This window comes from Sinohyriopsis cumingii, chromosome 13 (genome assembly GCF_028554795.1).
Source record: "Sinohyriopsis cumingii isolate HCF-2022 chromosome 13, ASM2855479v2, whole genome shotgun sequence".
Lineage (NCBI taxonomy): Eukaryota > Metazoa > Mollusca > Bivalvia > Unionida > Unionidae > Sinohyriopsis > Sinohyriopsis cumingii.
In genome coordinates this window covers 41,672,844-42,249,559 of record NC_142973.1, presented here as the reverse complement: position 1 = coordinate 42,249,559, position 576,716 = coordinate 41,672,844, and the positions used below count along the sequence as shown (strand labels likewise).

General features: G+C 35.7%; 7 protein-coding genes and 1 long non-coding RNA gene across 12 annotated transcripts; 3 read left to right on the top strand and 5 right to left on the bottom strand.

The window, feature by feature from the left end:
• The first annotated feature begins 24,399 nt into the window (after positions 1–24,399).
• On the top strand, positions 24,400–73,617 carry LOC149785289 (uncharacterized). 2 transcript variants are annotated; one of them, XM_089979163.1, is made up of 16 exons: positions 24,400–24,493; positions 29,386–31,192; positions 36,957–37,109; positions 40,137–40,310; positions 40,838–40,890; positions 41,876–42,079; positions 46,788–46,898; positions 49,146–49,203; positions 49,693–49,841; positions 54,049–54,097; positions 59,125–59,227; positions 60,351–60,423; positions 64,292–64,450; positions 68,207–68,349; positions 68,743–68,894; positions 72,238–73,617. In XM_089979163.1, the coding sequence occupies exons 2-16, from the start codon at positions 29,794–29,796 to the stop codon at positions 73,077–73,079; spliced, it is 3,822 nt and encodes a 1,273-aa protein (XP_089835289.1). In that variant the 5' UTR covers positions 24,400–24,493; positions 29,386–29,793; the 3' UTR covers positions 73,080–73,617. The 2 variants fall into 2 exon arrangements, with proteins under 2 accessions (XP_089835289.1, XP_089835290.1); XM_089979164.1 differs by lacking the exon at positions 24,400–24,493 and adding an exon at positions 24,516–24,639.
• Positions 73,618–108,483: 34,866 nt separating this feature from the next.
• LOC149785288 (N-acetylated-alpha-linked acidic dipeptidase 2-like) lies at positions 108,484–170,240 on the bottom strand. The gene is made up of 18 exons (XM_089979162.1): positions 169,235–170,240; positions 165,878–166,031; positions 161,962–162,093; positions 151,508–151,630; positions 147,612–147,795; positions 146,921–147,017; positions 145,929–146,012; positions 145,388–145,473; positions 143,989–144,108; positions 141,315–141,397; positions 140,690–140,753; positions 130,828–130,895; positions 129,088–129,161; positions 116,677–116,764; positions 115,261–115,522; positions 114,330–114,411; positions 110,520–110,612; positions 108,484–109,332 (listed from the first exon to the last, which is right to left on the bottom strand). The coding sequence occupies exons 1-18, from the start codon at positions 169,444–169,446 to the stop codon at positions 109,155–109,157; spliced, it is 2,184 nt and encodes a 727-aa protein (XP_089835288.1). The 5' UTR covers positions 169,447–170,240; the 3' UTR covers positions 108,484–109,154.
• A 12,527-nt stretch (positions 170,241–182,767) lies between these two features.
• On the bottom strand, positions 182,768–386,396 carry LOC149785286 (condensin-2 complex subunit D3-L-like). Its single transcript, XM_089979161.1, has 46 exons — positions 386,320–386,396; positions 378,767–378,913; positions 377,196–377,281; positions 369,668–369,743; positions 364,374–364,451; positions 363,230–363,336; positions 360,687–360,791; positions 359,586–359,713; positions 359,078–359,120; positions 321,110–321,166; positions 316,774–316,883; positions 311,743–311,854; positions 309,054–309,140; positions 307,679–307,748; positions 305,758–305,851; positions 300,596–300,762; positions 296,927–297,094; positions 290,982–291,115; positions 289,374–289,489; positions 288,074–288,187; positions 284,888–284,962; positions 282,327–282,429; positions 280,445–280,538; positions 275,457–275,546; positions 272,979–273,055; positions 260,922–261,036; positions 254,609–254,830; positions 252,228–252,413; positions 249,324–249,453; positions 246,158–246,266; positions 242,326–242,410; positions 241,132–241,236; positions 237,058–237,127; positions 234,717–234,801; positions 228,617–228,706; positions 227,906–228,016; positions 224,326–224,385; positions 223,351–223,435; positions 220,338–220,456; positions 218,780–219,003; positions 217,209–217,389; positions 212,358–212,418; positions 208,696–208,794; positions 206,571–206,655; positions 205,620–205,656; positions 182,768–183,458 (listed from the first exon to the last, which is right to left on the bottom strand). The coding sequence occupies exons 1-46, from the start codon at positions 386,381–386,383 to the stop codon at positions 183,237–183,239; spliced, it is 4,983 nt and encodes a 1,660-aa protein (XP_089835287.1). The 5' UTR covers positions 386,384–386,396; the 3' UTR covers positions 182,768–183,236.
• On the top strand, positions 333,012–346,542 carry LOC149785287 (uncharacterized). Its single transcript, XR_016413497.1, has 2 exons — positions 333,012–333,070; positions 343,932–346,542. It is a non-coding gene; the product is annotated as an uncharacterized LOC149785287 (long non-coding RNA).
• Positions 386,397–396,309: 9,913 nt separating the features above from the next.
• Positions 396,310–477,395, bottom strand: LOC149785285 (phosphatidylserine synthase 2-like). Its single transcript, XM_089979160.1, has 12 exons — positions 477,340–477,395; positions 466,662–467,007; positions 464,559–464,660; positions 462,021–462,103; positions 455,429–455,496; positions 452,530–452,661; positions 438,020–438,070; positions 435,547–435,660; positions 425,019–425,137; positions 421,923–422,037; positions 415,550–415,695; positions 396,310–406,028 (listed from the first exon to the last, which is right to left on the bottom strand). The coding sequence occupies exons 2-12, from the start codon at positions 466,787–466,789 to the stop codon at positions 405,698–405,700; spliced, it is 1,389 nt and encodes a 462-aa protein (XP_089835286.1). The 5' UTR covers positions 466,790–467,007; positions 477,340–477,395; the 3' UTR covers positions 396,310–405,697.
• Positions 477,396–479,478: 2,083 nt separating this feature from the next.
• LOC149785284 (SCAN domain-containing protein 3-like) lies at positions 479,479–484,191 on the bottom strand. Its single transcript, XM_089979898.1, has 6 exons — positions 484,009–484,191; positions 481,216–481,335; positions 480,715–480,819; positions 480,199–480,342; positions 479,804–479,876; positions 479,479–479,693 (listed from the first exon to the last, which is right to left on the bottom strand). Exons 1-6 carry the CDS (start codon positions 484,189–484,191, stop codon positions 479,479–479,481), a joined length of 840 nt encoding a protein of 279 aa, XP_089836024.1.
• A 410-nt stretch (positions 484,192–484,601) lies between these two features.
• On the top strand, positions 484,602–508,978 carry LOC149785283 (NEDD8-conjugating enzyme Ubc12). Its single transcript, XM_089979159.1, has 5 exons — positions 484,602–484,776; positions 489,923–490,017; positions 492,533–492,675; positions 502,002–502,065; positions 503,933–508,978. The coding sequence occupies exons 1-5, from the start codon at positions 484,668–484,670 to the stop codon at positions 504,071–504,073; spliced, it is 552 nt and encodes a 183-aa protein (XP_089835285.1). The 5' UTR covers positions 484,602–484,667; the 3' UTR covers positions 504,074–508,978.
• Positions 508,979–516,767: 7,789 nt separating this feature from the next.
• On the bottom strand, positions 516,768–569,468 carry LOC149785282 (muscle LIM protein Mlp84B-like). Of its 4 annotated transcripts, none has more exons than XM_089979155.1 (10): positions 569,410–569,468; positions 553,714–554,020; positions 552,341–552,497; positions 548,396–548,562; positions 542,887–543,052; positions 541,668–541,840; positions 540,848–541,013; positions 537,450–537,591; positions 534,088–534,181; positions 516,768–532,678 (listed from the first exon to the last, which is right to left on the bottom strand). In XM_089979155.1, exons 2-10 carry the CDS (start codon positions 553,811–553,813, stop codon positions 532,611–532,613), a joined length of 1,233 nt encoding a protein of 410 aa, XP_089835281.1. In that variant the 5' UTR covers positions 553,814–554,020; positions 569,410–569,468; the 3' UTR covers positions 516,768–532,610. The 4 variants fall into 4 exon arrangements, with proteins under 4 accessions (XP_089835281.1, XP_089835280.1, XP_089835282.1 ...); XM_089979154.1 differs by lacking the exon at positions 569,410–569,468 and adding an exon at positions 568,985–569,383; XM_089979156.1 differs by lacking the exon at positions 569,410–569,468 and adding an exon at positions 563,345–563,488.
• Between the last annotated feature and the right edge of the window lie 7,248 nt (positions 569,469–576,716).

The window sequence follows — 576,716 nt, the reverse complement described above, 5'->3', positions numbered from 1 at the left end:
AACGAATGCAAAATACTACAGTAGTGTTTAATGATGAAATTCAAACTAAGCTATAATTAATCAAAAGAAAGAAACCAGGAAAATCGACTACATCCCAATTTAACAACTTTGGACAATTTCATTTGTGATTATGAAAAGAAAATAAAATGTTGGGATTTCTTTCAATTTTCAAAGACTTTTAAAGACTTCAGGGTAATTTGCTCAATTTCTCCAAACTTTCAAGGCCTTAAAATGCTACCACATTTTTCCCAAACTGTCAAAGACCTTCAAACACCGTAAGAACCCTGCTTCACTAGTATTCTAGTGTAAACCCAGTGCTGCAACGGACCCCGTCCGGTTGTTGTTGTTGCTGTAGGGTTTAACGCCATTTTTCAGCACAAGATAGGCTATACATGGCAGCCATTATTAATGGTGGAGGAAGAACCCGGGACCCCCCCCCCCCGGAAGAACTACAGACCCACGAAAAGTTACTGGCAAGCTTTCTCACATACCCATATTGGCCGAACCCGAGACTCGAACCTAAGTAGTGAAGGGGGGCACTTTACGGACAATGGGAATTAGCATTAAAAACACCCTTGGGGCACTTTACGGACAATGGAAAATTAACATGGAGAAAAATCGTGGGGCACTTTACGGACAAGGGGATTTAACATGGGAATAAATCGTGGGTCACTTTACGGACAAGGGAATTTAACATGGGAATAAATCGTGGGTCACTCTACGGACAAGGGGAATTTAACATGGGATTTTTTTTTTTAAAAAAATTTTAAAAAAAATTTTTAAAATTTAAATTTAAATTTAGGCAATTCAAAGACTATCTCTTTTCGAGATATATGGCTGGCCCTGAAAAGGGCCTTTGGGTTTTCTTCTTCTAATTTCTTCTTTTCCTCCACCAAGTTCTTATTTTATCTCCAACACTCTTTCTCTTCTTTTTTTTCTCCTTCTCTTCTTTCTTCTCTTCCTCCTCTTCTTCTTTCTTCCTCTTCTCATTTTCCTCTTCTTTTTTCAATTTTTTCGTTCCATGTTCTTATTCTTATCTTTTCCTCTTCATCCTCCTTCTCCTCCTTTATTTCTTTCAACAGATCACTGATGATTACCTTCATTTTTCTTAAATTGTTTATCTCCATCTTCACTCGATGGGGACTATATGAATAGTGATCCTCGTTTAGGTTAACCAACATTTGCTCTATCATTCCTAAATTGTCGAGGACGTTTTGCAATTTTTCCATTTTGTCCATTTGGTTAGAAGCCATCTTCTTTGTATTCTTTGCAGAATGGTTTGAACAACGAGCACTGTGGGTTCTTATACGAAAAGCGCGAACGTGAAGGAAAACATCCCTCTAAAACATAAAATGGATCTTACCTAGATCATGACCCAACATCGCGCGTACGTGAAGGAAAACATCCCCCTACTTTCTCATTTCATATAATGAAACCCTAACTATACTCTTCACATACGCTAAGAAACCCATAATCTACTATTCACACTAACATACCTGAGCTCTTACAAACACAAACACACAAACACACAAACTCATACCCTCACACTATCTAAAATAAGACTTAGTGTTTATATACACACTACTCTACCTACACATTGGCAAATTAATAGTTATTTCTTTTCTAGAGTATTGGGTAGCCCTGAAAAGGGCTGTTTTTGTTTGGAACTTCATGGACACCTGGTTAATGGTGGCACCTTCCAGGCCTGGCGCCACATACACATCTTATCCCCCAGTTACTTTTTACCTTTTGGGGGCAGAGAGCAGAGGCAGGATATGTCGCTTCAGAATCCCAATTTTCGCTCTCTGGGATTTTGAAATTTCTTCTTTCCTTTTCCTCCTCCTCTTCTTTGTTTCTTCTTTCCTCTTTATATCTTCTTTCTTCTTCTTCTTTATATCTTCTCTCCTCCTCTTCTTTCTTTCTTCTTTCCTCCTCTCTTACCCTTCCCTCCTCTACAATGGCTTCCGCGGCCAGTTCATTTAATATGCGCCTGGCATATTCCAGATGCACATGAAGCTCCAACAGTTTCTCAAGTCTCGTGTTCATTCTTCTGGCTGTGTTGATCAATCAACAAGGGTAGCTGGACTGCCGAACGAGTTTCAATTTATACTGAAAGCGCGTACGTGAAGGAAAACATCCCCTAAAAAACATAAAATTCATCTTACCTAGATCATGACCAAAAAACATCAACAACGCGCGGACCTAAAAGAAACACTCGCTCACTTTTTTATGCTACCCATCACTTCAATAGACTATCCACATACGCAAAGCAATTCAATCTAACTCCAAATATACACCTCAAACACTAAGAAAAGATATCATTTTAATCTACTATCCACACCAACTTACTTGAGCTCTTACAAACACAAACACACCAACACATACCCTCACATTTTTAAAAAGAGTTAGTGTTTATTTTCACACTACTCTACCTACACACATTGGCAAATCGATCGTTATTTCTTTTCTAGAGTATTGGGTAGCCCTGAAAAGGGCTGTTTTTTTTGTTTGCTATGGCATTCTTTTTAGTTTCTAAGAATGCGATGTCCTCTGAGGATAGACTTTCTGGCAATAGGTCTGCTTCTTCGGAAAGAGAAGAAGAATTCTTTGGTGTCGATACGACAATCGACAAAGCCTCTGTCAGCTTCAGGTTGTTGCTGCTGCTGCTGTTGTTGTTGCTGCTGTTGCTGCTGTCTCTGAAGTCTGTACTTCTCTGTCCATTCTTCTTTCTCCTTGTTCATTTCTTCTCTGAAGAGCTCTTCTATCAGGTCTTCAGTGATTTTTAACATTCTCACATTCTCTATTTCTTCTGGCTTCGGTATCAGACTGTGTCTGACCCTATGCAAATTCACGTAGGCTTCGTTGAGCTTAGCTAGTTTGGAGCACATCTTCGTAGGAGGATGAGTCGACAATGGATGGTTAGACTGGAAACAACCCCGGTTCTTAAAGTGAAAGCGCGGACGTGAAGGAAAACATCCCCCACACGGTTTTCGATTCGCAACGTTCAGTGATTGTCATGAGAGGGATAGTAAGAAATGAAAGAGCATCAATTCAACATTATTATAGCTAAACAAAAGACAAAAGCATTTTTTCAAAACACAACATTTTTTATTCAAAAATCACTTAACACTAAACAACAACTCTAACATTTTTAATAATAATCCAACACTATAACATCAAACAATTTTTTTTCAAATCACAAACATTTTTTTCTCAATTCACAATCTACTTTAAACAAGGCTGACAACGTTGTGAATGAAATTGTGATTTCCACTGTTGGAAATCATTAGGCCATTGATGGACACTACGTTTCCTAGCTTGAGACAAAAGATAAGCATAATGGTCACAAAACCATCGATCTACTTTCACATCGTTTCTAGCAGAAGAACGAGGATCGAAATGAGTCACTAAATGTTCTAAGGAATAGCCCAGGCTGCGATGATGCAGAAAATACACACAATATTGTCCACACACCAAGGAATCTGTGCCTTGTAATTTCACGTTATTGAATCGGGTGGTTTGAGCATTTCTTCTCATAAAGTCAATGATATCGTCTTCCAAAGGGGGCAATCCATACGAATCGAAATATTCCACATAGCCTTCTTGAGGAAAGTAGACGGCTACCCAGTGGGTTCCTGGGAGATGACTATCGTCCGTGTTGATCACGTAAGCTTGATGGTCTTTAGGTTTGCGATGAGGGAGTTCATCTTTAGCACAGACGACGGGATTCCAAGAAGACGTATACGAACTGTGGTTCAAAAGGTAATAAAGTTCCCAGGTATCCATTGTTTTGTGTTTGTTTTCTTCTTCTTCTTCACAGGTAATAATACGTCGTCAATTCGATCCTGACTTTTTGCTTGAAAATGTCTGACGAATAAACGATTATTCGTTCTGTTTCCTCACTCTGATTCAGGAGAGCTTCGATACGATGGATCTCTTGAGTGGTTAATGCTGGACAAGAATGTTCACGCAAGTCTTTATACCACTGGTGCAACACGTCTTTGTTCGAGATGAGACTCCAAGCTTCGTCCAGATACTCGTCCAATTTTTCTTCTTGACTTAACATCAGGCATTTATCGTGTTGAATTTGACTGGGATGATCGTTTTGACATCCATAGCAATTTTTCTTGATCAATTCCGTCATTTTGTCGACCAAGTGTTTGGCAAAACAGGAGACTAAATGGGCTTCTTGTTCTGGCCATCTCGACTTCATCATGATATCTTCTTTGTCTTGAGATTCTTCTCCTTCCACGGTCTCCTCACATTTCATCTCCAAAGTTTCTCCACTAGGTAAAGAGGGATAACAATCTTCCATGACTTCTAGTAATCTAGAATGACTTCTCTCAAACTGTTGATTTCTATGGTATTATCGAATTCTGCATACAGGATGACGCTCACTGTCTCTGTCAGTTTATCTGCAAACTGAAGTTCCACACGCATCTGGCCGGATTTTATAGGGTGGAAATGTCCCTCGTCGCTGCCTTGGTCTGGAGTGAAATCAAACGCCCACAAAGCATAGCCTCCGTCATAATCGTTGTACGTAATACCGTGACTGGTGTTGGTTCCTAACTGTCCGGTGGCTTCGTACAGGGACAAGTACGATCTCAAGTAATTCTTCTTCTCAAAGTCAGGTTCAAAAGGTCGGGTACACAAGGTCTTGCCATCACGACTGACTTCGATTTTCTTCACCTTGAAGTGTTGAAAGTAGAAAGGATTTTTATCGAAGGCTCCGTTGAAGGCTAAATTCTCGACCATACCAAGGATCAAACGTTTCGGTAACTGACCTTGAAACAGATGATCTTCGATCATGGAATGATGTCCAACGGGAATGGTGAAGGTTTTCACTTCCACACGTCGTATGGGATATTTGGCGGTCGTTCTGCTCAACGTTTGACTGATGTCGTTACCTACTTTGGGTAACACTTCCACGCGTCGTACGTAGAGTTTGGCTTCTAGGATTTTGGTTTTGTACTCGTCAGCATTACCCAATAAATGGAAAGCGGTACTGCTCCGATTCAGTCTCAGGCGAACATTCACCCCGTTCAGCAAATATTTCTCTTGCAACCACATGTCCAAATGTAAACGGTCCATCAGTTCTAAACTCTTTCCATCTTTGATTCTGTCTCTTCGTTCTATAAATCCGTCATTGTTTTTTTTGGCTGATGGATCAATTTCGAATGTTTCAAACTCGTCTGCTTCGTCAGCTTCCCATACTACACAGGAATTGAGATGAGTGTTCTTGGCATCTATTCCGTACGTCAAGAGATTTTCCAGGTAGGCACGATAAGGGTAAGTATCCATGCTGCTACTGACCAGTTTGTTATTCAAGTACAAGTCCACTCCACTGAACAAGGAATGCATGAAATTGTTGACGGGAGCTACTGGTTCAGTGTCTATAGGACCTCCAGTCTTATCTAGAATTTTGACTTTCAGGTACAAGTAACTGCTATTCAGATCGATGTAATCTTCGGGCTGTCCTTTGATTTCAAACTCGATGGGAGCGGAATCGGTCAATGAGGAGACGGGGTGAAATTCCACCCACTGAGATTCTTGCATGGTCATCATGGTGGGGGGCATGGCAAACAGATCCAGTTCCGTCTTGGAACAAGCGCAAGACTCTCGGTGCATCATTTTTTGTTGTTGCTGTGTTTCAATAATCGAAAACGTCTAAGTCTCGAACGGTTCTTCTTTTCTTGGCCTTTCTCGCTTGAAGTCTGGTGAAAGGGTGTTTTCTTCTTCGTCGTCTCTTTCTGCCTTGTCCTTGCTGAATGCTTGACTCGGTAGCCTGCAGGGCATTTATAGGTGTGTCTCGTCGGCCTAAAATGTCTTTGCCCGTTTGCAGCAAGACATTTTTGCCTGCCCTCATGAAGGCTTCTTTAGGGTTCTGTTTGTCGATGATGACATTTTGGAGAAATTCTTTGCCTTGTGTCAGTGCCGCATCTTTCAAGGCGTGCAATCCGCGTGTCACCATCGGTTTCAACACTGGGGCCACCGAACGAAAGGCCGATTTTAACATGTCTCCTAAACCGTGTCCTCGCTGTCGAGCCACCCCTTGGTACACTGGATACATGACTTACTTACGAGTCGTGAGAGAACCGTTTTCGAAAATGGAGTTTCACCGTGACTTTTCCTTTGTTAGTGAATGGAATATTTTGTCCCAGATCTCCTTTTATAGTAATGTTGACCGTGTCCAAATACGACTTGCTGACCGGCAAATAGTGAGGATGGACAAATTCGCGGTGGACGTGGTAAGTGTTTCCACCTTCCTCGTCAGCGTTTGCGGCAGAATCCACTTTGAAAGGAATGACACGCAGTAATGGCACGGAGGTGTGTCCCACCACGTTGTATTCCACCACATCGGAATACACGAACATCAAATTCTGTCCTTGGTTCAGTTCTACCGGGGTACGAAAATACTGGCCAAAAGTCTCGTTGTCGTAAATGATTGATAATTCGGGGGGTTTTTTTTGTTGTTCTACTCTCTTTCTCATCTCCATGTCACCGCCCAACATGTCAAACAATTCATCACAAAAATAGAAACCCATGATTTTATCCTCAGGAAATTTTATCAGGAAGCGACGAGCTGTTTTGTGGTATTCCAGGGTGACAGTTTTGTTCTTGACATTCTTAAAAGCTTCCCCAAACACGCCATTAAACCTGGTGGCTATGGTGTTGACCAAATGTTGACCACTAAAATAATACCCTTGGGGAACGAACAAGTGATAGATGGTGTACTTTAGATTTTTTGTGCTAGGGGTTTTATGCTTATATTTGCTATGGGTATCCATCCACTGTTGTATTTGTTCGTCATAAACTTCCACATCAAAAACATTTTGATTGGCAACGACATTGAGGACTTGGGTCGGGTGAATCATTTCTACTAAAGCCACTTCCCAATGGGCTTCGTGATCTAAGGGGATGGCTTGAGGTAATTTGGCCGTGTAACAGCACAACGTGTTGTTGGGAAACACCTCCATGGAACTGTCACTGGGTAAGGTTAAGTAAAATTGGTTTTGGTGACTCATAATTCCAGAGTTCTGTGGTTGTCCGAGGGAATATTAGTGGATGTCAGAGGTGTGTCTCCGCCCAAAATGGGGTTCTGGTTGTGGTTGTTGGAGTGGTGACTGGCACTGGCACTGGACACAACGTTCCCGTTCGAGGAGAATTTCAGGGAGGGATTGGGAAGCAGGTAACCGATGCAACTGCTCAATAAAATGGTCCACAATTGTTTGTCTCCTTGTTGCAAACTCAAATTGGCGATGGCTGCCCCGATGACACAATACACCACGAAGATTTGGCAGAAAAAGACGATTTGCGTTTTAGGCACACGTTCTCCACACCACACCCACAAGGGTTGTTTTTGTAAATCTTGCACAGAAGAACTAGGGGAAGAAGGACTGGTCGACGTAGCTGCGTCTGATGTGTGAAAGGGCATGATGGTCACTTCTTCTTTTTATAGTCGATGACTTGCGAAGCGTCGATCCAAGAATCAAAACTGGGTGGATATCCTTTCCAACGTACTTTGACTTCTTTGACACGTCGTTTGCCCACTTTACGGGTTCTGCGTTCGAGAATGCTTTCGATGTCGTACACGTCGTCTTCTTTTTTGGTGACACGTTGTAACTCGGGCAAATAAAACGTTCCTTTGAGCACTTCTCCGTTCATGTCTTCCAATTTATAGACGGCAGGATGACGGCCATGTACTCGTCCAGTGACGCGAAACAGTTCGGTCGTCCAGTTAGGTAAGTAACCTTTGTCGAAAGTGCGTTTGGTTTTGCCAATGCGCACCCAATCTCCTACGGTCAACTCTCCACTTTTCTTGGGGACAGCCCTCGTCGGGGACGTACCGAACAGGCGCTCGAACACCAGCACTTCGTTGTCGGGAGTCACGTCTTGCGGGGCACGTCCGATGCTTCGATGGTAAGATTGGTTGTACGCTTGCACCAGGTGCGGTAAGATGTCGATGTACTTCAGAGTGTGGTGATGCGTAAAATATTTCCACATGCGTTCTTTCAAAGTGCGTTGAAAACGTTCCACGATGCTGGCTTTGGTTTCGGGATTCTCGGTGGTAAAAAAATGAATGTCACGTTTCTTTAATTCTTTTTGGAAAGCTTGGTTCAGAAATTCGGTGCCTTTGTCCGTTTGCCATCGAAGAGGGCGACGACCGCTTTGTTTCAACACCCGTTGCAGGGCTCGCACTAACTCGCTGCTGGATTTGGAAGTCAAGGGTACGACCCAGGCAAATTTGGAAAAGACGTCGATGACACAAAACAAATATTTGTAACCACGATTGTAGCTGGCCAAATGAGAGACATCGGCTAAATCGGCTTGCCATTGATGATCGATACCTTCCACTCGGGTGCGACTTCTGGCAAACTTGCGTCGAATGGGTTTGTGTAAAGTGTAGGTAGCTTGTTCTTGTAACCATCGTTGCACTTGAGGTAAACGGAGACTTTTCAGTCGCGTTTTGGCAGCACGATACAATTTTTGAACTCCTGCGTAACCTGCAGGATGGGAGGGATCGTAGTAAATGCTAGCTAAGACTTTTTCCATTTTTTTGTGTTGATTGGTGTCTTAATAAGGCACCCACTCTTGGAAGAGGCTACTCTTTTTCTCTTGGGGTATTTTCTTGGATTGCAAGGCTTTGCGTGTGCGGCCAGCAATAGGTGTCGAAGAGGAGGAGGATGTCTGAGCAGGGGATATCGGTTCTTGTTTCACTTCTGTCTTCACTTCTGTCTTCACTTTCTTTTTCTCTTGTGAGGAAGAAGGGGTGGCCATCATCTTTTTAATCCATCCAATTCTGGAGGTAGGTGGTGTTGTTAACTTGCGTACTTTTTCTGGTGGAGTTTGAAACCCTTCTTCTTCTTCTTCTTTTCCTTTTTCTGTCTTGGTCACGGGTACTGGTGGTACTGGTACTGGTACTGGTGATGGTGCTGGACTTTTCATCAAGGTCTTAAAATCTTTCAGAGTGGGTAAAGCTGTTTCGTCTAAAGCTTTCTGGTGAAAGAGTTGCAGTCTTTGCAAGAGTTGACCGTACTTTTGAGATTTTTCTGTTTCGGACAAATCTTGGCGATCCAGCAAGGATTGCAATTCGTGTTGTAACTGGGACATCTCGCTCAAATTGGGATTGGGAGGTAAATGCGGGGTGCGTTGTTCTTGCCACCGATGGTATTCCATCCATCGTTTGTAAGGCACTAAAGCTAGTTTTCGTCCTTCCATGGGGTTGTCAGGGGTGAATTCTGAGATCTTGGGACTTCCGAAGGCCTTTTTATCTTGCTCCCACCAGTCCTCCCAACATGGTTCCCAAGACTCCTTTCAGTATGGGGCCTAACAAGAGAGGTAAAATGCCTCCACGTTGGACCAACATCTTCTTTTTTTGACGAATGGGAATTTTCTTTTGAACCATTTTCCGAAGAACGTGACGATGTTTGCCTAAGCATTGTTTCTGGTGTTTGGACAAAGGGATCGTGCCTTTCAAAACGTTCAAACAACATTCGCACACGGTATCGATGACCTCTTTGGAGGCCGTTTGAATGAGTTTTTTTCGTAGGGGTGGAGAAGCTTTGGACAGGACAGATAACAGGTCCCCATGTTTGGCTAAACGTGGTGGTAGTCCTTTCCTTTTCTTTCCTTGGGGTTTTCTGGAGGGTGACATCTTTGAGTCTTTAGGAGCACCTAAAAACACTGATACCCTACTCGGTCACAGGCCTTTTTTATACTGGAACGCGTCGCCACTGATTGTCTTTACGTTTTATCAGTTTGAGGACAGGCATGACACGTCGTGCAGGGGTACGTAACGGACTAAATCGAGCCAGTTCTTGCTTGGACAAATCCAGTAAACTTTGTAACATGCCCGATCTTTCTTGAACTTTGATTTTGGGAGAAGGTACTTTGTGAGCAGCAGCCACTGCTGCTAAATTGGAAGGTCCTGCCACTGGGGAAGTTCTTTTGGGGGTCATCAACGGAGAAGTTCTTGGTGTGATCAACGTCTCCAAGTACTCTTCAGTTCCTGGTGACATCAACGGAGAAGTGGACAAACGTGAGGCTGCCGGAGACGTTGTGGCAGGTCGTGGCTTGCGAGTGTAAGGTTGCGTCCTGGCCGAAGTGCCTCTCTTGCGACTAGTTTTCTTCTTCTTCTGTGGACTTTTCTTTTTTTGAGGACTTTTTCTCTGTTTCTTTTTCTGGGGGCTTCTTTTCTTTTTCCGGGGTGATGGTGGTGGTGTCTGGTAAGAGGAGGGTCCTGCCACTGGAGAAGTTATTCTTCTTGGGGACCTGGTCTTTTTCTTTTTCTTCTTGGGGCTTCGTTGGACTTTTGTCTTGGGGATAACTTTGGGGGCATTAGGATCCCATCTTAAGAGTGAGCGAATGATGACCCCTCCTAGAGTACCGCTCCCTCCAGGTTTCAAAATGATTTGTTTTTTGGTTTGAGTGTCGATGCGGGGATCGGCCAGTTGGACCAAAGCGACTTTGTTTCGATCGAAAAAGCGTTGGGTTTGATGAGGAATCTGAATGATTCCTTGGAGTAATTGACGTGCCGTCACCGTGAACCATCGTAAGACTTCTTTGAGACTAGCTTCTAAGACACGGGCTCGTGTTTGTGGATCTTTTTCTCGGCTGATGCCATACAAGGCACGAATCAATTTGACGGGAAGATGCGACTGAAGGGACGTCATGTTCACACTGTGTGAGACAGACGAAAAAGGGTCTGAGGTTTTTATAGATTTTTTTTCATGGGGAGTGAAATGAAGTCGAGGACGGAGACGTGTACAGGACAGGCCCTCCGTCTTGGCACCAGTGGTGAAACAAGTGGGTACGAAATCGCAAATCCTCGGGGGTCGTAGGTTTCAAATCGACGAGTAAATAGGCGTGTGGCGTTTGAGTGGCATCGTCGTACGCCTGAGTCAGCCAAGGCGTTCCTAACTGTTTGGCTAAGACTTGCACTTGCGATTTATCTCGAGGGCTTTTAAACAAGACCACGTAATGCGCATTGAGACTGATGGTGCGATGGGCTTTACTTTGTTGAAACAAATTTTGGGTGATGTAAACGACACTGGCATTACGGTGATGCCCTTTGCGCGTGAACCACAATTTAATTTCTTCTTCGTCTTCTCCTAACATGTCGTCGAAAATGACCAAATGGGTTAGACGGGAGTCAGAGACGATGCCGTCGTCTTCTTTAGGAATGCCTTCCACAAACACGATGGAATCGCCTTGACTTTCTCGCAAGAGGCTGTACGCCGATTGCCACTCTTTGTAACACCACACGATCCGTTGAGGGGGCCGATCGATCAAATGATGTTTATGTTCGATCAAACGTTTGACGAATTCGGTTTTGCCTGAACCGCTAGGTCCAGCAATGAGCATGTTAAAGGGATGGCGAAGATACAAAGCCTCCCAACTGGCACGATCTAAGTGTTCGTCGATGACTTTGACAGTAGAGGAAGAGGGAGCAGAGACAGCAGAGGTAGCCATGGTATGAGAAATGTCACTTGTGACACAAAAAACAAACAAGACAAGAGTTTATATACTTTTTCAGAACACGTTTATTGAATGTTTTTTTTCAAATATGAACACGAAAGACAAAAATACATACAACCCAAATAGTGATGTACAGGAATATAAAACACAGCAAAGCGATCAAAGTGAAATATAAACAAGTGTCTGTACAACATGTTTTGGTTAACCAAGATGTCCTAGGGACAGTGTGTAATGTTCTTACAGTCTCTACATGAGGTATTGTCACACAAGTGTCCTCCCGGAATGACCTTTCAGGCATGTCCATGACAGTCCTGTCCTGAAGCGAGTGGTTGTTCTCGGTGACGGGTTCTTCTGGCACCGTCACTAACACGGGTTGAAAAGTAACTTTTTTCCTTGAACAACTCTTGTGCATACTGGGCCACTTCTTGGGTCCAAGCCTCAAAACCCCTCTTTTTCCAATCACGAACATCTGTCCAATGAGGGTGTAAGTCACAAGCTACACACACATCGTCATACACGTCTTGGGTCGCTAAAAGTTGACGAATCTTTTTTTCCTGTTGAGGTCGAGAAGTATCCAGATGAAAACGCAAGGCTTTGAGCAAAAGGAGTTTTTCGTGACCATTTAAGGCCATGGAGGTGGTAAGTACTGATCGTAAAGAGTCCACAAAGAATCGGCTGGTAAACGAAATCCCAGAAAACAAGTCACTAAGACACACACCACTTGTCGTCCAAAATTGAATGGATACAGTTCTTGTAATAATTGATGGTAATGATCCACGGTTTGAATATGGTCATTGAGTTCCTTCCACGGAATCTGTTGGATGACATGTGACATAAACCGTGGCATGGCAGCCTCTTTTTATATTCTCTTTTTTTCGGATGCAATAGACGTACTTTCTAGCCAGAGATCTTCGTTCTCCAGTAGGGAATCTAAATCTTGCATACTGTAACCGAAACGTCAGAGTTCGTTTAGGTGTTTCCTCTTCCTCTAAGTAGATTCCACGTAAAATATGTTGGTAATCCTTTAACTTGTCTTCCTCAATGTATTGCTGTAGGTGAATCTCGAAGTAACCATAATTATGAACATGTCGATCATTAGCGACCTCAAAGTGTTGAACAATGTCTGACCATTGAAAGAATTTCTGACGAATCAGTTCTCTTATACCATTCAAGTACCAGTGGTTAAAGATCTGGTGACGTATCGGATGCAATTGTTCTTTACGTTTCACTTGTATTTTCACCAGCTCTCGGTAAATGCGTTCTCTCAACTCCACAGGCAAAGCACGAATGTTCTCTTGTAAAGTATCCATGAATAGGCCATACTAATTCCTCTTTGGTCTGACACAAGAAATGTACTCTTTGCACAAACATGGTTTCACTTCAGTGTCGAATTTAAATCGTTGAGTCACTAATCTACACATTACAATTCGTTCAGAAGTTTCCTCTTTCACCAAGTTGACATTGTGTTCAAGATGTTGGTAATTCGTTAACTCTTCCTCTGGAATTCGATGCAGTACGTTTACAATGATGTAACTACAATCGTCCATACCAAACCAATCCTTTTTAAAACTAGAGGATCGTTGATCAATGTCTGTCCGATGGAACACTTTCAATTGAATCAGTCCTTGTATAGCCTTCAGGTACCAGTGGTTCAAACACCGGTGACGTATCGGATGCAATTGTTCTTTACGTTTCACTTGTATTTTGACCAGCTCTCGGTAAATGCGTTCTCTCAACTCCACAGGCAAAGCACAAATGTTCTCTTGTAAAGTATCCATGAACAGATGATTATGGAAAGAAGTTACTTCAATGTCTTGGTCCCACTAAAGGTAAGTAATGACAATTCGGTGACCATCGAGCATGTTCTACGTAGGCCGAATCTTGCGGTTCCCAGTGGTGAAGTGACACACCGCAACTGAAGCACTTGACTTTATCTCCTTCGCCCAAGTAGAAAAATCCGGCTCTGGCTAATTCTTCGGGGGTCGGTCCTCCCAGATACTTTGGCCATTTTCCTTTGAACGATTGAAGACGATTTTCAAAGTCGCAGTATTCCGACAAACGCACAGGGAACGAATATTCGTCTTTCACAGGTTCGTTTCGATGAGGGTTGAGTGACATGGGTAGGAGTTTGCTCAGGGCTGGATGACATCCGTAGGGAGGTAAACGTGAAGGTGAACATTCCCCTTTAAAACGAAACCCAGTAAAATGTCCAAGAGGACGAGCAGCATCGCTTTCGCATCCCACAGGTTTGACACGCACAGCATCACTTTCCATGACAGGGGTAGGGGCACTAAAGTTCCCATGATGCTTTACGGCATCGCTCAGGTCACAAGGTACAGCATCGGTCCCATCGCAAGGCTCACAATCGCACTCGTCTGCAAACTCCGTTACGCAATTACAATGGTAACCACATGGACAATCGCAGTTTCCTTCCGGACATTTTCCGTCGCAATGCATGGGTCTTATCCATCCAATATTAGTCACACTAGAGGAAGATACAACTTTTTTACAATCCCCAAACTGAAACGATGTCTTTTTCAAAGTATTCATCTTGTTCGCTCGGTCTTGGTAGTCACAATGAACTATCGATCTTGCCTAGGGTTCCTTTTTTTATATACAGACCAATACCGACGTGACCGTACGGTAAGGTGAAATGATTGGGAAGTCGAACTCGCTTCTGGTATACAATTTGATAGACTTTTTCCAAGGGCCGACTGACGATGTGGTGAGTGGGTAAACGTACAATTTTGTTCGGTTGGTAGGTGGTCACTTTAAAGTTTCCATCCTCTCCCGATTGCAAGGCTTCTTTCAATACCCCAAAGTTGACCACTCGACTGGTACGATAATTCAGAGTCAGTCCTTTCACTTTGCACGTAGTGTGCACTTCTCCTTGTTTGTCACGGTATTCGTAGCCGTAATTTTTGGGACCGCCACTGACGAAACTTAGAATCTTGTCGTCGGGATGTTCGTCTGTCCAGGCTCCTAAACGGTCTCCTTCGATGTTAGGGTGATGTTGAATCGGGTGATGGATGTAAATGCAACTGTCCGTGTCAAAGTACAGGACGCGTTCCCCTAACAGTTGTAAAGCTTCGTACAATTTTAAGCGAGCATGGGCTGTCACGTAAGCCGCAATGATGACATTTCCAAAAGGGTCGTCTTGTACAAAGTCCAGATCTTCTTCGTAATTGACCAAGATTAAATTCTCTCGAACGACGTCCACGTGTTTCATGTATTTGGTTTTATCGTGAATCATCTGGAAGTAGCGGGAAGGTTCTGTCAAATATTCCGTCTTGGGTAAACACGGTCGTTGTGCCATTTTACCCCACAAGCAATTTAACATCACTTTGGCAAACGATCGCCTGCCTTCGTTTTTCTCGATGTGGTCTAAAGTGATGCCTTCTTGTTCCCGGTATTTCTCTTTGAATTGTATTTGGTCTTCGGGAGTGTGACACCAGGAAGGATAGCCGCTGGCTTCTTGTTTCAGTTTCAAAAAGGCATCCACGTAGTCAGCGAAAATGCCTTTCTGACTGGGATCACCCTTGTGGTATTGTTGTGTCTTGGGAAAGTGGCAAATTTCGTACACTTCTAACAGTTGGTATCCCATGTCCAGAGCTTTGAACAATTCTACGCTGACCCAGGTTCCCGTCAAGGCACGTTCTTCCTGGGTGTGCTGACAAGGCTGGTCTTGGTTGCACGTTTCGGCACAAGTACGGCACAAGGGAAACATCAGTTTGCCTTGACAATGGTGAGGTAAGACGGGATGGTATAGGTTCGTGGGAGGCAAAACTTTGCACTTGATCAAGCCTTCGTATTGTCGAATGTTGACCAGGTCGATGTGTTCCGTCAGCAATTGCGGGTGCCCTACGGGAAAGCGACAATATTTGCACACGTAGGGATACAGCGAACACACGTCCAAGTATTTGATTTCTTCTCCTTTCTCTTCGTCGGCTTGGTACAGCAAACAGGTGGCATTGGTCCTTCCTCCGTACAAACTATCCCTCGGGTTCAGCGGGTCCACGAACTGGTAACTTTCCACGAGGCGTTTAAACTCGGGATCGGTTTTCATACGGTGATCGTACTCGTGTTCCCACATTTCCACCACTTGGTATCCTTCCTGTTCTAACTTTAGGCGTCGCTGACAAGTGTCCTGGTACAAGTCTTCCATGGTTCGTTGCAAAAACTGATTTTTAGTGCCACGGTCAGGGTAACAGACGGGACATCCGTGAAATAAGCAACCGTTAAACTCGTACACGATCTTGGGGTTTTCTAAGTCCCAGCCATCGACCGAATACGTTCCGATGGTCTTTTCGCCTCCTCCGTTGCGGGCATGCTGAATCCACTTGTCTTCCTTGTCGCACAAGTAATGTAACCAGCGTAGGGCTTTGACCGAGTATTGTCGTTTGACAAAGTGGGTCGTTTGAGGACTGATGACAGCCACGGTCTTTTCAGGCATGAATCGTTGTCGATACACTAAGGAACACGCTTTGGCAATGGTGCAAGCTTCTTTCAAAGGATCGACCCCTCCGTGTTCCATGAACAGTTCTCGAAATTTTCCACAGCAACGCCGTAAAATGTCCACGTCGGAACGACAATACTTTAGCATTTCTTCCTGAAAGTCGAAAGGGTCCGAGGCGTGAGCCTGGTACCAAGCGTAGAAAGCTTCTCGTTGTTCGGTACGCATGTTGTCGGGGTCGTAATAGTGAGCCTCAGGTAAATGGGGTAGAACGGCGTGTTGATTGGCTTCCGTATTGAAAAAGTGTGGAAAGTACCCTTTAGCCATTTCTGTCATTCCAAACGTTTTAGGCATTCGACTCAAAGGCATGGCCAAATAGCTCATCGAATCTTTAAACTGTACTTGTCCCACTTGCATGAAAATGATTTTGGCTCCGTTCAAAGTCACTTTAGGACGTTCGGTGCCTTGTTCCGTATAGTACCTCAAAAGAAACTGTCCATCGTATCCGGAGAAATTGTGAGCCATCACTGTGGCATGACGATGACAATCTCCGTAACGTTCGATGTCCTCTTGGCTCCACGTCTTGTCGATGGGGTCTAAGACCCATTGGGCAAAATCGGCTAACGTGTTCGGTCCCCGAAAGATTTTTTCACGCCCTCCGGGTATCTTGCTGCAGTGAGGGCAATGACTGAAGATAGGTTCTTGAATGCACTTCTCGCACGCTCGATGAGCCACGCAGAAATTAGGAATGTGAATGCCAGTTTCTTGCATGCATTCGAAATCGAAAAAGATGAAATTGCCTTTATTCTTGTGACCGTCCTCTTTCTCTGGTGGGGGTTGGTATTTTTGCACGTAACATTGGTGTTCCAAGTCCACGATGTGGTGACAAATGTGACATTTTTTCTTTCCTCGACATACGTGTGCCTTGGTATTATTGGTACGTATGACTTGTTCACACGTAGAGCACAATCTCAGCAGTTGACAAGCGCATTTCTTCTGTGAACCTTGCGTTTTCAGATGTTGTTGGTAACAGGTAGGGCTGACAAACGTGCGCAGACAAGTGGAACAAGGCACTGGTTCTTCGCTCAGACAGGGTGAAGAGGCCAAACATCCTGTGCATTTCGATCCACAATGCTTGTGTTGCTCTCGATTGTTATAACCATGGTCACATTTCTCACAGTAATAACTGTATTTCAGGAATCCGGTGATACTGGTAATGGTATCGAAATGTTCATCGTGATAATAGACATGAATGTATTTTCCGTCCTTAAAGTCTTGCCCTCGAAACAATAGAGGTCCGCGCACTTCTTGAGGGTGCACTTTCAAGGTATATCGTGGAGCTAGGACATCTTGCAATTTTTGCATCTCAGGAATGCCACAGGGTGTGTCTTTGGACAGGCCAGCTTGTTGCAACAGGAGTTCTGCTTCGTTTCCTTGTTTGGCTCGATGGGAACGTTGAATAGTGTCCCAGGTTCTTTTCCATTCTACCGTGTCGTTCTTGTTGGCATAGGTTCGTCCCACCACGATGGCACGGGCTAAACACATCTGGTCATGAGGGTTGCTAATTCGGACGAGACTCTTTTTGGTGTTGCGAAGGTCGTCCACCAATAACATCTTTTTGCGTCCTGTCCCTTGAGGAGGAGAGACGTGGGTCATGTCCAGTGTGGCTTTACCATCGGTGATGTCAAACTGATCATTAGATTGTTGTACGTGTTGAATCTTGTCCATGACTTTGGAAGCAGTTAATTCTGCAGGGGTGCTAAACTCGATCCAAACAGGGGATTTCAAACCGTCGTGTTGTATGGAAAGTCTCAAGCGATCGTCTTCTTTGGGTTGACATTGTCGCTTGAGTGCAGTGAGCAAAGAATCCCACACCTCGGTGATGAACACTTCTGCTTTCTCTAACGGTACTTCGGACTTGAAATCTTTAAACTTCACCGTGTATTTGTAAGCCGTGGTTCTAAATTTTCTAGAGGAGCGCTTTTCCGTCTCTCGAATGGAATAGTACTTTTCAGGGTTGACAAAGGGTGGTGAACTTGGTTTAGAGGGTTTGGATTCTGGTTCACTCATGTCCTCTTCAAAATCACTGGCATGAATTTGTGCCAAGATTTCAGCCCTGGTACGAGGCGATAGATCACGTTTCTGCCTCTTACTTTCTTCTTCTTCTTTCTTCTCGAATGAATGGGATCGTTTCATCTTGAAAGCAAAAAGTCAAATGACTCAAGTTCAAACACCATAAACTACTTTATAGTCCTGGCAGACCAGCGTATATAAAAGGGTGTGTGTCTTGTCCTTTCACTATTCATTTCACTCTCAAGCCGAGCACAACGATGGAAGAGACTGACCAGATGGAACGTTTCGTCAGAGCTTTGCGAGGGGTCATTAGAAAATTCTCTTCAGACCAGCCTACGGACTACTCTCCTTCCTTTAGAGATAAAAGTCAAGATACTTGCTATATCTGTCAGAAGAAAGGGCATTGGTCTTCAGAGTGTCCAGACCGTCAAAAAAGAAAAAAAACAGGGACTAAAAGAGACAAAAGTGAAGATACCTGTTATTATTGTCAAGAAAAAGGACATTGGTCTCCAGATTGCCCCAAAAAGAAACAAGAGGAGTCAGAAGAAAAGAGGAATTCTTCAGAAGAAGAGAGGGATTCTTCAGAGGAAGAGAGGGATTCTTCTGAGGAAGAAAGAAGACAGGTGAAGAAAAAGAAACAGGAGAAAAAAAGAAGAAGGGAAGAAAGCGAGGAGGAAGAAGAGGAAAAGAGTGTAACGGTGAAGAAATTCAAAAAACAGAGAGACTAAAAAAGGAGAAAAGAAGAAATTAATGAACTTATTATTATTAAAGTGTTGTGTTATAAATTGTGAATTGGATTGTAAAAAATGGAGAAAAGAATAAATGAATGATATAAGGTAAGTGTCTTTGAGTTGTGATTTTAAAATAAGAAGCTACACTCACACACTCATACACAGACACGTACTATAAGGGTAACATGGGTGAGTTTTTTTGAGTTATTGGCAAATTGAAATTGTATTTCTTTTCGAGAAATGTGGGTGGCCCTGAAAAGGGCCTTTTTTCTTCATGGTGTAGGGGTGAGTTTAAGCAATCAATTTTAACTGCCTTAAGCCTTTGCCACGGCCAAGGCCTACTTCTGGACTGCGTAATGTTGATGATGATAATGATTGGGTTGAAATCACTAAGGGTGGTACGGTAGGCTTAGTCACAGGGTTGACATGTTTGGCTCGGGAAGGTCGTATTCTCTTCGGTCGTGATAAAGAAGTCTGATACATTTGTTTCAGACTTCTTAACTCCGCTAAAATGTCCAACAGTACCGTGACCGTTTGATTTTCACCCTCTTGTTTCTTTGCTGCTACTTCTTCTTGCTGTTGTTGCTGTTGTTTTTTTCTTACCTCTTCTTCTTGTTGCTGTTGCTGTAGGAGAAAAGTCTGTTCCGCTTCCTTTTGTCGTTGTATAAATTTCTCCAATTCTTCTTTCTGTCTCTGTCTAAAATTCTCCACTTGCGGTAATGAAGAAAGTAACGAAGGTTCCGGAACAAATTCTTGCGAGGAGAGAAAATCCACAAAATCCCAATTCACCTCTTCTGAAAGTAAGTCGGGGTTCCCTTGGGCAGTCTCCCCTGCTGGTGCACCCCACTGAATCGTTTTCTGAGTTTCCGTCATGTTGAATCACTGTCGCATAGATTGACTGCACACAAGCGCTAGCGAATCTATATTGACTACGTGACGTCACAGACTGCTCTCTTCGGATTGGATGCGAGCTGACTGAATTCTGTAACGCGTGTTAGGATTGGTAAATGAACTCAATCCGTTTCAATCCTTCCTCCGCCTATAAATAAGCTCCGTTCACTGCATTGATTCACCTGTTCTCGTCGCTTCAAGATGTGGACCACAGTTGAGTCATCCACCCTTGTGTCTTCCATGATGTTCCGGACGGACATGCTCATGTATGTCCGAGCCAAGTGGACCGTTGTCCACAGGACAAACACCAGCCTGTGGATACGTAGGATCTACGTCGAAAGACAAGGATGCCTGAAAAGAGTGCTGATGTACGGACCAACAGTAAGACGCAGCCTAAGGACAAGAAGAAGACCAATGCGGTGCCATTTATGTTAATGAATACATTAACATAAAACCCAAAGGCCCTTTTCAGGGCCAGCCATATATCTCGAAAAGAGATAGTCTTTGAATTGCCTAAATTTAAATTTAAATTTTAAAAATTTTTTTTAAAATTTTTTAAAAAAAAAAAATTTCATGTTAAATTCCCCTTGTCCGTAGAGTGACCCACGATTTATTCCCATGTTAAATTCCCTTGTCCGTAAAGTGACCCACGATTTATTCCCATGTTAAATCCCCTTGTCCGTAAAGTGCCCCACGATTTTTCTCCATGTTAATTTTCCATTGTCCGTAAAGTGCCCCAAGGGTGTTTTTAATGCTAATTCCCATTGTCCGTAAAGTGCCCCCCTTCACTACTAACCTACGCAGACAGAGGTGATATGGCAGTGGGCCGTAACGGTGAGCGCTTTAGACCACTCGGCCACTCGTTTTCAAACAGGATTATATCAAATCGAACAAATCAATGATGAACTTCAGCGCAGAATTAAATCAATAACAATAAAAGAATCAAAGATTGCTATCAAAGTACACGAACCAACGTTGAGTGCTGCCATTGAAATATCGATGGTGGATTACTCCGTTGATATTTATGGGTCCTCAATCAGAATTTGCGGGGATGACCGATGATACCACCACAACGGTTTAGTGGTAGACCACAACGACATAACAAAGATCATTCTGTAAATCTAGTCTGTGACGCAGTCGACAAAAATTATAACTCATCTGGGCAAGCATCCCACAGGCAGGCACAGCAGGGATATGTTCTTTACAGCTTTTCTCCAGACGTTCCACCTGGTCATTTGTCTGTGTCAGTGCCCGTTAATCTTGTTTATTTACGATGTCATTATCCTTCTTTTTCACAAATACGTTTTCGTCTAACCGACCAAGACGGTTATTTATTGGACGCGCGTGAGGAAGAAGTAACTATTGGCTTGTACGTCAGTGACAGATCGTGATGGCCCATCATGACAACAAAATATCTTTTTTGTCGTTCATTTACTTGAGTACAGGTGACGTTGCTATTCCGCGGGTTCCCTGGTGGATTCGACAAACCTAGCGGATTCCAACACAAGTTTCTTTAGCTGTCGTACACTCGCACTTACAGCCGCTAGAGTTTCTTATTTTCGAGACATATCTGATAGCATTTTCTCTGTGACGCTTGCCAGTGGAACAAATTTAGCTATCTCATGTTGTTCGTGTAAATCCGCCAATGACAATTCCAGTTCCCGTTGGACTAATTTGATAAATCTATTCTACCGCTAGTGTATATCTGTCATCTTCTCTTCGCTGCTGTATCATCTCAAAACCGTCGTTGATTTTATCAACATCCAGTTCAGCCACGTGACCATCTTGCTGTAATTGTTCAATCTCAGAGATAATCTCGTTAATATTTTCTTGGTTCATTAGACAAGAAATGCATTTCTTTTCTTTTTTTTTTAAAAAAAGATTTTGTAGAGACTAATTTCATAACGTATTGCGGGATCGTGTAAACGTATTGTGATAAATCCATGCGGGATTTTCTGAGCATTTGCAAAGATTTTAAACTTATTGATGTCCATGTCGCTGGGACACCAAGTCTGAGCAATACTTGTCAACGTATGTGTATCAACACCGTTAAAATTAACCAAACAATTAGCGTTATCTCTGATCACTTAGGGAATCTTAATGTACCTTTGTATAATGTAAACGACATCTGTGTTTCTATGTATGCCTCGTGAAATTATTTCGGCTGGATTTGATTGTTTGTCAAGCATGACATCATTGTAAACCAATAGAATGTTTATATCCCCTTTAAGATCATCGACGGAGGGCGCATCAGCGATGACAGCGATAAACTCAGCAACATCGTTGTTTTCAAAATACAATGACCGATTTACTGAATTCCTTAAGTACTTTATAGTATCGCTGGTCATCTACGGATGGTGCCACTAAATAAAGTTTGTCCCCTTTGAGCCACCTCATTAGTAGGTTGAGCAACAACTGGGTTTTACCAGATCCAGACGGACCAGTTATAATAGCTAGAATGGAATTTGGTAACATTGGACGATGCTTGACCAGTGCTTGCTCGCGTATCGCTGAAAAGGCAATCACGTTCATTTTGTACAAATATTTTATATTTATAATCATGAGTTTAAATTGTGTTCGATGCAAGACGGTCACGTATACAACTGGTTTAAGCACGACCACGTCGAAAAATAACAGGCGATCGCTCACATGCAAGCTTGTAAAATGCGGCTTCAAAAATATAAGTTTGTGAAAGCCGACAAAGTCACTGGCGGTGATATCTCCATGACACTTGAAAAATTACCAGGTACGCCATGGGCAAATTACCCAGGGAAAAATATCTTCCGGGATATAATTAATGCGGTCCTGGATCCCGACTTGATATTAGACTGACGAAAAAGATCAAGCAAAACTAGGTAAATGTGATTGATCAAGCGTGCCATACTCATGATGCCGTATACAGAAATAAAGATCTGCAACAGCGACATATTGCGGACGTCAAGTTGATTCACACGCTGAAGTCGATAAGGAATAAAAACATACGAGAATCAGTCGTGAACTGGTTGATAAGATAGGCGATGAGTTGTAAACTAGCCGTGAATGCAGGCAATTAATTGTCCGATAATTGCATAATCGAGTGGATTTATTATAATCTATGATATTGGGGAGGTACAGCAGCGATTAGCAAACTCGCCGATGCAGCAGATGTCTTACTTGCTGATGTCGCAGACTGCTTGCCAAGACAGGCAATATGGCACATTTATCTGCTATGTCCTAAAACAATTAAGCATGGACTGTTTGATGTCAGCATGCCAAGCGAAGTCCATTAGGCAGATATATTGTTTTTGCCACACGACGTCATTGGCACATCACGCAAACGGCGCATACGCGTTGACTGCCATAAGCATTGCAAGCAGATAAAAGGAAGCTGAACAGCTATTTACTAAAACTGCAACTGAAGTCTCAGCAGCATTTGAACGAATTTATCAGCATGGCGGCCTGCGATGGCCACAGTTGCTACAGGCTGATCCCGGCAAAGAATTTATCGGTGAGGTAACATCGCTGATGCAACATCATAACGTTAAAATCATACGCGGACAAAAGGCATTACATCGTCATCAGGCAATCGTTGAGCGATTTAATCAAACATTTGCACAGCGACTGTTTGGACACCAATACGCGCAGGAATCACTGAGCAAGAACAGATCTCGTGAATGGGTTGCGAGACTACCGCACGTGGTGTCCGCGTTAAACAACGAAGCCACGAGTGCCATTAACATGAAACCCATCCAGACGATATTTGTTTTAAAAAAACACATACCACGACGAAAATCAACAGGAAATCAACTTCAGCATCCTGTGTTGGGTAGCAACGTAACAGTCAGGTATTTATATGAATCTGGTGAACTTGACTGTGGCAGTGCAAGAGCGAATTCCAACTTTTCGACAGGCAATGGACTCTGACCCTACACCCCAAAATAAATGTCCAAATTTCAAAAATGGGGTGGCAAGGGTCAGAGGAAACTCGGACTACCTCACGATTAGCTTCCTGATTTGCTGCTTCTCTAGTCTTCTTCTTCTGAGAACGATACACATCAGAATCCCGAACTGGCTCGCCTTCGCTCCTATATACTGGTACTACGTGACGGATCACGTTACCCGACTCGCAAGTGGACCATCCCATTCTCAATACGGGGACACGTATCACAACGGCCTACTTAAGATCCAGTGCAAAATAACTACAATATATTTATACACACTCAGCATTTCTATATTTTCGTTTTTATCTATATTTTTGGGATTTTAAAAAATCTTTTGCTTTGTTTCTAATAATTTCTTTAATATTATTTGTTTTAACATTTACATGAGGAAACTAAAATGACGAAACATGCGTCAATAACATGAAATTTCCAGTTAAGTAAAGCTTTGAAAAAAAATTGCTCCTTTTTTTCGAGTACTAGCTGTTTGAACATATAAATATACGCTCACGAGGAACTTTCTGCATCCGTATTAAATGAGATAAAATATGTTACAAATAATGTTAAGTAGACCATGAATATTTTGCATAATTCATGACAACGTTGGGTGCAAATTTATATTTAGAAGAAGAAAAAAAACGAATGATCAACAAATAAACAAAGCAAATTTTTCTTAGTCTTACAATATCATATTTATTTTCGTAAAATTTTGTAGCCACAGTAAGCATTGTCCAGCGTTGTAAGTTAAAACATCTTTTCACTGTCTTCGCGCGTCTTTGTGCGTCTTTACCGTGTCAGTGTGTATCTTTGAGCGTTTTTGTGGTACTTAGTTGGACCGGAAAATAGCAGAGGTGCTCCTAATGGGGTCATAAACGTTAACGTTGTTAATTTAGAAACCAGGATTTTCCTGAAAACGAAGTATTTTTACCACCGATGAAGAAGATAATGAAGTATGGAGATATTTTTGATAAAATTACCATTATCAAATGATTATAAACAAATTAATCATATTTGTTTGAACAATTTATTCAAATTATTCTAGGTATCCAGTATCAACTGCTGCTTGTCAACAATGCAAATTAGTGCTGGGTCCCAAGTGAGTAGCCAACTGAGTAAGAAAACTCATCGATTTCAATGGTCGCTGCATGAATAACAATTGTACTTGAAGTATGATTTTGTATGTTTGCTCTTGGTTAAGATCGTAAAATTCCGATAAATGGGGTAATTCGTGTAGTGATATACGGAGTCCTACTAATATTAGTCCTTCAGTGTAAGACCCCCTCTCCTGATGTTTGTGTTTTAGTGTCACCATCTTAGGACGTAAATAACGGCGCTGTGTAGCATGTTCATGGTTGACTAACATTAGAAGCTAAAAGTAAAATTTTCAGGAGTATCTCACACACTTGGCAGCCCTAGGCTTACACACAGGAGCTCGTATTGTTGTTTAAAATTGACCTGTCATACATGTACTATATAATAACTACAAGGGAGGACACTTCTCTCCTTTCTCGCACAACCCATTTAAGAATAAATGTTCTTATTTCAAGCCACATTTTGCATATTGTAATAAATTTGTTCCGATGTTTAGCTCAGGCATTCGACTTGTAAGACATAGCACATGTTGGTTTTGTTTAAGTGATATGTCTTACTTTCCAAATAATGGCCTTGTATAGTGTGTTCCGATGTCTTTGACATTGGAATGAGTAGTCGAAGTTTCAGGAATATCTCACACATTTGGCAACATATATTGACACTCTTCCACTAAGTTATGTGTAATTAATATACTTACTGTGTTGTCTTTATTCCGTTGACATACATTTGAATTTGCTGCAATGCGACAGTAGTCAAGGTATGCCAAAGTAGGCTCATGTGGCAGATATGTTTCTTGAACAAAATGAAACATTACTTTACAGTTCCAATAGGCATAATATATTTTTATTCATTTCGCTAAAGAATAAAATTTCAACTTAACCCAATTTCGGCATTCCTGGCTTTCATCGCTTTCTGGTCAACTGAAATGTAGGCAAACAAAGCTTTAAAACAGGTCCATTTCTTTTGTGAAAATTTGAATTTATTAGAGAAAAGACATTAGAGTAAGTAAAGTCTGACTAAAACATTATGACTTTACTTTGTAGAAATATTCCTGAAAATTTGACTTTTGTTGCGATGTTAGTTGACATCAAAATACAGCGCTGTTAGTTAGGCTGTAAGACCCTGATACCCAAAACATAAATATCAGCGTAAAGTTCTTATCTGTAGGACTAACATTGTGTATCCCTATCAAAAGTTTGACTTACTGTCATACCGATAAGGAATGCCAAATCATTTTCCCATGATACCGCTCGACATGTACCTGATCGCACCCTCTTAATCTGCAAAAAAAATTCTTTGAATGGAATACTATCTTCTCATTGGCCAACTGAAAATAAGTTATAAATAAATACAGGACGTCATTTTCTTTTAAACAATAAGAGGACAATATTCCATTCAGCTCTTTGTTCTTGCATATTAACTGTAGCACTATTGGCAGCCCATCTCATAGTCCTACATGTAAGATCTCGGCACTAATATTTATATTTTGGGCCTCTAGGTCTTACTGCCCAAATAACAGCGCTGTATAGCGTGTTCTAGTGTCCATTAACATCGGAACAACTTCTAAAATTTTCAGGAATATCTCACACACTTGGCAGCCCATATCAGTGCTTTTCTACAAATTAAAGTTATAATGTTTAATCAGGCTTTACTTACTCTGATGTCTTTTTCCTACTAAATTCAAATTTCCACACAAGCAAATGGACATGTTTTCAAGTTCCATTGACCTAAATTTCAGTTGGCTGGAATGTGAAGGAAGCCAGAATATCAAAATTGGTTGAAAAGATGATAAGAATCTTAAAAGAAACAAAGCTATCTAAGCACTTTCTTCAATATTAATATGTTTTTATTCATTTCATTAAAGAAGTGTACTTCAACTTAACCTGATTTTGGCATTCACAGCTTTCGTCGCATTCATGCCAGCTGAAATGTGGGCCAACAAAACTTGAAAACAGGTCCATTTCTTTTGTGAGAATTTGAATTTATTGGAGAAAAGCCCTCAGAGTAAGTAAAGTCTGACTAAAACATTATGCCTTTACTTTGTAGAAAAAGCGTCATGATTGGCTTTAAGTTCTGTTGACATATAGTTGGCTGGAATGTGATGGAAGCCAGGAATGCTGAAATCAGTTATATGATTACTGTTTTGGATGAAATGAAGCTATCTGTACACTTGCTTCAATATTAGTATATTTTTACTCATTTTATTAAAGAAACATGCTTCAGCTTAATCCAATTTCAGCATTTCCAGCCTCCCTCACATTTTTACCTATTTTGATCAATTTGTTTTCAGTATTTATTGCCCATGACTCTCAAATTTCAATTGACAACTATTTTTAGCTCATCTGGCCATAAGACGAAGGAAGCATGTGGTATTGGCTGTGTGTCTATCCATCAACAGTTGCTTATTGCCACACTGGAGTCCATATATCTGATCTGATTTAATTTACTCCTAGAATATGGGTTTACTGGTGTATCATTCAAATCTCATGTGAGTTAATTATAGAGACAAAACAGTCGTACATATGATTGGCTTACCTTGTTACCACACAGACATACATGCCAACCATTATGCTTTTGGTTTAATCATTTAAAAATATTCAGCAAATTATATCTTACACTTGCCTGAATATGGTTTGTGCTTTTCCAACACATTATAAAATATAATAAAAATAAATCAATAAAAAGTTGTGTTTGTCATTTATATTGTCATCTTTTTAATTCAACTCGTCTAAAAAATTTGACAGTATTCTAATTAGAAAGACTGCTGTGTAAGAATAGCATAAGAGCTATTTTGTCCATCACAGATCTCTATGTTCTTTCCTAATTTCTATTTTTAGCAACTGTGTATGACCCATTTCCAGGAAAACAGTTTTTTTTAATTTGCAGCCTTGCCTAATCAATTCAGTATATTCATTATTAAGTTAGGTACCGGAGAAGTCTACTTTTAAAGTAAGTAGCGCCAGATATTAAGCAAAATGTGCTTTTATGGTTTGAATTGTGGATGAAATTTTTTAGAGCAGATGGGTCTTTTCAAACTTAAAAACATGTCTAATCAGAAAAAGAACAAATCAACACCATTTTACAAACAAACAAAAAAAGAATATGAAAGTGATGCAATACATCACTCGGACTGAGCACTTCATCATACCCATTGCAGAAATTGTGGACTTCACAATCATTTGGCAAAAGTTAGATATGTAGACTAGTTAAAGTGAGTATAATTTTTCAGTATGTTTTGTATTTATATTCTGGATTTTGCCCAATTTTGCCAAGTATTTTGACCTGCAGGTCCAGGTTAGTAGTAAAATGTACATTTGTCATACAGTGTACTGTAATTATGGCTTGTAATATATTAGCTATGATGTTGTAGCGTTAATGAAGTATGATTAGGATTTGTAACATAGCTTTAACACTTTTTCAGTCATATTGCTATGATGTCTGCAGTGTGGCAGTTTATAGTGATGTCTAGCACTGGGGCATCATGCTGCAGACATGTAGCATGATGTCCCACCCAGTCACATTATCCTGACACCAGGCTGTCCAGTCCTAACACTAACCTCTTAATGCTGAGCGTCTAGCGAGGCAGCTGTTAGTACCATTTTTGTCTTTGGTATGACTCAGCCGGGGTTCAAACCATGACCTCGCGCTTCCGAGGCAAATGCTCTAACCACTAGGCAACCGGAGCAGTCTGTTAATGAAGTAAGGGAACTGATATTAGTACTAATAATATATAGATTACACTTTTTATGCTGAGAATATGCTTTTTGCACTTCATGCTTATACCTCTCTCGGGGTTAGCATGTGTGACATTGGAGGCCATATTTCTGGTCCTGGAGCCATTTTTAGCACATTTGGGATACATGCATATGTCATTAAGATCTCTAGATGAACTTGAGAAATGCATGCGTATTATCAAGGTGATCTTGCATCTAATTGGCTGATCTAGTGAAGCTGTATTTCTGATTGACTTTGATCAAACTTGGAATATATGCTTATCTCATTAACATCCCAGATGAGATTGGTAATGAGCAAAATCAGTTCATACCAGTGAGGTTGAGCTTGTTATCCTGTCTGAAAGCCATATTTCCAATCTGATTTTTATCAAACATGAAATATTTACTTACATCTTCAAGACCTATGTTTTCAATAATGGGTGAGATCCACGCATGTTAATTAGATAATTTTGCATTTGATTGGAAGACCTTGCTACCACTCTAGAGGCCAGATTTCTGATCCAATTTTGATCAAACTTTAATTATATGCTAAAATCAACATGATATAAAGTTTTGAATGTAGTTTATTTAGCATGTTCTCTTGTGCTAGTATATAAACCTGCTTAGTGAAATGGTAAAGTGTTATGTATGCGAAGTGAGCAATATCAGGCTCACTTGGGCCTCTTGTTTGCATTCACTTTATTGAGAGAATATTGTATTAAATGAATAAAAAAAACAGAAAGCCAGTTATTTATCAATGAATATGTTTTTTTCATTCAGACTTTGACAAAATACCATTCCTTTAATCTAGGAATGTGTTGATATTAAGCATAGCTTAAAACTGACAAATAAAATATCCATACTCTAGGTTTAAACTTCAAAACCCACAAATTTGAACAAGGTTTGCAAGGTTTGTTTATTGGTTATTGTAGATCTGAGGGACAATTCATAGACCTGTGTGATTTAATAGTTTGGATAACCAATATACTAATAAAGTTTCCCAAATGAAGTCTGCAGTTTATTTGTATTTGTTTCAGGTCATACAAGGAGACACCCATTGCCTTGAAAATGGACCACATAGACTCAAGAGTGAAAATGGATTAAAAAGGGAACTTATCCATAATGTAAAACTGGTATTCTGATGTTCAGCTTCATAAATGTGTGTATGTCTCTGTTATAATTACCTGGTACAGATGGTGTCCTGAACCCAAACCCTGCTCACAGGATATGGGTACAAATTCTAAATCTGTTATTCACTTATACAGATCACCTCCAATCATACCCTAAGGTTTAAAGTCTCCGTCTTGAATGGTGTATGATGAGTTGCATAATATTATTCACATAAAGCACACTGACAAAACATGGGCAGACATTGTCACTACCTCTATGGAATAACTCAACATAATTCTAATAACTGACACATAAATACATAATTTTAATAACTGATGTTAAATTTTGAAGCTGAAGAAACCATGTCCAGCCATAACAGTAGGAATATTTCTAATGACAGTAGAGATAATGATAGTGATAGTGACCTTGACCTCCTTTCATTTGAATATGATGATGCAGTTGATTCTACAGTTGCAGAGTTTAAATTAAGTTCCAATCCAGCAACCCAGCTTTCACTCTCAGATCAGTTAGTCGAGAGCAAATGCAAAGAAAAATTCAATGTCTCTGGAGAAGAAATCCTAACTGGTGAAGAAGAATGCAGTAATGTGATTATTGCATACAGTTCTCAGGACTCTCTGACAGACAACAGTGATAACGATATCAAAGTTACTGGAAATGATCAAAATGCTTTGGAAAGTTCATATGTGAATGCTTGTCCACCAAGCAGTGATAAGAAATATTCATATCAGAAGAAATCAATAAGGAAAATTAAGCAGCCTAAAGTTTTATTCAATGAGAAAACAAATTCTATGCTGCCAAAACATGACTTTGTTTCATTAAGGAGTGATTTGAACTCTGGAGTACTATCTACACTTGAGAAGAAAATTACAGATGGCAACATTTCGAGCAATAAGAGTGCTAAAAAATCAATGCAAGTAAGCTTTTTAAGAAAAAATACCAAGGATGCTGCTTTACAGCATGAAGAGGAGTTGTATACATGGAAAGACAGTGCTGAAGGAATTACATATTTAGAGGAACCAGGTGAATCCAATGATGATTCCTTGCTTACCTCACTGAGGACATCTGGAGCTTCTAATCCTCTCTCAGATGACACAGATTTTTTAAAATCGCTGCCTGGGGAGAATGAAGACTTTCTGCCTCCATATATGGATAATGATTATGATGTCATGTTGGTATCTTCACAGTCAAAGCAGATGAAAAATCGGAACTTGACTGCAGAAGAAAGGAAAGTTTCTCAGCCTGTCTCTGTTGAGAGCAGTATATTACAGTCACTCGCTCAAGAAACTGAGGACACTTTACCACCATATGGGGACAGTGATAATGAGATCCAATCAACATCTTCAGCGTCAAAACAGATACAAAATTTAACACCAAAAGAAAAACAAATAATAGTTCCTCAAAACTTCTCCAGTGAGGGTTACACACCACAGTCTATGCCTCAAGTGAAGGATGATTCATTACCTCCTTATGTTGATAATGATGAGGTTCCATCCTCATCCCTGAAGTTGAAGCAGGCAAAGTTTTTAACAACAGAACACCAAGACAATAGTGCATGTGAGAGAGCAAAAACAAGTCAGTATAAAATAAACCCCAGAAAGAGAAAATACCCTGAAATAGATGTGGCAGACAGTACATTAGGGTTTCCTGTTCCACCAAAGCATTCAAAAACAGAAATGGATGGTGAAGGCCAGCAGAGCAAAAGATTTAAAACAGGTAAATTCTGTTCTTGCTTATGATGACTATTGACGGGGTTAAAACTGTTTTCTATTGCTATTTGTACTGCAGGACAAAAATCATAATGCAATTATAATGTTTTATCCTAGTGCTTTAGAGGGGGATATCATAATACCTCCCTGTCTCTGAGTAAATCTATATGTCTAAAATTACATGTAAACTGTTGGGTGGAGTTAAGAAACTTTAACCATCAGCATGAAGGGGGAGGTACCTTTAGCTCCTAATTACAGTAACATTTTGATATTTTTTCTGACCAAAATTATAAATCTACATGCAGTCATAACTGGAGTACTCATATCTACTGTGACCCCAGGGTCACTGTTTGGGGTTAGGTTGTGAGTATGTATCAAGGATGGATATGAAAGAGAAGTGGAATTTGCAGTTAAAAGCGGAAGCATTTTTATATGGCCAGCCACTGCAGTCACTTCAGTTTTTAATTTTACTATGTATAAGCCAATAATTTAGGAAAAAACTTGAGTTTTTAGGTCTTTATGTTGACTAATGTAATGGCTGTAAATCTTGGGACACAAAACAATATTTTTTTCCGTCTCCTAAGACATAGGCATGTAAAAAAAACTTTTGGTGACCCGACATTTATTAAACTATTATTAATTATGATTGATTTTGTTATTATTTTGCATGTGCATATTTTCTGATTCCTCCAACATGAATTTAAATAAAGGTAAATACAGACTTCATAATTCGTGGGCTGGTTGAGTTTGCCTGGGAGACTATGCTGAACTATAATGTACAGTACTTTCACAGTGCAAAGCGTGCATAGTGTCACTTAAATCCTTATTTATTCCCAAACATATTAGATGCTGATTTTGCTTTATTCATTGTTTTGACCAAATTGCATTCTTCCAGATAACATTTCAGCTAGTCCTTAATAGCTGTTTCATTTACGTTGAATCATGCACTTGCGAGTTATTCGTTTTCAGTTTTATAAGGGATCCTACAAATTGAGATGATATTTTTAGAAAGGTACGCACATTTAATTGTACAAGGCATATGACCATCATAATTTACATGTTCACAAATAGTGGTAATAATAAAGGCTAAAATTCTCATATAGATCAACTAAGATCAACATCAGTCAATTTTATTTCTGTGTTTTAGCTGAACAAACATCATAACTTTCCACACAATGGAAAGCTTGATGTTTCGGCTTCTCCTGTGTTGTTAATCGGTGAATTTGTCTTTCATTTTGCGACATCAGTACAGGCCAGTTAATCATTAAAACCCTGAAACTGGCTTGTGATAAGAGGGAATTTTGACCGGTAATCATACCAGTCCATTGAAGTGTAATTGCCTTTTGTTCCATAACATTTGCACGATTACTTAGTTTTGTAAAATGGGGTGTAAGGCATACCTGTGAACTTTTAAAAAGCCAAGTAGGGAGACTGAATTTTAAAAAAATAGAGGTTGAGACTTAAGTTCAGGAATTTTTTTTGTGGCATTTTTAAAGCCTTGTTTTCAATAAATATTGATCGATCTTCCTGGTCCAATATGCTTGAAATTCGCAAAAAGACGCACAGTTTCTCCCTGTGATGGGCCCTATTTTCCCCCAGGCAGTGTCCTATTTTCATATTATGGTCAACTGTGGTCAAACTGCACAATAGCTAAAGATTAGTCTTTAAAAAAAACAAGCAAGAAAGCCAGCATGACTAATTAAAAATTAATCCTTATCCATGCAACTATTTCATGAAAATGATTGGCCCTCCATCGTAATTCAAAGAAACCACGTTCTACACTATTGCGTGTTACACAAGCACCAGCAATCGATTGGCAAATAAAGGATTCCCAATTTTGTTGAACTAAAGGTACCAAAATAGCCAGCCTCGTGGTACTGTACATGTGGCAACTATTTTCCCCTCTTTGTATATCCAACCTAACTTCCATATTGTCAACTCATAAAGCATTTAGTATTGTTTATTATAAAACATTATTCTGAATTCGTTTTTTGAGGACACATTTGCTGTGTGGTATGTATTTTCATTCCTTCTTTTCATTTAACAATGGTAATTACCATTGGTATATACATGTACAGTATAAAAATGTCAGGTGTTCACTTGTGTAAGTTTCTTTCATGGGAATGGTGCTATAGCGTATGGAGTTACGTCATTCGCAGTGATCATTCTTGGGATTGAAATTAATTGTGGATGATTTTATTGTTGTGGTTAATTTTTTTGTTGTGTTTTATTTTCTTTATTTTTTTATTATTGTAGAGGTTTAAAAAAATAATTACTTTACATGAATAATGTTTAAACTTAACTTTCTATTTAATAAGAAGTATTTAATAAGAAGCTAATTCTTTATAGTAGCAAAGTAATTATTTCATCACAACAATAATTCAGTGATACAACAGAACATGTAGGACTTTTCTTGTTTAGAAGAAATGAAAATCAAAGACATCATGTAATAATCAGGAGTTCTCTGCAAAAATCAGAAGATGTTATGAAATCAGGAGTTTTTTTCCCTCCCAGCATGTAAGTCGACAGGTATGGTGTAAGATCGCTTACATCAAAGCAAACTACAACTCAGCTTTTATGTTATTGGCATAATTTTTGAAGCATTATTTCCAAAATTATTGTACTTTAGAGATACCTGGTATCATTAAAATTTAGCACAATGGTGCCCATGATTTGACTTCAAGGGATGTACTTAATTCAACATGTAATCAAACCTACAATGTAAATGTGGTGGCGCTATTATGTAAATACGTTCAATGGCCTTATTGCAAGCATTGGATCAAACCATATTGTTTGTTCGTTGTGTTGTCATACTGGGATTAAATTTTAATTAGTTAGGTATTTGCATTTTCAAAGCAATGTAAAAACACAATTAATGGTGCACTGATATAAAATGTCCAATGCAATAATGCATAAACAAACAATAATCGAGTCAGAAGGGAGAGGTGGTGTTAAAGCAACTTGCAGTTGCTAAATTCTTGTCATCGTTCGATCAAATTATACACAAATCAGAATGAAAATGAAATGAAATGAAAACAGAAATTAAATAAATTAATTTTCAAACAAGTTTATACCATTTATTTTTAATAATCATGCACACCAACCTCGAGACAAGCATACATGTAATTTTTTAAAATATAAGTTGACCTAAATAAATGCATTTAGAACTTACTTTGTGCATCTTGAGATGTCTCTGAGTTGTAGGTCAGCTTATACGTGAGTCATGCACATTTGTAGTGTTTATACCTGTTTAGTTTGGAGGTCGGCTTATATGTGAGTCATGCACATTTGTAGTGTTTATACCTGTTTAGTTTGGAGGTCGGCTTATACGTGAGTCAAGCACATTTGTAGTGTTTATACCTGTTTAGTTTGGAGGTCGGCTTATACGCGAATGGTACAATATGCGACTAGATATGGTATCAAGAAAAATAGTTACATGTCTACATGTCCTTGCCCACTCCTCCTTCTGTAGGATGAGCAAACAAGTGTAAAGATTATATTTTTATTATATAGTGAAGGCGTTTGCTGCAAATTACAAGAAACTCTTGTTCAGAATATTGCTATAATGTAATTTGCTGGTCTGCCAAAAATCAAAATTATCATATATATAGCACAGCAGATTTTATAATTGTGGAAACAATATGTCTAAGATTATAGAAAATGATTTTGTTTGGTTTATTGAATTATTAAGTGTACAACATTGCGAAGACATTCCAGATTTGTTCACCATCTGTAATTTAAGTACTTACTGGTTATTTAATTAGCACTTTTTACATAAAGTTTTGCTTCACATCACATGTACTTGTATTGAATATTAGGGCTACATGTCCAGTGTGTCATGAAGTGAAATGTTACATTCATTTCTGATTGTTGGTTATTGTTTATTCAAGTCCAGAGTAAAATGATATTCACAAATCAGAAGTAACTGCAGCTTATTCACTGCATGACACACCAGAATTATTACATGCCAATAAAATTTTGATTGAAAAAGAGACGAAGCAAAAGAGGCTATTCATTGATCAGTAAAGTACTTAAATTGTACAAGTTTGGAATGTCTTCTTTTATGCTGATATGTCATCAGCAGCTCAATTTGCCAGTGGGACTGAAAAATTAGCACAAAATTGGCCAGGGCAGATTCCAAACCACACGAGTAAGATATTCCTTGCATGAGGAATTCGCACTATTTCTTCTGTTTTGAGGATAACGCCATACTACCTTCCAAATTTTCGTGAAGATATAAAATTAGTAATAAAATGTATAAAAGTAATACATGTATTCATGCAGCATGAAACAAAGGCCATGGTAACCAATATGAGCCCAGTACCTGATAAAACTGAGCAGCTGTAAATGGCCTAAAGCAGTGCTGTCCAACCTTTTTGACACCATGGGCCACTGAAAAATGTTTTTCTTGAAGCCAAGGGCCGCAGCAGAAAACTGAAAAGCAATGACTATATAGCTGCTCGAGCTCTGGCAGGCCATTTAAAATCAGCCAGCAGGCCGCAGATTGGACAGCACTGGCCTAAAGGGTTGAATAAAATCCCTGAAACACAACAGGTAATCTGTTTTGAACTTGAGGTATTTTTTTCTTTTCAAGTTTGACATTGGTATATGAACAGATCATAGGTCCATATCTGTTTATAATCTGCATGCTAGAAATACAACCAATATGTCACCCTATCACCATGAGACCTTATAAATATGAAAAGACTATCAAGTTGATATATGCATTGAGAATGTATCACATGACTTGTATCAATATGCAGAAGAGGTGTTTCATTTCACCCTAGTATTATGGTCATCATCAAAAGATGCACATTTTACAAAATCATTATGCTCCCATAATTTTATAAGAGTTATTGCCCTTTGTGACATGCAGCTGGATATGTTGTAAAACAGAATTTTATGCATGCAGCTACTCTTGCAGTTTTTAGTAGATTAGTACATTAGTACATTTATATTAGTAACTTAGTACATCTGATAGTCTTATAGGTAAATGCACAAGTTGATAAATCATTGTATTCCCTGTATTTTCAGAAGAATTGTGTACTTTTTCTTTTGCGTAGATTTATCTCCATCATAGAGAATGTGTGGGATGCAGGAAGGGCGGGGTATTTTTACATTTCTCTAGTTTATGTTACCATGGTAAATGTCATAAATAATGAATAAATTGAGAATACTTTGCCACAGAGTAATGTCAGTAGGTGTCTACATAAGTCTGGTACTTGGGGCTATGTCACATCTACATGATTCTTCTTGGCTGAAATTTTGAAAAGTTATCCAATATATATCGTATTATTGAAGATCCATTTATTATATTTAGGTTTTTAAGGTGTTCTGTATGATTGTTCAATCCATATTTTCTATTACAAACTCAGAATGGAGCTACTTGTGTTCAGGTGTTTTCATTGATATCTACTCGTGAATTTTCTTATTTGCTTCCAATTGAACCTCAAGTTCCATTCAGACAAAATACCTAAAAGAATCTTGAAAACATTCAAGAAGGGGTATTCACAAGTATAAAACCACATTTTTGTTTTGTTGTGAGTCAGGAGAAAGAAATTGTTCACCTGACAGCCATATCATATCCATACACCATTTCAAACTCATTCTGCCATTTCAGAATAAACCACATAATGTATTTGTGTGTATGTACTATTCACTGTCCTGATACTAGTAGTGTTCTGTACAACCCATGGTATGTTTACAAATCCTGAAGTTCATAATCATAATTTTGCAGTTCAGCTCTTTTTTAACAAATCTTATTATTACAGGGAGGGCTATCAAATTACCCGCTAGCTGCTGGGTTTGTGACGCCTGCCAATTTGTAAATAGAGGAGATAACTCCAGGTTCAGATGTTCTGCTTGTGATGCTTATTCTGGTGCAGGGAGAAAAAAGGGAGGAACAAGCGAAGTACAACGTCGTGGTTAGTTCACGGTGCAATCAACTCTTGTTTCAAGTTTTCTTTCTACCATTTTGTCATGATAACAAGTCAGACATTGTATTGATCACCCATGTACAGGATTATCATCCTCCTCTTATATGTATCATGGATTGGTTTTTGATTTAGGGTTTAACATTTTTCAGCACATGATAATCTATACATTATGGCCAATATATCTGGTGGAGAAAGAACCCGGGAGGACACTGACCCACACACAGTAAGCTACTGGCAAGCTTTCTCAAATACTTGTGTTAAGAGAGCTGAGACTCAAACTCCAGCAGACAGAGGTGAGATTTTTGAGTGCCCTGTAAAGGCAGGTACCTTAGACCACTTGGCCACCCATGGCCCCACTCTTAACATGGTCAAAGCAGCATGTATAAATACCATATTTCGTGTATTTTTTTTGGTACCCTTTAATTTTTCATACACAATTCAGCTATCAAAATAATAATTATTTAAATATATCATAATTTTTCGTACATGTGACTTTGTATTTTTGGGAAAAAATCCATTAAATTATTTAACATAAAATTTCTACTAAGAATATTTACAATTTCAAAAAGGATCGAAAATAGCGTATTGCCATTTTGTTTTTACAAAAATTAATAATTAACTGTTAGTGAGAAAATACAATGATTGATGCATAAGCATAGTGCCCGTTGCATAGGTCAAGGGGTTCACGTCACACACACACGGAAATCATGCTGCCAATATATATATATATATATAAATTTCGACATGTTTAATCATGCATATGAAGCTGAAAATATGTCACAAGATTTTGTTCAAAATGCCTAGTAAATATTAGCTTTAGTTTCAGACTGCTTGCTATACTAACTCTCCTGTTGTAATTACAATATCTACCGGTGTTGATTAACAAATGGACAAAAGACTTCACAGACCATACCTTTAAATATCATCGTTAACTAGTTCTCCTTATTAAGTCTGTCACCATAACAAAACACTACGTGCATTTTAAAATGAGTTCGGAAGACCTTTGACGTTTTCTTATCCAACAAAACTTACATCTCAGTACATGCTAAAGACCACAGACCATTGGTCAACTAATCTTATTGTTTCATTATAGTGATACAAACATAAAATATAAAAACCTAGTCATTTTCTATCATAAATATGAAAGTCACAGACTCCGTTAAATCGACTCATTCATAAAAATATATATACACTATCTTTTAAGTGCTTGTTCGGTTTTCACTTGGATATAATTAACATTTTATTGCAAATCTATTCTGTGATATACCCTACTGATATCTTTATTGGCGAGTTCGAATCAAAAGTAATGCATATGATCGCTTGACCTTATAACATCTGCTGTATGGACAACGGCTTTAATAGCACATTGATAGATTTTCATTTCCCTAAAGAAAGCATCATTCCCTAAAGAAAACCTCACTGATTTGACTTCGTCTGTCGATACTTGCACTCAGTTTGGTTTGAACTTGAAAAACCAAAGCGCTAAGCATGTTTAATTACCATGTAAATAACACTGCATAGCCCTGTGGTTGTTGTGACAATGTACATTGTAATTAAAACAAGAACAGATTGTTGATTTAGCAGTGTTTATTGATAATGGAATATAGTAGGGTCGTAATGCATGAAGATTTTCACAATTGTCAGGTAACTGAAAATAGTCTTATTTTTTCTCTTTGCAAAAGCTACAAATAAAAACCACCCTGAATAAATATGGTCTTGTACACTGACAAAATTTTGTTTCATCTTTCTCTCTCTCTCTCTCTATCTCTCGCTCTCACATGCATGCGCGCTTGCATGCATTAACTAAAACATGGTTTCAAGTTCTTTATTTTTTATTGCAATTTGATAATGAGATTATTGTTGCTGTAAAAGTACAAGTTGCACTTAATTTTTTGATAATTGGTCTCATATCATTGCATACAATTTACCAAAAAATAATACCCATAACTAATACATGTTTAAACCATCTTAATCATTTTGTCAACATTATACAACATAACAGCTACATATGCTCTAAATGCAGATGAGCTTGCACACTGAGACATAATCCTCTCTCTCTCTCTTTCTCTCTCTCGTTCACTAATAACAACAAAAATCTTTGAGTACTTTTATTTTTATTGTAATTAGATTCTTGAGTTGAGAGCAGAATGAGACAGAAAATATATGTTTACTTTCTACGTTTGTACCATTAGGTTGTCAAGTAGTGTGTGTTCCATAGAACTTGTTCAGTTACGATCCCTTTATTTTTTGTACACAGTCAGTACCACTAAATGATAATTATTTATTTTAAATACATGTATAAATTTTTGTACACTGAAATTAATAATTATTTTTTTGTTTACAAAAAATAACATGAAATACAATAAGAAGAATGAGTCAGAAATATAAATTCAACCTAATATCTAATACGGTGCTAGCTGTGCATTTAATTAATAATATGTCTGCCATGACAGCTGTCATGAAAATCCTCCTGTTACTACTACCACTTGAATTAATAATCGTTATGACATGGTCCAACAAATTGTGTGATGTCTGTTTTGTCCTAAATGAAAAAGGTACCAAACTGATGTCCAGTATGCCACCACTGCAGCCATCTGGAAAATCTTGCTATTGCTACTCCTGATTGGAAAATTGTATCTTGAAAATATTGTAACCTCGACTCCATCCAGATGGATGGCTATATCAAAGTAGGTTTTCACCAATAGACTTTTTATGATACATAGTTGGTCCTAAATGACAGTGGTGAGAGCCATGCGTGACTGCCACAACAGCTGTCTTAAAAATCCTGTTGTGAATGGATGATCATTTTAAAAATGGTGACAAACTGACATCAAGTATGTGTGCCACAGCAACTGATTAAAATTTTTTGTTATCATTCAAGAATATCAGAGATGGTTTCAACACTTGACAGTTAGCAGGAAGATATTGGCTATATTTGAAATTACTGGAAATTCTTTTAGCCCAGTGGAGTGTCAGTCACTTTGAGGAGCTTTTGTTATGTATTTTTCATTACAGGTTTCTCAAGGGAAGCAGCAGAATTGCCGTTGACACAGAGGTCATCATTACTTGCAAATGCAGCTGAATATTGGACATGCTCAGAATGCACTGTGGTCAATAAAAATGAAGTAGCTTCTTGCCTGGTCTGTAGCACCCCTAAACATATTCCAGGATTACAAGCAGCAAGAAATGGTAAATGGATTTATTACTCTTATCAATATTTGACATGATTATTTCTGTACTTATAAATGTTATTGTATGGCTCTTATATTTTGCATAATTATATTGAATACATATTATCTTATTTGTGGTTATTTGCTATAATAAATCATAAATTACCAGAAAGAAAAAAAGATATCCAAACATATTCATTTTGATAATGAGTTAATGCATTAAAAGAGAAAATTGTCCCAACTATCTTTCAGTTATAACATTCCTTGTGTAACCAGGCATTTGGGAAAGGACGATGTCAGATTTAGAAATGTTAAAAAGAATTATTTCAGTTATTAAAGGAAAATATTAGGTTAGAAAAAAAAGTGAAATTATGTTCTAATTTGTAACTTGTAACCTACTTTTCCAAGTCTGTCTGTTTAAACGAAAAGGTCATACTGCTGTATTAAATGTTATATAAAATTCATCCTTGTATTTTAGTAATGTGTTTTGTATGCATCAGTCTTTTAAATTTTTGACTTGTTGGTCATTTTGTACTTTTGTTCCAGATCCTGAGCCAGTGTCTCCCACTTTGACTGAGGATGATATCATACATAAAGTGGTTTGTACAGTATTGAAGCTGGCATCTATTTTATTCATCTTGCTTTCTTTCCTATGTCTTTTTGTCACTGTATTTTACATAGCTTGTACTAGAGTTTCTAACAATCTGACAGCTCAGATGATTGCTTGAGGTTGCCTTAAAAGTGGAGGAAATCAGATTACATAAAGACAACCGCACTCTTTATTGGTCATCAACCACTGCATATGCCCATTTCGGAATTTGAGTGAATTATTGGTTACTGACTTGCAGTTGTTTTGTGGTTTTATTAAAATCTGCTTCACCTTTCAAAATATGAATAGCAGAATCTTTACTTTTTTTTGTTTTTCTGGTGCAGTATAAAGGTGTCAACAGGTCCCTGGGTACTTGGGTACCTACCTGTTCATAATTACCTGGGTAATAAAATTAGCTATAGGGTGCCTGTTTCATGTGAACAGAAACAAATACAGAAACAACAGATTGCATATCCAAATTAAACACATGATCAGTCATATGAAGTGTAATGGGTATTATGTCTGGTATAAATCTCAAATACAATAATCAGAATGAGGCTTAGAAAGACAATTCGGACCACTCTGGTGGCCTACTGGTTAGAGCGTCTGCCTCTGAAGCTCAGGGAGGTCATGGATTCAAACCCTGGCCAAGTTATACAAAAGGCTTGTACAAATGTTGCTAACACCTGCCTTGCTAGGTGCTCAGCATTAAGAGGTTAGTGTTAGGACTGGTTATCTGGTGCCAGAATAATGTGACTGGGTGGGACATCATGCTACATGTCTCCAGCATGATGCCCCAGTGTTAGCATCACCATAAACTGCCACGCTGCAGATATCATAGTGATATGAATGCAGAATTGTTAAAGCTGTGTTAAAAATCCAAATCACACACACACACACACAGAGAAAGACAATTCACTGAAGATCATTTCAGTTAGGTTGGAAGCAAAAAGAGACACCACTTTGTAACCAAGCAAAATAATTTTCACTTTCAGCTAGAAATATTCCCGAATGTCTCCTGGTTCTACCTAGCAAAATCAGTCAAGAATATGTGTGAAAAGAATCCTGATAGGAATGCTGTATTGTTAGAAATAGTGGACAATTTCTCCACCAATCCATATCCCACTAACCCTGACTTCAACCTATACCAGCACAGTCCCATGAACATAGAGCATGCAGACTCTCATAATGGAGTACAGGTTGGTGTTATTTTCATCTAAGTACAGTCATGGATTTAGCCACATGCATATGTTTGTTCATCCGGATATATTTCCATCATAAAGTCATATATGCAGATCTACTTTTTCAGCTTTTAATCCATTGAATTAAAAATTGGCAGGAATAATCAACATGATTCACAGGTATGCATGTTTTTCTGTTGAAATGATGTACACGTGTACATGTAATTTGTATTTACAGAGATACAATTCCCTTCCAGCAACATGATTTTGAATGGGGACATCTGTGTGCTATGGACACATTTGAGATAGTCCCTAATTCTGCTGCAATGTGTAAAAGTTTAAAAGCAGATTTGGAGGTATATCTGATAGGTTTAATATCAAAATTTGTTTGTTAAAACTCATGATAGACTGCCAGAAACGCTCTCTTCATTTTGAGGTCACATTGTTGTGTATAATATAGAACTATCCAGAAAGACAGTTGTTACAATGTCTTCACAAAGGTTTTTATAATAGATTAGAATTTGGATAATCATTTTGTATTTCAGGAATTAAGAAAATATTAATTAAGATATTAGTGGTAGAAAATATTAATTAATTTTCCTTGCTCTGGATTAAATGCAGTTGTGAAATTAGGAATCCTCATATCATCAAATAAAAGATCAAAATGTAACACAGTATTTAAAAATGTTACACAGTTTATCACTGCCACATTTGCTTGAATGGGGGCCTCAAATTGTCCTGTGTGATTTCAAACTTTATCTCTCTGATATTTCTAAACTGTTATCAACATAAGTCCAGAAGAAAGACTGGCCAAGAGACCTTGCTTGGGTACAATTAATTATTTAAATCAAACTGGCAAATTAGAAAGTGAATTTTGTGGATTTTTATGGTTGATACTGGAGTTTACACAGCTCATTCTCATAGATGGACTAACACAGTCCGATTCAGTGAAGATTTATCACCCATAGATGGACTATCACAGTCCGATTCATTGAAGATTTATCACCCATAGATGGACTATCACGGTCCGATTCAATGAAGATTTGTCACCCATAGATGGACTATCACAGTCCGATTCAGTGAAGATTTATCACCACCCATGGGTACCTTTCTGATCAAAGAAGAATACCTTTATTTAAAGACTGGGTGCTTTAAATCCTGTGAAATGAATGTAACTTTTTATTTTATTGAACTTTGAATATAGGGATTTATTTCATTTGATTTAACACCAACTACTTTTATTTTTATCAATTTGTATATTGCTAGGTATTTCCCTATTTATTTATAGCCCAGTGTATGATGTGTGGGCCAAGATTATGACATCAAATGAAAATATTTTTCCATGCATCCAGTCAGAGCACTGTTTATATAGGTATGCAATGGATGTTCTGAATCTGCCAGTTGCCAGATACAGTCTAGGTTGCTACAAACACCCAATAAATGATTTTTCTGTAGAAATAATAGGTCCTTCTCTTTAATCACATTACCAAACCACAAAACTTGATAACCACAAAAAATTCCATATAAACTGCACTGATGTGAACAATGGCATACTAAGGGTAAACAGTACCCAGGGTAACAATGATGGCTCAGCCAATGGCTTTCCTGCAATTTAATTTTGATAGCTGTTTTGGTACCCTGAGACCTCTGGCATGTTACAGGCTGTGAGTACACATTCATATTAGATCTAATTAGAAACATGATATTGATTTGACTTTTAATGAACAACACAGCTATCTTGAGCAGGTCATCCTACACGGTTCAATTGAATGAAATCTCAAAAGGTGAAAAGATCTAATCAGTTCTGCTGATTATTTTATTACAGTATTGCCAAACTAACAGGGGCCCCGAGTGGTCTAAAGCGCTCTTCATTACAGATCACTGCCATCTCACCTCTGCCTGTGTGGGTTCAAGTCTCGGATTCAGCCAATGTCGGTATGTGAGAAAGCTTGCCAGTAGCTTCTCGTGGGTCGGTGGTTCTTTCTGGGGTTTTCTTGGGTTCTTCCTCCACCATTAATACTGGTTGCCATGTATAGCCTATCATGTGCTGAAAAATGGTGTTAAACACTACAACAACAACAACAACAACCAAACCAGCAAGCAACATAGACCCTGATCTACCAAGAGGTAATGTGCCAGCTGATTGGGGTCTTGGTTGATTGTCCTGCTGATTATTTTTTCTAATAAACTGCATAGATCCATGAAGTTTACAGTTGGATCTGAGCATGACTGTGACATTAGATAAAATTCAATGTTTTGCATTCACATGCAAATATATTAAAAGCTTGTATTAATCCATGAAAAATGTTTAGCACAATTCATGGTACTACCCCATTTGTTCTTGAGCATCAACATTTTTAAAATGGTTAAATTGATCTAATTTTTTTTTACATTCCAAAATTACATTGCATACTCCTGTAAAAGTTGAGTCCAACTGAAAACAACATACACCTCTCCCTCGATAACTCGCACACAACGGGACTGGACTGTTTATTGACTCAATCCTCATTTTACAATCATGTCGATAATAAGTTTTAATAACGCGCTTTTTCTAATGAAGTTGTTCATTATTCTGCGAATAAATCATCGTATTACATCACTGCTTTTTGTTTTCTTTATGAGTCTGGTTCCTGTAGTGGTGTTTAATATTATCCTGCCAAATCGGAGTTCCCGGAGCAGGGAACTAGACTAACTGTTGATACACCACCAAACAAGATTCCTTTTTTTCAAAAATATGCGATATTTATTTTGTGGGACAATTGTCTACATTGAAACTCAAATTTTGTATTGCTCAGTTAGTACAGTATTGCTGGCATGATTTCAATGGAATTAATAATGACACTTCTTATTATCCTTGAGGAAATCTCTGAATACCAGTTCAAGAATTCTCTGAAACTCGCTTGCCCACAATGGTCCGTATCTGAAATCTAGCTCTTTATTTTACGAAGTATTCGTTTTGCTTGGCTGCCTTGTTATCTTTGATCACAGTTATGAAAGAGTCGGTTAATTTAAGGTAGTTTATGTTACATACACAATAACCAGACAGGTGCCCCCACACACACACTTGACCAAAATACTCAAGTATTTTTATGTATAAGTGATACCCCCAAAAGTGTGTATGTTTGTTTTATTTAGAAAAAGAATTTAGATCAATATTGTTAGTTTAAAGCTCAATTTTGATGGGGTGTTTTGGTTCCCTAGTGTGTTCGAAAAGGTTGTTCATCCAATAAAGGGGTTTGATTCCCCCATCAGAGTTCGATTGATCAAATGAATTGAGTTCACCTGACATACGACCAGGGCCGCTAGATTTTAAATTTGTGTGATTTTCGTGGCTTTTAACTTTTCTTTTATTTCTTCTCCTTTATTTGATTCAAAAGACATAATTAACATGATAATACAAAGGAGGCCATCTTGCAGTTCATTTCAACATTACAACAAATACTTCCGGAAGTCAGTTATCAAAACACAGTTGGCACTTAATTCGGTTCTCAGAGAAACGCTCGCAGACATAGCTGTTACGTTAGATTGACGCATTTTATGTTTAATTACAAGAGGACACATTGCATTTATGATGATTACACATAAAAGGAACTAAAAGATATACCAAGAACACAAATTTCAATTGATAAAAAAATATTTAATTTGTATTTATTTATTAAAGTACTGCCTCCACTCAGTGTGAGTGACATTTTTATTGATCAAACTTTCCTTACATATTGTTAATTGCGGTGTACTATAAATGTTGTTTGGAAAGAAAACGTAAAAAATTGTATGACCTATTTTTAAATTTGATATTTCATAGTATTGATTAAAATTTCCAAGTCCTATCTACCGTTTTCGACGATAAAACGAGCGATACATCAAAGTTTCTGTTACCAATTTCGATTGTGACTTTCTTCAAGTTCAACAAATATGGATCAATTTTTGGAGTATTGTCTGATTTAAAAAAATGGGATCCATGCCTGACCCCGCATTATAAGTGGGTCCGCTAGTTATCAGGGAACAAGTTATCGAGGGAATGGTGTAGATTCCGATCTGCCATTGCATAATGTGCCAGTAGATCTGGGTATATGTTGTTTGTTCTTCATATTACTCCTAGCAAACTGCATCAACCCAGATCAACTGGTGCATAGTAGGATGGCAAATATAGGTCTCTGCAGTTTCAGTTGGATTCAACTTATAAGCAAGTGTAAACAGTAGACATGCTATCATTTTTTTGAAAATCTAACATTTAGTACAGCCAGTAGGGTGGCTACTTGCAAATCTTGCTGTTGCTACTCCACCTGAATGATATCAACATCAGATTTTCACCGAAAAACTTTTTATTGTATCTATTTGATCCTAAATGAAAATTGTGCAAATCTCCTGAATGTGTGGTCACCATAGGTTGTTGACATGTTGTCTACATGGTCCTAAAGGTGAATGGTATGGCTCTTTCATCCATTATGGCCATCATGGTGACCTTTTTGAAAATCTTGTTGATAATTGCAAAAGAATATCAGAGATGGCTCCAGCACTCAGCAGTTGAAAAGAAGAAATAGTCTTATCTTGGATTTCTGGAAATTCTTTTCTGGCCACCAGTCTCAGTCATTTCCTTCATGGGACTCTTGTTTTTAAATGATGGGAACAAGTTTCACTTGTAGAAAAGACTCTGCAATTGGAAGCCAGCTGTTCCATAAATGCATAAAAACATCAAGTTTGATCTCATTCATGTGTTTTCTTGCAGGATTCAAATGAGAAAGGGAAAGGGAAAATGCCACTTCGCAAATTTAGTCAGAAACCAAAATCAAGCAGCCCAGGTATTGTTACCAGTTCCAGTGAGCCTGGCCCTTCATCAGTGAGTTACTTATCAATTTTCATCAGAAATCTGATGCCTTTTATTTCTTGTTTGGTTTTGTGGGATTTAATGCCATTTTTCAGCATATGATTTTCAAGGTGGCCAATATATATTTGGTGCAGGAAAGGATATTTATCAGCAATAATTGCAAATCGAGGGCAGGGATGGAAACATGACCATCACCTTACAAGGTATTAAACTTGATGCACAGGAAAAGGATATAAATTCTGTGAAATCAGAATTTGAAGCCATTAGAAAAGATTTCATTGATGACTTCAAAAATCAAGTATTTTCCTCAAGAAAATACATCTGTTCCAGGTTCCAAGTACTTGTCCTTAGATGAGTCTTATTTCTGAGCAAAGATGAACAAGCAAACTATGGCACTAAAAGACTTAAAACTCTAATGCAGCATTATAGAAATCTGGTGTAGTTGCACTCATTGAAGAAACTTTGGCAGAATTCATGTTAGTGAAAAATCTTTTTTTGGAGCATTAATACGGAAGAAACAATATATATGAGCTGTGGAAAATTGTACTTGACAACTATAAAGAAGTTTCCCAACTTGTTCAAATTGACTGAGCTAGCTGTGCATATGCCCCAACTGAAAGCAGACTCTGAAAGTAGGTTCTCAGCATAGAACAATATTCATACACAGATAAGGAACAGATTAAGTTTAGGCACAGTCAGTAGATTAATCCTTAAACAACTAGAGGGGATATATTTTGGGGATTTTAATTTCATTCGAGCCCAAACTGAGTGGAGCCAAAAGAAAGATGGATAAAGTGTTAAGTTGATATTGAACAATGGGCATTTCCTAATCCCCTACCCCTTTTTTCCTACTCCCTTTTTGGTGGTGACAAGGAAGATATCACCCCATTAGAGTTAGTGACAAGGGGGATATCACCCCATTAGAGTTGGTGACAAGGGGGATAACCCCATTAGATTAAATCGTAGCAGCAACTCTTCATCTGAACCTTTCAGAACAACTCACAAAACTTCAAGTCAGTCAAGAGCAGGTTTGAAGCCAAATTTTCCTGAGATAAATAGAATAGAAAGTTTGGCCTAATGTTCATAGTTTCAGGATAATTCAATAAGATGCCGAAAGTTGTACAGTGTATTTATGTTTTTGTAGTTTTAATTAGTAGATCTTTCTGACGTTATTGTATTTAGACAACAATTAGCCTCTGAAATTGGCTGAAAGCAAATATAATTAATACTTATTCCTGAAAAAGAAGCATTTTAAAATTTCAAAATTTGGAAATTGAAAAACAAATTAGCATGTATATGCTAAAATAAACAAAGAAATAATTCCTAATCCTTTTCCAGGAAATGATTAGTTTCCTTCAAACTAAAAAGCATATATCCATTGCAATGTCAGTTTGTTCATCCATCTGTGTATCCAGTTGTGATGACATTGTTTTGTTGTAATAACTTGAGTTGTTTGCGGTCATTCTTACCTCACAGATAGCCTGCTGTTAGAGGAAGAATCTTTTATTGACTTGGCAGTCACAAGGTCCTGTGGCAAGGTCACTGAATCCTAAGACAATGTTTTTTGTTTCTACATAATAAATCATGTTTTCTTCACCTGAGTTATCATCGACTTCACATTAAGACTACACTTCATTAGCGACAGCAGCATATCAGAGTGTATGTCAGAAGGTCAAAAGTTGAAGATCACATTAGCTGAAATTGGTTTCTTGTTTGTTTTTTTTTTTGCAGTTCATAAATTTTCCTGCAGCAGTTTTTTCAAGCAATTTCAAAATTGAACTGCATTTAGTTAGAGCAAGCAGCATAATCATTGTTGGTGGTGGGGTGTCATAAGATATAAGGCATAATTTTATTAGATATTTCTTTTCACATGATTTGTAGAGTGTCTTGCAGTTACTTTCATGAAACTCTTTAAGTGGACTGCACATGGTGAGAGGCAGCTCTAACAAATTTAGGATCTATGACGAAAGTGACTTTTACAGGAGCTGGTATCTTGATGTTGGTTTCTTCATGATTAATAAAGTACCTACCCTACAGCCTTTTTTCATCTAACTCATTACATGGTCTTCAAATGGGTAAAGGCAGTCTGCTATTGATTAAAGGGTGACAAAAGGTAAAAGGTCAGAGTCACCGGATTTAAATTGGTTGTTCAAATTGGCCATTCTAATGATGGCTACTTCACTGATAAAGTTACAGTTAAAAATAATGTACAATAAAAAATATACAGGATTGAGTTAGTGAAGATTATTTTTGTTCCAGTCCACTGGTGAAGTGTCCAGTTCTGTTTCTGACTCAGATATCAAAAGTGAACACGGAGGTAAAATTAAAATTCTTGCAATTCATATTGTTCTTTCTCTCTCTATAAAATTCCATAAATGGTTTTCTATAACTAGTGTATTTGTGCATTTTTTTGATACATCAATAGTTCGTGTAAATACAGATTGGCAAGCAAGATATGTAAAACGTTTTAACTGCATTTCATTTACTATACTGTTGGGGAGAGTTTGGGTTGCAATTTTTCTGTCTACTTAAATAGATCATTTTCATCTGATAATTCCTTTAATTTCTTTTTAAAGAAATATAGGATCCTGTTAATGTCCTTTATTTTATATAATTGTACTATAATTTGAATGTACAACGACATTCATCCTTTTATTTGTTGACTTTACCAGCATTCAATAAAGTTCTGTGTACAAAAGATAAGCATGGCTGAGTTTGCTACCATGATGGAAGATCATATTTGCCACTATGTTGCTCTAGACGTCTTTGATCTTGTTACTTTATTATAATCATTTTCTAAACACAGTCTCCTCATCAGAGACCATGAAGATGAGGTGTGAGAACTGTTCTATGATGGAGCTGTCAACAAAGATATCAGAATGCTGTGATGAACATCCATTGTGTGTGACCTGTGTGGAGAAAGCAGCTAAAGAAGCGCTAGCAGGAAAAAAAATGGTGAAGCTAGGATCTAATGCTAATAAATTACATTGTAGTTTTAGTAAGCATTTTTATCCATAGGTTCAATTCATTTGCTTGTAAGTTACAGCAATTTATATGAAGTACTTCTTGATGCATGGGTGGTAGTACAGTGTTTTCTTTTTTTTTAATTTTTAAAGAAGCTTTAAGCATCTGAAAGAACTAACTGACAGTTTAGGTAGTTGAAATTCAACCCTCTCATTACCATCGCTATGATTCAGTCAAGGGACCATCAAACTGAAAAAGCAAGTGATTTAATTTCTGTTGTATCCATACCCATAGCTTGATTCAGGAAGTTTTGACCAGGAATTGCCATTACTAATGATTTTGACTACTGGAAGCAGTCAGCTCTATAAAACCAGTGAGTGTCAGTTTTTGGAAGGGCACATTGTCACAGTTAAGAGAGTTACAGTTAAGATTTAGATCTGGTTATATATATTTCTTCTGAAGACATTTGGTGAACAGTTTGGGATAAGTAAACCAGTTTCTCAATAACTCACACCCAGATAACTTGTGAACCCACTTATAACACAGGGTCATCTGTTGATCCCATTTTTTGAACCAGAAAATACCCAAAAAATGTATCCTATTTGTTGAACTTGAACAAAATTGTGATCAAAATTGATAACTGAAAAACTTTGCGATCTCACTCACTTTATCTTCAAAAACATTAGATAGGACCTGGACATTTTAGTCAACATTGTGAAATTATCAACTTTTAATAACAAGTTATATTTTCTTTCCAAATGGCATTCTTAGTACATTGTAATTAACAATATTCAAGGAAATTTTGATGATTGAAAATGTCACTTATGCCAAATTGATGCAGTACTTTAATAAATAAATACCGATTAAGATTTATTAAAAAATTCTCAGGTGAAACTTGTTCTTTTAGCTCTTTCTTTTAGTTCCTTTTAAGTGTAATCATCATAAATGCAATGTGTCCTCTTGTATTTAAACATAAAATGTGTCAATCTACCATAAAAACTATGTCTATGAGTGTTTCTATGAGAACCTAATTAAAGTGCCGACTGTGTCTTGATATCTGACTAGCAGAAGTATTTATTGTATTGTTGCACTGAATTAAAAGCTGGTCTCTTTTGTATTGTCATGTTAATTATATCTTTTGAATTAAATAAAGGAGGTGGAATACAAGAAAAATTAAAAGTCATGCAAATCCTACATGTTTAAGATCTAGCAGCCCCAGTCGAAGGTCAGGTGAACTCATTTCATTTGATCAATGAAACACTACTGTAAATGCTGTTGTGTACGTAATATAATTAAACTACCTTAAATCAACCTACTTAGTCATAACTGTGATCAAAGATAGGAAGGCAACCAAGCAAAATGAATACTTCATAAAATATTGAGCTTTGTTTCACAGATACGGACCATTGTGTGGGAAACAGGTTTCAGAGAATTCCTGAATTGGCACTTAGAGATATCCTCAAGGATGATAAGAAGTTGTACTATTTCTTGCATGGAAATTACAGCATCAATATTTTATTAATTAAACAATACAAATATAAAGTTTTGACGTAGACAATTGTCTCATCAAATAAATGTTGCTAGTTTGTGACAGAAATGAATCTTGTTTGGTGGAGTATCAACAGTTAGTCTGGTTCCTTGCTTCATAGACTCCCTGCTTTGCACTTCACTATTACAAACTACTTAAGAACCAGACTAATCAAGTTAACAAAAAGGAGTGACACAATACCCAATCTTTTTTTGCTTGATGTTTGTTGAAACCAGCTTGAATAATGTTAACGACCTTTCAGATTTTGGACATTTTGAAATTAAATGTAATTTATACAGAATAATAAAAACAACTTCATTAGAAAATGCTCTTTATTGACAGCTATTCTAGAATCATTTATAACAGGAGGATTCAGTAATCAAACAGCCCAATTCCCCTCCCTCCTATCTTCACAGTTTTCTCTTTGTCTAGCGGATTGTTTTGGGAGGTCCCTTAGTAGCTTGCACCCTCATGTATAGTACAGTCTGTTTTTTAATGCCATTGTGCATAAGTTATCGAGGGAGAGGTTTATGCTGACATTTGGAGAGCACTTTAGGATAAGTAAACTGACATTTGGTGAGCAGTTTGGGATTAATAAACTGACATTGATGAGCAGTTAGGATAAGTAAACTGACCATTTGGTGAGCAGTTTGGGATAAGCATGCTGACATTTGGTGAGCAGTTTGGGATAAGTAAACTGATACTGATGAGCAGTTTGGGATAAGTAAACTGACACTGATGATCAGTTTGGGATAAGTAAACTGATACTGATGAATAGTTTGGGATAAGTAAACTGACACTGATGAGTAGTTTGGGATAAGTATGCTGATGTTTGGTGAGCAGTTTGGGATAAGTAAACTGACATTGATGATCAGTTTGGGATAAGTAAACTGACCGTTTAGTGTGCAGTTGGTATAAGTATGCTGACATTTGGTGAGTAGTTTTGGGGTAAGCATGCTTACATTTGATGAGTAGTTTGGGATAAGTAACGGACATTGGTGAGCAGTTTGGGATAAGAATGCTGACATTTGGTGAGCAGTTTGGGAAGTAAACTGACATTTGATGAGTAGTTTGGGATAAGTAAACTGACATTGTTGAGCAGTTTGGGATAAGTATGCTGACATTTGGTTGAGCAGTTTGGGATAAGTATGCTGACATTTGGTGAGCAGTTTGGGATAAGTATGCTGACGTTTGATGAGCAGTTTGGGTAAAGTATGCTGACATTTGGTGAGCAGTTTGGGATAAGTATGCTGACATTTGGTGAGCAGTTTGGGATAAGTATGCTGACATTTGATGAGCAGTTTGGGATAAGTATGCTGACATTTGGTAAGCAGTTTGGGATAAAATATGCTTTAACATAAGATCATGATAAAGATTGTATTTCATTTATTCCATATCCAATTGGTGAGTGTAACCAGTGGATACATGATATTCATCTATGGGACAATACGCCAGAGATTTCTGGATGTCAGTTCAGATAGCTAGTTGGCAGAGCATTTGGCTCTAGAGAATGAAATCCAGAATTGGAGTCTTAGTTTGGCTGAACATTTTGATCTCCTTTGGCATCAGCACAATATGTTATTCAAGTAATTGTTATTTTGTTTTTATTTCAACGATGCAGATCAGCAATAGTTTGGTCATTACTATGTGCTTTCATTTTTGAGGTTTGCACCAAAAAATAGGGATTGACTCAAGAATGTTGAAGAAATTTTGGCCATCATGCTTTCTCAACTGCATGGCAACTTGTTTTGATGTCCTGTAATTATTAAGTATAAAGTTGGTACATATTCATGGCATGAATTTGTAATGTCATTAGAGATAACACATTTCATCAAGTTGGCATGTTATTCCAATGTATAATACTGTAAACAGAATTTCTAATCAACAATGCATTTTCTGTGACAAGTTGAAGTTTATGTTGCATTTTCATCCAGCTGCATAATTAATGTCCATTCTTTTACAGATGTTGTAAGGAATGTGTAGTTGAATTTAGATGTTGTTGTTGTTGTTGTTGTGGGGTTTAACGCCATTTTCCAGCACGATAGGCTATACATGGCTATATATAGGCCAGTATTAATGGTGGAGGAAGAACCCGGAAAACCCTGGAAAGAACCACCGACCCACGAGAAGCTACTGGCAAGCTTTCTCACATGCCCACATTGGCTGAATCTTAGACTCGAACCACCGCAGACAGAGGTGAGATGGCAGTGATCCGTAACGAAGAGCGCTTTAGACCACTCGGCCACTCGGGGCCCTTGAATTTAGATGACTTATGACATCCATCTGTTCGAAGACAAAAGCATTAATGCATGAATCTAGAATTCCATAATTTACTGTATATACTTGCTTATAAGCCAGGTCCAACTGCAAGCAAAGTAGACCCTGATCTGCCTCCACATAATGCACTACCAGATCAGGGTCTGTGTTGTTTGTTCTTCTGATTGCTGCAAACAAACTGCATAGACCCTGATCTGCCAGCACATAATGCACCGGTAGTTTTGGGTCTATGCAGTTTGTAGTTGGACCCTACTTATACTTTTAAGTAAATATATATGATAATAATGAAGTAGTATGGCCTTATGCAAAATGTAATGGGACTAAATCAGATATACTCAACAAACTTGTGTTCTTATCAAATACACATTCTTGAAAATGCTATTTCTTTTTCAGGGACCAGTGATGTGCCCTAAACCAGGCTGTCAGAGTTCTGTCCCTAAAAGTAGGTTTTATATTTAGAAACGTTTTGAGATATGGCTCTGATGACCATTCTTTGACTTGGATAATTTCATTAAAATCTGTTGCATTATGTACTCTAATATAGCTCAGGTGAAACTTGAGCCATCTGTCACATTGACACATATCACCTGGCAAATAATACATTGACAGATCAGGTTCTTTGATGTTCATTCTGTTTACAATTTCAAGTGAACAGTGTGGAGGCTGATCTGCCAAAATATTAGTTGATGAGAAATCTGGATCCATGCTGCTTGCAGTTGATACATTCTATACTCCAGTAATTACAGTAGGTTTTTTTTCTCACCTTTTGTAAGGCTATGTGATCTTATGGTGTGGTCCTTTGTCCATCATCTGTCATCTGCCTGTTCGCAGTTGTTATTTACAGCTTCTTCTCAAAAGCCACTACTAGTTCACACGATTTTACAGGTAGTATGAAATATGTTCATTGATGCAAATTCATTATTCGGTATAGCCACCATTACTAAAAATGGAGAAACCTCAAAAAATTTGTGAAACATCTCAACAGAATTGAACCAGATTTGTCATTTCACCTTCAAATGTGTCCATCATTACAAAAAAATTACAAAAACCTTTAAATGTCTTCTAAAAAAATGCTTAACAGAATTTAACGAATTTTAATTTAAAAAAATATGCTTGCATTCATTTCAGTGATGCCTGTTTGCAGTCAAATATGGCTGCCATTTCTAAAAATATAAAACCCTTTAAGCAAGTTCTTTTAAAAACATTCTCAGCAGTATATAACCAAATTTGAAAGCAGCCTTACTTGAAAGTCTTTCAAGTTTTTAGAAATGATGCTGAGCCACAGATATGGCGACCATAATTAAACAAAGAAAATAAAGGAAGAATTCAAAAACTAGTCGACAGAATTTGACAAAAAGCATGTTGCCATGAAAATGGCTGCCATTATTAAAAATAGAAGAAATAAAAGCATTTTATGACTCTCTCTCAAACATAGCACTGTGGAATTTAATCAATTTTGAGAGAAATCATCCTGGTATTCAGGTTTTTTATTTTATTTCAGTTATTATACCAACCTAGTATACAGCTGTTTGGATATGTTCCCTCTTTCTTTTACTAGTCAGCAACTTGCCTTTCACAACAACACAGCATGCCATAAAACTTTCTATAAAATGGAAATTGACAGTGCATAAGATGTTGCTAATTATTTAACTGGTTTTAATGTCGTAAAAGGCGAGTTGCTTACCAATAACCAGAAGTTTATCCAGAATAATGGTGTGCGAGGTAGGTATAATTAAATTTGTACTGGAACACAAAATTTTCAGTTCCCAATCTGTTAGTAAACATGGCCACCATTACAAAAGATTGAGTAATCTTTAAACAACCTCTTCTCAGAAATTCCAAGCATGGCCTCCGGGTCTGTAATGAGTTAGTTTGTACCAGATCCATTGGATCCAATTTATAATATAATTGCACCATCATCGGCCATCCAGTCAGCACCTGCAGTCCTGCGATCCCAACATGGGGACCTTTTCCAAGAGACAACAGTTGAACTAAACTAGGAGCCAACCATACAAAGGTGATAAGAAACCATATTTCTCTGCCTTCAAGCCTCCTAAGTGTAAACAGTGACCTACCCTCCCCATTACCTGCAGACAGCCTACCTGTGGATGACCAACTCCCATAATTTTTGGCTCACTTTTTTTCTCCTTATGGGTGATTCAGGTTATTTTGGAGTGGCTCCAGATTTCATTTATCCAGTCCCCTCACCTTTCATCATCTCTCTTCTTCATTAATGTACCATCAGATCAGGAGAAAGATGCCTTTCTACAACAGTAAATATGGTCACTCATCGAAAAAGTCAGTGGAGATTGTGCAAAGACCACAATCACCAGGGTTTCATTCAAGGCTGTTTTTGTTTCTTATTTTTTATTCAGAAAATGAACAGCAAGTTGAGGCAGATCATTGACTTGAGTTACCTAAACCAGTTCTTTGCACCACCAAAATTCAAGATGGAGACAGCAAGATCAATCTATCTCTCCATCCGACAGCACGAGTTTGCCATCAGTCTCTATCTGACACATATTTTCACTTCCCTATCCACCCCAAATCATGTAAATTTCTCTGTTTCGCTGCCTTTTTGGCCTCAACATCAGCTCTTGGGTTTTTGCCAAGTTTATGTTTTGTATCATCACCCTGTTCTGATCGACTTCATGTACAATGCTGGCAGCTCACTGGATGACATCCTTCCGAAACATATGGTAAGTTCTGTTCTTCTCCAAGGCAGAAATTGTCTTCTCACACTGCTATATAATCTATGTTTTCTAGTAAATAGGGAAAAGTCTGATCTCCATTCATCCAGTGTTTTGTCCATCTGGGTATAGAGTTTATCACCAACCTGAAACTGGTACGGTTTCCTCATGTTCACATAATCAGGATCATTGAACTCATCGAGTCGGTATCCAGCAAGATTTGGATTTCAGCAAGTGAGTTATTGCAGCTCCTCAGATTATTCATTGTGGCAGCAGACTTCATCGTGCTTGGCCGTATTTTTATGTGCCTCTTACAAATGATGTTGCAAGCACAATGGCACCCCTTTTCAAGTCCCTTCAATCAAGCAGTTATTATCACACTGGAGATATGATCATTCCAGCAACAGTGGCACAGCCCAGATTGGCTGACCCCTTTGATCCTGCTTTAGAAGCTCCAAGTGGAAATAACAGTATGTACCCTCTCTAGTATGTACAGTCTAGGTGCCCACCTTTTGCCAGACTTCACTACCATCAGTGGCATGAGGGAGCCAGAGGAATGGCCTCTACATATCAACCTTCTAGGAATGAAGGCTGTCATCAGTGCCTTTCACTTCTGGAAGGATTGACTTCAGACAAAACGGTCTTTATTATGTCTGACAACTCAGCAGTAGTGTCCTACCTCATCAAATAGAGGCAACATATCACCTGACCTTTGTGTTTTGATTTGGCAGTTTCTGTGTTGTGCAACAGTCTCCATATCAACATACAAATTAGACACATTCCCAGAAGACTCAGTGATTTGGCCGACACTTTATACAAGAAAGGTCAAGTCCTTCACACAGAATGGTCTCTCTATCAATCAGTCGTCACTTTGATCTGTGCAGCTCAGGTACATCAGATGATCAATCTCTTTTTGTGACAAGGTGAGATCACAAGTTACCCACCTTTGTCTCTCCAGTCCCAGACCCAGAAGCCTGGGCCATGGATGCACTGTCAATCAGTTGGGAGAGGTTGTAGGTATTTGCCTACCCTCCCACGGTCCTGATACCAAAAATATTCAAGTTATAATGTCAGAAACGCAAGATGATTCTGATAGCCCCACTCAGATGGGACAAGTCCAGTGTCACTGATTTACTTGATCCAGTGATAGATCTGCCCAGAAAGATTCTCAAACAATCATGGTCAAGGGTGTTCCATCCTTGCCTGTACTGTCTTCTTCTGCATGTTTGGCACTTATCTGGATAACCTTGCAAGACAAACATTTTAAGCCTTTAATTGTGGAGAGAACCTTGAGAGCAAAACGGCCCTCCACTCTTTAGGCTTATGAGGGAAAGTGGGAGAGGTGCCACATCAATAAGGCCATTCCTCTGAGTGATTCAATCCTGAAACTGGCTGACTTTTTTTCTCTTGCTCTTTAAAGAGAAATAGTTGGCCCCATTTACCATCAAGGGCTACTGCTCAGACACATTCAGGCATCATTGTAGATATGATATTGGGCATGATAAAGACCTCAGTCAATCATAATCCCTCACGCTGTTGCAGAAATGAAATCTTTCCTGGGTTTTAACATGGCTCAATTCGAATAAATTTACCCCACACTTCGCTAAAGTTACTATCGTACAACACATTTCCTGATAGCTTTGGCTTCAGCATGCAGGGTACGTGAGCTAAATGCCTTTCTGTCAACCTGAACTATCTTCAGATCAGATGGTTCAGTGGTCCTCTTGACACAACCAGGCTTTGTAGCCAAAACTAGGTTACTGTTAATAATCAAAGAGTTGTTATTTGCTCACTCTCTTCAGTAGACAGGTTGAAAGCAGCAGCCATGCAAGATCCTGTTCACATACTTAAGCACTATTTTAAATGCACAGAGACAAGTTGTAGTACATGCAAATGCCTCTTTCTTCTGGTGAAAGCTAAGAAACAAGATATCACCCCTCTAGCCTGTGCATTGTTGTTGAAATGGGTTATATGCTTGGCATACTCTGAGGTCTCACAAGATCAGAGTTGTCTCATAAAGGATACCACTCATGAAAATTAGATGCTTCTCTGCAAGCCTCGCTTTTGAATGTAACACTTTGATCTGAAATATATTAGAGGCTGTTGACTGGCATGCAGAGTCAAGATTCTCATGTTTTTATCTCAGAGATTTAGCTTCAAATAGGTCCACTGGTAGTAACACGGATAACCAATAGACCCAATTTAAAAAAAAAAACCGGCCTATCAGCTTTTAAGGATTCACCAGTGGATCTTTATAGGTAAGAAGATTTCAGTAATTATCTTCTTAACCATATGTAGGGTCACAGATCAAGTGACCCAATGTTGTGTTGCTTAAGTAATTAGGAGAACAGGTTATTGTTCACAAGGGGAATCCAGCCCAGGAAATACTTGTCCATTGACCATGGAAAACAGATGACTGTTTAATATATGACTTTTATACAGGAAATTTCTCAGGAGGAATTAGTAATGGCCATTGAAACCAAGTGACTGCTGTATAAAGGTGAATGCTTGTGCAGGTTTAACTGAAGTTATCAAATACACTTGTGGGCATGTTTTGTCTAACACGAGTACAAAATAATTTACTATGCGTAATGTTTTCAGAATAAGTATACTTAAGTGGATTCTTGGTCTTAACATTTAGTAACATGCAATTGTAGCATTTTCCCAATATATATGTAATTCTATACAGTTTGTTTGCCAATTTTGTATGTCGGTAGTATTATAGTCTATTTTCTGATAGGCAGTAATTCATTAACAAAAAATTCTTGGCAATTTTCAGGTCAGTTACAGAATGTCCTGCCAAACATTATTATGGACCTACTGGAGGACAAATGGCTGAAAGAGGCACACGATGCTGTGGAGGACATGGAGGGACTTGTCAAGTAAGACCCACTCAAAGACAAACAATACATAATGACAACTGCCTTTGCTGATGTCACATTTTCAAGAAAAGCTTCTTTTAAAAGACAATATTTATGAAATCTTTTTCTAAACAACACTTTAAAATCGACACAAAGTACACCTGTTTATATAGGACAAAATTATTGAGAGTCCTTTTATAGGTAGGTTTCACTTTATATTAATAGAAATCACACATTTGTTTCTTACATTTTTTGTTCATTTTTTAAATTTTTTCAAGATGTCCAAATTCTTGACATTATTATGCAGGGTTATTGTAACATGAAGGTACAATTTTTGTTGTGCAGATGAGCAAATTGTGAAGATGAGCAAATTGCAAATGGTTCATGATGTTAAATTGCAGTATATACATAAACATAGGAAAATTTAATGATGCTTAATTTGTTATTATACACAGAGAATATTTACATTTCTTTTTAAACACAGATAATTATTTAATTTTCAGGTTCCAATGCATAATACTTTGAAATATTGTTTACTTCTAATTGGATTGGGTGGGGGTTAAAATAAATTAGTTTTTGGAATGTTTATTGCAGCTCATGTACACAGATATGAATGTCAATTGTATGAAAAAGTTATGGGACTTCTACTACCTTTTTTTCTTTACATGGTTTCTCATAGAAGACATTGCTGCAAAATACTTCCCCACCACAGCGTCATCTATTAAAATTTTCCTATTGTATCTACTTGAGAGTTTTAATTAATTACGACGAGTTCAATTATTTTTGTGGGTATAAATTTTCATGGTTTTTCAAACTATGACATTTTCATCAGAAGTTAAATTTATGGATTGGAATAGGATTCCATTTGTCAGAACTTAAATTTGATGATTGGGACAGGATTCTAGCAGTTTGTCGATTGGGACCAAATTTCATTTGTTTCCACAGAAGGATCAATGTTCATTTGATCGTAAATTTTGTTGTTTGTACCAAACATAAAAATCCACATAAATATGTATTGCATGAAAAATAGGGTATTCATGATTAATGCTTTTGTTACTTAAAAGCTTTTTATTATTATTATTATTATTATTATTATTTACATTATTATGTATATTATTCCTTGTTATTTATTCTATTTCTGCAGGTGTCCTTGCTGTAATTCCAAAGTATTTATGGACCCAGATGCAAAGATGTTCCAGTGTCCTGATTGTACAAAGGTGAGAAATAAAAATTATTATTCCTATCTAAACAGCCTTCTTATAATTCAAAGACACTTGTATTGCCATTAGCAACTCTGGTGCAAAAGTGCATGAAAGAAAATTCATTTCTGCATCAAAGAAACTTTATGGTCAAACTGTTGTAACAGTCAGTCTGTTATAAACAAAAAGTCATCTCTTAAGCACCACCTGCATTAAACAGCCACTTTTTTTAGGTCTCTGAACAATGAAAGCAATAAAGCAATCACCCTGTTTAACAGGTGACTTTTCTCACTTCTCAGTTGTAATGGTCTGAAAATGCCATCCTCATTTTTGATGTATACTTGCTTGTAATTTGTATAAAATGTTTTATTACTCTCCATCGTATGCTCTAAACACAACAAGAGAATGATTTGTTTTCAGTATTTACTTTTTGTGCCTAGTTTATTCAGCATGTTTTTGTAATTCAAGATGCTATCATGGGCTGTTTTACCAGATCCATTGGATTCAACTCATTATACCACTGCACTATTACTGGTCATCCAGCCATTACTGGCCATCTAGCCATCACTGGCCATCCAGCCATTACTGGCCATCCAGCCATCACTGACCATTCAGCCATCACTGGCCATCCAGCCATAACTGTCCATTCAGCATTCCCAACATGGGGAGCTTTTCTTTGAAACAGTCCAGCCAACTTGGATTTGTGGGGATCTTAGTGACAGATCTGTCCATCTAGCCACACTGTCAGTAATATACCTTATTATATGGGAGATTTGAGTGAGAATTCTGTCTGTCACATCATGCCCTTGGAACACCTGGTACCAGGGATAGCTGAACCATCTTTTATACTGCCAGCATCCAGGCTGACCATATGTCAGGCAAACCCACTGGCAGTTTTGGCAGTGCCGGACTTCAAATGTTCACTGCATATGTAGGGAGAGATTATGACATTTTCAAAGAGGACAGACTCTTGTCATTGATGTCACCTGGTTTGGCTTATCCAGGGCTGGAAACAGACTCAAATTTTGGACTTGACTCATTGAGTGTGATGAAGCCCTTTCCAATCATTGATACTCAGATCCAACCATGAAACAGATCGAGTTTAGCTTTAAGGCCACACTTGATGATATTATAGGGTGCTGGCAGCTTCAGAATGCCCTCCACCCCCTACTGTTACTCAAGACTGTAAGTTCAAACATTGGTAGATTTTGGCCAGGAGAATGAGAAAACTCCTTCCCCATTTGGCTAAAATTAAGGAGATCTATGACCAGCTTTTGGTAGAATTGATAACCCAGGAACCAGGACTTGCTTCTCAGAAAGGCAAGTTCTAGCAACATTCTCATCTTGCTGGTTTAAAACTCTACATCCTCAGTTTTAAATGTGGCGTCATTAGCAATCTTCCAACTCACAAAGACATCCAACCATAGCCACTCTAGGGTCATTAATAGGGCAGCTCTCCATACCATGGCAATAGCCTTAATGACTTCAGCCAGCTTAGACGGGATATGAAGTGACACATGTCTGCAGTCCATGCTGCTCAGTCCTCGTCATACCACTATTTGGGTCATTGTTGCTATTTTTGAGGAAAAATTGAAGAAGCTTATGGTAAGTAATATTCTACTCCAAGGCAGAACAATCTTCTCGCACTTTTTAGTCATCTAGGTCTTCTAGTGAAATGGGGAAAAGTCTAGCCTCTGCCCGTCCCAGCTTTGGTCTTTCTGGGTAATGAGTATATCACCAACCTGAATCTGGTATGACTTCCTCATGTTCACATAATCAGGATCATTTGCCTACCCTCCCATGGTCCTTATACCAAATATAATCCAGAAGTTACAGGGTCAAAAATACGAGATGATTCTGATAGCCCCTCTCAGCCAAGACAAGACCTGGGTTATCGATCTACTCAATCTAGCGATCAGCCCAGGAAGATTCCAGCCAGCCCATATCTTCTCAAGCAGTCATGGTCAGTGGTGTTCCTTCCCCACCCAGGCTGTCTTCTTCTGCATGCCTGGTTCATACCAGGGAAGCCTTGCCAGACAAACAGTTTAAACCTTCGATCATGGAGCAAGAAGGCCACCCAGTCTGAAGGCTTACAAGGTTAGTGGTTTGTTTTCAGGGACTGGTGCCATACAATAACATCATTCCTCTGAATGTTTCAGTCCCTCAACTGGCCGACTTTTTTCTCTGGCTCTTTGAGGACAAACAGTTGACCATAATTACTATAAAGGCTGCATCTCCATGATGTCGGACACATTCAGGCATCATGTTAGACCTGATATTGGGCATGATAAAGACTGTTGGATCTTTTAGCCAATTTTGATCTCAGTCGATCAAAATCCCTCACTCAAAAGTGGAATCTGTCCAGGGTTTTTCCATGGCTCAATTCGAATAAATTCAAACCTCTAGCCAACACTGAAGTTACTATCATACAAGATATGCTTCCTGATAACTTTAGCTTCTGCATGCAGGGTAGGTGAGCTATATGCCCTTTCTGTTGACCGAAACTATCTTCAGTTTAGATCTGATGGTTAGGTGGTCCTCTTGACACAATCAGGCTTTGTAGCCAAACTTAGGTTGAGCTTTTTCAGTAATCAAAAGAGTCGTCATTCACTCCGTCTCTTCCACGGACAGGTCAAGAGCAGCTGCCATGGAAGAGCCTGTTTGTGCACTCAGGCACTATTGAAATGCACAGAGACAAGTTGTGGCATGAGAAAATGCCTGTTCCTTCCAGTGCAAGCTAGGGAACAGGATATCAACCATCAAGCCCTTGTTGCATGGCTGAAATGGGTTATACACTTGGTAGACACTGAGGTCTCAAAGAATCAGTCACCTCATGAAGATTACTGCTCTTGAGATTTGAGCTATCTCTGCGAGCCTTGCATTCGAATGTAATGTTTTCACCCGAGATATAATGGAAGCTGTTGGCTGGCATGCAGAGTCGACCTTCTCGAGTGCAGAGGCAAACCTTGAAGCTGGTAAATTCGGTGGTGGCAGCCCAGATAACCACCAGACCCAATTAAAACTATCAACACAGCCTATCACCTTCACTGGATTTGCCAGTGAAATTTTGTAGATATAAGATTTCACTGTTCTTAACCATATGTAAGGCTTACTTATCAAGTGACCCTAGGCTGTATTGTTTATGTAATTAGGAGAACAGGTTATCATTCACATGGGAAATCAGGCTATCATTCCCTTGAAAGATGCCCAAGGTAGAGGTGTATGCTCAGCAGTCCCTCTTTCTATCACCTATTCTCTTATCATAATGTGATTGGGGAATGTATTTGAAGGAGAAAGCAAATTTTTAAGCAAATTAAAATAACCTCCCAGCCACCCCATGCAAGCATCCTTGTTAGTATATTGCTCAGCTAAAAACTAGCGACACGTGGCAGTGGCAAGGGGAGGTCATTGGCAAAAGGCATTGCCCTTTGTCTATATGAGATAGATAAAGATGATTTTCCTTCTTTGTAGTAGAGCTGGATTTGAAAGATAGTAGGCTAATATTCCTAACATAATGAAATTGGATAAGTATTCTCTGAGAAACATAATTTACTTAAAATATTTGCTTTTCATGAGTTTATGAAATAACATGTGATTGAACAGAAATATAATAAATATTCCAGTGACTTTTTTATTCAAACCATATACGATGAACTCCAGATATAATTTAGCCCATGAGGTGCCTAAAATAAAACCACTATATCCAAATTACGTTATACCAAAGCGAAATATAATATAAACATGGGAAGGAACGCTGTGGTGTGCTTTATAATATCTATTATTTCATTCCTTGTTTTTCATTATAATCGGAATTTACTAGTGAGTTATATATATTAAATTTATCTGGAAGTCTATCTAAATTTTTCTCTTGCATGTCTGATTACAGATTACTTGTCGTTACTGCCAGAAAGATTGGGCAGGGGATGACCACAATGGATGTACTGCTAACCAAAACTCCTCCATGACCACTGAAATGGAGACTGCTACATCAGGATACACATTTGCATTTCCTCCTAATTGGGACATGACATCTAATATGGACAAGGTGAGGAGTGAAAGAAAAAAGGTTAAATAACAGTCTATGTATAAGACATAGTTTTCAAACTACCCACTTGGGTTTGTAAAGGTGTAATGCCAGGCATGGTTATAAAAACAATCAGTTGACATGGCATTTAATCCACCTTTTATACTGCGCTCTCTTTGGCACCATCAGTTCATAGTTAACCTTGTGAAGGGGATCACCAGAAATGGATAGAAGATAACCGACTATAACCTGTTCAGGGGAGATCACCCACTGTAACCCTGTCATGGGAAGGTCACCCACTATAACCCTGTCCAGGGAGCCATACAGATTTAGCACATTTTGCACAAGATTAACTTATAATATGTAGGTTCAGTATTTACAACAATAATTTCACAAATGGGATCCATGGCCAAGTATTTGTTATCTAACTACTTAGAGGATTGCCATGAAACCTAACATGCACGTTCATCCCAATGACTGGTTGGTCCTAGATGAAAATGGTTCCACTCAGACATTGAATGTGGCCACCACAGCAGTTATATTTGAAAATCTTGTTATTGTTACTCCACCTGAACAGATGGTTATTTCAGCATGAGGTTTTCAATATAAGGAATTATTATGATGTCTAGTTAGTACAGTGAAAATGGTGCCAGTCTAAACGTCCATTATGGCCATCATGATGGCTGTAATGAAAATCTTGTTAGCACTATTCCCTAGTGAATGCATGGTCATATTGAGTTGGGATTTTCATCCCAAGACTTTTTATGATACATAGCTGGTCCTGAATGAAGATACTGCCATCTTCTGTCTAATATGGCCACCTTGTTGGCTGTCATGAAAATCTTGTTATTGCTCAAGGATATCAGAGATCGTTTCAACTCATGGCAGTTAAAAAGAAGAAACAATCTTAGCTTAGATTTCTAGAAATTTTTTGGTCAGTAGAGCATAAATCTTTTTAGGGTCTCTTGTTTTCATGAGGAGCCACTGTATTAGTTTCATTTGGGAATCTACCTGAAACTGACTTGTCTTTTCAAGTAGAAGTTCGGTTTCTTAAGTTGTTCATATGTGTGATTCAAGATGCTGTCAATCATGTTGTGTTAATGACAGCCAATTACGTGTAGATATTTCTTTTAATGGTTTCATCATTTCAGGTCCTGTTTGGCAGAGTTGTTGCCCTTTTTGTGTAATGAGCATAGCTGAGATCCATTCACCATATTTGGATGAAGATTGATATACATTGTCTCATTGATCATGGTGTGCATTCTATGCATTTCATCATTCATTATCTGAGCTGTAACCAGCCTATGCCCCTGTGGGCTTGGGAACATAAAAAAGATGCACCCTCTAGCATGTTGTAAGAAGGGACAAATCGTGACAGGAGCCAAAGTCGTTCAGTGGTTAGCATGCTAGACTTGCAACTGAAAGGGTACAGGTTCAAATTCTACCATCAGAGCTGCCCTTGTTAACTACAGTGATGTGACCATTGGCAAGGCATCTAACTCCAACAGCCTCAGCACTAAATATTGCTGTGCCATTAGAACTGAAGTAAATTAAAACCATTCTAACCAGCATAGCTCAAAAACTATTCTACATACTGTGATGCAATTTGGTTTGAACATTGTCTCAGACATAGATGTGCTTTTCATACCACTCCGGTGGCCTAAGTGGTTAGATAGTCTGCCTTGGATGCAGGAGGTCGTAGGTTCGAACCCCAGTCGAATGATACCAAAGACTTAAAAATGCTTCTAATAGCTGCATCACTTGATGCTCAGCATTAAGAGGTTAGTGTTAGGACTGGTCGACCTGGTGTCAGGATAATCACTATAAAAGTTATGGCCCTTGACAGTTAACTTCATATCTTCAGATAGGGTGTTGCTTGTAAGTGACACAGATTAAGAACAACTTTACATATTCTGATGCAATTTGGTATGAACATAGTCTCCTAGCCTTATATTTGCTCTCAATGGGTTTTGTCAATTCTATGTCCCTGACTGACGGGTATCTTTCAATCATCAGGATTAAAGCCCAAGAGGTCTGAGCTACCTCATTAGCCTGTCTAACTCACTCATCATTGGAGGATGTTATGAAGGCAATGTTTTGATTGTCACACATGACTTCTTCTATCTCCGTTCATTTGCGTTCCAGAGCGAAAGCATTTATTCTGAAGGGCCCATGCTTGTGGTACAGAAAAGTAGCTGAAGTGGATACTAACTTACAATAGCAGATATTCCTACAGTAAACCTCAGTATTTCCTTGTTTATACCAGTTTTTGAGGCCATTAGTCTCCCACCACCCTGGAAAATTCAGCTGTTTAATACTGGCTAGTTAGTATGGCCAGATTCCCACCTACTTCTTGTGCAGCAGACTGGGTCTGTGTTCTGGGCTGGATTCTCTCCCTAATTCTCTTTGGACATTCATCTGTGTGAGAATGGATTTTTATTAAATGGATGAGGGTAATTCTGTCCCAGAATAGGTAAGTCATTAAATACCAACAAGTAAATATTACATCATTAAAATTAGCTTGAACTCCCTCCACACAAACCCGCACACAAAAAATACTTTTATGGTAATCAGCGCAGCTCAAGAACCCAGCATATTCTGATGCCTTATGTTGTGCTGAACATTGTCTCATGGACCTAAAAATGGTTTTTATCTTGTTAACTCCATTTTGGATAGAGTTATAGCCCCTGACAACTAACTTTATATGGAATGTTGGTTGTGTAACTGACATAGTTCAAGAACCATTCATCACGTTCTGTTGCAGTTTTGGTATGAATATTGTTTCATAGACTTGCATGTGCTTTTTATGGGTTTAGTCTTGTCTAGGTCATTTTGCAAATAATTAAACTATTGTCAAGCAAATTTTTGTCTTAACATGAAAACTTGGAACGTTACTTGCAGTCTGCATAGCTCACAAACCATTAACATATTCTGATGGAATTCTGCAAGAACATTGTCTCTTACATCTATACCATTTTGGACAGAGTTATGGCCTCTGTGAAGCAGTTTTTCAGCACATGATAAGCAATACATGACAACCAGTATATTTGATGGAGGAAGAACCCAGGAAAACCCCATAAAAAACCACTTAGCCACAAGAAGCTTCTGGCAAGCTCTTTCACATATCCATTGCAGCTGAGCAAAGTGAATGGAGGTGAGATCTGTGAGTGATCTTTAAAGGCAAGCGCCTTAGGCCAATTTGTACATACAAGTACCCACACCCTTAGAACAAAAGATCACTGTGACCTACGTTTCACACCGTACAGCTTAGGTTAAGTTTCTGCATTTAACTCCTAACCAGATAGGTGTTATGCACCATGTATATTTATGCTGTTAAGCCTAGAATCATGAAATTCATTGAGCAGATGCTGTAAAACACCAAACCAAAACGATTCATCATGGTAGGTACAGCTCATCACTGGAAAAAGTTTGTTGCAGTGATCTACTTTTCACACTCACGTAACTTTTTGGGGTATTTGGAATATGCCTTGGCAGACTGCAAACTTCTAGTTTTTACATCAGTTTTAGGGCTAGAAAATTCCAGAAATAGATTTTACTCTGTGAATGAGATTTTTATTATATTGCACAAAATTTTGGATTTTTCTTTCTTTTTTCATTCAGAATTTTGGGCAATTTTTAAAATAAAAGATAACTTTACTTGCCAAGAAAAGTTTTCAATTTGCCTTGGGCTGCCATGCAGTCCAAAATTTGAGTTATCTGAGTTTGCATGTCTTGTTTGAATATGCGAATGTGACTGCCATCTGTTTATGCTTTCAGAGCTACATCAAAGTGCCCCTCAAGTCAGATGCACCAGAGTACCTCCATGTGATGACAGAGTTTCAGGGATCTGGGGGCATAAATCATACAATTAGAAACATTTACAGAGTTCAGAATCCACGCCTGTGGCAGAAATATTCACTGTATGTTACTTGAGATATGAACAAATATTCATAATTTTTCTGCAGAATTTTCTATAAGTTCATTTTGTATCAATGTTAAATTTTATTAAGCAAACATATCATTGTAGAACAGACACCTGCATGAAAGCACAAATACAATTTCTTGGACTTGGTGATTAGTATAGACTATTAATTTTAAAAATAAATGTGCCATTTTCACTAATGACTTTCTTCCAGAAGAACATTATTGAATTTAGATACTGACATAAATGTAACTTGCAAAACTACCGAAGTAAACCTGATCACTCTCAGAAATAGATAAATTCAGAGTATTTTCACACTGTGATCTGACCTATTGGGATCATGTACAAGTTTTGTGGTACAAAGTTTACTTGCAAACTTTAATTTGCACAGGCAAAAGTCTCACATGCTTGAGGACCTTGGACTAAACTTACTGAACGAGAAACACCTGTACCATGGCACAGACGATGATGCAGTAGAAAAAATTTGTAAAGAGGGTTTTGACTGGCGACTCTGTGGTGTCCATGGAACTGCTTATGGCAAAGGTGGGATAAAAAGGATCTTTATTTGTCTTTTAATTTTCATTAACAAAAACATCTGTTCACTATAAGTTGATTTTCTTGTCACTTTTATATCATTTTTCCTCCTTTAATAGACAGATTTATGAAATGTCCAGGTCACTGAAGTGCTGTGTTCAGCCATGTCTTTTGTAAAATTTAATAAAATCATTGAGATGATTTGACCTTTCTAGTGGAGAAGAATTTGGATAAAAAAGAGAACTTGAAGGAAACCCCAACCGTAGCTTGGCAACCACTTTTCCTTGGTATAAATCAGAATAGTGGATCAAACAAAAGAAGATGGATGTATGCATGTATATATGCATGTGTTTGTGTGTATGTATGTATATATGTATGTATGTATGTATGTATGTATGTGCCCATGTGTGTGTATTTATGTTTGTGTGTGTGTATGTATGTATGTATGTGTCTATGCATATATGTGTGTGTATGCATGTATATGTAAATATGCATGTGTTTGTATGTATGTGTGTATGCATGTATATGTATGTATGCATGTGTGTGTATGTATGTATTTATGTTTGTGTGTATGTATGTATGTGTCTATGCATGTGTGTGTGTGTGTGTGTGACGGCATATAAGCAAATTATTGGCTATATAGTATCGAAGAAAAGCTTGTTAGCAACATGAACATCTTGCCAAAATCTCCAACATGACAAAACCCCTCCAACCAAAGTAAATACCACCAGAGATAGGTATTGCAAATGCTTTCCCAAAAATTCAGTCCAAAAAGGCACACAAAACAAAGAGAAAGGCAAACCAGAGTAAAATCTGTAAAAGTACAAAGTGAAATTTTTTAAAATATAAACCACAATCTTTTGGAACCTTAAAGACCTTTTCATTTGAAATACCATCACAGGATACATCCACCAGCAAACAAATTTACCTCAGAATGTTGCCTTTTACAACATGCAGGAGGTGAAAACTTGCTTAATATTCATCACATCACCTGCTGAAGGAGGGTGGCAAAACAAGGTAAACAGGTTTTATTTTGTTCATGCAAGACTTGCAGACAAGGAGAAATAACTTTATAATGTTAGCTTTATATTATCAAAGTCTCAAGTATGTTTTATGATGATCAACCATAATAAGTATAAAAAATACACAAATATTTGTGGAAAATTACTCCAGCAAATATATGTTTCCACTTTCCGACATTATGCTGGCACGACAGGTAGTCTTAATAATATCTCAGTATTTTCTTGAGTTGGTGAAGCATGGTAAGTAACACCAGATGATAGAATTACTGGCTTTATTTTCCCAAAATTTTGCTTGTGTACTATTATTGGGCTTGAATTAGGTAAGTGGTATATTTATTGCCTATCCCCATACTTCCAAGATACGCCACATGAAGTATGGTCTATCCTAAGATCCAGTGTTGCCAGATTGCAGATATGTATATATGTCTCTTCACATTCAGTAAGTGTATAGGGTGGGAATTTTGATTGTTTCCCAGTTATGACCCAGGGCAACTCCCCTACCCCATGTGCATGACCCATGGCCTGTATTGCATGCATATGTTCATCTCCATGTGCCCATTATACATAGTTACATGGTTGATATCTTGACAGTTTTTGAGTCCTCTACCCTAGGGGCATGACCCAGTGTCTGCATTATATGCATGTCTTATTTATCTCTTAGCCTCCAAAACCCATATATGGTTATAAAGTAGGGTTCTCAATACTTTCCAGTTGATGACCCAGGGACAAAACTCAAAGGTGTAGTCAAAAAAAAAACACAGGTTACCTGTAACATAGTTTGTATATCTGGCATTGACTTGCTTTTCCTTTGAATGTATTCCCTGATCACATTAATATATATGTTTCCACTTCCTGACATAACTTATGTTGGCATGACAGGTAATCATAATATCTAAGTACACTCTTGAGTCAGCGCAGCAAGGATAGTAACACCTGAAAATAAAATTGCTGGCTTTACCTGCACAGTCAACTTTCTGAAGCTTTTATCTCTGGGATTGAACTTCACTCAGATAAGAATTTAATATGATGGGTCAGTGGTTGCCACCTAGACAACCACCAGACCTAATTGACTTCAGCACAGCCTCGTAAAGGGCATGCGTTTAATGTTTTGCTGAATTTAACCAGAAATTGTATCAGTAAAAACAGATAATTGTTTTCTTGTTGACCATGTATTGTTATCACTGGTCACATGACCATCTGTCCTACTGTTAGCAGGTGAGGGCAGTGGGTTATCCTTCATTTAGAGAATCCAGCCATTCTTCCCACAAATGGTACCTGAGTAGAGGTAGGATGCTTAGCAGTCCCTCCTCCCATTACTTGCTGTCCTAATGTTTATGTGATCAGGGGAATGTACTCAAAGGAGAAAGCAAATTATTTTAGTAAATTATGTTTTTACAAGAATACTTAGCCAATAACATTTCCATGAGACCCTGCCAAATCTGCATACAAATGTAAGCATCCTAGTTGATGTATTGCTTAGTTTAAAACTGGAGTCACCTAGCACTAGTAAAGAGAAGGTTAGGAATAAGAGTTTCTTTCCATGGTCTATATGATATATAGATATAAATGATTCATTTTTAGTCTTTTGGGGAGTACTGGATTTGAGAGGTATTGAAGGTTATTTTCCTAACACTGTTGTCATCAGGTAAGTATTTTCAAAGAAACATAATTTGTTTTAAAAAATTGCTTTTTGTTGGTTTTAACAGCACTTTTAACACATTTTTGACTGTTATTATACCATGGAATGGTAGCTAAGGACCTTTTCCAAGAACACATCAAGGCAGCCAGCGCAGGCTGGCCTGGGTGGGTATTGAATCTGTAACCGTTTGCTTATAAGGCTACTGCTCTACCAAGTGAACTACTGCAGCTCTCCTGTTATTGATGGTGATGCACGCCAGCCGTCAGATAGCCAACTGTAATACTTAAGAAATTACTTAAGATTGTTTGTTTTAAAACTAAAGAACTTCTCTCTCAAAAGCCATTATGCACATCGTCATGTTCCAGTCTGTACCTTAAATGGTATAGGAGGACCTGTACTACATACGAAGGTGAGCATTATATGGTAAGTAAGCTCATGTCATTGTCTTTGTGATCTAGCCTAAATTGTTTGATAGCACACTAATTATTTTTGAAACAATCTACAACTAAGCATTAGAAGTAAAAGACAAATGCTGTTTTCTAACTTTGTAGCTTAATGTTTGCCTGCCTCATCCATTGATATCAAGTTTTAATTTTTATACGTATCTCATCCATTTGTATAAATTAATCTGTCCCTTGTATCAGGGTGCAGTTTGTGTTAAATGTAATAATTTTTCCTATTTCCCTAACAGGTACCTACTTTGCCTTGGATGCAGCTGTTTCTTGCAATTACTCCTCAAGCAGCAGACAAAGCTCAGGACTTTTTGCACTCACACTCAACCCAGTTAGAACATTTGGAGTGGCAGTTGGGGGATATTTTGGTGCAGCTGTACTTGGGGGAAGTGCAAATGGAAATAATGGAAACTTTGGAGTTTCACAAACATCATTTGGCAACACTAGCTCTGCACCAAGCCTTCCAGGGGTTGGAGTTTTTGGTGCAGCTGTAACACCTAATGTACCACAGAGTTCCATAAATAGTGGTTTTACTTTTGGAAGACCAATACAAGGTTCCTTAAATTCTGGTTTTGCTGTTGGAGGTCCATCATCTTCTGGAAACTCAAATACAGGATTTACTTTTGGAAACTCCAATATCCCTTCAGGTTTTGGCTTCGGGAGCAATTCTGGAAATTCATTATTTGTGACACCATCATTATCAAATACCAGTAACTTACATTTACCCCAACCAGCTTTTGGTTTTTCTGTAGGTACTTCTCCAAATCAGAACCAGTCTAGAGGGACAAATGCAAACAATCTGTTACAACAAATGCCTCATAACCCAAGCTTTGGTCAAAATTGTTTTCCATCCCCAAGTGGAGCAAGTTTTCTCCAACCCTCACGATTCATGTTTTATGCAAAGGTTCTTGTTGGGCAGTGCTGTAGGGGAGACTCTTCCATGAAGAAACCACCAATTAATCAGAATGACCCACAACAGAGGCCATATAATTCTGTTGTAGACCACCCTAACAACCCCAGAATCTTTGTCATTTTTGATAGTTCTCAAACCTATCCTGAATACCTGATTGAGTTTGTCTGAATGTAAAAAAAACAACAAGAAAGTACTTAAGCCTATTACTAAAAACCAGATTTTAAAATTGACATTTGAAATGGAATGGGGGTAGGGTTGGGGCTGTTATACTGCCCGTGTGTGCCTACATGCACAGTGTGTTGCAACTCATCCAACATCATTTGAGATGGAGACTTATTAGCTTTGGATTAACCTTGGACACCTGGCCCAGTTTTGGTTTTTTCACTTTGTAACAGAAACTCGAAGCAGGGCCGGGGGGGTGCAGGGAATGCAGTGAAATGAAAACAAACTATCCGAAAAGTTTGGGCGTTAGTGATGTTATCATGGATTATACTATATGGAACAAGAGATTAAAAACAAAACATGAACATGCCATTTTATATTTTTTCTAAAAACTAACAGAAATAAAGTATGTTTTTGAGAATGATAAATGAAACAAGCTTTATCAAATCCTATTATAATTAATGACATTGTACAAAGTTATGACTTGATAAGCCGACATCAATGCTTTACTGAGGGATGAAATAAAAACATATACTTGAATTAATTCACAAGTCTGTACCTGCACCTCTGCACAGGGAATGCAACCATAAATTAATGCAGACGCTTTGTAGAGATAGGGGAATAAGTGTGTGTGGCAGACCTTAAAAATCTCAAAAACCTAAAGTTTCATTTTTACCTTAAAAACTTTTTTAAAAAGCCTTAAAAAATTGAAAGGAATGTAAATAAAAAAGACAAAGCCTAAAATTTTTATAAAATGTTGAATAGCTTTACCCAGACCTCACATAAGAATGCTCTTTTGCACAACATTTCATTAGGCAAGCCTAGCAGTTGAAAAAGCACAAAAATTATGCAAGTTAAAGACATCTAGTCATTTTATTCTTTCTTTCATTTTATAGACTGTAATGGCATATCGTTGTCAGATGTAATGGCATATCATTGTCAGCTGTAATGGCATATCATTGTCAGCTGTAATTGCATATCATTGTCAGTTGTAATGGCATGTTGTTGTCAGCTGTAATGGCATATCATTGTCAGCTGTAATGGCATATCGTTGTCAGCATTTTTAAAAAGGGCAACACTTGTACCCTGTAAGAAACATTTTAAAATTTTAACTGATGCACCTTGCCTGAAATTGTGTTTTGAATTAAGTGAGTCATGCCTCAAATCCAAGCCAGAAGATACATTGCCAACATGGCAGAAGTAGTTCATATAGTTAGTGACATCATTCTAAAGGTTTGAAAATATGTTAAACTGCACAAGTATGTCAACTTTTGGACCAAAATCATCGTGCCATATGACAATTTTGTAGCTTTTCAATCACCAGATATGTAACTTCAGTAAGTCTGATCACCACCTTAAGTTGTACAGACTTCTGGGCTGCACCTTTGGGGATTGTTAGCACCAACCTGTAGAGTTTAATAAACACAGATTAACCCCTCTGTAGTCTTGAGGAGTGTTGTTAAATATTATCTTTATTTTAATTTACTACTCAATTTTCAGGTACAAGGACACGTTCAATTGAAACAGTGAATAGTAACACACATTTACATTCTCTGATTTGCCCTGATTATTTTTTATTTCGAAGTAAATCAAAGTGAGGTGAATTCAAATTTACAATAAGGGATGATTTACCCCCAGACTACCCTAGATAGGAAAAACATGGGAGATACATATTGTCACTGTCTTTTTAATTCACTTGAAGAAATATGAAATATCACAACATTTACTTTGTTTAAGGTACTACAAAAAAAATTTATATTCTGACATGTTTGTTAATTCAACTTGACAAGAAAACTGTTGATCTCCAATGTTGGAAATTTTGACTGCATGCTATTTTTTTATTTCGACTTTTTTGATCAGCTCTTTGTGTAATATTTTTAGATGAAAGTCATAGATTTGTAATACTGAGACCCTGATAAATCCAGAAAAGGTAACATATTTCAAAATACCTTGAGCATTGCTGGTAGCAATAGTAAAACGCACTTATAACTAAGTTGGCTTTCAAAACTGGAATATGTGTGATGGTTGGAAAGGGAGAGTGGCGTTGTTTCTGCACAATGCAAATATAAAGTGTGCATGATGGGATAAAGTAGAGGAAGTCAAGGCTCTTGAAAAGCAGCCAGATGAGAAGTTTCAAGAGCTTAAAAATCCATGTAAAGAAAATGTATATATCCAAGGAAAGGATATAAAATCCATGTAAAGAAAATGTATATGTCCTAGGAAAGGATATTATATATAGTGTACAGTGTATTGTGAATTAACTGTGTATACAACTGTATGACCTTGGCTAAATATGACCTTGGCTAAATGTTTTAATTTTTTTAATGAATTATTTGCAGGAGGACATTTTAGTTTTTAAAATTTCTTAACACTTGCACATATTTTTTTTAATATTAATTTTTTCACTTTATTTTCATTTTTTTTAGAAACAAACTCAAAAGCATACTTTATAAAATTTTAAATAAATGTGCTCACAATTTAAATAATCATGTAACTGCTTTGTGTCATGAACCTCACAAAATTTTTCAAACCTTGAAAAAACCTAAACTGAACCTTACATTTTCAAGTGTAATTTTATTTCTAACCAGGGGTAATCCTTGTGCCCAGACATCAATCACTCCACCCTTCCCTGTGACACACAGTCTCCTTATCACAACTGTATTGGAAGTCAGATTGGCATCATTCTCATTTAGGACCAACTAGATTCCTGGAAATTCATTTTGGCCATTACAGCACCAGTCCATTTGAGGGACTCTTGTTAAAATTTAGTTTAATAAGCTTTATGACATGCATGTATATAAAACAATCTTTAACTGTCATGCAACAGATGAAAGATGCAAAGACAGTTTTTGTAATGTAGATTTCTTTTATGTTACCTATTAAAATGGAAAACAAGTTTTCATAAAAAAATTTCTAGAGAGAAAACAAGCAGCTGTGGTTGATATTCATTATAGGGATAATGTGATCCAGGAGCAATTTTAGATACTCAAAGAAACTTTTAAACAAGAAGCCTGATGTGCATGATTCATTTTAGAGCCATAAATATATTTTCCTTCTCCAATTCTTTATTTATGTTGAACTTTGCTTGCTCAGGGTCTGATCTAGGATGGACGAGCAGTTGGATTCACACTAATTTCTGAAACAACTGCACACAGAAATAAACCAAAAATGAAAATTGCACATTATATTGTCAAACCCAATCTATTATTTCTTCATTATTCTGTATTCAGAAAATCCCCTCGATTCCAAATGCAGGGGGAAAATTTCCACCTTAAATTTCAAGTTGAACCATAGACACTGCTGCTTCACTTTTGCATTTACAAGACTGCATATAGCAGAGTGCCAGAAAATACAGATGTCTTTATTAATATTTACATGTAGTGGCCATGTGTTCGGATAGATCAAATCGTATTAGAGGTGTAAGCCAATTTAATGTGACAAACTGATAACAACTGCTTTCATTCATTTATAAATGGCAGTTTTTTGGTACATATGACAAGAATTTCAAAATTGCCCTTAAGTACCACTAGGTTGCTGATACTTTAATCACATTAAAATTAAACTGAACTTTATCTCTTGTTCTGCATGCCATATATATATGCACAGTAAGAAGCAAGATGAAATTCTGTGTGACGCTATTTTGAACCTCCATTATCAGACAGTGTTTAATTGTTTCTAATCATCTGTAGATACGTTATTCTCTATGATTGTCCACAGAAAGACAATTGAGTATGGTTCACTCTCTTTAAGGTGCTATTTATGGGTGTTGTGAAAGCTATTCAACAACATGGCTTGTGTAACACAACCAGAATATTGATCTAATTTTGATCCCGATAAACATTTAGTTAGTGGTTCTTACCCATTTTGGTAGCAACTCGGATTGGGTTTGTGGTGTTAGCCTCGTGATTAGGGGCCTCAAGTGGCTGAGTGGTCTAATGCACTCACCATTCCGGATCACTGCTATCTCACCTCTGCCTGCAAGGGTTCGAGTCTCGGGTTCAGCTAACGTGGGTAGATGAGAAAGCTTGCCAGTAGGTTGGTGATTCTTCCCGGTGTTTTCCAGATTTCTTCCTCCACCAGTCATACTGGCCGTCTTGTATAGCCTATGTTGTGCTGAAAAATGGCATTAAACCCTACTACAATAACAAGCCTTGTGATCCATCAAATGCTAAAGAACCAATTCAGATTATTAAGGTGATCTTGGCAATCTATCAAATACAGCATGGTGACCCAGTTTTTGTTCGTTTATCTGAATCCCACTGCTTAGTTTTAAATTACACTAATATTGGATATGTGATAATTTTCATCAGGATGCGTGACTGTTGAAATGACTATATGGCATTTACAACCCTTAATGGATAACTTTTTATGGGGTCGTGGCAGCTGTTTTGTATTGCTTTGTATTTATTTTGCTCTGATTGGCAGATGGATGGTGATGGAAGAGTTGTAGCTTCAGTCCAACATCTCTGTCATTCTTGGCAGGAGACTTAAAGGCATTAATAGCATCATCTGGTTTGATATGCTTCATATATGCATTAGATAATGCACATATTACTTGAAAAGCTGAAACTACTAGTGTTATTGTTAATAATAAAGACAGTTAAATCAGCAATGATGGACCAGATTTTTCATGCACATGTGCGTTATATAGTGTTATTTAGGGTAATGAAAGACTACCTGTTGTGAGATACCATAATTTGTTGGCTGGTTCTGATTTGTTGGTGGGTTCTGTTGTATTCCTAATGGATACAGGTAATCTGTTAATCCACTATAATGTTACTTGTCCATAATATAAAGTTTGCTTGTCCATAATATAAATTTTACTTGTCCTTAATATGTTTCTTGTTCTTAATATAAATGTCCACATTGAGTACAAATATGAATGAATATATTGTTGTGCATAAGGAATATTTATCAGCTAAAGTGTCTTTTAGTTGAACATTTTACTGGTATTTGTTTTCAATATTTAAATGTTATGATTATATTTTCTTTTTCTGAGGTCCTAGAATTTTTATTAATTCTTCTTATTTCTGTGCAGTGCTGTGAATTACTGAATTTTTCAAAGGAAATAATTTTGATAAATTCACTGATGTGGAATACCATAAACATTTCTTTCACTGTCCTGTCCATAGACATCAATAAAATTATGACTGGGAAATTTGAGTTAATTTTAGATAGTCATTTGGTCAGGTGGTAACTATGGCAATCTGCATGCAGACAAACCAAACCCAAATCCCACAATGTGCATGTACCTTTTTATTTATTATTTTTTATGTGCTGTTTTACTTTGAATTAAGGAGAATTGTTGCTACTGATATTTTGTGTGCGAATATGCCCATAACACAGCAGAACATAAAAGGTAAACTGCCGGTATTATCTCGTGTGAGATCATGATTAATCTGCTACTTCAGTCTGTTACACATGTTGCTAGACAATACATTTCAGCAAAAAATAAAAAGAAAATTAACTTGCTCTGAATAGATAATGGATATATTTTATTTCGTGGATGAAAAACTCTAGTATTTTCACACACTCGATGAAATGTTATTCATTCAATCCAGCAAATATCCTCTATTTTATCAGCCCTTTTACCAGTGTAACTGCTTGTTGTTGTTGTCTAGAAGTGTAGTATCTATTGTACATATTAAAAGTTATCACTGTCTTTCTTAGTTAAGATAGATTGGTAGTCAGACTTGCAACTTGGGAGATATATACATTTTCTTATGAGTACAGAATTTTACTATTTATTCAAGACAACTCTGCTTATTGTATATACTCTCTTGAAAGGTAAGTCCAAATGCAAACTGCACAGACCCAGATCTGCTTTCACATAATGTGCTGGCAAATTTGGGTCAGTGCAGTTTGTTAGGAGTAATCAGTAGAACAAACAACATGCCCTGGTCTGCAGGTGCACTATGCTACAGCAAGTCGGGATCTTTTTTTTTTAGTTTGAATCGGCTTATAAGCAAGTATACATCGTATATTATGAGAATATGGCATGTCTATGTATTCTGTGGTAAGATTGAGCTATGTTCTTAAATGTAATCAACATAATGAAGAAAGATGTTTATATTTAGTAGGAATTTTATTAAACTGTATTAAAAAAAACATATGGTGGTTTTTTGTATTCCTTGTTCATTCATCTCTGCATGCATGCAGTGCACTGAAATAGTATGTATCACCACATTTATATAATAAAGGTATCCAAATTCATTGCAGTCATATTTTTACAGTGTGTTGCAAAATATCCACATTTACATTAAAAACAAATCTGTTCATTCTTCATTAAAAGCATTTTGTCAGATCAAATGACCTGTCTACCCTTTTCTGATATCTGGTTTATAATGTCTCTCACACACACCTTGTCAGATGGGATGTAAAGATTTGGCCAAATTCAAGCTTGGTCCAGTAGTACAATACATAGTAATGGGATATGAGATCTAGTTTATCATATCACTCGCACCCTGTCTAGTATGATGTGAAGAATTTGGCTAGACAGGGGCTAGCTTCTAGTGGGATATGGAACCTGTCAAGTGAAGAATTTGGCCAGACAGGGGATAACTTCTAGTGGGATATGGAACCTGTCAAGTGAAGAATTTGGCCCGACAGGGGCTAGCTTCTAGTGGGATATGGAACCTGTCAAGTGAAGAATTTGGCCAGACATGGGCTACCTTCTAGTGGGATATGGAACCTGTCAAGTGGAGAATTTGGCCAGACAGGGGCTAGCTTCCTTTGTGGGATATGGAACCTGTCAAGTGAAGAATTTGGCCAGACAGGGGCTAGCTTCTAGTGGAATATGGAACCTGTCAAACGAAGAATTTGGCCTGACGGGGGTTAGCTTCTAATGGGATAAGAAACCTGTCAAGTGTCAAATGAAGAATTTGGCTATACTCTGGCTTGCTTCTAATAGGATATAAACCTGTCAAGTGTCAAGTAAAGAATTTGGTCAAACTTCAGCTTGCTTTTAATGGGGTAAGAAACCTGTCAAGTGAAGAATTTGGTCAAACTTCAGCTTGCTTTTAATGGGGTAAGAAACCTGTCAAGTGAAGAATTTGGCCCAACTCAGGATTGCTTCTAATGGAATATAAAACCTGTCAAGTGTCAAGTGAATAATTTAGCCAAACTATGGTTTGCTCCAAAATGGGATATGAAACCTGTCAAGTGATAAATTTGGCCAAACTAGGGCTAACATCTAATGGGATAAAAATCCAGTCAAGTGTCAAGTGATGAATTTGACCAAACCAAGGGCTAGCTTCTAGCAAGATAAGAAACATAAAGTGAATTATATGGCCAGACTCGAGCTTGATGCATCGGAGGACAATTAGTAATGAAACCTGAAATCTGGTGTATCAAATCTCTCTCACCATGTCAAATGAAGAATTTGGCCAGACTCTGGTTTGGTCCAGTTAAGAACAAGTGTACAGTGATGAGATATGAATTCCTCAAACAATCTAAACACCAATTGTATGCCAATTAATTGTACATAATTTAAACAATAGGTTGATCAGATATATGTCAGTATAGAGACCAAAGTCAGTGCAATACCAAGCTGTTTTATTATGCAATATGTTGTGACCAAATGAATTGGTCACAAGTATGCACAACAGAAGAAAAAATGACTTAAAAAAACTGAAGTATGATACATGTATAGAACAAGGCAAATCAATTCAACATGAGGCTGTAGGTACTCCAGCAAAAAACGTTTTTTCGTAAGACCAGACCAAAATCTGTATGACAAATTTACAAATATTTACATAATATAATTAAACCTCTTGTTATTGACAATGATACCTACACCACTTGATCACTGAATACTATTCAACCTCCTTTGTGCCGAATGATGCTATATCAAAAATCATTTCTGCCTACCACAATTCAATATGTGGAACATGTTACCAATTCAGATAAAAAGTAATCTGTCCATTCAAAATGTTTAAACTTACTTGAATCAGGATAAACATAAAATTCCTTTGCATTATTTTGCTGGTGCTCAGGTGGATCAAGTTCAGCTTACACGATTGAGAGCCATATATCATGTTTCTAACAATAGGTGCATTTGCAGGCAAGTAGAAATAGCTGTACTCCAAGACATTGTGTTCTCTTCACATTATCAATGACTTAACAATTAAGACATTATTATTTGGCAGTCCAATTTATTCTGATGAAATTATTTTGCAAGTATTTATGGCAGTGCAAACCTTCATGCCATTTCCAAATTAACACACAGGTCACAATCACAAAGTGGATCCCATCTTTATTTTTTTTTTACCATTAAATAATCTTTGAAATAATTATGTATGCTAGAACTGATCAAACGCAATAAATTTTCCACTTTAAATTCCAGATCTGGGCCATTAGAGTGCTCAGTACAACATATAGTGATAATGCAGTCAATTGTCCAAGGGAGATAACTCAGAAATTTACTATGCTGGCACTTTTAAAATCACAAATCTAAATCAACCTTTTTAGAGATAACCATTCGAGAACACAATAATTTGCTATGCATACATGTAGTATATTAATTATGATAATTATGAGATAAGAGTATAAAATCCAGTTTTGTTTTCGGTTTGTATCCTGAAGACCGCCCCATAAGTACCACACCAGAGGTTCCATCCTCCACTTAAGTCGTATCTATGCTTGTGATCTCTGCCTTTTGCATCTTCTCAATGCAGCCATGAATCATTCTGCTCCACACTACTGATTTCGAAGACTCAGCACATCCCTAGCAACTTTCAAAACTTTTCATATCAGAACCAATAATTACAGTTTCTGATTTTATGATGTACAATCTCAACAAAATTGGAGGAACTCCCATGACTCACAGTGGGTATATCACTGAATGACAGCACATTCTGTGTGGACGATTGCATGATTGGCAATGGTACGCATGCCCTGCTCTACTTCCAAGTGAGTTTTGTCCCCGTAATCCACTCATATCAACTCCTGAAGATAAAAGCTTTAGCAAATGCCCTTCGTTCATGGAAAATAGATGCTAAAAAAATGATCATTTAATTTAGAAAATGGGAATTTGGGGCTGTGATTCTTTTAAAAATATCCTGTTTCAAAAAAAGAGAAATCTTTTCCAGGTCAGTGATATCTATGGACAAACCCATGCTCTAGTCTGCCACACCCTGAATTTAAGATGGAATCAGCCAATGCACATCGTATAGTCGTTTCACTTCACCGCCGTCAGTAAAATCTTTAATCACTAGGATTGTCTATTTTGATCCTTGCGACGAAGTTGAACACTAAGCTCCGGGCCTCTGTCTTGCCAGCGAGTCATTCGAAATCCTGTGTAGCCAACTACCAGTTCCCGAATTGAAACTATCCTTCTCTTGCTCCTGAGATTCTCAGTGACTTGCTGAAATGAGGGAATCAAAAATTAGAATAATCCTGATGACTCATCTGGAGCGGAAAATTTATCGAATCAGCTACCTCTTTGATATACTAGTGGGGGTTCCAAGGACAGCCTTCTCCATGCCAGCCTAATCCACTGAGGCTGCAGGTTTCCATCCTAAACAAGAGATGGTGAACGTACACGCCTGGCTCATATGAAACAAACTCTCAGGAAGAAACATCTCTCCAAACAAGTGGAAGACAGAATTGCCTGAGCAAGATGGTTTATCTCTTTCGAAGTCTATGAGGAGAAATTTAGTTTTCTCCCAAAGTGCGCATATCTTGGAAGCCTCTATCCCACAAATAGCTAACTTTCCTCCAAGTTCTTCGAGAACATAACAGCTCCCATCACAATCAAGGACTACCGTTCCACTTTCTAAGATGCATTTCGCCCTCAAGGAAGGAATGATATAGGCCAGAACAAAATCCCCTCTGCCCTTTTTGAGAATGTATCTTGTCTCGACCGAAAGGTTTGACCCTTTGTCCTACGCACACTCTTTGTGGAATCTGGCGTGGTTGAGTAAGGCACTCTTTGAATCATGTTCCAGAGCTTTCATGATTCAACTCTCGTCCTAGTCACCATAGCTATGTTAGATGGAGTCAGTGAAGTTAGAGGCCTTGTCGGTCGTTCAAACTAACTGCAGTTCTGCCGAGACGGCTTCTGCTTTCATGAGCAAAGACAGGTGCATACTCGTACGAATGAGCTCGTTGCCTGAACATCGTTGTCATCTTTGGATCCTTCCTCCTGAGTGTGTGTGTGTGAGGGGGACTACAATTCGTGGAGGGTACATTAAGTAATCTAAGCCAATCAGGAAAATCTCGTAGGTTCTTTCCACTCAAAGAAAGAAGAGACGATATTTCTGCTCAGGCGCTGTCATGATGGATATGATGAGATGAGAGTCACAGAGATGTTACTCCCAAGATCTTTCCTCACAGGACTTTCATTCTAAAGGGCACGGTTTGACTTGGCGGGAACTTTACCAGCAACACAATGGGTTACCATCTCAGTTTGTTCCTCAGCTACATAACTTTCTTTTTTTGTTTGTTTGTTTTTGTTTTTTTGTTTTTTTGTTTCTAAACTGCGTATATCCATAATCATCATCATCAATCCTCTCTGCGCCGTCTGGTGCTTGAGGCGACAGCAAGGGAGCACTATTTTGGTCTGTCAGCTGCTGTTATGGGGGCGGTCTGCAGGGTGAGGCCTCTGGTTTTGAGTTCTCGCTCCACGGTTCGGTGCCAGGTCTCTTTGGGTCTGTCACGGTTCCTTTTCCCCTGTGGAGTCCATCTCAGTGCCACCCTTGGTAGTGAGTCGGGGCATTCTACAGACGTGGCCGAGCCATCTCCATCGACGAGTTGCAATGGTCTCAGCGATGGTGCTTGCGCCCGCTCTGTGCCGGAGTTCCTCGTTCGAGATCATGTTTGGCCAGAAGATCCTCATGATCCGTCGCAGGCACTTGGTCTGGAAGACTTCGAGCTTGCGTTCTATGTTAGCAGTGGTCTTGCAACACTCTGACCCATACAAAAGGACGCTCAGCACGTTGCTCTTGAAGATACGGATCTTCGTGTGGGCGCTAGGGTTTGTTGTCCTCCAGATAGGCTTTAGCATTGCGAAGGCTTGGTTGGCCTTGCTGATTCTTGTGGTGACTTCCCTTGTGCAATCTCCATCCGTGGCGACCTTGCTGCCCCGGTACGCGAATTCGTCTACTTCTTGCAGAGGCTGGTCGTTGATGGTGACTGGGTCGCCCACTCTAGTGTTTTTCCTCAAGACTTGTGTCTTCCCTATGTTGACTCGAAGACCTATGGTGCTTGCTGTCTATACCAACTGTTGTGTCTTCTGTTGGATATCCTGGTGTCTGCTTGCCAGCAACCCGATGTCGTCGGTATAATCCAGGTCATCCAGCATTGAGGTCAGCGTCCACTGTATTCCTTGCCTCCTGCCCTCTGTAGTGCGGCGCATGATCCAGTCAATGGCCAATGAGAAAAGGATCGGCGAGAGAATGCATCCTTGCTTCACTGCGGTTTCCACCTTGAATGGTTCAGTGAGTAGATTGTTGTGGATGACTCTGCATTCAAAGTTCTCGTACAGGGACCTGACGACGTTGACAAGTTTCTGGGGGATGAAGTAGTGTCGTAGGATCTTCCACAGAGAAGCTCGGTGCAGGCTGTCGAAGGCCTTCTCAAAGTCCACAAACACCACATAAAGGGATCCATTCCACTCATGGGACTGCTCAAGGATCTGTCTCAGAACGAAGATGTGGTCGATGCAGGATTTACCCTTCCTAAAGCCGCCTGCTCCTGGTGTAGGATGCCGTCCACAGCTGTTGTGATGCGTTGGAGAATGATGCGACTGAAAATCTTACTGGAGATGGATAGTAAGGTGATTCCTCGCCAGTTGTTGCAGTTCCCCAGATCTCCTTTCTTTGGAAGTTTGACGATGATTCCTGTTTTCCAGTCATTCGGTGCTTCTTCACTATCCCAGATCTTTTGGAGACTCTGGCAAAGAAGCTGCGGTGTCTTTGTGTCTTCTGCCTTCAGCATCTCGGGACATACTCCATCATCGCCAGGTGCCTTCCCATTCTTCAGCTTGTGGATGGCCTGCTTGACCTCCTCAACAGTGATGTCGTCGCAGTTGATGTCAAGGTCCTCCTCTGCTTCAGGAATGTCAGCGAGTACTGGTGGGTCTGGGTGATTCAGTATGGACTCAAAGTGTTGCTTCCTTCTCTTCAGCTTCTCCTCCTCCACTGTGACATGAGTTCCATCTTCATCTCTCACTGGAAGGTCGTGTTGCTGGCCGTAGTCGCCCTTCAGCTTCTTGGTGTTCTGGTACACCGTCTTCATGTCTTTCTGCTCTGCTGCTGCCTCCGCCTCCTTTGCCAGTCTCTCTGTGTATTCTCTCCTGTCTCTCCTTGCTGATTTCTTCACCTCCTTGTCTTTTCCTCTATACTCCTTCGAAATTCTCTCTTTCAGTCTTGATGACTTGGAGTCCAAAAGTCTCTTTTTAATCTGTCTTCTCCATAAACCATTTTCTAATCCTAGCCAGCTTCTCACACGAAAATTAATTTGAAGATTTTATATTCTGACTTAAGGTATTATATAAATCGGCATGTTGTTCATATTTTGCAAAATATGTGGAATGTAAGTTAAAAAAAACAAAACCTTCAGAACATCATATATACCATTGGAGAGGGGCATCCCTCATATAGAACAAATCACATAGATAGGATGGTATTGATCCGATCGCGTGTCTGTCATGTATACCTCACTCGTGCATTCCTCCTGAAGGGTGAAGTTCGACCAGGGTGAATACAATGCAGGTTTCCGTTGACCGTGGAAAACATTCTTGTCGAGTGTGTCGGTTTCCACACTGTGAGACAGAAGGATTTATGTGAACTTGGTGAAGAAACTATGAGTCTTTGACGTTTTGATAGAATACGGTTTATATAACAAAGTGTGACCATATGTTTTAAGGATTTTACACGTGCAACTTTTATCTTTTATCGCGTGTGGCTTTTAAAGGATTGTAAGATCTTTAACTTTTATATTCGATCTTTTTGTACATCATTTTTGCATTTATTTTAAAGGATTTAACTTTCTAAAGATTTTGTGCAGTTCTACATTTATACTCATTTCGAATTTTACTATTTATTAACACCACATGCACACTATTGTGCAGAGGTGCCGCTAAACTCTGTTACATACATACATACATACATACATACATACATACATACATACATACATACATACATACATTGTAAGGTATGGTTAAACTCCTACTGTATTAGGATCGGGTAAGTATCATTGAAGAAATATATTTAATCTAAAAGTTGGTTTCATCACCTTAAACACACCCTGATCCCCTCTATCTTGAATCCTGCCGATAAACACAGATACCCCGAGATCATTTGCAATGCTGTTTTGGAGGGAAACCGCACAAGCCAAAAACAGTGTCAGTGTCTCTTTGTACCTTGACATGTAAACCGTTTCCTCATCGCAGATTACTTGTCAACAATGACAATTTTTATTCCATCACAGGTCGTCATACGGCTGGGCTTAGGATTTAAAACTTCTGTGCTTTAATTCTATCTTCCCTTTGAGCATCCATTAATGTAATTGATCGCAATGAGAGTCGAATCTCAGCCCAGGAATCCATTCACCTTCCGTGCCTTCTCAATACAGTCGTGAACCCTCTCGCTCTGCGCTGTCGGTGCATGAGACCCCACAAATCAGTATCTTATCTCGTTGGGGCTAAAACCTGGCCCAAAAGACGCAATGGACAAAGTTTCAGATTATTTTAGGTCTAATATCAGTAAATGGGAGGACCTCGTCAGGTTCATGTGTAGGTCGATGAAGGATCAACCACCGGAAATCACAACCTGTCCACACACAAGCACAACTGACCGCAGTGTCCACCTTTCCACAAATGGAAAAACTCAGGAATCAGCGACCCCTTAAATCTAGCAGGTGAGGTTTCATGGATGATTATACCATCTTTTCGCCTGCCGAAATAACTACGAACACATGTTGTTTGTTTTTATCCGAAACTAAAGACGTTGAACCTGCATGCCTGGCTCATTTAAAACAAGGAATCACATAGAAACAATTCTCTTCGCAAGTGCAAAATAAAACTGATCGAGCAGTAATTAATTCTCAACGAAGAATGATAATATTATTTCCTAAATTTTTTAATTCACACAATGTTATCAAGCACTTCCCTCTAGTACCCAGGGATAGCACTTTCCTCTCTGTTAGGTGTATATTTGTAATTCTCATTAATGACCTCTGCATACTTTGATCTGTATCTAGGAATCCGGAATAAATGATTACTTAGATGAGAAATAATAACTGGGTCGATATGGGTGTGTGTCTGCTAGGTTCAAATTCCTATACCAACGACTTTGAAGCATCATTTGTTTGGTGACGTGTGCATGAACAATGAAACCTTCGCTCATTAGCATTCATGTAAAAACCTTGTACTAATGTATGAATGGTATAAGGGACGCGAGTGTCTTATGTACTTTATAAGCCTCAGTAGTAATCAAATTTGGAGTTTCATCTTTTTTAACCAATCGGGTTCCACCCAAATTATTTTTTTTTTACGTGTATTACACTCGCGAGGAATTGTCCCGGGCAAAGAGACGCGAAACCGCTTGCGCGTCTGTGGTACGAGGAAACCCTTGTGCGACCAATCCTCCTCACGCGCAAGTCCCCTAACCGCGCCATATACTTGCCCGCGTAAGTGGCCACTAGTATGAAACTGCACGTTAGAAATCTAACGCAGTCTACACTTGGCACCAGTAAGCGCTTTGAACTTGGCTGGCCAAAAAAGGATTCAATTTGATATTCAATACGGTCTCTGTAAAGTGTCGAATTTTGAATAGTATTGAACTTTCAAGTTGAATGCATTGAGCATTAAAATTGTATCACATTTAAGCCAGAAAAGTCTTTGTGAAGGGTCACTTCGACCTTTCTTCTTTCTCCCCCACCCTCATGTAAGTGTTAAACTTGAAAGGCTAGCATCTATGACTCACTGAGATTTGAACAGGGCATCGCAACGCTGTTCTGAGAAAGTAAACATTTGAGCTACCAACCATAAGCGCTTGATAGGAACCCATGTCAAATTATCATTTTGAAAGGGAAATCGATATGCAACGTAGTTCAGGGATTCTAGGCTATCCAAAATCTGACGAGAGAAATGATTATCTTGGGAAAATTTAGGAGTAAATTAGGACGCGCACTTTCTGAACGAGAACAGCATTAAAATACGCAATTTAAATTTTTCACGTAATTTTCTATTTTTGATTGTTTGTTTTGTGCAAATGTGTTTGAAATGACTAAAATCCATACTATGTATCGTTTATTTAATTCGTGTAAATCTGTTTATGCTAGAGTTGTTATGTAAGTTATCTCTTTGATTTTACAGTTACTAGTTCATTGATACGATTGACGATATACTCCTATCCAAGTTTTAATATGTGTAGGGTTTCATAGGGTTATATGAAATAATTTCCTTTGTCTGTTAGGACAATACTAATTATCGTGCGTTAACGATTGTCGCATATTTGTATATGATTTTTTAATGTTTAAATAATCTTATAAGTTCGGGATTGCTGTGAGCTAGAATTTTGTGAATGTTATGCAGTAGTAATCGAGCATGTGATAGAGTAGGTAAAGAGATACGGTAACGTTAGATACACCGCTCATGTGTCAATTTATGGTCGTTCGCTGTGAAGCTATAGTGATGATCTATCGAATTAGGTCAGAATTTATGCAGTATTAGGGTAGTAGTTTTGCATCTGAGTAACGTAAGTAATGGGATTTTATGTACGTATAGAAAGTGATACGTATAGAGATTTACTGGTAATTTTGTCCTTTAAGGAAACATCTTTCTTGGAGAGACATGACAGTCAGAAGACGGAAGTATGAAGTCTGGAAATAGATGACGTGCTCAGAATAAAAGACTAGAAGGTCCAGGAACAGATGAAAAGTTCAGAATAAGAAGACTAGAGAATAGGAAGACGTGATACACGGGTCACGAGAGGAAGGTGATGCAATCAGTCGTGGACATTGCGCTCCTTTCATCACTCGTTATTATGATGGAGAAAAAAATCCAAATTAGACACTGCTATTAAATTCTGTTGACATAACTTAGATTGAATTGGAGTTGCCGCTATTAATTGTTATTGATTAAATTTTGTTATTTTTCTTGTCTAAGGGGGCTTATGTCGCATTACTTCTTTCGAATAATCTTGCTCCGTTCTCTGTTGATATTCTATCTCTCAACGCCTACCGGGCTATGTAATCGAGGAAGGTCATCCCTTAGATAACGACAGCCAAAACCCATTAACCGCCCTTCTTCCTAAGAGGGCGAAGTTACAGTCTCGAAGTACGCCGTGATAATACTTTTATCTTCAATGGCTACTGACTACAGCATGGCTCTTGTGCCGATACTACTTTGTGACGCTGCGAGAATTTCCGATAGACACGTGTTCATGAATGTAACCGTGAATGTAACACAAAGAATTTTTTGCAAACATATTCCGAAACTCGTCTCACTAAATATCGACATCACACCAGGTCCAATAAGTGTTTGATAGGTCGTGCACGTAAACCCCTCGAAATATCATTAACATGTTGCAGTTGTACCGGATCACATTCGGCACGTGTTTGTATCGTTTTGTCGCGTAGATCAAGTCAGCCTTTTTGTATTAGCCCTGGAAAAAAATTCTCGCGGGATCACCTTGCAGGTCGAGGATGACATCGTCGTACACGACAATATTATTCGCGTCCAGTCAAGGTCGTCGATGGTGGGGACATCATCAATAGTTGAAGAGAACTCAATGGTGAACAAACGCTCTTGTGAAATCACTGAGTATTTCATATCGTAGCTGATTGTCCGCGGATGGGGTAATAACATACAGACGATCCCATGATAACCATTGCATGATTAAATTCAACAACGCTTGTTTGTTGTTGTTTTTTTTTTTTCTTTTTGTGTGTGTGTGTGGTCTGGCCTGGAAAATGATCATCAGCGTGCTAACCGATTGTGGAAACGTCTCTCCCTGCTTGGGCGGCTGAGGCATCGCCGACGCATAAAACTCAATGACGGTAGTGGTTTTTTTCTTTTTCTTTTCATTCGCAAGGATAACATGTTGGATTTCAATTGTTGTATACTTATTATCATAAACCCATGTCTTGTGCAATGCCGCAAAAAATGTACTGCAAATCCAACTCGAACTTTAGCACGTAATGGCGGAGCAGCAATCGCTAGAACTTGTTTCTGGTTTGGAAGAAAGAATATTACGTTTCTGGATACTTTCGGTTCCAAAACCTTTCAGGTTTCAAAAAGAACATGGCGGTGATATCACTACTGCGCTCAAGAAACTATTGGGGTACTATGGAGTAAATATCCTGGCAAGCAGTCTCGCGTTTGTATCCCTGGGGAAATCCCTCTCGAGTGTAGCTCGTGTAAAACAAAAGTCATGGACGGGGTAGAGGGCTCGAGCCCTGATTGGTAAACTAGATGTGAACCTCCCGTATAACAACTACTGCCTCTGCTATCATAGTCCTTTCAGTTGACTTTTGTCCTTTTTTCCAACTATTTGCTTTTGTGTTTATTATTTCAGAGTTAGCACTTATGTTCTTGGTCTGCTATTTACATCTAAAGATATTGAAAGTAGGCTAGCTGGGATATCTCAGGGTAGATACAATATGCATACATTTTTTCATCCTCGATTATAATGATAGCTTTCTGGGAATGGATCGTTGTTTGTTGCTGTTGTTCTTCTTTTAATGAAGCAAATATTGGTAAACACCTGACATTTTTAAACGTTGGCATCAGACATTCGCCAGAGAAAATCACACGTATTAAAAAGGGTACGACAGCCTTTTGAGTTGTAATTTTAACAAAGAAATAGCCAAGTAAGAAACGAAGACTCATATTGAAACAGAACGATTTCGGTCTAGACTGGAGTTCAAGGCTGTTGTGAAAATTAATCGAATGACAGCATTGAAAGCGTTATCTTTCAATGATGTATATACCACATTTGCCGTCTGATTGCCGTCTTCATCTCTGGCCCTTCCCTCCCTCCACTAAATCTCTCCCCCGTCGTAATAAATAAGCTCTTAATGTTTGTTTGGAGGAAAGGATTTTAAAAAAAAAACTGTAACTGGTTAGAATTTAGATTGAAGCTTGAATAGCATAGTATTGAACACATAAATTAATTAAAAAATAAAAAACATTAGAAAACGTAGTGGATTAGACAATGCATTGATGGTCTATACGCTTAAGCGAGAAAAAAATATCCTTAAACGTTATGTACCAAGACGAAACTTAAAGGTTTACCGTTTCATTGCATAACGCCACTTCCATCAATTATAATTTTAAATCAAAATACATTATAGGATACATCACACAAATACTACCTGAATTTAAGATAAGAATATGTCACATGCACGTGAAGATTTAGAGCATTATAAAGGATTCAGTATTTATCTTTTATCTATCTATCCGTTTGTATTTTCTCCGTCAAGAATATGCAACATGTAATTTAAGTTGTTGTTGTAGGGTTTAACGCCATTTTTCAGCACACGGCTATACATGGCGGCCAGTATTAATGGTGGAGGAAAACCTGGGAAACCCCGGAAAGAACCACCGACCCACGAGAAGCTACTAGTAAGCTTTCTCACATACCCACATTGGCCGCACCCGAGACTCGAACCCACGCAGACAGAGGTGAGATGGCAGTGATCCGTAACGGAGAGCGCTTTAGACCACTCGGCCACTCACTCGGGGCCCTGTAATTTAAGTAATTTTTGATTCGCTGACCGATAGATACTGATATCTGAAAGGTGAAATCATCAGTTCACCCTTGTATTTAGGAAAACAAAAATATTTTTAAAAAAACAGTACCACCACCTAGCATGTTATGTAACATGTGGTATAACTCATTCTCTCTCTCTCTCTCTCTGTCTCTCTCTCTCTCTCTCAGTAGGTTTAATTTTTTTCTATATGATATATTCGTAGAGTAATGACTTCTTTTGACATAAATTACAGCAAATTTCACAATACATTTAAATTAATTAGATAAATTTTAATAGTTTTTTTATTTTAAACCTTTACTGAATCTGAACAACATATGCGTGCAGATCTATCAACATATAACTGCCATGCTTTTTTCGAGCAATATTCACACACACACACACACACACACACACACACACACACACACACACACACACACACATATATATATATATATATATATATATATATATATATATATATATATATATATATATATATATATATATATATATATATATATATATATATATATATATATATTCAGTGCAGAAACACACAGTAGGGTATTATGTCAATTTCATATTGCTAATTGATGGATACTAACATTTGTAATGATACTTTATTAGATAACTTAAGATGAGGTTGCATGGACACCCAGTGTTGCTATTGATTAAGATTAAATTTCATATGTTATGAATACTGAGCATGCTAGGAGACTATTGTATACAAATCTCCCCCACTTAATTGCCACCTGGTGTTGCCATAACATCATGTTTACTAAATTTCACACGGTGATGCTGTAACATCATGGTTGCAAAGTACGAGTTTCGGCTGTAACGAACCATATAATATGGGGTCAACATCTATCGGAAAAATTTCCAAACAAATCTTGGCACAAATTACGCAGCTAAAGTAAAATCAATTACGTCAGTCTGTCGGATAATCAGATGTTTCCGCTGTGTTCCATCTATTCAAATCACTTCATCTAGTCTAGTGTTCAGAAGTGGAATGCCCCTATCAGTAACGGACTGCTGATGATAGCGAAACCAAATAAAAGAACATGCAGGAATACTCTCAAGGAGAAAATTGCACTCAAATTCGACTTTCCTCTGTCGTTTGAAATTCACTTCCGCATAATTTGTATATTGATGTTCGAATTCCGCACATCAACGGTCAAATAATAGGAAACGAATTGCACATTCCTATGAAACAAAAACTTAACATCCTGTCATTTTGCAAATAATAAAGTACGAATTAAATATAAAAAAAATTCACACAAAAATGTCAAGCCATTGCTGGATCTTGGTACAAGATACATTCGATGACATATGGTTGTTCTGAAAGTTCGTGGTTTGGTGCCTGAGTTAACGTTTGGTTCTCAAAGATTTCCGAGAATACAGCGGCAAAGGTTGAACTATTGAATTTCTTTTTCTTGGCAACTTGTGGAGTAATAACCATGTCGCTTTCAACAATACTTTTTTAAAAAAATTTATAAATGGAAAAAATGTCTTGGTCCCGTAAAAGCGAAATTCATCCACTTTTTGGCCACACACAAACTACAAAATATTTCTGTCAGTTAAATAAATTTTGACTATTCCCGTAAAGTAGCATTCCATTTGTGATGCAATTCAGTAAGCAATCGAACTGCGTAATTTAAAATATTTTTTTTGAAATAAACAATAAAGAAAAGATGCCACAAAACTCAATTTGACTTTTGTTGCCGATAGTCCGATTATTTAATTTCTTGGATGAGTGGCTGCAGCAATTCGTCAACCGATGTCTCCAGAAGTTTTCTTTAGTTAATCTAATCAAAAGTTGGACAAACACCTTAGGTTGATACAAAACTCTCAGAATGTATAGTTGGCCTACTGTTGACTCTTTTTACTTTATTTTTTTTTTGGTGGTGGTGGGGGGGACAACACTGAAAATAACAGTATAGTTTTAAATATTTAATGTGATTTCTCTGTTTCTACAACCTGATAGAGCATAAATCACTTATTGGAACTATGAATCAAATTAACTAGATATTAATCACTTGACTGATATGAGCTCCAAAGTTCCCAGGGTCATTTTGATCGTAATTAGAAGGTCTTTGACATTGAAATAAACATTTAACCCCCACAGCCCTCGCCTTGAAGCAACACTGGATCGGTCACACATGTTCGACAGCTATTATAGAAACATGTATGGTTCTAATCTTGGCATAATAGTATTTTACAATCCACAGACTACGTTATTTAATTTCAGTTAATACATTACATCGTGCTTGTCAGCAACACATTTTATTGAAAGCTTAATACATAGATGTGATTTATTTATAATTATATCACTGTATATTGGCGTTTAACTACTGAATTAAAGAAGTAATGTCGGGTTATTTTCGAGGATAGTGGCAACTTATCTTTAACACCATATTAAGAGAGAGAGAGAGAGAGAGAGAGAGAGAGAGAGAGAGAGAGAGAGAGAGAGAGAAAGTACAGTAAACAAATCGAGACTCGAGTATTGAATGAAATTATTGTACTTATTACTTATTTTGCTTTTAATGTATTCGAATGACAAAAAGGCTGGTAAAATAGAAATATTGGTATGAAACATTGTTCTTTCTGATGCTTTATCTTTTATTACATGAAAATAAAAGCTTTTAATGCTTTCTTATTAAGTGAGCACGCATGCTATATGCCAATAAATATAAACTTACACTCGCTAGAAAATCGGTGGAAAATATTTCACATTTAGACGCTATCGGTCGCTGTTGCCTTCGAAAGAATTTCATTCTCATCCCAGTTTGTATACTGCAAATATTATCGCCCTTCTTATATATCAGCCATATAATTCCTTGCTGGCTTATCAGAGCGCCATTCATACATTTTGTTATTCTTTTTTAGCAGTTAACTTGACGCCTGTAAATCTCGTCAAGATGCCCGTAACGACATTTATACCATCAATCAACTCTCGAAACAATATCAGATTGATGTTAGTTTCTTATGTTTCTTGCATATCTATACCATTCAGAAGACCGTTCCGGTGGCCTAGTGGTTAAAGCTACGTTAAAAATCCAAATCACACACACACACGCACACGCACACCCACCCACCATTCAGAAAGTGGGGACATTTACGACTCTTTTTCTTTCAGCTCCTTCCTTTATAAAATATGAAATGTTGACCAGTTTGTTGTATATTAGAGACTAGGCAAAATCTATCAATAGTCCTGTCCACTGACCTTTATTTCAAGTATATTTTTTTTTCCATCGGGTACCAGACTAATGTATTACTAATCAAGTACGTCTGCTTGGTATCAACTGGAGAATGCGGCCAAAGGATTTAATGAACAGTAATGTTTTGTTCGTACCAATGTAGATTTATCATGACTTCCAGTGGAATATCCTGTTTCATTAAGTTATTTTATGAATAAACAGAGCCATTCACAATGGTCTATAAATCATTTTATCAACAATTAGGTAGACATTTATTTAAAATGGTCGTGAGTTTTGATGATTACAAGGAAACGATATAAATAATTGGGTCGTAACATTACTTTATTTACGATTCGAGGAAGAAAAAAATGTACTACTCAAGCGATCGTACTGGGCAGAACTCGAAAAACATATACTTGTCAATTCTTGGAATGTTCAGAAATGAAAAGCAGGTTTCTTGTTATTATAATTCATTAGAATGGAATGCACACTAACCATCAAATCAATGTAGAATTGTTTTAATAATCATTACCAAACTACCGTAGAGGAAGGGTGGCAGTCCTACAACAGTCAGCTTTTTAGAACTGTTTAAACATGTTAGAGCGAATAATAAACAAAGATTTGTATGTGAATGTGGAAAACAGTAAATTCATGTTCAGTGTATTTGCTCAAGAAAAGCCAATTCATAAGTATAAGTGAACAGAGTGCAAAGAACTCAAGTTTTTTAATATTCTGAGTAATGAGCAAGCGAACTATACCACTTTATCATAGATAAATCGACTTAATAAGTTGTTTTCATAGATCTAATCATGCGTTCCTTCACATTCATTTTGTTTTTTGACGCTGTTTTATCTTTTTGGCCATCTCTGTTAACTGATCATATTTCTGATCATACTCCGCCGACAGTGCATTAGTGTTAGTCACGATCTTGTTGAAATCAGTAAATTTTGTGCTGAAGACATTTATTACCTTTACAATCTCTTGATCTTTTCATTGGATTTCGTCCTTCAAAACTCTCTGTAACGGATCTAATTAAGATTGTAACGTGTTATAGTCATCCAAATATTTTGGTATTACATCCATATCAGTCTCTAAGTCACTTATCTCGGTGTTTATCGTCTGCTTGATCAGTTGCATAGTGTCTACCGTTAGGTAAATCATCTGCTCCTTTTTAACTTTTGCAATGCTTGTATTAAAGAGGATGAAATATTCAACCTTCCTAAAACTTCCTCTTCATCTCAAATCTTTTTTCTGTTCTCATACGTCATTTCTGCTTTTGGGAGTCTTCTAGCTCAGAGGTTAGTTAGCACTTTCTGTACCACACCGTTACACGGCATTTAATTTATTGTCAGCTAGTTTCCACCATATCTTCATATCTTGCAAAACATTATGTCCAAAGTTTTACGGATCTGAGTATCAACTAACTTCCGATTTTTTTTATACTGTATCCATATTTGTATAGGGTCGTCTAGATTGGTAAGACGGTTATTGTTGAGGTTTTCACCTACTACAGCATTTGTTTCATCTTTTTTGTATCAATGTTTAATGGAAAACTGAAGTTGATTAGCATCTCCAATGGAGAACCATCGGTAAACTCTAGGAAATACTTCTCCGCTCATCCTTCACATGATCTTAGCCATTTATGACTTCTCTATTCCATATTTAAATGTGTAACAGCGTTAATTTTGAAGATGTCATTGTAACACAAAACGGAGTGAATTTTGCATATGTCATAGCCATTTTAAATTGATGTAGGTGATTCGGCACCGAATTAAATCCACGGCATGTGTAAGGATAAGGTACTTTACTATGTCTGATGTAGGCTTAATTGATTCCTAATGAGGTCGGTTCGATAACTGTGTCAGTTTAACGGGTGAAGCTTTGGTTATTTATAACGAATTCCCAGGGTTGAAACTTGGCAGAGATCGGTTTATAAAGGGAGGGGGAAGGATGTGAAATTTGCCAAACTCTGGAGGGGAGTGTGTTAATTATTTCGGTTAAATAAACCTATAAATCCGATTGGATAGGTAACGACATGAGCTGTGTTTCCATGCAGAGGTTCGTATTTTATAAACGTCTTAGCCCGCAAAATTAGTAAGTTTTCTGCAGAAAGGCAAGAAGTACTGACTCCGAGGAAAGTAGATAGTATTTTTCTCGTAAAAATTGTTCAAAGGACGGGATTAGAAGTCTTTAAGAGACACGGGACCAAACGTTAAAGAGACGAATCTGATATGTTGGAAGCTAGCAAATCTCGAAAGCAGAAAGTACAGCGTCTTAATTTCATAAAAAATAATTCTTTTATTCGAGTCTGAAGATAGTTGTTTGAATCTATTGTCTTAATTTCATCGTTCTTCTTTTATACCAGTCTTAAGATAATTGCTTGAATTTCTTAGGAATGTTATATGCCTCATGTATTCTAAGAATTTCATATATATTTTTCTTGATAGGAGTCTTTTGATAATTGTTTGAATTTATTTATGTATATGTCATGCGCTTCATGTATGCTAAAAATTGACTATTATTATGTCTGTAGGATCTTTATGCCTATGAATTGTTAGTTAGAAAATAAGGTATTAAAGACAAAAAGTGAATCAGTTTAATTCATTTGTGCAACTAGGAAGTGAATTCTTTGACCGTGAATCGGTTGAATTAGCATTGGAGTAACAATGAGGACCTTAAGGCCATTTGTTGTCGGCCGCATATGTATATGTATTCGGTATTAGTCAAGATAGTAATTAATAGTTCATACTGCAGAGGCCTAGCTGTTAATAGGCAAGAGCAGACTAAACTTCCGATCAATTAGTAACGGTGGCTGGATGTAGCAGGGGAATACATTAAGATCAGTTAGTAACGGTGGCTGGATGTAGTAGGGGAATACATTAAGATCCTATATTATGTAAATTCTTTTAATGAGCTGTGTGTAAACAAATTACTGTACGGTGTGCAAAGGTTGTGCCCTGAAACCATGTTAGCAGTTATCGTTTGTTTGCAATGCGATATGGCTAAGCTCTGAAAGGGACGAGAGATGGAATGTTAGTTCTATACATGGAGTTATGTACAGTAATTTAGTTTGCATTATCTTATTTTAAAGAGAAATAGCTTCCACGTAAGAATGTCAGACCAATAGAACGTCAGAGCGTGAGAACTTGGATAGAAAGATTCTACATTGAATAGAAAGGATCCCTGGCGGATCCACGTCTGAACGACGAGCGATAACCCGAGGGAACAGAGTTTTACTGTATAAGTCGACTACAACCGACGAGGTACGTGATCTTGGAGGGTGGCCATCATCTCTACAAGTAGAATCGTAAAGATTAATTGTATCATCCAGTCTAAATAGTGAGTAACAAAGACTTGTTCTCTCATCATTGCGTTCAATTTGTAATTTATTCATCTTTTAATTGCTTTCATTGCAATCTGCAGTTTTTCTCTTGGTTTTTTTAAAATACCTAATTACTTAATCGTCAGCCCAATGAGGATTAAACAACTTGAATACATAGTTGCTTCCCGTAAAGGTTAAATCTTTAGCTAATGCACCTCGAATCATAACTATTGCCGAGGCCATGTATTGTGCTAGAAAGAACTTCGTCAGCCCAATGAGGATTAAACAACTTGAATAGATAGTTGCTTCCCGTAAAGGTTAAATCTTTAGCTAATGCACCTCGAATCATAACTGTTACCGAGGCCATGCATTGTGCTAGAAAGAGCTTCGTCGTCTTTGAATAGAAGGTATTAAGAATGAATGACACAGTAGTCATTGTTCTGCCAACAGGCAGACCTATCCCATGCATGCACTACTCACGAGTAACAAATCCTGATACTAGTGTCAGTTTGTTGTTTTTCACCTGACTGACAAGCTCTGGCAAACAATCGACTGGATGGTATGTTCGTGCTTTTTGTAACACTGTCATGATTAGGTTAAAAAAATCAATGTACATGCTAAGAAAGATCCTATAGGTTTCGGATGCAAACTGTTAAGAATAGTGTACAGGCTTGATTTCTTTTTTCATTAGAATGATATATCAACTGTGTATAACTCATGTTCAACAATGCGTGATGGAGCAAAATTACAGTCTGTAAATGTCAAATAGTGTTTCTGGCGTTGTTTCGGATTTAAAAACGTGGAACAACTCTTTTCGTTCCATTGATTCAAATTTGGCTATAAGTTGTGGTATAGTACTTCTTTCAAGAATGAAATTATGTCACATGGTTTCAGGTATAAATCAAGACCATCTGAAAACTCTATACATAGAATGCGAACATATCATATTTTTTTTTTAATTTATGTTTTAATTCATCCATTCTAACACACATTACAACACACTTGTGAACATTTTCACGTTTAATTTAGTTTTTAATGTCTCTGTTTTCGTTATTTCGGTTTCAACTGTATCATTTAATGGGAATTTTTTTTAAAATCTTCTTCAATTTGTAATGCAAATGTATCATTTGCAAACACTCGTCTCAATTCATTGAAATCTTTTCTCACTGGCTTATTAATTTTGTTTCTCTTTCTTCGTGTAAACAGTTGTCCCAAATTATTGAAACCTTTTCTCACTCGCTTATTATTTTGTCTATTTCTTCAATACTATCTTGCACCACACATATATATACAACCATATCTCTTTCAGTATGTTCTTTTGTATCTGTTTGAGATTATACAAACTCAATTCGGTGAATGTAACATTTTATCATTTTGATGTTTCCACTTTGTTGTGGGCTCTGGTGGTGGTTATCGATGTCTAGAGGATGACTGACCTCGTTGTAATAGCTCGGATCGAATAATAACATACATATGCAATTGATGGATGAAATAAATGGAGATCTGAGAAGATGCGTAGATTAGAACACGAACCCCCGTATACACAATATAACAAGATAGTTAATTACATCAACAAAATAAAAGTGTACAAGACCCTTGAAGGATACACTTCTTCTAGAAAATAATTACCAAACGTTATTTTAAAAATTGCACCCATTTACAGATATGATAATTCATCATAAATCGAGTGAGCGTTTCGACCTTAATTGTCCAGCGTGTCTGCATAACAGGAGTCAAACAGCTCATCTTAACACATCATTGTATCACGTATACCCCACGGAGTTAAATAGCTCAGTTAACACAACATTGTATCACGTATACCCCAAGGAGTTAAATAGCTCAGTTAACACATCATTGTATCACATATACCCCAAGGAGTTAAATAGCTCAATTGAAAAATCATTGTATCATGGATACCCCATGGAATTAAATAACTCAGTTAAACACATAATTGTATCATATCTGCCACGAGCAACATTAAAGCCGAAAAAGCAAAAAGATGTCAATACCAAAACTATTTATTGCAGTTGGGAGTTTTTCGTATCCGCTAATATGAAGGCGAAAGGAGATTGCAAATACTTTTGGGCAGAATGCTTGCCATACAGAAAGTTGATCTTTTCAAGTTAAATCACGACAACAATTTCGTTGCATATAAAGAACTATGGATACCTGATTCTTTTAGAATAAACACGGCTGAAGGATGGTTATATTATAGTTAAGTCAATGAGTGCGTTTGATGTCATCATTAGTTGATACAAAATAATACAAAGAGAAGAGGAATTTCGATTATACTTTCCCAAATACAAAAGTAGCAACGGATGTAAATAGCCATCATTCTAAAAACAAAAACGGGATTTACCTTCTGATAGGTTGATGAGTCAATTGCCTGTCAACGCATGACATGTTAATGTCACAGTCTTTCATTGCTTGAATGTATCCATTCAAAACCAGCTGCGCAAGCCACATTGTGTTTTTATTGGGTTTTTTTTTTTTTGCTGTGAGGGAAAACATATATATGCTTCAAATGTCTGTTCATTGTCCACTGTATTCTGCTTAATTATACCTCAACCATTCATTATATGGTAGCTTCCTACGATATCGTGGGTTCTATGATAACGTGGAACTCGAAGTTTTCGTTATTTTTTTTCTTTCTGCATAACGCCACCGATCGTGTATTTATCTTATATACGCTATATGAACACAAATTACTAGTTCTGCATCACCAACTGATTTCGGGAAAATATCAGGATTATTGACGAGTACACTATTTTGAAAATACACCCATGAATATCTCGGTTATCAAATAATGACTGTACCCCATGTTCTCAGATCGAATCTGTATCTTCTTAAAATCTCTATAATTGTTAACTAGTTTGTCGTCTAATAATATCCAATGATATTATTTCAAGAGTTAGATTACATGATTACTATGTTTGCCGGAAACAATGCGATCGGTAGCCATTAAGAGTCTAATTATGAAGTATGGACGTTTTTTTTTTTTTTTTTTCCTGATGGCTTTCGCAATTAACAGGTGTTGACTTAAAACTTTGTTGTACACGATTTATTAATCTTCACTGGGACACCGGGAGTTGCTTAAACATTTTAAGGTCGACATGTACTTTCATGCTCATGTTCGCGCTCCATTTTCAATCCCGGCGCTACTCTCCTCGTCACAGGTGGTTACAGATGCATTTCTTTTATTCTCTCTTATAAGTTTCTTTTGGACGGCACAGGTGGCAGAATAAGTGCTATGGTAGTAGTATCCATTTTTCAAGTTGATTTACACTTTGAACAATATATACATCAAATTCCCAACATTAGGACAAGTATACTCAACATTAGGACAAGTATTCACAACATTAGGGCAAGTATACTCAACATTAGGACAAGTATACTCAACATTGGGACAAGTATACCCAACATCAGGACAAGTATACCCGACATTAGGACAAGTATACACAACATTAGGACAAGTATACACAACATCAGGACAAGTATACACAATATTAGGACAAGTATATGCCATCGTACATTTGTTTCGGTATTACCACGATATCAGAGTATTGCCCCTTGCATGACCTGGAATCTATCGTTTCGAGCAGTCATTTGACTTAAACTGGAAATTAAATACCAAACTTCACAAATTCTAGTGTGTGTGTGTTTTTTTTTTTTGTGGGGCGGGGGATAAACAGGTCACTTCTATTTATTCATTATGGGATAGCGAACAACAAGCAAGATTTACTTACCTCCGAAATTGAAGAGCTTTACAACGAGCAAAACTACGTACCTCCGAAAATGAAGATTTGACAACGGAAGTGCCCACAAAAATTAACGCTTTGCAAAAACACATTATTACACTTCTTTTCTGAAAGATCTGTGCTTAGTTTCAACTTACTTCCAAGTGATATATCAGATTGTCTTGAGTAATTGGGCCACGTGTTCAGAACTAATTTGTTGCTCTTAACATACCTGACCTCAGAGTTGATCGGCGTAGGGATACTATCCTAAACTGGATAGAAAATCGCCAGATAGCAGGCGCTTAGTTAGCCGCTATGGCCCAGAGTGACTAAATGCATTTTAATATAGAGCAAAGAAAACAATTATATATATATATATATATATATATATATATATATATATATATATATATATATATATATATATATATATATATATATATATATATATATATATATATATATATATATATATATATATATAATGTGAAGTGTCGAATTTCGAATTGCAATGAACTTTAAAGTTGAATGCATTGAGCTTTAAAATTTTATCGCATTTAAGCCAGAAAAATCTTTGTGAAGGGTAACTTCGACCTTTCTTCGTACATCTCCCCCCCCCCCACCATGTCAGTGTAAACTTCAAAGGCAGCATTCAAACTCAGTGAAATTGACCGAGGTATCTTAACATGATCCTTAGAAAGTAAACATTTGAGTTACCAACCCTAACCACTTGGTAGGAACCTATGTCCAATTTTCAAAGGGAAATTGGTACGCACTGTCATTCAGACTCAGAGCTGTCTAAAGCTGATGATATGAATTATTTCTTTGGGAAACATTAGGGACCGCTGTATACGATTGGGCAGAATAAATTAGGGCGTACACTTTAGAGCAATTAGACTTTAAAGTGACGACCTTAGTCGAAATTCTATAGTCCGAAATCTCCTGAAAGAGGAAAAAGTCTCTACTCCGTGGAAAGCCTAAAGAGAATAGTGCTTTCCTCGTTAAAAAAAGGGACCATGTGGCCGTCTTGTAAAACGAAAGACAGGTTTTAGCGCTAGGGCGCACAAGTTCTGAAAGAGAACAGCAATAAGGTACGCAATTTTAGTTTCACGTAATATTCTATTATGTGATTGTTTGCTTTATGCAAATGTGTTTGCTATGATTAAGTTTCCATATTGTGTATCGTTTATTCAGTTTCATGGAAATGTGTTGATGCTAGAGTTGCATGCAATATATTGTATTCAATTTCATGGAAAGTGTTGATGCTAGAGTTGTTATGCAATTTACCTTTTAATTTTACAGTTATTAGTTCATTGGTAGAATTGAATGCATGCGATCCAAATGTTCATATGTGTAGGATTTCACAGGGTTATATGAAATAACTTTCTTTTTTTGTTAGGACGACACAGATCATCATGAGATAACGATAAGTACCTAATTATATCTGATTTTGTAATGTTTGAATAATCTTGTAGGTTAGGGATTGCTGTGAGTTACAATTTGTGAATTCATGTAATAGTAATTGAACACGTAATATCATGTAAAAAAAAATATGGTAATATTCGATAGACGCTCACGTGGTAATTTAAGACCTGCCGCTAGAAGCGAGGTCAATGTCCTACCGTACTAAGTCAGAATTTACGCAGTGTGTCGATAGCCAACATAATCTGAGTAACGTAAGTGAATTGTATGTACCTCTAGAGAGTGGGGTATACAGAATTATGGGATAAATTTGTCCTTTAAGAAACAGCTTTCTGGGAGAGAGACGGGACAGTCTGAAGACAGAAGTCCGAGGAAAAGAAGGACGAGGTCAGAATAAAAGGACCAGGAAGACCATGAAGGGACAAAGCATAGAGCTTAGGAAGGATGAACTAGGAGACGTTGATATACGGTCAAAAGAGAGGAAGGTGATGCAAATCAATCGTGGACATTGCGCTCTTTTCACCTCTCGTTATGATGATGAAATAAATCCAAATTGGACAAACCTGTTAAATTCTATTGATATAATCTAACTTGAATTGGAATTGCCGTTATTCATTTGTTCCGATTAAATTTGTTATTTTCTTGTCAAAGGGGGCTCGTATTGCTTTATTTCTTCCCAGTGTTCACGCTCAGTTCTCTGTTGAAATTCCATTCTTCATTCACACCCGCCGGGCTAAAATATCGAGGGATGTCATCCTCTAGATAACGCTAGCCAAATCCAGTTACCCACCCCTCTTACTAAGAGGGCGACGTTACATATAATATTTTAAAGGGCAGTGTTTTTTTTAAATTATTATTTATTCGCCGCTTGTAAACTTTAATACCCACGATACCATAACACTCCGGTATTCTCGTAATTTATGAAATACATTTGAAAATATCGTATTCCATTCTGTTTATTTTCATTTTGTTTTCACACAAAAAATCCTGGTTTTATTAGTCTAGACAAACGATAAAGGAATACTATTTTTCATCCTTCATCTGATAGGAAAATATAAATACTTAAGTTTAAAAATTATAAAAATTCTTTAACTCGCATACACTTTAAAAGATTTATAATTACAGGCAAACTAGTATGCGTTTTTAATATATATTTACAGTAGCCAGCGATCGAGAATATATATATATATATATATATATATATATATATATATATATATATATATATATATATATATATATATATATATATACAATTTTGGCGGTAAAAACGAACAACGCTCGAAAGCACAAAAAGGTATTTGCGTCAGATTCATGAGACTCGTTGATACGAATATAATATTTTGCTTGAATTATTCGATAATATGTGCAGGAATTTAGTTGAGTGTGTATATATATATATATATATATATATATATATATATATATATATATATATATATATATATATATATATATATATATATATATATATATGTCTGTGTGTGTGTGTGTGTGTGTGTGTGTGTGTGAATTCGTACAATAATCTTCTTTATATAAGGTTGTCAAATTGTTTGAATTTGTCGACTTGTATTCATAGGAATTAGGTTCTAAAAATTTCGTTTATTACTTTAGTTAATATGACTTACGAGAAGCTCTGTGAATTCACCTATCGTATGTAATTTCATATATGCTAAGGACTTGAACGTGTGTATTCACTGAACGTAAGGTACTTAAGCCAGGTAGTGAATTTCATTCATTCATTTGTGTAACTGAGACGAGAGCGGAACCTCTAAGTCTCTTGTGTTGATGCGAAGTGATGAATTAGCCATTAGGAAGTACACTAATCCTATGAAACAAGGTTTGTCTTGATCTGCCTTGCTTGGCCATATTTAAATAGCCTTTGGTATCTGTTTCAATACCGATAGTAAGTTCTGATAACGAGAGGGGAGTAATGATCTGTCTTCAGTAGAATAACCGACAAAAAATGTAGGTTGTTCTCTGTTTGTTTTCAAAGGGAAAATAGCTCTTCAGACGTATTCCCAGAAGTATCCTCAGATGTACCAACGCACTGACGTATCCACGTATCTGTGTATCTACATGCTTATATAACCACCTACCCACACAAATTTTGAGGGCCGAAAGGAGGCGAGACAGTAGGGAGGTTGGGAGAGAAAAAGAGAGGAAAAAGGCGAAAGGATAGAACAGCTACAGTGAAACTGGAGTGAACCAGAGCTAAGCAGGTTATACAATTGTACAAGGCAACGACTTCAATTGTTCACTCGATCGTATGATGAACTAATTCTATCAGTAAGACAGATCAGCTATTTTTTTTAAATACTTTGTGTTTTGCAATTCGGTAAAAATATATCCCCTAAAGAAGTGTATCTTCCTAATGTATTGTGTTATCACCATTGTTTATGTAATTAATTAAATTTTGATTTTCTATGTACGTGGGCACGATTCGTTCTGTTTTATACATCTGCCCAGATCTCTATTTATTCTACCTATAAGTTTATTCGATCCTGGCAATAACACCGAGGGCGATCATCTCCTAGATAACGAGAACCGAATAAAGCGGACACCTTAAAAGAAGGTACAATCCGCCAATCTACCCTCACCCTTTACAAAGAAAGGGGGCCTTTTACATTGTTCAAACAAGGCAACTCTGTACATTGTTTTCAGTTTTCAACCCAATTACTCATAAAGCTTTACTCTTTTGCAATGTGTCACATACTTGTTCATTGTTTTCCATTGTACTCAGTAATTTTAGTACGGTCCAGTTCGTACCCGTTTAGTTATTTATAAACGTATTTTGAAATAGCAATATATCGTCTCGTCCAAGTTTTTCTAGTGCTTTGTGGTTCTCTTTCAAATGATAATGATGATGTTTTGGAGTTTCGAAATTTAACATGTAGCCAATATCAACGATATCAGGTATTTCGAGTAGATTTTCTTTTACTCGTCTAATTTTGCTCATCATTTGCCTAATGAATGTTACCTCATGGCATGTATTGGTTCATGTCCCATCAATAAAAGTTACCTGACGGCATGTATTGGTTCATGCCCCATCAATGAAAGTTATCTGACGGCACGTATTCGTTCATGTCCCATCAATAAAAGTTACTTGACGGCATGTATTGGTTCATGCCCCATCAATGAAAGTTATCTGACGGCACGTATTCGTCCATGTTCCATCAATAAAAGCTACCTGACGGCATGTATTGGTTCATGTCCCATCAATAAAAGTTACTTGACGGCATGTATTGGTTCATGCCCCATCAATGAAAGTTATCTGACGGCACGTACTAGTTCATGTCCCATCAATAAAGGTTACCTGACCGAAGTTATCGGTTCATGCCCCATCAATGAAAGTTACCTGACGGCACGTATTCGTTCAAGTCCCATCAATAAAAGTTACTTGACGGCATGTATTGGTTCATGTCCCAACAATAAAAGCTACCTGACGGCACGTATTGGTTCATGCCATATCAATATCAATTGTAATGATTTTGTTACATACTGAATGACCTTAGCATAGCCTTTATCGATTTCGCTATCGTTTTTATCCGAGCTATGTCAGAGTAGTATTTTTATTTGGTTTAGAATACGTGTGCTATAACAGTAATTCCACTTCTAATTCCACGTTCAATCGTTAGAAATATGTCATAATGTGACAACTATTTTATTTCAATATTTTGAGTTTTAAACGACGCACGACTGGCTAAACCAGGTGTACTATACCAATGTATTTGGTCAAGTTGAAAATGATACATACCAACATTACGAAACGATTCGAAAATGTTACGAAACATTAGTTTATTATTTGTGACAAAGTTGCAATTAAGGTCACTGAACGTGTTTACGTTTACCTGAAACATCCTGACTGCAGTATTAGTCACCATAAGAAATGTTTGAATCACACAGACTTGAATATAACGTTTCTATCGGTAGTTCAAAGCTTTCGATGAACTCGTATGGGTAACATACTTTCGTAGGAATTTGGATTTCATGTCGAAAGAATGCTTAATCATCTCAACAAACTTGTCACAGATTAAATTATTTGCCACCTTCTCTAATAACGTCACATGAACCGATAAGTACCTAATTAGCCAACTGCTCTAATAACGTCACATGAACCGATAAGTACCTAATTAACCAACTTCTCTAATAACGTCACATGAACCGATAAGTACATAATTAGCCACCTTCTCTAATAACGTCACATGAACCGACAAGTACCTAATTAGCCAACTTCTCTAATGAAATCACATGAACCGATAAGTGCCTAATTAGCCAACTTCTCTAATAACGTCATATGAACCGATAAGTACATAATTAGCCAACTGCTCTAATAACGTCACATGAACCGACAAGTACCTAATTAGCCAACTTCTCTGATGAAATCACATGAACCGATAAGTACCTAATTAGCCAACTTCTCTAATAACGTCATATGAACCGATAAGTACATAATTAGCCAACTTCTCTAATAACGTCATATGAACCGACAAGTACCTAATTCGCTAACTTCTCTAATAACGTCACATGAACCGATAACTATCTAAATTATTAGTCAACTTCTCTAACGACGTCACATGCACTAATGACTGTCTAAGATTCGTTCTCGTTGCACTGAACTTTCGTTATCTTTCGAAAGTTTGCAATCTACTCAGTAAATAATAGAGTGGTTATATTTTGGGTCTCGGAACTAAAGTGTATTGGTTGGGATTTATACATATATTAGTTTAAAAACGTTCTTGTTGCGCCACATATGATAGTAACAGAAGTGGAAACGTTATTGCTAAACAATATCATCGTACAAACTGGTTGGTAGGAGTACGTGCATGATTAAACATTCTACTATTCTAGAATTGTCACCTTGTCTCTACAGTGTATTCTTAGACCTAACACTATTTCCATCCAACTTGGCTATTACAGAATTTCGTATTTTATCAAAGCTATTAAAATGAGTTTTAAAAACTTGATACAAATATACAAATAGGAGTCAGCGGCTTACGTTGTGTGCTTGAAACGCTGAAAAAGGCTTATTTAGGACAATTTATTCAACATATTCACAATTTCAGAATAATGTACGAGCTGTTTGAAAATCCAAGTTGTGATCACGAAGAGACTACATCCCGATTACATAAACTTTGGACCAATGTCACAATATAACAATCTAGCTCCCGGACACAGCCTTTGCCTCTGCTCATTGAAGAGTTTGTCATTATTACGAACTTTACAATGCTACCCTGGCAAAGAGTACAGAATTTTAGTATTTACATTTTAAACGCATTTTTAAAAACACAGTGAAAAGATAAATGTGTAGGGCTCTGCTAGTGAGGTTAATCTCACAGAGTGTATATTGTTTTCTGACCCTTTTTGAAGTTGTATACAGGAGCAACTTAAGTGAATTTCATGGAAACGATTACTCCTAGCCGCCATTTATGGGCATATCAGAGCCACATCAGCTGGAAATTATTATGTTTTGGCCTCTAGTACAACTTGTCATATAAGGAGTGACTGGAATGTCTTCAGACGGTGTTTTGAATGAGGATGTTAACACTGGCAAGACTTTCTTGAAATGAATACCATCCTGAGTAATACTTAGACTGAAATTGACGTCAGTGTAATTTTCCTGTGGTACACAAAATAATCGTTGTAGAATATCATGGAATCTGACAGTTACATCGAATTTCTTATATGTGTTTTAAAATCAATCGTTTTCTAGAAACATTGCTAAGGAATATATACTATGGGTCAAAATCGTAACGTGTTTTCGGATCTGAGGCCACTTCTTTGGGTTACTATTCGGGAGTTCCAAAAGGTCCTCTAGTCCCGGAAATCCAGTTCCGCCATAGTGGTTAAGCCCACTAGGAGACTGCAACAGATGTCTGAAATACGAGAACAACAAGCTTCAATATCAAGCTTCTATCTTCTATATTTGTATTCTTATTTCTGCAAGTCAGTGCAAAAATGTGTCAGAATGGACTTGGTTCACACCGGGAGCAAAATTTATAAAAATACATAATTGAACCTGTTGACTGAAAGGGCAAAGGCAATTGACAAAACTACTGTGTATATATACTTCAACCGATTAAACAAGTTTCCGTTTAAAATTATCGAGTTCGGCTGACGTTGTGTTTTTGTTTACTTGATGGATCTTGATGTGTCGTAAATGGAGAATAACCGGACCTTTATACATTCAGTAACAATGTAAGTAATGTTAATTCACATGCCTGTGAAAGTGGATCACTGTAGCAAGAAATGTCAGAACAGTGGAGGGAAAACAATCCTATGCAGGTATATATAATAGGAAAGGTTAGCAACGGAGTTTATAGGTGGGTGGGGTGCAGTAAAAATATTCATAAATATTGTTGATGCTGATCAAACTATTGTTACAAATCATATCTCGCCTAAGAGAAAGAGTGCTAATCATCTATGCGCCATGGTAGTACAAGGACGGTAATTCCAGAGTAATTGTGAACTGAATTTCAGAAAAACAGCGCAATACCATTTCAAAAGTCAAGGTCGCAACAAATATCAAAATGTACTGTGTACATGACAATTATGTTATGCAAGCGTCATTTCTTTCTTGACTAATATTTTAACCTTTGCCGATATTTTTTTTTACATATCTCAAACTTACATATTGTTTACACCGTACCACAATTTCAGTTCCGATTATGCGGAAAAGTCAAAATACGTTTGTACTGAATTGTCAGTTAAAGAGATATGAAATGTCGAGGAAATCAGAATAAAAACATCAGTTCCTAGAGGAATCATTAGCAGTATTTCTTAGTAAAGATGCCAACAGGAACTATAAATTTTGTCCGAAGCGTGACCAAACATGCGACAAACCCAGGTTGTGAACGTACTATGATAGTGCCTTTTTTTAAAAATCCCCCTATCACGCACACGGTTTCGTGTCAATTCCTACGCAAAGTCGAACTTTTTAGACTTTAAACTGAAATTTAAATTTTGTCAAAAAGAGGACACGAAAAAATTTATCGCCATAGCAGCAGCATGCATGTTGACCTTAGTCGAAAAGAAGGAAGTGTTGGTAAGGAAAAGCAAATACCTGTACATAGGACGAAGCGGTAAACCCTCTGGCACAATGAACGCTCTTTCCACAGACTGGAGTTTGTCGTTAATCATTCTAACCTGCAAGGGGCTGACGAAAGAAGACTTTAAAAATGTATCTCATCATGGAAGACACATGTATGATTCAAAGTCAAGGATATATTCTTGAAAGGAAATGTGGTTTATGTTTTCAAATAATACGATATAATACTGAAACAACTAAATTTTGATTTAAACTGTCGGAAAAATTAAACTAATGGAGAATAATTTCAACTTACCTTCATGTTAAAATATCAAATAGCAAGACAATAAGTATGGCTAAGTATTAATTTATACTCTGTACATGACTTGTGTCATGGTCGTGATTGAGGGTTTTGAATGGCGTTTTGCCTACCTGACTTTTGTTATGTATATAAGATATTCAATAAAACGTTTATAAGAATTTGAGTTAAAGAAAATTAGTGGAATTTCCCATGGAAAATTTGTTTTCCGGAACATTATGTTGTGTCATAGGTCAGGTGAAAATCTGTATAAATAGGGATTTGGTGAACAAATCTATAAGTCCTGTTTCATATCAGTCTTTGGGAATTTATAGTCAGAGTTTGTAGAAGTGTTCAGAAATAATTTGAGTGGAATCATTTATTTAAATTATTCATTAGAATTACAATGTACTCATTTGCCTTTCGGACTAAATTACTATTTTGGGATTATTGAGTACTCTGTCAAAGATATTCTGGATTGCATAATTGTGGTACATCAGGACGTTCAAGAATATAGTACATCAGGACATTTAAGAATGTTGGAATTCATTCAGAATATTCATTACTTTTGAACTCGTGATAGGATATTTAGGATTATTTAGGACTTACTCCACAATGCTGTAAGTGTCTTTTGAATTCTCACTCTGTAACTTAGAGAAATGTTCTGGTTTCACTTCCTTTCTGTTATATAGTTTAGGACCTAGAATCGTAACAGTAGACTAAACAACAACGATAAGCAACATCAAAGTCCCACAAGAGAAGAAAGCAAAACCAAGCATGTAAATTTTATAACATAAATTGTTTCAACATATTTTTTAAAAAATCTGAAATTCTGATTGTGGATTTTATGAGATAATATCTTACCTTAAAAGTAGTCCATTAGCGCACAAACTCAGAATATAATAATTCTAAATATTTCATATGGTTTAGTCGGAACTCGTAAACTACGTTATTCTTCTTCACATTCATTCTGGTCTTATTGACTTGCATTTTCCAATAATTCAAGATTTTAACATACAGGCTACACTGGGCCGAACCACAGTTTTCCGTTGGGTGAAACAATTAGGTTTACTTTTATCTTGCCAGTCATTCTACCTTAAATTTCTCAAATATCCATTATCATCGAATTTCTCACAGCAAATGTTGTATGATTTGGGGAATAAATAACATGTTATTAACAACAAATATTTAGTTTAAAGACAGAAAAAAGGCAGGCAAAAAGATTTTGTTCCAGTTAAAGCCCTAAATAAACACAGCGTTTATCGCCTACTCGAATAATTCAGCTGGCGGTTTTTACTGGCCGGATATCAGTAACAGCGTCAGAGTAAAATTATAGATTTATTCGATTTTTCTTTACATTTAATAAATAACCGAATGCCTCATAATCTACCCTTGTGTTCTTTTAAATAAATAATGGTCCTCTCTTAAGATTCCGTTTTATAATGCGGGAAAAAAAACCCCAGGACTTGAGGAGGGTTCGTTCCCGATAAAGGTCGTCGCAGGACTGGGCAAATTAATATCAAGTGTGTTAAGCCCTTAAAATTAGCTATATTTATGCATCTTGGGAATGGCTTGTCCAGGTATAAATAGTACAATATTTGTTAGAAAATAGAGAAAGAGAAAAATAACTTCTAAGGATGTCGAACCAAATACCCCTGACTAACTATCGTTACACGTTTAAATTTCAGGTATTTGGAACATAGAATGGGCTTTGAAAGTCCAGTGCATGACGATAAAACACACCAAGTCTGAAACTGTATTATTTTTTTAAAGTAATTTTTCACATCACAGCTGAGTAGCTTCGTAATTTTTGTACTTGCATTTGCCATATTGTGCTTATTGCTTCAAAGTCGGGAAAACCATCTAGAAATTACAATAATGTAACATTATTTATCTGAATTTGTAAAAAGTGAAAACTATCTCTCCTCGGCACTGATGGCTATTAAGTGCGGCTTTTCCCCCTAAACGTCCAGCATGTTGTGATTGTACCCTCTCTAAAACAAAGTGTCCTCCATTTTATGATTGTACCCTCTCTATAATAAATGTCATCCATGTTATGGTAGTACTCTCTCTAAAATAAATGTCATTTATTTTATGATTGTACCCTCTCTAAAATAAATGTCATCCATTTTATGATTGTACCCTCTCTAAAACAAATGTCATCCATTTTATAATTGTACCCTCTCTAAAACAAAGTGTCCTCCATTTTATGATTGTACCCTCTCTAAAATAAATGTCATACATTTTATGATTGTACCCTCTCTAAAACAGTGTCCTCCATATTGTGATTGTACCCTCTCTAAAATAAATGTCATCCATTTTATGATTGTACCCTCTCTAAAATAAATGTAATTCACGGTATGATTGTACTCTCTCTAAAACAAATGTCTTCCATGTTGTGATTGTACTCTCTCTCTCTCTAAAATAAAAGTCCTCCAGGTTGTGATTGTACCCTCTCTAAACTAAATGTCCTCTATATTGTGATTGTACTCTCTCTAAACTAAATGTCTTCCATGTTGTGATTGTACCCTCTCTAAACTAAATGTCCTCTATATTGTGATTGTACTCTCTCTAAACTAAATGTCTTCCATGTTGTGATTGTACCCTCTCTAAACTAAATGTCCTCTATATTGTGATTGTACTCTCTCTCTCTCTCTACAATAAATGTCCTCCATGTTATGACTGTACTCTCCTTACAATAAATGTCATCCATTTTATGATTGTACTCTCTCTAAAATAAAAGTTCTCCATGTTGGGATTGTACCTTCTCTAAAATAAATGTCGTTCACGGTATGATTGTACTCTCTCTAAAATAAATGTCGTCCATATTGTGATTGTACCCTCTCTAAAATAAAAGTCCTCCATATTGTGATTGTACCCTCTCTAAACTAGATGTCCTCCATTTTGTGATTGTACCCTCTCTACAATAAGTGTCCTCCATGTTGTGATTGTACCCTCTCTAAAATAAATGTCTTCCATATTGTGATTGTACCCTCTCTAAAATAAAAGTCCTCCATGTTGTGATTGTACCCTCTCTAAAATAAAAGTCCTCCATATTGTGATTGTACTCTCTCTACAATAAATGTCTTCCATATTGTGATTGTACTCTCTCTCTCTACAATAAGTGTCCTCCATTTTGTGATTGTACCCTCTCTACAATAAGTGTCCTCCATGTTGTGATTGTACCCTCTCTAAAATAAATGTCTTCCATATTGTGATTGTACCCTCTCTAAAATAAAAGTCCTCCATATTGTGATTGTACTCTCTCTACGATAAATGTCTTCCATATTGTGATTGTACTCTCTCTACAATAAATGTCTTCCATATTGTGATTGTACCCTCTCTAAAATAAAAGTCCTCCATATTGTGATTGTACTCTTTCTACAATAAGTGTCCTCCATATTGTGATTGTACTCTCTCTAAAATAAATGTCATCCATATTGTGATTGTACTCTCTCTAAAATAAATGTCGTCCAAAGAAGCATAGCAGAGTTATACTAAGTCTTCAGCTAAAAACAAAGAGACAAACAAAACAAAGCAAAACTTACTTGTTCTGATCTAAGTGTACTATTTTCTGATGAAAGATTCTTGCGGCTGTCTTTAATCTCTCGGCTGATGCCAGTAATTCGTCTAAAGCATTACAGGAAAACAGTCTTAATATAGAGTGATATTTACAATATACAGATAGAGTAACACAACACGGACTGAGGAAAAATAGTTGCAATATTCTAGATCTGTAAGTAGAAATCTCAATAGTTTTTTCAGGTCACATTATATATTTTACCCTACAATAACGATTGTTTCCAAAGATTTCAAGAAAGTTGATATCAATACTGTTCTAATATAGAAAAGACCTGAACGAAAAATTTCTAACATTTACTTGTTCCATGTTTAAAATCGGCATGCATATCTATTTACAAAACAAGAAATTTAATTATTTAAAAGAAGTTAATATAGCAATGCAGTTCATTTATATTTTGGTATTTTGATCTTAATGGGATACAAAACGCCTAATATAACTTCTGAATACTTTCAGTAGACAAACGTAACTTCATAATATCACAAGACATAGATTTCTGATTAAAAATCTAGTTCTTTTTGTGTGTCTAGAACTGGGTTTATTTACCAACAGAATGCATTACTTTGATTTACAAGATTGTATTAAAAGAATAAAACGATCTATACACTAAATTGCGATTTTCGCATTTGATCGAGACGGTAACAGAAACCTGACATTCATATGACTTGTGACGGTAATCACTGTAGTGCATTCGACCGATGATGGTACGAGCAACTGATTTTGGTAGAATGCGATAGTGCTTACTGTCATGTGTCTGTGGTGCATATAATCGGTCAGATGCCATTTTCCCCTAAACTTCTGTGTTTGTATGCCCTTGTTTTATTTATGATAGAGTGATTGTCTAAGGATTGCATACACTCATCAAATTTGTAATTATTTTCTAAGATTTTAAAACCTACCGTATTCGACATTGTTTTCTGTGAAATCAGCTCGAAGCTTGTCTAACTGTCGAATATTAAGAGCAATCATCCCAGCATACGTGCGTACGTTCAGCGGCAAAATTCTGGCGTCCACTAGCTGTCGAATCAATTCGCAGTGGAAGAGGGTTAAAGTTTTGGCCAACATATAACCTGGGTCTATCATCTTGATGAGTTCATATTGATCATATCGTGTATGATAGGGCGGGTGGTCGTTCATAGGAATCACTTTACCATCAATAATCTGAAATAAGTCATCATTAGCAAAAAATAATACAGAGAGGAACATCCGGAATTTTAGGCGTGGGAATTGGGTATAAAAGAAATCATGTTGATGACTCTTGCATTAATTTGAAAACTTTAAGATAAACGAACTTGTGCCAAAGAGGATTTGGGCGATAAAAAGAGCAATGAAAGCTTCGAGTTTTCTGTCCAAAGTAGAGTAGTAGTCTTGTAAATATTTTCTGCTATGATTGTTTTACTACAACCATGATTTCTGCTGCAGCATATGGAGCTGATGCTGTTTGGATTTTGTTTTGCTGCCTCCACTTTTGCCATTACACCTACCCCCATCACCACAACAAAAAAGATAACAACGACAGCAACAACTACTACCGTAACAATAATTACTACTACTACTACTGCTACCAGTATAGGACTCACTGTACTAATTCAGCTCTCATAATAAACTTATACAAACACCATGATTTAAAAAATTCGAGAACTTTTTCTGGAATGCTATCAAACTTGTATTTATCAGCGCATACATATCATTGATGACAGCTCATGTTTAGAAATAAAACATATGAGCCGCTGCATTTTCTGGATCTACATTTGTTTGAAACGTGTGTTTTCGAATCCATCGAAGAATCAGGTGCTAATTTCGGTGATGAGTTTTCCAAACTCAAGTCTGCAAAAGGAATTAAACCCAACCAATCAAACATTGTCTCTATTTTTTGTCAGTTACACCTAGGATAGTCAAAAGAATCTTTTCTCGAAAATTTTACTTTCATTATCACCAATCCTGGCTAGCCAAACCGAAAAATACTGTTAAATTTTCACCAAATTTAGACTGGTCTCCAATCTTCCATTAGCACCGGGAGTCCTATAGGCACTACCACAAAGGAAATAACTTTCATTTTTTGGTTTAACAATAAAAATTACGAAGGCTACAGCTACTACTACTACTTCCACTACCACTACCAGTACTATTGCTACTGCCACTACTGCCAGAAACAACAATATACTACTACTATTACCATAGCCACCACACTACTACTACTGCTGCTGTAAATAGTTCGGGAAAAAGAACAAAGCCTTTGTACAGCCATAAGCAATGATATCAAGACCGGTAAATAAGCGTCATTCATACAATCAAAAGATTACTTTCTATCTTACATAGCCGGTGTACTCGGAGTAGGTTGACGGAATTCCTACGAGAGCAATGAATGGTGTGTGATCAGAGCCTGAGCCTATTGGATGTATTCTGCAAAAACAAAAGAAGATAACCAGTTAGTATTTTTTGTGAGCTAAGGAAGACGGAAAACCATTTTTCAGCCAACAAGGGAACGTTGATGATTATTTTCCGTGAAACAGGAAACAAAGCACATTTCAGTCTGCATAGTGCCCACTGAAATGTGCTTTTGTTTCCTGTTTCACGGAAAATGGAAAGAGAAAAGATGTTATTTTTCAGATTAATGGAACAAGACAACTATTTCCAATGGACAAGAGAACACAAAGACCTTTGAGAGGGTCTCAGCATAGTTCATCTAAAGGCTGACAAAAACATGACGATTTCTCCACGACATGCGGAAATGTGGGCAGAGAAACCGACATACTACCTTTATTTATATTTTCCAAATATATCCGAAGCCAGAGACATTTTTATCGTGTTTATTTAACGACTATAAAATAGCGTATTTCGCAGTTTGTTTTAGATGTAATAGATCACGATGAGACGAATACCACTAATTGCGCCATAGTTGGAGAAACTGAGCTAAATCTACACTGACGCTTATTACTTGACGTGGATAGTGGGTTATTTTCTATGAACGTTCTAGTGTCCTTCATAACGCAAGCACATGTCTCACAACTTTGGTCTTATTTTCTTTGTGAAAGCAGCATTCCTCATGACGCATCTCCAAATTACGTGGTATGTATATATATATAGATACAAAGGTATCCGAGAAATTAAGCTAACCATAAACCCTAATCTGTTTTGATTCTGGTCGACCTGACAGATCGATAGATATCAGACACCAACAAAACGGGGCTACTTTTGCAAGCCGGTCAAAGTCGCCTGAAAGAATCAGAATTAAAGATATGCATGTATCTCCCTCACTGCCATTTTAAAATTACTGTTGGTCGCAGTGCCGGATTACCAAATAGGCAGAGTAGGAACCGGCCTAGGGGCCCCGCGACAACGGATCAAAATAATATTGATAAAACGTATTAGGAGATAATTTGCAGTGGGAGGGGGGGAGGCAAAGATTTCGAATGCCTAAGGGCCTCCACAGGGTTTTAATCCGGCACTGGTTGGGCACATGTTAAAATTTGACCGCTGCATATTTTTGCCGGAGATAATTTCGTGACCCGACAAACTAAAGATCAGTTACTGTTCATTGAAATGAAGAAAAAAATACGTGTTTTTTGTGACAGTCTCAAATAAATGAACAAAAAGAAAAAACATGTTTATAGTTGTCAATGTCACGTAAATGAGATGGTGCTTTTGTTTGATTTGTTTGTTTGTTTTGCTTTGATGGGATTGGGTGGGTGGGTGGGTGGGTGATTCCAATTGTTCGCCATTTTATGAAATACATTGTTGTAATGATGTGCGTTCTCTGTTGTCGGTTCATTCACAGTCGTAGGCATTCAGACAATTTGGATGACGAGATGCAATGAATTAACTTTAGCTCTTTCATGTTCTGTGTTGCTAGGGGTCGTCCATTAATTATGTCAACAGAATGGGGGAGGAGTGGGTTTGAAGAAGTTTGACAATTGTTGACATGGGGGAGGGGGAGTTCAAGATAAATTGACATCAACAATGTTATTTTTTACAATAAATTTAATAAATCAAAAAATAGGAATTTAGTCGGTGCGTTGGTATGGCACACACTCGCTCGCCCGTCAACAGCCCACCAGTTTAATCCTAAACCGGTTGAGCTCTTGCCAAGGAAGTCATAGTTTTGCATCATCATATTTTTTTTTTTTTTTCAAAGTAGATTGTAGACTGTATACAGATTTGTAAGGGAAGCTGTTACTAAATTCAAAGACTGCACTGCGCCATAGACATCTAAATAGTATAGCTATCCATGAACTTCTATTAAATAGCATCTATGTTATATGTAATGCCATGATGTAAATTGTTGCCAACCGATTCGAAGCTCGTACTTTGAGATTATCGCCGATAGATTCATTCCACCACCAATTCCAGTCTGCCAGACTAGTGAAGGCCTTAAAGCACCAGATGCATCTGAGAGCGACTTGCACAGATTTCCATCTCTTTTCTTCAGTCTTTGAAAGTTGATAACATGCTACCTCGATCGGCAAAGGCATTCAAAATTCTTCCATATGATCTATATTGTCCTTCCATTCAGCTGTTGTTGCTTGAACGGATCTCCAAAATCTGTCACCTCTATGTTGCTTCACAAGTCATGTTGAAGAAGCATGTTCAACAGCACCGACAACGCGATCTTGGGCCTAGGCAATTACCACATGCTCCTCAACCGCAAAGAATTCGGCCAATACGAGTGGCTGCCAAAAGACAGAGAGAGAGCTGATGGCAATTATTGCTCATGGAGAGATGTTAAGCACAGAATGGTTAGATGAAGATGATGTTGACTTGTCGGGTGTATCGGTTCCACAAGAAATTAACGAATCAGCCACTATGCCCATTATAACATTTGAGGAACATTTGGCTTCCCCATGGGAAGATGATAGAAGCTAGAATATAAACTCTCAATTTTTTCATGAATTCAAAGTGTTATAGTCAATTTGAAATCTGTTAAACAAGTTTAAAAAAATGTATTAAAATTTATTTGTAGACCTTTTAATTTCTATAATTCTATTTTTAGCATAAAAGCCAGCCGTATAAAATATTGTTAGTTTGGAGGGGGGGGGGGGAAAATTGTATGGGGGGGGGGGGACTGAAAGTTTGACAGTTGTTGACAAGGGGGTGGCGGTAAATAATTGCCTAAAAATTGTTGACATAATTAATGAACGTCCCCTTATTTTTTTATTGCTTTCATACCATACATGGTATCCCAGTACTCAATATATGTAACCGCAATCATTTCTCATTCAAACTGTATGACTTTCGTTTTTAACCTAGCTAAGCAGACACTTTGCCATGGTAACGGTACGGAACTGACGAAGATGAATTTATTTGAACGTGTGAGACTATTTCGGTCATGTGGATAGGAATGGGAATGAATCTTATTTCCGACTTTGGCATCTGATAGTACATGTTCACTGTGAGTTAAGTCAAATAATTGGAGATTACCGATATACATGAAACTAGTAATTGTTACTAACTGTTCCCATCTATGTACGTGTATGACTCTACCTTTAAGGTAATAAATAATAGTAATAACAGCACCGCATCATTGAAAACACAACATTACAAAACCAAGAGAAGACTCTTTCCTTCGGTTTCGAAAACCCCAAATCTCTTCATTTTTTCGATTTTAATGATAGATTTATTTCGAGTATTAAAAGAACAAGTATTATAAATATGGATACTGTCAAAAGTGCGAAACCTAATATCCGTATTTTTAATAATAAACTGATACACGGCAATAGGGTGTAAGTAGCGCAATTTTTATTTAAAAAAAGGGTGTCTCGTAGAGTATCGTATTATATCAAACACTTATTAAACGGTAAGCATGTCGACTTTATAATGTCTTTATATGTCTAAGACTTACTTCCTTTTGACTCCATGATATCTCATTTCTTGTCACACACACACAAAATGTTCCTAACAGAATTTGTGCCACAAAATTAGTTAACACAAAATTCGGGAGGCTAGCCATTCTTCATACAATTAGGTTTTTTCAAATCGTGCGTTTTTCTTTATTCGGGTATATTCTGATGATCGGCAATATTCTAAATACCAAAACGGAATATAAAAACCGTCCGTTTATTTTTTTCAGTAACGAAAAAAAGATATGAAATTTCGTTTATTAAGCAGAAGACGTTTACTAAACGACAGTAGTATTATGTTGGAGACATCTGACACACCATAAAACCATTAACTGTTAGTTCGATCTTTTATCACTTGCTGCTCTGCAGCTTTGTTGCTATCTGATTTGCCTCTCCACGATTCGAATCCGTTACAAATACTAAAATAGGAACAACTAAACCAAAATGTAACAGTTGTGTCAGGAACTCCCGTCTGTAAAACTACGCAGACACAGAAACACATACAGTGTGTGAAAGAGAAATGAAGCATTAAAACAGACAACAGTGTATAAAATAAACTAAAGCAAAATGGCGGTGGATAGCCCATTCATTTTTGATAAAGCGTTTGATTCAACAAACCCGTTCAATGGATGGACGACGATGAATCAAGTGAATTGTTTCAGTTGGTATGATAACAACATTCTACGCAGTTGAAACTGCACAAGAGTTAGATTAAAAAAAATAAAGTAAACTGAAGTCTTAAACGCATGAAATGGATAGTCTCTTTTCAGGTACCCGATTGCTGAACATTGAACAACTCAATAATCGATAAATGGCACTGGCAGACCAAAACACAGCTGTTGCGGTTGCATGTAAACCATTTTGTGAAATTACTAAACGTATTTGCTGCAAAAGGTGTCATGAGCAAAAGATCTGCACGCGAATTTGAGAAAACAATGAGATGTAAAACTTGCAAGCAGAGAAGGCACTACATGTGTTGTGAACAAGTCCTAAAACTGAAACACAGTAGTGTAAGAAATGTAGACCTAAAACTGAAACACTGTAGTGTATGAATGTAGACCTAAAACTGAAACACTGTAGTGTATGAATGTAGACCTAAAACTGAAACACTGTAGTGCATGAATGTAGACCTAAAACTGAAACACTGTAGTGTATGAATGTAGACCTAAAACTGAAACACTGTAGTGTATGAATGTAGACCTAAAACTGAAACACTGTAGTGTATGAATGTAGACCTAAAACTGAAACACTGTAGTGTATGAATGTAGACCTAAAACTGAAACACTGTAGTGTATGAATGTAGACCTAAAACTGAAACATTGTAGTGTGTGAATGTAGACCTAAAAGTGAAACATTGTAGTGTATGAAGACCTAAAACTAAAATTTTGTAGTTTATAAATGTATCTGATTTTTCAAATACGTTCAATGATTCCTCGCTTAAACTGAAATATTCAAAATAAATTGATATGGGAAAATTTTGCACATTGAAAAATATATTTAAACCTTTGCAGGTATTAAAACAAACGGATTCTGTAAGGCTGCATTATATCAATCAACAATCAAAATATTAAAGCAGAAATAAATTTAAGAAATTTTCACTGTACAGATAAGTGAATTTAAGTGTATGGCAAATATTAGTCAACAATCGAAAATTTCAGCAAAAGAAATATTGAAGATATTTGCGATATAATCATTGAATAAAGGTAATAGCTCCAAAAATTCTAGGAAACAAATACTGAAATCGAGAAATGCTTGATTTGTGGAGAACATGCGCCAACAATCCAAGAATTCTAGGAAAACAAATAATGAAATCGAGAAATTTTTAATTTGTGAAGAATATGCGCCAACAATCCAAGAATTCTAGCAAACAAATACCGAGATAGAGAAATGCTTGATTTGTGGAGAATATGCGCCAACAATCCAATAATTCTAGGACACTAATACTGAAATCGAGAAATGCTTGATTTGTGGTGAATATGCGCCAAACAATCCAAGAATTCTAGCAAACATATACTGAAATCGAGAAATGCTTGAATTGTGAAGAATATGCGCCAACAATCCAAGAATTCTAGCAAACAAATACTGAAATCGAGAAATGCTTGATTTGTGGTGAATATACGCCAACAATCCACGAATTCTAGCAAACAAATACTGAAATCAAGAAATGCTTGATTTGTGAAGAATATACGCCAACAATCCAAGAACTCTAGCAAACAAATACTGAAATAAAGAAATGCTTGATTTGTGAAGAATATACGCCAACAATCCAAGAACTCTAGCAAACAAATACTGAAATCGAGAAATGCTTGATTTGTGGTGAATATGCGCCAAACAATCCAAGAATTCTAGCAAATAAATACTGAAATCAAGAAATGCTTGATTTGTGAAGAATATGCGCCAACAGTCCAAGAACTCTAGCAAACAAATACTAAAATCGAGAAATGCTTGATTTGTGGTGAATATGCGCCAACAATCCACGAATTCTAGCAAACAAATACTGAAATCAAGAAATGCTTGATTTGTGGTGAATATGCGCCAACAATCCAAGAATTCTAGCAAATAAATACTGAAATCAAGAAATGCTTGATTTGTGAAGAATATGCGCCAACAATCCACGAATTCTAGCAAACAAATACTGAAATCGAGAAATGCTTGAATTGTGGTGAATATGCGCCAACAATCCAAGAATTCTAGCAAATAAATACTGAAATCAAGAAATGCTTGATTTGTGAAGAATATGCGCCAACAGTCCAAGAACTCTAGCAAACAAATACTGAAATCAAGAAATGCTTGATTTGTGGTGAATATGCGCCAACAATCCAAGAATTCTAGCAAACAAATACTGAAATAGAGAAATGCTTGAATTGTGAAGAATATACGCCAACAATCCAAGAACTCTAGCAAAGAAAGGATGCACGAAAGTTATAGAGAGAATCACAAAGTCAAAGGATAACAAGAGGAATATCAGCGTCAGCGAAACATTGAGGAACTGCGGATGGAAGGCAACAAAGAGCAACAAAGACAGCCCAGATTGCAGTTTGACGAAAGATGAATGCAACAAACAAAAATCAGTAAGACGTAATCTTTTATAGAAGTAGTTCATAGATATTAACTTTCTCAAGGTAATGACCAGAACCTCATAATTTATATAGGTTTGTTTGAAACACAAGTGAAAAAGTTGTCACCAGGAAAGTATAAAGAAATGTATTCGGTATTAGTTCAGTATTATCGGGGTTAGACTTCGACAATTGTCCTAAGCTGATACAGGATAACAAAGAAAGAAGTAAAGACATTTCGTTATACAACAAATTTCAGAGCAATATTTGACATAACAGAAAAAGATGGTATTTCATGCTCTTTTTAGCAATAGATAACTGTTAACACAATGCAGATATCTTATAAAATATAAACAATTTACATACTGGAATGGATGAAAAATAAAAGGGATTGCACAACAAACACAGTAGTGATGATACATGCTCTTTCTATGCTGCCAAGTTAATGTGAATACTTTTTATGTATACTCACTTCAATTCACAAAGAATATAAACAACAAATTTGCTGATGAACATATTGAATTAACATATTTTGCAACTCGTTAGGTAAAATCGGAAAACTAGTGTGTGAAATAACTCCACTATATATGCCAAAAGATAATTATGATTTAAAAATTTAACTCGACAAAATTACGTCATATCTGTGATTAAATGATAACTGAAAACAAAGTTCGCGGACCATTATCGTTTGACAGGAGAATACAGAGATCCTACTAGCAATAATTTCATTTCAAATTTCACAGATCTAAAATAAACGTTAGTGTTCATTAATAACGTTACAATTTATGATAGCCACCTTTTTAAAATGGAGTGAGTAAGACAAGATCCTGAAATTAAATTAATATTGATATGGTCACAAAAGAAGGAAAGAGGATATCTGCCATAGGAAATTAATTTATTTAAGCATTTATCGATATATAGATTAATGGGTCAATCAATTACAAGAATTTAAACGATCACAAATTTATAGAAACAATTTATTATTTTCAACCAATTGAACGTACGTATTTTAAGAAGACATCCCATCTTATGAATAGCTTCACGGTTTCAACGGGTTCATGTCAGCAATTATACCATCTAAAGAAAAGTTTTACTGGTCACTGTTTAATTCGAGTAAATCCGATGATGACTATCACTAAGTTGAAGACATTATGGAGCATTTTAACTTTTGCACGCTCTGTGTTCTTGACGACTGCTACGTCAGGAAGGATGCATTGATGCCACATGACATTTTTAGGAGATTGATAATGTGAGGAAAATGAAACTCGACACTTTCGAATTTGCTCACTATTACGGCACACCTGGTGTAGCTCACGACGTATTAAAAGCAGCAGGTGTACGATTGCGACATTGAACAGATCACGATGAGTTCCTTATGATCGAGAGTGAAATAGTACGTAATCTCCACGATTATCACAGGGAGAAGTCTTTAGTATTACACCGCATCGATATTCTGACGTCCAAAACGAGTAGTGTGCTGATAAAAGACGTAAAACTGTGAAATAATGGAGAATATGATAAAATAAATCAAAAATCGTCTTTTATTATCTCGATACAAAAAGCAAAGGATGGCCTGTAGGTTAACACATGTCCGTGAAAAAAATCAAATGCACTAACAAACTGTATGGGAATAAGAAACTTTGTTAAACATTCTGATGACAACGTTACATGTTATATTTTAGAGGGCTGTTTTAGAGGTTCCAAGAAAGTTAAAATTTAAGGACTAACACATAAAATGTGTTTTTCCCAGAACTTCAAAAATAAGTCAGACCGCTCCAGTGGCCAAGTGGTTAGAGCGTCCGCCCCAGATGCGAGAGGTCTGGGTTCGAACCTCGGCCGAGTCATACCAAAGACTTCTAAATATGGTACTAACAGCTGCCTCGCTAGGCGCTCAGCATTAAGAGGTTAGTGTTAGGACTGGCCGACCTGGTGTCCGGGTGGGACATCATGCTACATGTCTGTGGCATGATGCCCCATTGCTAGACGTCACTTTAAACTGCCACACTGCAGACATCGTAGTCGATATGACTGGAAAATTGTTAAAGCAACGTTAAAAAATCTAAATCACACATCAAGCATAGTAAAGCCTCTGTAGACCGGCTTAATGAGCTTAATCGCTTATTTTTGTTTATGCTGACCAATACCAAGACTTCATCAAATAATAGGGGCCCCGAGTGGCCGAGTGGTCTAAAGCGCTCTCCGTTACGGATCACTGCCATCTCACCTCTGTCTTCGTAGGTTCGAGTCTCGGATTCGGCCAATGTGGGTATGTGAGAAAGCTTGCCAGTAGCTTCTCGAGGGTAGGTGGTTCTTTCCGGTGTTTTCCCAGGTTCTTCCTCCACCATTAATACTGGCCGCCATGTATAGCCTATCGTGTGCTGAAAAATGGCGTTAAACCCTACAACAACAACTACAACAACTCATCAAATAATGTTCACCTCACGAATGGCAGGATAGTTTGTCTTTAGTTTTCATCATATATTTTTTCGTTCGTATTTTTACAGTTGTCATTTTTATTGGTTTCCTATCTGTTTACCGAATATACAGGGGCCCCGAGTGGCCGAGTGGTCTAAAGCGCTCTCCGTCACGGATCACTGCCATCTCACCTCTGTCTACGTGGGTTCGAGTCTCGGGCTCGGTCAATGTAGATATGTGAGAAAGTTTGCCGGTAGCTTTTCGTGGGTCGGTGGTTCTTTCCGGGGTTTTCCCGGGTTCTTCCTCCACCATTAATACTGGCCGCCATGTATAGCCTATATTGTGCTGAAAAATGGCGTTAAACCCCATAACAACATAACAACCGAATACTTTTATTAATTCTTTTAATCAAGTCCTTAACAACGAAGTCGTTTGTAGCATACTGCCTCAAATCAGTGTTAACGTCGATACAGGATTTCAACCACTACTATTATTCCAAAATGGCAACTTAGTTCATTAGTAGTCCTAATTGTATATAACACTATGTTTCTACGGCGAATTAGGTATTTTCCCTTTGTCTCCAATGTACATGGCGATTTTGATACAGATGGCTTGGGTACTTTTCCTTTCTTCATGACTTATTTTTGAGTGTGTGTGTGTGTGTGTGTGTGTGTGTGAGAGAGAGAGAGAGAGAGAGAGAGCAGAACTTCGCAATTTTATATTGGTAAGTACGATATGCCACTGGCATGCTCACCATAAATATGGTGTATAAGTATAACCCCATATGTTACAGACAGTCTTGACGTTCATAATGTTCTTAAGCAACAAATAAGCTTTATAACTGCCAAACTAAACATATGACAAAACTCTGTGTCTAGAGATTTAGTCAATATCTGCATAAATGATTAATTTGCCCAATTGCAGTAATATAGTTGTTGCTGGGATAACTTTCGTAGAAATTATGTGAAAACCCACTGATTCTCAAGTCAGAATTGTTAGAAATGTGCTTACAGAACGCTATATTAATTGCGTGTCCAATACAATTTCTCTTGCAGAATACGGCACTTGATAGCAACCAGTTTTAAGATTTATCTTCTCTCTAACTACAGGAATTCCAGATAAGACCCTTTCTTCCCTTTTACTGCTTAGTGTTGAAACCATCTTTAATATTCTTCACCGATACAAATATTTTCAAATTAACTGACTTGGTGGACATATTGGATTTCAGCATGGCAACACTTTCGCTTAGGAACGACCATGCATCATAAAAAGTCTTCTGGTGAAAACCCCATTCTGATATGACTTTCCGTTTATGGAGGGAGTAACGATGACAAGAATTTTAAGAGGGAAGCCATAGGGGGTGGGCATATTAGATATCAGACTGACATTATTTCCACTTAACTAGACATCATAAGAAGTCTTTAGGTGAAAGCACAATGTAGATATGACCAACCATCAAGAAGTAGTGATAACAAGATTTTCAAGATGGCCGTTGAAGCAGTCTGTTAGAAGTCGGATCTGCGTCATTTTCATGTACGAACAACTGGATATTATATTAAGCCTTTCAGCGAAAACCGCACGATGATAAAACCATTCATTCAGGAGAAATAGTGATAGCAAGATTTTCAAAATGGACACTGTGACAGGCATACTGAACGTCTGAATGACACACTTAGGACCAACTAGACTAGTTGTTTAGTAAAAAAAACCATGTTGAGACAACTATCCGTTCAGAAGGACTAATAATAGCTTTTTTTTCAAGATGTCTACTGTGGTGGTAATATTAGACATCAGATTGATACCATTTTCATTTAAAACCACCTACACATCATAAGAAGTCTTCTGGTGAAGATCCCATATCAATATAATTTCCTTTCAGTAGGAGAAGCGATAACAATATTTTCATATTGGACATCAGATCTGTCCTAATTTCGTATAAGACCAACTAAACATCATAATAAGTCTTTTAGTAAACCCCCATGTCGTCAGGACCATTAATTCAAAAGAAGTAGCGATAACAATATTTTCAAGACGATCACAGCTATGTCCATATTGTAAGTCCAAGCGACACCATTTTATTTAGGACAGACTAGAACGTCAGATAAATGAGCTTTGTAATGTTTCATGGCAATCCTCGAAGTAGCTTAGGATGAATAGCAGTAACGAACTTTTGGTAACGCACGGGTGGACGACAGACAACAGACCATCCCATACTCTTTTCCGGTCTATGACCACTAAAGTTAAAAATTATAATAACAAATAAAATATACGATCTGCTATCTATAGTCTTTGCATATGACTACGTATGACATTGTTACCATTGTTTTGTTTTTTACTAATAGCGTCGTCGCCAGTTTCATCTTTTTTTGGATATGTCTTGTTTTCTTTTAAAGATATTGTTATTTTCATTTTTATCGGATACGTCATTTTGGCGCAAGAGATAACATTTAAAGGATATCCTATCGTTTAAGTTCGCTTAGACTGGTCTGTGCTGGGTTTCACCTTTTTACTGAGCAGTCATGACTAATACAAGTCTCTAGAAAGGTGATTCTTACATCAACTGAGCATGGATAACTAAAATATTTTGCACTGATCACTAGCTACTTTTCGTATGAACTTTTATGAAAGGGAGTACAAGCATTTGACAATTTTTGTTCATATATTTAGTTACTTTAAAGCATCGCGAGGGTTAAAATAATAACATTTTGTCTCTGACGAAGAATGTATTACATTATAAAGAAACATAAATATTTAATTTCCCCTTTGATACTTTAGTCTCTCTTTACCATACAGCTGGATGTTGTTAAAATTGCCGCCTTATATCTTCCATCTATTTATAATGTACTTTCGAAATCTGTTAAGAAATATACAGCAATTAACAGACATGTTGACCAGGTTGGCACGTCGTCGTTTACACGATCATGAATACAACACTTGGACTCAAACAGTTTCAAAACAACGAAGATCAACCATAAAAATAAATGTACAATTTTAATATGGAAGAAAAATAAATAGAAAGAATGAGAAATAAATTAAAAAATATTCGTGCGATATCAATGCTAAGAGTGAGGTGCATATTTTCCCCAATGAAGTTCAACATAGTTATAACCAGGCAGGCTAATCTGCGCGATGACTAAATGTAAGTCGATACTTTTCGTCATAAAAAACCTTAACAATCTATGTTTATTTTTATGGAATCTGTGATCCTTTATTTTACGTTTTGATAAAATATTTTTTTTTTAAATTTGTTTTTCTTTCAAAATGTGCATAATTGCATGTAGGTATGGAGAACGTTCTGAAGTGCACTTAGTTGAAATGATAACACTGAACCCTTTGAGGTCAAGTAGTTGATTTCTAAATCTCGGTCAGATAGCTTTTAGTTTTTCTAATCAAGCTAGGTACAGTAAAGTCTACTCACTTTGGGTGTGGTAATTCACTTCTGGATCGCCAATCTTTGAGAAACGTGACAGACGAATCGTAAGGGGAAGGCAACTGTCAATAGAAGTCGAGTGCTGATCACAACAATCTCTCTAACATATATATATATATATATATATATATATATATATATATATATATATATATATATATATATATATATATATATATATATATATATATATATATATATATATATATAGGATGAATAGCAGTAACGATATATATATTTATGTGTGTACGTATGTGTTAGAGAGAATTTAAATTTTCAAACATCAAAATAAAATATAATTTTTAGTATATATATATATATATATATATATATATATATATATATATATATATATATATATATATATATATATATATATATATATATATATATATATATATATATATATATTGCCAGAAAATTAGTTCAAACATTATATTGCTAAATAGAAATTTTTGAACCAGTAATTTTGAAAGAATAATGAATGAATGAATGATTAAATGAATGAATAACGGTATGAAAGAAAAGTAACTGGAGGTTGTTGTTGTTGTAGGGTTTAACGCCATTTTTCAGCACACGATACATGGCGGCCAGTATTAATGGTGGAGGAAGAACCCGGGAAGACCCCGGAAAGAACCACCGACCCACTAGAAGCTACTGGCAAGCTTTCTCACATATCCACATTGGCTGAATCCAAGACTCGAACCCTCGCAGACAGAGGTGAGAGGCAATGATCCGTAACGGAGAGCGCTTTAGACCACTAGGCCACTCGGGGCCCCTTAACTGGAGGTAGAGTACAGTAAACATGGAATCACCTTGGATTCTTTGTTCCTTTTTATAATGATAGCTTTCCTCTCACGATAAATTTATATAAGCGAGAGATGTTGTGCAGGAGGGACAAGAAAATTGTCATTGTGCATTGTAAAATGTTGTCGTTTTCATATCGCGATGCATATGTGCATAGACATGCCTCCCTCATTTTTGATCGAAATATTTTCTGATGGTTACCTATATAAATTTCTAATATGAGCAAAGCTTGAAACCTTCTTCAAATGTCATCATCATCTAATCCACCTACCCTCCCAAACCCATCCCACCCTCGCAGTGGATCAGAGGTCTGCTTGTTGATCTCAACCACTGGGTTGTGGGTTCGAATCTTGCCTGTACAAGTCCGATTCGGCTACCGCAATATGTCTCTTGGCTAGGAAATACATCCGTTGCCTTGGCGTTAAATAGTTCTTCATGTGATAGTGTGCCGTTATACACGAATCAACCTACAAAACCGCACCCCACATAAGCCTACAATGGTGCAGACACAACAAAAAATGACAACCAGTGACCTACACCTTGTTCTTGATGTTCAGGTGCGGTGATAACTTAAAGAAAAAACCTACCCTGATGACGATAACTCAGTTTGCAATTAATTTTTATATCTACAAAACGTCTCACAGCATTGCCATGAGTACGAAACACATGCGAGGTTAACAAGAAAACTCGATCTGGAAGACGTGACCGGAATAATTTCCAAGGCACGCCCATTGTACAATGATATGCCTTTGTTACAAGCTGCACTCATGTCTCATGCTACTTTAGAGGTGACCAGCACAACTATGTGATGGAGAAATAGAAGGACATACGGACGGACAGAAGCAAAAACATGCGAATTTGCATCGCTTCACATGAGGCGAATGAGATGGGGTAATGGTGGATTATAATTACGTTACGTACCTCCATTAAGGTTTTGTACACTGCATCGTGAAGCAACGGTACGGTCCTGCTGCTGAATGTATCATTACCTGTAAGTAGGATTTAACAAAAAATAAAGTAAATATATTTTACTGATTATAAATGTCATTATTATTAATATTATTATTATTATTAGTAGTAGTAGTAGTATTGATTGATTGATTGATTGAAGAATCTAAAAGGCTATTAAAACGCTTTTCATGTAAACAATTAGATATGTGATTGCCAGTTTAATTTGATGGCTGATATTTGCAGAATAGCATAAAATGTTGAAAATCTCGTAAGGGCAAATTAACAGAGTATTAGCAAACGAGTCAACGAGACAATATCCGGTTTATCCTAAAATGCAATGACGTGGGAGTAGAACATTTCATATACAGAATGAAATGTCAAAATATACATAATATGAGAGGTAAATGTCGTGAGAGAGAACAAAGGGACGCTTTAAGCAGAGGATATTGATATATGATTTTAGAGATGTTGTTATATATGTGATAAAAATTAACACAAATGCCGAAAATTCTGTGCAACTAGTTTTGTATTTAATTTATGCTTCTTCAGGCACGAAATGTTTTGAAAGTAACGGATGACGTCTTTTATTTTAAAACAACAATTACGTCATTACGTAACGTCATAAATGATATGCATTATCATAACAGTTATATATGACAGGATCTAAAAGATACACGAGTCTCTAATGAAACTTGAATTAGTAAAATAATAAAATAATAAAATAAAATAATAAAATGAAATAAAATATAAAAAAGGATCTGTACAACTGTCATGTCAGAAAGATGTATTATATATATATATATATATATATATATATATATATATATATATATATATATATATATATATATATATATATATATATATATATATATATATATATATATATATATATTGTAGGCCTACTGAGATTAATTTGCATTGTTTTCTTACGTAAATGGTATTGCAGACACAAGAATGTAAGATCCAACTGTAGAAAATGCACGTTCCATTACTTTATTGTAAATTACAAATACGTCAGAAATTATTAATTATGGTAGTGTGTCACCAATCCATTTATATCGATATTTTAGAGAAAGGATAAATTCCTAAGTAAAGTTCATTTGTTTATTATTATCAATTCCTCCGTTTATATGTAAAAAATTCGTTTTAACTGGCTGCGGCTTCCTTCAATTTTAAAATAAAAATCTCTCTCTCGTACCTGTTTAAGATATACGAGATGTAAATGCAATTCGCGACCACGCCTATGAGACTGGTTTTGCAGCTAGACCTTCTTGCAGACTCAAAACAAAGCTGGCAAAATTGGCAATAAAAAAAAAAGGGATCTGTACAATTGTCATGTTAGAAAGTTGTATTCTGTCACTTGCCTCGATATTTGAGCGCGAAATCTACGAGATTGCAATCACCCGACTTTCCAGGTAAGCGTGACCAAATACATGACTTACAAGGTGCGAAATACAACAAACTGAAAAGAAAATCTACCTTTCTCAGAGAATATATGAACAATTTCTCTCATGTTCAGCGCATACTTTCTGAAATTTCTACTTTAAAAAATTTTCGATCAATTTTTTGATAAAGCTTGTTGGATAAATGAAATCCTTTATCCCTGTTGCATGACTTCATTAATACAAGCTTAGATAACTCTTTCGAAATTAACTGAACTTAGTTCATTGTTTAGTTAAACTGTCTCAGATTCACCGCTGTGAATCATTTTGAACAAACACTATAGTATTTACTTATTAATTCTATTTACTTTTACTTATTTTTGGTGTCAGATCTTGTGTCTTCAATCGTAATACCAACTATTTTAACATGTTTTATTTTAACTATTTTAACTATTTTCTATAGCCTATTGATCCTGCTGTTACATGGATCACAACCTGTATCATCTTGTCCATGGATACATTCAAGTATAGAGGTCCAAGGTGGCCGATTGGTCAAAGCGCATGCATTCCGATCACTGCCATTTATTCTTTATTCATGCGGGTTCGATTCCTGGACTCGGCCTACGTGGGTATGTTAAAAAGCCTGCCAGTAGCTTCCTGTGGGTCGGTGGTTCTTACCTGGGCTTTCCAGGGTTCTTTATCCGCAAATTACATCGGCCGCCATGTATAGCCTATCATGTGCTGAAAACGGTGTTAAGCCCACAACTCCAGTGTGCCACTTGAAATGCCGACTATGCCGACTAAATCCAACATTATTGGAGAGAGAGAGAAAGAGAGAGAGATGAATACCGTTTCTTTGCGTGCTGCTTTTATGTTTGAGAAAACGTGCAGACTTGTTCTTTTTTCGTATTTTTGTTGTTGGTACTTTAATTAAAACTGAATAAATTTTGTATCAATTCATCAATCTTTTAAGCAATTTCATATCTCGAAGAGAAAAATGACCACGTGTTCTTGCCTGAATCTGCAGATTCAATCCTATATGGTCTGATACAGGAGCGGATCTAATCATCAGAAAATGTCTACTGATATATACGAAATTTTATCTTGATTTTCTCCATATGGCCTCAAATTGTACAACAAATTGTGTTTATGGCCCGAATTCTGCATAGAGGTTGTTTGCTTGATCGAGATAAGTGAACTGAACGATATTTTAAAATGTCTTATTATCGTAAAGTGTAGTTGGGGTAAATTTCCCTTCATTCCCTTTCACATATCATGTAAGTAAAATGTAAATCATCGAGAACTTGAAAAGACAAAATATGTATCTTTGTGTAATTTCGGTGCTTTTCGTCCTTTTCTTTTGTGGTTTGAAGTTTAGTTGTTTCAAGTATACTCTTGGATCTGGCAACGCACACTCTAAAGTGGCTACAATATCAACTGTACTTTATATTTGATATTTGACTTGTTGGTACTGAATCTAGGCTTTATAAAATCCCAAAACATACACTGGCTTGCAACAAAATTTTCGGTTGAAAAAATAAAGAAAAAAAAAAAAAATTAAAATGGTAGGGATAAGCAACTGTTGTACAAGAGATTAGAAGGGGATTTTATTTTAAGTTCGATTCCGGTAAGTCTCTAAATTACAGTGATATATAACATTGTCGTAGCAGAAAATTCTCGATCGTCGTTATGGTTATTCTTTATTATAATAAGCGATAACCCTATTCTGCGTTGGACTCGAAACAACCTTCTGCATTGATTTTTAGTTTGATACTAGGGCACAATGTAAGACGCGATATTTGTTTCTATATTCCCTAGTGAAACATGCACTAATCAATACTTTTCTTCTAAACGTTTTTTTTTTATAAATAAAATATAAATGATAATTCTTTTCTTATTTTATCAAAATATCAATGTGAAAGAAATTTAAAATTTTCTCATTCAACTTCATCATTTGTATGATTTCATGAAGTCATGAAGACTAAATAAAACCCGTTTCCCGCAAAATGAATGGTCTTCGCTTCGACCGTTCATGACGTTTGGATTCTATTTTCAAACTCATAACTTCACTAATCCTATAAAATATGAGGTTAAATTTTTACATTTACAAACATTGAAAAACTAATAAAGAATCTCAAGAATTACACAGATGAACTTTATTTTAATCATTATTTACCAGTGATGTCAAAACACGCAAGTAGGGCGCATGACAATTATATATATAGTTTCTTTCTGGTGTTATGAAATAATGAATCCATGCTTCTGCGTCACATAGCATGATTGAAGCAAGTTACATGTTTGTTACAAAGGCAAGGGAAATAAAAATTAATTATATGGCCTCAGACCACAATTACCCCCACTTACCACCACCTTGAGGTTGACCAATATCCGGAAGTTATAAAAAAAAATAATGCCTTGTTTACATGGAGTGTTATGGTCAGTGTGCAACTGAGTTATTTGGTAAAGTTACAGATTGTAATAATTGTGAGAGGGTAGAATCTGAACTTTATTAAACTGTAAATAAGGTTGGATTTGCTTTTTGTTTAATGAAAACAGTAGACATAATTGGTAAAGCTACTTTTTTGAGAATTATGAATGGGTATGATGTGAACTTCATGGAAGTAAAGAAAACGATGGATTTACTTGCTGTTTTCATTAAAAACGATGTAAATGACACTGTTTTCAAGATCACGCTTTTTTGTTATATCATTTACATCATTTTTTTTAACATTGGTAATACAACAAAAGGAGAAGGTCAACTTATAATGAAACTTTTCATGATTTTTTTAAATGAGGTGGTTTAATACGAGAAGCATCTGAGATTCTAAATATTTTGTTAGAAATTATGTTTCTTCGAGCTTGTCAACAAATTTAACGCCAGTCAATAGACAAACATAACATTTTATATGGGACCGCTACGGTGGCCTTTTGGTTAGAGTGTTCACTTCAGATGCGGGAGATCTTGAGTTCGATCCCCGCCCAAGTCATACCAAAGACTAATGGTATTAGCAGCTGTCACGCTTGGTGCTCAGCATTAAGAGGATAGTGTTAGAACTGGTCGGCCCGGTGTCAGGAAAATGAGATTGGGCGTGGGGGACATCATGCTATATGTCTGCGGCATGATGCCCTAGTGCAAGACATCACTATAAGCTGTCACACTGCAGGCATCGTAGCGATATGACTGAAAAATTGTTAAAGCTGCGTTAAAAATCCAAAATACACACACACGCACATGACACGTATAAAATGATGTGCAGTTGCACGCGCAGCACATCCGACACTTTAGTTATATGTGTGCATGACGTACGTGCCAAATATGAAAAAAGTAACCAGGGACGTTTAAATTATACTATCAAGTGGTGAAACATAGATTACTCTTTTTTTAAATCAGACACAAGTGACAATAGTACGGTTTGTTTCAGAGAGAAAGAGCCAAGTCCTCAAATTGTCTGAGTTAGTCTGACCATTAACAAAGTATTTTACGCATTATTTTTCTATGTACAAGGCCCGGATATCCAGGTACATGGGCCTGGCTGCTTTTGTCGCTGGACATTTTTATACCTCCAAAACGTTGCCAAAAGTCTTGGAGCACTATCGAACCACCTGTCTGGACACCGGAAGAATGTCACAAATATAGTCCATGCAGCGAAATCAGCCCACTACACTACTAAGATCATGGAAAGTTCCAGCTGCAAAGAGCTCTTCGAGATTACTAACAAGCTAATGTCAAGGAACAAATCTACACCACTTCCAACTACCTTCTCTCCAGTCGACCTTCCGGACATGTTTGCAAATTTCTTCCGTGACAAAGTACAAACCATTAGAGATAAGCCTGACACCACAATTCCAATTGACTCGTCGTCACCATACAGTTGGGATACAGAATTTGAGCGGCAACCATTAGCGGCAACCTGTCTCTATGGATTTCGTACGTACAATCCTGATGAAGAGTGCACCAAAGTCATGTGAACTTGATCCAATTCCAACATCACTGCTGCTTGAGTGCTTAGATTCAGTATTGCCTTCACTAACTGATGTTATTAATACCTCTCTCTCATCTGGGGAATTCCCATCATTTTTCAAAACTGCCATTGTAAAGCCTCTGCTGAAGAAACCAACGCTAGACCATAACGACTTAAAAAACAACCGCTCAGTTTCTAATCTCCCATTCATATAAAAAATTTAAGAAAAGGTTATTCTATCCCAGCTTGTATCTCATCTGAATTCAAACAGTCTTTTTAGCAATGTACAATCTGCATATCGCCCTTGCCACAGTACTGAAACTACTCTTCTAAAAGTAGTTAATGACATTCTCTCTGCGTTGGATAGCGGAAAGATTACAGTCCTCACCCTCCTTGATTTGTCTGCAGCATTTGACACAATAGACCATGACATATTACTTCACCGTCTCCAGCATGTATTTGGCATTCATGATACAGCCTTACTGTGGTTCAAGTCCTACTTGGTCAACAGGACACAAATTGTATCTGCAAATGGAATACACTCCAGTCCAGTTGATCTATGTTGTGGTGTTCCACAGGGATCTGTTCTTGGACCCGTTCTCTTCATTCTGTACACTCAGTTGCTCTCAAGTGTCATAGATCATCATCCAGTGTCTCACCAATTGTACGCTGATGACACCCAAATATACAAATCTAGCCACCCAACTGAATTTCATGTTACCATCCAAGGTGTAGAGAGGTGCATTTCTGATGTGAAATCATGGATGACATGTAACAAGCTGCAGATGAATGATGATAAAACTGCGGCCATTCTGATCACAACACAAAGACTTTCTCATTCACATCCTTTATCTCAAACAATAAATATCAGCAACACCAACATTAAATTCACACAATCAGTACGAAACCTAGGTGTTACTCTGGACAGTACTCTCACATTGCACCAACATGTCATGAACATATGCAAGGATGCATATCTTGAGCTGAGACGCATCATCTCAATTCGCGAATATCTTTCAGTTGATGCCACTAAAACACTTGTGTGTTCATTAGTACTTTCAAGACTGGACTATTGTAACTCAGTTATGTCTGGTTCATCTCAATATCTGCTCCAGAAACTTCAAAAAGTTCAAAACACAGCTGCTCTGATCATACTTAGAGTACTACGATCAGAGCACACCTCCCCGCTGCTCTGTACTATACACTGGCTATCCATTCGATCCAGAATCAAACACAAAATGTGTTCTCTGTGCTACGTTTCACTGTCGAACTCTAGTCCAACATACCTATAAGACCTCACCCATGTGTATACACCAGCAAGATACTTACGTTCCTCTCCTGGCAATCGTATACTTATTATTTTCACTATGAAAACAAAGTCATATGGACAGCGTTCTTTTGCATACCAGGGCCCAGCAACGTGGAATGAATTGCCCACTGAACTTAGACACATAGACACAGTGATCCCATTCAGGAGTGCTCTCAAAACTCACTTATTTTGACTGCAAGAACAAACTTAAAGACCTAATAATGTTTCCTACCTTAAATATTCTCAGCATGTTTTTTTTATGTTTTCTAATTTCATGGTGTTTGTTTTTGTAATCATGTCATTATATGTTTTGTTTTTTTTTATCTTATAGGTTTTGTCTGATGTTGTAAAGCGCTTAGAGCTTCTAAAGATTAGGCGCTTATTATTACGCGAAGTATCCATGACATTGCACCGGTGAATACTTCTACCGTCGTGACAGACGTCCTGAAGGAGCACAGAATCTAAATATTACTATATCCTATATACAGCAATGATCTTAGCCTGAATCCCGTTATCAAATATTCGCTGAGGGGTAGGCAAATTTTGAAAACCAACATGCGGTTGGAAGTGGTTTTCCAATGTTGAACAATTTAACATACCAAAAATGGATTTTTAACATACCAAAAAATTAATTTGTAACATAATAAAAATGTAACATACCAAAAAGAAATTTCATTAAATTATTGGATAATCACACTGCGAAAGTATGCAGATGTATATGGGAAGTACTTTGAGGGGTTACACCGACTTGACGTACACCGGTACAGAACATTGCTGTACCGCACACTAATATTCAGAACCGTTTTAAATAAGATTCGTATGTAAAAAAAAAAAGGCGGTAGAATTGTATCAGTCATGATGAAAATAGAATACTGTCAACTGCTTATGCATGAAACAGAAGGAAAACAAAATTGTGGAGTGAGACCATATCCGTAAAGACATGCCATGAATCTTGCACCTGAAAGCGTAACCATACACCTTCGGCACTCGGTTTATATGACAACATTAGTCCGATAAATCACCCATCCACCCGAAATATGTGTTGATACTGATGGAAAATATGTGGGTCTGATGTCACCGGTTCAGTAAAATTTTCAAGTCTGCTGCATGCAAATCTTTTCGGAACATACCTACATTTTAGACACGTACAGCCATATTCAGCGCAAAATTCAAAATGGCAACAGGACAGTGGGTTGTGCTATTCCACGTGAATTTACAAGTCGCTAAGCATAGGACTGGCTCCGGAAATATAATGTGCATGCCACCACAAAAAAAAAAATTCCATCAGCCGACGTTAGCTCCAAAGCCGCAAGTGTATAAAATGTACACCGATGTGTGCATCCGGAACTGTCTGCAGATTTTTACAGGTTTTAATGAATGGGTGACATCAACCCCTAAACCGTCAATCAATATCATCACTGGCGAGGGGCTGATTTATCGGCTTATGACAACATATGCACGAGCATCATTTGATCGATATTTCAACGGTTCGGCGCATAAGGGATCGCGGGACTTATTCAGCTCCCAAAATAAACCTATGGAAACGCCTTGATATTAAAATTTCAAAAGCTTTACATTTATAAATGCGCACGCTCAAATATTTCAAAACTTAGACATATCGTGGATGATAGCTTCTGTAGAGAAAACCATACAAGCCGCGTCGTGTTTTATATCTAAATTTGCTTGAAACATGTTTTCGACTAAACATATAAAATATTAGGTGCCAATTTTGATAGTGCGTATTCCAAAGTAAATTCTTTCAAAGTAAATTTCATTGATAAAACATCGTTTCTAATTTTTCAGTTACAGAAAGGATAAGCTGTTTTTTATACTAAAATTTTACTTTTCGTTATCAACCAATCATAGACAGCCCAACCCATGTGTACTCTTTTATTCTCTTTCATTTCTAGAATGGCTTGTCCATATAATTAATAACGTGAACTCTTAAATTTTGTATGATCTTGTGCTACTTGTCCGTAATCTGTCCACGCCCCTTACCAATGAATGTGGTGCAATCTTCGAAAGTCCTTGTGGCAATTAGATTAGGGTAAATAGGTTTATGGGAAAGTATGCTTAGTAGAAAGGAAGCATTTGTTCAATTAGTTATGCCTTACGAAAGACACCAAGTCTAGGACTCGATCTGTTGTGTTTCATATTGCATAATTATCTCTTGTGAGCTATAGTAGGTGATTTGTACTCGAGGTTAATTGGTCCTCATTCCAGATATATAACATTTTTCCTGTGAAAAATAGAAAATATATAAATATATTTTCTAATTTCTTCCCGTGACTGACGATACCACTACTTAAACGAACTGTTCTCGGGGTTCTGCGTATATATATATATATATATATATATATATATATATATATATATATATATATATATATATATATATATATATATAGTCATAATGTATTATGTATTATCATTATGCTACAAAACCGCTGGCACGCCTGTGAACTACTCCACGTTTTCTTTTATTTGTTTTAATTTCAAACATAACTTACTTCACTATAAGTGAGCTTATCTTTCAAGTGTTATAATGTCTTCATTTTGAAATGTTCACCGTGAATTCTGCGTCCGAAAACAACTTCTGGGTAGAAAAGAAATATCGGAGCCAAATTTCCTGAGTAGGTAATTAAGAAATATATTTTAAACGTTTTGGTTCTCTGTGAGATACACATGATAATTCCTTTTCTGTTTTTGTTGTACAACTCTGTTGGGCTGATGACAGCAAAAAATAGACAAGTAGTTAACCGCTTTTTTTCAATTTGTTCTTCTTTCTTTCTCTTTAAATTTTTGTATCTAGATTTTCGCCTGTCATTCAAGCATGTAGGTATTAGGATTTCTCTGGGCATTTGTGTTAAGTGTTGGTCTTATAGACAAAACTTCTTTCTGACCTGAAAAAGAGTTTGTTAACCTAGAAACTTTGTGAAATTGTTTTCCATTGGCGCCGTAATCAATTCTACTCTCTCACTCTCTTTACACACACACACACACACACACACACACACACACATATATATATATATATATATATATATATATATATATATATATATATATATATATATATATATATATATATATATATATATATATATATATATATATATATATGCTCACACATATGATGCCAATAATAGTCAATTACCACTAGTCTAACTGGTTACCTGAGATTCCGGAGTCAAGGTTTACGTAGGTTACAGCCTCATTCTGCAGCCATTTCATATTATCCTATACAAAAGCAATATATATATATATATATATATATATATATATATATATATATATATATATATATATATATATATATATATATATATATATATATATAATTTTACCTCTTTTCGTACACTTAAGGGGGCAAATGTAGTTTATTACAAATTTTGTTAATAGATTTATTATAAATTCTTTGAATGAAGATTATTATGCAGTCGATTCACTTACTATTTCAATAATAATAATAATAATAATAATAATAATAATTTTTATTTTATTCGTGAATTTAAAGAACACTCGTATCCATCTATGGTTCTCTATTCCAGAGAATATTTCAGATTTCAAGATTTTGTTTCACTTTAGCTCTTGCAATATTGTAAGGAATTACGAGAATAATAATGGTAACAGCATGCTTGAATTTTATTGGGAATTATGACAAGAACATAGGTAACTGAATGTTTAAAAACAATATTTTACTCATTACGTGCAAAAGACATTCAGAAATTGTATTGTATGTTTCATTATTACCACTGCGTTTTAACCACAGCTAAAAGAGTGGAACGAATTGTTTCCTACCTCGACCCATTCATATGATCCCAGCAGACCATATTCCTCCGCGTCCCAACTGCATATCACAATGGATCGTCGTGGCCTCCATCCTGCGGTAGCGTATGCTATCTTTATAAATCATGTTATACGTAGCGTATGCTATACTTATAAATCAAGTTACACACAGTGTATTATATCCTTATAAATCATGTTATGCATAGCAAATTATATCCTTATAAATCATGTTATACACAGTGTATGATATCCTTATAAATCATGTTATGCATAGCATATGATATCCTTATAAATCACGTTATACACAGCGTATGATATCCTTATAAATCATGTTATACACAGTGTATGATATCCTTATAAATCATGTTATGCATAGCAAATTATATCCTTATAAGTCATGTTATACACAGCGTATGATATCCTTTTAAATCATATTCTACATAGCATATGATATCCTTATAAATCACGTTATACACAGCGTATGATATCCTTATAAATCATGTTATACACAGCGTATGATATCCTTATAAATCATGTTATATAGACAACTCTTAACAAGAGGCAATTCAAGGTGTAGAAATATTGCTAAAATTTGTTTTAACACTTTTAAAGGGTTAATACAGTTTTAATCTCTAACTTCTAATCGCTAACATATTCTTTTTCTTTATTGTTGTTGTTTCAATTTGACCAAAGTTTTTGACTTACGTATTAGGCAATGCTCATGCCTGATAGGCATATTTGTTTTTGTTTGTTGGGGAGGGGAGTGAGAAAGGTCAGGGGTGGAATGGAAGGGGGAAGGGACTCCCAAAACGAGTGCGAAACAACAGGGGCGTTTATTATTTTACCTTTTCTTGCCAGTTAGATGGTTACAGGCGTGCCCTGAAAATGCTTAACAATCAGAAAGCTACCATTAGCTTCACCCATCGGCCCACATCAAAAGCTTCATCCCACAGACCTCTTTTCATCGTTGCAACTCACGGGCGATAATCCGCAATGCTCATGTACCACTATGGCTGCCTGTGCTGAGATTTCCACGTTTCCTCGAGTAAGCATTCAGCAACAACACAATGTAACAATCTTATACATATCAAGAAAAGTCCACGTTTTATCAATCGATAAATGTCTGTGCTTGGCAGAGAAACTTTAATTGGGTTATTCAAACAGCGTAAAAGGTCATGTTGCGTCACAGTCGCAAATAAAATTTACTCGCGCTTGTACTGATTGGTTTGGCAGATTACAAATATTCATGAAAACGAGGAAATCTCCACAAAAGCAACCACCGGTGAAAAACGGAGCGTATATAGGGTTATAGCCCGTGACCTTTTCGACGATGGACCCTTGTCTATTTGTTTATGCTCCCCTAAACAATATTTCTTGATCCGCCGATGTAGGTAATCAGTGAAATGCAAGGGAAATTAAGTTAAGAACTAGAATTTCACAGTATGGGTCAACATGCGCACAGTCTTCAGTAGACTAAAAACGTGAAGGGATTGACTGGACTCAATTGCTACAGTGCTCTGCCTTTGTATATAATTACTACACAGCTATGCTGACAAAATCTCGACGTGATTTCTTTAAGTGTTTGGGATTTTATTTGTATAGATATGAATATATGAGACAGCAAATGTAATGGCAATTGTTTAATGTTGTTAGAACAGGTAGGGAGGAACATCTTAAATTGAATGAAGTATTGAAGATTTCTTAAAATGCAACGAAATCATCGAATTTTAACTTTTAAATAGAGAGAGAAGTAATCTTACAAGGCTCCATGATTTAACACTCTTGTTATAAATTCACCACTCGCCACGCTTCATATATCTATCACCAGTTCTTAATAGTTGTATTTTCGAAATCCCAATAGACTGCTTCTGGGTCACATCCTGGACAACGTCTATATCACTTTATAATTAAAACTGGAGTTCCAGGTTTTTTTGACTTGGAGACAGCTTTGAATACCGATTCTTTGTTGGACACTAAGGCAGTTTTTTAATGCAACGTGTACAAATTCTATCTGTGCCAACCTGTTTTGTTTTCCCACGATTTTATGATATATTTCATATTCTTATCAATAATAAGGTACACACTTTATAAGAAAAAATACAAACCTGTAGAAAATTGGATGCAAATGAGTAAGTGAGGTTTTCGTCAGTTTAGTGTTTGCCTGATGCTCAATCAAAAGTGAATCGGCAAATACAATGCCCCTTCTCCCTCTAAACACACGCACACAATTAATAAAATATGAAGTCGAGGAAAAGATCGGATGCTTTGTGAAACCACTAACAGACCTGGCTTTACCACAATCTTAAATGTTCACCCTCAGTTTGAGTATTCAAACTATTTTCTGTTCGATATATTTATCCAGAAATCGAACGTTTGGATTGACTCAAAGTCGTAACAGTTTTATCAACAAAAGCAGTGATTCGTATTATATGACAAAGAAAAGTAGATGCTCTTATAAAATTTAAATAATTCTTCAAATCTACTTACAGAATAAGAAAAAAATCCATTGTGATGAATTCGTACTCTAATGTATTAACCCCATATTCTACAGTCGCAACAAGTATCAGATTACAATAAGTTTAACTATATCATATGCAAGATAATTAAACTCGTAATTTAATTATTTTTTTTATATTATTATGAAAAAACTGAAACTCAAGCCACAGCATTATCTGATATTCCGTACCTGAGCTGTAGACCTTCGCAAAAATCCGGGCAGTCTCCATAAGAATCGAGGTTCCACTGATGGGATCCACCGCTCCGTACACCCACGCATCTCTATGGCAACCAAATATAACAGCTCTGTCTGAAGTGATATAGACTTCGTCATGTGGCATATACTGTAGCCTTCATATATATGACGTCAGAACAACTCTAGTTGAAGAACAGGTAGTACAAGCGTGCAACAAGTACGGTTAAAACCAAATAACACGTGTTTTTAAGGCAGTGAAAACTCTGTATTTTAGTATCAATCTTTAACCCGGGTCGGAGAAAAGAGTTCTGAATGGTTCATGATCATATTCTAAAAATATGTGTGATATATCTTATTTCAGTTGATCAATGCACATTAATAACCTTAATTTCGAAATGTGTGATCCCTTTTGTCTTTCTAATTCAATACATTAATGTATATCTTTCAAATTTACGTTGGTTCATCGGAAGCTGTGACAAGACAATACGCTTAATCTATACACCTTGGATACGAAATGGATCCTTGATTGTTAGTGTTCGAAAGTAAATAACATGCATTGTAAATGAAAGTTGTTATCGTAATTTTGGAGACAAGCAACAACATCTAAGATGTTTGCCATAGTTAACATGTTTTGTCGTAATTTATGTCTTATTTTTATTTCCTCTTTTGAATACGCATATTGAGTCGAATTCTGGAAAATCTAAGATGAAGATTGTTCATTCATGTTTACAGGTACTATAAATGTATGCTTGTAACCGCTGTGGACCTTATGAATGCGTCTGAATAGTATTAAAAAAATCATATTGAACCATAGACGTAGATGTTACATGACGAATATTAGCGTTGATCCATTTGCGGCCGATTTACATTGAGATTATCTAAGGCTCATTTCTGATCCATTATATTTATTTACGTCAAAATATTTATCGAAAATCGATAAGGAGAGAGTGAGACAAGGAGTAAGAAATGAGACAAACGGTTCAACTAATTATGCACAAAAGATATATATCTGAATCCCAGAAGTGTAAAGGTCAACTGTGAAAACCGTTTGCCTATTGTCTTTCCTAAGCATTGTAGCCAAGTAAACTTTGGAGACGACAGGAACTTACAGATTATTACGTACTACTCCAAACTCAATAATCTCTAGCGTACCGTATCTAGAGAACGTGATACACTATGACTGAATTCCATTCCAGAGTTTTTAGTGCATTTGAGTTCATCGCATGTAATGCCTGTTGAATAGAGGCGGTATTGTTAAAGAAAGAAAAACTTTAGTTTCAGAGAACTAAGGCTAGAAATCAAAACTAGGAACGAATTTCGAAAAGCACATTTTCTGAATACGTAGCAGCATGAACTATCAATATTATCAGTTTATTTTGATCACTTTGTATACCTGCTTCAATGGTCCCGCTAATTTTCGCTATGACATTATAGATCGGGCGATACACGTTCTCGTTCTGTATGTCCATTAGTACCGTTCTGAAAGCACGTGAAAACAAGTTAGTATTATGTCAATGTTGGCATGTAGTACCTTCTTTTACACTATATGCACTTTAGATGAATTATTAAGAACGTTACCAGAAAAAGTGTGTGTGTGTGTGTGTGTGTGTGTGTGTATGAATATATGTATGTGAGACAGGGAGAGAGAACGGTCTCAGAAAAATTGGGTTTATATATATATATATATATATATATATATATATATATATATATATATATATATATATATATATATATGTATGTATGTATGTATGTATGTATGTATGTGTGTGTGTGTGTGAGAGAGAGAGAGAGAGAATCGGTTAGGTACAAAATCCATCCATCCTTACCTAACTGCATACCTACCAACCAACCTACCTACCTATATACCTGTATGGCATGCCTGCCCGCCTGCCTGCCTACGTAACTACCTCGTACTGTATAAAAGAGATTACCTGTTGTCCACTAGACCTGTGAAGTGGTAGGTAAAATTCAAACTTCCCTGCCAGTCTTGCCACACTTCACCAGAAACCAATGAACTACAAAAAAGGAAAAGAAAAAGAAACCATGACATATGTAGGATTGGACTATCAATGGATATCTTTACATCATATCTTCTTTTAACCATAACAATATACTGTCAGTAATTTATATTATATAGTCAATGCTGTTTCAATGTGAGTGGTCAACAAATGCTTGTTTCATATTATATATGTCAGCTTATTTTTAAAATATATGATTAGCAACTGATTTGTTTCAAAGCATATGTATAAGTCGATTTGATTCATATTATATGTATAAGGACTGCTTTATTCCAAAGATTATGACCTGTAATTAACTTGTTTCATATAGTACGGTCAGTTGTTTCAAAGTATATGGTAAGTAAATGATTTGTTTCACACCTTTTCATTGATGCAATTAGAAACTCTCTAGTATGTATGTATGCATGCATGTGTGTGTGTGTGTGTGTGTGGTTAATTTCAGTTTCCCTGGCAGGTGGTCGATATTCATTGTACTGTATATGTAATATGGCCAAAAGCTTGGTATAACCTTATAGAAAGTTCTGCATCTCCTGTAATATGCACAAGCTACTAATGACCTAGATTTGTGTTATTTTAAGCAAACTTGAGTCTGCTTACTTTTGTCTTACCCTTTTGTCGTTAATTACCGCGTAATCGTTTTGTTTTTTTTTTAAGCCGAACTTCAAGGACCAGATTTCAATCTTTTTGAATTGACAACCTCATTTTTTTTTTTCGTCTTTGTGGCCTTTCTTCTTCCCAAGCGGCTGGTGGTATCGTATTAAGCAAAACGTGATCTGTTAGAGAGTCTTCAAAGAGTAATAACTTTAGATTTTCTTTAAAAATAATAAAATGCATTAAAATTAAGACATCTTCGATTCTGAGCCACTGATGCTGTAAAAGCACTACTGGAAAAATATATAACGTACCTAAGTAAGAAATAAGCGTCATCGTATCCAATTGGATGGCATGGTATCGATGGAAATTGTTTGGAGATTTCTTTTTCACTGGGACGATACGAATAATCTGAAAACCGTGAGAAAATTGTTAATGAATTCGGTACTGTTATCCGACAGACATTTCATATGCATCAAGTGTATGAATGACCCCCAACACCAAATTTACACGAGGTGCTTTAATATAGACAAAATGTATTCTTCAAAAAAAGGATGGATATTATATGGCAATACATTTTCCTATCACAAAAAAAGAGGAAACACACAGACACACGCAAATTTAAAGTTTTAGAGTAACCAAAAGCTGTTAAATGCAGTAACACACACGTAAGTATACCTTGCTGCCTGTGCAAAACAGGAGAGATATGTCAGTGTTTCCCGTATATCAAATTAATGCAAAATTTCAACAGTAGCTAATTGACTCAAGCAGTATCAGCACAAGGCAACTGTGCATATGTGAACTTAATGTTGGACAAAACTGACTGCAGAGCGGTCGAATTTGTCTACCGCCGCCCCATATATATAATAGGTGCGGCGGGTAGACAAATTCGAACACATGTATTGCATATATAGCTGTAATATCTAAGAGTGATTTTATTATATTTCGGTAATATTAGTAAATTTTTTGTAAAAGTTTATCTCTGGTTAAAGACTATATACTCACTTGTCGAGGGATATCCCTGTGTGGAAAGATCGCCCTTTACAAGAACCACATTTCCCCTCTGTACACCACTCCCTGGTAGATACATGCCTCCAGGAAAGTACCGCTCGTCCCCTGGGCTATTGCAATCCGCTGGGTCACTGTACAGAATAACACCTATGGCCCCATTGTCCTCAGCAAACTTTACCTAGAACAGACGTAAAACGGGTAATACCATCCTTACTTTCCGAGGCGTATGTGTTTACCCAATGCTTGTACTGTTGTCACCGTTTCTGTCTCGTTACAGTCCATCGCGCAATATTCGAACCCTATGTTATGTCATGCTGACATTTCCTTAACCGGAATCATGTTGTTTGAGTACAAGATTACTAAGTGTGACGTTCGATGGATGCGTCCGATTGATATTAAAATTATCAACTAAGCTTAAATATTTGTTTAAAAAAAACAACCCCAAACCCCTCCCCCAAAAAACCTAAAACAAAGGCATATCTAGTAATCTAAATGCAAAACATTACAATTCCTTTATTACATGTGTTTCGACCTCTAAGACTGGAAAACATAAATTATTCATTAGTTAGTATATAAGAATGGAAAGAAATCAGCACTCGTGTAAGATCGCCTGTACACGAATAATCCTTTTAGAAACATCAGTGATTCTCTCACCCTGCTGTTAAATTCTTGCCATATATTCAGTTCATTAGTTATTATCATTAGCATTCACATGCTTACAGAATATATATTACAAATATTGCGTTATTATCAAATGCTATATGTACAACTATAAATATAAACTAAAAACCGATCATACAGTATCCATATCACGGTTATCACACTGCATACAGTATCCATATCACGGTTATCACAGAGCATATATTATCCATATCACGGTTATCACACAACATACAGTATCCATATCACGGTTATCACAGAGCATATATTATCCATATCACGGTTATCACACAGCATACAGTATCCATATCACGGTTATCACAGAGCATATATTATCCATATCACGGTTATCACACAACATACAGTATCCATATCATGGTTATCACAGAGCATATATTATCCATATCACGGTTATCACACAGCATACAGTATCCATATCACGGTTATCACAGAGGATATATTATCCATATCACGGTTATCACACAACATACAGTATCCATATCATGGTTATCACAGAGCATATATTATCCATATCACGGTTATCACACAGCATACAGTATCCATATCACGGTTATCACAGAGCATATATTATCTATATCACGGTTATCACAGATCATACTGTATCCATATAATGGTTAGCACACAGCAGACAGTATCTATATCATGGTTAGCACATAGCATACAGTATCTTTTACTTTTATCGGTTATACTGCTTTCCTACCTCAGAGTATGGGAAGGCACTCAGAGTTGTGTCAAAGCTGATAGATGCTTGTGGTTGCACAAGCGTTTTAAAAAATCTTCGAGGCCAAATTTCATTTTTTATGTTTATATAGAGAAAGTTTGGAAGAATTTTTTGATTTATTATTCCAGTTTGATAGAAAAGTACCTTTAACTTTTTAAAAAAATCGAATAATCTTCGAGCAATTTACAGATTCAGGAATCGTCCACATTTCACCGAAACCAAATCAGTTTTAAATATCTTTTAGTAGTGTAACTCATCTGATACTATTTATTATTTTCAATATATAACTTCCTGTATGCAGTACTCAGCATAATGATTGCATCATTTTAAATTCTAAACCATTATTTAACTAACTTATCCAGCCTTAAATATTTATGCGGGTTACTTCGAATTTAATCGTATACAACGTATAGAAGAAGATATTTTTATATTTAATAGATATTTAAAAATATCTTCCTTATTCACGTATCAATGGCGTCAGCCTGGTGAAAACGTTATACCTCTGATGGGTAATTAAAAACAGGAACAACATAAATTTCAAACAGTTTTCAAAATTCGTTATAATTTAAGTAACATTTTCTTTTTACATTACAAAAAAGCATATTCATTGCCTTGAGTGTTTTATCAGCCAGTGTTTGTTAAGATTTAGAGAAGTTTTCATTGCTCGAGAAAACAAGACCAAGGTAATTAAAATTTTCGACCATATCGGTATTACCTCGTCTTGTTATAACGGACCACCTTATCGAAAAATCCATAACTTCAGTTTTATCAAGTTTAATATTTAAAGTCCATTTATTACAGTAGTAGTGCAAATTATTTATGAGCTTTTGTAAACCATCAACGCTACCTGTAAATAAAATTAAATCGTTCAGTAAACAGTACCAAAAACAAAGACAAATCGTCTAACTCTAGTTTTGACATGCTGTTCCTAAGTTTTGAGATAATGTGTCGCTTTTATAATATCGTCCTCTGTTATCTGCCTATTTAGATCTCCTAAGATTGTTCCCTGATCCAGTCCAGGGGTCTCAAACTCAAACTACCATGAGGGTCGCATGAGGGCATTTTTGATGGCCCGACGGCCGCACCACCTTCGTTATCTCTCATGACACGTTGTGACGCCAATCATTTTGCGGGCCACAGGATACGGCTTGGCGGGCCGCGTGTTTAAGACCCCTGATCGAATCAAACATTTTCCTATGTATCGCTTATAATCTCAGTGTTTCCTCATTTGAAAATAATTCGCTTTGATTGTGCAAACTACTTGCAGAAATATTTGCTCATCTGGGTAACTGACGTGTTAGACTGTGAATGCAAAACTCATATATATATATATATATATACGTATTTAAACTAAACCGTGGAGTGAAAAAAAAAACAATTTTGGGTAACTTAGTTACCACACTGTACATTGTTGCTTGTTATTTCTTCGGATTTTATGGCTCACGTTTGAAGCCGTGTTTTTAAAATAAAAAATGCATTTTCCTGTGAGTTTTATTAATATCGACAAAGCATGGTAAGTAACGTAGGTATTCATTCATGACTGTACCTGTAGTGTGTAAGTATATCACCATCAAGATAAGAATTTTCAAAAAGATATACGTGTCCATACATTTTCTCTAGAAAGAAAGATTTTCTTTCAGACGTTTCTAATCGCCTCAGATCAAATATTCAAACCTCTTTGAGAGCTAATTTATATATTCGCCAGTCTGTCGGCAACAGCAATTTGCAGAACTCGTGTCCGTCCTTCCCATTTCCACAGAGCTAATACCCTAACAAAAATAACTATATCCAAACCAGGCCATATGATCGTGAAACTGTCTGAACAGAGAAACTAAATAAATAAACAAGATTCCAAAAATGATAAACCATATTTAGAGTTCTTTTACATCAACTGTGCTAATTAATACGAAGAGGAAACACGACTGAGCTAATTCATAAATTGCTTGATTCTTTTTCCTTGATATCGAGTAATGAGCCTTGATATCGAAATTGTTGGATTTGTTGTCCACTTTTCCTGACCACAGGAACAATATGGATATCGTCACGTATCGTTGATAAAACAAGGGAATCGAGTGTCTAAATATTTGAAACTGTACATTGGAGTTTAAGGATTTTATGATATGTTGGGTGTCTCTCCGAATTCCAATCAACCAATTACGATTATAGTGCGTTGAGACTGCGCCAAGTTTGTAAACGTTGAAACACTTATGAGATTGGGCCCTTTTCTCCATTACGTCGTTATGTCATTGCTGAGGGAGGTTGCCAAACTATGGTGTAACGTACGTATGTATCCTAGCGACAGAGATTTGGAATGGACGTGGTGTATCTATAACCTATAGTGCAAAATGAAACTCTTTACAATACATGGTACATGGCATACTTTTCTGTTATGTAGGCTAGAAATCCTGATCTCCCACATTGCCCGTGTAGACTAAATATTTGTTGGGCTCAAAATTTTGTTTGGACAATCAGGAAGAAGAAAGGGTACCTTGTTTCCACGGAATATTTTCCCGTATCTGGCTAGTGCAATCTTCCCTGACACGTTAATCCCAGCCTCTTTCAGTCTCTTAAAGTCCTCCGCACGCCCGTAGTTCACGTAAACAAGATCGCCCTGTAAGTAAACTGTATCATTCTGTCACAGCTCCCACAACAATAAATGTATGTATCGACTATAATCAGCACGGGCCTTCGCAAGCGCGGGGACTGATTTGGATCATTTTAATGGTGCCCCCTAGATTTATGCGCGGGGCCCCCTGTGAGCACGCATTTGAAAATAAACTTTTAAACAAGTTTTATATGATACTCAACTTAAAAGTTTCTTCCATCGCTTTAAAATTACTCTCTCTCTGTCTCTGTCTCTCTCTCTGTCTCTGTCTCTCTCTCTCTCTCTCTCTCTCTCTCTCTCTCTCTCTCTATATATATATATATATATATATATATATATATATATATATATATATATATATATATATATATATATATATATACGAGGCCCCTGTGAGCACGGGAACCGGGACCAAATCGGTCCAATCGGCCTAAGGCCGGCCCTGAATACAATTGACCATTTCTTGAGATGACCTATCAATGTGAAGACTCTCTGCTTACTTACGTTAGTTAAAGAAGAAACGCATTTGAAAAAAATGTTTCATATTCTGTGATACTCTGGTATACCGGCTTAAATGATAAATTTTATGTTAAGTAAAGGTGTACGTCTTCATTTACTGGTAGTATCTCACTTTTACAACCCCATTCAGATGATAAGAAACCCCTGCTGTTGATAAGTGCCTCACTGCGCCCTAATGACACGGCAACTAAATGTATCAACCCAAGTTTCGGAATAAGGTACTCCCTCCTATCGGTCTCAGTAACACATATAGAATTATTGCAATCTGACTTATGAACACATAACCTATCAATAGAAGAAGAAAAAGAAAAATACGATGAAAATCTGATTTGAATTTATGGTTTTATTACAGTGACAGAAGAGAAAAAGTCGGTTTCAATTATTTACTGATGTCTGGCTGTTCCTAATGGAATTATTAACTGATCGAGGTAATAAAACAATTAAAAATGTAAGTCTTCCACGAGATAGCTGATTCAATGATTCAGCTCCAGCTAGATATGTTTAACATCCCGTATTTTACCGATGACTATTGGTACACAATTCACAGGAGTGCATATTTAAGAAAATACTCTCCATTATTCGGTACTTTTTAAAGGTCATCGTATGTTGCCTGTTTGATTACATTTTTTCATATAGTCTAAACAAAAATGTAGCCTCTATTTGAGAAGGATTGACTATTTTATTGAAGGATACACATATCAATTATTATCTTAAGTAAACATCAGTAGCATAGAAAATATATTCAAGTTAGAGATAAAAAATGATAAGATATGTAAATGACAGGAAACACGTTACATCAAATTGGTGGAAAGGGAATGAAAATTTAAGACGACCAAATAAGAAATTTGTAAAAAAAAAATGGTCAATGAAACAATGAATTATATCCACATTTCGAAATGGCAGCATTCCCAAACCTGAAGTACGATGTAATTCCCCATGAGTATGAAAGAGACAGGCCACCTACAATCGAACTATGGAAACTTTACTACTGAAATAAATGGAGATGACAAATAATTTTAAATCTTTGAAACAAAATGGAAATAATGACTCCAAGCTATATAGCAATACACTAAACAGCTTTTGAAAAAATTTCTTGAATTTAATATAAAAGCAGTAATCTCTGTTGCAAAAGACAATGTCTTTTTGTTTGCATGTTTACATGGGAATCGTCAAAGATGGTTGTAATGCAAAACAAATTTCAAGACAATACAAATGCCGAGTTGTCGATTTCAAGCATTTTAAAGATATTCTGCAATGTTTCAGAAAAGATGCAGTTTCACAGTTTGTATTCAATAACCATGACACCAAGATAATAATCATTCATTCTAGTATCAATATGATCATGACAGTCAAAGTTTAGATTACATATTTGATGTGGATAAATACACAAATTTGGATTCGGCCAAAATTAAATTACAGCTTAAGTTTTTGTACGTTTTAAGAGAGTGACGTGCAAAGATTCGACCAAAAAAAACCATAATATTTTTGAAAAATAAAATTAGACTCAGAGCAGCAAATGATGACTTTTTAAACAGACAGTGATGACTTTAAATAGCCAATGATGACTTTAAACAGTCAGTGATGACACAAAACAGCCACTGATGACTTTAAACAGTGATGAATCAAAACAGCCACTGATGACTTTCAATCGTCAGTGATGAATCAAAACAGCCAACGATGACTTTAAACAGCCAATGGTGACTTTAAACAGTCAGTGATGCTCAAAACAGCCAATAATGATTTTAAACAGTCAGTGATGACTCAGAACATCCAATGGTGACTCTGAACAGTAAATGATGACTCAGAACATCCACTGATGACTTTAAACAGTCAGTGATGACTCGGAACAGCCAATGATGACTTTAAACAGTAAACGATGACTCAGAACATCCACTGATTTCTTTAAACAGCCAATGATGACTTTAAACAGCCAGTGATTGCTTAAGACCGCGAATGATGCCTTTAAACAGTCAATGTTGGCTTAAAACAGCCAGTGATGACAAAAAAACAGTCAATGGTGACTTCAAACAGCCAGTGGTGACTTAAAGCTGTCAGTCCTGACCAGCATATGAAGTACCTGTTTCTGAGTCAACAGTATAAGTGACTAAACTTTTATACGATTTTGAAAGAACTAAACGAATATTACATAATTGCTATAAAAATGAGTTTAAGTTGTCGATGAATGTCATGTTGGCTTTTCCGTACATCTAAAGACAAAGTGATCTCTGGATGTTTTTACATCTATCCAATTAGCTGATGGAGTACAATATTTAAGGCATCATTGTTACGACATTGAAAATAAAGTTTTTTTTTTTTTAACACAAGTATCAATCGTGGGAACAAATCGAAAGGGACAAAAATATAAAATATGGTGAGTTGAAAATATGGGTAGCTGAGCAATCTTGCTATACATAATACAAGCAATCGAGAAAAATACATTCATTTAGAAGGGTCTATGTTATTCTCGTTTGTGATCAGTGACAACATATATTTCTGGAATGCAAGGGTATGAAAATACAAGAATATATATTGACGGTGATATATGTCGTTTAAAATTATGCATGGGTTCAGATAGTACAAGTAAAAGAGGGAGATATCATACACGGTGTTTGGAGAAAATCTTTAAAGAATGAAAGTCTGAAAACAAAAATTTGGTTAGGAAAAATTAAGGATTTGCTGGAAATGAAAATTACTGTGGACATTTCAACTTATTCTGACAAAACAGCATCAATAGGTCTAACTGAATCCTAATGACTCGATTATGAATGTACCTCACTGAAAATTAAATCAGAAAAAATTACCAAAGCGAATAAATGTCTACAGTAACACTCACCATATATCAAGAGACATGACCCTGGTCAAAGCAAGCAGGTAAGAAATAGGTCAAAAGTATGGTCAAATCTATTTGTCATACAATACCCTACATGTTGGTCATATTTCTTGCTTCATAATAGCAATTGTATGACATATGAAGGTATTTCAATTTTAAATCAAAACATAAAGTATTATGCGATTTGTATTTTAGACGCTCAAGTTCAAAACAGAGCATGTATTACATGTTCTGTTTCTGCAGTATTAAACACTGTTAAAAATCTATTGGAACTTAAATTTAGACAACAAAATTATGACACAGGTGAAAAATTCATGCTTAATACACAGCAATACAGATCAGATTCAAAAGTGAAATTTGATCTTGGTTTTTCAGCAGTCTTTGACCGTTTTCGTTGGTCTTTCCAGTGCCATGATGTCCGAAGCAGGTAGGTCATGACTCGTGGTCCGCACCTACTCTGGCATTAAAGTCGCCGAGGAGGAGTAATGGCTCGTTTTAGGGCATCATGAAGACGTGAGAGTGGGGGTGTAGACAGGATGTTGACAGGACCTGCAGCAGTGGCAAGGCGGTTCTCAACTCTTCCAGAAGAATGTGCATTTTCCCTCCCTGAAGGAGCCGCTGAAGGCAAGCCTGGTTTCCTGGAGGTCAGCTATGCTGACATTTAGTCTGGTGAGCTCTCTGTCGATGACGGCGTCTTCCTGGTTTCGTCCACCTCCCTGAGATCGTCAGGGATGCCTGTGCACATGGTGCACACGTTTCAGCTTGCGATTCGAAGAGCTGGAATCTTCTTTGTTAGTTCTTGTTCATTTTGTCTGGTGCGGATTTTCCATCTGCTTGTCCTGCTGAGCAACACACTGAGCACCAGGCACCCACTGGAGCACACAGACGTTGGCGGGCCAACACATTACTGACCGGGGGCTGTCTGGCTTGAGGCGGGTGGTAGTCGGCCAGTGGGACGCGATGATCGTTCCTACCGTCGAAGCTGACCCGTGGCGCCCCTTTCTTACGCCAACGGGTGGGACCTATAACCCGTAGACTGCCAGCTTCCGTGGTTTCCTCACTTAGGAGCTAGGCTGGAGTGGCCTCTCCAGGGCATGGAGTATGGAGATCCTGGGCTGAAATACGTCTCGTCCTTGCTGGTCTGTTCCAAAGGAATGCTGAGCATGACATTTGGCGCCAGTTCGGATGCAGGAGCTGCCGGAAGGAAGTCGTAGTTGACACCCAGCCGCTTTATGGAATCCATCCCAATTTTCTGTCTGGGTTTACTCCCGTAGCCTTTCCTTCTCCCGAAGATATCCAGAAGGCAGCGGAGCCATCATCCTAAGGCTGGGGCACTTCATGGGTTTGAAGTCATAGTTTCCTTCTCCTAGACGAACTGCCTGACAAGGCTAACGAGCGCAGTCTGCCCAACCAGTTATACCGTCGGGCACTCGGTTGAGCTACACGGCAGGCTCTGTGACAACAGGGGCTCCGCATGAAGGTGCTGCTGTGGACACAATAGTGTAGGAGAGGCCATATGCACGTAACCTCCTGCCAAGCAGAGCCAGACGGTGGTCCCGCGGCGATCACTACACCTGGAAAGGAAAGACTGTGAGAAACGCTTCACTTTCCTTTGGCGAGCGGGTCGTCTGGCCTAGACCTATCACATGGAGTGACATAGAGTACAAAAATACTTCTGTAAAATAATGTGACTTTATTCTCAACTTTAAATATTATGGAAAGATGAGAGTAACAAAACCAGTCAGAACGATCAGGAGATTGAAAATCTTATGACTGATTTCAAAGTAAAATTACTGGCATAAACAAAACAAATCACATCTAACACTAATACATTGTTAGAGCTGTAGAAGATGAATAACCAAAAATGACAGAGAATGTCGCAAACAAAGTGAATGTGATAGACGGCAAGATTAGATACATGTAAACAACCTACCTTCTACCCATTACAGATTAAAATGATAAAATCAGGGTAAGATAACATTACATTCAGCCAATTTTAAAATCCATTATACGCTGAGGTTTCAATAATCTAAAACAGACACACAGAGGTACATTGATCAAGAAGTACTCAGTAAAATCGGTGTACCGTAAAGCAGCATTGTTGAAGTGGATGAATAACTCAAACGGTTGAGATAAAAATTAAACCCGATTTGAAACGAAGGTTTACTACGTATACGGATGCATTATAAAAGAAACCAACAAAAAGACTCACATAAAGCGGTAGAGTTAACATTATAATTAATAAACGCATTGAGATCGTCAACACTGAACTGAAGACGGAAATGCTCATCACGAGTATTGCATTATGAGTTAAGACTGAAAAACTGAAAAAGAAATCTATAAAAACAAAAAGGATTTTGAGGAGAAGAAAGTTCAGGGTGTATATTGTTTCTATGATTTTCGCACTGTACCGACTGAGAAGTGTACCGATGGCACTAAAATAAATATTGCAGGAACAATCTGTATTTGCAAGGAAGATAAATATATCCGTTTTTAAACTAGTTGCGAATATCAATAAAGTCTGAAATATCGCCTATAAAATTGATTGAACTTATGGATTTTGCAATATTTCATCGCATTTTTAAATACATAACACATACAGTAGGGGATTCACACAAATCTGTAAGTAAAATAAACGAGTCCGGTTTCAATGCAATTGTTGTTCATTTACGTAATTTACTTCGACTATTTGGTGGATTAGAGGTACGCAATAAGCCTTTTGTATATACATCAAATCCACAAAACGAATACAATCTGTACAAAGTGAAGGAATCACATAGATAAATATCATATATAGATATTAAAGATCATCTGCTGGATACAGACTTGTCTGCTGGATACAGACTGGTCTGCTGGATACAGACTGGCCTGCTGGATACAGACTGATGGATACAGACTGGTCTGCTCGATACAGACTGGCGTCATTATCTACATTTACTATTCTTAATTACAGCAAATGGCTAAATCAGCTGTTACAATAGAAGGGGAAATCTCTAGCGGCCTAGCATTTGCAGGAAGCAAATACAATCCTAACTGTGCTGATGAAGAAAGAGATACGACAAAAATTATATGCATATTGGAATATTGGCATGGGTGATCGTTCAGAAGTACAACTCTATGCTAAAAGATTTCAGGGAGAAAACACGTTTTTAGTATTCTTCGTTAGCCATGATAAGAGAACAGTGGAAACAGTTTTTGAACAGACTTAATGCAAAATAACATGATTTAGAAAGTGTAATCCTCTCAAACAAAACAAAAGAAACAAACTTTTGATGAGGAACGAATTTCCCTTTCAATGCAGAGTACTGAAATGACTGTAAGATATTGAGTTAATGTTGTCAACCAAGAAAAGTGTTTGCAGACGTATACAATAGTATTTTATTTTTTGTAATGGTTCACGTGATGGTGATTGGATGATCTAATTAACATTAATTTCAAATCATTCTTCCTTGTGACTAAATAAAAGGTTATAGTTTTTCTTTTTACCCATATAAAGTTTTAATTGTTAGACTGGTTAGCTAATCTTTGAAAACTACCAGAACTATTCCGTTTTATTAGGGGACACTACACAAATATGTTGTCACTGGGGTAATCACTAATCTCACATAACCTGGTGTCATCTTTCATGTTTGTGTAAAGGTTTCTCTCTCAACATGTATGCACAATGAATCCGTATCTGTACAAAGCAAATTTATCTTTTATTAGTTTTTCAGCTTGGTGCAGTCAAAATTCGTCGATAAACATTTTAGATAACTATAAAATTGTCAAACCATCATATATAGTGTTACGATCAAATGGTCTTAAACTAAGTAACATAAAAGTTTTGTAAAATTCAACAAATTATATATTTCCCTGGAACGCAAAGTAAAAATAACAACAAAATTACAGTACTGTGAACTAAAAATCCCAGATATCCTAACAGTCCTATCACGAGTCAAAACTGAATGTTTCAAATGAATTCCAGCGATGATCCGAATACATTCCAATATTGAATGTGACGATGTGCCAATAACCTTGAATGTGTTAATTTGCCAATATTATTCGTGTATCACAATAATATAATACAAAACGTCCTTGAATGAATTCTAAATAATTCCAATATAATGATCTAGTCTAGGGTGCATTAATGAGCACGTTGTAATCCCAGTGAATGATTTAAATAAATACATCCTCTCGAATACAAAAACTAACATAAGAATAAGATTGATTCAGCTTCGGATGTTCAAGTAGGAATGAGTATGTTTCAAGTTGTTACGAGTCTATGCTCTTAAAATAAGTAACAGAAAAGAGTGAAACACAAGTTTTGTACAATTTAACAAATAAATTATTTGCCTAGACTACAAAGTGAAAATTAGAAGAAAAAACTAGTTGTATTAAGTCCCAAAATAATCCAAGAATTACAGACACAATTCCTACTAATTTAAAGTCCTGAATAAAATTTAGGAAAAGTCCAGAAAAAAATCCAAAACTGAAGGTGAGGACGCGTCTGTTATAGCTTATGGAATTTTAATGTGTCAACAGTCCTTTGTTGAATCACAATAAGATAATTTCAGGTTTGGATTCAGTATAAATTACAGTGAATGTGTTTATCCAAGAATTTTATCAGAGCATTTTTGTATTTCCAGAGAAAATAATTACTTGAATTCAATAATTTGAAGAAAATAAAATTCAGCCCAAACTGGTCACAACAACTTTAAAGTGCTAGATGTTAAAGCACGAATGGTAAAATCCTCACAGTTACATACACACACACACACACACACACACACACACACACACACATATATATATATATATATATATATATATATATATATATATATATATATATATATATATATATATATATATATATATATATATATATATATATATATCTGTTTGACCTCAGGTCAGAATTAGGATTTTCTATTTAAAAATTACCTAATGGAATATTACCTTCTAGAATGATCTAATGACTCTTATTTACCTACAACACAATACCTGTAAAATTCACTTAGAAAATTCCAAAAACTCGACCCAAATAAACAGATTTACTCCTTCTTGTTTACCTGAATAAAAATCCTGATATTAAGTTCATACACATAGAGAATAACGAAGCTATTATTAGCTGTTTACATAAAACGAAATATATATATTTTTTAAAGTCAATCGGGTCAAGCAGAAATTACCTTAGTTTTGGACAAGGTCAAGTCCATCATACAATGTTACGTTACGATAGCATGTAATGAAATTTAAAAAAAATAAACTAACAAACAAACATTTAAATTAAATATACATAACAATCTAAACAACGTTAATATAAAACTACGACACAAACACAGAACCAGGATGAAAGTGAACTTCCTTTCTACAAATATTCTAAGTTGCCACGCAGATCATGAATTTTCAAGTGAAAAATTAATATCCTAGACTCAGATACAATTAAACATGTTTACATCCATTAATAATGATCTGAATATCTAATCTATAATCAATGAGTAATATTAGCCATGTATTATTCTGCTTACATAATAAATGTTACTAGTGAGGTAGGCCCTAAAATCAATTACTGACCAAGGTCAATCACACACTGTAGATATACATAACATATAATCATTGAGAAAAGCCAACACACAATACAAATTAAATATTCATAACAGTAGGTTTGGTTCATTTTATCTTTCTGAGACTGATAAACACCAAATCATCGTCGAGTTTTGTTCTCCTGAGGTCCTTTCTTAAAAGTTTAGGTTGCGTGTTTTCAAAAATGTTTCACTGTCCCAACGAACTAGTCATCATTTAAATTTTTATCCAGCTGTTACACAGACCACCGGATGGACCTAAACTTGCATATAATGTAACTGCTCTTTAGCTGTTATTTCCATCAGTCTGCACCATCGCCCCGCTACGTAAGCGCCTCTGCTAACATTTTTCAATAATTTTTGATGAACCGATACTGTCATAACCGGACAAAAATTATGAATAAATAATGGGATATGTTTAAGGATATCTGGAATTTAAGTTGCTTTTATAAGACCAGGACCCGTGTGTGTTTCTGTGAGGCAGTGTGGTCTCTAATTTTATTGGAAGCCTGTTCACTTTCCGTCGCTTCGAGACAAGGCGTCATTTTGGACACATGCCCTCGCGAATCTCATAAAACATTTCTCTCTCGCAGATGTCTCATTTATTAGGTTTTGCAAATGTGTTGTTTGTTTGTTTGTTTTTTATTGTTTTTTATTTTATTTATTGTCTTCACTCATTGTAGAATAATTTTGCTATTCTACCCATCCAGTTTTATATATATATATATATATATATATATATATATATATATATATATATATATATATATATATATATATATATATATATATATATATATATATATATATATATATATATATATATATATATATAATGAATTCAATCAGTATTTATATAAACTACTGGCCTGTACTGTATCAATTATAAATTGACTTGAGGTACAAACAATTATTATTTTTCTTCTCAGGACGACATCTTTACAACCAATAACTGGATCTATCCAAACTTTAATGTGATGGTCTATATACGTAATCATTCCATCTTTTTTCGGGTCGGTCGACATATCAGCGGAGCGTTCAATGCTTTTCTAATACATTTTGGGATAGGTTGATTAAGTACTGAAGTCTTCGACACGTTTTTTTTAACTTGCAATATTTCAGTACATATTTAGTTTATATTTATGATGTTTAAAACGTTTAAATTTATCTATCTATCATTAAACAGCTGTCATAGATAATTGCAAATCCTCAATGAGAATCGAAAGCGCTTAGGCTAGTTAAAACAGTTTTGCCCTGTTTGTTTATCGACTTATAAGTTGTGTGTGTGTGTGTGTGTGTGTGTGTGAGAGAGAGAGAGGGGGGGGGGGAGGAGAACGGTAAGAACGGTTATGTGCATTTATCCCAGTGTATTACTTATCAGAATGTGTCATGGGAAATTTTGAATCTGCCTCTGTTTACCCTACCTTTACAAGCCCACTTGGAGAATATGCGTTAAAAGGCTGTACAACTTCTTCCGGTGTCTCTTCGTCTACCAGCACTTTCTCTTGAGATTTTGACTTAAACAGCTCTCTTCCTGATGCATCATACAATGATACCTACAGGTACAAAACAAATCTAAATATAAATATTCGATACAAAAATAATTATCTTCAGTATATTGAGCAATTTGAGGATCTTTAATTGAAGAAAAAAAATACGGTGAGTTTAATTATTTAATGAAATGTTAGTTTTAACGTAATAATTTTGCATCATTGCACCATTACGATTGCCATAGTTTCTATTTCTAAGTAATGGTACGCTCCGCACCATTGCCGCAAAAGAAGTACCTCTGCTATCTGACGATATAATTACTCAGTTTTGGATATTATCGCTACGCAGTCAAGCTTGGCGGACACGTACATAGTTAGGAGTCTAACAATATAGTTCAAAACAACAGACCCCATTACGTATTTTATTGTGATGACTTATTACAGTCAGTTTCATATATATATCTTGATTATAATTTTGAACTCGATACATTTCTTAATAAAAAAATTAAAAACGTGTTTTTGAAAAACATAAAATTGCCCACGCCCATTGGAGCACTTCCGCTGTCAAATCTTCAGTTTCAGAGATACGTATTTGTTTCAAGTCGCAAACCTCTTCAGTTTCGGAGATCAGTAAATCTTGCATGTAGTCCGCAATACCATTGGAAGAGCTCAACAGATATTACGTGTTTCTGAGAGAGAGATAAGTGTAAGGTGAACTTGCTTGCTTTTGCAACGTGCGCATGAAGAGAATGTCGGCATACCTCTATGCTACTTTCACTAACTGTTGCTAACATATATTTACAAATTATCCTTGAGGAAATTGTATGATTTAAGCACACAGCTAACCAAAAATGGCTACTATCGTGTGCTCGAAAAAGCAGCCTGAATTAGTCTTAAGTATACTGTCTTTAGCAGTTATTTGTGGAAACGAGTTTTTCCAGAGTAGGCAGACTAGCTTCTGAATGTGCAATGAACAAATTACAAAATATATAAAAAGTAATACAAGTTATCGGCTCGTTTTTTTTTTAATTATTATTATTATTTTTATTTTATTATTTACTTGTGAAGTCCAGGACGTGAAAGTGACCAAGCGGAGCAGGCAATGTTTTCAAAGGTGCATATCTGAAGTAAGGCCAAGCTGTATACTCTATAACCCAAATTACACCCGTCTATCATATGTAAAAATAAACGGAATTAAAAGTTCTTTAACAATACCTCAGATATACAATGTTTTTAATAACCATCATAATCAGTGAAGAAAACCTGGGAAGTTCTTTTTATTACATTTTTTTTTTTGTCTAACCCTATGCAAAATACGAAACTTTTGAACGCTAACATAATGGCCAAATGGAAAAGAGCGGGGTTTTTGAAAAACACTGGGACTTATTCAGTTTTAGTAAGAACCGTCCTTACTCGCTTATAAGTCGAACCGATTTGCAAACAACTTAGACCCTGACCTGCCTTCACATACTGAGGAAGATCAGGATCTATGTAGTATTCCAAACAAACTGCATGCCCATATCTGCCGCCGCATTACAAGACGGCAGATCTGGGTTTGCAGTTTCACTGGACTTGTAAGCGGGTACACACGGTATTTCAACCGATGTAAAACAGGCGATGGTTTCTGGCTTTTCTTCAAATATCTATTAGCAGATGATGAGTGCGGCATTTCTTACGGGCAATAAACAATTCTGAAATCTAGATATATGCATTTTCAGAACACTCGCGCTCTTATATATTATTATTTTTTTTTTTGCATGCTGTGCATAAACATGTAAACGTCTTTGCAGAGATTGGTAAATTTTACCATATATTTTTTGTGCCTGCATTTACAAAAAAATTGCTTCTGGACCTCTTTCATCATTAAAGATTAAAGACCAATCTCTATTCAACCACTGACAGGTAATTATTTAATTTCATTCTGCTTGTACGATGATTTGACGCCAATCACAGATTTTAACGCTTTTCTCGATGAATATATTTCTAATATTTCCTCGGTTAAAATTATTTATTTTTTGTGATGGGAACATTCAACGCTTGGTCGAGTTTTAAATTCCCCACCCACATTATTTTTTTTTAAATAACGATCTATTAGGAAACAGCTGTTATATATTTTAAGCAATGATACTCAGGAAAAAGTACAAAATGGTAACGCACTTTAGGGTCTCGGGTGTACACATTCACTTTTGCATAGTTCGACTATAATTTCAAGCATGAATGCGTAATTATGTGAGATAGTTCTTAATTTAAATTTCAAATGTGAGATCAGCTTTGTCACGGTACAATCCAACCATTTCTGCAATCCTTTAATTATCTATTAAGATGCAGAAGATGTAGTTGAAAGTGCTGTGTTTGCTACCTGAAAAGTGTAGGGTTAACATACTTCAAAGATACAAACTCGACCCTACTCCCCATATGTTTTGTAACGGGTTAGAAATTCGGATTATGAAAACTAGGGACGTCTGATTTCGAGAGCAATAAAAAAATATGGTCCCAGCAGCATTTATTCGCGAGATAGAATCTTAGTGAATTTTTCTCTTGATATTTGGCTACAGGTGATATTTGTTATTTGTGTGTTTCTGTCATGGTTGACATAAGAACTCTGCCAATGTCGAAAAAGAACTACCGGAATGTTTATTTTATCTGCAAATATCCGATTTCAGAACCAATATGCCGTATGCAGATAGGGATATCGCAACATTCCAGAAATCAACCAGTCTCGCGCCAAATGATTTCTTCATATGAGAGAGAGAGAGATTAAGCTGGTAATACACATTGTTAAGTTATTATAGATTCTATACAATCTGGAATGTATCTGTTATATTCTTAAATTATCTCGACCGCAAACAGAAATTGATAGAATTTTATTGTAATCTTAAAAAAGAAAAAAGAAAAACATGAGTTGAAGACATATTCATAACCCTGATGCTACAGTCAACATACCTGCACTCAAAATGAGATACTTTCGAGAGTTATGAATTAATAATATACCAGCGTACCAGTGTACGAGAGACAAATATTAACCCTTTTTAAAACTTTTAATGAAGATATTTCCAAAGAAGGAAGAAAAAAATTTGAGTATGGGCTGAAACTTTATGATTTGAATGGGACTAATTTTCTTTCTGGAACTTTTATTGAGACCTGGGTTTTAAAATTGCTTTATCAGTGTGATTTTATAATGCATGATACATAATAAATACTTTGCTTAAACTGTGATAGGGATACAAAAAAACATCAAAACATTACTTGCTTTGACTATGAGCAATGTGTGCATTCATTATATCCTGTCTTGATGCACTTCTTCTCGATTGACCAGACCCGTCTTTCAACATTTTTACAACACCGAAAAGCAACAAATAAACTAGTCTTATAAATGCTGTGAAAGAAAATATATTCTTTCTTGTCATCGGCTTAAGTGTCTTTCAAGACGAAGATCATCTATTTATGTAATGTTTTATCTCATAAATTAAAAGACAGATCAACTTGAGAACTATTACTCTATGTTCTTAGTTCTAATTTCCATCTATTGGATTCTCTTATATCGAAACTATTTTCTTAGTTCTAATTTCCATCTATTGGATTCTCTTATATCGAAACTATGTTCTTAGTTCTAATTTCCATCTATTGGATTCTCTTATATCGAAACTATGTTCTTAGTTCTAATTTCCACCTATTGGATTCTCTTATATCGTAACTATATTCTTAGTTCTAATTTCCATCTATTGGATTCTCTTATAGCAAAACTATTTTCAGTGCATATTTTTTTCTCCACAGATAGTAAACGAAAGGATGACCAAGAAATTAAGCGTCAAAAATGTCCGGTTATATGAATAAAACTAGTCCAACTTGCCTTGTTTGTGTGGTTCCCTTTAGGATAAGACAATAGCACATTATATTGAACTATTTCAGCCTTTAAACCCTGTTGCTGCCATAGATCAAAGATATATTCGGCATTTTTTTTCTGCTGCGGGGTACCCGCCAATCCAGGCCTCCTGGTCAGATCTCTAAAAATTATTTAAAAAATAGAAATTAACTTTTATACTTAAAACTATCCAGAAACTATTTGCAATGTTCAAGCTAAGCGAGAACTACGTGAGGGTAGTCATCAGAACGTATGTCTCGCTAGTGAAACGTGATACGTAGTATGATATTTATATATCGTTATATGTTAATGTAGACTAGTCCAAAATCAAAGATGTCTTCGCACTAATCACATTATCCGAAACTATCCCGGATAATCGTTTACTTTTTATTTTTCTACTTCTATTTCGAGGGAGGACGAGGAGGGATGATTTAAAAAAAAAAAAACAACTGAACTAAGACAAATCAGGTTCACTGTGTACAGAAACAAGACATAATCAGGCGCAGAGCTAAACTGTAGGACACACAGATTACGCAGGCGCACATTGCATACTCGGGTATTATCGGAAGTCCGAAATCGCACAAAATACTGGAGGGTGAAAGGAAATATTTTATGTACAAATTTAATGTTGCAATACACCTGCTTAATATCAAAATTCATAAAAAAAAATAATTCATATGAGTGAAGTCAAATAGGTCCATATTTTTGGATAAAGCAAAACATAATAATATCATCGCTTGATCTGACTTGTCAGTGGAAATTCATAAAATAAAAAGTTGATGCACCCCACCACCAAATGTATACATGCATTGTTTGTGTTCAAATGCCATTTTTAAGAACACGCAATGCTCACAGTGCAAACACAAACCATTTCCTTGGGTGATAAATTTGAAAAACATTGTGCAATTAATAGCTTGATGTAATAGTTTTTCATCCAGGTAGGTTTTGCGATATTCTACTTGACTTGTACCAACGTGTCGACTGCAATAACTGGCTACATAATGCGCAGTGACTACATGAGGTGTAGGTGCTTCACATAAATTTCAAGAACAACACAAGCCAGAAAGACCAAATTCACAAATATATCCATATTTTTTTAATTATTACACAATAATGGCTTAGAAATTCACACCATAGCCTTAAGAAATTTGACAGGGGCTAATTTACGAAACTGCCCCTCGCCACCAGAGGCATTTGTCTATCGCATAAAAGGATTATAATAAAATAAAAGTACACTGACTTTACTGACACTAAGATTGTGAAAACTCACTTCTCCGGTCCTCTTTTGTGCCGAAATTCTGCACATTCCAGCCGTAAAACTGAACAAGTTTAAAGTCCTCGTTATAAATAACGGTACGGCAATACGTCTGGAATATCAGTGATTTTGTGACGATAAACCCAGTATCGCGGTATTCACAAGTCAACCTGAGACTACGTACTTTGTAAAATTTATTCACATTTGAAATTGGACAACATTGTAAAACGTATTGTCTATTTTTTTTAAATATTTTATTTTATCATTTTTAAAAAATGGTTAAATTCTATAAAAACATTTTAGAACATCACGCTTAATTTTGATAGTGAAAATGAACTCCGGATATTGTAGGGTTATATATTGTATCGGGACATGCGTATCATGATATGTATGGTATCAATTCACTAATGTTCACTACCTCTCAGACTTAAAAGTTTGGTTCCGTTAATGATCGGAGTACATAGTTTCTACGTACTGTTTGAAAGAAGACAAGTACATGTAAATCAGTCTATTATTTCAGTGACATATGTATAAATATATAACAATAACATACTGACGAAAATAAGAAAATCATAATTTACACCTCTCCTATACAAGTCATTATGACGAACAAGCATTAAACTTTAAGTCATAATAATGAAAAAAGTGAATTGCACGAACAAAACAATACTATGAATGATAAATTTACTTTTGTTCTTTAGCAAAAAGCAATCAAAGGATATCTGATAGCCAAGATGGTAGTAATTAAGGCGGATGTGGGTGGGGTGGGGGGGTGGGGGCGCTGTCACGCCCTCCTAAAACCCCACTAATGATGAACGCGAAGCATCTGTAACGTTTCCAAAGGTAAGTTTTCTTTACAATTAGATGGTTACAATTATGTCCTTGTAACGATTGCAAAAGTAGAAGCTTCCGAGGATTTCCGCTCTTGTAATTCTACTGGATGTTCCGTCCAACAGACTCCTCGCCTACTTGTCTTAATAATAAAGAGAATAGATTCGAATGTACTCAGATTCACTGTAAATTGTACTAGTTGACTTCGCTACAAATATTTACCAATAATTAGTAAAGATTGTTCATTAAGTGAGCAAGCGCCATTTACCCGATACGTCAAATACTCATAAGATATGTACAATGTTTTAAACGGAGAAAGAGACAACAGATCCACTTATAAATGATGCTTTTTTTTCCGGAGTCGTGTAAACGAAATTTCTTGTATTTGTACTATTTTGTTTTATTTATTTATTTTTATTATTTCATTTTTTTTTTTTTTGTTTAAAAAAAAAGGTTTTCCTTCAGCACAAATTTCACTTCACAGTACAGTGACAGTGCGTTGAACTGTTACGCGGGAGAACAAGGGTCAAATGCAAATATCAAAGTTGACGTTTTGGTACAAACTGGCATCTCTACACGTTTTGAACCGCAAATAAACAAGTCTTTAAAAATCAGTGTTTAAATTAGTCAACTAATTAACAAGCAACTAAAACATTTAAAAGATTGACATCGGTACCATAAACCCTCAGATTAGGAGAACACTTGATTAGACAAAAGGGTTTAAAGTGGACGGTGGTCTTATTTCGGGCGAGAAGTTTTCTATTCTGAAAAATAAATAGGACTGGCCAGTTGTGGTTGTAATAACTGTGTGGTTTTGTTTTTGGTTGCTTACAAGGAAAAAAGATATACTGTATTTTAGTATCCTATTAAGGGACGTGGATTCCTCCAGCAGGAGAGTTGCACCTAGTAATGGTGAGCGTAAAATATATTCCTTGTAGAATAACAATTTTACATACTGGATTCTAGACTTGCTAATAAGATATTTTATTCCTCCTCAAATTTTAAGTGACTTAAAAAGGACAATTGTTTAACTCAGAACCATTCTCACAATCGTTGCAATTAAAATGGTATTTCACTTCAAGTGAAATAAATAAATACAGAAATTCAAGGTCAAGTTAACGGCATTCAAAAGTACAATTTTTAACATATACAAAAATGTGATGGGTTGCAGTTGAGTTAAAAAGATTTTGTTTCTTTGCTTGTTTTCATTTATTTACAAACCTAAAATAAGAAATCTAATTAGCTGACAGTGTACATACCTGATAACTTTATCAATATATCCAGTGTCCACAATCTCCTTGAATTGTTCAAAAAGATGCCAGTCACCATCCCTGTTCAACTTCTCTAGCAATTTTTGTGAGGAGTCTTTATGAACTGGGCGGGAAAAATATCCTGTAATCACGCCAAGCAAAAACGCGAAAAATGACAATGATACAATGAATACAATCTTCCTTGGATTCGGGGAGCTCATTTTCGTTTGCAACAATATATGAATAATAATTGTGTTCTGTGCAATGATTCGAAAACCCTGAAATAAGATTGTTCCTCGATTCTAGATAATATTGGAATCTGCAATATTCATTTTACAATGTTATTATCTACGGACCACGTATCTTTTAGCCTGGAGTCAAGAACGAAATTATATTATTTCCAATTAATAGGGCAGGACTATAGTGGACGATAATTATATACAGAATAGATTTTAATGGAAATAATTATTTCTGACCTTACAAACATAAAATACTCTTCTCCATTCCACTAAGGAAGTTGAGAATTTGCAACCATCGCAGAGCTGTCTGGAATCGGAAGGAACACAATCATCAACTCTTCTTTCATTAAATAGTTCTAAAAGAAGTATTAATCATGATTTCCTTGAGTAAAACAGGCAATATGGAATCACTTAACATATATTTACACGAGCAAAGAATATCAAATGAGTCTATACAAGTTTTGTCCAAATTAAGCTTGCGGAGAAACTCGGAAATAATGTCTGTTTAATTTATCCAAAGCTCGATGACCTCCGTTCAACCGAATAATTTTTTGGATTGGATCCTCTTATCCCATCGACCTCTCTACCCACCTGCGCGTACCATCTATCTTTGCGCGTGTGATAAAGCCGTCTTTCCTCAAGAAATGCACTTAACTGTATATGAACATTCCACAGGGGTGTTTAATGTAGAGCTTTCGTCAGTACAGCTGCGAAGTGTCTCTTCTTACGGAACTATTCCATTCTCGCCGATGATCTGAGATTAATGTCTTGTAAATAACATACAGAAATTGTAGCCCGAAACCAGACCATTTACAGACGATCGTAGTACTTGCCTTACAGATCCTGATACACTCATTTAATTACGTTTTATAATCTGAAAGCAGATTTGTTAAAAGTAGCATATATCAAACACACAAAATAATTAGACTAAGTGTCTTTCACATACTTAATTTTAATATAGGATATTATGAATATTCTATAAATATTTACAATTTTTTTTTCTTCAAAAAAAGTACGTGTATTTGCGTGTTAGAGTAAATAAAAACAGGAGTCCCTCGATGGGACTGACACTCTACTGATCGAAAAGAATTTGCATGAATTGACGAGAGGTCCGTTTCTAATCCATCTTATGCTTGATGACTCCTGAGTGATTAAACCATTTCAGATATTCTTGACAAACTCCATATTTTCGTATATGTTTGAGTTAACACGTTCACAAGTGCAATATAAACATGTTCCCACAGGCCTTGTTTTCAAACTCGTTTACAACATTGCTTACATGTCGGTTCTCAGATCTGTACAGTGTTCATGTAGGAATATTGCAAGAAGGGTTTCATTGATAACCCCAATGTGAATGCCACCATTGTTTCAATTTGGGTAGTGATAGGACAAAATTTGAGGCGGCCACTACAATTGCCAAGTATGAGGTAAGACTGACATTATGTTTTATTCAGCTTCGCGTCGTTATAGTGCTCAAGTGAAAACCAAACGTTGATACACCATTTTGTCTTGGATAATTATCCATATAAAGTTGCCCATTGTGGTCGCAGTGGCAGCAATGTTGGAAGCTACACTGATGTTAATTTGGGGAATAATTTGTGTTGGTGTAACTTATTCTTTCTCCTTGCCGTAATGTTTTAATTATATTCCAATCAGGGTTGATGTTCATAATCTCGATGCTGTCATCATTAAAGCCCGAATGCTGCCGTGTTTCAGAAACTCACCATTCTTCCAATCTAACTAAAGTTTGGAAGGACGGAAATCATTTCTTAAAAAAGCTATCTGATACAAACCGTTCTTTGAAACAACCAGGATGTTATGTTTAAACGACGTTCACGTATTCAGGTTAGAATTAAGAGGTGCCACCCCTTAATTTACTCAACGAAGTCGCTCGTAGTTCCGTTCTTTTTCGGGAGTCCTCTAAAAGTACTGATGTGATACATTCGACAAATTCCGATAGCGAACAATCGAATAAAAACAACATTCGCACGTGGCGCACAAATTGATTCGAGAGGGAAAAGACGAGAGGCAAGCCTGAAAAGAAAAAGCGTACATTAGATAAAAATAAGACTTGGGTAAATATTGGTGATCAGCTGGTTTGCTGGAATACCATACCTTGAAGCGCATACTTGGACTGGAGACAGTCTGAGATAGCGTGGTGTTGACTTTATATGTTTACAAAGGTGACGTCTTCAAATCGTGTGTTCCGGCTTTCGACTGAAATCTGCGTTGACCCTCGGATGTTGCCGATCAACATCGTATTAATTGGTACACATATGAAAAATGGCAGGGTTTCTTACATGACTCAAAGTGTGATGAAACGTCGATGTTATCTGGTTTGAATGGAACCAAACCATGTTTAGGACCAATATCTTTCAAGATTCAGTATTATTCAGATGATTTGGCATTATACGACCTTTATACGTAACGGCGGCACTGGGGCTTTAAATGTGCTATGTAAATAAGCATTTTGTTATAAAGCATTGTAGAAGAATCTGTTTTATATTTGGAAGAAAATAAATCAACATTTGTATTTGCTTGTATGTTTTTCGGCAACACGATCTTTGAATACACTTTTATCCCATTCAAACTTGTAAACAAACATATATTGATACCAATATGTCTGCTTTCATGTTAAACGTAGGAAATATTTCTAGTTCCTCCCTAAACACAGTCCAATTTGATATATCATAATACCATTATATATGCCGTTAAAAACAGTTTGCTTTGCACATGCTCTCTTCATATTGTGCGCATAGCTACGTGTACGACAGCACCATTGTATGCCAGGCATATATGGGTATTTTAAAAAAATGTAATTGGTCCATGAATGTTCTCATGCAGGAATACGAGATTTAAATTCCACATAAATGATTGGTCTAGGTATCACAATACGTACGAGTGGCCGAGTGGTCTAAAGTACTCACCGTTACGGATCACTGCCATCTCACCCCTGTTTGCGTGGGTTCGAGTCTCGGATTCGGATAATGTGGTTATGTGAGAAAGCTTGACAGTGGCTTCTTGTGGGTCGGTGGTTCTTTTAAAAGTCCTTCAAACCAGGATGCTCACAGATTTGGTTATATGCTGTTGAGCGTTGTATTAGCCAAATTGGATAACTTATCTGCATCATTTGTACAACTGTAAAAAGTAATTAACAGTGGTTCTTTCCGTCCAAATCGGCCAACTGTAGTCGAGTGGTTTCTGTAAAAATCGACGTCAAAATTATTTTTAAAAAAGTTGATATTGTTTTAATAAATACAGTCATATAAGATGGAAGATATGCATCGTTTTGTATACATTTTAAAGTCATGACAATACAAGAATTCTTTCTGTCGAATTTGGTCAAATTCTTTTAAATTGGAAAATGTTACTTTCTACTTGGGTTTTAGTTACAGTGGCCATATTGGATGTATTGGATATTTGTTGGCATCATTAATATAAAACTGAAAGGCCTATATACAAGAATTCCGTTCAGCAGTTTCTATGAAGTCTTTTGAGGTTTTTATATTTTTTAGTAACTGCGACCGTATTAAAAGACAAATGTGTATAATTTATGTAAAATATCAAGAGCTTTATGCCAGAATGTTTCCTATCGAACTTGACCAAATTCAGCTGAACGGTTTTCTGAGGAGTCATTATGTTATATATATTTAATTGTTTGTCTGTTAGTTTTAAATTTCTTTTCTTATTCCATTACATGCTATTGTAATGTGACATTGTTTACTGGACTTGACCTTGTCCAGAATTGAGTTCAGTTCTGTTTGACCTGACTTAAAAAAAAAAAATATTTCATTGATGTAAACAACTTTTAAAAAAATCTATCGCAGAGTAAGAAACATTAAGTTCAGTCAAGGTCATACCTGGACTATGTGATACTGTATCATGTGCTAATGGGTAACAAACTTCTATTTTTTTCAGAAGGATGAACTTCTGACCCTCATCCGGGAATCTGTTTTGCGTCTTAGTTAGTCGTATAACTGATGTATTGATAAAGGATCGTCAGTTGGGCTTAAGACATTTGAAACGTTAAGTTTTATTATGTTGTGACCATTTTGGGCTGAAAGCTATTTTTCTTAAAATTATTGAATTCAAGTGATTGTTTTTCCTGGAAATACAAAAGTGCTCTGACAAAATTCTTTGACAAAAACATTCATTGGAATTTGTACTGAATTTAAAACTGGAATATCTTCTGTGATTCAACAAGAGGCTGTTGACACATCTGCACGTTTTAGGTTATTACAGACGTCATCGCCTTCAATCCTGAATTTCATCGGGATTTGAACTGAGATTCACTTATAAATTTTTATTGATAGAACTTGTGTTTTAATTCTTGGAATATTTTTTGGGATTTAGTTCACAATACTGTAAGTTCTTTTTTCTTATTTTTCACCTTGTATTATAGGGAAATAAATTATCTGTCAAAGTTTACAAAGCTTGTTGACTGCACTCTTTTCTGTTACTTAATTTAAAAGCACATATTCGTAACAAACCAACTTTTCTTAAATAGCGCCGGCCATATTGGATATTTGATCGGTATCCTTTCGAGAAAATTTAGATGCATACAAGTCAGAATGCTTTGTGACAAATTTGCAAAAATTATATTGAGAGATGTTTGAGAATTAATTAAACATTGTTTCTTCTTTTTGTAACAGCAGCCAATTGAATGGCGGTACTATTTGGTTTGATTATATTGGGCGGTTCTGATTCAGGTTATTTAGAAGTCTTTAGTTTTTTAGCATCTGTGGCCCTATTTGAAAATGGACTGGTACCATCTGTAGAAAACACGCATGGCTTGGAGAGAGATTGCTTCTGTGACATTTGATTAAAACTGGCCAGTGTTTTTGAAAAAAGTAAAAATATAAAATGCTAACCGTCAAGTTTGTTTCACACAAAGACAGGCAGGTAGACAAATAAAGTATAGCAATAATGGATTTATATCCGAAATAATGACAGCCGAGAAATGTATGCCCACTCGAAGAACACGGTCCATAGGTCGTTCCTACAACATACTTAATATCCCTTACTCGAAAAGATGGCTCGAACGTCAACTGTAAAAACTGGTTAGTAAGCGTATAACATAGCAGATAGTGTGAGAGATAACAATCATTTCCCATCATATTGTGATGCTTATAGTGACAGTAGAGATACTGCTGCATTTGTATAATAATAATAATAATAATAATAATAATAATAGGAAAAACAATTTTTTAAAAAAATTCAATAAGCAGTAATAATTTATCTTGATAACGATTTTTTAAAATCAGGACATATCTATGTGTAATTGCGGCCAGTATATTTAATTTGCACACCAATGCCATTTTTACTCGCTAACTGCAAAATGCACAGACCTAGATTTGCCGTCGCATAATGCGCCGGTCGATCTGGATATGCGCAGTTTGCTAGAAGTCAGTAGAACAACCATCATAGACCCCGATCTGCGGGCGCATTATGCTGCGGCAGATCAGGATCGTTTGTTCTTTGCAGCTTGACTTGACTTACAAACGAATATATAGAGCAATCCGGTTTATTATATTACCCATGCGAACTTGCTTAGAATTAATATTTAGTACGCTTATAAAATATATCAGGCTCTTGTTTACTGTCATTTTGTGTTTTTATTATTTTTTAAATCGATATCATGCTTTCACCCCACACACCCCGTTCGTTATGGTTATGCCATTATTTACTTACTTTGACATTAGTATGGCAGTATGGTCGTTGTTTATGTTTCACCGTTTATCTCTGTAAGGGAATGGCTACATTCAAGCTGTTACAAGTTATTGCGAACTTTCACTGAATCCGATGCTTACTCCGCCAATGTATACCGCAGTGCTGAATGTAAAATGTTGAAAATTTAAACACTAACGTCAACTTGGCAAACGAAGACCACAGCAATTAAAAATTGTTTGGACTTTACAAAATATGTAATACTTATATTCCCTCAAAAAAATACTATACAATGTTCTAATTGTACATATATTTTAAATGTACCCACATACAAGTTTGTGAAAGTTAACGTTCTGTAGTTTAAAAATAAATAAACGCTCCCGTTTCTGTGAATCAGATGCTAAAAGTTGTTTGATCGCATCCTCCTCGTACACAACCAATCCATTTTACAGGTAATATAGCCAATACAAATAGACAATCGAGAGAAAAACCTTTAAACACCAGCGAAAATAATTTGAAATATATAAATTATTTTTGTTGCAGCTTTATTTTGTGAAAACAAAACTACTTTTCACTTTGGTATAGCAGTCACAACTCAACTGTTCTGTTCAAGGATTGAAACGGGCTTTCCAAGTGTGTATGTGTCTTTGTGTTTTATCTCTAACGTAGCTTAACAATCTTTGTCATATCGCTACAATGTGGCGGTTCACGATGATGTATAGCAGTGGGGCATAATGCCGCAGACATGTAGCATCTTGTCCCACACGGTGTCATTATCCTGACACCAGGCCGACCAATTCTAACACTATCCTCTTAATGCTGAGCGCCAAACGAGGCAGCTGCTAGTACCATTTTTATAAGCAATTTGTCTGACTCGGCCGGGGTTTGAACCCACCTCTGGAATCTAAGGAGGACGCTCTAACCACTTTGACCACCGGAGCGGTAGGGTTTTTCAGGCCTTTGAGTTATATGAGAGAGAGAGAGAGAGAGAGAGAGAGAGTGATGTGATGTGATTTGGATTTTTAACGTAACTTTAAAAATTTTTCAGTCATATCACTACGATGTCTGCAATGTGGCAGTTTATAGTGATGTCTAGCACTGGGGCATAATGCCACAGACATTTAGCATGATGTCCCACCCAGTCACAATATCCTGACACCAGGCCGACCAGCCCTAACACTAACCTCTTAATGCTGAGCGCCAAGCGAGGCAGCTGTTAGTACCGTTTTTGTAAGTCTTTGGTATAACTCGGCCGGGGATCGAACCCACGACCTCCCGCATCCGAGGCGGACGCTCTAACCACTAGACCACCGGAGCGGTGACAGAGAGAGAGAGAGAGAGAGAGAGAGAGAGAGAGAGAGAGAGAGAGAGAGATGCATGCAGGTCTCAGTATCATTTATGTTAATCGCAGTTAGGCGATTGTTCTACACAGGGTAAATAATGTACGTCAGTTTGGACGATAAACATTGAGCGACGAAAAGGTGTGTAAACATTAGAGAAATTTGGGTTAATGGGAAGTCATGAAGTCAACAAAATATACATGCAGTAACTATTTCAAAATAAAAGAAATTCGTATTTGACGAGGTCGTAATGAAGCTAGACATATAATAATTATAATAATAATAACGAGGACTTTGTATAGCACCTAATCTTTAGAAGCTCTAAGCGCTTTACAACATCAGGCAAAACCTATAAGATTAAACATTTAATGACATGATTACAAAAACAAACACCATGAAATTAAAAAACATAAAAAAACATGCTGAGAATATTTAAGGTATGCAAAAGAACGCTGTCCATATGACTTTGTTTTCATAGTGGGAATAATAAGTATACGATTGTCAGAAGAGGAGCGTAAGTATCTTGTTGGTGTATACAATGGGTGAGGTCGGATAGGTATGTTGGACTAGAGTTCGAGAGTGAAACGTAGCACAGAGAACACATTTTGTGTTTGATTCTGGATCGAATGGATAGCCAGTGTAGGGTACAGAGCAGCGGGGAGGTGTGCTCTGATCGTAGTACTCTAAGTATGATCCGAGCAGCTGTGTTTTGAACTTTTTGAAGTTTCTGGAGCAGATATTGAGATGAACCAGACAGAATCGAGTTACAATAGTCCAGTCTTGAAAGTACTAATGAACACACGAGTATTTTAGTGGCATCAACTGAAACATACAAGAATGCACCAGGGAAGTCTCTACAAACATTTCGTTGGCACCCCCCTCCTCATTTTGGCACTACAACGGTTCAAATCATAATGCCATTCAGTTATAAAAATTGTATACTTGACGATAAGTGCCTTTTCCCCCGTGGTTCCGGGTTCGAATCTCCGTAAAGTACGAATAGAAACATTTCTAACCTGTATAATATTGTATATTCGTATTTATAAAAAAAAAATGTTAATATTATTAAGCATTCTTCTGCAGATTCCTGGGATAGTACTTTCCGTTCTGTTTGGTGTATATTTGTCTCTCTCTCTCTCACAGGTTGAATCACATTCTCAGATTGTTAAAGCTACGCATAAAAAGACTCAGTGTTTTGTCCACATTCATGATCCCTTTTCTGCACAAAAAGTCACTTTCATGGTTTTATAGTATCCCACAATACACTGTAAACATCGGTATCCTTGACTTGCTTTTTTTTGCTGACAGGTATGAAAGTGTGTTGGGCCTTTGACCAGTACATTCGAGCTTTAATTACTCTGAAATAAGCTCCAACTTCAAATTGTATAGACCCCGATCTGCTATTGCATAATTAGCCAGAATATCTTGATCTGTGCAGTTTGTTAGGAAAAATAATTAGTAGAACAACCAACATGGACCCTGATCTTCATGCACACTATAATACGGCAGAACTTTTATTCTTTGCAGTTTGAATCAACATATAAGTGAGTATAGACGGTATTTGTCCTGCTCTACATTTTGATGATCAGCCTGATCAGGTAGGTATATATGCAGAAATAAATAAATAAACAAATACTTTTTAAATATAATTTTATTCATAAATATATAATCATATCAAAATTTAAAGCAATGTACATCACTCTAAAATGTTGTCTATTATTATATCAAAGCAATAATATGTATATTCAAGGATAAGAAGGCCAGAACCTGAATGTCGACGCCATGATTGATGCATTACTAAAAAACATATGACTCTGACACCAAGGTCAAAAGGTTAAAGCATCACTGCTGCAAAATTTGTCCCAGTTTAATATTAGTTTCTTAATGTATGAACAAAATACATCAAGGGGATTAGTGATTAAAATCAAAATAACAAACTATAACAATGTTTGAACACTATGTATCACTGATCTTGACCTTGATCAATGTCAAAGACTAAATGAACATGTAGCTGAATGAATTGTCTTTGAATTATAATTATTCATGAACTGTGTGAACAAAATTATCAAGTGGTTTAGGAAATGGAAATAAATGAAAAACGTTAACCAAAACCTTAAAACAAATTTTCAACGAAAGAGACCTTGATTCCAAGGTTAAAGGGATGACACGTGTATTGCAGAAATATTTGTCTTAGCCGTGACCTTGACTCAAAATCAAAGGAGTGAGCAAGCAATGTCGTAACTTCATAATGTCTTCTTCCAAGTATGAACAAACTATAGGCAAATAACAAACTAAGATAATTTCTGTACATGGAGGTATGTCATAAATCGAACAATCTGTGCTAGATTCGATCCCTTTCTTTTCTCAGCAATTCTTATGAATAGTATTAAAAACATGAACTAGGAAAATTTGCAGAGAGATAGCACATAATTACACAGAAACATCAGGAACACTTTCTCCCCAGCTATTAGTGGTGGCATCACAAAGACACACTCACAACAAAACTTGTGTAATGTATAGCTATTTTATAGTGTTAGCACATATTATTGTATATGCATTATCTTAAATACTATCTTCTTTTTTATTTTGCTTACTGTATGTTTTATGCCGTGTATAAAAATTTGTATGTATTACAGGCCTAACACTACCAATTCCGGCTCCTTTTAAGATCTCATCAATACATGCAACCTCCCATTTAAACTAAAGCTATAAAGTTGACCAACGCGAGTCCTCTCTCCATATAATGTGGAGTAAGCAAGACACATCGGTCTGTGAAATAATGTTCACGTCAAATTGAATATTCTAGAGTAGTGCTGATTATTAGCATGTAAAAATTGATTGACAAGAGCCATAACTCTGTCTAAAATGGTGTCAACATAATAAAACACATAAATGACATGCAGTACATATTCACTTAAAAAATGAGCCCGAGAGAAAGCTGTACAAACCCAGATCTGCCAGCACAGACTCTAATCTGCAGATGCATTATGCTACAGTAAATCAGGGTCTTTGTTGTTTGCAGTTTGACTTGATTATAAGCAAGCACATATGGTATCTTTCATCTAAGAAACAATGTTCTTACAAAATTCCATTAGAATGTATTAAACGGTTCCTTAGTTTGACGACAGCAAGCAACATTCCAGGTTTCTATGCAACGGCAATATGTTTGACAAATGGTACATCTGTCTAAAGTGGAGTAGACCCATAAAGTCTACTAGTCAATGTCCACACCAAATCAAACTGGAATATGTTGAATGGTTCTTGTGCAATACCATGTTGCAAACAACATCTCATATTAAAAAAAAAGGTGATGAGACAAATCACACACAAGGTACAACTACGTCTATGAGAAAAAGTTCATAACAAACTGCATCAGAAAATATGAAATTGATGTTGCTGAGCTATGCTGGTTGCAAGCAACACCTCAGATGAAGATTGTAAAGGGTCATTTCTCTGTCCATAATGTTACTGACAAGGCAAATCAGATAAAAGGGACTAATTTATAAAGAGAATGTGCACACCAGAATTACATTGGAATACGTTCAATGGTTCCTGTGTTATGCTGGTTAAAAGGACTCATGGCATGAGATCTAAAATTGATTGAAAAAGTTTAATAGCTATGTCAAAACTATACCTGAAATGATGAAACTTTGTAAAAGCCCATTTAAAATCAATTCACTACAAAGCAGCATACAATTGTGTTTATGGGTTTCAGGACTTTGCTCATTACAAGTATCAATGGATGGACAGATGGGCAAACAGATCGATGGACAGATGATTGCTATGGAGATCCTGTATTTGATGCTGAAGCCTAAAAACACTTTTCCTTTTATGAAACCATTTCTTAACAAGATCAGCCATTCATGAAAGTAAATCACTACTGTAATAGCACTCCTTTCACATGCAAACACCTTCAAGAAAATGTCCCACGGCATAACCTGCCTTTAATTTACACATAATGAAAATTAAATTTCTACTAAGGGCAGAAAATAAGCTTTTCTGTGCTTTATGCATACAAGTTACAAACCTTGGATTAGTCGATTCATGGGGTAAACAATATCATATAAGAATATATCACCATTTAATACCTTTAACTGAATAGACCAAATCATGATATATAATGGAATGCGAACATAATTTATACCCAATAAAATCAAAATTTTGAAGTGAAAAGCATTTAGCAAGATGTTCCATGCTTTAACACAGTTAATCCCCACAAAAAATGGCTACACACACCAAGACATTCAATACACAGAATGTAATCAATGACTACATAGCTTACAAGTACAAAGTGTTTAGGCGTCCCCAGTAGCCACCGTCAATATTGATTATCATGCAGAAAATAAATACAAATGATTTTGGCAGCATAATGTTTACCTCTGTGACAAGGAATATACTAAATAATATAATAAAATGGAAACATTATTTTCTACATATCAAAGAAGTACTGAACTGATAGTTTCTGTTTTGCCATCAAACCTTGCTGCAAAATCAACTGACATATGCAAATAAAGCTGAGCCAGAGGGAAGCAAAATATTGAATCCGAATAAGAAATTTTTTTAATTAAAAGTTTATAAAAAAAGTTTATAAATATCATAATTGGGAAGATTATATATTTATAGATGAAAACTTCACATACTGCTGAACACCAGTGCATACATTTGTTGGCCCGTCTTTGCTCATGTATTCTGCACCTGTACTGTCATTTTCCAAAAGTGTCATCTTTCATTGCAGCAATAATGATCCAATAAACAACTGTTGTTAGTATGGTCTTACGTTTGTGCTTCATCGTATGACAACTGTCAGTATGAAATCTTAAGTTTCTAATGATGCTGCTCTAGTTTCAGCACTGTGTCCTATGCAAATTCTTGGATGTTAAACGTGCATTACTGTGCTTGTCAATGAAGCTGTACTAAAAGGTGACCATCCACATCAAAAAACCAACTATTTTCCTGCTTGAAGGGCATCTTGTGAAATATTATCGAAGGAATCAGTCTTTGACAGCTGCCAACTGGTTTGAAAACAAATTGTGAGATTTAATGCGAGAATCATATGATAGTCATTGAAAGTCCAAGAACCTGGGACCCCCAATGATACCAGAAGATTTTTCAGTGTTCTTGCAGTCAGATAATGGGTCGTTTCCAATAATAACTTCAAAACCATAAACAATTACTATATTTCAACAGTTTACTCTCAAAAACTGTACTCATGAAAAGAAATTCTCCAACATATGACAAAAATATATTAAAGAAAGAAATTATTCTGTGATTGCTTACCCATCTGCAATCATATCATAAAGAAAATATATAAATAAATGTATTCTTTAGCAAAAGATAATAATTTTAACTTTTTTCCCCACATAAATTGTTTCATATGAAACAGACTTCTGTACTAAAGCATCAGTACAGTACATGCATATTCTTAAGTCTTCCCCTTAATCCTAAGTATAGGACCAAACATAAGCAGTGAATTTTTGTCCACACTACTATGGTGAGTGGAAGGAAAAGTAAGATGGAAAACTTGAATAATGACCTGTAACCTTGACCTTGAAGATAGCACATCTAACATGGTACATAAAAACCCTTTGAGTGATGATGTACAAGTATACCAAGTTTCATTCCTTAATTTCAAACATCTTAGAAGTTATAGAGAAAAAGGGAAAGCATTAAGAATAAATGAAAATACAAAGCTATGACCTTGACCCAGATGATAGGACCCCAAAAGTGGTACACAAGTCTTGTTCCTTAATCTCAACAAGTTTTTAAGTTATGGAGCGCAAAGGAAAGGTTGATTGGAAACTTAAAATACTGAGCCATCACCATGTCCTTGAAGATGTGACCCCCTATGTGGTACTTGACACACCTAATAAAGATGATTTACAAATGTATCAAGCTTCTTTTCTTAATCTCAAAACAGCTTTAAAGTTATGGAGTGGAAGAGAAAGTGTGATGAAAATGTAAAATATTGAGTCATGACCACCTTGATCTTGGAGGTATGAGCCTGATCGGGGTATGTGACACTGATTATATAAGTATATGATGTCTCATTCCTTAATCTCGAATAGCTTTAACATTATAGAGTACATTGAGGGAAAATTGAAAATAATGAGCCATGACTTTGACTTTGACCTTGAAGATTGATGATTATGATTTATAAGTATACAAAATTTTATATCTTATCTCAAATGGCTTTAAAGTTATTTAGTTCAAATTGAAAGTCTGATGGATGGTGGGCAGACAGATGGAAATGCCCCTAGCTTTTCTTTAGAAAGGCAAGATACAATTAAGTGGGTGTATACAGTAGAAGGAACTTTTATAATTGAATATCAGGTAGCAACTGAATTTGCAGAATATCATTATAAGCAGGAAGAAATGCATATGTTTAAGTAATCATTCAAGCTTGTGTAAATACTCTGTTAAAATTAAAATTCTTTTTACATTATCATTATGAACGAGTTCTTTAGTATAAAGGTCAAAGTCTGTCTCATAAGTAAAGTTTATCTATTTATAATATACACCAGCTGCAAACAACACAGAACCAGATTTACCATTGTATAATTTACTGGCAGGTTGGCATGTGTTCTGTTCATTGTACATATGATTTCAGGATAACAGTAAAGACCCAGACGCAAGATGTGAAGTCAAAACTGGGTTTATGCTGTTTGAGGTCGAGTGAACCTTATTCGTGAATAAATATAAGGTTGATAAAGTCAAGGGAACACACAAACCACAGGACAGATAAGAAAATCCATTGTTTTTTTTTTATCAGGATGATTTCTTTCTCCTACTTCGTCTTCCTGAAGGTGTGGCCTTTACTCTGTCTGGCATGTTGTTATTTGTTTGGCCAAATGAACGGGTACTACGCCTGGGTTTATTAGTTGTTGTTTGACTGCTGTCAGCAAGTTCACTGTCTCCTTTAGTCAACTCAATTTCTAATTCCCCTTCATGTTCCTCTAAGGGCCTCTCCTTTCCTCTGGCTGCAATAACCTGGATTAAAAAATTGTAAAATATTACTACCACAGTATAATTTCTGACTGGCTTGGCTTTTTGGTGCTGTAACACAGAACATTTTGAAGGTAATATCATGCTATGGCAAGATGCCCAAGGACACACCACAGTAGCAGGTCAGAGTTGAATTGATGGTGGGCTGTTGTTGTTCTAGGGTTTAATGTCATTTTTCAGCACACTATAGGCTATACATGGCGGCCAGTATAACTGGTGGAGGAAGAACCCTGAAAAACCCAGGGAAGAACCACCGACCCACGAGAAGCTACTGGCAGGCTTTCCCACATACCCACGCTTGCCGAACCTTGGACTCGAACCCACGCAAAGGTGAGATGGCAGTGATCCGGAACGGTGAGTGCTTTAGACCACTCGGGGTGGGAATCAAACCCACATCCTTCTGGTTACAAGTCCAAGGCCTTAACCACTTAGCCAAAAAAATCTTTTTCATCTGAATATTGGTACATTTGTATCATATGTTTGTCCCTATAAACTGCTGTACAGAAATGATTGGTACATTTGTACCATGTTTAACTGTACACTCTGCTGTACAGAAATGATTGGTACATTTGTACCACGTTTGTCCCTATGGCCTGATGTATAGAAATGATTGGTACATTTGTATCATGTTTGTCCCTATGGCCTGCTGTACAGAAATTATTGGTACAGTTATATCATGTTTGTGTTTGTCCCTATAGCCTGCTGTACAGAAATCATTGGTACATCTGTACCATATAGTTTGTCCCTATAGCAGAAATCATTGGTATATTTTTACCATGTTTGTCCCTATGGCCTGCTGTATAGAAATCATTGGTATATTTGTACCATGTTTGTCCCTATAGCCTGCTGCATAAGCCATACTTTACTAATAGCACTGCTATAGAGTGCACCAGATTGTTACACTCAATCTTCCTCCTGCACAAAGCACTTGAAGAGAAGGGTTTTTGTTGTTGGAATAACATAGATCTGGCCCCAGTTTCATTAAACATCTCAAAAATTCTTCCTCATAATGAGATTTTTCAGTTTCTTTCCTACTGCTTGGTTTTTCACTGAACAAATAATAGGGCATTAAGGATTAAATAATTAAAATATAATCATAGAAGCTTGCATCTTTCTGAAACTAATATTGTTTTATCTTGGGGAAAAATAATAAAAGGGCAACATTCTAGACAATTAAAGAGTTTCTTTCACCCTTGTATAATACCTATAACAAAAAAAATCCCTGTATTGACAGAAATCTTTAGTAAGATAATGCTAAATCTCAAACTGAGGAAATTTACTGAAACTGGATCCTGGCCCTGAAGTCACAAAATAGGCTGAGCAAACTTTTCACTCTGACTCCAAGTGCTAACTGGAACAATCGTACTAAGAATAACTCAGTAATAATTGGCATTTGACTTGTATGTAGGGATTCAAACAATAAAATCATGCCCAAATTTTCCTAACTGTAATTGAAAAGTTACACAAAATTAAAGGTTTTTATGACTATAGGGATTGGTCTTGTATTGTCTGATACACCCAGGTCAGCATTTACCCTGACCCAGAATTCTCAAACAGACCGAGACCCAGATTTCTCAAAAAACAGACCTAATCAGGATCTTCCCTGGCTCGGTGTTCTAAAATATATCCGGGTCAGGATCTTCCCTGGCTCGGTGTTCTAAAATATCCAGGTCAGGATCTTCCCTGGCTCGGTGTTCTAAAATATATCCGGGTCAGGATCTTCCCTGTCCCACGGTTATGAAATATACCAGGTCAACTATTTGAGACGAGAACTTGAGTATAAGCTCAAATCCCCAAACTCAGAGAATACAGAAGAACTGTAAATTGTAAATGCACATTTTGATCACCAGTCCAAACTAAGATTCATTGAAATACCCAGAATGCACTGGTGTTTTGCTCTGTAAACAAGTGTGAATGATAGAAAACAGACAAATTGATGAAAATGTTACAAATATTGAAATTGATGATTGTGAAGAGTACAATGCACATCTACATCACTAGTCCAAAAAGTGTACCAAATTTCATATTGAGATATCTTGAATGGTCCTAGAGTTTTAATCCATTGGTTTCTACTTGCTGAGGTTAAACACTTACTCAATAAGCATTTATAGAATATAAATGTTGATGATGTTCACATCCTAAATTTGATTGTACGATAAATTGTTTTCCAAAACTTATTCTCTGACCCATCTAACACCACCTGAAGTTTTAATTATAAACTGAGACCAGTCTGCTCTCTCACTGTAAGCTTTTCTAGTATTGAAGAGAGTAAAGTGCTTGACTGAGACTGACAGAATAAGAAAGAAAAACAAATATAAGGTACAAAGTATGGACTTCCAGTGAATAAAACTGGATATAAAAAATAAAAAATAATGTCCTTTTTATTAAAGAGAAAGGACATTTGTTTGTACCATAAATCATGTAAATCTCTGAAAATATGTACCCAATCATATTAACAGTAGGGGAATAACCTCTACTACCTTCAGATTTAGTCATCCCTGAAATATGAAAAACAAGTTTTTCCAGGATTTACAAAATACAATGGGAAGCAACTCTTACAGATTTAATCCCACTGCTCCTGCCAGGTGGCCACCCATATCCCAGTTGATTATTGGTTTAAACTTGAGTGAAACCTTTAACAGTAAACTGATATTTGTGGTAATGTGGGAGGAATCGATAGTCAAGTGATTATGTATGCAATTTAGGAGAAACTTAATTTATTAAACAAGTTCCTTTCTCCATCAAAGACAGATCACATTAAAATAAGGAAAGTAGGTGAGAGAAGAAATGTTTGAGCATCCAACCTCTATTCGTATCACTCTGAAGGAACATGAAGACTACTCTACTGAATAGATGAACTTTTAACATGAAAGCAACACAACCAAAGATTATGCATTTAGACGTGTGAGAGCAATTCCTGATGGATCTTGCACCTGACTATTGCCTTAGTCAAAAGTTTCCCAGGTGAAACCAGGGAAAGTTGTAAGGTCATGCCAGTTGAGGTTGTGCTGTCATTAAAAGATTGTGGTAAATGTCTGGGCAGCTACTGGAGGAGATTCAGCTCTCTCAGCATTCAGCTTGTCACTTAAATAGAAGCTGGAGAAAGTAAACTGAGCATGACAGTTAAATGACTACTTGAATTGTTGAATTTTGATGTCATGCTTGAAGGCAAGGTTCATGGAAATTTCTCGTATTTCATGAGCCGAAATCTTCTTCAGTATTAACTGACTCTGCAATAATTCAGAGCACATTGATCAAATAACCTCGTTTAGCCAAGTGGCCAGCGATTGTGGGGTTATGTCTTCCTTTTCTGTAAGATCCTTTGAGGGTTGCCATTAATGTTCTCCGTGTGCCTCAAACACTGTATGTACGAGTGCTTCAATAGTTTTTGTCATTAAGGAATGTATAAAAATTCCCAAGCAATATCATTACAGATTTAATTGCATTAATGGTATGTTTTCATTTTTTACGACAAAATAAATCCAAAAACATTTTTTTTATACAAACAACTGTATCGTCACAAATTAATTTTTAATATTACAAATATAATTATATTTATGATCTTTTTTTATCATATTCAACATATGCCAATGTGGTGGCATAAATGGGATGATGTGAAAGATACTTGGGCAAATCTAACTTTTTGGAAAATTTTGGATTAAACAAACAACCCCCACCCCCAAAGTCATTTTTTTGTAATTCAATAACATATGTTAAGATGTTAAGAACATCATTTCTTTGTAAGACCGTGAATCATTCTAATATTTTTCAGTAGAGCAGTTGTTTTCTTGTTGAATATTTACATAATTTGTCATGTCCACTAGATTTCTTCTCAATTATTGAGTAAGTGTGGTTTATGAATACTGGCCATCTCTGATAAATATCTTGATTGGGTGTTGGTACACCAGTCCAAGTTTCCTTGCCTTTTACATTAATAATGTGTCAGCGCTTCCTATTTTTATCAACAAAATCTCTATTGTCAGCTCATTCAACAATTTACAAACACACACACAGCAAATTCAATTACTATAAGGTACTGATCATCAAATATTATTATTTTTTTGGGGGGTGGGGTGGGGGGAGCTGCTATTTTCTTCTGAGCCGAGATATTTTCTTTTCTTTTATCTCAAGATCATTTTCTTTTAAATAATCTATCTATCTATCTATCTATCTATCTATCTATATATATATATATATATATATATATATATATATATATATATATATATATATATATATATATATATATATATATATATATATATATATATATATATATATATATATATATATATATATGCTATAAATCAGAGCAAAGTACTGACAAACAGAAACTGAAAGAAAAAAAGTGTCTGGCCCCTGCACCAGAACAAGAAACTGTTGGTCCTTAATATAATGGTGGTATACCATGGTGCATATCGCAGTATGTTCAGAAATAGCATGGTACAATATTTTTCATGGTACCAAGCCACAGAGATTTGTACCAGTGTAGTGAGAAATTTGTAGGTAACTGAGTCACAGAAAAGAAGCCAATGGATTACCGGGGTTGCCAATTTTATCTGCGTGATGCCTGGTGACTTCTGCAATGGCTGTTGAAGAATGGTGATTTCTGTGATCTTTGTTGCTTGCTGTAAAATTCTTAAGGGCAAGTGTTCGTCATCTTCATCAGTGTCCAATGAAGCCTTAACATATATACATGGTTCCCACGCTTTTCTAAATGTAAATTTCCAGGTCATTTCCAGGGATTTTCCAGGATGAAATTAATTTTTTCAAGGTTCACATATGACCATTACTGAATGGAATTAAAGAACATTTTAGATTATAAAACCTGCATTTTCTAAATCTAAAGATGGTTCTCTTTCGAGACTCTCCAAAATATTTAAGCCAGAAAAGATGATCATGTACAAAACCACAAAATGGTCACACAAAACAAGTTTGATTATATTCCTTTAAATTGGCATGTAAAGTCATTTCAAGTATACAAAATAAAAATTCTAACTTTATTTTGCTGACCTGCATTATGTTGCTAAGTGGGAACAACATAATGAACATACAGTAGTTTTGTTTCCTTTCAAACCTTTAATTCTAAAGAATTCTATAGCAATATATATATATATGCATCTTATAGAAAGTATAAAAAAAAACAATAAATGCAAATAATTAGAATCTTGTCTTGTAACAAAGAGAATTTAACCCTGACTTTATCTGTGTCAATAAAATCCCAAGCAAGATTTTTAGAATCTTGTCTTGCAACAAAGAGAGTTTAACCCTGACTTTATCTGTGTCAATAAAATCCCAAGCAAGATTTTTAGAATCTTGTCTTGTTAAGAGAGTTTAACCCTGACTTTATGTGTCAATAAAATCCCAAGCAAGATTTTTTGAATCTTGTCTTGTTAACAAAGAGAGTTTAACCTTGACTTTATCTGTGTCAATAAAATCCCAAGCAAGATTTTTAGAATGTTGTCTTGTAACAAAGAGAGTTTAACCCTGACTTTATCTGTGTCAATAAAATCCCAAGCAAGATTTTTAGAATGTTGTCTTGTAACAAAGAGAGTTTAACCCTGACTTTATCTGTGTCAATAAAATCCCAAGCAAGATTTTTAGAATGTTGTCTTGTAACAAAGAGTTTAACCCTGAATTTATCTGTGCCAATAAAATCCCAAGCAAGATTTTTAGAATCTTGTCTTGTAACAAAGAGTTTAACCTTGACTTTATCTGTGTCAATAAAATCCCAAGCAAGATTTTTAGAATCTTGTCTTGTAACAAAGAGAGTTTAACCTTGACTTTATCTGTGTCAATAAAATCCCAAGCAAGATTTTTCAAACAACGTAATCAACAGGAGAAGATCTGGTTAAAAATCCATCATTTAAAAAAATTTTCAAAAGGGTTGATTTAAATTTTGACAAACGACCTTCAAAATTATATACTGATGTATATACAAGGACTGAATTTTCTGTAAAATCAACTTGTCTTCTTGTAATTCGTTAAACAAGTTGAATTGTTTAATATATAATACAAGGGATGACAATTTCTCATTTTTGCTCTGAGATTCAACTATATGGACTACAGTTTTGGATTAAAAGGAATAGCAGTCCGTTTTCTAATCCAGGTTTGGACATTTAGGATGGGGGTGTGGGGTTGTTGCAATTGCATATTGAAAATTTGGAACTTGCTGCCACATTGTGGTAGCAACATATGGTAGTTGCTTACCAGCGGGCCTAGAGAATTTAAACTTACGATAACATTGGAAATCCATTAGTCACGACATATCAACAACAAACTCCATTTTTAAATTGTTTGCAGAGAAATTCAATTATAGTAAATGAAAGTCAGATACTTTTTGTAAATACCAGCAATCTGGCCAGTCTGATTTATCAAGCAGAGAGCACATGTCAACGTTATAGTCCTGTGACACAACAAAACTCCAGAAGTTGTTTTCATAATATATAAATATGGAAAACTTTGTGTTCTTTCATTTTTGTATTTTGATTACAACCAGTATATGACTTACATTTAATAATTTTTAATTTTTTCCCTACAACATTTGAAAATGTGGGTTGCTAGATTTATGTACTCATGTGACTAGCAATGATTTTAATACTCATAATTTCTGAGACAATAAGTAATTTTCATATCCATTTCATGCCTGTATCACTTGATCTAGCAATGTTTAAAGTTTTCTAGGCAATCCGGTAAGCAGCTACACTTTGCCAACACGATGTTTGCCTCTTGTGATGCTAGAGTGGTTTTCATAGCTTCCACATAAGGAAAGATATGGATATCAAGCAGACTTTGAAAATAAAAGTCTACTAGACGAATCTAATCCACTGAGATTTTGGACCGACTTGGCATATATGTTTAATGCAAGCATCCCACCCTCTGAATATTCTGGTTAGAACTCAAGAAATTTAACTCACAATCAGTTTAGTTACAGCGCAGTTATGTGATTGTTTTGGGTGTCAAGTGGTGGCAGAAAATTCCCAGGTTTTCGCATTAGGACTTATCACGGTCAGGAAAAAAGTTATCATTTCTCCCGACTTTTTCCCAATTTCCTGGTAGTGTGGGAACTCTGTATATAGTACTGACTGTCTGGAGTGGTTGAGTTCTTCCTCCACCATTAATACTGGCTGCCATGTATAGCCTATCGTGTGCTGAAAAATTGCGTTAAACCCTACAACAACAACAACAACAACAACTTAACACAGAACACTTGCCTCAATACTACATGTTATCTTACCATGGTTCCCACGCTTTTCTAAATATTTCCAGTTCTTTTTCAGGATGAAATTAATTTCATGCATTTTCCAAATCTGAAGATGCTTCTCTTTCAAGACTTTCAAAAGCACATGTCAGAAAAGAGGATCATGTACAAAACCACAAAATGTGTCACATGAAATAAATCCAACTATATTCCTATAAATTAGTATTTAAAGCCATTTCAATGTACAGAATACAAATTCTAACTTTACTTTGCTGACCTGCATTATGTTGCTACATGGAAACAACATAATGAGCATAAATTATTTTGTTTCCTTTCAAACCTTTAATACTAAAGAATTCTAGAGCAACATATGTGCATGTTATACAAAGCAAAGATTTCCTATCACAGTATGGAAAAAACCCAACAAGTGCAAAACATTATAATCTTATCTTGTAATGAAAAAAGTTAACCCTGAATTTATGTGTGCCATTAAAATCTCAAACAAGATTTTTCAACCAACCTAAACTCCTTAAAATGATTTGGTTAAAAAGCAAATTTTTAGTCAATTGTGTTTCTCTGAGAATACTTACCCGATCACATTAACGTTAGGGATATAAGCCTGCTACCTCTTGAATCCAGCCCTACTAAAAGACGAAAATTTGTCTTTTCAGTCTATCTCATATAGACCAAAGGGCAATAGCTCTTGCCCCTTACCTCCCCTTGCCACTGCCAGGTGTCACTAGTTTTTTAAGCTGAGCAATATATATTATATGAGGATACTTGCATAGCGGGGTGGTTGGGACGGTTTTTAAGTAATGTGATCGGGTATGTATTCTCGGAGAAACACAATTTACTAAAAATTTGCTTTCTCCTTCAAATACGTTCCCCGATCACATAAATGTCAGGAGAATAACTAATAGGAGGAGGGAATGCTGAGCGTCCTACCTCCACCCCGGGTACCTTCTAGGGAATGATGGCTGGATTCCCCATTTAAACGATAACCCGTTCTCCTAATTTCATCAGCAACACAGCCTAGGGTCACGTGATATGTGACCCCTATATGCGGTTAAGAAGATAGTTATTGAAATCTTCTTACCTATGAAATTTCACTGACGAATCCAGCGAAGCTGATAGGCTGTGCTGATTGTTTTAAACGGGTCTGGTGGTCATCTGGGCTGCCGACACCGGACCTACCAGATTCAAGGTTTGCCTCTGCGAAGCCAAATCTCTGAGATAAAAACTGGAGAAGGTTGACTCTGCATGCCAGCCAACAGCTTCTATTATATCTCAGATCGAAACATTGCGTTCGAATGCCAGGCTCGCTGAGATTGCTCTAATCTCATGAGCTGTAATCTTCATGAGGTGACTCTGATCTTGTGAGACCTCAGAGTACGCTGAGCTTCATGAAGCAAGGGCTTGAGGGGTGATATCCCGTTTACCAGCTTTGACTGGAAGAAAGAGGCGCTTACGTGTGTCCCGACACGCCTCTGTGCGTTTTAAATAGTGCTTGAGTGCACGAACAGGATCTTGCATGGCTGCTGCTCTTGACTTATCTACGGAAGAGAGCGAGCGATTGACAATTCTTTGATTGCCAATGGATGGTAACCTATTTTTGGCTACAAAGCCTGGTTGCGTCAGGAGGACCACCGAACCATCTCATCTGAACTGAAGAAAGTTCGGGTCACTGAAAAGGGCATGTAACTCGCTCACCCTGCATGCTGAAGCTAAGGCTATCAATAAACATATTTTGTATGATAGTAGCTTTAACGAAGTGTGGCCTAAAGGTTCAAATTTGTCTGAATTGAGCCATGTTAAAACCCAGAACAGATTCCTTTTTGGAAACAGGGTGAGGGATTTTGGTCGATTGAAATCAAAATTGGCTAAAAGATCTGATAGATCTTTGTTATGCCCAAAATCACATCTACCATGATGGTGGAATGTGTCTGATATCATGGAGCGGTAGCCTTTGATAGTAATTGGGGCCCAACTGTTTCTCCTCAAAAAGCCAGAGAAAAAAAGTCAGCCAGTTGAGGGATTGAGACACTCAAAGGGACGATGTTATTGATATGGCACCAGTCCCTGAAAACACGCCACATTCCCTCGTAAGCCTTCAGAGTGGAGGGCCTTCTTGCTCTTGAGATTCTCTCCACAATCGAAGGTTTAAATTGTTTGTCTCGCAAGGCTGCCCGAACAAGAGCCAAGCGTGAAGAACAAGACGGTCCAGGCAGGGGTGGAACATCTGTGACCGCGGCTGTTTGAGAAGATTTGGGCTGGTTGGAATCTTCCTGGGTAGATCTATCGCTAGATTGAGTAGATAGGTGACCCAGGACTTGTTCCATCTGAGAGGGGCAATCAGAATCATCCAACAGTTCTGACCCCTTAACCTCTGGATTATTTTTGGTACCAAAACCGTGGGAGGGTAGGCGAATGCCACAACCCCTCCCAGCTGATTGACAGTGTCCACAGCCCAAGTCTCTGGGTCTGGAACCGGAGAGACGAAGGTGGGCAACTTGTGATTCCACCTTGTCGCAAAAAGATCGATCATCAGACACCCGCAAAGTGTGCAAATCCGAAGAAAGACTGATTGATGGAGTGACCATTCCGTATGAATGACTTGACCTTTCCTGGATAAATTGTCAGCCAAGACATTGAGTCTGCTGGGAATGTGTCTGATTTTACGTTGATGTGGAGGTTGTCGCACCAACGTAGAAACTGCCAGATCAGAATGCACAGGTCTGGTGATTTGGTGCCCCCTTGTTTGAAGAGGTAAGTCACCACCACAGAGTTGTCTGACATAATGAGGACAGTTTTTTCCTGAGAGTTGATCCTTCCGGAAATGAAAGGCATTGATGACAGCCCTCATTTCTAAAAGGTTGATGTGGAGAGGCCTCTCCCCTGGCTCCCACGTGCCGCTGACTGTAGCGAAGTCCGGCAATAGGTGGGCACCCCAACCGTAGGTACTGGCGTCGGTACATACCGTTATCTCCGCTTGGAGCATCTCCAGAGGAATCCCCGTGGACAGCCAACCGGGGCTGTGCCACTGACTCAAGAATGATCGTATCTCAGGCATGATCATTATTGTTTGATTGAGGGGACTTGAAAAGGGGCACCATTGTGCCAGTAACGTCATTTATAAGGGACACATAAAAAGACGGCCAAGCGGGATCAAGTCTGCCGCTGCATTGAATAATCCGAGGAGTTGCAAGAATTCTCTCGCTGAAATCCACGTCCTGTTGGAAACGGAATCGACGAGTTCGACGATCCGGATTATGCGAGCGCGAGGAAGCCGTACCAGATTCAGATCGTTGAGAAACTCCATACCCAGATGGACAAAACGCTGAGATGGACGGAGATCGGACTTTTTCCAGTTCACGAGAAAGCCTAGATGATCTAAAAGTGCTAAAAGATCGTTTCTGTCTTTGAGCAGAATTGAACTTACCATATGTTTCTGAAGGATGTCATCCAAGTACACTGCTGTCCCTGAAGATGAAGTCGAGCGGAACAGGGTGACAACGCAATCCATAACCTTGGTAAAAGCCCAAGGGCTGATGTTGAGGCCAAAGGGTAGGACCTGGAACTGATAAACCGCGTCACGGTAAGCGAATCAGAGAAATTTCCGTGATGCGGGGTGGATAGGGACGTGAAAATATGCATCGGTCATATCCAGACTGACGGCATACTTGTCCCGCCGGATGGAAAGATGGATTGATCTCGCCGTTTCCATCTTGAATTTCAGTGGTAAAATGTATTGGTTGAGGTGACTCAGGTTGATGATCGGCCTCAACTTGCCGTTTGCCTTCTGGATAAGAAACAGCCTGGAATAAAACCCCGGCGATTGCGGGTTTTTCACAATCTTCATTTTTCTATGAGCAACCGTATCTCCTGTTGCAGAAAGGTACCCTTCTCCCGATCGGACGGTACGTCCGTGAAGAGGGGAGAGGAGGACAGGGGAGGGGGTTGGATAAATGAAATCCAAAGTCCCTCTGGATCACCCAATCGCTCTGAGGAAAAAAGGTGGTCCAGTGGTCCTGAAATTGCAGGAGGCGGCCGCCCACAGGTAGGCTGTCCACGGGTGGTGGAGAGGGTATGTCAATTTTTAGAGTTAGGAGGCTTGAAGACAGAAACTTTGTTTCTTACCGCCTCTGTATGGTTGCCTCCTAGCTTGATTAGACTGTTGTCTCCTGGCATTGGGTTGGGATCTATACTGCACATTTGATTGTAAGGATCCCTTGTCCCTGGTCCGCCAATCATCCCTCCGCTGTGGCAGGGGCTGATTTTTTTCTAAATGCCTGCGAGGGCTGGGCGGTGAGTTGAATGGGCAGTTCCTGAGCTGCCTGCTTCCGAACTTCTTCAATTTTTCCTCCAAAGAGTAAAGGCGACCCAAACGGAGTCATCCGTAAAGCCAGAGTATGATGGTGCTTGAGCGATGTGGTCCGCAGTCATGCGTCACGTCGCATCAGGTCTAAGTTGGCTGAAGCAGTCAACGCATTAGCCATGGAATGGTGAGCTGCCCTGTTAATAACTCTAGCAATCCGGGCCATTGCTTCCCAAGCGTGGTCACTGTCGGATTTTTCTGCGAGTCAGAAAATGGCTAATGAAGCCAAGTCTAACATTGAAGACGTAGCGACTACATTCCAGACTAGCTTTGACGTGGCATGGAACACATTTTTGTCCACTTTGTAAAACAGTGGAGCAGACATGTGAACTGCTGCCATATTTTTGTCCAGGGCCGGAAGATCCGTACTGAAGGCGTCTGAATGAGTTTTTTACCAGCGACCCAAGAACGTCGCTGGTATTTGGCTTTCTGAAAAGAATGCCTTGGCATTCCCCGATCACCTATTCGTCCTGATAGACGATCGTTGATCTCCTTAATTTTTGCCGACTGCAGAAGGAGCCGGAAGGACGGCGTCTCTTCCTCCCCGTCAAGATCTACAGACGCCTTAACTTTGTAGTCTTGAGTGGCGGTAGGAGGTGGAGGGCATTCTGAAATTGCCAACACCCTATAAATTTCTTCCACTGCCACCTTGAAGCCAAACTCAGTCCGTTCCATGGTTGGATCTGTGTACGGCTGATTTGCAGGAGTTTCGTCACCCTCACTGTGTGCCGAGTTGTGTTCTGTAATAGCTTGCATTTCTGGATAGAGCATACCAGGTGGCACAGATGACGCTATTCCTCATCCTTAACACTGTCACTAACTCTCCCTTGTGGATAAGCCGTGAGCATATGGACGGCCGGCCCTGCCGGCTGGTTTGTCTGGCTTGTCGTCGGTCTGAATGTTGGCGATGGTCCTGCTATCACCGGTACCGGCTGCTCCAATGGCCTGGCTGGACGGACAGATTTCTCACTAAAATCTCCGCCATAGTATTGGTATGTTGCCGGCGGTACAGCTTGACGGATGGATTTATCACTAAAATCCCTGTAAGTCATGTTTGGTCGGATCGTTTTACCAATAGGGTCCCCATGCTGGGACAGTTGGATGGCCGGTGATGTAGAGGTTGTATAAAGAAATGGATCCGGTAAAAACCCCATGCGTCCCGACTTACAGGCCTGAAGGCCATGCTCGGACATGCGGGGGGACTTACGCCCACTGGGCAGCCTAAAATTGGGGGAACATTCCCCCAAAGAGTCAGACAAAGCTGTGTTAGCGAGCGAGGGAAATAAGGGTAATATCTGGCCTGATGTCAATAGCTGTGTCATCGTTTCCTGGACCAAATGACGTATCTGTTCAAAGTTGGACTGTTGTACCCTGTCAACATTATTTCCCTCCATTGCCGCTGATGTTACTGTGGCTGATGGTTGCAAACGACGAACTTTAGGTGGAGGGGGGACCCCAACGTCCCCCACAAGGCTCGCAATGGAGGCTGTCTTCGGATGTATAATGAGGACATCAATGATATCTTTCTTCGACTTATTTCGTCTATCCCTCCCTTTTGCTGCCTTGTGGACTACATCAGCCCACGTTTGCTCTGTCCAAGTATTACACATGCTGCATGGTATAGATAATGTACACTTGGTACATACAATACAAGAGTCATGGTTGTCTTCTTTTGCTTTGAACATTTTGTATTTCATGCATTTGGTTGACATTTCTACTGAAACGACACAAGAAAAGAAAACAAAGCACAAATTAGCAATTCAACATGTTATTAATTCGCTAATACCACAAACGTTACTAACGGAGTAGGCGAAATTAGTTAGTGTCGCGTTAACTTTTAATTAACAACATGAGTTCCGCGATAGCGTGTGTAACATGGTCTTCAGTAAACGAAATCCGTAAGGGTGACAAAGTCACTCAATTTTGAGAAAAATTGTTAAAATAATATATACAAGCTGTAGAAGAATGATTGTCCAACGCAATAAATCCAAATTTAACTTCGGATTGTCCAATTTAACACCAAGATGGCTTGGATTGTTTGGAGGTATAATGTACGTGTTATCAGTACAAGTGAAGCTTAAAAATTGGTGACACCTGGCGGTGGCAAGGGGAGGTAAGGGGCAAGAGTTATTGCCCTTTGGTCTATATGAGATAGACCGAAAAGACGAATTTTCGTCTTTTAGTAGGGCTGGATTCGAGAGGTAGCAGGCTTATATCCCTAACGTTAATGTGATCAGGGAACGTATCTGAAGGAGAAATTCCATCATTTAAAGATATTTACAAAAGGGTTGATTTAAATTTTGACAAAAGACCTTCAAAATTATATATTGTTGTATAAACAAGGACTGAATTTTCTATAAAATCAGCTTGTCTTCTTGTAGTTCCATAAACCTGTCCCAAAACCTGTATTGATACATGGGCTCTTATTGTTTCTTAATATATAATAAAAGGGACGACAGTTTCCCATTTCTCCTGCATTCTATTTAAGATCTGAAACCAATGCTTCAAGCTACATGTCACTGTGTAATAGTTTCGCACCAAAGTTCAGCTCAGAGATTCAAAGTTTTCGAATAATAATGATAATAATAATAATAATAATGAGGACTTAGTATAGCGCCTAATCTTTAGAAGCTCTGAGTGCTTTACATCGTTAGACAACACCTATAAGATAAAAAACATAATAATATTATTACAAAAACAAACAAGAAATTAGAAAAACATTAAAAAATAAAAAACATGCTGAGAATATTTCAGGTAGGAAACATTATTAGGTCTTTAAGTTTGTTCTTGCAGTCGAAATAAGTGAGTTTTGAGAGCCCTTTTGAATGTGATCACTGTGTCTTTGTGTCTAAGTTCAGTGGGCAATTCATTCCAAGTTGCTGGGCCCTGGTACGCAAAAGAACGCTGTCCATATGACTTTGTTTTCATAGTGGGAATAATGAGTATATGATTGTCAGAAGAGGAACATAAGTATCTTGCTGGTGTGTACACATGGGTGAGGTCAGATAGGTATGTTGGAGTAGAGTCTGACTGAAATGTAGCACAGAGTATATATAGTTTCCTCTGAATATTCCAACCCCATTTTTCACGTTTGGACATTTAGGATGGAGTGTGGGTTCAGAGCAATTACACAACAAAAATATGGAATCTGCCACCACTGTAAGATAGCTTACCAGCGGGACTAGCAAATTTAAACTATTTTATATGGACTAATACCTGCATGAAATCGATAGGAAAATTATTTATTTTCTCAAAAATGGCAAGTATTATATTCGTTATGTTTTTAAACCGTTGCCAGACTAGTCAAAACTTGGCATAGATGAAATTTGACCCGGTACTCGCCATTGGCCTTAATAGTCACATGACTTCATAACTCTCCAACAATGACATTGGAAATCCAATAGTCACATGATATCAACAAACTCCTTTTTAATGTCATTGTACAAAATTTCAATTATATTAAATGAAAGTCTGATACATTTTGTAAAAACCATATAGAACATATAATTCTCAACATATTTATTTCAAGAACAACTACAAGAAACTTGGCCAGTCTGACTCATCAAGCAGAATAGTCTGGTTCCCTGCTTCGTCTGCTCCCTGTCAACATGGTAGTCACATGATACAACAAAACTTCAGAAGTAGGTCTCGGAATAAATATAGAGAATTTTGTGCTCTTTTGTTTTTGTATTTTTATTACAACCAGTAATGATTTTCATTTAATATTTTTTTCTATATTTCAAAATCGCTTGTACCAGCTAAAATTTCATTAACGCATTACTTTTATCATCTTTCAGCAGATGAAAGACATAATGATTGTAATACTCGCAATTTATGAGAAAATAAATAATTTTCATATCGATTTTATGCAGGTATAACTCGATTTAACAATGTTTAAGTTTGCTAGACCATCTGCTTAGCGGCTATGGTGGCAGGGTCCAATATCGTAAATTGGAACCGGGCAAATTTCTTAACTTAAGGCTATGGTGTGACTTTTTCAGCTACTATTGTTTACTATTTAAAGATGTGGATATATTTGTGAACTAGATGTTTCGGGCTTGTGTTGTTCTTGAAATTGATGTCAGGCATGTACACCTTCCATAGTTACTTTGCAGTATGTTGATAGTGAAATCCCAACAGTCAGCTAGGAAGAAGAGCTAGCCTCACATAGCAATAAACACATTGGTTTGGGGCAAGTAGAATATCTCAAAAACGGCTTGGTTGACAACTATTTTCAGTTGCATGAGACTGTTTAGTACACAATGTTTTGAAGAACTGTCATCTAGGAAAAGGCTTGTGTTTGCACTGTGAGTATCACATGGTGTCAAAAATGACATTCAGACATGAAAATTGCAGGTTGAAATTTGGGGTTGGGGTGCATAAACTTCTTCTGCTATGAACTGCCATTGACCATTGACTTCTTTGGACAAATGGATAATATTCTTATGCTTTGTTTTAACATAGGTATCCAAAAATATGGACCTTTTTGACCTCATTGTGTATTTGATTTTTTATGATTTTTTTTTATTCTAGTTTGCTGATTGCGGCATTAAATTTGTACATAAAACCTGGTCCTTGCCCCTATGCTTTAATGCCACCATGTTCTCCTCTTGTGACTGGTTTTCATACCTTCAATATAAAAAAAGATATGGATCTCGAACTGTCTGTGAAACATAAAGTCTACTAGACGAATCTAATCCACTGTGCATCTGAATTGTCTCAAAAAATATATTTATGGCAAGCACCCAAATGATCCATACTGCAACCTCCTAATTCAAACTTGATACATGTAACTCATGATCAGTTCAGTTACAACTCAATTATGGAACTGTTTTAGGCATCAAGTTGTGGAGGAAAATTCCTGGGTTTTTCCAGACTTTCATCCATATTTGCAAAATTCAAGGACTTTTCAAGGTCAGAATAAAAATGTTCATTTCTCATGACTTTTTCCTGATTACTTGATAGCGGGGGAACCTTGTCTTACAGGAAAAAACCCAACAAACTGGCAACTAATGCAAGTTTGAAACTAGAAGGTTTTTAACCTACTGCCTTCAATCTCACAGAATATTTTCATGAGGCCAAAGCAAACAATAAATGTTTCCTTTTGCACTGTTTTAAAATTAGGGTTGGCAGGTCATTGCTTGTGGTTTTTTAAATGTAAAAAAAAAGACAACCTTATATTTAATGTTTTTTTTTTAAACCCCGGGGAAAACATGCTAGGGTTGATCATGAGAAACAGGGATGCTCAGCCAACCAGTAACATTTTTGTGTGGCCCGATCTGAATTCTATTTTAGTATCATGTCTGTTATGGGTAGAAAAAACATATATTCTCAAACTGCAAATCTACATCTAATTGGGTCAAAAAATAAATAAAAGGTAGTTAAGTAGAGCAAATTTTATGTGGCCAGAATTTCCTGAAGTGGTTTTCCAGAGTCTTGTTTGTCTAGTTTAACATTTAATTTCAAGGTAATCTATTTAATATTAATACGTAATACAGTCATTTCAAAGACTTCCAGAACATGGGATTCTGCACTGCAATTACCCCAACTATTAATAGATTTCTACATATCTTGCAAGGTCTGGTAGTAAAATTCACTGCAAGAGCTGGGGTTGTTGAAGGTTACTATCGACGATAATGCTTACCACTGTGTTACCAGTGTAAACTACCCAATAATAAATTAAGATTTATCCCAATACATTTGTATTACATTTATATATCAAAAGGGGAACTGGGGAATAAAAGAAGCCAATACAGACTGGACTAAGATTAACCAGTCTACTTGATCAATCCAATCACCTGAGCACTTGGACTAATTTCACAAATATGTTTAAGGCAAGCACCCAAATGATCCATACCCCAACTGTATCTCAAATACCTGAAGAGTTTTGCAACCTCCAAAAATTAAAGTAAGAACTTAATAAATTTAACTCATGATTAGTTCAATTATTCATTTACTTGTTTTTACTGTCATCATATGTAGGCTGAAAATTCCTAGAGGGGCCCCGAGTGGCCGAGTGGTCTAAAGCGTTCTCCGTTACGGATCACTGCCATCTCACCTCTGTCTGTGTGGGTTCAAGTCTCGGATTCAGCCATTGTGGGTATGTGAGAAAGCTTGCCAGTAGCTTCTCGTGGGTCAGTGGTTCTTTCCGGGGTTTTCCCGGGTTCTTCCTCCACCATTAATACTGGCCGCCATGTATAGCCTATCGTGTGCTAAAAAATGGCGTTAAACCCTACAACAACAACAAAATTCCTAGACTTTTACCAACAGCAGCACAATTAAACATTTTTTCCAAATACAGTAAAAAATGTTATGAGTGACCTCTGCTATGAGCAACCACCTGTCATTTCCAATCACAATCTTAATGCACGGATCAATTTTGTTATCTAAACGTTCTGTTATGAGCGACCACCTGCTGAATGCGACCAGCGACCGCGATGTCTTGGCAAAATATGCATCTCGACACTGCTATGAACGACCGCATCGCAAAAAAAAAAAAAAAAAATGATTGGTACCACTGACCTTGACTTAATCCTTTGTAAAGACAAGAGCTCAAGATACATGTAGTATGCAAACAAAGTGGACATTAAATAACACTACAGCTGAATAACCATATAGTGAGATAAACACCACTTAACCATCATTTAATCCTTTGTAACAATGACTGCATAAATAGTAAAGATTGTTCTAATATGGTATTTTAAAAAATATTGACTAGCTTTCCGTGAAATTTGCAAGTCCAGTGTATGGTGTCATTTGTAAACTGCAGTAAACCAGACTAAAGTATGTGTCACTAACTGCCATGTTTATGTGAATAGCCAGTAAGATTAACCATTTTTTCATCAAAGGGAGTAATGATGGACACACGCAGTCAGTTTAGAAGTTTGTATTTTTTCTTTATCTTTGTGAAAACCCACACAATGTCCCAGTGAGAAATCTTTTGAAAGGGCTTCAGTGTAGGGTTGAGTACATCGCTTGTCTTTCCAGTTAATCCGTAATGCCTGGGGGTGTGTCGGGGTGAACAAGCTCTTTGTCTTTAATACTAGTAAGTGAGAATCGTTTCCGGATTCTTTTTTTATTTCTTTTGTTACAGTGTTTCACCCAGGTGCAGATGGTTGCAACCTTTGTTTATCAAGCTATAATGCTGATTTAAATTTCGTCTATAAAAAAATGTATTGTTTCTTGATGAGTTAATTATATCTTTTGGTTTCAATCATTGGTACATAATATATATTTATTTCACATTTCCAAAAAACCTTGACAAAAACCGAAATACATCTAGTCGTTATTATGTCAACACTAATAACAATGGCAGAACCTCCCATAAAAAAAAGAAAAATTCTAACACTGGAAGAAAGAACATATTCATGTGATGTTCAAATATAAATTTGATTCACGTTGTTTGAAAATGTACATCTTTATTATATAAAGTTATTTTGAGAGGAACGCATGCAATATTTAACTAGATTTATGAATGAAGGATATGATATATGTACAGTGAGTATGGGTATTTTGTCTTCTTCAACAATGCTACTGATCCTGGAAACCAGTCCATTTTCACACACCTCTTATGAAAGACCACCTGTCTTGAGAGAATGCTTTTGGTTGGCAGAAGGGGCAATCTCTCATAACAGGTTTTACTGTACTAACAAACCTATTCTCCAGAGTTTTTCCAGAAAGCATGGCAACCCTCTCTTTGATTTGAAGAGGGGGATGGTGTTGTCATCTTCTGGTATGCTCAGCATTCAAAGGGTATAGAATTCTGTATGTCAGTGATGATACTGTGTCATCACCATGCGTAATAATGGTTCTACTTGTGGCTGAGTCAGATCCAGCATGGAGCATGGTTTGGTCTGGTCTGGACGGACGACCCCAAATGTGCCAGTGTGCCATTATGGTATAATGGATACAGTCAGTCTGGCTCCTCAGTTCAGTTGCCAGGGTGGTCCTGGGTGTAGGCTACTGACACTGTGGGAATATCTGAGCAACATGTGGTTTTTATGTTTGAGAGAATAGACTCATGCTTGAAAAAGCCATAAAAACATAAACCAGGCAACTGGACATGTCAGTTGGCAACTGGGATGGATATATGATTTGCAGGCCCAGACAATTGGCAAAGTTGGAAGGTAATCCCACATGCACGGGTTAAAAGGTACTAAGTCCATACATAGGCCAGGATTAGGACTTTGCCCAATAGACAGTACCAAACGGGCCTAAAAACAGTTCCAACATCCTCATTGACAACCTCCAAGACAGAGCTTGTTCTATTATGCAAAAGCACATGCAGTTTCAAAATAGCCTGAGTGAAATAGCTTCTACGGGGTCAGAAGTAATTGTCACTGTTGGTGGTTTGGGGCAACTTTGCAGGGGATGGGACAGCATCTCAAAATCATATTCTGAATTTACCCTTTTCTCATGTCCGTCAAATTGCCTGCTTAAGATGTTGAACCAAATGTCGTCTGCCCACAATGCACAAACACTGCTTGGAAGTGAAGCAAAGCATGCATCATGATCATTGGACTCTTGTTAATAATTGCAGGCAAAAGCTTAAATTAGTAAACATCAGAGATCAGGTGACAGCCTTGTGGGAGCGGGGAGTTAATTTGCAAGAGTTACTTCATTCAGACATTTTTTGCCCATCCTTCATGGAAGGCTGGATTCAGAGGAAGTATGGGTTATTTCCCTAATGACAATGTGATTGGATCACATATATGATGGAGAATCATTGGTCTGCCCTGAATCAACACATACCAGATCAGGTGAGCAATTAGATAATTCACTCAACGACCAGAAATTTTTAACTTGCCCTTTTGAGTTGGGAGTGTAAACATTTGACATTTGATGTAGTGTGGTCCTTAGCAAGAAGGAAAATGGAGAATACCACATACCATAGTTAGACCACTAATCTGCATGTGCTTGATTGATTGATTGACATTTAATGGCACATCAAGGTTACAACATGCATGTGCTGATACAGCACCTGGGACTGAATCAAAGGCAGAAGAACAAAGCAGCAACTCAAAGTCTGAAGTCTCCAGGCCAAGTCATTTATCATACATCAGAAAGGTATGAAATTATGGGTTTCATAAGGACTAGATATTGTAAATCATTTGCATAACTGTATTTTCTCAGATCCAGTAAATGAAGCATACTTTTAAAAAAACTTGTGATTACAGCAAAGAACTTGCAAAACTTTTTTTCTGTGTTGATCCACTTCTTGAAGTGGAATCAGTTTAAGAAATACTCTAAAAAGAACAAATTTAAGCAAAATAAAAAGACATTTTCATAGGCCAATCTAATAAATGTTTTCAACATATAGTACCTCGATAGAGCAGTAATAACACAGCACACCTGACTAAAAATGGCCCGTGAAACAAAAAACATTATTTTGACAATTCTCAAACCCCAACACAGTCATTTCCAATCTTATTGAGAAAACGAAGAGAGACCATTATATATGCCTGTAACCTGATTGTTTCACATAGCATAATACTTGATGCTCATGGAAAACTATCAGCACTGGACAGTTTATACAGTTAACTGTCATACAGGTAATTTAAAAGGTATAATCAGTCAAAGATGAACAATCACCGTTCCACAAATGACTTAATTGATTGATAACAGATAGGGTACTTTTGTGTTGTATGCCCTTTAAGCACTGCTGTAGGCATCCATTTGGCTAATATCATATGTAAAGAAAGTCGAACAACCCAATTCTTTTGATGTTAGGTAAACTGGAGATGCACACTGAAGAAACAAAAGCTGTTACAGATTGTTGCTCTGAACAAAAACAATGAAGTCATCTTTATTAAAGATTTTTTGGTTTGGTCATGATTAGTACCAACATATTTTTAGAATCAGATTTTACTCCACATATAAAATGCAAAACATGTTTGTGATTCAATGAAGGATGAGCCACCTGCAGCAAAGCTAAGCAAAAGTAAATTTCAGAACTACTTGTTGACAGAGTTTCACTTAGTTAAGCGCAGCTTTATATCAGGAGAATGCACAACTGCAACATACAATCAACATGTTTATACAATTGCTGACAGACCCAGTCAAAAGCTGAAATGCTTTACCTCTATTCTGTGTGTGTGTGTGTGTATGTATGTGTGGCGATGATGCATAACAAACTAAGTCTATCAGCTACTGTTTGTTTTGAAGTATATGATTAAAGGAAAACACATTTTATTTTATTTTAGTAAAGTATGTTTTTCTAATAATGTTATATAGTAGAGTAGATAACACATTCTCCAAATGTACAATTTTGCTTATTTTGGTCATGGCCACTTGGGAAAACAAATTGCACTTTTCTGAGTCTCAAAACCCCATCAATACTGTATGGAATTTGGCACTCTGCTGTCTCTGGTTTGATTTCACAGATGGAATGTACAGAGGTTGTTGGTTATCCATCAATGGTTAAAGGTTTTTCCTTGTTTTTGTGTTTCCTTTACCTCAAACAGCCCCTTCATACTTCCACCTAGGTTATGAAGAATGAACATTACAATTCATATAAAACTGGAAGATTGAAGAAGATAAAAAAAAAAAACCAGGAAAAAATAGTACTTACAGGAGACTTAATATTCCATTGTTTAGGTTTGGGTGGTCTGGAAAAAAAATAATCGAGAAATGTACACTGTTTACAGAGAGTCATTTTTTTGCTTAGTTGTGATGATGAAAATTTAAAAAAAAAATGGCCGATGCATTATTTTAGGATGTTCATCAGTTTCATGTATTTACAACTATGACCCCTTAGTTTCTGAAAATGCAGGTAAACACAGTTTTGCTTACTAATGCCTTTTAAAATGTTATTGAGTGCTCTTGTTCATAAAATGACAAGATCTACCCTGTAAAGTTGCAGGTAAAATTATAGTTACCTATCTGGGCAGGGGAGGGAGTGTAGGGATAAATATTTACAAATATGCTTGAGCATTATATTTATTATAAATACCGAGATGACTGACCTACACATAGGAAAAGTTCTCTTAATGTTGATAATCAGGTATCATTGAGATCATCACTTTCTGCTAATTGATTGATAATTAATAATTAATGTCTTGCCAAAACTGACATGATTTTATAGTCTGAAATGGCAGGATTGGTGTTGAACTGATTTTTACTAAAACTGTCAATGATCAACAAATGGAACAAATGGAATAAATGCAACAGCAATAAGTATTAAAAAATAAAAATCTATATCTTAGAAGAAGCACTATTTATGCAAACGGACCTGACAATGTAGTCAGTCGTACTTGAGCATGAAAAGAACTGGTAATCATTGATTAGTATTGCACAGAATTTAACAAGTTCTATTAATGTATATGCAGTAATATTGTGCAAAAAATGGAGATCAATGCAAACTCTAAACATTAATATTTGCACACAAAAACATTAACAGTATCCACAAATTAATATCCATGTCATGTCCATGCTTTACAGTTGAAACAGTGAAACGAACTAGTCAGGTCATTTTAATCTATGCTGGTTGTGGAAGAATAATAAACAAGCCTGAACTACTTACAGAGCCTCAGGTGACTTCATCAGAATAACTTCCCTTGTTTTGTCCTCTTTACTGTTCTGCACTTTTTTAGGGGTATGCACCATCTCTGTAATAAAACACAAAAATTTAATTTTTTTCTATGTAAATTAATTTAAAGAGGCAACCTGATTTTATTCATGATCATACTTTATGTTTCTACATATTCAGCCTTTAGTACTTTAATTTTTTTTTAATTTAGTGTAGTCAAAACTGCTATAGTAATCATCTGCATCAGAAAGTGACACTAAAATGTCCAATGTCATCTGCCACCAAAAGGTTGGAGGACTGGGAGCTGGGTGTTGTACTGACTCAATCAAGATCAGTGGCCGAGTCAGATGTGGTCAGAATCATTCATAAAATTTTGCTAAATAAGAGCATGTGTGTGATTTGGATTTTAAATGTAGCTTTAACAATTTTTCAGTCATATAGCTATGATGTCTGTAGTGTGACAGTTTAGTGATGTCTAGCACTGGGGCATCATGCTGCAGACATGTAGCATGATGTCCCACCCAGTTACATTATCCTGACACCAGGCTGACCAGTACTAACACTAACCTCTTAATGCTGAGCACCAAGCAAGGCAGATATTAGTACCATTTTAATACTAACCATGACCTCCCACATCCAAGGCAGACGCTCTAACCACTAGGCCACTGGAGCGGTCTGCTAAATAAGAAGCTTCATAGCTAATATAAGAAAAAACAAAATACAACAAATAATAATAATAATTTTTAAAAAAATGCCAGGTTTCACAAGCCATTAAAGCCTTCTAAGTCTATCAATGACCAGAACTTTGTGAAATATAGTCCAAATCTTCTGACCAGCGAAATCATCTGTGATTTTGAACAGATAAAGCTCCTCATGAAATATGCTGATATCAAACAAACATGTATGCTCGAGTGTTTAAAATACACAGGCACATGACTATTTGTAATCAATCTAGGGCCATAACTCTGCAAAATCTATTGAAAATCTGGTATTCATCAAACTCATCTGAGACCTTGCTGAAGAGAGTTTTATCAGCAGATGTCACTGAAATCCCCCTTCCCTGGAATGTTAAGTGTTCAGAAACCCGCAAGAGGTGCTAGTTGTCCAAGGGCCATAACTCCGTAAATAGCTTCAAAGCTTACCATCAATGAAGTCATGTTTGACCTCATTACAATTAAGTTTAACAGCCAATTTAGTTAAATCAATTAGAAAATGTCAATACTAATATTCACATCCTTTTCAGATTTCCAGGTAAAGCAGAGTATTTTATATACAAACAAATAACTTGTCAATGCATTACTCTTGAAATAAACACAATATGGGAAGGCTGGAGGATTTGCAAGATAGATGTAATTCTCCTAAGGTATTATGATTGGGTAACATATTTAAAGAGGAAATGATATAATGTAAGTGATAACTTCCAGTCAGTCTTACCGTGGCCAAAGTGAAATGTATGACATTCTGAAAGTGGTAAATTCCAGTCTTGTTATCATGGCCAAATGGAAATGTATGACACACTGTAAGTGGTAACTTACAGTCTGTCTTATCATGAGCAAAGAATTAATTTTGGATCCAAGCCAGAAGATAACTGATTCATTTTTGACAAATGAGTAAAGTAGCTCTTTTATGTATAATTGCATGTCTTGTCATGATCAACCTGTGAATATTACATTAAGGTAACTTAATTCTAGAAACCAGTAACTACTGTACTATTATTTTTTTAAAAGAGATCTATTGTCCCTTTTGTCTTGACATGTCGCTTCTTGGATGCCATTTTTTATAAAAAAAAAAAGAAACAGCTTGATCAGGCAGATGTTTTGCATCACAAAATATGCACAGTTTAGTGTCTGATGTACTCTGGTAAAGTTAGTCTGGTTCCCAATTCCCTCAGTCGAATATGAAACCCAGTTTTGAAATAAACACAGGCAAGCCAGTCTCTGGAATTCACTGCTACTGTATTTAAATAATTTGTGATTTTATGCCGTAAGTCCATATTTTATGGGTCATTTCCATAAGATCTGAAGCAAAATTGCAAGGGTTGGCAGGTCTGTATATGATAGTAATTTGTATGAATAACGGAATAACATAAGATATACAACCATCAGCACAGACAACATACCTCTAATGCCTCTGTTTCTTAACTGTGTCTTGAGTATTGGCGATGGGGGAAGCATTGTGATATTCTGGTCCCCATGGAAGGTGATGTCATCAAGGGTACCTATCAAATGTAATAGTATGTTAGTCCTATCTACAAGTCTGAGCAAATAAATGAATAAACATGTTTTGTTCACCAGAATTTTAAACAAATAAACTTTTGTGTCGAATCTAATAATACTGATGGAAAATAAATAACAACAAATCTTAAATACATGAAGGATGACGGCAGAATAATTTATTCAAAGATTAGATAAACAAACAACTGTTAACATTTTGAGTAAAATAATGGAACTACTTTAATTTTCGAAAGTGGCAAAGATGGGATTCTAAAATGTAGAGTGACTGTGCAACTTAAGACAAAAGAGTGTTAAAATGTGTAAAGAACAGTGCTGTTGGACTATTAGCATCACTTCAACTGGGAAAATCCCATCAAAACACTTTTAAATTGGGCATTTTATCCTCATTGGCGATAAAGTTTAGATTACAAAATTCTGCAAATAATAGAGTACAATAAGCTGCTTGCATCTATATTTGATTTATTTACTACAACTGGACATTTCTGGCAAGTAGGTTCTGTGCATGATACTACTTTTCAAAATAAAGCACTAAACAAGTGTTCCATAGAACAAAATATGTGGCGGATGAAATGTGCAACAATGTATTTTTGATACATTACATTACTTTCCATAATCTTTTACACAAAATCTTCAAATAAAGCTTAACAATGAAACTACAACAATACCAACACTGACATCAAAGTGATTCTAGATGTCCCACTTTCAGTTATGGCAGGTCAGACTAACAGAATCCTTCATAAGCATCAGGCTGTTTTCGCTAGCTAAGGTTCGGATGTGATAGCCCGATCTATACCATAGTGTATCAAGCAGATATCTTTGTGCGATCTGGGAATTTCACTGGATGCACCGGTAAGCCACAACATCCAATCAAAATTAAGTTGTTCAAATTTTGAACACTGTTCTACATGATCGAGACAAGGGGAGCACACAACTTGAATGGACTGATAAATAAGCAATTTTCCACTATAGGTCCGTGTTTACACAAATACCTTTCACTCAAACAGACCTGTAATGGCTTCCCTCTGGTACGTAGTCATACTTTCAATGTTAAACCTACAAAGTATCCTTTTTAGGTCCATTGCCTCCACAATTTTTGGGTGATGTACAATGCACCAAGCTACTGGTTAGTTGGCATTACATACTAAGGGAGGCAACTCATGAAATCCAATAGATGTCGCAAGGACAAAGCACCAATATATCTGTTTGATCTGTCAAGGTGTAGATAGGGTTATCATATTGGAACCTTGGCTAGCAAAGATACATCATGGCAGGATAGTAAAATTCTCATCCTACAGGAGGGATTTTCTTATCCAAGACCAATATATAAAAAAGGATTATATTTCTGACAAATCCTAATGAAAAATGAGGACTGAAGTCAAATGGCATATTCATTCAACTTTCAAATAGCAAAACATCAACAAAAAAAATGTCCTATCATCAAGATGGATTGTAGAAATTCTAAATAAAGTTTAAATTACATTAAAAAGATACATTACATATTTATACAAACGTGTACAGGTAAAAAACTGATGTCCAAGATTAAACAAGACTGACAAAAAAATTAAGATATTGTCCTCAATTCAACTTGGATCTAGACTAGATTTTTCTTTCATAAATAAAGGGAAGAAAATTATTTCTAAAAAATAAAAATTGCAGCAATTCTTTTTTCAACTTGAAAGCAGATAAAGAATCTGAACATGTACCATGGCTAGGCTTGGCAAAATGTCCTGTATCTGTGACATTAACATTAACTGCTGCATGTTTTATGATTATTGGGAAAGAATACTCAAGTGATGATGAAATTCAGGATTGTTTGCAAGTTTATGCTCACTACAGAGATGTCCCAGGATTTTTCCCCTTGTCACAAAAATAACAGAAGTAGAACAAAAAGGAGTGGGAGGAAGAAACAGTCATAGTTCAATACACATCCCTCTTTCATCTTGATCCTCTCTGTAAGACCCCTAAAATGATGTTGCATCTAGCTGTATAAGCATTAATCTTTTCATTTTTTCTCAGCGTAATCTGTTTCTTATCGATGTATGAATATTGTTCTGTACTGAGGACTCCCTTTCACAGCTCACAAGTACTGTCTTTTGGATAATTCTGCTCCAAAATTAGATTTTTCACAAATATAAGCTCTGCCAAAGTTTAACTTTCTTGAACATGTAGTTTTCTGACTATGATGCCAAATTTACAATTCCACACCGCTGTATTCGGATTTTAAGTCAATTAATGCCAATTTGGATTTTAAGTCAATTAATGCCTATTTGGATTTTAAGTCAATTAATGCCTATTTGGATTTTAAATCAATTAATGCCTATTTGGATTTTAAGTCAATTAATGCCTATTTGGATTTTAAATCAATTAATGCCTATTTGGATTTTAAGTCAATTAATGCCTATTTGGATTTTAAATCAATCAATGCCACTGTCTGCTTGTTCAAACAGGTATTTATTACAAATAAATATCTTTACTTTTCAGTTTCAATTTTAGATTATTATTTATTAGATATATTGTAACCTCTGTGCTAAGGCTATATGGACATGTAGCAAATGATCCCTGCTGAACTAAATTGTGATGAGAAAAGATACATCAAGATATTAAACTCTGCTACCTCCCAAACCCAGCACTTCCATAATTACCCTCTTATATATTACCTCCCCTTGCCACCTCTAGGTGGCCAAACATGTACCACAATATTTACCAGTTTAAGCTTGAGCAAAACAAACAACAGGATGCTCGCTTTTGAGGAAATGGGTGGAAGGGATTGATAGTAATATGACTGGAAATGTATCCTCAGAGACACATTTCCTTTCTGCATCAAAAATATTACCCAATCACATTAGCATTTGAAGATAAAAGAGCAAATTGTTTTTATAAGTTGGATTGATTGAGAGTGGAAGTGGTCATTCTGACAGGCAACTCCTAAAAATTTCTTCAATTCCTCCCTTGAATCTAAATTTTGCTCGTTTCAGATCGGAATGTTTAGGCACATCCATGACATCCCCAACAACGACGGGGGGGGGGGGGGGAAATGTCTTTATCCTGTACACTCAAAGTCCAGGGATATAACATACCATATGGTGTGGCATATGCTAAATGACTTGTGGGCCGGTCCAGTCAGCAAAGTCGAATGGTAATCCTGCATGCCTGGCAATCTTGAGCGAGAGCTTAAAATGATACATATCCGGTATACAGTTGGCCACCTGGTGGTGGCAAGTGGAGGTTATGTGTGAGAGTTACTTCTGTTCATCTACATGATACATAGAAGAAAAGATGCTGATTTGGAAAGTAGTAGAGTTCATTTTCTTAATGGTAATCTTTTCATCAGAGAAACAAGGATTTGTGTTTATACAAAATTGACCTTTACTGTACTAAAACTTCAACAAACATTGCAAATGTTCATGACATTGTAAGCATAATCTACAGTGTTAAAGAGTGCATTCATGTTTGATAGGTATATCCCATATGACATTCTCACAAGGGCAAAGTGCATCAGGTATACATGGGAGAAAACATCACAAACTCCAATCATATACTATATTACCTGCCGGAGTACTAATGGCTCTGTACGTCTTCTGTCTTTCAGGCGTGCCTAATATATCCAACTGAAAAGTAAATGAGACTACTGGTATTAACAATCTTACAATTTCTTTCACCTGAAATAAAAAAACATCAAAGCAATGCAAATAATAAAATCTGGCTTCTCTTGCATAAAAAATTCTGATTAAAGAATGTATTCAAATAAAATTATATAATCTGATTGCTTCATATCAGAAATAGATATATGGCTTTCCAAGTTTTAAGACAGGATAATCACTGCTGTTAAAAATAACTAGTGCTCATTCCAGAATAGAAAAAGTGTGGCCCAATGCCCCTACCAGGTTCAAAAGTGGTGTCATTTATAAAAATAAAATATAAAAACGACAGGGATCATAAATATCCGACTGGCTTCTTGTTTATGCCAAAATCTGTGAACATATTTCAATATAATTCCTTGCTATTGGCCTTGTGTCCACATTCTTCAGTAACCACAATCCTCAAGAATTGTCTTTTGGACAACTGAGTCTATATTATTCCTAGCTGGAAATAAATGCAGAAGGGGTTTTGCTGAAGATCTAATTTTCTCTTTTTCCTTATTCCTCTCCATGATCACTGACTATGTGATATCCATTGGTACCCAAATTATTCAAATTTAGTAAAATAATACAGGACTGAGTCTACTGTGTGTAATGTAGAAAAGATGGTTATGACGTAATGTAATTACATCTGAGTCTTTGCCAGAGGTACAAAGAGTCTATTTTGCTAAGCTGACATTATGGCCAACCGTAAGTAAACAAATCAAGTCCATCTTGTGCAAATGGAATCTACACATGACAAATTGCTAACAGTAACAAACTGTCAAAGGTTCCTGTTCTAAACAAGGAGCTATTAATAGCAAACCTCAGAAAATTCAAGCTGCAGAGACCAAAGTAAGGAGACTGGACAATCAGGGGTCATAACTCCCACTGAAAATGTAACTTTATTCAAGTTCTCATCAATATATTGCAGCAAGCCAAATTTGGTTCAGATCCAATAAACCTTGGTCAAGTTATGCTATTAACACATTAACCCCTAGCAACGACTTAACGGGCAGGAGGTAGTAACCTACTGCCGAGCTCTGTAGCGTCACGGTCATGCATGATACACTAAAGTGGGTGGTATTATAGAAAGGCAGACAGATGTAGCTCTACAATGATACCAAATAATCTGGAATATCTAGTTGCACTACAAAATACAGATAAAAAAACTCATTTTTTGGACCCGACTTTTTTCTACCCAAAATTTGCCTGTGGTCGGAATCCAATTTTGTGTATGGATTTTAGATTTTTTGGTCTCAGATCTAAGGCAAACCAGTATGAACTGCAAACAGACAGATGAACCTTTGCAAAAAGTAGGATAAGATGGGTATCTGGAATAAAGAGTGGCCTCGATACAAAAATAATGGTTCCGTTTAGCAAAAAAACTTTTACCCTTCTGTTCATGCACGAGTCAAATAGCCAATGAAAAATGATGTTTCTAACACAACTAGGCAGTATGTTATTGAAAGATCACCAGGGATTTGGTGTTTTTGGGTCTATTCAGAAATAGCTTTCAATGTTGTTCCTACTAGATTTTCAGGCAAAAATGACAAAAACCTCCAGGGGTTAAGAGTAGACAATCTGGGAGAATAACTGCTGTAAATGAAGCCATAAAATGCTGGAAATTGTTCAGGATCTCATCAGTATAAAAGTACATGTCAAATTTGGCTGAAATCCAGCAAACCTTGGCAATGTTACACCTGTAAATGAAATTGTGGTATGTTGGATAATAAAGTTATTTAAGGTATCTTCAAAATAAAGCTGCACACTAAATTTGGTTAAAACCCAATCCTCTGTAAATTTATTTCTTGCAAACCAAACTGCTGACAGACAGACAGAATATGTGGTCGCTACAGAGTTCTACTGAAGTTGTTTAGCAAGGCCATAACAAAATAAAGAAAATTACAAATGTGGAGACAATAATTTCTTAATAAAGAGAAACATATCTATGCTTGCTAATGTCAATTACTGCAGAAGCATAAATAGACTCAACTACATAATGTTGTCTGCAGCAAAACAATTCACAGATGGTATAACAGAAACTTGCCTTGGATTATAACATGGAAAATCATCCATTAAGTTGTATAGATTAATGTCTGCTTCCTGTAATTTACTGCATGAAATAAAATTAATCAGCATATAGTTCTGATCTCACCTTTGACCTACTAAAGCAGCAAACATCATTTTGCATCTCCTGTTAGCTTGTAAGCAAAACAAAAATATCTTAAGATAATGTTCTTACCAAATCTCAGATAAACTCTTGCATATAAATAACGCTTGGTTTGGTTTTGTGGGGTTAAATACCATTTTTCAGCACATGATAGACTCTAGACATGGCAGCCTGTATATTTGGCTGAAGAATAACCTGGGAAGAACCACCAGCCAATGAGAAGTTATTGTTGATCTTTCTTGTATACCAAATTAACATTAGTTAAACTGAGACTCAGACTTGTGAAGAAAGAGGTAAGATTTGTGAGTGATTTGTAAAGGCGTGAACCAAAGACACTCAACCACCCAGGACCTCTGATAAATAACACAAGAGGGTCACACTGCATAGGCTAAAAGCTTATATCATGGTTTAAAATACAGCAGGGTGTGAATTATAGCCTCAGGAAAAGATATTTTCATACCAAAAATAAATGATACATTTCACAGATCATTGTAAAGAATCTGCAATATAATATTTATCACCAGAAAAAAAAAGGCATTTTCGTGGGTACTTAAATTCGTGGTTTTGTCTGTCAAAGTTTGCATATTAGTAGGTATTTAATTTTATGGTTTAACCTCTACAAATAAAAACAAAAATAAAACTATGCTGATGCAAACGGCAGTCACTTTAATGTTCAAAACAATACTACCACCTGCATGAGCACAAATCAAAGACCTGGCAAGTTCAACACTTACACCATGTTTTTGACCAAGTCAATAACTTCAGTCGAAGCCGATGCAGCCAACAACACTAAAACAATACTTCCATCTCTATGAGCACAAATAAAACATCTGTCAAGATTAATCACTTTCGCCATGTTTTTGTTTGAGTGTTCAACATCAAAGGAAGCCGATGCAGCCAAAAACACTAGGCCAATCAATTATTAAAGTATATATGAATGACCACTTACTTAAACCACTGTCCATCAAGTTGCACCATCAATACTTTCTGACGATCATGGTTTAACACAGTGGCTTAAGAGTGGTAAAATTCAACTTAGTCCCCCCATGCTGAATGGATAATTGCAGCTCACGCAACAAGGAGTGAAAGATCAGATCTAAGTATCAGTGGTTTTGAGAAAGTTGGACTTTATTCAGCAATCTGGGGGATCATTTACCTGAGAAGCATTTGTGAGTACCATGAGACACTACTGACACGATGTTGATACAGTGGCTTTGTCCAAAAATATGTGAAGTGTGAGCTTTAATACTCTGCTGCAATTAGTGTATATACATAGTGTTTCATTAATAATAGTGTTTGAAGAAAGTTATAGTATTTTACAGGATTGTTGTTCTTTTGGATTAAAACTGCATGGATAAAATGAAATGTGCTTTCAGAAGGATTTAAATGTTTCAACAATAGTTGTACTTGAACGAAGAATTGATTTGAATAAGTATTAAATTTAATTTTCATATACTGTTATTTTGTATTATTTTTTCTTTCTTTTTCAGTATTACTATTGTCTGAATACCTTATGCTTTTTCTCTATTTTCTCTCTATCCTTACTTACCTCACATACCAATTTAAGGCAGTGAGCGTAAAATTACAGGTATCGGATACCTTAACGCACATGTGCATTGAAACAATATATAAAAAAATGATTTATAATTCTTGTTTCAGAAGGTTAAAATAAAAAGAAAACAAACACATATAAAAGCTAATATTTAATTACCAGATTACAGTCTTGACCTTGATTTATCAAATACTAGTAGCTGTGTTAATCTCTAGGAAAGAAACACTGTAAGAAAACGGGGGTGGGGAGGGCAGGGAAGAGGGCATCATCCTACATGGCTCATTTTTTGTTGGGGATTTAAATTCGTGGTTTGAGGCAACAATGAAAACCATGAAAATTGGTCCCCCATGAAAATTGATGATTCTACAGTACATGGATTCAAGTAAAAGTCATACAGGTCATGTATGTGTTCAATATAAATTATCTCAGTATAGGGTGTCATTTTTTTTTAGAATGCCAATTATTCACTTTATTTGGATCCTCATAAATACATATTCATGCCTCAAGAAATACTATGGTAAAATCAATGTTAAAGTACGTGGAAAGTTTTGGACGAGATCAACCTACAGGTGTGATCTAGTATAATCTGGATTGAATGTCATGTGCTGTGATGATACAATGAAAGCTATGAATGCTGATAAACAAATTTGTACTACCTTATACTGTGATGATTTGATCCGACCTACTTTTCTTGACCTGGTTTAGTTTCTTATCACCATTCTAAAAGTCTATAGTGATCAATAATTTTTGTCTGGAAGTTTCTTTCTGACAGTTAAGGTGCAGAGCATTCAATAATCAGGACTGAATACACTTAGATTAAACAAAATTAGCATTTAAATTTTAAAACAATTTATATTTGAGTAAATGTGCATACATGACCTGTATGACTTTTACAGCAGTAGTGGCGTTACTGTTGTGGAAGAATGACTTGCATACCTGGTTATAAGTTAATGACATCACAACATATTTTCCATGCTGCCTCTCATTTATTCTTGGAAAATTAACAATGGTCTTTTGTATGGTGACGAATACTGACTATCATTGTACATAGCCCACCTGACTGTATTCAGACTCATTTGCTTGTGCATTTTCATCAGTCAGCATTAGTACTTGAGCCTGGCCAGATTTGCCTCGAGTCTGTTTACACTGTGGGATGAGGCTGTTACGAACCAGGCGTGCCTCTTCCATTGCTTTCTTAGCTGAGTTCAAAATAGCTAGGGTTGACAGTGGACCCTGCCTGTAACAGAAATGGATAGGGTGATATTCTATACTTCCCTTTAATTTTTCTAATAAATCACCACCCGTGCTTAATGTGAAAATAGGACCTGAACAGATTTCCCCATACATAAAAAATTGCTTAATGTACCCATAACAAGCTAAGGTTCTTGTACTGAACTAGAGCTATTAAAATACATGTACCTACAAGTTCAAACACAAAAACACATGAAATTAACAAGTCTATTTAAAGCCTATAGTATTTGGGGGTGGGGGTGGTGGTGGTGTAAGCAGTCATAAAAAATACTGGCATAACACTATGTGAAAGATGAAGTGGAAAATAAACAATTTCACAGAACGTTTCATTTTTATGTGGTAGTAGACTATATGCATGCACACTAATATAGACAGTGTGTGTGTGTGTGTGTGATTTGGATTTTTAACATAACTTAAAAAAATATTCCGTCATATCGCTACAATGTCTGCAGTGTGGCAGTTTATAGTGATGTCTAACACTGGGGCATCATGCCGCAGGCATATAGAATGATGTCCCATCCAGTCACATCATCCTGAATCCAGGCTGACCAGTCCTAACACTAACCTCTTAATGCTGAGCGCCTAGCGAGGCAGCTGTTAGTACCATTTGTATAAGTTTTTGGTATGACTCAACCGGGGTTCGAACCAGCAGTCTCCTGCATCTGAGGTGGATGCTCTAACCACCTGGCCACCGGAGCAGTCAATATATAGAGAGAGAACAATAGCAAATTGAAATTACATGTATTCATCTTAGAGCACAGTATTCCAACGTAGGAAATGGGATATACTATGCAATAGTTAAGCACATTACTCCAATGTAGGAAATAGGATATACTATGCATAAACAAAGCACACACAGTACTCCAATGAAGATAATGGGATATACTATGTAAAAGCTAAGCACAGTACTCCAATGTACGAAATGAGATATACTATGCATAAACTAAGTACAGTACTCCAGTGTAGGAAATGAGATATACTATGTATAAACAAAGCATAGTACTCCAATGTAGGAAATGGGATATACTATGCATAAGCTAAGTAAAGTACTCCAATGTAGGAAATGGGATATACTATGCATAAAATAAGCACAATACTCCAATGTAGGAAATGGGATACACTATGCATAAACTAAGCAAAGTACTTTAAAGTAGGAAATGGGATATGCTATGCATAAACTAAGCAAAGTACTTTAAAGTAGGAAATGGGATATGCTATGCATAAACTAAGCACAGTAATCTAATGTAGGAAATGGGATATAAATATAAACTGAAGCCTGAAAAAATAATACATTTGATATTTTAGTCTTCAGAAGTTTCATTCTTCATACTGAAATCAGAGTTAATGTGATACAAGTCTTACATTTGTTAACTTACCTGGAGGGGGTCCCAACAGAAGGTGAAGCTGGCTTTTGCAGTGGGGTAGCCACATTTGACACTGGAGTGGGAGACATCACTCTGTTCATTCTAGGGGAATTATGAACAGATCCTGGGGTTCTAGGGCTCAGTCCTGGAACCCTTGGGGCTGGGCTTGTTGTGGGTGTTTTTCTGCCAACTGCAGCTGCAGGAGTATTTGGGTTACTCCTCACCAGCACACCATCCTTGATGTATTGAAAAAATTTACCAATACATTTTAGTCAAACCTGTCCATAAAGTACTGTCAGTATCAGTATTTAACAAGTGTCTTTTACATGAAGGCATGTTCATGGGATAAATACCAATTAGCGATTTTCTCATCCGACTTTATTCAGGCCAGTGAAGTACAGCAAGGAATTTCCTCTTCAAATGCAAGTGTATAATGTCTTGGTCTAAAGCAATAAAGATATAACTCTATGTGAAATACCATGCTCACAATTTGGATTTTGACTCAATGATTTTAATGTTTTCTGTGTAAATATGCACATTTGTACACACATAATCTGTTTCCAAACAATAACACTTGTCTAAATCATGTCTAACTGACTTTAGGCAACCTGCCAGAACTTCAAATTAAATTTCCATACATCCAAAGAGTAAACAAATCAGCTCATGTAGTGGGAATTTTTGAATAAGAAATACAATATATCCACTCACCTATAAGATGAGTTCAACTGTGAAGTGCATAGATGCAACAGCAGATCTCGGCATGTGCAGTTTGTTAGGAGTAATCAGCAGAACAAAATGGACCCTGATCTGCAGGCATATTATACTACGGCAGATCAGGATCTTTGTTGGTTGCAGTCTGACTCAACTTACGAACGAGTATATATGGTAGATGATAATTTCTGACATCAGAAAATGCCCACATGAATTACCATGTGAATAATAATTACTATGTTTACAGTGAAAATGTCACAATAATTGGAATGCAAGGGAAAAGTTATGAATTTTAAATGTGCACATATCTATAAAGAAAACTGCCAATGTGTCTAACAACATTTGCACAAAGATAAACAAAATTAAACGATTCTCTTGCAGCCCATAATACAATTCATGAGTAGTAAATTGGGGTCTTGAACATGCAACTCTTGCCTGACAGCTGATGGTAAACATAGAAATTACTGATGTCAATTATTTTTACCAAATTGTCTGACATTAATGTAGAATGTCTTCATTAAACAAGAATGACCCACCAACACCTCTTTTGCAATACATAATTTCCCCAAGCTAAACTTAAAACTTAAAGATGTGATGAATGGGCAAAAGGTCATTGGTAAACATCTATGCTAGAGCATTACAAAGAATATATATATATATATATATATATATATATATATATATATATATATATATATATATATATATATATATATATATATATATATATATATATATATATATATATATATATATATATATATATATATATATATATATATATATATATATATATATTAAAAAACGTCATTATCTTTTGTGCAAAACTATTTTTTGTTCATTATCAGTAGTGAAATACCTTTTGTAGATGCAGAGGTGTCTGCTGAGCTGCCCTGGCTTTTTCCTCCTCTTGTTCTTCAAACTTTCTCAAATCAAACTCTATTTCCTTGGCTGTTTGCCTGTCTGCTGACAGGATCTCTGTTCCAAATATATTGAAACATACAGGTAATAATTAAAATTTTAAAAAATCCAATCATGTAATCAGCATCATTCTGAAAGTGAAGAAAAATAACTATACTTTCAACATGACATCTCACTGTGAAATAAAGAGGTCACAGTGACATCTTTCTGATGCTGTGTTGTAGCACTACTGCACAGCATGTATGCATATACATCTCTCCCTTTCAGTAGTCAGGGTCCATAATTACAGACAACATTATGTACTGAACCATTTTACAGTGAAACCTGTGATATGAGCAGAACTGTGATATATGATACAAAGTTGTTAAATACTGGTGTTTTTCTTCAAAAAGACAGTATGAAACAAACAGGAAATGAGATGGATTTCCTGACTGCATGAATAGATATATGGATCAATATAACAGTGATGTCCGATACTTACAGGGCCATATCGATTGATTGTAAGTAAAATCTTCTAAGCAATATTCAAACACCTGTGAACAACCTTTAAAGTCACACCTGCTTAAGAAGTTGCCTCAGGCAGTCAACTGCCTTAAGAACCAGCAGATGAAAGGTTCAGAAAGACACATAGTATAAGAAACTGGACATCAATAATCATATAATCATAGGACATCTCAAACATAGCAATTTAACCTTGATTTTTTTTCCCTATTAAACTGTCAATTAAACACTGTTATGAAGAAAATTCAAAGGTTACTAGGTCTGGTTTACAGACTGTTTCTTTGTCAGACAATAAAGGCATCACCAACTAAGCTTAATTCAAAGGTGACCAGGTGCAGTTTACATGATGCTTCTATGTTTCTTTGTTGGACAATCGGTAGAGGTGTATCTGATTAGGTTAATTTGGTCATTATGTTCCAGTGTTTATGCACTCTAAAGTCAAAATGAACAAGACAAAAGAGACGTGAAAACTTACCTTCTGGACTTACCAAAAACATTATAATTGATTTGTTGTTGTTCTACGGTTTAATGCCATTTTTCAGCACAAGATAGGCTATACATGGCGGCCAGTATAACTGGTGGAGGAAGAGCCCTGGAAAACCCAGGGAAGAACCACCAACCCGCGAGAAGCTACTGGAAGGCTTTCCCACGTACCCACGCTAGCCAAGCCTTGGACTCGAGCCAACACAGACAGAGGTGAGCATTATAATTGAACAAATGCCACAAGGTTGTATCATAGGCATTGATACATTTGTCCCTTACACTACATTTTTAAAGCCCATATACTGTATTTTCAGGTGGCGTACAAATAATCACTTTATTTGCCATTTGAAGATGTCAGATTTTATAATTTGGTGTCCAAAAACAAATGGGTAGACAAATAAATCAGGTTAGTAAAAAAATAAACAATTTTAGTGATGGAAAATATAATGCATGATTTTCACAAATTTGGCTATTTTTTTTTTTGTACATTAGTTGTTTGAAATTGGTATGAATCCTGCAATCAATGCATCCTCAAACAGACCCTGCAAGACTTGGAATTTACATAAATCCTGCAATCACACATCCTAGAATTGATTCTGTAAAACTTGAAATTTATGTGAACAATATATAAACAATAATTTTGATGTCAGGGTAGCAAGCCATAAAGCTTTTACCATTTGGCAGTATTTGGCTTTGTAACTGCAAGTTTTCAAAGTTTTTACATCTCTACCTCTCGAGTATAGAATTAAACAAGTTTCAAATAAGTTAAGAGTAAATTTCTGGTCTTTTAATTGAAAAGTTTAATAAATTCTTGGCCTGAAAAGTCTGCATTTGTTAGCTTTCGAAGAGGAAAAATATACAGGATATAACACAGACATTGAAAATTTCCTAATATCGTTGTGCATTCACTATCATACATATACCTGATCCACATGCTGGGATATTTTTAAAATAAAAACTGACAATAAGGACTTAAGAAAGAAATAAAGGCAGGACTTGAAGACAATAAGCTATTTTCATGCACTTGGATAAATTTTCATCTCTTTTTGAAAAAAATAGAAATTAGTGTGAACCTGCAATCGTGCAGACCCTGCATAACCCGGAATTTACATGATATCTGGGAATTTTTCACATCAAGTGACACAAAGGCTTAAAATTATTTTAGTTCATGATCAAATCAAATATCAGTGCATGACAGAATGAACAGCAAACACAATGAGACACAGCAGATCTTAGTGTCTGAAAATGCAAGTTCTAAAAAAAGGTAATTTAATATCCAAAAATTGCATGGCATTTCAATGTAATTTTAATATAAAAGTTGTGTCCAAAATCATGCAGAAAATACAGTATTGTAACTCAGTCAGCACATCATACTGTCAGAACAAAGTATGTGAAGCTTAGGTTCAAATTAGGACAAAATGATACAAGTAACTGCAAATAATTTTCATTACAAAACCTCCAAGACTTATTTAGGGATCTGATCAAATAAAACTGAAATCATTGGACTTTACAGACACACGTCAATTAGGTGTTAATATTTCTAAGCAGTCAGCTAAAAATTAATTTACATCAGTACAGGGTTAAAAAGTAATTTTGCTGTTTGAAAATTTAAAGTGTAGTGTTTTCAAAGAAAATATTATTTTTATAAACAATTAGTTTGGGAGGAGACCTGAAGATCACAGGATCATAATACTAAATCAGCAGCAAATCAAGAACTGAAGATGACGGATTTTCTGGTTCATTTAGTAATTAGGTATATAAATGTCTTCTTTTCAGGCCAACTCTTCCTATAACACGTTTGAACACAATGTCCTTACACACAGATCAGACAAACAAGTTATCTTGTTCAGACAGCAACCTGTTGAAAGAAGCCACTTTCTACTATACAAAGAGGACTACTTCACATAGGTTTGACAGTAGTAATAAATTATGACATTTCTACACCTGTAACTATGGATTTTATGTACCTTCTACTTCATTTCTGTAGTCCTTCATCAGTTCTCGCAGGTAGAACATCAAGTTATGTGTCACCGAGGAACAGTTTCTCTCAAGCTTGAAAAGACAAATACACACATTTCAGTCCTCTGTTGATGTTGTGGTATGTATGTATGTATGTGTGTGTGTGTGTGTGTGTGTGTGTATGTATGTATGTATATATATATATATATATATATATATATATATATATATATATATATATATATATATATATATATATATATATATATATATATATATATATTCAGTTTGTGATTATGCAACTTTCAATACCAAACAGCATCTTTTCTTTCAAAATCTATATATAAAATACTTTTATCAGAAGATCATTATGGGTCAATAATACGCCTCATCAAAATAAGTCTTCTGGTAAAAACCTCATGCAAGTAGGACTTTCCACTCTGAAGTAATGACTTAATTGAAGGGGAGTATAAATAACAAGATTTTCAAGATGACTGGTGTGGTGGCTATATTAGATGTCAGATCGGCACCATTTGTATTTGGGACCAACCAGAGATCACAAGACATCTTTCATTAAAACCCCATGAAGATATAACCATCCATTCAGGAAGAATAGTGATAACAAGATTTTCAAAATGGCTGCTATGGCATCCATATTTGATGTCTGAGTTGCACCATTTTTAGGACCATCTAAAACTTAGTATGAATGTGTGTGTAAAGTGACAATCTTCCAAGTAGTTTAGGAGGAATTGTGATAATAATGGATGGTCAGATAATAATGGATAATGGATGGTCAGAGGAAGGATGATGGACAACAGGCAATACTGTAAGCTCTACTGGTCTATGACCAGTACAGCTAAAACTTATAATATGGGTATATAGTGTAAATAACACAGTAGTCATATGATAAAAATAACCATATCTGACATAAAGTTTACCATGCAAAAAATCAATATTAGATTTAGAAAGGGCATCAACTTTACCAAATGTTTCAGAGAAATCACAATCGGCACAATGTTTTCTATCACATTTTTCTTGACCACCTGTTAAAAAAAGAAAAAAGCATAAATATCAAGTATTGTTATGCTTTAAAACAAAAAATGTTTAAGAATGAAGTTCTGATATTGCTTACAACATACACAAAGAAAAAAGCAATTACCGTATTTACCATATGTTTTCAGACACCATTTTTTGTGTGTGGGGGGGATATAATATTTAAATGCCTTGTAGGTTTTTGGACGTTGCTCAACTGTAATTTTTTCTACAATTTATGTTTTTGGACACAATCTAGGAAGATCTGCTGTGTTGTTTTAATGTAAAATTCACAGTGTGTTTGCCATTAATTTAACTGATACAAAGTTCGCTTCATTTGGTCGCCAATTATTTAATGTGATCATTAACTTCCATGAACTAATATAATTTAAAATTCTTAATCGTATGTATGTATATATGCAGATAGATAGATAGATATTAAGCCATACACAATAAATAGCAACAGCAATATCAAAGAATGAAAAGAAATAAGATTTAATGCTGTAATATATTTAAATATCTTATTCAATTTCAAGTAGCTTGTCCATAGCTTTTTTAGGTACTCGGGCAAAAAGCCCTCAAATTCTGTATCACTATCATCATCCATATTGTTTAATTGTTCGTCATTTCTGATCTGCGCGTTTTCACTTCCACTCAGATTGACACTGATGCCGCACACCTTGAAAGATTTCATTACCATTGTGAGCTTTTCATTCAATGTGTCCATGGCATTTACAACCCAGTCCAATGGTCTGTTTGCTTGCTGTCTTGATCTGTCTGTTGCTGCTTTCATCAGATGATTTTAATGCATGCATAGCATCCCTGACGTATTCCATCCAGCTGTGGTGGAGGTAGCTCTTGACAGGTTTATTGATGCTCACATCAACTTGGAAGTGCAGTCTCATGGTATTATTGCTAACACAACATTTCCGCACCGCAACTGATTCATCACGTCATCAGTGATGTGACCCCAGAATGAGTCCATAACTAAGAGTGATCTCTCTCTTCTAGTGAATGGCAAATAAATTTCTTTAATCCATCACAGCATTAGCATTTCGTCCACCCATGCTTTCTCTTGAACTGTGATAATCCACCCTTTTGGTGCCTTCAGATCTAGATGTTTCTTTCCCTTGAAAATAATCATTGGTGGGTAAAACGTCGCCAGAACCTGCAATGGCTAAAATAAGAGTAAAGTGTCTCTTCTCCACTCCAGTTGTACAAGTCAGAATGCTTTTTATTCCTTCTTTGTCCACCATTTTCCTTGGCACAAGATCAAGGTACATCAGTGTCTTGTCCATGTTAATAATAAACTTATCGTCAAACTCTTCCTCCCCATGTCTATCAATCACAAACTTGTGGAACGAAGCAATCTTTTCTTCCAAATCCTTGGGTAAACGTTGTGCAAGAGAGGTCCTGCTTCTAAGCACAAAGTCATGTCTTTTCATGAAACTCGCTCCTCAATAATGACTGGCATGGAATTTGCTCTTCGGAAATTCTGTTGAGACAAGCTCCTTGGCATATATACATATTTCCTCAACAATGACTGGAATGTGCAAGTCACGCTGAGTGAGCACCCATCCATAGCTTGTCCAGATGAAATTGGTCATCCACTCTGGGAAACATTTGCAGACATTTTTGTATAAGTGTCATATAATGCTCAAGATATTGTCCAAAAATGAAACAAAATGGCCAAAAACAATTTTTAGTAACAGCAACCCTGACCCTAAATTAATTGGGGTTTAACATGGTGCTAAAGGAAAAAAATGCTGTAAACTTTGTTGAATTCTATTATCTTGAACTTAATTAATCATCTGGAAACAAAATTCATGGGCAAAATCTATTTTCAGCAACAGTGAACATGACCTTGGAGCTACTGATCCCGATATCAACAGGGTTCTTCTGGAGGCAGAGGGAAACACATGTACCAAGTTACGCTGAAATCTGTTATCTACAATTTCAGTTATCATCTGGAAATAACATGCATAGGCAAAATCTATTTATAGCAAGTGACCTTGATCTTGGAGCTACTAATTCTGAATACAAAAATGATTCTATGTTAGGGTTAAAAAAATTTCTCTCGTGTCCTCCTGAGCAGATGAAAGATGAATTCACCATTTTCACTAATTAGCCATTTTGTTATGATATGACTCATGGTTCACATTCTTGAAATTTTCTTCATGGCAGATCAACTTATCAATTTGGTATATTCCTTATGGAGAAAATTCAGTTGGAACCTTGTAATAGTTTATGCAAAAACCACACAAGATCTGCCAGGTACAAGTACAAACCTGTCTAATTAATCAACTAAAATAATGGACAAAAGGACACAAACATGATGATCTGACATTTATTTTTATTTTTTTTAAATGTGCACATTGGGAATATTAATTTGTGGCAACTGCAGGTAATTTATGTGATCTGTTCACCGCTGGATCTGAAAAGCTGTGTAATTCTTGATTGCTTTCAGAGGCCTGGCAGTATCTTTGGAAACTAAAATGGACAGCAGCCTGTCCAGATGGTCAGTGACTTATTATACCCAGCAACTTTAATTGGCCGGTTTGCCCTCTGCATTTCAACACAAATGTGGCAAATGTGTTCATTGTAAGGCAAATTCTTTTATCCATCTACATTAACCTCTAAATAGTTGTCTGTCACAATACCACTACTAGACTACAATAACCTCCATACTATCAACATAATAAAAGAACAACATTTAAATGCACCATTAGACCATGACAAAATGATATCGTCAACAAAATTAACAGTTACTAAACATTTTAGTTGTTGTTGTTGTTGTTGTAGGGTTAATGCCATTTTTCAGCACACGATAGGCTATACATGAATGCCAGTATTAATGGTGGAGGAAAAACCTGGGAAAACCCCGGAAAGAACCAGATACCCATGAGAAGCTATTGGCAAGCTTTCTCACATACCCACATTGGCCGAATCCGAGACTCGAACCAATGCAGACAGAGGTGAGATGGTAGTGATCCGTAACGGAGAGCGCTTTTAACCATTAGGCCACTCGGGGCCCCTATTAAACATTTTAGAACATTTAATTCAGAAGTGAAATTCAAATTTAAAATTGGAGGGTATTTTAAAATAGGATTTTTCAAGGTTTTAAAAATTATTCTGCAGTCCAAGACACAAAGAAGTTACAAGATTATCTCTATGGTGAGCATAACATATATCAAAAATTTGATAAAGTATGTTCCGATTTTGTTTCTAAATAAAATGAAAATTAATGATAAAGTGAAAAGAAAGAAATAATTAAAAAACAATTACCTTTAAGTTCTAAGAAATTTGTGTTCTTGCTCGATCTTTAGGTTACCCTAAAGAAAAACCATGTCAAAAAAAAGTATTTTTGTGGGTTGGGGTAGAGCCATTCATCATTTAAAAGGTTCCTAAGGTCGAAATGAAATTTTTGTTTTTTTGAAGTTTCTGAGATCCACTTCTAACCCTGTTAATTGCTGATCTTTTGTCAAGTACTAATTCATATTAACTAATAAAGCAGTGAAACATGAAAAATACCTGTGTGATGAGGGTTTTCTTAGCTGCAGCTACAACTACAGCGGCCATCTCCTGTTCATCACTTGCCATCTCCTCATTGGGTCTGGCCTTCAGGGTCGACAACTTTATTTCCTTGACAAAACAAAAAAAACCCAAAAAGAAATATATATATATATATTGTTAAATGGCAATTTGTCTTTTTTTCAGTGGGGCCCATTGCGAACAACACCCCAAAAGGCCAGCAAAATGTTAAACCAATCAAAACAGAAAATTATTATACATTACATAATAACTTAAGTATTTGGTCATTGCCAAAAGCTTTTGAAACGTGAGTGTGCAAATTTTCAGATGCATTAGTACTGGTGTGTGTGTGTCTATATATATATATATAGACACACACACACACACACCTTTTACATTTAATCCTTAACAATAGCTACATGCTCTGTCCACTGATCTAGCCAGGTTGATGCCCCATCTGTTTTTGTGACATTTCTTCCTTTTTGAGATACATTCCAAATAACTCCATCACCCAAGATCATTCCGACTTATTTAAAAAAAAATTCTGGGTCTTGATGACATTAGTCTATATCTGTGTTCCCAATGATGCTAAGAAATGTAAAATTAGAAATAGTAACTTGAGCCTGTGACCTCACTCAAACTAGCCAGGTATTCTAACAACTAAATGACTGAACTTGACACCACTATTCAGAGATGGTTGTTTGATTTTACCTTACTGCTAAGGATAACTAGAGTATCCTTTAGGATATGGCAGGTACTATCATTAAGGGGTAAGAGACCATCCACCACTCCTCCAAGCACCTGCAATTCAAGAAGGCAAATTAAGAATATCGATGATCTTAATGTTTATATAAAAAAATATTTTTAACAAGTTAAATAGTATTTTATACCACAAGCTGCTTTGAAAGACTGCAGGTCTGACTGACTTGAGATGAAGACTCTATTTATCACATAACTGTAAAGAATTTGATAATACATTTAAACAAAAGAAAAAACAGTTCTCCAAAAAAGAAGTGCAACAAACATGAACAATTGCAAATCTTCATATCCATGTTGAGAGACAGATGGAAAGGATAACATTTTTTAATATTCTTAAAACTGTTATGCCTATAAATAAGTCACCAGTAACAAAGATACTGAAGATATGTGCACGATTAACAAATTTAAAGCCACCACTTTACAAAGCAAATTAGTATGATAATACTTTAATTTAGATGTATTACAGCAGTCTGTTATGACCATATGCATGACATTGCTTTCAAAATTTTTGTGGCAATAATTTTGACTTTTAAAAACACCTGCCTATATAACAACACATATTTAAAACTCATTTAGTAAACATGTTAACTGCAGTTTTAATAAAGAAAACATTAAACTCTTCAGTCCATATTATTGTGTAACCTTTTATTCCAATCTCATTGAGTTGATAAATTACTTGAAATGTCACCACATGTCATTAATTTGACCATCACTTTATTTCTCTTTCTTGTCATCACTGACTGACTGGCAGAGAGGAACACTCTAAGCATATGTGTACATTTCAGGAATAATTCCTTTCAAGTAGAAAGAATTTAGTTTTTCTACCATAATATTCCAGAATTCTAAATTGAATGGAATGCGTTGAATAGATGATGGTTGCTTCAAAGTCCAAACCACAAAATCACACCAGTCCTTGCCTGTAATGGCCATTTGTCCTTGCACTTGAAAATAATATGCATGCTTCCTTTTTAAGATTGCACTGCCATTGAGTTCTAATGTGCAAAAGAAATCTGAATCTTGAGCACATTCACTTGGAGATTTAAATTTCCGTCTGTTGGATGCTGGACACTTTATTTCCAGTAACCCTGAGGAATCTTGACAACAAGGACCATGAACAACTCCATCTGGACTTGCATCCAAATGAGGAAAAAGTGTGTTAACATAAAGCCCACATGGTGTCACATGAAGATCTGGATGAGAGTGTGTCATGATATTTAGGTAAGTTCTCTGAGCTGCAGGTCCATGATGCCTACCCAATTTGACATACTTTTTATCAAATGATGTATAGCCCATGATAACTTTTACAAAATTGTCTGGTCGAGTAGTTTCTTTACGCATTACCATTTGGTCAAACTTTGAACTTGTAATTCTCCTTTTGTGGTATTCCATCCACCTATTGTTAGTATGCTGACCTCTCTGTCCCAGTTCTATTTTGACACATTGTTCTTTAGAACAGGATATGTTTCTGAAGTGATTATGGAAATGAATTGTGGCACTTTCAGAATATAAATCTGTTTTATCAGAAAACATGAAGTCAATGTTGTCGTTGAGAGCTGGTATGCTATCTTCTTCATCCATGATCTTCTCAAAATTGGTTAACCATCCAGCTTTGGAGTTTAGCTTCAAAGGCTTTTGTCTAAACCTTTCAACATTAACGGTTGGTTTTAATGATGGCTCCTCAATATTTTAGTGAACGGCAAAAGGAAATACCCTTTGATTTCTTAGGACTAATATGTTGTTTCCTGGGATTATTCCATTTTGATTTGGCAGAAGTTGAAGCATTAGTTCCATCTTTGTTTTTTTACCAGATATATCCACCAGTGCATATAACACTGCCCTGATATGATTGCAGGCTTCACACCGACTGCAAAAAACAAAGTCAAGAAAAAGAACTGGTGTACAAGGTCCCTCAGTGTTATATATATATATATATATATATATATATATATATATATATATATATATATATATATATATATATATATATATATATATATATGATTAAATATATAATGTAATAAGTGATTTAATTTATCTAGGGGTAGGGTAGGGTGGGAGTATGTTGTAAATGGATAGCGATATTTTTTTCTATTATTCCAATTTATTTTTTAAGTATAATTAATGAAGTATGATGCACATTTTAAACAATATATTTGAGTATTTTTTAAACCTGGAACATGGATATTTAAATAACTCAACCAAAAAGTACAGGATATGCAGATTTATATTTTAAGCCAATTTGAGAAGATAGGGAAAATTATGTCCTTTTTTCTTTAACAAAAAGATCTGTGTGGGATCTGGGCTTGACATTAACTGTTAATAAAGCAAGTATCACAAGACAAAATATATAAAAATGAAATAGTTACCCAGCTGTACAACTGCAATCTGCTGAATTCACATTTCCAGTGACTTTGGACAGACTGACCCATACAGTATGATCCTTCTCATCACTGTTTGGTAGTGACGGTATCACTTGATATCTCATGTAACAATGTGAACATTCCTCCAAAACATTGTTAAATTCAACATGGTGGATGTGCCAGTCTTGAAAAAACACTTCACTCTTCCACTGTCGCTTTGCCTTCATTGTCAAAACTAAATAATTGTAAACATCATTGTCTGTAAAATTAGGAATGTTACACAGATCTTTCGTCCAATTATTCAATGCTGACGGCAATGGATGTAATTGTCTCACCAAGAGTGACCAGTTTCTCGGTTGTTCTTGAACTGTGTCCCTGCTGATCGTTTAACGAAACACAATTTACATCTTGTATGCCCAATGCTTTAATTCATCTTCGCTCGCTTGACTAATTCTTCTTTTCTCCCACTAACATTCTGCCCATGCTGTCTCAGGTAAGATTTAAGTTCTGGGATTTTACACATTTCTAAAGCATCATTTAAATAGCTCATTGCAGTGAGTAATCAAAATTGATAAAAATAGCCCCTGGAAGTTGATTAAGTGATGACAGCACCCCCTATCTCAGGGATGTAAGTAACTTATTGAAAAGGCCTAAAAAGATGCACAAATTTATCACAGAACAATCACCTTCATTAGTGTCATTGTCTTACAGCAAAACAAAATATAACTGACCTCTGCTATTAGCAACCACACCATTTTTGCCTTAAAAAGTCGTGTACAGATTGATTTTATTCAATAACTTCACAGTCATGATTTATCACTTGCTGAATGCTAGTAGCACCAATGATTTTTAAATAAATATATAAGTACACCTCTCCATCAATAACTTGCACACAATGAGGTCCACAAACATAGACCAGACTACAAGATCCCGGGTCGAGTCATACCAAAGACTTACAAAAATGGTACTAACAGCTGCCTTGCTTGGCGCTCAGCATTAAGAGGTTAGTGTTAGGACTGGTCGGCCTGGTTTCAGGATAATGTGACTGGGTGGGACATCATGCTACGTGTCTGCAGCATGATGCCCCAGTGCTAGACATCATTATAAACTGTCACACTGCAGACATCATAGCGATATGACTGAAATATTGTTAAAGCTACGTTAAAAATCCCAAATCACACACATCACATAAGCAAAGGCTAATGTTTTTGACCATAAAATAAGCAACACATCAACGTTTCAGTTACCAATTTTGATCGCGATTTTCTTTAAGATCAAGCCATTGGGCAAAGACTTCGCTCTTCAAGCAAAGAAGTCAGGTATCAAAGAGATGCTAGATGCATGTACAAGAACAATGTTCAAGCAAAGAAATCAGGTATGTGGTATTTTCGGGTTTAAAAAATGGTATCTATGATTGAATCCACGTTTATAAGTGGGTTCTCAAGTTATAGAGGGAGTGGTGTATTCTAAGTGAGGTGCCTATCGAGCATGTCAAATTTTTTAAAAAATTTGCCTGAGGAAACTTCCATCGCACTGATGAAATGTGTAAATGTATTTTGAAGATGTTGACATACCTGCCATAACTCGGTGCAATCTAAATCAGATCACCACTGTCCTACATCAAATCAAGATCTGATTTTAAAGATTGAAGCATGGCGCGTCATACTAAAAATATGATTTTGTACTCCCAAACCCTTGACATGGTTGTGCTTTGAGAGACACAATTTTCAGTAATCTTAAAAAAGAAAACAACCAAAAAAAACCCCACCACTTTCAGTATATGCCCGTTACATGTAGCATATATAGATGGTAAACAGTCATTATTGGAGCTGATGTAAAACTATCCCTTGGGCAGTTTAAATAGCACCAATTAAAAGCAAAGAAGTCAGGTATAAACCACCATTTCACATATTACTGAACTGGCTGACAATAGCTAGAGAGAGGTGTTTGAAGGCTGCGGTGGGTGAGCCCATTGTGCTAATTTGCATAGATAGGATCAGGAAGTGGCACAATCTATGATTGGTAAATCAAAGAGATGCTAGATGCATGTACAAGAACAAAAGTTATTACATATTATAGCCTTGAATTAGAATGTTGAAGCCACATGTATTATATTTTTGACAAGTTTGTGAACAGCGACGTTTCTTTGAAGTCAGATTATACTGCATATATAGAATGCAAAGCATGATCATTTCATTTGTCGGAATAGTGTTCAAGTGTAATTCATTTCTGAAGCCAATTTAGGAAGCAATTATCGATCAGCAAAGCCCAAGAAAAATAAATTTCAGAACTCTTGGTTAATGGAGTTTTACTTTGTGAAGCACATCAGCATAGCGATGAACACTAATGACACTTGCATTACCTTCAAATCCCTGTGAACCCTATTGAACTTGTAGTCGAATTGTAGCTATTGCAACAATGTGTGACAACATTAAAAAGGGGCAATTTTCAGCATGAGTCCAGACTTTTGGAAATTCAGTCAGGGCCTGTGAATTTGTTTAAGTCTCCATCCTGTGGCCTGTGTTTAAAAAAAACTTTTCTTTGAGCACTGATGTAAGTACCCAAGTCATGTAAAATCCCCATCATGATCAACGATTCTTTTTCCAAAGGAAGAGGTTGTGGATGTACATAGTACATCATTTCACTACAGAGTTAATATCTGGGGAGAATAAGTTATTTGATTCTTAATAAATTACTAGCATTTTCTTGTTGAGTTAATTCTGTAGTTATTGTAAAGGTTCCTACTATTTGTTGCTTTATTGATGTTACCGTTATAAAATATCACACCGAAAGTGCCACTGCTGGAATGTACGTGATACTTTTTGATAACATCCTTTTTGTTTATAGAGTTAATCCATTTATGTTGTAGGTGAAATAGGCATCTGCAGTGTTTTGTCAGGTAAATATCTGCATCTGTCATGTATGGTTTAATACATTAACAACTAGACAATTTAGTTTCAAATTTACCACTAGATTACAGACACAAATAATGACCTGATGAAACCAGAATGACATCAAATGTCTGGAGAAGATATAATGCAGTAATTGGGCTTTTTGTCTCAACCAATTTCTTCACTTGCTGGATAAGTTGTTTCTTTGATTTAAATCCATGCTCACTGAAGGTTTGATCAAAACCACTGCAGTCGTTATTACTGTTAACAAGGATAAGCTGACATCTTCAAAAATATATATGGGAATATTTCATGATAGGTGTACATCTTTACTTGTATAAAAAAAGTTATTTTGAGATGAATACATGAATAAAGTAATGGTGGGTGTTTTTCCTTCTTAAACGCAACTGAATTTTCATTCTGGAAACTGTCACTCATGCACAGACTTTTATGAGAATGTTTTGTAGGCAAAAGGGTGATCTCTTAAGACAGGCTTTACTGTGTCATTAAAATCATTCCACACACTAGATCATAACAACTTAGTAATGTCACACTGCAAACCCTTACATAATAAACAGAACCTTTAACATTACATAATAAATAGAATCTTAAATTCATGTTCATTTGACATTATGTGCAACCTGAATAGTAAATATGACACTGCAATCAGCTCGTAGAATATTAGATACCTTACGTTTCACAAATTTTGTATGAAATTAGCATTTGTGAAATATGCTTTCTATTTAAACATGCAATGGACACCACACAATTTGTAGAGACATGCCTCCCCACCCAATTTACCTCCTGGACCAGTTTGGCAGTCAGCTGGAACTTCTGTTCATCAGGCATATTGTCCAACATCAGCAGATATAATTTCTGTCTTTTTCTGCATCACAGAAAATAAATAGCCATTTAATGAAACCTCTTAATTTTAAAATTTAACAAGGATAAGATTGGAAAAAGCCCATGTCTTGCTTACTTTACAGTTCTACAATAAACTGTTGAAAACAACTTAAGACGTCTGAATACTAATCAAACAATGTTTAATTGATTCCCTCCAAAAGAAAGGAAGTATCCTGGTTTGGATGTCACAATTCATATTTAAAAAGAAAGACAGAAAGAAAAAGCCACAACCTGATGGTTTCAGAGTTATTCCTTGCCCGCTACTGATTTATTCGCCACTGACTGTGTTATTTCTGACCGAAGTTGGAACAAAAACAATAAAAAAATATGCATTTTGTATGTCCTTCTGTCCATCTACATGCTTATTGAATTACCTACTTACTTTTCTTCATGTCATTATATATCTTTATCAACATAAAAATGAGCATTATTATCCAAACTTCAATTATCAGTCTGCTTATCTTAACCTAAACCATACCATACCACCTGCCTAACATGATACACCACTCCCTAAATAACTTGCGCCCTGATAACTTGCAAACCCATTTAAACATGGGGTCAAGTGTGGATCCCAATTTTTAAACCAGAAAATACCACAAAAATTGATCCCTATGTCTTGATCTTAAAGAAAATTGTGATCAAAATTGTTAACTGAAACTTTGATGTGTTGCTCATTTTATGGTTGAAAACGGTAAATAGGGCCTTGAAATTTTAATCAACATTTTGAAATTATCAACTTTTAATTAAAAGTCATATAATTGGTTACATTTTCTTTCCAAATGACATTCTTAGTAAACCGTAATTAAAGATATTCAAGGAAAATTCAATCAATGAAAATGTCATTTATGCCTAGCGTAGGAAGCACAATAATATTTAAATGCCAATTAAATAATTTTTATTAAGTGAAATTTGTGTTTTAATTCTGTCTTGTAGTTCCTCTTAAGTGTAATCATCATAAATACAATGTGTATTGAAACGTAAAATGTGTCAATCTACCGTAACAGCTATGTCCGCAAGCATTTCTATGAGAACCTAATAAAGTGCCGACTGTGTTTTCATAACCAACTTGCAGAAATATTTATTTTATTTTTGCACTGAATTAAAAGCTGGCCTTCTGTGTACTATCACATTAATTATGTCGTTTGAATCAAATAAAGTAGGTTGAAAAAAAGAAAAGTTAAAAGGCAAGCAAATCCTACATACTTAAAATCTGGCAGCCCCAGTCCTATGTCAGGTGAACTCACTTCAGTTGATCAATCGAACACTTATAAATGTTACTGTATATGTAACATAAACTACCTTTAATTAACAGATTCATTCATAACTGTGATCAAAGATAGCAAGGCAATCAAGTGAAACAAATAAAGAGCTTGGTTTCACAGATACAGACCAATGTGGGCAAGCGAGTTTCAGAGAATTCCTGAACTGGCACTTAGAGATATCCTCAAGTTTGATAAGAAGTTTCACTACTACTTCCAATGAAATCACGACCGCAATACTGTACTAACTGAACAATACACAATTTTTGTTTCAACGTAGATGATTGTCTCATGAAATAAATGTTGCTAGTTTTGAAGAAAAAAGGAATCTTGTTTGGTGGTGTATCAACAGTTAGTCTAGTTCCCTGCTCTGTTGACTCCGACTTGACAGTATATTATTAAATACCACTCCTGGAACCAGACTAATCAACAAAACAAAAAGCAGTGACAATACACATTTTCGCGTACTTGTGATGACACCAGTTGGAGCGATCTTTCACATGTTGGACATTTTGAAAATGTTATTTACGCAGAATAATTAACAAGTTCACTAGAAAAAGCACGGTATTAACAATTATTATCGACATGATTGTAAAACGAGGATTCAGTCATTAAATAGCCCAGTTCACTACCCCCCATGCGGTTTCTCAATGTAAAAGCATATTTTTTCAATTTTTGGATTTCTTTTGGTAACTCGCGCCCTCGCTTATAGTGCGGTCTATGTTTGTGGACCCCGTTGTGCTTGAGTTATTGAGGGAGAGGTGTATATAGAGTCAAGAATTCAGATTATTGATTATTTGAATCATTCTTCAGTCCCCATGAATAGTGGAGGTTCAAAATGTATAACACATCTATCCTTCCATTCATCTATGAGATGGAGTTGCAATTTAATATAAGAAATATTAAATGTTATTTTTGTAAGATTTCAAATATTAGTAGCCCCTGAGTGGATTCTTTTTTGCATGCATCAAGCAACTTACTCCGCATTCTGGTCACCCTTCAGTGAAAACATGGCCTTTTCTCTTTCTGTCTGAGGAAATTTATTGAACACTGAAAGATAATAAGCTTTTGTTATGTAAAAAGTAAAAACAAAACAAGTCTGATTAAGGGACTGAAGCTCAAATGCCTGAAAAGAATTTCCAGGAATTCAATATAAGACTCATTTTTTCTTTTTAATTGCAGAGTGCTGAAACCATCTCTGAAATATGTGAGATAAAGATTTTCAAATAAGCCACTGAAGAAACCATACCGGAGGTAAGATCAGAACCATCTTAACTTAGGATAAACTAGACGCAATAAAAAGATTTTGCTGATATGACCATCCATTCATGAGAACTACTGACAAAATTTTCAATATGTTCATTGTGGCAGCCATATTTGATGTCAGGTTGGCACCATTTCCATTTAGAGCCAACTAGATGTCATAATTAGTAATTCGCTGATGATAATATGACTTTCTATTTAGTAGGAGCAATAACATTTTCAAGATGGCTGCCATCATAGCCATACTTGATGTCAGATCAGCACCATTTTTATTTATTACCAACTAGACATCACTCAAAGTCTTCTAGTGAAAACACTATGTTGATACAGTTAAACCACAAATTTTTTGGCACCTTTGGTTCCAAAGCCTTGCTGGATTAACAGTTATGCTGGACCAACCAAGGTCACGTAATAATAATTCAACAATTCAGGTATAATCTAAATGAGCTTATTAATTCCTGTTCTTGCCTATAATGTTGCTGTACTACCACTCTCGAAGTGTGAGAAATTTACTGGAACTATAGAGTTAATCACAAAGGTCTGGAAGTTAAGGGCTGTCAGGATTACTGTCTGTTACATAGTTGGTTGCTTCACCATGGATATCTGATGCTGCAGGTGGGACATCCGGGGTACTTGAAGTTGAAGCCACAAGATTTTCAGATGTATTGCTCTGGCTATATTTTTAAATATTTAATCTTAGCGAAGTTGTTTCATGTGTTTTGATCTTTCCCTGTTTAACTTTTCATGCATCAAATAAAAATTCATTAGATCTTGTTCTGTCACGCAGGTATGTTGCTCTAGCACTTTGATTAATTCACCTGACTACTCAATTAATTTGTCAATAGTAAGTCTTTCAGCTTTATCTGTTTCATATTCATCACTGTTATCTTCATCATTTTCATTGTTTTTATCAGGATTCAGAACAACATCTATAATTTCAGAATCAGTGTGTTGATAAACAACAGATTTCAAATATATTCATCCACTTTGCCAGATTTTCTTCATTAATTTTACTTGCTACATCCTTGGCAACAGGTCCTGTAACACTATTTTCATAATCAAGCAACTCATGAACAGCTTCTTCCTCATTTGGTACATTAAATCCAGTGAAATCATTGCCAACACTTTCATCAGGTGAATTTTCAAACATCAAAGCAGGCCACAACTTATGCCAGCCTTTCTTTAGTGTTGACGCTTGTACCTTCTCCCAACAACGAGCAATAAACCACAGCATGTCTGTCATGCTGAATTCTTTAATAAATGTATGTAAAGACTTGCCAGCATTAACCACATCTAACATACATTGTATGAAAAGTGAGTGATACTTAGCCTTCATAGATCACAGTATTCCTTGGTCTTGGGGTTGGATAAATGATGTACAGTTTGGGGGTAAATGCACTGTATAAACATTTTTCTTGCACTGGAGTTCAGCTTTGGGGTGAGCTGAACAGTTGTCTGGAATAAATATAATTTTGCAGTCTTCTGGCAGGCCTACAGATGTACAATGTGCTCTGGCTTGAGGCCGAAAATTTGTTTCAAACCATTCTAACATAATCACGGTGGTCATCCAGCTATTTTTATTAACATGGTATGTTACTGTGAAAGGTTGAACACCTTTCAAGGCCCTAGGGCATTTACTTTCTCCTATCCCCAGTGGTTTACATCTGTGCATGCCTGCTGCATTTGATCATCCTAAGATGGTAAATAATAATGGTGCTGATCTGACATCCAGGTGGCCATGATGGGTGACGCTATAGTCTGTACTGTCGGGTGGAACATAAATTAGCAACAGTACTGTAAATGATAAACTCAGTCTTGAACTAAACTTATTGTGCAGAAACCATTACTTTATTGGACTTACTATGACCCAATTCGGTCATTAACTTACTCTGAAACGAAAAACCATTGTGCAAAACTCCAATTTTTTTTTTAGTAACAATTAAATAATTTAAAACAACTTGATCCCAAAATCAAGTCATCCACAGTTTCTTCCAGATCTGTGGCACAGAGTTAATGTTATTATGTGACAATGATTTTTCTTCTTTCAGTCAATGACCTTGATGTTTCATCTTTTGACCCCAAAAACAATAAGTCTCTTCCTTGGGAAAAGTTACAAAGTAAAAAAAAAATTAAGTTATTGTGTGGAAATAAACATGGTAACTGATGGATGGATGGAAGTGACAACATTATTCACTCTGCCTTTTGGCAGATGTATACAAAGTAATTAATGAAGGGCTACTGTGGAAACAACTGATTTTTTTTGGGCAAGATGACATATTTGCATGCAATGTCATCATTATAACTGATTTACACAATCTAAAATATATGGAATGGTGGACAGGTGGACCATAACTAAAACTGCTCATTCACCCAACACTCATGTACCTCTAGCTGGACTGACTGACAGGTGAACTGCATATATGATACATTAAAGCATAAGTATACATCTTTGGCATTCCTTGGGTCTCACCCTCCGCTGCATGAGGTTAGTAGTGTTAAGATGGTAGAGAAGCATGCAGTAACTATGAGGCGGAATCGCCAGTCTGACTGATGTCAGGGCCAAATGGCCAACATGCCTATCTATGAGGCAGAATAGCCAGTATGACTGATGTCCAGGCAGAATTGCCGATGTTTTGAGGCAGACTCGCCAGTATGACTGACTGACATAACTGTTAAGGCAGAATTGCAGCTGTATTGAGGCAGAGTCGCCACAACTTGTTATGCCTATAAGTCGAGTGGACTGGGGACAGAATGTTCGATGATGCAATAGTGGTGAATACCACTGAAGAAAATACGGCAAGAGCAGCCTTTCAGTACGAGGGGCCTGGTTGCCACCTCCAGAGATAGTGGAATTAGTAAGCTAGTGGGAGGTTAGTCATAAGACCTGCAGGCGAAGGGTGAGCCAGATGTAACAGAACTGCAGGCGGCGGTTGGGGCAGTGGAGGATACGAAAACAAAAACAGACCACTCTCGATGCTGATCACTTGCAAAGTGAATGACTGCTGTCAGTACAGCAGACCCTTGTCTCTGATTGGCTGATCACTAATCCAACTTAGTGTGTGTGTCCACTGAACTGACCTTGAACTGACCCACATCTCAAGCCCTGGCTGGACTCCATTCTTTGTGTAAACATTATTTAATTACATTAAACACCTATTTCTTTGTTGCAAGATGACATTTGCATACAATGTCATCAATATAACTGATTTTTTTTGTTACAAGATGACATTTGCATACAATGTCATCATTACATCTGATTTTTTTGTTGCAAGATGACATATTTGCATACAATGTCATCATTACAACTGATTTTTTTTGCAAGATGACATATTTGTGTACAATGTCATCATTACAACTGATTTTTTTTGCAAGATGACATATTTGTGTACAATGTCATTATTACAACTGATTTTTTTTACAAGATGACATATTTGTGTACAATGTCATTATTACAACTGATTTTTTTTGCAAGATGACACATTTGTGTACAATGTCATCATTACAACTGATTTTTTTTTGCAAGATGACATATTTGCATACAACGTCATCATTACAACTGTGATACATAAGCACATTTTACTGTCTGATAACTGGAATAATAGAGTTTTCCTCATTTGATATGAATTTTATTCACCAAAGATTAGAAAACAGAAATTATTTAACATTCTTCATTTCATATGGAGTGGAACTTATAAAGATTTAAAAAAAAAAAAAAAACAGTGTAAACTTGAAATTCATATATGGCACCCACGATATAAGGTAATTAATTTAATGGACATGTCTGGGATTACCTGCATGATCTTCGTAGGAGTTCAAGTGGAATATACATTCCATGAAATGCTGGAAGAACATATTGGGATGTCTCTGTATCAACAGGTGAACCAAACAGAACTCAGCTGAAATCAAATAAATAGTGGGGAATCGATAATCTATAAAACTTAACATCACCTCTCACTTAAAATTTAACAAAACAACAAACAGCTCTGGTATTAAGATTTGCAAAAAAAAATTTGGGTGTTTGCAAAACAAAAAAAAGTGGTAAGGAAATCAAATTGTTTTTTGCACTTATGGTCACTCTATGAATACAATGTTCAGGGTCAGGATTTCATTTTGAATTGTCAAGATTGTCTGTCAGTAGGAGAAAGACGGGATAATTTTCTAATCTTGACCAGTGGATTTCACAACCAGCAAATACTGCACAAAGGCAATATACACAAATGCATTGTTTTCTGTATGATTACTTTAATCTGTTCACAGTTAAATTCATAGAGATCTAAACCTGAAGTTTTCAGTACATTCAGTAAAACCTGATCTTCAAAACTGTCCAGCAAAATAGAGTATTCAACAACTTTAGTTTCGCTACAAACATTTTTGCCATACTGTCAGTTCTCATTAGTTCTAGAAAGGTTGTCTATGACTGATCAAACAAGAACAACCAGTCTAAAGTGCCTATAAAGAAATTATTAATAGAAATTATGAATGATACAAGATACTTTTGTCTAATGAGCTGTCAGCTGGGGTGTGAGACTGGTTATAGCTTTTACTAAGCTTCATCTTGCAAATTTGTGCGAAAAATATACCAGAAACAAGATTTCTGCTTGTGCAAAAAATTATTATACTAGAAATTAGAAATATTGTGCTTTCTTCAATACAACAGTACCAAAAGTACATGGGTACAGCTTGGTCAAAATGATTTGCATAAGATGTGAAAATTAGGTTCAATATTTAGAAACTTTGAAATGTTACATAAGGAAGATCTGTAGCACACATAAAAACTACAGTAAAATGGGGCTTGATACCAGTAGACACAAAGTAATAAATGATGATGCTAAATAGATGAACATGTTTGAAAAGAACCCAATTTTAATCACCTGACAAATATGCATTAAGAAATTAAAACACTATGCTTAGAATTGAAAGAATTATTACCACATAGTATTTAAAGTAATTTTAAAATGTATGAGTGTGTGAGTAACAGAACTCACCAAAATCAGCAATTTCCTTGCAGTCATCCAGCAGTGTGGTGATGAACCGATAAAACAAGACCCCCTTCCATTTCAGAAAGTCCTCCTATATAAACAATAACTGCAGTCATTAAACACTGTCACATATTGATCCTGCACGTCTCTCAAAAAAAGAGAAAACTGCTTATTCATCCTCAGAATCTTCTTCATATTATTTGAAAATTATTCAGAACAACACCTGTCATTTCCGACCACAATAGTAATGCATTGATCACATTTGTTATATAAACATTGTCGTGAGTGACCACCTGATGAACACAACCAGCAACCACAATGTCTTGGCGAAAGGTGCATTTCACACTGCTATACACAACCGCATTGCAAAATGGGGATAAACTCTACCATACTTTATTTAATCCCTGTAAAAATGACACTGCTATACTGCATTGCAAAAGGGGGATAAACTCTACCATACTTTATTTAATCCGTGTAAAAATGACTCTGCTATAAACAACTGCATTGCAAAAGGGGGATAAACTCTACAGTACTTTATTTAATCCCTGTAAAAATGACACTGCTATAAACAACTGCATTGCAAAAGGGGAATAAACTCTACCATACTTTATTTAATCCCTGTAAAAATGACACTGCTATAAACAACTGCATTGCAAAAGGGGGATAAACTCTACCGTACTTTATTTAATCCCTGTAAAAATTACCACTTTTATCATTTTACAGGGAGAAAAAAATAGCCTGGCTATTGATGTCTGAAATGTTGTAGGTATAAAAAATTATGTTTTATATTTTCTATTGTAAATCAGACTAAAGTACATCTAGATTATTCCAGCACTTAGCCTGGATGCAGGATTTATCATAGTTACTGCTGATATGTATGGAGTAGGACCCAGTACCCAACTCTATGAATGACCATATCGTGAGAACAGAGACAAAGATCACTGACTTTTATGTAATCATTTGTAACAACAAACTGCTTGATTAGAAAAGATTGTTCTGATAAAAAGAAAATAATAAAAAAATAAAAATAAAAAAATGATTCTGGCTACTGGCGATGGATGCTTCAGTCCATAAACCAGGCTGATGAACATATTGTGAATTGCCATTGTAATGCCGAAGTTAAAGCAGTGGTTGTGTATATTGTCTTTAGAGTTAATCCGTATTACCTGGGGCTGAATATGGTCATCGTCTATTAAACCAGCAAGAGAGAATCGTCGATGGGATTCGAATGATAGTGTTAAAGGCATGTGATGTTTCTTGTTTTTATCCCCCGATGTTACAGTAATTTTGTATCTTAATTACCAAGATGTCATCTATTCAAGTTGGTGTGACCAGGTTATACACTTTGTTTATAGTGTTAATCCCTGTATGTCTTTTTGGAATTAAGCCATCGACTTATGCTGAAATAGCTGTTTCTTTTTATTGCAATAATTGTTAGATAAGCACTGCATATGTATAGATTTCTCATATTTTCCCAAAGTCCATTCAAAACCACTTTTACAGTTGATATTACAACTGAGAACTAATAATGTTAATACCTAGTACTTTAGTAACAATGGACAAACCTCCAACTAAAAAGAGGCAAATTTTAAAACTGGAGAAAATAAATATTGTAACTGAGAGAAGTGAAATAAGACCAGACCACTCGCAAAATAGTGGTTTAAACTTTGGAACAACTTTCTTTTACAGTGCTATAAATGAAAATCAGTAAATCAGAAACAATTTCATATACTAATACATGTACATGTGATCTTCTAATGTACATGTGGTTTCATGTTTAATTGACATGAGTATATCTTTACTGCTCTATAATTTTGCTTCCAGATGAATGTATACAATATTTTAGCAAGAACTATTAATAAAGAACAGAATATAAGTACATTGATTGTGGTTATTTTTCCTTAAATTGTTCTGAAACTGGACATTGGAAACTGATCTATTTGTACAAACCTGCTACGAGAGACCACCTGTCTTGAGATACCATTTTTTGTTGGCATAAGGCATGGTCTCTCATAATAGGTTTTACTGTATTAAGAAAATAACATTTCTGGACTTGGTAAAGCAAGACATTTTATACTAAAAACATATACTTTAGTTACAGCAATTTTTTATAGGCTGAAAATGAATCCTAAACTCAAACTCCAGATTTATAATCCCGATGTCACATCCAAATATTTGACTCTGAAATCTTATTGATACAGTTTGAAGGTAAGACCTAACAAACGGAGAATGAAAAGATGATTTTTTTTAGATTGTGTGATTTTAGAACTTTCTCTTTCTCCAAAAAAAGAAAAGAAAAAAAAAAAAGAAAAAAAAAAGCAAGTAAAGAACGGGGTGAATACACAACAGTTTTCTGAGGAATATACCAATGACAATAGCAGTAACTTGCTATGAAGCACGAGTTATTCATTGCAGGTATCGAACGCTGTCAATTTGAAACATCTCCTTGCAGCATTCTGACTGATCAATTTCTTGTTTCCATGGGACAGCCTACACCATGATGTGTACTCCTAACTGGCTTTCACACAGTAAAATTTTAATTACTACATTTCATTTTCAAAAAGTTAGTTTCTTTCTTCAAGTCTGTGTAAAGAACATTATTATCAAAAAAAAACACAACACAGCCCATCAGTTTGAAAGAATGCTGCCAAAGAAATGACCATGTAAAGTTATAGTCCAACTTCTAGTATTATTTTGCATTACTGTACACTGTTGCAGCTATGGACATTGTGATTGCCATTATTGTTGAGAAAACCAACATTCCCTACCTTAAATTTATTCATGATAAATTTGTACTTGTTTTGCATACATGAAGAAACTGAGACAAAATGTAACATGTAGCTTTAAAGCTGAGGCACATTCATACACTGTGGTCTCCTATGCAGCAAATATCTTGGACTGGTACTTACAACATACATTCTTTATAATCGGATCTCCTGAATTTTGTACTTCATTCAGGGAGAAAGATATATACAAGATCAATATACCAAGTATAAAGTCCAATTTTATCATAAAATATTTTGGAAATGATTTGTTGAAAACAAAACAATCAAACAAATGAACCCAAAAACCAAAGATCTGGCAAAAATGGATACCAGTTTTGTGCATATCAATACTTAAATTCTGATATTAAACTTCACATAAGCTCAAAGATTATACATGTATGGAATTTGAGCAGTTTACAGTACATTAAAAAAGCAAATATACAATCACCTCCATTTTGGATAAATTAAACTGAATGGAAATATTGTACATACAATGACTTTATTTGCATACACTATCATAATACATCGTTTAAATTTGGAATTGGAACTAATATGAATGCACATAGCGACTTAACCAAACAGATCAATTTTTAAGAAAATGTTCAGCTAAATGAATGTTTGACCTTGTTCTAGCTGGAATGATGTGCAAGTGCCCAGTTTTGGCTATTGACCAATTAAAATTATTCAGTCTTAGGAAGCAGAGGGAGCACAATGACTGACGTGTGTCTTACAGCCACACCTGTTTGAAATTAACAGTATTAATATCAGCATGAAAACATCAAAGATGTCATTGGGTTTACCTTCAGTAAGACAGAAAGTGCCACCTGGGAAGCGACTTTAACAAAGACCTTGACTGAAAATGACATGGAGATTGTATCCATTACCATTTTTAGGTGATGGAAATTTGTAAGAAATTGGAGATGATATAATAAATCAAAAAAGATATTTTTTATTTCAGTTCATCAATGATAGATCAATTCAGAAACCACTATCTATACTGAGGCTGCATTCAATCCTGATCAAAATTTAATAATGGTATATAATTTCTGTGAGCTGCAAAGATAGTTACTTGCCTGCAGAAGTCTTGTTATCAAAGTGAGTGTTTGTTTTCTGACAAGGGGAGATGGATCCTTGAGACATGAGGCAATGTTTGTTACATAATGATCAGCAGTAGTGGTGTACCTGGAAAACAGATTTCAACTTCAGAATCAATTTAACTCTCATTTTCCTTTCTGTGCAAGCATGAACAAAGAAAAGAAAGAATCTGTGTAAAAGATATAAGACAAAAAGTGCACAAAGGGTTTACTGCTTTAGTAAAAACTGTTGTATTTTATTGCCTCTTTAAGTGTGCAAACAAGATATAATTCATGTGCTTTCCCTCTACATTAAGGCCCAACCTTGTCTGAATATATTTATGCTCCACATTAAGGCCCATTCTAGTCTGATTATGTTTATGCTCCACATTAAGGCCCATCCATGTCTGATTATACTTATGCTCTACATTAAGGCCCAACACAGATTATACTTATGCTCCACATTAAGGACCATCCATGTCTGATTATACTTATGCTCTACATTAAGGCCCAACATAGATTATACTTATGCTCCACATTAAGGCCCATTCTAGTCTGATTATATTTATGCTCCACATTAAGGCCCATCCATGCCTGATTATACTTATGCTCTAAATTAAGGCCCAACAGATTATACTTATGTTCCACATTAAGGCCCAACCTAGTCTGATTATACTTATAATCTTGATTAAGGTCCACCCTAATCTGAATATATTTATGCACTACATTAAGGCCCATTCTAGTCTGATTGTGTTTATGCTCTACATGAAGGCCCATTCTAGTCTGATTATGTTTATGCTCTACATGAAGGCCCAACCTAGTATAATTATAATTATGCTCCACATTAAGGCCCAACCTAGTCTGATTATATTTATGCTCTACATTAAAGTCCAAGCTAATCTAAATATATTTATGCTCTACATTAAGGTCCAACCTAATCTGAATATATTTATGCTCTACATTAAGGCCCAACATAGATTATACTTATGCTCCACATTAAGGCCCAACCTAATCTGAATATATTTATGCTCTACATTAAGGCCCAACATAGATTATACTTATGCTCCACATTAAGGCCCAACCTAGTCTGATTATACTTATGTTCTACATTAAGGCCCAACCTAATCTGAATATATTTATGCTCTACATTAAGGCCAAACATAGATTATACTTATGCTCCACATTAAGGCCCAACCTAGTCTGATTATACTTATGCTCTACATTAAGGTCCAACCTAATCTGAATATATTTATGCTTTACATTAAGGCTCATTCTAGTCTGATTATATTCATGCTCAACATTAAGGCTCATTCTAGTCTGATTATATTTATGTTCTACATTAAGGCCCATTCTAGTCTGATTATATTTATGCTCTAGACTGCTCTGGTGGCCTAAGTGATTAAAGCATCCACCTTGGATGCGGGAGGTCGCAGGTTCGAACCCTGGCCAAGTCCTATCCAAGACTTTAAAAAAAAGTGGACACCGTTAAAACACATTTGGTGAAAACCTCATGTTAATGTGACCAACAATATGTTTATTGTGACAGCCATATCTAAAGTCATATCAGTAACATTTTTGTTCTGGGGACAACAAGATATAATTGTTTTCTGGTGAAAACCCCACATTCATATGACTCTCCACGTAGCATTAACAAGATTTTCAAGATGGTTGCCATGATGCCCATTCTGTATGTCACGTAGGTACCATTTTCATTTAGTGCTAATTATGATGTCAAAAGAAGTCTTCTGGTGAAAACCCAATGCTGATACAACTTTCCATTCAGTACTAGTAATGATTTTCAAGATGGCAGTATATCATATGAAATCTTTTAATGGACACCTCATACTGATATCACCATCCATTTAGTAGCTATAACAAGAATTAAATATTGGATGTCAGGGTGGATGCATTTTTATTAAGGACCAATGCACATCATAAGTCTTCCAGTGAAAACATGACGTTGATAAGATTGTTTTGTTCTGGGCATGAAACTATAACAAAGTTTCAAGATGGATGACCATAGCAAGCCCACAGTGGGTGTCAGATCAGTGCCATTTTGAATTTATGCTCAACTAAACATAACAAGCCTTTTAGTGAAACCCCAATGTTAATATCACCATCCATTCAGAAGTAATGATAAGATTTTAAAGATGGCCAGGTGTCCTTACTGGATGTCTAAGTGGAATTGTTTTCATTCAGGACCTAAAGGACATCAATAGAAGACCTCAAGTCAATGTCTTTCCATTCCGGAGTTCTAGTGATAAGATTTTCAAGATGGCTGCCATACTGACTGTCAGATCAGCATAATTTTCATTCAGCACACACCAGACAACTCTTTTAGTGATGACCCATGTTGATGTGAAATCCATTCAGGAGGTAATTAAATGATTTTGAAACTGGTTGGTGTGGTGGCCATAATGGATGTCTGAGCTTCATTATATTCATGTAGGACCCACTAGACCATGGGATGATGTGTGTCAAGTTTATTGGCAATCCTCCAAGTAATTTAGGAGCAGCAGTGATAACAAACTAGTGCTAACCAATGGATGGACATCAGAAAATGTGAAATAGGCCATCCCATAAGCTCTTCTGGTCTATGACCAATAGAGCTAAATATTATTCTCAAGTTAAGCTTCATGTTACAAACAAACAAGTATATAATTAATAAACAAAGAAAAAAAATATAATAAAAAGCCAGGGAAATTTTCAGTGACCTTTTAAGTCAGGGATATCTTTCTGTTTAAGAACTGGTAAAATACTGACTGAACAATAATATATGAATGTTCATTTTCCCACTTACGTTGTTAAAGTAGAGCTTACCTTACACACAAGACCATTACAACATTGTTGTTAAAGTAGAGCTTACCTTACACACAAGACCATTACAACATTGTTAAAGTAGAGCTTACCTTACACACAAGACCATTACAACATTGTTGTTAAAGTAGAGCTTACCTTACACACAGATCACACAAGACCATTACAACATTGTTGTTAAAGTAGAGCTTACCTTACACAGAGATCACACAAGACCATTACAACATTGCTGTTAAAGTAGAGCTTACCTTACACACAGATCACACAAGACCATTACAACATTGTTGTTAAAGTAGAGCTTACCTTACACACAAGACCATTACAACATTGCTGTTAAATTAGAGCTTACCTTACACACAGATCACACAAGACCATTACAACATTGTTTCGAATAGCTGGATCAGGGGATGTTTCAAGCTCACGAGCCAGAGCTGCTACACATTTCTTGGCCAAGTCCTCATGCTGGAGACATAATTTTCCTGCAGAGCAAATAAAACAGCCTATGGGTTGATCCTGAAAAACATACCTGTGACTTGGGGAAGGCACTTTCAACATGGAGTAGACTTGGAGTAATGAGAGTAGCCTGCAGTATGCATTATTAAAAACTGCCTTCCCAGGGTACCATGTATGTTGAAACTGAACAGCCATATGTGAATTCCTTACTTTCTTTATTTAGTCTATGTGGCATTAATTTTATTTAAAAAAATCTCTCTCTCGTGTATAATTTTTGATGGAGGTTTCAACAATTTCACATCTGGAAGTGTCCCCCTTCTTCTTGTTTTTGTTGTATTCCATTTTATCAGGTAGTCATTATTTTGGATTTCTGTCCCACTAATCGATACCTGCCAAACCCTGGACAATGGGCAAAATCCATATGGATTAGCAGAATACAAACACAAAATACTTTGACAAGTTACACATACAACACACACTAGTCTGCATGTCTAACATTCCAGAGTGATTCAACTCCACAAATCCTACATCAAGAACATATTCTTCTGTTTTCAAATTTGTGAAGCACTATTGATTTGTCCTTTATTTTTATATATGATCCATACATGAGAATTTTGAACTCTGAACCCCCCCCAATGCTTTTGCAGAATGTGTAATTTCACACCATGTGTACTGTGATTTGTTGAGGTTACCATAGAGCAAAATATCAGCCTTTTTGCTCAAGTTGACGGCTAAGATCCATAATGTTACAAGATTCCAGATTGTGCAATTCTAGAAGCTTCCAATACCAAGAATGGTTAAAAGAGGACAATTTGGGCAGTGGTGCCTATGATTCGAGTCCATGAGATGTACTTGATTTAGTGGAAGTTAATAACTTCAATGTACATGTCATGACATTATGCAAATTAGTTCAAAATAAATGCACACATACCAACAATAACAAGCCCATCTTGGTAAGGCAGTTGACATTTTTCCCTAAGCTTGACCAGTTGTCAGTAAGGTGTAATAAGTTATCCAGCACCATCATTGTAAAGTTGGAAATGTTTATTTAAAAGTTTGGTATTCGAAACTGATGTGCCAGTAAATAATACATTCAAATGAAAGTTTGTAAAGTACACACTGACGTTATTTACCTTTAGTTCAGCTGCACAAACTTCAGTTACAAACCCTATGCAGCTCAATGTATTGTTGCAATCTCTCATTCTGACATAATTCTTTGAATTATTTTCGATTTCACATACCAACATCGGCAACTGTATCTCCCACATAAGATACACTAAAATTGACAAATGTTCATTTAACATAATTGTGTCTCTTCCTGCTTTTACTCACAAAAATCTTAATATTTCTTTTTATTCTTCTATACTGAATAATAACACTAATTTAAGATGCATATTTTCTCTTTAATCTTCAACTTGTATCACTTGCTTGATGCCAGTTTAGAAAAAAATCTATAATCAGCAGTTTGATCATGCTGATGCTTCACATGCCAAAATATGTCCAATTTAAAGAGTCAAAGGTACTACTGTAAAGTTAGTCTGGTTCCCTACCTAACTCCACTAAATCTAATGCAAAACCCAGATCCTAATCAAACATAGACAAGCCAGATATCTATATTTTAACACAACAATCCTATTTCCATAGATCTTGCTTTTATTCCATTGGTCCATGTTTTAAGGGTCATTTCATAAGATGGCACAATCATAAGGGTTGGCAGGACTAAATGCATCAATACTTTCCAAATGTTTGAATCTGTATAAAAAATTGTTCACGAATTGCGCGCTCATGCACCCTGGCCCCAAGCCTTTATCTTGATATGCATGACAATAAACTCAGCCTAACCTTCTTTTCATACAGTTTGTGAACACAAAGCAGAGTTTCTAAGTAGTGCATCTTATTTAAATGAATGAATCTGAAGTATCTGACACTATAAGAACAATCTGGAATCCAAAACATTTTTGTAAAATCAATGTAGTGTCAAAATTGAGCATGCAAATGAAGGCAAATATCAAAGAATTTAACACCAAACTTTAAACACTCATTTCTGCCATTGGAAAAGCAGTACTGATGTCTCCTGATTTGCTAATGCTGAGAAGACAAAACATATTATGACTGATGATGATGATAGCATGCACAGAAAATTTGCTGCAATGACAATTACCAATACTGACTATGCACTGTAATATTTTTAATCATAATGAAAATAATACAACTATCATTGAATCTTACTGGCTCACAAAATTGCTTGGAAAAAAAACTTAATATTAACACATAATGTAAAATGCTGGCTAGAGAAGGACAATCTTCCATTGCCGTTGACTCCCATTTTGCCACAACATTTTCAGACTGGTACCCCTTTTAATTTCATGCATGTCCCAGACGAAATGTTTAGGGAACTTGTTTATGATGGATAATGCAGCACACTAATAACAAATAATAATGGAAATATCTTATTTGTTTCTATTTTTTCCTGACGTAAACATTCTGGTAACTATTAGCGTATCTGTCAGGAACATACAAAATACTTATCTCTGATTATAGATGAATTTTTTTGTTTCTGAATAACAAGTCTCAAATTTTTATGTGAACTTGCAAGACCATATTTTCTTTATGCACATTCTTATTCAGAGATCCCTCTTGCGGACCATTATAAAAATAGATGGTGGGTGGGGGTGAGGGGGTACCTTCCTCTAATAACAGCCCAGCCTGCCAGGCACCAAACAGCTATAATCATTTCTTATGAGAGTCATCTTAGATGGGTTGGGTGAAAAACTGTTATGTAACTAGATGGTTAGATTACCTAATGTAATGAAGGCAAAAGCTCGGACTCTGTTAGACATTTTTGAGCCACGGAACTGTGAGAGTGCCTGGGTTGGCTGAGAAAACTGTGATGACTGTTGTGAGCCTTGACTACTCTCATTTGTCTGTTGAGAACTCTGACTGCTCTCACTTGTCTGTTGTGAGCCTTGACTACTCTCAACTGTATCTAAAATTGTACAAAAATAAAGTTTGTAAAAACTTTTGAGCAAAGCATATATTTAAACTCATGAAAACAAGAGAACCAAAAATGGAACATAATATCAACTTGTTTTATAGTCCTCTATGTAGATAACTGATTTTGGTGAAGAAAACATTTTTCTTCTTTCATTCAGTGACCTTGGCCTTTGCACTTTTCATCCCAAAATGAATATAGCAATCCACAAAGTTTGGTTCAGGTCTGTAATGAAGAATTCATGGTTCCCGAGCTTTTCTAAAGATAAATTTCCAGGTCATTTCCAGGATGAAATTACTTTTTTCAAGGTTCACATATGACCATTATTGAATGGAATAAAAGAACATTTTAGATTATAAAACATGTATTTTCTAAAGTTAAAGATGTTTTTCTTTCAAGACTCTCCAAAAACATCGAAGTAAAAAAGGATGATCTTATACAAAACCCAGTGCTGGATTAACAAATAGGCAGAGTAGGCACCGCCCTATGGGCCCCATGCCTTTTAGGGGACCAGCGACAATGTTTGTTTAATAATTTTAATAATATTATTAATTGTTAATATTTGTGCAATAAAATTGGTTTATTAAAATTGTTGGTTGGTAAAATTAAAAACGTATTAGAAGATAATTTGTGAGGGGGGCCCCAAGATTTCGACTGCTAAGGGCCTCCAGAGGGTTTAATCCAGCACTGACAAACCACAAAATGTATCACACAAAACAAGTTTGATTATATTCCTATAAATTGGCATGTAAAGTCATTTCAGTGTACAGAATAAAAATTCTAACTTTATTTTGCTGACCTGCGTTATGTTGCCAAGCGGGAACAACATGAACATAAATTAGTTTTGTTTCCTTTCAAACCTTTAATTCTAAAGAATTCTATAGCAATATATATAAATGCATCTCACAGAAAGTAACATCTACTACAGTATAAAAAAAATAAAATAAACGCAAATAATTAGAATCTTGTCTTGTAAAGAAAAGAGTTTAACCCTGAATTTATCTGTGCCAATAAAAATCCCAAACAAGATTTTTCAAACAACCTAATCTCCTTCAGACAATCTGGTTAAAAATCCATCATTTAAAAAACATTTTCAGAAGGGTTGATTTAGTTTTGACGAAAGACTTTCAAAATGATATACTGTTGTATAAACAAAGACTGAATTTTCTGTAAAATCATCTTGTCTTCTTGTAATTGATTAAACCAGTCCCAAAACCTGTATCGATACAGGGGCTCGTATAATTTTTTTATATATAATACAAGGGATGACAATTTCTTATTTCAGCTCTGAGATTCAACAATTTGGACTACAAATTTGTCTTAAGACGAATAGCAGTCCGTTTTCTAATCCGAGTTTCCTCCGCATATTCCAACTCCATTTTATATATTTGGAAATTTAGATTGGGGAGTAGGGTCATTAGAACTGCACATAGAACATTTGGAATCTGCTGCCACCATGCGGTAGCAACAAAGTTTGGTAACTGTGGATGTTGGATAACTAAAGTCACTATCAAGAAACAAAATTGATAACAGATACATGGATGGACAGTCAAATCTGCCTTATGGTGGGTGCATAAAATGAACATTTTTTATTTTAATATGTAAAGAAATTCTGGATAACTTTTAGTTATTAGCTTTCCTCTGAGAGTGCTACAATACTTAAATCATACTATTTTCTCTCAGGTTGACAAGTGTTCTCAATTTTAAGTACTAAATTCATTCTGAGTTAATTTTGGTCAACAACAAAGCAAACAGGAACAAAAAATCACAAGTATAAGTAACAGGATATATTACATGATGGGATGAGAATGTACAAGAACATACAATCCAAAACAGATTCCAACATTAAACTCATAATGTACATTTAACTGCACAACTGGACACTAGACACAGACCTACTTTTGATTTGTGTTATACTGTAGAACATAACTGATTCGTTATACTAAACGACTGTATAGAAAGGGAGTAACCTTCATACTAATGCAGCCCAATAACCAGAGCTAAGAGCTTAGATGCAAGGCTGCATGTCAGCAAATAAAACATTTCCTGAACATTACGCTAGTATTCAACTATATCAAGAAGCAACAGAATACACATTTCAAGTCCTAATTAAATATACAATTTACTAACAATGCACAGTTATGATTTGTGATAGGCACAACTGGCTAGTAAAGGAAGACAATTCATACCATTATTTGTTCCTGGAGTAGTAGTGGTGGATGCTTGAGATGATTTCACTGTTTCCTGGGAATTCTGCAGAGACTGGGATGATAATGGGGTAATACAAGGTGATGCAATCACGCTCTGCACTAAGAGGAAAATGTGCTTCGTTATCTTGGCTGGGTTCAACTGGGCTATCTCCCCAAGGGTGAACAAATGACGTACCACAAGGTCTTCATTTTCAATGATACCTTGAAAAAGAATGTTAAGTGTGTTGTAGAACGCTTTCTTGCATAATAATGAACACTAGTTTTTTGGTACACTATATCATGACAGCAAATAGCACAATTCTGTACATACCTTTCAAAAACTTTAAGATAAAATAATTCCAAATTTTATAAATGGACCACATTTTTCTAACATGTGATTGGCTATAAATAGTCACATGATACTGGTCTCTATTTTTTGGGTGTATACATTTGTAAATTTTGGTGACCATTTTCAGGTCCCAATCCAGTTTCCAATATGCTTTCAGTTATCAACTCCTTATATGACCCTGTCCACACCTCTGACATCAAAACAAAATTCTGCAACCCCAGATAAAATTTCTGGTCAGAAATTAAAATATTGTAATCACACATTCTGTTTGCACTCAACACTCAATTCTCTTAGCTTCATAATGACTTATCTTAAGTAAGAGCAAAAGGTCATCAAGAAGTTTAGAAAATAAAGCAAATAAAAAATGCAAGTAAAAGAAAAGTGCAACTAAATCCTTGACACAACTTTCTATTACTATTACCTCCACCCAAAGATAAAAGTGAGCATGTTACTGAATGAACTGTATAGTCAGATGTGGCCAGTTTGGAACAGAGGATATCAAAGTTATGACAGATCACGGCCGGCTGTGTTCCAAAGCTTACTTAACCCTTTCTCAAAATTCATAATTTTGACTTGATTGTAAGCAAATTTGCAGCTTTCAAGTGATTTCTTGAAGGTGGGATAACACTTTTCCTTCACTGATTTTGTCAGTTTCGAATCCAAATTTTTTCAGAAGTTTAACTTTCTATTTGACTTGCGTCTCAGCTCTTATAGGTTTTACTACCTTGTTCAGTAGATTCATCATACATGCAGTCATTTTTATTGCCTTAACATAACCTCAATATTATACTGTTGTTCCATATCTGCCTCTTAGCGAAACTTTGCTACCAATGATAAACAGCACCTGTCACAGAATATGGCAAGAAATAATGTGTTTCGCCTTACAACGATTTGATCATTTTCGTCATACATGCATACAACATTACCTTGGGTGGATAATTGTTTTTCTAGTTAAGTGACTGAACTAACATGTATCTCATCGTAGATCACTTATGGCGAGAGACACTAACATCATGGGTATCTTACCCTTACCATTACTCATTCTCTTGTAAACTTAAAGCAAGTTTCTTCTCTAACTGACAAACTGGTCTTTTGGATCTTGTCAAGGAGTGTACGTTCTCCATTTTTGTTCTACAGCCATAGGGGTAAGTGTCATATTTTTATTTTACTTGATATGTGAAGCGTATTCAGTTTTTTATGTCGTAATGTTGCTTTACCACTATGAGGATTTAAAACGTGATTTTTTTAATTGTTACAAGTTGCTATTAAAAGTTTAATTTAGTAGCATATATCTATAGATTTTAATGCCATACCTGTCATTATGACCAGTTTGGTTTTATTTTAGCTGTGTGCATGTGTGTGCGGGTATATCAGGCTGTCGGTCTGGCCATCTGTATGTCTGTATGGGTATGGAAGCAGGCGTGACCATCAAGGCCATACAAGGACAGAAACTGCTGATTTGTAAACTTGTGCACATGATGGATCCATGAAGGGTGTGTGTGGCCAATACAAGTGTGGAACAACCCAAGAATTTAGGATAACTCTGTGGTTTGACAATGGACACGTGAACCAGGTCAAAATATTTCGTTTGCAAGTATTTATGAGTCATACATGGTTGTGAATCATACAGGCTGTACAAATGACTGAGTCACGAGTCACATGTTTGGGACAATTGTTATGTTGATTACAATTGAACATATTTGTTTCAGTTGACGATGTTGTTTCAATTCAGTACAACTGAGTTACTTTCATTACTTGAGATTATTTGAATCTTACTTTCATTACATGAGATCATTTAAATCTTACTTTCATTACATGAGATTATTTGAATCTTACTTTCATTACATGAGATCATTTAAATCTTACTTTCATTACATGAGATTATTTGAATCTTACTTTCATTACATGAGATCATTTAAATCTTACTTTCATTACATGAGATTATTTGAATCTTACTTTCATTACATGAGATCATTTAAATCTTACTTTAATTACTTGAGATTATTTGAATCTTACTTTCATCACATGAGATCATTTAAATCTTACTTTCATTACATGAGATTATTTGAATCTTACTTTCATCACAAGAGATCATTTAAATATATTACTTTCATTAAATGAGATCATTTAAATCTTACTTTCATTACATGAGATTGTATGAATCTTACCTTCATTTTTGAATATATGAATCATATTTTTGTTTTCCCATTTGTGAATGTTTGTGTAAAGTAACTGAATGAGTCATATGGTTAGAGCATGAAAGAATCACTGTAATTGTAGAGTATATACAAATTTTTATCATTTCATAAACTTCCATTTTTCATCACATTGTGTTGTGTTGTCATTTAATCCAAGCATCCATTCAGGTTAATCCTGTTACAGCACCATATTATGGTCACATGACTGACTAGACTACAAATGTATCTTTTACTAAAAAATGTTAATAAAGCGGAGGTGGATGTTACTGCAGTATGTTACTCAAATTTGTTTCATACTGTCATGAGACTATTAAAATTCAGCAGCATGACATGCAGATTCTTAACCTCTCAAACATTAAATATTATGGGATATACAGAGTATATAATTATTATTTTTGGACTATGAAATTTTTGCAATATATAGGATTAGGAGAATGGGATTAGGAGAATGGGTAAGAATGATAGACTGAGCATAGCAAACCAGTGCAATTAGAATAGACACTAATAAAACAATAAGCAATTCAGACTTTTAATGTCTAGTTGAAGCATCTGTGTACTTTCCATAACATGACATGTCACATGACTCCCAAATACAGCCACATCATGGTCAGGTTTTGGAAATCGTGATTTTCAATAATCTTAGCAACAATTCCCCCCTTCCCCCATCAAAGAGAGAGAGAGAGAGAGAGAGCTTTCTTGACCACCATGATATACTTCTGTAACTTGTAGATTCTATAAACAGTAAAAAGTTCTGCTTAGAGCTCAGAAGTATCCTCAGGGCAGTTTATACACTTATTGCCAGAGGCAATTTGAAGGTAGATGGTCATGGATAAAGAGCCACTATATTTCAGATTATTCAATTGGCTGACAACAGAGTGGTGTCATGTGAAGTGCTGGGGTCCTTCAGTATCTGCTGAAGAAACTTAAGGGTTATCCATGCCATTCTGTCAGGAAGCTTCACAGCCCAGGTGTGACCTTTGTACAACCCTTTTGTGCCCATCCAGTAATCACTGACTGAGAGAAGGAACAAAAATTCATGACAGTAGCAGCAGACATTACCCCAGGGTTATCTTACATCAAAGATGCTTACCATGTATTTTAATTTTTTTATAATAGTGTACAGTAGTCCCCCTCTTGAACGGCCCCCCTGACCAGCGGCCACCTGCTCCTTACGGCCAGAATCCGTTGGCACCGATGAGTTTGTGTTCAAAAGTACCCCTCGCGAAAGGCCACCCAGCTAACGCGACCAGCGGCCAGCATATTAGTGTAATAATATAAAATTTACCTGTCACAAGCGGCCGCATTTCATTTGAATATGTATCCAGAACCAGTATTTTATTCATAACGTGTGTTAAGTAATCCGATTTGTTTCCCCGATGTCAGGTTTTCGTTACTGAAAGAAGTGTTGAGTAAAGTACATTTACCACTATGGTTAATATTATATAATTTACGCCTCACGAGAAGCCAAATTTATTCCATAAAAACCGGGAAAGGCTCAAATTTTAATCCATACAAAAGGGTAAGTACATGTAATCCAATTAGCCTTACTGTTGTGTTATCATAAGATGTCCAGTTTAGTCACTGATAAAATTACAATTATTGAACAGTAGTAACAGCTGAGAAGTGGCAGTATCGACGTACAATACCCAAGCTGATAATACATAAGTCAGCAGGAAAATGGTTTGATTATGGCTTCCCTTAGTAAGATGTTGAGCTTGTTCACTTTGATAATCAGTGGCTATTACTACTGACAATAACTGTCAAAATTACAAATCCTAATGGCCGCGAGGTCAAATCTGCGTGATGTTAATGGTACATATCAAAGCCGTTTTGGCTTCTCTCACTTAGTGTAAAGAAATTTATAAAAACAAAAGGGTACCAGACTGCTACTGAAGAATCATGTGACAAGATCACTTCCTTTAAAAAAACACGGCAATTTGTTTAGATGCATACAAAATTGTTTTATCAGTATTGTAGTTGGCAACATGAATAATTTACTGCAAAAAGATCAACATGTCATCGAGGAAAAGAAAAATTCTCAGTTTAGAAGAGAAAGTGAAAGTAATTCAACTGACCGGGGGGTGGGGGGAGGGTCATCGAGGATCCTTGCAGAAAACTAATGTCGGGAAGACTCAGATAAACAATACTGTTGTTGTTGTTCTAGGGTTTAACGCCATTTTTCAGCACAAGATAGGCCATATATGGCGGCCAGTATAACTGGTGAAGGAAGAACCCTGGAAAACCCAGGAAAGAACCACCGACCCACGAGAAGCTACTGGCAGGCTTTCCCACGTACCCACGCTAGCGGAGCCTTGGACTCGAACATACACAGACAGAGGTGAGATGGCAGTGATCTGGAACGGTGAGCGTTTTAGACCGCTCGGCCACTCGGGGCCCCAACAATATCGTGAAAGATAATGAAACAATTCTGCAGAAGTGGGAAGGTGAAATGGACGGAGAAAGGAAGATTGTTTGAGCCAGGAGAAGTTTGTATCCTGATTTGAATGACAAGAAAAAGCAACAATTCTGTCAGTTGAATTGGGATATGACGACTTTACCGCAAGTAACGGATGGTTGCACAATTTCATGTGCGACACAATATTAAGTGTTCTGTCCTTAGTGGAGAATCAGCTGATGTTAATAATGAAGTTGTCGAAGATTGGAACAAAAGACTAAACGATATATGCATGGGATATGACAGCAAGGATATTTTTAATGTGACGGGACTGGTTTGTTTTTTTAGACTGTAACAAAGTGATAGATCTTGTGATCTGTAACATAATTATAAAGACAGTTTTAAAACTATCAATGGTTATTCATAGCATTCTTCTGAAAATGATGACACAGTTTGTTTTACATTTATTTCACAACAGGCATGTGATTTTTTAATGAAAATATTTACTAATCGCATTTGTCATCCCCCTCTAGAAAGGCCACCCACATCATAAGTCCACTCCCCTGCTGCATTAGGGGTGGCCTTATAAGAGGGGGACTATTGTATGAATAATTCTGGATGTCACATAAATTATTGATTTGAACTGACAATAGTAAAGGCTTGTGCTTAATGTACTGTATACGTATGCAATGATTTTATATCGATATAAATATATTATACTTCCTGATGAACTTTATTGCTTTATTGTGGGTTCCTCATCAACAGATCCATGTTTATGACCAACTTTAATGGATCTAAGTTGATATCATTAATGTATGCTTAATTTTGATTTGAAAAAATGGTGTACATACACACACACACACACACACACACAAATACATTCAAAGTTTTGACACTTGCTTGGAACAAATAAAATTTATAAATGTCTAGATTTATATTCTATACACTTGTACCCCTCAGCAAAGGCAGGAGAAATGAGAGATGAAGGGAGAAAACTAAAGGATCACCGATAACTATTTAATCAATTCCATTTAAATAAAATTAAAAAAATTAAATATAATATACCCAGTACCAAACTTATTGATCCATATATTACCTGATTTTGATCTCAATCCCATCAGTATAATTTATTATAATTAAAATTAGTTCAATATTATTCACTAGTTTATAAATTAACTAGTTTCTGTTCAAATATCAAAATTGTTTTGAACACCACCCAAAAAACTTTAATTGACCTAAATTGTGAATACAGTATAACCTGCAAACAAATTCTGTTTGGACACTACCAAATTTCAGCAGCTCCTTAAGATTTCTTATAAACAATTTCTACTGTACAAAATAAAAATGGTGGGCACATTTAAGAATGGTTACCTTCCTCTTCCAAGACAGTTTTGGACAGGTAAAGGTCACAAGCAGATAAAAGATCCAAACACCAGTCATCTTTTACAGACTGGATCCCTGCTTCTTCAGCTTCTGCAGCACAAAGCTAAAAATAGATACAGCCTGATCATTGGACAGCGATAAATAATATAGTCACTTTTAACAAAGTGGCTTTTTGCAGTGCCATCTGATTTGTTTGGTGAAAATCCATCATTTTATCTGCTGGGCACCATTTTCCCCTTTGAAATTTCTTATATTTACAATATTAAATATTTCTAAAGGGTCTTGACACAAAACCTTATAATGCATGATATTGGCCCTGCAATTGAGGACTTTAAGCTTTAAAGTCTATCTCTCATCATCGTCCAGTAAAACAAAAGTGGCCTGTATTCATCTTTCAAATTGGGTCACCCTTGATGCTTTGCAAATTTCCAATAAGTTTTATCATTTAACACCAAAAATAAAGCATATCTTTGGAAAGCACATTACAGCATGAGAACAGAACCTTGTGCAAATTTTCACTTGATGTCATCAATGTCCACTAAGTTTCAGGGAAATATGGGGGCGCTCACCAGTCATGTACTTTTGAGAGAGTGAAGTATGTAAGCTGAAGTAGTTTGCATTTAAAACATGCACAATGGAGAGAATTTTGGCATACCTCTATGCTACATTAATGTAATGTGCATGATATTTCTTTAGATATTGTACTTTTGGAAACTGTACATGATCTAAGCACACTGCTAACTAAAATGACGGCTCCCTTGTGCTAAAAAATCAGTCTGAATTAGTCTAAAGTATACTATCCAAAGCAGCTATTAAAATAGGGAAAATGAATTTTGCCAGACTAGACAATACCAGCTTCTGAAAGTGTAATGAATGAATTACTACATATATAAAATGTAAAAAAAGTTATCGGCTCTTTTTTCAAATACAATTTACCTCTGAAGTTCAGGAAGTGAAAATGACCAAGTGGAGGTAGCACATTTTTGAAAGGTGCACATCTGGAGTAAGGCCAAGCTGTATACTCTATAACCCATATTACACCCATCAATCATACACCAAAATAATGGGAATTAAAGGTTCTTTGAATTATACCTAAGATAAAAAAGGTCTTTTTTAAATAGCCAGTATAACTAATGAGGAAAGCCAGGGAAATTCTTTTCCTGTAAAATTCTAACCCTATGCAAAATGCAAAACTGTAGAGTGCCACCTACAAGAATCCTCATATATAATATTTACAATTTAATACCATGAAGGGACATAACTCTTGAAACATGAGGCCCAAGTGGGTTTGCAATCACTAAGAGATTCATGGTAGCTCAAATGGTTGAACTTGTAATCCAAGGGTTGCAGGTTCAATACTTGTCCAGGTCAGCCAATATCAGCTGCCTCAATGTGTTTCTGGGGAAGGCACTCAGCTCCAGTTTTCTCACCATGATTGTAGCCAATATGCCATTAAAAATGAAACAACCAACTTAATGGTACAGGTAACAGCAATATGGCAGGTGCCTTTGGTTGAAGGACCCTCATGACAGGATAATTTCCAGGTATTGGATTAATATTAGTGATATGTGACAAGTTATTTCATTATTGAAATTCATCAACTTTATGGTGTATTGTGCATATTTCACATGGATGTGAATGTGTTCATACCTAGGATTCTATCAATGTTTTGGTCTGGTGTTCATGCCTAGGATTCTATGTTTTGGTCTGGTGTTCATACCTAGGATTCTATGTTTTGGTCTGGTGTTCATGCCTAGGATTGTATCTGTTTTGGTCTGGTGTTCATGCCTAGGATTCTATCTATGCTTTGGTCTGGTGTTCATGCCTAGGAATCTATCTATGCTTTGGTCTGATGTTCATGCCTAGAATTCTATGTTTTGGTCTGGTGTTCATGCCTAGGATTCTATGTTTTGGTCTGATGTTCATGCCTAGTATTGTATTTGTTTTGGTCTGGTGTTCATGCCTAGGATTCTATCTATGCTTTGGTCTGGTGCTCATGCCTAGGATTCTATCTATGCTTTGGTCTGGTGTTCATGCCTAGGATTGTATCTGTTTTGGTCTGGGGTTTTTTATGCCTAGGATTCTATCTATGCTTTGGTCTGGTGTTCATGCCTAGGAATCTATGCTTTGGTCTGGTGTTCATGTCTATGATTCTACATATGCTTTGGTCTGGTGTTCATGCCTAGGATTCTATCTATGTTTTGGTCTGATGTTCATGCCTAGGATTCTATCTATGCTTTGGTCTGGTGTTCATGCCTAGGATTCTATGTTTTGGTCTGATGTTCATGCCTAGTATTGTATCTGTTTTGGTCTGGTGTTCATGCCTAGGATTCTATGTTTTGGTCTGGTGTTCATGCCTAGTATTGTATCTGTTTTGGTCTGGTGTTCATGCCTAGGAATCTATCTATGCTTTGGTCTGGTGCTCATGCCTAGGATTCTATCTATGCTTTGGTCCGGTGTTCATGCCTAGGATTGTATCTGTTTTGGTCTGGGTTTTTTTTTATGCCTAGGATTCTATCTATGCTTTGGTCTGGTGTTCATGCCTAGGAATCTATGCTTTGGTCTGGTGTTCATGTCTATGATTCTACATATGCTTTGGTCTGGTGTTCATGCCTAGGATTCTATGTTTTGGTCTGATGTTCATGCCTAGGATTCTATCTGTTTTGGTCTGGTGTTCATGCTTAGGGTTCTATGCTTTGGTCCAGTATTGAAAGACAATTTTAGAAAGAAAGGAAGATTAGTACCGTTGAAGAACAATAGCCATACTGATGAGTATCATTTGTTGGTTTTCACTTAGTTGCTATGGAAACCCCACCTCTGCTTGGGATGGTGCTGAAACGAATACCCGATTCTACTATTTGAATATTCAAAGCTTGTATTTGACTTGCATTCAGATACTTATTGTGATGTCATCATGAAATATTTACCATTGTCATCACCAACCTGGATTGAATCAAAGGTCACAAGACCAAAAGTTTGAACAAATTCGGCAAACAATTGTGACCCGTCTCATTATAACGATTCATCATGTCTTCCAGGTGGCTGAATTATGAAGCTACATAACCCTGCCACTGTTAAAACTGTGTGGATGACATCTGAGACAACACTTTAAAGAGATTTCAAATATGGACTCATTCATTCCCATCAAATCTGCCATTGTTATATCTGCATAATTAGTGACAGCCAATGAAAATGAAGAATGCATGTGAGAACCACTCTATGTGTATTCTCAAAACCATTTTCCATGTGTGCAGTGTGTCTAAGCCAGCCCCACTATCACAAACCAACTCTATTTGAATTTGTACTCATCTACTTTATTGGTACTCAAATTATCCCATCTCCCTAAAATGTTATGACCAGCAAATACATGGGCAATAGTTTTGAAAACTTGCCTATTTGCAGCATTTTTGTTGAATTTTCCTAATGATGGCTGATAAAGTACATACTCCGAGACTCGAACCCACGCAGACAGAGGTGAGATGGTGCAGTTTCGTGAAAGCTGAGGCTAATCTAGTCAACTTTTCCAAGTCTGAACTACCTTTAAAATTGAAAGATGTGCTTTATCATTAGTCTCAATTTTTAGAATTGGTATTAAAGGTAACAAATGTCTGAGGTAGATTTTTAAATTAAAAGTCTTTGTGATACTTAAAACAAAAATCCTTGATAAAAAATAAGATTAAACCTGGATATGTAGCATTTAATAATTACAACCAAATAATTTAAAAAATATAACTTCCAACTTATTTTCATATAATTACTTAAGAAATATTATGGAAAAAATGAAACCATAATGGTAAATTCTTTGTGAGCTAAAGTTATTGAACATCTTGATCTGTGGCATTTCTTGTTTATAGATTATGTTATCTTACCTATTTGACAAAATAGCAGAGTGTTGTGTTTCTGATGATTTACCGGATTAGATGCCATACCAATGTATGACAACTGGGATTGCCAAACTTAGCATTATGGCATTTTTCTATCCTGGTGACACAAATTAGAGTATTGATACCCAGCTCAGCATGGTTAATCCATGGCTCCTCTTAAATTGCCAGCTTCATGGGATTCTGGTTTAATGGCAATGTATATAGTATGTAGACCAAAAAATTGTTCTCTGTTTCTTTTACAATCTGACATTACTGGTGGCAGCCACGGAAGTTTCAAAAGCCCCCCACCCCAACCCTGGACACAGAACTAATTGTTGGCCTAACAATATCGTAGGTAAATGACACCAAGCACTGTAGAGGCCATCTAAAACTTTCATTAACTCTCATGGTGCAATTAAAAGTGGGCCTATACAATGAATATTCAAGGACCAATTTCCAATTTGAATAGTCACCAAAACTTACTGTTATTTGAACATTTGTTTCATCATAGGATGTTATAAGGAACATTCCAAACATGTTTGATCAAAACTGGCTAAACCATTCTAGAGATTTTTTTTGTGTGGTTGTTGTGGGGTTTAACGCCATTTTTCAGCACACGATAGGCTATACATGGCGGCCAGTATTAATGGTGGAGGAAGAACCCGGGAAAACCCCGGCAAGAACCACTGACCCACGAGAAGCTACTGGCAAGCTTTCTCACGTACCAACATTGGCCGAATCCAAGACTTGAACCCATGCAGACAGAGGTGAGATGGCAGTGATCCATAACGGCGAGCACTTCAGACCACTCAGGGCGACTTCTAGAGAAGAAGATCAAAACAAGTTTTCTACCTGGATGTTACAGAAGGCATACTGTTGCTGGGCTAGCCACCCCAGACAAAATTCTGGTAATGAATATCCAAAGTATTTTTAGTACAATTTCTTTAATTAAAATTAGCTCATCCATACATGGAGGGGAAGTTGAAAATAGTTTGCCACTGGCTGCTTTGCCATTGTTGGGGAAGCCACTCCAAACATAAATTTGGTAATGCATGTCCTATGAAATATTCCAACTTTATTGAGAATTGGCTCGCCTACTCTAGAGAACATGATGAAAGGTTTTCTGCTTATTTGTTAAGGAAGCCACGCCATTGCTAGTTAAGCCAACCTGGACACAGATCTGGAAGAACATGTCCAAAGAATCAATCCTACAAAATTCACTGGCTCAGTCATTGTAAATAAGAAGGTGAAATTAACTTTTCCACCTGGTTATTTTGTAATTTACACCATAGCTAGAGGAGTGACCATGCAAATAAAACTAATACGGCAAATTCTTAAAAACAATCTTACCAAGTTTTATCAAAATTTCGGTTCAGCTTTTTTGCAAAAGTTGAAAGTAGGTTTACCAACATGGCAAATTGAGAAACGTTCCTGTAAAGTTTGATCAAAAACAGTCTCAGCTGTTCTGGAAATAAAGCTGAAAATAAGGTTTCCATATGGTTTGATGTAAGCAATGCAACTGCTAAAGTAGCCATCCCCAACACAATTTTGATAGGGTATGTCCTAAGGAACATTTCTACCAAGACAGATCAAAACTGGCTTAGCTGTTCTAGAAGGTGAAAATAGGTTTTCCACAATGTTGCTATATAAAGCACACCATTTGTTCTTGTCAAAAACCCAAAGGTGCACAGCAATATTGCCACGCTTTATGCAATATTAATGCAACAATATCATATGGGTACTATTTCTCAGTAGAGCTGACTGAAGATATATGCCTGGCCATGTGCCACTGCCAAGGTTAAAGATCAATGAGAATTCCAGCTATCTTCCCCTGCTTTTGCCTGTAGACTGTTGCTGTTTATATTGGACACACATGTACTAATGCTGATTACACAGCCTATTATGGTAAACATGGACACACATGTACTAATGCTGATTACACAGCCTATTATGGTAAACATGGACACACATGTACTAATGCTGATTACACAGCCTATTATGGTAAACATGGACACACATGTACTAATGCTGATTACACAGCCTATTATGGTAAACATGGACACACATGTACTAATGCTGATTACACAGCCTATTATGGTAAACATGCTACTCTATATTAGTGCACTGTATTGCAATGAACTGTAAACAGATTTATGTTGACTGACAGGATGGTGTATCACAAAACTACGGTATCATGAATCTCTTATTTTACTGATATCCTTAATGTGCCATATCCAATGTTGACAAAAAGCAATGGCGATATACAATAACATAACTATATGGGGAGTTAACCCAGACATAATTTTGGTAGGGCATGTCCTTGTAAACTTTAACACCAAGTTTGATTGAAATTCACCCAGCAGTTTTTGCGAGCTCAGGCCAAGTTGGCTACAAGGCATCAGTGTGATGACAAGACCTCATGTCAATAATGTTTGTAAAGTTTTAACACAGTCCATCAAATTTTCAGATGACTCATCAGCCACAAGATTTTTGGAATGTACATGAATGTGATGGAAATACATGCCTATTCCTATAAGCCCTCAGTATAATCACTGCAGGGACTTAAATATGTACAGGCAATAATGCTTTCATGTCAATTATTATCTGAAGCAGTCTTATTAATTGAATATTAGTCAGTCAACCATTTGTATTACTTTTCATATTAATAGTTTTACTTTGTGGAAAATCTGAATACTAGAAGGATTATGATACAGACTATTTACAGAGTAGCATGAATTTAGACAACCCAGGATTATGGTAGACTATTTACAGAGTAACATGAATTTATAAGATCCAGGATTATGATAGACTATTTACAGAGTAACATGAATTTAGAAGATCCAGGATTATGATAGACTATTTACAGAGTAACATGAATTTAGATGACCCAGGATTATGACATAGACTATTTACAGAGTAACATGAATTTAGAAGATCCAGGATTATGACATAGACTATTTACAGAGTAACATGAATTTAGAAGATCCAGGATTATGACATAGACTATTTACAGAGTAACATGAATTTAGAAGACCCAGGATTATGACATAGACTATTTACAGAGTAACATGAATTTAGACAAAAAAGGATTATGATATATACTATTTATGGATTTAAAAGACCCAGAATTATGATATAGACTATTTATTAATTTAAAAGACCAAGGATTATGATATAGACTATTTATGAATTTAAAAAACCAAGGATAATGATAAGGACTATTTATGGATTTAAAAGACCCATAATTGTGATAGTCTATTTATGAATTTAAAAGACCTAGAATTATGATATACAGTAATACCTTGTGTATTCACGTTTCTGGATTCGCGAATTCACAGATTCGCGAAATTTTCATTGGTACCCTCTACGTACATGTTTTCTTTATTTTATTGAATTGTACCTTCGTTATATGACTTCTGTGACATATGAAGTTTACCTAGTTTACCTTCCTGACAATGACAAAGAAAACGTCAGTCATTAAGTTTACAGTCCCATTCGTTACTTGGTTTTACCTTACTGTGAGTGCAAAAGGAAACGGCAGCCAATGAATTAGTATAGGGGTAATATTAGTACATGTATACATGTACCGTACTGTAAATGCGCTAGTGTGGCAAATACCCATCAGGCGATACTGTACTCTATTTTTACGTCAACCATTTATTTCTCTTTTTAAGGGTAATGTATTAAGCTAACTTTTAAATGAAATTAAAGTGCTTTGGGTCATATTTAGGGTTTAAACCCTAGAAATAAGCATTTATTAGCATTTTTAGTGACTCGTACCAAACATTCGCAATTCCTCCTGATTCGCGACTGGTTCTGGAACCTAACCTCGCGAATGTTTGAGGTATTACTGTAGACTATTTATGAATTTAAAAGACCAAGGATTATGATATAGACTATTTATGAATTTAAAAAACCAAGGATAATAATAAGGACTATTTATGAATTTAAAAGACCAAGGATTATGATGTGGACTATTCGTGGATTTAAAAGACCCAGTATTATGATATAGACTATTTATGGATTTAAAAGACCCAGAACTGTGATAGTCTATTTATGAATTTAAAAGACAAAGGATTATGATATGAACTATTCATGGATTTAAAAGACCCAGTATTATGATATAGACTATTTATGGACCTACAAGACCCATGATTAGTATACAGACTATTTATGAATTTAGAAGACCCTGAATTATGATACTGGTAAACCACAGATTTTCTGGCACCCTTGGTTCCAAAGCCTTGCCGGATTAACAGTTTTGCCAAACCAACTGAGGTCACGCATCGCCAATATAATGCAGTTTCATCTGCATTATACACCTACTCAGGACTGAGGTGCTCATCAACTACAAGCTTCTGAAATTTGTCCACATACTTGGCAGCTCCTTCACGGTCTGCAGACCGTTTTTCTCGATACACTTTATACATGGAAATTCCATGATGCTTCTTGCACCTTTGAAGCCATCCTTCACTATAGTCACACCCATGTTCTACTTTTAAGTTCTTTATGAAACAACTGAGCCTGGTCCTTTACCATTCTGCCAGACAAGTCCATTCCATCACTCCAACATTGTCGAAACCATTCTATCATCACTCAGTCATGCTCAGTACTCTTACCATCTTTCATTGTTTTTCTAACGTTCCTTCACTTCTTGGAACAACTGTCTTAATGGAATTTTAATATTTTGTCCCTCTGCTTCTTTATATTGTAATCAGTTGATGAAACAATACCATACGTAGGGAAAACAGGCCAAATTTAAAATTTCATCTCAGGTTAATAAATATGGTATTTTTAAGATGGTCAAAGCATCAGAAATAACAAATTAGCAAATAAAGTATACACCTTTTCATGGTTTTTGCTCATAGCATGTGCAGAAAAGTTATTTTATTGCCTGCAAAAAAAAGAAGAATTCTCCAAAAAGTAAGCACTCAGAATTTCACTGCTCCGTTGGCCTATTGATTACAGCATCCACCTCAGATGCGGGAGGTCGTGGGTTCAATCCCCGTCCAAGTCATACCAAAGACTTACAAAAATGGTACTAATAGCTGCCTCGCTTGGCGCTCAGCATTAAGAGGTTAGTGCTAGGACTGGTTGGCCTGCCGTCAGGATAATGTGACTGGGTGGGACATCATGCTACATGTCTGCGGCATGATGCCCCAGTGCTAGACATCACTATAAACTGTCACACTGCTGACATCGTAACGATATGACTGAAAAATTGTTAAAGATACATTAAAAATCCAAATCACACACACACACACACACACACTCAGAATTTACAATTATGAGTGTATGTCTAAATCCAAAAGCCTTATTATGTTTAAAGCTTGTTTTTATTCATGTGTTATTCACATGAAAGTGAAAAAAAGGGATTGGTAACGTCTGCCTCCTTACTTTTCAGAAGAAATCTATAAGGACAAATTTAACAAGAAAATCCAGATATTTATTCCTTTTAAATGTCTACCTGTATTAGAATTTGTTTAGACTAATTCATCAAAATATATTGTTTTCATGACTGAAAATTTACATAAAATATTTATTTTTCTCCAATATTTCCTGTGAAAAGTTAAATACAGTGCTGTATATACTTTTTATTTATTTATTTTGCAGTTGCTTTATTGTATAGTTGGATTGTGCTGGCATTTTTTGTCATAATAATATTAACTTATTTTTTAAACAGTGTAAAATTAAAATAAAATCACAGATAAATGATGTTTATGCAGGGGGTATGGATGCTACAACAGCCTGAACTGTGAGTAACCTTAAAAACTTCAAACGTTTCTTTTAAATTATTACAGAGTGGGTGGGTGGGTGGTCTTATTCTTCAAACAGAAAACAACATATCTCATCTGTGAAGATACAAATATAAATTTGTATTAATCTTTTTTACTACTACATTAATTTCATATCCAAAGGTATCAAACAGGTTTTATACTATTCTGTAGCAGTAATAATAAAAACAAACTGCTGGTTACAGGTAGCAGTAGCAACGATATTTACATTCATTGAGTATATAGTTACTACTGAAGGATCTGATTTATTTTGTCAGTAAAGTACCTTACAATAAATCACCTGAATGTACTATAAATATATGTATATTTGTTATAGTGATATGGTGATTTCGTGTTGTCACAGATTTTGTGGTCCTTTATTGATAAAACGTTAGACTCTGTGGTTGAAACCTCTACCATGTGCTCAAGGGAGAGAACTGACACACACTTCCAGTTAAAGATGAGACGGAGGGTATGTTATAATACAGCCCTATTCCCACGAAACAAAGATAAGAACCACAATATTCTTGGCACATTCTATATTTAGAAACATAAATAAAACCTCCATGAGCCATACGTTTTGTGGATTTTTCATGAAAATATTCTTTAAGCCGTATTAAATTCTTACCAATAACATATAGTTTAAAAGAAAAGCCAAATGGTTTCCTTTGCGCAGGTTATCATGTAAAATTTTTCCGCCATTCATGAAACTATCCGATCAAAATTAAAAGAATGGGTGCCCCATAAAGAGGGGTACCCTCTCTGTACAAAAATAGTAAGATTGTGGCACTCTGCATGACTTAAGTGCCCTCTGGTCACGTTGTTATTGCTACCATGTGTCACAGCTTCAGCACGGAAACACCACGGTCCAGTTTTTTCAATTTTTCTACTTTATTTTGTATTGATATTGACTTGTGCTTACGCTTGACACCACCACACTGACACTTGAATTTTTCTTAGAAGCCACAGCTAGGGTTAAATGTAAGCCACAGCTAGGGTTAAATGTAAGGCATAGCTAGGGTTAAATCTAAGTAAAATAAGCAGAGAATCACACAAAATATAAGTAACACCACCAACAACTGCAGTGTAAACAATCCAAGTGAGTGAGCGCCCAGTGAACTATTTTGGCGGTGTCGAGTATTTTAAGTGCCCTCTCATAATTATGTGCAATCTAAAAGAGGTGCCGGACTATCCATTGCCAGAAAACCGGTGGTGTACCTGTACAGACTATTTATGAATTAAAAAAGACCAAGGATTATGATATAGACTATTTATGAATTTAAAAGACCAAGGATTATGATGTGGACTATTTATCGATTTAAAAGACCAAGGATTATGATACAGACTATTTATGAATTTAAAAGACCCAGAATTGTGATAGTCTATTTATGAATTTAAAAGACAAAGGATTATAATATGGACTATTCATGGATTTAAAAGACCCAGTATTATGATATAGACTATTTATGAATTTAAAAGACAAAGGATAATGATATAGACTATTTTTGGTTTTAAAAGACCAAGGATTATGATATAGACTATTTATGAATTTAAAAGACCCAAAATTATGATGCAGACTATTTATGGATTTAGAAGACCTAATATCATGCAGAACAGTTTGATATAAATGAACTGTAGTTCTACAAATGTATGCTTTGTACTTATGCATGCAAAGACTGTGGTTCATACTGGCCATTAAGGCAAATAAAACAATCAAGTATAAAGCCCTGAGAATATGTACAACAGCTGTGACCAATTATACCATACATAAATCTCACCATTGGCATAAAAACCAATGATAAAGTTCATGAAGAAAGGTTGGATGAAATGTATGACCTCTACATCCGATGGACAAGGATGTGAACCTAAGTTGTTTGGATGTGTATGTGTGTGTGTGTAGGGGGGTTTGCGTGTGTTTTTTATTTATAATGTGGCTTTAACAATTTTTCAGTCACACCACTATGATATCAAGCATTGGGACATGATGCGGCAGACATTTAGCATCATGTACCATCCATTCACATTATCCTGATACCAGGCCAACCAGTCCTGACACTAACCTCTTAATGCTTAGTGTCGATCGAGCCAGCTGTTAGTACCATTTTTATAAGTCTCCAGGGCTCGAACCCGGAACCTACTACAGCTGAAGTGGACATTCTAACCACTTGTTTGGATGTAGATTTTATTTTCCAGACCTTGTTTAAATATCAAGTTCAATGATCAAAACTAGAAGCAGAAACTCTGGTTCTCACAGACCAATAAGGAACAAGAATCTGTGGAGAAAAGCACCCACCATTCCCCCGACATAAATATTAACATATTTCCCTCATATTCAATCATAACTCAAAATATAGCATGCTGCACTTGGTAATAATTATAAAATAGAAGAAAAAAATTACTTTACTAACCTTGGAAAGTGTTGATACAGTAATGGAGATAAGCTCTGGAGGTGAGTCAAACTTCATTAAGCATCTTTTCAGATCCTCTGAAACCATTGAGAATAGGTCTGTAGTACAGAGTGTAAAGAAAGCAAATAAAAGTTTCTCTTGTTTTCAATCAATCACTCCATTCTTTAACCTGATGGGATTTGATCCAATATTCTTCTGTTGAAATGGAACCATCTTGTTACAGCTGACTTAGGCCTTTTATTTACCCTTATTTATATTGTTACAGTTTAACTTATCCTTATTTCTATTGTTACATTTAATTCATGCCTTTTACTTATCCTTATTTCTATTGTTACAGTTAATTCAGGCTTTTTATTTACCCCCATTTCTATTGTTACAGTTAATTCAGGCTTTTTATTTACCCTCATTCCTATTGTTACAGTTAATTCATGCCTTTAATTTATCCTCATTCTATTGCTTAAGATTAACACTCCTTAATAAATATGTAAAGGTACAACTTGGCTATTTTAGCACATTTAATAAATAATACTAAACTCATTCCTAAGTATCCAACATTTTATTCCTAGTGATTGAGGGAGTCAGGTTGTCTAGAGCTTGTCATCTTGATGGATGTCATTGTCATTTTTTAAAATCTCATTTGTATATACATACATCATTTATTTCCCCTGAATTCTGTAATAAAATCAAATTCTTAGTTGACTATCAAAATTACTAGTATTTTTGACATGGGACTTTTTTTACAACATGTAGAGCAACAAATAAACACCCACGCAACACAAGATTCCACTGAAGGACTGATGCTCTACTGGCAGTAAAGAAGCTACAGGAATCCAAGATAAGACCATTCTTGTTTTTAACATTTTCAACACTTCTGAAAGGTTCAGCAGTCCAGAAACAATAATCCCTGCTCAACACTGCAGATCGGTATTACAGCCTCACTTTCATGTCAAGTTTGATGACATGTTCTCAGGTTGGTCAGTGTTGGAAGTACCCCATCAGTAAATAATTATTTTGTTGAATGATTCATTTGGATACCATTTGAATAAATTCAGACTGTAAGGTAGGTTATTAAAAAGGCTATTTTATAGCCTTTTGATATTGATAGCAATTATATCTGATGAAGAACTGTAATGGTCTACAAGTGATACATTCTGACTAGCTGGATCCAATTTTGTAGAAATTATGTTGTGTGATAAGTTTGTTCAAGTAAAATGCTAGCTGAATTTCAGTGATGATACAGAAATGTCTTGGACTTTTGAAAAATCAATCTGGTGCAAACAAAGTCAAACGTGTTTTAATCACACTTAAACACTTGTAGAAATAATGTTACACACCTGTGGCTTTCTATGAAATGTGAGATATGATAACATTGCATTTATTCAAAATATGATTGGTAAGAACACCACAACAGATAAAAACTGACCACATATCTATCTTTAAATTCTTTATTTATCAGCTTAGAGAGAATACAATGAAATTTACCTTTAACTTACCTTTTGATTTACCTGTATAATCATCTGTGTGAAACCAAACTTGTTTATAAACAAATTTTTTTGAGAGATCTGAACTTGTCTCATTACAATGTACCAAAAATGTATTCCTATCACAAGAAACTAAATTTTTACAAGCCACTGAAAATATGTTGCCTACATTTTTAACACCTTTTTTTTACTTAGTGTGGAATGGTAGTCTTTCACTACAGCTCTAACAAGTTTCTCAAGATGGCTGCAAGTAAGAGGCAAAATAGATCTCTCTGAATGTGTGTATAGCAAAACAGCCAATTTTCTCAGCTGTTTACATAAAATGGAAATGTAGTGATAGAAGGGAAATTTTGGAAAAAGTAGTGAAAAACAGAAAGTCTGACAGTGATATGGAGAAAAAGGCAAAAGAAGTAGGAAAAACCAGGCCTGTTGGAAAGAATATGACCATCTGTTCAGAAGGAGTGGTAATAACAATTTACAAAATGGTCACAATGACAGTCATACTGGATTTTTAAAATCAATACCATTTCATTTTGGACCAACTAGACATCATAAGAAGCCTTTTAATAAAAAACAATTTCAATAAGTATATCCGTTTTGAAATAGCAGTATTAAGATTTTTAAAATGGCTGCCATGTCAACCATAGTGGATGTCTGAGGGGCAACATTTTCTTCTTCTGGGGTCAACCAGACCATGCAATGAATATGTCTGTAATGTTTGGTTATGATTCACCCACTAATTTAGGTGAAGCAGTGATAATTTACCCTAAATGGTCAGCTAATTAAATGCCATATCATAATCTCTTCTGGTCTGTGACTGGTATTAATACCCCCCCCATGCTGTAAATTTGGAAGATAAAAATGCTCTTCTTCCAGTCTGATTAAAACTTATGGTTAGCATTAAAATAATAAACCTAAAATTGAATGGAATGGCCCATAGTCATTTCAGAAAATCAAACAGTTTCTTTTGAGCTATGAACCAAAATATTTCACAAACCGATTAGCTTCTCCCTTTCAGGATGGGGAATATGTTTGCATACATATTTCATCACTGTTAGAACCCGTTCCATTATCTTGCTGGAGTTTGCTGTAACAGAAACAAATTCAAATAGAAAGTTACTGCAATATATCATCTGTGGCTTTTGATCAATGATTTATCAATGTCGTAGCTCAAATTGAGAGGCAACCCACACACCCTTTTGTGCTCTGCATGCCTTTTATTTAGCTAAAAAGTAAAAAACTTTAACACTGAACTTAATGTACAAAAATGTAACACTGATCTTAATGTAGGATATGGACAGTCGGACAGGCACAGACACCAAAATGATCCCTCTGGCAGGCTTGAAAATAATAATGAAACATTTATCCAAAGTTGCATCTGTTTCTTGTGCTTCTCGTGTCAGTTGTACACAGGGTCATACACCGATATAATAAAAAGCGACATTACTCAGTAAGTCTTTTGCAAGGTTACAAGAACAATATTATCTTTCTTGAATCAAAATGGTCACCCTTCATAGGTTGGCAGAACAGTGAAACTGATTGTCTCGAAAGCAGACTCTGAAAGTGTGTTTGATGAGACAAATTGATCAAAATGGGTCTCTCTCGTTACCCATCCATCTGAAGCCAGTGGTTTGTTGCACCGGTGTGGCAACCATTTGACTCTACTAAACTATCAGGATGCACTCCTCCACCAACATTGACACAGCCCACAGCAAACAAGTTACCTATGGTCAGTCACCTTTTACAGCATGCAGGAGAATGCATTTAGCCTGTTCTACAACTCTGTGCCTTCAGGTGGCAGTTCCTTCCATAAAAGTCCCAGGAAATACATTGAAAAACAGAGCTGAAGTACACGGACAAATTCTAGAGATGAATTCAACCAACAGCTGTGATCCAGTGTAAACCAGATTGAATACTGCACACTATGATATCATAATGAAAGCATCCTGTATTGGTAAAAATTGTGTACTACCCAATATACTGGTAATGATTAGACTCGACACCCACTTTTCTTGATCCAGCTTTGTGCCCAGCTCCTACTGTAAAAAGCCATAGCAATCAATAATTTTCATCTATACGTTTTTTGATGCCACTAAAGGTGCAGATCACACTCCAATCATGAATTAACAGGCTAAGGGGGAAAACTATATTAGCATTAAATTTACAAACAAGAAATATAGTTCATTTATAATCAATAAAGGTGCCAGCATAACCATGATGATGTACACTTTAGAGGCCGATCAAATTTTATCATCAGTAACCATATCAGTGAGAGTGAAATCAAAACTAAAAGATCACTTAATAAAATGAAAAAGAGAAGAGGACCTAGTATGGAACTCTATGGAGCACCAAATAAGATTGCTATTGATTAGAAAATGTATTTCCTTCAAAAACTGTCTGGGATTTTTTCTAAATATGAACTGAACCAATTTAAAGCTGACTTGACAGACTTGAAGCACTTCAGTTTTGACACCAAAATTAGATCAAAAGTCACCAGTCGATTTGCCATTACCCATTCCATTCAGCCAGGTGTCGGTCAACTTAAAGAGACACGAATAGGCCTTACTGAAGCCTGATTGTGCATAAAACAGTAAATATTATTTGAAATGTTTGTAAACTTGTATGGCTACTTATTTTTGAAGTTTGGGATAGTGACAGGGGTACTACTAATATAAGTCTGTACTTCCCAGAATCCATTTTTTTTCTACATTTAATGCCACTTGTTGTTGTTGTTGTAGGGTTTAATGCCATTTTTCTGCACAAGAGAGGCTATATATGGTGGCCAGTATTAATGGTGGAGGAAGAACCTGGGAAAACCCCAGAAAGAACCACTGGCACACAAGAAGCTACTGGCAAGCTTTCTCACATACCCACATTGGCTGAGCCTGAGACTTGAACCCACGCAGAGGTGAGATGGCAGTGATGTGTAACAGTGAGCGCTTTAAACCACTCAGCCACTTAGGGCCCCTTAATGCCAATTTTACTTTTAATAAAATTGCAGTTTATATCAACAGTATTCAAAAAGTCGTATTATTTTTATATCTTCATTTATAATGTATTTCCATCTAAAAAAATATTTAAGGAAAAAAGTTCCCAGTATTATATGTATGTCTGTCTGTCTGTATGTATGTACAGTCGACTCCACTTAACTGCACAGCGGTTCACTGCACACTCCGGATAACTGCACGTAGTCACGCCGGTCCCATTTTTTCCCAATGCTTTTCAATAGGAACAAACTTCGGATAACTGCACTTCGCTTAAATGCACTCTCCTGATAATAGCACGATAAATTTTCTGCCCGTGGCACATTATTCATTACAATTTTACTCCGGTTAACTGCACAATGTATAGTCAGGATCAGTTATTGCCAGTCCACTGCTGTAGCGCTTCAAATAAGCAGACAATTAAGCCGGTAAATGCGACTTTGTAAGTGACTGACATGTAAAGGATGCCATAGGTGGTAGATACATGTATATTCCCGCCCACCAGGGAGCAATAGCGTGGGAACAATCATATTACAGCATGGGAAACCTTACTCTAAACCGTGATTTGAACCAGGGGGTAATCATTGGAAGTTCAACCTTGAATTTATGAGCGTTATTTTACAGTCTAAAATGACTAGTCGCAAGTGTAAATCCCTGACGTTAGCTCAAAGGTTTGAGGTCATAAAATGCGTTGAGAACAACAGAAGTCAGGCCTCTGTTGCACTTGAGTTCGGTGTTAGTCACAGTGTGATTTCGCGAATCCTCAAGAACAAGGAGAAGATCATTGAAGACTGGCAAAATAACAGCAATCCTTCCCAGAAGCGCAAACAAGGTGGCAAGTCCGAAGAAGTTGAAGAAGCACTGTTACAATAGTTCGCTCAAGCTCGCAGTCAACAGATTCCGACAAGTGGACCACTGTTGCTTGAAAAAGCTAATCAATTGGCAAATGGTTCGGGTTTGCATGATTTCAAACCAACAAATGGATGGCTGGAAAGATGGAAAATGCACAATGGAATTCAATTTAAACGATAACACAGCAAAAAACAGGATGCAGATGACTTTGGAGCTGAACGATGGGTAATTGATGTTCTACCCGAAATCCTTAAAGACTACCAACCAAAAGACATCTTCAATGCCGATGAAACTGGGTTGTACTGGCGGGCGTTACCTGATGGGACTTTGTCTTTCAAAGGAGCAGAAGCACTGGGATGTAAGATTGCCAAAGATCGTTTGACAATTTTGCTTGCATGCAATATGGATGGTAGCGAAAAATTGGATGCCTTGGTGACTGGCAAAAGCAAATCCCCTCGATGTTTTAAGAATTTGAAAAAGCTGCCAGTACAGTATGAAGCAAACAAAAACGCCTGGATGACAACAGAAATCTGGAAGAGATGGTTGAAGCGCGTTGACAATCAAATGCATTTGCAAAAGAGAAGCATCATTATGCTGTGCGACAATTGTGCAGCTCATGGCGATGGCATCAAACTGTCAAATGTTAAGATTGTTTTCCTTCCTCCGAACACAACTTCTCTGATTCAACCAATGGATCAAGGAATTATAGCGAATTTCAAGAAGTTCTATAGATCGCTTGTTATTCGAAAACTGCTGTCAGACATTGATGGATCATCTCCCGAAGAAAAAGCGTCTAACCAGACAAGGAAGCTGACAGTTTTAAATGCACTTCATATGATTAGAAATACCTGGAGCAATGTAACACAGTCAGCCGTAGCAAACTGCTATAGGCGGGCCAGTTTTTCGGTGCCTTCTGATGACAAGTCACTTGATGACCCACCTATATCGGCAAAACCCCATTCGAAACGTCACACGGCATGAATGTAGAAGAATTTGAACAGTATGTTGCAATAGATGACGGTCTTCAGACGGAAGGTGAAATGGACGACTCTACCATCGTTGCAGCTTTTACAGAAAAAAAAAACAAGAAGAAAATGATGAAGTGATGACGACGACGCAGTAGATGACCAGGTTTCATCTAAAGTCACTATACAGTCACTCCGGAATTTACGCAGATTCATGGAACAGAGAGAATGTGAGCTACTTGAACAGTTTTAGAAAATAGAGTTGGCAATTCACCAACTTATTAGTAAAACTTGTGTGCAGACATCAATTGCCAATTTCTTTCGGAAATCGTAAATTTCGTTGTGTTTGATTCAACAATATGACGTTAGTGCTGTTCATTGTAGACTCTTGTTTCATTTAAGTAAATGTTGAAAGAGTGGATTCTAATCATCTTTATATGTTATTCTTCACCTATGTTCGTGCTGTGCTGATTTAAAGCTGTACTGTACCGTACTTTGGTTAACTGCACACTCCGTTTAACTGCAGTCTCGTGATGGGCCCAAGGCTGTGCAGTTAACCGGAGTCGACTGTATGTAGCATTTTGTGGCACCTCAGCATAATGGTGGCTACATGTTGTCAACTAAAGTAAAGTTCCAAAAATATATTTAAAGAAATATGCTATAAAATACCTTTATTTTATCCATGCCTATTAACTCAGGTCTTTTTGCCATGCTGCACTTTTTAAAACTCTGGAATTTCTTGCATCTATGACTACTCTTGTTTAATTTCCTACATATGTGTACTGCAAACAAGACTGTATCTATGACTACTCTTGTTTAATTTCCTACATGTGTGTACTGCAAACAAGACTGTATCTATGACAACTCTTGTTTAATTTCCTACATGTGTGTACTGCAAACAAGACTATCTATGACTCCTCTTGTTTAATTTCCTACATGTGTACTGCAAACAAGACTATCTTGTTACTCTGCAGATTTGCTCCTAATGCAAATTCTGCCAATAAAAACAGCAAAAGAACAAAAGTAAACAAAACATGTTTTCAATATACACTTCAAAAAGTCATTTGTTCTATGCATTTTTGAGACATTTCTTTGCAAGTATTCACTTCATAGATATATTTAGTTTTCTTACAAACATGTGCTTACATAACAATATAACCCAGTATCAGAATGTAAATAATCACCTTGGTGAGCATGCTCATCCCAGTACTTCATCAGAAATCCATGGTTAATTCTGGGGGCAGCAGGTGCTATTTCAGCCAGTAACACCCAGGCTCCCTGATACAGAAAGTGGGCATCTTATATGACTGTTCAGCAGATATGAAATGTATGAAACAACCTGACTGGAACATAGTTTTATTCAACAGATTTTATACATTATATGTTCCATCATTAAGCAAAACTCAAGTTTATCACATCCTTTAAATTAATCTATGTTGGAAAAAGATGCAAATCTTGTCCAACCAGACTCTTGTGTGGCTCTGTGAAATCTCTGTAATATGTCATTATCACTGATTGAAAGCCCTTTGATCAAAATTTGTTGAGATGAAACTACAAAGGCATTTGCTTTCAAAAAATGTATCTAGACATACTTTCTGCAATCATTCAAAGCAAAATTTTAAATTTTAAAAGAATAAAATTAATCATCACTCTGTGAACAGATGCCAATGCAGGTTGACGAATGACTCAATCAAAGAAACTTTCAATCTCTATACAAAACATGGCATCATTTTATCATCACAACAACATATTACATCACCTCATCTCATCAGCCAATCAAATGACTTTTCAAATTTGGGAAAGCCTCATTCTGGCATTACAAGGAAAACTCTTTACCAGACCCTCATTTGGTGAAGAGGTATGGTTGAACAAGACTAAAAATAAAATGCTACCAGTTGTTATGAAAAACAAGTGTCACATTCAAAATATACAGCATTTCTTAGCTATAATGAATAATTTTGGGTCCATACAAATTGCTTGTTAAAATGAGTTCATGATCACAATATAGAATTCCCTTAAGAACGTACTCTCTGGTGGTCCAATGTGGCTATTTGTTATATCAAGGCATTTGTAATAGCAAGTTTCATTAAAGCAACGATTTAATACACTGCAATTGCTGGAAAATACCGAACAATAAGTAGAGCTATCAATGATTCATCCTTTCTTTTGTTTATCTGATACAAATTCGGATTGTACAGATATAATTTTACTCTTACTAAAATCAAGGTGTACTGCTTGCAAAGGAAAACTGAGTGTGCTAAAAAAATATGAAGCATACTTGTGAATTAGTAATTACAAATTGCATAGATCAATACAAACATCTAATTAGCAAATAGTTAGCAAACAAATGTCAAAATTTAAATCCTCCTGAAAGGACATCTCATTTCATCCATGCACTTTAATCCCAAGGGACTGTAAATTAGTGAACTATTGTCTGAAGCACAAGTACTAATTAATTACTGTGTATATAATTAAACAGTATGTATATACACACTAATCACATAAGAATACTTAAGCCCATACTTCAATGACTTTTGGACGAAATCACTGAATAAATAAATATCATGTCAATCAGGTAAGATCAGATATACAGATGTTTGTATGTAAATAAACATGACATAAATTATACCCCAAGTCAAGCTTTCTCAAAACCATTGATAATTAAAACATATCTCACACATTTTATCTTGAGATGCTTTCTTCCCCTACATACAGGTTGCCATAATAGCCTGCTGACTGTATTGAGCAAGGTGCAGTTGGTAATGTGTTAGGTCACATTTGGAAGTGATGACAATATCCATATAACACGATTGTCAAAATGTAAATTTTTTTAGCATTAGTAGAGGTTAATCTATGAAATAAAATATCTATAAAAATGCAATCTTTAACAGAGTTACCTCCATTAATTAAAATACCCACGAAAATGTCTTTTTATTTGTTTAAAAATATAAAGCCATGAAAACTGATATACACAAACTAGAATGAAACCACGGTAAATCTGATTCAAATGAAGACAAAAATATGACACATTTTTAAGACAAAGAAAGTGTCTTTTATCAATCCTACCTCATTATTGATGGTATTGATGTGACTCTCAAGGGCTGCAATCAGTCCTGATTTGATCTTCCCCTGACGTGACCAGTGATGGCATGCCTTCTGGATATAGCGCCTAAAACAAAACAATGTTTGAAAAAGTATGTCACAACCTACTTTCATCCTTATATAAAACATTCAGCAAATATTGACAAAGAAACAAAAAGATATGTATTAAGTCAGCAAAATATTGAAATTGGTATATATTGTTTTCATCAACTATTGCAATACTTTGAAAATAATCATATTCTTCTAGATTTCAACTTATCCACATTTTAAAATGAACATGACGTTACTGTATTAGTGAATTAACATCTCAGGATGAAAGAACATGTTGATAATGTGTATGCTGGTATATCATTGTTACATTTCTTGATTTAAATAAGCTATAATTTAACTCCAGTTGAGCAGCAGAGAGATCAGGTTTCTACACCGTAAGCTAAGGTAGCAAAAATTGTTGAAGCAACCAAAAATATCTCATGTATTGTACTATTAATGCTTTATGTACTATTATTTTCATTTGTCTCTCTAAAATAATGCAGACATACAGCTAGTCAAACTTTGCATATTCCAGCAATATTGATGCACTTAAACAAATTTTGACAAATCAGATTATTCAACTGAATGTAAAACAGTTGGGAAAAAAACAGATTCCTGATGTAAAAGATCAAATTGCTCAAGCGAATGTAATAGTTTTACAGAGTGTGTGTGTGTGTGATTTGGATTTTAATGTAGCTTTAGCAATTTTTCAGTCATATCGCTAAGATGCCTGCAGTGTGGCAACTTAGAGTGATGTCTAGCACTGGCGCATCATGCCAAAGACATGTAGCATGATGCCCCACCCAGTCACATTATCCTGACACCAGGCCAACCAGTCTTAACACTAACTTCTTAATGCTGAGTGCCTAGCATGGCAGCTGTTAGTACCATTATTATAAGTCTTGATAGAACAGATTCCTCAAGTGAATGTAACACTTTGACACATCAAATTCCTCAAATGAATGTAACATGATCTGAAAGTTCGGATTTCTTAACTGAATTTAAGACAGCTGACAAATCAGATTTCACAAATGTATATAACAGAGAATAGTCTGTAAATACTGCAGAACATCTCTTCCTATAATTTAGGATATGTGTACAATTTTGTTGAGGCAAAAAACAAGCAGATCTGATACAGTGGTCTGTGTCTGAAATATAGATCCTTAAACAAAAAATAGGTAAGGATTGGGAACCAGACTGATACAGGGGCCAAAACTGAATCAATACTGAATGCATGAACACCAGACCTGCCATCTGTTACAATTTTGCCATAAGTCTTACAAAAATTACCCTTCAAATACGGACTTAAGGCATCATAGCAAAAACTGTGGAAAAATGATTGTAGCCAAAAAATTCGGGTAATTGGTTCATTCGTGTTTTATTTGGATCCGGGTTTCATCTTAGAACTAGTGAAATTAGTCAGGGAACTAGGGACTAACTTTACAGCAGCACCCCATATGCTTTAAACTGCACTTATTGTTTATGCAAAGCATCTGCAGGCTCAAACTATTGATTAGAATTTTTTTTTAAATGGCGTCCAGAAAGCGATGCATGTTTAGGAAGAAAGGGAAAATAAGCTTCTAGAAAAGTGTTAATAATCAACACAGAAGAATAAAAAGGAGTATTCAGATTCTTGTGAATAAAAGCTGGAAAGGATACAATTACATTTATTGGACATCATGTGCCAATATGAGTATGTCTCGTGGCAGGAGATATGATTGCCGTTGTCATGCGACCCATCGTCATGTGAAATGGAAAAGATTTTCCAAGAATTATGTCAAGTTGAGAGATAGCAAGAAGCCACTGAGCTGCATAGGGTTCGGAACTAGAGTTTGTGCAGCTGTACTAGTGATAAATAAAGTCTACGTGTACTTTACAAACTTTTCAGTTGAACATAATGTTTATCATCGATGTGTTTAACTTTTAATTACGTTTTCCAGCTTTACAATAATAATTATTGATATTTTGTTACACCTTACTGAAAGCTGGTCAATCTTACAGAAAAAATCAACTGCCTTACTGAGACGGACTCGTCAGGGTTGGCAGGCCTGGAACGCTTGTGCATGGTGGTGAATATGATTAAGACTGAGTGATTATTCTGTACACCTATAAGAGGTTTTACACATTTTGTGACTGGTAATGGTAGCCATTGCTTTTTCAGCAAGAATTATAGAGAATTATGATGAAGAAATGTATGGTAAATTTGGACGTAACTTGCATCTTGCTTTGTCCCAATGTATGGTAAATTTGGACGCAACTATGGTAAATTTGGACGCAACTTGCATCTTGCTTCGTCCCACTCCTGCTTATTCTTATTCTTGCATCATGCGGCTATGAAGATTATTTTCCATCTGGATAAATGCAACCATTGAACCTCACATAAAAGTGTCAAAATGGGACACATTGTACCTGACTTGTACTACACTGATGTTTGGTTTAAATGGATGACTGCCATGGAGTTTGGACTTCTGTTGTGCTGAACAGTTTATCCTTACCTTTGATCGACACTTTCCTCCTTAGCTAGAATTCCAAGTATTCCCCAAGCCAGCTGGTGGCAGTCCTTTGTTGATCTGGATGAAATAATGAAAGATTGATAGATAAACAGATAGACAGGGTTGGACAGATAGACTGAATAGAAAATAAATTAATCCACTGATAAATAAATTTGCATACACATTATGTGCTAATGCCTGGACAAAGTTATTTCGAAAAGTAACTCCTCACATACTTCTGATATTTAATATAATATACAACTGGATATTGTTAATCTTTGCATGAGCTGCTTTTAAACAAGGATAACAGCTCAGTAAATCTCAAATACAGTCCTACCCACTTATATTAACATCACTTATCACCAATATTGACAAAAATACAAAGTCCTGGTCATGTGGTTGGTTATTACAGTAGTCCCCCTCTTGAACGGCCCCCCTGACCAGCGGCCACCCGCTCCTTACGGCCAGAATCCATTGGCACCGACGAGTTTGTATTCAAAAGTACCCCTCGCGAAAGGCCACCCGGCTAACGCGACCAGCGGCCAGCATATTAGTGCAAAATTATAAAATTTACCCCTCACAAGCGGCCGCATTTTATTTGAATATGTATCCAGAACCAGTATTGTATTCATAACGTGTGTTAAGTAATCCAATTTCTGTTTCCAGATGTCAGGTTTTCGTTATTGAAAGAAGTGTTGAGTAAAGTACATTTACCACTATGGTTAATATTATATCATTTACGCCTCAAGAGAAACCAAATTTATTCCATAAAAACCGAGAAAGACTCAAATTTTAATCCATACAAAAGGGTACGTACATGTAATCCAATTAGCCTTACTGCTGTGTTATCATAAGATGTCCGGTTTAGTCACTCTGATAATTGTTAAGAATACAATTATCGAACAGTAGTAACAGATGAGAAGTGGCAGTATTTATGTACAATACCCAAGTCAGCAGGAAAATGGTTTAATAGCCTTTATGGCTTCCCTTAGTAAGATGTTGAGCTTGTTCACTTTGGTAATCAGTGGCTATTACTACTGACAATAATTGTCAAAATTACGAATTCTAGCGGCCGCGAGGTCAAATCAGCGTGATGTTAATGGTACATATCGAAGCCGTTTTGGCTTCCCTCACCTAGTTTCAAGAAATGTATAAAAACAATGGGGTACCAGACTGCGACTAACAAATCACATGACAAGATCACTTCCTTTAAAAACACACGGCAATTTGTTTAGATGCATACAAAATTGTTTTATCAGTATTGTAGTTGGCAACATGAATAACTTACTGCAAAAGGATCAACATGTCATCGAGGAAAATAAAAATTCTCAGTTTAGAGGAGAACGTGAAAGTAATTCAACTGACGGGGGTGTGGGGGTTCGTCGAGGATCCTTGCAGAAAACTAACGCCGGGAAGACTCAGATAAACAATATCGTGAAAGACAATGAAACAATTATGCAGAAGTGGAAAGGTGAAATGGACGGAGAAAGGAAGATTGTTTGAGCCAGGAGACGTTTGTATCCTGATTTGAAAGACAAGAAAAAGCAAAAATTTTGTCAGTTGAACTGGGATATGACGACTTTACCGCAAGTAACGGATGGTTGCACAGATTTCAAGTGCGACACAATATCAAGTGTTCTGTCATTAGCGGTGAATCAGCTGATGTTAATAATGAAGTTGTCGAAGATTGGAACAAAAGACTAAACGATATATGCAGGGGATATGACAGCAAGGATATTTTTAATGTGATGAGACTGGTTTGTTTTTTAGACTGTTACCAACAAAGTGACGTGATGTAAACTGTAACATAATTAAAAAGACAGTTTTAAAACTGTATCAATGGTTATTCATAGCATTCTTTTGCAAATGATGACAAAGTTTGTTTTACATTTATTTCACATCATGCATGTGATTTTTTTAATTAAAATATAAAATATTTAAAATTAAATGTACTTGTGACTTTTTTCATATGTGTTTACTATTCGCATTTGTCATCCCTCTCTAGAAAGGCCACCCGCATTATAAGGCCACTTCCCTGCTGCATTAGGGGTGGCCTTATAAGAGGGGGACTACTGTACTATAAAATTTGTCATGCTTATGTTGACGAGATAAAAATATCTGTACATCTCAACAGAAGCTCTCACTCTCAACTTCAACAAACTCTTTGTTTTCTTATTCTTTATGTTGACAAGCTGCCAGTTTCAACTCTAGGCTTTAATGCTGCTGTCACATCAACAAATGAACACATGTTTGGTCCTTGGAGGTTTGTTTTCATGGTGACTTCAATAGTACATGCACCTGTCATCAAAACAAGCCAGCTACAACCTTTTATAAAAACAATCCACCCTTCATCAAAAGAAATCAGCACCAAAACGGGTATAAAAGCAATTAAAATTTATTGATTGTTGTGTTTTCCAAAGTTATCGGTGATTGGAACCAAATATTTTGTGTCATGCAAGTTTCATTTTCTGCAGGATAATCTGCATTACTCTATTCTGGAATTTGTGAGTGTTTTACAAAATTACAAGTTTTACTTATCCTTAATACAAAACTTGGTGACAAGTTTTCACTTCCCTATGAGTAGCCTCTCTCCCTTGATACCCTCCTTCAGAAGTTTACATTTGTTGTTCCCATTTAACAAACACCATATTGGTGAAAGGTCTAAAAGACAACATTCTTCTTGTTCTTTTCAGTTTGGCAAAATTCAAAGTGACTGCAAGAATTACCTGTGTAATCTAAGGAGACTTTGTTTCCAATGCACATAAAAATTTTGTTCCCCAATATTAAATAGAAGCAGTCAGGTTGCAGAAATATTTCTATTAAACTGCATAAGCTGTTGTTGTTGTAGGATTTAACGCCATTTTTCAGCACATGGCGGCCAGTATTAATGCACAAAAGAAGTAATCTTTGCTATATTTGGCACAAAAGCAATAATCCTTTCTATAATTGTCAAGACAGAAGTGACAAGAAAAACAAATGGAGATTTAGCACAGCAGATTACAAAGAAAAATATTATGTTTATCTGGAAACACTTTTTTCTATTGTGGAACATTCTCTAAAGGATAAAAGTGACCCTTGCAGCACACACCCTTCCAAAACTATTTTCTTTCTAAAGCAAGGATTATATACAAAGTTAATATGGTATCAGTTTTTTGTATTTTAACAATGCTACAAGACAACAAAAAATACCTGCTGAATGGCACAATGTTGCCCAGAATAACTTCTTCAAGAATTTCCAGGCATTTATCCTGCAGAGTTGTCTCCCTATCAATGACGAGTGGCAAAATCCCATCCAGCCATGCACTGAAAGGTAGATATGAAGCTATAGCAAAAACAATTAGCTTAAATAAAATCAAGCACCTCTACCTATCACTCTGATATCATACAAAGTACTTTCAAAGACTCAGCATTCAACCAATAAAGGCCTTTCTCAACCAGGATATAACAGTACCTAGATACAGATCAGTTTAATTTTACTAATTATCCTTAAACATTGTCACTTTTGTTCTAACCAAAAAGCAATATAAACTCTGGACTAATTCTAAAACCAAAACACAATTCCTTGCATACATATTAACATTTGTCTTGAGGCTCATTTTGAGAAAAAGAAATCCCTCCCAGCCAATGGGTTATACACGGTCTTCTGCAAACCCCTACATTCATTATTGTAAATCCATTGGCTGATCAAACCGTTATATGAATCATTCACATAATATAAAGTTATTTCAGTTCAAAGATGTGTGCTCTTGATTGGTGACATGCAATAGCCAGACATCTTAATGCTCCACAGCTCAGGGTTGTCATTTATATATAGAGTAGAAACTCTTAACACCCAAGGGAGCAAGTAAATTACTTTCAAGAGATCTGTAGTTTATGTGAAGTTTAATGTCATTTTTTACTTTCTGCTGAGTCTTAAAACAAGTTTGAGCAACCAATGGTATCTGAACAGTGTTCAAGCCAATCAGTATCCACAAATTTATAAAATGATTTCAAACCTTTTCCAGACCAAAAAATTAAAATTTCCAGACCTAACAATGTGACAAATTTGATGACCTAATGAGGCTTTAAATTTCAAGTAAAATGTGAAGAGATGAAATGGTATAAAGTACATGATTTGATCTGCGTACTAAAACTTTTCCTCAAAGCCAAAGAGCAGTCATATTACCAGTTTCTGTAATAAATAAAATTTAAGACTTTTTTAAAGATATTTGTTCAATTTCAGACATTTTGAAGACATGGAAAAGCAATTTTCACATTTTTGACCTTTTCCAGACTTTCTGAATGATGCAGAAACCCTGTTCTACATTGTATCAAATTGCTGAAATTTGTAAGTACATGATTCTCACAAAGAAATCCAAACAAGCAACTCTGAATCGATGACCTGAGATAACTTGCCAGAAACAAGGCCTGCAAAATTGTTTCAGTCGCATGGGTAAGAATATAGTCTAAAGAATATTTTTGAGATCTCAAAATTTTCAAGGCTTGATACCTCTGAAGATGACTGTCAAATGGGTACCCCTGGAGAAGTTCTGTCAAGGACATCATGGCTTGTTTCCTCACTGAGAGAGCAGGGTCACGACAGCGATCCCTCAGAATCTCCAGATCCTATGCAAAAACAAAAATGTACCATATCCAAAACTTAGCATGTGGGCATGATCACATTTCTGGTATGTAAAAACATTTGGTTAATCCTGTCTTATTGCTCATTTTGTCATAACACTCTAATTCAGTTATCACAAAAGTTCTGAACATTTCATTACGGTAAATCTTGGGAATTAATTTTAACACATTTTTCTTTATGTATTTGACATAAGGAGTCTATGATCTTCAATCTATGCAAATCTGATGAATTTTTAAATACTCATTTAGCTATTTTACAGTCAATCCTGAGAAAGATTAACCCCCCTTTACAGTCAATCCTGAGAGATTAACCCTCTTTATAATCAGTCCTGAGAAAGATCAAACCCTCTTTACAGTCAATCCTGAGAAAGATTAACCACTCTTTATAATCAATCCCAAGAAAGAATAACCTCCCATTAGTCAATCCTGAGAAAGATTACCCCCTCCTTTACAGTCAATCCTGAGAAAGATTAACCTCACTTTACAGTCAATCCTAAGAAAGATTAATCCCCCTTTATAATCAATCCTGAGAAAGGTTAACCTCCCTTTACAGTCAATCCTGAGGAAGATTAACCTAAAAATCCCTCATTTCAAAGAAGGTAACCCCTTTTACAGTCAATCCTGGGAAGACGTACTTTGCTTGTGCTAGCTTTTATCATTTTCACAAACAAGTCCAAAAAAAGGTAAACATTATTGTCCATTTCATTTTAAGGTGAGCCCATGAGAACATTCTAATATTTTTACAAAGTATTTCCCAGTCAGTTAGAATAATTTATGGTCTCACCTTGAATAAAGCTGGACTTCAACCTGAGCCAACTGATAACTAAAAATATTTAATATCATCTCAATGTCCCTGATCAACTTGTACATTTAGTGTGATGATGTTAAAAATGATGACAATAATAATAATAATAATAATAATAATAATAATATAATAATAATAATAAAAATAACAATAGTAGTAATTGTCTAAATATAATAGAAAGAAAACTATATACATAGCAGAGCTCTAAATAAAAAATGATATGTATTTTGTGAATCAATCTGTATAAACCACATAAATAGACTGCTTATCTAAAGCTCTGTGCAGCTATTATAAAGTACGTATGTGTGTGTGTGATTTGGAGTTTTAATGTAGCTTCAAAAAATGTCAGTCATATTGCTCTGATGTCTGCAGTGTGGCAGTTTACAGTGATGTCTAATACTGGGGCATCATGTCATAGACATGTAGCATATTGTTCCCCTGTCACATTATCCTGACATCTGGCAGACAAGTCATAATACTAACCTCTTAATGCTGAGAGCTCCAAGCAAGGCAGTTAGTACCGTATTTTTGTAAAAGTCTTTAGCATGATATCATGACCATTGTCTCACAATGTTTAGCATGTGTCACTTATCAAACAATGATACAAAGAACAAATATTTTAGTATCAAAACCTAAATTATAAACTGGCTAATATGAATTGTTTCCACATGCCTTTTTCCTGTAGTTGGGGGCCTCAAAACGAACGATTCGCTCTATTGCCTGCAGGGAAGACTTGCGGACATTGACCTTCTCATCTCCACATCTTCTTCTGAGCATTGACAGAACACCCTCAGAGTCCTCTAAATCTGAAACATTCCATCAAACTCACTGAATCTTAGTACAAAGATGCAATTCCATGCATTCATAAAATGTAGCAATCTTCTCTACAATAATACTGCATCTTTTGTCACATTGAGACGTTATACTCAGTGTACCAGCCCATAAAATGGTGCTAAAGCACATTTTCCCGACCACTTTCCAATTAGCTCCTGTTCAAACAATCTTTTGAAAAACAAATTAAGATGTCAATACAATTTGGAATGCAGCATTTAAAAAAAAAAAAACTTGGAATACTTCCACAAAATCTAAAATGATTGGCATCCCTGTCAGTGCCATTCTCCTATCAAGTTAGCAAAGGAAGAAGTTGAGAGTTCACTTTCATTTCTGGATACTAATTTTCATGAATTTGATAACTGTTAAAACCACAAATTTAAAGACCAGATGTAAAATGATCCACACGTGAATTAAGGAGAAATTATCTAATGCAAACCGTAACAAGCTGGATGGAATGAAAGGATAACAAGGGCAACATTATTTGCTTCTTTTGAGTGTGACATAAAAATATCACCACCACTCACTGTTAAATGTAAGAACTACCTATAAAGTCTTTTTTCTTGCAAAACTATAAAACGAGATACCCAAAAAAATAAAGGAATCCACAACATACAAGACTGCCTTGAAAGAATGGTACAAACATTGGAAATTACTAAAATACTGTATATTCCATAGGACAAATGCAAAAGTAAAATATTCCTTACTTTTCAAAAGGAATTCAAAAACTGAGCTGTGACCTTGACCCTAAATGTGGTTTAGGACAAACCATTTAATTATGATGCAAAAGTAAACCAAGTTTCATTCCTTAATCTCAAATGACCTGAAAGGTATAGAGCTGAAAGGAATGAGTGCTGGAAAACTTAAAATACTGGGCTGCTGACCTTAACCTTGAAGATATGACCTAAAATGTGATTCATAACACCTTGTAATCATGATGTACAAATATACCAAGTATCATTCTTTAATCTGAAATGGTAAAAAGCTATAGAGAAGAAAAAAGGTCTGATAGACAACATTAAATATATGTAGTGTCCTTGACCCTGATTTTAGACCAAAATTAGGTATGCAACACACCTTCTAATGACCTCAAACAGCTTTAAAGTGCCAGCAAAAACTTAAAATGATTCATGACCCACCCTCTAATAATGTTGGAGAAGTTACTGAGCAGAAACATGTGCAACAAAAAACTTTAGATTTCATGACCTTGATCCTAAAAATGGACCCCAATGACATCTTATAATGATGATGAATCATCCCTAAATCTCAAAGTGCTCTAAACTGGAATGGAAAATGTGATGAAAATTAACACATCGAGTCATAACCTAAACCTTGAATATAGGTTCCACAATGTGGTTTTTAATATAAACCTTCTACTAATGTGTAAGTATACCAAGTTTCATCCCTTAATATCAAATGGCTAGTAATTTCTAGAATAGAAAGGAAAGTGTGAATAATATTTTATTATTATCAAACTGTGACCTTAATCTTAAAGACATGACTGCCAATTATTTGGCAGTGTACCAAGTTTCATCCCTTAATCTCAAGTAGCCTGAACATTACAGAGCATTAAAAAAAGGGAGACAAACAGATGCACAGAAATGTAGATGCTGTTCCATACACAATGCAAAAAGGCTGAGACAATATTTTCACATTTTTGTGAAAAATCTATTCAGCCTGTTTGAAATAGAAATCATGTTTCTCCAACAATACCTGATCACATTATGTTTCATTAGTGGACCTGACAGCTATATGAAAACTAAATCAGGGACAGGGTCTCTCTGGGTGGTTTTGAGGTAGACAATGACATCATCTTTCAAACTGGATTGAACAAAATTCCTCAGTGTATTTTTTTCTGTAATGGACTTTACACTTAAACTCATTCTCAAGCTAATGTGCATTGTCCAAATTATGTTTTTTTTATTAACAAATGTATTTGTTATAATAAGCTGAACATTGAACAAACCAAACAAGTTTCAAATCAACTTCACAATGGCGACTGTTGATACTGGCAATGAAGAATACCTAATTACCAGATTTAACTGAAAATGATTGAAAATTAATCACTGAACAGGGAATGTGCAAAATTACTGTAATCCCAAGGGTCTTGAAATTAATCAGGATATTAGATTTTCCAGATTTTGAAGCTGTAAGGGGTTCAAATGACTATAGCAATAGGGATACAAAGCAATAACCTAAACAAGTTAAAAATTCAGTGCAGATTTATTCAGTATTTTCTCATACTTATTTTGTCAGGATGACATATAAAGAGAATTATTCTCTTTACCAGTTTACATATGCAGTTTTAAGCACAGAAATGTACCTGTAAATACAAACATATTGGGTGTTTTCTCATTATTTAAAAAGATTGTATCATAAATTCATATTTCCTGCAAAGGCTCAGCACAATTGTTAACAATATAATGTGGGCAAATTAAGTGCTTTGAAATAAGTGATTTAATTTCTAAGACCAAATATCTGAACCAAAATCTGCATGTAAAAAGTTTGTCTTCTTATTTAATGAGAACTAGTTAGAATTCTTGGTTCCAAGCTTTATAACCTACAAAATTTTGCCCACCAAAATTTCATAGACTGAATTTCCTTCTCAAATGTTTTGATATATTACCTCTCATTTTCTTTCTATCTTTAGAAAGGCCCAAACTTTACAATTCCCTCTCCCCTCTTCCTAATGTTGAATGAGAACTTGCTTTATATACAAGGTTGGCACAAGTATACAAAATATGGACTAGTTGTTGATGTTGTTGTTGTAGGGTTTAACGCCATTTTTCAGCACACGATAGGCTATACATGGCGGCCAGTATTAATGGTAAAGGAAAAACCCAGGAAAGAACCACCAACCCACGAGAAGCTACTGGCAAGCTTTCTCACATACCCACATTGGCTGAATCTGAGACTCGAACCCACGCAGAGGTAAGATGGCAGTGATCCGTAATGGAGAGCGCTTTAGACCATTTGGGGCCCCAAATATGATTAGTGGGCATTGCAATCAAATGGCCAATCCAAAACAAACATGCTTTGGAACATGACCTTGCAAGTGAAATACACAAACAGCTTCATTTTTCAATTCACATGATAAATGAAGATATGATCAGTAATGAGAGTCTTTCCAGAGTAAATTGACAGTTTGTGCAGGTAATTTTATTTGTCAATCGTTGTACAAAATACACAAATGGGTAACAATCATTTTGATCAACAAGGGGACACCTAAAATTGAATATGATGCACTAAAAAAAAATCGGTGTGACTATAATCATCTGATTGGAGGATACACAAAGTAGTGTCACAGCAATATGGTTTTTAGTATACTTTTTCTTGCCATCTGAATCTGGGATATTCCCTGATAAATCATGACACTTGACAGATCTGCATTAGGTTCACTTTCTCTTTTACCTCTAAATCATGCCCTCCTGGAAAGACAACAAACATCTTTCTGTCTATATAGTATACATAGACAAAGGGAAGCAACTCTTACATTTTAACTCCTCTTCGACCTGCTAGGTGGCTACTGCTATACCTGGATAAACCAGGTTTTACTTGAGCAAAACCTTAAAGGATATTTGCATTGCAGAGAAGGGATTATATGTAATGTGATCAGCTCAGTAGTATCGGAGATACATAATTTACACACAAAATTTGCTTTCTCCATCAAATACATTACCTGATCACGTAGGCAAGAGTATGAGGAACTGCTGAGCATCCTACCTCTATATGTGCCATGCCCCCCCCCCCCCCGATAATAACAAATTGTATGACAGAAATATGAAGAAAAACAATCACTGGCATTCACAAAAATATTGTTTATACAGTCCTACCCGTTTATGACGAGATATGTGTTGGGGGGCGTGTCTGAAAAAAGATACAAGTTAAATTCGTCAGTAAGGTGTGACCTGTTGTCAGTGAGTAGCATTTACACTTTGAGATAACAAACAATGGAAATTTTGAGTACATGAAGACAAAACCAGTGTGAAATACACTTGTATATTGACAAATTACATTTTGGTTACCTTTGTGTAATAAAATCCACAATAAAATATTGCATCGGTCACATCCTGATATGAAAAACATTCACTACAATATTCAATGGTGGCATTAGCACATGGTTGCACAGTTGTTATTTACATGCTTCAAGTACATGTACTTAAATTGTCCTAGATTTTGGTCAGTCTGTTCCCATCTTATTGAGGCTACCAAGGGGATGGGGCTATTCACAGGGAAATGAAAACCTGTCAATAAGTTGGTTTAAACAGTAAATGTACATAAAAGTGAACAAGAGATATGCGGCTCACATGATTAATGAAGGCATAATATTGTATACATTGACACATGCTAATGAAATATTAAGAGAAATGATTTTTACAATACAATATTGTAACAATGTCAGCTCAAGTGGTAAACATTTAAAATACATCCCGGAGATAACAAGTTATGAATTCTCCCAAAACACAAAAACATGTAGCAGTAAAAGATTTTAATGACAAATACATATTGTTGAACAAAGTAAAGGTTGGATCTGGCCGAATGCCGACATAATTGATTAGACGGGAAAATTAAAGCCTGGCGGCAAGATCAACTAATTGTTCAACAAAGTATGGGTCAGAACTGGCAGCTGGTCAACATAAATAATTAGGCGGGAAAATTAAAGCCTGTCGGCAAGATCAACTAATTGTTGAACAAAGTATGAGTTGGAACTGGCAGCTTGTTGACATAAATGATAAAAAAACAAACGATCTGTTCAAGCTGGGAACAAGGGCTTCTGTCGACATGTACGTTTTTATTTTGACGTCAACATAAGCATGACAATTTTGGAAGTATTAGTAGACAAAGGGACTGGGACTTTGCTTTTTTGTCGAAATAGGTGGCTTGTCGACATAAGTGGGTAGCACTGTACCATATAAAACAAAATTTGGATTTGCTATACCAGTCTGTGTGTGTGTGTGATTTGGATTTTTAATGTAGCTTTAACAATTTTTCAGTCATATTGCTATGATGTCTGCAGTGTGGCAGTTTATAGTGATGTCTAGCACTGGGGCATCATGCTGCAGACATGTAGCATGATGTTCCACCCAGTCACATTATCCTAACACCAGGCAGACCAGTCCTAACACTAACCTATTAATGCTGAGCGCCAAGCGAGGCATCTGTTAGTACCATTTTTGTAAGTCTTTGGTATGACTCAGCCAAGGATCAAACCCACGAGAAATCAACAAATCATTATCTTGACACATCAGCCCGACCAGTCCTAACACTAACCTCTTAATGCTGAGCGCCAAGTGAGGCAGCTGTTAGAACCATTTTTTATAAATCTCTGGTATGACACGGCTTGGGATCGAACCCACGACCTCCCGCATCCATGGCAGACACTCTAACCAAAAGGCCCCCGGAGCAGTCCCTATACCAGTGAAAATAAGAGATGGATGATTTGAAACTTGAAATTTAAGCAAAAAATTTAATGGATTATATCGATATCTTTACAGCATGAAGGTGAAAGTAAAAACTGGAACATCCAGGTATAATGATGGCCACCTAGCAGGTAGATGGAGGAGCTAATCCATAACAGTTACTTCCCTTTGGCTATATAATATATAGACAGTAAAATGTTTTACGTTTTTTGGGGGGAGGGCTGGATTCTGAGGTAGCAAAGACAGTTATTGTAATGTAATGAAACATGATCAAACAGTCAGACAAATGGATAGAGATAGATGGAAGGTGTAAAAATATCTCCAACACTAAAACATGGCCATAAATATCAATTAAACCTTCCCTACTTGGATCAAAACCAGGAGTGAGGTCAATCCCTTGTAGTGGAGTCTGGCCCTTTTTGATAACACCAGTGTTCTCATCTGGAATGGAAGTCACAGCTGACTCTATAGTGGACTGCTGTTGGATCGATTGCTCTGACTGATTAGAGATAGACTGAACCTCCTTAGAAAGGACTGAAAAAGAGGAACAATAGTGAATTTACAATTTATCCAGAACATACACAGCTTTTAGGTTATAAAGACTAGTGTAACAAATGAACTAAACCATTGAAAAAAAGTTGATGCGAGCCTTCTTGTAAAGTAAGCAAGGTAATGGGTATAAACACAAGAACTACAGTGGGACAACAAATAAACTTCTAATCCAAAGCACTGCCCACCACTAGATAAAGTCCACCTCATGAAATCACTAAATAACAGACAAATCTATTAAGATCAAACATTCTTGTGAAATTAGTTTGACCCCTAAAAACATTTGTATTGTAGTCTATTTTCAAAGTATTACCTTGAAATATTTTTTTAAAAATCTGACAGCTAAAGATGGCAAATTATCATTTAAGCTTAATTAAAATTTAATGTATTTAGCAAGTAATTTTAGGCACATCAGTGAGACCTTTGAATCTTCTCTTTCAAAAAAAAGAAGAAAAACTGTGACATGAATATGGCAGGATGTGTCCAAACTGTAGTACTCATCTACACATCTGGTTACATTACTTTACAGGCCACAGTGTCCACGCAAATGCGTTGAAAAATTTAATGGAGATCACTAGAACCAAAAATATTGGTCATGGTGACCCGTTTTTAACAGATGTATTGTAGTTTTCTCCATGCTCTACCTTGATACTGTCTGCAAGCAATAGTGTTTGAAAAACTGGGCCAAAGGTAAAGGTTAACATATATTGCTCCCTCGATAACTAGCACACTGACAACTCACGAACCTGCTTATAACTCGGTGTCTGGTGTAGATCCTTCTTTTATTTAGAAAAGAAAATATTTTAAAAAATTGGCCCCATGTGTTGAATTTGAGGAAAATCATGACCAGAAAGGGTAACTGAAACTTTGATAAATTATTTTTTTATCATTAAAAATGGTAGTTAGTGCCCAAGATGTCAGAATCAACATTGTGAAATTCTCCAGTTTGTAATAAGAAAAAACATATTTTGTTAGACTTTATCCGAAAAATATTTTCTCATTACACTGTAAATAATAATATATGGCAAAATAGCAAGCAATGAAAAATTCTGGTAAATGCTAACAGGTGGCAACTTTGAAGAAACAAAATAAACACCAATTAAACATGTCTGGTCAGGTGAAATTCATGTTTAGATCTTTTAATTTATTTCAATGTAAACAGTATAATAATGGCATATTCTCTTCCATTAAAACATGAAAATAGTCAATTGACTGTCACATCGATATCTGTGAGCACTTCTGTGAATGCCAGCTGTGTTTTCATTTGCAACATGGGGGTGTGTTTGTGGCATTATAAGAATCAATTAAAAGAGACTGTGTAGTGTTATCACATTAAGTATGTTTTCTTTTACGAAAAAAAGTAATGGAGGTACAATAAAATGGTTCAAATTATATATATATATATATATATATATATATATATATATATATATATATATATATATATATATATATATATATCTATCTAGCAGTAATTTATCCTAAATGTGATCCTGGAGAGAAAAGGAGTGAAGCAAATGGCATACTCAGTGAATAAAAAGCTTTGTATCATAACTACGGTTCGTAACAGTGAAGCAAGATAGAAAGTTTGTAGTAAACTCAAAAACGATGAGTCAAAACTCAGAGGTTGGCTCAAGGACTAGCAGAAATTTCAGGATTACATGCACAATGCTGATTCTAATGATGGTTCAAATAAAAATGGGCTCAGACTGAAAACAATAAAGAATTAAATGATGCTAAATACAGCAAGTTCTTACAGCAATGTGAACTAAACTGGATGTTCCCATCTCTGGAACAATTCTTAAGGCCCAGGCAGAGAAAATGGCAAAAAGTTTGGATATTCCAGCACCAACATATTCTCAGGAGAGATATGATAGGCATATTAGGTAGTGAAACGTGAAGTGATATTTGTCAAGTGTCATAAACTGCAATTATTCTCGTATTCTCATTTGCATTTGTAATTTTTTTTAAGACCCATTAAACTTATGTATGGGAAGTATTAACCTTTGTAATTTGTTTTTACATTCTACTGTAGTTAAACATCTCTCTCAATCTATCTAGTGATAGAAAAATAAAAAAAATGAAAACAACCGGTTTAAACGTTTCTCGAAATGAATATCAATCTGTTTTGAGAAAAGAAATCTAAGTTTGAATGAAAAATAAAACTACTATGTACCCAATTTAACACAAAAAGCAATGATGTTATACAGTGTTTAGCAGAATGCATGTTAAGTATACAGAACCCCCCCCCAAAATATCAGTGATTTCTTCAGTCTAGTTATAGTAAATTACCTGAAATTAGTGGTAATTTATTAAGTAAACAACCTACACTATTATAAAGAGATATTTATTCAAGTTAATTTTAACACGATTATAAAATGAGTATTCAACAATGTAACCTGGCTATCCCATACATTCATCTCCCTCTGTCGATTTCCATCCCTTATTAGTTTTTATGTAGGTCGCTTGGTACCTACAGTGCAGTATGATTTTAGACCCCATTGCATGAGTTATTGTGGAAGCAGTGTAGGTCACTGGAGAGCAAAATAATATTCACAGCAAAATTCGATTAAAGAATGCAGTATTCTTCGTGTTGCATTTACATATCAACTTAAGAGACTCTGAATAAAACAGTGACACACAGGTTGACACAAACCAAAGGTTAAGATATACACAGGTAAAATAATGAAAATAAGCAGACCAGAGAAGAACATTTTGGAATGTAGACAGGTACGCTGTGCATTCATGTGTGCACATCATGCTTGAAATGACTACAAAATACCCATGATCTCAAAGTGAAGGCAGAGGCATGGTTCTTTCACAATGGTATTTACTGCTAACAGACATCTTTTATCTTTCTTAAACTAGATTGAAACTAGGCCAGCAGATGATTGGATAAAAAGACAGACATCACCAATCTATAAGGTTTGGTCTATTTTGCTATTTATGTAAAAGTGACAGGTTTGGGACCAGGAGTGACTAGATCCCCACAGCATATGGGAGGGTACATTTCCACATCCTTTCAGTCATCACTTTCTAACAATTAAAATTTATCGGAAGTGAAGGTGACACGATGCGGGATACCAATCTGACAGATCCCAAAACCATTGAGAGCCTAATGAATCTCTATGGAAGCGCATCAGCACTTCTATCCAACTGCTCTACAACTACAGTGATTAGAAGAGATGTGATGAATACCAAAAAGATAAAACTGCGCATTCCTGTTTGAAAATGTTATACACTTTAAGCTTTAGGAACACAATAAAAAAAATTATCTTTTCCAGACAAAAAAATCTAATCTGATACAAAGCTCTTTAGTGGCAACATTAATCAGAAAGGTCGTTAATTTTATTGGATTTTAAAATGGGAGTCTAGACAATTTAAACTAAAAGCCATGCGCTCCATACCCAGAACAGCACAATACTTACATCACCTTCCAGAAAGAGGTTGGGGGAAACAAGAATAAATATATACTTGTAAAATTACCTCTAACAAGATGCCTGTTTTCATTTCCTGGTGTGGGAATCAGTCTAGGAGCATTAGGAGGCTTGGGTCCTACAGGAGGGGTCACAATTTCTTTTATGGTTCCTTTAATCCCAGCATCCTCTGAGAGGAAACACTGTGAGAAGCAAGCAATGGCTCTAGCTCGAACCCTGAAGTGCACATATTCATATTTTGTAAAGGATGTTGATTGGGAAAGGGGGTGTTATTTTAGAATCTCTTCATTGGAAGCAACCACAAAAACCATTAAAATTGGTACACCATATAAAATAGTGAATTTCTGGTATTTATTTGAAATGATGCATTTTCCTGAACACAGATGTGTCCTAAAGATGTGAAATAAAATGTAATAGCTGATTGCCATTTAATCACAAGCAATATAAAATTTGCAGCAATAATTATTGGAGTTTTTCCAAATTAAAATTAATTGTTGGGTGGTTTCTAATGGCACTTTCAAACGTAACTGACTGTAAAATACAGAGGAAATGGCAGGCAAGTGCCATGCCCATGGACATAATGAGGCAGTTGACCAAGTGCTGGCACAGGCAAATTTTGAATCCTCAACCCTTGGATTGCAAGTTCATCATTCAACCAACTGAGCCAACTAAAATCAGTAACCATCCATTCATTTTTGCTAGTTCATTTTCCTTGATAAGTATATGGTTCATTATTTTCGTAAGTGTTATACCATGTATATTACCATTGGAACACTTAATTTCACGGACTTAGATAAGTGCTGTATATATTTTCTTTCATTTAAATTTTGAATTAAGAATTAATTTTATACATTTTAGGAGTCGCTTTTTAATCAGTCATATTCATTATTTTATGCTAAAAAATGACTCCTGATACAATAAACGTATTGTCACAGCACACATTGCTAGTATCAATACTACTAATGAATCGTGATCAAATTATTTTACAAAAATAGCAGTAAGTTTATACCATGACTATAAGCTAGTAGTGTATATATCAGCGCTTTGATTATTTTTGTGTAATTAGCCAATCACAGACTTCCTTACTAAAACTAACAAGAACTGACTAGATAGTGGCAAACAAACTGTTTTCAGTGAATCAGAAGTTTATAGTGGTTGCTTTTGGTAGTAGTGTTGGTGGTGGTAAAGAACGTTCTTGACCAAGAAGTGTCTAATTGAAACTCAGGCAAGTCTGAACATGTGTTGGTTTATTATCTTGATGAAAGCGCAATACATTAAGGTATAATGACCCTATTCGGTTAATACCATATATGCATCCTTAAAAGTTGAATCCAACTGCAACCGCACAGATCCAGATATGCCACTGGATAGTGCACCTACAGATTAGATCTATGCAGTTGGTTGAGAGTAATAAGTAGAATAAACAACACGGATTCCAATCCGCTGGCACTTAATTAGGGTCTATGTTGCTTGCAGTTAGACTCAACTAATAGGTAAGTATATACTGTACTATATTGTCTGCCGTCATAAAATCTCTTATCCACAAATGAGAAAATTCCATAAACTTTAATACCTACAACACTGCAGAACAAACAATAACCATTAAATCAATTTACTGTGCAAATTATCTTCATCTTTCCATCTTCTTTGTTTCTGCTGCCATATATGCATGGTTCCCACACTTTTCTAAATATAAATTTCCAGGTCTTTTCAAGGATGAAATTAATTTTTTCAAGGTTAACATATGACCATTACTGAATGGAATTAAAAAACTTTTTAGACTATAAAACTTGCATTTTTCAAACCTGAACACGTTTCTGTTTCAAGACTCTCAAAAACATACATGTTAGAAAAGATGATCATTTACAAAACCACAAAATGAGTCACAAGAAACAAATCTGACTATTTTCCTATAAATTGGCATTTAAAGCCATTTCAATGTACAGAATACAAATCCTAACTTTACTTTGCTGACCTGCAATATGTTGCTATGTGGAAACAACACAATGAGCATAAATTATTTTGCTTTCTTTCAAACCTTTAATTTTAGAGAATTCTAGAGCAATATACGCACATGTTATACAAAGTAAACATTTACTATCACAGTATGGAAAAAAAACAATCAGTGCAAAATATTAGAATCTTATCTTGTAATGAAAAAAGTTTAATAATGAATTTTAATGTGTGCCAATAAAATCTCAAACAAAATTTTTCAACCAACCTAAACTCCTTAAGATGATTTGGTTAAAAATTCCATCACTTAAAGATATTTACAAAAGGATTGATTTAAATTTTGACAAAAGACCTTCAAAATTATATATTGTTGCATAAACAAGGACTGAATTTTCTGTAAAATCAACTTGTCTTCTTGTAGTTCAATAAACCAGTCCCAAAGCCTGTATTGATACATGGGCTCTTATCATTTCTTAATATATAATAAAAGGGACAACATTTTTCCTGTGTTCTATTTAAGATCTGAAACCAATGCTTCAAGCTACATGTCACTGTGTAATAGTTTCGCACCAAAGTTCTGCTCAGAGTTTTGACATTTTTCTAATCCGGGTTTCCTCCGAATATTCCAACCCCAATTTTTACATTTGGAAATTTGGAATCTGCTGCCACCGTAAGATAGCTTACCAGCAGGACTAGCAAATTTAAACTATGTTAAATCGACTTATATCTTCATAAACCGCTGACAGACAAGACGAAACTCGGCATAGATGAAACCTGACCCGGTACTCGCCATTTGCGTTAATAGTCACATGACGTCACAACTATCAAACAACGACATCGGAAGTCCAATAGTTACGTGATATCAACAACAAACTCCTTTTTAATGTCATTGCACAAAATTTCAGTTATATTAAATGAAAGTCTGATACATTTTGTAAAAACCAGAAAGAACATAATGCTCAACATATTTATTTCGAGAACAACTACAAGAAACTTGGCCAGTCTGATTCATCAGGCAGAGTAGTCTGGTTCCCTGCTTCGTATGTTTCCTGTGCAAGACAGCACATGTCAACTTGGTAGTCACGTGATACAACAAAAATCCGGAAGTAGGTCTCAGAATAAATATAGAGAATTTTGTGCTGTGTCATTTCTGTATTTTTATTACGACCAGTATATGATTTTCATTTAATATTTTTTTCTACAGTATTTGAAAATGATGGTTGTGAGGTTCTGTGTGCTCGTGTGACTAGCAATCAAAATCACTAGTACCAGCTCATATTTCATCAACGCATTAGTTTTATTGTCTTTCAGCAGATAAAAGACATAATGATTTTAGCACTCGCAATTTCTGAGAAAATAAATAATTTTCATATATATTTTATGCAGGTATAACTCAATTTAACAACGTTTAAGTTTGCTAGCGCATCCACTAAGTGGCTATTCTTTAACGCCACCATGTCCTCCTCTTGTATGCTAGACTGGTTTTCATACCTTCCATATATATATAACAAAAGATACACATACCGATCTATGTGTGAAACAAAAAGTCTACTAGACAAATCTAATCCAATGAGCGTTTGGATTCTCTCAACAAATATATTTATGGCAAGCACCCAAATAATCAATACTGCAATCTCCTAATGTTCTGGTTAGAACTCAATAAATGTAACTAACGATCAGTTCAGTTACAACTCAATTACATAATTGTTTCAGGCATCAAGTTGTGGAGGCAAATTCAAATGGTTTTTCCAGGGTTTTGTCAATATTTGCAAAATTCAGGGACTTTTCACGGCAGGAAAAAAGATATAATTTTTCCCGACAGAGTGGGAACCACGTATGACTTTTTTTACACACTCATGGACTGGTTTCTGGTTAAGTGCATTGTTTTTTGCTTCGAGAAACTAGATTATGTGTACCAGTTAATCTTATTGGTGTTGAACTCTTTACCTTCTGCAAGTACTTGCTGCCCTGGCTACTAAGCCTGATAAGCAGCCTGCCATCTAGCAGCAGTTTGTAGGCTGAACCCCAGAGCATCATAATAGCTGCCTGAGTGAGAGCTTCTTGAGTTATTTACATTTTCTGTATCAGTTTTGTCCCATGCAAACTATGCAATTTAATGAAAAATAAAATTTTAAACACTTACCAATGTTTTGTGCCACTCATTTCCACTAACAAGTACATATAATCCACAGGAATCAATGTTTATATTCACATATTTATAATACAAAAATATATCTCAATATATCTGTGTTTAAAATGTATATTAGATTACTTTTCTCACCACTATTTTGCACACCAATGTGTCCACTATTTTACTGCAGATTTGGTCATTTTTTATGATACTGCCTGAAGCAAGTAAAAAGAAATCTATCTCCCTTGCATTTTCTTATAAAATAAATGCTGGCCCTGAAACTGCTGTAAAGTCGTCCACATTTACTGGTCTCACGTGTTCCAACCAGATTTGATTGTCTCGCGTTTCATCCTCGGATTCACATAAATCTGAAATGTCAGGTGTCGAAACAGGACTTATACTAATGTCCAATCCTTCATCTTGAATCTGGTTAAAATCAATATCATCACTTTCAAATCCTTCAAAATTTCCATCAGAATCGTCGTCAGAATACATGAATGTTGACATTTTGTTTTACTGTCATTACTGACCTCGTTTTCAATAGAATTTCCCGCTTATATGCTGTAAAACTACTAACAGAATACGTTCATCATTTTATGTAAGGACTATTTTCATTGGCTAAATATTATAAAAGAGAACAGATGTTTGTAATTTCATCCAATACAAAGCTTTAATATGAAATGTGTATATGCATATCTGGGGTTTCCCAACCCTTGGCCAGAAATGCATGTATGAGCCAGCAGGGACAGAGAGAGTATTATTAGCAGCTTGTATATGCATCTCTCGGGTTACAAGGCTATTTTTATGGCCACATATATGCGTTAGCAGAAGGTAAAGAGTTAAGCACTTTTCTCCTTTTTCATGTCCACATAAGTAACTCTATTCAAAATTACATCCCAGACACTTCTGATTTCCCAGAATTTTATAAATATATTTTAGAATTAAATATTTTCACAAAATTCTGCAGAACTGAGAATAGTTGGCTGGCATCTTTGTTGTAGCTCTAGATCCTTGGAAAAGTGTAAAATAAAGATTATGACATATTACCAATATACTTCAAGATGCAGGCATTTATTCAACAATCTCTTTAAACAAGAATTTTATAAAATTACACAACAGAAACTTACGTTGGGGCAGTATCAGAACAGCGAGCGAGCAGTATTCCTACAAGTGACTTGTGCCTGGTGTACATTAGGATCTCAGGCGGAATTCCTTCTGTTCCTGAACAGAATTTGAAGTTTGGAAATCAAAATACAGTAAGATGTTTTTAAACAATTTGTTGATAATTTTAAAAAATACCCCAAAACAAAATGCTTTTTGTTAAAAAATGTCACAGCATATCAAATACTGTGGCATAACAAAGTGATTCCAGATAAAGTACAAGCCATACCAGTCATGTAGACATGTGGAAGCAACTATTTCAGTTATGCTCGACCTGCCATGGTTTGTGACCTTAATATGAACTGTAATGCTTTTATTTTAATATTGTGTGAATCTGTTGAACCGCCATAGAAAGTATTCAAGTATACTTGCTTAATGTATTCAAAGTTGACAAATATTTATAAACTCCCCAAATTCTTTGCCAGCTACCATTTTAACAAATGAGTCTATTTCAAGAAGTACGTCCATGGTTTGTGCCCCTGAAATAAATGACGTGATGTAGTATTGGAATGTGACTATTAGGCCAATATGTATAATTCATGTATCATCTAAAATCTAGTGAATCTTGTTTCACACTTCTTGACTCAATAATATTTCTTGCTTGCTTTTTATTATAGCTCTAGGTATAAATTCCACCTTTAATTCTTGTCATGTTTTCCATTTCAAACAGTTATCAGTACCGATCACACTAACTATCAAGATCACTCAAATGCTAAATGCTGAACTGTGTATTACTTTCATTACAATGACAAAAATAAAACAAACAAGATGCCTGAACCAAGTAACAAAATGGGTTTATGTGTTTGTTAATGCACGTTTTTGTGTATGCATGTGTTTGTTTATGCATGTATTTGTGTATGCACGTTTTGTGTATGCACGTGTTTGTGCATGCATGTGTTTAGTATGCATGTGTTTGTGTATGCAAGTGTTTGTGTATGCATGTATTTGTGTATACATGTGTTTGTGTATGCAAGTGTTTGTGTATGCATGTATTTGTGTATGCATGTGTTTGTGTATGCATGTATTTGTGTATGCATGTGTTTGTGTATGCATGTGTTTGTGATTGCATGTGTTTGTGTATGCATGTGTATGCATGTGTGTGACTGCATGTGTTTGTGATTGCATGTGTTTGTGTATGCATGTGTTTGTGTGTGTATGTATTTGTGTATGTATGTGTTTGTGTAATGTTTGAGCAAAGTTGGTATCTATATTATTCTGAACATAAAATAGCAGATTACGGTACATATATAGCACAAGGCTGCATCTGGGGCAATGCTTCACTTTATGCTTAAAACTTATTTTGGAGAAGAAAAAAAGGCTGAGTGAGAAATTTTATATATATTTTCAATTGTTCATACATTTTCTCAGCTTATTAAATTTATTTGGTGTTACAACAGGAGTTAGGTGGGACTGAATTAGGTTAATTGACTACTAAATTATGTAACTAGTTCTTAATAATACCCAGACCTCCAATGGTTATGTATCTAATCTTCATAGTCCTAAAAACAACTACTGACAGTAAATCCACCTACCAAAATGCTCTTTACAAACAAAATAATGTTACTCAATGTTTCCCTTTACCCTCATGTGTGCATCAGAGACCCCCACATTTTTAATGCAACCCCCAGTTCTGACATCAAGGTTTGTTTTTTACTCAATCTGACTCCCATTTTTGATAACAAGGGGATTTTTTTCTTCAACCTTGCATCTCGAGGGAAAACACTGGTTACTGTGACATAACACACAGGATTTTCATATGTATCTGATGTTATCAAAAGACACAATTTTAAGGTCTAACGATTTTTCTGCTGTAATCAAGACCCAACAGCCATAAGACTGGAAAATTCCCATATTACTCCTGTATGATGCAGAACAATATTATCTTACCTTGCAGTCGTCTTTCTGGTTCGGCAAGAAGTGCACTGACAATTTCGAGAGAAAATCCTCTGTATGTAAGCTGCAATTATTTAAAAAGGAAATGTTGCAACTTGAAGGAAAAAAACCCAAAATAGTTAAAAAGATCAATATTTTAATCAGTGTAATCATTCTCTTGACTTTCATCAAAATACATATTGTAATGTAATTTATTTAATTCATAAAAATAGTAAAGTCCTGCCAAATCTATGCAGTATAAGAAATTTTCAAGCAGTCTTATGATGCACGTTTTATGTTTTTTTTTCCTTGACACAATCATTCAGTGCTGTTCTGCCTAATCTATTACACATTTATTGAATCAGTTGGTCAATCAACTGATCAATCGGATAAATCATGTACTAGATTATCATCACCAATTCAGATCATAAAAATATTAACTGCAAGTTTACCTATATCAGGGTCTGGAGCAGATCAGCAATGACAAGAATTTTAAAAATGTCCATATTAAATTTTGATGATCTGCAAATACTAAAGTGCTGTCACTTATCACATGAGCACAAAAAATCCAAGTTTACTATTAGGTCAAACAGAACATGTAATGTAAAACAGATAAACTTGGGAAATGAACTATTTGTTCAAAAAATTTACCTAAACATCACACATAAATATGAAAGAACCGAGTCTACAGTACTAACCAAAATGAAAGCAACTGTAAGACAGACACCTCTAACAGCAAGCTAAAAAGGGCAATAACTCTTTAAAATAATTTGAAGCATAGGATTGCTCAATATGCTCATCTTATTTGAAAGAGCATGAACAGCTGTTAAGTAAAAAGGGCAATAACTCTAAGCAAACTCAAGCAAGCACAGCAAATATATATTTAGATAATTACCATAATGTATATAAAATTTCACAGCAATCAATCAAAAACTCTGAGACTAGTTGCTCTAAACAGATTAAGTGAAAGACAAAATGATGGACAAAAGGAAACCCACAGTACATATCCCTGCCACACTGAGGCCGAGGGGTAAATAAAATTCATACTACATCAATATGAAATACAGATTAACTATAGAAAACAAGGCTTTTTGGCAGATCATGTTGTGCTGTCTCTATTTTCTTTATTTATCAAATTTCTTCTTATTATGTTTTATTTACAATTTCTTCCTAATTGCAAAAATCAGTTAAATAATTTATCAACCACTAATGGATTTTTTCACTAGTAACACTGCATTTGGATTTCACAGAAAATCCAACTCCTTGCACCTTCTCCTAAACCTTCTTGCAAATTTCTGAGGTGCTGAGACAATAAATAATATGAAACAGTAAGTTTAAAGTGTTTTTTATTTGATTCCATTATTTTGTTCATTTGATTCTAAGAACTAACCTTGGAATGTTTGGAGAGTTTGTAGAACCATTCAACCATCCTCCCATAGCTGTCTGCTGGTAAATCCTGCAGGATGGTCACTACAGCCTTCATGGACACCGAAAGAAAAAAAAAGAAAGAATCCTAATTAACTTTAGTCTATGTACAGAGCAATCTCCCATAAACAAAGGATGGAACAATTTTGATGTGTAGAAGAGATGATTAGTCTAACAGGTAAAATACAATGGTAAAATATTATAAGGGAAAGCAAGAAAAGGGTTGAACTAGTTAATTTTAATTAGTTCTCCTTATAAAATCCGTCACAAAACACCATGTGCATTTTAAAATGAGTTCAGAAGCCCTTTGATGTTTTCTTATACAAAATTACATATCAGTACATGCTAAAATGAAGACCACATACTATTGGTCAACTAGTCTTATTGTTTCATTATAGTCATACAAATGTAAAATATAAAAACCTTGTCATTTTCTATTGTAAATTTTAAAGTCACAGACTCCGTTAAATCGATTTGTATATACACATATACTATCTTTAAAGTGTTTGTTCTGTTTTGACTTGGATATAATAAACATTTTATTGCAAATCTGTTCAACGATATACCCCTCTATTATCTTTATTGGCGAGTTCGAATAACAAATTCTGTATGGACTACGTCTTACATGTAGGACTATCATTTTGCCAACATTACACAACATAACAGCTAAATATGCTCTAAATGCAGACGTGCTTTCACACCGAGAAATAATCCTCTCTCTTGTTCACTAATAACGACAAAAATCTTTTTAAGTACTTTTATTTTTATAGTAATTCTTGAGTTGAGAGCAGAATGAGACAGAAAATATATGTTTACTTTGTACGTTTGTACCATTACGCTGTTGAGTAGCGCATGTTCCGTAGAATTTGTTCAGGTATGATCCCTTTATTTTTCATACAGTCAGAACCACAAAATGATATTTATTTTATATATAATTTTCGTACAATGAAATTAATAATTATTTTTTCATGTATAAAAAATTACATGAAATAATAGTAGTTTAGTTTAAACCATATTTATTTGAGAAACTGTCAAATACAATTATAAACATACGATTTTAGACAATTCAGAAGAAAGCATAATCTACAGTATTTTATACATAATCATAGAACGCTCAAGTTGATATGGATTACATCCCTTTGTAGGACCAATTAGATCAATGAAAAAGCTATACCGGTAATGGCTCGCGCGTGTCCAACAGTATACTGGAAAATCAAATATCAATGGACCAGTTGGTAAAATGTGATCAGGAAGAATGAAGTATGGTTAACAAGAATGAATAAAACAAAATTATTCCATATCTTTTTTTTTATAGGAACAAACAATATGCTTTGAATTAGTACAGTACATTATAGAGTATAGAACGTAAGTGTGCTATGCGACCTGGTGAATTTTTCACCGGTAATTGTTTTCTTTTATATCATGTTTGAGAAATAAGAAAATACACGCAGAATGCAAACTAAATAATGACAAAATGTATAACTATAAACGCAGTCATATTAGTTTATAACAATTTATTGATATAGTAATTTAACAAGAATTTGTACTTCTATGTGACCTGTTTTCAATTATGCAGATTATAGTGCAATTTTAATAGCATACTGGATACCATCATCCATATATAGTCGATGCAATTTCAGTGATGTAATCTATATATAAATCGATTCGGAGTATAAGACGAAGACCTGACTTTCAAGTCAAAAAGTATCGACTTTATAGGCCAGAAATTACAGTAGGTCTAACGGGAAACTAGGAATCATAATCACTAATTATCACCAAATATGGTATAGAATGTGTCAGGGAAGCAAATTAATGCCACAGACTTTGTCTTGCTTCATAGATATATGAACTTATTTTGTATATACACACACACATGTATGAAGATATTTCATTTCAAACAGCATCTCTGAAGTCCTGGAAAAACCAATATAATAATTCCAGCAAAACAACAAAAACCTATATAACTCCAAGACTTTATCTAGCAATATTTTCACAGTATAATTTCTAGCAACTCTGACGAAAAACTTGGTTTCAACCATTTTATAAAACACCTCAGCAAACATACTACATCTATCTGTCAGTGAATTGTCAATTGTTTTCAGCAGAAGTAATTCAACCTCTGGGGGATTCCTTTAAAGGACACTTAAGGGTCAGAACATAAGTTTCCTCAAGGCCCAAATTCAACTGACATGATTTTCCTTAATGCCCAGTACACATAAGTGTATTTTCTGCATACAAACGTAACTACTTTGGGGGTGGGTGGGGGTGGGGGTATTTTTTACAACACTTTGAACACATTATTGCTTATAGAATACACTGGAAATCAGAACAAAGTGCATTTCCCAAGATATGCAGAGGCAGACTGGCCTGGGTGATTACTGAACCTGCAACTCTTGGATTAATCTGACACTCTGCTAATTGACTCCCTCATAAGAACTTAAACCTATAGACATCGTTCTGGCTTGTCTTCCAATCCTTGTTGCGAATGAGCTGGATGAAAACATCATAATACTCAATCGCATAATATGTATCATATACATTTGTGACTACATCACACTTTATTTGGACAAATGACTACAGGGAAAAAAATAGTACAGTTACTTAGAGCCATTCAAAAGTTTGAATTTTTGAAGACACATTTCAATTATTCTTACCTGAGCCACCTTGATCCTGTATTCTGCTTTGTCTGGAACCTTTGTACACATGTGCTGCAGTAAGGTTCTCACACTGGCACAGGCTTTGTCTCCACCCTCTCTCAAAAGACAACTGTATGGAGGAAGACAGTTACATTTTTTAAAATTAATAATTTTGTAGAATTTTAGAATTTTTCAAACAGAAACATGACATCCATACAGTATATACAAACTGGGCACAGGATGTTTTTTTAATGCAGTGATAACTAGGACCATGTTTGCAAAATCACTTCCCTACTCCATGTAAAAAGTCCACAAAGCTCCCATTTATCACTTACATGGCAGAAAAATGTAATAAAAATCCTTTCCAGAAGCATATAAACAGGCATTCCAAACTTCACTAGCCAAGGTTTAATGGTTTCCCTCTAATCCTGGTAACCAGATTTCATTAAAATACACAAGGTCCAAAATATCAGAAACATTAAAAACAAGAGTCCTCCAAAAGACAGATGCTCTACTGGCCAAAAAGAATTTCCAGGAATTCAAGATAAGACCATTTCTTCTTTTTAACTGCTGAGCGGCAAAACAATCTTTGATACTTTTCAGCAATAAAAAGACTTTCAAATTAGCTGCTGTGTCAGTCATTTTGGATGTAACATTGGCACAATTTTTTATTTTGGACCAAACAGGCATCTTATGATGCCTTTGGGTGAAAATCCCATCTTAATATGACTATACATTCAGAAGGAGTAGCTATAACAAAATTATCAAGATGGCCACTAGGTTGGCCTAGTTATGAAAATAAAAAGTTTATAAGACTTTCCATTTCAAAAGAAGTAGAGATAAAAAGATTTTCAAGACAGCAGCCATATTGGATATTAAGTCTGCATCAATTTAATTTAGGACAAACAAGACATTACAAAACATCTTTTGGTGAAATCCCCATGTTGATATGACCAAACATCTTGGAAGAGTAGCCATAGTCACATTTAGAACCATGTAGACACCATAAAAAGTCTTCTGGTGAACACCTATGCTGATATAGATACCATAAAAAGTCTTCTGGTAAACACCTACGCTGACATAGACACCATAAAAAGTCTTCTGGTGAACACCTATGCTGATATATCTTTCCATTTAAGATCAAGATGTCTGAACTGGTGGCCATATTGGACGTGACATCGAATCAGCACCATCTGCTTTAGACGCAAGGAGATATCATAATAACTACCACCATGTTGGCCAATTCTGCACATCGGGTAATTCTGCGCAACGATACATAATTTCTGTAAACATTGGATCACTTGTTATTTTGGGTCAAAAATCCATTATGTATCAAGAAAGAACAATCATACTTTAATTAAGAAAAGTGATGTTCATAGAGTGTACAAAAATAACCCACATTTCGACTCGAAGTGCAAATGAAAATGTGAATTTTAAATGTCAACATGAAGACCCACTCCATGTCCTTTGTGAACCTGTAACCCAGAAAATCCTATTTACTATGTATCTTTTAGAATCATACAAATAAATACATTAAATAAAAAATGGAAATGTGTACCTTAAAACAATTCTGCATCTTACTCCAAGTTTCCAATTTTGCAAAAAGCTGTCCCACACGTACAATATCGTCTGCTACCCAACATGTAAACTTGCCGCTAGAACGGATTTCTCAAGAAATTCCCCGGCGTATAGTCTGTTTCTAAATTCTTTAGTAATTATTCCCCATAAACAAGACGTAAACACATTACATCCTATTCATTGTTGTTTCTCTTCCACATAATGGATTGTTTTTTATAAAATGTTGACCTTTACTAGTTTTTTTACAATATCGGTTTAGCTTACTTAACATCTCTTGACATTTATTGGTATTGTTCCGTTGAATTTTGTAAAACCAGTGATAAACTTGACCTAATTACTGGACCGAACAGCTGACAGAAACAGTCCAAAGTAATGTATTTCATTTCAACAGCCTGATTATTAAACATTCACATCTTTTCAAAGCTGTGCATAGAACAGGCCAACATGTCGCGAGTCACAAGAACACAGGGGTGGTATTCTGTGTCCAAAATTAATATTATTTTGAACAGAATATTCTGGCGACAATTGCCTCTTTTCAAATGGTAAGCATTGCAGTATTTTATTTTTTTCAATTGGTCATATTCAGTATGCGTTTTGCTTCAATATTGGAGACGGAAACCGTAGGTGCGCAGAAATGCCCGACAGCATTGTACATCAGTGGAAACCTCATGCTGATATGACTTTCTATTCAGAAGGAATAACAATAACAAGATTTTCAAGATGGCCACTATGGTGCTATGTCAGATGTCCAAGCAAAACCATTTTCATTTAAGACCAACTAGATATCATAAGAAGCAATCCTGGTGAAAACCCCATGTCAATGTCACTTTTTTATTCAAGATGAGTAGCCATAACAATATTTTTAAGATGGCTGCTGTGGCAGATATACTGGATGTCTAAGCAGCACCATTTTCATTCAGGATAGACTAGACATCACATTACGTCTTCTGTTGAAAATCCAATGTCAATAGAACTTTGATTCACAAGGAGTAGTAATAACATGATTTTTTAAGTTGGTTGCCATGGTGTCCATATTGGACATCAGATGAGCACCAGTTTTATTTATGACTAACCAGATGTCATAGGAAGTCTTTTCATTGGAACTCCATGTTTATATGACCACCCATTCAGTAGTGTGTGTGTGTGTGATTAGGATTTTTAACATAGCTTTAACAATTTTTCACTCATATCGCTACAATGTCTGCAGCGCGGCAGTTTATAGTGATGTCTAGCACTGGGGCATCATGCTGCAGACATGTAGCATGATGCCCCACCCAGTCACATTATCCTGACACCAGGCTGACAAGTCCTAACACTAAGCTCTTAATGCTGAGCGCCTAGTGAGGCAGCTGTAAGTTAAAGTACAGTGGAACCCTGCTATAACGCGATAATTGGGGTAAAAAAAATTGGATCGCATTAATATCAGGGTCGTGTTAAAGCAGGGTTTTACAGTATTTTACTTTTTTCAGAGAACAACTCATTGGCACGTATACATGTATTCATATCTAATCTGTATGATGTATCGTGCATTCGTGGCATGCAGTATGTAATTCCATTGAAAACTTACACACAGATTTATAATATTCAATAATTTTTTCCCCAGATCATTGTGTCTGAATTCAACCTCTAATATACATCATGAACAGATATCAGACGGCAAGTAAACAAAGTTAATACAATGTTCATGCTGTATATTAGACACTGAATTGAGACACAATCATCTGGGACAAAATTACTGAATATTGTAAATCTGTGTGTAATTTTTCAATGGAATAACGTGCATTATGGATGTACAACGGCACGATAGTAAATGGTGTTGATACCCTATTCATCATATACATTAGACATGAATATACGTATATGTGGCAGTGAGTTGTTCTCTGAAAAAAGTAAAATACTGTAAAAGCCCACATTAACGCGACCCTGATATTAATGCGATCCAATTTATTGGACCCCAATTATAGCGTTATAGCAGGGTTCCACTGCATTATTTTCATAATTATTTTAGTAAGGGTCATTTAGTAAATGAAAGCTTTAATGTTATTATTCTAAAATCATAGTTTGCATGTTTAGAATGGAGTCGTGTATAAAGCCAAGTACAATTTCATAAAATTCCAAGGTTGATGCACTGGAACAGTTCAAGTAAACATCACATGATCCAGTTAGGACATTGGTACTGGGAAAAAGGTCCAACTGACCTAGTTCCTGATTGCCTGTAATTGGAATTTCTGTAGTTTACTGCAAATGAATATTAATAAATACCAAATGATTTCATTAAAAAACCTCATATTAAACTGTTTAGCTATTGCATTGTCTCCTTGATATATAAAAGGATTAGAATGCGGAATTGCTCATTCTTGAAGTTATTACTGGTCTTAAAAGAGTACTGAGAGGATTGATTCATGTACTTAGTACAATTATTCGTTGGAATTACAGTGCTGTGAAAAACATTTATTAAAAGACATTTAGATATATTAATTACTGAAAGAATTTACTGCTAAAGACTATTTGGATTAACAGTTGTATGGGTGAAATATTCAAGGATATTTTGGATTTATAGTTCTATTGGATTTACTGTAAATTCATTAGCAGACATTTGGATTTAAAACAATGTGATTCTTATGCAGTGCTGGTACGTCAGTACATCATACTCTTCATTTGGAATACCTCTGGAACATATTCAGATTACTTGGATCTATTGGAATTGATATAAGCTTTTAGTATTTTAGGAATTTACACCATACTGTAAATAATTTTAAATTCTTTCACTTTGTATTTTAGGAAAATAAATTGATATTTTAAACTATACAAAACCTGTTGGTTTGGCTCTTGCTTGTTATGTAGCATTACTTAATTTCAATGAAAAGGAAAAGACTAAATCTAACACCACATACTGGGTTAGCAGATCCAAGTTTATGTTATTTGTTCTATACAGAATTTCAAGCAAACAGGAAAGATCCAAATCACCAACCATATAATGGGCAGGCAGATCAGAGTTAATGTTATAGTCTACACAGAATATAAAACAAACAGGGTATAATCAAATTTCTCAATGCATACTGGCAGGCTAATCAATTCATTCTATTCAGAATTTTAAGCTAACAGGATAAATTCTGATCTGCAGATATAGTATGCAATGACAGATCTTGGGGCCCTGAGTGGTCGAGTGGTCTAAAGCGCTCTCCATTAAGGATCACTGCCATCTCACCTCTGTCTGCGTGGGTTCGAGTCTCGGATTCAGCCAATGTGGGTATGTGAGAAAGCTTGCCAGTAGCTTTTCGTGGGTCGGTGGTTCTTTCCGGAGTTCTTCCTCCACCATTAATACTGGCCGCCATGTATAGCCGTGTGCTGAAAAAATGGCGTTAAACCCTACAACAACAACAACAATGACAGATCTTTGTCAATGATATTATATTGTATTATCTACAAATAAATATTATATATTATACAAATACAACAAGAACATTTTACCCGACAAACTTGATGGCATGGTCCCTTGCTGTGATCATCTGGCGTGGAATTGTCTGAAAGGATTTGTTTTCCACTATCATCAGGAGACAGGGAAGAAGATATTTACACACCTGTTATGACACAAAACAAGAGTCAATCAAAGGGGCTTCCACACTACTGTCCAAAAAGAACTTTCAGGAATTCAATAGATGACTATTTCTTCTTTTTAAATGCTGAGTGTTGAAACCATCTCTGATATGTACCTGAGAAGTAAGATTTTCAACTTAGCCACTATAGCAGCCATGCTGGATGTAAGATTGGCACCATTTTTATTTAGGTCAAACTAGACACCATTAGAACACTTTTGTTGAAAATCCCATGTTGATATGACCATCCAATCAGGAAAATCAGTGATAAGATTTTCAATATATTCATTGTGGTAATAATGTCTGAGATCAGATTAACAGGCTTTTCAATTCAGGACCAACTAGGTATCACAATTAGTCATCTGGTAAAACAACACATCAATATGACTTTCCAGATAGGAGTAGCATAACAAGAATTTCAAGATGGCTGCTATGCTGATATCACTTTTCATCCAGGAGGAGCAGCAATAAAATGTTCAAGATGGTCACTGAGGTAGCCATATTGGATATCATATTGACACAATTGTTATTAAAGACCAATCAGACACCATACAAAGCGTTCTGGTGAAAAATCAATGCTGATATGACTGTTCAGCAGGAGTAGTAGCAGGAGTAGTATTAACAAGATTTTCAAGATGTACCATGTTGGATGTCTGAGCAGCACCTTTTTCATTTACGACCATGTAGACCATAAGATGAATGTCTGTGTTTGTAAATGTCATGGCAATCCTCCAACTAACTTAGGAGGGGTAGCAATAACAAAGTTGTAATAATATATGGATAGACAAGAGACAAGAAATGACATACAACAGACAATCCCATAAGATCTTCTGATGTATGATATTTATTTCTTTCTGTAATTTGGAACTTTCTATTCTTGTCATATTGTTACAGTGACCAATGAGGGTAGCAGTTTGTGGTTCTTAGCTGGGTTGAACCAGATGTTTATTATTAGTTTGAGATTTCTTATTTGTATGACTGCTACACTGATTTTGGAATTTCTTATTTGTATGACTGCTACACTGATGTCTTTTCTGCTTCATTCTTGTTAATCAGATCAGGGTCTTTGTTGTTTGTTCTACTAATTAATGTATATACTCGCTCATAAGCTGAATAATTTAGGAAAAAACAAAGGCCTGGAAGAAGTGGGAGTCAGCTTATTCGCGGGCCAACGTCTAAACTTGATAGCTTTTAGGTCTTTTTGTTGACTACTGTAATGGCTCTAAATCTTGGGACGTGAAGCAATAATTTTTTCAGTGTCCTAAGGCATGTAAAAAAAAAATCTTTTGGTGACCTGACAATTATTAAACTGTTATAAAGTACTATGATTGATTTTGTTATTATTTTGCATGTACATATTGTCTGATTTCTCCAACACACCATTAAATAAAGGTAAATACAGACTTCATAATTTGCTGGCCGGTTGAGTTTACCCTTGAGACCTGTCTGAACTGTAATGTACTTACACAGTGCAAAGCGTGCATAGCATCACTTAAATCATTATTTATTCCCAAACATATTAGATGCAGATTTTGCTTTATTCTTTGTTTCGACCAAATTGCATTCTTCCAGCTAACATTTCAGCTAGTCCTTAATAGCTGTTTCATTTACGCTGAATCACGTGCTCACGACTTACTCATTTTCAAAGATATAAGCAATCCTACAAATTGAGGTAATATTTTTAAAAAAGTACGCACATTTAATTGTTCAAGGCACATAACCATCATAATTTACATGTTCAGGAAGAGTGGTAATAATAAAGGTTAAAATTCTCATATAGATCAACTAAGATCAATCAATTTTAGTTTTGTGTTTTGGCTGAAGAAACATAATAATTTTCCACACAATGGAAAGCGCCTGATGCTTCGGCATATCCTATGTTGATAGTCAGCGAATTTGTCTTTCATTTTGCAACAGCAGTACAGGCCAGTTAATCATTAAACCCTGAAACTGGCTTGTGTTAAGAGGGAATTTGTAATTGCCTTTTATTCCATAATATTAGCGTGATTACTGTAGTTTTGTAAAACTTGGTGTAAGGCATACTTATGAACTTATCAAAAGCCAAGCAGGGAGACTGAATAAAAAAAATAGAGACTGGAACCTAAAATCGGTAGGTTTTTCATGGCATTTTTAAAGCCTTGTCTTCACTAAATATTGATCTATCTTCCTGGTCCAATATGCATGAAATTTGCAAAATGACTCGCCATTTCTCCCTGTGACAGGCACTATTTTCCCTCAGGACATGCCCTATTTTCATATTCTGGTCAGCTGTGGTCAAGCTGCACAATAGCTAAACATTAGTCTTCAATGAACAAGCAAGAAAGCCAGCGTGACTAATTAAAAGTTAATCCTTATCAATGCAACTATTTTGTGAAAATGACTGGCCCTCAGTCATAATTCAAACAAACCATGTTCTACATTATTGTGTGTTATGCAAGCACCAGCAATTGATTGGCAAATAAAGGATTCCCAATTCTGATGAACTAAAGGTACCAAAATAGGCAGTCTAATGGTACCATACATGTGGCAACTATTTTCCCCTCGTATATCTGACCTTATTCCCTTATTGTCAACTCATAAAGCATTTAGTATTGTTTATTATAAAACAAGTATTCTAAATTAGTTTTTTGAGGACAAATTTGCTGCATGGTATGTATTTTCATTCCTTCTTTTAATTTAACGATGGTAATCAACATTGGTATATACGGTATAAAAATGCCAGGTGTTCACTTGTATAAGTTTCTTTCATGGGAATGGCGCTATAGCATATGGAGTTATAGCATTCATAGTGATCATTCTAAGGATTGAAATTAATTGTGGACGATTTTATTCTTGTGGTTTTATTTTTTTTGTGTTCTGTCTTATTATTTATTTTTGTAATGTTGCAGAGGTAAAAAAAATCAATAATTTACGTGAATAATGTTTAAACTTAGCATTCTATATAGTGAAGAAGTGAATTCTTTCTAGTAAAGTATGTGTGTGTGTGTGTGTAATTTGGATTTTTAACGTAGCTTTAACAATTTTTCAGTCATATCACTATGAAGTCTGAAGTGTGTCAGTTAATAGTGATGTCTAGCACTGGGGCATCATGTCGCAGACATGTAGCATTCTAGTAAAGTAATTATTTTGTCACAAAAATAAATCACAGGTGATACAACAGAACATGAAAATCGAAGACATAATGTAATAATTGGGAGTTCTCTGCAAAAGTCAGAAGATATTATGAATTTGGGAGGTAGGCATGGAGCAACCCCAAAAATTGGGAGTTTTTTTTCCTCCCGGAATGAAAGTTGACAAGTATGGTATAAGGTCTCTTACATCAAAGCAAACTAGAACTCAGCTTTGATGGCATTAGCATAATTTTCGAAGCATTATTTCTGAAACTTCATTATTGTATTTTGGAGATATCATTAAAGTTTAGCGCAATGGTGCCATGATTCGACTCCAAGGGATGTACTTAATTAAGCATGTAATCAAACCTACAATGTACATGCGGTGGTGCCATTATGTAAATAGGTTCAGTAGCCTAATTGTGAGCATTGAATCGAACCGTTCTGTTGTTTATTTTGTCGTCATACTGGGATTACATTTTAATGAGTTAGGTATTTACAATTTCAACGCAAAGTAAAAATGTAATTACCGGTGCACTGATATAAAATGTCCAATGCAATAATGCATAAACAAAAAATAATTGAGTCAAAAGGGAGAGGTAGTGTTACAGCAACTCGTGATTGCTAAATTCTTGTCATCATTTGATCAAATTATACATAAATCTAAATTAGGCAGAAACTATTAGAAAATAGAAAATTAAATAAATTACTTAAGATAAGTATACATGTAATTTTAAAAAAAATATAAGTTTGCCTAAATAAACACATTTATAACTTACCTCCTGCATCTTGAGATGTCTCGAAGTTGTGGGTAATGCACTTTTTAGTGTTTACACCTGTTCAGTTTGGGTGTTGGCTTATACGTTAATGGGCTTATACACGAATATATACGGTACTCCCAGTAAATTACATAGACTAAAATCTTCTAGCACACTAAACAATGGTTGATCTGGATCTATGAAGTCTGCAACTGGATCTGACTTATATGTAAGTATAATATATAATAAAATATAATGTAAGTTGTGAAATCCTGTAATGCAATCGATGAAAAACAAACGAGGCTTCAATTTCAGATCCATGAGAAAGCTCAGAATAACTTACAGCATTGAGCATGGAATTCACATGGCCATGGAGCTGGGTGCATAGTCGACTCAACCCCTGAAATAAAAAAATAAAATAAAGTCAACTCTATTTTCAAGCCTAAATCTGAACATATTTACAATCTATATAAATAACAAGGTATATTGAGCTCAAGCTTCAACCACTGATATAAACCCAATTTTATTCAATTTTTTGCTCTGCTTCAAGGTGATCAGTATATTAATTTTGGAAGGAATTTCATTTGTTTTGACATAAAAGTACCCAAAATCTCTTTAAGAAAGTGCAACTCATTTTGTTACAGCAGTTAGTTAAGATGTCAATTGCAGATCAGTGCAGAATTACATTCTTCTGTGTCTATTTTTTTTGTAAACACCAAGAACACAAGGCACAAGTATGCAAATTTACAAGTCCGTGTGACGTCAATCTAGGCTGCATTCAGAACTTTATACAGCATGAGTCTTAGTGTGATTACATTCATAGGATATGCATCAAGGGAATTTTGGCTGTTAACTTTAATTTTGGGGCATTAGGCAAGTTCAACAAATATGTAACGGAGAGAACTTGTAATTGTACAATCCAACATGGGCTTGCAAATGAGACTGAAAAATGTACTTACAATCACAATGGCATAATAAACAAAAGGGTTCAAGTGCGTATCACATCACTCACCTGGCTTACATTAAACTTAGCCATTTCACTAAGCAGGATTTTTTTACTATTGTAAAAACACACCCTATGTAACCTATCTGCCAAACTTTACGTCCCATTGATTTTACCCATTTCACTATATCCTAATAACAAATTCTTGCTACCATTATAGATAAGGCATAATTAATATACATACTTTTTTTGGTTATAACTGATGTTATTCAAGACCTTCATGATATAAATTTATTTACTAATCTTCAAAAAACTGGATGAGAAGTATAATCTACTGACGTAACAAGCTCATCCAATTGATGCAAGATACCTCATTAATATGCACAGATCTCACCTCTTATAGAACCAATCAACAACAGTGATAATATAAGCTAATTTACCAACGTGGAGCAAAATCAGATTGGAATTCAGTTTCCAAAGCGCCAACAAGCTTAGAAAATAAAATACAAGATTAGATCATTATTTTTGCATAGATCTTGTTCATAATCAAAGTCATCAACATTTAGATAACATAAAACAATTGAACAAGTTTTATAAAAATCTGATTAGAAATATAGCTGCTAAAACAAGATCAGCCAATCAAATCCATGTTCATGTCATTAATATGCATAAATCTCCCCAATAATCATACTCATCCCAGGTCTTGAAGAAATAAAGCCTATTTAACAAGTTTTTACCAAATTTCTAAAACAAAAAGTCTCAGAAGTGGTCCACATCTAATCATAAGCATGATCACCCAATAAATATGCAACAATCTCATTCATAATAAAGATATCCAACATCTTGATAATATTATCCTATTTCTATGAGTAAAACATTGGGTCGGAAATTCAATTGCAAGAAGCTCAGTCATATTCCAAGTTTGATCAAGTCCAATTTTAAAAATGGCTTTGTGAGTATAACAAGCTCAGCTAATCAGATGATGTCATCAGCATGTATCTCATTCATTACTGAACTTGTCTAAGATGATTTAGGAATGTATGTTTCAAGTCTGATCAAAACTGGAACAGAAATATGGCCTCCAGAGCAGTCACAACCTCAGGGAATCAGAAACAAATTTAAGAAATCATGCATCTTGCTTTTTACCAAACTGATCCAAGACCTTAATGATATAAGAATATATTCCAAGACTTATCAAAACTGGATCAGAAATATTATCTCTGGAGTGGCAACAAGGCAGGCAAATAAAATGCAAGATCATCTCAGTAATATATGTTGATCTGGCTCATTATCAAAATTCACCTGAGATTTTGAGGATGTAAGCCCATATTGGATCAGAAATATGGACTTCAGAGTGGTATAAAGAATACTGATGTGTGGACGATACACTCAGCAGAATGAAAACAGGCCCCATATCACAAGTTCATTTGGACTTATGACCATGTGAAATAAAAAGCAAGCAGGTCACTTTATAATCTTTTTGACAGTAATGAATAGTCATAATAAAGTAAAATCCCACAAATGTCAACAACTGCAAGAATTTCCTTGTGTGTTTCTATGTCTGTGACCTTGGCCCTCAAAAGTTAAAAGGGAAAAAGGTTCACTGAAAGAACTGGATCTGCTTCACCCCAATCATTGAGCAACAACAGAATGCATCAGAGGCTTTAAGAAATGTACCCTTTTGGTGAGCAAATGAAAAACTTTAGACTAAAAAATGTAAGAACTGTTTCGATTCAGCAAAGGATGAATCCTCCAAATGCTATGCAAACTGTATAGTTCGTCACAAAATAAACTGTTTTAGGTTCATACTGATAAATCCTATATGCAGAAAGAATCCATCTAGAGGTTAAGGAAATTTACAAATAAGGCAATGAAAAACTTTAACCAAAGTCTGTGTAAACTGTCAACAATGCCACTGCCACCAGAAAACAAATAAAATTCATAAATGTATTGCCTCACCTGTAATGATGTTGCTGCAGCACTATTAACAAATAATTAAACTATCCATGTAACCTTGACATCAGACCTTTTAACCACTTAATTCTGAAAATATCTGACAGTTCTATTTCCAAAAAGTCCAAGAAACTGACCTGTGACCTTCACACCAGTAGTGATATTTATATCCATTGTAAACATCTTACTTTGAATGATAATTTACCCATGGCATTATCAGACAGTACTATCAGGTCCACAAACCTTTACCACTGACCACCCACCAAAAATTTAAACATTTGCTCCAAATGACCTGGGCTTTCAACCACGATGAACTGGACTTTCAAACTCAATGACCTTTAATATCTAGGATTATCCCTTGTACATACTACCTCACCCTCTTCTGTGCAGACTACATCTGAGGATGATCCACATAATAAAACCAGCAATGTGACCACTATATTGCACCTTTAGCAACATTCACCACAGGCAAGATAAAAAAAGAGTAACTGCCATGTTGTTTTTCCATTAACCTGAGTTTGACAAAACCTCCTAGTTTGGAATGTAACAATGCAGTGATATTTATCAGGAATATTGTTATTTTTCATGATGATATAGTATCTATATCGACTCCCATATAAAGATATGCATGATACCAACCATGAAGATAAGATAATTATGAAATTTTATAAATTCACTGACACCTGAAACTATAAAATATTTTAATATTGATTGACTGGTCGAGCCTTTTTCATGTTCCAATTTCATTTCAAATTTTGTCATATTACAGCTATAGGCAGAAAATGTGCAAGCCTCATTCCTGCCCATAAATTATCTGCCCTTGAGTGGGATTTCCAAACCAATATTATTACATAAAACAGTCTTACACGTAAACATGGCTATGATGTGCACTTTAAAATGTTCAACACATTACAAGTAATACAAAGTTTCGCATTCTTTCCATTTTCTATGATGCTGCTGCTGATGATGATGATATCAGTCAATGCAAAAGTTATACCTTTGTGTCAATATCTGCCAATGAGGTCGAAGCAAATGGGCTAGTTTTCTGCTGATGTCTCCCCTCTCTATGCTTAGGCCATTTAAACAAAATGTGTGGTTCCAGTATTAGTGTAAAACAATAATAATGCAGGAAGGTTGCTATTAATTTTTTGTTTTTGTTACTTTTTTAAATCCAGACTGTGTTAGCTTGTGTACCAGTTACCAATCTAAAGTTACCAGTTTGGATGAGAAAAACCAGGCACAGTAGGTACAGATCTTTTTGGTGTACATCATAAAAAGTCAGAGGGTCAGGGCCATTAAAAACGGGTGGGTCTGGTTACCAGAACCATGCATTCTTTCTTTATCTTTGGGTAAAAATCCTAACAAAATTCTCTGATGCTTTTAATCAGTGCTATCAAAAGCACTCTATGGGACAAGTCTTTAATTTATAAACCTGGAATAATAAATATTATTTGTACACCAGACTGGTGTTTTGAAGCAGACTGAGTTGAAAGATCTTTGTTTATTTGTCAAGAACTATTTGTTGGATAGGAAAGAAGAGATTTCACATTGGAAATATTTTACACTTGTTGGACGACCTTTTTTTACTGTAGACTTAACAGATTTTGATTCATTGTACCATGACCTTACTATCATATAATACTCTGCATATTTCCACAGCTCCAGTGTTATATCTAAAAATGGCTTCATGTAAGTCGTTTGACTCATCAAGGCAAAAAACATCTATTCCAAATCCAAACATATGAGTCTTATTCAAGCCGATGATTAGTTTTCAGTAGTTTTTAAAAAATAATTATATTGTTTAAATAAACAACAAAAACATTAGTTATATAATGTGACTAAAGTCAATAAAGTAATTCCCTTGCCAGACGCATCTGAACATTCTATATTTGTTACAAATCTTGTTGATGGTTTCATGTCATCAGAAATAATCTGAGCACATATGACAAGACCTTTATTATTGGCTATGTCAATGCTTTCATCTGCCATTGCTGTAAAAAATGACGAATTTTACAGGTCACATATAAGACTATCCTCAACAATGTTTGATAAGCTCTCCGGTAACTCTGAACAGGTTGTAGCCGAGTCATAGTGATTGGCAGAATTCTTAAAAATGCCAATGGCATCAATTTCTTCAGCCGTTAAGTCCTGTATTAAATTAGGAAGAGATAGGTATTTTAAAATAAGGGATGTCTTCTACACTCAGCCAATTTACACACTTAAGTAGCACTTTCACTGCTGTGTCTTGTTTGGAAAATTTTTTTTGTAACCCCGCATTCAAATCTGCCTAGTGTTGCAGACCTTCAATCAGCAGTTTGTGTTCTGGCAACCCAGCATGCCTTGTCAGTGTAATGTTCTGAAAGTTATTGTTTTTTGCACATTTGTCATGGAGTTTTTTTTAGCCTCTGTACATATACAATAAAACATAAAGGCATCTTCACTGTCACATTCTTCATTTGACTTAACTTCTTTTTTAAAACATAGCCACTGTGTTTTCAACCACTGCTGCACAAATTACATTTTATCTTACGAGTAAGCATTACTTCATCTCTGAATGATGAAGGCTTCACTGGTTCAATAACAATACTATTATCATAAACATGGTCCAAAAGACAATTTAATTTGCTTTTTTATCAATTTTAATATTTTTGCCCATGACGCCATTTTCTGTCAAATTCTGACAGATCTTGGAACAACATAAGGCATACAACTGAACGAATGGAAATTGTTGCTTCATTGCATGACAAAGGTGTGCATAAAATAATAATTTCTTGTGAGAATCACTTTAAAATCACACGTTTGTTTTCCCCGCCTCTTTCTTGGATGGAGTGATTATACATTTCTAACATCCTGTTGCTACAAATGATGTGACAGTTACAGTTCACATAAGGTCAGCTACAGGCTCCACACTCTGTTGTATCCCTATGTATTATGATAACTGCACAAATTACGTTTTATCTTACGAGTACGCATTACCTCATCTCTGAATGATGAAGGCTTCACTGGTTCAATAACAATACTATTATCATAAACATGGTCCAAAAGACAATTTAATTTGCTTTTTTATCAATTTTAATATTTTTGCCCATGATGCCATTTTCTGTCAAATTCTGACAGATCTTGGAACAACATAAGGCATACAACTGAATGAATGGAAATTGTTGCTTCATTGCATGACAAAGGTGTGCATAAAATAATAATTTCTTGTGAGAATCACTTTAAATCACATGTTTGTTTTCCCCGCCTCTTTCTTGGATGGAGTGATTATACAGTTCTAACATCCTGTTGTTACAAATGATGTGACAGTTACAGTTCACATAAGGTCAGCTACAGGCTCCACACTCAGGTGTAACCCTATGTATTATGATAACATCAGCGTAAGAAACTGATGTGTGCATGTTTTCCCTGTTTGGGAGAATTGTAATCTAGCCATTTCTGTAGTTAGACCAAACCTTAATTTTGTGTTAATCAGCAAAATATAATATTGAGGTGCATTGATTACTTACTGGCGACGTTTTTAGACCAAACCTTTGTTTTTTGTTAATAGGCAAAACATAACATTGGGGTGCGTCAATTTACATACCGGAGACGATTTTTGTGCATCAAATCAGAAAAGTCTGCGTATTTGACGCATGATACAACGGTAGATAAAACACTGCAGCTCCTCATAAAACAGTAAGTCTCATATTCCCACAGCTCTCATAAAACAATGGGTGCCGTATTACCACAGCTCCTCATAAAATGTGTCCCATATTCAAACAGCTCCTCATAAAATAACATGTCCCATATTTCCACAGCTCCTCATAAAACAAAGGGTTCCATATTCCCACAGCTCCTCGTACAACAATGGGTCCCATATTACCACAGCTCCTCATAAAACAGGTCCCATATTCACACAACTCCTCATAAAACAACGGGTCCCATATTACCAGAGCTTCTCTATTAAGCAGGTCCCATATTCCCACAGCTCTTCATAAAACATGTCACATATTCCCACATTCCTCATAAAACAATGGGTCCCACATTACCACAGCTCCTCATAAAACAGGTCACATATGCCCACACTCCTCATAAAACAATGGGTTCCATATTACCACAGCTCCTCATAAAACAGGTCACATATTCCCACAGCTCCTCATAAAACAACGGGTCCCATATTCCCACAGCTCCTCATAAAACAAAGGGTTCCATATTCCCACAGCTCCTCATAAAACAATGGGTCCCATATTCCCCACAGCTCCTCATAAATTGCATCCCATATTCCCACAGCTCCTCATAAAACAATGGGTCCCACACCATGCTTGTAATTCCAGGATCTTAGATTCTGTCAAGATGGAAGTTAGACTACCTATTGTGAAAGTAGACTATATATATATGATGTATATATGATGCATCACATTCTTTTCTGGACAAGAAATCCTGCACAAAAAGATAGCTTCTCCATCTTCTGGGTCATTTAAATTTTGATTCATGTTGTTATTCATCTGGGCCGTTCATTTGTTTCATATTTGCTTTTCCTTCCAACTAGAGCCAAGGAACTCCATCATCATATTAAAATAACATCAGAATGCAGACATGATAGTGATATGTGGTTCAAGTTCTTGCCAAAATGGAATCTTTGTTCTTATATAATAACATTACTGTTGCAGCAGATATGCAATTATTTACTGATGCTACAAAGCTTTTTGGTGGCTATGATAACAACTGATGGTTTCAAGGTACTTTCCCCATTAATCTATGTATCCTTTATGGTAAAGAGTGGTCATGCAAATGGATACTTTTCCACTGCAACATGGCTACGGATATCGTTAACAACATCTGTTCAAAAATTGCATTAATAATGAAATGTTTGCCCAAGTGGACATGGTGTTCTTCTGGTCATAATTTTACGCTTCATGGCCAACATTTGCTGGGTGTGCATAAATCTACTGCTGATTCCATTTATCAGTTTCAGATGACCTTGTCTGAAACCTGCAAACTTAATGATGATTGGATAGGCAATATTTTTCAATTTTGGAATGCTTCCATCAGTCACGGCAAAGAAAGCACCTGTACTTTAGTGCTCCAAAGTTTTCTCTAGTTCATAATGTCGTATGATGTCATTGTTCCATGTTGATTTTTGCCAGTGTTGTCTGAGAAAATGCTTATGCAGTTTGCATCCTATTGTCACCATCATCTGAGATTAAAATGATGAACTTTAGAACTGCACCTTGCAGTCATTTATCTGAAGTCTGGACTGAATAGTCCACTCACAGGAAGTGTTTGGATTACATCCTGAAAGGGATTAGTCACTGCAAAGCAGCAATGATTCTATAAAAAAAATTCCCATAATGTTTGTCCTTCTATGCAAGATTTGTGACCTGTTGGACTGTGGGGGTTTTCCACTTGTACATTTTTCTTTGATGTCTAGTGTATGTCTCATGATATTTTTTTGGTTTTCAATACCGAAGAGTTACAGTAGGAAGTTCGGTGGTTATAACAGATATGATTTGCTTGAATGACATTGAGTTTGCCCAGGACAAACCATGAGTGACCTTACAATCCCCTAAGTCTGACTCATTTCATTAGGGCATGTGCATTCACGTACTCAGAAACAGCACAGTTTTCTGTTACAGCTATGGGAAAGTATGTTACTCTAAGAAATAAGAACATATTCACCTATTTTGTTGGAATGTGAGGACTCTTTTCTCATATGTGACAAATTCATTATTTGCATGAGTGCAACTGCACAAGTATTTGCAATTATTATAAGTATGACAATAAGGAGACTGACTTTACCAGCAGACATTTATCATTGGGGCCTTCATTCACAATATGAACTAGTGGTTTTCTCATTTTGGCCATTAATTTCATTCTCTGAATTTTGACTTTTTAAATTTTGACCCCAATCCAGACAATAATCTGAGTCTGATTACAATAAGCAATTTTACAGGTATCTATGTTTCTGTATATGTGGTAACTGACCAAGCTTAATATACTGTTTTGTCTACCTGTGGACCTCCCCTCCCCCCCCAATTTTTATTTAGCATGATATTAACATGCTGAGCTCACTCTAGGTAAAGCAGAGTATGACAGAAACCTGTAAGACTCTATCCCCACCCTCCAGGTTCACTACATTTCTATACAGTCATAATTACTCAAGTTTGAAATACGGTTTGGTCTGCCTGCCAGACACACACACACCCCCCCGTATATAAATGTAGGCTTTAAACCTGTTGGGCTGCCCCAAGGTACAATAGAAAAAGTGTTGGTAGTTCAATAAAGATAGAGAAGGGTATGACAGAATGTGCCAGGCTCCTCCCAAGTTCACCTCAAAATTGTGTTTCTTTACAGTTTACTATGCAGTCTTTTCTCCTGCCAGACTACCCCTTGATACAAGCCAGCATTGGTAATATCATACTGAGATTAAACGATACCTGTTGCACTCACTTAGGTAAATATATTTACTAAGAAGTCCCCTGGATAGCCAAATATATTTAGTATATTAATGTTTTTGCATGCAACTGTATATAGGTTTTATTTGATGTTGTTGAGTGAATAAACATAACAGCTGAAAAATTTCCTTTTTCTATTGTTGTGTACATAAACCATCGATCTTATCAGAGACTTGTGGACCAATTATCCTATCACAGAGATAAAAACTGAATTTTGATAGAATAGTCTTTGATATGTTAATACAAGTTTAATTTTAAAAAATTCCAACATCACTGGAAAACAGCACTCCCTTGATAATACTCCAGTAGATAATAATAATAATAATAATGTGGACTTTGTATAGCGCCTAATCTTTAGAAGCTCTAAGCGCTTTACAACATTAGACAAGACCTATAAGATAAGAAACATAATAATATTATTACAAAAACAAACAACAAGAAATTAGAAAAACATTAAAAAATAAAAAACATGCTGAGAATATTTCAGGTAGGAAACATTATTAGGTCTTTAAGTTTGTTCTGGGCTATCCCATAATGTAAAGGAATATCTGTTGTCTCATAATATGCAGGCAGATGTCTCAGAACATACCAGCAGATCTGTTGTCGCACAATGTACAGACAGATCTGTTGTACCTTAATGTGCCAACAGATCTTGAGTTGCCCAATAATGTGCTGGTAAATCTGTTGTCCTATAATTTGTGAATTTAGGTCAGTGTGGTTCACAATTTTATGTCATTAATGAATAAATCAATATACAAAAGCACTGCTGCAGATAAAATGTGATTTATTAGGAAAACCAACTATTTCAGTTTTGTCCCCTTCCATGGTGGCATCCTGCCCTTTTTTGTGATGTATCCTGCCCTTCTTGATGCCCCATCTTAAATTTCCTGCGGTTGCATGCATGGCATAAGAAAACATTATACAAATGCATTTTGGGCATCAACCTGTTATCATTTACCCCAAATTTTGGGCATCAACTTGGCATAATTTACCCCAAATTATGGGCATCTACTTGGCATAATTTACCACAAATTATGGGCATCTACTTGGCATCATTTACCACAAATAATGGGCATCAACTTGGCATCATTTACCTGAATTTTCACTTGTAGTGCAACAATTATCTTAAGTTTACTAGTGGAATACATAAACCCATGCAAATTACATTATTCTACAACTAAATATTCAATGAAACCTCAAACATTTTTGTAGCATACTTTAATTAAATAAACATGTTTGTGGAACATTTGTTTACAATCAAAATATCATTTTGATTCCAGGGCATGGAACGGTAAGCACTTTTTAAGAGTATGCATGCTGTTACCCGTATTACCTGGCACTCAAACAACACACTCCAAAGGTATGTTTGCCAATTACTAGGCTTATATTTCAATAGCAAACCCAGACTATGGTACTTTCTAAAACACAAACATGTCTCCCACTGTTTTGTTCATACCCATTGCACAGAAGATCCCAAGTAAACATTGCCAACTAAGTCTGATGTTTACTATCTTCAAGAACATTTAGCAAATCTGTAGATATCTTAACATAATGATTTATTGAGCTATTGCTCCCCCCCCAACAAATATTTAAAATTAAATACAAAGAATAAATAAAGTGTCTTTGGTTGATGTTTTATAGTTGACTATTCATGTGAAAAGAACAATTAATGATCTGTCAAGTATAATTGAGCTGACGGAAAATTTATTTATAACTGTAAAAGCTCTGTTGTCATTTATTTACTTGATATCCACTTCTGAAAAACAAGGTTTTTACTAGATGTCCAATTCTGAAAAATAAGGTGCTTACTTGTGAACATAAATCACTTTGCTGACTGAATCACATTTTGGAGTAGGTGACAACAAAAACAGGCTGGTATGGAGAATTTATGCTGAGGTGATGGAAGTTAAGAGCCTTGCAGAGGGTTATATCATGAACATGACCCTGGCTGCTCTGGAAGGGATTCAAACCCATAACCCACTGATTATGAATCTAAGTTAATGACTAAGCCATGTGGAAGGAAATATTCTGGCAAGTATACTACTCATTTTGATGCATCAACATGGCAAGTTTGATCAGTATAGGGTCATGGTAAAGTTTGATTAGCATTGATAAAATAGGGTTAGAGACACAGGATGCAACAAACAAAAGGTTTAAAATGTAAACATCACACAAGTGTGACAGTTAGGAAACAGTGACCTAGTTTATGTCAGGTTGAGTTACTCTCCACATACCATTTTCATGTGTAGGTGAAATAGGGTCAATCATAACGAGGATGTGATAACTGAATGAATATATTAATGAAATTAACAAACTACACACAAATGAACAAGAAAATATGTCACGCTTGATTTCAATGCTGGTATTAAATAAAATGAAATTAAGGTCCTGGAAAAATATATCATTATAGGACTAGACATTTTATATGCTTTTGTTACAATACATTTTCAAGACCATGTACAACACACGTTCAAGGCTATATACAGTATGTAATTAAACATTTTCAAATGATCTGGAAAAATATCATAACACAGAGAAAAAACATCAGAAATAAATCAGACCTTAATCTGAAATAAATTTTCTCCACAAGGAAAAGAGATTGACATTTCCAAATGGGGCTTAATTTGGCTTTAATTAAAAAGCTAATATGTTCTTTTACTGACTAAATACTACATGTACAAGGAAACTTGCACAATTTCATATGGATGTAGGGTGTGGACCACAAGCCATTTAGGGTCAATCAGTAAATTATATCCCTTCTTGGTACAATAAAGCAAGATCACATGAATTAACCAGTGTGGCAAAAAAGCAATTATAAAATCAGGTATGGGCAATCAATCACAGACCAACTTTCTCAAGTAGGAATTTAAGCTTTGTGACAGAGTCAATATCTGAACCATATGGTCTCTGCAATCATTTCTGATCAGTCTTAGAGTGGAGTTACCCAGGTGTAGGATCAATGAAATCTCCACAGGTAAGATAACTATTTTAGTTCGTAGGGTGAGAAAATAAGGCAGTAATGATAAATACTGATTGGAAAAAAATCTGTATTGCTTTCTAGCTTTGTAACTGGGAACTGAATGCATTGGAAATATCAATATATCAAATCAAATAACACCAACTATTTCATACTCTGATCTTTTTATTCCAAACTGTGCAAAGATGTCATGCTAATGTAAAAATAACATCAATTTATTGCTGGTTAATATTACCAAGTACTCTTCTCTCAACCAATTTTTATAATATAACATGTGGATATGTGAGAAAGCTTGCCAGTAGCTTCTTGTGGGTTTGTGGTTCTTTCCAGGGTTTTCCCGGGTTCTTCCTCCATCATTAATACTGGCCACCATGTATATAATAGCCTATCGTGTGCTGAAAAATGGCGTTAAACCCTACAACAACAATATAACAATGAAAAATACTCCTGTCAAATGATTTCTACACTATTATGATGAAAAGTACTCCTTCTCAACTGATTTGTACACTATTACAATGAAAAGTACTCCTCCCTCAAATGATCTGCACACTATTATGATAAAAAGTACTCCTCTCTCAAATGATTTGTACACTATTACATTGAAATATACTCCCTCAAATGATTTGTACACTATCACATTAAAAAGTACTCCTCCCTCAAATGATTTGCTAACTATTATGATGAAAAGTACTCCTCTCTCAACTGATTTTTACACTATCACAATGAAAAGTACTCCTCCCTCAAATGATTTGCTAACTATTATGATGAAAATGACTCTTCTCTCAACTGATTTGTACACTATTACAATGAAAAGTACTCCTCTCTCGAATGATTTGTACAAAATTATGATGAAAAGTATTCCGCTCTCAATTGATTTGACACTGATAGTTGTGGCAAAACAATTAACACAGAATTCAGCACTAGGTTAATCAAGTCCAAGTACATCGTTATCATTCTGACGTAGTCTCCCCTCATGGTCAACCTATTTTCAGCACTCCTTGCATAGGAAATAAATAAAAACTTCATTAATTTCAGCTATGGTTTCTAAAGACACAGGAAAATATTCAAAAATTTGTTTAAACCTATTACAACTTAGATTTTTCAGATAAAGTTTTAAAAACATTAACTCCTGAACCAAATTTAAAATGTGTGCCAACCATTTTATTGCCATTGTTACAATATGCAATTCATAATTTTTTTTATTATTTATACCAATTTTCAGCTATTCTTGTGCTAATGTTATAACAGTTAGGCAATCAAACTGACAATAAAAATGGTGTGTGTGCAGTTGGTGTACACATCTGTGTTGAATAACATTATATCCTGTCATGCTTAATCATTGTGACTGGAAATTTTAATGGCCTCAACTGAGGTACTCAGTGTCTTTATTTCCTCAAATATCAATCAGCATAACTAATTATATAACACTGGGTACAACTGGCAAAACTTTTTCTATCCACCTAGCAGCAAAATTATATTTATCTAACAATGAACATTTTCTCTTAAATTTTACCAAATCTGAACAAAGAAAGCATTAAATAGTCTGAGTAATTATGATAATATTTTTTGTATTGTCTCTGTTCATTGGCTAAGAAAGCCATAAATTTGTGATGGTTGAAACAAAACAAAAATGTATTTATAGAATTTTGTTCTATATGTAAATTATTGTGTGTGTGCATAAAGAGATTTCAGAGATACATGGTACATATTGCCAATTCCATTATGCATCAAGATAATTCAGTGATAGGTAGTATAAAGTATCACTCCCATTATACATCAAGATGTTTCAGTGATAGGTAGTATAAAGTATTACTCCCATTATGCATCAAGACATTTAAGTGATAGGTAGTATAAAGTATCACTCCCATTATACATCATAACATTTCAGTGATACATAGTATAAAGTATCACTCCCATTATGCATAAAGACGTTTCAATGATAGGTAGTATAAAGTATCATTCCCATTATGCATAAAGACATTTCAGTGATACATAGTATAAATTATCAAGCCCATTATGCATTAAGACATTTCAGTGATACATAGTATAAATTATCAAGCCCATTATGCATTAAGACATTTCAGTGATACACAGTATAAATTATCAAGTCCATTATGCATCAAGACATTTCAGTGACAGGTAGTATAAAGAATCACTCCCATTATGCATCAAGACATTTCAGGGATATGTAGTATAAAGTATCACTCCCATTATATATCATAACATTTCAGTGATATGTAGTATAAAGTATCATTTCCATTATGCATCAACATATTTCAGTGATATGTAGTATAAAGTATCACTCCCATTATACATCATAACATTTCAGTGATACATAGCATAAAGTGTCACTCCCATTATGCATCAAGACATTTCAGTGATACATAGTATAAAGTATCACTCCCATTATACATAAAGACATTTCAGTGATAGGTAGTATAAAGTATCACTCCCATTATGCATCAAGACATTTCAGTGATACATAGCATAAAGTATCACTCCCATTATGTATCAAGACATTTCAGTGATACGTAGTATAAAGTATCACTCCCATCATGCATCAAGACATTTCAGTGATACATAGCATACAGTACCACTCCCATTATGCATCAAGACATTTCAGTGATATGTAGTATAAAGTATCACTCCCATTATGCATCAAAACATTTCAGTGATATGTAGTATAAAGTATCACTCCCATTATGCATCAAGACAGTCCAATGATAGGTAGCATAAAGTATCACTCCCATTATGCATCAAGACATTTCAGTGATACATGGTATAAAGTATCACTCCCATTATACACAAAGACATTTCAGTGATAGGTAGTATAAAGTATCACTCCCATTATGCATCAAGACATTTCAGTGATGTGTAGTATAAAGTATCACTCCCATTATACATCATAACATTTCAGTGATACAAAGTATAAAGTATCACTCCCATTATACATCATAACATTTCAGTGATACATAGTATAAAGTATCACTCCCATTATACATCAAGACATTTCAGTGATGTGTAGTATAAAGTATCACTCCCATTATACATCAAGACATTTCAGTGATAGGTAGTATAAAGTATCACTCCCATTATACATCATAACATTTCAGTGATACATAGTATAAAGTATCACTCCCATTATGCATCAAGACATTTCAGTGATGTGTAGTATAAAGTATCACTCCCATTATACATCATAACATTTCAGTGATACAAAGTATAAAGTATCACTCCCATTATGCATAAAGACATTTCAGTGATAGGTAGTATAAAGTATCACTCCCATTATACATCATAACATTTCAGTGATACATAGTATAAAGTATCACTCCCATTATGCATCAAGACATTTCAGTGATGTGTAGTATAAAGTATCACTCCCATTATACATCATAACATTTCAGTGATATGTAGTATAAAGTATCACTCCCATTATACATCATAACATTTCAGTGATACATAGTATAAAGTATCACTCCCATTATACATCATAACATTTCAGTGATACATAGTATAAAGTATCACTCCCATTATACATCATAACATTTCAGTGATACATAGTATAAAGTATCACTCCCATTATACATCAAGACATTTCAGTGATATGTAGTATAAAGTATCACTCCCATCATGCATCATAACATTTCAGTGATACATAGTATAAAGTATCACTCCCATTATACATCAAGACATTTCAGTGATATGTAGTATAAAGTATCACTCCCATCATGCATCATAACATTTCAGTGATACATAGTATAAAGTATCATTCCCATTATACATAAAGACATTTCAGTGATACATAGTATAAAGTATCACTCCCACCATGCATCAAGACATTTCAGTGATAGGTAGTATAAAGTATCACTCTCATTATGCATCAAGACATTTCAGTGATATGTAGTATAAAGTATCACTCCCATTATGCATCAAGACATTTCAGTGATAGGTAGTATAAAGTATCACTCTCATTATGCATCAAGACATTTCAGTGATGCATAGTATAAAGTATAACTCTCATTATGCATCAAGACATTTCAGTGATATGTAGTATAAAGTATCACTCTCATTATGCATCAAGACATTTCAGTGATATGTAGTATAAAGTATCACTCCCATCATGCATCATAACATTTCAGTGATACAAAATACATACTACCAATACCATTACGTCTTAAGCAGGGCTTTCCTTATAAGCCATGAGCCAGGTGATTTACCTGGGTACTTTTAATTTACACCTGGCTACTTAAAAAAATTGTTTCTCTGTCCCCTGAACCCACTGCCTACTTTAGCTACTCACCCTCTAACTTTAAATCCAATGGAAGGCCCTGTTAAGACACTTCAGTGATGTATATTACAGTGAAATTACTCATAACCAAAACCTCATAATACCGGAATCTCCTCAAGATCAAAATTTTAATTTAGTCCCAGATATTTCTTTCTTGAATATCATCATTTTCCCACAGTAAATCAAAACCCTCAACTCCAAAAACCAAAATAAATTTTTTATATACATTTCAATTTACACTGAAAACCCAACACCACCCCACCCCCATAAAACTGAAACTCAAATCAAACTTAGGAATATATTTCAGCTGCTAAATTCATGACACACTGGAACAGATTAATCATGGATATCAAGTACTGTAGCAGACTTATCTGTGAGAGAAATACCAGGAAAATATCCCAAGGCATTGTGAGATTCAAACAATACTTAACACATGCCAACACAGATTAAGGCTAATCAAACTTAACACATATGCCAACACAGATTAGGGCTAATCATACTTAACACATATGCCAACACAGATTAGGGCAGATAATACACATATCTCAAGTATTATCACCATAAAATGATAAAATGCTTTTAAGGCAAATTATTCATATTTAAGTGCTTGTAGGTAAAGCATTTAAGAAATATTATGTCTCTCTGCTTATTACCTGGCTGTGATTGATGCTATTCATTTGTGTACATGACCAACTGAACAGTTCTTTTTTCTTTTTTTTGGTGGGGGGGAGTTAAATATCATGATTTTATTAACCAGTCATGTTGCCTTGGTTTAGATTTTTTCGAACAGTCTGAGAAAAAAAACAGCATCCTAAAAACATGATTCACTCAGTGGGAATAATGAAGACAAATCATTACGTAAGTAAGTAAGTAAGCATGACTGTTGTTGTCTTCACCCTGATGTCAAGATGTCAGAATGACCATCTAAGGATTAAACTGCATGTACAAGTCTGATCAATGAGTAAGAATCTATGCCAAAATCTACACTGAAAAAGATAGGAACATATACTGTTTCAGATATTTTAAAGAAACTATGAATTCTACAAGATGCAAGCAAGCTTTCTTTCAATATTGTTGGCAAATGTGACAAAATTAATTATCTTTTGCAGCAATGGTTTAGCCAAGCTGGGACCAAAAACATCCCAGTCTCAGGCTCTGTAATATATAATCTTTCTCTCTTAAACAAAAAAATCTCAGCAAAGCAAAAACCTCTCATAATCCAAGATTTATTTTGATCCAAAGGATTTTGTTTTCAATTTTTTGCTTTGTGTACCATCACTTCCATTATCCATTATGACATTTCATTGATACACAATATAAACTATCAGTCCCATCATGCATTAAGAGTATATAATTTTCACTAATTGTTCTTTTTGTTACAAAAAATTTTTCTCCCTACATTGTATTAACTACTTGTGCAAGATGTACCTATGCCAGATAATGTAGTGACAATGTTCAACATGACCCACACCCTTAGGTGTCTATAATAATTAATAAAGCCCCAAACTATCCAATTTAAAGTAATATGGTTGACTTATTAAATTACTGGCTGACAAAGTAGCCCCATGCTGAGGACAATACTGTCTCTACATTTTCTAGTCAGCAGGATCCTAATGCATTTAAAATTACTCTAAATTTGCATAAACTGTAACAGGATCAGCCATAGGGGATTATTGATATCTATTTTGATAAAATCCTGAGGGTACACACCAATACATTAGTAGGTGATTTTTAAAACTAGTAGCAAACTATCAGCCATGTCAGTTCACTGTTGTGATACTAACTGGTCTGGACTTTTCAACCACAAGGAAGCATGAAGTAATTTGGACAGAATTGATAAGCTGATAGACAGACTGGTGGATGGATGTGAATATATGTAAGCTGTAGCCAAATAGTGGACACTAAAAAGGTAGAAAGGTTGGTAGTTAGGTAGACAAGTATGAATGTAAGTAAGAAGACATATAGATATAGATTGATAGAAAGTACATGTGTAATTTTTCTTGCATGCTAAATGTGCTGTGGAAATAAGAAATGAAAAGAAATTGTAGGGAAATATTTATTTTGCACAAGTACTTAAGCTATGTATGAAATGATAACAGTTAGTACATTGTCTACAAATTCAAAATGAGTAAATGTACTTAACAAGAGATACATTAGACACCTGTTCATGAAAACAAGTGAAAAATGTATGCATTTTAACATCTTTGATTTCTTTCTTCACTCACCCTATTTAGGTAGAAAAGGCAAAGTAAAGAACTCTGGATAAATAGAGGTGCTGTCTTAATAACAATTACACAATATTTTAAGGCAGATTCTTCAGTGTCTTGTATATACAGGACAGGTGTCCACTGAAGTCAATGTCCTTATAAGTAAGATTCTTATCTTCTTAAAATAAAGTAAACCGTGAACAAAACAGAAATTTTTGAGTTAATACAGTTCAATACATTGTCTACAGATTCAAAATGAGTAAATGTACTTAACAAGATACGTTAGACACCTGTTGATAAAAACAAGTGAAAAATGTATGCATTTTAACATCTTTGATTTTCTTCTTCACTCACCCTATTTAGGTAGAAAAAGCAAAGTAAAGAACTCTAGAAAAATAGAGGTGCTGTCTTAATAACAATTACACAATATTTTAAGGCAGATTCCTCAGTGTCCTGTATACACAGGACAGGTGTCCACTGAAGTCAATGTCAATAAAAGTAAGATTCTTATCATCTTAAAATAAAGTAAACTGTGAACAATACAGACATTTTTGAGTAATACAAACAAAACATTCTTGAATTCAAGCATGTCTCTTACCTCATTTTGTCAGGAAGTAAATGCTCAGTCCAAAAAGAAATCAGTGTCGCTCCTTCAACAAGACTAGGGGACTTTTTCCCATTCCCCATAACTTAACAAATTCCAAAATCTTGATCATTAAGGTACACACAAAAAATGTTTTTTTTTTCTTTCTAATTGGCAGACTGTCCTTTTTTGTGGTCAACCCTAGCACTTTTTGACCCAGGGGGAAAAAAATTCCATAAGTTGAAATATATATACACTGTAATGTTTATCCCCAAAATATAACAAAAATAAAAAATAAATTAAAAAAAATAATCCCAAAACTGATTTGTGCATTTAACTGAGCCAGTTTAAAGTATTTATATGTAAGTATATCTATATAATTTTTAAAAAAAGAACCAAAAATAAAACCTACCATCCTGCCCTAATTTTAAAACCAGTGCAATAGGAAACACATAAAAGGGGGTGCAGGGGGCTTGTAGAGAACAGAAATATGTACAATGTCCCCTTCAGAGCTAAAACAAGATGCAGGGCTGGAAATTAAATTCAAAATACTTTAGCTATATTTACGCAAACTGAAATAATCCAAAAATGATCTCGAAGTCTTTAATTTTCGACTTAATGTATGTGAGGAAATAATTATGTATGGTCACACCTGCATTTAAGGTCACCCTTTTGAAGTCTTTAAAGTTTAAATAAATTTCATACAAACAAAAATATGATCTAAAATTATGAAAATTTCACTGTAAGCTTAATAACACACTAACAAATTGTGACCTTGACCACTAACCTTGTAAACACCATATTACCGGATCCACTGCATCTCCTCTCGTGCAAAGGTGTGCGAAGTCTGATAGCAATCCACAAATGAAGGAACTAAATATAGCCAGTTTATATAGCATAAATGCCACAACCGTCACATAGACTTCTTAAATCCATCATAAGCAAGGATGTTCCATACATAATGGTAAATCTAGTTCCGAGTGTAATGCATATCTATCAGCAAATAAGTGTTTGTTTTTTTAAATTAGACTTTACCAACTTAACACTGTAACCTCGACTACAGTAGCAATATTTATACCCTATGCTAAACGTCTGCAGATAGATGATTCAAAGCAGTTTCACATAATAAAACCAGATTAAACAACTTTAATAAATGAAACCCTGACTTCCTTGGTCTTCAATCTCTATGAATCTTCCCTTCTCCTAATGCATTTGTGGGTAAAATCTAACGATAAAACACTGGTGCAAATGGAAAGTATTATCTCTTAAAACAAAAGCATCACACATTCCCCATAATATTTCTGTCTCATGACCTTTCTCCTACAAATGATCTTGACCTCTGAGTTTGAGACTTGACTAATGCATGATAGGGTTTAAACTTGGGTAATATTGCATTGAAATATATCTGTATATGTTTTATAAACCAAATCTGCAGAATGTTGAGCAATTTGATCATTTAATATATCCCCATCTCCCCTGCATCCCAAAACTACAGTACCCCATGATGGATACTTGTTAAGAGTGAAAAACAGCAAATAACTCTTTTGAAAATAGTATAAAGTGATAGGTCAATATGATAGGTCAATTTTCTGACGATAAGCATATTATGTACTAAGATTTACAGAAATACAGTAAAAACTGAAAGAAGCTGTGCTCACAAAATCCTCTCACATATCCATGCCAAAAAGGGCAATAACTCTTACAAAAATTATTGGAGTAAAATGATTTATCACTATGTGTATCTTTAAATGATATGCAATATAATATGTGACAAGTTTCACAATGATCAGTAAAAAAAACCCTGCATGACAAGTTGCATTCTCAATACGTTATGTTTTACACTGCATTCAGTTGCTTGACAGAGGGCAATAATGCTAACCAAAATTATGAGAACAAAGTGATTTGTTGACGTGCTCATCTTCAAACGTCAACCATAACATTTTAAAGTTTCATGGCAATCCAATGAAAACTCTGTGACTAGTTGCATCTACAAGATTAGGTCATACATCTGGCTCCAAGCCAAAATGGGCAATAGTTCTGACAAAATTGCAGAAGGACAATTATTTGAAAATATGTGCATCTTCAGATGATTACTACAGTTATAACTTAAGTTTGAAGACAATTCACAGAAATCTGTTAAACTGTAGTGTGTTCCATACAGCATCATGAATTATATCAGTAAATTTTTCAGATTAGCTCCATTAAATTTAAGTAAAAGTAACTAATTAAAATTTCACACATGAAGTATTTCAACACTGTTTGAATAACCATAGAGTGGTAGAGTGTAACACATCTCATTAAGTACATGGTAAAACATGGTGACTTGTTTACATAACATTTTTTGATACCGCCATATCTGTGGAAGAGTTGATTTGTTTATTAAGAAGTGATCAGCTTTCCTACTTGGCCATTATCTAGTTACCTCCCTTTGATTTCTTTAGAGGTATCAAAAATGGACTCCTCTAGAACATAGCAGATTACATATACACAGACCAGTCTTTTTCAGCCTGTACTGAATGAATGATGGTGTGCTGTATGTCAAAATGAATTATGTTTAAATCATTCATGCATGAAACAAATCTGGTAAATTTTAGTTACATTTTGAGATGCTGACATGAAAATTCAATGAGACACAGATATAACTGGCAATGCTCCATGGAAAGAACTACAGCTGCATTCGGAAGTTTCTGTCATACACTGCACCGAGTTGCAAGTATAAAAAAAACTATCTTATAAAGATTGCCAGAATGTGATGACATGTACATTTTCAGGTGATGATAATATTTAACAAAATTTCATTCCAATTCATCACCAAGAATACCGTTGATGGCAGCTTACACTTGCCCCATATTTAAAAGTCCTCTGTGTAGGTACTAGTAGAGTAGGTTGACTGGAGATTATTGACCAATGAGTCTCAATGATTTCAACACTTGGCCAAGATTTTTGACACCAGATTCTATTGATTACTTTATTGCTCCAAGTGTAAGCAATCCACCAAGCTCTTCCAGGAACTTGCTAGGAAACAAAAATGATTCCTTTCTGCCAGAATGACCTTTGACCTTTTGACTCAAATATAAACATCAATAAGCCTGTTCTATACCTCAAGTATTCCACAAGCGTCATCGAGTCAAGAACTTAAATTAGAGTTTTAAAAAACTTTTGATCTTTAAGTCTGTGGGCTTGACATTTCAGCCCCAACTCAGCAGGGTTCCTACTTACCCTGGTGAAAGATATCAAGAAAGATTGATCACTGTAGATGATGGAGAACTCAAGGTACTCTGCCAAAACCGTTTTTCATATTTCATTCAGACTAACATATAGTATTTATCTACCTGTGCATCCTCTGGTGATGAACATAGTATTTGCCATGTTTTACCATTAAAAAATTAAGGAATTAGATGCACCAACAAGATGCAATGAATAAGCCACAATACAAAAAGGATGACTAACAAAAAATGGCAGATGTCAATACGCACATCTTCAGATGATGACCATAATATAGTTTCATAGAAATCCATAAAAAAACTATTGACTAATTTGCATTAACAAGACTGTTTCATACATCACTACACAGCGAAAATGGTAATAACTCAAACAAAATGTGCAAGAACACAATGATCTGATAATATGCAGGTGAAAATGTTATTGCTGTGGGTTGAGAACCATTTCACAGCACAAGACAGGCTATGCATGGCAGCTAGTATAACTGTGGTGGTGGTGGGGGGGGGAACTAATGTTTTATATAAACATAATTGAGATTCTCCTCTTTCATTCCAGAGACAGAGAGCTGGTGGTTTTGGATCTCAGTTCTGTGCATTCAATCTTTGCATAGTGAAAAAGTGACCATCTGCACAGATACATGTCATCAGTCTCTCTACCAGAACCTTTATTCAGACACATTTTTATTATGGATTGTAGGAATTCTCTTGAAGCAAATGTAACTAACACATGGATAAGGGCAAATGGCCAAACATGCCATATAAGTTACAAAGGACAAAGCACATAAAGCTGCTAATGCTATCATGAGAATTACTATGAAACTGGAGACAACTCTTCATATTCCATCTTATAATGTGAGACATGCACATACTTTAGAATTATGGAAGCTCTTTTAAGTTGTGCCCTTTTGCTTCACTGCTGAAATTGATGGGAAAAGGTGTACATTCTGTTGCAAAACAACTTGATAAATTTCATCAGAATACAGGAGACAATTAACATAATCTTCACAATCATGGGAGTGCTTTTTACTGATGCTCTGTTGGAGAATCTTGGCAATAAACTTGGACTTCAATGGCAAAACGTGGCTACCATGTTGTATTTTAGTAGAAAAGAGATTAATGATATCAGCAGTCAACACAGAGATGTAACAGCAGCTGCCATTGCTATGCTCAAATTGTGGCGGGAGAAAAACACTAAGGGAGATGAGCACAAACTGGCTACTATTAAAATGGCATTAGAAAACTTAAAAAGACAAGACCTTGTTAAAATACTTTCTGATCATGAACACTCTGTGTTGTGTCTGGTATGAAGACATAGGAACTTAAATTGATCTCCTATTCTCATTGATCTGTAGCATCACCTTAATATCATTTCAAAATATAAGTACTACATCATACATTTTGGCATAAACCAGGCTAAGTTACAGAGAAAACAAGGAAGATGGAGGAGAGGAAAACAGGGAATTCACCTTGATATGGGTTCAGTCTTGTTCCCGGAGTTCAGGGAACAAAATAGTGGGTTTGGGCAACTGTAAATTGAATGGCAGCCTAGTGGACTACTATATGGCATCATGAAATTTGCTCTTCTTTCACCATAATAAGCCCACATAAATGCTTTATAAAGAACAATAATTTTTATGACACATAAGAAGGTCAAAGAACAGTGCTGGAGCTAATAGGATCATATTTAAATAAATGTTGTCACTGGTCTATTCTAAGAAGGGAATACACCCTGCCCTCCCTGAGGACTACTGTTTTCAATATAATGAAAATTAATACACTTACTTGTGATGACATTCTTCATTAAAATTTTGGGCATCAACTTGGCATCCTTTACCTCAAATTTTCTCTTCAAGTGCAAATATTACATAAATACACCAATTCAATGCATAAAAATGCCTCCCCTCATTAACAACGTGAACTTGTAATATTGTATGACTCTTCACAATGCTTAAAATGCAACAACAGACATTCAACATCCAGCCCTGACTAATGGTCTGGCAACAGCACTGTAAATGTTTTCTTAAAAAGGGATATCCTTTTTCTTGTTTTGAAGCCTTGATGGGCTAATTGCTAATTTGATATGTGTTGGACCCTGTTGGTTGTTCTGAAGCCTTGATGGGCTAATTGCTAATTTGATATGTGTTGGACCCTGTTCGTTGTTCTGAAGTCTTGATGGGCTAATTGCTAATTTGATATGTGTTGGACCCTGTTGGTTGTTTTGAAGTCTTGATGGGCTAATTGCTAATTTGATATGTGTTGGACCCTGTTGGTTGTTCTGAAGCCTTGATGGGCTAATTGCTAATTTGATATGTGTTGGACCCTGTTGGTTGTTCTGAAGTCTTGATGGGCTAATTGCTAACTTGTTTATGTGTTGGACCCTGTTGGTTGTTCTGAAGTCTTGATGGGCTAATTGCTAATTTGATATGTGTTGGACCCTGTTGGTTGTTTTGAAACCTTGATGGGCTAATTGCTAATTTAATATGTGTTGGACCCTGCTGGTTGTGAGTACCTTAGTGTAACACACCATATATACTTGCTTACAAGTTCTTTCAACTGCAAACAACATTAACCATGAAATGCTGTTGCATTATGTGCCAGCAAATCACCATCAGATGTTGTTTGTTCTACCACTCTAAACAAACTGCATGGACCCAGATCTGGCAGTGTATAATGTGATTGCAGGTCTGGGTCCATTTAGTTTGTAATAGTACCAACTAATAAGCAAGTACATACAGTAATTATGCAAGTAGTCTTGATTAAAATCTGCAAAAAAAAATTGTTTTCAACTTTAAGCAAACAAAAGTTTAACCTGTCTATGTAAATGACCAACAAAATATTAGATGATGAGAGTACTGAGTCAAATCAAATATTAGATGACGAGAGTACTGACAGTCAAATCAAATATTAGATGAGAGTACTGACAGTCAAATCAAATACTGGTGTGTTACTTAAACAATAATAAGCATGCAAAAATATACAATTTTGAAGTGAAAGTTTAATTTTTTTCCATAGTTTTATTGTACATGTAAATTACCTTATTATCTGTGTGTGTGTGTGTGTGTATATATATATATATATATATATATATGACTGGTAAGTCATTAGTCAAAATATTTATGGTTGGTTTATACATGTTTGCCTCCAATTAAACTCTTCATAAACTCTAACAGGTCTGGTATTACTTTCTCCTCATTTTATATGCTGATTTTTACAACCTTTTTTAAAAACTTTGGAAGGTATTATAAAAGCATGATCAGCTTGTCTTGACCCTTCTTCAATGATATACTTTAAATCAAAATACTTTGGCATCTTGAGTATACAGGTGTAAATGACATATCCAGTTTCTGAAAACCTTTGGTAGCTTTAATTCTTTGTGGTTGACTTGCTGGAAACCAATAATATTTCCAGCAAGTCACCAAGACTAATGCAGCTGAATTAATACCAAGTTTGCTGACACAAGTGCCACAGTGAGTACATATAAAAACAAGAATTGTCTTTCATTCAAAATTGTTAATGTTATTTTTTACTACATGCTTTATTTCCACAAATTGCTTTTGCTTCAGATGCATTTTTCATTTTCACTTGTTCTAGTTGAATTTTACTAAAGTAAAAATTGTCTTGAGAGACCAATGCTATGACAGACTACCTTTCTTGAGACTAGGTCCTTAATGCACAGATTATTGATGGTAGCGTTGACCTGTCATGAGACCACCTGCATTGCAAGACCATTATCTTTTGGTAAAATGGTGTGGTCTTTCAAGACAAGTTCTACAATACTAACAACAATATATTAAACAAAAGAAAAGCATAAAAATATCATAAACACAAATCATACAAATACACTGCATGAAACGTTTGATTTGGTTCTTTATGGCACAGCAACAAAAGTAGGTTACTTAATGCCAAGGAAATTGGAGTCAAATGCCTTGCCCACGGACACATGACACTGACACAAGCTGGTCGGATGGAAGGATCTGAACCCACACCCTTTTGATTGGGAGTGTGGTATGCTAACCACTGAGCCACCATGGCTCCCACATAAAATGTACACGACCCAATAATTTAAGTTATAAAATCTTGTTCCTTTTAAACCAGCTACCATATTCATCCATTTACAATGCATACTGTATCAGGGTCTATGTTGTTCTACTGATTACTCTTAACACACTGTACAGACCCAGATCTGCTGGTTCATTATGTGATGGCAGATCTGGGTTTGCAGTTGGACTTAAGTTATATGAGCATATATGGTAGTTAACTGTGAACATTCTGATACTTTTAATCCACCTGTGACAATTTAAATACATTCCTTCTTTGATTTGGATTGAGACTGAAGGATCTCATAGCAGGAAGGGAGGAAAAGAATTGTGCAATAATATTTAGTAGGTAAGAATTACACAATTAAAATTAGTTTTACACAATAAAATTAGTTTTACAAATCCGCATTTTAATTGCAGTACATGTAACACAGTAAATTACATTATTGCATTCCTGAATTTGCCAGCCTGGCGAGAGGCTAATGGTCACAGATAAGTTGTCTAGTAAACTTATCATTGTTAGCAGTATGATGTTCTAATGCAGTCAAGAGGATGGCTTGACAGCTTGTAGCACTGAGAAAATCGGACCCAAATCATAAATACACTCGCTCTGGTGCACCCATGAATAAAGGTAATATGATTAGAAAGTGGAGTGAGAATGCCAGAAGGCGGCTTTCAAGACATTACTCATCACATTACCAATTCCATCTCATGGGATCCCAAGGCTCTTACAGGGCAAATAAAACCATAAAGGTCTACTAGGGCAAAGGAGCCTATCTTTCTCACCCCCAGTACACACATGACTGAGACGGCAAATTTCAGTAGGGACAGGGCAACTGAAGGTAGCTGATTCCTGAGCAGAGACCCTGGTTGGTTGTCTTTGTTGTAGGGTTCAACGCCATTTTTCAGCACAAGATAGGCTATACATGGCGGCCAGTATAATTGGTGGAGGAAGAACCCTGGAAAAACCCGGGAAGAACCACCGACCCACAAGAAGCTACTGGCAGGCTTTCTTACGTACCCACATTAGCAGAGCCTGAGACTAGAACAGAGGTGAGATGGCAGTGATCTGTAACAGCAAGCGCTTTAGACCACTCGGCGACCCTGGTTGGCAAAAAAGTAAACATGCAATAACGTTTTATGGCACCTCAGCACAAAAAACTTTCTCTGTAGTGCAATCTACAGGTAAAGTGTGAAAAATGTAAAAATGAACTGCACAAGATACACCAAGAGGTTCCATGAAACTGGTGTATGCCAGTTTTTACTGATAAAATTTGCTACTGTACAGGAAAAAGATGAGGCTGTTCGTATTCACGTACCAACAAACTGTAAAATGTGTTGAAAGTTAACTGCCTCAACATCAAAGTCTATAAAAAGCTGGCTTATTCTTTTCATAGTCGGAGTCTCATATAGTTTGATCAGTGAATGTCGGCAACAACAATGCCCAAGAAGCAGAGTTGGGTTATCTCTGATGGGTTGCAAGGATTTGATATCTGAAAATGAAACAATACAAAATAAAGCACTCCTCTTTGTGTTTCCTTGATGTTAATCCAAACAGTCACTTCCTGCTTCCTTGATGTTAATCCAAACAGTCACTTCCTGCTTCCTTGATGTTAATCCAAACAGTCACTTCCTGCTTCCTTGATGTTAATCCAAACAGTCACTTCCTGCTTCCTTGATGTTAATCCAAACAGTCACTTCCTGCTTCCTTGATGTTAATCCAAACAGTCACTTCCTGCTTCCTTGATGTTAATCCAAACAGTCACTTCCTGCTTCCTTGATGTTAATCCAAACAGTCACTTCCTGCTTCCTTGATGTTAATCCAAACAGTCACTTCCTGCTTCCTTGATGTTAATCCAAACAGTCACTACCTGCTTCCTTGATGTTAATCCAAACAGCCACTACCTGCTTCCTTGATGTTAATCCAAACAGTCACTACCTGCTTCCTTGATGTTAATCCAAACAGCCACTATGTGCTTCCTTGTGTTAATCCAAACAGTCACTTTCTGCTTCCTTGATGTTAATCCAAACAGTCACTACCTGCTTCCTTGATGTTAATCCAAACAGCCACTACGTGCTTCCTTGATGTTAATCCAAAGTCACTTTCTGCTTCCTTGATGTTAATCCAAACAGTCACTTTCTGTTTCATTCCGCTTGCATTGAAGAATCTTGAATATCAAGATATTTCTTTCTTTATGGAGTTTAATTTTTTTGTATACCATTGGTGCTTATATTTACTCTTGTTCAAATCAAATTAATAACCATGAGCTTGTTTGCTAGGGGACCAGCATATTTTCGATTTTGCCAGCAGATTCTTCTGTATAGATGATTGTAAGTCATGTGATCTAGCATATTTTCGATTTTGCCAGCAGATTCTTCTGTATAGATGATTGTAAGTCATGTGATCTAGCATAGTTTAGATTTTGCCAGATTCTTCTGTATAGATGATTGTAAGTCATGTGATCTAGCATAGTTTAGATATTGCCAGATTCTTCTGTATAGATGATTGTAAGTCATGTGATCTAGCATAGTTTAGATTTTGCCAGATTCTTCTGTATAGATGATTGTAAGTCATGTGATCTAGCATAGTTTGGATTTTGCCAGATTCTTCTGTATAGATGATTGTAAGTTATGTGATCTAGCATAGTTTGGATTTTGCCAGATTCTTCTGTATAGATGATTGTAAGTCATGTGATCTAGCATAGTTTGGATTTTGCCAGATTCTTCTGTATAGATGATTGTAAGTCATGTGATTTAGCCACAGCGAAGATGATGGTTTTCACTCACAGCAAGCCAATAAAACTAACCATTTTATTTGGTGCATGGAAACACTTTAAGTATTTACTTATAAATAATCTCTGTAACAAAGTTGTTAATATTGTGTGGATTAAGTTGGTGACTGAGAATGATGATACTGGAATTGGATTACACCATAGTCTGTTCCACATAGCAGCTCAAATTTTATTCTTTCTGTGACTGTAAAGTTTCATGTCAGTGTCCTTAAATGACGCTATAAGTACCTAATTTGTTTTAAAAACCTCATGTGAAATGAACTAGGTACTTTTACTTACAATTTACTGACTTGCAGATACAAATTCATGATGTTGTGTGGAACAAATCATAGTGTTGTGGTGTCATCTTGTGACAGTATCCATTATGAACACAGCTCCAGTACAGGTCCGAAACTCATTCATTTCATTTTCTTACTCAAAAGTATTGTTACCATCATGATTTTGTCTACTAAGCAAGTGATAAACCATGCATTGATGAGACTGGTTGATCAGCACTTGTACCTGTCACATTTGGTCTTTACTCCCCATGATGATAGCTTTTGTCATACTGCTATACTACACCTGACAGAAGAAAATTAATTATGTAGCAAGTTGAATAAAATGAAATTTTGCCAGTACTGTGATATTGGAAGCTCCTGATTTTTAATGTCTGGATTTTAGTCTTCTCATGAGACCAAAACAGTCAAGGCAATATCATTATGGGTAGTACAAAGAAATTTGTATAAAATTTAGGATAAGTTTAATAACGACCCATATGGCTAAAATCTTGGACTAAAAAAAACAAACAAAAACAAAATACATTTGTGTATGTAAAAACAGTACAGATCAAGTAAGACCAAGTAAAAACAGAAAGCCAAAAAAAAAAATTCAGAAGTGAAGAAAAATTGCTATCATGAAAATCTAACCAAGTCATCTAAATGTGCCTAAGAATCATAGATGACAAACTTTATTTGTGTAACTTGAATGGTCTTTGCTACATTGTTCAAACATAGTTTTTATCAAAAGTCCAAAAATATTTTGAAAAATTCGGAATAATACCATATGAAATCACCTAACAATCTAATGAGGATATATACACATGAATATAAATGTTTACAAAACTTTATTGGTCTGTCTTGTGTGGTTTTTATTGGTCTGTCTTGTGTGGTTTTTACTGGTCTTTCTCGTGTTATTTTTATTGGTCTGTCTTGTGTGGTTTTTATTTAATTGTGTATTCAAGTCAAAATGTTAACAAATGTTTGTTAAAAAATGGAAAATTGCTAAAATAGCCTGAAAATATAATCAGGTCATTGTAACTTTAATAAAACTAAAACATAGAAAATTTAATTTGTGTACCTAATGTGATTTTTGCATACTCATAATTACGTTTTTGTATTAAAAAAAGACAAGAAAATCTACATTTTTTTGGACAAACTGCTATAATATAATAATTTCAAAAACTAATGAAGTCATCTAATTATTACAAAATTTGCAGACCAAATTATTGTCTTCTTGTCTACCACAAGCTTAAACATGCTTGCAAGGCTTCATCACAGTAAACAGAACCTAAACAGATCTTGTGACTGACACAACAAATCGAAATATCACATCAAGAAATTTAGTCAGGTTTGATTCAATAGTTAATTTTAGCGAACTTGATTAGAAGAAAGCATGACAGACCAATGGAGAGGACAAAGCCAACATGGGGGGGGGGGACTAAACCACACATCTGTTCTCTTATGACCAAATAAACTCCATAAATGTACATGTCAAACTGGCCCTAACCTGCCTGACCTAGTAAGAATATAAAACAACATACACTGAGATCTGCCAGTGATGTGGTCTATATATGCTTATGCATCTTAAACATGCAATGGTGACTTAAAAAAGCTAAAAATGCATTAAGATGAAAGGAGTATTGTAATTAGCTAGGGATAAATACTCATGCTTAAAAAAGGTATTTTATGAATTAGGTTTATGTAGCTGATCAAGTGTGCAAACCTTTTACAATCTTATTGTTGTAGATTCCCATCAACAATTTTGATTCTTTGTTTCTCCAAATGTCTTGAGAGAAGGAATACATGTACAGTGCTTCAACCTGGTTTTCCTGTTGAGGGGAGGGGTACAATCTCATATACATTTTTGAATTCAATTTTCTTATAAAAGACTAAAAAATGAAAATTATTTTGTCTAAAACAAAAAAAAAAAAAAAAAATGATCTGTAAATGGCAAAAAATAATGGAATGTAATTCTAGTGAGATTTGGAAGTAAAAATGGTTTTTAATATTAGATACTCTTCAAAACCATGTTGCAGTTCATTTTCACAATGGCTCAGAGCAAAAATGGTTTATGTACAATTTATTAAATACTTTGCAGACATTTTTTGAGCATTTATGCACAGACTTCATTTAAGGAACTGATTTTTGTGCAACAATGTATATCTTCCACAGCTTTGGTAATTCAGTGAAATGCATGCTTGATCCTCATATCAACAGAAACCAGAGATGGAAGGCTTAACAATACGCACTTTTCATTTCGTCCTCCACCCCCTACATTGTCGTATTCATAATCAGGAATCACACTGGGTTTTGCCAATGCCACGAACAGCAATTTTTTTCCCTTACTGGCAACAAAATATACCATCTGGTTATCATTTTGGTGACAACATTTTTGTCTGTTAAAATTTATATATACAGTCTTGGGTCTGGAGTTGAGAAATTCAAAGACACCATGAAGGAAGCGGTAAACTTGGATATAAAATTGCATGTGAATCTATTGTTACATCAACAAATCCTTTGTTCATGTTGACAAACCACCCTAACACATCATTGTTATATCATAAGCTGCTTATGCTGATGTCTGGCCTTAGTACTCTGTGCTGTAATATAACCCAAATAGTCATGCTACCCGACTAGCTGCAATTGACCACCTCTGAAGATGGGAACTGAATGACTGCAATCTACCAGACAATGGCAATTTTGATCCTTTTTGAAAAATGTACCAGAAAAAATAGTTTCACTGAAACTTCAAAGAAAACTGATTATCTTTGAAGCATTGATCGTTCTATATATAAAGTAAGCAAATGAACCAAAAAATATCTGTCTCCGTCAATGTTTTACAATTATCTGATGTAGCCACATTTGGGCATTTGTTTGGTCCCTAGCACAGACAGACAGACAGATAGATAGATAGATAGAGAGAGATAGATAGACATTATCACACAGGTTAACAGGTTAGAGAATTATAATTCATAGTCTATGGAGTTTTGAACCCAGGTCTGCAGATAAATGGGACCTATCACCTTACCTGTATGATAATGTTATTTATATTTATAAAATTCTGTTAATATTATAAAGCATTCTCTTGTAGAATTCAGGGATAGCACTCTTTGGTATATATTTGTAATTCTCTCTCGATATATATAAATATATATATGGACAGACAGACAGAGCTCAGGTTACAATAAAATTCCATATTACCAATGAATATGACTTCTTTTGAAGCCTACCCCATCCTGGACAGCATTCAGGATGATATAATCTACTTTTCTTCCTCACACATCATATAAGATATAATCATTTTCCCTCAATCAATGTTGACAGAGTTCATGTTACAAAGAAATAAAATCACTTTCCCTCAATCAATGTGGATATAGTTCATGCTAAAAAGAAATAAAATCACCCCCCCCCCCAGTCAATGTTGACAGATTTCAGGTTATAAGGAAAGAGAATCACTCTCCCTCAATCATTATCGACAGATTTCAGGTTAGAAGGAAACAGAATCACTCTCCCTCAATTTTGACAGAGTTCAGGTTACAAGTAAACAGAATCACTCTCCCTCAATCAATGCTGAGAGAGTTCAAGTTACAAGGAAATATAATCACTCACCCTGAATCAATGTCGACAGGGTTCAGGTGACAAGGAAACAGATCAACTCTCCTTCAATCAATGTTGAAAGTTCAGGTTACAATGAAATAAAATTACTCTCCCTCAAACAATGACAACAAATTTCAGGTTACAGTGTTGACAAATTTCAGGTTACAAGGAAATAAAATCACTCTCACTCAATCAATGCAGACAGAGTTCAGGTTACAAGGAAACAGATCACTCTCCCTCAATCAATTTTGAGAGCTGAAGTTGCAAGGAAATATAATCACTTTCCCCTAATCAATGTTGGCAGAGTTCAGGTTACAAGGAAAGAGAATTATTCTCCCACAATCAGTGTCAACAGTGTTCATTTTACAAGAAAATAAAATCACTCTCCTTCAATCAATGTTGACAGAGTTTAGAATACAAGAAAATTAAATCAATCTCCTTCAATCAATGTCAACAGATTTCAGGTTACATTGAAATATACCCACTCTCCCTCAATCAAGGAAACAGAATCACTCTCCCTCAATGTTATCAGAGTTAAAGTTAAAAGGAAATAAAATCACCCAATCATTCAATGTCAACAGATTTCAAGTTACAATGTTGACAGATTTCAGGTTACAAGGAAATATAATCACTCTCCCTCAATCTATGTCAACAGAGTTCATCTATCAATGTCGACTGAGTTCAGGTTACAAGAAAAATTATCACTCACCCTCAATCAAAGTCAATAGAATTCAGGATACACAGAAAACAGTAAGTTGGACAGATGTACAGACACACTGTTAAATGGATCGATCTATCTATATATCTGTAAATGTGTGAAGTCCTCAGTATTCGGGGCAAAAAAATGGAACTAAGTTCCTTCTCACATTCGTGCTGTTGATTCAAATAAATCCTTTAAAAACAAATGTACATCGAACATTTCAAAATTACATCTTAAAAAACAAAAACTAGAAAAATATAAGAAATATAAGTTTATGTTGGAGTTCTCAATTGATCGCAACGTTACTTTCAGATTTATCACTGGCTGGTTTTGCATCTTTATATATTTAAACAGTACATGTATTAGCATATTTACAGAAGTATGAAAAGTTATCAAGAATACAAATCATATAGTGAATTACAATCCTTTCAAGTGCACTGGATCCAATAAACTGAGTCTTTTTCAAAGGCAAATACAAAACATAGACAAGACAAACAAATGAAACAAAAAAAAAAAACAAAGGGAAAAAGAAAACTGTAGTCCTTTATATAAGGATAACCACACCCCAAACCTGAGACCAGCACAACCAATGATCACATAGGTTGTGACCCCCATACCTGGAGAAAGGTCTCACTGAGTTTCCTTACAGAGTAAAAATATTTGGTGAATCTAGTGGAAGTGCTGCTGATATGGTTGTGCTGACTGGTATGGGCTGCAGTTGAGGGTTTTTATCCTCCTCTGGTTTCACTGGAAGAAAGAGGCATTGTTGGGCCACAGAAGATTTTTCTGTCCAATTTATGTAGTGTTTGAGGGTCCTGCAATGCTATCTATCAAGACTTACTGATAAAGAGATGACCACTTTTGTTATGTTCACTGATGGCAACCTGTTTGCTATTAACCCAGGATGTGTCCTAAGACCCATGGACATTTCTGATCTGAACTGGAGACAGGTTAGGTATGTTGAAATGGCATGCAACACACTCACCCTGCACACACTCACCCAGCATGCTGAAGCAAGAGCTATCAGAAAATCCATATTGAACAGTGTTTTATCTACCCATGCGTCATGCGTCAAATACAGACTTTTCGGAATTGACGTCGCCAGTACATAAATTGATACACCCCAATGTTATGTTTTGCTGATTAACACAAAAATAGAGTTTGATCTAACTACTTTACTGGTTAGATTACAACTCTCCCAAACAGGGAAAACATGTGCATGTCAGTTTCTTACGCTAATGTTATCATAATACATAGGGATACAAGTGAATGTGGAGCCTGGAGCTGACCTTATGTCACATTATTTGCAGCAACAGGATGTTAAAACTGTATAATCAACGCACACAAGAAAGAGGCAGAAAATAAACACTAGATTTTAAAGTGATTCTCACAAGAAGCTATTATTTTATGCGCATCCTTGTCATGCAACAAAGCAACAATTTCCATTTGTTCAATTGTATGCCTTGCATTGTTCCAAGATACTGTCAGCATTCTGAAAATGGGGTTCAAGGCAAACAAATTAAAATAAAGCTGAAACGAAAGAAATTGTCATTTGGACTTCGTTTTCACAACCGACTGTTAATAATAGTATTGTTATCGAACCAATGGAGCCTTCATCATCTAAAGATGGGGTATATGAGGCGCCGTAGTGGACAAAAGCTGGTCCAATGAGAAAGTTGCAGTTGAAATTTTGATGTTTTATGTCAAGAAATCCAATATCACGTGTTGGATCAAATTGCATGTCCTTAAAGTTCCATTTTCTAGATCGAGATTTTAGAGTTTATATGTTGAATTATGCAATGATGGTTTAAAGTTCTATTTCCTATGTTGATGTGTTAGTGTATATTTTGAATTACACAGCAGTGGTTGAAATTCCAATATCGTATGTCAAGAATCCCAAATTCACACATTATATGCAACTGTTTGTGATGAAAGTTCCATTTAATATGGCAAGTAATTAGATTTCATGTTGAATTTCACAGCAATGAGAAACAGCCTCCTTGATTGAAAATAACATGCTCCGTTCACTAGAGCAGCCTCTATAGAAGAAATTCATAATTCTCGACCTGTGAATGGTAACTTTCCAACTGTTAATGCATGAAATGTAATGGCGCATCATAATTGAATACACGAATGGCGTATCTTAATACTTGATATTATTTTGAATTGTTAAAGTGGACATTGTGTAATGTTACTTTTAACACCAACACATCCTTTCATCTTATAAAAACAACAATTGTGTCAAGCACAATAAAATGTCCAATTACCACTGTGTAGTTCAACAGATACAATTTAAAAACTCAACATATGAAATGGATCTTTCAACACAATCAATGTGATTCAACATGTTAAATTGAAACTCATGACATATGACATAAAAATTTCAACAACCGCCATGTAATTTAGAAGATACAATCTAAAACTCAACATTGAACACCGAATTTTCAACCAACGCTGTGTAATTCAACAGATGAAATCTAAATACTCAACATATGAGATGGAACTGTCAACATAAACTCTCTGAACCAATACATAAATTAGGAATTCTCGACGTATGCCAATGAAATTTCAACCACCACCGTGTAATTCAAAAGACACAATCTAAAACCTCAACATAGAAAATATATCTTTCAACCACTGCTGTTTAATACATATGAAATATCATTAATATTTCAGTGGCAACATTCTGATTGGACCAGCTTTTATCTGCTACAGTGCCTCATAAAGGTACCGGTTACTGGTAAGATAAAACATACAGCTGGCCCCGATTTAAAAAATAAGTGAAGTGAAAAATGTGACAGTGAAGACACCTTTATGTTTTGCCATATATGTACTGAGGCTAAAAATGTCTCCATGACCAAATGTGCAAAAAAATAATAACTTTCAGAACATTACACTGGCAAGGCATGCTGGGTTACCAGAACACAAACTGCTGATTGAAGGTCTACAACACTAGGCAGATTTGAATGCGGGGTTACAAAAAAAAATTTCCAAACAAGACGCAGCAGTGAAAGTGCTACTTAAGGCAGATTTTAATGCAGTTTTACAAACAAGATATAGCAGTGAAAGTGCTACTTGAGTGTATACGTTGGCTGAGTGTAGAAGACATCCCTTTTTTAAAATACAAATCTCTTCCTAACTTAATACAGGACATAACAGCTGAAGAAATTGATGCCATTGGAATTCTGAAGAATTCTGCCATTCAGTATGACTCGGCTACTACCTATTCAGAGGTACTGGAGAGCCTATCAATCGTTGTTGAAGTTAGTCTTATATGTGTTCTGCAGATGAAAGCACTGACATATCCAACAATAAACGCTTGTCATGTATGCTCATATTATTTTTGATGACATGAAACCATCAACAAGATTTTTAAGAAATACAGAATGTTCAAATGAATTTGTCACTCTGAAAAAGTACAGGAATTTTATATAGATATTTTTTTTTAAATTAAGACATCTTATGTTTTATTTGAACTGAAAAACATGACTTTGCTGAAATTTAGTTTTGCTCTTTCAATGTTGTGAATGATTTTTCCCCCCACATCATATCATATAAATGCTGACTGTGCATCAATGTGACCACAAACAAATGATTTTGTGTCTGCAATATAATTTGTCCGACCTCTATGACAACTTTAGTAGCCACTGCATTGAGGATGCTTTACAGACATCAGGCTGCCATACCATAGCCACCATAGCTGCCCCACTACCATAGCCAGCCCTCTTCAATGGGGCAGGATTTGAACAGACTGAAACAAAATGACAAAGGGATTCACATGGATTATGTTACCATGTCTGCTCTTTAAATGGACGTATGAGGATGGAGTTTCACTTTACAATGGCAGCTATGGCATCTCAGCTGGTAGATTATCAAAATCTTAAGGCAAGGGTCGCAGGTTCAATGACCATTCAGGCCAGCCTACATTGGCTGTTGCATTATGTCCTTTGGAAAGGTACACAGCTCCATTTTCCTTGTCATAATATAGCCAACAAAAGGTTGCAAGTGCCATTAAGAACCAATCAACCAATCAGCTAGTTTAGTCAGCATACAAACTTGAATTCAGTAGCATGGATAGTTGGTTAGTTAGGTTTTTTTATAAGAATGCATGACAGACTATATCATGTCAAGGAAAAAGGAGCTAAGGCAAAGCAGAGAATCCATGACCTTGGATTGTGTATAGGACACTCTTAAATTTCACTATCTTTCATCCAATTTTCATTAAACAAAGAATCTCTTTAATAAATGGCAAACATTTTGAAAAGAAACACTTTTATTTTATGGTGAGAAGTGAGAAAGATGCTGTACATGAGGCTTACCATGAATGCTAATGATGGCAATGACATTCTTTCGAGGGAAACTCTGAAATAACAAATATAAAATACCAATTTTTCAAATTTCCATTTTCTTATTTGTGCATTTTCGTTTTATGGCATAACAGATAATGTTTTGACTGAATCAACAGTGTCAACTGAAAGCAGCTGTTATTATGCTTTCCTAAATGATCTTGTATTGGACTGATTTTTTATGTATCAAGGAAGAAGCATTTGAGTTGATAGAAATACAAACGTCTTTTTAGATTCTGTATATTCAAATTACATTGGAACCCACTAAAAATAAAATATCCAACTTTCAATTTTAACCTTTAAAGTCTGCGTACAATACAATTTGTGAAATGAAGAGGTCAAATGAATGACATCACAAAGATAGCACATGAACTTGTTTAACTCAAGGGTAAGATAGATTTATGTAGCCCATGGAAGAATTCAGGATAACTGTCGAATAGCAAGAGAGAAAATTTAATAGCCAACAAAATATAACACAAACCTTGGGCCAGTATCAACGTCGCAAAGATCTGCATCTTGCGTGATGAGCTGAGTCAGTACCTGAACTGTATGGTATGCTGAGGACTCCGACTGACGTAGCGAGAAGTTTTGAAGGAGTACTACGAGAGACTGAAATATGTAACAAAAATAGGAATGTATTCATAGTCACAAGTGCCCTGCCAATACTCTCCAAGCAATGCATGAATTCCCTGACCTAAATGCAGAACTTAACCAGTGTGAAAGATGGATGTAAAATAGGCCCGATGTACCCTACTGCATGTTGTTTGAGGGGACTAATGGAGGCAGGAACCAAGATACTCCAATTACCTGAACACTAGATTCCATTTCCCATTATCTGTTTTCAGGAACACACCATATTCATGGTGGCATTTTGCAGTACAAGCCAGTGAAATTGTTAATGCAAGTCATGAGCTATTAGAGTTAAACGTAACTGTTGGATTTATGTAAGAAAAATGTGAAAGTAGCACTCAGTAAGAAAGCTTTATGTAAGAAAAATTTGAAAGTAGCTCTCTGTAAGGAAGATTTATTAAAGAAAAATGTGAAAGCAACACTTAGGAAGTTTTATGTAAGAAAAAATGTGAAAGTAGCACTCTGTAACACATATCTAAGAAAAATGTGAAATCTCTCTAAGGAAGAATTATGCAAGAAAAATGTGAAAGCATCTCTCTGTAAGGAAGATTATGCAATGCTTCAACTCAGAGAAGCAAAGATGACAGCTGTCTGTCCTTGTCTTTAATACCAACCCAAAAAGTATAGACACTATCTAGATAGTGGGTAGAGCTTCAACATAATTAACATTGTAACTTCAATGATTGTATATATGCAACAGACTCCAATGAAGTCAAATGCAAATACATAATATAATCACCTGAGTTTAGAAAGTAGATAATCGTCATAAGCCATAAATTTGGGATCAGAACCCCATTAATCCAAGCAATTTTGCTCCTATCTCTTATATCAGTATTACAGAAAAATCCAGATCAATGAATCAATTCAAAGAATCGTGGATAAAAGAAGTTTATAAAAAGTATCAGATTCAAGACATTTCAACGAACAGTCTGATGAACAGGGCTTCACTTACTCTGAGTAGGGACATGAGTTGTGTCCTCATTTTGTTCATTTCTTGAGGAGACAGGTCTTCTATCTCTTCCTCACCCCCACTGTTATTCAGTCCATCCTCTGTCTCCTGCAACATAGAAAAACTGGTTTCATGATCTACAGTTCTTGACATAATTATGACATCATGATCTGATGTACAGGGTCTATGCTACACTAAACTTGTAGGTTTAATGGACTTATCTCCCTTGCAAGAGTAGGGTGAAGTGGAGGAAACATAAGGAGATGAGTGTGGAAGAGCCAAAATTACTAAACCTTGCACCCAATAATATAACAACAAAAGAAATACTGATTGAACTTTACAAAAAGATTAAATGTTTTCTAGATTGATTCAGCAAATTTACTGTATAGCTTTGGGGTTTTACTGCAAAAGAAAGTATTTACTGAAAAATGATAACAGATATTGTGATACAAGTCTCTGCCTACTTTGTGGGATGAAATCAACGTACTTACCTTTCCAAGCCATCTATCTATAAACTGCCACTGAATAATAATTTGCTAGTGGCTTGGTTACAAATACATGGAATATCATTCCAAGCCTTCTTTCATGTGTCAATTTTAAGCAAAAATCTCAGATATTACAAATAACTGCAGACATTTATTGTCAGAAAAATGAAGCCATCTAAACTGGCTCTCTTGGCATCTTTTTTTTTGTTCTTCTAAGAATTATTTTACTAGTAGTACCTTGTTCTTTTATTTTCTTTACCAACACTGAAACTCAGGAAAAACAAAGGAAATTCAGAAGACAGACAGAAAAGGCACAAGAGGAGCCTACATTTTTATCCACATTCTCAACAATAACAACAAAGCAATGGAGACAAAACCAATGAAGCCCTACAGGCTGAACCCATTGTTTTTCCCCCTCCTTAATATACCGAAAAAGAACTGAACAAAGTGGGTTAAAGCACCCAATTTAATCCCCCTTTTAAAAGAATTGAAACTAATAATAAGCAAATTATACATTCATTCACACTCACCAGCAGACTACAGTTAGTTTCCCTGGCTTTCAGTTTTGATTTATGAATATTCATTCCTAGCTTGCATTTTAACAACTACATTTTCCATGCAAAGCTTAATTCATGTCCTTCTGACACAAGGTAGTGTTTTTCCAAAAATGATGAGCATTTGGATGTCAGTTTCATGCTCCATCCATTGCTGTTTACATACATTTCTAATACTTTAGCTGAAATCTACATTTTCTTCCCCCTTTTCAGTCATGTAGTTTGCCACCAAATTGATCCAGTTTACTGTATAAGAGGGAAAAATACCAAGCAATTCCAACTACATGAAAGGCACCGACTGGCTCTATAACATATTCAGCTGAAATATGCACTCCAGTGGCAACCCAGCTCAGCACACTGACAGAATAGGATCACATTATCATCCTAACACCCTCCCTAATTTTCTCCATGAATTAAAGCAATTTTGGGCCATGATCAGAGAAAAAGGAACCCCTCCACCAAAAAAAAACCCCACAGAAAATCTCATACCTGACCACTAAGACATCTGCCATGTTTCAATAGGCCTGGTTAATATCCTGACAATTAAGATTCATTCTTGTAGCACACGTTTTTGTGTTTTGTGGTATTCACAAAGTATCCATCAAATGAACAAAGCACATTCAGTTCCAAACCATTGACTAAATAACCATTTTATTAAATTCTTATCTAGACTTGGATCTGGAGTGGATTTGTTTTACATATGTATTCTCTTCATTCTATTAAAAAACAGCAACTTTTTTAAACATGAATCAGGTTCAAATGGAAACTTGCAATAATAATATCACTTAGTGTATTGCTAATTAAATGAAAAAGCGGGAGTAATATGTCTCCAAGTTCAAAGCAAAGATTTTTTTTATATACAATTTTTAGTTTTTTTCACAAGATCACTGACTGGTGACCACAAATGACATTCATTGTAATTATTAAGTTTCTCAATAGTTTCTTTTTCCAGATTTCCCTTGAATTGCTTTGTATTTTCATTTTGTATTGAAGTTCAAATTTTCGGTTTTTATGGCTGGGTTTTTCAGGCTGCTAACTGTTCTCCAATACTAATCTAAGGTATCTTCACCATGTGGAGGAGGTAGGTGTTTTTTTAGCATTGGGAAAAACAGATTTCAGCATTTTGATGGCATTAATGAACTCCCTTAAATATTCCTAAAAACACATCATGAACAATGCAATAACAATTCAACAATACAAAATCTCAACATACTAACTCAAGTGTTTCTGCCAAAATCAGATTTTAGATGTATCTATCAATCTCACCTCTGCCAAAGGTAAGTCAATTTTTATTCAAAGACTAGAAAGCCATAATGGACCAACTTGAATGGATGACATCATTAATAAAGTTACATATTTCGCAGTGAATATTTGTACACTAATTCATGCTGAAATTAAAGGGGAATAATGATACATACTAGTTAGGGAAAAATATATGTACTAAATCTGCTGTTTCAATCAAAAAGATACAAGTCAGTGAAGTGATGCTTTAAACTATGTGTGATACCTCTTCAAAGGATGGTTCAGGGTTTCTATTCCTTCGCTTGGATTTAGTTTGATGGCCTTTTTGGCTGTTGGTAGCAGGGGATAAACTTCTTTTCCTTTTGCTAGATCCTACACATGGTAGAAATAAAGTCAAGAACATTGGTACATTAGCACATTCAATACTTGGAATTCATTCGGAATATTAATCTATACATTTTTGGTTGGGATTTGATTCACAATTCTGTAAGTTCCTTTAAACTTTCACTTTGAATTCCAGGCAAATAATTTGCTGAATTTCACTAAATATATTGGTTTTGCTTCAGTTCTTTTACTTAGTTTAAGACAATAGGGTCATAACAATATCGATTTATGACACTAAGTGATGTCAGTTTCTTGATTGAGTTTGTATGCACTGTTATTACATGGCTTCTTTCTTTTTACCATACCACAATATAAGGTTACCTTGATAGTGTAATGAACGGCTAAAAATGCAAGTCACTTAAGCACAAATTCTGTCACATTGACCTAGTTTTTTTTATTTCTGATTTATTATTCTTGAGATGAATCCATATAATAAATTTCAATAATGTTTGTGACCAAGACATTGAGAGTGTAATCAGTGAACAGCTATAAATATCAAATTCTTTTGACACCAACACTGAGCTTAATTTAAAAAACATTTTAACACTGACTTTAATCTAGGGTAAGGAAGGAAGGATGTACATAGGAATATCTGGATGTATAAACATGTACATGGACACCAAAGTGACAACTGTGTTGAGCTTCCAACAAGTCAAACTAAAACAAAAATTGGGAAAGGTTCACATGTGCTTGATTTTAATAATACCTGTTTACACGTGCATGCCTATTATTAGGACCATTCAATTCTAGAAGGATTTCTTTAACATCTGCCTCTTGAATTAATCAAACAGTTGTGCTAAGATATTTATTTTCCAAAAAAACATTTGTTCAGTTAAATGAAATGAATGCAAACAATTAAATCTATTCTACATTCTGACCAGTGATTTCATTTCTAAAAGAAACTTTAAAAAAAAATAAAAACAAACTGCCATTTTCAAAGTGTCATATGTATCTATTTAAATCTTCAATGCCTTTTTCTGGTGCAAAATCATGTGATCATTGTTTTATAAAAATATTTTTCTTACCTATGTGAGTGAATATCTTCAAAAGATCAACGCTCTTCTCGTACAGCTCTGGGTGGAAAACCTTAAAAGCACCACTTCCTGTTAGATTCAAAAAATGTTTTAAAAAAGATCATTTATACAAAAATATAACTCAACAATGTCATAATTAAGTATTTCAGCTAAAGGAAGATGAAGATACACTTATTACTGCACATTTAAAAGTACAAAATTATTTTGTGCCTTACATCTGATATGTATAAACATACTAATTTTTATAAGTGTGCATGACACTTTGGGGGTCATAAAACATTATTGGTAACAAAGAATGTAACAAAACTGAACAACTGAATGAATGGACTCATGAATGAATGAGCAAAATGCTATATCGCCTCTTAAAATCATCGGCAAGGAGACAACTATATACTGCATGAAGAGTTTTAAAAAATAAAAATAAAAATATTTCATATGGTCATCCGTTCAAGTAGAAGATGCAAAGACATTTTTCACATTTTGGGAAATTACATTTACTGGCTTCATTTCCATTTATATATGGTGGACACATGTTAAAGGAAAAACTCCATATCTAAACAACCATACCTACAAAATAAGTAGCAGTAATGAGATTTCCAAGCTGGCTGTCATAGCTATCATGTAGGACTGATCACCACCATCAATTAGGACAAAGTATTTTAATGAAAACACCAGGTCAAAAATACCTGTTGAGGCAGAGTATAGACAGTATTATTAAAACTGCTACAATGGAGACTATAATGGCAATCTGACCATCTGTATATAAGAAATCTTTAAATCAAAACCCCATGTCAAAAATATCTGTTGAGGCAGAGTATAGATAATATTAAGATCGCTACCATGGAGACTATAATGGCAATTAAGATGGCTACAGTGGCGACTATAATGGCAATCTGACCATCTGTATATAAGAAATCTTTAAATGAAAACCCAATGTTGTTAGGACTATTTTTTTTAGGAGTTGCAGAGATAACAAGATCTTAAAAAATGTTCTACCATGGCAGCCATATTATAGGTCAAATAGCATGTTCAATCTAGGACAAACTAAATCTCATACTGAAACCTCATGTCAATATTTCAACCTTTCCTGTCTTACACTGGCATAGGCAAAATCTAGTTTCTTTAAATGGGCCCCAGGGTATTTTGTAGTGAAATCTCATGTCAATGTTTCAACCTTTCCTGTTTTACACTGACACATGGCAAAATCTAGTTTCTTTAATGGGACCCAGGGTATCTTGTAGTGAAATCTCATGTCAATATTTCAACCTTTCCTGTTTTACAATGACACAGGCAAAATCTAGTTTCTTTAAATGGGCCCCAAGGTATCTTGTAATGAAATCTCATGTCAATATTTCAACCTTTCCTGTTTTACACTGACACATGGCAAAATCTAGTTTCTTTAATGGGCCTCAGGGTATCTTGTAGTGAAACCTCATGTCAATATTTCAACCTTTCTTGTTTTACACTGACACAGGCAAAATCTAGTTTCTTTAAATGGGCCCCAGGGTATCTTGCATTGAAACCTCATGTCAATATTTCAACCTTTCCTGTTTTACAATGACACAGGCAAAATCTAGTTTCTTTAAATGGGCCCTAGGGTATCTTGTAGTGAAACCACATGTCAATATTTCAACCTTTCCTGTTTTACACTGACACAAGCAAAATCTAGTTTCTTTAAATGGGACCCAGGGTATCTTGTATTGAAACCTCATGTCAATATTTCAACCTTTCCTGTTTTACAATGACACAGGCAAAATCTAGTTTCTTTAAATGGGCCCTAGGGTATCTTGTAGTGAAACCACATGTCAATATTTCAACCTTTCCTGTTTTACACTGACACAAGCAAAATCTAGTTTCTTTAAATGGGCCCCGGGGTCTAAGGTATTCGCCTTTACAGATCACTTGCACATCTCATGGCTGTCCATGTGACTTTGAGTCTCAGCACGTCCAACGTGGGTATGTGAGAAAGCTTGTCAGTAGCTTCCCTGGGTCAGTGGTTCTTCCTGGGTTCTGCCTCCACTAAATATACTGGCCACTATGCGTAGCTTATCATCTGCTAAAAAAATGAAGTTCAACCCCACAAAACCAAACCCATCCTATCAACATATTTATGTTTAATTTTAAGTTGACATAAGAAAAAAGTGAAAAATAATTTAAAAAGAAATTCTGAAAATGTTACAATTGCTACAGGACAGATTAGGTGAAAATCAAGATGGAATATTCAAGGGATACTGTATTACATAACAAGAGTACCAAGAAAGGCATTATATATTTACTTCATGCTTAATATCCTTCAATGAAAGAACTAGCAGGGCATGGCTCACTCTAGAGCAGGGGGTCTCAAACACAATGCCCACCAAGCCATATCATGTGGCCTGCAAATTAATTTGTGGTGTCATGAGAAATAACCAAGGGGCCCATCAAAAATGCCTTCATGCGGCCCTCAGGGTGGTTTGAGTTTGAGACCCCTGCTCTAGAGAGTATCGATCAAAGGGTCAGTCAAGGTATACAGTCTTGAAGTAAAGTAACAGTGAAGAAACCATTTTCTTAGTAGACTTGCCATGTTCATCTCCTCTGATCTCTGGATACCTGAATCTATGGATTGCTTTTTACCCAAAGTGCAAACCATCCACATTATTCAAGGAACTTGCTCTAGAGTAAGTCTTTACGCAAAATCCACTTTTTCTAAAATCCACAATGACCTTGATCTTAATCTATTTATCCATACTCCTCACATATGGATGGGTTTTTCTTCCAAGATAAGAAGTGTAACTAAGCATGGGTCTAAAGGAAGTAGTATATTAAACCAAGCATGGGTCTAAGGAAGTAGTATATTAAACCAAGCATGCATCTAAAGGAAGTAGTATATTAAACCAAGCATGCGTCTAAAGGAAGTAGTATATTAAACCAAGCATGGGTCCAAAGGAAATAGAATATTAAACCAAGCATGCGTCTAAAGGAAATAGTATATTAAACCAAGCATGGGTCCAAAGGAAGTAGTATATTAAACCAAGCATGCGTCTAAAAGAAGTAGTATATTAAACCAAGCATGGGTCCAAAGGAAATAGTATATTAAACCAAGCATGCGTCTAAAGGAAGTAGTATATTAAACCAAGCATGCGTCTAAAGAAAGTAGCATATTAAACCAAGCATGGGTCCAAAGGAAATAGAATATTAAACCAAGCATGCGTCTAAAGGAAGTAGTAAATTAAACCAAGCATGGGTCCAAAGGAAATAGAATATTAAACCATGCTAAAGGAAGTATCTAAGTGCTAAATGCTCATTATATTTACAGTTGAACCACAGACATATAAAAGTAGTTTAAACACAAGAAAGAATTAACAAGAAGCTGCCATGGCATACACGTCCAGTCAATGTCCAAGCCTTTGGTACCAATAGTTGTGCACATAAAAATGAATCCACATGCCAAAATGACAATGGCCAATTGTACTTAAGAAATAGTTCAAATTACTGAATTAAAGAAAGAAATAAACTTTTAAAAAAGTACAGTGAATATAGGTGTTGAAGGACATACTTTTGGGCAGATAAACAGATGCCCAAGTGAAAGCTGAGTCGAGCATCTGCCATGGTGGGCTCAACAAGAAATATGTCTTAGACTATATTTTGAGTATAATATAGCATCAGTGTATCCACCAGGGGTGTAAAACTGAGATTACAAAAAAACCCTAGGTGTCAAAACTGGGGGTCAAATAAAAAATGTGGGGGTCAAAAATGTACTGACAAATTTTCATACGACTCATACTTTTTCAGCTTGAAATAGGATATTGCAACTTGCATAACATGCTCTCTCTCTTTCTCTAAACATACAAATACACCAACTTGCACAATTAACAAACAAATGCATTGTCCATTCAAAAAATAATTTTATTAGTCCATTTTTCTTTTAAAGTCGTACTTTTAACAGTCTCCTCAACAATATTAAAGCCCAACACAGTACATATAAGTCAATACAAAAAGCCAAATAAATCTTTTTAACCAAATGGGAGTTAATTTACTGCCTTTCATCAAATGTGTACTATCATAGGTTTCATTGTACTTCGTCCGAGAACACATTTATCCAAATATCAAGGAGGATACTGATTCATCTTCTTTCTAATAAGTTACACTTGAACTTTAAGATCTTTCTTTTATTGCAGTAAAAGTTAAAAACCAACAAAATCTGCAATGACCCGCTGACTTTGTAATCCAAATAACGCATTTGTCTCTGCAAGTTTACTGATTTCTATGTTGTGAAATAATGTCTTAGGTTATAATGTGTTCTCCAGATATCTTATGGCGAACGAGGGCCTATTTTTAAAAATTCTAAAATCCTGTCACAAAAGGATTATTCACTTTTGCAGTCTTCACAATCACGCGATCAGAAGTCACACCGGTAATCATAATGAATATTCCAGTCAAGTTAATAATTTTCTCCATTTTTCATTAAAGTTAGATCCACAGTTACTCTTTTGTGTTCTGCTTCTTTCACTTTCTTCGCTAATGCTTTTTAGTGCATGACGTTTTGACGTTTTAATCTGGCAATCACTTTCTGGTGCAACGAGCCTTGATGTTAAATATCTAGAATAGCTTGCTGAGCTCGATGGAAATCGCGAGAAGCTCGCGACATTAGGGGAAGCTACTCCGTCATAACATTGCCTATGCTAGTCTGGTTCAGTGTTTTATACGTTCCCTGCGTTGCACTTTGCTATACGAATAGAGGAGCGCAAGGCAGGGAGCAAACAAAGAGGGGAACCAGTCAATGCCTATACATGAAGTATATACAAAGCCATCCATCGTCCAATGCATTGGGTATTAAACAAATCATAATCATATTATGAAAATCCTTTGCATCAAAAAAATGCACGGTAACAAAATGTGTGCATCAATTTTCTCCAGCATGCATCCCTGACGCACAAATGTGCGTAAAGGGAAACAATGAGCATACATATTTACGATTAGGAATTTGGGGTTGGAAGCATGATAAAGTATGATAAAGAGGAAGCATGATAAAGAGGAAGCATGATAAAGAGAGTTATTTGTAATCAATGGTTTACAGAAGGATTATGGTAAAGAGAGTTACTAAAATCAAGAATAAAAAGACATCTGAATCGATCCCTATTATTCACCTACTAGTATTAAGTTCCAAAATGTGAATTACATCCAGTTTTCTAATTCAAAAACCCTGACAGGTCACAGCCAGGTAACATTTCTGAATTCAAAATGGATGGGAACAATTTTAATCCATGTTCTTATCGACAAGGAATTGTACTTGATCCAAAACCTACCTGGAACTGTGACCAGTTTGAGATATGTTGCTCCAGCCAAGACCCCCAGTTCCTTCTGTTCTGCTCCAGCTAACCTCTGCAAAGAAAAGATCAAATAAGATTATGATTAATCCAATTATTTGTTTCTCCACCACATGAGGCTTGCTTAAGACAGGAACTACGAATCAAGGCCTTATGTGAGGCTTGCTTAAGACAGGAACTACGAATCAAGGCCTTATGTGAGGCTTGCTTAAGAAAGGAAATACCAATCAAGGCCCTACATAAGGCTTGCTTAAGAAAGGAAATACCAATCAAGGTCCTACATATGGCTTGCTTAAGACAGGAACTACCAATCAAGTCTCTACATGCAGCTAAGCTTAAGTTAGGAACTACCAATCAAGTCCCTTCATAAGGTTTGCTTAAATTTGGAACTACCAATCAAGGTCCTACATAAGACTTGTTTAATATAGGAACTACCAATCAAGGCCCTACATAAGGCTTGCTCAAGGTAGGAACTACCAATCAAGGCCCAATAAGAGGCATGCTAAAAAAAACCTACCAATCAAGGCCCTACATGAGTCCTGCTTAAGATAAGAACTACCCATCATGGCCCTCCATGAGACTTGCTTAACCCTTTACCTCATGCAAGCGTCTTTGGATGCCTCTACTCCATTCGCATGGAAGCGCCTTTTGACGCCTCTACTCCATTCGCATAGAAGCGCCTTTTGACACCTGCTGTAAACATCAGCCATTTTGAGCTGGTTTTTGTAGCGCCACCTTCGGGGAAAACCCCCCTATTAGATACTACATTCATTGCTGCGAATGACAATTACATCAGATCACATGATTGCTATTTATTTACTGGTCGATACATGCTATTTAAAGTAACTGGGTCGTAATCTCCACTCTCCACTCTCCAAAATGGTGGTAGCGTCTTTCATTCAGTACTTACGAAGTTTTCACAATTAGAATCACAACTATGAAAGATTCAATAACTTAGGTTGTTGTTGTTGTTGTTGTTGTAGGGTTTAACGCCATTTTTCAGCACACGATAGGCTATACATGGCGGCCAGTATTAATGGTGGAGGAAGAACCCGGGAAAACCACGGAAAGAACCACCGACCCATGAGAAGCTACTGGCAAGCTTTCTCACATACCCACATTGGTCGAATTTGAGACTCGAACCCACGCAGACAGAGGTGAGACGGCAGTGATCCATAACGGAGAGCGCTTTAGACCACTCGGCCACTCAGGGCCCCTAATAACGTAGGTAAAGGCTCTGATATTAATGTAGGCAGCAATTAGTTTTTATAAATTATCAAATTCAGACGAAAAACATGTAAATTTCGAGTATGGGAAACGGCAGCTACGGTTGGTAACACGGCCTCACTGACATGACAGTGAACGAGTTCTCTCAAGATTTTAAAGCACACAAAAAATTCTTTGGTGAAAAATAATTACACAGCTATAACACTCGGACATTACTCTTAAATTTTTCCACATATAATAGATGTGTACCAAAAATGTAAAATGGTTAAAATTGCTGCTAAACGTAACATACACTACATTGCTTAACAGTTCACAGGCAGGTCTATGCGTATGTGGTCGACTAAGTAACAGGTGTTCTATTTACAGCACGCTGCACTTTGTCACTATGCTCTATGAGGTAAAGGGTTAAGATAGGAACTACCTGCCAGTCATGGCCTTACATGAGGCTTAAGAACTACCAAACAGAAAGGATAAAACCAAGGTCCTCTAACAAGAATTGCTCAAGATGGCCTACTCCCCCCCAAAAAGTTACTCAATATTGGAGAAATGGTCACTATAATAGTCTTTGAAATTTGAAAGACTATGGCATAAAGGTTTGCTATCAAATTAAAAATACTGGTCCTCAGTAAATACATTTTTGGAGTAAAATATGATTCTTTGATAATGCTTGTCCAATCATAATACATTAAGAGTATGACCACTAACTCTCAAATTCAGCCCTCCCAGTCTAAGTAAGATGTTCACTATGTCGTTTCAACTTATTTTAGCCATGATAGTGCTAAAAGAAATGTTCTGCTTGCAGAGATTGAAGATGAGAGGTGTCTCCCATTGGATACAGGGAAGTGCCTCCCACTGTATGGAGCTACCTCCTTGGATACAGGGACAAGCAACAAATCCCATCAATGGTCATTTACTACTGACAAAAGATGAGTACACTTGTCCAGTAACTTAAATGCACAAAGGATTTGAAGAGTCTGCCTATAATGTGATCTGGTCTTTTTGCTTTTAACATTGTTTCTTCTTTAAACACGTAGCCCAATCATTTTTAAAAGAATGCTAAGATGGATTAGGGAGTTACATCCCTTACTAATGAGGTGGCCATGTCTTTAGTCTCCTAACCTATGTCCACCAGTCTTGAGTCAAGTGTGAGATACAATTTTGTCCTCTCTAGCTCCATTCCATGGCCCGAGTTATGCCAGTAAACAGTTTTCATTTGAGTGCTATGCTATTGGTGACCTCTTAAACCAAAATACGCAAAAATTCATCTGGTCTTTGGTTATTTCCTTGTAGGCTAAGCGGATAAGTCACTGGATCCAGGATGACAGCCTAATACAGTCCCTTCTTTATTTGAGTGGTAAAAATAAGCATCTCCCTCTTTTAATAGGCTCAGTCCAGTTCAAGTATTGCCACAATGCCCTGCAGATGATTCAGTGACCTGAATGGATTTTGTAGATGCTCCACAGACAAAGGGCCCAAAAACAAGAGAACTGTTTCAAGATAATTTCCCATAAGCAGGAGCCCGTTCTTAACAATGAAAACAGGACCAATACGGAACAAATCTCTGATTCTGGATTACAGTGCAGGACATAAACAAAAGGTATATTTGAGAGGCTCAAAATGTTAGTTTAAAGGGTGCCTTGTTCAGCCAGGTCAGAACTCATTCTGTTTGGTCAAAAGGTCAAGGACTTTAATCTCAACATAATTGCAATTTGCTAGAAGGTCTGAGGGTCTATATCCTCCCATACATTATGGAAAACGTAAAAATATGGAATGGTAGCTCCTGATTGTGACTGGAGATAACTTTTCACCCTAACAGGCCGTAGGAGGAGTCCAGTGAGCGCAACTGTGGCATGAACACTTATAATGAAGAGAAACTCAACATCTGACCATACTGGGTTTTTATGTGATGGGTTATATTGTCTGAGCAATTCTGTCTACCATCTGAACAGTGAAATATTTCTAACCAAGGGCTTGTTTCATATGGGACAGATGTGCAGGTTCAAAATAAAAACCCGCATGTGTGACTATTTTGGCAGGCAAGAAGACAAAAATAACATGGGAATCACACTAAATCGAGGAGGTAATTGATCCATGACTGGGGGAGGGGGATAAGGATCAATCAGAACTCAGATCAACTAGCTGAAAGATGTGTTTATCAAGACCATTCCAATTCAGGGTAAACGGCATTGGTTGCCAGGGCTTCCAGACATGTGGCTGGTGAGACATGGGTTGAGAGTCTGACATTGCACCTTATCATAAGGAGGCCTACAAGTGTTAATTGAATTGTGTACAGATGTGACATGCAGTATAAAACCCAAGGCTCTATCAGGTCCACAAGGAACTTCAGCAGGCATGGGCTATAGCATACTTTAATTGTGTATATTTCAATAAACACACCATCTGAGAAACTACAAAATGGGAAGGAAGAAGTTTGGGACATTGTTCTTTTTTAATTATGGCAGTCAAAGTGATGGGAGAAATGAGAAATGCCTACAGCAAATCAGTGGGGTCAGAGATAGTCCCATTTGTTGAGATGGTACTTTCTATAGTCACAAAAATTTAAACGCTAGGTATAGCAGGCAAAGTTTCAGCCATAATTGGAATAGTTGAGTACTCTAAATGGGTCTTATGACTGGTGGAGCTGAGAGAGACGGTCTGAGAGGTTGCCCTGAGAAGACTAACAAGGTGAAAAGGTTTCCTAGCTAAAATTCAAATTTGAATGGGAGGTGGGGGGTGGATATTCCACTAAGGTGATCTTCAAAGGACATTTTAGGGGTAGGAAAATTCAAAGCAACTGGGTTTTGAAACCCATGTCCTGACGAATGAACAGCTAGGATCAAATTATATAATTTTTGTCCTTGCTGACAAGGGATCTGAAACAAAGCTTAAATGAAATAAGAATTTTTTGTCTTGTTACAACCTACTCCAAAGGGACAGTCGCCTTGTGTTTCTGGCATGTAAGGTCTCCTATCGTGTGGCACTGGGAAATGATTTTGGGGTATCTGTGCTGAACTCAGGTGTCCATAAGTACTGGTTCAGCTTTAAAATCTCAATAAGATAGTGTTGTGAAGGAACTTGATAACTCTTTATATACAAAAAGTGTTTATTGCTAGCAAGTCGCATGGGATATCAGGGCAAGGTCTCTCCCATTCCACATACCCAAGCCAGAGTATTAGAAATCAAGAAGGGAATTCAACCGTTTTCTACAAGGCTAACAGGAAGAGAGCTGAATCAAAATCAGACGTTATCTCCCTGTATTATGTCCTGGGTTGCTGTGTTGACACAACAAGGGTTGGGGCCCTGGATGACCAAGTGGTCTAAGGCACTCACCTTTGCAGATCCCTGATATCTCACCTGTTTTCGTGGGTTCGAGTCTTGGGCTCGGCCAATGTGGGTATAGGAGAAAGCTTGCCAGTAGCTTCCCATGGGTCTGCAGTTCTTCCTCTACCAAATATACTGGCAACCACATATAGCCCATGCGCTTAAAAATGGCATTAAACCCATAAGAACAGCAACACAAGGGTTTTAGTTAATGAAATCTTAAGTTCAGCTACTGAAAAAAAAACCAACCCACAAATGGTCCAGGCATTGACAGTTTACATTTAATACAGTTATGATTGAATTGATGCCGATACATTAAAAAAAATGGAATCAATTACTAAGCACAAATATTTGTCATTATCTTAGCTAGTGATGTTGGCATGCACATTTAAATTCAAATTGGATATTAAGTATATTTCTAATAAAGTCAAGGAGAAATTTAAGTGCTACAAGTTTTTAATTCAAACTCAAATGTCTTTTGAAAAAATGTACAAATCATATATGTTACTAAGCAGACAACATCCAGGGCAATTATGCAACACAGGAGATAGAGCTCTATTTGTCCGATGTAGAGGAAAGAACTCCAATTGTCTGATGCAGGAGAAAGAACTCCAATTAAACAATGCAGGAGAATGAATCACAATTTTCCAACGCAGGAAATAAAACTCCAATTGTCCAATGCAGGAGAAAGAAAAAATACTGAGGTGATGACAATCATAAAACATCAACTAAAAGTGCATCCCCTGCACAAATGTACCAAGAAACATGGTGGGAAAGCCTAAACTCTTGCTGTTAAAATGAAAGCTAATCCCCTTGATTCAGCTAACGATATTTGGCCTTTACCGTGTACATTATTGAATAGTTCATGACAACATTTTAAACTCTACCTTAATGAGAAAAAGAAACCATCCATTACTCTTATTACCTTGGTGACTGAAGGTTACAGGTTATCCGTGTCTGACTAACAAGGTGTAGTAGTTTCCATTATGATTTGAATCATTTATCTAACACTAAGTACTGCTCCTGTTGTATAATAGAGACAGCAAAACACTTTGAAATACTGCATGTTATATACATTTTCTTTTGTTTTTTTGGGGAGGTAAAACTACTTGATTATTAGCCACTATTGTTTTGTCGACTATGCATGTCAATAAACTTGTCACATTATTAGGTCTGGAAATTTTTATTTTTGGGTCTGGAAAAGGTCTTTAATCTTTTTCTAAATTTGTGGCAGGAACCCTGGGTAAATAAAAACCTCAATAACTCAAGGGTTCTTAGACCTTACTGGGCGACCAGTACTATAATACAGCATACAGACCAGTGCTATAATATAGCATACAGACAGGTACCATAATATAGCGTACAGACCGGTACTATAATATAGTGTACAGACTGGTACTATAATACAGTGTACAGACCGGTACAATAATATAGTGTACAGACCGGTACTATAATATAGTGTACAGACCAGTACTATAATATAGTGTACAGACCAGTACTTACATAGTGTAAATTGAATATCCTTATTTATTCACAAAATATCATATGCAGATTTTTTTTTAAAGATGTCACTTGCTATTTTATTTATTTTGACCCACATTCTCAAGAGTTACCATTTTTCTGAGATATAAGCAATCCAACAATGTGATGTAAATCATCTGAAATGACACTCACCTTTAATTATAATTCAAATAGTCTCATAACCATCATACAGTATATTCACAAAACTGATCATCATTGATACATCTTAATTAATTTTTTTCGGGAACCATAATGTAAGACAAATTTGTAACTTTCAGCACATAATTAATTCCACCTTTGATTTTGGACAGGTGATTGTCTCTGCATTTCCTTTTGTGTATAACTGGCAGATTAGTTTTCTTTTGTTTTGTTTTCTGACAGGAAACCAGGTAATTGTTTGAACCATGAAACTAGCTTCGGAAAAGGTGAATTTGTCTGGTACCAATGCCGGTAACCATTTGCTCTACAACACTGCTCCATATTAGCTGTTGTAAATTCTAAAATGGGTTGAGCAGCATCAGCTGCCCTGCATAATATCGGTACTAATATGTTTGCCCCACCCCCCCAATTATATAATTGCACTGACTGACCATTGATGTCAATATCATTGTCAGTCAATAAAGGTAAGTAGCAGTATTACCTCAGCCAAGTATAGTTGCTTACATCATGGTTTAAAGTATAACAATTATTTTCAAAGTATAATTTCTGAAACTTCTTTTTTTGTATTTTGGAGGTATTATTTAAGTTTAACGCAATTGTGCCTATAATTCAGAAAGGGATGTACTTCATTTAATGGGGCCCTGAATGGCCGAGTGGTCTAAAGCGCTCTCCGTTACGGATCACTGCCATCTCACCTCTGTCTGCGTGGGTTCCAGTCTCAGATTCGGCTAACGTGGGTATGTGAGAAAGCTTGCCAGTATTTTCTCGTGGGTCAGTGGTTCTTTCCGGGTTCTTCTTCCACCATTAATACTGGCCGCCATGTATAGCCTATAGTGTGCTGAAAAATGGCGTTAAACCCTACAACAACAACTTCATTTAATGCATGTTAAAATATTCATTGTACATGTGGTGGCTATTGTTGTTTATTTTTGTCATACTGTTTTAACGAGTTAGGTATTTATAATTTCAAGCCAAAATAAAACATAATTATTCTAAGGCAATAATGCTTAAACAAAGAATAACAAACTGCCGACAAAAGGGATAAGTTATTATTGTCAATACTTACAGAAACCCGCTAAATGCTCAATTCTGGGGCATTAAAAATCAAAATCACACACTATACAACTTTCAGCCAATACACAAGATTAGAAAATTCTTTTTTATGTGCAAAAAGTTGTGAAAAAAACAATGGCAAGTGCATAACAATGTTAAACCTTAAAACAGTATGTCATTACATCATATCTTGCAACATTGTGTACATATTTTCGGGTTCGAATACCTTTTGTCCCTCTGTGAATAGCAGCGCCAGGAAAGCTATAAGGGTCTTCAAGTAAATGTTATTCTCGACCAGTACTGTCCATAAGGCTGAAACACAGTAAAATTAAAGTATGAGACAAGGATGCCTCTCCAGTCCATTTATTGTGCACCTTTTTTAATTATCTCCCCTGCAATGGCAAGACAGATGTCAGTGGCATCAAAAGTTAATGTTTCTTAAAGGTGTTTTTTTTTTTACAAGAGTTACACAGAAACTTCAGTACAACGCTACCCTCATATACAATAAATCTTGCACAAACAAACCTACACCATCATATAACTAAAAATGCCAACAGGTATCTGTGTACTCATGTACCCTCCCATTGATAATAACCATAGGGTGCCCATTTACTGTATACACGTTTTCTGTCAGTGCTTGTAAAGGCAGATTCACTTTGTTCACAAGTTGACAATCCTTTTGATTGAACCACAAATATATGTACTTTTTCAGTGCCAAGCCTCTTCCAATAAATAACTGACCTTAATCAAAAAGCTTGTTTTCCCATGTGACAACTCTTTGAGCCATGAGTGTGCTACAGTGGCAAGTAAGAGGGTGGTTATTTGCAACTTTGAATAGATTTCACAAATTGTAGGATCAAAGTCTTACTCAAGCCCAGTCTCTAAATAAGCATCTGCGTATGACAGTGAGGCCAAGGAAAGGGAGTCAGATGATGTTATGGTGACTAGACCACGATGATTTGCTAGACAGTGATGGAGGATTTCAGATTTTTTTCAGACAATGAGAATGAATTCTTGAACTTAACTTTAAATTTGTACACATTTAATACAATTTCCCTTTGACTGGGTACCCAGGTAACCGATCATTAGGACTGACGGGTACCCGGTAGAAGTTTTCTGTAAATTTGACAGCTTTACAATAACACCATTTACACCAGGGTCTTCTGGAATATCAAAACTGTGCAACAATATGTGAAATATGCTTATTTATAATTCTGGATGCATGAAAATTCAAACAGCTGAGTCCTCAGTACTCTATTTTTTAACAAAATTTCTCTGAAGTTCTTTAATCTGGTCCCTGTATAAAGCAAGTATCAATCATTTATGATGCAAGTTATCAAAACAGTTTAAATGATTGCAAAGGGATTAGGTGAGGTTACAATGGCAAAATCACAGTCAATTAGTAAGTTAAGACACCTGTTGTGCATTATCATTGTTTTGATTAAAACACTAATTATACAAGTGTGCTTTTATAACTAGCTTTGAAAAGCTTCATTCAACAGTCATCCATTGTATTTCAAATCCTTCTTTGATATTTGGAACACGTGCACTTTATTACATACCTTATTTAGAAAAATAATTAAGCAGGATAAGTTAAATTTAGCTAGATCAGTAAAAAAATTATTATAGTGATTGTGTGGGTAAAAAATCCGAATATCAAGATCAGTAAAAAAATTATTATAGTGATTGTGTGGGTAAAAAATCCTAATATCAAGCTATGATGTTCCATTAACAGCTTTTAAGTTTGTTAATCTGGTTGTTAATATATACCCTCTGAAAATAAAATACTATTCTTACCATCACCGTCATCTTCTTTCCAGGAAATCCATCCATCCAGTTCTGCTTGTAGATTCTGAAGAGCTTCATGCACCAGTCCATTGTCAATCTCTTCATCTAAAGGTAGAATGTCTGTGAAGTCAGACTCCCACACATTCTTTACCCAGTCTGGAAAGCAATGGGCACACTGTAAACATTTGCATAATGGAAGCGGTGTTGTGCCTATAGCAAGTAAACATTTTCCCATCCTAAACTATGTCCCTCAAAATGTTACCAACCCCCTTACCTTAAACATGGCAGCACAAAACAAACACAAAAATGTCCGCAAGGTCCATCCAACCTAAGCACAACTCTGCATAAAGAAAATAAAAATGGAAAACATGGGATGCTGCACAACAATACCTTAAAACTGACCAAAACACAAAAGCTAACCAACATGTGATGGATGGACAGATCCGACAGACATCATTAAGGCCATTTCATGCCAAGATCATTATGACACTTGATCCTAAAAGAGGTTTGCTGTCACTGACTTTACCACAGCACTTAATCCTAATTGTCTGGTGTTACGATTCTTCTATGGTCACAACCTCAAGTAACAGAAAAGAAGCAAAACCAAAAAGTTTTATAAAACTTGACAAACAATTTAATTATCAAAGTTATAAATGAAAAATGTGAGAGGTACTATAAAGTGAATCTAAGCTAGTCCTTATAAAGGTTTATGAAAGTCCTAAATGAAAGAGAAGTTCCTTTTAAATTTCAATACCAGAAATGCACTGGTCCTCTAGAACCATGAGGTTGTCAAGATGGCATTATCCAGAATTCCTTCAAATAATTTCTAACAATTCCAGAATATCATTATAGTCCAAATAATGAGCACTTTCTATTTCCACTGAACAGTCCATACAAATGTTTTTCCTCTTGAATAATATCTAATAAGTAGAACATAAAACACACCTGCAGACTTACAACAAAAACACAATAAGTATGAATGACTCCAAAAATCAGAATGAAACTGAATGCTTAATTTTCTCCTTAAATACACACTACACTGCAACTGTACAGCATACACTATTGATTTTACGTTGAATTAAGCATATTCACATGTCCTTGAACAACCAATGGGAAGCCATAGAATTATTCTCAAAATATCGATGTTACGCCAGTCACTGAGAAGCTATGCCACAGGCACCATTTTAAGACTTATTAAGATTATTATTAATAATTGTCAACACATACATAAACATCTTTTTATAGATCCTATGCAACTTGTGTTCTTAACAGAGCCATATCAAGTACACAATTTACAACAAAAGATATTCTATACAGTTTACAACCATCAATAAAAATTAAAAAAATTAAATATAACCATGTACCTGGAGTCACAAAAATTATAAATATAAATATCATTGGAACTTTATGTTTTTGTTATTGTTGTTGTTGTTATGGGGTTTAACACCATTTTTCAGCACAAGATAGTCTAGACATGGCAGCCAGTATAAATGGTGGAAGAACCTAGGAAAACCCCAGAAAGCTTTCTCACATACCCACATTGGCCCAGTCTGAGACTCAAACCAAACGCAGACAGAGGATTGATGGCAGTGGTCAGTAATGGTGAGTCCTTTAGACCACTCGGGGCCCCACTTTAGTTTTGATAGTCTCATTAGTGGTCTTTAAGGACAGTGAAAACATAATTACTATAAATTACAGGAGTGGAATTAAACTTGTAATCTCAAAGAAAAGGACATCCTTGCCAAATGTCTGCAATGAGTAAGTTAATTACTGCATAGGAGTTAAACCTGTTTGCTCACAAATGTGTGGAATGGATCATCCCTATAATCTTTTGCAGAAACTTATGAATCATTGCTAAGTAATTAATCTCTTAAATGATAAATCCCAAAAATTGAGTACTCATGAATGTGAATTTTTCTAAAAACAAACCACAAAATTTGATAACCATAAATATAAAACCCAATTGTTCAATTCTATTCAGTTTCACATTAGCAATGTGTGTACATTATATCATCTTATTTAAAAAAATTGATAAGTTTTTTTATTAGGCAACTTAAAACAAACAGGCAGGTGGCAGCCAAAAAGCAGCAAAGTGTTGGCAGATTTGAAATATAATTTTAAACTATTGTCAGTAGTTTTTTCCCCACCCCAGAATGTGATTTTTCTAACACTGTCCCAGTTGATGACAATAAATGTTTCAGTTTTTACTTCTACTGTTGAGATTGCTTTTTTTTCTTTTCATATTTGTTGAGTTCTCACATAATTCCACATGTTGGGAGAAATTATGATGTGTGAAAATAACATAAGAACACAATTTTTGTGTTTGAAATTTGCAATTTGTGCAGGAGACAACAACGGTCCTAAGTTATAGAGAACCCTGGTATCAATTAATTAAGAGTACAGATTTAACTGTCAAAAGTTTCTTTCTGTTTTATCCTTGCACTTTTAAAAGATAGGATGGGAGTCAAGATAGAGACTTCGGAATATTATCAGACTATAGTAGATGTGATCAACGGTTTAAAACTTTTGAGACAGCCCCTGGTGCAGGGCAAGGGGAATGTGTGCTGTTAGACAAATTTAAAATAACTTCAAAATTATGAAACTAACAAGACTGAGAACTGGGGTCAACAAATTTCGGAGGCTTGAAAGGGACCCTTGGGTACCTAATTATATGAAGGTATGTTTGTGGCCCCTGGGTCAAAACTTGGAAACTATTAAGATTTTCCCTTTTTATTAGCTGTGAAAAGACAAACTGTCATGTATGCATTCAACTTTGGTCCCAGGTTCTAATCTTTCTTCCTTGGACTTGACACTATGAACAGATATTGAGGTTGGGACTAAACTGAAGAGCATGAAGATATGTTTTACAAACATTCCAGTTTCTTTTTATTCAATTTTATAGTCAGAGGAGTGTATACAATAAATCCATGTGCTTCTGACTCCAATGGTCCAATATATATATGATATACATTGGTACTGCTACGGACACCAAGTCTGGTCGACTTTTTATTCTGCAAAATAAAGCAGGGGCAAGAGACATAAGCAAGTTGTTCTCTGACACTTTTATCCCTTTCTAACATTACTCAACAAGGTGGAGTATTAACTGCAAATCAGTGTTGGCCATTCTCAACATATGCATCAGCAGTTTGAATCAGATTTCAACATCTGTAAGACTGTTCAATTTTAGACTGAATAGCCATTTAACAGGGGATTTTAGGAAAGATTTAATACAATGGATTGATCAAAATGGGATTTTAATTGCTGTTTTAATACAAAGTCCTAAAAGTTCCATTACTGTTGTAAGTAACAAAACACCTTTTCGTTCATGCACTGGAAGAAATTAAAGTAAAAGGTACATTGTAATGTAAACTGGTTGTCTCTTAAATCCTTGTAAGAGAAATAAATCTACAATGTCAGTGAGATTATCATTATTTACATTAGCACTAAGTGACACTGATACCATCTTAACTATTATACTGACAGAAAACAGGCTTCAAAAACGAAAACGTCACCTGGAAAACCTTAGGTACTTGATTGGAAATGTTGCTGGTTTATTTATTCATACCCAACAATCATCATTTCATCATGCCACATGTGAATGATTTAATTCAGTTAAAATCAAATGTCTCTCATCATCTTATTTAAGTCATTCAATTTTCATGCACCATTGTACTTACTTTGTAGGTTGTCCCAAATGCTAACATGTATCATGACTGGAAAGGTAACAAAGCCATTTTTATATGAATTTTGGCTGTGTAATTCCTATTTCCACCCCCTCTTTTTTCCACATGTGTTAAAAGATGCTTGTAATATTAACTCACACTGTATTAAAGTGGAAATCTAATGAATTACAACAACAAATCAACCTTTCAACTAATAAATACAATAATACTGCATTACTGTCTTTTCCTGCAGTCTCAAAATTGGTCGTATCTTAACAGGTTTGTGCAAGGGCCCAGTTCTAAGGTTGAAATTCAACAGTTTAAGGAAATACATCCACAATCACCATGCTTTTTGTATTCTGTATTCGTAACTATGGTTAAAAAATTGGATGCATTCATCTAAAAATAACTTTATATACCAATATAGACATAAATCTACATCTATCATAAAACATTTACTTTATTATTTGAAGATCACATGAACATAATAGCATATGGGCCATCCATTTAATATGTATGCATGGAGGGGGGGATTAACCCAAATGCATAATGTACATACACAGAGGAAAGGAGGGGGGGGGGGATCTTGATAATAATTTAATAATCAAATACATAACCTGTATGACTGGGTTCACTCGGTGTTTGATTTTTAGCAGTCAGTAGACAAACTTTTTAAAGTTACACAGCTTATTTCTTTGATACAGCCAGACATTCAATGTTGGTGGACTAGCTGTTTTATTAAACACGCTAATATTATTAAGCCTTGATTGTTTCTGCGTGGATTAAATATAGGCGTATGTACGCAGGTGGGAGGGGGTGTAAGAAAGTATGCATGTGAATAGAGAGGGGTGGGAGGGATACAGCTTTGCCACATTTTTGCCTGCTTACTAAATGGATGGCCCACTACAATTTGTGAAATTAACCATGTTGATATTTATTTATCATGTCCATAAGTCAATTTCAATTCTTTCACTTGCATTAATTTTTTCCTCCACTGTTTTTTTTTTCTCTTTTGCTTAAGACTCTGCAATTGTTATTAACATTATCAGTGATCCCTTGTAATAACAACTGTAGCAGTTTTGTTCAGGCTTTAGGGTAAGTATCAGAGAGAGAGAGTGTGTGTGTGTGTGTGTGTGTGTTGGATTTTTAAAATAGCTTTAACAATTTTGCAATCATATCACTACTATGTCTGCACTGTGGCATCATGCCACAGACATGTAGCATGATGTTCCACTCAGTTACATTATCCTGACACCAGGCCGACCAGTCCTAACACTAACCTCTTAATGCTGAGTGCCTAGTGACGCAGCTGTTAGTACCATTTTTATAAGCCTTTGGTATGACTATGTCGGGGTTCGAACCCACGACTTTAAAATAAAATCATGTTTTGTCCATGCCATCGAAGTTTACTCAGGCAAATTAGAGCTTTACTTTTTTCAACAAGGTATAAGGTCATTTCATGTTTTCGCAAAGTTTCATATTTTATTAATAAAACTTCCAACTCCTGTGCTGAAACAATACCCACAAATAAATGATGCATACAGATTGTACTGCAAGCCAAGTCTGGGTTATCTGAAGTCCTACAATGCAAGCAATCTAACCTGATATTTATGTTGTTTGGGTTGATGTCTTACTGCCTAAATAAATGCCACATGCTACACATTTATTTAAGCAGTAAGATATTGACTCAAACATAAATATCAGGGTAGACGTCTAGTCCTACAAATGTAACTAACAACATGAATATGAAGGCATCTTATATTGTAGAACTAAGTAGACGTATTATATTGCAGGACTAGGTTATCTGCATTGATGATTAGTCTCTACTGAAACCTACTGTTTAAGTTTTATTTGATTGTTATTGTTTCTGGTGGCAAGACTAAACAACAAATAAGTATTTTAAAAAAACAACAACAAAAACATGGATACCAGTTAGGCCAAGCAAACAGGGCGTCACTCAGTGGTCCTGGCAATCATAATTCATATTAAGATTTTCTCAAAATGGCAACCTCATTACCCCTGGTACTTTCTCCGCTTCCATATGTAAAAAGCCAACATTATTAGATCGGAATATATTCATGGTTGAATGGTCAAATGTCTATATTTAGCATATATAACATTAGGCATTTTGTACAACACATACGGTAGAAATAAATGAGGACAGTTAAACTAAATAAATGAATATATACACTGACCTGCAGCTACTTTTTAAATACTTTGGAGACCATTTTACAAAAATAATGAAAACAATTTGTGAGAATATTTGTATAAAAACTATGAATTATATCTTACATAAAGGTCATCCATGCCAGCAAGAACAGTAACTCTTCACAGCACTTGTGTATATTAAAATTATAATCATCATCAACAATATGAATTAAATTGAGTTCAAATAAACACAATAAAATGTCATTTTATGAAAAGCAGACATTTTTACCAAGATATCAGATTACACAAACGTCTTGTCATTTATTCAAATAAATATATTACAAAATTTTGGTACAAGTTTTGTGGTGTAATGTATTTTTCAGGTTAGACTGACGACGATTGACGGACGATACTGACATTATTTTGTGATGGTTATTATATGTTCATGATTGTGTGTGATCAGCTAGATATTATATTTGTCACATCGTCTGTTCCTATACAATTCTTATCTAGAGACATTGGTGCTTAAATTAAAATTTTAAAGTTTCATATTGGCAAAAAGGAGGTAAAATTTAAACTATTCTGACAAATTTTGAAAAGAAAACCCAATTTGTGTCATTCCTTGTGAATATCAATCTGAATGAATATTATCATTATAAAGAATAGAAAATCAATCTATAGCATTTTTCTCAGAAAAGCAAAACAAAACATTATCATATTTCTTGACAACAAATTCAGTGGCAGTTCCTTCTGTCATATTTCACACTTTAATACTACATCATGAACTGTATAAAAACATGCTCATTTCTAAGAATTACTAGGAAAATATCTAAAATTGGGGATATCCAAAATTTTATGTTGCAAAATCCACAATTTACGTCAAAGAAATAAAGGTTTACTATAATGAAAATTTATCTGAGAACCTGTACAATAGGATAACTGAATGAGAAATGTTTCTATTTTATCATAATTAAATTCTAACAAGGCAATTGTGATTTCAGATCAATGCATTCATATACAAGAATACTATAATGTATATACACTATTGGTTTTAAGAGTAACATAATTTCAACATCATTACGGTATTTCATCCAAAAATTGGGGGAGGGGCTAAGAAAACAGGCATAAAAAAGCTTCAGAAGTACCTGAAGCAAAAATTATTCTTGAAGCTGAATGTTCCCAAAACATTTCTTTTTAACGATATGTAAGAAATATACAAATTTTGCCTTGAAAGAACATGAGGTCAAGATTTCCAAATACGACTCTACCAATACTAAAAATGGTGGACGGTGCTTACTGCGAATTTATTTAAAAGGATATAATGAAGATTAGTTCATGTTGAACTCAGCACATTCTAATTATGTAGAAAACATTCAGTTTTTATTTATTGTAAATTTCTGGACAAAAAAATTGTTGCCTGTTGCTATTAGGCCCTTTCGATTACAAACAAAAATAGAGACATGTCAGGTGCGAATCTCACTATATGAATCGGACGTTCTATTTTTATATTGAGCGAAGGATTACACAATTTTATAAATTATCCCCATAAATGCTCAAATACAGACTGGGCATTTATCAGGGTACATTTTGCATCCATTTCCATGTTAAGAATTCGGCAACACATTCCTTGGTTCCACTGACATGACATTTACTTTGGATGTCCACCTCAACCTAAACTTTAAAATATGACTTCATCTGATACGAATATTTGCAATCAAATCATAAGTAGTTTTACGAATTCAAAAAGCCTACCCTCCCGTAACTCTTCTAATGGAAGCAGGTTTAGAATCTGAATTATATTGGCGACATCAGCCATTTTAATTTTTCCGCCAAAACTCACGTTTTATGGCTGAGTAGTTGCTAAACAGACGCAGGTTGCTGTTCCGGATTACGACAGATAGCTGGAATGTTTGGTTGATTTTGTGTGTTGCCTCACGGCATAGCAATTCTAGTAGGTTATTTGATGCCGAGGCAGTTGGAGTAAAGTTCTATTAACTGCATGTTAATTAAGGCTTTTTTCTATACTCTATTCATCAATGATTAATTTAAAACATTTCTTAAGCTTCATTTGCAATTTTAAACAAATTCTTACAATAATGTGTGTGTGTGTGTGTGTGTGTGTGTGTGTGTCAAATTATATTAAAACATGTTGTTCTCTGTGTAATAGACACTTTAATCCATTAATTTATAATTGTTACACAACTTGTTATCTGGATATCTCTTGTAAATTTCTAACATGTAGGTGTCTGGAATTTTCATAGTTTATATTTAGTGTTTTGGTTCTTTTTTTAAATATGTAAGCTGTTTATTCCTCTGACTAAGAACCTGTTTAACTTGAACTGTTGTGTGTGTGTGTGTGTGTGTGTGTGTGTGTGAATTTTGTCTGAAAAATAAAAAGGTTATTGATGCCAAAAATGTTGTGTAACATTTCATACAGCAATCTAAAGTGAAAAGTTAACCACATTTCATCTCCTTACCCAAAAGAGATTTGTTTTTAAAGTTTCAAATGTGAAAAGTTGTTTTAAAAAGCATGATATTAAAACAGTATGGGTATTAAAGTAGTATATGATGGCACTTTAGACCCTAACTAGAATCCTATGTTAAAAAGAGTCTGTAGGTTATAGCCTCAATAGGGAGTTTAACATGGGAATGCACCCTGACCTTTAATATGATTTAGCAGTAAAATGACACTCTTGAGCCAAATGGGATTTTAACATGGGAATAGTACTTTGGACTGACAAAGGAATCTTATGCCAGAAAGGGTCTGTGGATCATAGATTGAACTGTGAAATTAACATTAGGCATCCATCTTTTTGGGAAAATGTGATGTTAAAAATGTCCATATTTTTTATGGGTCTATATGGAGACAAGGGAAACCATACTGTTACAAACGTCCATGGGTTAACATGATTAGCATGGTTGGTGAGAAGGGAGAATGTAGTATTAAATAAGTACAAAGGTTTAACATATACTTTTTACTTTTAGTAACCCTAGATTTAACATGTGTGGGTCTCTATAGCCTCTGAGGACAAATGTAAAACTTGGCCTACTATCTAAGATGCCATGAGGCATGACCAGCTACCACTCATCTACTTACATTACAAGGTAGGATGTAAAAGAAGGGGTTTAAAATAGAATTTTAATCCCTTTTATAAATAAAATTACCATCCTTATTCCCCTACTACCCTATGATCCATATGCTTTGATGATGATAAGAGAGAGAGAGAGAGAGAGAGAGAGACAGACAGACAGACAGACAGACAGACAGACAGAGTAAAAAGGATACAAAATGAGTTAACACTATTTTGTCTAAATCAAACTCAATTATAAGCCCCACAGGCTCAAATATTAACTAATAAAGAAGAAAAAGGATTAGGGCAGGTCCCTGGTCTATCATCATAATTTCTACAGTTCAATCATATGAGCTAAAGAAAAGGAAAATGCTATCTGTTAATAAACATTGGACAGAATGGAAAAAAGAATAAACATGCATACTTAAGAATAGAAAAGTGACTTACTTTTATAATCCAAAACATGTTATAAATCCTGTATTGAAGCCCAAGAGTAGGAGTTATAGAAATTTGGGCTATCCTAAATTTTAAATTCACTTTAACCTTTGCTATATATGTTTCTGGCAGCAGGTTATATTTCAAACATATTTAGTATCAAGTGAGGCAAAGTTTTATTCATCAGTTATGACAAATGTTGTAGTTTGCCAACCCTACCATGTAGATATTACCAATTAACTTGTAGATACTTCTGTTTCAAAAAAATATTGAAATGTCAAGTGAAATGGATTTTTTCTTCATTCATGCACCATGCATTTGTTACAACTTTGGCCAAACCTAGATTTTGTACACTGCAAAATAAACATTAAATATTGCAGTTATATATTATAATTAGGTGATTAAAAAAGCTGTCATATTTGTTTGCTTGACAGTTTTTGCCAAATCCTTGATTTTGTTAGTACAAACTGGCTGTCCTAGGCTTAACTAATGTTTCATTGAACATCTGAGATTTCTCTTTGATGAAAACTTTAAAATGGTTATATCAGAAGAAGTCAGAATTGGGTCTGTATGAACCTCAAGTATAATTTAGAATTTTGGGTGATTCTGTTTAACTATATTACCAATTCACTGGCAAAATATTTTCTACCAAAAATAAGTAAATATTCAAGGAAGGCACATTTGGTTCTTTAGTCTGTTTGTTAGAAATATTTCAGGTTTTCTATCAAGGATTTAAGAAGCTGACAAATATCATCTGCTTGACATATTGGAAGAAAATCTGTTGAAATGCTTCTTCTTTTATAAGGCAGATTTGATTCTTATGTCAGTTTGTCAAAAAAAATTAAGATTTTTCAATCCTGAATTTAGAACATGCTGACAGGCCTTTGCTTACCCAAAATAAATTCTTAGGTATGATTCTATACTTGTATATATGCAACTCATGTTTTATCAGCTTATTACATCATTCAGCGTGTCTTAAAAATAATTTAGCTGGACTATACCCCAGAAGAAGCTGAACATGTCATTTATAAACTGAAATTTGATTTTTAATCGTGTTAAAACTTGTATACCTTTCAACCTTATGGTGAAAAATCTTCTCACAAATGTCTTTACTTTATTGCCATTTAAACAAGCAAAACATTATCCATCAGTGAAAATCCTCCATTTGATAGTGAAAATGTCATATTTTATTTCTCAACCTTTTCAACCTTATTACCCATTGGTGAAGAGTCCTCTGATTTATGCATGCCTGCCATAATATGATGTCACATGAAAAACACAATTTTGGACATCCAACCACCCAATATGGTCGTGTTTTGAAGAAAAAAAATTTCAGGACTCTTCGCCACAAATGGTTGTCAGCAACAATAGTTCTCCCCTATATTTCTTGACTGCTGTGATACATGCCTGTAATCTGTAGTATGTATATGAACAGCTAACTCCTACTCGAAGCTCATCTAAACATATCCTCAAGGCATGCAGCTGATACAAGGCAATTAAAAGTTAAGTTGGTCAGATAAAAAACTACTAGGGTGATTTGTTATGTCAAATTCTGATCTGGGCGAATCCATTTAGCTAATTTGCATAGGTAAAGAAAACACAGTAGAACAATCCAAATGATATGAAATCAAGTACATCAAAGAGATATTCTGAAGAATGTATATTATTATTCATCACTGCATTGAATGAAAATGCTGAAGCAAAGTTTAATAAAGTTTGTGATCAGTGGCAACATTTCTCTTAAGTCAGATTTTACTTCATATATAAAATGCAAAACATGATAATTTAATTTGTTGGAATAGTGTTCAAGTGTGGTTAATTTTTTAAATGTGTGTTCTAGAAGCAATATGCTATCAGCAAAGCCCAGCAAAAATAAATTTGAAAACTTCAGGTTAACAGAATTTTACTTTGTCAAGCACAGCAACAAGGGGGAGTATTTAATTCTTTACACATACTGCAAACATCATATCAACATGAAGTGTATGACTTCCCTCGAAATAGGAGCAGCACCTGTATATACTGTATTCAACATGCAGAATTGAATATTCTTCCTATTATTTGTATCTTAATTTCTTTAAATTAAAAACTTTTAACTAAGCAGTGTTTTTCCGAGTGATTTTAGCCATTAAACAGATTAATTGAAAGACAATAAAAAGACCACACTCATGTTTGCACAGTTGATTTGTGATGATAATGCATTAACACTTGTATTGCACAGAGGCATTTATTACTGCTGTATTACCTGTAAGGCCTCCATTAAACTCAAAAATATTATGTTCTCCCCTTCCCCCAATGAAATGTTAAATTCTAAATGTGATATATATTAATTTTTATATAGAGACAAGCATATCACTTGATCAGACTTCATCAGATACAGTTATGACAATGTTGCCATTATCGTAGTCAGGAACAAGTCCATTCTAACCAGGATTCACTCAAAGAATCCAGCAGAGAAGTTTGGACAACAGTACAATCCAGTGTCTAGTGAGTGCAAAGATGATCACTAATGACACTTACATTACCTTTAAACCACCCTACTGACCTATTGAAACCAGCTAAGACTGCATCAAATTAAGCATATATTTTGCTATTCAGTGGATTCTGAAGACAGAAACTTAATGTTTTTGTTTAATGTCATAGTGGTTGGGATTATGTGAGTGTTTGCACAAGAGTATGTGTATTGTTAAAGATATCTGTATCATCTATTTCATTTATAACATAGTTTCTATTTTAGTAATTTGATTTTATGATATTTATATTTTAAATTCTGTAATTCATCGGCTGGAACCACAATAGTAAAGTACATGTACATTATGTTGTGGGAAGCTCATTTATAAGCCAAAGCTGATCACTAAGGTCAAATCGACAACTATGTCACTCAAATACACCACATATTTATTTGAATGGGAGGTCATGAAAGGTCATGTGAAACTAGGAGTACATTTGCCCTTTTAGAGATATCATGAGAGTTGTTGATTGGTTCAATAGTCTGAGAAGGTCAGAACATGACTGAGTTATTTTGAAATAATGAGATATAATTGTTGAAGAATCTTAGTGAATCAGATTCTGTTGATTTGCTGTGAATAATGAGACTATATAATGAGAATACATGCATCACATATTTATTCTTCAGTCTTTGTAAGAGTCGTTGAGAAGAAATAGTGACTTATTTATATTTGTTCATTGGATTATGCAGAGTGGAAAATATTTAATTTAAACAGTCAGTATTTATTAAATTATGTGACTTTATTCAAGGAGTTGAATATTTAAATAAATCTATTGGATTATGTGACATTTTCAAGGACTTCAGTGATGTTCTACATTCATGGGATTACACTGAAGTAAAAACATTTGTATTGAGAACTGTGATTCATCAGTGGTGTTAGCACAGTAGCACATAAACACATTGGAACCTTCATTTGGAATACCTTTGGACAGTTTCTGGATTAGTCATAATTTGATAGAACAATTTATAATAATATTCTAGGAATTCATTCACTGTAAGTTATTTTTAATTCTTTGACTTTGTTTGAGTTTATATTTGAATAAATTTATATTTTGGAAAATGTAATGTTTGTTGGGTTTACCCTCTCTTGTTACTTAAGTTTAGGTCCCTAGATATAACAGTATGTCATTGTTATTTTGCAGTGCTAAGTCAACCAACTATATATTTCTTTCAAAACTTTAAAGAAAAAATAAAAAATAAATAATTTTTTTATTCAGATTTTAATTTCAAATCCTTTTCTATATGGAAAGATAACTTATTCTCATTTGGACGACACAACATTTTTGGGTCACATGCACTGTGGGACCTCGAAACACACTTTTTTGTTTCTAAGAAAAACTGTCTGGAAATATAGCAGGTATATTTATATAGTGAAATTTGTTACACTTTATTTGCATTGGAGCTCCTAGAAAATTAGAACTGATAAAATGCTAAACCTTATTTTCCAGGAGCTGTCAAAGAAATTATTTTAGACATTAATTTATTGTATATTTTGTTTGTTTTAAGTGAATAAATCTGAACTTTTCTTTCACTTGTACACTGAACAGTTCTTTCTTAATTTGACATCCTAATTTTCCTGTACCATTCAAAATTTGGCTTATTTGCACATCTCATCCATCCATCTTTTCTTTTCTTAGATTTTTATACATGGTACATATTTGTTTCGTGCCTCTTTCCATAGGCTATTTTTAAATTTGTATGCAATGGTTTGAGTATGATAGCTGTCTGTTGATGCAGGCAATTTAAAAAAAAATTCTTCCTAAATTAAGAGATCACTAATTCTCACAAAAGGTAATTGAATGTGACTTTGGTTACTTTTCCATTATATAAACAGTCAGTTAGGATGCCAAATAGTGTCCTTATTTACACCATTCACAACAATGGATATAAAAATCTAATGCAGCATTTTAAAAGCAAACATTTTAGCAAGATAAGTGAATTTAGCACACTAAAACAAAAATCAAACTGACAAGTTTACACTTTGGCAACAACTTGAATGAAACAATATTGTAGAAGAAAGCAAAGATGTCCTCAATTTATTTGCATTTATTTGTTCAGTTTAAACACACAGAAAAATAAGTGAGGAATCTTTAAATCTAATGTCTAATTAAGTGAACCTTTGAAGAGAAAAAATTCAGCAATTTAACAACCTGGATGAATTGAAGAAATTGATACATTTTTTTCGTGCAAGATATAAAGGTTAAGGAGACAAAAGAAATAGATGTGCTGCTTTCAGCGAATCTGACTCCATCAATGAGGGTCTTGAACAGATAGAGAATGACTTGGAAAAGCAAGAGACAACAAAATGATATTATTGGGATCGCAAGATTACTATGAACAGCCTGCCCCATGTTTAACTGTCCTCTCCATGGATAAATGCCAGTTTTGCACATGAACTATTTTTTATTTTCAGTGACATTGACCTCTGCCCTTCTGACATCCACATTTTTGGACTTTATCCATACAAGATGTGCAAGCCATCCACAAAGCTTCATCTATGTCTGCGACATAAAACTAGTGTGCTGAAACCTATTTTATTCTTTCATTCAATTTGACTTTTGCTCGTGTGACCCCAAAGTCATAGATATTTTCCTTACCCAAAAGGCAAGCCATAGTTCAGTTGAGGTATATCATGTAAAGCTAATGTTATTGTGTATAAAAATTTAATTTTAATTTCAATCAAGCAGACCCTGACCTTTGACCTTTTGTCTCCAAACTAAATAGCATTCTTCCCTACACTGATTACAAAGCATTCACAAAGTTCAGTCACCAAAGATGATAGAAAGCTAGTTTCTGTGTGGAAACCATTTTGTCTTCATCCAGTAAGAGTGATGTTGACCTTTATATGCTTGATCCCAAAATCAATATGGTTCTTCCTAACCCTAAGTGCAAGCCATGCTCAGAATTTATTAACTGTTGAAGGTGGAAAACCTGAGTTATTGTGCATTAAACCATTTTTGTTCTATCAATCACAATGATCTTGACATTTAACCTTTTGCTCCAAAAACCAAGAGTTTTTCCTAAGCTTAGGTGCTAGCTATCCACAAAGATTGGTAGCTGATAATGGTGGGGAACTCTAATTATTGTACAGAAATTATTTTTCCTTTTTTCAATCATAGCAAACATGACCTTTGACCTTTCAAGTCCAAAACTGATAAAGTTCCTCCTTGCCAATGATGCAAGGCATCCCAGAATGTTTGGTAATTGTAAATGATGAATAAATACACTAATTTTGCAGAAACCAAATTGTTAACAAATATGTGGACAAAAAACATAACAAAATACACTCTACCATATGGATGGCATACCAAGTTAGGCATGGCCAAAACAACATGTTACACAATGATTGGAATTCATTGACAGACCTGATGGCAAATGCAAGAAATGAAAGAGCTTTTGGTATGTAGACAAATTGCATATCATATATTTACATACTTGAAATGTTGTAATTACATATATTTATTCTTGTGCCTTTTCAATGCTCTTCTGTTTTTAAAACATTCTGTACCAAGTGCAGACATCATAGCAATATGACTAAAACTGTTAAAACTAAGTTAAACAACTAAATCACACACACACACACACACACACTGACTGTGTTTATCAGTTTGAAAGGTCTTCATGTCAAAGCGCTTTTTCCACCTTGGTCAAATTCAATTCTATACAGTAGTTTTGGAGAACAAGCCATTTAAGGGAATTTATATTTTTGCAATTATGGCCATATTGGATGGCAGATCAAAATCATTTGTACAAATTAGAAAAGTCTCATGTTAGGATGCTTTCATATTTGACCAAAATCTGCTCAGCATGTTAGATAAGTCGTTCAAAGGTTTTCATTTAATTTTAATGGTAGCTATATTTTGCTGGCAGATCAGCACATTGCATCAAATTTGGTGAAATTCTGTTGAATGTTTTTTTTTAAAGAGTTGCCATGATTAGATTTATACTTTTATTAAAACTGGCCACATCTGATAGCAGACTGGCATCATTTGTAAAATTCTGAAGAGTTTAAAGGTTTTTAATTTTTTTTATGGTTGCCATATTATGATGGCAGATTAGCATCATTTGCATAAATATGAACCCTATCTATAAAACATGATATGTATCCAATTTGGTGAAAATCTGTTCATTATTTTAACGAGTCATCACTATAAGATTTTGTATATTTTTATTAAAAAGACGCATTTGATAGTAGACTGGCATCATTTGTAAGTTTGAAATTCAGGTTACGATGCTTTCCATCAGATTTGGTCAAATTCTTTAATGCAGCTTTAGAGATGTCATTTTTTTTATAAATAACTTTTACTAATGGTGGCCATATTTTATGATTAACTGGTATTATTTGTACAGTTTGAAAAGTCCAGATGATTTGTTTCAAATTCTATTCAGCAGTTTTAAAGAAGTCATTTAAAGGTGTTTCTATTTTTAATAACAGTGACCATTATTTAATGGTGGATCCACTCTGTTTATATAGATTTGAAAGATCTTCATACCAGGAGGTTTTCTGCCAAATATGATCAAATTCTGTTTTGGTGGTTTTGGATGAGAAATTTAAAGGTATTTCTATTTATAGTAACATCAGCCATATTATAGTGAATTTGCACCATTTGTATAAAATTGAAAGGCCTTTATGCCAGGATGTATTGTGCCAAGTTTGGTTGAAAATGGTTTGGTGGGTTCTGAAAAAAACACTGAAAACAGCAACTGTTTATGGACAGGTTTTAGTTTTGGTTGTTGTTGTTGATGATGTAGGGTTTAAAGCCATTTTTCAGCACAAGACAGGCTATACATGGTGGCCAGTATAAATGGTGGAGGAAGAATCCGGGAAAACCCTGGAAAGAACCACTGACCCATGAGAAACTACTAGCAAGCTTTCCCATATGACCTCATTGGCCGAATCCGAGACTTGAACCCACGCAGACAGAGGCGAGATGGCAGTGATCCATAACGGTGAGCACTTTCGACCACTTGGCCACTACAGGCCCCCTTTAGTTTGGAAATGGTGGCCATATTTGATGTTCAATCAGCATTACATGTATATGCAGAAACTTTGAAAGGTCTTCTGCCAGGATGATTTTTGTTAAATTTGATCGAATTCTGTCCAGTGCTTCATGATGAGAAGTTTTTTCGACTTTTTGTTTAGTAATGTTGGCCATATATGATAGTGTATCAGTATCATTTGTAAATATTTAAAAGCTATTCATGCCAAGATGTTGTCTGGTAAATTTAGTCAAAATTGGTTCCATGGTTTTTGAGAAGTTTATAATAGCAATTATTTGAACAGCGCAGCTAAAAATGGTTGTCATAAAGTAGCAATTTTATTTGTCGAATATAAATGCAAAACTACTAAAAATGTTCTTTGCATTGCATCATAGCTTTAGATCAAGTTCTATTCAGAGATTTCTTACAAGAATCTATTTAAAGTGTTTTCCTTTTTTTAAATATAGTAATGGATTAGAAAGCAATGGTAGCATCAGCCATAGCTGACGTACAACTCTGATTTTTGAACATTTTGTATGAAAATCTGCAAAACCCTCCAACGGAACATCATAATGTAATAACAAAATTATTTAACAAATGGCATTAAGATATGAGCTATGTTGGTTACTACCAGGTATATATGGACAAAGAGACAGACAGACAAATAGACAGGCAGGGTGCTACCATATCTTGAGAAGCAGAAACCACAAATAAAATAGATCACTAAAATAGATCACAACTACTCATGAGTAATCTTTGATTATTTATTTCAATATATGAGGCATGTGCCTCATAATAAAATCATTCACTATGCAATAAAGCAAGTTAGAGTAACATATAACATACAAACATCTATGTAATTTGTGAGTTCATAATTACATCTGCAATACATAAACTTGGATACAATAAACAAATACATAAAAAATACATACCAAAGTTTGATTTTTTTATCTGTTAATTATTGGCTGCATGGTTCAAGGATTTAAGCAGTGTAAACATCATATATCATTATGAAAGAACGAAACAAAATCAATGAAATATATGTTGACAAAACAAACTGGTACCTCGCCATAAGGCACCTTAGTATAGCATAGTACTGATTTTAAATGGATACGAGCACAGAGTCCATTTCACTAGGTGAATTTTTTTTCTTTCATCATTTATATATTTATGTATTTATTTACTTCTTAGTATGTCACATAGCTGTAGTTTCTGGTTTATTTTAAAACCCTTATAATGTGGTTTTACATATAACCGATAAGCAAGCAGATAGTATAGCCAGTATAAGGCATCCTTGCCTACAACAAAATGTATGACTTACCTAAAGAGCAAGCATAGCATAGGAAAAATCCTATATAAACTATCTCCCACCCTTGTTGTTGAATTTACCTAATTTACTATAGTCAGATAAAAAAATTCCTTCCAAAGATAAAGCACAATAAACAAAGATCTCACTCATAACTGAACTTATCCAACCTACATACCAAGTTTGATCAAAACTGGATGAGAAATATAGTCTCTTGAGAAGTAATACTCCTAGCAAATCATACCAAAATTATTATCTGCAGTTTTCACTTATTATCAAACCTAAGATCATGATGATATAAGCTTACTTACCAAGCTATAGCTCAATCTGTTTGGAATTTGGTCTCCAGAGTGCTAATAAAACCAGCCATTCAGATACAAGATTACCTCATAAATATGCACCAGTCTTGCTTAAATCATATTCATCAAACATCCTGACAAGAATTAATTCTAACTGAAATGTTATAAAAAAATAGTCTACTGTGTAATACATGCCACCAATCAGAAGGAAGATAACTTCATTAATATGCATAGGTCTAACTCATAGTAAATTTCATCCCAACACCTTGATGACATAAACTAATACCTAGGTTTGATCAAAATCAGGTTAGAAATACTGTCTCAGTTATTAAGATGCTCAGTCAATCAGATGCAAGATCACTGCATGGATCTTACCCATGGTTGTACTCAACCAAGCTTTTGATAATAGAAGTCTATTTACTAAGTTTGAGCAAACTCAACTCAGAAATAGTCTCTAGAGTGGTAACTTATTAACATATGTAGATCTTGCTCATTATCAAACTTTTAAGTGATCCCAGTTTTATCAAAATCAAATATGGCTCCCATAAATGCTAACAAGGTCATCCAATCAGAAACAAGATCTCGTCCGTTAATATGAATGGATCTACTAATTTTCAAATGCATCCAAGATCTTGTTGATATATGCCTATAATACAAGTTTTATCAAAACTGGATGAGAAATAAGGACTCCACAGTGGTAAAAAGCTCAGCCAATCTGATTTAAGATTAACTCATTAATATCAATGGAATGTCCAAGATTTTGAAGATGTAAACCCTAATTCCAATTTCTGGTCAAAATCAGATCAAAAATATGGACTCCAGAGTGATAACAAGCAATTGTTGACAGAGGCACTGCCATACCACCTTTTTGCCAAGTGAACTAAAAATAATCATGACTCAGTTCATATCCAAGATACATGTAAAATTGATGTCAGTAATACAGAAGATACACTACATTAGAAAATTCTGATTTAAGTGAAGCAGACTTCATATTAAAGCTCAGTATAATATGATCTGGGGACCATTAATGGTATGACATCACTGCTGTTTGTATAATATTTCCATGTTGTGAAAAGTTCTAACAAGTGAGACTCAAGTGATTTCTTGGCCATATTCAGCAGGTGTTAATCAACTAACAAACATTCCAACAGATCACAGACAAATCTATTCACCATTTACAATTTTAATGACATAACTTCATCTAACTGGAATTGTTTCACGGTATGACAAGTACAGAGTGGGACACCTACATAGAAAACAAATAATTTCAAATATGTCCTACTTAGGAGTTTTTCTTTCCAATATCGAATATAATCTCACTATAAACAGTTTAATTTCAATGCCCTGAACATGGCTTAAACCCAAGAGATAACTTGAACTGATGTTTAAGATCCAGTAAAATGTCTTCCATTATGTGCTTTTCTGAAATATAAATGTTATGCAGTTTTTATTTTTTCAATAAAATGGCACCATGAACATACTTATGTATGAATCAGAATGCATATAACACAGACCCAGATCTGCCATCACATAATGTGGAGAACAATTAATTTTCTTTTAATGCCAGAATGAGGCTTTCCCAATTTTGGAAAAGTAATGTGTTTAACTCAAGTGATTAGGTGATGTAATACACTTTTGTTGACAAGGTGATGTCATGTTTTGCACCAACAAGGACAGTTTGCGTGACTGATTGAGACATGCATCCTGCATCGGCATCTGTTGAATCATGTGATATTTAATGATAGTCTTTTAAACTTGCATGCAATGGTATATCTGGATCTACACTGAAGCCAGTTGAGATCACCCTTTACAGGGGTAACTATGGTCACTGGATAGCTATAAAAGATATGGAAAGGTATGATACTGCACTCTGTACTTTATCAAAACATAATTCCAAGTGTCACAGGATATGCTACTGCACTTTGCACTTTATCAAAAATTCCAAAATAAGTGTACAACAGGGTCAGGGTCTAGTGATTACATTTTGAAATACACTTTTCTGACATTAACATTCTGGTAATTTCTTTAAATACCATGATGTATTTTATTGCCAAGATAGTTTTCCTTAATGATATGGCAAGATATGGTCTTGAACAGATGAGATCAAAACCACACGTTTTTCAGACTGGTTTCTCACCAACATCTATGTGAGAACTTACTATTCTTGTATCTAAATTGTAAAGTCTTTAATGCATACTTTAAGAATTACTGATGCTGCTGCTGTCACTGCCAGTAAAATTATACCTTTGACCCACCTAGCTAACACAGTTGAGACAAAAATGATACCTCTGCCCCACCTAGCTAGCACAGATGAGACAAAAATCATATCTTTGCCACACCATGCTAACACAGGTGAGACAAAATTGACATATTTGTCCCACTTAGCTAACACAGATGAGACAAAAATGATACCTTTGTCCCACCATGCTAACAAAAATGAACTACCACATAGCATGAACTGAGTATTAACTTCAATCAGGACCCCATTCATTGTTTTGCTTATTAGTCTGGAAATCTAAGACTTCGAATATTAACTTCATTTTCTTCTTTATATAACATAAAAACTATCTTTTGCATCTTCTGGTCAAATATGTTTGATATCAAGGTTCCCCTCTGCTTAACTTAATCTTGAAAATGATTTCTTTTTTAATTCTTTACTTTTGGTCATTTATTTATTTAACAAATCCCTCCATTGTAAGAGTCTGGATACTATGCACTTACATACTAGCTCCATAACAACCTCAGATGGTGCTGACAGTGTGTTCTTTATGAGAGATGACTGTTTCAAGTAGTCTTTCATCAGCTACAAAAGTCAAAAGCCAATCAGGTCTTTTGAAATTTCTATTTTCCACACCTCATTTGACACATTAGGTAACTTCACATCTCTCGCTTTTTATATCAAGATTTACATGAAAAATGAAATGATTTGATGTGAATGTAGAGTCACTGGAAATGACTGCTGTAATTTGTAAAGGAAATGTGTCAAATATTTAAGATACTATGTCATAGAAAATAAAACTCTGAACGGACATGTAAAAATCTGACATTCTGACATTCCTGTGCAAAGGGAATGTATATTGACAAAGAAATTTGGAACACATGGATAACATTTGCTTAGGATATGTGATTACAAAGCAAAGATGCACACTAAAATGTATAACAATTTTAATAATACTTGATACTGGGGAAAGGACATTTTTATGTTACATACAAAAACCTGTCTTAAAAAACCACTGCTTTAAGAGAACAAATGCCTTGAGAGATCAATTTTTCAATGTACCAATTGACTAATTATATAGTGCTATGACCTGTCATGAGAGACCACCTACTTTGAGAGACCAATATGTTTTTGGCAGAAGGGGCAGTCATTCAAAACAGGTTATTCTAATGTAAGTTTTTACACATTATTACAATATTAATAATACTTCCATTTATTTAATAATATTAATAATACTTCTATTTATTTTATCATACTGATTATATTAAAGATTATTACAAAATATGACAAGGCACATATAATAATTAATATCTACAACAGCTACCATCATATTTTTAACACTACACTGTACGAAACATATCAAAATATACATTTTTAATGAAAATAGTTACAATAGTCTTTTACAATAAATCTATCAACACAACAAATTTAACACATCTCCAGAAATATAAAAATTATGTAAGAGCAATTCATGCAGTTTTGCTCAGAATGTAAGACAGCAGAATTGGCATATCCAATTAGCTTTATAACAGTAATTAAATACACTGGAAGATTACAAATAATATAATTATATTGGCACCCTAGGAAACAACCTAATGGAAGTGCTTAGAATGTTATGATGTTGTGTATTTTTCTTATATGCCATGATTTTTGTTGTTCTTATGAAAGTCACAATTCAGTATTTCCAAATATACAATTCTATTACATTAATGTGGCTTTCTTTGTGAAATATTAAAATGAAGTTTATATTTGCATCTGGAGGGTCTAGCTATGGATACTCTTAAATATTGATAATATGTGCATATATATGAAAAACAAGTACACATGGACCTTCCAGTATTCTTTGTAGCAAACACATACACACGTGTGTGTGTGTGTGTGAACAAAGTAATTAACTTCTGAGAAGTAATATTTTTTCTGATGACAAATACTTTGTTATTCATTGATAAGCTAACTTCTTATCTTTATTATTTACTTGTTCTCTTACTTCACATTCTAGCTGTCTTTCCTTTTTTTTATCAGTCATCTTTACATTACATGTCTTAAAATATGACTGGTAAGAGCAAACACTGAAACTTTATATTTTGATGCATTTGATGATATATAAGCATATGCATGTTCACAGGAGCTTCACAATTTAACAAGCATATACACTTACTGTCCAGCTTTTTTATCAATAAAGACTTAAGACTAGTTGATTTTCATTCCAATCCTTAACTCTGTCTAGATTTGACATGAATACTGGCTCAAGACAACCCGATTTTCATTCCAGTGAGTGAAATATATTGGTTGTTTACTCAAACATTTTTTATCACAATCCTATCATAAGTCCTCAGTATCAGTAATTTTCAAGTTGTCTGGCAAAAAACCCACAAGTAAATCATGGAAATAAATCTCATTATGCCTTCACAAGAAAAATGGATCTGCTAGCATGGTAATAAGTGACAAAACCATTTCTGACCAATCGGCATGGAGTATGGTAAAGTAAGAGTTTGCCTTACATTGACTGGTATAGTAAGTGTTTGCCTGGCATATACTGGTATAGTGTTTGCTTTGCAATGACTGGTAAAGTAAAGGTATGCCTTGCATTCATTGGTAAAATAAGGGTCTACCTTACATTGGAACAGCGTTTGCATTGCATTTATTGGTAAGTAAAGATATGCCTTGCACTGATTGGTAAGTAAAGGTATACCTTGCAATGATTGGTAAGTAAAGGTATGCCTTGCACTGACTGGTAAGTAAAGGTATGCCTTGCATTGATTGGTAAGCAAAGGTATGTGTTGCACTGATTGGATAGTAAAGGTATGCCTTGCATTGATTGGTAAGTAAAGGTATGCCTTGCACTGAGTGGTAAGTAAAGGTCTGCCTTGCATTGATTGGTAAGTAAAGGTATGCCTTGCACTGATTGGTAAGTAAAGGTCTGCCTTGCACTGATTGGTAAGTAAAGGTATGCCTTGCACTGATTGGTAAGTAAAGGTCTGCCAACAATATGCCTTACATTGATTAGGAAAGCAAAAATGCATGAACATAAAGTCACACTTTTCTCCATAAGCCAGTTTTGGTGAATGTCAAATGCAGACATGGCAGCCAAGAACGATCACATTAATCTGATGGGTTGTGATTATCTCCTTTATGCAAAAGGGCCACTTTTACAAGCATAATGTTTTCCAAAATGTTGGAAAAATGATCTTTCATTGACTGACAATATAATGTAATACTTTACAACACTGTCCCACTAAAACAATGTCAGGTTTCTGATACAGAGAGATCATTTCCTTGGCTGACAGAGACATGTCTCCTGCAACTGTGTCTGTTCAATGATATCTTGAAATTTTATATTTAATTCTGGCTTCAATAATTACAGAAGATATGTCAATACAACCATTGATTCAAGAGATGTAGCTATAACAAGATTTTCAAGAAAACCATCATGGTGGCCATATTGGATGTAAGATCATCACCATTTCATATAGGATCAATTAGATATCATAAGAAGTTTCTTGGAGAAATTACCATGACAATATTACCATACAATAAGGAGCAAGTGTATTTTCATAAGCAGTCACAAACAGAAATTGCTGACCATGGACAATGCATCGATGGAAGCAAGACCATAAACAAGAGGCCCAAGAGGGCTAACAGCACTCACATGACATTCATTACCCTAAAAGGCAAATGCAGTAGTATGGCAAGTGTTTTGGGCTCAAACACATATGTGGCAGGTTAATTTCCAGTTGTAATAAAAACTATCCAAGGTGGATCTATCGTTGCTATAGAAACTAAATAGTGGGGCAAACTATCCAATCAAATAAAGAATAAGCAGAAAAACAGTCTAGCTTACTTAATGTCTCTGCAACTGACAAAAAAGTAAAAGAAACATATAAATGGTTTTGGAAAATGAACAATGCTAAGATTACATAAATTTACATCAAACAGTCTTACCTGTATGTCTCTAGATTTCATGCAACATATATGCAGAAAAATTCCTGAAGCCAGTGTCAATTTGCAAATGTATAACATGCAGTTAAAATGAATTCAGTCATGTGGATCCTACATTATAGGTCAACTATGGCAACTGCTTTTATAAAAAAAAGCAGTATCAAAAGATAATCAGCCCAATCACTTTTTCCAAACGTTGCTAAAATTTTCAAACTACTTTCTTTTCTGAATGCTACATTACTGAAGATAGAAAATGGACCACTCACCCAATATGAGGGCCGAATGGTCTCGTTAGCTAAAAATATCACTGCATATTTAACAAACAAACATGTACATAGCCCAATTTGTATCTTCAATAAATTATATTTTTTTTAATGTGCAAAACTTGTTTAAGAATAAAAGTATTCACAGGTATCCACTGATTTATGTGATTATGATTTACGTGTTTTCATATGAATTTTTAATTTAATTTTTATAAAAGACTACAAAAATAATGAAACTGTATATGTAAAACAAACAAAAAATGATTTGTAAACCATCAAAATGAATTGTATTTGACTGATTGAATTACAGTTTTTAATGAAAATTAAAGGCAGTGAAACCATAAATTTTGAGTTCAGTGGTTTCAAGTCATGTGATCACTCCTAGGAATGCAACTATCGCATTAAGTTATGGTTAGCTATACCTTTTTTGTTTTTACTAGCACCTTTAGCGCATTGGCTATATCCTATATCATGCTGAGGAAAGGGAGATAAGTACCTTTCAAAAGGACACACCAAGGCGGCAGACTCGGGATAGCTTGGGTGGGTACTAAACCTGTGAGCCGTGGATTACAAGACTGATGCTCAACCAAATAAAATCTGAGACTGTAGGTTAATAAACCATACGGAATAACAGATATTAATGGGTCAAAATATATACATAAAACATACAGTAAATGCCATTTTATCCCATAATTAACAAAATTGTATGGGTACTATGCAATTAACTAAGGAATGAAATAATTTAATTTTGTAACAAAACCCTAAAGCTCAAATATAAAATGTCATAGAGAGCTTTCTGAGTTGCATGGAAACTTAAATTCTATGGAAAATATATCTTGACAAAACATACTATCTTCTTGACTTTGTATTCCATGATATTCTATATCTTTTTCAGGTATAAAACAGTTGTAAATATTTGGGATGATGCATTACAAATAAATGAAGCAAATGTGAAAAATATACTTAAGATGTATATCCATAAATCTTACATGAAGAATGGAAATAAAAAAAAAGGTTTGACTTTGTTTCTCTTGCATCTAACAGCACTTTTAACAAATTACAGGCTATATATTGCCAAGCAATTGGGAAGTAAATATCAAGGATACACTGAGGTCATGAAAGAACAGCACATGAGCACCTAAATATATTGCTACCAACTCTTCTTGTATGGTAAAACTGGCATTTAAATGGCATCTGAAAATTGCAGAATACATATATATCCATCCTGTGAGAATTGTGCACAAGATGCAAGCCAAATGCATGCAAAATGCACAAAGGCTCTAAAAAAAGCCATATTTATCTAATGATTCAATCAGAGTGTATTGACAAATATAACTAGAAAAATAATCTGAGCAAAAACATTATTTCTGTGATGGCTTTATCTCAATACCATATATACATGTGTATGATGAACCTAGCCAGATCCAACTGAAAATTGCACAGACCCAGACCTACATTTGCATTATGTGACATCACATTTGGGTCTATGCAGTTTGTTAGGAGTAATCAGTAGAACAAACAACACAGACCCTGATCTCCTGGTACATTATGCAATGGCAATTCTGGATCTATGGTACTTGCAGTTGGACCAGCATATAAGTGAACATATATTGTAACAAGCAACATGGCTCCTGATCTGCCAGCACTATGGGTCTATGTTTTCACTTGGATCTTTGTTAGTAGTGTGACAATTAATCAAAATAATATATGACTGGTCAGAAAGCCAAACAACTAAGCAATGGATGATGATTCTTATAATGGAATATAACAACGTAAGCTGTATTTTCTTGAACCGTGTAACATTTTGAAACAAAATCTGGCAGGTAAAATAAAATATATGAACAAGATAGTAAAGTGCTAACAAAACGGCAGATGATAAATGTGTCAGCAAAACATTCCATTTCACAAGATATCATGCAACTTCGCTGTTACAAAATATGAAAAGATGAAAATAAAAGCAAAAAAGGTAAAAATAACATTTCCAAACAATTAAAATTGATGGTTGACTAGTTTTGATGACCAATTCAATAATCTTTATACTTAAACAAATGCCAAACACATAAACCGAAGCCAAACACACGTGTTATACATTAGCAAATATAACAGTGTTGAACTAATTTATTTCAGTCTTGAAACGGGATCTGGGAAAACTTTTAACATTTTTAGCATAATTTTTAGGCCTTTCGGCTTCAGTTGAGACAGATTCTTGCTGGGTATTCTGCTTTTCTTCAAGCAACTCAATGTCATTTTTGACATCCTTTTTAATGTAGAATTTCCAAACGGTGTAGACACATAGCAAAAGGAATCCACATGCCCAGAAGATTGTGATCGATGGAGGCAGGGGTTTTGTGACTGTTTCCCAATCAAACTTGGCAATTATTAGTAACTCTGTGATGATAATGGCAGCAAGTAACCATGCCTGGCGTCCAAACTTCTTACAATTCCTGAAATGAAAATGATAATTCATCCTCATAAATGACAATTATGGCAATCAACATTTGTGACTACAAACCTTAGAATACTGATAAAGGCAAAAATCATATACTGTATACTGGCATAAAGAAATGTGTGTTTCTTAAACTTCAAATACAATTAGTCACAAAGGAGTACTGTGAATGGCATATTATACATTCACCTTGTGTTTAATAGTACTCTATGTACGCTCTTACCAATACAGACGTAACATAAAAAAACCAATTCCTTTTTAGTCTTAACATGACCTCTGACTTTAAGACCAAAGTATATCAGTTTCTGCATCACCCTAAGTGCAAGTCATACACAAAAAATAGTGAAGGAATTTTAAAGAAGTTATTCTGACAAACCCCATTTATCTATGAGGAGCACAAGTGACCCTGACCTTGACCTTTTGAGCCTGAAATTGAAAGGACACTTGACTTAAATGTAAGTTGTCCCAAATGTTTTAAAACTGTACATTTTGGAGAACCTGAGTTATTGTGCATAAACTGTTTAATTTCTTTCAGTCCAAGTGAGCTTGACATTTGACCCCCAAGTCTTCTTCCTTATCCCAAATGAATGCCATCAACAAAATTTGGAAGGTCGAGATTTCTATGAGGCAGGCCTAAAGTTTGAATTTCACTCTTCAATCAATTTAGATAGAACTAGCAACTAATTTCTTCAAGCAAAATAATTTATTATATTAAAAAAAGTTTCTTCACGAATACTTACCCAATCATAATATCTTAGCTGAACCACAACTACCTTGTGAATCCAGCTTCCATGCCCCGAGATAACTTTTAGCTAAAATGACCTGAAAGTTATCTCCCCAGCTAGGTGGAAGTTGAGCAAAGTGATCTCCTCTTTATATAGCGTTTGGCAGCAAAACCTATGAAAATCTCAATTATTACTGGAGCATAAGGCATGCTCTTTACATGGATATAACTGTGTGGAGGCTGAGAGGATGTATCTGTATTATGATTGGTTACTAGAACAAATTAGTTTCTTCTTTAAATATGTTACCCAATCATAATACCTCGGAAGAATAGGTAAGATGTGGAGGGAGGTACATCCCCTTATCCCAGAGATGCCATCTCCAGTCCACTAAGGTGAGACAGTTTATGTGTAACTTGACTTATGAAGCTGCTGAATGACCTGGAAAGGCAGCCTGATGTGCAATGACTATAGATTCCACAGATTGAGCTGAGTCCTTTGGAATGGAAGATCTCCCTGGTAAAAGTTGGAGAATGTGGACTCAGATCTCCATTCTGTGCCATGGATAACAGTTAGAGAATATATCTGGTCCAAGGCAATGCTTGCAGCAACTGCTCAAACCTCATGAGCTGAAATGCATAATAAATTCATCTGAGTAGGAGTTATTTCTCAATATGCAGAATGAATAACCCACTTAATCCTTGAAGAAAGGGTCTGTGTTGTTATATCATCCTGTACCTGTTTGGGAGGTCAAGACAGGTATAATCTCCCTTGATGCAAAGGCTCTGTCTTTGAAAGATAACACTTCACAGCTCATACTGGATCCTGCAGGCAGCCTTGAGTGAAAATAACGATGTCTTTACAAAGGTCTGGTTAACCATCGATGGAAGCCTGACTTAGGGGATGAAAGAGGGAACCGTCATAAGTGAAACTTACCTGTGTTGTCAGAACTGCATGGGTTCCCTGATAGGCATGTATTTCGCTGATTTTGCCTGCTGTTGCTAATGTGATAAGGAAGCAGGTCTTGTATGAATGGTAAGCCAAAGATGCCTTTGAAAGTGGTTCAAATGGTATTTTGTTCTACCAGGTTAGTACCCATGATAGGTTCCATTTTGGGCACAGAGCCAATGTTATACTCAAAGTTGGAGAAGATGTAGGATAAGTCTATGGTTTGTCCTCTGTTCCATGATGATGAAATGTGTTAGTGATCATGAAGTGGTAACCTCTGTGTCTGGTGCTAACTTTTTCTTACTGAAGAACCAGAGGAGGAAGTTAGCTATTTCAGGTACAGTGCCTGTAGTGGTATATTTTGTTCTTGTGTACACCACGGTGTATTAATATTCCATTTGCCTTTGTATGCCTTCAGAGTGGAGGGCCTTCTTGCTTGAGTGATTCTCTCCATGACTGGTGAGAACTGTTTATTTCTGAGGGCCTGTTTAATATGACCCAGACATGCAGGTTTATTAGGTCTGGGTTGGATATGAAACAAATGCTGTTATGGTTGTTTGTGTACATGAGGTAAATTCTCTATTTTCCATTGAATTTCCATTGTGAGATTGAGAAGGCCATTGATTCATGACCTCTTGGATCTGAGTGGTACAATGAGGATGAGGAGACACTCGGATTCTTGTTTTTTGTATCACCTTGTTGGAGGGTAGGCATATGCATCTGGGCTGTTCTAATGTATGGATAGTACATCGACTGCCCAGGCTCTGAGATCTGGGACTGGTGAGACAAAGGTTGATAGCTGGGTATTCCACCTTGTCGCAAACAGGTCCACCAATGGTTGGTCCTATCGGGTGCATATCTGTGTGAAACCTGAGGATTGGAGAGACTGTATAAACCGACTGTCCCAGGGCAAAGAATCTTCTTTTATGTTTAGACATCGAGGAATATGACAAGCTTGGACATGGATTTGTTGCTGACAAAACCTCTTTAGAAAGTACCACACCAGTATGCAGAGGACTGCAGACTTGGTTCTGCCATGCAATTTGAGATATTTTCCACCTTAGAGTTGTCAGATAGAATGAGGAATCTCTTCAGATTAAAAGTTCCTGCCAACAGTCTAGATAACAGTCCTGGGGAGACCACATTCCACTGGCTTCCCAAAAAGACGGTCGTAGGTGTACCCCCTCCCCCAGCCTTCTGTACTTTGGAAGTAATCTAAGTTTGATTCTCCCTTTTTAATGATAAGATCAACACTCTGGTCCTGGTGGTTGATAAGGTTGGAGAAGGAGGAGAGAACTCTGGAGGCAAAGAAGGAAACTTCTTCAATAGAAGCTTTGAATGCTGAGTCTTCCTGTGACATAGTGAGATCAAGAAGTAAAGAAGGAGCCAGAGAGCTGGCATTATCATCTCTGCTTGCATCATCTACAGCTGCCTGAGACAGATCTGGCAATGAGTACTGAGGTCTGCCACAGACAAAACTTGTGCAGCACCTTGAAACAGAAATACTGATTTCCAAATGGTAATCGATTAAAGAGTCCCTTCTGATGACCAAGGGCTCTGAGAAATGAGAGGAGGCATTTGCCGGAGGTTGATATACTAAACTTGGCACCATAAATGGAGAGTGCAGTGAGGTCATATGTGGTCTTCATAATTGCCTGTATATACCAGGTCTGATAGACTGAACAGACTGATTTCCAGGAACTTATTGTCTGGAGGTCTTTTTTCCTGAAGATCCCTTGTAGTAGGCCTAGGCCAGTCAAAACGGAAATAGGCCATGTTTATAGGGAGGATGTTGTCACAGTCATAATGTTGGGACAGGTTACAGAATATTTGATTCATGTGACCAGCCTATGTATCAGTGGAGCAAAAGAATACTTTGTTTTGTTCTTTGGTTAATTGTTAATACACAAGAGCTGCAGAATGGAATCCTGAAGAGGCAAGGTCTAAAGGTATAGCCAGCAATGGGAAGTCCTGTGGTGGTGACACTGTTGCAAGGGCTGACTCTCTGATCTTGTAATTTATTTCTGGCATAAGCCCTCCCCTATCCACCAAAAATTTCTGAATTTTGGCCATGTCAGCATATAGGTTTATAGTCTTCATCTTAAGTCATGTGTTTCATGCCAAATCTGTAAGACAAGCAGAGCTGAACATATAAACCTGTTGTAGCTCTGTACCTGTCTTTTTTTAGTGAACAGAAAATTGGTGCCTTATAGCATTACCTGGACAATAGCAGACAAATTATACCAAAATAATTCACCATACAACCTGTGAGAGGTTCAAGAACAACCCATACAGGTAAAATGCAATGAAGTGTGGTGTCCAAACAATAATTGTCTAAACAGAGACAACTCACCTGCATGTGGCCAGTTGTTGTGGAATTATACATATATTAAGGGTTTTCTATAGGTCTCACAGACTTGCACATCAACATATAAAAGGTAAAGTCAAACTTATTGGTGAAGTCACATAAGTTACCTGCGCAAGTACCTAAGTACAATTAAATTTGTAAAGACAACAAATGTGGCTAAAATTGCAAAGGCAGAACTTTGCTGAGATAGAAAGAGAGAGAAGTTGGAAATATAGATTGGGTATACATTCCTTGTGAGTGAGAACTCCTCCAACTTGTACGAATAATGATTCTGGCTTTTGCAAGGTCTCTTGTGCTGAGAGTATGCTTCTTGACACAAGTGGAATTAGTAACTGAGATATTAATGGGTTTTGTTGCCAATCCCTATTTCATGGGGAGATCACTCTGCCTGACCATCACCTAGGTGGGCAGATAAGTTTAAGCTCCTTAGCTAAAAAGTTTTATCTCAGAGGACTGGATTTGTGAGGTAGTAGTAGTTCTCCTAAGGTAATATGATTGGATAACATACTACAAGAAGAAACTGATATTCCCTAAGTCCCAGAGTCAGATTGGAATAATGTAGCAATTGGAATTATCTGCTTCTTCAACAGATGGGCTGCTATTCTCCTGCATGCCTTCTATGTATGGATATAACCTGTCATATGGCAAGAATGATGCTGTGTCATTACCATACATAGTTTGGTTATGTGGTACTTTCTTAAGGATATGCAATCAAAGCTATTCCAAGACTGCCAACTCTAACAAGACCTTCTCAGTAAGGCAATCCATTTTTTCTCTGTAAGTTAGAACACTTTTCAGTAAGGTGTAACAACGTATCATGAACTGCTATTGTAAAGTTGGAAAACATGCACTTAAAAAGTTATATCTGAGACCGATGCTGGGATGGTTAGCATCATGTTCAACTAAAAAATGTGTAAAGTACAGTTTCCCAAACTGCAGTTCCAAACCTTATGGAGCTCAATGGCTTTATGCTATCTCTCAACTTGATGTCATTCTTGGAGTTTTTATTTTTATTTCACATGACAATGGCAAACATATTTCCTGCCATGTAATATACTCAAACCAACATGTGATATCCATTAAATATAACTGCTGCCCTTCCTGCGCTTTTCCCAAGAATATGAATATTCCTTTTTATTATTCTGTATTGACTATTAACACTTTTTAAGATAATTATTATCCCTTTCATCTTCAACATGAATTACTTGTTTGGCACAACGTTTTAAAAATTCTATAAGCAACAGCTTAATCATGCAGATGTTTTGCATGACAAAATATGTGTAATTTAAAGCATCAGAGATATTTCTGAAAAGTTAGTCTGGTTCCCTGACCAATTCAACTAAATCTAATATGAAACCCAAGTCCAAATAAATCATGGTCAAGCTAGTATTCGCATTTTAGTGCAACAAACATGTCTGTAATTTTTGCTTATATTCTGTAAGTCCATATTTTAAAGGACATTTTCATAAAAATTACAATCAAAATGTAACAGTTGGCAGGTCTGCATTCCCATTATATCCAAAGTACTGCTGGGTTCAGCCAGCAAATGCAGTACCAGGATGACAGACTTGACAGGTAGTACAGAATGTGCAGCCAGTCCACCATAATGTGTGGGTGAGATGTATCAAGCTGAGTCATCTGACAGTCAGAAAAGCATACTCTGCTGTCAATGACAAAGCTGTTGACCAAATTAAGATCATAATTGGGTTGGCCAGACGAATGGTCTGACTGGCTGGCAAACAGCATCTGGGACTGTATTTTCAAGACATAATGGTCAGCAAGGTCAAATTGCACTCTTGCACACCTCATCTCACTGGTGCTAAGGCCATGCACAGGCAAGGGGTCTTTTGCAGAACTAACTGAATAACTGCAGAGGTTTATCTGACATTTGTTTGAGATATAAGGGCAACCTTCACAGGTTCTGTCAGGAATGAAAAGTGATGATTCTGACTCATTTCCTGGAGACTGATGTCAGAGCTCTCTCCTCTCAGCCCCAGTTGCTGAACACCATAGTACATCTGATTCAAAGACTGTAACAGCAGGCAATCAGTGAGAGAAAAGATCCTGTAGATCTCTTCCATCACAGCTTAGCTAAACTGAGTCTTCTCCATAGAAGGATATAGGTAAAAAGGATGATCATGGTTGTCCCTGGAATCCCTTGCAGCGTTAGTCTTCATCTGGCAAGCCTTCCATGTCAATGTAAATCATAAGGGAAGAAGTAATATTGTTAAAGACATGTTCTGTAACCTGCTCATACAACAGGCAATAAAAGGCAGACCTGTCATCAAAACTGACAGATGGGCAACTGGTGTACTGTGTGTGTGTGATTTGGATTTTTAACGTACCTTTAACAATTTTTCAGTCATATCGCTGCAATGTCTGCAGTGTGTCAGTTTATAGTGATGTCTAGCACTGAGGCATCATGCCACAGACATGTAGCATTATGTCCCACTCAGTCACATTATCCTGACACCAGCCCAACCAGTCCTAACGGTAACCTCTTAATGCTGAGTGCCAAGTGAGGCAGCTGATAGTACCATTTTGTAAGTCTGTGGTATGACTCGGCCAGGGATTGAACCCACAACCTCCCGCAACCGAGGCAGATGCTCTGACCACTAGGCCACCGGAGAAATGGCACCTGGTGTAGATGGAATAGTCTAGACCAACACATCTAAAAGTAGGATGCCCATATGTCCATACCAACAAGACAGACCCTTGTAAGAGACCAAGGATGATAGAATAATTGGGCAGTTTGCAGTCGGACTTGATGTTACAATCAACCTCTAGTGGGCCCCCGAGTGGTCGAGCGGTCTGAAATGCCCACCGTTACGGATCACTGCCATCTCACATCTGTCTGCATGGGTTCGATTCTCGTGTTCAGCCAATGTGGGTATGTGAGAAAGTTTGCCAGCAGCTTCTCATGGGTCGGTGATTCTTTCCAGGGTTTTCCCGGGTTCTTCCTCCACCATTTATACTGGCCGCCATGTATAGCCTATCTTGTGCTGAAAAATGGCGTTAAACCCTACAACAACAACAATCAACCTCTGATAAAAGTAGCAATGGATTGCAAAGATTTGTCAATAAAACAACACAGACTTTTCTGATGGTTTGTTAATATTTGAACAGAAATCCATTGGATTTCAAGAGACATATAGATACATTGTTGCCTGTATTGAACAAAAGCTTAAAGTGAAGAACAACGATCTTTCTGCGAGGGCTGGAGTTGGGAGGAAGCAGAAATTAATCAGTACATTAACGTCAATGATTAATGTATTAGGTGGAGAAATGCACCAAAACACAACAAAATCATATACACATGTTCATTTCAATTAAATAATGCATGCCAAGTTTCCTGGCAATACCTCAAATAGTGTGGGACCCGTTGTGCACACAAAAATGATCAAATGAAACTGGAAAGGGACATTACTCTGAAAAAGCTTATTCTAGTGCAACAACAAAAGTGCATGCACATGTTCACCTATGACAACAATATCTGCCAAGTTTTAGCCCAGTCCAAGGAAAGATGCATGAATAGTTGCACAAAAGAATTTCTGGATATTTGGTAAGATCATATGTAAATATGGAATTAGTAGACATGTGACCCTGCCTTAAGAAAATGGTGCATTTCAAATTAAATGAATGGTAAGCACAACTTATTAACTCTAGTTCAATTAATGGAGCTGCATTGATAATGCTAACTTCAGAAATTTCTATTTAAGAGATGTGAAATGAATAATCTCCCATAGCAAGCTAATCCTTGACAGTAACTTCACTGTGTGTGTGTGTGTGTATGTGTGAGATTTGGATTTTTAATGTAGCTTTAACAATTTTTCAGTCATATTGCTGTGATGTCTGTAGTGTGGCAGTTTATAATAATGTCTAGCACTGGGGCATCATGCTGCAGATGTGTAACATCATATTCCTCCCTAGTACTAATATTAGTACCCTTACTCGTACCTCGTGGACAGGGTACTAACATGAGCATATACGTGTTAATGGAGCAAGCCGGGTGTGAATCACACCCGGCGCTCTTTTAGCCTAATAATAACACTTTAAACACATTCCTTGCATATAATCCAATAAATAGAGTAGTCCTCTTATTTAATACCGGAAGTATCAAAAATCATTGTAGAAATAGTTGTAAAATCTCGTTTACTTTTTTCAGCCGATATTTTCGTTTAGATCGTCCGCCATGTTATTTCAAATAATGATTACTTCCGTTCTCAGCCTTGTTTGTTTGTGTGCCATATTAGGACATTGACGCCTTATCTGGAAATCATAGTAAAAATTTGGCGCTGTTTGGGTCAGAAAATCTGCGCATTAAAAGTAAATACGGTTTATCGGCAACTTTGAAATTCAACCAAGAAGCGATTATTCGCACTTGATTGATAATAATACAGCGTAGAATATCCAAAATATGTTCTGGCAAGCCTTACGTAGAAAAGGGGTCACGGCGAGAGTCTCGCGTTGTCTGTCATGGTGGACAGGATAAGGTTAGAGTAACCATGCCAATTTATTTTATCGTGTAAGGGCTTAATAAAGTCAAAATAAGCCAAACTTCTTTCACAACATGATTATACTTATGTAGTTGATTTCTACACTGTTTGTTTTTCTGACTTTAGTAATGATTTTTTTTGCTCCATTACATGATATGGGATCAGTTCGTAGCCTCAACCACAACAAATCAAGTTGAGGCTACAACATCGTAGCTAATTCCTCCCAGTCACATTATCCTGACACCAGGCTGACCAGTCCTAGCACTAACCTCTTAATGTTGAGCTCCAAGTGAGGCAGTTAGTCTTATGTGTGACTCGGCCACGATTTGAATCCGTAACCTCCCACATCAGAGGCAGACACTCTAACCACTTAGGACACTGAAGCGGTTCTGTGGTTGCCACTCTCATTAAAAAAATCTTTTCTGTTTTATTATTGATGATTTCATGGTAGCGTTAACATGTCACTTAGAGAAAAACTGTTTGGAATTCATTATGGAACAACTGGATTATTGAGTCATATTAAGTGAATTATCGAGTCATACTAAGTACTTTGTTTTTAAGCTGTAAGTAAAACAGTAATAAATCAGTCTGGCAGAGAAGACAAATGCCTAAAACTGATCAAATTATAGGATAAAATGGTTAAAGTACCCTCATTATTCAAAGTTTATACAGCTTTGGAGAGTTGATTTAAACAACTTTTCAAGGATTTTTATTAAAAAAAAGTACCAAACATTTTCCAACAGAATTCTGTCTTACAAAAATTCAATGATTTCCATATGTAACTTTGTTATCTACCAGTGTTGTGTCAATCAGATTTTGCTTATTTAAAGTCATATATTTTTTCAGTTATAGTGTTTCATATAACCATAGGAAAATTCAATGGATTTCGTGCAAAAATTCAAGGAGTTTTCAAGGCAAACCCTCCAAGTCATGGATATTTCAAGGTAGTATGAACACATTTCACTGTACTTTAATTAATACTTACGGATCATCCAGGTACTGGAATGTTTCTCTCATGGAAACGGCACCAGAAAATACGAAAAAGGCCAATCTGCCTGAACACAGGTAATGTTCTGGAGGTAACCACAGGACAAACTTCAAGTAAAATGTGTTCAACTCTGCCAACAAGAACTGAAAAACCAAAATATATTTGTATGTCATAGGGAAAGAACATGAAATGACTATTTCACTCCACAATGCATTTAGTAACATCAAACATTTCAAAGTGTTCACACTATAAAAAAATAAGAACTTACCTAAATTACAAATTACATTGTCTGATATAGCATAATCTATGATACAAATCTTCAGAAGCTCTGTACATTGATGATAAAAGGATTGTACACACAGACAAGCACACATACACATACATATATATTATAAATGAAATACATAAAAGCACAGCATAAGGCATGTTGCTATTATTATTAAAATGGCATACAGACATTATTAAAATGATATACATGTAGCATGATCATGATCTATGATAAAAATCACAGAGGTGCTAAACATTGCCGATAAAAGGTTTATTCACACTGACAATATAGACATATATCCACCTGCATATATACATAGATTCACGTGGTTCAATTATTCTTACCTATATTTGGTGCTCTTAAAGTAATCTGATATAACAGTACTGTGAATAGGACATCATATGTCTGCCATGTGTTTCATAGTCCTCTACGTAGGCACTAATGCCTGCCATGGGTTTCATAGTCCACTACGTAGGCACTGATGGAACATGGTTGTCTCTTGAGATTATTAACTAACATTATTGCCTTATCAGATGTATGACATTTAGATCCCATATGTTTCGTTATTACTCATAATAGAAGTTGTCCACATAGTCTGGTCAAGGAACTTACTCTAAAACAAATGTTATTCTGGAAAAACCTTTTTTTTCTTCTCATCTACAATCACCATAACCTTTGACCTTTCAGACAATTAGATTTACTTCAAGTTGTACATGGTTCTTACATAGCACAAAATTATGATAAAAAACAAAAGAAAAAGAAATCAGGACTGGCATGTTTTTCCTATGCTCAAAAATCCACAGATCTTCAAAGTGAGCAATCTGAAACATCCAAAGTATGAAGAGAATTCATGATGGCCAAAAAAACCAAATAAAAAAACATTAATAAACTTCAAACATATCTTCTATGTCTCTGACCTTGAGCTCAAGGTCAAGTGGTGAGTGAATGTGTTGCAAAAAGACAAGTGTTGACTGAATAATGAGACATCCCAAGTATGGACAGAATCCACTAAGGTGTAATGTAATAGTTGGCATGGCATTTTATTGAATAATTAGATATCCCAAGTATGAACTGAATCCATAATGAGGTAATAAATTGGTTGGGTTTGCCATTTTATGGCACAGCAACACATGCAGGTCATTAAAGCAATTGGAATAAAGTGCCTTGCACAAGAACACACGGTGGTAATCAACCTGTGCTGATCCGATGGTAGGATTCAAAAAGATCATAAGAATGGTACACTAATCATACTACACATCTGTAATATTCTGTGATCTTGTGTGTGTGTGTTTTCAAAAAAATTTAATGTAGCTTTAACAATTTGAGTCACATTGCTACAGTGGTCTAAAGCACTCTCTGTTACGGATCACTGCCATCTCACCTCTGTCTGCCTGGGTTCAAGTCTCGGATTCGGCTAATATGGTTATGTGAGAAAGCTTGCCAGTAGCTTCTCGTGGGTCGGTGGTTCTTTCTGGGTTTTCCCGGGTTCTTCCTCCATCATTAATACTGGCCGCCATGTATAGCCTATCATGTGCTGAAAAATGGCATTAAATCCAACAACAACAACACTGGCTACAATGTCGGTGGTTCTTTCCGGGGATTTCCTGGGTTCATCCTGCACTATTAATACTGGCCGCCATGTATAGCCTATCTTGTGCTGAAAAATGGCGTTAAAACATACAACAACAACAACAACAACAAAGGCTACAATGTATGCATGGCAGTTTATAGTGTTGTCTAGCACCTGGGCATCATGCCACAGGCATGTAGTAAATCTTTGACATGACTCAGCCAGGGTTTGATCCCGTGACCTCCCACATCCAAGGCAAATGTTCTAACACTTAGGCTACTTGACCTTGCCCCCAAGGATGAAGGGATAAGGGTGAAAATCTCAGAATGAACTGTCTCTGTCTCATGATGAGATGGACTAAAGTATGAACACAGCCATTAAAAAGACAATACAAGAAAACATGCAAAATCAGTTTTTCCCTATGCCTACCATGGCAAGGTTGTTGTTGTTGTTGTTGTGGGGTTTAACGCCATTTTGCAGCACATGATAGGCTATACATGGCGGCCAGTATTAATGGTGGAGGAAGAACCAGAGAAAACCCCGGAAAGAACCACCGACCCACGAGAAGCTACTGGCAAGCTTTCTCACATACCCACATTGGCTGAATCTTAGACTCGAACCGCCGCAGACAGAGGTGAGATGGCAGTGATCCGTAATGAAGAGCGCTTTAGACCACTTGGCCACTCGGGGCCCCCCCATGGCAAGGTAAAACAAAAGTTGACAATAATGAAGTCTGACTATGACCTTTAAGACAGAGGTGTAAAGTTACTGGGCTGACATGGATATCAATTAACTCTCATTGCCCTCTCTTAAAAGCCATTAAAAGAAAAGCAGAGAAATGGGGTGACCTTGACCTTGAAGATAAAGTCTTGACTGTGATACATGAGATGCCATCAAAATGAGAAGTACATTTACATGTGACCTTGACCCTGCAGATAGGACTGCAAACATGGAATCCAAGAAGCAAGTGTGACTCAAACATAAACTACTGACTTGTCACCTTGACTCTGAAGACAACACTTCCAGTGTGAAACAAGACACAATTTAATAATGTTTTACAATTATACTAAGTTTCATCCCTCATCACAAATGGTTCTACAATCATAGAGTGAAAAGGAAAGTATAATGGAAGCATTTCTGCCATAGAATACCATGATAATTACCTTAAAGAAAAGATACTAATATATAGTACACAACACACTTGCTAATGATAACATAGATGTAAAACCATGTTGCATCATTTAATCTAAAATCGCTCAAGTTACTATCAGAGATGAAAGGAAAGTCTAACAGAAAACTAAATATTGAGCTGTGACCACCGTGTGGCACATGCCATGCCTTCTAATGATAATGTATGAATGAACAAAGTTTCAGTCATAAATCTCAAATGGCTCTAAAAGCAGAAGGAAAGTGTGATAGAAAACTGAAAATATTGACCTGTGACCTTGACAAGGTTCCAGTGTGATATCTGACACGCCAGTTTGTGATAATGTACATGTATACAAATCTTCATACCTGAATCTCAAACAGTTGTTAGGTATGAAAAAATAATATATTGGGCTGTGACCTAGAAATGATGATAGGACCCCCGTGTTGTATATGACACACCTAGTATACCAGGTTTCATCTATATATTGGGCTGTGACCTACAAATGAAGTTAGGACCCCTAATGCAGTATATAATACAGTATACCAAATTTCCTTGAAATGATATTGGGCTGTGACCAAGAAATGAAGATAGGACCCACAATGTGCTATATGACACACCTTCAAGTATACAAAATTTCATCTATATGATATCGGACTGTCACCTAGAAATGAAGTCAGGACTCAAAATGCAGTATGTGACACACATAGTATACCAAGTTTCATTTATATGAAATTGGGCTTTAACCTAGAAATAATGTTAGGACTCCCAATGAGGTATATGACACACCTTCTAGTATAACGAGTTTCATCTCTTAATATTAAAGAGCTTTCATGGGCAGCAACGCACCTTCTAGTGATGATGCCTAAATAAATTTCATCTCAAATCTCAAATAGCCCGTGAGTTATAGAACAGAAGTGTATGGGTATGGAAAACTTAAAATACTCAACCAATGTAGGACCACCAATGTGATATATGATTTACATTCTAATCGTAATGTATGAATATACCAAGTTTCAACATTAGAAAAACAAAGGTCTCTCAGTGCAAAAGCCAAGCTAAAAGGGGGCATTAATTCAAAAGTTGACCAAAAAGTTGGACATTTATTCAGATTAGACATCACTGCAAAATTCTTGACACTAAATTTTATTTGGATGCAAACAGTTTTTTTAATGTGTATATAACATGTACATGGATCTACCTAAAGACCAAAGTGGGGCCCGAGTGGTCGAGTGGTCTAAAGCGCTCTCCCGTTACGGATCACTGCCATCTCAGCTCTGTCTGCACTGGTTCGAGTCTCGGATTCAGCCAATGTGGGTATGTGAGAAAGCTTGCCAGTAGCTTCTCGTAGGTCGGTGGTTCTTTCCAGGGTTTTCCCGGGTTCTTCCTCCACCATTAATACTGGCTGCCATGTATAGCCTATCGTGTGCTGAAAAATGGCGTTAAACCCAACAACAACAAAAGACCAAAGTAACAAAATAAGGCTCAAACCAGATGATAATCAATGATTACATGGCTCACCTCTACTTTCAGTAATGTCCTGTAATCACTGGACAAAATATCTTGTTGAAAATAAAATCTGACTAAAAAAATCTTGACTCCTTTACTAACTAAAGAATTTTTAAAAATTTATATTTATAACTTTTAATCTATTTAAAATTCAAAATGTTAACTTTTATTGGCACCATATATCCAGTATTGAGCTGACATACTGTGAAACCATCTACCTACCTACCTAACTCTGTGACAGGGCATAATAGACACAGAACAATAAAAACGACATTCTTTTCTGTGATATTCAAAGCAGAGGTACTATAATGAGTTGACAACAAATAGATATTAATTTTTAAAAATCGGCTAGAGAATATATTATAAAAGATGCAAGCAGTTCACTCCTAATTCCTATACACATTCATGTCTGCAGTTACCTTTGTGGTGTGGTACAAACAGAGGTGTATATAATCATTCAGTTTGATAATTTTATCATGAACAGAGGTTGAGAAATTAATTTAAGACACAAAATTTAACCAAAGTTGAAGTGTGCAATACAAGTCATTGACCCACTTTTGTAATGAAGGTGTAGTACACATCAACAGGAATCCCATCACCAAACTTCATGATTCCATGTATAACAGTATTTTATACAGTGTGTAAAGAAATACCCCAAACTAAGTACAAAATCATAACCAAGAATGCACAACAAACATAGATGTACAAAATTAGCACCTTCACCAGGGGCTAGGTGCTGTGAAAGTGGGGATATACATATGTATATGTTGTGATAAAACATCAGCTTACCTCTACTTTGAATATGAAAGCAAAAGAAAATTCAAAAAGGTGAAATACAGGTCAATCTGATTAAAATCAAGCTATATAACATCATGGAGATCTGATCTAAACCAATACCAGGTCATATTCAGTTGATATTTATGTTCATTAATCAAGTCATAGCTTTCACATTTATGAAAGTGAAAAACTTCCTTTGAAACATGTTGTTTCTAATGAAAACAATCTCTTACATAGCAACAGAGCAATACTTTATCTAACAGATTACTAAAATGCGGAATGTGAATCCAGTGGTTGGCACAACATAAAACTTTATCAATGCCTTTCAGATCTATTTATAAGCAGATCTCAAACTGAACACAAAGTAATCCTAAATTCCAAAGTATTTTGAAGGCATACAATTTATGTGAATTTAACATGTAAACCAAGACTGCAAAATGTTGATCATGAAAAATAGCAAACATTTTCAGTGTGCATGCTTCCAATGAGTGTACAGAATAAAACATGTTCAAAATACTGTGAACACTTCTAATAAGTGTACAGAATAAAACATGTTCAAAATACTGTGAACACTTCCAATAAGTGTACAGAATAAAACATATTCAAAATACTGTGAACACTTCCAGTAAGTGTACAGAATAAAACTTATATTCAAAAATCATGTAAATGTGCCAAAATTGCACAATTTAAATTTTGCTAAAATATCATCCCAGTATACTTTTGATTCACTTATGATTATGCAGTACCAATTAACCTGGACTTTGTGGTCACTATAAGTTATGAACTTTAAGACTCCATGAACAACGATGCATCAAGGGGGACAAATCAAGGAATTGAAATTCCAGAGAAAATGTTTTTAGAAAACATAATAACTTCAAAAATAGTAAATTCTAACATTCTAGGAAGTACAAAAATTTAGTAAATTTGTAAGGAAACTGAATTACTTGAAATATGTTTTACTGACAGAAACTTAGTTGCAAGTCATTATGTCAATAATTATTTCATGTTGTAAGCATGGTTCTTTTATTTAGTGTAAATTTAATGACCCTAACTGCAATAATGAATTTGATGTTTTTCTCATGGCAGATCCAGATCTTACCATTGCTATAACAAGGAGCATGGCAAACCATCTCCTCAGACTAGATGTTGGCTGCCAGTTGAAGTCTGTCCAGCTGTATGGGGTGAACTGCAGAGCTAGACGTTTTATCTTCTCTCTAAATAAAGACAATTATAGAACAGAAATATAGATTATGATCCTTCAAAAAAGTTAGCATAACAACTTATAATATTATCTTATCACTTCTATTTAATCAATGATTGTTTTTAAAAATTACTTTATCTAGCATACGAGTATATATATATATATATATATGTATATATATATATATATAGAGAGAGAGAGAGAGAGAGAGAGAGAGAGAAAGAAAGAAAGAATGAGAGAGTGAGAGAGAGTGAGAAAAGTTTTTAAAAATTGGGTGAAATGGCAGTAACATAAATATGAATAAGAACATGCTATAAAGTCCAAAATGTCTAGACATTCAAGTCCTATTGGAAAGAGTTCTGATAAACAATGTTATTAAAGCCATTATAAATTATTCATTAGTGTTTTGTGACAGAATTGGTCAGCACCAATATTACCACTACAGTCAATGACATTGCACTTTCCTTTAACAGAATAAAGTATCAAAATAGATCAAAGCTGCTAAAATGAGTAAGTGGCCATGAATGCCTCCCTTAATAAAATATTTTATTTCTACACAAAATGACTAATGTTCTAAGGCATATGGACTTGTGTAACGTAAAATTGTAATGCCTTAGGCTGGTTTTCCATCTATGTTATTAAAGTCTATTTTCCAATGGACGTGGAGGCTCTTCATGGGTAATGACCTCCAGTTAATACACTGCTGAAGAATATCATTCTGAGTAGCTTGAGTCATCTGAGTCATAAATGCCTACAAACTATCCGGGAAAAAACTTTGTTTTGATGGTTACTTCCCTGCTTGAAGAACTACCTTCCATTTTAATGATTTCACATCACAAAAATCACTTCACTTACAGCATTGATGTTAGTTCATTTTCTTCATCCTAACAGATGATTAAAAAAAGGTTTTGAATGTGTAATTCATGCATAAAAAGAACCCTATTTATTCATCTTTGAATATTTAATAAAACAGAGCATTAAGTGTTGTTCCAAAATAATGATTACAATCCCTACAGCATGATTACAGAATGTTTTGTTAAATATGGCACAGTCACCTCAGTCCTACCTGTTTAGTATAATGTAATATATATTTTCTCCTAAAAGCACTGAGCTTCTGTCATTTATGTTTTGGCCAAACTGATACTGTATATTGCTACATTTCGGTAAAAGTACACATTTGGTCAAATCTCTGAAGTGTAGATAATGCATACATTTATAAGCAAGCACATACTTGCCTTTAAACAAAAATCAACTTAATAACATTAACTGTACACAGTTTAGGTCCTAACTTCAGATGTATAAATATTTTCAGCATGCTTTTTATGTTTTATAATTTCATGGTGTTAGTTTATGTAATCATATCATTATATATGTTTTTTATGTTATAGTAGTTGTCTAATGTTGTAAAGTGCTTAGAGCTTCTAAAGATTAGGCACTATACAAAATCCTCATTATTGTTATTATAATGCATTATCATGGATTCTTTCCCTTGCTAATGTCTATTTTAGCATAGTCTAAAAGGTATACCTTTACAGTTTTCTTAAAAAAATACTTCAAGAAATTTGAAAATGATGACTACAATCTTGACAAAACAAAAGCTCAATCAATCTTAAGAATGTAAACGAATGTCAATTTCAGTCAGAAGTATAAATTCTAAAAGACGAAGGGGTACATGGAAAGTCCGGTTCAAGTTGGTCATTGTTTCAAAGCACTCTTGGTAAATTTTCTGCAAGGTATTATGAGCATGACTGGTATTCGAGTTCTTTTCAGCACAAATTTTCATTGCTATCTGGAGAGAACTAGTAAAAGTATATACTTTCCCAGTTTTACGTGAAATGCCATTGTGAAAGTTATCAAGAGTGACTTGAAAATAATGCTGATATGAACATGTCTACCATCATCTTCTAAATATTATACTTCTAATTGAAACTGACATTCATTTATCTGCTCAAAATAACAGAGCTCTCATGTTGTCAAAGTCTGATGTTGTCATCTTTGATTTGGTGATGTATTCTTTTTTTCTTCAGAAAACTAGAATGATATGCCTCTCTGTCAGTGAATCTAACACAGCTTTCTCTGCTAAATCACTTATATGACTGGATAAAATAAACTAACTTGAAGGGCATGCATTCTGACTATAAATTAAACTAACTTGAAGGGTATGCATTCTGACTGTATAAAATAAACTAACTTGAAGGGCATGTATTTTGACTGTATAAAATAAACTAACTTGAAGGGCATGCATTCTGACTATAAAATAAACTAACTTGAAGGGCATGCATTCTGACTGTATAAAATAAATGAACTTTAAGGGCATGCATTCTGACTATATAAAATAAAAAGGGCATGTATTTTGTCTGTATAAAATAAAAAGGGCATGTATTTTGTCTGTATAAAATAAACTAACTTGAGGGGCATGCATTCTGACTGTATAAAATAAACTAACTTGAAGGGCATGCATTCTGACTACAAAATAAACAAACTTGAAGGGCATGTATTCTGACTGTATAAAATAAACTAACTTGAAGGGCATGTATTTTGTCTGTATAAAATAAAAAGGGCATGTATTTTGTCTGTATAAAATAAACTAACTTGAAGGGCATGTATTCAGTCTGTATAAAATAAGAAGGGCATGTATTTTGTCTGTATAAAATAAACTAACCTGAAGGGCATGTATTCAGTCTGTATAAAATAAAAAGGGCATGTATTCTGACTATAAAATAAACTAACTTGATGGGCATGAATCCTGACTATAAAATAAACTAACCTGAAGGGCATGTATTCTGACTATAAAATAAACTAACTTGATAGGCATGCATTCTGACTATAAAATAAACTAACTTGATAGGCATGCATTTTAACTGACATGCTGGTCTTTGGAGGTATTCACTTAAACAATCTGAGATATCATGAATACACAAAACATAAATTGTTATTCAAAATAACTTTTTCCTTTGCACAAATATGACGGCAAAAAAATGTGACATAACTCACCTGTATGTTGGGATATTCCACATTCCTCTCCAATGGTAATGTTTCATTGACAGGTAATTCAGGGTCTTCATACCAAGGTAAATTCCACCACTATTACATATAAAGGCATCCATTATCCACTGTAAAGGACATGAATAAACTGATTCATCCAGAACACATATGGTACTATATCAAATTATTTCAAACTGAGAATCACAAGCTAATACGATACAACTGCTTACAGGTGAGTTTCTGAACTAGCTATTCGAAATCACAAGTAACATTTGCTGCACATGAGCACTTTTTTCACTGCACAATGTATTTTGCCCATTTTACTTCAACTGAGTACTGCACAAACTATATATTGCAATGAAATTATAACAGCTGGTAGTAACAAGATTACAAATAAAGATTACAGTAAAGTTCACATGTATTTTTGGAACCCCAAGCATCACGGCAGGAGACTGAATCCCCTCTATGTTGACTCTGTGATAATGCAGTGCAACGAAGTGATAAAATACCTACAAATCACCACCAAACCTTGGCCAGCGTGCTGATGGCATCTCCACTGTGGACAGGTTGGTTGACTTACTGATTGACACATGAACAGCCAATGAATGAAGACCACCCATGGAAAGATGTCATGAATGATTTAAATTAAGTTACCTTTTCAACAATCAGTAATCCATATTCTGATCATATATACGAACAATAAAAATAATTTCAAAAGTGTTGTATATTAAGCATATTTAGAAAATGTTGAGTGACTTAATTTGCAACAATTTGATGTTTTTACTTTATTCAAAGAAATCTGAATAAACATATGAACTGACTTGACAACACGTTTGTTCAGCTTCTCTTGAACAGTGTAAATTTATCTAACTGTTTAAAATTAAAAGTAATCCTCTGAGGTATGGACACAGGCCCGGCCCTAGGATGTGCGGGGAAAAAAGGCAGCAAGTGGGGCCGCAAGCAAAAAAACTGCAAGTCGGAGTTGATTTCCTGAAAGTGCTGGGCCCAAGGTAGTTGCCTTGTTTGCCTTGCCCTAGGGCCAGGAGTGTATGGACAAAACATCTCTAGATAACAGCAACTTCTATTTGAAAAACAAACAGGAAAAAAGTTGTTGATGTTGTTGTTGTAGGGTTTAATGCCATTTATCAGCTCAAGATAGGCTATACATGGTGGCCACTATTAATGGTGGAGGAAGAACCTGAGAAAACCCAGCAAAGAACCACCAACCCACTAGAAGCTACTGGCAAGCTTTCTCACATACCCACATTGGCCAAATCTGAAACTCTAAGCAATGCAAACAGAGATGAGATGGCAGTGACCTGTAGCGGTGAGCGCTTTAAACCACTCAGGGCCACATAACAAGAAAACAGTCCTTGAACAGTAATGAATCAGTCACAAGGCTGAATATACATGGACACAATTATGACCTAGTTAAATTCTGACTGCACATGGACTGTAAGGGACTGGTCATTTAATTTTTAGGACTAAATTGTTCTTTCCAACTGTTTTTTAAAAAATTCTGTCATTAATTGCAAGATAAAAAAAGAATGTCATAGTATCCTTTTATATACTACAAATCAGAATATATTAAGATGATAGTTTTCAAGCACTTACTGCACCTCCCCCCTTGAGAATTTTAAATGGTCTCTCTCAAATAAAGACTTGCCTTCAGTGGATGTTCAGCAGAAATCAAGGCAGTGACCATTTTAAACACTGTTATAAAATGTTAGCTTCAAAAGATAATTTCAGATTCTGCTTGGGAAAGGCGTGGTTATACCACACAAAACCATCCAACTTTGTGCATTGTACATAACGGCTCAAATTATGAATTCTGACTACTGGTAGTGCCTAGTTTATTATTAAAGTAATTAATAAACTGCCTCTAGAATAAATATTCACATACACAATCGAACTGACCCTTTCAACTTATATAAATATAGTTGTATGGTTAGCATTACTCATCTTTAATGTCATTGACCACAGTGGTTTATTAGTGGTTTATGCCTCTATTTATCTAGAGGCAGTTTATTAGTTACTTTAATATAATCTAGGTACTACTAGTAGTCAGAACTCATAACAATGTATATTTTTTGCTCATTTTTGAAAGTCACATGGCCAAAATTATAATAAATATGAGTTTTATTTGTTAATCTGGAGATGTGTATTATATTCTTAAGAAACAATATTGTCTTCTTCCTTGAATGAATAAAGAAGTTAAAAGCTTCTATTTGTCACTGTTCATTTCAAATCTTACACCATAAAACAATAAAAGCTAATAATTATTTTTTTGTGTTTGTCTTCACTGTCTTGTATACAACTGCTGTTCAATCCTGGGCAAACAATAGATCACCAAGGATTGCTCAATCAGCCAGAATACACAGTCATGCAGCAGACCATGTCACAGTTGAAAAAGTTAATCAGTCTAAGGGATAAATTAATTTATTTACATACCAAATGAAGTAATTACAAATCATCAAAAATAATCCCACAGTGAATGGTTGTTGTGACAAATTGGTGGTTTAAAAAAAGTTAATGATGTGGGGTTGAGAGGGTTTGCGGAGGGAAATAATTTTAATAATGTTATGCTTATCTGTCACTATTGCCTTGCTTACCTTTTCTAGGACAGATTTACCCGCCACATTATAAAATCTCATCCTCCCACAGACAGAACATTCTGGAAAGTCAAGAAAGAGTACAGCCCCACTCTGACTCCCATGTCATAGGCCCATGTGTAGTAGCCATCGTCTCTTTATTTACTAGGACAACTTGTGGGACATCAGAGCTAGATGGGAGAAGGGAATCTCACAATAGTGACAGGTAAGTATTCCATTATTCACATTATTCCCCCACCCAAACACACAGAACATTTTAATAGTAATAATACACATCCTATCACTAACTATAGCTGTGCCAGTTCTGTATTTGGCTGATAACCTCAATTACCTGGCATAAAAAGCTGATATCTCACCTTATGGTTGGAATATCCACTACTTTAAATTGGTGGCAGATTGGGCCACGTTTTGTGCTGTAACTATTGGGTCCAAGCAAGTTATGCCTTTGCTTAGGGATGCTAAAAACTGAAGGTAGAAGGAAAAGGCACTAAAAGACTATCGAAATGAAGTTCTCTTATTATCATCCAATGATAAATTAGTTAGACAGGCCCAAGAAACAACAACAGCCTGAGGAAAGGTCCCTCTCTGTGAGGGACTGATAATCTCTCTTGCTAGTAAGGACAAATAATATGGAAAAGGTGGATGCCAAAATATAATTAGGCTGTAAAAGATGCTGTATATCCTTTTTTTGCCCTGTACAAGCAGCCAAATAGAACCACAAGCCCGTAACTCAGCACAGAAGTATAAAGAAGTATATTCTGATCATCCAAAATGCAGATACAGCTGAGACTGGGGATCTCAAAAGGAAGCAGAGCTAGTGAAGACAGCTTGTTCTCTACTATAAACCAGAAGAAAATAGACTCATGATTATCAACGAACCATAAACAATCCTTCGTATAGACAATGCACGAAACTCACTCCTTCTTGCAGACACTAAGGAGAGCAGAAAGACAGTTTTTAAGGGTAAGATTATTAAAAGAAGCTTCACCCAAAGGTTCATAAAAGGGATTTTACAAAAAGCCCATGAAACACATGACAGATTCCATCTAGGTATCAGTAAGCATGATGAAGGTCTCTGCAGCTCAGATTTTTTTGTAAGATGAGATGACAATCATAGCCAATGGCTAGATTCTTGGAGAAATTGAGCATGTAAGGGCTGCCCTATAGCCCTTAATAGTAAAGACCAACCTTTTCTCTCTTTAAAGAGGAAGAAAAGAAAGTCTGCCACTGCACTTGGAGACAGCAATCAAAGATTCTCCACTTTTCTTCAAAGAATTTTGGACATTTTGTCTCTTGACCTGGACAATTCAGTCCGCAACTTTGCTCAAAATCTTGTCGTAGTGGATTGGTTGCTTGAGAAGAGTCAAGCACAAAGGTGGAGAATCTGTGGGCTGCTGTGAAGAAGAGACCCCCTTAGCTGCAACAGCAAGTCCTCCTCTGAGGTAACGACAAGGATAGGCATACCAGTAGGTCAAGTGGATCACTGAACCAAGATTGTTGGGGCTAGAGAGAGGAAGTCATGACTTTGTGGAGCAGAATCATTCTGATGAGTGAGGATGCATAAGTGACAAGATGATCTCATCCATTAGGGATAAGTTCCAATTTCTCTAGGTTTGTAATTGGTCTAAGCCCGGTCACCATGGACTAGCAACAGGACAGATCTTGGGACTGTTTGAGGCTCTTGTGCTAGAACCAGTCACTGAATACTGAAGGATGGGGATCAACAGTACCCTCAGTTGAGCTGCAACTATTAACATCATCCTGGTAAAAGCCATGGCTGCATAGGTTAGGCTAAACGTCATAGCATGAAACTGGAAACTTCCAAATCCAGGCAAAACCAGAGGTATTTCCTGTGAGGAAAACATGGGATGTGAAGATATGCATACTTAAAGTTGATGGAGACTGCCCATTTGCCATGTCTTATACCATTCCTGGGTCCTTCCAGCTGCTTTATCTAGCTACAGGTGTGCAAGAGGTGAGGCTTAAACTTGGGTGGTTTTCTAGACTTCTGCTGCATCCCTCTGAAGAACTTTAATGAAGGCCTCAATGCAATGTTTTTGGTTCATCAGGTCTCTGGATGCCAGGGAGGGAATGAGACCTCCGAATAGTGTTTCTGTCTCCTCGGTAGTAGTCTGAGTATGGTTCTTACTGTGATCCAACAAAACCTTTCACTTGTCCAGGGCAACTTCCATGCAAAGTGGAACAGCTCTGAGAACAGCACCATGGACATAGAAAAGGAATGCCTTCAAGGTTCTTTGCAAACACCTCCAGCAAGTACTGTAACACTGGTGGAAATACAGATCTCACTTTCAGAAGACAGATGGAGCTGCCAATAAAAGACTGGAATATGAGATTAGTAACAAGTGAACTTACCTTAAATTTCATCGCCTTCAGTGTTTTAATTAAAGGCAAACACATGCCCCAGTTGTAATTCCCACTTGTGACACCCCAGGATCTGAGGGTGGGATGGAAGCTAAAGTGGTCACGAAGGGGAGTGCACTCTGTTGCTGGATGCTGAGGTCAGCTACCTCAGCACTGGGGCAGTTAGGTGACCATCCCTTATGTTGCTTAGCTAACTCCTCATCCTACCCTTGCTCCTGAGAAACATTACTTTCAAACCCACTTCTCACTCAAGGGGCAGATGTTGGGGTTGGGGTATACTTGTCGACAGGGGATGATGAGAATGAACATAGCAGTAGACATAGCAGAAATACAAGAATCCTTCACAACTTTCTCGTGTGTCTGGGAGAAGAAGATTGGTCCTCTGCTTTCTCTTTGACATCACAAAAGCAGATGATGTAGGTCTGTGACCTGCAACATCAGTAATGCTATAAATGGAAGAATAATTCACTTCTATGAAATGGCTTCCCTTGCCTCCTGTAGGATAAACACGGGCCTTACAGTTCCCATGGAAGGTGGGGATGTCAATATGATACCCATTCCTAGCCAGACATATATACGCTGACTCCCTAATTGCAATATGATTGGTAGGTAGAGTGTAGATGGGGGGGGGGCAGTATTAGCCCTATCCCCGTTGCCATGCCACTGATGGGACTCCATGTGCTTGAAGACCAGTGACTGGTGCAAGGCCAGTCACTGGTCAATGTCCTATACACAGTCAATGGCCAATGACCAGTGAGGAGAATCTGATCTGATGGAGGAGACTTTGTCAGATTTTACCAAGATTGTTCCTCTCCCCTTTCAATGAGCTGAGGGTCTATGAGAGAGTGCTACTCTTGCAGATGGGCATGGCATGACCCACTCTACTATTGGAAGGGACCCTGGATCAAATCCTCATCTTCACTGAGTGAGATGGATAAATTGTCAGGGATCATAGAGCCTTATAATTCTCCAAAGAGAAAAATCCCATGTCTTTGGAATTGACAAGTCTTGCTATGATTCCCATGGGACCCAGAGACAAATTCCATAGCTTCCTGGGATGTATGATTGCTCTTCTCTATGAAAGAGGACTTCTTTTTCTTAACCCCTAAGGACCCAGAGAATGATCCCATATCTTTCTGGGATCCAGGGTGCTCTTCTCAAACAGTAAGGTTACCTTCTAAGCCCTTTAGGACCCAAAGGAGGATCCCTTAACTCCTGGAGCTGAGATGAGGATGAAGACGGTTCTTTTCTCCTTCCTTACATGTGCATGGAAACTCAGCAAGGTTCCAAACCTTGTCAAATCACAAACAAAATGGAAAACTCTCTACATGTTCATAATCTGTGCATGAAAAACTGGAAGGGAGTGTGTCCCATGGGGCCTTCCGTGTCCAATTTTGCTTGCCATTTATTCTCACAAAGGAATTTAAAGAAAAAGAAAGAAAGCACAATACAAAAAATATTGATGATGATGGGTATAAGACCTCTGTCAAACATAATATGAATGATAATTGGTGTGAGACCTACTAAGAGCATCTTATAGATTTATCATGCAATATTAGTCAATGACTGGTGCGAGACATCCAGAACACAATATTAATGACACTGGTGTGAGACCTCCAGAAAACAATACTGATGATAATGACTGGTGTGAGACCTCCTAAAAACATCTTATAGAATTATCATGCAATATTAGTCAATTACTGGTGTGAGACCTCCAGAACACAATACTGATGACAATGACTGGCATGAGATCTCCAGAAAACAATATTTATGATAATGAATGGTGTGAGACCTCCTAAGAGGATCTTAAAGAATTATCATTCAATATTAGTCAATGACTGGCGTAAGACCTCCAGATCACAATACTGATGACAATGACTGGTGTGAGACCTCCAGAATACAATACTGATGACAATGACTGGTGTGAAACCTCCAGATAACAATAATGGTGATAATGACTGGTGTGAGACCTCCTAAGGGCATTTTATAGAATTATCATAAAATATAGTTAATGCTCCATCAAAATCTGTATTCAATTTTTGTTACAAATCATGATGCGAAGGGGAAGATGACAACTATTCAAAAACTGGGGAAACCTCCAAAATAATTATATATATATATTATAATGGTGACAAAATTTTTATGCCAATAGGGATAGTTATTAACATACCCTACTGATGAAGTGAATGGGTATCCCAGAAGGTCACTGCTGAAATAAGGCTTATATCACCATTAAATATACAAAGGACTGAGGTTATTATTATTATAATAATACTGAACAAGAGATATAGATACCCAAATATATCTTTGACACAAAATAATGACAACAGTTCCGAAAGCAATTTGAAATTGATTAACATGACCTTCACAGAAAGATGACAGCTACAGCCCATGGGCCTTTGACTTGGGAGTTGGACTGGGTCAGTGTTCTTTGTTTTAGACTTTCTATAGTGTTCTATCTATGGGAGAATCAAATTTTATATTGTGGCTGAGGTTAATCCAGTACCAGAAAAGGTAAGCAGGGAAATACTGCTATTAAAACAAGTTGCCTTTAAGCACATATTTTTGGCAGTGTTGTTAGCCAACCATCATATGACCAAGTGGCCAGCAACTGAAAATAAATCTGTTGTTTGGTAAACAATAAACTATCACTGTAGTCAATTCCTAACAAGTGGAATGAGCTTTGTTGAGTATGTATTCAGCAGAAGTCCCAAGAAATGTTTTAGCAGTTGTTGGACATTTGCTAGAAGCAGTTTAGTTATTGCTACATGCATGTACCCTGACCTGTTCTTCATCTCATCTCATCTCTTCAAGTTAACTCCATAAATATAAAAATATATCCACAATATCCACATTATGTCTTTCATGTGAAATCTGTCATTGTGATGCTAGGTAAGATTACAAAGTCATTATGTATTGTCTTTCATGTAAAATCTGTCATTGTGATGCTAGGTAAGGTTACAAAGTCATTATTTATTGTCTTTCATGTGAAATCTGTCATTGTGATGCTAGGTAAGGTTACAAAGTTATTATTTAGTGTCTTTCATGTGAAATCTAACTGTCATTGTGATGCTATGTAAGGTTACAAAGTTATTATTTATTGTCTTTCATGTGAAATCTAACTGTCATTGTGATGCTATGTAAGGTTACAAAGTTATTATTTATTGTCTTTCATGTGAAATCTGTCATTGTGATGCTAGGTAAGGTTACAAAGTTATTATTTATTGTCTTTCATGTGAAATCTGTCATTGTGATGCTAGGTAAGGTTACAAAGTTATTATTTATTGTCTTTCATGTGAAATCTGTCATTGTGATGCTAGGTAAGGTTACAAAGTTATTATTTATTGTCTTTCATGTGAAATCTAACTGTCATTGTGATGCTAGGTAAGGTTACAAAGTTATTATTTATTAAGTTATTATTTATTGTCTTTCATACATACAATGGATCTGACAATATCAAGCAACATGTAGCATCAACCAAAACCTGACTTAGAACAAACCATTTAAGTTGTAGGAGTGGAGAAGTCTGTTGCCAGAATCAAACTGGCTATTCCCTGTATTTGCTGAAAGGTGGATAACTTACTTACCTGCTAAAAATGCTTGTGTTGTCTAACAGTAATGACACAAAATCCTCAAAGTTTTTTAATGTGAATAAAATTAAAATCAAAACCTGATCCATTTTTTGTTGCAGTGTCAAAAATGGCAGTTGATTTGCAGAAATGGGAATCAACATAATACAAATTGCAAGTTTTAATAAAAAATCAATATTGTTTTAAATTTTCTTTTAAAAATAATTCTCAACACACTGTAAATAACAATATATGATAAAATGTTGGTTAAATGAAAATGTACGTTTTGCTTACTGATGGCAACAACTTAAGAAATGAATACCAGTTACATATATCTTGTCAAGTGAAACTTGTGTTTTAGTTTTAGTGTAATCATCACAAAACTGTGAGTGCCAAATGACATCAGAGAGATGTCTTGGAGCATATCCCTGAGAAAAACAATTACTGTGTGTTGATCTACAGAGGGTTTATTGCATTGTTATGATAAAGTACAAGTAAACCTGCTTTGTATTGTTGCATTAATTTACATCTTTTGTATTGAATCAAGTGATGCTAAAATAAAAACAGCTAAAAAGGCAAACAGGTTGAATCATTGAAGCATGGTGTTCCAAGGCTAAAGATACCATGGTAAATGAAACTCACCTGTATGTACCCATCACAGAGCTTGTGGCCACAGTAGTGTCAAGTCAAAACATTTCAATGAACCAACAAACACTTTTTTAAATATTATTATGCAAGAAAAACATTGTTAAGGAATCTAACATCATTCAGCGGTTTATCTTAATCATTTACAAATGTGATCATGGATAGTAAGGAAACCAAGTGTGGCATAATCAGTGCATGAAAAACTATAGTGAGAGTTCATTATGGAGAAGCGAGATCCAGACGTTTGCTCAGAGATAAGCAGAAATTTTACAATTACTTGCAATGAAATCACAGCATCAATATTTAGCTGATGGAGAAAATAAAAAGAAAACAATGAATTTTCAAATAATGGTTTCTCAAAATAAATATTAATCTTTTTTAAAAAAAGAATATAGTTCCATTCTGAATCAACAATAACACTCGAATGCCTTCACATACAAAAATAAGTGACATAATACACATTGATTCACTTATACACTCATGATATGTGTAATCTCTATGAAGTACTGTTTTCAATGGTATTGCAGAAATTGGCTATCATGAAAATATAGGTAATTTCTAAAAGAAAAGCGAACAATTTCATTTAAAAACCCACTCACTGACAATTATTCCCAACACAATTATAATACAAATCTGGTCAGTATGTGACTCGTACTCAAATTCTTCATCACATCATAGTACATGGTAAACAGTGCTTCCTTGTACAAGCAAGAGTAGTGGTGTAATCTCTTAACATCAAATAAAAATCTGGAGCCATTATGTGACTGTTACATCCAAATTCATTTTATAACATTACACATTATAGCAAGGATCCCTGTACCAAGAAGACTAGTGCCTTGATTAACTCACTTTAGCATTAAAGTATGATGAGTGATTTAGTTTATTAAACCAGCTGTACATTTTAAAGTAATGAACATTTTTCAATGACAGTTTGGGAAAAATAAAACACTGCATGTTGGAAAATAATTTATTTATAAAGGTTTGAAAATTAAAATTTATTTAAGTGAAAAACATACTGTTATGGAGTCAAAATATGATGAACAATTATTTTCAAAGTTGCTTGGACACCTTTGTAAAAATTCTTGGATATTAGGTCACACATTTGAAAACTTTTTCCAGCCAAAAACATAAAAAGTAATTTTATCAGAATGCATCTTTGCTAATGCATCTGAGCATGCAAGGACAGAAATCAAAGTTAGGGAGAATCCCTACATTTTTTCTGGAATTTTAACATTAAGTAGGAAGTATCAGGACTAATTAAAGCTAGAGGATCAATTTTATAATCAAAAGATTTCAAGAATACTAGAAAAGATGCGTAAGAGTACTCACATGGTCCCACCAACACTCGCTGAAGTTGGGAAGTTGATGTTCTAGTGTGTACTCCAGCACTTCAAACATAATACTTAGTACTATGCACAGCCACCAATCACGCAGGACAAGGGTCTATGGAATAAATGAAATGATTCAATTATAACATTAACTTATTTTTAAGACAACATTATATAAAATTTCAAAATGTTTGGTAAATCTGTATTAATTTTCATAATTTTCCAAGGTATATAGTGAGCAGAACAGAACATCTGGAGTATAAAAATTGAGTGTTGGAACACTTTTTTTTTGCATTATTAGACCTGTTGAAATTTCTTCACAGACTAAATATCATGTAACAGGAATTTATGTCTCTATACTTTTTCTATTATATCCATGTAAAGCAATCTTATTCTGATAGTTCCATGTGTTCACAAACGAGGAGATTGGTTAATATAAGAATATTTTCTTGCTGCTAGAACCTCAGTATGAATTTGATTAGTTATTTTATATCATAAAAATTTTTATATCTGCCAAACAACACATTATATTGCCAGAAGGAACTAGGGTAATATGAATCCCTGGATATAGGCAACAATCCACTAGCATCCCAAAGTAATTTCTTACAATAAGGAAAGGAACTACTATAATTTAGAATCCATGGACCTTTTGAATTATGTCCTATATTTATCTCTCTGTATTCAATTGTTATGTATATTTAGTTTATATTGTGTGCTTGAGCTTTGTCCATGACTGAGGGTAGAGTTTTGGCCTACTTGACTTTTTGTCATTACTGTAAAAAGAGATTTACTTAAATTTCAGTTCAAGGCCAAACATTGTTTATGAATGTTCTGGAAGCGAGCATGCTTACAAATTGGTGTAAAATTGCATCAGAAAATCTGGTTTTCCATAAATTCTATTGTGTCTTAGGTCAAGTGAAATTAATATATATATAGAAACTTTGGTAAACAATTATTCATTCCTGTTTTAATATCAGTCTTTGGGAATCTATGATCAGAGTTTACATTTGTATTTAGTTATAATTTGAGAGGAATCATTTATTGAAAATATTTATTGGAATTACAAACTACTCATTGACCTTTTGGACATAAACACTACTTTGGGAAAATTGTGAATTCGTTCAAAGACATTCTGGATTATATCATTGTGATACATCAAGACTAATGGTACACCAGCTCATTGTAGACTCTTGGCATATCAAGAGATTCAAGATTCATTCTATACTTCTGGACTTGTGAGAGGACATTTAGGACTATTTGGGGTATAATTCACAATATTTTAATTTCCTCTTAAATTTTCACTTTGAATTATAGGGAAATAAATTATTTGTTGATTTTAACTTATTGGTTTTGCTATTTTCTGTTAAACAATTTAAGACTATAGAGCCTAAACAACTATGCTATAATATTTTTTCAATTTGGCTAATGGATAATTAGAATTCTGTGTTTTAAAACATGCAGCCCCATATTTGCTTATTGTAACAGCCACTCTTAAGTTTGAGCCTCTCAGGAAAGTCCCTAATGGTAAAGACCAACAAAAGGGCAAATATTATATGGTTATGCGCATATTTCTTTTCATGATCAACTAGTCTGAATATAGTTATAGGGTGGGAATCTTGACATGCCCAGTAATGTATGTAAGGTTATAGCGATCTTAGCAATTTCTATGTTATGATCCAGGAGCAAAGTTCTTGTGGGTAGGAAAAGAACCCATGTAATCATCTTGGGGTCTCAGTTTCATATGTGTTGATACTTTGCTCACTGATCACATATACCAATTCTCACACATGCTAGATATGCATTCCATAAGTCATCAGAAATTTATATAAAGTCACAACTCAGTGGCATGACAAAAATTACAAAAGTGTTGGCACAATCTACATCAATAGGCCTCTGTGTGTGTGTGTGTGTGTGTGTGTGTGTGTGTGTGTGTGTGTGTGTGTATCACACTGATATCTGCAGTATGGCAGTTTATGGTGATGTCTGGCACCAGGGCATCATGCCACAGACATGTAGAATGGTGTCCCACGCAGTCACATTATCCCGACATTAGGTTGACCAGTTCTAACACTAACCTCTTAATACCAAGCACCTAGTGAGGCAGCTGTTAGTACATTTTTATAAGTCTTTGGTATGACTCGGCTCGGGTTCATACCCACGACCTCCCGCATCCGAGGTGGTCGCTTTAACCTCTAGGCCACTGGCGCGGTTTCACCCTTAGGACTATCATTGATATAAAATTCATGATGTGTCTAGCATTAACTGTGCTGGAGGAGTTTAAAGACATTACATACATTCAGCCTGATGTAGGCATGCATGGACTGTATTACAATATTCCTGCACTTGCACTGAGATAAAACACAAAAGTTATATGCTTCAAATTGACTACAAATACCGGTTACTTTGTGGTAAATGTAAAACAGTTTAATACTCTCAATTGTCTGAGCATGCCTTCAAATTGCAAATTTACAAACCTTGCCCCACCAGCCAAAAAAATGTACTGGAACAAATAAATCGAACTTGTCCTGAAAAAAAAGGAAAAAAGAGTCAGTGTTGATCTGATAGATGAATTCAATGATCTTCAAAATGATACTGAAACAGATACAAATTTATAAAACAAGGCAAAATAATATATGCCACAAGCTGCTTGAAAGTGAGCAGCATACTGAATAACTCGATATTTAAACACGAGTCTTTGATTCTATTTATCACATACCCCAAGGGCATTACAGAATAATATTGCCATGTGGCATTTCTAAGTGTCACGTTACTGTGTGGCAAATGATGTTCACGATAGGATTCTATGATTCTAATAAAGATGAATGCTATTTAATAAATTAACCTTTGAATACAATACTACTTTGAAACTGAGCCACATATTAATGGTAAAGTATTCTTAATGTTAATGATTTATATTAGCTCATACGGCACTCAACAGCTAAGATTACAACACCCTCCCTGGCTGAGATGCCAGTCCATCAAAGGTTAAGCTCTTCTCTTAAAGCTGGATTAAGGATGATCATTTGTGAAAGTTGGAGTATTCAACATTTTTAAAACTTGATACTTTCGCACTTCTCAGGATCCAATCAATTCAAAATCATAAAAAATGTATAGGCTTTTATTCATTTTCTTGCAATATTCTTTGCTGAATATCCATGTTAAATGCATGGAAGGGTCAATAAATAGAAACATATGAGAAAAAGTACTTGTCACTATTTGCCAATAAAAAATGAGTATTTAAAAATTCATGAAATTTGCACACGTTAGATTCCAGTTATCAAATGCACAAAGAAAAGTTAATGAGAGAATTTCTTTAGTATAACACAATTATTGAGATCACAATGGATTTCTAAAACAGAAAACCTGTACATCCAAATTATGTATGACCATAAATTGCTAAAGATTTCTGATGGTTTCATGCACTTTTTGTTGATTTTATCACTTTCTGTCACAAGACTGTTAATACAATTCACAAAATTGTAAATGCATTTTTCTTTTTCATTATTTAAAAGAGACACAAATTACAACTATTTTCTGTTATATCCAATCTATCCCAGGGTTTTCATAGCACTATGACATACCAATGTAGAAAGTGATGTAGTATTGATGATGTCATAACACGCAGTACACAGTGATTTTATGAAAGTGGAACACCTCCATGCAACGTTTAAATATCTTCCTATGGCCACAACATAAACAATGACCACAAAGATTTCTCCATCTCTAAATTTTTTTTGAAAATAACATGACCATACAGTATTGATTTATTCAAATTCAGTGCTAACCAAAACTAATTTAAAAACTATATATTTCATACTGATTTTCATAATATAAGCTCATGTACCAAATTTTATGAAACTGTGTTCAAAAAATTTTTTTTATATAGAGAAATGTGTTTATTTTATAAAATATCTACTCAATCAGAGTTAAGAACACATTCACAATTCCAAGCCAAAAAGACTTTAGCTACATCTTTTGCAACAGAAATGCTTAAAGTTGTCTGCGTGTGATGGTGGAAGTCAGATAAGTGTGGTATGTGCTATCCTAAAAAGTTCTATCCTGCCAGATGTGAGGTAGTAGACATACTCAGGGATGGTCCTGGCTTTTAAAAAGCTGTCGCCAAAAAAATCGCCAACCTCAATATTTTGTAGCCAATTTTCAAAAAGTGTCGCCAGAACAAGTAGTGTACATTTTTTCAAGTGTTAATTTAGTCTATTAATGTAACAGGCAATGAAAATTACAAAAGATGGGTTAGTTAATACTCTAATTACAACAAGCATTAACAAAATGTTACAAAGTGTTACATGAAGATCCATCGCGATTTTAGGGCTGTCCACTTGTTGAATGCAGTTTTAAAGTCTAATTTTTCACATCTGTACATGCTGATTCTCATTAAATTCTTGAGAGATGAGATGCAGAGTTTATTTCTGATTTCAGTTTTTATGAGGTTCATCTTACTGAATCCACATTCACTGTCTACAGTGCTGACAGGTGACACCAGTAGTCTCTCAGCAGCCCCCCCTTATGGCTAACTTCACAAAGCTTGTAGTGAATTGCTTCCTAAATCCCAAGAATGATCACTGAATGCTTATAAATTTTCTCGACAAACAGAATAGGATCTCCATTCCCACGAATGAAACTTACACGAGTCAACACCTGGCGATACTGGACCGTATATATAAGCATAAATTCACACCCAATTTAGGTATTTTCACTCCTGTATTTTGAGAAATAAATAATTATTATTAATTATGCAAAACTGTTTTTTTTTTTTGCTATTTTTTGTTGCAGAGTTTAAGTCTCTGCAGCCGTAACACGGGATTGATGGCAAAAGGAAAAGATCAATGAATAAAATGCTGCACTGGCGACAGATACAATTGTGATTGAGATTTTTTCCATTTGCTTTGTAGTTATACGCAGTAGTCGGTACTTCAAAGGTTAGCAGTTTTCTATGAAGGTTCAACAAAACTATTGTATTGGTATATGTAAAAAAAAAAAAAAAAATAACAGAAGGATTAGCCATTCAATTAATTGTATCTGTTCTATTCGCGTCTTCAGAAGTCGGTCAGTTGTAGGTATAGTTCGGTAGCATGATGGACTGTATCACAGCATACAGTCCTCAGCCCAGATGTCAGCATAAGCAGATTATGATGTAACAATGCACTGTAAAGATGGGGTTGTCAATACGAACAAAGGATCGTTTGTGTAACAGATTGATTCCAATGCATTGCTTAGTCAAGTTTGTGGCTTCCATTCATTCTCCCTTTTAATTTATCCAGTCCAAATCCATGATTGTATGTACAAATTAAATAACCAAAAAGTCTGTCGCCAAAAAAATCGCCAGACGGGATATTTTTGTCGCCAATAAGGAAAAAAAATCGCAATTTGCGACATTGGCGAAGCCCAGGACGATCCCTGCATACTCCTACTATTTTATAATTGGGTGATGTATTTGAAGAAGTAATACATCATTTAGGAATATAACTTGATTACCCAATAATCATCCTCACACAATCAGCATCCAGATCACCTTATTTATATACACAAGTATCACTTTAAATCATACTACTGCCATATCTTTATGATTTAAAAATTTAAACAATATGTTTTTTCAAGATTGTTAAGAGAAACTGCCTTCAGACTTTGTAACAAAGCCAATAGATGCCAGATCATCACATTCAGGGATGGTGCTGGTATGAATAAAATTGTTGCCAAAAATATTGCAAACCCCTCAATATTATGTCACCAAATTTTAAAAAAAGGTCGCAATTTTCATAATACAGTACTATTCATATATCTCAATATTCCTTTGACCTGGGTAAAAATTGTCAACTTAAGTGGATGTTGAGATAGGTGTTGGCGGGGGGCTTAAAAGAAATCAGATTTTCGAATACAAGTGTAATTAGTATGCAGTGAGTAGGATTTACACTCAGAGAAAGAAAAAAAATGGAAATTTTGATTAACTGAAGACAAGACTAATCTGAAATACATGTGTACAGTTGTGCAGAAGAATCTACAATGCATAAAGTACTGTATATGTGTATGAAAAACCAATTTTTCCTAGTAAAATGTTTCTTTATAATGCCTTTGGAGAACTACTACTACCATGCAAATCCAGCACTCCCAGATACTACTTTTAGCTACAGAGAGCTAAAAGTTGTCTGCAGGCCTATGTGGTGGTTAGGCAGAGTGATCTCCCCTTAAAAAAAACTAAAAATACCTCAGTTACTACTGTTGTGGAAGGCATGCTCTCTATGGATGTAACTGCGGGGAGGTTGGGAGGGTGTATGTACATTATGATTGGTTATGTATTCTTAAAGAAACATATTTTACTAAGAAAAACTGGTTTCTTCTTCAAATATGTTACCCAATCATAATATCTTAGGAGAATAGATAAGAGGTGGAGGGAGGTACATCCTCTTACCCTGGACTAGGTAACCTGACTGGAAGGGACTCCATCTGTCAGGGTATGGCTTCAAAATGACCCTCCCCACAAATCCAGCAGAAGTCGTGAAGCCACATCTTAAGAAGCTGTTGACCAATCTGGAAGGGTGACTGGTTGAGCTGAGGATATAGGTCCTACCAGATTGAATTGGGCCCTCTGGGATGACAGACCTTAGAGATAAAAGTTAGAGAATGTGGGCTCCGATCTCCATCCCATAGCTTAAATGATGTCGGTAAACAGTTCCAGTTCCAGTCAGTTCCATTCTCTTGATAGCAAACACTCAAACCTCATGAGCCACAATGCATAATAAGTTCATTGTGCTGTGGTTATTTCCCTATATGCTGAGCAAATAACCCCCTTATTCCAGGAAGTGACAGTCTGTTCTGATAGATCCTCCTGTCATTTTATAAAGAGGCAAGATCTCCCTCAACGCAACAGCTCTGTTCTTAAAGTATCACCTGGAAACCCGGACTGGGACCTGTAGGTGGACCTTAGTTGATGTGTCCAAATGAGACAGAGGGTTCATGACAAAAATTTAGCTACCCATGGAAGGAAGACAGTTCTCTGTGATGAAAGAGGATGCCGTCATCAGTAAGACTAACCCATCTTGTCAAAACTTGCATGTAATTTGGGTCTCCTGATAGGGCATGTATTTCATGAATTTTGCCTGCAGTTGCTAACACCATGAAGAAGCATGTCTTGTAGGAACAGGAATGCAAAAGAAGCCCTTAAAATTGGTTCAAACGGTCTTATCCAGCCAGGATAATACCCAAGATAGGTTCCACTTTGGGCACAGGATTAATGTTTTTGGCAGTATATACAAAAAGTTGGCAAGAAGGTAGCTCCCATGATGAAGAAATGTTTTGAAGATTGTGGAGTGTTAACCTTTGATTGTACTTGGTGCTAACTTTCTCTCTTCAAAGAGCTGGAGGAGGAAATTAGCTACCTGCAGTATTGATGCCTGGAGAGGCAAGATATGTTCTCATTTGTGTACCACTGGGTGAAAATGTGCCATTTGACTTCATATGCTTGAGAGTAGAGGGCTGCTGTGTCTGAGAGATTCTCTCCATAATTGGTTGTGAAAATTGTTTAAGTCTGAGGGCCTGTTTGAGATGATCCAAATTTGCAGGTTTGGCAGTTCCAGATAAGGATGCCCTTATTGTTGTTTGAGTAGATGAAGGAAAACCTGAATTGTCTGTGGGGTGTCTGATGCAAGATTGATGAGGTTGTTGATCCACAACTCCTCCCATTTGAGTGGTGTGATGAGGATGAGAAGTCAGGCTGATTCCCTTGTTTCTGTATTACTTTTTGAATCAGAGGTGTTGGAGGGTAGGTGTATGCAGTCAGGTTGGTCTAATCTAACTATAGGGCGTCAACTGCCTGACCTGTTGGGTCTGGGATGGGAGAGACAAAGGATGGAAGTTTGGAATTCCACCTTGTCATGAACAAGCCCACCAACAGTTGTTCCCATCAGGTATAGATCTGAGTGAAAACTGAGGGATGGAGAGACCATTCTTTCTGTACTAAATGAATGTTCCGTGACAGAGAGTCAGCTGGTACATTAAGGCATCCCGGGATGTGGCGAACATGTATGTGGCTTTGTTGATGACCGCTTTAGAAAGTCCCAAAACATGATGCAATGGTCTGGGGACTGGGGATCCTCCTTGATGGAGATTAATCACCATTGTAGGATTGGGTTCCTCCTTGTTGTTTGAGATAAGTCACCACTGTAGAGTTGTTGGACAGGATGAGAACTCCCATGCCAAGCAAATATTCCTGCCACTGGTGAAGGACTTTCACAATGGCTCTATCAATGGGAACCAAGGGGCATGGACAAATGAATTAAGGGCACTAAGGACGATGACCAGGCATTAAGTGTCATTGCCATTGGGAAAAGTTGTGGTACAAACGATAGAACCCTCTTGGTGCTATATGTCTGCTATGCGAAAAAAATGACTTTTTATTGGTAGAGCTTAAATAGGACAGCTTTCAGAGGTTCATGTCCTATGACTGGCCCTTGGGTCTGTTTATTGCTTTCCTGTACTATCCCAATATCGACACTGTGGTTGTGAGAGGGAATGAAAATGTCTCCTTGATGGCTTTTTTGTGGATGTCATCCATCCGGATGTTAAACAGAAGGTTAGAGGATAAAGGCTGTGCTCCTAGCTTGGCCATATAGTGGCCTTCAGGTAAGTGCAGGCAGAGGGTACTGAGTTGCTTTCCGCCAAATGGACTAGCAGCTGCAGTTATGGCATTGGCCAAAGTGTGTTGAACAGCTCTGCTCAGTACTCGGGCTGTTCTTGTGGCTGACTCCCATTCCCTGAGGTATTCAGAGTGTGAGAAGACTAGCTATGTTCTGTTGGTTGAAAGATATTCAGAGTTAATGAAAGTCCAGCTACAAAGTCAAGTTAATGATATTGCTCACTAACTGCTGAGTGTCAACAAAGGCCATCCGATCCATATGTATGGAGTGTGGCTGTGTCATCCCCGATGCGGCAAAATCACTGTCAACTGCTGGAGTTTTAAATGAAAGACTTGTAAGGGGCAAAAGTAGAAATGCTGATGAACTGATGATGAAGGATGGTCAGAACATCTGTAACTCTCCCAGACTGCTATAGTAAATGAAGTCAGAATCTACCATTCTGTCATAAGATCAAAAGGTGAAGTAGGGTCAGAACATCTGTAACTTTCCCAGACTGTTAAAGTAACTGAAGTCAGTATCTTCTGTTCCATCATAAGCTCAACAGATGCTGGAGCTCTGGTCCAGGTTGTTGATGGTGTGGGAAGAGGAGGACAAACACCCAGAAGTGGGAAATGACCTCAAAGGAGGCTTGGAAGACAGAATCATCCATGCCATCAGATAGTGTAGAAGAGATGACAGTACTGAAGAACAAGCAACATCATCTTGGTTGTGTAAGGAGAGGCTATGGTTCCCTGTAATGCTTGAGACTCAGCTGGCTAAGAGTGATGAGGTCTGTCGCTCACTAAACTCACAGAATGCCCTGAATTAAAAACTGCAACTTCAAGAAAGTTACTGGGTATTGAGTCTCTTCTCGTGTCCGAGTGCAGAGAAATTGCTAAGCCACGGATGGGTAGATGTATGAGGAACAATTTGTGGCAACATGCAACATGAGTGTCTCGAGGTGGTATGAGGGTTACTGGTCCCTGTGGTCCCCTTACATGACTGCAAAAGTCAGGTTCAACATATTGATTGGGCCTGTAATAATATTTGACCCTTCATGATCTCTAGTATATGGCCTAGGCCAGTCGCAAAGGAAATAGGCCATCTATGTGAAGAATATCATTAGGATCATCAGCTGGGATGGGTTATGGTATATTTGAGCCATGTAACCTGTCCATATATATGTTGAATAAAGGGGAACTTGGCAATTTGTTAGCTCTGTCCCTTGCTGTTATGCAAGAGGAATCAAGTTGAACTCTGAAGAGGCAAGGTAGAATAAGTTCCAAAATGTTCGGCCCTGTGGTGGTGATGTGGGTGCCAGAGCTGTTTCAGATCATGTCCAGCGTAACATGGCTGAAGGGTAAGTTGAATTATCTTCCTTGTCCCCATAAAGTATCACACTGAAGAAAAGTCAGCATGCAGACTGGTGATGTCTTCATCCTGAGCTGTGTGTTTTTGCACTTTGCCCATAGTTCTAACTGGTAAGACAAAATAGAGTAAAAACAAAAAACTGTAGCCCTGCACCCGTCTTTAGAATGCAATGTCCATGCAGTGCTAAATCATTAAAAGGGTGACCCAGAAATTAATAGCAGACAGTCTAATAAAGCAAGGAAGCATACAGGGAAAATATAATGACAATACCACATGTTTATAAACCTGTGAGCCTGCACGTGATGTTTGAAAACTGTGTGGGTAACCTGGAAAAAAGTGATAGCAGATGATCTCAATTACAATGCTGCCTATAGGTACGGTCAAGGATGGCCTGTACAGGTAGAATCAATGAAGTATGGTGTTCCAAGGCTAAAGATACCATGGTAAATGAAACTCACCTGTATGTACCAGAAAAGATGAATTATACATATAAACAAAAAAGACATGCACACGCGCAAATAATGTAGCCTGAACCTAACTTGTGAAGTCACATAGGCTACACATGCGAGCAACTAAGTGCTCAATAAATATGATATAAAGTTTATGCAGATAAACATGATTCAAAGGTCACATGTGCAGGAGTGACTGAATAAACCGACTTGTACTTGTTCAACCAGAATGGAAGAAATACAGAAATGTAAACCAGTGTCTACATTACACACAAAAAACCTTCACATAAAAGGGAAATGAGGCACCATTATAGAGACTTACAAAGAAGGTGCTACAATATCCATTATGAGGCAATACTTGTAGGGAAAAAGGCCCAGAGACTGCCTGAACAAGTAAATACATAAAAGTTGGCATCCGGATGCTACAAATGCCTTGGATAGAAACTCGCCGATATGTAACCATTCATAATGGAATTATAGATATATAGGAGTTATTTAAATAACACACAATACATAGGCTCAACATAAACTTTATTGTAAATATAAATAATCTTTGGTATAACAGGGGCAAATCCTGTCACAGCACACTGCACCAGCTGAGCTCTGAATTGTTTCTGTAGGAATACCTCTGGAAGAGAGAGCAGGGGGAGTTTGTAGGGTTGTGAAGGGTGTCCGTCACCTGTATGTGGACCTGCAAGGGGCTGATACGAGGTATATAGGGACACTGATAACCAAAACTCAACAAGTCCGATCCTGAGGATTGCAATGATAACAAACATTAGCCGAGACTCCATACACGCACCAAAGGAAGCAGGTATGAAGTATATGGGCATAATAGTTGAGTACATTTAAGTACTGACGCAAATGGGAGGTCAAAACCAAAGTTGTGAATGCATGAAACTTGGCAATGGCCTAAATGAAGTGAAGGGAGCTCTGTGACTATGGAACAGTGCGACTGTAATGAAGACCCCCAATTTAAGGAAATGTAAGGATAAAGAAAGATAATAATGATTGAGAATGCATGAACTAGGTTTCAAACTGCATGATACTCCTGATGTGCCTAAAGGTATCAATATTAGATATATGTATAACCAGTTAGGACTTCACATGTTCACTAATAGAGTATACAGCTGAAATGACAATATAGCAAAGGATGTGAAAATGAATATCTTGCATGAACACATCATACAACATACAACATCTCTGAAGTGTTCCAAATGCAAGTACAGTAGTCCCCCTTTTGAACGGTCCCCCGATCAGCGGCCAGAATCTGTTGGCACCGACGAGTTTGTGTTCAAAAGTACCCCTCACGAAAGGCCACCTGGCTAACGCAACCAGCATATTAGTGCAATAATATAAAATTTACCCCTCACAAGCGGCCGCATTTTATTTGAATATGTATCCAGAATCAGTATTTTATTCCTAATGTGTGTTAAGTAATCTGATTTCTGTTTCCTGATGTCAGGTTTTCGTTACTGAAAAAGTGTTGACTAAAGTACATGTACCACTAAAGTTAATATTATATCATTTACGCCTCATGAGAAGTCACATTTATTCCATAAAGCTGAGAAAGACTCAAATTTTAATCCATACAAAAGGGTGAGAACATGTAATTCAATTAGTCTTACTGCTGTGTTATCATAAGATGTCCGGTTTAGTCACTCTGATAATTGTTAAGATTACAATTATTTAACAGTAGTAGCAGCTGAGAAGTGGCAGCTGATAATACATAAGTCAGCAGGAAAATGGTTTGATAGCCTTTAGAGCTTCCCTTAGTAAGATGGTGAGCTTGTTCACTTTGATAATTAGTGGCTATTACTACTGACAATAATTGTCAAAATTACAAATCCTAACGACTGCGATGTCAAATCTGCATGATTTTAATGGTACACATCAAAGCCGTTTTGGCTTCTCTCACTTATTGCAAAGAAATGTATAAAAACAACAGGGTACCAGACTGCGACTAACGAATCACGTGACAAGATCACTTCCTTTACAAACACAAGGCAATTTATTTAAATGCATAAAAAATTGTTTTATCAGTACTGCAGTTGGCAACATGAATAACTTACTGCAAAAAGATCAACATGTCATTGAGGAAAAGAAAAATTCTCAGTTTAGAAGAGCAAGTGAAAGCAATTAAACTGACCGGGGGGGGGGTGAGGGGGGTCGCGGATCCTTGCAGAAAACTAATGTTGGAAAGACTCAGATAAACAATATCATGAAAGATAAGGAAACAATTCTGCAGAAGTGTGAAGGTGAAATGGACGGAGAGAGGAAGATTATTTGAGCCAGGAGATGTTTGTATCCTGATTTGAGTGACAAGAAAAAGCAACAATTTCGTCAGTTGAATTGGGATATGATGACTTTACTGCAAGTAACGGATGGTTGCACAGATTTCAAGTTCGACACAATATTAAGTGTTCTGTCCTTAGTGAAGAATCAGCTATGTTAATAATGTAATGTTGAAGATTGGAACAAAAGACTAAACGATATATGCAGGGGATATGACAGCAAGGATATTTTTTATTGTGATGAGACTAGTTTGTTTTTTAGACTGTTACCAACAAAGTGACAGATGATGTAATCCGTAACATAATTATAAAGACAGTTTCAAAACTATATTAATGATTATTCATAAGATTTTTTTGAAAATAAAGAAACAGTTTGTTTCACAACATGCATGTGATTTTTTAATGAAAATATTAAATGTTTTAAAATTTATATACTTGTGACTTTCTTCATATGTATTTACTATTCACATTGTCATCCCCCTCTAGAAAGGCCACCCTCATTATAAGGCCACTTTCCTGCTGCAATAAGGGTGGCCTTATAAGAGGGGGACTACTGTACCTAAATGTGTGATGACAACAAAATATTAGCAACTTGTAAAGGCAGAACTTTGTCATCAATAAAAGAGAAAAAGTTTGAAGTATAGATGGAGTATACTTTCCTTAGAAGTGAAAAACTCCTCCAACTTGTAGTGGTATATCTTACATGTAGCTTCTGGCTTTTGTGAGGTCTTTTGTGATGACAGCATGCTCTTGGCACAAGCAGAAGTAGTAACTGAGGTATTTTTAGGCTCTGCCACCATTTCTTATACATAAGGGGAGATCATTTTGTATGACCACCACACAGACCAGCAGACAACTTCAGCTCCCTTTAGCTAAAAGTAGTATCTGGGAGGGCTGGATTTGCGAAGTAGTAGTGAAATCCATGAATTCAAGTATGGATCACGTTAGAAAATTAATATATCATTCACATCATGTCAGAAAACACAAGTGATTGAATGAAAAAAGAAATATTAGTCCTCTTTTGACTTATATACCATTGCCAACAAAACGTGACTTTATAGTTGTTTACATGTTACACGTACATGGTCTAGATTTTGGTCAGCTGGAGACAGCTATCATCTTGCCAAGGCTACCAAGGGGATGAAGCTGTTAATAGGTAAATGATAATGTGTGAACAAATTAAAAAGTATAACCAACACCTCTGTGTCCAAATATCTATGGCTGGATAAGGTTAACAATTTAATTTACGTTTTATGCTGCCTCTGCTAGCAATCATGAGATTAAACATTTTTCCTGCAAAGTAAAAGCTTTCACAGCACAAAAAAGTGTGCAAAATGCAACAATCAATCAGATCCCATTTCTCTTATTTAAGCTTGGTGCTGACTTCCTTTGATGAAACGTGCTTTGCTTTTATTGGACATTGTAGTCAGCTTGCTTTTGATGAAAGATGTATGTATTATTGAAGTAACCGCTAAATGCAAACTTCTGAGGACCAAACAAATGCCAATTCGTTAATGCAGTGGTAACATCAAATAACCGTAGAACACTGACTGAGACTGATTTCTGTTTGTTTCATTTGCTTAGTATTTATACAGAACAAAGTTTGCTTCAAAGGTAATCAGTTTACTTTAAAGTTCAGCAAAAGTATTTTTTGTGGGTACATTTTGTATTTTAAAAAAACACTGGTCATAAGTTTGATTGTAGCCATTCCTGTTCCTGCCTTAGAAGTTGATTGATTGTAGTTAATCTGGTAGCATGACTGAGTGTATCACAGCATACAGTACCCAGGAAAGTGTCTGCATAATCAGATTATGTTGTAGAAATACACTGCTAAGATGCATTTGTCAATATGAACAAAGCATTTGTTTATGTAACAACAGATTCCAGTTTATTTTATATTCAAGTTTGCAGCTTCCTTTCATGGTGCCTTAGAACTTCTCCACCCCAAACTGGTGACTGTATATACAAGTTTAAACAGCCAAAATATGTCGCAAAAACAAAAATTGCCAGATGGTATATTTTGTCACTAATAAGTAAAACAAATCGCAATTTGCAACATTGGCAAAACCCAGTGCCATCTCTGAGTCATATGTATGCAAGTGTGCACAGTCTTTTACTCATGACATGTCTCTTCCAAAATCTTTGACATAATATCAGAATCACTTTATTTAAATTGCTTTCAAAAATAATGTCTTGGATGCTAACAAGCTCAACCAGTCAATGCCAAATCATCTCAAAAATATATGTAGATGCCTATCATAATTAAATCTGTCTAAAATTTTTGTGTTACAAGCTTCATCATATTCTATGAAGAAAGATTGTTCCAACATTATACTGGCAATGGGTAGATGAAATGGACAACACAAGACAGATGGTCCAAGGATAAGGACAGCTGACATCAAGGTGGATGATGCAAGCAGGGCCATGCTTAACGCTAGCCAAGCCTCTGGTAAGGCAAGATCAAAATTTAGGACAGTAATGATCAGTTTGCCTAACTGTTACCATTGGAGAGCTTTTTATCTATAGTGAATATCTTTATAATGAACACACAGAGACAAGTGTAATCAGCTTTTTAAAAAAATGGTTAAAAAACCCATGAAAATGGCTTAGATCAAATAATTATTTGGATTTAAAATAGAACTTAGCCAGGGCTCATGCAGCTGATCACCGATTTCATAATATTGCAAAATTCATATGAATCAAATTGGTGAAACATTTTTTCAGAACATTTCCATTCTGTTGCCCAGGCAGTCGTAGAGTAAGGCAAATAATAGTTGTTTAAAGCATGTATTATTTCATTCATTATTAGATCAGTACAGTATATTCCATTAAATGTATAAATGCACTTACTTTCCTATAACATGAAAAGTGCATACATGTAACTTTTATACATTTAAAAAAAGGAATTAACTACAAAAAATGAAAATTTTTTATGTGACATCCATGCACGGACACATTGAAAATAAAAAATGACTTTTCATATCCCTTTGCATTGGTACACATTACACAAGAAAATGACGTCAAAACATGCTATGCTGGTCCAAGGGTCTGAATTATATTACCAAAAGTTTTCTTTTGAATGTATCACATCAAGAGCTGAAAGTTGTAAACACCTTAAAAATTGACTCACACTGGACAAGGTACTTAAAATATTTGTGTTTGAAACAGATGCACTCTCTTTTCTTATTTTCATGTGCCACTTGCATCTGGCAGAATATGTAATTGCAAAAAGGAAGCATACTGTACAGTGTAAGTTTCTGAATGAAGAATTCTACAGAAATCTCTGTCTTACCTACTCTGCCAAGGCATATTCCAAATACCCAATAAAGGCACTGGAAAAAGTAAAGTAGGTCACTGTGATCTATTTTTGCTTGTAATAAGCAGTTCCCTCAACATCAAATACACATACACATTCATGACTGTACTTGCAACATCTTCTGAAAATGTTAGCTTATTACAAAAACTTCACTCTGATGTCTACAACAACGACAATGGTGTCAGAAAAGTGATACCTATCGACTGCCTGTACTTTGCAAATGAGACAAAAAGTACATTATATATCTCATAGTATGTTTCATGTACTATATCTGTAGTCTATAACGTTATTGTGAAAAATAATTTGTTAAAACAATCATGTGTTATACTTCATATGCATTTTGAAAGTAGTTATATGTCAGTAATTTAATTTATTCTTTAGCATCTTTTGGAAGTAGCAAAATATTATTTTAGCAAATATTTTTGGCAAAAGTTTTGAAATTTCCAGACTGACGACTTCTTCAACATACTGGAAAACTTCCTACATTTTTTGTGTGTGTGTGATTTGGATTTTTAACATAGCTTTAACGATTTTCATTCATATTGCTATGATGTCTGCAGTGTGGCAGTTTATAGATGTCTAGCACTGGGGCATCATGTCGCAGACATGTAGCATGATGTTTCACCCAGTCACATTATCCTGACACCAGGCCCACCAGTCCTAACAGTAACCTCTTATTGCTGAGCACCAAGTGAGGCAGCTGCTAGTACCATTTTGATAAGTCTTTTGTATGACTTGGCCAGGGGTCGAACCCATGACCCCCTGCATCCAAGGCGGATATTCTAACCACTAGGCCACCAGAGTGGTCCTACATATTTGAAGGGATTCAGAATTCAATATCAATATCCTAGGTGATCTGATTTTAACAGAAACACCAATTTTTCAATAACATCTTTTTAAATGTATACTCAACATGAGACCACTTACCCATAAATTGTGCCATGGATCAGTGGCATTTGGATCATATATGAAGCAGTTTCCTCCATAATCCTTCTCTGGTAATGGTTTACCCAGACTGGCATCAAAATGTTTCATCAGGATACGTGCACTATGAACACTCTAAAAAACACAAGACAGAATAACTGAATCTACCCCATGTGTATTGGCAGGATAGGGAAAATCCAACAAACTTATTTCTGGCACAAATCTTGTTTTTTATAACCTGATTTATCTGCATATGGGTTTAAGGTGCCAACAGAATTAAAAGAAAATGCAGACTTAAATACATATAACAAAATTTCTTTAAAATATATCATACTTTATTTTATTTTTGTTTCACTCATGTTGGAATATTATCTTTGGAGCAAGTTTAACTTTTCCAGGGGCAAGTTCAATTTTCTAGTCAGCTTGTTCTGGGCAAACTGACTGTTATAAACTTTTTAAATCCTTGATAAAGCAGAAGACAACTGGAGATTGCTAATATGTCAGTTCTTATGAAAAGCACACATTCATCGCTTTATTACATGAATGGTTGGATTTTCAGGTGGACTGAGATATATAAAATACAAACAAGAGTCCCTCGAAAGAACTGTAGCTCTATTATCTAAAAAGAATTTCTGGGAATTCAAGATGAGATCATTTTTTTCTTTTTAACTGCTGAGTGTTGAAACCATCTCTGATATTCTTGACCAATAATTAAATTTTCAAAACAGCCATAGTGATGGCAATATTGGTCATAAGTCTACCTATGAAAACTCCATGCCATCAGGACTATCCAGGAGAGTCATGATAACATTTCAAGATGGACATTACCACAGCCATATCTGATATTAGATTGGCATCATTTTCATGTTGCTATGATAAGAAATCTTTTGTGAAAAACCATGTTAATATGTCCATTAATTTAGAAGTAGTGCTAAAAAGATTTTCAAGGCACCAAATGGCTGAGTGGTCTAAAGTGCTCAACATTACAGATCACTGCCATCTCACCTGTCTGTGTGGATTCAAGACTTGGGCTCGGACAATGTAGGTACGTGAGAAAGCTTGCTAGTAGCTTCTCATGGGTCTGCGGTTCTTTCCGGGGTTTTCCTGGGTTCTTCCTCCATCATTTATACTGGCCACCATGTATAGTCTATCTTGTGCTGAAAAATGGCACTAAACCCTACAACAACAACAAGATTTTCAAGATGGCTACCAAAGATGTCAGATTGGCATTATTTTCATTCATGACCAGCTCGACACCATTATAAATCTTCTGGTGAAAACCCCCAAGTCAATATGACTTCCATTTAGGAGAAGTAGCACTAACAACATTTTCAAGATGACTGCCATACTGGAGGACATATAGGTACCATTTTCATACAATACCATTAGACAACATAAGGAGTCTTCTGGTGAAAATCTCATGACTTAGGAACAGCAGTAAAAAGATTTCTAAGATGGCTGTCATGGTGGCAAATTGGATGTTACATCAGCACCATATTCACTTAGGGCCAACCAGACATCATAATGTCTATTGATGGAAACCCAGTGTTGACATATCTTTCCATTTAAGTTAAGCAGTGAACTGGATTTTCAAGCTGGAAGCTGGGGTCAACATCATAAAGATGCCATGTCAATATGACCATCCAATCAGGAGTAGTAACAATAAAAAAAAATTTCAAGATGGCCAATGTGGCAGCCATATCCAAGCTGGCTTATTTTTTTCTTCTTTAGGACCATTTTGGTTTGGATTTGGATTTTTTTAAAACGCAGCTTTAACAATTTTTCAGTCATATCGCTATGATGTCTGTAGTGTGGCAATTTATAGTGATGCCTAGCACTGGGGCCTCATGCCGCAGACATGTAGCATGATGTCCCACCCAGTCACATTATCCTGACACCAGGCTGACCAGTCCTAACACTAACCTCTTAATGCTGAGTGCCAGGCAGCTGTATGTACCATTTTTGTAAGTCTTTGGTATGACTCGGCTTGGGATCAAACTCACGACTTCCCACATCCGAGGCGGACACTCTAACCACTAGGACACCAGAGCTATCTTAATTTCATGGGTTGTACATTAACAGAAATGCAATTTTTCACTGCTATGTCTTTTCTCCATTCTTTAGGTTTGGTCACCTAATGACACAATTAAATGTTTTGGGACAGCAAAATGACAATGTTCTTAAATATACAGAAAATACAGTATGGATTTGGATCAATGAACAGACTAGTTGCCTTCAAAACAGAATTTGACAATCTGGGTGAAAAATGTCTTCCTTAAAACTAGTTTTATTTCCACTACATGGCAAACAAGAATATGTGTGAGACTTCGGCATCATGCTAAGAATTTTCTCATTTCATTCATAATGCAAAATACTGAAATGCTAAGGCCATTAAAAAAATTCTTGGACCATTAAGAAAATCACATGAACATATCTCTCAATATTGCTGTTTTAAGTACATCCAACTTACCCACCCACCCCAATTCTCTAGACTCTGATGCCTTCCCCACCAACCACAATTTTAGGATCAAAAGGTTTCTTGACTGTTGTAAGCAATGTACAGTGATCCCATCAAATTTTTAAGTCTGAAGTCTCTGACCTAAAAAAGGCCTTCCAATTTTTTAAATATGCAAATTTGGGAATTAATCGTTTCTAAACTATCAGAAGTGTAGCAGTCACTCCAGATTATCCCTGTTTAATAAATTTATAAAAGGATTAGTATCAGCATGCCTTAACTTGTACTGATGATATTTCTCCAAAGAATTGTATTTTTATTGATGCTGTAAATATATCCATTGTCTGACTTATCCTTCTCTAAAAGGTGATAATGGAGAAATATGCAATAATATCTTTGCCTGAATAATAACAAGTTTGGATTTTCATGCCTACATTCTTAACTTACCTGAAAAAGCAGATAAACCAAGGCAAGTTCATAGACAATACTGAGGCACAAGATTAATCTCCAGAAGGCTGAAAAATAACAAGAAAAATTATTTCACAGGCAAACTGTATGTATGACTGACTTACTGTGTTATCATGAATGTCTTGTACACTAATTATAAATTTATCAGATGTACAAAAAGTTTGAACCTGAATAAAAAAGAAATCGCTACCAGCAAATCAGAATGCAAATAATTTTAATTTTTATGGACTTAAGGTCCATAAAAAAAGAAAGGAAAAATTACACACAAGTGAGTACATGTGCATCTGGAGTTGTTACAGCAGTTTTCAATTATTTTATACTACATCTGTGTCACTGTAGTGTTGTCCATTTATACTAAAAGGATTTCATGTTTGCTAACATTTTTCTGCTTGTCAATGTCAATTAACCAAGGAAAATTTGATTAAGCTTATTTCTATTAAAATTATTTATTAGTAATGAAGGACACTGACCCAGAATACACATCAAAAGTACAATAAGAGAACCACGAATGGCACATAATGCCTGCCCCATAGTTAATAAATCTCTATGCAAATAACTGAAATTTCTGTGCAGAAATGACTTTTCTTCTTTTAGTCACAATGACCTTGACATATAACCTTTAAACCCCAAAACTGACAGACGTCTTCCCTATCCCAAGTATAAGCCATCCACAAAGTTTTATCCAGACATGTCATGCAGAATTAATGTCATTATATGAAACCCATTTTTCTTCTTTCAGTCACTGTAACCTTGTCCTTTGAACTTTTGAAACCACAATAATTTGGGGTTTTCCTTGATTCACATGCATGATATCTACAAAGTTCGATCACTGTAGATGGGATGAACTCAAGCTGTTTTGCAGAAACCATTTTTCTTCTTTCAGTCACAATTATTTTTAACCCTGACTTTTGACTCTGAAATCAACAGGACTTTTACCCCAAATGTAAACCACCCACAACTTTTGATAACTATAGATGTGGACAACTCATATTAACTACCGTTACTGTGTGGAAATGAAAATGGCACCAGACAGACTGGTTGACTAACAAAGATAGAATTTTAGCCACAGATCAAGTCTTACGACAATAAAATAGATAACTTGTACAAAACTCATGTTATCTATTCTTAATGAATTTGAATAATATACAGACTTACCGTTCTGATAGTTTTATCTTGGTCATTTTCTATAATCAAGTGAAAATCTGTTCTACAGACAAGTAGATATTTTTGTGTTTTAACAGTAAGACCAAACCATGTCTACTGTATCTAAACTAATGTCTGCATGTCACTAAGCTAAATGCATGACTGAACGCCTAAACGAAGAAAAGGCTTGCTAAAGAAGAACTGCACAAATACTTGATTTTTTTTCAGCATTCCAGAATTATTCAAGTATCTAAAGTATTCAAATCAGACTACTAAATACTAAATTCAATAATATTAACAAGTAACCCTTCCTGACAACAGCCAGTTTCTCTCATACATTAATAATAGGATGTAACCCTTCCTAACAACAGATTCTCTCATACATTAATATTAGGATGTAACCCTTCCTGACAACAGATTCTCTCATAAATTAATATTAGGATGTAACCCTTCCTGACGACAGCCAGTTTCTCTCATACATTAATATTAGGATGTAACCCTTGCTGACAACAGATTCTCTCATACATTAATATTAGGATGTAACCCTTCCTGACGACAGCCAGTTTCTCTCATAAATTAATATTAGGATGTAACCCTTGCTGACAACAGATTCTCTCATACATTAATATTAGGATGCAACCCTTCCCGACAACAGCCAGATTCTCTCATACATCAATATTAGGATGTAACCCTTCCTGACAACAGATTCTCTCATACATTAATATTAGGATGTAACCCTTCCTGACAACAGATTCTCTCATACATTAAAATTAGGATATAACCCTTCCTGACAACAGATTCTCTCATACATTAATATTAGGATGTAACCCTTCCTGACAACAGATTCTCTCATACATTAATATTAGGATATAACCCTTCCTGACAACAGATTCTCTCATACATTAATATTAGGATGTAATCCTTTCTGACAACAGTTAGATTCTCTCATACATTAATATTAGGATGCAACCCTTCCTGACAACAGTCAGATTCTCTCATAAATTAATATTAGGATGCAACCCTTCCTGACAACAACCAGATTCTCTCATACATTAATATTAGGATGTAACCCTTCCTGACAACAGCCAGATTTTCTCATAAATTAATATTAGGATGCAACCCTTCCTGACAACTGCCAGATTCTCTCATACATCAATATTAGGATGTAACCCTTGTTGACAACAGATTCTCTCATACATTAATATTAGGATGTAACCCTTGTTGACAACAGATTCTCTCATACATTAAAATTAGGATGTAACCCTTTCTGACAACAGTCAGATTCTCTCATACATTAATATTAGGATGTAACCCTTTCTGACAACAGTCAGATTCTCTCATACATTAAAATTAGGATGTAACCCTTTCTGACAACAGTCAGATTCTCTCATACATTAATATTAGGATGCAACCCTTCCTGACAACAGTCAGATTCTCTCATAAATTAATATTAGGATGCAACCCTTCCTGACAACAGCCAGATTCTCTCATACATTAATATTAGGATGTAACCCTTCCTGACAACAGCCAGATTCTCTCATAAATTAATATTAGGATGCAACCCTTCCTGACAACTGCCAGATTCTCTCATACATTAATATTAGGTTGTAACCCTTGTTGACAACAGATTCTCTCATCCATTAATATTAGGATGTAACCCTTGTTGACAACAGATTCTCTCATCCATTAAAATTAGGATGTAACCCTTGTTGACAACAGATTGTCTCATACATTAATATTAGGATGTAACCCTTGTTGACAACAGATTGTCTCATACATTAATATTAGGATGTAACCCTTGTTGACAACAGATTGTCTCATACATTAAAATTAGGATGTAACCCTTGTTGACAACAGATTCTCTCATACATTAAAATTAGGAAGTAACCCTTGTTGACAACAGATTCTCTCATACATTAATATTAGGATGTAACCCTTGTTGACAACAGATTCTCTCATACATTAAAATTAGGATGTAACCCTTCCTGACAACAGATTCTCTCATACATTAATATTAGGATGTAACCCTTGTTGACAAAGATTCTCTCATACATTAAAATTAGGATGTAACCCTTGTTGACAACAGATTCTCTCATACATTAATAGTAGGATGTAACCCTTGTTGACAACAGATTCTCTCATACATTAATATCAGGATGTAACCCTTGCTGACAACAGCCAGATTCTCTCATACATTAATATTAGGATGTAACACTTCCTGACAACTGCCAGATTCTCTCATACATTAATATTAGGATGTAACCCTTCCTGACAACTGCCAGATTCTCTCATACATTAATATTAGGATGTAACACTTCCTGACAACTGCCAGATTCTCTCATAAATTAATATTAGGATGTAACCCTTGTTGACAACAGATTCTCTCATACATTAAAATTAGGATGTAACCCTTGTTGACAACAGATTCTCTCATACATTAATATCAGGATGTAACCCTTGCTGACAACAGCCAGATTCTCTCATACATTAATATTAGGATGTAATACTTCCTGACAACTGCCAGATTCTCTCATACATTAATATTAGGATGTAACCCTTCCTGACAACTGCCAGATTCTCTACTGCATTAATATTAGGATGCAACCCTTCCCGACAACAGCCAGATTCTCTCATACATTAATATTAGGATGTAATACTTCCTGACAACTGCCAGATTCTCTCATACATTAATATTAGGATGTAACCCTTCCTGACAACTGCCAGATTCTCTACTGCATTAATATTAGGATGCAACCCTTCCCGACAACAGCCAGATTCTCTCATACATTAATATTAGGATGTAACCCTTCCTGACAACTGCCAGATTCTCTCATACATTAATATTAGGATGTAACACTTCCTGACAACTGCCAGATTCTCTCATACATTAATATTAGGATGTAACCCTTTCTGACAACAGTCAGATTATCTCATACATTAATATTAGGATGTAACCCTTTCTGACAACAGTCAGATTCTCTCATACATTAAAATTAGGATGTAACCCTTTCTGACAACAGCCAGATTCTCTCATACATTAATATTAGGATGTAATACTTCCTGACAACTGCCAGATTCTCTCATACATTAATATTAGGATGTAACCCTTCCTGACAACTGCCAGATTCTCTACTGCATTAATATTAGGATGCAACCCTTCCCGACAACAGCCAGATTCTCTCATGCAGTAATATTAGGATGTAACCCTTCCTGACAACAGATTCTCTCATAAATTAATATTAGGATGTAACACTTCCTGACAACTGCCAGATTCTCTGATACATTAATATTAGGATGTAACCCTTGTTGACAACAGATTCTCTCATAAATTAATATTAGGATGTATCCCTTCCTGACAACAGAATCTCATACATTAATATTAGGATTTATCCCTTCCTGACAACAGCCAGATTCTCTCATACATTAATATTAGGATGTAACCCTTCCTGACAACAGCCAGATTCTCTCATAAATTAATATTAGGATGTAACCCTTGTTAACAACAGAGTCTCTCATAAATTTATACTAGGACATAACCCTTCCTGATAACAGCCAGATTCTCTCATACGTTAATATTAGGATGCAACCCTTCCTGACAACAGCCAGATTCTCTGATAAATTAATATTAGGATGTAACCCATCTTGACAACAGATTCTCTCATAAATTATTATTAGGATGTAACCCTTCCTGACAACAGTCAGATTCTCTCATACATTATTAGGATGTGACACTTGTTAACAATAATTACATACTCTCATACGTTAAAATAACAAATAATCCTTTTTGACAACCATCAATTACTGATATGAAATTGCCTAATAACAATACTGATACCAGTAATTTCTTTAAATACCCAAACAAACATAACCATAATCATATTTAAACAGTAACGTTTAATTTGCAATGCCTTCAAAGTAAGGATATCAATACAGCTATACTTCAATAATATAAACTTCAACCATTTAGATTCATATAAAGCAATTCATGTCCCCCTTAACACTGTGGATTTTTCTTAGTTCAGTGGCAACTGGACCTTAGGTCATCTTTTTTCCTAAACACTTGAATCACTGGGAATCAGATTTTCAGGAGTAAATTGGTAAAATTGAAAATTCTGAAAAACTTACAAATATTTACATTGGGAATGGGGCACTTACATTTGGAATGAGTCACATTTATATTGGAATTGGAGGAATATGTTATGTTGGGAATGAGGCACATATACATGGGGAATGAGGCATGCTGACATTGCGATTGAAGGAATATTTATACTGGGAATGAGGCACATCTACATTGGGACTGAGGCACATTTACGTTGGAAATGGGGCATACCTGTACTGGGATTGTGACACACTTGCATTGGAAATGGGGCATGTTTACACTGGGAATGGGGTACATTTACATTGGAATTGGGGCACATCTGCATCAGAAATGAGGCACATTTACATTGGAAATGGGGCATGTTTACACTGGGAATGGGGCACATCTGCATTGGGATTGAGGCACATTTGCATCAGAAACAAGACACATTTGTATTGGAAATGGGGCATGTTTACACTGGGAATGGGGCACATCTGCATTAGGATTGAGGCACATTTGCATCAGAAACAAGACAGATTTGTATTGGAAATGGGGCATGTTTACATTGGGAGTGGGGCATACCTGCATTGGGATTGGGGCACATTTGCATTGGGAATGGGGTACATCAGCATCAGAAATGAGGCACATTTACATTGGAAGTGGGACATGTTGATATTGGGAATTAAGCACATTTTCCTTGGAAATGGGGGATGTTCACATTGGCAATGAGACATGTTTACATTGGGATTGGGGCACATCAGAAATGAGGCACATTGGCATTGGAAGTGGAGCATGTTGATACTTGGAATGAGGCACATCAACATTGGAAATGGGGCATGTTTACATTAGGACTGAGGCATATTTAAATTGGAAATGAGGAATGGTTACATCGGGAATGGGGCAAATCTACAGTGGGATTGAGGCACATCTGCATCAGAAATGAGATATTTGTATTGAAAATGAAGCATGTTCACACTAGGAATGGGGCACATCTGCATTGGAAATGGGGCATGTTTACACTGGAAATGGGTCATATTTACACTGGGAATGGGTCATATTTACATTGGAGCACATGCACATTGGAATTAGGGCACATCAGCATTGGGAATGGGGAACATGTACAGTGGGAACGGGGCACATGTGTATCGCATTGGGAACATTTACATTAGGAATGGAATCTAGTATCGGTCCCAAGGAATCCTTAAAAACATCAGGAAATATTTATAATATATACAAATGTAAAAATTAATGTTATAAACTCATGATTATTCAAAGCATTCTCATGAACCCCCAATGAATCTGAACATGTGAATGGTCTGGATAATCAAGACCGCATAGTACAAATAATACCTGGATGTGGCCTCTTAAAGGGTCCATCAGGTGTCTGTATTACACCAAACAACAAGAAGGCCAACACAGCAGCTGTAATACCACTGAAACATATAAATGTTAGGAGATTGATGTCTTTGTTTTTTAAATACATATTAAAAAATCAGGAAACATGTGTTCATGTAAAGATTAAATGTCATAATTAAGAAGATGTTGAACATTTCTGAAATATCAAAGGTCAATTTCAATGCTTTTATGTTGCAAAAATTATTGTGGATTAGTTGTCTGCCACAGCTTTCAATTAAACTTTTGACCTGATTACCCATGCAATTCCAATTGAAGAAAACTTTTAAAATGATGCAGTTCTCCCTAAGTCTTAGAGTTGCACAAAATATGTATGAAAGATGAGAATGTGTGTGTGTTATTTAGAATTTTAACAGCTTAAAATAAATTCAGTCATATCGCGACAATGCCTCCAGTGTGGCAGCTTATAGTGATGTCTAGCGCTGAGGCATCATGCCGCAGTCATGTGGCATCATGTCCCACCCAGTCACATTATTGTGACACCAGGCTGACCAGTCTTAAAACTAACCTCTTAATGTTAAGTGCCACGTGAGGCAGCTGCTAGTACCATTTTTGTAAGTCTTTGGTATGACTTGGCCAGGTTTTAAACCTGTGATATCCCACATCTGAGGCCAATGCTCTAACCACTTAGGCTGCTGGAGTGGTCTGTATCACAGATGATGGTACATTATAATAAAAAGATGCGTTAAAAACTGGACAAGTGTGTTCTGGAGCAAATGCAAAGAAAACACTGAATTATATCTATAATGAAAACATTTATTTTGGCATGATGTACTAAAGGCCATATTAATCACTGTGATGAAAGATGTTTGCAGTAACCCCAAAAATTGGTATCAATGGGTAACATTGGTAAACTATGGAGAAAAGAAAACGTAAACCAAAGATATATTCTCTATTAGTACCGACATAATACACATAAACCACTGCTATTAGAAAATTAGATGATGATCAAAAACCATTCAGACTTTGAAACAATCACAAAGAAAAGAACTGAAATATACCATATGTACTCATGTGCAAGTCAAGCCCAAATCCAAAACAACATAGACCCTCACAGTAGATCAGGGTCTACTTTGTTTACTACTGATTACCCTTAACAAACATCATAGATCCAGACCTTCCAGTAAAATATGTAACAGCAGATCTGAGTCTCTGCAGTTTGCAGTCAAACCTGACATACAGTAACCATTAACCAGTGGCTTTAAAGTACATTATAAACAAATCACTTAAACACTTTGATTTTTAACTATATTCGTAAAAAATTAACCAGAACAAATGGAAAGGCTTCCCATCACAAATCCCCACCCTTTCCACAGCATATTCTTATATAAAATGCTGGTGCAGCATTGCCGGACAAGGTATATAAAATGTGGTCATATCCATGTAACAACATTGAATTTTATGTGGCACTGATGCCTGGTGTGTTGTTTTATTTACCCTTTATTCGAACGGCACCCAAAACAAATTACCCTGTATTATGTATTTTGTGTGCATTGGCTGAAAACATGCACTCCTGTCACACTCTCCAGTTACACAGACGAAAGAAATTTTCAGAATTGAGAAATAAAATGTGTTCTATTGCCGTAATTCATTGTATTTACTTTGAGTGGTAGAAATAACAATGAACTCAAAGTCAACTCATCTATTACACAGTATCCAAATACTGTTCAGAATTGGAATAATTTAATGTATTTACCTGCCAATCATCTGGTAGCTGCTTTCTTATTCTGAAAGTTGGCTCTCTTGTGAGACACCCATGCAGACTGACTATTTTATATCAGCTATTTATGAGCATGCACAGTCTCTGGTAAGGTTTAAGTAAAAGCAGTGTACCAAATGGATGCCTTCACTAAGAAAACTTTAAATTGCACCTGAAATTTTGAAGTTTTTTTCTTCATTTTTATGTAAGAATATCAATCAGCCTTGTTTTTCCAGGTACCAATTTTTTTAAAATCCCTCAGGTATGTTGAAACCCATACCCATTCAGGCTTGGGTTTCAGTAACCCCCATCAGGATCTGGCAAATGGTGAAACCAGAAAAAAGTATGAGCTCTATATTCCAAACAACTCATACCCACCCAACCACCTGGTACTCACCCCTTTCCTCCGACAGAGATATATGAGTCATAATGCAAAATCCACGATATACAGGATGCATGTCTTCTGCTATGATTGCCTATATAAAGTTTAAGTACAAAATATTTTACAAAATTGAAATGTAACTGTAATTTCTGTGCATTTGACCTTTGATCCCTCCCATGGATCCCTGGGGAAGAATCTGAGAATGACACCCCTCTTGCAGATGGTCACCACAGGGAAAACATTACACAGCTTCACAAAATTCCACAGAGTTGTTTAGGACATACAGGTAACAGACCTAGATTGACTGACAGAAGGAAGGGATGAAAATCACTAACACTTTCTAAAATGGTTTGGGGATAAGAAGTCAAAACATAATTTTATTGTAAGACCTTACCGTTTCATGTTGTAATCATTGTCAGGGGACGGTTCCTCAAAGATTGCAACATATACCAAAATGCAGCTGAATATGACCAAAACTGTAATTGTGTGTGCATGCCTGAAAAAAGGAAAGGAGTTGTTATGTTACTACAGTTATCGCGAATGGCTTATGACCATCCATTCAATAACTGGTTGAACTATCTAACTTTAGTCACTCTATTCATGCAATTACAGTAATCAGAAATATCAAGCATGAAACTCCATATCCTGAAAAGCTTATTACCTGATAACCTATGAAGTTGTCTGATGGCATTCTGTCTGTGCCAAGTGGTGACATCGCTCCAACGTTCACAAACTTAACCAAAATGATACTCAGAATCTATGAAGCATTGGTAGTAGAGCAGACAGAAAGTGAGAGTTGATTGTACAGCAGAAGGAGAAAAAAGAATAACTTGAAAATGTACTGGCATATGAGAGGCATTTCTCTAACATCACTAAGCACATTTTCCTCCTTCCCCATGCATTCCACAGAATTGAATAAAATTCACATAAACAACAAAATTAAGTTAATTTGTTATTGGAAGCAACTACATTGCAAGGTTTTACTTCTAAAGTTGGTTTAAAAACTACTTTTGGAATGAAAGAAAATTCATAGCATGTTCCTTTTCAAATAGTATCATGTAAAACATACATGGTTATATAGGGGAGATAGCAAACTAAGACAAAAAGTGGCGGAGTAAACAAAAACTTTATGAAAATGCAAGGAAAAAAATCATTAATACCATCCTTTACCTTTTTTTAAGAAAGTTATGTTGATAATATTCATGTAAATTTCATGTCAATTCCAAGTACAATGAGATTTTGTGTACAATATAGTTTAGATTATATTTAATATCAACAACTGCAAGGTGAGGTACTACAATGAAGTATAAGACTAATTTTGTTACATTCTATCTCTGTTCTCATTCACATATCATAAAACAGACTGCATTTATACGAGAAGATCAGAATGAAAGGATGCCCTGCAAAGCCTCTACAGACTGGAGAGAATCCTTTTGTTCTTGGCGCCAGAAGACTAAGGACATGAGTTTGGGGGGAAAAGAGGCTGTAAACTTCATTCATCACCCTATCATATAATCAAAACTTCCTCCTCCTCCAGCAACTGACTGAACTAGAGAAGGAGTAGGGTAACCCAATGGAATTGGAGAAACTGTTGCCACTAGACCCCAAGGAACTCATTCATGTCCACCATGATGGAAAGGAGTCAGCTCCCATGGCTAGACAAGACTGGTCTTCCAGCATTTCTCTATAGCGAGAGGAAACATTGAAATGGGGTTTATATCATCCCATAACCCCTCTCAGGGGATGATGGGGATAACTCTAGTAGGTGTCCTGATCCCTTCTCAACCACCCTAATGGTGAGCAACATTCCCCTCTTTTTGCTGAACAATGCTGGAGGAAGTAAGTCCATGGAATGTCATCTCCACCTAACCTTAAAAACAAGGCAGGCATAACCATGATGTTCAGAGGGGACGGGAAGACTCAGTTCCAAAAACATACAAAAAGAGACGTTAAAATCCCAACTCCCAATCTCCATAGGGCTTAAACAGCAACATAAAAATGGGAGGGTATTGACCCAATCCATCTCCCCCACTGCCGATAATCAACATCCCAGTGACCAGTGCCTGAAGCCTTGTGACTGGTGGATCACAGGTGCCCAGTCATCAGTCAAAAAACAATCCAGCAATGACAATCTAACAGATGAGCCCACTTCAAATATATCTGATCAAGATCACTACTCTACACTCTCACAAAGGAGTAATTCACTTATTTCTGTCACTGGGACACTGATCATCATCAAGCATGAACTTATCAATGGATAAATATAGTAATCAAGCTTTAGATTTAAGATTTTAATGAGAAAATAAATTTTATAAACATCTCACCCATGATAATAATAACTTGTTTATACAATTACTTCATAACTAACCAATTGTTTCTTTTTAAATTCACGCTGTGAAATGATAATTTTTCAGTTTGTGAAAATTTATAAACACTGAAATATTATGATCTGAAATATTCCATAGTCTATAAGATTAGTTTTTCCACAATAACATACCAGAAAAATGTCATAGTGCCATCATCAGTAATATCCTTCCGCCTGTTTCTGTCAGCCTCCCAGTCATAAGCTGTTGCTGAATGCAACCTATGGTATGCTGACTTCTTATTTCCATCCACAGCTGCCATTTTAACATCTGATAAATGGGTGGAATCTTGGATGTGTAGCTGATAATGCACTATAGGAAGTATGATCTGTGATAAAGTCTTCTACCATCAAAATACAAAATAGAATGCCAGCTGCCTAGCCACTACAGCTCCCTCTATTTCTGTATTTTATCTTCTGTGTGATGTGCACATCTGTGAATAATGCAAAAGCTCAGACCAATCCAAGTCACTTCTGCCACCTGTAGAAGAAATAGAGACTCAAAACAAGTTTCTGCAATAAAATAGCATAGTCCCATACTAAATCAACACAGTCCCAATTTTAACCAGTCCTACAATTTACATCCTCTAATCCATGTTCAAGAGGATGGATTGAAATAATTCTTTGGTATATCTACAAATATATTTCAATCATCCTTGATGTTTCAAACATTTATTTACAACCTGTTTCATCTCCATGTTTGATCTGTGTACAATACATGCAAGAAAGATGTATTTATCCTGCAAAGAAGAGACCTACTTTAAGGTTGTGTGTAACCAACAAAGACCTACTTTGAGGTTGTGTGTAACCAACAGAGACCTACTCTGAGGTTGTGTGTAACCTACAGTGATGCTCAATATCACAATGAAATGCCATCACAGCTTATGGCTGAGTAAGACACTCAACTGTGTGCAACATTTTGCAAATAAGCTAATTAATTTTTTTCATTTCTGAACTGAAAGAATGATTTGAATAGAGGTTCAACTTGACAGAAAGGGTAAACAAAGGCAATATTACATGATTACCATATCTAAAGTGGCAGGTTTTAAAAAATCCTTTGAACAAGTGAATTTTCAAATGGGGAAAGCAGATTATGAATTCCCATCTATGGCACTGTATATAAAAAGTGAAAAAGGCATTGTAACTTAATGTGATGTGTTTTAAAAAGAAATGCTGGTTGGTTGGTTTTCAATGGCATTTTAAGCACTTTATTTGGCTAGATCATGTCAAGGAAAGGAACATATTACAATCGTGTGAAAACATGTTTTGTCATCTATTTAGGGTGAATCATATAGGGAAGGTAAAAAAAACTGAATGGGAAAGTAAAAATCTTAAAGTTATTTGCCCATTTTAAAGCAAACTTTCAGAAACTTTTGAAGTCATTGGTGAGGAATTAAAATATTGAATAGACCAAAAGTATTGCATCTGAAAGCCCACTAGAGTGTTGGCTTATTTACCAATGATAAAAAAGCAACTGGCTAGTGTTAGGGAGGTCCTATGTTTGTGCCCAGTTCAGCTACACATTTTCTCCCTTGTATCATAGACAACAGCTCTAAAAAAACAATAATAAATTAAACATACCTTATATGCACTCAAGTTTCATTATTCCAATGTAATGCACAAACTAGACAATCGAGTTTCATTAATCCAATGTAATATGCCTTGTATACACTCTGGTCTCATTACTCCAATGAAACACACCTTACAAACACCCAATCTTAATAAGCCAATGACATGCTCAGGTTTCATTAACCAAATCATATACACTCTGAATACACTCCCATTTCATTAATGCAATAAAACACACCTTAAATACACTCCAGTCTCATTCTAATCCAATGAAATACACCTTATATACACTCCAGTCTCATTCTAATCCAATGAAATACACCTTATATACACTCCAGTCTCATTCTAATCCAATGAAATACACCTTATATACACTCCAGTCTCATTCTATTCCAATGAAATACACCTTATATACACTCCAGTCTCATTCTAATCCAATGAAATACACCTTATAAATCTCATTAATGCAAAGAAATACATCTAATTAAATTCCAGTCTCATTAATGCAATGAAATACACCTTATATAAACTATAACCTTGTTAATCTGATAAAACACACCTTATAAACCACCTGTCTCATTAAGTCAATGAAATAAAGCAAAATATTCACCCCATCTAAAAAACTCAATGAAATGCAGCTTATAAACACCCCATCTCATTAACCCAAATGAAATACACCTAATAAACACCTAAATCTCATTATTGCAATGAAATATACCATATATACACCCCGTCTCATTAACTTATTGAAAAATACCTAAGAAACACTTAAATCTCATTATTGCAACGAAATATACCATAATAACACCCTGTCTCATAACCCCAATGAAATACATACAATAAACACATAAATCTCATTACTGCAACAAAATATATCATATAAACACCTAAATCTCATTAATGCAACAAAATATACCATGTAAACACCCTGTCTCATTAATTAAATGAAATAAATCGAAATAAACACCCGATTTCAATACAAAGAAATACATCTTATATAGACATAAATCATATTAATCTAATGAAATACACCTTACATACACTTCTGTCCCATTAATCCAATTAAACACACCCTATTATACACTCTAAACTCATTAATGCAAGGAATACATACAACCGGTCTACTTGATTGAATTAAATAATCTTATATACATTCCAGTCTCCTTAATCCAAATTCCATTTATTCATCAACTGCATTTACATGACTCTTTGGTTGGAAATATTTATTGAAAGACAGGTCTTGCAAATATTATCAATTTACTTAACAGTCAAATTCATCAGACAATTTTAATAGGAAAGATTGCTACTAGATAACAGCTGGTACCAAATGTTTTGAATCTATAAGATTTAACTTTTAAAAAATATATACAGACCCAAACTGTAATGATACATGTCCCTAAGATTATGTACACTAGTTATGTATATTGTATATTTCATGTACTTTTTCAAGGCTTTCCTTATCAGCTGTAAGCTGGAATATTTACCTGGCTACTTTTACTTTACACCCAGCTACTTTAAAAGAAACTATGTATCCCCATTGGGGAATGCCCCTCCCCCCACCTACTTTGGCAACTACCTCCAAATTCAAATCGAATGAAAGGCCCTGCTTTTTGTTAAAACTGATCCCCTCTCATCTGTATTAGTTTAATATGTATCAGTCACTTTCTGGAATGTTTACTGTAATCCTCAATGTAAATAGTTAAATTTCTTTCTATTATCCACATTGTAAACTGAACTCTCCTTATAGGAAATAAAGAATGATTAACAGTGTGAATAGTTTCCAGTGTTGCCCGTTAGTAGATGTACTTATTCCAGTTCTGTTTGGCTGGAGACTGATTCACCACCACCAATCTTGTCATATTACTATGATCATGCCACTGGCTGATAATACAACCACTCTTACCATACACTGTGTTCACACCACCTGGCTGATAAGATACACTAACAAATCTCCAGTGAAACATTCACATCATCATGCACTGATAGGAAATAAAAGTGACCTTACACCACTGTAAAAATTTTCTCCTGACCACCTCCTGAATACAAGGTTAAATCAGTGACATGACTGTACATGTAGTTAGTTACCTGGGAATCAATTCTTTTCTTTTAGGGGAAATAAATGGGAGGTGGGGAGAGAAGAAATGATATTACAGGAGTTAAGTCTTTAAAATTTCACTCACCTTGTTTGGCTAGTACAACTATATACTCAACCAGCTATTATTATAGAAATATAAAAGTTTATAATTTTTAATGACCTGAATTTGACTTTGAAAGGTTATTTTCTGGAACTTATATTCTGTGACCCTTCTAACACAAGTTCAGCCCTATTCCATCAACTGAAACTGAGCAGGCTACTCCAGATACCATCAACTTGTCAAAAAGATTGTAGTTCTGCTAATATAAATATTTTCCTCAATAAGCATCCAGATACTTTACACAAACGAAAAAAAGAAAGTATGTGTTTGTTAAACTTTTTCAGGCATTAAAAAATGGAGAAACAGAATTTATAATGAGAAAATTTATTGTCATCCTTGTACCAATCATTACAAAATTATTATTAATGGTTAATTGATTTGATTGCCTCATAATCATAGGTTCAGAGAGAAGCTTACAGACATTAGTAATTTACTGGTGCCTATTGATGAATGGAGAAAATACATACAAAAGCATTATACTGCTCCGGTGGCCTAGCGGTTAGAGTGTCCGCCTCAGATGCGGGAGGTTGTGGGTTCGATCCCTGGCCGAGTCATATCAAAGACTTACAAAAATGGTACTAACAGCTACCTCACTTGGCACTCAGCATTAAGAGGTTAGTATTAGGACTGGTCAGAATGGTGTCAGGATAATGTGACTGGGTGGGATATCATGCTAGATGTCTGTGGCATGATACCCCGGTGCTAGACATCACTGTAAACTGCCACACTGCTGACATTGTAGCGATATGACTGATTTTTTTTTAAAGTTACGTTAAAAATCCAAAATCACAGACAACAAACACACAAAAGCATTAACTTTGATTGGGTATAAATACTGAGAAATACTATTTGATTGGCTTATTTCAGAAATAAATACCACTCCTGTGGTGGTCTAGTGGTCAGAGTGTTCACCTCAGATGTGGTTGGTCATGAGTTTGAACCCAGCCAAGCCATATTAAAGACTTTTAAAAAATGGTAATAACAGCTACCTCGCTAGGCACTCAGCATTAAGAGGTTAGTGTTAAGACTAGTCGGCCTTGTGCCAGGATAATGTGACTGGTTGGGACATCATACTACATGTTTGTGGCATCCTGGTGCTAGACAGCATTATAAAGTACCACACTGGAGACATCGTAGCAATATGACTGGAAAATTGTTAAAGCTATGTTAAAAATCCATATCACACACACACATTTCAGAGAAAACTTAAGACATGTTTAAGGTACAGATGCTGAAATCAGTAAACATATGAAATCCTTTCTTCTAGCTTTTGTGGAAATAAATTTACCAACTTTCAGAGAAAAACAAAACCATTTTGAAAAGAAAATTCAGAGAATGGAAATATATTCAGAAAATAAAACAATTACTATTACTTTTCAGTCCAATTAATCATAATATCAAAATACAATGGCGATATACAAATATATTTGGTGAAAATACATGCAGAAAAATGAGCACACAAGTAACACTAACGTATACTGGATTATGATTTCACTGTTTCTCTCTGTTGATACATTAAACAATGAATTCTTATTGAATTATGGGATCCTTTACAAACCTTGAATAAATTACAAAGATAAATATAAAGAAACAGTAAAGCACTTGGAACAAAAGTGACAATTATTTTGAACTCAGGCTCAAGAACAGACATACAAGATTCAGTACAAATGCAAATTATCAATGGTGCTGGTATTATGGATACGAAAGGAACAGAGAGAGAGAGGAGATATTCTATCTATATTTTGGACACACATGACAAAATGAATGGTAGTAGCCATAACTGTTTTAAGTTTAACTGGAAACAGCATGATTGAAATATCAGGTCTATAAATTTACTTAATCTAATCTGTACAGTAACATTTGTGTTATTTAGCAGCTCATCAGATTTAAATGTATTAACATTTTAGAGATATTTCTTACTTAATAGTCTTCTTATTTAAGCAAAATGCTGACATTAAAAAGGATAGTGAAATGTATCTACTATGTCCTGTTAATATATGTGCCACAATTTCTTTTCAGATAGATGTTTATCAAAATTGTTCCACCTTCCAGTCCGAATTGTAAACCTATGTATCATTTCATGGAACTTGCAGTCAGAAATAATTTCTTTTGCATTTCATTCCTGTTTGCATTTTGGCTCTCATCTCATTTTTTCATTTACAGTGCCATAAATGCATTCGCATTTATTGCTGCCATTTACTATTTTCTTTCAGTTTTGTTTCTTTGGAACTTAATAGAAATGAATTTACTGGAGTCAGATTTTCCATTTTCAAGAGGACATAACTATTGCTTTCATATGTTGTGTTATTAATAATGTGTTTTAATAAAACAGCAGTGACCTGAATGCAAACGACAGCACTGAATGAAATAAATGATATAAGCACTATTACAATAATTGAAAATATATCGTTGAAGAGTATCTGTCAGCAGATTTTTGCTCAGTTGGTTTTATTCAAATAAAAAAATTGTAGTTTCAACAACCAGTCATAATATCATTCCATTAGTGACAGTTGTTGTGCCTAACTCAACAAAAGCAATGTCACAGCTTGTAAGGAGTGTAAAATTGTGTCAGTGTAAATTCTCAAATCATAGATTGTCATGTATAATGACTTTCAACTTTGGAAATTTACCAGCACCATCTTCCATTTCTGGTTATCATCATCATTCTGTGTTCTGTTTTGAATCTGATTATTTAGAAAGGTAAATTTGTTTCATGTCTGTATAAGCCGAGGTACAGACAGTACTGCTAATAGCACATGGTTTGCATCATATATGCTAGCAGGATGTGTTAGAGGACTTATCTTTACTCACATGTGCTGTATATCATCAATGGGAGGTAATCTATGTATGGAACCAGATCTAAGGGAGGTAATCCAATTACATGTTTACAAATATTGATGTGATCAGTATGTACATGTACAACTTGAATGAAGTAATGTGTAAATCTTGAACTGATAAAAACAGGAAATTAGACTGACTTTTGTATTGTAGCTCTAGTCTACTGTTGAAAGAAAAAACAAGCTCATGTGACAGCTGGTCATCTTTTGCCAGTCTACTGTATGTGGATAAAAGTTTTATTACTGCTACTCCTTTGAACTATTTGGAGGAAGGTAATGAAACTTAGTACACAGTTTCATCCTGAGGCCTAGTTGGTCTTGATGTAAACTGTACTCCTACAACCTGGATGACTACCATAGTGACTGTCTTGAAAAACATACTGTAACTATTCCTGCTAAACAGATAATCATATTGACATAAGGTTTCAATTTAAAAAATTCCTATGATACTTACTTGATAAATGCAAATGGTGGCAATGTGACCCCCAAAATGCTGGCCATCCTTAGAGTCTTGTCATTGATTTTCCTCCTAAAGCGATCAATATGTAATTTTCACTAAATGACTTCTTATGATATGCAGATTTTCTTAAATGAAATTGGCAATAATCTGACATTCAGCATGGCCATCATGGTGACCGTCTTGAAATTCTAGTTATCACTATTTCTCCTGAATGGATGAACATATCAACATAGAGTTTCACTCAAATGCATGTTATGAAGTCTGGTGTAGCTTAAATTGAAATGGTGCCAATCTGACCTTCAACATAGTAGCCACCTTGAAAATCCAAATATCTTGTTATGACTGCACCTACTGAACAGACAGTTGTATTGAAATCGGGTGTCAGCCAGATTCAACTGAAAACCAATGATTTGTTCAATGAAGCTTAGTGTGTGTGTGTGTTTTGGATTTTTTTGATGTAGCAATAACAATTTTTCAGCCATATCGCTATGACATCTGCAGTGTAGCAGTTTATAGTTGATGCCTAGCACTGGAGCATCATGCCAGACATGTAGCAACTTGTCCCACCTAGTCAAATTAACCTGACACCAGGCCGACCAGTCCAAACACTAGCCACTTAGTGCTGAGCGCCAAGTGATGCAGCTGTTAGTATCATTTTTATCAGTATTTGGTATGACTTGGCCAGGGTTCGAACCCGTGACCTCCCACATTTTAGGCGGGCACTTTAACCACTTGGCCACCTGAGAACGGGAACTGCAGCTATGGGCCCATTACATACAAATTTCCAACAATATCTTGTACTGAAAATTTCAAGTCGATAAGGTCATTAAAAAAATTAACTCACCACTAAATCTCTTGAACAGAATACAATCTTATCTCCCTCAAGAACTGAGAAAGATATTTTACAAGGCATATATCATGCCACACCTAGAATATTGACGTTCAGCTGTGGTAATAGTGGTGCGGACAATCAAGAAAGATTACTGAAATTTTAAAAAAGAACAGCTAGAGTTATTACTGAAGCTGATTTAGATACATCATCAACAAATCTAATTATCTTAAAATTTATCAAAAATGTTAATATGTATGAACTAAGATCCATTTCAAACAACAATTATATTTACCTAATCCAAATTCAGAGTTTTATAAGAAGCGTTTTGCTTTCTCTGGAACCAAACTATGGAATTCCATACCACCTAATATAAAAAGTCAGATGACTCATACCTAGCTTTCAGAAAGCTTCTTAGTCAACATCTACAGAAACAAACATGATTTTGTTTAAATCAGAACTACTACTCTTTAAATATCATTGTTATATCATAAACTCACCAATAGCATTTTACACATGTTGACTACTACCCTTTGTATAAATCCTGTAAATATTCTTCCTTATATCAATATATCAGTTATATACTTTTTAAAAGCATTTGTTGTCTTAAGACACCTCATCTCATAAAAATTGTGTATATTATATATAAAAACTACTGAAAATGTGCAGTGGTTTCTTTTTTGTCCTTCCCCAAAAGGATCCTAAGGGTGGTATGTATTATCTGGGGGTCCAGGGGAGTTTATTACAATAATGTAATATATTGCAAACCTGTTACTTCATTCCAAAGAAATATCATTTTGAAAAAATAACTATGTAAAACTTATAACAATACTAAACAATGTCATGATGTTCATTGTCACATCAACTTCATCTCCAATAATTTTAATGCTGGAATTATTGCATATGCATATCAGTATTCACATAATTTGTCCATAATTGCAGCAAATATTATATTATATTTCTCTTTTCAGAAAAAAAATATGCGAATCACCCAAATACATCAACAGTATATAAATAAAAACATAAATTCACATGTCTCTTCCCCCACTGGACACAGCCTATTGATACTGATATGCCAGTCTTGGTGAATATTTCTTTTGTTTTCCTTTTTGTCACCACAGACGTTTTTGGATCAGTTTTCTATCTTCCTTTTTTTTCTCAACAAGAATTTTTTTCCCTTTCAAGCACCTCCTCATAATTTTCCCTTTCAAGTATCTCCGACTGTAATTTGTGCTTCTGATATTAAATTTCTTGTGTGCAGTTTCTTTTGTAGGTGTTGTCTGCTGCTCCAAAACTCTTCCAACTGTGATTAGTTTAGTTTAAATCTTCTTGCAATGATCACAAACTGCGAGTCCTATGGTGCTCAGTGTTCTTATAAAATGGGTACCTACACTTCCATTTACTTTCTGCTTCAGCCACTGCCATTTACACACATTTTTCAAACATTTATCCAAACTATTTGTTATTTTCCCTCTCGAAAACTCGACAAGCCATGTTTTGCAAGCATGCTTATGTGACTTTCACAAAATATTAAATAAATAAATAAATAGACAAAAGAATTACTTACCAATACAAAACATTCCAACAGTATACATAAATCACAGCATTTGTCTTGTGTTCGCCGATTTTTCACATCAATGTTATGTTTATCGCAAAACAAATATGGCGACTTCGCCCGCATGTCTTATGGAGGTCAACTTGGTGAAATGCGTACGTTCGAAATTAAATGTGGGTACTTATATATTTGTTCCAAAAAACATATTTGGTATTGAAAGATTAAAATGTGTATTTTGTAACGATATGTTGAAAACTGAAATTCAACGTTGGTGAGTTGAAAAAAATTAGCGAGACTTTAGGGACTATTTTCTCAACACAGGGTCATCATATGCAAATTTTCAAATCACCATCGTTAACATCATTCATTCCCCATTCAATTGACAAATACCTCATTAATATTCATGAGGTTCTAGTGACCCACATTTGCAAAACAAACACAGTGGTGTCAATGCGCGCACACAGGAAATAGCAATTAACTAAGAGCCGTCACTTTTGATAACTGATTGATAATTACATGACCATATGGTTATACAATAAAAAGTACATATTAATTACATTTATATGCTTTTGAAGATAATTTAAAGCCCCTTTTATTATTGCCCAGTTCACCAATAAAAAATAGGCACTATCTGTGGTTGCTAATTTTATACTCCAATAGTTTAGCTATAAAATTTTAAATGAAAAGAAGTAAGAATAAATGAATAAAGCCCTTTAGGGTCTGAAACATAAGCTGATACCATAAATCTGCATTAATGGATAGCAATACAAGGAGTAGCATTTTTTAATATAACAGCAAATCCTCTCACTCCTAACATTTAAATGGCTCAGAAGATATAATAGCCTAGCATTACAATGACAAGAATTGCTTCAAGCTAAAGTTGTCGGCATTTCAGACTTCATTTTATATAACTCGAAGCATTTTCTTTACTTGCAGCAAACTACTGTCAACTAAACTTCTGAAAATTGTGTCACCAGCTACATGCTATCGTGATAACAACGCAATCAAATGGCCGCTACGAAACACATGACGTTCTGAAATAGATGTAACGACGATATATTATGCATCACCATCCCTGGGTTTTACTTTTAAAAGTGAAGTCAAACAGTACCTTACAGACATACATACAGTTTTTAAATAATAATAATAATAATAATGATAATAATAATAATAATATAGTCTTTCTGAGACTCGAAAACTAGAGTCCAACCAAAGGTAGAGACACTTGAACACAAATATCTTCAGTCATGAAAATCAGTTTATCATTTTGTTACCAAACACTGATATTCATAACAAAGCCATTAAACTCTGCAAAATAAAACGAAATTATAAATGAACCCTTCAACCATTTGAAACTGATCAACTTACCGGTTAAGTCGTTATATTGGGCTCCAACTTGGAATATGCCATTTCTCGAGAAATTGCGCACAACAACTTGGAATTTCTAATTGTTGCGCTCTTTCTCGAGAAATTGCGTGGTCGTTGGCTCAAACTTGGAATAGCCATTTCTCGAGAAATTGCGCGCAACAACTTGTAAATTCTAAGCACTAGTCTACTATTTAATTTTTTCATATTAGTTTTCAATGATTTATATATTTATTTAAAATCTTTATATTTATTTAATCTGATTTTCGTTTCCATGTTATTTTTTTAATATGTTAAATAAGTTTCCAAAAAATATTTGTGCTTAAAATATATGTTTGTAAAAATATTTAATAAAATAATAATATATTTAAATTTGGATGTATTTTGTATTCTTTGTTTCTTTCTGTCTTCTGCCATTTTTTAAAAATTAATCCTTTTAAATACTATTGTAAATCTAGGAAAGGTCTTGGAACATATTAAACATCTCAAGGGACTATTACTATTGTCCCACTGAACTTATTGGAGTTATTCCAAGTTGTTGCATGATGCTTGCATGCAACATTTTGGAATTTAATACTGGAAAGATGGATTTAAATGTAGGAAAGGTCTCAAGTGGAGATGTAGCACAAAATTAAAATTTGGAACATATTAAACATCTCAAGAGACTATTACTGTTGCCCAATAGGGTTATATTTCACAGCCTAGGGTGTTTATTCTAAGTTGTTGCATCATGCCACCATACCTTTTTTTTAAATTTTAGTTCTGAAAAGACTAATTTCAAGGTAGGAGATACCTAGAGGGGAGATGTTGCATAACATTAATAGTAGGAAGATATTAAATGTCCAAAGTATCTATTAATATTGACCCATAGACTTGTATTTCACAGTTATGGGGGTTACTTCAGTGAACGTTGTGTGATGCATACATGCCATTTTTTTAAAAATTAATCCTTTAAAATTATATTGTAAATCTAGGAAAAGTCTTCAACGGAGTTGTTGCAGAAATTGAATATTTGGAACATATTAAAGGTCTAAGGATCTTGTTATTGTTGTCCCACTGAACTTATTTTCAAGGTAGGAGATACCTAGAGGGGAATCTTATGATTCTCTAGCTGTACCCAATTAATATCTAATATCATTCACGAAATCTGGTGTCTTCATAAGCAAAAATTGGTCTCAAAAAGGAGCACAATAATTTGTACATTAGTGTTTGTTTCTTAAATAATCAGGAATCTTATGACTCTCTAGCTGTACCTATCATTACACCAGGGGAGATGTGAATGATATCCCCATTCCTTTCCAACACAGTTCGATAGAAAGATGCTGTAAGCAGTTTGACTTTTAATGCTTGTAATAACGATCAACCTTCGTCTTACCTCAACTTGGGCTTCACGGCTGACATTCTCATTTTCATCTTCTGCTTCTGGTGCACTGGCGGTCTGTTCTTCAGATTATTTCAACAAATGCCAGATCATTTGGAATCTGAATACATCATTTCATTTGTTGAGTTAAATCATTTCATTTCATACTACGTAATTTCATTTAATAATATGTCATTTGGAAGCAGATTTGATCAATCCGTTTTGTTCTTTAAATCATTTAATTTAATACCACATCATTTGGAATCTGAATTCATCATTTCATTTGTTGAGTTAAATCATTTCATTTCATACTATGTAATTTCATTTAATAATATATCATTTGGAAGCAGATATCATCATTCCGTTTTGTTCTTTAAATCATTTTATTTAATACCAGATCATTTCATTTAACGACACATCATTTGAAATCTGAATTCATTATTTCATTATCGGGGTTCAATCATTTCATTTCATGCTACATCATTTCATATCACACAACATCATTTGGATATTGAATTCATCATTCTGTTTAATGGGTTAAATCATTTAATTTCACTCTACATCATTTAATTTAATACCATGTTATTTGAAATCTAAATGCATCATTCGGTTTTGTTCGTTAAATCATTTCATGTGACACCACATCATTTGGAATCTGGATTTATCATTTCATTTGCTAGGTTAAATCATTTGATTTCATACTAGATCATTTGATTAATGTAATTTTGGCGGTGACGGCTGCCCATAAAACTGTCAACTGAATCACTAAACCTAAACAGAAACTAACATTGTATGAGAGGAAGCCACATATGCCAGGGAGCTGGGCCATCACCATGATAGGTGGCCTCCATTGCTGCAATTTTCTCCTCCAGTACCCGATTCCCTCTCTCCACCAATCCTTCAGACTGAGGATGACGCGGACGTCCATGAACAATATCACTTAACCCTGGCCACTGCTGCAGGAGTCTATCAAGAGCTCCAAACTCTGATCCATTATCTGTATGCAGAATGGCTGGTATTCCAATGATACTAAACATATGGGACAAAGCGAGATTAACCTCTGCTTGAGTCTTCTGGACCAGTGGTGCTAGTAAGTGGAACACTTACTGAAGTGATCCATCAGGTGGAGTATATACTTATAACCACCTGATGGCTTCCTCATCATGTTAACAAGGTCAACCTGCAAATATTAATGTAAAATTATTAATGATTTTTATCAAGCCTGTTTTTCTGCTGTTTTCATAAATTGCCAAATAGCAAATGTATATTTCCTTTCTTTGTATTTTTTTACAGCAATATGAAATAAAAATAATGATCCATAGTGATTAGGAAGAATGTTGACAAGTATGAATTTCCTATAATTTTAGTATGGAACAGGAGATAATAGAACTATCTTTGTACATGATATATACAGATAAATGTATTTATCAATTAGTGATAGTACTGTTACACATATATAGACTCACAAATGCAGCAAGATTATTAACCATTGTTGAACACACCTGACAATGACAGAAAAAGCCTTGGCTGATTATAACTCTGGCTGGGGCTTGTATAACTTGTGCCTTATTCCTACTGCATGTCCTGCACATGCTGATGTACTTTAGAACAGCACTTTTGGGCAGGCCTTCATATTGATCAGCAACCTGGGTAAAAAGAATTAAAAATAGATTATAAGCTTATCAAGAAAATGTAGTTCCAAAATATGTAACAAAGTTATGTATAGAAATAGAAATATTATGAGACAGTTTATTTTTTAAATATGACATCATATTTAACAAATATAAAGAAACTAATTTGATAATAATAGTAATAATAATAATTATGCCAGTCTCCAATTTGGCTGAAAATATAATGCATATTGGTGCCACCGGCCCGTACAAAATAAACCAACTGGTCAAGGCACGGATTTCTGATACCTTGTGTATTTTTACTTATTCCTTCCCATGTAGAGCGGTCTGATGGAGTGTGTTTAATGTTGGATGGATGAAAGCTTAATACATTTTATTGTATTATACCTTGTGTAGCATTACACGTTCCTTCCCATGGCCAGTGGCCTGATGGAGTGCCTTCAATGTTGGATCGAAGTCCTTGATGGGTACTACAATCAGTCTGCCACTTGTCTGAAAATATTAATTGCAAGATTTGATAAGAATTAGGCATCAACTGGAATAAAAATTCCAGGCCTTGTTATAGCCATTACTCACTTGATTACAGCAGGCCTCATTACACTGATTACAGGCCTTGTTACAATACTCCAGGTGTTGATACAATGATTATTGACAAGATCTGTTAGGGCCTAGTCACAGTGATTGCTGACTTGATAACTGCAGGCCTTTTTACAATGATTACTAACCTGATTACCACAGGCTTTGTTAAAGTGATTACTGACTATTTCCACCCTTGCCATAGTTAATAATAACTCGATTACTATAGATCTTGTCATAATGATTTCTGACTTGATTACTTTGAGTCTCATTATAGTGAATGAAAGTTGTAAATTTTTCTCCTTAACTTACATGAGCTGAAGTTGCTCCCGAGATTTTTCGGTCTCGGATTCGCTTGGGTACAGTCAAGACTCTGGTATGGACCCCATCTTCTCCGTGTATGGACATTGATCCATAACCCTTCTGCTGAACCTGTTAGTATAAGCAAATACAAGTAATGATTGCCAAGTTTTGTCATCTTTTTATGTTGGTATTCTATTGTTCTCAACCTTCTTTATCTTCTTTTTTAATTAATAGATCAACAAATAAGACTACTTAAAGAGATAGTTTTGTTTGCTATTTTTAAATACTTTTAAAAATGGTGTATTATTATCAGTCATTTTTTGCCACCTACAATGTAGTATATGTTATACTGTTTTCATATGTGCATACCTTACCAATTATCAAGGTTGTTAGCATTATCTCTGATTTGTATTGGTAATTTTAGCATTTGGGTCTTTCAGCTTCCCATAGATTATTCTGTCAATGAGATTATAAAAGGTGGTCATCTCTACTGATCCATAGTCTTATAATTATATATGACTTCGATTCTTTTCTCCCATTTTCATACAAGTTTACTTGATTTTCCAGAATTAAACTTTCTTTTGTACACAAAAATATTATGACAGTTAAATTATACTGATATAAATGAAATTATTTTTAATTAACTTTACTATTTCCATTAGCAACTCTTGTGTGGATACATTAAGCATATATATACACATACACTCATACATACATAAATATTTTATACATTTCTTGAACTTCAGTATTTGACCCTATTTCCTTCACTATCCCTAAATCATGATACAATTCCTCATACATCCTATAGCTGTTGGTTATTTCTACTGCTTTAAATTATGCATTATTCTAATATAACTCTGGCTTTATCTATGGACATAATCCAGACCATATGTGTATTTATAGTCTATGTAAAATAAATGTTTTCCTTCATTTATTGTTATATGATGTTAAACATACATTGACAATATATTGTTGGTTTCATGTACCTCTTCTATACCACACCTTAATTGTAATAGAATGTATGATTTAATTCAAATTCACACAATAAGGTGTCTGTGTGGTTTTATAGCACACCTTGTCCAGGTAACAAGGAAATTTCTGTATTAGTGTGAAAACAATTCCATCCATAGTGTGAAATAAATGCACAAGGAAGGATATCAAACCATGACCAAACTTAATCTCTATTAATACAAATATTCTGTAGGTTTGTTCAAGTAATTGTTCTGTATGCAGGTCAGTGTATAAAACTGTGAAACTGCTGAGGTGACTTGTTCGATGGATAAATCTCATAACAACTTCAATTAGCATAATTTAGTCATATACTGTGTTACTCCGTGTTCATTTACAGGTTCCAGTTGCCAATTAGTGATTATGTTGAATATTTCTTACACTGTAAAACTCTTTAAAACATGGTTCCATCTGTGCTAAATGAACTTGAAGGCTGTGATTAATTTATTCATGAGAGCAGATTGTATATTAGACAACATACTAAAATGATTTAATTAAAAAGAATAAAGATATAAATGGTACTATTATAGATAAAAATGAATTTCTAATACATCATTATGAAGATGATAAAACATTAATTTTGGATGGATTGGAAAAAGCTCTTACAAATACAATGCATGCAAAGATATCAGGCCTTAATGTAGGTTTGTTCAAGTAATTGTTCTGTATACAGGTCAGTGTATAAAACTGTGAAACTGCTGAGGTGACTGCTGAGAGAAAGCAAGACTATTATAGGACTCATGAAAAACAGCTACATCTATTTGTGTATAGAGTATAATTTATGCTGGGTAGTTGATAGTTTCACAATATGAAGCATTATCTTCTCTACATATTTAAGTCACATAATAAATATTAATTATGATCGTAAATTAGATGACATCAATAGACTAATGACTCTGTGGTTGTAGATAGTTCTTATCCCCTATGGGAAAAATATTGTGATAAAATCACTTTCTTTTTTCAAATTAAATCAGATATTAATAAGTTTACCAAATCCTCCAGATTGGTTCATTATAAAAATTAAAAAGTTTAATCTACAAGAACTTGTGGAAAGAATCAGTTGACAAGATAAAATGAAAAATAAATAAAAGTTATGAAGAAGGGGGGGCTTGCAATGATTGACTTAAAAAATGTCATTTGTTCACTCAAAATTACAGAAGACAAGACTTATGTAGAAAAAGAATTGCAAGGTAGTCCGTGGGATGGCTACCAATGTACAGGGAATATGAAATTAAAATATAAAAAAATGATTTGCATTATGACCGTGACTTCGGTTTATGTTACGGCTACCATCAGTAGTCAATACACTATTACAATTCAACTTTTGCCATAATTTCGCTGGGTTGTTACTATTCTCTTCAACTGTGTTACAAAAATAGTTAGATTTGCTGCAGAATTCCTCTGCACTTGATTTCTAACTTAAAAATGTATTTTTTTTAAAAGCAGCATAATTCATACGGTATGTTCACTGCAAGCCAAGTACAAAGCATTTATTAGATAAATTGATTGATGTTATGTAAACATATTTATTAACATTTATTTGCGTAAATCAAAATGAATTTGATAGGCTTATAAATGTTGATTCCAAATATAAACAAGAAAACAAGTTTCAAAGTTTTAAATCATTGCTCAGCAATAGCTGCTGAGTTTAGGAAATATGGAAACTTCATTTTAATAGTCATTAATACAGTTTATAATCTATTTGTACTTTGATGAAATTGTTCACAAGTGAATGTCACAACCTGTCTTAAATTTAACTTTAAACCGATGAAAGCAATGGGAAAATATACTTACTTTATGCTTTAACTTCGCCAATTTCGCTGACGAATTGTTGCAGAAACCTACAACATCTTGAACTTTCCCATCTAGAAGACTGAATACATTATTGACAAACACCTTCGTCACAGATTTATTTGTGGTCTTGTTGCTTACGTATTTTTCCGTGCAGAACGATTCAAAAATATCTCTGTCAAACATCCTCCATTCTTAACACTCTAGTGAAACTTATATCGGTTCGCGAGGTAACGCAATTTCTCGAGAAAAAGCGCAACAACTCGGGATTCCGAATTGTTGCGTTATTCCAAGTTGAAGCCCAACAGTGACAAGCTGCTTAAAAATAATTGATCATCATGTCCAATGAGACGACGGAAAAATCATGTTTATTGCGAGGAAAAGCATTTGAATAACAAAATATGTAGGATCGTTTATTTATAGCCGTGAAACGTATTTTTATCTCGTTGCGAAAGGGCAGAAAAATATTGGAAAATTCAATAGAAGATTACATAAAATTATTTCATAATTGTATGTAATTATAATTAGACATATTTGTGATAAGTCGTATTAAGGAGGATACAGGTTAATACGAAACTATTAAAGTGGCATATCACTACACATTCGTCTGTTTCGTCTGAAAATAGACGTGATCATTAGATATCTGAGGATTTTCGCTCAGAATGATTAAGTTGTTTTCCCTTAAGCAACAGAAGAAAGATGGTGCTGATTCTCCAGATAAACCAGGAAGCCAAAAGAAGGCATCGGCTGCCCAGCTGAGAATTCAAAAAGGTTCCAGATTGAATAATTAATTTAAGTCCATGCTGAGAAGGGGAAAGAGGGAGTAGGGGTGGGTGGGGAGTTTTGGTCATTCATCAGAGTAGAGCATATTAAGATATAGGTACTGATTATGTTAAAGTTGGTTTTCAAGCCTATGATGACAGTGGCGATCAAACTATCCATTGGCGATTAATTTGAATGTACACGATATATTTTCGTATTGATGTTAAGGACATCCGCAAGTATAACATATTTTCGAGGCAAAATTAATGATGTAATGAATTAAATTTCTTAACAAAGAAACATGCATAAATACATGTTTCAGATGTAATGTCAATAAGGGAATTATTGACCACAGTGTATTTGTGGACAAACCAATTAAACTCGTAATTATTTACCACACAGCACAAAAGTATAAGCATCTATCTGACCTTGTCCCATCCATAGCATCAAATATATAGTGAAACAAGCAACTTATGCAGCACATCTGGTATCCAAATAATTCCAAAACCTTATTTTTCCATTCCCAGAAAAACAACATGCGTCTGACACTGTTTAAGAACCCAACATTATGTCCTAGGGGCTTAAACTGAAATAAGACAAGGTAGAACCCAGCAAGCTTTAAATATTCCAAAATATAAATTGATTTTCTTAAAATATAAAATCAAATAATGCAAACAAATTAAAAATAACTTACAGTAATGTATGAATTACTATACTGCATGGGTGTCAAAATTAAGAAATTTATACTGGGTACCTGTCAGTTCAAACAATCAGTTACATGGGAACCCAATCAAAGAAAATTTTATTAACTGAACCTAAACAGCTTTTTTGTGGATTTACACATGTCAACCCCTAAGAGAGGTATAAGTGTATTTATTACTAATATGAGTGGTAAAAAATTATATGAACCCCTATGAATAAATGTTCACACAACACGAGCCTCAAACAATGATTTTTATTGTATGTCTCAATATGAACCTGGAAGCATGTTTTTATAGGGGGTTTTTTAAATATTTTTTTAAATTTTTTACGGGGTATCTGGTTGCCAATTTTATTACCAGGGTTATAATGAACAGGTCAGTTCCCAAGTACCTTGGTAACCGTTGGCATCTTTACTATAATATTTCCTAAATGTACTATCAGTTTCACAGTAATCTGGATACAATCCAAAGGTATTCCAAATGAAGGTTGACAAGTAAACCATGCCCTAAATGTGTTATAACTAACAATGCCTAAAATGGGTGTGGATTTATGTTAACAGTTCAGATGTGGTCTCAAGCTACCATACATGTGATAACTATTTCCCACATTTCATATCTCGCCTTATTTCTTATTGTTAACTCATATATGCAAAAAAAACTCTTTACTAAATAACATATTTATTTCAAATTAGTTTTTAGGGGGCACACATGCTCTGTGATATGTTTCTTCATTCCTTCTTTTAATTTAATGATAGTAATCAATACTTATATATACGGTACAGTAATGCCAGGTCAAGTTGACTTGTGTAAGTTTCATTGGTGGGAATGGAGATCATAATTTGCTTGTCGAGAAAAAATCTACAGCATTCAGTGATCATTCCTAGGATTTAGGAAGCAGTTCACTCACAAACAAGCAAAGCATGTAAAGCACAGCAAAAATAAATGTCTGAACTTCTGGTTGACGGAGATGTACTTTGTGAAGCTAACTATAAATGGGATGGGGACATTTAATTCCTGAGTACGTGAAATCGACGGTCGCATTATACATCATTTATCTTATATTGCAAAGTATGATCATAGAGTTTTAGTATTAAAATGTCATTATCTAAATAAAGTTTCTTGCAAAACTACTATTTGGAAAATAATATACATAATATAGATTTGGTTCATACCTGATGTTTCTATTTAAAAAAAAAGAGAGATGTAGGAAAGTAGATATTTTACATTTGATAATGCATTTATTTCAGGTGACAACAGTTAGATCTATGCACTAACAGTGATGCGCAATGCAAAGATATGGAAGTAGTGCTAAACAGTCATTTAATGATTTTGTAATATTATGGCTGTATTGCTTGTTGTCAATAAAGTAATAACTATGCCATCTTTTTCAAGTTTTATTGCCTATTACATTAATAGTTTTTTTTTGGCGACAACTTTTTAAAAGCCATGACCATCCCTGTAATGTGTATGCTGGAAGTTCAGCAGCCACACGAGACCTCATTGGCTGGTTGGCTGCTGTGATTGGGATGAGTGCATGCATTGATAATTTATTGTGCTCAGACAATCAGTGGTAGTTTACAGTAAGCATGTTAAAAAGTATTTACTTTTAAGAATACACTGTCTTTCAATTGACCCCCAAATCAAATTTTTATTACTTAATTTCCACTATTTAATTCTGATTTAAAATTCAAACCATGTCAAGATGAATGTTATGATTAAATTTATGTTTTGGAAATTTGTTTACATTGGCACTGATTATTTCTGCCAATACCAATTATAGTGATTGTTCCAATAATCGGCCCGATTATGAGTATGGCTGATTAATCGGTACAGCTTTACCTAGTGTGCATCAGATTAACAACTATGAATCACTAGAAAAGATTCCAGGTTTATAAATTATAATTTTATTGTGAAATATCTTAACTGTCATGGTCTGACATTTTTTAATTAACGAGCCAATAAACAACTAGGGCATGCATGACGTCTCTACAGTACAGATGTCCACCTTGGATCATGTAATGTTGATGTGACCTCCAGTCAGCTATTTTGTTGGCCTGCTTTGACTGAATCAGTTGACTTGAACTAGGCAATAACCTCAATTTTTGAATGGAGAAAGAAGATACAGGTAGATGTACTCTTACAGGCCAGCCAACTAAATTAGTTAATTAAAAACAAAATATCATTAACACAAATGACTTCAAGAAAACTGTATTATAAAATAATCTATGGTATAGACATCCATAACACCTTCCTCCTTAAAAGAAAAGAAAATTTATGCAACAAAAATTTCTTTTAGCAATGTCAACATACATGTAATTAATATTTCATAAAAATATGAATGATACAATCATGTATGCAGAAGAATGTAATATTGTACTTCTACGCATGTGAAAGTGTATCTGCAATCAATCTTAGTGTATTTTTAAAGAAGTCAAGTCATAAGTGTTAACATCATTATTGATATATGCAAAATAAAGCTATTAAGACTTCTTTGTGTTTGTCTTCAGTGTATTTTGTATACAATCATTGTTCAAACCTTAGCCAACACATTTTTTGCTCATTATATTGTAGACACAACCAAACACCAAACAAAGCGATGGTCAGTAAGATTCTCACCTGAATTTATAAATCAATTAATACAAGTAATTGCTAATAATCAGAGTCCATCTCACAGCTAAATGTTGTTGAAATTATGGGACAGTGATTTATAAAACATAAACATATTTTTTTTAAACCCACAAAAAGCAACCGATACATGCATGTGGCTTGGTAGTGTTGTTAAGCAATCACCATGTAATAAGTTGACCAGTGAATAGTGTCATCCGTTCCCTTTAAAAATGACCCTCATTGTTGATTAACAGTTATCTTACTGTAGGTTTTCAAACAAATAGATGTCAGTCAATAAGAGGATATTTTCAATGGATATCAGTACATGGAAATGTAATGATTTTATTGTTAAAGAGAAGCTCAATACTCTGGACAGAACTAAGTCCAGTGTTAAATACAATTAGCTTGAGATCTATATGTTCACAAGTTGATTATCTGAGGATGGAGGAATGGAAAAGCAGCTGAAAATCAGTCAGTTTGTCAAAACAGAATAAAGTATTTTGATTCATAGTAGAGAAATTCTAGCAGTGTGACATTTATACATACAGTGTTTATTGACCTTGGGATGTACACATGCATACATACTGGATCATAAATGTGCTTCATCTTTCCTTACGTAATTGTGCTATTATTTATTTGCATTGAATTCAGACACTTAATGATCTGTGACAAAATTACTAAATATTATACTTCATTTTAATGGAATTATTATGGATTCACTCATGCATAAGATGAGATCAGCGGGTGAGTATATGGTGTTGATATTCAAACTATTAAGGCTATACATTAAACATATATATATATATATATATATATATATATATATATATATATATATATATATATATATATATATATATATATACATGTATGGACTAATGTGTGGTTCTCTGAATAAAGTAAATATTGTCTATCCAATCTTTCTGTTTTCACTAAATCTGTATTGTTTTCTTATGCATTGATTTATGATGGTTACTGTGCAAATGAAACATGTAGTTTTGCACCCAAATTACACCCACACCCCTGTCCATTTTTTCTTTTTGGTGCATCATGCACCATTTTTTTCAGCTAACTTACTTGGTTGGTTATAGCATGGTTTGGTACATAGTACAGTGACATTTGTGGACCCTGACTATAGTTTTATAAGGGGGTTACATTGTATGTTTTGTCTTTATATTTTAACCTAATTTAGATTTGACTCAAATTATAAAAAGAGATGTCATTGAAATTTTCAAGCTCCACCCATATCTTTTACTTTATGTACACAAATGTCATAGTTTAATCCAGACAAGACAAGATCTTTTTAGCTCTTGGCTGGGACTTATTCCAAACCTAGACAAATTCAGCTATGCAGTAGTAACAGGTATGTATTACTGATATTAAAATGTAGTTTTGGTGGGAGTGGGAAACTTAATTTTAATGATGTAATACTTACCTGTTGCAATTGCCGATTCCCTCCTTCCACCCCACACTGATGTCGCACTATCTGCATCCTAAAAAAGAATGAAGGACATTGTGCAAGGGAAAGATATCTGTGGAGTGTACCAGGGATGACATAGTGTTCTACAAACTTCTGGTTCACATTAGGATGAATTCTCATCATATAATCAAGGTATTTTACATTGGGGGAAAAAAAAACAGCTATGCAATAACAACAGGTAATTAATGCATCATTAAAATTAGTTTTACTCCCTGCCATTCTCCCACCTTTAAAATACATGTATTCATAGTATTAACAGATTAGGAACAAAGTAACATATAGTTTTCTGTACATAAGTGAGAAACAATTGCTCTTTTCTGAATCTTCGAATAAGATTTAAGTTTTAATTGTTTCCTTCTTATTTCAGATATTAATGAGTTGAATTTACCAAAGACATGCCAGATGGAATTTCCAGATCCAGATGATCTTCTTAATTTCAAATTAATCATCTGTCCAGATGAGGTCAGATTTAGTATTTGTGACACTTACTAGTGTACCATAAATATTAGTTCACCGTAACTGTCATTGTTTGGTATGTTAATGTTTTGTGTAACACATAACCAATCATCCAGTCTCCCTGTTTCATGTTTGTCAGTAAAAATATCAAATCATCTTGGTTCCCTGCCTCCAAAGTACTGTGGACCTCTTAAGTTTAGCTACACATTTATACAGTATGTAGACAACTGATTTAGAAGCTATTCTCACTCAGAAGAAAGCTTCCTCTGCATTTAGCAAAGTTTACGGTTTGTGATCACCATTTTCCATACAGGTATTCTGCAGCTAGTACATCACTTATATAAACAGAACCAGTCAATGCAGACTCTCTGGCTATTTCCTTGTATTTTTTGGGTGGGTGGGTGTATGTTTATGAGAGGGTGGGTTTCAGATCAAACAGGATGGGATGAGAATGGAAGTTTAGGAATTGTTAGAAGCTTTAGATCAGTATTACTCTCATAATTGCTGTCTCTATTACAGAAGATATATGTGTTATTTCACCTTTCATAAGGGTCTGGCATCATTCAGTATTTAAAACGTGTGTTACGGCAGACAAAATTTTGGTTAATGGATCACAAAAAAATGCCATATATGACTTCGTTTGATTCCCTGTTCATCACAGGCCTCCCACATAAGCAGACTGTCTTTTGATCTTGGTAAGTTGGGCAACTATTTATTCCAGATATTCTTTTTGCAGCATGTACAGCTGTTTTCAATCCTAATTTGTACAAGCTGGCCAACCATTGAGTCACCAATCTGTCTTACGGTCATATGTAAGATGTCAGTCAGTAGTAGAATTAGTATTTTGTCATGGTGCACAAAGCTAAGATTACTGATTATTTTAGGATGTTTGATGCATGGTAATTGTTCAGAAACCAATTGTGAAAGGTGAATTGGTGCACAGAGGTCTCGTTTACAAAGGCCAGTTATGCCTTTTCCCATGAGTGGCCACTAGTGACAGGATTGACTCTGTTTTTGAACTGAAATCTCATGGGTCAGGGGAATCACAAAGGAATGACAGCTTATAATGCCCTTCCTTTAATGGCATTAGTTATATAATCCGTTACATGGTATTAAAATAAAATTGCTGTCACTGAAATGAGCTCCATCCCATACAGATATCATCTGCAGTACAAATTGTGTTTTTGATTTGCACAAAAATTATGTACCTTAGAATTTTCATTTATTTCAAATAGTTATGGTCACTTTTAACTTTAATCCAGAACTCCTGATTTTGCATTTATAGTTGTACAACCTGATCATCAGATCTTGGGTCACATGATTAAAGGCCATATGAGCTAGGTTTTTGATGGGCAGGTTATTTTGGGATTTGGAAAACTTGCAGTATGCCTGAATCAGAACTGTCTAGGGTGGCTATTGAATAGCATTGTAGCTTCATTAACGACCAGGTGAAAAACCTGTTTTGAACTCCTTCAGAATGACTGAGCCCATTTTGATTTTGTAGGACCTTTCCTTAGAACATAATATACCAAAGCTGTATGCATAGGCATAGTTTCCATAGCAACTAATTGGGTTTCAGATTCTGAAAAAAACATTTATTAGTAAATCTTTAACATTTATACCCCATTTAGGGAAGTAAACTGGATTGTAAATTTTATATTGAATCAGAGGCTTATCTCTTCAATGTAGTACATGTATATGTATAGTTGTGTCCTTTGATCATTCTAATGACCATATCACTGGTCAGATAGCAAATTAATTGGATTCGTGCTTAACTCTGCAAGTTGTTTGCCAGTCATGCTTTCACTGCATCAAGGAAACTTGCACAATGAAGTCAGTGTAAATATGTCTTAAACTTTTTAAATTGTGTACATGTCATTATGTTATAAGCAGAAGGTACAATGTTATGAGTTTAGACTATATCTGCTTCATTGTTTCATATACAGTAAAGACAGTTTATAATGTTTCACAGGGGATGGGGATTTTTATAATGCTATAACTGAGAAAAGTTATATCCAAATTCATCATTTATTTTTCATGTCATTGATATTGGACATACATGCAGTAAATACATTTTACCATTTGGGCAAAACAGTACAAAACAAATCATTTCTTTTCACACTTTAAATTACATTAAACCAGCAATATGTGATTCTAAATTACCGATTATGAATGAGGTTTGATTATCATGCCTTTGTATACTCCTTTGTTGCTTATACGACTAGCATTATTTACCTGGCTTCTGTACATCCTGTGATAAAAATGTTATAATTGAGCTGATTTTCTCTGACAACACAAATCAGATGCTATAACTGGTTAAATATAAGAAAGAAGCATAAAGTCTGTGGAATTTAGCAAGGGAAATTAAATTAAAACTTGAACAGAGAAAATGCTTTATGAATATAATCAACAGTCTTTTCTGTATATTTAGTGATACTTGACAGTTAGAAAGATTTCCTCAATTCTATATCTCTGTTGATGCTTTTAGTCAGACCTTTGTATGTGTTTGTTTTACTTTCAGGGTTTCTACAGAGGAGGAAGATTTGTATTTAGTTTTAAAGTTGGTCAGGGCTACCCACATGACCCACCTAAAGTGAAATGTGAGACTATGGTTTACCATCCAAATATAGACTTAGAGGGAAATGTCTGCCTCAATATCCTAAGGTGAGTACAAGATCTTCAGTTTGAGAGTCAGTTATGATTAAGAGTTACTTTTTTCTCAAAAACTGCCCAACAGAATTGTCGACCAAATTTGACAGAATGCATCATGGCATGAAGCAGTTCAAATGATGCTGATCTGCCAGAAAATGTAGCCACCATTACTTAAAATAGAAAAATAGAAAAACCTTTAAATAACTTATCAAAAAAACTGTCAGGATTTGACCAAAAATTAGGTAGCATCTTGGTATAAAGGCCTTGCAGATTTGTTCAGATTATGCTGATCCACCATCAAGTATGCCTGATATTACTAAAATTGCAAAAGCTTTTAGATGACTTCTTCTCAGAAACTGTTCAGGAGAATTGTATCATATTTATAGAAAGCATCTTAGCATGGATTGCTTTCAGTTTGATACAATGATAATGATCCACCATCAAATATGGCCACCATTAGTAAAACTAGAAAGACCTAAAACATGTCTTCTCAAGAACTTCCCAACAAAATCTGAATGTGACACAATTTTTTAGGGGAAAAAAAGCTCCTGGCATGAAGGACTTTCAGATTTGTTCAGATGATGCCGATCCATCTTTAAATATGGCCACTGTCACTAGAAATATAAAACCTTGAAGTAATTATAAAAACTGCTTGACAAAACTTGATCAGATTTGACACAAAGCATCCTGGCATAGATAGTGCTGATCAGCCATTACTAAATTTTTAAAAAATAACTTATAAGAAACTGCTTATGAGAATTTAATCAAATTTTACAATAAAAACCACTCAATAGTGTTTGCCCAGATTTTACAGAAAGCATCCTTTCATAATTGCCCTTCAAGTTTTCATCAGTTATACCAGTTCACCATCAATTATTGGCATCTATTACTAAATATTGGAATTTTTTTAAAAATGACTTCTCAGAAAACACTCAAAAGAGTTTTACAAAGTATGACAAAGCATTTTGGCATCAAGGGATTTTTTGTTTGTCCAAATGATGCCATTGTGCCATCAAATATGCCTGTTGCAATGAAAATTAAAAACTTTTAATAGTCTCAAAAACAGATTTTGACCATATTTTGCTGAAAGTGACCTAGCTTAAAGGCCCGTTACATTTACAGAACTGATTCCAGTCCACCATCAAATATAATGGCCATCATAAAAGTACAAAAAAAAATTACAGAGCTTTATCTGTTAAAAAATGCTCTGACAGCAGAAGTTGACCAACTCTGGCAGAAAGCATCCAGGCATAGTGGCCTTTCATTATTTGATAAATGATGTTGACAAGCCATGGAAGAAAGTATGCAAACTGGAAAGCCTTGAAATAACTGTTTCCATAACATTCACAGTCAATAGCATGTGACAAAATTCCTCTAGAAAGCATCCTACTGATCCAGATTTGTTTAACAACTGCTCTTACATTTTGCTGTTAGGCAGGTGTCTGCCAAATTAGTTATCCAGACCCACTTGGACCTTTTGAGCTCACCTTTTTAATTGCTATTTGAGTTTTTATGTAATGTTTATCTGTCAGCATTTGCCATCTTCCTCATAACTGATGGTACAGTTTTTATCTGTTTCTTTAGTTATGTTGTAACGACCTTTATGTCAATATTTTGATGTTGGTTTCAGTATCAACCAGGCAGACCGTGTAATTTTGATGACTCTTCCAATACTGAGCCAGCTTTTACAAAACTTTTTAGCAATGTTTCTATGGGCATATTCCACAGAGTTGTTTTTGATGACTTCCATGGCAACCAGGCAGAAACTGCATTTTGTATGTCACCTTCAAAACTACTTGGCTGATGTTGATCAAAAACTTTGTAGGAATGTTCTACAGGACATGTTTCACTAAAGTTGTGTTCTTGTTGCTTTCTTATAAACCAGGTGAAAAATATTTTATTATTATTATTATTATTATTTTTATTATTATTATCCTCAAATTATTGTTGAATGTTCTTCAGAATATGTTCTACCAGAGTTGTGATTTTGTAGTGTTGCACCTGGAATCCCAAGGCAGCAGTCTTTGTGTCCCTGTGTCTTCCAAATCAAAGGGATGCACACAGTTTCAGCAGACCAAAGAAAAATACTTTATTTATTGCACTAGTAGTGATAAATTTGTTTAATAATCTTTCTTGCTTTGATAGTTTTGTGACCTTAACGTTTGTCAAAAGCCGTGGATGATCACCTTTTCCATGGACATTATATTATTGTTATAAACATTTCATAAAGTGCTCAAGTAATCCATGTGAAACACTTAAATCTTTGAATATCTGATTCACCAGAAGAAAAGCTCCATCATACCATTTGGCCAGTATTTATCAAACTAACGTGAATGTTTCTAGAACATGTGCTTCTAAAATCTTTTTTACAGTGGTTTGACTAGAGTATGCCTCCAGTCTATTGTGAATCATACGCATCCTCCTATCTTCCAAAGTAGGGCCCTGAGTGGTCTAAACTGCTCTCCATTATGGATCACTGCCATCTCACCTCTGTCTGCGTGGGTTCAAGTCCAATAGAAACAATATTGTAAAAAAATGACTTTTAGTTTTCTTGTAAGGTGCATCGTTGTGATGTGAATCTATACTGTACACACCATGCAAGATACCTAACACTTTAATGACAACATGCACAGCTATATTAAAGAGATGCAAAACTACAATAAAAACATTCTTTAAATCATAAATGTGTCATTCTCTAAATTATAAATGTGTCTTATAGTAGATAATAGATTTTTATCATTGTTTATGTTATATGCAAAATATTCCACAATAATGCAGTTTGAACGAAAGTTTCTTACTGATAGAAATGTGTTTAATTCATATTTAGATGGTACTTAGGTGGCATAGCGATTAGAGCATCCCCCTCAAATCTGGGAGGTCATGGATTCGAACCTTGGCTGAGTCACACCAGAAAGTTATATAAATGGTACTAACAGCTGCCTCACTAGGCACTCAGCATTATGAGGTTAGTTTTAGGACTGGTTGGCCTGGTGTCAGGATAATGTGACTGGGTGGGACATGACGCTACATGTGTGGGCACCATGCCACAGTGCTAGACAATACTATAAACTACCACACTGCAGATATTGTAGCGATATGACTGAAAAATTGTTAAAACTAAATTAAAAATCCAAATCACACACACACAGATGGTACTTAGCATGACAATAATTTGATGAACATTTAAAAAGAATATGTAATGTAGACATTATTATTATTATTATTATTATTATTACCGTATATATTTGCGTATGAGCCCATTCGCTTATAAGCCGACCCCCCCAAACTGAACAGGTATAAACATTAAAAAGTGCAAGACCTGTATATAAGCCGACTTACAACTCCAAGGCATCTCAAGATGCACAAGGTACATTCTAAATGCATTTATTTAGGCAAACTTGTATTTAAAAAAAATTACTAGTATACTTATCTCGAGGTTGGCATGCAGGATTATTAAAAATAAAGGATATAAACTTGTTTCAAAAGTAATTTTCTGTTTTCATATTGTTTCTGTCTAATTTAGATTTGTGTATAATTTGATCGAACGATGACAAGAATTTAGCGATCGTGAGTTCCTGTAACTAACACTACCGATCCCTTTTGACTCAATTATTGTTTGTTTATGCCTTATTGCATTGGATATTTTATAACAGTGCACCGGTAATGACGTTTTTTCTTTGCTTTGAAATTGCAAATACCTAACTCATTAAAATGTAATCCCAGTATGACAGCACAGCGAACAAACAATACGGTTTGATTCAACGCTTGCAATTAGGCTACTGATCGTATTTACATAATGTGGCCACCGCATGTACATTGTAGGTTTGATTACGCGCTGAATTAAGTATATCCTTTGGAGTCGAATCATGGGCATCATTACGCTCAACTTTTATGATGTCTCCAAAATACAATAATAAAGTTTCGGAAAAATGCTTTGAAAATTATGCTAATACCATAAAAGCTGAGTTGTTGTTTGCTTTGAGGTAAGTGACCTTACACCATACCTGTCAACTTTCATGCCGGGAGGGAAAAAAACTCCTGATTTTTGGGGTCTGTCCACGCCTACCTCATGATTTCATAATATATTCTGATTTGTGCAGAGAACTCCTGATTATTAAATTAGGTCTTTGATTTTCATTTCTTCTAAACAAGAAAAGTCCTACATGTTCTGTTGTATCACCTGTGAATTATTGTTGTGACAAAATAATTATTTTAGCATAAAGAATTCTTTTCTTCACTAAATAGAATGTTAAGTTTAAACATTATTCATGTAAATTAATGATTTTTGTTACCTCTACATTAATACAAAAGTTTAAAAAAATAAACCACAACAATAAAATCCTCCACAATTAATTTCAATTCCAAGAATAATCATTACGGATGCTTTAACTCCATATGCTATAGCTCCATTCCCATGAAAGAAACTTACATGAGTGAACACATGGCATTTTTGTTCTGTATATACCAATGTTAAACTGGTATAGTTACCAGTCAAAATTAATTCTTATCACAAGCCAGTTTCAGGGTTTTAATGATTAACTGGCCTGTGCTGCTGTTGCACAACGAAAGACAAATTCGCCGACTATCATTTTAGCCTTTATTATTACCACTATTCATGAACATTTAAAATATGATGGGTATGTGCCTTGTACAAATAAACATGCATACCTTTTTAAAAATATTAACTTAATTTGTAGGATCGCTTGAAAATGATTAACTCGTGAGCGCGTGATTCAGCGTAAATGAAACAGCTATTAAGGACTAGCTGAAATGCTATCTGGAACAATGCAATCTGGTCAAAACAATGAATAAAGCAAAATCTGCATCTATGAAGTCTGTCTTTACCTTTATTTAACTTCGTGTTGGAGAAATCAGAAAATATGAACATGCAAAATAATAACAAAATCAATCATAGTACTTTATAACAGTTTAATAATTGTCGGGTCATCGAAAGTTACTGTTTTTACCATGTCTTAGGACATGGAAAAAATTATTGTTTCGTGTCCCAAGATTTACAGCCATTACAGTAGTCAACAAAAAGACCTAAAAACTGTCAAGTTTACACATTGGCCCGTGGATAAGCTGACCCCCCCCCCTCCAGGCCTTTGTTTTTTCCTCAATTATTTGGCTTATACGCGAGTATATGTGATATTATTATTATTATTATTATTATTATTATTATTATTATTATTATTATTGTTGCAAATACAATACAAATAATTCCTAAATTTGAGTGTAAATATCTGATAAGCATGAAAATAATTATTATTAAAATTGTTTCTTTATTTCAAAATCTGGTTAAATATTTTAATTTTAACCTTATGATAAAAAATATGAGTCATTTTGTTATAGTATTGTTTTTATTTGTATTCATGACCGATCTGGTAAAAAAGATTTATTGTCATCTGGATATTTTAATTATTTGATTTGGCATGCATATGAATATAGTTCCTTCTGTCTAATAACAATAATAATAATGTCTAAATTACTTGCTCTTTTAAATGTAGTCAAAGCACTGACGTTTGAACTGATATCTAATTATGAATTTTTCCAAATTTCAAATATTTGTGCTAACAGAACAAGGTTCTGTTTGAAATTGTAAGGTTTGATGGGATTAAATAATCCTCAGCTAGATTGTAACTGCCATGTAAATGCTATGGAAGACATGAGGTGAGGATTAAAGGACAGACTATAAAACTGTAGCAGTCTTTTCGTTTCTACAACAGGTGGATAGAAAATGTAATTTTTGTATCTCATCTAATAATAATTCTTGGCAAAAAAACCTTTGTTTAAATATTTACTATAATGAGTTTTAACAAATGCTCTTCCAAAGTTGAGCTTTTACTGAACTCTGTCAATCATTTGGCTTTCATTGCAACCAGGTGATAAATGCATTAGACACCAAAATTAGCTGGCCATTTGGTGATATATTGGGTTTTAGACTACTATGAGACATGAGTGATCTCAGGACTTTGGGCCTCTTGTTTTGAAATGCCTCAGGAAGTGCATACAGTCTCAAAGTATTCTGATGCACCATGAAAAAAATCCTTGAATGGCTGTATATTTAATGACATACCAAGTGTCATAGTTTGTGACATTCCTCTTTAGGAAGATGTGTTAATTTTGCCAAAAAGGACCTGTTTTTCTCCACATGATGCATACAGAGAGGAAAGGGAACCATGTTTTAATTTGTGATAAAGCTTTCTTTATCCTTACAAACCAACTGGAAAAATCATTGCTTAAAAATCTATGTTATGTGGAAATTTTAACAATTTCTCTTCTGGTACACATTTGTAAATCAGATTCATACCATTTGAATAAAGATTGAATTTTAGCTTGGAGGTATTCCTCAAAGCCTATGGCACAGTGTCTACTGTCCATTACTGAGAATATCTGCAGTTTCCAATAATATGAGACTTTCAATATTTAGTTCCTGTCCTTGGACAGGCCAGACAGGATCCATAAGGGGACATAACTCTAATTCTAACCTGAGAGGAACTTGATATGTTAGTGGTTACCTCTCTTGATATAGTTTAACTGGTGCCTGTACTAATACATATGATTTTAATAGCAATTGCAAACTAGAGGTAGGTTCTTAATATCATATTTCTGTTTCAAGAAAAAAAAGAAGAAAATACTTAAAATGTTTACAATCAAGATTACATGCATTTGAAGAGATATTGGTAATTGTGATCATAAAAAAGTAACATTATTATTATTTGATTGTGTTTAATGTAGTATTATCTTAACCCTCCAAGTCATCTGTATTCTCAATACTAGATGACATTATAAGTTTGAATTTTTCTTAGAGTTTAGATGATGATAAAATGACATTGTTGTACCATTAAAAAAAAAAAAAAATTAGGCTCTGTTAGCTATCCCATCCATCCAAAAAATAATGCCTGGTTAAGGAAGTGGTGGTTTTTAGCTCTTCAGGCTGTGAGGCAAAATAAGCTAATGGTAAGGCCTTGCATGTCACATTGATTAACAATTGTGTTTCTACTCTGGAGGAAATATAGCCAGGATTGCACCTACTAAAAGCAATCATGAAAATTCTCCCCCTCCCCCATTTAAAATTCTCACAATTTCAATTTTATACTGGCAGCATCATGAAAAAATAAGATTTGTTCACATTTTCATTGAAGAATGTTCTATTTGTTTTAATACTTTTTATTTTGATGTAAAAATCATGGTTGTCACTCTTAACAGATATGTTGTCCGCATGTAGCTGTGAATCATGCCACATATTTCCTGTGTCACATGCTCAATTCTGATTCGTTACTAAGAAAGGTCACGAAAGTATATGTTTGATGAGGAAGCTAGCTTGATGGAATAGTGCATTAAATGGCAACACCAGATAAAATTTGGACACATTCTCAGTATTTTAAATGATATTGCTTTGAAAAGCAGCCAGAGTGCAAATGTCAGTAGGCACTGTGACTTGATACAATCCTGCATTATTTCAGATCTCATTTTGATCCAGTTTGCAATATAGGCTTTTATCAATCATATTTCATATGACTTGGATAATGACCCAGATCCAGAAATATATTACAGAGGTGATCTTACATCAGATTTGCTGAGCTTGTTGCCATTCTGGAGGCCATATTACTGCTCTTTTTTTTAAAACCAGACTTTGATAACCTTATAAACATGAAGTTATCATGCATCTCTTTTGTTTGGAATTGTTAAGTCTGGAGGTCACATTTTGTGGTCTGATTTTTATCAGACTTGGAATATAAACATACTAATACAACTCTGGGCCCCCGAGTGGTCTAAAGCGTTGTCCATTATGGATCACTGCCATCTCACCTCTGTCTGCATGGGTTCGATTCTCGGATTCAGCCAGTGTGGGTATGTGAGAAAGCTTGCCAGTAGTTTCTCGTGTGTCGGTGGTTCTTTCTGGGGTTTTCCCGGGTTCTTCCTCCACCATTAATACTGGCCTCCATGTATAGCCTATCATGTGCTGAAAAATGGCGTTAAACCCTACAACAACAACAACAACTTATACAACTCTATGGTCCTTAACTAAGTAATAGAAAAGAGCAAAAACCAACAAGTTTTGTGAAATTCAACAAGTCATTTATTTGTCTTGAATATAAAGTGAAAATTTAAAAAGAATTTTCAGTAATGTGACAAAAATCCCATATAGTCCTTAAAGATTTATCACAAGTCCAAATGTATAAAGTTTGAACTGGATTCCAATTAAATTCCAGTACTGAATGTGTTGATGTGTCTGTAGTGACCTGTGACATGGAGATGTACCAACAGTCATTTGATGAATCACAATAATATAATCCAAGATGTTTTTGTCTGAAATAAATATAATTCCAAATTAATGTTCCAGTCCAAGAATATTATTGATGAGCAATTTGTATTTTCATGGAATAATAATTGGAATAAATAATTTAACTCAGATCAAATACTGAACACATTAGTTAGACTAATTCTGCCACAGATGTTAAATGCAAGAATGAATAATTTTCTGAGTAAACATGATTATATATTAAAAAATCTAGGACACAAAAGTACAGCCAGGATGTAGGTCAAAAGTTCATTTCTAGGAAATTCTAAGCTATAAACAGATAAGATATGCTACTAAAATTATAATAAAGAACATGTGAAGCATCAGGTACAACAGGTTCTTCATGGGGGAATTTCAGTATCCTTGACCCAGACCCAAATAAACATATTTACCTTTATTAATAATGATCTTAATATTTACCCTACACTCCTAGAAAAATATTAAATATGTATTATTTGTTTACAAAATAAAAACAATATTAAGTGTCCCGAGTCAGGTACACATTGAAGTTGATTTTGGACAAGGTCAGGTCCAAAATACAATAATGCATAACCTATAATCATGGAGAAAAAACTAACAAATACAAATTAAATATACATAACAGTAGATCGTCAAGATCTCATTTGAATTACTTTGCAATGAGGATTAACCATGCATATTAATGATGTGATCATGCGTCTAATTGGCTGAGCTTGTTTCCACTCTAGAAACTATATTTCTGAACCAGTTTTGATTAAACTTGGTAATTAGGCTCATATATATGATCTACATATCCAGTGAGTTTTATTATTATGAGTCTCCATGCCAAGGAAAATCTAGGAAACAGCAAAAGAAGTTGAGATGGCACTTGGAAACTGATGTCAAAAGTAGATGCATTGTTTGAATTGAAAAGTCTATAATTTGGACATAATTAATATTAGACTATGGTAGATATACTTGAAAGAAAAGACCATTCAGAACCCTCAATTCTTTAATTTTATTTTGAGGATTAGCCTATGAATTTTATCTAAACTGTTTTTCCTTCTTTTTACAGAGAAGACTGGAAGCCAGTTTTAACTATTAATTCTATAGTATATGGTTTACAATATTTATTTTTGGTAAGTATTTCATGTAGATTGTAAATTAAAATGTTTTGAGTCGAGAAATATTGATGCTGAAAGAGCTTTCAAAGACAGAAACATTAAATTGCATGCAAGAATTACCATATTTTAAGACAGGTGCCCCTTGTTCTCCAAAACAGTTTATTTGAAGGCTCACTTACTATATCTTGGTATGTATAACACACACTGTATCTACATACTTTTCATATTTGCGGGAGGATGTGTGCGTTTTGTCATAGAACAAAAAAGAAGAAGATTATTCTTCCTAGATCGATATAATGAGAGGATAAAGATGCTTACACACGTCACATTTGCTCCTTGTGAAAAAATAAACTTGTTGCATTGTAAATATTTTTTTTTAAAGAAAGAAATATTGCTTTCATTATTTCCTGTTCATTAATTGGTTATGCTAATAAACTCATTGAACATCATTGCTTAACTTTTGTTCTGTTTCTCAACTAGAAATACCCATGAGAAACTGTTAACTTGTTCATCTGCTCTGCCATGAATACTATCAGGCTGTGCAAAATACTGCTTAATGACACTAATGAATAAGTTACTGTATTTATAATTTATTTTATTTTTTTTTAAAATTGGTTCTTTGTTTTATTTCTCATCTTAAGTGACAGTGTTTGACACTTCTTTGAGACTACACAGTAATCAGTGCTTCATTTACTTGGCATAGTGTTTTCAAGGTAATCTGTGCTGGCTAAATCATGTTGACGTGCCAAACCTAATTATGCTGCATTGTCATGGTAAATTTTAGCTTGGACACTAAGATATATTTCAAAGGTGTAATAATTCATTTAATTACTGGACCTGAACTTTCACATAACATCATGTACTCAATCTAGAATCTGGATAAATATAGTCTGACAAATATCAACATAGGCAGCATAAGACAGTCAAATGTTGTGTAACAAATGACAGTGAACTTTACAGAATAGCAGAATGTCGTTTCATGATGTGAATAGAGTGAAATCCTCAAGTGTTGAAATGTAGGATATCTTTGTGCGTTATGTGGCACTTCTGGTATCTTGTTCTGGGATAAAAATGGAGGTGCATGTTATACACACGAAAATACAGTAATTAATTTGTATATTTGCCCAAAGTAAAACTAATTATTTGTATAGACTTAGTGCAGCAGCAATATAAAGATAGTTTGTCAACATTCTCTTTAGTATTTTATTCATCCATTTGTATACCATGTGACTATTTAAAGATAATAATACAAAAATAATCAGAGAAATGAAATTTTTGGAAAAACACCCATATGTACAATATATATAGAAAACATATTGTATATACTCACTTATAAATCAAGTCAAACTGCAGACAACAAGGATCCTGATCTGCCATTGTACAATGTGCCTGCAGATCAGGGTCTATGTTGTTTGCTCTACTGATTATTCCTAACATGCTGCACAGACCTAGATCTGCTGGCTCATGTGATGACAGATCTGGGTCTGTGCAGTTTGCAGTTGGACTTAACTTGCAGTAGAGTATACATGGTAACTAATTTTCACACATCCCTCCCAATCCAATTTTGATTTCTTGTCTGTCATTTCATAACATTTATCCAAACATATTCTGTATGAAGTTCTATGTACATTTTTTATTTCATATGTAAATTTGACATAGTTTGTGTAAGTTTTCAACGTGAACACGCAGTACTCTTTGTTGCAATGTTATGGGTAGGGTAGATATTTGAAAAGACAACTCTGGTTACATGCTTTATATATCTATAGATGTATGTTTATATATGCACACAAATATACCATTCAGAGAAAAAATTGTTTTGATGAACCCATGTCCTTAAAAACATGAGATTCTTAGCATTAATTTTTATTCTCTTATTCATCAGGAACCAAACCCTGAAGATCCACTGAACAAAGAAGCGGCTGAGATACTTCAGAACAACAGGCGACTTTTTGAACAGAATGTGTCTAAATCCATGCGAGGGGGCTACATTGGATCAGTGTATTTTGATAGATGTTTGAAATAACAATTACTGATTCTTGGGAGGACAAATTCATTAACATTGTTAAGTGTATGTATGGATGTTGCTAGCAGTAATACCAGGCATGGACGCCAAGTCTATAAGTATGTTCTTGTTGAAATGGGCAACGTTTTGGCAGGTTCTTGTCAGAATATCAGATAATGATAACAAAAATGTTTAGTCTTGGTGTCATTAGCTAAAAGCATGTACTGGCAGCTTGTTTCACAGTTGTTGATAAAATAATCTGATGCTAGACGTTGTTGAACCCAGTCAGCAATTTCCTACAGACTTTTTAAAGTGAATTTGCTATCCATATCTAATTGTTCGTAGCCATACTAGGTACAGCAGATATTTAACTTATGTTGTATAACTTTATATCTTGGTATTTATTATCATGGATGCATTAAATATTATTAATTTTCTCTTCATATCATTTTCCAAATTGTATCTGTTATATACATACTACAGAAAACAAGTATAATTATTTGTATGTGTAATTCTGGGCAATAATGACAAAATATTCTCAAATAATATTTGACATGATGTCATTAAAAATAATACAAGCAAAATGTCATCCTCAATATGTATCACATATGGATCTTTCCGTCAAACAGTACTTTTATTCCTTTCTGAAATAACACAAATTCATTACATACTTTGGTTAAATGTAGGTGGGAAATGCTGAAATATACTTTGGCCATGTACAGTTAGGTGCATTGGATATTACAGAGGGAAGTTGATGGAGAATGAGTTTATGCATTTGAGTCATCCTTATTCCATCTGTTAAAGAGTAAAAATATAGCATTTAAATCAGTGCCTACAAGATTATTTCAGCTTCTGATCTAGAAAAATTGTTCTTGAAAAGGGAGTGTTTTACATTGTGACTCTGTGTGCCGTGTGTGCTTATAAGATTGATAGACACAATTATGAATATACTAAGCAACTGACATATTGTGACTATGAATTGATCAGTTCATGTTGCATTGAATGGCCGTGTGTGTGCGTGTGTGTGTGAGTGTGATATCCCCTGTAGCAACCTCCCATCTTGTCACACATCAGTTCAAAAGCATTTAAGTTTGTTCTGCATCAAACAAAAATCTGTAGTCTGTATTCTAGAGAATTCCCCCTGTAAATAACACTCTGGAAACTATTGGCTTTACATGGGTCAAAGTAATAATTTTGATTTTAACACTTAAATAGTACAACATATATGCTTTTGTCAAATGACTTCATCAAATAAGTAGATACAAATTTTACAAGTAAAATATTTGATATATGCAGTTCAGGTGATCATATTTTACAGTTGATTTTCAGAAATAGATTACAACAGAAAGAAAATTCTGTGGTTATAAATATTGTTGTGTTTGTACTAGCTAAAATATGAATGAAACTGTAAAAGAAACCCGGGAAAAGTTAAACTTTTATTTTTAGTTCATTTGTATTTGAAATGTCCAGGAATTTTCTTGTTATGTTGTATTTTAGAGGAGAAAAAGACTTCAAGTAAGGTTGACTTGTGTTTCAGTAAGTAGCTCATAAGTGGTCTCATTGCTTTTTTTCTCATGCTTTTCCAATCAGTTTTGTATTCATTTTATTGTACTATTAGTAATACTGCTGGTCAGTTCAGTTTAAAATGTCAGAAGAGGTGGCCTCTTCTGAAATTTTTAACTGAACTGACCACTTGCCTTATGGAAGCTCATCTTCTCTGTCCAGATATTTAGTAGAAGAATGCAAAGTACAGAATGCACAACTCTTTGAATTCCTCTAATAGGGTGCTATGTTCACTAAGCAAAATTAGATTACCACAAAGTTGCAAAATTTAAGATTAAAAATGTAGCTAACTTTTTATCATTATTCTTTTTCATCACAACTGTCAGCAAAGTTGGAGCAGTAGAGGTTGCCACTATTCTTGTTCTGCATCAAGGCTGGAGAATTCTCTGATTTAGATGCTAACTTCCAATTCTTTTGGATCTGTTCTCCTATGTCAGAGAAGAGCATATCAGACTGACAGTTGAACTTATGATGGAAAATTTTAACTGACCTGGTCACCTGGATTAGCTTATGGCATGGCAATGGTCCTTAGTCAATCATTCAACAATAGCTTATTACCACTCTGGAGGCAGTATTTTTGATAAAACTGTTGATAAAGCTTTGTAGATATAGGCCAATGTCTTTAAAAAAATATTTTGGACACATGGACTTACGAGTAATGTTCTTGCATATTAATAAAGTGCTCTTGAATTTGATTGGCATAGATTTTACCACTCTAGAGGTCTTACTTCTGACCAAAAAAAAAATGTTAAAAATTGATGCATAAGCTTAAAATGTAAAGACTTCAGTTTTGATGAGCAGCAACCACGCATCAATAACATGATATTGCATCTGATCAAATGAGCTTGTTACCACTCTAAATGATGTATTTCCAATCAGATTTTTGTCAGTCATGGTAAGCTTATATCATTGCGATGTCAGTTACAAGCTCAGTTTTGAGTGAAATCTGTGCATATTAATGAAATGATTGATTTTTTTGCCACTCTAGAGGCCACATTTTTTTAATTATATTTATATCAGATTTGGAATGTAATTTAGTGTCTAATTGACAGCTTGTTTCCACTGTTTCAGATTTTAGGTCCCTACATCAAGATGTGGAAACCATGTAGTAATCCCCTTTTTCATCCATCTGTCTACTTGTTCAACCATTCACACATCTTGTAACCACCAAGTTCTGTAAGGCTTACACATAATTGGCTGTCATTTGGTTGGTGAATTGCTTATTACACAAAGAAGTACCTTTACAGATTTTATCTTTTTTGGTCTTGTTTTGATAAGAATTAATGCCCTTTTTCTATAAAGATTTAGTCTCCATTACAGCAGATCCATGTAACTAGCATAGCTCCTGGATCCATGTTGAGCTCACCTGGTCATAAAGCCAGATGAGTTTATGGTATGGCCATGCATTTGTGTTCCTTCATCCATCCATCAACAATTGTTCATTAACACCCTGGAGTTCATATTTCTATTTCAGTTTCAGTCTGACTTGGAATATAGGTTTACATCATCAAAGTGTCAGATGAATTTGATAATATGCAAGATACATCTGATTGTCTAATTTTTGTTACTACTCTACAGGCCATATTTCTGATTTGATTTTAATCAAACTTAGAATATATTAGCAAGATTTCTGATTAGTTCCATAATGACTGACATCCATGCATACTAATGAGGGGATCTTGTATCTGATCAGATGAGCTTATTGCTACTTTGGAAGCCATATTTCTGATCTGATCATGATCAGTTTAAATTCATGGGCTTAAGTTATCAAGATCTATGATGGATTTTATAATAAGCAATATCCATGCATATTAATGATGTAATCTTCCATCTGCACTCTGGAAGCCAATATTTGTAGATCTGATTTTTATTAAGCTTAGAATACATGCTTATTATATCATCAAGATCTTGTACAATTCCAGCAGTGAGATTGATGCATCCAATTAACTGAGTTTGATACCATGCTAGAAGCTTTTTGGCTAAAGAGATTGTTATTAAATCTCATATATAATCTTTTTTTAGGAGTTCCGACAGGAGCAATAAATGTACATCTTGATGAGATGAATCTTACTGGATGAGCTTGTCATCAAGCTTGAGTTTCTGATTAAAATTTTGTGTTTGCAATATTGGGATCTCAGATGATGTGCAGTGCATATTGATGTTTTGCATTGGATTAAATGAGCTGGTTACCACTTTAGGCTGTATTTCAGATTGTGTTAAAATTTAGTTATCAGTATATAGCATCAGTATCTTGAATGAATTTGATCATGAGCGACATCAGAAAAAAATAATGAGGCATTCGGAAATCTGAGTGGTTGAAGCTAGAATGCCTTAATTATACCTGCGAATAACTTGCTACCACTTTATAGGATGCATTTTTTAAAGATTTATAACAAGTATTACATATTTAATTGTATCATCAGGTTTTTTTTATGAGTTGATTCTGTACATATTTACGAGTACTTACATGGGCCAGGTGAGCAACATCAAGACCACTTTTCTCTTGTTACAGTATGCTTTGAAAAAAGGAATTTTTTTGTAAACACTGAATCTTCACTCTAAGAGACATAACAGCTTGTATTAATGTTTTTACCCAATAAATGTAAAATATAAATATCCACTATGGAGTGCACAAGACACCTTTAATGTATGCTTGGTATGCACCAAAATTCATTTATTGATCTAAAAACAACTGGAAATCTACTGTGTTGCAAAATGACTGATTTTTTCAAACTTAACCTCATTCAGATTTGCTGCTGGTACACTTGATGAATTGAGGATTATTAGACAGCAAAAAGCTTGCTACACATGAACTGGTGATAGGTAAAAATTCACCATGTTATTACTGTATTTACATAGATTATTTTATAACAGGTTGTCATCAAGCAGTGTGCTATTAGATATCCTACCATATCCATATATCTCTGTGCCACTGATATCCTTACAAACATGTATATCTGCATGTTGCTGTATACCCTACCAGACCCATATAACTGTGTATCACTATATACCATACCAGACTCGTAAGTCTTTGTGCCAGTATATACCCAGCCTTAAATCTTGACATACAGCATTTCATAAAAATGATCTTAAGTTATCGACAAGCAAACACAGCGCTCTCTCCCAGTTGTTTTATGTGATGTGGCTTTGGCGTTTATATTAGGAGTTTCATGAATTAAACATTGACTGTGACATGAATCAAATATAGTTTCTTTTCAAGTTTCAGTGAATAAACATCAGTTCCAGTGTGAATCATTGACAGTCTGTAATGTGATCAGTGGTCACATTAATTTTTTTTAAATATTGTGTTGAATTGTTGCCAATAAAAAAGGGAAATTTTACGCAATAAAAGTTGACTCCAGAGTTTATTGTTATTTCTTTTTATTGCACATCAATCAAAAGAGCTTTGTTATTTCCGTAGCATCAGTGATAAACGGGAAGGATATGAATGCTATACTGGGACTAAGTCAAGTAGCTCTAATAAACTGCTTGTTCATGAAATCCAAGCTATTCAAATCCATAATTTTATTACCTGCCATTTGATATATTCTCCATACTCGTGATACTTTTAACTATTTTCACTTTTCACAATTGGTCTTAGTACAGCTTATAGAAGGGATAAAATTGCAAAGAGTAAAATTTGCATGGGTGGATGGGACTGAAACATGAGCTCTCTCAACTTCTTAGCCCTTAACACAAACGATTTGCATCTCTTTCAGAGTTCTCGACTATCTTTTCATAAATTTTCCTTAGTATTACTATTTCAAGTAAATACTTGTACATGAAATATTGTGAAACAAGGCCATAGAAGTACTATGTACTTCTATATTTAGTTACGCAGTTACATATCAGTATATTTTAAGGCTGGGAACTTAATGCTATCACAAGTGAAAAGTACATTTAATGCAGGAGTGGTGCATATAATGAGGAGCCATCCATTTAAAATGTATGGAAAAATCTGGCAAAGCTTGACCCCTCCCTGTACACATGCATACTTTTTTACACACCCCACCTGTGTACGTAAGCTTGACGCACACACACACCCAAATTCTATAGAACTGCCTATATTTAATCCATGCAGAAATGATCAAGGATTAATAATATTAATGTGTTTAATAAAACAATCCACCGACATTGAATGTCTGGCTGCGTCAAAGAAATAAGCTGCGTAACTTTACAAAGTTTGTCTAGTGTCCACTAAAATTCAAACACTGAACAGGTTACGTATTAGATAAATTATTATCAAGGTTTCACACACGTTTCCTATGCGTATGTACATTATCAGTAGACCCCCACCATATGCAAGCATATGCATTTGGGTTAACCCCCCTCCTTCCCTCCATGCGTACATACTAAATGAACAGCCCCTAAAGGCTAGGGCCTGCATATCAAATCCACTATTCAAGTATTGATGCAAAAGGTGACCTTCACCCCAAGGTCAAATGGTTGAGTGGACATGTCATAGAATGAATTAACTTTGCTTCATAATGACTTATCAGAAGTATTACCAAAATCCATGAAGGGGTTTAAGAAATATAAGCAATTGTAAAAACGTGAACCCAAACATTAAAGCTCTGTGAAAGTGACTTTCATCCAAGGTCAGAAGGCACACAAGTGTCGCAGAAAGAATTGCCATGGGTTTATCATGCTTCATCCAAAGTATGAAAAAATACAATTTTCTATAACTTTAACCTTGGCCCTTGGTCAAAGAAGTGAGTATCTTGATTCAACAAGAATTCATCCCATGTATCAATTTAATCCATTGAAGGCTTTAGGAAATATAAGCAAATTAATATTTATATATGTATAGGATTCACTAGCAGATGAGCACAATACTGACATTGTGTCGATTAAAAAAACAAGTTCTAAAAATATAAAGAGAAAGAATTACAAAACGGAAAAAAAACTTTTGGAATGAAATCCATTAGAAAGGTAATCTTGCATCTTATTAACTTGTTACCCCTCTGAAAGCGTTATTTACGATCCAGGTTTTATCAAACTTGAAATACAAGTTTATATGATCAGATCATGGATGGGTGGAATATTGAGATTCATACATTAATGAAGTCATCTGGCATCTGATCATATAATAGTGTGGCTGAACCTGTTACCACGCTAGAAGTTATATTTACGATCCATTATGTATCAAACTTGAAATACTGGCTTATACCAGAAAGATCAGTATGGGTTTAATAATGAGCAGGATCCACAAATATTAATGATGTAATCTTGCAAGTGATTGGCTGAGCTTGTTACCACTCTGGAAACTATATTTGTTACCTGATTTTGATCAGTCTTGTAATATGCTTGTACCATCAAGAACTTAGACTTTAAGTACTGAGTGAGAACCATTCTTATTTGTGAGGTGATCATGCATGTGATTCACTTAGCATATCACCAATCCGGAAATCATAATTCTGATAAGGAACGGTTTCAAAAGCCAGCCAGAATAAATGCATATTAATGAGATGACCTTGTAGTTGATTGGCTCAGCATGTTTACTGCCTGAAGCCATGCTTTTTATGCTGGGTTTATCATCAAGTTGGGACTCTGGATTTATCTTTCAATCAGTGACTTTGACCATTTGACCCAGAAAATCGATAGGATTCATCTTACCCCAACTGCAAACCATTCACAGAGTTTGGCAGCTGCAGATATTGGATTGAAATTACTGTGCAAAAACCATTTTTCATTGTTCAGTCTGAGTCAGTAAACATGAACTTTGACCTTTTGATCCCAAAATGGTCAGGGTTGTTCCTTATCCCAAGTTCAAGCCTGCCATAAAGTTTACCAAGTGTGGATGCTTGTACTTTCAATGACCATGACCTTTTGACCCCAAAATCATCCAAACTCAGGATGCAAGCCATTCACAAAGTTTGGTATCTGTAGATTGTGTAGAACTCAAGTTATTGTCCTGAAACCATTTTTCTTCTTTCAGTCCCAGTGACTTTGACTTTTTGGCTTTGAAATCAGTAAATTTCTTCATTACCCAAAGTGCAGGATATACACTAGGTATAGTAACTGTTGATGGTGAAGAGCTCTAATTACTCCAAGTGCAAACCCTCTACAAAGCTTGGTAACTGCAGATGATTTAGAGATCAAGTTATTTTGCAGAAACTGTTTCTGTTAGTCACCAAGACTTGACCTTGGACCTGTCTGACCCCAAAATTGATTGGTCCTTCCTAATCTGAAATGCAGTGGTCCCAAATGGCAAAGTGGTCTAAAGCGCTTACCGTTACAGATAATTGCCACCTGTCTGCGTGGGTTTGGCCAGTGTGGATATGTAATAAAGCTTGCCAGTAGCTTCCAGTGGGTGGGTGGTTCTTTCTGGGGTTTTCCTGGGTTCATCCTCCACCATTTATACTGGCCACCATGTATAGCCTATCTTGTGCTGAAAAATGGCATTAAATATAGAGTGTGTGTGTGTGTGTGTGTGTGTGTGATTTGGAATTTAAATATAGCTTTAACAATTTTTCAGTAATATCGCTAAGATGTCTGCAGTGTAGCAGTTTATAGTGATGTCTAGCACTGGGGCATCATGCTGCAGACATGTAGCATCATCTAACACCCAGTCACATTATCCTGACACCAGGCCAACCAATCCTAACACTAACCTCTTAATGCTGAGTGCCAAGCGAGGCAGCTGTTAATACCACTTTTGTAAGTCTTTGGTATGACTTGGCCAGGGATCAAACCCACAACCTCCCCCATCTGAGGCGGATGCTCTAACCACTAGGCCACTGGAGCAGTTATTAAACATAGTAACTGTAGATGGTGGACAAATTGAGTTATTGTGTATAAACAAGATTAGTAACAGATATATGGATAGACAATAACACTGGGAATCTCAAAACTTAAACCAAAACTTTAATGCAAATTTTATATACAGTATTTACTCGCGTATAAGCTGAATAATTTAGGAAAAATTAAAGGCCTGGAAGAAGGGGGTCAGCTTATCTGTGGGCCAATACCTAAACTTTACAGTTTTTAGATCTTTTTATTGACTACTGTAATGGCTGTAAATCTTGGGACACGAAACAATGATTTTTTCCATGTTCTGAGACATAGATAATGATAGGCATGTAAAAAAAAAAGTACCTTTTGGTGACATGACAATTATTAAACTGTTATAAAGTACTATGATTGATTTTTGTTATTATTTTGCATGTGGATATTTTCTGATTTCTCCAACACGAAGTTAAATAAAGGTAAATACAGACTTCATAATTTGCAGGCCGGTTGAGTTTACCAGAGACCATGCTGAACTATAATGTACAGTACTTACACAGTGCAAAGCTTGTATAGCATCACTTAAATCCTTACTTATTCCCAAACATATTATATGCAGATTTTGCTTTATTCATTTTCCCCCAAAATGTGCCATATTTTCATATTCTGGTCAGCTGTGGTCAAACTGCACAACAGCTAAAGATTAGTCTTAAATAAACAAGCAAGAAAGCCAGTGCGACTAATTAAAAGTTAATCCTTATCCATGCAACTATTTTGTTAAAACGACTGGCCTTCCATCATAATTCAAAGAAACCGCGTTCTACACTATCATGGTATCGTACATAAGGCAACTAATTTCCCCTCTTTGCATATCAGACCTTATTCCCTTAATGTCAACATGTAAAGCATTTAATATCATTTACATGTATTATAAAACATGTATTCTGAATTAGTAGTTTTGAGGACACATTTGCTGCATGGTATGTATTTTCATTTCTTTTAATTTAACGATGGTAATTAACATTGATATATACTATATAAAACTGCCAGATGTTTACTCATGTAAGTTTCTTTTGTGGGAATGGCAATACACGTATAGCATATGGAGTTACAGCATTCATAGTGATCATTCTTGGGATTGAAATTTATTGTGGACAATTTTATTGCTGTGGTTTGCTTTTTTGTTCCGGTTTATTTTATTATTTTTCTATTATTGTAGAGGTAAAAAAAATCATTAATTTACGTGAATAATGTTTAAACATTACATTCTATTTAGTGAAGAAGCGAATTCTTTATAAAGTAATTATTTCGTCACAACAATAATTCACAGGTGATACAACAGAACATGTAGGACTTTTCTTGTTTAGAAGAAATGAAAATCGAAGACATAATGTAATAGTTGGGAGTTCTTTGAAAAAATCAGAAGATATGAAATCAGGAGGTAGGCGTGGAGTGACCCCAAAAAGTTGGATTTTTTTTTTCCCGGCGTATAAGTTGACAAGGTATGGTGTAAGGTCGCTTACATCAAAGCAAACTACAACTCAGCTTCTACGGTATTAGCATTGAACCGTATTGTTTGTTCATTGTGTTGTCATACTGGAATTAAATTTTAATGAGTTAGGTATTTACAATTTCAAAGCAAAGTAAAAACATAATTACTGGTGCACTGATATAAAATGTTCAATGCAATAATGCATATATAAACAATAATCAACTCAAAAAGGGAGAGGTAGTGTTACAGCAACTCGCAACTGCTTAATTCTTGTGCACTGATATAAAATGTCCAATGCAATAATGCATATATAAATAATAATCGATTCAAAAGGGAGAGGTAGTGTTACAGCAACTTGCGACTGCTAAATTCTTGTAATCGTTCGATCAAATTATACACAAATCTAAATTAGGTAGAAACAATAAGAAAACAGAAAATTAAATAAATTAACTTTCAAACAAGTTTATACCATTTCTTTTTAATAATCATGTATGCCAACATTGAGATAAGTATACATGTATTTCTTTAAAATATAAGTTTGCCTAAATAAATGCATTTAGAACTTACCTCATGCATCTTGAGATGTCTCCAAGTTGTAGATCGGCTTATACACGAGTCATGCACTTTTTATTTTTTATACCTGTTCAGTTTTGGGGTGGACTTATACACGAACAGGCTTATACGCGAGTATATACACTAACTGACCTTGACTCTTAGATGAAGAGGTAGCACATGTCAGAATGAATTGTCCTAGTTTCATAATGATCCATGTGAAATAAGATAAGAATTTATAAAGGATTTAGGAAATGCATGCAAATCAAAAAACTTTAACCAACACCGTAACTTTTGATGAGAAGAGTATTCCACCAACATAGGACACACTCCACCACTCACCTTTGCTATTCAAGGTTCTGATATGTTAACCTAATCTACACCGTGCCAGATCAATCAGACATTTCAGTACTTTGTCCTAGTGACATCTGTTGGATTTAATAGTTGCTTCCCTTAGTATGTGATGCCAACTGACCAATAGCATGCAACAGCGGTGCTTTGTACATACATAGTCAAAAATGTTGGAGGCAATTTAATTCAAAAGGATACTTTCTAAGTTTAACATTGAAAGTATGACTATATACCAGAGAGAAGCAATTACATGTGTATCCGAGGAAAGGATGTATTCATACAAACATGGACCAACTGTGGAAAATTGCTTATTTATGAGTCCATTCCAGTTGTGAGTTCCCCTTCTTTTGATCATGTAGAAACAGTGTTTAAATCTAAACAACCTGGTTTTGATTGGCTTCCAATGTCACATCCAATGAAATTCACTGACAAATCAGATCAATCCCACAAGCTGTAGATAGGGTTAACAAATTGAAACCTTGGCTAGTGAAGATGTCCACCAACAGCAATAAGATTGTAAAGCTTACATGTTTTTTAGTACCGCCCATTACCATTTACATGTCAAGTTTCATGACTGCTGGCACCAGTGTCTGAGAAACTGAGGTAAACACAATGCCTAATGAGGTCTGTAAAATATGGGTCATAGTAACATAGTTTTGTCTAAGCAGTGTAACATTCTTCATGAAGCATCTTCATATCAAGTTACATTACTCATTTAGTACTAGTATCTGTGAAACTTGACTCAAGCACTAGCATCTTAGAAACTTTGCTTAGCGTCAAACTCGATGCGGATCCTCAGCGTTCATAACGGTGACATCCATATAGTTTTATCTTATGAGTGTAGTACCAGTCATGATGCATCTACATGTGAAATCACTACTCTGAAGTTGATATTTTGCTACAATGTAATGTAAAGAGCTTCCCTATTTCACTTGTTGCCAATTACTAGCTTTCAACCCAGAAGGTAGCCAAGTGGTCTCACCTGTTTGCTTTTATAGATCACTCACATCTCACCTGTCCGAATGGGTTGATGTCTTAATTTGGACATGGGTATGTGAGAAAGCTTGCCAGTAGCTTCCCTTTGGTCAGTGGTTCTTCCTCGACCACACATCTGGGTGCCATGTGATGCATATAATGTGCTGACATATGGCATTAAATGCACAAAACCAAACACTAATCTTAAAAAAAAGACATTATTGGCAAAGAACATGGAGGGCATGAATAGCAAAGTTGTCCTTCTCATCAATATGTGTGAAGTTCTTTTGTAAATCATTATGCAATTCCTTGTTACTGCCATATCTATGCAACTGTCTTATATTTCTTGGTGCCAAGTGCAGGTTTTGTCTATTTACTGTATTTTTCCAGTGAAGTTATGTACTAAATGATGTCAGTGGTTTTTAGAAAACAAAATTCTGTTTCCCTTAAAAATGTCAGGACGTGAATGCCTTACCAATTGTTTTAAGGGTATTTGTATTTGCATATCAGCAGTTTGAAAACTTTCACCTCGAATACGTTCAGAATAGGAAGAGCTTATGCATCCCGGCTCCCTGATGGATTGGCATTCCACTTGGTAAAAGTGGTCACCTCTTTTAATTACATGATGTCACCTTTTTGTGATGCGCAGGTTTCTTATAATTAGCCAGCATGAATAAAGCTTCAATAAAAAGTAAAATTTATTTTCCAACAGTAGAGTCATGAAACTTGGTGAATGTATATCCATCTATGAGTAACAGCTTGTTCATTTCAAAACCGGTCAATGACTTGCATTTCTTGCTTTGCTGACTTTGGACAATTTTAAAATTTAGGTTTTAAAATAAAAGAAACTCAAGATTTTCAAGACAGCCATCATCGCCATCATATTAGATTTAAGAATGGCACCATTATTGTTTAAGAAGAACTACATATCATAAAAATTATGCTGGTGAAAACTCCATTTTTATATAGCCATCCATTTGGGAGGAGTAGAGATAATTTCATGATAGCCACCATTGTGGCCATTTTGAGGGTTATGTATAAAAATACAAAATATCCTTTTTGGTACATATTTTATTCACAACATTCTAGTTGTCAATGTTCCTGTTATGACACTAAACAAGGCATTTTGTCATCTTTATAAACAATAACATATACAACATAAAATATTTTGTCTGGTGTACACAAGTAAAACCTAAAGCAGTACTATACAGACTTGGCCAAAAATGTTCAATGCACAACTTAATATGGCCCTCTATTCTAGAAACTCCTGCTCAAGTTTAAAATTTAAAACATCCTAAAATTATCTAGCTTTCATTAGAATCCAGACTGTCAGAATTTTCTTGTGTTCATCAACACATGCTAAATTTAAATTACAAATTCAAATTTAAATTAAATTAGTGTTTTCAGCTCAAGCAGGAGTTTCTTCTTTAAAAAGGGAGAATATAAGGAGGTTATAGCAATTCTGCAAATAAATTAAGGCCAGAAGGTTATTTCAATCCTGACAGAAAGTCATTATATATCAATATAAATAATCATCAATATCAGCTTTTGCATGCATAATGTTGTCCATCTCTTATTCCAGTCATCAGAGTTACTCATCTGTACATGACTAACCCTTATCTAACAATAGCCAGCAATGTGACTAGCCCTATGCACTTAGCTATCCAGACAGGACTAACCCAATTAGTACCAGTTAAAGATACACAAACAAAAGATTACATATATAAAGGAAGCAACACTTGCTGACACTAATCCATTTCTCAAACTTAACAATGCATTTCAAGAGCTATGACTACCTAGGTATTACTTTTAACAAGAACTTAAATTTCAAACAACAATTACATAAAGCACATGGCAAAGTGAATGAACATTTCAAATACCACAAAAAACGGTACCCAAGTTTTAAGAAGAAAAAAACATCTCACCATCTTAGATCTCTCATTATGAGATGTATTTTATGTTGATGTTCTGTAATAAATGGAGTCTCATGTTTTTGAACGTTATAGTTTCATGTGATATACTGAAGATGAAATATCATTACACCTGTCTGTTCATTTCTTCTATCATAAATTTTATATAATTATGCAGTATCTGAATTCATGCTTCTTTTACTTTCATATTAATGTCTTACTGACCATTGCAGTCTAACCTGAAGTAATTCGATGTCCATTATATTATTTTTATTGACCATCAGCATGTGCATGTTGCACATTTCACATGTATCCAATAAAACCTCTACTCGCTATTTGATTATTATTCTACATTCTAAAAAGAAATTGCCTGTGCCAGAGTTAGTTCTAAAACCCAATGTTCTAATTATAATATAACCAATTTGGATCTGAGTTACATCAATACAATTCACATTATTTGACTAGAACTTTAATATGATTGTATTAAAAAGTCATAAACAGATTCTAACATTGGGTTTTAATTTTGGTTTCTTAGTCACAAGTTTCTGCCAATTTTTTTTTATAAAAAAATTCTTTTGATGGAATTTGATACTGCTGAAGATGCAGACACTTACCTAGATCTAACTGGCATGCTGGCAGGAAAAAAAACCCAAGATAACCATGCACTGTACATTCTATGCCTGCCCCATGTTAAATATTCCTCTATGTTTGCACTGGTAGAGACATGTGTGACTGAAGGTTACTGACCAGCATATCTAAAAAAGGGTCAAGGTATGTGGTCAAGAACTAAACTTTGTGACCTTTACTTTCTTATTAGACTCACCATAACCTTGTACACTGATCCTTAGATCCCAAAATCTAAAGGTTACTTTCTTGCCTCAAGTACAATCCATCCAAAGTTTGATAAAGGAATTTATTAACAAAAGTTATTCTGCAAAACACTATTTTTTGTTCAAGTTGCAATGGCCTTTACCTTTTCTTCAGTCACTGACCATGAACTTTTGACCTCAAATTCAACAGGCTTCTTTCTTATACAAAGAGCAAACTATACACAAACCATGGTGAAAGTACATGGTTCAGATGTAAAGTATTTGTACAGAAACTAATTTTTATTCTTCACCAACACTGACCTTGAAATCTGACCTTTTGACCAGCAAATCAGTAGGCTTTTGCCTTTTTTCAAGTGCAAGTCATCCACACAGTTTAGAATTAGTGTAGAATTAAAGTTGATGTACTGAAAAATTTCTTTTTTTCCAGTAATTTACCTTCACTATAAAAGTTTTGTATCATCCAAAGAGTAGGTTGTTTCCTAATCCCAAGTAGAAACAATCCATGTTTGGGAAAGGTAGAGCATGTAAAGTTACTGTGCAAAAATGGAAAAGGTAGATGGATGGATATAGAAGCAGATGGACATCACAAACATATGCTACAGTTTGTGGGAAGGTGAAAAAAGTCTGCAATTTACAATGAAGAAACTAAATCTAAAGGCAGATTCAATAACTCTTAAGTATCAAATACTAGCAATCAATAATAAAGCAAATTATTTGGTCCCATGAGTGTCAAGTTTAAGGTAGTTTCTCAACAAAAGATATTCCATCTTAAAAAAACTATATCAACTAGTGACTATTGCCATCTCAAGAAAGAATATGGACATACTATATCTTGACAAGTGTAAAGTAGGTAATACATCATATGCCTGTCAAATTATTCTGCAGACACCCCTTTTCTTCTTTCAGTCTCAGTAACCCCCCACACCCAAATTGATAGGTCCATTCCTTATCTTAAATGTTAGCCATCCACAAAGTTTGAATATAGTTTGTGATATAAGCCTAGAATTACTGTGGGATCTGTGTTCATTCTTGGAGGCCCAATAGATGTTCTTATTTCAGAATGTAAGCCATCTTTAAGACTTAGTAAAGTCATGTGATACATAATTTGTTGAGTGGAAATCATTTTCCTACTTTCTGACTATAATACTAACCTTTTGTGCCAAAATGAATAGGTGTCTTGTCTCAAGCCATCCACAAAGTAATAATTTGCAACATGAAGAATATTTTGTTTCTTCTTACTGTGATCTTGACCTTTGACCTTTTTAACAAACCCAGAATAAACAAGTTTCTTATCTTAAATGCAAGCCATTTATAAAATCTGGTTGAAGTGGTTAGTAATGTTACTGTGGGAGAAGTTTTCCAGTTTTCATTCCCTATGACCTTGACCTTTAAATTTTTTGTGTGCTTGAAAAAGGATAGGTTTCTTTCTCGCCCCAAGTGTATGCTAGATAAGTCTGGTAATTTTGATGGTGGAGAACACATACACAAAACAGTGAACAGATAAATATCACAATGTGATATGCTCTGCCTTATGGCAGGTACAGAAAAACAAAGTTTAAAGATTAAAACAAATACTGAAATAAACTTGTTCCAAGTTATCAAATTGTTTCAATAGTAAAAATGATCTTGTTAAAACAACGTACATTCTCCGTATCTAGTGACAGCACTTAATGTATGGATTTCTAAATTTTCTGTATGCTACAGATGGACATTAATTTCTTGTCACACCCACCCCTAGATCATAACACTTGCTCAACAAAAATTGCTCTGTGCTTGGAACTATTACTCAATGTAGACAAATACAATTTTTCAACTGGTCAAACTATTTTCAAATACAATTTTGGAGTTGAGCCAAGTTTAATGGTGGCAGGGCCAGAATGGGTACAAATATGGCTTTATGCTTGGAAATTCTATTTGAACCCTTCTACCCCTGAAACCATCATGATTTTTTTGCAGAAGTGAACTTGAGGTTGGTTATGTGGTTGTCAAATGTCAAAACAGCCAAATGGAAGAAATTTGAGTAAGTGAGCAATAGTGTATAGTAATCCCTCTAATGCTGTTGATTGCAACTGTTTCAATTTTTTTTCTAGTTTTGTCATCATATATTATAGTACATCATTTGTCCAATATTAAAAGATCTCTGTGCGACAAAGCTTTGTGACAAAGTTGGTCGAATTCTATTGTCTTTCTTTTGCAGACGATTTTCTGCAAATGCTTATTTTGAGTAACAGCAGCCATATTTAATGGGGGATTTACATCATTTTTATAAATCAGAAAGCCAGGGCACTTTCTGTCAAAGTTGGTCAAATTCTGTCCAGTGTTTCTTTTGTAGATGAGGTTCTGCAAATGTTTTCAATTTTGAGTAACAACTGCCATATTTGATGGTGGATTTCAATCATTTATACAAATTTACATAAATCATAAAATCATAGAGGCTTCCAAGTAAGGACACTTTCTGTCAACTTTAGTCAAATTCTGTTATTAAAGATTTTCACAAATGGCTGTCATAAATGGTGGTCGAAAAGGTTAAAAAGCCTTTAATACCAGAATGCTTTGTCGAATTTTAAATCCTGCGGAGAAGTCTCTGATAATTCCTTTAAAGATTCTTGTTTATAGTAATGGTGGCCATATCTGATTGAGAATCAGCATCATCTGCATAATATTCAAACCCATTCATGCCATGATGCTGTCAAATTTGGTCAAATTCTGTTCTATTTTTTGTCTTCACAAGATGTTCCAAATGTGTTCTATCTTTATAAATGGTGGCCATCTCTGATTACAGATCAACATCATTTGTATAAAACTTAAAACCCTTTATGCCAGGAGGCTTTCTGTTAAAGCAGGGTTTTTCTGTGAGTAGTTCAAAGCTTTTATTTATTTTTAGTCACAATTGCCATATCTGGTGGTGATCAACAACATCTGTAAACAAATTTAAGTCCTTATCAACAGGAATTTTTTTCTTAAAAATCTGGTAAAATGTTGTTTTCAAGAAAAAGTCGTTCCAAAGTTTTCTGTTGTTTGTGACTGGTTCTGCATCATTAGTACAGACCTGAAGCCTTTTGTAACTGTATTCTGTCAAATTTGGTCAAACTCAGTCCAGGATAAAGAAGTTATTTAAAGGTTTATCTACTTTTAGTAACGGTAGCCATATTTAATGGCAGATTGGTATAATTTGAACAATACAAAAAACCCTCATTCAAATTTGGACAAATTCTGTGTAAAGGAATTTTTGGAAGTCATTGAAATCATTTTCAGTTTTCAGTAAAACTGGCCATATTTCATCATAGATTCAAAATCATTTGTAACAAACTGAGAACCCATCAAGCCAGGATGCCCCCTACTAAGTTCGGTTAAAACTGTTTCATGGATTTTTTAAATTAAAAAAAACGCAAAAACTAAATGCTGATTGGCAGGGCCCCACCATAAGCTCAATTAGCCAGGTGAGCTAACATGTCAAAGGCATGATATGTTTTTCAAGCTATAAATAAAGTATCGTAATTTAAATGCTGAAGCTTCTGCACGTTTCTGTGATTTTCAAAGCTTTATCCTAAAATGAGAAATTTTTAAAATGGATGCTAAAAACAAATAAGTTTAAAAAAAGCATTGCAAATGATACTTGAAGCCTAAGTTATATATCTAAAAATGCAACCAGCCAAAAGAAATATCTGGCGTTTATTTATATGGATTGTAATAATTTCATGGAGTTGTTCATGTATTTTTTTCTTGTAGGGTTGCATAGTTCAAACATCTGGCTGTCATCCTATCCAATACTATTTCCTCTTGAAATTTAGTTCGGTTATGCATGTATTATATTATCTAAAATCTCTTTATTTAGGCAACACAATGTTTGCAAATAATCATGCTGTTGACAAATCATGTGCCCAGTGAAATGCATTCACACCTATAGGGTGATACCAACTTCTAACCAATGCACCCCTGTAGGGTGATACCAACTTCTAACCACTGCAACCCAGTGTCACAAATTAATATTATAAGAGCCTTGACCTTTCAGGGGTGAAATGAAGGCATAGCGTTCATGTAAACCAAGGAAGGAATGGTGTGAAATTACTGAATCCTGTGAATGGATCCCATTTTATTCAGGCCATCAAAATTAATACATTTTTGATAAAGCAGCTGACATCATTCCCAATGCTCTCTGAAATCACATAAATCTCCATTCCAGGTTAAAATGCCAATTTTGAAGAATCGGCATTTGATAAAACTGCAGAAACACAGATGTTTCCTTATATGAAAGTGAGAAACCTTACACTTAGCTCAATTATCCAGAAACTGGAGATTTCTCAAATATTACTGAGACTGAAAAAAAGCATCTAACAGGTTAATATGGTACAATTTCCTGTATGCAGTATGTAACTTTTATTTGTTGTCCACCAGCTACATGACACAAATCACAACTAATGTGAGTATTAATACAGTATGACAACATCAAATTGATATGTAAATATAAAGTAGCACCTATACTAACAAAATGAAAAGACTTATAACATATTTACAGGAAATACAAACTTTATATTTTACCACAATCTTAAATCACTTACAGAAATTGACAGTCAAAACAAATAACTAAAAAGAACGCCCTTGTTCCCATCTCAATATTAAATGCCATTTATGCAATCAAGTATACTGGAAATAGTCTGACTATCATTCCATAACAAAGAGATTAACAATGAATATGATCATGTTCAACATTTCAGTGCATCACAATAAAAAATACATATTTAAAATCAATATCAAATCCCTAGTAACCTGAAAATGCACAACTTGTATGCAAAATAAAACCCCAAACGTTTAAAAAATAAAAAGGGCTCTCAAGATGGACCCTTTAATTGAGCAACAATAAGATGTGTTAAAAGTAGTTTGTTGTGACAAGTTAACTGAATTAAAAGTAAACATCTAATTCATGTTTAAAAATTTGTTTTTAACTCATCAGGCAAAAAGACCATGTGAGCTCATGGCATGGTCCTGCATCCACCTTGTGTTAATTCTCAAAAACAAATGGACAAATTTTAACCAAAGATGGCAAAGAGATCCAGGCATGAATCCCTTTCATTCTTCATTCTTTATAAATAATGCTGATCCACCATTAAATATTGCCACGATTGCTAAAAATAGAAAAACCCTTAAACGGCTTTACAAAGCCAGTTATCACACTAACCTCAACTTAGATGCATAAAGAAAATAAAATGCTTAATAGAAATGGATAGTATCTGACAGATAGCATTCACACACAAGTAACTGTTCAAGTTTGTACAAAATATGATACCAACCTATTGTTAAATATGGCCACCATTACTAAGAATTTTAAAATCCTAAAGCAACTTTTAAGGCAACTATTAAGGGCTGTTCCAGTAAAACATACCTGGGACCTAGGGAAGGAACTTTTTTAATGTGGGGTACTCACCATTAGATACAATTTAGAATTTTCTTGTCATTTTCATATGAACTGTGTGAAATCAAAGTACCCAGGCATATCATTTTAAAGATCTGCCTTCCCTGGGTTCAATGTATGTTTAAATGGAACAGCCCTAATAGAATTTGACCAAGTTTGAAAGAAGAATGTAAGCGTTAAGATCTTTTAGTTTTATATAAATGAAAAAGATCCACCATCCAATCTTTTGTTGTTGTTGTTGTTGATCTAGGGTTTAACGCCATTTTTCAGCACAAGATAGGCTATACATGGCAGCCAGTATAACTGGTGGAGGAAGAACCCTGGAAAACCCAGGGAAGAACCGCCGACCCATGAGAAGCTACTGGCAGGCTTTCCCACGTCCATCAAATCTGGAAATCATTACTAAAATAGAAGTACCTATAAACAACTTATTTTCAAAAATACCTGAGTAGAATTTAACTAAATTTCAAAGAAAGCAGCTAAGCATTATGGCTTTCAAGCTTATCCAAATGATTACCCTTGGCTGCCATTTTCTAAAACCAGAAAAACCTTAAATGGACTTTAAAAAAAGAAAGTTCAACAGAACATAACAAAATCTGATAGAAAGCATGACGAAATGAAGGACTTCCATTTCAATATAAATGATGAAAATCCACCATCAAAAAGATGACCAATGTTACTACAAAAATAAACTTTAAAGAACTTCTTTGAAATAAAACTCATGAAAAGGAATTTCACTCAATTTCAAAGAAAGCATCCAAGCATAAGGACCTTTCAGGTTTGTAATGATCTTGATCCACCATTATAATTATCAACAAAAGTCCCTCAAGGGAAAAGATGCCCTACTGGGTAAATTGTTTTACAAAAATTCAAGAAGAGACAAAGTGTTGAAACCATCTGATGTTTTTGAGCGATAATAAAATTACCTGCTATGGTACACATAGGTGTCATCCAGTTGGTATGTATGCATGGATGGGGGAGATTTAGACCAAGTAGTACATGCACACATAAGAACACAAACTATATTATAGGTAAAATGAGTCAAACCTGTGTGTCTTAGCCAATAACAAACAACCTATAGTAAATGCACACCTTCCCATTTGGGTGTACCCATCCATCCCACTGATTTTAAAAACATAAAGCATCCAGGATATATAAAATGAATAAAACTCAGTCACTTCATTCATCAATTTATAATTGCTAACCTGATTGTCACCAGGGGGCCCTAACAATGTCAACTTGTTGGCGTTTCAAAGCAAACGGAAACTCTTGATTTAAAAATGTATTCAGACTACATGCTTTCTTTTTCTGGTTTTAAGAACAGTCCACTGCAGTCAAAACTGAGTTATCTGCATATAATATTTTATTTAAATGTCTAATTTTAATATGAATAAAAATAAAATCTGAACAATGGTAAAGAAGGAACAAAAAAAATCTAGGGAATTATTGAAATTATCAAAGAATGATCAGAACTGATACTTGAAAACATAGAATCGCCCATAAAAATATGGTACTATGCTACTAAAACAACACCTTATGTGTGCCAATACTAAACTTTACACACCTTTAAAACAAACAGAATTGTCCTCAGTGACAGTAAGATTTTTCAAGATAGGGTGCTGAGATACATCTCGGTAACAACTGGCTATGTGCAACGGGAAATTTTACGGGGTGAAGGGACATGGCATAACAGAAGGTCATTGATAACAAGTGTAGCGTTCCTCCATAGCTGGCTCCAATTCTGCTGGACTGACTCCACAGACTTGATTCGGGTATGAAGTCTGTGGTGGTTTTAGGGGTATTGGGGTACTATGTAAAACCATACTTGTGCATGAGGGAGAGGGGGTAGAAAAAAAGTACACCATGCAACATGGGGGGAAGAGGTGCTGAAAATGGCAAATTTTCTGCGTACATACTAAATGGACGGCCTCATACTAGTTGTCAGCAAAGCATGATTTTCATTTAGGACAAAGAAGAAATCATTACATGTTATTTGGTGAAAACCCCATGTCATAACAATCATCCATTTAGGGGAAGTAGTGACATCAAGACTTGTAGGACAGCCATACTGAATACATAATGCACCATTTTCATTCAGGACCAACTAAGTATTATAAGAAGTCTATTGGCGTAAACTCCATGTTTGTAAAGCCATCCATTTGGAGAGGAGTAGAGATAACAATATTTTCAAAATGACATTCCAATTCCATTCAGGAGTAGCAAGAAGATTTCAAGATGGCTGCTGTAGTGGTCAAAATGAATGTCAGATCAGCATAATTTTCATTCAAGACCAAATGAAATTCATAAAAATTCTGGTGAAAACCCCATGTCAATAGCACTTTCAATTTTTCAAGCAGAAGCAGAGTTGTGACAAGATTTTTAAGATTGCAGACATACTGGATTTCAAATCTGCATCATTTTTATTTCGGACCAGTTAGCCATCATAATAAATCTTTTATAAAAACAAACACCATGCTGATACGACCATCCATTTAGGAGTAGAGATAAAATATTTCTATGATGGCCTCTGTGGTGACCATATGGTTTGTCAGATCAGCACAATTTTCATTTAGATCAACTAGTCATTATAATAAGTCTTTAAGTGAAAATGATACTGTCCATTATTCAATAAGTCAGTTATTAAATTATTTTTAAAAAACATTGCATGATTTTCAGAAAGAAAGAGAAAAGAAAATGGTCAACAGAAGCTTTCTTAATTTTACAGAAAGCTTCTTGGCAATAGGCCTTTCAAATCTGCACAAATAATCTGCCATCCAGTATAGCTACCTTTTCTAACAAAATGTAAAAACCTTTCAATGTCCAAAAACATCATACTTATCCAGATTTCCTGGCCAGATGCCAATGCATTTGTCATTTAGGTAGAATTTAAACCAAGGAGTGATCCCATGCCAACATGGGCCTTTTATTTCAATGACAAAATTTACATTTTCTGGTCCACAATAATTCAATTTAGTCAAAGTTTTTTTTTACGAACTTAATCAAAGATTGTTGAGTGATTGTGAAGTCTTTTCTTATATCCAACTATTCCACAAAGAAGAAATGCAAATTAATAGCCGGATTAAGGCTGAGGACAAATATTAATGTAAAACAAATGAGCTGTTCTTTATTATCTACTTAGATACAAAATAAATTTCTTTTTTTTTATAGTGTTTACATGTAATAAATCTACTTTTTCAAACAAAAAAAAATCTGTTTCAAATTACAATAAGTATTGGGAACACACTTATAAATAAATATGCATCAACATTTTGATATTCACTGAAAGTAACCAATATACAATAAATGAAAACGTTACTTTCAGTGTATAAATACTCAAGCTTAGTATATGGTGATACATTGCTACAAATAAACAATACATACATATGAAAATATATATCGTCATATTAGCAAAATGTATTTTTCTTTACAAAAAAAGTACAAACTACATTGCAGAAGTTAAAAAAATCTCCTGTAAATGCTGTTTTCATTAATAACCCTGGTCCCTGGTAGCAGTACTGCAGTAAGTACAAGTCTGGTCCACCTCACAGTAGAGACTCAATAACAACATGGAAACCACATGTGCTGATAATTTGAGAAACAAATTACTTAATCTATTTCAAACAGATTAAACAATCTTAAATGCCAACTACAGGGGTTTACATCATTTCTTACTTCAATACTTTAACAAAAGTCCCCCTAAAGGGTCTAACACTCAACTAGGCAAAAAGAATTTCCAGAATTCAAGATAAGACCATTTCTTCCTTTTAACAGTCGAGTGCTGAAATCATCTGATATTCTTCAGCAATGGTACACAGACTGAATGTCAGCTTGGCACCATTTTCATTTAGTACAAACTAGACACCTTTTGGCAAAAACGCATTGTCATAAAAATCATTAATTCAGGGGAATAGTGACATGACTTCCAAGACAGTCATCACTGTAGCCTAATTGGATGTCCAACTGGCACTATTTTCATTTAGGATCAACTAGGTATAGTGTGACCCCGCTATAGCATGCTCCATTATAAGACAAATTTGGATATAACAACTGTGGTGTGGCTTCCAAAATTTCATATACATGTTTTTTTTTTCTTGTACACGAAAATATGTTTCTTCTTAAAAGTAAGAAAAATAACAGGTATCAAAAGTTATTTTCATTTTCGAGGAAAAGGCCGTATATGAATTCTAATGCAAGACAATCATGGCGTGGTCCATGAAATTTCATATACAAGTTTTTCTCTCTCATTAATTCTCTTTTTTTTCCTCCTTAATTTCACATACAAGTATTTTTCTTGTACATTCTTAAAAGTATGAAAAATAATGTTTAAAAAGTTTATTCTGGGATCACGCTGGGCTTTGCCAATGTTACAAATTAAATTTTTCTTTTTCCTTATTGGCAACAAAATATACTATCCAGCTAGTTTTTTGCAACAACATTGTTGGCTGTTTAAACTTGTATATACAATCTTCGGTTTGAAATGCAGAAATTCAAAGGCACCAAGAAAGGAAGCCACAAACTTGGATATAAAATGCACTGGAATCAAGCTATTGTTACATACATAAATCCATTCTTCGTATTGATAAACCACCTTAAAATTACATTGTTATACCATAATCTGCTTTATCTGATATTTGGCCCAAGTACTGTATGATGTAGTCATGCTACAGGGCTAACTACTAACTGACCACCCTCTGAAGGCAGGGATGGAAACAGCCACAATCTACCAAATGGCAACTAATTATTTTGTTTTGTTTTTAAAATAGTTTTGCCAAAACTTAAATGAAAATCGATTACCTCTGAAGCATCAATTGCTCTGTATAAATACTAAGCATGTGAAAAAAAATTCCGTCTCAGTGTTCTACAATTATTTGATGTTGCCTTCACAATAATGGCCATTTGTTTGGTCATCCAAAATTGTCCTTTAGCAGTAACGTCAATAAGTCACATACCCATAGCAGTAACTTCAATAACTCACATACCCATCATCAAAGCAAGCTGACTACAATCTTCAATAAAATCATAGCACCTTTTATCAAAGGAAGTCGGCACCAAACTTAAATAAAAGCAATGGAATCTGACGGATTGTTGCACTTTCCAAAGTGACTGGAACACACTTATTGTTCCATTAAAAATGCTTATGATTACTACCAACATCCGGAATAAACACAAATTTAATTTCCAATCTTTAGACATGTGGCCTTGATGGCAAACTGAAGGTGAGGCATAATGCAAAGATGATTGTTGAGCTTTTAATTTTGTTCACCTTTTTACTTCTCTATGAATAGCCTCATCCACTGGATAGCCTTGGAAAGATGATAACTTTCTCCAGCTGATCAAAATCTAGGCCAATTTATGTACATGTACATACAGCATGTAAACAACTACAGCCACATACTACTGGCAACAATATCATAATGAATCGTTTAGTGGCACGTGTTTGTTGAAAATGGGATACAGATCAAACAAGGACTAACATTTATTATATATGTGTTATTTGTGTTGTCTAATGGGATGTAACTGATACACAAATTTTATTACATGTGATCTATACTTGAAATCATGGATTTTTAATATACATGTACAGTACTTAACACACTATGGATTGTATGACACAAATGTAAGTTGTCAACATACAAGTGTATTTCAGACTAGTTTTGGTTTGATTTGATCAAAAGAATGTACTTTAGCACCCACTTTTATTACATACATGGTTGGTTATAACACGATTCATCCATAAAATGGTCAGGTTCTATAAACCCCAACCATAATGATATAGCTGGATCACACTATATTTACTGATGAAAACCCCCTGCTGATATAGCAATCCATTCTGGAGGTGATACGATTTTCAATATCTAACATTCCATTCAGGGGCAGAATTAACAAGATCTGCAAGATGTCTGCCATGGTGGCTATATTTGGCATGAGATCCATCAAACTTAATTCTAAAGAAAATCTGAATGATAAGTTGTAAATCACGATAGCAATGTCTCAATTAGAATATCTACTGAATGACATTGCATTTAATTATGGAAAATAAATGTTATTAGTGTCAACAAATTCAAAACTGTACCACTTGAAATCTATATGCATGATATACAAAGTAAACATTTCCTATCACATTATAAAAAACCACAAATGCAGAATATTAGAATCTTATCTATGTAAGGAAAAAGTACTAACCTTGAATTAATTGGTGTCAATAAAGCAAAACACTAACAATATTTTTCAAACAACCTATAAGAGAGACTTAATTAAACAAGGCCTGATTTGAATTTTGACCAAAACACCTGCAAAATTATATTTCACTGAATAAAAAAGGAAAAAGGTTTGAATTTTCTGTATCCACTTATGCCTGCTTGTAATCTGATAAACCAGTCTCCAAACCTGTATTGACAATCACATGGGTCTGCATTTCTTAAAATTTACCTAATATATATATAATACAAGGGAAGACACTTCTTCCATTTCTCCTGAACCAATTTAAGAATATACAGCAATATTTCATTCTATATGTCATACAATTTGATAATTTAGCACCAACACTCAGCTCAGAGGGGTAGGACTAACACAACATTGGGTACCCCAGTGGCCGAGGGGATCACTACCATCTCACCTCTATCAACATTAGGTACCCCAGTGGCCGAGAGGTCTAAAGTGCTCACCGTTACGGATACTACCATCTCACCTCTATCTGCATGAGTTCAAGTCTCAGGTTCGGCCTATGTGGATATGTAAGAAAGCTTGCCAGTAGCTTCTCGTGTACCTGGCTATGATCAAGCTAACTTAATATACAAGTTAAATGCACTGAATGGAACTGAATGGAATACTTAATAATAATAATGAGGCTATCATCTGGTGCAGTAAGTCATTCTGGTATACAAATATGTTGAAAGATTTGTACATATTTAGCAATGTTCACAAGTAAAAGTTCACTGAAAAGGTGAGTTGTGACCAAGGTTACAGTTGATAAAAAAGTTTAACACCAAGTTCCTGTTACTAACTGCCAAATAATAAGCTTTATCATAATACATTTTCAATAACTTTAGATATCTACACAGAAACTGGTGATAAGCTACATTATTTATCTCTTAAACTCTCCAAGATCACAAGTTGCAGACTTGATGTGATGCTAGACTGGTCATCATAACTTCTATGTATGAAAAGATATTGATATGGAGCTGTAGGTGGACTAACCTGACGACTAGATGAACCAATTCAACTGAGTGTTTGGATCGATATATACAAATAGGTTTATGGCAAGCACCCAAATGATCCACACTGCAGCTCAAAATATTCTGGTCGGAACTCAAAATATTTAACTCATAATCAGTTCAGTTATGACTCAATTGTGTATTTAATTCTTTCATCAAGTAGTGGATATAAAATATCCAGTTTTTCATGATTTTCATAAATATCATTTATCCTGGCTTTTTCCCCATTTCCCAGTAGCATGGGAACTTGGGATAACAAGATTTTCAAGATGGCCAAGGTAGCAGCCACATTGGCCTGCAGATTGATGCCATTTTCATTTAGGACTAACTAGACATTATAAGAAATATTTTTTTTGAAAACTCCATGTTGATATGATAACAAGATTTTCAAAACGGCTGCCGTACTGGACATAGATATGCACCAGTTTCATTTAGGACCATTTAGACATTAAAAGAAGTTTTTAAAACCCCATGCTGATATGACCATCCATTCAGGAGAAGCTATAACAAGATTTTCATGATGACTGCCATGGTGGCCATAATGAATAACAAATCAGTACAATCATCATTTAGCATGAACCAGACATTATAAGAAGTCTTGAAGTAAAAACAAGGTTTTCAAGATTTCAGATTGGCACCATTTTCATTCTGGACCAACTAGACATTATAAGTCATTTTGTGAAAACCCCATGTTGATATGACCATCCATTCAGGAGGAGTAGTGTTAACAAGATTTTCAAAAGAGCCAACATGGCTGCCATAATGGCTGTCTAAGTAGCGCCATTTTCATTTAGGGCCATGTAAACCATGTAATGAATGTGTATGTAAAATTTCAAGGTACTCCTCCAAGTAGTGTAGGAGGAGTATCAATAGCAAACTGGAGCAAACGAAATGACAACCAAGTAGTCTAGGAGGAGTATCGATAGCAAACTGGAGCAAACGGACTGACAACCATCAGATAAAAAAAAAACAAAAAAAGGGGAAACTACTTCAACAAAACCTACTCTATAAAAGAACATCGATTTATCAAGCTATATTACAAACACCATAATAAAAGCTATTAATATTTATATCAGATTTATCTATATAAAAAAATCTGCTTTATTTTCAACCATTATCAACTGTCTGATCATTTTTTTATCTCTTGAACACCTACCAATTACATTGATTGTGCCTATTACTGTTCACCACGATGGTGCAACACTATGAACTGATTACTGTGCTCTGATTTATCAATAGAGAAATAGAGTTGGCAGTTCTCTGACCTGAGAAGAAATGGTGTTCTCAACCATCACAATTCTTAATAGTCAAGGAAGAGTCAGACTGACACTTCAGGCACTAAAGTTGAAATCTGTCACCCATTGCAGCCCCATCATCAAGGTATTGATTCCTCAAGAGACTAAAGAAAAATACTTAAATTACAATACTCTCAACAGCTGGTCCTCAGGACAGTAAAGAAAACAAGGTGGAGGTGGAAAAGCTATATAATATATCCATTAAGCTGTGAATTAAGTATTATCGGATGCTGAAGTCTATTCTGTATGCTGCAAGGCTTGTCCATAACCGAAACCTTTAGGTCCAAAATTCCTTCCATAACATGCTGCAAACAAAAATATTTAATAATCATCGTCACCACAAGAATGAAACTCGTTTTGAAAACTACATACATATAATAGCATTTAGGGCATGTTACAAGTTTTGCTAGTTGTTAAACAATCAACTCCATGTAATACCATTTAGGGCATATTACAATTTTTACTAACTGTTTAACATTTTACAATTTTTACTAACTGTTTAACATTCACTCCATGTAATAGCATTTAGGATAGGTTACAATTTTAACCAGCTGTTAAACACTGACTCCATGTAATAGCATTTTAGATATGTTAAAATTTTAACCAGCTGTTTAACATCAATTTCATGTAATAGCATTTAGGATAGGTTACAATTTTAACCAGCTGTTTAACATCGACTCCATTTAACAGCAGTTAGGATAGGTTACAACTGTAACCAGCTGTTAAACAATCAACTCCATGTAATATTATTTATGGCATTTTACAATTTTTACTAGCTGTTTAACATCAACTCCATGTAGCAGCATTTAAGATAGGATACAATTTTAACCAGCTGTAAAATAATCAACTCCAGGTAATAGTATTTAGGATAGGTTACAATTTTAACCAGCTGTAAAACAATCAACTCCATGTAATAGCATGCACGGTATATTACAATTTTTACTAGCTGTTTAACCTCGACTCCATGTAACAGCATTTAGGATAGGTTACAATTTTAATCAGCTGTAAAAAATCAACTCCATCTAATAGTATGTAGGGTATATTACAATTTGTATTATCTGTTAAACAATCAACTCCATGTAATGTTGAAGCAAGCATATTCCATTCTGAATTTCTGAAGGACACATCCTTTTGGAGATTTATTTTGTTTAGTTTCAACATCTTTTTTTAATTTCTTCAAATGAATCAGAATGCTAAGCTGATATAATTGGTAAATATTCATCTGCTTGTTTGAAACAAGCACATAGGCACACCTTCTTGTGAAAAATTAAACCAGACATTACAAGTGTTTCAGTGATCTGGTTTTACCAGATTTCAAGTTGTGGTTTGCCTAAATAGATAGGATGTTACATCTTACATGAGTTTTATTTCAAATGAAATTTATGAAGCAAGACAAATAATTTTGATATTTTACAAGCCTTGGAGGAGAGCAACAGATTGAAATTATTCAACAAATTTCATTTAAAATGAACAAAAATGGAAGATTCTATCTAATGCATGATGAAAAATACAAATTTTATTAGACCAAACCACAGAATGGTGTAGTGAAATGACATTTGGATGCCTCTGTCATTATCCCATTTCTTTGCATGACAGTATGACATCATTTGTAATGTCATGAGTGTTATGATATAGGTACATGTTTGCTGTCAAGAAGTAATACCCATATCTTGCCTATGCCAAAGACAAAAAGATACATAACAAATCTGAATACCTTTACAGAAGATCTCCTCCTCCCTCTGACAAAGTGTGGTGGAATCAATACTCTTTCCACATGCCATACATTTAAAACAGGCCTTGTGATAGATCTGCAACCAGAAAATGTAATGTGACAGTCAAATAATATTTGTTAAAAATGGAAACTGTTTTGAAATAAAATACAAGGGACGTGAAAAATATTTTCACTTAGTCAAGAGTCCCTTAAAGGGACTGATGGTCTACTGGTCCCAACAGAATTTGCTAAAGTTCTCAAGATGTTTTTTCCTCCTATTATCTAATAACTACAATGTATTCAAATCACCACTTATGATCATGAGAAACTTGAAAACACCACACTAAGTAACAAAAACTTCTTCTCCTTGAGTTAATGTGTACATAGATAAATGCAATATAAAATTCTCCATTATAGCCTTTCACCTTGAACCTGATGTCATGGAAAGGAAATAATGTAAAGATATACTCACGTACTTAGTTAGGTTTAGTCCATAATTAATATCAAAAACAAAAAGAAAAACAAATGTCTGAAATGACATCATTCAGTGTAATTTCAAACAGATCCACAACTTGTGTTTGATAAAACTCCATCCAACTTATTTGTGTTATCATGCTCACAAACCATCATAGACACAGACCCAAACCAATGCCTTTGTGCTTGAAATCAATGTTCGAGTGTTATCAACATTTTCAATGAAAAACAACTAATACAAAGCCTGGTAAAAATCATTTGTATATGTATAAGTCACTGTGTTCATAAACAGTAATACAAAAATGCAAGCAGTGACCTCTGAATTGACCCCCAAGTCAAGTAGGTCTGGTTTTCAAAACTTGTTCATAATATCACTGTCGTGTTGGTGGTTAGATCTGCACCATTTTCAGTCAGACTATTATATACTGCAGGAAGCATTTCAGTAGAAACCCCATGAAGAGAGCATCAATAACAAGATTGTTGCAATGACCACTAGATACCATACACAGGTCAGATAAGCACCATTGTCGGTCAGAACCTACCATATATTGTTATAATGTTGTAGTGGGAAGTGCATGTGGATACTACCATCCATTCAGGAGAAATAACCATAAAGATCTCACGATGGCCAGCAAGGCAACCTTTCTGGAGGTCAGATTAGCATAATTTTATTACAGGACCAACAACATATAGTATATAAAGAAGCACCAAAAAAAAAATCATATTGATACAACCATCCATTGAGAAGTAGCATTAACAAAAGTCTCTTGAATGGACTGACACTCTACTAGGCAAAAAGAAATTCCAGGAATTCAAAATAAGACGATTTCTTCCTTTTAAACTGTCAAGATTTAGGATCATCTCTGATATTTTCAACAACAGCAAGATTTTCAAATTAGCTGCTTCTGTGGGCATTATGAATGTCAGATTGGCATCAATTCACTTGGGACAATGCAAGCATCACTAGAAGTCTTTTGGTCAAAACTCCATTCTTTAATGATCACCCATTCATGGAGAGTAGTGACAGGAAGATTTTCATAACAGCCAAGGTGGGAGTCAAATTGTATGTATGACTGGAACCATTTTTATTCTGGGATTAAACAGGTATTGCTACCAGCCTATTGGTGAAAAATCATGTTGATACTGCATCCATCTGGGAGAAGATAACAATACTTTCAAGAAAGCCATCATGCTAGCCATATTTGTATTTAGGATCAAGAGGACACTATAAGAACCCTTCTGATGAAAACCACAGGACAAAGTGACTTTTCTTTTAAGAGTAAAAAAAAATAAGATTTTTAAGGTGGTTACATTATGATAAGTCTTTTAGTAAAACCCCATGATAGCATGACCAATCATTCAGGAGAAGTGATAATATTACCAAGCTGGTCACTGGCAGCTATATTAGACATCAGATCAGCACCATTTTCATTTAGGACTAACTAGACATCATAAGAAGTCTTTAGATGAAAACCCCCATGTCAATATGATTTTCTGCTCAGGAGAAGCAGCAAAAAGATTTTCAAGATGGCTGCTGTTTGGTGGCCATATTGAATAACAAGACTAATACAATCAGAATATGAGTTAACTATTAATACAAGCCATGAAAGTTTAAGGCAAGATTTTCAAGACGACTGTTGTGGCAGCCATATATGATGTCAGATCAGCACCATTTTCATTCTGTACTAAACAGACATCGTCTTTTAGTGAAACCCCGTGTTGATATGCCCATGCATTCAGAAATAGCAGTAACAAGACTTTCAATTTATATCGGAACATTTTTCACTTATGACCAACTAGACATCATAAAAAGTCTTCTGGTGAAAATCCCATGCTGATATGAACATCCATTTAAGAGAAGTCACAAAAACAAGATTTTCAAGATGGTCACTGTGGCAGCTATATTATACCCAAGATCAGCACCAATTTCATTTAAGACGAACTGGACATCACAAGAAGTACTTTGGTGAACACCCAACATTAATACTTCTTTCTGTTCAGGAAGAGTTGTGATAAGATGATTTTCAAGACATGACAGCCACTTTGGATGATAGATTGGCACCATTTTCATCTAAGACCAACTACACATCATAAAAAGTAATTTTGTGAAAACCCTATGTTGATCTGACCATCCATTCAGAAGGAGCAGCAATAACAACATTTTCAAGATGGCTGCCCTGGTGGCCATTTTCAACATCAGAAAACAGATCTATTTTCGTTTAGGACTAACTAGACATCATATTAAGTCTTTCTGAAAAAAAAAAAACAACATGCTGATATGACCATCCGTTCAGGTCGAATAGCAATAACAAGACTTTTTGACAGCACAATTTTAAATTCCAGCCAAGACCATCTACCAGTCATACAAAGGTTTTATTTGGGTGAAAACATCATTTTGATATGACCATTTGTACTGATGGAGCAGCAAGAACTGGAAATAAACTTCTTTGCCTAAAAATCTTTCCACTTCTAAGGTACAAAATCAGCTTTCACTTTTCACTTAATAGACATTCATCAGTGCTAAAAAGAACTACATAAAGTTCATGCACAGTATTAATAATGATAACTAGCTCAAAGACAAAAGGAAAGATCAGTAAGTAATATGGGATACCTTGTACTTCCGAGTAGTTTTGTATCAACACTGTGAAGATGAACATAAAATATTAAGATACACTTGCATGATTAACAAACATGGTGCTTCAAACTGTGAATATAATCAAATTTTGTTTTTTAAAGACAAAAAGCTGGTATATAATGAAATTTCCCAAAACCCAGCAAGAAGTTTTCTCTTGCAAACAGTACGTGAATCCTCATCCTATGAAAAATATGTATCTTTTAATCTATGAATTCAAAATTTAGTTTTTACAAGAAATTTTTAAGTTCTGACATACCCGTCCACCACCTTGCACTTGTTCAGCAAAGTAGACAGCCTTGTCACAGCGAGGACAAATGTCTGCTCCAAATTTACTTCCACTTCCTCGTCCATTCACTAACAACGGTGCAGCTTGAGCTTGTGCAAACTGTGACACATTCCTGATAAAGTACACATGATCAATTATTACATTTTTAATTTGGAATAAGCAAAAAGTATTTCTGATTAAATTTAAACATACACTTTATTTTGTCTTCTTCTGTATCACTTTTTCTGCAGTTGCTTGTTTTCTCACTCCCCCATGCCTAATGAAATTACAGGAAGAATATATGACTGTGTACTTCTTCAAAAGCTTATGTTTGTAGCTTAAATTATAACTGGCTGTTTCCTCTTGACTAATGCATGAATAATATATAAAAAGGCAAATGCAAGGAATTCATTGGAAGTGGAGTGTAGTTTTGTACAGAATGGGGATGGGTGATGGTGAAATAATAAACGATTTATGGTACATCTGTATAGAAGATTGACAACATAGAAAACTGACAAACCAGTCATGGTAAGGTCCCATTAATATAAAGCTGCATATAAAATCTACTTAAAATAAAATTGTGATAATTTGTTTTGGGCTGACACAGGGTTTGAAAATTCTCTAAAAGTTCATTATTGTGTGAGGCAAAAGTATTTAACAATTTTACTCAAGATAAACACTGATCTGCCCTAAATCAATACTCACCACATCAGGTGAGTGACTGGAAAGATCACTTGACAGCCAGAAATGTTCAACTGCCAATCTGAATGAGGTGAGTAAATTTTCGACCCTTTAAGTGTAACATTTGTTAACCTAAACTCCACTAAGTGATGATGTACCAAGGTGATAAACAAATCTGGCCAAACAATATGGCAACTTTAAACTGCATATCAAATTTAACCAAATCCAAATTGATTGAATTATTGTGCAGAAACAAAAGTGGGCAAGTTCAACAATCAGGGGCCTTAAGTCTGGTGATGCAGAATGATACAGTTCAAACTGCCAAGGAATCAACAACATACAGCTGCATACCAAATTTGGGTAAAATCAATAATAGCAAGGTGTGTGTGTGTGTTATGGGATTTTTAACATAGATTTAACATTTGAGTCATATTGCAACAATGTCTTTAGTGTGGCAGTTTATACTGATATCTAGCACTGGGCATCATGCCACAGATATGTGGCACCTAGTCACATTTTCCTGACACCAGGCCAACAAGTCCTAATACTAATCTCTTAACGTTGAGTGCTGAACAAGGCATCTGATAGAATTGTTTTTACAAGTCTTTGGTATGACTCAGCCAGGGTTCAAAACCCATGACCTCCTGCATCTGAGGTAGATGTTCTAACCACCTGGGCAACCAGCAAGGTGACTGAATCATATATCCCCACACCAGCCAATCCAAAATATGCCAGAAAAATATGCCAAACATTTCATACACAAGTATTTGTATTTATAAATTATACAGAGAAGGTATAGGAAACACTGCATTTTGCTCTGGAAATTGAGTGTAAACAAACAGACAAGTAGGCAGAAACATTAAAAATATTGAAACTGAAGGATTCTGAAGTGTGTGTTTGTCTGTGTGTATTCGGATATTTAATAGAGCTTTAAAAAAAATTCAGTCTTATTGCTACAATGTCTGCAGTGTGACAGTTTACAGTGATGTCTGGCTCTAGCATTGGGGCATCATGCTGCAGACATTTAGCAACATGTCCCACCCAGCCACATTATCCTGAAACCAGGCTGACCAGTCCTAACACTAACCTCTTAATGCTGAGCACCAAGTAAGGCAGCTGCTAGAACCATTTTTACAAGTCTTTGGTATGACTTAGCCAGGGTCTGAACCCATCACCTCCTGCATCCAAGGCAGATGCTCTAACCACTTAGGCCACCAGCAAAGTGACTGAATCATATATATATCCCTACACCAGCAAATCCAAAATGGCTATTGAGTGTAAGAACATGAAAAAGATGAAAATTGTTCGAAGTATTGAAAATTTTAAATTGTGCATGGCAAAAGACATGTATATCCTCCTAGTCAATAAGTATACCATATTTCATGCACATATCTTAAACAGTACTTGAGTTCTGACCAAGAAACAAGACTAGATAACATATACATGGATAGACTGACAAAAGAAGAAAAAACATTAACAAAATGTTTACTGGAAGCTGGCATCTTACCTGCATCCATATGCTTGAAAGTACAACACTCTGACTTCAACACATTTGAACACAAATCATTAATACTGCTGACCATGATATGTACAAAATTTCTGCTTAAGAAAGAGACAGGCAGGACAAAAACTCCTTGCCTATCAGTGTGCAAACTTTAGATCCATGGTTGTAATATTCCAAAGCTTTAGCAAATGTAACCACTGTGATATGCGACTTTCCCTTACCACTGCTTACTTGGCTACATGGTGCCAGCTAAGTTCAGGTATCCCAAAAAATAAAGCCATACAAAACCAAAATAAAGGGAAAAAGGGACACATTCCTCAAAAGACAAAGTCAAATTGCAAAATAAACTGCACTCTTTTCAAAAGTCCAAAAGCATCTCAGATAGATCATACAGCTCATCCTAGGACAAAAAGAGTGTCTCCACTTACCAAATCCCAAAACATGGAAGAACTATACAAAATGTGAAGTCTTTAAGTGAAAATTCCATTTCTATGCTGTGATAGCACTTTTCAAGGTAAACTCAGCATTTAAGAGCAACTATCTACCGTTAAAAGTTTGTAACTGAAACTCCCATGTCGTTATGATTATCCATTGAGAAAAACTACCCAAACCAAAATTCCACAATGGTCACCATGATGGCCATGTCTGAGATTAAATCAGTACCATTGTCCCTAAGAAATATCTATATAACTGAAGTTTGTCTTCAAATAAATGTTCCATGTTTGTATGGCTGTGTGTTCAGGAGTAGCAATATTTAGAATTTCAAGATAGGTCAGATTGCATTGATTTTTGTTTAGGACCAACTAGACCTTGGGATGAAACAATGTGCCAAGTTCATGACCTTCCTCCAAGCAGTTTATGAGAACTAACACTATGAACAATTAACACAGGGCAATAAAAAAAAATCATGGTATTTAACCAAAAGAGTTCAAAATAATGTATAATGGACAATTACTTGTGATTTCAATATCTTGCTTTTGTAACTAGATGAATGAGAACTATTTCATACCAGGGAAGGCAGTTTTTAAAAAATATATGCCAGGGTACTCTTTGATTTCACAGAGTTAATATTACAATAATAAGAAATTTCTAAACTGCATCTATGAGTGAATACCCCACTTTAAAAGTGCCTTCCCTGGGTCCCATGAATGTTTTAATGGAACAGCCCTAAGCAATATGCCAAGATTAGTCTTGCATAACTTACTCTCTAGTTATCTCTCCCACCCTTCCAGTATCCATGGAGAGCAAAGCAGCACCCCCAGCATAGCCATAGCCCTTTGGTCCAAACAGTTTGGAATGGCAAGACTTGCAGTACACCTCTCCCTCATGATCTGTGCAAGTAGTACTATCCAGACCCTTGTTACAATTTGCTAAAAAAAATAAATAATACTTTCTTAAAATTTATTTATTTTCATGAATATCAAATTTTATTATTTTTAAAAATGTGTGTTGCTGTTGGTATTTAAGTTCACAAATTGAAGCAAATGGTCCTGTTGAATTCACTGATAATTCTTTGTTGGGCATCCAAACTGGGGGTTTAATTTGTCATAAAATAAAAAGATTTTACTCCTTTAACAAAAGTGAATTCAGAGAACATTCATTTCTTAATTTTATTAAAAGAATCCATCTATTAATCCAGTTGATGGTTTCCCATTTTTATGGATTTTTTTACTAATGAGTAAAGCCTTAAAATTTGTGAACCAGTCTAAAAATATCATAATTACACTTGTGCTATAAAGCATCAGACAAGAGTGATGAGTGTGTTTCACAGTCATAATTTCTTGTGAAAGGAGCATGAAGGATAAAGTGTGACATTAATGGTGAACAGTGAATATTCCTTCTCTAGAAGTGACCCACTACTAACCAGTTTAAAGAACCATGACTCAACTTATCTGCCTGTTGATTTTCTCAAAAGTTGCTAAACTGCTTTTCTACATATATAAAAAAACAGAAACTTGTACATCAAATAAAACTGAAGTATGTCCATGACATGGGAATTTATCAGACCTGAACTCATTACTTACCACATCTGAGGCACAGTTTGTGCCATTTCTTGCCAAGAGCTCTGGCTTCCTCAGCAAAATACACTGCTTTCCCACAGCGGGAACAGCCTTCACCCCCTCCAAACTTCCCCCCTGTGGAGTTATTGGCCTCCAAGATTGGAGCTGCCTGGGCCTGAGCCAGATAGGAAACATTGCTAGAAAACAAAAATAAACATTTACTTGAATAGTTTTATAAAGTTTTGGTCAAGAAGCAACCCCCGCCCATAAATATCGTCTCCCTAGCCATGTCAAGATTTACCAGCTGAATAGATTTTTCTAGACATGCTAATAAATGGAAAAACATGTAATGACTGAATAACAATATTATATTTACTGAATGTACAGCACAGTAAGGGCTCAAAATTGGGAGCCATGGCAAATGTCTGCAATTCTGCCAGTGTTATAAACTTGTGTTACAACTCAATGATCTTAAACTAAGTAATAGAAAGATGCAAAGGCATCAAGTTCTGTAAAATTCAACAAATAATTTATTTCCCTAGAATACAAAGTGAAAATTTAAAAGGAACTTACAGTATTGTGAATTTAATCCCAATAATCATAAATGTTCTATCACCAGTACAAAAATAGAGTGTTTCTGAAATTAATTCCAATACTGAATGAGCTGATGCACCAATAGCCTTGAATAGGTTGATATACCAACAGTCTTGATGTATTACAATGATATAATCCTGAATGTCTCTGAATGAGTCCTCAGAGACTGATATTAAATTAGGAATTATTAATTTTGTTTATCAGAACTTTATATGAAAATATAAGACACATTAAAATGACCAGGAGGTTGGTCAAACGTTTGCTTCAAGAACATTCTAAGTGTTTGTAAATAAAGCTAGACCTTAAACTCAAATATCAGTAAACTATAACTTACAAACATAGAAAAAATTTAGCTATCTAACCATGACCATTAGCCAAAAGTACAACCTACAATCAGTGATAAAAGTTAAGCACACAATACAGATATACCTAACACCTGACAGGTGAAATCATGAACATAAAACACCTGACAGGTGAAATCATGAATGTAACTATAAAATCCAATGACTGAATGCAATTGTTAAAGAATAAATGCAAAGCAATAAATACTGACAGCTACAACAATAAACAGGACAACAGCAAAGTCATCAGAAAACTGATACCCATGCCCCTCTTATGCTTTTCAGTCAAGATAAAAACCACTACTCACTCGGTAGAGATCTCGTAAGGTACTCCAGTGTCCATGGAAAGTCCAGAGGCTCCCCCAGCAAACCCATAACCCTTTGGTCCAAACTTCTTGCCATAGCAGGCCTTACAGAAAGCATCATCTTCATGCTCTGTTACTGTGTAGCTGTCCAATAGCTTGTCACAGTTGGCTGAAAATTTGAAGAAAAAAAATCTTTATCATCTAAGTTTCTTTTTTTTCTCATAATGTTGTCAACAACTATAAAATCTATTGTCAGCAACTATAAAATCTGTGCACCACACTTGTGTGATAATGATGTCCCAAGAATGTTTTCTGGGGTGGGAGGGGGCTAATTGTAATTCTATAATGCTTAACTGCTACTACTCTATTGCTATCTTTGTCCAAGATGTTAGTCACAGTCCAAGTTTAATATTCCAGAAATAAAAAGAAAAAATGTGAACTCAGACTGATTCTTTTGTCATATCCAGCATATGGACTATATTACTCTTTTGGCTTGGGCTGTGACTAAAGGGAATCACATTGGGGTGGGAGGGAATCTTGCTACAGTAGTATTTAAGTATTAAATAATTAGTTTTACATCCCCCTCCCTAAAACTGCATTTCAATAGTGGAAACACAATACCTGCTACTTTTCCTTTGCTGCCTTTGTCAGCCCGGTATTTGGCTGACAGCTTCAGATAAGCTATAAAATGAACTTATCATTGTCTGCAGGATGTTCTACTGCTGACTGGAAGATGGCCTGAAAACTTGATGGGCTTACACAACTGGACCAAAAGTATAAATACCCTCACAAAAGACAGCTTTCATGACCTCATCCAAGGAATGATTAAAAAAGGATGCAGCAAATGCAGTGACCTCAGGGGCTCTGACTTTCATGTCAGAGATAAATATCTCTCATTAAGAGTATGATTTGTTCTTTGAATAGTCTGAACAATCCACTTGGAGATGGTGGCTGCCTTCATACCTTTTAAAGGGAGAAAACACCCTTTCTTGTCCATCTTGATTTAGCAAGTGCTAACAAGGCATCTGATTATCATGTTCATCCCAAACACAGATACAAATGAAACTATGGATTTCAATAGGAACAGGAGCTACCAAAGTTAGTTGATTCTTGGGCAGACGCCTACAGTTACCAATGAAGTGTAAACTACCCTTTTCCAATGATCAAGTACAAAAATTTTACTCTTTCTCCTTGATAATGCAAAGCAAGGAGGAAGAGTGTTTTAAAAAAAAGATTCTTGAAGGAAGATTCATTCAAAGATTCAACAGGGGGATTTAGATAGTGACAAAGAACATACAGGAGGCACCATCTTGGCATTAAAGAGGAAGAGGTTGGTTTCTGGAACTTAAGCTTAGTGAGAGCATCTCTATTGCCCTTAATGGTGGAAACTAATGAGGGCTGCTCTATTGCCCTTATTGGTGGAAACCAATGAGGGCTGCTCTATTGCCCTTAATGGTGGAAACCAATGAGGGCTGCACTATTGCCCTTAATGGTGGAAACCAATGAGGGCTGCACTATTGCCCTTAATGGTGGAAACCAATGAGGGCTGCACTATTGCCCTTAATGGTGGAAACCAAGCAGGTGTTTTGTCAACAAAAAAAGAAAAGAAAATCTGCAACTGCAGTTAAAGGTGAGCAGACATGACTAATGCAAATCTTGGGTGGTTGATTGTCTTCTAGCCTAAGTGATCCATACAGAAACCTCACGCAAAAATGGTCCTGGCTATGAAATCATTTGATATCAGCCTAAATGTGAAGACTATAAGGAGAGCTGTGAGCTGTGTACGAGAGATCCATTGTGCTGTGACAGCAGATCCTTTCTCAGCAGTTATTTTCTGGGATCATCAATCAGCAGTTCAAGCAGATCACTGAAGCACAATATGTGTGGCCACAGGTGTGCTATCTGGATGAACCGAGACTTTAAAGTTCTGACTCTGAGAAGAACCAAAATTCTAATTCTGAAACAATGGAGGAGGTTCCAAACCCACAAGCTGAGAGATGGGGCATAGAACATCTTGTCTGTAGACAGAGCAATGCCTTATGCTATTAATCCACCCTTGAAGGGTTCCAGATTGTTAATCTAAAGAGAAGCTTATTCCCAAGACCACCAGCCCTGCAGAGACACTTCCTTGGGCTATAGGTGCATGCCCCCAGTCTAAATCTGAGGTGTCAGTGTGAAGGAAGGAGGTCCAGAGCATGAAATGAACTTCAGCTGAAAAATTATCCAGATTTTTTTTACCAACTGACATAGGGATGAAAACTGGATCCTAGATGACTGAATGGCTGAGGTAAAAAGGAGCCAAGCTGCAGTTTACCTACGTACGACTTCACCTGACCAGAAAATCGGAATCTCACAAAAATTCTTGTAGTAGTGTAATGTGAGGTTAAATGTGAATGATTCCACCAGAATTTGCACAGTCGGCATCTCTGTAATATTAGTAGTGTATTTGTGCCAATTTTTACAGAAACAAGACAGTGAATAGTGCATGGATGGATTAATGTATAGACAAAAGTATGAAAATACTAAAAATAATCCACCTGAAGATTTGAACAAAAAATGACACATCTGAACTACTAGTCTAATATGTCAGTTTGACAAATATTCTGTTGGATGCTTGTGACTTGCCCTGCTTCAATTTTATTCATTCTGCACTGCACATAATATAAATCAGTTTCAAATACCACTTGTCCAAATTGGTCAAGCATCTTGAAAAGGCAAGTTATCCTTCTTCTGCCACCATTCATAAACTTGAATGGATAAGTGGAATTTCTGAGCCTTGTTAGTGTACCAAGTTTACAGCCCTGTACGTGTACCAAGTTTTGAACCCTGTAAATTTACCAAGCTTCACAAAGATATCATAAATGTTTTTGGAAAAATGAAAGTATTGATAATGGATGGACAACAAAAAAATAATACTAAAACTGAATGACATTTATGAAACTAGTGATAAATACATACCCTCAATAATACATAGCAGAGTGATAAAAAGAAAGCGAAGCGATTAAGTATACTATATAATTCAATTTCAATATGTGAAACTCCAAACAGTGTAGTATAAAATTTATCAATGGATGACAAATGCCCCCAGCCCAACCCCTGCATAAAGTCTTAATCTGAAAGTACAAGGTCCAGCACTCTCAATTTTTATTCTATTTATGATAGTGTCCTATGTACCAGCACTGTCAATTGGTACTACTTATGCAATTACCCTTATCATTGAATAAGGCAAGAAAATAACTTGGTAATGCCTTAGAACAATTCTGTGTAATTGATTTGGTTGATGCATACAGCATTACCTAGAAGTTTTTTTTCTTGTAATGGTGACTTAGTAATACACGCATCTCACTGTAGGCCTTTCACAGCAAGATGCCCATATACCACAACGTGCATGGGTGCTTACCCTTGGTTCTTGCATTTTTTTAAAAAGTATTTATAGGAGGCACTATGTCATATATAGGCAGAACAACTGGCTCGATCTTATCAGGGAGTGTCTATAATAGACAACTCACTACAGTCATAGAGGTAAGTAGATTATATGTAAAGTCAAATTTGTAACTATCTGTATTTTAAATGCCTCATATCAATACAGTTTTCATCTTTCATTCTTGTGGTTTAAGCTCTGTAAAATTATGCAGTGTTTGGACATATAAAAATGCCAGTTTGATTTATTTACCATCGAGGGCCTTATAGTGATGTAGAAAACTGATGGTAGCATGTGTTTTATGGACTTTGTTTTTGCAATGTTTAGTATTTTTCTATCTGGGTTGTGATTTAGATGTGTATATGTTATTATTAATGTCTATTCAATGTGAATACAATGGCCAGTCTGGTCTATTTTATAACTGAGAGGGCTGGAAAGGCTGCCAGCATAGCTGATAGGGCTTGCAGTATGGCTGCATACAGCTGATAGGGCTGGCAATGTGGCAGCCTACAGCTGATAGGGCTGGCAATGTGGCAGCCTACAGCTGATAGGGCTGGCAACATGGCAGCCTACAGCTGATAGGGCTGGCAACATGGCAGCATATGGGTGATAGAGTTGTGCAGTGTGGCAGCATAGCTGTTACATGTAGCAGCATAACTGGCCATGCCGCAAATTAGTTGACAGTGAGGCAGCATTATTGTAACAGTGATTTATAATTATAAGACATAAGGTTGATTCAACCATGCTCATTTCTTTAAAGCATATGGTTGCTGTTGTTGTTGTTGTTGTTGTTGTTGTGTGGTTTAACGGCATTTTTCAGCACACGATAGGCTATGCATGGCGGCCAGTATAAATGGTGAAGGATGAACCCTGGAAAACACTGGGAAGAACCACCGACCCACGAGAAGCTACTGGCAAGCTTTCTCACATACCCACATTGGCCGAATCCTAGACTCGAACCCATGCAGACAAGGTGAGATGGCAGTGATCTGTAATGGACAGTGCTTTAGACCACTCGGCCACTAGGAGCCCCACATATGGTTGTACAAATTACTCTCTTTTTTCCCCATATAGTATGGTTGTATGGACCATACTCATTTCCTTAAAGTACAATGTTGAATGTGCTGTATTCGTTGTAAATCATATAGTTAAATGAACCATATGTATCATTTTTACATGAAAAGTACTGATTTATTTTGGGTACATTTTCATTGCAGTGGTTTCGTAACATTTGATGAGTGGTTGGTTATTTCACATGTTCATGAATTTTATGTCAGTTCAATTGTCAGTGTGCAAGGTAATCATTATTAGGGTCTACATCTTTAGTTGTTTTCATGTATTTTTATTTTCATTTCATAGACTCCTTTTCTTTCACATATATTGTGTGTCGTGTTTTCACTTGATCCAAAATCCATTTGGTTTCAATCTTGTTACAACCGTATGTACTAGCACTGTCAATTTATACTATTTATGCTAGTATCCTATGTACTAGCACTGTCAATTTGCACTACCTTTGCTAGTACCCTATGTACCAGCACTGTCAATTTATACTGCTTAAATTAGTACTGCATGTACTAGCACTGTCAATTTATACTACTTATGTTAGTACCCTATGTATTAGCACTGTCAATTTATACTACTTAAGCTAGTACCCTATACACTAGCTGTCAATTTATACTACTTACACTAGTACCCTATGTACTAGTACTGTCAATTTTTACTACTTATGCTAGTGCTTTATCTACTAGCACTGTCAATTTATACTAGTTACACTAGTACCCTATTTACTAGCACCGTAAATTTATACTGCTTTTGTATGCTTCACTTTGCTTCAATGGTTATATAAAATATATTTAAGGCATACAATTCTGAGTAAGAAAATGCATTTCTATACAACTTGCTTGACAAAGCTGGACTGAAACATCTTGTATGGAGAATAAAAGATTTCCAAAATCTGTGTGTCTCTATGCATGTTTCTCGGTGACATACACCCCTAGTTGTACATCTATTTTATGTATAATTTACAATTGGTGGGGAGGCTTGCTCAAAGGGAACAACCAAAGATTTCAACTAGAAGACACTTAAACATACCACAACGTAAACACAGCTTATGCCACTTTCTCTGAATTGCTCTGACTTCCTCAGCAAAATAAACAGGTTTCCCACAGCGGGGACAAGCATCAGTACCACCCCACCTCGTGCTTGAGTCACCCCGTTGCAACATAGGGGCAGCTTGGGCCTGAGCAAAGCTGGTGGGTCTGCAACAGGAAAAACAATCTTGTAAAGCAGAAAAAAATGTATCAAAGTACAATAGCTAGTTGAAGGAAACTTACCTTTCTTGTAATTACTTTGTTCTACAAACTATTTTTATGAGATCATTCACAACTCTAGTAATAAAAACTTTCCTGAATCTATCGAGCCTCAAGAAACTGGCTTAACCCTTAAAGTGCTAGACATTACATTAGTTGTGCTGTCGGTCGATGTCTAGTAGTGCTTGTCGTGACTAAAGTCGTTTTCCAGGTAAGCAACAATGTATGCATCCTATTACTTCAACTAGCCATGACTGCTTGTAAAACTATATATGATTGGTTTATACTTGTACTTTACTATGCATTTAGAGAAGAAGTTTTACAAATACTCGCTTTTGAGTATGTGGTACACTGTACCTTGAAAAAATTAAAATGGCTGACACTCAATATGATGGTGATTTCTTGCAACAAATACTGGCTTCTGATAGTGACGATGACAATGATTTTGAAGGATTTGAGGAGGATGAAATTACTGGAGCTGGCGAAGAGTTGATGGGAATACCCATGAGTTAGTTTGAGCCTGGAATTGATGTGGAACTGGAGTCCGATGTACATGCTGGCTGGACAAGAAAAGATGGCATGCCTGTCCACTCCCAAATTTGCTGGTAATTGAAAATTAAATGTCAAGATGGCAAATAATGAACCTATGGACTATTTAAGGCTCTTTTTATGACGAGTTATTGAATCTAATCATCTAATCTAATCAAACAAATCATTATGCAGATTAGAGAGTTCATGGAGCAGACTTGAAGGAGAACAGTTGCATGAAGAAAGGCAGCCTGTCACACCTGAGCAGCTAAAACTCTTTTTTGCACTGATTATAACAATGGGTTTGGTACATAAATCTGATCACGATTCTTACAGGGCTACTGATACTGTGATATCAGCCCCATACTTCAGTAAAAAAAAATGAACATGGGATAGATTTCAAGCTATTAAAAGCAATTTACACCTGGCAGACAACGAGAACAATCAAGGTGACTCTTTACACAAGATCCATCCATAGATCGGAAAAAATGAAGCATTTGCTGAGGTTTATTCACCAGATATGAACCTCAGTTTTGATGATATTAGAATAAATAACAAGTGACAAATTTTCATCAACATTTACTACTGACTCTGGGGGTCTAAACTTACCTCTGACATTCATGGAGTGGATGTTTACAAGCTGTTACCTTTTCTTTACCTGTGATTTTCACAATTTAGATATAAGACAGTGACAGACATTACATGTACAAGGTACATGGTTGAATTACTAAAGAATATATAATATTTCTAAGATATATTTGAACTTTTCCATTAAAAAAACAAACAACAATACAGATGAAATATAATCATAACTTGGCATTTTACCTGTATTTGCAAATATGTTAAACTTACACATGTGCCTTGATGCTAATCATAAAGTTTAAAGATCTACCATCATTTTTCATATAGGGTTTGTGTATTTATTGTGTATACTTATTGAAACATCTTTTTATTTTCTTAAACAATTCAGCACTGAGGGATCTTGTACTGCAAAGCATTTTAAGGGTTAAGTTTTCAAATAAAAGAAAATATTTCTGAAGTATGTCACCTATTTTTGTGTATTCTTGTGTATTATCTGTGTACAACATGCCATACTTACCAATTATCTGGATTTTACCCAGACCAGATTTTAATACAGAAGTCAGGGTCATTGGGTTGGCATTGGGAATATTAAAATGGTTTACTGACTGGATTTTTAAAATTTACTCCAGTTTTACTAGCTTTATTATAAACTTTGACTTCATTACACATCTACAAATCATTTTTGACTTCATTACACATCTACAAATCATTTTTGACTTCATTACACATCTACAAATCATTTTTGACTTCATTACACATCTACAAATCATTTTGGACTTCAATACACATCTAGATATCATTTTCTGACTTCATTACACATCTACAAATCATTTTTGACTTCATTACACATCTACAAATCATTTTTGACTTCAATACACATCTACAAATCACTTTTGACTTCAATACACATCTAGATATCATTTTCTGACTTCATTACACAGCTAGAGATTTAAAAAAAACTTTATTACACATCTAGAGATTGTCATTTTGACTTTATAACACATGCAGAGATCATTTTTTTAGCTTCATTACACACCTAGAGATCATTATTTGACTTCATTACACATCCAGAGATGTTTTTTTACTTGCATGCATATTGTCTACATTGTGCTGAACATCTGGAAAAGTGAATTAGCTTTTTACTAGGTGCCTTACTGATCACAGTTCACTGACTCAACCAATCGACTAAAATGGAGGGGTTAATGCTATTGCAGGACCAGTGTCCATGGGTTTAAGTGTCATGTCAACTGCGGACACATCCTCAAATAGAAAAAGTAAAATTCACATTGTCTTGGACTAATAAATATTTGTTTATAAAGCATAACCAAAAGGGAAACAATTATTTCTTTTATTACCTTTTTAGAAAATGGTGGTGGCGTGGTGGTAATTTACTTCCATGCACCCATCCATCCTTAAAAGGACTTTGTCCCATTTATCCCTGAGCATGACCAGAGGTTTCTGCACAGAATCCAATGTTAGGATTTCTCTTTCAAAAGTTTTGGCAAGTATGACATGGACCCAACTGAAAACAACACCAACCCAGATTGGCTGTTGCATTATCCACCTGTCAATTTGGTTCAGTCCTGTTCATTCTCTTTATTATCCACTAATGTGGGGTAAGTTTGTATATGTGCTGTCTGCAGTTCAGTACATGTACTCTAAAAGGGACCATTTCATGCTAGACAATGTACTCTAACAGGGACCATTTCATGCTAGACAATGTACTCTAACATGGACCATTTCATGCTAGACAATGTACTCTAACAGGGACCATTTCATGCTAGACATGTACTCTAACATGGACCATTTCATGCTAGACAATGTACTCTAACAGGGACCATTTCATGCTAGACAATGTACTCTAACAGGGACCATTTCATGCTAGACAATATATTCTAACAGGGACCATGTCATGCTAGACAATGTATTCTAACAGGGACCATTTCATGCTAGACAATGTACTATAACAGGGACCATTTCATGCTAGACATTGTACTCTAACAGGGACCATTTCATGCTAGACATTTTAAGTCCAATCCATTTCATCCAGACATAATTTGCAATAGAATATTTTGCACAGAATTAAATACTTAGACTAGATCTGTATTACTTGAACCTCCCTTAAAAGACCACCTCTAATAAAAAAACAACCTCTTTTAAATAGCCAATTTCTTGCAGGTCTCATAAACTTTCATAAAATGGAACATCTATTAAGCACGCAACTGCATCCTGTCTTAAGAGGCCAAACATTTGGTTTCACACACATTGGACTATACTATGATGGTAGAATACATGCATAGTGAAAAGTGCAGTACATAGAAAGTATCTGTTCATCCTTGTGTTATGTAATAAGCATTTGGCAGAAAGACCTGCGGCACCACCTGCAAAGCCATACACGTTGTGCCAAAACAGCTTGTCATAGATGATTAATGAAGCATGTGCATGTCAGTGAGAATGAAAACAACTTATTTGTATTCATGAATGCCTCTGGGCATCATTATATATACTAACCATCTAGCATTAATTGCATATTACATGTATATTTACCATATTTACTGTGTGGTTTCATATGTATGAATCAACGTGATGAGGGGGACAGACAGGAAAAAATACTCACTCTTGTGTCACGTAATCAGCATTGGCAGAAAGTCCAGAGGCACCACCTGCAAAGCCATAGCCCTTGGGCCCAAACAGCTTGCCATAACAGGCCTTGCAGAATGCTTCTCCCTCATGTTCTGTACAGGTTGTGCTGTCCAGCAGCTTGTTACAGGTGGCTTAAAGCAAAATAAGAGAGATATGATTGATAACTGATTGGTCTAATCTGCACAAGGCAATTTACTTGCTGTTTGTTTTATATTAAACTGTACAGCAATATTTAGACAGACCTCAATGGGCTATACCAATTATAAAAGCACAAGAGACAAATAGGCTACCAAAATTTCATAAAAGGTTGGAAAAATGAATAAATCTGATAAGATTTGAGCTAGCCCAATAGCTATGACAAAATACAAGTATAAAAAAATTAGACTAAAAAAAGAGTAGTTTAAGGCAAGCACATTATGTTTATATAACAAATATATAACATTTTTTCCTTTAAATCTTTGTTTGAACCTTAAAACTGATGGTGATAATTAAATTAACAAAAAAGTTATATGCAAATACCATAGTGCATATAAGATGAGAAAGAGAAACCCCAACAGACATATTGTTGTGTTTAATGCCATTTTTCAGCACACGATAGGCTATACATGGCGGCCAGTATTAATGGTGGAGGAAGAACCCGGGAAAACCCCGGAAAGAACCACCAACCCACGAGAAGCTACTGGCAAGCTTTCTCACATACCCGCATTGGCTGAATCCGAGACTTGAACCGGCACAGACAGAGGTGAGATGGCAGTGATCCGTAACGGAGAGTGCTTTAGACCACTTGGCCACTCGGGGCCCCTTCCCAACAGACATACAAGAAATTCCAGTTAGGATTTCCCACATTAAAAAAGTAATTATATTATTAACACAACAGTAATGGGACTCTTTATGAGATTCTCAAAACTACAATGGAACTCTTTGCAAGATTCTAATGACTAAAATGGGACTCTTTATGGGATTCTCATGACTAAAATGGGACTCTTTGCAAGATTCTAATGACTATACTGGGACTCTTTATGGGATTCTCATGACTACAGTGGGACTCTTTGCAAGATTCTAATGACTACACTGGGGCTCTTTATGGGATTCTCATGATTACAACAGGACTCTTTGCAAGATTCTAATGACAACACTGAGACTCCATGGTATTCTCATTACTTAATACAAAGAAAAACCCAGATATAAAGCATATTAACCTTTGCAGAAAATTGCTTCTGGAAATGAAACTACTGTAGTATAGGGGATCCCTTGATAGACATGCTGCCAGCGCCACCAGAAATGATACATAAGTTTTAGCATCTGATAACACTTTCAAGACTAATAATGGTGGTGTAATCTACTTACCACATTTAAAGCAAAGTTTATGCCAGAGTTTGCCAAGGGCTCGCTGTTCCTCTGCGAAGTACACTCTATGTCCACAGCGTGGACATCTGTCTGATGACATTATGATGATTTTCTTGAATAAACTGGTTTCCTGACTGCAGTGCTTAGTATGTTTATTTGAAAGTAAACTTCAAAGTCTGACTGGTCCAATGCAAATTCAGAATGCTACCCGATGAATCAGCTATGCTGTTTTCTTGTGATGATTGCTTATCTATTAAGCTTCTACAAACTACTTTTCTCAGTTTGTTTGTAGATAATACCTCTTGATCTAAAATAGAACAAGAACAAAAACTAAAATTTGAAATAATTATGAAAATTAATTTGCTATTTGATTAAAGGATGTTAAGAAAGCTTAACCTACAGTAAGTGGTATGCTGACTGACATCCAGAACATTATCTTATATATATTATCCATCCAGGAAAGAAATCATACAGCCCATGTAACGTCATGCATGGAAAACTGGAGATATGCTGTGATCTAATGACTTAATTATTATCAGTCAGAAAGTCTTTAACCAAAACATACTTTAAGTATCTGACATAACTGACAGATAACAGAGTCCAATACACTTAAAATACATGTATGAAAATCAGCTACAATTTCAATATCCTTTTGACCACTAGAGGTATTAGCAGTCAGTATACTTCAATGGACCCAACTTCATACAGTTTGTTCCCTATTGGTGTATTCCATGGACTTCACTCACTTCAGTTTGTTCCATACTGGTACTATATGTACTTATCTGCCAAGTCAAACAGCAAACAACAAAGATCCAGATCTGCCATAGCATAATGCACCTGTAGATCACGGTCAGTCTTATTTGTTCTACTGATTACTCCTAAAAAAAAACTGTACAGACCAAGATCTGCTGGCACATTATGTAACAGCATATCTGGGTCTATGCAGTTTGCAGTTAGACTTGACTCATAAGTGAGTAAATACAGTATATTGCAATGGGCCTCATTCACTATAGTTTGCTCCAAATTGGTGTATGTGCGTGTTTGATTTAGATTCTTAACATAGCTTTAACAATTTTTCAGTCATATCGCTACAATGTCTGCAGTGTGACAGTTTATAGTGATGTCTAGCACTGGGGCATTATGCCGCAGACACGTAGCATGATGTCTCACCCAGTCACATTATCCTGACACCAGTCGACCAGTCCTAACAATAACCTATTGATGCTGAGCACCAAGAGAGGCAGCTGCTTGTACCATCATTTATAAGACCTTTGTATTATTTGGCAGAGGTTCAAACCCATGACCTCCCGCTTACAAGGCAGACGCTCTAACCACTAGGCCATCGGAGTGGTCGCTTTGTGTTGAAACCATCTCTGATACATACCTGAGAAGAAAGATTTTCAACTTAACAACTGTAGCAGCCATACTGGATGTAAGATTGGCACCATTTTTATTTAGGTCAAACTAGACACCATTACAAGACTTTTGTTGAAAATCCCATGTTGGTATGACCACCCAATCAGGAAAATTAGTGTTAAGATTTTCAGTGCTCCATACTGGTATACTGCAATTGGTTACAGTTTGCTCCAACAGACCTTGAACCATATAAGGTCTATATAACTTATGCTGCACACTAAAGACCGAAGATGGGCATTCTGAAGCAAAGACATCTCTAAATGATGATGTGGAATACTTCAAATTAAAACAAACGTCAAAAATGTAAAGATAAAGATATGAAGCTGATCAACAAAGGCCACAACCCTGGCCAAAATGGAGGAAACAAGATGCATAGGTGTACAAAACTGCATTCACACCAAAGTTGTATGAAACAACATCCAGAAAGAAATTGCCTCAATTTATATAAAATGGCTCTTAAACTGTGCCAATTAGAAGCAACAAGCCATGGAAAGATACATCTAGTTGATTGACATGTGCCTTAATGTCAAATGAAGTGCAGACAAAGATAAAATTAATATCTGGCACATCTTGGTCTAAGAAACAACATTCTTACCAAATTAGATCAGAATACATTAAGTGGTTACTGAGTTCTGCTGACTGCAAGAAACGTTCCAATTTTCCAAGTTAAGACAATAAGATGCTCAACTGTCCAAAATAGCCAGTCAGATTAAACCCATAAAGGATTAATGATACATGTACCAGTAATTATGCAGAAAGATTAAAACCAAAAATATCAGTTTGGGAGGCCACAATGAACTGATAAGTTACCTTTTTTTTTTTATCTGACCGATAACTGAAATGAAATGTAGAAAGGTCCTATTTATTCAGCGTCAATTTTTTTTTACATGCATGGTTATGGAACCTTAAGAATAAAAGCAGCAGTTTATGCCCTAGGTGCTATGCTGCAGTTTTCTCAACACAGAAGCATACATTAAGAAAGTTTCAATGCTACAAGATACAAGTTTGGTCCAATATGCAATTATCAAGGGCCATAACTCTATTTAGAAATGTAGAGTTGACCTGACAAAACCCATAAAAGGCACATGTAAGTCTATCAAAAAATGTTCATACCAAATTAATTACATCAAAATATCTTCACTAGTTCTTAACTGTGCCATTTACAAGCAAGGTCACAACATGCTTCTAGGAACCCAAGTATGGGGAGATTGTGTCCTGCTCTCCTTCAAACTCAGGGTACTCGCATAATTTCAAAGGGATAAAGAAAAATACTAAATAATCTGTGTAAGGTAAAAACAAGGTTTGATTAGTCTGGATATAATACCAATAGTTTTAAAGATACAGAGGATGTAACAGATGAAATGATTCATGCATGAAAATTTAGTCATAGTGACCTACTATTTTATGGCTGATTTATTTTCCTGGAAATACACTGACATACATTTTTCTCTCTCAGGTGTTTGTGAAACTGGATCTAAGATATTGTCAACGTAAAATGAATAGCTGAAAATACACAGACTGATAAAGTGTTAGTCACCTAGTTTCAGTTCTGATAAAGTTTATTCAACCTCCTCAAAATGCATCCACAAGTCAACATAATAATAATGTAAGGTCCAAACATATGTCCATGCAACAAAAGTATAACTGAAAATTTAAGTCATTCAAGCATGAAAATTAGCTCACAACAGCTTCTTAAAGTACAGTGTATTGACAAGTTACTCATCTATGTGCCAATTCTCATAAGTGTTGGTGAAATAGGGGCCAAAATAATGAGGATGTAACAACAAAAACCTGAAAATACTTAAGTCAGAAAATTGGAAAGATTGTGTCATAGTACCCTACATACTCGCATATAAGTCTAGTCAAACTGCACAGGCCCAGATCTGACATCGCATGATGCGCCAGCAGATCTGGATATAAGCACTTTATGTTTAGAGTAATCAGTAGAACTAACAACAAAGACCCTGATCTACCAGCACATTATGCAACTGCAAATCACCATCTAACTTGTTCCCAGTTGGATTCAATTTGTAAGCAAAGATGGACATTATCCTGACAGTCCATACATAGAAGATCTACTCACCTGGTAGCCCGATGACTTTTGGGAGATGAACAACAGACATATCTATTTGAACTTCAGACTTGCAGTGTGTAGATTGTTAAAGCATGTATATGACTATAAGGCATTAACATGCTTCAAGCATATCAGAAAGACCACATTAACACAATCTGTAACCTGAAGGCAAACTCACCCACTGACCTGTCAAATATAAGATCATTCCACAAGAGCTGTTTCCTGTTATTTCCTTAAACTATAAAAAGCCCAAAGCCGTTCTCAGGTGCTTAGTGGGAATCCTATACAAGATATGTATGCAAAAAGTACAGATAAATGTGTGCTGATGTATAAATCCAACTCATCCAGATTTGCTGCTATCTTGCATAGTGATATACACCCTGTGGTACTATACAAGGTAGTGCAGTATACAGTATGTACATAGATGATGCACCTGTGTTTGTATCATTCAAAAGATTTTCTCATTCTCACTAACTACTTTCAATACAGTTTATGCAATATGAAACGTAAAGTACAATTGTGAAACTTTTTACATTTTAAATAACAGTAACACCTTTCTATCAGATCAATAAAATGAGAGCACTCACCAACTGCAGTCAGTCACAACTAATTTTGGACATTCCTGATGACTTCATCACACTTCAAACATCCATCTGAAACCAGACCACTTTTCAATTTGCCCCCACCCCCTTTCTCAAGTCAAATGGTTTTATTTAGGGATCATCACAAAGAGTGAGTGCTTTAGATTTGTAACATAGCTTTAGCAATTTTTTCAGTCATATTACTACAATGTCTGGAGTGTGCCAGTTTATAGTGATGTCAAGCACTGGGTTATCGTGCTGTAGACATGTAGCATCATGTCTCACCCAATCACATTATCCTGACACCAGGCCAACCAGTCCTAACACTAACCTCTTAATGCTGAGTGCCAAGTGAGGCAGCTTCAAGTACCATTTTTACACGTCTTTGGTATCACTCTGCCTGGGTTTGAACCCAGGGCCTCCTGCATCCAAGGAAGACGCTCTAACCACTTAGGCCACTGAAGTGATCGTCACAAGGAAATAATGCATGTACAACAGCAACAGGAAAGGATTAAAGGATTGCCATCAAAGTGTTCTGCATTAGTCCAAAACACATCATATTAATATACCACTCTTGCTGACTAAAAGTGGTCTCTCAGCACCCATTGACTGTACTCTCAACAAATTACACATTATATAAAACAATGATACATGCATGAAAAATATGGTTCTTCATGACGGCATCCCCCACAACAGTGTTTTTCACAGTGGTGTATCAATCACAGCTGGGGGGGGGGGGGGAGGCGCCATACTATAGTACTTGAAAACTGACAAAGAAAAAGTTTAAATATGCTGACACACCAACACATCAAAAGACTAGGGAAATGCTATAAGCTGTCAAATTCATGATGGGGCATCAATGAAAGATACGACTTAATGGATTGTTACTGGAAAGTGTCCACGTTTTCAGCAATGGCTAGAAGGGCTGGATGGACTACATTCATAGGCATGTATGGGCATCAATTTTCATCAGATACTTAGGGCTAGCTTCATATAAAAATGAGCATCTAATTAATCAATCTTTTGGTGTACACTATAAGAATGCACGGAATAGTGTGACATTAAATGAAACAAAAAATGTAAAAAGGAACACAGAAAACCGAATCAAGAATTTAATTCTCTCTCTAGTAGGAATGTATGTGTTTCAATCTGTGAGACCTGAGGTGGTATAGTAGTAGTGTGCCAGTCTCACAACCCAGAGTTGAATCCTACCTGGACCGTCATAGTCAGCCATCATTGTTCCTCCCAGGGCAAAGTACTTTACCTACCCCACCCATGCCTTGCCCTGGCACTAAATAGTCACTGATGTACTTCCTGCTATTAAACATTTACTTTTTCTAGATGAATCAACTTGTACAAAACTAATTGCTCTGTTAAATCTCTGTGAAAGCAAAGAAAGTGGTAATTTAGAATCTATGCTCAACATGACAGTTCCTTTGTTCCCAGATCCAATTTAGCCAATATCAGGCCTGTATGTATGAAATCAATATGGTCTCTGATAATGTACCCTGCTCAGATGTCAAAAGAAAACTGCTGTAAAAGCCTAACTGTGCCAGTCAATCATGTTTCTGCTACATATTTGAAATTCTATACAGTCTAGGGTTTACAGCCAGTGCCTCAAGAAAGGTTTCATCCAGGATAAATACAGAAAACTCAAGTTAGGCTGCACGTTACAGATTCTGGCATATCTGAAAGAAAGTGGAATGGTGGTGTCTTGCTATGAAAAGAATAAAAAGATAAATCAAGAAAAAGGGTTACGGGTTAATAAAATGTAAGTGTACAACCCACCCGCCCTGACCCCACAACTAGTTTGAAGGAGTAAAATCAGATGAAAAAAGGTTGAAATAAAGTCAAGTAGAATGTCAAAATACAGAATGACACAAGTATAGGTAAATAACAATTAAAATAGAGTTAAATTTTGAAGTCAGAAAATGAGAAAGAGCAGTTAAGCTTAACCTTGTTGAAGTTGTTGTTGTAGGGTTTAGTGCCATTTTTCAGCACACGATAGGCTATACATGGCGGCCAGTATTAATGGTGGAGGAAGAACCTGGGAAAACACCAGAAAGAACCACCGACCCATGAGAAGCTACTGGCAAGCTTTCTCACATACCCACATTGGCCGAACCCAAGACTCGAACCCACGAAGACAGAGGTGAAATGGCAGTGATCCGTAATGGAGAGCACTTTAGATCACTCGGCCACTCAGGGGCCCCCCTTGTTAAGTCATGAATTAGACCTGCAGTAGATCAAATTGATTAGCAGATTTGGCTATAACATACTTAATATGGACATACCACAATATTTGAGATATCTGAATAATCTATTTGCTCTGACTTACAGCAAAATAACATATGATATCCATTATATTATTTCAAGGAAAAAAATCATTATCTTTAGAAAAAATAAATCTCATCTTGAAAGAAAACTGCAACCCCCAGCTTCACCCCATTAAATGGTCAGTACCTTGTGTATGTTAAATGTTGGCATCCAAAAGCTGTAGAACCTGTCTTGAAAGACCACCTCTTCTGCCCAAAAATTATGGTCTCTCAAAACAGGTGGTCTCCCATAACAGGTCATAAATCTATATAATCAATAAATCTGTGCAGAGAATGTGGTCTCTCAAGACAGGTGGTCTCGCATAGCAGTGATCTTTCAAGACAGGTTTTACTGTATATGTGAAGTAGGATGAAGCTGACAACCTGTAAGACACTTAACTGACATTACCAGAGCTTGTTGATAAAACGAGAAAGTGTAAACAATGAAACCTATAATTTACCAAAAATATAGTGTGTTTTGGAATTTTTAATGTAGCTTTAACAATCTGAGTCACATCGTTATGTAAGCAGTGTGGCAGTCTATAGTATATCTAGCACTGTGGCATCGTGTCCCACCCAGTCACATTATTCTGACACCAAGACATCCAGTCCTGCTGAGCAGCTGCTAGTACCATTTTAGTAAGTCTTTGGTATGACATTACATGGAGAAAATAGGTGCATAAAATAATTCCCAAGTAGCTAAAGAAAGGCGCAACACTGAAAATATTGAGATGCTTCTAAATATCAATTTTTGTAAGTGCTGGTGAAATTGAGTCGAAAAATATTGAGTGTAATCAACTGATAGGTAATATGCAGATGTTGCTGTTGTAGGGTTTAACGCCATTATTCAGCACAAGATAGGCTACACATGGCGGCCAATATAAATGATGGAGGAAGAACCCAGGAAAACCCCAGAAAGAACCACCGACCCCAGAGAAGCTACTGGCAAGCTTTCTTACAATACCCAGATTAGCCGAGCCTGAGACTCAAACCCATGTAGACAGAGGTGAGATGGCAGTGATCCAGCATGGCAAGCACTTTAGACCACTTGGCCACTCGGGGTCCCAGATCATTCAGTATGAAAGTTTGTAACAAATTGAGACTTAAAATTCTTGTAAATGCAAGTTACTGACATTTTTCTTATAGAAAGCAATTACATGCTTATATAAATATATGCTGGCATCTTTACTTTGCTGTGATAATGAATCAATAAAGCTTAATGAGTGCTCTAGGGCAAGACAGAGGTGAGACGGCAGTGAGTTAATATGTTGAACTTACTAGTTTTTGGTATAGCTAGCTTACTCTTCTTGACATGTATCCAAATAGCAGTTTTCATTAAGTTCAAGTTAAATAAGACATTTAAAGCTCGACTGCTCCAGTGGCCTAAAGGTTAAAACATCTGCCTCGGATGCAGGAGGTTGAGGGTTCAAACCCAGACAGAGTTATACCAAAGGCTTTTAAAAATTATTCTAACAGCTGCCTTGCTAGGCGCTCAGCATTAGGAGGTTAGTGTTAGGACTGGTCGGTCTGGTGACTGGATAATTTTATACGGTGGGACATCATGCTACATGTCTGTGGCATGATACCCCAGTGCTAGACAATCTATAAACTGCCACAATGCAGACATTGTAGTGATAAAACTGACAAATTGTTAAAGCTACGTTAAAAATCCACAACAAACACAAACATGCACATTTAAAGCTCAATGAACAGCTTAAATACAACACAATAGTTCTGGTATAGATAAGTTACTCTCCCATGCCAGCAGTGATGGAATTAAAAAACAAACAAACAAACAGTATCTACCACCAACAGGCTCTGGATTCAACACTGTTCATGTAAACAAAATTTTCATTCCAGTTTGCTGTTTTGTAGTTGGACTGTTTGAAGACCAGGGATTATGCAGAGCAGACTATTTTATGCATGTCAGACCCAGCAATTAATTTGTGTCTTTATCTTAACCCATCAGGTCTGGCATAGAAATGTGAGTGTCTCAGTTTTAATGCATACCAAGTAATTGGAGTTTAGATAACAGTAGTGTTATCATTGATTGCACTCCACCTAAAGGTTTAACTGACATACACCATTACTCTTAGCAGGGTTAAGGCATTTGAAAAGTACCATATATACTAACTTGAAAGTCAGGACCAATTCCCAATAACAAACTTGGAACTACTGTTGCATACTGCCCTGGTAAAAGAGAATCCAAGTTGTTTGTCCTAATGATTATTTATAACTAAACAGACCCTTATCTGTCAGTGCATTACTCAACAGCAAATCTAGGACCATTAGTCTGCACTTGGATCCAACTTACAAACATGTACATATGGTAGGATGAATTATACACATCCTGCTTGCCTGAAATAGTTTTACTAGACCTTGACAAGGGTTAATAAACATTAATGCTGAAACTGAATAAAATAATTACTTTCTGTGGACTAATATGAAGTCAAAAAGTAACATATACTGGCAATAAACAGATCAACACTTGAAATTAACATATGTGTGTATGTCTGTGTGTGTGACGATGCTGTAAATACCTACATATTAAAGACTGGCAGACTGGAGTTTACAGCCCTCATACGATAATTGAAAACCTAATGGAGAAAGTATACACTTTGCAAATGATTCCTCCAGGCATGCCAGGTCAAATGCCTTCCTAACCTTATCAGTTCTAAAATACCTGTCATTCCTTTGAAGTAAATGATTTTACAATTACTCATCACAATTAGTAATTTTGTATTCATTTAGACAAGTTAATTAGAAAGGATATGTTACATAATAAAGGCCAACTAAACCAATTACATTTCCTTTAACAGGCAAGAAAACAAATTAAAACAGGGGACACCATCTTTTATTTAAAAGTTTCTTTATATGAATTTTTTTTTTTTTAAATTATTAGTTGCAATTGACAAAAATGATGAACTATGAAGTATAATGGGTGGTCAAAAATAAGTAATGAAATAAGATTTCAGAAGAAAAACAATGGAATCAGCAGAATTTTAGAAGCATTGGTCTTGTTACAAGGAGCACAGGTTTTTGTTTTTTTTTCTTAAGTAATAATTTTTTTAACAGGCATTGTGTTTTTTCTGAGTATATTTACAGCTAGCCATAAACCATAAAGAATACAGTATAAAAGACAGATAAGATCATTCCCTTGTAAAGTCATGGTACATATATATTATGATAATGAATACCATAGTTTGACAGCAATTAACAGCAAAAATGGATTAGTGACAACTTACATCCTTCTGGTAAAGTCCACCTATTATTTAACTAAATAAAGACCTTCAACATTCAGGTTACTCGCACACTGATGCTAAAGTGACCACCATATTGAGTTTTCATTATTAAGGTGGGTGGACAGACACCAAGGCACTCATCTGACTATTATCAAACCTGCTACAAAGCTATTTTGTCATGATATATGACTTATATATTATTAAATTCACTGAGCATTACTCAGCCTACAGCTATAACATGTAAAAAGGAAATCCTTTCTCCTTTTATGGAAATCCTCAAAAAAGCAGGTTTTGAGGATAGATTATCATTCTGAATCATACAAAAACAGTGTCACACAAGGCCTATTAAAATCTACCCATGGATCTATTATAATATCTGAGTTAAGTTCTTATAGGGAAATTAATGACAATATATATAAAGACAAGCATATTTTATTTTTCACATCTGTGTCACTGTCAATGACCATCCCACACTTGAATGAGGTCATGATTTATACTGTAATCATACAAATTACATGTTCAAAAAATGTAAAGTAGTTACATGATACAGTCATTAGCTACCAACAAGTATTATAACAAATACCTTTTGTCATTATTTTCTTTCCAAACTAATCATTTATTAAATGACAAATTGCGCATTTGCATGAATTTAGTCTCTTTTGTCATTATTTTAACCTCAAAATAAATTTAAATCTTCCTCACCACGTGGACGTGTTTAACATCTAAAACAGAGGTGGGCAAACTTTCCAGTGCAAGTGCCACATACACAAATTTACACCTTGTCACGGGCCACATAGTTCATTAAGTAAAATAATTAATATTTGAAACAGCAAAAACAAAAGGTTTTTCTAAATAACATCTAATTCATTTTCAGTTGTTAATATTTGATAACTTAAACTTCAAAAGAAGCACATTTATTTGATAAACAGAGTAACATAAACAGAGTCAGTGCGAATGATGACTTGTTCCTAGGCTGCATGAAAACCCTTGGCGGGCCACATGTGGCCAGCGGGCCGTAGTTTGCCCACCCCTGCTCTAAAACATGTTACACTTCAGTGCTAAAAATATATGATGGCCCGACACTTTGGGCCCCTCTAATTGGTGATCAGGTCCCTCCTGTATTCTAAAAGAGATGTCTGTCAAGCTTGTACAAAAAAAATAAAAAAATAATATGCCATAAAAATCTTCAATCACACTGATGATGAAATGGAAAAATTTATTTTCAAGATGTTGAAAGACCAGAAAATTATTAATATATGCCCTTACCCTTATGAACATCATCAACTTAACATACCTCTATCGAAAAAAAGTAAACTTTGTGTACAAAGTGAAGTATGTGACCTATGAATGAGAAACAGATTGCCTGCATAATTATAAAGCGAGATCACATTACTTTAACATGTGTGATTCGAAAAAAAACATTTTGAATATTTATGTGCAATAAAGAATCCAGCCACAACCAGTGTACAAGGTACCAGAATCGTTCCATCAATCGTTGCAGCTGGTGCTATGATGCCGTGCCATGTAATGGGATTAAGGCCAGTGTATACATGTAAAGCTGTTAATTGATTACTTTACTGTTGTACTCTGTGTGATGTTTATTGAGTATTTTAAGCAATAAAGGGATCAAATGTGGTTGTGTTGGCTTTTGAGTCTTGGATTCAAAATTTTCTGTACTTTGGTGGAATAGAGATAAAAGGAAAGACTGACTAAAAATGATTTCTGCAAAAACACTTAAGTATTTAGATTTTTTAAAAATGGTCTTGTTTCACTGCTGTTGCATTGTTCCAGATGTTTCAAGTTAAAGTTGAATGAATTAATTCAGCCTCTCATTGCTCACACTTACACAGGGTTCATACAGAATTCTGAATGATAAATTCAAAGAATTTTCCCAAACTTTCAAAGACCATAAACATTGATTTCCAAGACCTATTTTCACTAACATTTTGTATACAAGTTATGTTATATGAGCAAACAACAAATGCAGAATACTACAATATTGCTTAATGAAGAAATTAAACTTTACGAGTCATCAAAAGAAAAAAACTCAACTACATCAGAATCTAACAACCTCGGACAATTTTATTTGTGATTATCGAAAGAAATTCAAATGTTTGGGTTTACTTCAATTTCAAAGACTTCTAAATACCTCAGGGTAATATGCTCGATTTTCCCAAACTTTCAAGGCCTTAAAAATGCTACCTGATTTTTCCAAAACTTTCAAAGACCTTCAAAGACTGTATGAACTCTGTTACACTATAGTATATACATCACTACCAATTTTAAATTGGATAAGTATCAGGAAAGAAATGAAGCTATCTAAACACTTTCTTCAATACTTAATATATCTGTATTCACTTCATTAAAAGACATTTTTAAATGAATCCAATTTCGGCATACCTGGATTCCATCACATTCCAGACAAACTGAATGTAGGTCAATGGAACTTGAAAACAAAACCCAAAACATAGATATCAGGGTCAGTGCCTTACACTGTAGAACCAGACTATTGGAGAGTAGTCAGCAACCTTACAAACATAGCAGCAGGAAGTTGAATCAAGAAATTCTTTGCTGGAAGAGCACAGTTACTGAGTCATTGCAACATTCTAATAATGATACAGAGAGGACATTATCCATTCTTCACAAAATACAAAGTGATCTTTGAAGACATGGGATGCACACAACTGCAATGAACTCATAAATAAGTGATTTTCCACTACTGGCCCATGTTTGCACAATTACATCCTTATCCTCAAATACATTTGGAATGGCTTCAACCTGGTATGTAGCCAGACTTTCGATATTCAACTTACAAAATATAATTCTGAAGTCAATTACCTATTCCATATCAAGGCAATGTCCATGTACCACTGTTACATAGTAATGGTCAGTGGTCAGTACATACTCAAGAAGGAAACTCATGCATACTATAGATGTCATTAGTGCAAAGCACTCAAATATCTGATCAATCTGCCAAGGTGTATATAGACTAACATATCGGAACCTTGGCTTGAAAGATTACTGGTCTGAGATCCGAGTTCTTTCACATGTATGCAAGGTAGTTATAACTCGCTGGGACAGCTGTAAGTGGCCGCCCTATTCCATCACTGCACAGTGGAGGTATTACAGACACTCCCTGACTTACATAATATGTGACTTATGTAAAGTTGGACTTGAGTAACCTTCCCCATAAGCCCAATACAGTGGAACCTATCTCGAAAGACCATCCCATCTGACTGAATATAATGGTCTCTCATGACAGGTGGTCTCTCATAACATGTTATAATACTATATAATCACTAAATCCGTATATGGAGAACCTGGTCTCTAAAGACATATGGTCTCTCAAGACAGGTTTAACTGTACTATACATAGTGTACAGGTATTAAATTTGTGAGTTAGTAGTATTTTATCGAACGATACTAACCTTTTTCTTCCAAAAGGTAACTACAGATAATACCGAACTCTACATCACTTTTATATTAAAAAATACCTAGTTTGATTATAATCATGTTGAACTATATATTTCTCCATTTTAGATGTGTAGATTTCATCAACCAAAACCCATCTGCAGGGGATTCTTGTCAGTCATGCGAATCGGATCCCCTGCAATGCACACAGACCTCATGTGATGCTTGCTTTCATTTGAATGTTGTATTCGCCACTGAATGCATACCCACAGAATTCTCATATTTTTCAAAATTTTTTGTCATTGTAAGTGATTTTGAGAGCTGTGATCCCAACTGCTCAACCCATTCATAAACACATTAAAATTGATTTGGGGATGAAAATGAAGCTATTTATGAGATGCATCCCAAACCTAGTAATGGTTGGTTCAATTGTAAGAATCATGATGATTTTCATAATCTGAAAGCGAGTGTAAAGCTGCTAGTAGTGATAATAAAGCAGCCCAAATGTTTGCCAATGTGTTGAAAGAAATCATCATTGAAGGTGGTTATACAATACAAGTATTCAACATCAACGAGACTGGATTGTTTTGGAAGAAAATGCCAGAACACACATACATGCCAGGCTTCAAAGCTGCAAAAGACAAACTAACTCTTTTACTAGGGGGTAAGATGTCTGGTAACTATAGGCTTTAACCATTGCTTGTTTACCAGTCTGAGAACTCATATACCTTTAAGTGTATCATTAAGGCAACTCTTCCCATGTACTACTATTCCAATTATAAAGCATGGATTAATATTCCTCCTTTTGAAGACTTGTTCATGAACTGTTTCAACCCTGAAGCTGACAAATTATTGTTGAGAAAATGACTTTTCTTTTAAGATTTTGCTTCTTCTTGATATCTCCCCATGTCATCCTGCAAATTTGAATCATTTTCATCCCAATGTAAAAGTCGTCTTCCTGCCACCCAACAAGACTTCATTCATCCAGCCAATGGACAAAGTATACTATCTATGCATGACATTTGCGCATACATTGGATGCAAAAAAAGACATCGATATGACACTCTGGGATTTTTGGAAGTCATACTATGTTTATCAAGGCAATCTGAACATTGCAAAGGTGTGGCAAGAGGTTACTCCAAAAAGTGTTCAAATTCAATTTGGAAAAAGTTATGCCCCCAGTTTGTGCCTGGCATGAGTCATATAGATGAGACTAATGAGTACGCTGCAGAGAAAACGGTGCAACTTGCTGAGCTTCTCTAATTAGAGGTTGATGCTAATTGAATAGTATGGGAATAAATTATGGAATGAAGACCTTACTGTATTAAATTCAGCGAAGGTTGCAGAAACCAGTCAGAACCTGAAAAAGAGCCACAACATTTTATCACAAAGGAAATGGCACTTGCATTCCATGAGACTGCATCAGCAATGTGTACAATTTGTAAAGATATACCCCAATGCCACTCAGTTCTTTAAAGTCCAAAGAAGCTGTATGATAAGTTAGCCTGTTATTCAGAGATTTATGAAGTGAAAAACAAGACCAGTATCCAGTCATCTCTTGATAAGTTTGTCAGGAAGACTGAATGGCCATTATCTTCCACCACGCCAAAATCTTTCGCATGACCAAAGCTGTCTACATCACAAAATTCTTACACAAACCTCAACTAGTGACAACCTTGTGCTTCTGACATCTCCATTTTCCTCATCTAGCAACTATATCCTTCATCATCCAGAACTGAAATGCTACCTCCAGCAACCTTGCATCATACTACTAATAAATAGTAAATTATTTTTTCTATTTATGATCAATAAAAATTACCATTTCCAATGTTTGTAATTTATTTCCTAATAGTCCTTCATACCAAAGTAACTTACTCTAACAACCACTTCAAAGACACTCATTACCAAGAAAGAATGTTAAGATCTAACACTAGATGTAGTAGTATACATTTATAGGCTATTGGGTGTGATTGATATGTGGGGTGGGTCAAATTCCGACTTGCGTAAAAGTTTACGGAACGGAACATTTACGTAAATCGTGGAGTGCATGTACAAACAGTTTGATAGGCAATGGGTTCCGACCCTACACCCCAACAGAAATGGCGAAATATATAAAATGGGTTGGAACGGGTCAATGGAAACTTGGACTAGGATCAACCGAGAACTCGAAATGCTTTTAAAAACTGTCCATAATTAATTTTTTTGTCAATAATAAATAAAAGTTAATAATGACCTTTGTAACACCTATGTGGAAGTATGTCGTTTATCCCACCTGCCTTGTCTCTTTATCAGCCAACGTTAAATCCAGTGCACTTTTCCAGCTGACGTTATTCGTTGGATGTCACGTTCGGTGATAACATGCAAGAACTATGCTATAGCTCTGTAATAAATACATACTTCAAAGTGGAACTGAGGCTATATCATCTCGAACTGAGTACAGCGAACTCTAAACTGATTTGAATTTTAAATCATCAAGTCTTCAATACATGCTATTTTCCTGTTGCATTTAAATATGACTGCATAACAAGCCAGGCAATAACACGAATAATACAATAGCACGTCGTACCAAATGTAGAAAAATCCAGGTGTCACTAGAATGTAAACAAATGCCAGCCACAACCTGCTCACACACCATGACATACCACTATTTAAACTCACCTTGATTCGAATCTCACACGGATTAAGTTGCTCGCACCTGTGTAATGTGCCGCTTCCGGTGGCATTCAGTGGCGCGCCTTTTTGCACACGGCATGCAAATCTATGTAATGTTCATAAAAGTGCTGAAAGTATGGCGTCGGCGTCAATTTGCCAGTGGATTTCTGTAACAAAAGTAACATATTCTACACAAAAACAAAAGTAACGTGTTTCATAAAGAAACGAGCTTGAAACTTGCATAGTTGTACTGGCCAAAAGTAAGCTGATATAACATTAACGGAACAAGTAGGAAAAGTAGTGCGTTACATTTTTACTTTCGACCTGTGGTTCCTAAACTTATGAGTGTAAGGAACCCTTCTTAATTTAAACAAAATTAAACGCCCCCCCCCCCCTTCGGAAATATTTGTATTGTTAGGCTCCGTTAATTGAAAACAGATAATGACAAAAATCTTTTCTGAACTCTGTAACCATTTTAAATGGCAGTTTATTTATCACAACAACAAATACATTTGAAAAATTATAGTATATGTGTAAGACATATCATTTAGTCACTCAGTTGAGGACCCCTTGGAATTTAAACCCGCTGGACCACTGCTTTAGACCAACGACAACCAATATTACAAGCCACTGGATTCGTATACATTGGCGCATACAGATGGCTGCCAATGAATCGAAAAATAATGTTCTACAAATTTGAAGGCATACACATAAAGCATCACCGGTAAAATATTTTACGACCAACACTGCACCACTGCGAATATATATATATATATATATATATATATATATATATATATATATATATATATATATATATATATATATATATATAGTTACGACTCTATAGTAACAAGCTTATTAACAGAAAAGAAGCAAAACCAGCAAGTTTGTACAACTTAACAAACAATGTACTTATTAAAGTGATAAATGAAACATGCGAGAGAAACTTACAGTATAATGAAGTGAATCCAAATTAGTCCTTATAAAGGTCCATGAAAGTCCTAAACGAATGAAAAGGCCCTTTTAATGTACTCATCCTCCAAGAACCGTGACGTTATCATGATGTCGTTGTCCAAAATTCTGGAATAATTTTATAAAAGTTCTAGAATAATATATTGTACAAATAATGATCACTTTCTATCACCTCTGAAAAGTACAAATAAATGTTTTTCCTCTCGAAAACTATCTAAATGCAACATAAAATACGTCTGCAGACTTACATGAGGAACACAAAAAGTGTGAATGACTCCATAATCGAAATGAAACTGAATGCTTACGCTCTTCCTTATATACACCGTATATTGCGACTGAAGTTCGCAATAGACCCCATTTGACAATATACACTATTGATTTATGACAAACTACTTTTATTTACTTGACCTCGCGCAACCAATGGGAATCCACGTAATTCTTCTTGAAACTTCCATATCCCAACAGTAATTTAATAATTTTTAAAATATATCTATAGAGAGTAATTTTAATGCGATGGAAGAACATTTTAAGTATCAGTAGTTAAGTGGGATACCCTAGCCTCAATGGGACTTAGCATTAAAAACACCCCTGGGACAATCTAGCCTCAATGGAAATTTAACATGGGGGAAAAATCATGGGACACTCTAGCCTCAAGGGGAATTTAACATGGGGAAAAAATCATAGGACACTCTAGCCTCAAAGGGAATTGAACATGGAAAAAAATCATGGGACACTCTAGCCTCAAGGGGAATTGAACATGGGAAAAAAGTCTTGGGTCACTCTAGCCTCAAGGGGAATTGAACATGGAAAAAAAAATCTTGGGTCTGTTGAGAGATAAGGGAAAAATGGAACAGGGTCGGGACCCTATTTTAATAGGGTCCCGACCTGATGGGTCTATGGAAATGGAACATACGAAAATTGAAACAGGGAGGGGTCTCTATTTTTTTTTTAAACACAAAAGAAAAAATAAAAAAAAATGGGGTAGGCAATTGAAAGTCGATCTCTTTTCGAGAAATGTGGGTGGCCCTGAAAAGGGCCTTTGGTTTTCTTCTTCTAATTTCTTCTATTTCTCCACCAGCTTCTTATTTTCTGTCCTACACTTTTTCTCTTCTTTTCTTTCTTTTCTTCCTCCTTTTTCTTCTTTTTCTCTTCTTTCTGCTTCTCCTCCTCTTCTTTCTTCCTCTTCTCATTTTCTTCTTCTTTTTCAATTTTTTCGTTCCATTCTCTCATCCTTATCCTTTCCTCTTCATCCTCCTTCTCCTGCTTTATTTCTTTCATCAGAGCACTGATCATGTCCTTTACTTTTCTTAAATTGTTGATCTCCATCTTCACTCGATCGGGACTATAAGAATAGTGATCCTCGTTTAGCCTCACTAACATTTGCTCCATCATACCCAAATTGTCCAGGACGTCTTGCAATGTTTTCATTTTATCAAGTTGGTTTGAAGCCATCTTCTTTTTTATTCTCTGTAGAATGGTTTGAACGACGAATACTGTGGGTTCTTATAGTGAAAGCGCGGACGTGATGGAAAACATCCCCTAAAACAAAATTTATATTACCTAGATCATAACCAAACAACGCGCGGACGTGAAGGAAAACATCCCTACTTTTCTCATTTCATATGATCTACTATCCACACACGCAAAGCATTAAAATGAAACCCTAATCTACTATTCACACAAACCAACTTAAGCTCTTACATAACCCAATAATCTACTATCCACACAAACGTACCTGAGCTCTTACACACACACACACACACACACACACACACACATAAAAAACACACACTCACACAAATAAAAAGAGTCAGTGTTTATATTCACACTACTCTACATACACACATTGGCAAATCGATTACTATTTCTTTTCTAGAGTATTGGTTAGCCCTGAAAAGGGCTGTTTGTTTTTGAACTCCAGTGACACCTGGTTAATGATGGCACCTTCCAGGCCTGGCACCACACACACATCTTCTTCCCCAGTCTCTTTTCACTCTTTTTTGGGGGAGAGCAGAGGCGGGATAAGTGGCTTCAGAACCCCAATTTTCTGTCTCTGGGATTCTGAAATTTCCTCTCTCCTTTTCTTCCTCTTCTTTGTTTCTTCTCTCCTCCTCTTCCTTGTTTCTTCATTCCTCCTCTTCTTTGTTTCTTCTCTCCTCCTCTTTCATCCTTCCCTCTTCTACGATGGCCTCTGCAGCCAGCTCATTCACTATACGCCTGGCATATTCCAGGTGTACATGAATTTCAAGCAGTTTAGCTAGTCTGGTGTTCATTCTGGTGGTGTTGATCAATCAACAAGGGTAGCTAGACTGCCGAACGATTTTATATTTATACTGAAAGCGCGGACGTGATGGAAAATATCCCCCTAAAACAAAATTGATCTTACCTAGATCATAACCAAACAAACGCACGGACCTAAAAGAAACACTCACTTTTTATACTACCCATCACTATTCTAAAAAAATTTATTAAACAAATAATATACTATCCACATACGTAAAGCAATCCAATCAAACCCCAAATCTACTCTCCCCACACGTCAAACAGCAAAAAAACATCATCATAATCTACTATCCACACCAACGTACGTGAGCACTTACAAACACACAATCATATACACAAACACATACACTCACACTATAAAAAAAAGAGTCAGTGTTTATATTCACACTACTCTACCTACACACATTGGCAAATGGATTGCTATTTCTTTTCTAGAGTATTGGGTAGCCCTGAAAAGGGCTGGGTTTTTTTTGTTTTTTTTGCTATAGCAATCTTTTAGTTTCTAAGAATGCGATGTCCTCTGACGATAGGTCTGCTTCTTCGGAAAGAGAAGAAGAACTCTTTGGTGTCGATACGACAATCGACAAAGCCTCTGTCAGGTTCAGGTTGCTGCTGATGCTGTTGCTGCTGTTGCTGCTCTCTCTGCTGTTTCTGAAGTCTGTACTTCTCTGTCCATTCTTCTTTCTCCATGTTCACTTCTTCTCTGAAGAGCTCTTCTATCAGGTCTTCAGTGACTTTTAACATTCTCACATTCTCTATCTCTTCTGGCTTCGGTATCAGACTGTGTCTGACCCTGTGCAAATTCACGTAGGCTTCGTTTAGCTTAGCTAGTTTGGAGCACATCTTCGTAGGAGGATGAGTCGACAATGGATGGTTAGACTGGAGGCTACCCCCGGCTTTAAAGTCAAAGCGCGGACGTGAAGGAAAACATCCCTCCACGGTTCTCGAGCCGGAACGTTCAATGAGTGTCATGAGAGGGATAGTAAAAAGTCAAAGAGCATGAATCAAAATTCTTATAGCCAAACAAACCACAAAGACATTTTTTTCAAAACACAACATTTTTTTAATTCAAAATCGCTTAACACTAACAAACAACTCTAACATTTTTTAACAATAACCCAACAATAAAACATCAAACATTTTTTTTCAAATCACAAACATTTTTTTTCAACTCACACATTATTTTGGACAGAGTTGACAACGTTGTGATTGAAATTGTGATTTCCACTGTTGAGACAAAAGACCAGTATAATGGTCACAAAACCATTTATCTACTTTCACATCGTTTCTAGAAGAAGAACGAGGATCAAAATGAGTCACTAAATGTTCTAAAGAATAGCACAGGCTGCGATGATGCAGAAAATACACACAATATTGTCCACACACCAAGGAATCTGTGCCTTGTAATTTCACATTATTGAATCGGGTGGTCTGAGCATTTCTTCTCATAAAGTCAATGATATCGTCTTCCAAAGGAGGCAATCCGTACGAATCGAAATATTCCACACATCCTTCTTGAGGAAAGTAGACGGCTACCCAGTGGGTTCCTGGGAGATGATTGTCGTCCGTGTTAATCACATAAGCTAGATGGTCTTGAGGTTTGCGATGAGGGAGTTCATCTTTAGCACAGACGACAGGATTCTAAGAAGCCGTGTACGAGCTGTGGTTCAAAAGGTAATAAAGTTCCCAGGTATCCATGTTTTGTGTGTTTTTTTCTTCTTCTTCTTCTTCACAGGTAATGATAAGTCATCAATTCAATCCTGACCTTTTGCTTGAAAATGTCTGACAAGTAAAAGGCGTTTAACTCCGACTTCTTACTCTGGTCCAAGAGAGATTTGATGCGACGGCGCTCCAGAGACGTTAATGGAGGAGAAGAATGTTTATCCAAGCCTTTATACCACTCGTTCAACACGAATTCTATCTCGATGACACCCCAAACTTTGTCCAGATATTCGTCCAATTTTTCTTCTTGGCTCAACATCAGACATTTGTCGTGTTGAATTTGACTGGGATGATCGTTGTGACATCCATAGCACTCTTCCTTGATCAATTCTTTCATTACATCTGTCAGGAATGTAGCAAAACAGGAGACTAAATGTGCTTTTTGTTCTGGCCATCTTGACTTCATCATGATAACTTCTTCGTCTTGGGATTCTGATTCTTCTTCTTCTTCTTCTTCCACGGTCTCCTCACATTCCATCTTCAAAGTTTCTTCACTAGGCAAAGAGGGATACTAGTCTTCCATGCCTTCTAATAATCTAGAATGACTTCTCTCAAACTGTTGATTTTTATGGTATTGTCAAATTCTGCATACAGGAGGACGTTCACTGTGTGATCTGGAGGTGGATTTGCAAAATGAAGTTCCACACGAATCTGACCCGATTTTATAGGGTGGAAATGTCCCTCGTCGATGCCTTGGTCTGGAGTGAAATCAAAACCCCACAAAGCATAGCCTCCTGCATAATCGTCGTACGAAATACCGTGACTGGTGTTGGTTCCTAACTGTCCGGTGGCTTCGTACAGGGACAAGTACGATCTCAAATAATTCTTTGCGACACCAAAGTTGGACTCAAAGGGTCGGGTACACCAGGTCTTGCCGTCGCGACTGACTTCGATCTTGGACACATTGTAATGTTGAAACTCAAAAGGATTTTGATCGTGGGTTCCGTTGAAGGCCGAATTTCTGACGATACCAACAATCAAACGTTTGGGTAACTGTCCTTGGAACAGATGATCTTCGATCATAGATCGCTGTTCAGCGGGAATGGTGAACGTTTTCACTTCTACGCGTCGTATCGGATACTTGGCGGTCGTTCTGCTCAACGTCTGACTGACGTCGTTTCCCACTTTAGGTAACACTTCCACACGACGCACGTAAAGTCGGGCTTCTTGAATGATAGTTTTGTATTCATTGGCATGGGCCATCAGATGGAAAGCGGCACTGCTACGATTCAGTCTCAGACGGATATCCACCCCGTTGAGCAAATACTTTTCTTGTAACCACATGTCCAAATGCAAACGATCCATCAGTTCTAAACTTCGCCCTTGCAGAATTTTCTTACGACGGTCGTTAAACCCCACATTGTGAGGATTGTCATCTTCTGTCAGGACTGTGTCGCTAAACGTGCCTACACCTGCCGTGTCAGGTTTCCATACCACGCAAGCATCCAGATGAGTATTCTTGGCTTCTTTTCCGTACGTCAAGAGATTTTCCAGGTAGGCACGATATGGGTAAGTATCCATGCTGCTGCTGACCAGTTTGTTATTCAAGTACAAGTCCACTGAGCTGAACAAGGAATGCATGAAATTGTTGACAGGAGCTACTCTAGCATCGCCTCCTGGATTGGTGTTGTCCGTTTTGATCACTTTCACTTTCAAATACAGATAACTGCTATTCAGATCGATGTAATCTTCGGGTTGTCCTTTGATTTCAAACTCGATGGGAGCGGAATCCGTCAAAGAGGAGACGGGATGAAATTCCACCCACCGGGATTCTTGCATGGTCATCATGGTGGGGGGCATGGCAAACAGATCCAGTTCCGACTTGGAACAGGCGCAAGACTCTCGGTGCATCATTTTTTTCTCTTTCTCAATAATCGAAAACGTCTAAGTCTCGAACGGTTCTTCTTTTCTTTGCCTTTCTAGTTTTAGACGTGTGAAGTTTGGTGAAAGGGTGTTTTCTTCGTCGTCTCTTTCTGCCTTGTCCTTGCTGAATGCTTGACTCGGTAGCGTGCAGGGCATTTATACGTGTGTCTCGTCAGCCCAAAAGGTCTTTGCCCGTTTGCAGCAAGACATTTTTGCCTGCCCTCATGAAGGCTTCTTTAGGATTTTGTTTGTCGATGATGACATTTTGGAGAAATTCTTTGCCTTGTGTCAGTGCCGCATCTTTCAAGGCGTGCAATCCGCGTGTCACCATCGGTTTCAACACCGGAGCCACCGAACGAAAGGCCGATTTTAACATATCTCCTAAACCGTGTCCTCGCTGTCGAGCAACCCCTCGGTACACTGGATACATGACTTACGAATCGTAAGAGAACCGTTTTCGAAAATGGAGT

Bases quoted from the DNA above. Each gene is read 5' to 3' on its own strand.
- LOC149785283 (XM_089979159.1), top strand. From the start codon at position 484,668: ATGATTAAGTTGTTTTCCCTTAAGCAACAGAAGAAAGATGGTGCTGAT. The intron at 490,018-492,532 runs GTCAGATTTAGT...TTTTACTTTCAG, and splicing joins TAATCATCTGTCCAGATGAG to GGTTTCTACAGAGGAGGAAG. The intron at 502,066-503,932 runs GTAAGTATTTCA...CTTATTCATCAG, and splicing joins GTTTACAATATTTATTTTTG to GAACCAAACCCTGAAGATCC.
- LOC149785288 (XM_089979162.1), bottom strand. From the start codon at position 169,446: ATGAGCTCCCCGAATCCAAGGAAGATTGTATTCATTGTATCATTGTCA. The intron at 116,765-129,087 runs GTGAGTAGACTT...TTGTTTTTGCAG, and splicing joins AGTGAATTACCACACCCAAA to AATACATCCAATAGGCTCAG. The intron at 115,523-116,676 runs GTAAGATAGAAA...GACTTATTTCAG, and splicing joins ACTCCGAGTACACCGGCTAT to ATTATTGATGGTAAAGTGAT.
- LOC149785282 (XM_089979155.1), bottom strand. From the start codon at position 553,813: ATGTCATCAGACAGATGTCCACGCTGTGGACATAGAGTGTACTTCGCA. The intron at 541,841-542,886 runs GTGAGTAGTGGT...TTTGTTTTCTAG, and splicing joins CCTTACGAGATCTCTACCGA to CAATGTTTCCTATCTGGCTC. The intron at 534,182-537,449 runs GTATGTCAGAAC...TTCTGGTTGCAG, and splicing joins AAGTGCAAGGTGGTGGACGG to ATCTATCACAAGGCCTGTTT.
- LOC149785286 (XM_089979161.1), bottom strand. From the start codon at position 386,383: ATGGCTGATGTCGCCAATATAATTCAGATTCTAAACCTGCTTCCATTA. The intron at 297,095-300,595 runs GTAATTTTACAA...CCTCTTTTTCAG, and splicing joins AAACAGGCATCTTGTTAGAG to TCCTTTCTAAGGAGGTTCAG. The intron at 219,004-220,337 runs GTATTTCACTAC...CAATACATCAAG, and splicing joins CACCTCTGCATCTACAAAAG to GATGGTGTGCTGGTGAGGAG.
- LOC149785284 (XM_089979898.1), bottom strand. From the start codon at position 484,191: ATGTTTGACAGAGATATTTTTGAATCGTTCTGCACGGAAAAATACGTA. The intron at 480,820-481,215 runs GTAAGTTAAGGA...TAATATTTTCAG, and splicing joins CGGGAGCAACTTCAGCTCAT to ACAAGTGGCAGACTGATTGT. The intron at 479,877-480,198 runs GTGTGTTCAACA...TAATATTTGCAG, and splicing joins GCTTTTTCTGTCATTGTCAG to GTTGACCTTGTTAACATGAT.
- LOC149785289 (XM_089979163.1), top strand. From the start codon at position 29,794: ATGTTAAATTTTGAAGCTGAAGAAACCATGTCCAGCCATAACAGTAGG. The intron at 42,080-46,787 runs GTTGGTGTTATT...GTTTTCTTGCAG, and splicing joins ACTCTCATAATGGAGTACAG to GATTCAAATGAGAAAGGGAA. The intron at 68,895-72,237 runs GTGGGATAAAAA...TTTCCCTAACAG, and splicing joins TGGAACTGCTTATGGCAAAG to GTACCTACTTTGCCTTGGAT.
- LOC149785285 (XM_089979160.1), bottom strand. From the start codon at position 466,789: ATGGCAGCTGTGGATGGAAATAAGAAGTCAGCATACCATAGGTTGCAT. The intron at 464,661-466,661 runs GTATGTTATTGT...TCCTTTTTTCAG, and splicing joins GGCACTATGACATTTTTCTG to GCATGCACACACAATTACAG. The intron at 422,038-425,018 runs GTGAGTTATGTC...GTCTTTATTTAG, and splicing joins TGGAATATCCCAACATACAG to AGAGAAGATAAAACGTCTAG.